Here is a 576,716-nt window from a genome sequence, read left to right on the forward strand (position 1 = left end):
CAAGATGGCGGAGGAGTAGGAGACCTGGATTTCATCTGGTCTCAGGAATTCAGCTGGATAGGGATCAAACCATTCTGAAAACCTACGAACTCAAGAGGAGATCGAAGAAGAGAGTAGCAAAAACTCTCTGAACAGAGAAGCGACCACTTTCTGGAAGGTAGGACGTGCGGAGAAGTGAATCTGAGGTGATATTCGGGAGGATAGACGGCGGGGGAGGGGGCCTCCGTCCGCCACTTCTGGCAAGTGCTAGAGCCGCGGAGCACAAAATCGGAACTTTTAGAAGTCGGCTCCGCTGAGGGACGTCGCTCCAGTGGCTAAGCGGGGGGTGGAACCCTCACGGGACAGTGTGGTCTCAGGACCCTTGGGGTCACAGAAAGACCGGGAGAGCCTGAGTGCGCCAGAGCTCCCGGGTATTGGAGCGGGGAAGCCGGCTGCAGAGACGGAGCCGAGGCGCGGGCTCTCAGCTCGGAGTTGCCATAAACAATGATTGGTGACAGTCGGGCCACTGCTCCTCCAGCAGGGGCCCAACAAGCGGCAGATTTGGGGAGACTCCCCTTCCTCCCCTGGGAGGAGCGGCGTGGGAATGCACCGCAGGGATCTGCTGAGTTTGGAGACTCCACACGGGGTCGGGTGCCAGAGATAGAAACGCTCGGTCACAGGCCGAGTGAGCACGGAGTGCGGCTGGAGACCGGGGAGACAGGAGTGACTGCTTTTCTCTGGGGGCGCACTGAGAAGCGGGGCCCCGAGTTCTCTGTTCCTCTGGGCGGAGATTGGGAGGCCACCATTTTCACTCTCGTCCTCCAAAGCCGTACCCAGAGCTTGCAGGGAGCAAAAGCTCCCAAGAGCAAACCCGAGCAGGTTACTTAGCCCGGACCGACAAGGGCGGGGCAATTCCGCCTCCGGCAAAGACATTTGGGAACCAAGGCAACAGGCCCCTCCCCCAGAAGATCAGCACGAACAGCCAGCAAGCCAAGACCAAGTTTACCGATCAAGGAGAACGGGAGAACTCCAGCGCTAGGGGAATAATGCACATAGAATTCATGGCTTTTTTACCATGATTCATTAGTTTTTCAAAGTTAATTTTTTTTTAAAGATTTTATTTATTTATTTCAGAGAGAGAGAGAATGAGAGACAGAAAGCACGAGGGGGAAGGGGGTCAGAGGGAGAAGCAGACTCCCCGCCGAGCAGGGAGCCCGATGTGGGACTCGATCCCGGGACTCCAGGATCATGACCTGAGCCGAAGGCAGTCGCTTAACCAACTGAGCCACCCAGGCGCCCATCAAAGTTAATTTTTTAACTGTTTTTTTTAATTTTTCTTTTTCCCTTTTTCAACCAACATCTTATCAATCCCTTTTTTAAAAACATATCTTTTATTTTTCATTTTTAGAGTCATATTTTATCCCATCATAGTAGTTACCCTTATTTTTGGCATATATGTATAAGTTGTTCTCTCTTTAAAATTTTGGGATACAGTTTCTTCTAACAGATCAAAATATACCCTAAATCACTAGTGTATGGCTTTGTTCTAGTCTCCTGCCTGATCACATTCTCTCCCTATTTTTTCTTTTTTTTAATATCTTCTTTCTTTTTTCAAACAACTTCTTATCAATTCCTTTTATAAAATCTTTTATAATTTTCATCTTTACAGTCATCTTCCATCCCTTCATTGTATCAACCCTTATTTTGTACATATATAAGTCTTTCTTCCTTTAAAATTTTAGCAGGCACTTTCTTCTAACAGACCAAAATGCGCCCAAAATCTAGTGTGTGGCACTGATCTATGCACTAGCCTGATCATATTTGATCATATTATGTTTTTTTTGTTTTGTTCTGTTTTTGTTTGTTTTTATCTTTTTCTCTTTTTTTTTCCTCCTCTTTCTTTTTTCTTTCTTTCTGTTTCTTTTCCCCTGGTTTCAGGTCTTTTCTGATTTGTATACAGTATATTTGCCGGGGACGTTGTTAACCTGTTAGCATTTTGTTCTCTCATTCCTCTATTCTCCTCTGGACAAAATGACAAGACGAAAAAATTCGCCTCAGCAAAAAGAACAAGAGGTAGTACCGTCTGCCAGGGACCTACTCAATGCTGCCATTAGTACAATGTCGGACCTAGAACTCAGAATCATGACTTTAAAGATACTAGCTGGGCTTGAAAAAAGCGTGGAAGTTATTAGAGAAACCCTTTCTGGAGAAATAAAAGAACTAAAATCTAACCAAGTGGAAATCAAAAAGGCTATTAATGAGGTGCAATCAAAACTGGGGGCACTAACTGCTAGGATAAATGAGGCAGAAGAGAGAATCAGCATTATAGAAGACCAAATGATGGAAAATAAAGAGGCTGAGAAAAAGAGAGATAAACAACTACAGGATCACGAGGGCAGAATTCGAGAGATAAGCGATACGATAAGACAAAACAGCATTAGAATAATTGGGATCCCAGAAGAAGAAGAAAGAGAGAGAGGGGCAGAAGGTATATTGGAGCAAATTATAGCAGAGAACGTCCCTAATGTGAGGAAGGAAACAGGCATCAAAATCCAGGAGGCACAGAGAACCCCTCTCAAAATCAATAAAAATAGGTCAAAACCCCGACATCTAATAGTAAAGCTTATGAGACTCAGAGACAAAGAGAAGATCCTGAAAGCAGCTCGGGAGAAGAGATATGTAACCTACAATGGTAGAAACATCAGATTGGCAACAGACCTATCCACAGAGACCTGGTAGGCCAGAAAGGACTGGCATGATATCTTCAGAGCACTAAACGAGAAAAATATGCAGCCAAGAATACTATATCCAGCTAGGGTGTCATTGAAAATAGAAGGAGAGATAAAAAGCTTCCAGGATGAACAAAAACTAAAGGAATTTGCAAACACGAAACCAGCCCTCCAAGAAATATTGAAAGGGTTCCTCTAAGCAAAAAGAGAGCCTAAAAGCAGCAAAGAGCAGAAAGGAATATAGACAATATACAGTAACAGTCACCTTACAGGCAATACAATGGCACTAAATTGATATCTTTCAGTAGTTACCCTGAATGTTAATGGGCTAAATGCCCCAATCAAAAGACACAGGCTATCAGATTGGATTAAAAAACAAGACCCATCAATATGCTGTCTGCAAGAGACTCATTTTAGTCCCAAAGACGCCCCCAGATTGAAAGTGAGGAGGTGGAAAACCAATTACCATGTTAATGGACACCAAAAGAAAGCTGGGGTGGCAATCCTTATATCAGACAAATTAGATTTTAAACCAAAGACTGTAATAAGAGATGAAGAAGGACACTATATCCTACTTAAAGGGTCTATCCAAGAAGAAGATCTAACAATTGTAAATATCAATGCCCCAAACATGGGAGCAGCCAATTATATAAGGCAATTAATAACAAAAGCAAAGAAACACATTGACAACAATACAATAATAGTGGGGGACTTTAACACCCCTCTGACTGAAATGGACAGATCATCTAAGCAAAAGATCAACAAGGAAACAAAGACTTAAATGAAACACTGGACCAAATGGACTTCACAGACATATTCAGAACATTCCATCCCAAAGCAACGGAATACACATTCTTCTCTAGTGCCCATGGAACATTCTCCAGAATTGATCACATCCTAGGTCACAAATCAGGTCTCAACCGGTAAGAAAAGATTGGGATCATTCCCTGCATATTTTCAGACCACAGTGCTTTGAAAGTAGAACTCAATCACAAGAGGAAAGTCGGAAAGAACTCAAATACATGGAGGCCAAAGAGCATCTTACTAAAGAATGAATGGGTCAACCAGGAAATTAAAGAAGAATTTAAAAAATTCATGAAAACCAATGAAAATGAAAACACAACTGTCCAAAATCTTTGGGATACAGCAAAGGCAGTTCTGAGAGGAAAGTATATAGCAATACAAGCCTTTCTCAAGAAACAAGAAAGGTCTCAAATACACAACCTAACCCTATACCTAAAGGAGCTGGGGAAAGAACAGCAAATAAAGCCTAAACCCAGCAGGAGAAGAGAAATAATAAAGATCAGAGCAGAAATCAATGAACTAGAAACCAAAAGAGCAGTAGAACAGATCAATGAAACTAGGAGCTGGTTCTTTGAAAGAATTAACAAGATTGATAAACCCCTGGCCAGACTTATCCAAAAGAAAAGAGAAATGACCCAAATCCACAAAATCATGAATGAAAGAGGAGAGATCACAACCAACACCAAAGACATACAAACAATTCTAAGAACATATTATGAGCAACGCTATGCCAGCAAATTAGATAACCTGGAAGAAATGGGTGCATTCCTAGAGATGTATCAACTACCAAAATTGAACCAGGAAGAAATAGAAAACCTGAACAGACCTATAACCACTAAGGAAATTGAAGCAGTCATCAAAAATCTCCCAACAAACAAAAGCCCAGGGCCAGATGGCTTCCCAGGGGAATTCTACCAAACAGTTAAAGAAGAATTAATACCTATTCTCCTGAAACTGTTCCAAAAAATAGAAATGGAAGGAAAACTTCCAAATTCATTTTATGAGGCCACCATTACCTTGATCCCAAAACCAGACAAAGACCCCATCAAAAGGGAGAACTACAGACCAATATCCTTGATGAACATGGATGCAAAAATTCTCACCAAAATACTAGCCAATAGGATCCAACGGTACATTAAAAGGATTATTCACCATGACCAAGTGGAATTTATCCCTGGACTGCAAGGTTGGTTCAACATCCGCAAATCAATCAACGTGATACAATACATTAACAAAAGAAAGAACAAGAATCATATGATCCTCTCAATAGATGCAGAAAAAGCATTTGACAAAGTACAGCATCCTTTCTTGATCAAAACTCTTCAGAGTATAGGGATAGAGTGTACATACCTCAATATCATAAAAGCCATCTATATAAAACCTACAGCGAATATCATTCTCAATGGGGAAAAGCTGAGAGCTTTTCCCCTAAGGTCAGGAACACGGCAGGGATATCCACTATCACCAGTGCTATTTAACATAGTATTAGAAGTCCTAGCCACAGCAATCAGACAACAAAAAGAAATCAAAGGCATCCAAATCGGCAAAGAGGAAGTCAAACTCTCACTCTTTGCAGATGATATGATACTTTATGTGGAAAACCCAAAAGACTCCACCCCAAAACTGCTAGAACTCATACAGGAATTCAGTCAAGTAGCAGGCTATAAAATCAATGCACAGAAATCAGTGGCATTCCTATACACCAAGAACAAGACAGAAGAGAATCAAATCAAGGAGTCGATCCCATTTACAATTGCACCCAAAACCATAAGGTACCTAGGAATGAATTTAACCAAAGAGGCAAAGGATCTGTACTCAGAAAACTATAAAATACTCATGAAAGAAATTGAAGAAGACACAAAGAAATGGAAAAACGTTCCATGCTCATGGATTGGAAGAACCAACATTGTGAAGATGTCAATTCTACCTAGAGCAATCTACACATTCAATGCAATCCCCATCAAAATACCATCCACTTTTTTCAAAGAAATGGAACAAATACCCTAAAATTTGTATGGACCCAGAAGAGACCCCGAATAGCCAGAGGAATATTGAAAATGAAAAGCAAAGCTGGCGGCATCACAATTCCGGACTTCCAGCTCTATTACAAAGCTGTTATCATCAAGACAGTATGGTACTGGCACAAAAACAGACACATAGATCAATGGAACAGAATAGAGAGCCCAGAAATGGACCCTCATCTCTATGGTCAACTCATCTTTGACCAAGCAGGAAAGAATGTCCAATGGAAAAAAGACAGTCTCTTCAACAAATGGTGTTGGGAACATTGGACAGCCACATGCAGAAGAATGAAACTGGACCATTTCCTTACACCACACACAAAAATAGACTCCAAATGGTTGAAAGACTTAAACGTGAGACAGGAGTCCATCAAAATCTTAATGGAGAACACAGGTAGCAACCTCTTCGACCTCAGCCGCAGCAACTTCTTCCTAGAAACATCGCCAAAGGCAAGGGAAGCAAGGGCAAAAATGAACTATTGGGATTTCATCAAGATAAAAAGCTTTTGCACAGCAAAAGAAACAGTCCACAAAACCAAAAGACAACTGACAGAATGGGAGAAGATATTTGCAAATGACATATCAGATAAAGGGCTCGTATCCAAAATCTATAAAGAACTTATCAAACTCAACACCCAAAGAACAAATAATCCAATCAAGAAATGGGCAGAAGACATGAACAGACATTTTTCCAAAGAAGACATCCAAATGGCTAACAAACACATGAAAAAGTGCTCAACATTGCTCGGCATCAGGGAAATCCAAATCAAAACCTCAATGTGATACCACCTCACACCCGTCAGAATGGCTAAGATTAACAAGTCAGGAAACGACAGATGTTGGCGGGGATGCGGAGAAAGGGGAACCCTCCTACACTCTTGGTGGGAATGCAAGCTGGTGCAACCACTCTGGAAAACAGTATGGAGGTTCCTCAAACAGTTGAAAATAGAGCTACCATACGATCCAGCAATTGCACTACTGGGTATTTACCCCAAAGATACAAATGTAGGGATCCGAAGGGGTACATGCACCCCAATGTTTATAGCAGCAATGTCCACAATAGCCAAACTGTGGAAAGACCCAAGATGTCCATCGACAGAGAATGGATAAAGAAGAGGTGGTATATATACCCAATGGAATATTATGCAGCCATCAAAAGGAATGAGATCTTGCCATTTGCAACGACGTTGATGGAACTGTAGGGTGAAATAAGTCAATCAGAGAAAGACATGTATCATATGACCTCACTGATATGAGGAATTCTTAATCTCAGGAAACAAAGTGAGGGTTGCTGGAGTGGTGGGGGGTGGGAGGGATGAGGTGGCTGGGTGATAGACATTGGGGAGGGTATGTGCTATGGTGAGCGCTGTGAATTATACAAGACTGTTGAATCACAGATCTGTACTTCTGAAACAAATAATGCAATATATGTTAAGAAAAAAAAAGAAGAAGATAGCAGAAGGGGAAGAATGAAGGGGAGTAAGTCGGAGGGGAAGACGAACCATGAGAGACCATGGACTCTGAAAAACAAACTGAGAGTTCTAGAGGGGAGGGGGTGGGGGGATGTGTTAGCCTGGTGATGGGTATTAAATAGGGCATATTCTGCGTGGAGCACTGGGTGTTATGTACAAACAATGAATCATGGAACACTACATCAAAAAAGTAATGATGTAATGTATGGTGATTAACATAACAATAAAAAATTAAAAAAGAAAACCAAAACAAAGAAACAAAAAAAGAGGGCACTTGCGATGAGCACTGGGGATTGTAGATAAGATGAATCACTAAATTCTACTACTGAAGCCAACATGGCACTGTATGTTAACTAAAATTTAAATTTAAAAAAAGTTTTCTGTAAAATTTACAAATTTCTGGAGATTTTTTTTCTTATTATCTGTGATATATAGTTTAATTCAGTTATGATCACAAAGCATATTTTTTTATGGTTTTACTTTTTTAAAAATATGTTAATGTTCTTTTTATGACCTAAGATATGGTCTATCTTGGTGAATGTCCCATACATGCTGGAAAAGAATATGTATCGTATATTAGTTAATGGTACTGTTCAGTTCTTCTGTGTACTTGTTGACTTTTTTTTGGTGGTTCTGTTCAATACCAAGAGAGGTGATGAAGTCCCCAATTTTAACTGTGAATTAATCTATTTTTTTCCAGTCCTGTTTTCAATTCTTGCTTCATATTATTTTTCAGTTCTGTTGTTTGGTGCACATACATATATTATTATGTTTTCTTATGATCTGGCACTTTTATCATATGCTATGTATCTGTTCCCTGGCAATTTTCTTTTGTTCTGAAGTCTACAGCCACCCTGCTTTCTTTAGATTAGTATTTGCAGAGTATATATATTTTTCATTTTTTTGTCTACCATTGTATTTGAAGTGAATTTCTTGTACATAGCATATGACTGGGCCTTGTATTTTATCCATTTACTTAATCTCTTTTAATTGGTATGCTTAGACCATCTACATTTAATGTAATTATTGATACATTAGGATGTAGGTTCATCATTTTATTGTTTTCTTTCTTTCTTTCTTTCTTTCTTTCTTTCTTTCTTTCTTTCTTTCTTTCTTTCTTTCTTTCTTTCTTTCTTTCCTTTCTTTCTTTTTCCTGTTTCTCTTTATCTGTCTTCAACTGGGTTATTTGGGCATTCTTTAGTATTCCATTTTGATTTATCTACATATTTTAGTGTAATTCTTTGTGTAGTATTTTCAGTGGTTGCACTAGGGATTACAATATACATATGCAGTTTATCACAGTCCACTAGTGTCAACAATTACCTCTTCAAGGGGAATGTAGGTATTTAATCACTACTTAAGTTCCATTATTCTTCTCACCTCCCTTATGTTATAGGTATATCTTAAATATTACCTCTGCATACATACAACCACATCAGATATTATGATTTTTGCTTTTAACTTTTAAGTGACAAGTATAACCAGATGTTGTACTTGTCTTCCATAACAAGCTCAGTGTTTACACAACTACTCATTTACTCAACATCCAATCATCCTTGAATTGAAGACATTAGCCACATTCCCATACATTATGCATTTCACCAATCCATGATTCTTGAAACTCCTCCTGATTACTTCTATTATATTTTAACCTGATATACCACTAAGCCCATCATCTGAGCTCTATATTCCTTTCTCTTCTCTTTTCCTTTCAAATCATTCATGTTGCTTTTTAAGTATTTACATTTATTTCATGAAGTAGTTTTCCCAACTGGACCATAAGCTTCTTGGCAATGAGTTTCTATTTATTTTGTATCTTCCTCTAGGATTTGTGGTGTTCCACCACATGAAGTGATAGATAACCCTACAAATTCACTGCCCTCTCCCTGTCTGCTGATAAAAAAAAAAGTGAGAGGGGAAGGAGTTAAGATGGCAGAGGAGTAGGGGACCCTAAATTTCTCTGGTCCCTCAAATACAGGTAGATAGTTATTAAATTATTCTGAACACCTGTGAAATAAATCAGAAATCTGAGAAAAGAAATGCTACAATTCTACAAATAGAAAAGTGACCACTTTTTGCAAGATAGGTTGTGCGGGGACCTGAATCCAGGGTAATATATTGGAGGATACAGTGGAGGGGAGGGAGCCTGCTTAAGAAGGTTACCACAAATTATTACAAGCAATGGAGTGCAAAATCAGAATTTTTAGAAGTCTGCTACCGTGGGGTATGTCCCTGGCTTAAAGGTGCTCAGGTGGTGGAGTGGGTTGGAATCCCAGGTGGGACAGCATTGTCTCAGGATTCCCAAGGTCACAAGAAGAATGGGGGTGCTGGAGTGCAGCAGAGTTCCCAGGCATGGGAGAGGGAAGCTGGCTGAAAACAGCAAGTCTAGGTCCCAGCTTTCTGCTTTGCGTTGCCATAAACGGTGAACCACTGCATGGTTGCACGACTGTTCTCTTGGCCGGGGTCCAGCAAAAGGCAGAAGCACGATGAGATCCCCCCCTCCCTCCCACAGGAGGAATACCTCAGGTTCACGCCAAAGGAGTCTGTAAACTTTGGTTTTTGAAACTCAGTCTTGTGCCCGAGATAAAAATGCTTGGTCACAGCCTGGGTGAACACAGAGTTCAGATGGAAACCAGGGAGACAAGAGTGATTGACTGCTTTTATGTGAGGGTTCCCTGAAGAGTGGAGGCCATGAACTTTCAGCTCCAGGGCTAGAGACAAGGGCACCACCATTTTCATCCCACCCATCAGTGCTGAAAGACTTCAGGGAGCAAAAGAGCACCACATAGTAGAATCTGGAGCTGCTTAAACTGAGCCTGCCCTCTCCCCCCCTCCCCCCAACCAGCAAGGGGAGGCACAATTCCACTAGGGCAAGGGCACCTAAGAATCAGCACAACAGGCCCCTCCCTGAGAAGACCAGCAAGAACAACTGGCCCGCACCAAGTTTACTGATCATAGAGAGCTGCAAAGCTTCAGGTCTTGGGGACAACAGTATATAGCACCCATGGGTTTTTTATTCTTAAGTCTTTCAGTATTATTTTTTCAGTTATTTCCTTATTTTTTTCAATTCTTTTGAATTTTTATTTTTATATACATTATATATACATATTGTTTTATTGTTTCATTTCATTGTATTTTATCTTATTTTTAAAATTTTTGTATATATATATATATACATATATATATATAAGTTTTTCTTTCTTATTTTGGGATCTAGTTTCTTTTAACAAGCAGACAAAAACACACCCAGGATCTAGTTTTTTGTTTTGTTCTGTTTTGTTTCTTGTTTTGTTTTTGTTTTTTTTCTGGTTTGTTTTGTTTCTGCTGTCATTGTGGTTATTGGTGTATTTTCTCTTTCTCTCTTCTATTCTTTTCTGGACAAAATGAAGAGACAGAGAAATTCACCCCAAAAGAAACTCACTGCCACGGATAAAATTAATATGGTTATAAGTAAGATGTCTGAACTAGAATTTAAAACAACAATTATAAAGATACTAGCTGGGGTTGAAAAAAGCATAGAAGACACTAGAGAATTCCTTACTGTAGAAATAAAAGAACTAAAATCTAGTCAGGCCTAAATTAAAAATGTTATTACCGAGATGCAGTCCCAAATGAAGGCTTTAAGAGTGAGGATAAATGAGGCAGAAGAGTCAGTGATAAAGATAAAATGATGAAAATAAGGAAGCTCAAAGGAAGAGAGAAACTACCAGATCATAATGGGAGTCTTAGAGAACTCAGTGATTCCATAAAGTGAAATAATATCCAGATAATAGGGGTCCCAGAAGTTGAAGAGGGGGACAGGGACAGAAGGTTTATTTGAGCAAATTATAGCTGATAACTTCCCTCATCTGGGGAAGAAAACAGGCATTCAAGTCCAGGAGGCACAGAGAACCCCCCTCAAAATCAATAAAAATAGGTCAACACTTCAACATATAATAGTGATGCTTGCAAATTTCAAAGATAAAGAGAAAATCCTGAAAGCAGCTCGGGACACGAGGTCCTTAATCTACAAGGGTAGACACATAAGGCTGTCAGCAGACCTGTCCACAAAGACTTGGCATGTCAGAAAGGACTGGCATGATGTATTCAGCATGCTAAATGGGAAAAATATGCAGCCAAGAATACTTTATCCAGCAAGGCTGTAATTCAGAATAGAAGGAGAGATAAAGAGTTTCCAGGACAAACACAAACTAAAGGAATTTGTGAACACTAAAGGAGCCATGCAAGAAATATTAAAGGAGATCCTTTGAGTGAAGAGAGAGATGAAAAGTAACAAAGACCAGAAAGGAACAGAGATAATCTACAGGAACAGCAAAGTTACAGGTAACACAATGGCACTAAATTCATATCTTTCAGTAATTACTCTGAATGTAAATTAAGTAAAAGCTCCAATCAAAAGACAGAGGGTATCAGAATGGATAGCAAAACAAGACCCATCAATTTTACAAGAGACTCATTTTAGACACAAAGACAGCTCCAGATTGAAAGTGAGGGGATGGAGAACGATTATCATGCCAATGGACATCAAAAGAAAGATGGAATGTCAATCCTTGTATCAGATGAACTAGATTTGAAACCAAATACTGTAATAAGAGATGAAGGACACTATATCATAATAAAAGAGTCTTCCAACAAGAAGATCAAACAATTGTAAATATTTATGTCCCTAACTTGGAAGCAGCCAAATATATAAGCCAATTAATAACAAAATTAAAAAACTCATTGATAACAGTAATAGTAGGGGACTTTAACACCCCACTCACAGCAATGGACACATCATCTAAGCAGAAGATCAACAAGGAAAACAAGGGCTTTGAATGACACACTGGACCAGATGGACTTAACAGATATATTCAGAGCATTGCATCCTAAAGTAGCAGAAGACACATTCTTCTTGAGTGCACATGGAACAGTCTCCAGAACAGATCACATACAGGGTCACAAATCAGGTCTCAACTGGTACCAAAAGAATGAGATTATTCCCTGCATATTTTCAGACCACAATGCTTTGAAACTTGAAGTCAACTACAAGAAAAAATTTGGAAGGACCACTAATAGATGGAGGTTAAAGAGCATCCTACTAAAGAATAAGTGGGTTAACCAGGAAATTAAGGAAGAATTTAAAAATACATGGAAGCAAATGAAAATGAAACATGACAGTTCAGAACCTTTGGGATGCAACAAAGGCAGTCCTAAGAGGGAAGTATATTGAAATATAGGCCTTTCTTAAGAAACAAGAAAAGTCTCAAATACACAACCAAACTTTATACCTACAGGAGCTATAAAGCCTAATCCAGCTGAAGAGAAATAATAAAGATTAAAGCAGAAATCAATGATACAGAAATTTTAAAAACCAGTAGAATGGATCAATGAAACTAGGAGCTAGGTCTTTGAAAGAATTAATAAGACCTATAAACCCCTAGCCAGACTTATCAAAAAGAAAAGAGAAAGGACCCAAATAAATAAAACCATGAAGAGGAGAGATCAGAACCAAACTGAAGAAATAGAAAATATTATAAGAGAATATTATGAGCAATTATATGCCAACAAATTAGGCAATCTGGAAGAAATGGATGCCTTCCTAGACATGCATAAACTACCCAACTAAAACAGGAAGAAATAGAAAACCTGAACAGACTCATAACCAGCAAAGAAATTGAAGCAGTAATAAAAAATCTAACAAACAAGATTCCAGGGCAGGATGGCTCCCCAGGGGAACTCTACCAAACAGTTAAGAAGAATTAATACCTATTCTTGTGAAACGGCTCCAAAAAATAGAAATGGAAGGAAAACCTCCAAACTCATTCTAGAGGACAGCATTATCTTGATTCCCCAAACCAGACAAAGATCCCACTAAAAAGAATTGCAGCCCAATGTCCCTGGTTGTAATGAACATGGTTGTAAAAATTCTCAGTAAGATATTAGCTAATAGGATTCAACAGTACATTAAACGATTATTCACCATAACCAAGTGGGATTTATTCCTGGGCTGCAAGGGTGGTTCAATGTCCACAAATCAATCAATGTGATATGCCACATTAATAAAAGAAAGGACAAGAACCATATGAGCCTCTCAATAGATGTAGAAATAGCATTGAACAAAATAACAGCATCCTTTCCTTTTTAAAAAGAATTTATTTATTTGAGAGAGAGAGAAAGTGCACGAGAGAGAGCACAAGTGGAAGAGAGGGGCAGAGTGAGAAAGAGAGGCAGATGCCTCGTTGAGCAGGGAACCTGATGCAGGGCTCAATCCCAGGACCCTCGGATCATCACCTGAGCTGAAGGCAGATGCTTAACCAACTGAGACACCCAGGCAACCCTACAGTATCCTTTCTTGATAAAAACTCCCTGCCATGTAGGGATAAAGGGAATATACCTTAATATCACAAAAGCCATATATGAAAAACCCAGAGCGAATATCTTCCTCAATGGGAAAAACTGAGAGGTTTTCCCCTAAGGTCAGGAACACGACAGGGATTTCCTCTCACCACTGTTGTTCAACATAGTACTAGAAGTCCTAGCCTCAGCAATTAGACAACAAAAAGAAATAAAAGGCATCCAAATCAGCAAAGAAGTCAAACTCTATTTTCAGATGACATGATCCTCTATGTAGAAAACCCAAAAGATTCCACCCAAAAATTGCTAGAACTCATACAGAAATTTAGTAAAGTCGCAGAATATAAAATCAATGTACAGAGATCTGTTGCATTTCTCCCATCCAAGTACTAACCAGGCCCGACCCTGCTTAGCTTCTGAGATCAGACGAGATTGGGCGTGTTCAGGGTGGTATGGCTGTAGATGAGATCTGTTGCATTTCTATACACTAACAATGAGGCAGAAGAAAGAGAAATCAAGGAAACGATCCCATTTACAATTGCACCAGAAACTATAAGATACCTAGGAGCAAACCTAACCAAAGAGGTAAAGGATCTGTACTCTGAGAATTATAGCACACTTATGAAAGAAATTGAAGAGGACAAAAAGAAATGGGAAAACATTCCATGCTCATGAATTGGAAGAACAAACATTGTTAAATGTTAAAATGTCTATACTACCCAAAGCAATCTACACATTCAATGCAATCCCTATCAAAATATCAACATTTTTCACAGAACTGGAACAAACAATCCTAAAATTTGTATGAAACCAGAAAAGACCCCAAATAACCATAGGTAGGTTGAAAAAGAAAACCAAAACTGGAAGCATCACGATTCCGGACTTCAAGCTCTGTTACAAAGCTATAATCATCAAGACAGTATGGTACTGGCACAAAACAGACACATAGATCAATGGAACAGAATTGAGAACTCAGAAATGGACCCTCAATTTTATGGTCAACTAATCTTTAACAAAGCAGGAAAGAATGTTCAATGGAAAAAAGACAGTCTCTTCAACAAATCGTGTTGGGAAAATTGGACAGCCACATGCAGAAGAATGAAACTGGACCACTTTCTTACACCATACCAAAAATAAATTAAAAATGGATGAAAGACCTAAATGTGAGACAGGAAACCATCAAAACCCTAGAGGTGAACACAGGCAGCAACCTCTTTGACCTCCGCTGTAGCAACTTCTTACTAGACATGTCGTTGGAGGCAAGGGACACAAAAGCAAAAATGAACTATAGGGACTTCATCAAGATAAAAATACTTCTGCACAGCAAAGGAAACAATCAATAAAACTAAGAGGCAAAAAAATAAAAATAAAAAAATAAAACTAAGAGGCAACCTACAGAATAGGAGAAGATATTTGTAAATAACTTATCTGATAAGGGGTTAGTATCCAAAATCTATTAAAAAAACTTACCAAACTCAATAGCCAAAAACCAAATAATCCAGTCAGGAAATAGGCAGAAGAAACAAACAGACATTTCTCCAAAGAAGACATACAAATGGCCAACAGACACATGAAAAAATGTTCAACATCACTCAGCATCAGGGAAATACAGCTCAAAACCACAGTAAGATACCACCTCACACTGGTCAGAATGGCTAAAATTGACAACTTGGGAAACAAGAGATGTTGGCAAGGATGTGAAGAAAGAGGAACCCTCTTACACTGTTGGTGGGAATGCCAGATGGTACAGCCACTCTGGAAAACAGTGTGGAGGTTCCTCAAAAAGTTAAAAATAGAGCTACCCTATGACCCAGCAATTGCACTACTAGGTATTTACCCAAAGGATACAAACATAGTGATCTGGAGGGGCACCTGAACCCCAATGTTTATAGCAGCAATGTCCATAATACCCAAACCATGGAAAGAGCCCAGATGTCCATCAACAGATGAATGGATAAAGAAGATGTGGTATAGATATATGCAATGGAATATTACTCAGCCATCAAAAAGGAAGAAATCTTAACATTTGCAATGATGTGGATGGAACTGGAGGGTTTTATGCTAAGTGAAAGAATTCAATCATAGAAAGACAATTATATGGTTTCACTCATATGTAGAATTTAAGAAACAAAACAGATGAAAATATGCGAAGTGAAGAAAAACAAAATAAGATGAAAATAGTGAGGGAAGCAAACCATAAGAGATGCTGAACTCTAGGAAACAAACAGCATTGCTGGAGGGAATGTGGGTAGGGGGATGGGGTAACTGGATGATGGGCATTAAGGAGGGCACTTGATGTCATGAGTACTGGGTGTTATATGCAACTGATGAATCACTAAATTCTACCCCTGAAACCAGTAATACAGTATATATTAACTAAACTGAATTTAAGTAAAGAATAAAAAAATTCAGCTACCTATGCACTCACTAGATCATGAATGAAGTTTTCCACAAAACTTCATATTCATATATCTAGCACTAGCACCCAAAATACCTGCCCATATGGAACCTGTGAACAAGAATTGTTGTAGAAGAGCAAAAACATTGAGGTCGAAACTCCTTAACCTCAAAGTTGGTGTAAAAAACTCTCCATGACATCCTCAGAAAGCACTCTGCCCCAAATATGTAGCTATGCAGCTGTCAAGCACCCTTTCCTAACTCCACCCCAACTCACATACACATGTGCACATGTGCAGATACACTTTTTCACACAGTAACATACTGTAGTCAATGACCCCATTTTGGACAAGAATAATTTATTTTTATGATTTTAATAATATTCCCTAAGTATTTAATAATCAAGGATTCCTCCAAATCAGAAAAAACCCAAAGTAATTACCAAATATGTCAATTATATATATTGATATTTATTATACATATATACAATTTAAAATCTCTTTCTGTAATTTAGCTTTTTTTAAAAAAAGATTTTATCCATTTATTTGAGAGAGAGAGAGAGAAAGAGAGAGAGCACAAGCGGGTGGAGGGGCAGAGGGAGAGAAACAGACTCCCCGCTGAGCAGGGAGGCTGACGTGGGGCCTGATCCCAGGACCCTGGGATCATGACCTGAGCCGAAGGCAGACACTTAATCGACAGAGCCACCCAGGCACCCCTGTAATTTAGCTTTTAATTATGAATTTCTTTTAAAAGATTTTATTTTTAAGTAATCTCCACACCCAACGTGAGGCTTGAACTCACAACCCTGGGATAAAGAGTCACTGACTGAGCCAGTCAGGTGCCCCTTTAATTGTGAACTCTTAAGTGATGGAAGGAGTGCAGGATTCAATGCTGGACTATAATTCAATGGGGATTTTTAGATATTTTGGTGGGGATTTTTAAAGTTTCTTGCAAATATAAATCAAGCTTGCTCCAATTCCACAAGAACACCACCACAGTCTTTAGGATGCAGAAAAATCACTGGCTTTCCATGTGCTCCTATTTTGGCCTCTTCACTTAGACTACGAATCTTCTTCTCTTTCAAATCCATCACAGCTGCATTTATATCGTCCACCTTGAGAAAAGGAAATAAATAAGGACACTTTTGAGATCACAAACATACCAAAGTATAGGATCTTAGAAGAAACTTTGCAAGCTCATGAGGTCCTTCTCCTCCACCTTTGGGTAGAATCATTCTTAAACCATCACAAAAATAAGCTTAATGCTTCCAGAGAAGGAAAAGAAGTTGGTAAATTTTCATAGGTGAGCAACCACAATGCTTAGAGTTTTCACCATTAGTAAACATTTCTCCTTACAACCTAAAAAATTTGTTACACTTTATAATATTTTCTTTTAGCAGTACTATTGGCAATACTACATATATTGTTTTTTCTTAAAAGCTCTGAGTTCCTAATTTATAATAGAGAGATGAGGCCTATATAAATGGGCAAGAGATAAAAATGAGACAACAGAAGCTCTTTGCAGTATATGACACGGTAATAGTATGTATTCAAAAGATAGGAGTGCTTCTCTGGATCCCCAAACCTCCCACCTGCCAAACCACCTAGTTATTACTTTTGAGATTAAAACTTCATATTTTCATATAAATTACTATGAAATTGCCACCTAATGTTTTTCCCCATTCTAAAAAATCCAAACATTTATAATTTTATAATTCTCTTCTAAATCATTTCTATTTTCTTCATATTTATTGGCAGTCTGGGAAAGGAGCAAATGTGTTTCTATATACTTTTGTTTAAAGATAGATAAATTTGATTTAATTAAAATTAATAACTTCTGTTCCTCAGAGACTCCCCCCCAAAAGAGTGAAAAGGTGATGGGTATTTGTAATATGTATCTATTTTTTTTGGTTATGTTAGTCACCATACATTACATCATTAGTTTTTGATGTAGTGTTACAGGATTCATTGTGTATAACACCCAGTGCTCCAAGCAATATGTTCCCTCCTTAATACCCATCACCAGGGTAACCCATCCCCCCACCCCCCTCCCCTCTAAAACCCTCAGTTTGTTTCCCAGAGTCCACAGTCTCTCATGGCTCGTCTCCCCCTCTGAATCCCCCCCTTCATTTTTCTCTTCCTTCTCCTAATGCTATTCCTTATTTTCCACAAATAAGTGAAACCATATGATAATTGACTTTCTCTGCTTGACTTATTTCACTTAGCATAATCTCCTCTAGTCTCATCCATGTTAATGCAAAAGTTGGGTATTCATCCTTTCTGATGGCTGAGTAATATTCCATTGTATATATGGACCACATCTTCTTTATCCATTCGTCTGTTGAAGGGCATCTCAGCTCTTTCCATAGTTTGGCTATTGTGGACATTGCTGCTATGAACATTGGGGTGCATATGGCCCTTCTTTTTGCTACATCTGTATCTTTGGGGTAAATGTCCAGTAGCACAATTGCTGGGTCATAGGGTAGCTCTATTTTTAACTTTTTGAGGAACCTCCACACTGTTTTCCAGAGTGGCTGTATCTATACACTTGATGAAAGAATGATGCTCCTCTATCTTGAAAAGTCATCCTTCTTAGACTGAGAACCCAGTAAATGGATGGAAAGCTATATGAGATCCCCTATTCCTAGGCAGTCATAAATCACCCTGGAGTTTAATAATCTAATGGCATTCTAAACATAAAAAAAGCACAGAGAATATAATACCCATGTACCCAACATATAGATTTACAATTGTTCATATTGGGGCACCTGGGTGGCTCAATCATTAAGTGTCTGCCTTCAACTCGGGTCGTGATCCCAGGGTCCTGGGATCGAGCCCTGCATTGGGCTCCCTGCTCAGTGGGAAGCTGCTTCTCCCTCTCCCACTCCCCCTGCTTGTGTTCCCTCTCTCACTGTGTCTCTGTCAAATAAATGAATAAAATCTTTGAAAAAAACAAAAACAAATGTTCATATTTATACAATCTGATTTTTAATGAGCCAAGGATTATAAACTAAATTCTAAAACTTGACAAACAACTGATAAGGATACTAGATGTTACTATATATAAATGATGATTTCTTCAAATAGTATACATCCTATTTGTACATTCCTGACAATGTTTCATTTTAAACTTGATAGCTATATCAAAGTCATGCCCAGACTATGATCATGGTTACTTCATGTATCTTGAAATAATTGGTCTACTCTCATAACAATAGAATTCCTCCTGATGGCTTATCTTTCCATATCTGTATATAATTAATGAATTTCATTCTATTGAATGTTAACTTCTCTTTCCATTTTCCCAAAGTTAGTCTTAGTCTTTTCATTTTAAAATAATTAAAAAATTATGCAGTACATGAAAATTTAATCATCCAGATAAAGTTAAGTACCCATTTACTACCACCACTATCACTTTTCTCTCCAGAGGGAACTATTATCCTCAGTTCAGCACATGTTCCTCCAAATCCTGAAATAAACTTATAAATTTAAATATATGTGTATTAGTAAAGAATTGGCTTTGTCTGAAGAGAGGTCTTGCTTCAATGTCTGGGAGATAATCTATGTAACCTGAGAGGAGTGTCTTTGTTTAGGGTAGAGACTGACCAGATTGATTCTTAAAGTAGAGCTGGCCATACCCAAGTCTTAGTGTGGGGGCTGGCCATGCCAGAAACCATGCGATTTAAGGTAGGAGCTGTGGGTCACATGATATCAGTAGATCTGGAGACAGTTCAACCATGTGTTCAAAATTTAAGGCGAAATACGCTAAATAAATAAAAATAGATATATCCAAAAATAAAATGAACAATCCACCAAGATGTCAAAACAATCTTGACTCTGCATGTACCTAATAGTACCACCTTGAAAAATAGAAAGCAAACCGAACATGCATAGTTCTCAGTCTCTCATACATCAAGCAGACAAAAGATTAAGGATAAAGACACGCTGTAGTAGTTCTTTGACTACTCTGGTTATATGTGCCTTATCAGATATTTGATTTGCAAATATTCTCTTCCATTCTGTGAGTTGTCTTTACGCAAAACTTTTTAATTCTGATGAAGCCCAGTGTTATTACTTGTGCTTTTGGTGTTATATCTAAGAAATCATTGCTCGATTCAAGGTCATGAAAACTTGTGCCTGTTTTTTCCAAGAGTTTTATAGCTTTAGCTCTTACATTTAGGTCTTTGACCCATTCTGAGTTAATTTTTATATATGGTGTACTACAGCTTTGTAGTAAAATGCCATCTTGACCCAGTTCTGAGGCCCTGGGCTAGAGGCTGGTTAGTTCTTCTTGAGCAACTGATAAAGTCCACATCCCAACCATTTCCCTTGTCAGCCTTACACTCTCTAGCCATTATGTGCCCACTCTAATTGACCCAGAGATAGATACCAGACAACCAGGTACAATCCCTATGCCCCAGAACCCACAGAATTATTCAAATTAGCCAATCTAAAGGGAGCCTATGAAACCTAACCCCACCCCACTTGCCCCACTAAGCTGCCCCTACAGCTCCAGTTTGCTGTTACTTTGTCCCCAGGTGCAATCCCATGTGGCCTACAGGGCAGCTTTCTCTCATCTGGAGTTCTAAGGAACAAAGAGTTTTGCTTTTCATCTATCCAAGTGTCACTGTATTGTGTCCCACCATCAAAAGAATCTTTAAATCTTATAAAACATAAGGTGTAAGGCAAGTGTCCCAATACATTCTTTTGCATGTGGCTATCTAGCTGTCCCAATGCCATCTGTTGAAAAGACTAGTCTTTCCCCATTGGATGGTCTTGGTATGTCTGTTGAAAACTTACTGTAAATATGAGGATTTATGTCTGACTCTTAGCTCTGTTCTACTGATTTCTATATCTATCCTTATGCTAGTACCATGCCATTTTGATTACTGTAGCATTGTATAAAGTTTTGAAATCAGGAAGTGTAAATCCTCCAACTTTACTATTCTCTTTCAAGATTGCTTTGGCTATTGGGGATCCCTTGCATTTCCATATGAATTTTAGGATTAATTTGTCCATTTCTGCAAAGATGCCAGCTAGAATCTGATGGGGATTGCATTCTTTCCATAGATCAATTTAGGGAATATTGCCATTTTTAATAATAGTCAGTCATATGATGCATGACATAGAATATCTTTCCATTTATTGAGGCCTTTTTAATCTTTCAACAATGATTTGTAGTACAATTTTTGCAGTTCTCTTGTTCAATTTATTCCTAAGTATTTCACCATTTTTGATGCTATTATAAATGGAATTGCTTTCTTAATTAAATTTTCAGATGTGTGGGTTTTTTTAAAAAAAAATCCAGATACATAATCTTTGCATTTTAATTGTTTAATCCATTTACATTTAATTAACATTCATATAGTTGAATTTGTCAATCATTTTATTTTTTTGTCTTATTAATACTTCATTCTTCCTTTCTTGACTTCTGTTGGTTAAACACGTATTTTTGAGGAAAAAAAAGAGAGTGAGTAAAACCAAGAAACAGATTCTTAACTACAGAGAATTGATGGTTACCAGAGGGGAGGTGGGTGGGAGGAAGGGTGGAATAGGTGATGTGGACTGAGGAGTGCAACTTGTTGGGATGAGCAGCGGGTATTGTATGGAAGTGTTGAATCACTAAATTCTACACCTGAAACTAATATTACATTGTGTGTTAACTAACTGGAATTTAAATAAAAACTTGGGGGAAAAAACATGTATTTCTGTACTATTCAATTTTATCTTAATTATATTTAGTTATCCCTTGCTTAATTTTCTTGATTGTTCTAGAGCTTACAATGTACATTTCAATCTTATTAGTCTACCACTTCATATATAAGAAACTTATAACAGTATACTTCCCTTTGCCCAATTCCCCTCCTTTATACTATTATCATAAGTTTTTCTTCTGTTATAAACCCTACATTTTAAAAATTTCAAGTCAATTGTCTCTCACATAATTTAAGGTAAGAAGAAAGTTATTTTAACCTACAAATTTACCATTTCTGGTGCTCTTCATTCCTTGTACAGATCTGAATTTTCATTTGGTATTATTTCCCTTTATCCTAAAAGGATGAATACTGAAAGATATCCTGAATATTTCTTTGTTTTTTCTTGTAGTGCAGGTCTACTGGACAGGAATCCTCTCATTTTTGTTCAATGTAAGATGTTTCCATTTCACTTTCATTTTTGAAGGATATTTTCACCAATTGCAAAATTCTAGGATGACGGGTTGTTTTGTTTTAAACTTTCTGTAAGAGTAGTTTTGAGTTCACAGCAAAATTGACCAAAGGTACAAAGATTTCATACATATAACCCCTGCCCCCACAAATGCATAGCTTCTGTCATTATCAACACATCCCATCAAAGTGTGCTATTTGTTACAACTGATGAACCTATACTGACAGCATTATCACCCAAAGTGCAGTTCACCTTAGGGTCATTTTGGTGTTGTACATTCTATGGGTTTGGACAAATGTATTTATCATTATGGTATCATACAAGGTGTTTTCACTACCCTAAAAATCCTCTGTGCTCTGCCTATTCATCCTTTCCCCCATCCCCAACCCCTGGTAACCATTTATCTTTTTACCGTCTCCATAGTTTTGCCTTTTCCAGAATGTCATATAGTTTTTTTTTTAAAGATTTATTTATTCATTTAAGACACAGAGATACAGAGAGAGAGAACATGAGCAGGGGGAGAAGCAGAGGGAGAGGGAGAAGTAGGCCCCCTGCAGAGCAGAGAGCCCGCTGCAGGGCTTGATCCCAGGACCCTGGGATCATGACCTGAAGCGAAGGCAGATGCTTAACCATCTGAGCCACCCAGGCGCCCCAGAATGTCATATAGTTAAATCACATATTAGATAGCCTTTTCAGATTGGCTTCTTTCACTAGTAATATATATTTAAGATTCATCCATGTCTTTTCACGGCTTGATAGCTTATTTCTTTTCAGTGTTGAAAATAATCCACTGTTTCGATGTACTAGTTTATTTACCCATTCACTTACTGAAGGATCAGAGCAGCCTTTAATCTACAACTGATTCTCCTCATTGATAAGTCAGTCCTGAATACTCTACTCCATGTCCCATAAATCACAAGGACTTCCACTATGGTGGGTAAGAACACAAACTACTCCAACTGGTGTAAGGATTGTCCCCTCTAATACTTTCAAAGTGTTCTATTCCCAACCTCAGGTAGCTTCCTCATATGCATGCATTGCTCAATATTCAGATGAAGACCTGGGAGGTACTGCAGATCTCTAGAAAACACTCTCTATGCAGATCTCTTTCCCATACTTTATACTGCAAACTCAATCACCCTGGCTTCCCCGGACTCCCAACTTCTATTTCCTCAACTCAGGGAGACTGCTAACTCTCACTTGGATTCCTCTTCCTGCACTGCAGTCTCGAAACTCTCCCCAGCCAGTAAGCTGAGAAATAGAAGGGCTCATCTTGTTTCCCTTCTTTCAGGAATGTGTTGTGCCGTCTGATGTCCAATGCCAAAAATCATTTCATATATTTTGTTTAGATTTTTTTGCTTGTTTGTTTGAGGCAAATGGATAAATCTGGCCTCTGTTATATTATCTCAGCTAAATTCCACATTGGCAGGGTTTTTTGTCAGTATCTAAAAAAAGTCATTACATATTATGTTATTTCATAATTTCTGTTGTCTTTTTTTTTTTCTGATTGCTTTTAAGATTTTCTCTTCATCTTTGGCTTTCAGCTTGACCATGGTATGCTTAGGTATGGTTTTGTTTGAATTTGCCCTACTTGGGATTGCTGAGCTTCTTGAATCTGTGGGTTGATGTCTTACCTCAGGTTGGTAATGTACTTGTAGACTCTTTCTTCAATTATTGTTTCTGTTCTATTTTCTCTCTTCTCTTTTTCTGGGATTCCAACTATACAACTATAAAACCTTTGACCATGTTCTACATCTCTCTTATGATCTATTCTGGTTTTTTTCCCCCCTCCATATTTCTTCCTCTTGATTTTGGACTCTAGGCTCTAGAACTTAAGAAGATAAATTTCTGCTCTTTTAAGCCACCAAGTTTGTGGTAATTTATTACGGTATCCCTAGAAAACAAATACAACCACTATATATCCATACTGAAATTGAACAATTAAATAAATGCAGATGGTGGGAGTCGAGTTTCTCACTGTTGGAACGGGCAGTTATGAATAGCAAAAAAGGCTCCCAGTGGTTCACATGGTAATGGGTTATAGCTAGAGACACCAGTATGAACTCATGAGTTCATCATAAAATTTCTGTCTGGTTATGTAAATATCTATCATCTATCTATCTATCTATCTATCTATCTATCTATCTATCTAGTATATACACATATATGCCCTTGCTCTGTTAGCTCAAAAGGCCAATTAACAGTGACAGACACCCCAGTAGCAACAAGCATACCAGAGCCCAGATCTTGGTTTCTAATACCATTCTCCAATAAAATGCACCAGGGCTCCTTGGAGAAATATCTGGTTTTAGGCTAGGGCAGGGAATATAGATGATAAGTCTGGAGCATCTTGCAGTGCCAGAAAATAAGGATGTGTGGGAGGAAAACAAACAAACAAAAAGATGGGGTACATCAGAGCCACAGGAGTCAACCCAAAGTGCCCTTTTGACAAAGCTGGAACAATTTGAGCAACAAAATAAAGTGGTATTGTGTTATAGCCCAAAGTATAAATAACTATAAATCTTCACTGATATAAATGTCTTAATGGATAAGTAACTTATTGAATAACAAATAATTAAATAAATAAACAGGGAAGAACAGATGAATCTTCCATTCAGGAAAATTCCAAATAATTTATGGAATTATCAAAGAGATGGAGCCTAACTCTCCATCCCTTCAGTGTTGGCCTCATACAGTGACTTCCTTCCCAAAGTTTATATTATGGAGAAGGGGGAAAAAAGTGTAACTTTACAGTGGAAAGACATGATGACATTTCCTCAGGTAGGGGATAAAAGTCAATATTAACAGTAATGTCATGTTGATAATATGTATCCTTGATGTGATATGATGAGAATGACAATTTACCTCTGTGGTCTTCCTCCCCAAAATAAATAACCCTAGTCTAAATCATGAGAAAAATTTCAATTGAGGGACTTTCTACAAAATAACTAACTGGTAATCCTCAAAAATATCAAGGTCATCAAAAACAAGGAAACTCTGAAAAAGTGTCACAGGCAAGAGGAGCTTAAGGAGACATGATAACTAAATGTAATGTGGTATCCTAGATGGGATCCTAGAACAGAAAAAGGACACTGGGTAAAAACTAAGAAAATCTAAATACAGATTTTAGGTAATAATAATGTTTATCAATCTGGTTCATTAATCGTGACAAATGTACTATACTAGCAAGAGGTTAATAATTTTTTTTTTAAAAAGGACCTAAAGAGATTAACAAGCATTTGTAATAAGTGGACCTTGTTTGAGTCCTGATTAGAATAAGTCAATCTAGAGACATTTGTGAATCAATCTAATAAATTTGCTTCATGGACTGTGTATAAGATGGTGCCAAAAGATTTATTTTTAATTTTGATCAATATGATAACATCATGGTTAATTTTTTAGAGACAAAAACTACATAAAGATGAAATGACATGTTGTGAATGATTCTTAAATAGTTTAAGAAAAAAAAATAAAGCAAATGTGCCAAGATCTTGAAAATTGCTGAATCTGTGTGATGGGAGTTCATTACATTATTTTTTTCTACGTCTTATATGTTTGAAAAAATTCGTAACAGAATCATGACTTTTTTCCAAGTGCCCTTTTGGTAACTTCTACTCTCTAAATATAATCATGGATATTCTCATTATAGAACATTCTACCCAAGTACAAACATCTACAATTCTGATGTTGCATCTCCATTTTTAGTATACTGCCTCTTCAATATCCTTTAATTCAAGAAATACTTCTAAGACTTAATAAATTAGATTTATATTTTGAAAAAATGCCTACACTAACACAGACACTTAACAGGGCACTTTGAGTTGACCCCTGTGTCTCTGATGCCTACATTAACACTGCACTAGCATCTATTTCTATTTCTGTTACTATTTCTATATTACTGATTTTGATTTTAAAGATCTTGTACCATATTCATCCTTTTGTTAGAGTGTTGCTATAAAATTTACAATTCTTCGGAAGTATTCCTAATATTTTGCTTGGCAGTAATAAAAACAATGAAATAAAACTGTCTTAATTTTCTGAATTGAAAGTGGATGCATTATGTACTTTAAGTTTATAAGAAATGCAAAGCAATTTGATTTGGGAAGTTAAGTCTTTCCCCTTAAGGAATAAAAATAACACAGTCAATAATAACCCATCTACAAATTTTTTATTTTATAGTCCTTTGTACAATTACAGTTATGCATCTTATAGCTCTGTATGACCTTGAATGCCATTAAGTGAAAATCTGCGCTATTTATCTCATCTTCCTATCAGCTTTTTTTTTTTTTTTTTTTTGGTGGTAGTGGTTGTGTGGGTTGTACCTTGTGTCTGAGGAAATTTATTTTGATTTTCTCCTGTCATTTGTAAATTAAGAGCGCCAATACTCCAAATAAAAGATGTTTGGACTGTCACAGTCGGAATTCAGAATCCTCAGGTAAATCTTATGCTCTCTTTGATCCTGAACTGCTTCATCTAAAAAATGTCAATGCAGTCTTACTTGTTAGACGATAAGGAGTTGGACTAAGTAACATCTTTTTAAAAATCTTAAGGTATATAATTCTCTGTAACCAAATTTTATGAACAATAGTGTGCTACTTAAAAAACTTTTTTTATTGAGGTATAATTAACATACAACATATTAATTTCAGGTATACAATTATATGGATTCAATAATTCTACACTGAGTAATGTACAGAATAATGTGCTTTCAATGGTGCATATTTTGACTACTTCCAAAAATATAGGCTTTTTATTTAATATTAGAATGATCCTAAATGATATCAACAATGAATGAAATTTAATCCTCAAATTGACATCAACCCATTAAAGTTAAAATGAAAAGTCTGGATAAAATATTTGTTTCAACTGTCTTCCCCGCCTTCCAAACTAAAAACTAAGTAAATTATGCAAACCTAACAATGTTATTTTGCATGGGGTTCAGAGGGTTCTTATGTATTCTTCGGAATTATGACAGAAGGGCATAGATCACCTCAACTTCCACATTTGTTTAATTGACAGGATTCTTTTATTCTAAGAGGATCTCTCCTTTTCCTTCTTATTTTTTCTTGGTAATAAATTTGCATTTTCTTTTACAAAATGATGTTAGCAGTAGTTGGAAGTTTAGATTTTTTTTCCTTAACACAAAGTTTAAAACCTCATTAAACTGTCTACTTTTTTGTTTTGTTCTTTTTTCTGGAAATGTTATCTTTCTATGAAACCCTCACATCTGGGAACTGGTGACATACAGATCACTCATGGAGCTTAGCTATCCCCTAGGGTTTATCATAAAGCCAAAAAGAGAATGGAACTTTTTAAAAAGCAGAATTTTCTGCCTTTTTGGTTGAAGAATAGACATTCCCCAGTATGCAAAAAATAAGTTGTCTTACTAGCCTTACAATTTTTCTTTCATAAGGAATATATGCTCAATGGAAACAGATCTATAAAACATACAAAACCATAAAGAAAAAAATTGGTCCTCTACTATGGGACTACTCAGAAAATAAAACTGCTGCATTTCTTTACACTTTTTTTAATCTTATTTTTTATTTTTATTTTATCTTTTTTAAGATTTTATTTATTTGAGAGAGAGCACAAACAGGGGTGGGGTTGAGGGAGAGGGACAAGCAGACTCCCCACTGAGCAGGGAGCTGGACGCGGAGCTCGATCCCAGGACCCTGGGATCATGACCCGAGCCAAAGGCAGACACTTAACCCACTGAGCCACCCAGGCACCCCAATCCTATTTTTTACATAACATTTTTATCATTCATGTTTCCCCATCAGCCTGGTGCAGGATTACCTCTAGATGAAATCTAATATCCTTTCTGTACTTGTAATGCCATTTCTCAGACTGGCAAGCCTGACTCCCATGATCCTCACTATACTTATTTGATTAAACCCTCTAAGAAATTAGCCCTTACCCCCGCTGCTGCCCTTCCCTCAGCAATGTACTCTTCACCACGTGTGTCCCCTCCCCACTCCCCTGGCTGCCCCTCCCCCTCCATCGGAGCTCCCAATCACTACCCCACATCACCAGGCCCCCTGTGTGGAGGCCTCCTAACCCACTTGGGTTCAGGCACTCCCTGTGTAATAGTCCTCCTCACCTTGCTTGGGCCCCAACCTTGTGCACAGAATTGTCCCAAGGTGTACACATGCTTCTCACTCTGTTTGGGCTCTGATTCCCTATACCTGCTTCCACTCCATGTGGATATCTGCCTCACCCTGCTCAGGCCCTGGCTCCCCATATCAGGCCACCTCATGCGAGAACATTTATCATACCATCCCACTTGGCTTCAATTCCCCACTCCGAGTCACCATCTCCCCCTGCACTGATACACTCCTCACAGGACTCAGGTCCTGACTCTACCCTCCCCCACCACCCTCCCACACACAGTGTTAATACCTCCCTCACACTATTTAGGCTCTTACACTCCATGCTGCCTGCTCCCACCCACATGGATGCCACCCTCAACAGGCCTGCACTGGGCTAGCCTTCCATGCTGATGCCCTTCTCACGCTGATATCTGAAGCTGAGCTGTCTCCCTAAAGGTACACCCCAACCCCATCCTGTTCAGATACTGACACCCTGAGCTGGACCTCCTCATGCATGGGCATTTTACTCAGTCCCTGGCTTTCCCATGGCAGGCAGCTCCCACTTGCAGATGCTCTTCTTATCCAACTCTGGCCCCAACACCCTGCTCTGGGCTACTCCAGCTCTCCCCACAAACACGGACAACTATTTTGCTGTGTCCTACCTAAAGTCTTCAATACCGAATTGTTCAAGAAGAGAAAGGAAGGAAGGAGGAAAGAGCCATAATTATTCTGAATATTCTTTATTTTCCCTCTTGTTTTGGAAACTACAAAGTGATATTGGGTAAAACAAATAGACATACTAATCTTACCTTTAGTTTTATTTTGCCTTATATTTCTTTTTTGTTCTAATTTGCACTATTACTTATGTTCATTATTTTATATCTTATAAACTATATTTTGGTCAGTCACCCACCAATCCTCTGTGGAAAACGCAGGGCTTGTGTGAATAAATGAGGCACGCACAACTCCAGGAAGAAAGGGACTCTGTGTTTTGTTCAGCTACATATCTCCAGCACCTAAGGCAGCAAGGATCAGAGTGAAACTGAAAATACTCGACAATCAGCAATATAATGTAGACAAAGACATGAACCAAATAGAATAGAGGGGAACTTGTTGGGGATCAGTTCTGGAAGACCCCTGCTGAAAGTGTTAATGAATTGTGTGTTGTGCACGTGTACATGAAAATGAAACCAAAAGCCAACTTTGACAGAAAGCTGTTGATAAGTTGGTGAGAAACTAATTCATGTACGAGAAAAAAGTACCTTTTGTTTAAAATCTGTCAAGTCAACAAAAAGCTATGATGTCTGCCCACAGCAGACACACTGCTAAACCAGGGGTTTTATATGAAGTCCAAGTGGGAAAGAATATAAAGTATCCTGGTGATAATTACAGAGAAGAAATTCACTTCTCTGATGGGGTGTATTTAACATTTCAAAAGAAGGAAGGGCATTAAGAAATAAGTGGCTAGGAGCCATAAAGCTATAGAAGATTGTGAGCATTTTCAGAAGACACATTCTGAATGTTGCCTATCCCCCAAACAGGAAAAGCCAAAGTCACTGGTTTTTAAATATCACTATGTAGATGATATTTATCATTTTCTACCTTATCAAGCACCTATCTTGAATCTCCTTATATTTACAAAGGCCAGATAGGTTACTTCCTCATGCATATGAGAATGCTGCTGGTTCCCACTTCTGGATCTTTGAAAATAAAATCATTCTATACCATTTAAAAGTTTCCCACATTTTCCTTTTGCTTAGAACACATTAGTATATTGACGGCTATACACTTGTCCATGGATTCTTTGCTGCTCCTCCCATCAAGAGGCAGGGTCTATGTCCTCTTCTCTTGCAGTTGGTCTGCCTGAAAAGCTTGTGTATGACCAAGAGACTGGTGTGGGACTTCAGAGGCTGGGACAGAAATGGCCATGTGGTTCCGCCTGGCTCTCTTGGGACACTCACTCTGGGGGAAGCCAGCTGCCCAGTAAGAAGTCCAGCTATCCTTAAAACTACCCTCAGCAGTTGAAGCTGAACAGGTTACATGCAGGTGCTCCTACTGGAAGGCCTGGCCAAGCACCCAGCTGCTGGCTGGAATCAACAGCCACCTCAAATGAGGCGAGCCTTCACACAACTGTACCTCCAGTCAGCATTTGACTGTAAGCACATGAAAGATCCCAAGTTAGAACTGCCTGGCAGAGCCCTCCCCCAAACTCCCAGCCCACAAAATCCTAAACAAAATCAAATAGTTGTTGTTTGCCACCCCAAAGTTGTAGGATAATGTGTATCAATGGCAACAGTAACTGTAATGACCAAGAAAGTATTTTTCTGACCAATTCTATTACTTTTTGCACTTTCAGTGCACTTGGGTCTGAAATTGCCTTTTACTGAACAGACTAGGTTATACTGTGCTCAAATAATTTACCCTGAAGAGTCAATGGGATGGAAGGTATGCCAGATATCTTCCACTCGCCCCTTTGGTTTCCTTCTTCGCTGTGTTCCACTCTGCTTCATCACGCTCTGTGTGTCAGGAAGTTTATTTGCATTCAAAAACTTGCTTTTCTCTGGGTCCACTAACATGAAGATAGGAGGGTGGGGAACAGGTGAAGTGGGGATATTTAGTCCCTTGCCCCCACCCTGCCCAGTTTCCCTGGCTTGCTCCCTCTAACGAAGGCCACCACTCTTGTTTAGAGACCTGCTCAGTACACTTCCCTCGGTAGGTCCTGGTAATGGTCCTTCACTTGTCCCTTCAGACTTAAGAGGTTCTAACAGTCCCCATCCCATCCCAGAGCTAGCCTTAAGGATACTGCGCCATGTACTGTTGACTACCTAAACTTTGCCCATGTCTTATAAGGAATTCCCTTACTAAACTCTCCTAGAATCACCCAGTTTAATATGCCATGCATTTCTTGCTGTTTCCCTAATCCTGTATCTGTGATTATTAAGAATCATTAAATATGTCTTTACATTAAAAAAGAAAATTTACCCTGAAATCTCACTGGCTTCGTTCAACAGAAATGTGTCCTGTTCAAGGATAGGTGAGGAATTCTGCTCTATCTGGTGAGTCAGGGAATCAAACCCCTGCATGTGATGACGACTTCATTTCATAGACTGCGGCAGCAGGCGACCCTAACTCTCCTATGTTTCCATCCTACAGCATACCTTCATTCAGAAAAAGTGTCATGCTATTCTGGCAATATCATTTTTTCAAAATTACCAAGTGCAGCATAGATGGGTGGTCTCCAATACGCCCTCCCCTTTTCCTTTTAATTATAGCAATAGCACAAGTTTTAGCAGGGTACCTAACCGCCTGACTACAGACCGCACTTGCAGCCAAGAGTACCAGGTGATGAAGCTCGGGCCAATGGGACACGAACAGGAGTGATATGTCTAATTTCTAGATCCTCTCTTTTGCCTTGTATGCTCTCTCTGCCTCCCCTCCCCTCTGGGACACCTCACTTTTAGACTGAGAAGAGAAAAATAAAATCCATCTATCCATCTACCTAGTTAAGCCACTTTATTTTTTACAGAGAGTAGAGAACAATGGCAGGGAGTGTCATACTAACTTAGCAACTAACTTTTCACACCTTTTCCTATTGCACAGCTTCATTTTATACTGACATACATTTTCATTTCCCCCTTTTAATCTGTACTTTTGAATTCGCTGTTGCAGTACTGAACTTCCACTGTTCTTTACTTAACTGAACTCTAACTCACATGGCAGCTTCCTTTGAAGGCCTGGACTCTCTGATGTGGAACACAGACACTAGTGTGGGAAAGGGAAGAGTCAATTCAAAGGTTGATGATCCTGCTTCTCATCTTGGGGGGGTGTCTTAGACAAACCCTTAGACAAGTCCACTGAAATAAAGACTTGCAGCCAAAATTAACCTCCTAAAAAAGGTGTAAAGGTTAAATATTGGGCTTGTTTATCTACTAACATGTTATGGCTTCCTCACCTCAAATTTTAAACTTAGCCAATATAATGGAGGCAATGTGGTACCATGGCTAATAGTGCAGATCCTGGAATCAGAACAAATCTGGTTTGACTCTCAGCCTTCCCACTTACTACTAATTTGACTACAGGCAAGTTAACTGTCAAAGGGGAGTAGAATAGCTCATAGAGTAGCTGTAAAAATTAAAGAAAATAGTACACACTGAGTACTTGGTATACTGCCCGAGGATTCAATGTGAGCTGTTAGTATAACTGTTCCTTCGCATATGCTATTTCCTCTGCCTGGAATACCTTTCTCCTCCTTGATCTGGGGAATTCCTTCACATTCATTACAACTCATGCCCTGTGATACCTTCTCACCTCCTCTGCTGGCCGGGAGCAACCTTTCCCTTATTGATGTTACTGAGAAGACGTGTGTATTAATTCTGTTTTATCAGAGGATAGTGTACTTGCCTGTTTAAATAGCTGCCCCCTCCTCACTGTGTGCATGGTCCATTTCTTCTTCATTGCTGAATCCCTCTACTCAGTGGAGTATATATTGTAGGTTCTCAAATATGTTTGCAAAATGAACTGAATAAATCCTTGAATTCACTCTAGAATCAACCCCCTTCTCTTCTAGATTAGGAATGAGGCCTACCAATTAATTATGCCATTCTTTCTATCAAAAGAATTGTCCTATCAAAATAATTTAAAGTGAAGCATAATTAGTATTGCTGATATTACAAAAGGCAGTTATCTGAACATGAATATCTACAGATACGGGCTCTCTAATGAGAATGTTCTTGTCTAACATTTCAAGTTTTTCTCGGGAATTGTAAGCAGATGCAATTGAAAGGTCTTAAAATCACGGTCAGTAATTGAAAATATATTGCTATTGTAATAAGGAACAAGTTATTAGAATTTAAAGGATAGAAAATAATCATAAGAATTTAGCATGTATATAGAAATTCTTACTCTATAAAGTGTTTTCACCTTCTTCTTCTAATTGCCTTGTGGTAGTGAAAGCAGCTGTATTCCTTTTACATGGGAGGTTATGTATAATCAATAAATACTATAGCAAAGATGCAAATCTATTTTGGCCAGCTTTGGTAGCCTTTGTTGTGGCTGTTAAATCCAGACTTCAGTAAAATTTATTATTATTATTATTTAGTTTTCTAGAGGAAAAGAGAATATATCCATGGATCCATCTTTGAATAAGACCAATATTACCATTCCCTTTATAGAACTTAATACCAGTTTCTGATGACAGTGACAATATCTAGTCTTAAAGAGTAAAAGACACTTTGGTGGGGGGTGGGAGGCATGGGGTGGCTGGGTGATAGACATTGGGGAGGGTATGTGCTATGGTGAGCACTGTGAATTGTGTAAGACTGTTGAATCACAGACCTGTACCTCTGAAACAAATAATACATTATATGTTAAAAAAAAAAGAAGAAGATAGCAGGAGGCGAAGAATGAAGGGGGGAAATTGGAGGGGGAGATGAACCATGAGAGACGATGGACTCTGAGAAACAAACTGAGGGTTCTAGAGGGGAGGGGGGTGGGGGGATGGGTTAGCCTGGTGATGGGTATTAAAGAGGGCACATTCTGCGTGGAGCACTGGGTGTTATGCACAAACAATGAATCATGGAACACTACATCAAAAACTAATGATGTAATGTATGGTGATTAACATAACATAATAAACTTTAAAAAAGTGCAAAAAAAAGACACTTTGTAAAAGAGAAATTTGAAACACCAAACATTGAAATAAAATACCTCAATGCAGATATGATGCATTCCTCCAGCCTTGTTTTTCTGCAGGAAAGCTGCAATTGGACTGTCATTTCCCAACGGATGAAGCAGCTCCATCTTGGTGTTTCCCAGGTTGACAAAAACAACAGATACTCCGTGCTCAGGAATAGGGACCGTCTCACTTACGTGGGCCCCCAGAATATCCATATAAAATGCCTTGGCTTTTTCCAAGTCTGGCACTGCAATTGCTACATGATTGAGTCGACCCAGGTTCCACACAGGACCTGCCACTTGAAGCGAGGACAGTGATGTGGAAAAAGTTCTTACTTTCGGAACTGGAGTCTGAAGTCTGGAAAAAAGCCCTGAAAAATGGGACAGCCATTGACATCCTTCTTTTGAGAATTAATGGATTTATAAAATTAATTTTTTAAAAAACTAAATGCATAATACATTTAAAAATCATTTATATACATATTGTGGTTTTAATTACTGAAATTAAATCAGAGAGATAAATGGAAAAACTATGTCAATATTACTCTGCTCTGAAACAACTGTCTGGAATCAAAAAATTAATTCTGAGCTTTTTAGATTTAAAACAAAGATGGCATTTTTCATGATAATTTCTATTTACTGATAACACTTAAAGGATAACTGCACAGCATTAAGAATTACTTGCTATTCTCTGCATTTCACAAGAGGTTAAGTTTGAATGTGACAGTGAAACAACACACATTTAATGATGAGAACAAGTAATTTTCTTCCCTACCTATAACGAATTTTTTTGTCTTATAGTAATATGTATTAAAGTCGTGACTGTTACAGTGCTTTTCAATGTGTTTTTTTTTAATGATTACTAAGGAAAATATATCGTTGGGAGAAAAACAAGCAAAGATTAAGATTGTCCTTAAACTTGTGAGAATTCCCCCTGAAACCAGATTTTTAAAAACTGTTTCTTTTTGTAATTTTGAAGAATTAGAAGCAGAACTGCTTCTGAATGTGAAGAAATTGTTTTCATTTAGAAACAGAAGAGACTTGTAATGTGTTCTCCCTGTGGATTACTGTTTCCCCAGTCCCCAACGCACTGGATTTTAAGAGCTAGATTCTCCCCAGAACTAAAACTATATACATATACGAGGTCTAAAAATAATCTTGTAAAACTACATCACTTAATAAAAAAGGTACAAAATAGCAAATTGAAGAACACATATTCTAAACAATTAGATTTAGCTCTTAATGGAAAATACATTAAACAGTACTTAGTATCAGAGAGCTCCAGCTAACAAATAATTAATTCATTTACTGAAATTATTGATAATGAGATTAAAGTGACACTATTTAAGACCACAAACCTTGTGGGGAAAGGCAGTCTCATGTGTATAGTCTTTCAACCCCCACTCAACTGCATAAGGATGAAAACTTCCTTACCAAGAGATAAAGAGCCCATACGGCCTGTGCAGGGCTTATCATCTTGCCCTGGGAGTATCTTTCCCTCTTTCAGGCTCAATGAATGCTTTTTGGTCTCAGCTTAAAGTGTGTGCGTCATGTGTTACATGAGTCCTCACTGTTATATCAGTCCTCTGTGGAGAGGGGACAGCACAAGAGGAGTGTGCATAGGTAAACTGTCCTGCATGGCCACTGGGAGAAACTCACTGGCAATGGTGGACCAACACCCACTATTAAAGGTAATCTTGCTCTGTTTCCTTTCTATGTAAGTAAAGCACTGTTCCATCTACTGCTTGTGTTTTCTTTGAAGACTCTGGCACCAGGATGCAATGGGGAGAAGTGTTTAGAGTCCTCCCGTGGGATTGTTAACCAGTGTATGGTACTGCTTGACAAACGTGATGCATTATAGGTCAGTAGAAGGCAAAATTCAGCCTAAGATAGTCTTCTGCTATGCTCGAGCCTGTATTACTGATTATGGAAATACCCAAAGGTTGTCATTATCAATAGGTTGACACAGCTCAGTTCTATGGACTCACTGTATTTTGAAATTCAAGTGTATTCCAAACTAGTACGTACATACATAAATGTACAATTGAAAGTAAGTTTCATGAAAAGCATACCTAATCCTCAATAGATATGATGTGCTCTGATATTTTCTACTCTGTTGTATTTTATTTCAGTTTTTAAAAAAATTCTGGTACTACCTACTAAATATCTATGTTGCTAAGTTTGCTGTAAAGATTAGATATTTGGTGTAAAAATATAATACGGTGCCAGACATACATAATAGGTTCACAATAAATTCAGCCACTCTCATGATGATCATTTGCTAACTGAGTGGTACGCAGGGTAATCTGTGGAGACCAAGAAACTATCTCAAGAGCATGGTAACAGTGAATTTTAAAAATGCTAACCAACAAAATCATTGGTCAAACTGCTCTTCCCTTGCATCTCTACTATCTGTGCATCTGCAATGAAAGTTCAATACAGAACGTATTTGTATTAAAAAAAAACATTCTAGGTAAGGGCAATGATCTTTAGAGTAAAATGCACATCAAAAGAAGTCGTTTGCTCTGTGAAATCTTAAGGGTATCAAATATTGAGTCTAGGTATTTCTGAATTCTCTTTATCAGTGTTTTTTTTTTTAGATTTTATTTATTTATTTGAGAGAGAGAGAGACACAGCGAGAGAGAGAACACAAGCAGGGGGAGTGGGAGAGGGAGAAGCAGGCCTCCTGCCGAGCAGGGAGCCTGATGAGGGGCTTGATCCCAGAACCCTGAGATCATGACCTGAGCCGAAGGCAAACGCTTAACGACTGAGCCACCCAGGCGCCCCATCCTTATCAGTGTTATCTCTATAAGAATTGGGGCAGCTAGCTGGTGGTTCTTTGGCAGGCATCCTATTATCAGCAATGGAACACATGGAAATATCAAAGGAACAAATTACAAGATGTCCAAGTGAAGGTGAAGTTTTATATACTGTTCCGGTTTGTTGGGGGACATTCCAAAACCTCTGACACTGAAAAGGAAGCCCAAGCAACTCATGCTATCGGAAGTCTCCCTGTGGTCTACCTTTCTCCATAACCATTTTATCATGAGGAAATAGTTATTAGAATGACTGGTTCTTTTTCTTTTTAATGGAACACAAAATCTTCATTATATGTTAGGAAAATAGAAAGATAACATCTTTTTTTTAAAAGATTTTATTTATTTATTTAACAGAGGGAGACACAGCAAGAGAGGGAACACAAGCAGGTGGAGTGGGAGAGGGAGAAGACTCCCCGCTGAGCAGGGAGCCCAATGTGGGGCTCAATCCCAGGACTCTGGGATCATGACCTGAGCCGAAGGCAGACGCTTAACGACTGAGCCACCCAGGCGCCCCTAACATCTTTATATAATGTAAAAGTCAAGACTTTGTGGTTACAGGTTTATCTTACCTCTAGAAATGTAAACTAGCTTGAGAAAAAAATATCACTTTATTGGTCTTATTTGGTCTCTAGGAATAGAACAAAAATAAACCCAGTGATACTGGTGAGAATTCAATAATTCTTTAAAATGAAGGGTTAAGAGGGGCACCTGGCTGGCTCAGCTGGTAGAGCATGAGGCTCTTGATCTTGGGGTCATGAGGTCCCCATTGGGTGTAGAGATTACCTGAATAAATAAACTTAAAAAATAAAGGGTTAAGAGGATAAAACTAGCCAAAAAGCATGTAAGATACTCAATATCATTAGCCATTAGGGAAAGGCAAATCAAAAACACAACAGGATACCACTTCACACCCACAACTAAAAGCTTTGATGAGGATGTGGAAAAACTGGAATCCTTGTACATTGCTGGCAAGAATGTAAAATGATAGAGCTGCCATGAAAGAGTTTGGAAAACTCAGAAAGTTAAACATACAATTAGCATGTGACTCAGAAATTCCACTCCTAGGTACCTAAAATAATTGAAAACATGTACTTAAACAAAAACTTGTACACAAATTTTCATGACAGCACTATTCCCAATACCCATGGAAAATGATTCATATTCGTACAGTCCATACAGTGGATTTGAAGCAATGATACAACATGGATGAACCCTGAAAACACTATACCAAGTGACAACATTATGCTAAATGACAGCAGCCAGACAAAAAAGGTCGTATGTTATATGACTCCATTTATAGGAAATATCCAGAATGGGTAAGTCCACAGACAAGAAGCAGGACAGTGGTTGCCAAGGGCTGGATGGAGGTGGGAATGGGGATTGACTGCTTAACTGGCATGAGATTTCCCTTTGGGGTGATGAAAATGTCTTGGAATTAGGGGCACCTGGGTGGTTCAGTCGTTAAGAGTCTGCCTTCGGCTCAGGTCATGATCTCAGGGTCGTGGGATTGAGCCCCGCATCAGGCTCCCTGCTCTGCAGGAGGCCTGCTTCTCCCTCTCGCACTCCCCCTGCTTGTGTTCCCTCTCTCGCTGTGTCTCTGTCAAATAAATAAAATCTTAAAAAAAAAAAGTCTTGGAATTAAATAAAGATTATGTTTGCACAACATGGTGAATGTAACAAATGCTGCTAAATTGTACATTTTAAAATGGTACGTTATGTGAATTACCTTAAAACAACAAGGACAACAATAATGGGATGACTTTAGCTAAAAGTCTAAAGTGGGGGCACCTGGGTGGCTCAGTCATTGAGTGTCTGCCTTCAGCTCAGGTCATGATCCCAGGGTCCTGGGATCGAGCCCCACATCTGGCTCCCTGCTCCGCTGGAAGCCTGCTTCTCCCTCTCCCACTCCCCCTGCTTGTGTTCCTGCTCTCGCTCGCTCTCTCTGTGTCAAATAAATAAATAAAATATTTTTTAAAAAAGTCTAAAGTGAAATCCTGTAGACCAAGCAAACTGGAACATGAAACATGGAATAAAGGGGTACTGTGATATAGATCCTTATCGTTACTTAATAAAAAAGATTTCTGAAAAGTCTGCTGTGAACATTTAAAAAATTATACTTTCTCCTTTGCCTTTGGCAACTTTTAAAAGATATTTTTAATTAGGTTGCCCTCTGATTGGCAGGAATTCACAATTCTAGTTTTAGGTTTCTCTGCCTCCCATCTCAGAAAGGTACAACTACATTACTTTGAACTCCATAATGTGTAATTTGTGACTATTCCACATAGCTTCACAATAAACTACAATGTATAAATATGTGAATAAATGTATCAGATATTTAAAAACAGGAGTGTTGGGGCGCCTGGGTGGCTCAGTCAGTTAAGTGGCTGACTCGATTTTGGCTCAGGTCAAGATCTCAGGGTGGTGAGATCAAGCCCCATGTTGGGCTCTGCACTTGGCATGGGCTATTCTCCCTCCCTCTCCCTCTGCCCCTCCTCTCTGCTTACACGTGCTGCTCTCTCTCTCTCAAATAAATAAATACATCTTAAAAAAAACAACAACAACAACCAAACAGCAGTGTAAAACACAACAGGATTGCAAAGATGAGTGTCTACAGATTTAAGAAACAAATGACTTCCACAAATCAGGAATCTGATATATAAGAAAGAGATATGTTACCAAATCTGGTGTGTCTGAACTCTGATTCCTATCTTTCCCTCAATATTGGCTCTTACTAAATACTTTCAGTGCCTTGACTTAAAAATAACATTGCATTTCCTTCCATCTAGATTGCATTTATCTCAGACCAGTCTTTCCAAACACTGGCTCCAAACAACTAAAGGCTTAGCTGCAAGGGTCTATACTCAAATGCATTAAGGGTACTTACTGTTTAAAAGAAATTATGTTAAATTTGTACATAAGGTGCCACAAAACTGTGAATAGTCACTTGTAATAAGGTCTTCCTAACAGGTCTAATAGTCACCTTTAATAAGGTCTTCCTATAATTTACACACTATAAGGTTCCCTCATTTGAAGTGCACAATTCAATGTTTTCTTATATATTTGCAAAGTTGTGCAAATTTTACATAATCTAATTTTAGAGCATGTAATAAGTTTTCAAGTCTGAACTTTTGTATATCTTACTTGAGGAGACATAACATACTTAGAAAGCCATTCATCAGAAGTGCCTTCAAGTTGTTTGGTAAGAAGCCCATATATTTTCAGCATTTAACCAGTGGATTCACAGCACCATATACATATTTTCAACCTGTTTAAAACTCTGGTAGGAATAACTTTTTACTCAGCACAGTCAGCAAATAGACCATGGTTTTTTTTACCCCATTTACATATGACTTCATTATAGAAGTAAATCTCTCCTCACAGTTGTATAACTTGACCACTGTTGTCTCCTATTAGGATCATCTTCTATTTTCAAAACTACCTTTTTTCATGAAGGTAATCCTTTGCAAGCCAAAATGGAATTTATTGTGTGTGCTTAATAGAATTCATTTTTCTGAGCTTCTCCTGTTTTTCTGTAAAGTATTATGTTCCTTAAAGGTGGGGTCATAACATAAGATTACCACATTATCCAGCGATCCCACTTCTGGGTATATATCCAAAAGAACTGAAAATAGGGCTTCAAGGAGATATTTATTTATCCATGCTCATAGATGTATTGTTCACAATAGCCAAAATCTGGAAATAACTTAAGTGTCCATTGACAGATGAAAAGATAAAATGTCGTGGACACATACAATGGACTATTATTCAACCTTAAAAAGGAATGAAATTCTGACACATGGTACAACATGGATGAACTTTAAAAACATGCTAAGAGAAACAGCCACTCACAAAAGGACAAATATTGTATAATTCCACATATGTACAGCACCTGGAGTAGTCAAATTCATAGAAAGTAGAATAATGGTTACCATGGTTGGGGGTAGAAGATAACGGGGGCTATTGTTGAATAAGTATAGAGGTTCAGGTTGGGATGATGAAAAAGTTCTGGAGATGGATGATGGTGATGGCTGCGCAATATGAATATACAGTCGACTCTTGAACAAAATGGGGGGTTAAGAGTGCCATCCCCCAACAGAGTCAAAAATCCACATATAACTACTTAAAATCTTAACTGTTGACCAGAAGTCTTACTGATAACATACAGTCGATTAACACATATTTTGCATGTTATATGTAATATATATGCTATATTCTTACAATAAAGCTAGAGAAAAGAAAATGTTAAGAAAATCATAAGAGAAAATATATCTACAGTACTTTACTGCAAAATTGTGAGTATAATTGGATCCATGCAGTTCAAACCTGTGTTGTTCAAGGGTCAACTGTATTTAATGCCACTGAACTGTACAACTATATATGGTTAAAATGGGAAATTTTGTTATGTATATTTAACCACAATAAAAGAAAAAGTGGGGTTATTTAAGCTTCAAGCATCTAAAACAGGAGGATAAATCAGAGCTGGCCTTTAGAATACACTTTTTTCATTTTACTTTTCCCTTATGACAAGATGTCTATATAATTTACCAAAAAAAAAAAAATGTATCTTTATTAGCATTCAATTCTTGCAATAAATGTATGACTTTTTGGAAGTTACATTCCCTTCCTCTTGGTTTCCCCCCATCAACTACTGAATAAAAGTATTTCTAAAAATACACATATAAAAATGTATCTCCTCTAATATTCAAATTATTATTTATATGTTCACTTTCAGGTTTTGTGTCTAAATGTCATATAAGCAGCATGCCTTATGGTTAAGAATGTGGGCTCCAGTGTTAAGCTGCCCTGGTTCAAATCTTGACCCTACCATGAGTTCTGTAACTTGGGCTAGTTACGTACCCTCCCTGTGTCCTTCTTTTCTCATATAGGAAGATAATACCTACCTCATAGAATTTTCATGAGACTAAAATGAATAATACATATAAAGGGTTTAGGAAAGTACCTGGCACAAAGTACATAACAAATTCCAAGAACAATCATTATTAGCACTTACAGAAAGGTTACATCAATAACTTGCTTATAAATGTAAGCATCTCTGATTTCTAACATATTTTACGCTTTTAAAGGAAAAAACTGACCGTGCACCTACCCTATATATGATAGTAGACTTATATTAAAAATCTTTCTCAAACACTAAAGATTACTTGTATTACTTGTATTAATGTTTTGACATACATGGTATTTCTGTATTCCCTGAATCATTTCATCAATCCACAACTTAACTACTTTTTATGACAAGGAGACTAGTCTCCTTTTACTCTGGAAAACTTATGGTGTGCGCTGTGATTTTAGAAGATCTTTGGTAGTATTTCAGTATTTAGTGACTACTAACACCCTGGTGGAATAATAATGCTGGAAGGTATTATAGGCACAGTTCTCCTTTTGCTTTTTGATACAAGAATAGTGATTTACAATTTTTTCAAGTTAAAATTAGTTGTTTATAGTAACCCTCTTACTCACCCACACTGCTCATGACTATTGCTTTGAGAACTCCTTTTAATATCATATATAAGTGGAAACTATGTAACAATTCTGCCTTTCAAGAACTGTATAAGCTAGTTATTATCCCCAATGCAGATACTCCCTAGTCTCTAGGCATTCTCCATACTGCTGGGATTTACCAATAGTAGAGAATTGAATCCTATGGCATACCATGATGGACCATCTTGTTGATTTGACCTCATTACCAGTAGAGACCCATGGCTTTATTTCATTGTTAGAGTTATGCAACAATACTGCCCTGTAAGCTTGCCTAAGTCTGTAATCTTGCCTAAGCAAACTGTGAAATCATGAATTCTGAAGTGGGAGTACATCATGTGCCAGCCTAGCTCTGCTTATTAGTTCTCAGGGCCATAAAATGGACATAACAGTAATAGTTCAGTGAGCACTTCAATCTTCACCATAACTCTGTGCATCAGACAATATTATTTTTCCCATTTGCAGGCAAGGAAAATGGCCTGATTAAGTAATTTCCTCAAGGTCACACTAAGCTGGGCCTCAAGCCCAGGTCTGTCTGACATCAAAGTTGATGTTATTAAACCATGATGTTGAATCTTCTCTTTCCTCTGAAATTTTTACCATTATTTTGATTTTCAACTTTTAATATCTCCAGTGTATGTTTTATGAACAATATCCACATTCTAACAGATGGCTTTCTAAGAGATAATAAGAGATGACTCTTTGTCTTATTTTTCTTATCTTTGTTTTTTTGCAAAGGGTTACTTGCAATTGTGTGTGAGCTAAGATGCTGCTTATATCTTACTGGGGAGAGGAAGGAGGGACCAGGAGGAAACTCGAGAATCACCTATTAGATTCATTTCAACAAGCTGTACTCAGCCTATTATAATATTTTTTCATGTAACATATCACCCCTTCAAACTGATAAAGTGTGGAGACAGCTAAAACTACTATGGTGCACTTCTTTGTTATGTGGCTCATCGCTTAGCCCTGGTGACTTGCAATGATAAATGTATAAGAAATGTTGTGACCGGTAAGGAAGACTATAGTGATCAATAAAGAACTGGTTAGTTGGAGATGGGACTTCAACGGATGGCTAGAGCTGTGAATTTGAATAGGTGGAATAGAGAGAGCACTATCTAGCAAACCGATCTAACATTATTAAAGGTTCATCCCTGAACACTTTCTGAAGGTTCTAAGCTGAAGGCTTTATGGCAAATGTTCAGGAGTAACTCTTGAGACATTACCACTTGGGACTCTTCCTAACAGGGAATTTCAAATTAATTGAAATAGTGGCCCTCTGATGAAGAAGAGGAAAAAGAAAGAGGAGAAAGTGGGTGGCTTGAGAGTCAGAAAACTTGAGTTTCTGTCATTACTGAGTCTGTCCAGCTTTTTTTTTTTTTTTTTAAAAATGGAGGTGTAGAGGACTCAAGGAACCTTCCAAATCCGTCTGCCTTTGTCTTTCCTGTTTATATACGGAATAATAAACATATTAGGGCAGGAGGGAAAAAACACTCCCTTCGTATTCTTCACACAACTGACCTCCAAGTGTTTCCAGAGGGATACTGGAAGTACTTGGGAGTTCAGCTTACGTTTTTTTAAAGGACTTGCCCTTCTTTCTGGTTTCTCGCGTCTCCTATGGTGTACTGGAAATTAACACTCAATGTCTCTCTGCCACTTACTTCATCTACTTCTGTCCCAGGCTTGCTGTCTGTCCCCTTGGGCAAGTCCCTCGCCTCTCCGGGGCCACCTACAAAGAGGGGCAAGGTCAACTGCACACACCTCCTAAGGTGGCTGTGAGAATCGAATACTAGAACCCTCACGCTAACCTGAGGCGTTCCTCGGAGATACCTTCTGCCTAAGGTGCTGATCGGGGGACAGAGCGCAGTGGACGTTAGGTGCTCTGGCCACCCGCCGCCTCCCCCAGCTCCAGGCCTCGCGTCCCGCGCGCCCCGCCCCCCGAAGAGCCCCGACCGCTAGGGGTATTCACCTACTGCGCTCTCGGCCGCCACCGCCGCCGCCGCCGCCGCAGCCGCCACCTTCAACATGTACGCCATCTTTGGGAAGTGACCCAGTGAACCCCGAGGTGCTTCACCCGGGGAAAGGAGCTCAGTCGGGGGGCAGGTCAACCCGGCCGGGGGCGGGGCCTACGGGGCTCGAGGGCGTGGCGAGCGTTGCTGCGTTCCTATGGTGCCGCGGGTGGGCTTGTTCTTATTTTACGTATTGAAACCACCCAGTGCATCTAAAGCACAAACTTAAACGAAAGACGCGTCACCCCTGTGGGCCCCTCAGGAATACAAAACAGAAAGTTTAGAGAAAGGCGCTAGAACTGACCAACGGCCCAGTGAAAGTTCTTGCGCTGCCATTGGCCCTAGCAGGGGGTGGGTCCGGAACCTGTACGCCGCGGAACCTTTGTCTCCAGGGTCCAGCTTGCGCGAGGCGCGTCTTTGTGGCGCGGTTTCCGGGCGGCCCTTTCCTGTGCATGCGGCGCTGTGTCCCGAGTTGTAGACAGCAATGGCTCCGCGGGTCTGGCGTCGACGGACCTTGGAGCGGTGTCTGAAGGAGGTTGATAAAGCCACTGGCCATCCAGAGTGCTTTCTCACGTAAGTGAACGGAACCCGGGCTCGGGGTGCGGCCCAGGTCTCACGTGGGTGCGGACTGCTGGTCCCCAGCAAATTCTGGAGTAGGGGGAAGGTAAAGGGAAGCGTACATCTGTTTCCCCTAGATTTCAGATAGTTACGCTCCGCTAGCCTATCAAAAAAATTTAAATTGTTAAATGCTGTACAGTGCGATCTCCCAGTCGTGTAGTAACCAAACTAAGCTCAATTAGGAAGGCCCAGAGCCTTCCATTGAGTCTTACGCACCCCACTACTCTTCACACACAGGTGCGCGTGCACTAGGTTGGTTGCTCTTTTCTCCAACATGCTCCCAAACCACCCAGTGCTTACTTATTTATCATACTTTATTGAAAGTATTAAATTTGTTGTTTGTTGCAGCCCCCACGATGAGCTTCTTGAGAATTAGGACTTTAATCTCTTTTCCCAACACAAGCTCTTTGTATTTTGTTGAAGGACTTAAAAGTATGACCTATGAAAGGGTGGCTCTCAGATTTGTTTCACACCCGACCTTTCCCTTGAGCTTCAGGCGCACAGCAGCTACAGCTATATACGCTCTCAACATCTCAAATTTCTTATGTCCAAAATGACCTGTTGTTTCTGTTTTACTCTTTTATACTCTGCCCTCCCTAAAATCTTTTCCACGTGCACCTGCCTTCCCTATCTCAGTAACTGGCACCTCTGTTTTTTTCAGTCGTTCAGACATATAACTAAGCTGCTTCCTTGATATCTTCCTTTTTCTCATTTCTACCTCTTAATTCATCAGCAAATTTTTTCGGTTATATCTTCAAACTATATTCTAAATTTGACTGCTTGTCACAGTATCTGCTGCTCTAACCCCTGCACAGTTGTTTATTGTCCTTTGCCTGGATGGCTGTGTCAACCTAATTACTGTACTTTCGTTCCTTTCCCTCAGTTGCCCATCTTTCCAAAGTGTAAATGACATCATTTTCCTCCTTTGCTTAAAATCATCTGATGGCTTCTCTTTACATTTAAAATAGTGAACTCTTACCTCTGAGCCCTGCATGATACAGCTCCCATCTACCTCCCTGGCCTTCTGCCTCCTTCACCACACTCCAGCCATGCTGGCATTTCTGTTCCTCAAACTCACCAAGTTCATTTCTATCTTAGGAAATTTGTTCTCACTGTTTTTTCTGCTTGAAATATATGTTTCCAGGTCTTTGTAAGACTGTCTCCTTATATACAGGTCTCATTTCAGATGTCACATCTTCAGACGTATTCTCTAAGCACTCTTGCCAAAGCAAGTGTTAACAATTGGCTGACTGAACGGAGTGGCGTATAATATAGCAGAGTTGAGCATTTAAGGCTAAGATTCACTATATATCTTTAAGCAAAGAGGTGTGTAATAGTTCCCTGCCTAAAATCCATATAGCAGATCATAGACTTAGTTATATATTAGTGTGGCTCCTTAGCAAGATAACACACTCTTAGGGGCCAGAATCTGTACTTAAAATTGATATTTCATTCAAGTTTGATTTTGCACAAGAGTTGGGCTTCTTTTTCCTTTTAATTCACAGTGCTGTGAAATTATTGCCTTTAATTATAAATCTCTTTAAACTTCCTCCCTGTGCTCCCTTAATAGGATTCAAGATGAATTGGCATCAAACTTCACTTCGTTAACAAAAGTACTTTATGATTTTAATAAAATATTAGAGAATGACAGGATCCACGGAAGTCCGTTAAAAAAACTGGTGATAGACAATTTTGATGATGAGCAGATTTGGCAACAACTAGAATTGCAAAATGAACCAGTTTTACAGTACTTCCAGAATGCAGTTAGTAAAACCATTAAAGACAAAGACATTAGTCTTCTTCCAGAGAATGAAGAGCAGGAGTGTGAAGAGGAAGGCTCAGAGGTGGAGTCTGATGGCCAGGAGGCCCTCAAACAAGATGAGGAGGAGGAAGTGGCTGACCTGAGTGGTGATGATGCTAAAGTGGATGAGAGAGCTAAAAACTTGAGCAAAGTTGATCTGAGGAAAAGTCCAGTTTTCAGTGATGAGGATTCTGATCTTGATTTTGATATCAGCAAATTGGAGCAACAGAGCAAGGTGCAAGACAAAGTGCCTAGGAAACCAAGAGAGAAGTCCATAGTAGATGATAAATTTTTCAAACTGTCTGAAATGGAGACCTTTTTAGAAAACATGGAAAAGGAAGAAGAACAAAAAGATGATGAGGAAGAGGAAGACATTGATTTTTTTGAAGACGTTGATTCTGATGAAGATGAGGGAGAACTGCTTAGAAGTCAAAAACCTAAGGTAAAGTTTTGGGAGAAGAGAGAGAGGACTTTCTACCTCCTTAAATTAGATTTTTTTCTATTTCTTGAGAAGAGGTTTAAAATACCTCAAAACTCACCAGGGTGTAAATGAAATATAAGATCAGTTGAAAACAATGGACTAGAAAAATTAAACCAAAGCCATCATTTCCTTATCACAGAATATTTGTTTTGTAGTATAAGAACCATAATCACACATGTTAGAGGTATTCAGAATTTCCCTCAAACATATTCTCACCAAATGCTAAAAATAATAATAGAGGAAGGCATTTGTATACTTTAGGCAGGGATATTTTGGAAATAATTATAGTTAGAAGCTTTAGAGTTAGGAATATTGTGCTCTGTCTTACCAGTTATAAATGAATCTATGCTTCCTTCCAGTTTGTTAAAGTCTAGTAGTTCTTACAGTTTTATGGTAGTGTTGTCAGTTACCAGTTCCCCCTATGTAATACGCATACACATATACGCATGATTTAATGTGTTCTTCTGTTCTTAATTGAAAGTTTGAAAAGTCTTTTTACTTTAGTCAGGTAAAAGTTCCAGAAACTTGAAATACAAAGACTTTTTTGATCCAGTTGAAAGTGATGAAGAACTAGCAAGTGTTCATGACGATGAACTGGGTTCAAATGAAGATGAGGAAGAAATTGCTGACGAAGAAGGAGAAGGGAGCATTTCTGAAACGTGAGTATTTTGAATCCTGTAAGCTAGAACCATCCAATTATATGTGTGTACTCATAATTGTCAAATATGTTTGTCCTAAGAAGTTATATTCTCTAAGATCAGATAGTCACAAGGTAGCCAGAAGAAAGTCTCTTGAGTTTAAAGGGGCTTTAAAGATGATCCGATGAAGATAAATATCACTGGCAGTGGCAATCAAACCTTTATTACAAGGAGCTTTTGTTTGCTTTTTGTTCCAATAAAAATACCTTTACTATTATTATTGTGAGATACATTTGTATTATAGATTGAGGGGTAATTTCTTTTTTATATATTGCACACTTTTTGTTCTGTTTCACCTGAATAATAATACCTTCTGTTCCTTAATAACTGAATGACTTTGGAATTCTATTTGCATGAGGTATACAGAATATCTTTTCTAGAGAATTGGTTTTGTTTTCCTAATGAAAAATAGTGTATTATCCTTTCATAAGTGTTTTGGTACTATAGTGATGAAGATAATGACCTTGAAGAGAGTGAAGACAGTAAACAACATAAAGAAACCTCGAAAAGAGTGACCTTTGCTTTGCCAGATGATGAGGAAAGTGAGGATACAAATATCTTAAATGTACAGAAAGATTCTGATGAAGTTAAATCCTCTTTTGAAAAAAGACAGGAAAAGGTAAGAATTGGGAATTAAAGGAATTTTTTATATGTTTACCAGAACTGTGCAACTCACAGATAACTAATCTACTCTTGTTCTTGGTGGAATGCTTACTTATCCTTTATTTATTTATTTATTTTTAAAAATATTTATTTACTTATTTGACAGATCACAAGTAGGCAGACAGGCAGGCAGAGGGAGAGGGAGAAGCAGGCTTCCTGCTGAGCACAGAGCCCGATGGCGGGGCTTGATCCCAGGATGGGGGGATCATGACCTGAGCTGAAGGCAGATGCTTAAAAACAAAAATCTGGGCGCCTGGGTGGCTCAGTTGGTTAAGCGACTGCCTTCAGCTCAGGTCATGATCCTGGAGTCCTGGGATTGAGTCCTGCATCGGGCTCCCTGCTCAGTGGGGAGTCTGCTTCTCCCTCTGACCCTCCCCCCCCACGTGCTCCCTCTCTTTCTCGCTCGCTCAAATAAATAAATAACATCTTTAAAAAGAAATAAAAAACAAAAATCTTGGTGCTACTCTCTACCAGACACTCTATAAAAATCCCCATGTGGATGGTAGCTAATTTGCAAAAATGCTGTATTTCCCAACATGTGGCTTTCGATTTGTGTAAAAATGTGTTTTTTCTCTCTGTCCCTGGTTTCTTTATACTAATGGCTTTTTTTTTTTTTTATTAGCTATCCTGTGAACCTCTCTTTGTAGCTGTTTCAACTGCTCATAAGGATACTGCTTCTTTGAGATAATTTGTAGATGGCTTCACATAGTCTGAATGTTAATTCCATCTGAAACATTCCAAAGTTGATAAAAATTATTTCCTTATGAAATGATTTCAGACAAATGAAGTGCCATTTGCAAAAAATAGATATAGCCTGGCTCCAATTATTTGTCTTTGCCATTTAAACACATTAAAATTATATCACACAATTCGAAATGAGACTAGGCAAATAATCAAATATATCAAGGATATCAAAAGAATTATTAGAAAAAGAGAATGAGTTAAGTCCATGATTGTCAGATTGTTCCCAGAAGAGAGAGAAGATTTAAAGGAGGGGGCGGGCAGCATTGGGAAAGAAAATATGAAATTGCATTGAGTTAGTGTCCTAACCTCCCTGTGTCTTCTCAAAAAAAAGAAAAGCAGGTTTAGTTTTACTGGAGAATTATATCAGACTTTCAAGAAATACATAATTGAATGTTGTTTGATCAGTTCCCACATATAAAGAGTAAAGCTTCTAAACTTTTTTTCTTGTGAAGCTATTACAACATGATACCCAAACCTGACATTAAAACACTCACACACAGGTTCATTTATGAATAGTGATGTAAATATCCAAAATAACACAGTGAAAGACTAACAACACCACAAACAAATGGGCCTCATTTTCTTGACTCAGGATTAGAAAATCTATTAATATAATTCTTGGTTTTAACAGAATAACAGAATAAGGAGAAAACCATATGGTTCTTATATGTCAAAAAGACATTTGATGAAATTTAGTATTCATTCCTAATTTTCACTTTTATACAAACCCATCTAGCCAGAAAGTGCTGTCATGCTCAGTGGTGAAATTCTAGAAATACCCCTTTAAAAGGAAGAATAAGAATGTCCACAATTACCGTTACCACTGTTTTTTAACATCCTTGTAGAAGTATTAGTGCAACTACAAAAGAGAAAGATAAGAGGTAAGAAAAACTAAAGTGAACATTAATATTTGCAAAAGATACTGGAAAAACCTAAGCAGATGAATGAAAGCTATTAGGAAAAATACGAGAACTCAGTAAAGTGACTGAGAAGACTGGCATTCTGAACACTATAAAGTCATTATAGATGTCTTTTAGTAGTTAGAGATAATTTGGATTTGGGAGTGGGGTCAAAAGAGGCTTCTTCAGTTACTGATGTTCTAATAAATTAATCTTGTAATGCTCTAATATTAAATTAAAATTGATAGTGGCTTGTGAATAGATAGACCATTAGACTAGAATAGAGGCCAGAAATCTACCCAAATTCTTCTGGGGGAATTCAGTATATTATAAACGTGGCATTTCAAATCAGGGAGGGAAAGAGGAGGGTCATCTGCAGCTCGTCACGCCACCTCAGGTATCAGGAATAGGAGGTCACTGTTGGCTAGTAGTAAAACGGTGGCAAGAACAAAACAAGCGTATTGAGGAAAAATGCGTTTCTTGTTTTTGTGCTTTTAAAGATGTTAGTTGAGGGGTGCTTGGGCGGCTCGTCGCTAAAAGTGTCTGTCTCTGGCTCAGGTCATGATCCCAGGGTCCTGGGATCAAGCCCTGCATCGGGCTCTCTGCTCGGTGGGAAGCCTGCTTCTCCCTCTCCCACTCCCCCTGCTTGTGTTCCCTCTCTCACTGTCTCTCCCTATGTCAAAAAAAAAAAAAAATTGTTTGTTGCTTTTATTTAGCTATAATTCTGATTTTGTTTCCTAAATGTGTAATAACTTTTTCTCTTAGATGAATGAAAAAATTTCATTTTTAGAAAAAGAGTTGTTGGAAAAAAAACCTTGGCAGCTTCAAGGGGAAGTGACAGCTCAAAAGCGCCCAGAGAACAGCCTCCTAGAGGAGACTCTGCACTTTGACCACGCAGTCCGCATGGGTACGTGAGCCCACTGGGCTCCTGCAAGCGTGTGTTTCCGCGCTTTTTTACGGTTCTATTTCATAGAAAGAGAAGAAGTTTTATTTATTTCCCTCCAACTTTTCATTTTAAAAACTTGTAGTATCATATGATCTCCCTGCTATGAGGAATTCTTAATCTCAGGAAACAAACTGAGCATTGCTGGAGTGGTGGGGGGTGGGAGGGATGGGGTGGCTGGGTGATGGACATTGGGGAAGGTATGTGCTGTGGTGAGCGCTGTGAATTGTGTAAGACTGATGAATCACAGACCTGTACGTCTGAAACAAATAATACATTATATGTTAAAAAAAAAAAAACCAAAAAACAAAGATAGTAGGAAGGAAAAAAATGAAGGGGAATCGGAGGGGGAGACGAACCATGAGAGGCTATGGACTCTGAGAAACAAACTGAGGGTTCTAGAGGGGAGGGGGGTGGGAGGATGGGTTAGCCCGGTGATGGGTATTAAGGAGGGCACATTCTGCATGGAGCACTGGGTGTTATACGAAAACAATGAATCATGGATCACTACATCAAAAACTAATGATGTATTGTATGGTGACTAACATAATAAAATTAATTAAAAAAAATTAAAAAAACTTGTAAACATACAGAAAAGTTGAAAAAACAGTACAGCAGACATACAGATGCTGTTCACCGGAATTCACCGGTTAACATTTTATATATTTGCTTTCCCTTCCTTGGGTATGTAAGTGATCGAGAGTGTGTACTTTTTTCCCGAGTCACTTGAAAGTAACTTATCAATATCATGATTCTTCGCTCCGAAGTACTTTCACATGTATCTTCTAAGAAATAGGACGTTCTCTTACATAGCCACAGTACTATTAATTCACCCAGGAATTGCTAATATGCTAGTTAGTGCCTACAGGGTACCTAATATGTAATTTATAATGATTTCTGCTAGTGATCTGTGTGCATTGCCTACTGTCATTGTCTGCCGATCAAATTGTGTACTCTAACCAGAAACCCTGGTCATCTCATCAAATTCTTTCTTGTACTTATGAAGTCAAAATGAATTTCCATTTTATCCAGTTCTAGAGAGAATAAAAAAGTTGAGGAGAGTCCCCAGGTGCATGGACTAAAAGTATTAGTGCTTATTACCAGATACTCTCTAGTTTTGTGGTTCTCAAACTGGAGGGAGCATCAGAAGAGCTACTTAAACACAGAGAGGGTGGCCCTTCTCCACTCCCACCCCCAACTTTCTGATTCAGTAGGTGTGGGATAGAGCCCAAGAATTCACATTTCTAACAAGTTCCTAGGTGTTGATGCTGTTGGTTCAAGAACCACCCTTTGAGAACCACTGGTCTAGTTTCTGTCTACCTAATGAGTACATGTTATATTTCCTTTAGCACCTGTGATCACAGAGGAAACCACCCTTCAACTGGAAGATATCATTAAGCAGAGGATAAGAGATCAGGTCAGTAAGAATGAAACTTAACAATTTAAAATTCACTGAAATTTTTAGAAATAGGATGAGACTATTTTGGGACCATCACTCTTCTTTGTTTTCATAGAAATTTTGTTTATCAATTCTTCATTTAAAGCCCTAAATCTACCCTGAAGTCTATACTAAGTATACACTATCCTCATCTTTTGTTGTTGCTTTTGTTGTGTGAGACACTGCCTTTCACTAGTGCTCTGGAAAGATGGGCAGTTGTTCGTGAGGAGATGGGGACAGCCAGAGCCGCTGCCAGTCTTCCTTGCCCCTTGTTCACCTTTCTGGTGGTGCCTGGTGAAGCTGGTGGAGGGTGATAGGTATGGTGACTGGTTCTGACCTGATGTGGTCATACTTGGGGCCTTTCATCTAGGCACAGTATCTGTTGGGACAAATAAAGGGTTTATTTTTTTTTCAAATGTTAAAAACCTAGCAAAAGGGCACCTGGGTGGCTCAGTGGGTTAAGCGTCTGCCTTCGGCTCAGGTCATGATCCCAGGGTCCTGGGATTAAGCCCGGCATCGAGCTCCCTGCTCTGCGGGGAATCTGCTTCTCCCTCTGCCTGCTGCTCCCCCTGCTTGTGCTCTCTCTCTGTCAAATGAATAAATAAAATCTTAAAAAAAAAACAAACCTAGCAAAGTTTTTGTTTAAGAATTGATCTTAGATTCCTAGAGCACCCACTTAAAAAGTATAGGAAGATAATCAAAAACACAATTGATACATTAAAATCGAATACTGAAAAGTGTTTCAATAACCCCAAATGAGGAAGGAAAGGACGCATGTGATGATGGAGGTTGAGAAATCCCATGGTTTGCCATCCACAAGCAGAAAACTAGGAATGCTGCATCCCGAGACCTGAGGACCAGGGGAGCTGGTGCTGAAGTTCCAATCCGAGTCCAAAGGTCTGAAAACTAGAAGCACTGATGTCCAGGGACTGGAGAAGATGGATGTCCCGGCTCAAGCAGAGAGCAGATTCACCCTCCCTCCCACTTTTTGTTCTGTTTGGGCCCTCGGTAGATTGGATGATGTCCACCTGCATTAGTGAAGGCATCTTCTTTACTCAGTCTACTAGTTCAGATACTGATCTCTTCCAGAGACACCCACACAGACATACTCAGATACAACGTTTTACCATCTAGGCATCCCTTCACCCAGTCAAATTGACACATGAAATTAACCATCACAATGGGCAACTGGGAATGAAACCTGCTGGGGACCCCTGAGGATCTATGTAGAATTTGTCTCAGATTTACCCCACTGGGAATGGATCTGCTGGAATATTTATCCACTAAACTCAGTCCTTAACTGGTCAGGAGCTGCCTCTGGAGGTGTTAAGTGCTAGACACCTCAGAGCTGTCTTGAGCGCAGGCAGACAAGATCCTCTGGCATTCCAGAAAACCCACAGGATAAGCAGAGTCCCAGCTTGCTATGGGAAGCTGTCAGCATGTACAGACATGGTTTCACTGCAGCTACAGGTGAACTCAGAGATGGGCCGGAGATATGAAGCAGGGCGTCTACACACTCTGCTACACAGGTGTTCAATAAATATCAATCACATGGGAAAAGAAAGAATTGATCTTATTTTGTGAACTTAGAATAAAACAGGGTGTGTGACATGTACAATAAGGGATGGCTTTAAAACGTGTATAATGTTTGCTCCAAATAGGAAGAGTTTGAAGGGTAGATACTATATGTGGACTATCCTTAAATTTGAATGCAACAAGACAGACAAAAAGTATTGACTTTTAAACAAACCATGATGGGGAAATGGGGAATTAAAGTTGGTAACGAGGAGAAAGATGCACTTAAAAACAAAAAGGAAACTTAAGTAATGCCCTCTTTGCTTTTCATTAATACTTATTTTTTTGTGACTTGAATAGTCATTTTGCAGGTTGAAATTAATTACTTCTTGCTATAATTTGCTTACTCTGGATTGACCATAAATATTCCAGGGGAAGAGTCTTATGTGAGCCTAGAATGAAATGATAGATTCTGTTAATTTATGTGCCTTCCAACGTTTTCATTGCAGGCTTGGGATGATGTAGTACGTAAAGAAAGACCGAAAGAGGATGCATATGAATATAAAAAACGTTTAACGTTAGACCATGAGAAGAGCAAATTGAGCCTTGCTGAAATTTATGAGCAGGAGTACATCAAACTCAACCAGGTAAGGAAGCCCAGAAGGCAAAGCCATCATTATTAAAAAAAGAGAAGTAGAGAATCAGTTCTACTGATTCCACCCTGATGGCTGAAAATCATGAAATAAATCTTGAGCCCTTGGTTCACCTCATTTAAATGTGAGACAGAGTATGTTAGGGATAGAGGGGTTATAATATTGCCACTGAATTTGAGGGGGTAGGAGAGCTTATTTTGCAATTATTCATTGGTCACCTAATTGTTCCACAGCTAATTACTAACTTTCCAGCAATTATTATAGTAGTCCTACAATTTTAAAATCAGTTCTCATTAATACTTTAGAAGTTACCTGTGAAATTCATTCAGATTTTTGGTCTGGTGGGTTATTTGGTTTTTGATTCTTGTTTCTTTTCACCCTGGTTAAAATAGGACAAAGTCGTATTTCCAGTCATACTATATTACCAGTATAGTAATTGAATTATTCCTTTACACTTGATTTATTGAGAATGTGGTCAGTATGTGCTTGGGGATGAGATGGCGTTTTTATTTGCAAAAGCCATTTAAGATTCCTGCCAGATTTGATTAATTAATGTCACTTTAGCAGCAGTAGCCATCAGTGCCCTCGATGCCACTGTTAAGTTGAAGATCTGGAAAGATTTGAATTAGTTCTTCCTGGCTGCTTTGCAACCCAAAGTGGTAGTTGAAGGAACATGTCATTGAACATTGCCTGGCTACTTTGAGAGGGTTCAGTAAATACAGAAAGCATTTTGTAACGATGAGAGTTAAAAATTAAATATGTAACACGACAGCTGTACCAGCTCTGTAAATATTAGTTTTATTTATGTCTCAGAATTCACAAGTTTTTGAGTATGGACTTAATTTAGGCTAATTCTAGAGCCATTCCATTAGGAGTTCCTCTGGGGATGATGATGAGTATTTTCTGAAGTTTTGTATCCATCCTGGAGGTAGTAAGCAAGCTGATGGTACACAGCACATGAATGAACTTCTAGTTGTATGTGTATGATTTCACAGCCATTACTAGCTGGGTATAAGGCAAACAACATGTTCAGGATAAAAAAATGAGTTAAGTTAAAATAAAGAAGCACTGGCAAGTGCTTAGATGTGGCTGAAGGTGGGCTCTGATGACAGACATTGGAGACAGACCCCGATGCATCTCTGGCATCAGGGTCATGGAGGCAAAGAGCCAGTTGCTTCCCCATTCTGGTGTGTTTTGTTTTGTTTTTGTTATGCCTTAATAAAAAAGCAAATAACAGTCTTAGCCTTTTAGAATGAACATTATGGGCAAAGGGAAAAGGGGATTGTGAGCATTGGGTTGTTTCTACCTTTTGGCTGTTGGGAATAGTGTTGCTCTGAACAGATGTTTACATGTGTTTGAGAACCTCTTTTTAAATTCTCTTGGGTGTTTACCTAAGGATGGAATTGCCAGGTCATATGGCAGTTCCCTGTTTAACTTTCTGAGGAGCTATACCTCATTTATTTCCATTGTGACTGCACCATTTACATCGTCACCAACAGTGCACAACAGTTCCCAATTCCTTAACATCCAACCCTTGTTACCCAGCTCCCCTTTCTTTTAATGGTAGCTGTCTGGGTGGGAGTGGCTTAGTTCTTGACAGAAGTAAATACCAAGGGGATTAAATTGTAAGTTCTGAATCGTAGAGGGAGGGGCTGCTGCCACTCCTAAAATACACACCACATTGCTTCTTTGGCTGGTGCAGGCACTGTCATGGTATTGATAACTTTGATTCTGCCTTGTGATGTGTCTTGAAGCCAAAGCCTTGATGATGAGAAATGGGGGCATACCCTTATTGACCCTTGTGTTTTGTCTGTGATGTGTATTAAGCTGCTCAGTCTGATGTTGTTGAACTTATTTCCTAAGCAAAAAACGGCAGAAGAAGAAAATCCAGAGCACAAAGAAATTCAGAAAATGATGGATTCCCTCTTCTTAAAATTGGATGCCCTCTCAAACTTTCACTTCATCCCTAAACCAGTAAGTGTGTTAACAGTTTTGTGTGTAGACAGAGCAGATACGACCTTAATTCCTCTTTGAGCTTCTGTGAGGCTAGCTCTTTGTTTGGTTTTAGGATATAAACCTGTAGGAATTTTTACTCCTAGACAGTTCTGGCTTCCTCTGCTGATCCACCCTGATCTCCAAATGGGCCCTTGCCAGACCTAAAGTCTTAGCCACGGGGTCTCTTCATTTCTCACACTTTTCTTATTGTTCAGCCTTCAGTTGTATTTTCATCCTGTGGTTGGTCTGGAGACTTGTAATGTCTGTACCTGGTATTTTCTGAATACCTGTTATTTGCCATATTAAGTTCTTTATGTATGTTAACCCCTTTTCCCCAATTTTATTAAGATATAATTGACATGTAACACTGTGTAAGTTTAAGATATACAACAGTGGCTTGATAATATAGGTTCCCCCACCACCAGAAAGCAAAATGTTACTATAAAACCTTTCACAAACCTAAATGGGGTAAAGCAAAAAAGCGATTACCATTAATTAAATGGAATTTTTTTTTTTTTAGCTTTTCAGACCCCCAAAAATAACCTGTTCTAGGCTTTTCTGATACTTTAGGACCAATCTCGTAATGGATGCACAAATAAATCAAGATAAAGCACAGATGCTCGAAGACACTGTTTAAAGCTATGGTGGCTTGATGCTGAGATACCAAGTGTAGTTCCTGAGGAAGGAGCTGGGCAGGGCCACTTGCTGTAGAACAGATGCTGAATGCTATTTTTGCTTTCACTTTTTTTGTAAAAGTGAAAATTCTTTTCAGATTTCTGTCAGTTAGTAAAAACAGGTACTAATGTAGGTCTTTTTTTGAAAGCAACGTGGCCTAGTGTGAACTTTTGAAAGGCATGGCATACCTGGGTGTGTATATTGGGGAATGATTACCACGGTAAGTTTAGTTAGGGGCGCCTGGGTGGCTCAGTCGTTGGGTGTCTGCCTTCGGCTCAGGTCACAATTCCGGGGTCCTGGGATCAAGCCCCATATTGGGCTCCCTGCTCAGCGGGAAGCCTGCTGCTCCCTCTCCCACTCCCCCTGCTTGTGTTCCCTCTGTCTCTCTCTCTGTCAAATAAATAAAATCTTAAAAAAAAAAAGTTTAGTTAATATCCATCACCCCACATAGTTGTAGTTTTCTTTTTATGATGAGAGCTTTTAAGATCTACTTTCTTAACAACTTTGAAGTATACAATACTGTTAACTGTAGTCACCCTGCTGTTTTAAAGCAGAGCAGAGTTTTATTAAAATACACGCCAAGGGAGGAGCGGGCCAGTCAAGAGAGACAAAGGCCCCAGAAACTCTGGGGTGTGGGCTTATATCATTTTTTTCTTTCGGGAGGGTCCTAGGGTGGCAACATTTCAGTGACAGGCCTGGATTATTAATGATTAGCCAAGTATTCATGTCCTTTCCAAGATGTATTCTAAGTGCCTGCAAGAGTGGGCAACCACAACATTATTTCTATTCTAGAGATATCGGTCAAATAAAGACAAATGTTGCTTTCTGCATTAAGTGCAGTAAGCACAACAAACTTAACTCTTTCTCTGCTGGGATGTTGCAACCCTAAAACTACTGCTAGATGGGTAGAATGCGGCGGTCCCTGGGCGGGGCTCTCGGGCAGGACATCTAAGGTCCATCCTCCTGTCCCGTGCCTAGTTTCCTGCCTAACCAGATCACACAGTATTTGTCTTTCTCCGTTTGACTTATCTCACTTAGCATAATGCCCTCAGGGTCCATCAGTGTTATCACAGATGGCAGGATTTCCTTCTTTTTATGGCTAAATGGTATTCCACTGCGTGTGCCTGCTCATGTATTTATATATGCACCATATTATCTATTCATTCATCTTGTTGATGGGCACTTTTATTGTTTCCATGACTTGGCTGTTGTAAGTAATGCTGCAGTGATCTTGGGGGTGGAGACATCTCTTTGAGCCAGACAGGAGCACCAGCTTGGCTCTAGAGATGGGCAAGGCTGCTGGCTGGGATCTCGACTTGAGCACTCCTACAAGGAGCAACAGTCTGCGAAGATCCAAGCACTGGTTGCTAGAAGCCCTGCCCTTGTTCTTCATCCCGGTCTGATCCTCAGTGGTCAAGCCCCACGTCCCCATGACACAGACATGATTGGGCCTGCCCGGAAGTGTCCTGTAGTCGTGGGGAGCTGGAATGCCACCTTGGCCTCTCTTCCCACTGGAGAAACCATAGGCCAGGTCTCTCTCAATGGGGCACTGTGCCAGCCTGGGAGAGGGATGATATGGTGAGAGTGTAGCCTCTCCTACCCTTCTAATGTAGTCCTTCTCAGTCTCTGTGGTGGGGGAGGGTTGCTTCAGCCTTACCCTCCAGCTCTGGGATTTTCCCAGTGCTATCTCGTCTATGGATAGTTGCTAGTTAGTTGGTCTTGTGAGGAGGACTAAAGTTGGGATTGATGATGGTAGTGGCCCTGCCCATTAACTCTTTATCCACAAAACACTAAGGCAGATAGTAGTCTTTCTGTTTTGCAGATGAGGAAACCAAGGCTTATTAGAACATTGGGAGGGTTGGATCTAACTGTGGGTCTGTGTTCTCCCCGTTGCATCATGTTCCCTGCACCAGGCCCAGATCTCCAGTATCTTGTCTGTCTGACTCCCCCACGCTTGGCTCAGTGCTTCTTTACTTTTTAGAGCTTCCTTTCCTTCTCACTATCCTCTGTGAACCCATAAAATATGCTGTGCCATCCTTTTGGTACTTGTTCACCTATTGCCCCTTTGTGTCCCTTGTGTTTTCTAGAAATGAGGTATCATGAATTTCAGGGACTAGTCTAGAAGTCAGAAACCTGAATTTGATTCTGCCCCTAACTAGCTTTGTGAATTAGGCAAATTGCTTCACTTTTCATCTATACAGAAGAGGTAATCACCAAAATCCTTCTGATTCTTTGATGGTTAGGTGTTTTGTCATGTGTGAGTATCTTGTCTTTTCAGACAATCAGCATTTATCACCTGCTTTTTTGTTTGTTTGTTTTTGGCTAATCAGGTGTAATTTATGACAGTAAGTTTTTGGTGGCAGAAGCCATCTTTAGATACCAAAGCGCCTAGTGTGGGCTATGTAATAGATGAAGAAAAGAGAGGAATTTTCAACCCCTCTTGGCCAGCAGGTCTTACTGTGAAAAAGTTACGGATGTGAGGAACATGATCCCTTCCTGTGCCTTACAAGGCCCCATGTGATCTGGTTCCCTCTCACCCCTCTCGTCTCCACAGCTTTCTGCCCCCAGCCACACTGGTCTTCTTCCAGTGCCTTCAATGGGGCAGAATGCCCCCCTTCCTCACATCTTCCTGCTGGGCTCTCTCCTCTGCTTGTTAGGCTGTACTTCCTTCTTTCCATGGCTGGCTCCTTCCTATCTCTGTGGTGTCAGGTTGAATGCCGTCTCCCTCCTCCCTCATAGCACTATGATCGCCATTGGTCAATTGCCGATCGTCCTGTACTCGTTTCCAAGCCAGCACAAACGTGTTTTGTTCACCGGTGTTTCCCTGCTGTGTCCATCACACTTAACACGGAGCCTGACATGGGGAAGTACTCAGACTTTCCTTGGAACCTTGGGAATTGAAGAAGGAGGGAATGTATTTGGGCCTACATGACCCAGTTTGAAAGCCTTTCTTATTTCTCTTCAGAAATACAGAATTTTTGGTACAGATTCCCCTTAATTTGAACTTTTTTTTCATATTCAGTTTCATATTTCATGATCCCCTTAAGCCCTGTTGACCATTCATCATTTTTGTTGTTCTTGTTATTTTCTGGGCTATCTCCCATTTTCTCTGTATTTCTCTTTAAATTGTAGAATGCAATACAATGTTCCTAATAAATAAGTAAACAGTGGTGCAATGGAAGAAATTATTTCTTTCAGACTCTGACATTTTTTTCTGTTAGAATCCAGGATCCTGTTGTGTGAATGACTTATTGTTGTTGTCTCTGAAATTTTCTGGGGCACACATCTGCTAGTTGATTGTCATATGGCCAGGACTGCGGTAAGGAAAAGGGGTGTGTGAAGGAATCAGTGACACTCTCTGCAGTAGAGCCCCTCTCTCCTCAGTCCTGTGTTCTTTCCAGGGCACACTTCCATCTTTTACTCCACTCAAGCAACAGAGTCCCTGTCCCTGTCCCCTGGTGCTCCTCAGAAATGTGCAAGAATTAGATGCAAAGAGCATTAGTGTAAGTGTTAGGTAATAATCACTGGTGTCCTGTTATTACCATGATCAGCATGAAGCTTGTTTTAATTTCTGTCTTTCCTGGGCATTTCTTTCCAAAAAAAAAAAAAGGCTCTTCAGTTAATATTGCATAACATTTCTCCTTTTTACAATTAATAGGTTTGATTTACTTCAATACTGTTTTAGTTTTCCAAAGCAGTTCTGTATCATCTCACATTTGTTTGTAAAGCTATGTTTTCAGTAGCTGGAAGATGAGAAAATTTGTTTATCAGGTAGCCTATTTTTGACTCTTGTTCTGATAAGCATTTTTCCTTGCATCTTTTTCTATATATTTCTTATAGCTGGCCTTTTTTCTATGACCAAAGGCAGGATAATATTCACAAAAATCAATTTATTTAACATTAGATAGGATTGTTGGAAAATGTCCACATCCGTGGCAGATGGGAATAGTTTAGTGTAGTAGGCGAAAGAACTGGTGTTTGGATATGGCAGAAATGTCCTGCAAACATGTAGAAATAGGTCTTGGTGCAGCAGTGAGACAGAGAAGACCCTCAAGTACTCAGATATCAGGATTCCTCAAGCAGGAATGCCCACCAACACTGCCATCATTTCAGTTAGCTTAATATTTTTGCCGTCAACCATCTCACATTTTAAATAATCTCCATAAACTTTTATTTTTTTTAAACCTAGGAGAGCTTTTTTTAAAAGATTTATTTATATGTGAGTGAGTGAGTGGGGGGAGGGGCAGAGAGAGAATCTTCAAGCAGACTCCCTACGGAGCATGGGCCCGTATACGGCACTTAATCTCATGACTTATGAGATCATGACCTGAGCCAAAACCAAGTCAGACTTTTAACCGACTGAACCACCCAGGTGCCCCTCCATAAAGTATTTTATGTATTATGCTTTAAATTAATAGGGTCACACCTTAACAATAGAGAGCAAACTGAGGGTTGCTGGAGGAGAGGTGGATGGGGGGTAGGCTAAATAGATGATGGCTATTAAGGAGGGTACTTGTTGTGATGAGCACTGGGTGTTGTATGTAAGTGATGAACCACTACATAAAAATAATAGTAAAGTCAATTTTAAGGATAGTAAGAAAAATAGTTTCACAATATAAATATTTTATATTAGGACTATTTCTGACTTCCTCTTAAATGTACTGTCTCTTTTCTAGCCTGTTCCAGAGATTAAAGTTGTGTCAAACCTGCCAGCCATAACCATGGAGGAGGTAGCCCCAGTGAGCGTGAGTGACGCAGCTCTCCTGGCCCCGGAGGAAGTCAAGGTAAGAAACCAGTGTTGAAACATTTAGCAATATATATATAAGATTTTAGATTAGACATTAGATATTATGTTTATAGCTAGATCTCTATTCAGTGTCATTATCCTGGAGTTTGTAGCTTTTATTGTAATGTATCAGCAGTTTCTAAGTGTAGTCAAACTAATTGTATTACATAGTATTCAAACATCAGTCTTCTATAATCTGATATTATGAGGTACAGGTATCAGAATTATTATAAAAGCTTCTTGTAAATATCTGATGTCTATATCTTGTTATAATCCAGTTTGAATACTAGCAGTGATGTTGGGTTAAAATAAACGGTTTATGTTGCTCATAGACTAGCAATCCTTTAATATCAGCATTTCCCCCCCATTATTGTATCCGTTTGATGCTTATCAACAATGGAATCAGTGTCTAGAATAGAACATTTGGGTTATTAGAAGAAGTTGGATGTAACCAAATGTAGGCAGTCCCTGGCTCATGAACATTGGAGCTCATGCATTACACAGGAACAATGGTTTCTGCCAGGTCTCGTCTTCCCGGCAGGCCTGGCAGCACAGCTCTTTGTCCCTCTGCACTTTGCTGCACCCACACCCACCCCTTCAGGACCTCTGCCACCTCTGCAGGTGACGGCCCTGGCAGGATAAGCTGGCAGCTGGGGGGAAGAGAGAGGACATTGATCCTCCTGGATGTTTCCCTTCCATTTCTGGGAGCCCCTCCTGCCAGCCAGTGGCTGTCCTCAGCAGCTTAGCCCCGAAGTTGTCCCTAAAGCCCATCTGGAGTCTTAAGTGCTGTAGGGTGCTTGCTTCTGGGACTGTCAGCGGGATAACCCAGCTCTCCAGGCTGCCTTTGCGATGTAGTTTGGGAGCTGAACTGCTGCTGTAAGAGTCTGCTTTGTCAAAGAATGCATTCCAGGTCTTAAAGAGCTGAGCTCCCAAAGCTCTGTGGGGTGCAGATGGGTACTGCTTACTCAACTCTTGGCGGTAGGTACAGCCCATTGGCCATGCTCTGTGGAGTTGCTACTCCTCCCATTTCCGAGATGTGTTAAGTTGGATTAACTGGTATGCTGGTGGTTACCTTTAATAGGAAAAAAACAAAGCCGGAGATGTAAAAACAGCTGCTGAAAAAACAGCTACAGACAAGAAACGAGAACGGAGGAAAAAGAAATATCAGAAGCATATGAAACTAAAAGAGAAGGAAAAGCGGAGAAAACTGCTTGAAAAGAACCACCCAGACCAAGCGGAGAAATACACGAAGGCAGTGGCTTCTGAGAAGTTGAAACAGCTGACCAAGACAGGCAAAGCTTCGCTACTAAAGGTAAGGATGCAGGAAAGAAAACTGCAGGGGGCCCTCGTGGGGAAGGCGGTGGCAAGCAGTGGGTCACACCCGGCTCCACGGCCTGAGCCTGCTGACACCGCCCGCCTGCCGGTGCGAGACTGCTGGCGCCTGGCGGGGGTGACGGCCCGAACTCTGGGCCCTCACAGCACCTGGGGCCTGGCAGCCCTTGCCTTCCACTCCCTCCTCCCTTAATGTTACAAGAACATCACAGCAGCACAGAAGGCATAGAATAACTCTGTGCTAACTGGTGTGATTTTTCATAATTTCTTCTCAGTTTCTGGATTTTTATACTTTGTACGCTGTTGAAATCATTTGGCTTGTTTTACTTATAAGCAGATTTTATAGCATAAGTGTGTTATATTTTTAATTGCAGGATGAAGGTAAAGACAAAGCCTTAAAGTCATCTCAAGCATTCTTTTCCAAATTACAAGATCAAGTAAAAATGCAAATCAGCGATGCAAAGAAAACAGGAAAGAAAAAGAAGAAAAGACAGGATATTTCTGTTCATAAATTAAAGCTGTAATATATTTTGAGTATAATGTAAATATTAATGTGTAAGCTTATATTCTGTCATTTTTCTCCTTTATAATAAATTTTTTGAGAACTTTTCCTTGCATAGATGGCAGATATTTGAGAATTCCTCATTTTGAAAAGACAAACTCTAAACTGTCTTTGGAAAGCCCTGAATTGCTTCCTCTGTGAAGCTGGACCTCGCTCCCAAGGCCCTTTCCACACTGTGTCCTTGCTGGGGCAGGTGAAGGCCAGCTTGGGCACTGGCCAATGGGCAGGATTTGGCCTGCAGGCTGACCAGGGCCCAGGAGCCAGCCATCCCCATCACAGGCAGCTGTCTACAGCAGGGGTCCTCACTCTTTGGAGTCCTGACTTTCTTCTCCCACTGCCCTGTCAGCCTTTCACAAAACACTGCACATGATTTCCGTCCTTCCCCTTGGGAGGTGATCTCCCACCCACCTGAACGAAGGCTTCGTGCAGGCTCTAGGGTACCGCCCACGGTCAGATGCATAGAGGGCAGGCAGGACCTAGACTTGATAGAAGGTGAACACAGCAAGGAAGGTAGACTGGCAGTGTGGTGAACTTTCCATGACTACCAGGTGCTCACCTCTGCCTCTAGAGAAAATTGCCTTTTGTCTGATAGGAACTCATATTATGCTTTGATGGAATTGCCCTAAGACAGCTCAGAGCAGCTTCTCTCAAAGCAGCAGGGAAAGCCCTTCTGGTTTTTCATCTACAGGGGTCTGTCAGCAGGAAGGAAGAGCTCGTGGGCGTGTGCTTTCTGCATTTCTGCTTCCTAATAAACAGAAGCTGGCCACGTCAGGGTAGAACCAGGCTGGCTGGGGCTAGATGGAGTACCAGTCAGTACTGAATTGTCATTTGTTGGAAGTTTTATTCAGGAGAGTTCTCTTCACTATTTGCCTTTGTCTTCTGAACAGTTTGAGCAACCCTGGGTCTCCATCTAGCCTTAGTGAAAGTGTCATTTCCTTAGTGATGTGAGTATTATATGGCTCGAGTTCCTGCTTTCTTTTTAAATTCAGTTTGCCAGTCCCCATTCAACTGCGAGCTTAGTTCTCTTTCCCTTGAGTCTTTTCTTCATAATGAGTCATCAGGATCAGAATGTTTGATCCTGAAGTGATGATTCACTTTACCTGTCCAAGGGCAGTTTGATGTCTGCATAGTTTGAATCCCTTTTATCTTCATTTTTCCCCACCACCTCTAGGTGGGGCATATCTGTTCATTCACTTTTTTAATGTAATATTTCATACCTTCTAAAGATGGTATTTTTTCATATACCTACTCTGTGCCAGGCAGTATTGTAGGTACCAGGGATATAACTGAACAAAACAATAATTCTTACACTTAAGAAGTGTTCATTCTGGTGGAATATTTACATACTACTTCTTTATAAATTAGAAGCATCACGAAATGTTGGAGAAACCATCCTTTGTCTAAAAACACACAACAGGGCGCCTGGTTGGCTTAGTTGGTGGAGCATGGGACTCTAGATCTCAGCGTTTTTAAATTCGAGCCCTACATTGGGTGTAGAGATTACTTCAAAAAAATAAAATCTTTAAAAACACAAAGCAATATTCAGTGGTGCTCTTCATCTGCTTCGCTTGACTATGTAAGGAGGTAAAGAGGAAATCATGGTTCTGAGCGGTGTGTTCATTCTTTTACATTCATATGTATTTGACCACATGTATCCCTAGTCAATGCATTGTTTACTAGTACTTGAATTTTAGGAAAATAGAACACTATGTATACTCACCTATTGCTTGCTTTTTCACTCTTGATTTCCCTCATTCATCGAAAATGCTATTTGTTTCTGCTGCCATATAATATCATATGCATCTATCATGATTTTATTTACCCTGTTTTGTGAAGATACTTGTTTCATTTTATACTATTAGGAATAATGCTGTTTTGAACATCCTGTTCCCAGACACTGTCACTCTTATGCTGTAGCCTCTAATGCCCTTTAGAATAGAATTGCTGGGTAGAAAGTGCAGAAGATTAAGGCTGTCTTGTTCTTCAAAGTAGGTGTACAAACTTGCACTTAATCATATCTTTGTCAGACTTGGCATTGGCAGGATTTAAAAAATGTGCCTTTCTGCTGGATATAAAATGATGCACCTGTGTGGTATTAATTTATATTTCTCTGCTAATGAGATGGAGCATTTTGTTGTGTGTTCTCTGTCTCATTTTTAGCTAGTTTTTTAATATTTTAAAATTTATATAAAATATATATATAAATATAAATATAAAAATATATAATTTTTGCAGAAAAATTCCAGGAAATTTAGCTCCATTTGCTTTATTATCCTTGTTTTCTTCTGAACAATTTGAGAGGAAGTTAGAGACATTGTGGCCCTTTCCCCTGAATACTTAGTATGTATTTCCTAAGAATACGAATATTCACGAACATAGAGCTGCAGTATAATGATCAAAATCAGAAAATTTAGCATCAGTATGATGCTATTAATCTGCAGTCCATATTCAAATTTTGTCAATAGTCCCAATAATGTCCTTTCTAGCTCTTTTCCCCTGGTCCAGGACCAAGTAATTCTAAGATTCCTCATTGTGTTTAGGTGTTATGTCTGTTTAGTTTCCAATTCCTGAGCCTTTCTTTGTCTTGACTAACATTTTTGAGGTATACAGGCCAGTTATATAGACCGTCTCACAAAATTGGATTTGTCTATTTTCTCAGGATTAGATTGAGGTTATACATTTTCGGCAGGAAAGCCAAAGCCGAGGTGTGTCTTTAGTACCTCCGGTACAGAGAGGGTCAGGATAATCCGTTTGTTTCTGTGAAGCTGGTGATGAAAACATTTCGAGTTTGTTATAGTGATGACCACCAGGTTTCCCCACTATAAAGTTACTGCTTTTCCTTTTTACTTAATAATCAGGGAGATACTTTGATACTCTGGATATCCCATTCCTCAATAAACTCACCAGTTTTGGCATCCATTGATTTTCTAACAATTTCTTCTATATCTATTACTTGGCATTCTGTAAGGAAAGTTTTCCCTTTTCATTTATTTCAGTATTGACTGATTTTTATATTATTCAGTGTTTTTTAATCATTTTATTATGAATTTTGATTTTCCAGTTGTCCTGGGCCAGTACAGTGGAAGGCCCTTCAAACTAATTTCTGAGTTCTGATATGTTCCCATTATTCTCTGAGCACTTCCTTATTTTCTGGGGCTAATAAATGTTCCAGGCTTATCCTGTCTTTTCCCTGGAATTGGCCATTTTCCCACAGAACCCTGGTTCCTCTTGGAGAATGGTATTTTCAAACAGATGTAGGTGCTAAATGTGCTCATTGCTACTGTTGCCCCTAGCACCACTCACCAGAGCTAGAAAATTGTGGGTGTGTGGCGTGTGTGTGTTATATGTATTCCATATATGAGTTCATACCAAAACCTCTGATTCTAATCCAATACCCCTGCAGATTAAATTCTAGTATTCACTCTTTCCTTATTTGTGATGCTTTTTCCAACAGTGAGAAATCTTGCTCCCATTATCGTTAGTATATTTATTCATTTACTCAAGCCTAGAATATACAAGTAGTTTTTAGAACTAGTAAACTTATACCACTAGGAAAAGGAAAAAATATGTGTTCTACAGTTGTTGAATATAGTGTTCTATATTTCATTTAGTCCAAAGCTTTGATATTTTTGTTCAGTTATTATGTATCCTTAGTGATTTTTTTGTTTAGTTGTCAATTAGAGAAGCATATAAAATCTTTGTTTTTTTATTTTTTATTTATTTTTTATTAAAATCTCTATGATTGTGGATTTTTCTCTTCCTATAATTGTGTCAGTTTTTGCTTAATGCATTTTGAAGACCTATTATCAGGTATATATCCATTTATGGTTTTTTATGTCTTTCTCACGAATTGACCCTTTTGACTATAAAATGACGTCTTTTTCTCTGGTAGTACTTCCTGTCTTGAAGTCTATTTTCAATATAATACTATGGCTCTTTTGATGTTTGTTTGAATCATATGTTATTTTCCATTCTTACTTTCCAATTGCCTGTGTCTCTTACATATATCACATAGTTAGGAATTGCTTTTTAAGTCCAGTCTGACACGTTCTATCTTATTTATTTATTTTAAAGATTTTTATTTATTTGAGAGAGAGAGAGAACACGAGCAGGGGGAGGGGGAGGGACAGAGGGACAAGCCGACTCCCGACTCAGCAGAGAGCCTGAGATCACTACCTGAGCTGAAGTCAGATGCCTAACCAATGACACCCAGGTTCCTCTGGTTCTGTCTTTTAATTGGAGCTTTTAATCCATGCACATTTAATGTAATTATTGGTTTGGTTGTACTTGGCTTTACCATTTTGCTATTTTCTAATTGTTTTCTCTTCCTCTTTTTCTGTTTTTAAAATCAAATATGTTAATATTCTACTTGAATATCTCTCTTAATGTATTAGCTCTACATTGCATTGATTTTCAGTTGTTTAGGAATTACAATATGCATCCTTAAAACAGTCTACTTAGAGTTAATATTTTACCACTGCATATAAGATGTAAGACCTTTATAGTGATATATTTACATTTATAATCTCATCCTTTTTGCTATTGTTGTCATCTCTAATTCATCTAGGTATGTTGAAATCCTATGATGCATTGTTACTAGTTTTGCTGCTGGCTCTCCAGTTTCTGCCTACTTTTGGTCATTCTCCAATGTTTTCAAGTAGACTTTTTCTTTTACACTTTATAATTGTTTATAATTTAAAATTGCAATGAAACATTTGTTTCTGTAATTTTTATATTGTTTATAATTTTTACATTGTTTATACTTGTTATATGCAAGATTTTTAGCCCAATAAAATATAAACTACAAAGCCATTACTAGAAAGTTTTTAACTATAGTCGTGTTTATCAATCTCTTATTTTATGGTAGCATTTTTTCTCTTATTTAAGGAATCCTATAATTCCTTCAGGATAATAAAATTATCTCTTATGCAGGCATATCTCATGTTATTGTATTTTACTTTATTGTGCTTGCAGATACTGCTTATTTTAATGTAATTTTATTATGTTACGTTAATCACCATACATTACATCATTAGTTTTGGATGTAGTGTTCCATGATTCATTGTTTGGATACTGTGTTTTTACAAAATGAAGGTTTGTGCCAACCCTGTGTTGAGCAAGTCTATAGGCACAATTTTTCCAACAGCATTTGCTCATTTCATGTCTCTGGGTCGCATTTTGGTAATTTTTGCAATATTTCAAACTTTTTTCATTATTGTATTTGTTATGGTGATCTGTGATCAATGATTTGCTGAAAGCTCAGCAAGATGACTTGCTGAAAGCTCAGATGATGGTTAGCATTTTTTAGCAATAAAGTATTTTTAAATTAAGGCATATACAGTTTTTTTTAGACATAATGCTGTTGTACACTTAATGGACTGCAGTGTGGTATAAACATAATTTTTATATGCACTGAGAAACCAAAAAATTCATTTGATTTGCTTTATTGTGACACTTTATTGTGGTCTGGAACCAAACCCATATCTCTGAGGAATGCCTGAATTCTAAAAGTTTTGAAGTTTCCTTTTCACAATTGTTACTTTAATCTCGTTAGCCTTTTAGCTTTGTATTTATTTGGTGTGAGGTAGGGATCCAATTTCATTTTTCCACATAGGTAAAATATTCTCAAAAGCCATTTATTGAACATTCAGATTTCCCTCAGTACCCTACAACATTTACTATGTTGGGGACTGGATTTATTGCAGTGCCATAAATAGTTTGGGATTTTCTTGTGCTATGCTATTTATTTCATTACTTGGCCAACCCCTTCACTTGTGAACTGTATCCCATCCCCTCACCTACCTAAGAATATTACTCCAGCAAGTCTCCTTTCTCTCTCCTGCTTCAGATTTCACTCTACCTGAATGTTCCTATCAGCATATAAACATATTGGTTTTTTTCTGTCTTAAATAAACAAAACTCTTAGCCCCACCTCCCCTTTTAGCTCTGCTATACCTCTCTGCTTTCCTTCACTACAAAACCTCTTGAAGTCTACACCTCCTGTTGTTGGAGAGGAAAAACTTTTCCTCTGCCCTCTTAGATTTAGAGCCTGGGGGCCTGTGAATTAAACTGACAAAAGAAGATGAACGGGAAAAATTATTCATATACTTATGGGAGCTTACAAAAGAAGTAGCTTGATAAATGGTTAAAGTTAGGGAAAGGAAGGGGTTAGAAAAGGTCTTTGGGGAAGAGCACATGGGTTTCTAGAAGAACAAATGGGAGATCAGAAAGTTTGTGATAATGGTTGTTCATGCAGGTGGGGGTGGTTTTTCCATTTCTGTGGCCATAAGATTTCCCTGGAGAGAGAATTTATGGTAGATATTCTCTAGGTCTCCTTCCTGCTAATAAAAGCCCACCCCCATCCACTCCCCCCCCGCCAAGAGGGAATTTATGGCAGCCTTCTTTCCTAGAAGTTTCTTTTAGTCAGATAAGCGAAGCTCCAAGAAGGCTTCTTTCTGTATCTGTTGAATCCCAAATGCCTTTAGCTTAAAATAATCTTCATACCAACTGGGGTTTTGAATGGGTCCCTGTATTGTCTCCAATTCCCGTCTCCCCATCTTTCTTGAATCCTATTCAATCATCCCACTGTTCCACAATATCTTTTGTCAAAGGTACCAAATACCTCCACATTGTTAGATCTGATGGTTGCCCTCAATACTCATCTTCCATTCCAGCTGCATCTGACCCCGTCCCAATCCTCAACACACATCATTCACCTGGTTTTCCGGAAGCTAGCTCTTTTCCTTCTTTCTCACCGGTAACTTCTCAGACTCATTTGCGCTCACTCTCATCCCCCTTCTTTTTATTGCGCTGTCCAGTCTTCCTGACATTTTAATTCTCTTTTCGTAGTCACTCCATGGTATCATATATTGATACCATATAAAGCCTGATGATTCCCAAATTTTTATTTCCTGACCTGATTTAATTAATAAATTCAAGTGTCTTCATCCACAACAATGTCTGATTGGCATTTCAAACTTACATGTTGCCATGGTTTGAACGTTTGTGTATGCCCCACCCCTCCTGCCCCAAATTCATGTTGAAATGCTAAGCCCCAATGTAATGGTATTAGGAGGTGAGGCCTTTGAGAGGTGATTAGGTCATGAGAGTGGAGCCCTCATGAATGGGAACTGTGCTCTTATAAAACAGACCGTACAGGGCTCCCTAGCCCCTTCCACCCTGTGAGGATACAATGAGAAGCCTGGGATCCAGAAGAAGCACCTGACCATGCTGGCACCCTGATCTTGGACTTCTAGCCAAGAGAAATGTGAGAAGTAAATTTCTGTTGTTTGTAAGCCATCCAGTCTGTGAGTGGACTAAGACATGTGTCTGAAACTGAACTCTTGATTTTTTTTCCCCTCCCTCCTTCTAGTTGATGGGCCAAAGTTTTTCTTTCCCTTATACCTTACATCTTTTACCATAAACAAATCTTTTTTTTTTTTAAGATTTTATTTATTTATTTGACAGAGAGATAGCACAAGCAGGGGGACAGCAGAGGGAGAGGGAGAAGCAGGATCCCTGCTGAGCAGGGAGCCCGATGCGGGGCTCGATCCCAGGACCCTGGGATCATGACCTGAGCCAAAGGCAGATGCTCAACCAACTGAGCCACCCAGGCGCCCCACCAGGAACAAACTCTGTTGGTTATACCTACTCAATGTATCCAGAATCTTGGCTATTTCTTACAACTGCAACATTAGCCCTCTGACCCAAGCCGCTATCATCTCTCCTTGGATTACTTCCTTAGCTTTCTGTGTTCCCTGCTCCCCTCCTGTTTTCACTCCCCGCCCCCCCCGCCCCCCAGGCCCCATCATCTATGCTTAACAGGCAGAGTGGTTCCTCCTTATCACTCACAGTAAATGCTAAAATCCGTATGACCATCCAGGCCTTTTATCAAATGTCAGCAGACTATAGCCAGAGGCCAAATGTGGTCAGCTATTTTAAATAAAGTTTTATTGTAACACAGTCACACTCATGTTACATATCCTCTATGGCTGCTTTCACACCACAACAGCAGTGTGACCAGAGGCCCTATGGCCAGCAAAGCCTAAAACATTTATTACCTGGCCCTTTACAGAAAATGTTTGGTACCCTACATGACCTGCCCTCTGCTACCTTGCTCACTTCCCTTCTGCTCCAGGGACTTGTCTCGGCCTTCTTGGTGTTTTTAGATTTGTTAGGCAAGCTTCTACCTCAGGGAACACTACCTGTTGCTGTTTCATCTGCTTAACAATTCCCTTCTCTCAAGTATTCACCGCTTTACCTCCTTCAAGTCTGCTCAAAGGTTACCTTCTTCAGTGAAGCCTTTCCTTACCACTCTCATATTGTAATCCTCCCTGCCATCCCCCTGAGGTTCCTGGCTTTCTTTTCAAAGTATTCATCTTTTAATTGTCTACATCGTTGATTTTTCTGTTTTTTCTCTTCCTCCACCAGAATGCATTCTCCGGGAAGGCGTGGATTTTTCTCCCATTCATCATTCTGTTCACTGCCATATTTCGAGCATCAAGAACATTACGTGACGGGAGGTAGGCACTCAATACATATTTGTTGGTGAATTCCCTATTTTTTCCCTGTTCATTTATTCATGTATTCATCTTCCACGTATTTACGGAGTAATTACACCGTGCTGGCCCCAGTTGTAAGCACGGGTAAAGGGCAACACGGGGCCCCTGCGCTCAGGCATTCCGGATCACTCATGGGCATGCTGGAACCAGCTGGTATCAGTGCTCAAGAGCTGAGTGATACTGTTTCAGGTAAATTTTTCCGTTGTTAAGGAGCATTATACACTAAACTGTATAACTTCACAACGAAGCCATATGAAAAACAGAAATAATGACTACTCCACACTCACTACTTCCTAACTCCTTGACTACATTTTATTGTTCCTTTGCTCCTGAGGTTAGTCCCATCTACTGCAGCAAGGCGGCGGGCAGCACATCCACGGGAAAGTCCAGCACAGCGCTGAGCCCTCCGCGCGGACTCGCGGGCGCAGGATTACGGCGCCCCCGTGTGCATCTGCCCGCAGGAGGCCGCTTAGCCGCGACACTGAGTGCGCCCCGCCACAGGCCACCATCCCACCCGCTCGGGACAGGGGTTCCCTCCGAATGCACGTACAGGGGTCTCCAGGTGTGGAGGAGGGGGTGCTCAGGGGCCCCCCTGGACGGCTTGGCCAGCTTCGGCCACTCTGGATGGGGGAAAGCCTTTACTGTGGAAGGGAGGAGGATCGATCACTCGGGCCTCCATTTGCCGAGCCTGTGCCGAGCCGAGACGCGGGGATCGGCTGGGAAGGCCTGGGCACGCGGAGCCCGGTGGGAAGCGCGGGGCGGCCCGCTGGGGTCGCGGGCTGGCATACCGGTGGGCGCTGCGAGCTCGAGGGGCTCCCGCGGGCGGCCAGAGGCGGCCGGGCGGGGAGGGGGGAGGAAGGGCGGACGGGAGGGCGTGGTGGCGGAGTCCGGGTGCAAGTCTCAGGTGCGTGTCCCAGGTGCGCGCACGCGGCCCCAGGGGGAAGGGCTGGCCGTGCTCCCCAGAGCCTCGGAAGTTCGGTGGCCGAAGCTGCAGTGGGGGCCCCAAGCGTGTTGACAAATGCCCGCGACTTGGAGAGCTCCTCTGTACCGGCCTGTGAGACTGAAGGGGCTCTGGGGATCGTGCACATAGATGGGCATTCTCTCGCCCGGAAAAAATTACTGATGCAGTGGTTTTAAAAAAGGGATCTGGAGTAGTCAGATTTTCCCTTTTTAAAAAAAAATGGATAATTTTAGAGCGTAAGAAGTCTCAGAAATTATCCCTGCGGAGCAGGGTTGGGCTCGTTTTATGGCTAAGAGTCACACCGAGATTGCATGTAGACCTGGGAGTAGAGCCCTGGTCTTCTGTCCCAAGTCCAGGATTTTCCTCCTTATCTCAAGGGATACTGCCATTGCATGTTTTATCCACCCCCCCGTTGTTGAATTCGTAAGTTTTTAATCCATGTGTGTTTTATTTTGTAGGAAGAAGAAATTGACTAAATGAAAAACATGAAGTCAAATAGAATTAGAATCCCACTTGCTATTATTTCAAGTCAGGGACGTAAAAGTATACCAGTGCTGTCTTTCCCCAGTGATATCCTGGGTTTTATTACTGGAAACACCCCATTTTTCTAATACTCATTATGTCCGGTGGGAAATCTCCTGTGAAGAAAAAAGCTCGTAGAAGTTTATCAATCAGTAAAACTAAAAAAAACGAGTGTAACTCTATTATTTCGTTTTTTAACAATGTCCCACCTGCTAAACTTGCGTGCCCCATTTGTAGTAAAATGGTGCCGAGATACGACTTAAACCGGCATCTTGATGAAAAGTGTGCTAACAATGACATCGCCCCAGTTGATCTGAGTCATGTTGGCTTAGAGAATTCAAATGGGTCTCCAGTAAATTTAACCAATACTGTCTTAGAAAATGTAACACCAGAAAAGTTGTCACCATCACAGACAAGTTTAACCCCTGACCAAAGTGATTCAGCAAAAGTGGGCATAAAACAGACCAGCCCCTACTTTAAAAATAATAATGACTTGGCGTGCAAAAGTCCAGATAAGCTGAGACATCATAATGTGAAAGTCATTACTTTGGGAAGCCTATCATCTAAATTGTCCAGAAGATACATAGAGGCTAAAAGATCAATAGGTAAGAAGAATGAAGAATTTGCCAGTAAGAGTCCACAGAGTCCCTCAACCACAGTGGTTAGGAGCCCAGTTGATAAGTGTTCAGAGACTGAGGACAAGGATCAAATTTTGGAGAACAGTTCTCAAAAGGAAAATGTGTTTACCTGTGACTCTCTGAAGGAACAGAGAACTTCTGAACATACTGTAGAAGGCACTAAAGTACTGGAAGCTGAAAGCCAAAAGGCTACCCAGGAATGTGGGAGATCACCCCTCACCCCTGCCTTCTCAGATAACGCTTCTGTGTTACTTTCACCAAATTTAACGCTGGGGGATCCATTGAGATCTGCTTCAGAGGACAGTCTTGAGTGGGAGACTATCACAGGAATAGATGGTAAAGATGTTGAAAAATGTGAGGCAGGTAGTTGTGAAGAAGTAAAAATGACTGTTGCTTCAGATGCTAAAACACAGTTGTCAGATTGGGAGGCAAAATCTCATAGTTCTACACATGATGATTCTAAGGGTTGTAACATCCAGGACCTTCTGGAAGGTGACAGTGACTTAAAGAATGAAATCACTTGCAGAATTCCTTCGGAGCAGGGGTCAAGCTGTGATGTTCCTGATAAAACAATTACAGTACCACCAAGTCATCCTTACTACCTTCAGAGTTTCCTGGTGGTGCTGAAAGCTGTATTTGAGAACGAAGAGGATCGGATGCTCTTCGATGAACATGAACAGGAAATTGTAACTAAATTTTATCAGTTATCAGGTATCAACCTTATGTGCTTCCAAGTTTTTGTTTTCCATTTGCTGTCCTGATATGGCCGGTAATCTAATGACCACAAGGAGTCAGTGTGGTTCTGTGAGTCCTCCAGGAATACTCAAGGAAATCAGCCAGCTACAAGGTTTGAGAAGAATATGCTTGAAAAAGAGACAGGATTTTGTGTCTGGTAACGTCTGCTTCTGCGGCATCATCTCCTTACAAGGCGTACTTTGGTTTTAATGGAAGCAGCTGTTTTTCCTTTATATGTATATTTGATGGTTGTAAAACAGCCTTTTCCAGGATAAAAAAGAAAAAAAAGTGATTTAGAAAAGGGTACTTTGCATTCTGAGCATGTAATCAAGCTTAACTTAGGTTGTTCTATTGTTTTCACACACCATTTTCTCAAAAATGAGGTAAAATACAAGAAAGAACAAACCAAGGTATCTTAAGGCATGTTTTTTTCCTCCAATAATATTTTAGGTTTCTGGGCCCTGCTTTTAAGGTCAGGGTGTGGAGGAATTGGAAACTTTCAGGCTAAATTGGTGCATTTAAAAATAGTGGTCTATGCTCAGTTCCTTGGGAGCCGGTGGTGGCTCTATGCTGACAGTGTAGATTTGGAGCAGAAGCCGCCCTTGTTGCACTGCTAATCCAACGGGCCGTGATGGCTTTATGGAACCAAGTTCCCCCTGAGGTAGGAAAAGCTTACTTGGGGGCTACGCTGATCTCTCATAGTTTGCAGTCAGGTCTGACTCTTGAGTTTAAAAAAATATCTTAAATATTACCAGTAATGTTCAAGAGGAGGGTTTTTGTTTTAAGTAAACACAGTGGAATTACAGTCTTTGTATTACTTTTTAACATGTGAGTGATACTTCTCTGGGCAGTGTTGCATAAATTATCCACACAGCCTCCATCTCCACTTGTGCTGTCCTCACCAGAACATGGACATAAATGATACCACATTGACTCTTACTACAGAAGTCACAGATCTTTGGTTGGGTGCTGCTTGCGTTCATGTGAGCATTCGAGTAGTCATGGCTCTGTGCTTCTGTGTAATTGAGAAGTATGAATGGTTCACTTAGTGCAAGTTCTGTAGATTCTTGTGTATGGCTCCCCACAGATATCATTTGCAATGTCTCTGTGTGAAAATAAGTGCTAATCGAGTTGGCCTCTTTAAAGAGAAAAGGGGAAAAAAGTTGAAGATTTAAGAAGTATAATTACAGCATTTTAGAGTTGGCAGAAATTTAAAGATAATCCAGATAACAGGAAAACTGTGATTAGGTTAATTAAATAACTTTACCAAGATCACTGAGTTAGGGATGGCTGCCTTACCAAAGCTATACATATTTTGAAAAATCTTTTCAGATTATTTTCAGCCAACAATAGAATCATGCATATTAAACTGAAAGCAGAGAACAAAATAACTAGAATTCTGGGTAGGGCTTCTCTAAGGGAGGAAAAACGGTGGTGGCTGGAAAATGGGAATCCTGGTTCTTCGAAATTTTGAAATGGCCAATAACCACTACCAGTATTGGAACTTTTTAGTGGTTAATCCACCAATAATCGAATACCTCATCTTGTTTAATCTTTTCACGAACTTTGGGAAGATGGTATTATTGCCCCAGCCCCCCCTTTTTTTTAACAGAAGAGAAAATGGAGTCTCAGTGAGGTTCATAGACTTGGTAGAGTTCAGAAGTGGTAGAGCTGGCCCAGGGCTTCCCACCCTGGATGCTCTTCCTGTCCTGTGGTGACAGGCACACAGGGCAAGGAGATGTCTCCATGGGGACCTCTATCTGAAATAATATTTTCCAAAGGAAGAGAAAGATTTTCTTGGAAGATCATTTGAGTAAGCATTGAGTCTATTTATTTACTTTTTTAAGATGTATTTTATGTATATATAGAGAGAGCACAAGTGTGCGTGTTGAGGAGGGGAGAGGCAGAGGGAGAGACTCAAGCACACCCTCCGTGGAGCCCCATGCGGGTCTTGGTCTCATGACCCATGAAATCATGACCTGAGCCAAAACCAAGAGTCAGATGCTTAACCGACTGAACCACCCAGGTGCCTCAGCATAAGTGTATTTTTAATAGAATATATTTTACTTTTAAACTCAGTTTTTAAAACGTGAATATTGGTTGTGTTGAGAAGAGATATTTTTCACTATTTTTCTTAACTTTATTGCAGCTAGTGGTCAGAAGTTGTATGTAAGACTTTTTCAACGTAAATTCGGCTGGATTAAGATGAATAAATTGGAATACGAAGAGATTGCCTCTGACCTAACACCTGTGATTGGAGAATTGCAGCAAACAGGCTTTCTGCAGACAGGTATGATTAGTCAAAGGAAATGTAAAATGAAAATAGGACATGAAGAACTAAGATCCTGCAGAACAGTGGTGATAACTAGTATGGTGTCATCTCCCAGTTGGTGCCTGGTAAATAGTAATTGTTTTTGTTTTTGTTTTTGTTGAGTTTTTAACCTTAGGACAACTCATTATTCATGTTAAAGCCATTCTTAGCCTGGATGAAGACTACTATTGTTTTCTTGACTCATGTTTAGGACGATAAAGTCCCCTCTGGATAGCTATGTGGCCATGGGCTGCCAGAGAAAACTCTTTCTCAGCTCTCACCTTCCAGCAGGAATCTGACTTGTTCAGACACCTCATCTTTGTGATAGAATAAAGCTCATTTGCTTGCAGCTAATATTGCCTCTTCAAGCTTCGTCCACCCCCTCCTGCACACACATAGAGCTCTTAGAGTTTTGAAGTTCATTGAGTTAAGCTGAGGAGACTTAGGTAGCCTTGCTGGTCTTGTCAGTGGCATTCCTTAAGCACCTACCCATACTGAATGCAGTATTGTACTGGAAATGTAAGTGGAGGGAGAATGGGAGTCTTGGGTAATTGCTGACAGTTTATTATTTATTTATTTATTTTAATTGCTGACAGTTTAGACTGAAATAAGCAAATCAGGCGAAAGCCAGGTGGTGTCTGTGTGGAAGTTTGTCGAGGAGAGCAGTTAGTAAGGTGAGGTTAGGTGAGGTGGTGGGGTTGGGGGCAAAGGCAGAGAGGCGCCATGAAGAAGCTCGGATGTGAGGGACTAGGCAGCGGGACACAGGGCCCTGCTTGGAGCACTGCTTCCCACATGTCAGTGCCCTAAGGGTCGCCTGGGAGCTTCTGTCCTCACCTGACTTGGAGCATTTAATGCAGATTCATAAATTCACAAGTTTGACGGGTATCCCAGGTGAGCCTTGACTTACTTTTAAATGACCTTTAAGCAACAAAACCAGAACCCCAGTGGCTCATTGTTGCACTCAATCAAGTCCAAGTCCTGCCGTTGATCTGCACGAGCCCATGGGCCCGGGCTCTCTGCCCTTTCTGCTCGCTCCACCAGGGCCGCAGAGCCCTTGGTGTTCCTCAGCGTGCTCGGTGCACTCCCCTCTCGGAGCCTCGTACTTGCTGCCCCACGCTCCCTGGCTCCCCGCACGTGCTCCCTCATTTCATCTCACTCTGCTCTGTGTCAGCTCATCAGAGATTTGTCTGACTGCCGTGGGTACATACCCAGCCCTCCCGCCACGTTCGCTTTGCCTTCGTCAGTTTTGTCTTTCTTTATAATAGTTACTAGCACATGACACATAGACTTGCTTATTATGCAGGGAGGTGAGCTCCTTGTGGGTCAGGACTTGGTTTGTTCGTTGTAGTGTGCCCAAGGCCATCGAACATTACTTGGCATGCAGTGTGCACCCAGTAAGTAGTTACCAAATGGAGGAAAAAGACACTGCCCTAAGTTGTAAATGTCTTGAAGGCAGACACCAGCCAGGTCTGACTCAGTTGAATCCCGGGTCTAGCATGGTATCTGGCTCCCATAACAGCAGACATGTCGATGTATGCTGAGTGAGTGAACCCACGAAAGGGTGTCCAGCCGGAGCCTGTGGGGAGGGAGGAGAGCTGATGGTCAAGTTTACTCTCTGACCTGTTTGGGAGAGATCGGGTTGGAGGCCTTGTAATCAGAGAGCAAATACACCAGTGAGTTTTTTAGGAGGATGTCCAAAACATAGTAGCTATCCGTATGTGTCTATTTTATTCAGACTTTCCTTTACTTTTTAGTGAGAAATTCTATTTTTTAACTTTTATGAGATACCTGTTTTCCATATTCTGTAATAATTGGTTTGGCAAACTAATCACAATTTCTTTTTAAGGGGGGGTGGGGCAGTGGGAGAGGGGGAGAGAGAATCTTAAGCAGGCTCCATGCTCAATGCAGAGCCTGATGTGGGGCTCAGTCTCACAACCCTGAGATCATGACCAGAGCCAGAAATCAAGAGTAGGATGCTTAACCAATGGAGCCACCCAGGTGCCTCTACTAATTACAATTTTGCAGTAGAATTTCGTTATATTTGCATCTAACTAAGCTTCATTCTTCCTAAATAGAGCTAGAAAATAGTAAAATCTTTGCAACTATGTTTAACGTTTAACGTTTTTTGTTTTTTTTTTTTTTTTTAAATCCATTTCAGAGTCTGAGTTGCAAGAACTCTCTGAAGTGCTTGAACTGCTTTCTGCTCCTGAACTAAAAACCCTGGCGAAGACCTTCCACTTGGCGAATCCCAACGGACAGAAACAGCGGCTGGTGGACACCTTTCTCAAATTGGCCAAACAGCCTTCAGTTTGCACATGGGGCAAGAATCAGCCTGGAATTGGTGCAGTGATTTTAAAAAGGTTTTGTTGGATATTGTTACAGTAAAAACATTTAAAATGTTGATATTGCAGATTAATTTATGATATTGTAAATAAAGCTGTTATAAACATCAGGGTACATGTATACCTTCGAATTAGTATTTTTGTATTCTTTGGGTAAATACCTTGTAGTGCAATTGCTGGCTAACAGGGTAGCTCTATTTTTAACTTTTTGAGGAACCTCCATACTGTTTTCCAGAGTGGCTGCACCACTTTGCATTCCCACCAACAGTGTGAGAGGGTTCCCCTTTCTCCACATCCTTGTGAACACCTGTTGCTTCTTGTGTTTTTGATTTTAGTCATTCTGACAGGTGTGAGGTGGTATCTCATTGTAGTTTTGATTTGTATTTCCCTGATGATGAGTATCTTTTCCTGATGAGTCTGTTGGCCATTTGGATGTCTTCTTTGGAGAAATGTCTGTTCATGTCTTCTGCCCATTTTTTAAATTGGATTATTTGTTTTTTGGGTATTGAGTTTTGTAAGTTCTTTATATATTTTGGATACTAACCCCTTATTGGATATGTTATTTGCAAATATCTTCTCCCATCCCATAGGTTGTCTTTTAGTTTTGTTGATTATTTCCTTCACTGTGCAGAAACTTTTTATTTTGATGTAGTCCTAATAGTTTATTTTTGCTTTTGTTTCCTTGCCTTAGGAGACATATCTAGTAAGAAGTTGCTACAGTTGCTGTCAAAGAGGTTACTGCCTGTGCGCTTCTCTAGGATTTTTATGGTTTTCTGACTCACATTTAGGTCTTGAATCCATTTTTTTTTTTAAGAATTTATTTATTTATTTGACAGAGAGAGACAAAACGAGAGAGAGAACACAAGCAGGGGGAGTGGGAGAGGAAGAAGCAGGCTTCCCGCTGAGCAGGGAGCCTGATGCGGGGCTCGATCCCAGGGTCCTGGGATCATGACCTGAGCCAAAGGCAGACGCTTAACGACTGAGCCACTCAGGCGCCCCTAGGTCTTGAATCCATTTTGAATTTATTTTTGTGTGTGGTGTAAGGAAGTGGTCCAGTTTCATTCTTCTGCATGTTGCTGTCCAGTTTTCCTAACATCATTTGTTGAAGAGACTTTTTCCCGTTGGATATTCTTTCCTGCTTTATTGAAGATCAATTGACCATATAATTATGGGTTCATTTCTGGAATTTCTGTTCTGTTCCATTGATCTGTGTGTCTATTTTTGTGCCAGCACCATACAATTTTGATGACTGCAGCTCTGTGGGAGCCTGGCTGGCTCAGTTGGTAGAGCATGGGACTCTTGATCTTGGGGTTGTGAGTTCGAGCCCCATGTTGGGTGTAGAGATAACTGATTACTACAGCTTTGTAATACAACTTGAAGCCTGGAATTGTGCCTTGGCTATTTTGGGTCTTCTGTGGTTCCATACAAATTTTGGGCTTGTTTGTTCTAGTTCTGTGAAAAATGCTATTAGTATTTTGACAGGGATTGCATTAAATGTGCAGATTGCTTTGGGTAGTATAGACATTTTAACAATATTTGTTCTTCCATTCCATGAGGATGGAATGTCTTTCCATTTCTTTGTGTCATCTTCCTTTTATCAGCGTTTTAAGTTTTTAGAGTACAGGTCTTTCACCTCTTTGGTTAGGTTTATTTCTAGGTATCTTACTATTTTTGGTGCAATTGTAAATGAGATTGTTTTCTTAATTTATCTTTCTGTTGCTTCATTATTGGTATATAGAAATGCAACAGATTTCTGTACCTTGATTTTGTATCCTGCATTCTAAGTCCTTTCTTTCTTTATTTCATTTTATTTATTTTTTTTAAAGATTTTAATTTATTTGACACAGAGAGACAACGAGAGAGGGAACACAAGCAGGGGGAGTGGGAGAGGGAGAAGCAGGGTTCCTGCCGAGCAGGGAGCCCGATGTGGGGCTTGATCCAGCTAGGACGCTGGGATCATGACCTGAGCTGAAGGCAGATGCTTAACGACTGAGCCACCCAGGCGCCCCGTCTAAGTCCTTTCTTTAATTGTATTTAAGTATTTTATGTTATCCTTATATAACATTTTATAAGTAAGTGAACATTAAAATTAGCAACCCTCTCTCAGCATAAGCACTAAGCATAGAACAGAAATAAAAGAAATAAGGTTAACTTTTTTTTTTTATCCCTGACTTTGGACTTGTAGGAACATAAGATTCTCAAGGCTATTTTAGTTGTGCTAAAATCACTTCCCTTCAAGATTGTACTTTATTTCTTCATTTTGTTGTAGATCCCAGCAATGGAACCCAAGTCTCTGACAGCCCCACAGGAGGGCAGTGCATTGTTACCGTGCTCTGTGTTATCAGGAAGAAACAGAAAAAGGCACATTATTTATACTTTCTTAATCCCAGTAGATGGTCATTGTTCATTTTACCATGTTTAATAGTTCCTTCTGAACTCAGAGACTTCGCCACCTGGGGCATCCCTGGGGCTCTGAATGGAGATAGAGGAAGTAGACACTTTGTATCAGTCTTTGTACATGAGTGGTTCTCAATTCATTAGTGGTGTGATAGGAATCTCACCCCTGTCCCCTCATGTATCTGATAGTGGCACTAATTTCTACAGCAGTCTAGAGATGCAGCACTGCTTTTGGGTTAATAGCTTCTGGGATGGATAGGAAAGAGAGGTCTTCCACTAGGCCAGTGGTTCTCAACTGGGGGGGACTTTGCACTCCAGGGAACATGGCATCTTTGATTGTCATGATGAAGAGGGAGGTGGGTACTACTGGCATTTAGCGAGTAGAGGCCAGTGATGCTGCTGAATACCCTGTAATGCACAGGACAGCACCCCCCTCCCCCACAAAGAATTATCCTGCCCAGATGTCAATAGTGCCAAGTTTGAGAAACCCTGTTCTAGATGGTATCCAAGCTGTAAGAGCCAGAGGGCCCATGTGGCCCTGAATTTAATTCAGACCTCCAGGCCTACCTTGAAGGCATCCAGAATCAAACTGAATTTACTCTGAGGTTACCCTGGAGTGGAGATGTTTCTGGACCACATTGCACATCACAGAACAGCACCAAATCTTGGTACCATTTCTTGGTTCACAAAATCATGCTACCTAATCAACAGCTTTTGATAATGACATTTTGTTTTATTTTATATTTTCCAAAAAAATTTTTATTACATAATCTCTGTGTCCAACATGGGACTCAGACTCACAACCCCAAGATCAAGAGTTACATGCTCCACCGTTGACTGAGCCAGCCAGGCACCCAAATAATGACATTTAAAATAAAGAACTATTATTTAATCTGGATGTCACTTGTCAAGAGGTGAGAATGGCTAATGTCAAATAGGTAATACTTTTGGGAGTTTTCCTGGTATTTTACACATTCATGACCAGTGTAAATCTGTGTTGCTCTTTTATGAGCTAAACCATGTGTGAAACCATTTGGAGATAGAATTTCATTTAATCTTCACCATGTCCCTAGGTGGGCTCTGAGCCCCAGAGAGGTTAAGCTAGGCTCCAGGGTCACAACAACTGGAAGTGGTAGATTTACTTTAGGCTTAGAATAATGAATGCCACTTATCTTTATTTTTTTCTGAAAACAATTTGTAAAATCTAACATCCAAATGCTTCTTTAAAAAAACCCGAAAGTTATTTCTATACTGTATATTTTTCAGAGCTAAAGTCTTGGCGGGACAGTCACTGCGAGTCTGTAAAGGTCCCCGAGCTGTTTTCTCTCGGGTCTTGCTGCTGTTTACATTGACGGACTCGCTGGAAGATGAGGAAGCCGCCTGTGGTGGTCAGGGGCAGCTTTTTCCTGTGCTGTTGGTCAGTCTTGGCCGGATGGAGTTTCCTAGATACACCATCAATCGGAAGACCCAAATCTTCCAAGACCGAGACGATCTCATTAGGTAAGATCATATTAGCTCGTAATAACTGTGTCACTTTACATGTACGTAAAAGGTTTCATTATTATTACTTGCTAGTTACAGTAGAAACCTAAGTCCATAGCCAAAGCAGTTTTTGAAATTTTTTGTTTTTTGTTGTCTTTCTGCCTTACTTGTATACGTTTTTGAGACTATAAGGAGAATGTAGAAATGTGCTTAGATTAAGGTTGCCAAAACCAATGAGTTTTGAGTTAGAACTACAAAAATTTTCCCTGGCTCATATTCCCAAATAGCTTTAGCAGGAAACATTTTGTAAATACAGACATTTGAACAAACCTGCCTTGTGACTATGTTGTTGGCACGAACAAGACTGAGGATGAATGTTTTCCTAACAATAGCACTTCAGATAAAGCTAATACTAATTTGTGTGTGTATACTCGAATCATGCACATGCTTGATTAGAGATTGTCACCAATCTGTTTTGGTATATGGACTCAGTTAATGTTTGGTTTGACTGGCAAAAGTAGGTTTTGGTAAAGAATGGTTTGGTCTTAGAGGAAAAAAATACTTGGATTTCTTTTAAAAACCCATCATTTATAAGAGATTAATTCAGATTCCTAAAATGGCACTTTTGATTCTTGACTTAAAGTTTATGACTCAAATGTAACTGAAATTGGTTCTGATATTTGATTTTAGGAGAGTCATTTATGTTTGTCTAATGTGTGCTTTAAAAAATAACATTGAAATTATTGAATCAAAGCAGCGTTGATATAAATGGACTCCAGCCCAGTTTGCTTAGCTCTCAGGAAGCTCACGGTCTTATTTGTGTCTGATTGGAATAAATTCTAATAATAAGAATATGTCCTTACTCTGTTTTGAGTTGTCTCATATCTTTTTACCTTTTCATTGTTAGTGACTTTATGCTGTTCTCCTTCGTGAGACTGTGTACCCTGAAGCCAAGTTCCAATCTCTCTACTAATGAACCGTGAAACCACCCCTGGGCCTCAGTTTCCTCATCCATAAGGGGGAGAATAATAGTATATTCCTCCAGATCTGTGTTAATACATGTAAAGTGCTTAGAGCCTGGCCCCTGGGGATGGCTTAGTATGTCTTAGTTAGCATTATAATTGTCCTGATTACTGGCATATCTAGGGGAGATTACTTTTTAGTTCTGTGATTGACAAAACCATGGTTGACAGGTTCAAAAGTGGGGAGCTAGGAGAAAAAAATAAACCATGCCAGATTCCTTTGAGAAAGTAGGTATCCTGTAAATAATAAGTAAAACTCCTTTTACCCAAAGGGCCTTAACGTGTAAATGAAATTGGATTTAACTGACTTCAGGAATGGTAATTATATGATACCTGGTAATACGATACCTGGTCTGAGAACTCTTATTGGCCACGATGGTACTTGAAATAATTTATCCTGTTTTTTCTTTTTCCTCATTTATTCAATATACATGAGTTGAGTGCTGGGAACCTATTATGTGCCTAGGTGGTGGGGTTGCAGCAAGAACAGAGAGGGTCTTTGCCACCATAGGTTTATGTTTTCTGGGGGAGATAGAAAATAAGACAGAAGAATTGTAGCGTGTATGATTGAGGGGCAGGCTGGGCAAGTTCCACTTTGTAGAGAGTGTCCCCGGAGAGGTGATGTTTGGATTCTGAGGATTGAGGGGGAGCTAGCCATGCAGGGTGTGTGCCTCTGGGCCACGTAGGGAGCACGTGCTCTGGGCCCTGAGGCAGGAGCGAGCTTGCTGAGGTGGAGAAACTCAGAAGACCTGTGTGGCCACAGCCTCAGAGGCAGTAGTTGGACAGGAATGCAGGGCCAGGGATGCTCAGCCTCAGAAGGCCCGTGAGTGGACTCAGTGGTGTTCTCTGAGCAATGGGCAGCCAATGAAGAGGTTTAGGCAGGCCAGTGATCTGTTTCACATTTTCCAAAAGCATCCCGTGGAATAGGGGGTGAAAGGAAGCAAGGGAGGCCACAAGAAGGCTGACTTAACTTTGGTGGCCCAGGCGAAGGTCTTGACTGGCTGGTGGCAGCGGCGAGGTGAATATGTACGAGATATTTTGGAAGGAGGAGCGACAAGCCTTGATTATGATTCTGACTAGATACAGCGGGAGAGGGACAGGCGTGAGTCATAGGTGGCTCTGGGGTTCTGACTGGGCTGGTGGTACCATCCGTGAGCCGGGGGATCAGGAGAGGGATGGCGGGAGGGGCGCGGGCGCTGGGTGGGGATCGCCGTCTGGGGTGCCCCCTAGCCGTTCAGGTCTGGCACCGGACCTGCTGGCAGGAGCTCAGGGAGGAGCTCCAGCCTGGAGAGACGCCACCGGCACGTGGACGGTGTTGGAAGCCCTGGAACTGGAGAGACCCGAGGGGGAGGAGGCGGACTGAGCTGTGGCAGCCAGCGTTCAGAGGTCAGGGAGAGAACAGGAACATGGAAGCCATCCATAGGAGAGTGGCTCAGGGAGGGGTGGTCGCGGTCCGCTGTCACTCGGAGGCTGAGTACATGTGCGGCCGGAAGCAGACCGGTTGGATTTAGTGAGAGGTGCGCAGTTGGTGGCCTGCGCTAAGAGCCGCTCCAGGGAAACTGGTGGAGGGTGCCGGTGAGGACAGTAGGCGTTCTGGGGGGACGGGGAGTCAGAGGTCGGCCCTGAGTGAGCTGCTGCCGCAGGGCAGCGTGAGGCAGGCAGTTTTGTTCTGCTGTGTGAGCGGGCGGCCGCGCCCTGACAGGCGGCGGGAGAGGAGGGCCTGACCGGAAGGGAAGCGGGGACAGCCAGAGGAGGGCGAGCCGTGGGGACACCGGAGGGCCGGCGGTCCGGAGCACCGGCGGGAGGCTGCCGTGATGGGAAGCCGAGAGGGCCCCTCGCATGGCCTCTGTCCGTGCGGGCGAGGTCTGATGGGGAAGCTTGCCCCGGGGGAGGGGGAGGGTGCGGCGGGCCCCCCCCCCCCCGCAGGGTGGGCAGGCGGACAGGCTCCCCGGGGGAGCAGGGCTGGCCTGAGGCGTGGAAGCCCACCAGCCTGGCCCTGGCGTTTTCCTCAGCTCGGTTCAGGGAGCTGGGTGCGGGCTCAGAGGAGGTGGTCGGCGTGGTCGGCGTGGACGCCGTGACGAGCGCGGGCCCGACGTCCAGTGCGATTTCACCTCCGGGGAGGGCACGGAGGCCTGCCGGACAGGAGGCGCGATGGCTGGAGAAGGGGGTCCCCGGGGGCTGTCGGTGGAGTTGGAGAATTGTTGCCGTCAGTAAGTGAGCCGGGAGGATTGGCGGCGGCCCTCAGTGAATGAAATGCCCAGAGTGAAGATTTTGAGGGTGATGTAGTGCCTCGGAGACAGCGGTTCTGAGCGGCCGTGGGCATGTGGGTAGCAGAAGGGAGGTGGGGAAAGGGTTATGGGCCAGGAGGTCTCGAAACGGAGCGTGCTCTTCATCCTCACAGACGTTGAAGTCTCGGGCCACTGTGGCTGGAGACACGAGGCAGGGCAAGACCGAAGACAGGAGGCGGGCGGTGCCCGCAAGGAGGGAGCACAGGCTTCCAAGGAATGGGGGGCTTTCAGGAAGGGGAGAGTAAGATTTGGAAGCAGCTGGGAAGAAGGGGAGTCTCCGCCATCCCTGGGTAGGAGGGCTGTGAGAAGAGCCAGCCCCGACGTGGGAGGGCTGGGGGTGCGGCAGGAAGGGGGAAGCCGTGTTCTCAGCCGGGGTTTAGAGGAGGCAGGAGACTGGGGGGGGCGGGGGGGGGTGCTGAAGGGGCAGTTGCCAGCAGCACCGGGGAGGTCCGGAGGAGACGAGAGCTGGTAACCCTTTCCATTGGTGCTGGAGGTGGACCGGGAGATGAGCACCATGGGGTTGGTCTCAATGGCCCCTCGAAGGTGGGGCTTGGTCGGGGCCACCGGGCTGGGAGCGTGGGGGCCGCTCCTGATGCTCCTGACCATGGAGGAGCTCCTGCGGGCCTGGGCCAGCCTCTGGACAGTTCTCTCCCTGTTGCATTTTCTTTTCTTATCAACCTTACAATTATCCGGTAGCATTTTATAAGAGAATTAGATCGAGGAGTTCATGAGCAAATTTTTACATTTAGAGGCAATTTCTTTTATTCTTATTTGAGCACACTTGCCCATAATGATACCTCGTGCTTTTCTTTTATGTGTGAGCCCAAAATACAATGACCAGGCACTCAAAGTGTCACTTGGGCAAATGTCTTTGTTTTTGGTACCTAAAGATGCAATGAGAGGTTGTCTTTGTTCAGCTAAGTGGTTTCATAACCTTTCAGCATTGCTGTCTCCCAAAGAGTGTCTCTTTGGGCAGCATTTGCCGGCCTCTCTCTGACCAAATGGTTGTTACCAGATCTACGCCCTAATGTGATTTCGCAGTCAGTTCCATGTTTCTGGGGTTGTTGCCAGATTGTTGAATGAACGAATGAGTACTAAGAATCAAAACCGATGAGCTGGTCAATACTACATTTATATAATGGAACATGTTATGTAATAATACGGTGCGAAGGTTTTTATCTTTCTAGCTGGCTGGCCTATATTCAGTGTTTCAGGCTACTTCAGGGCAGTAGTACTGTGTTTTTACTAGACTCAGATTTAAATACCCTTCATATTTTCAAACAACACACTTTTACCCTTCAGAAGTAGATCTCGAGGAGAGGATGTGGTATTTGTTATGTGAATGTTCATTCACATTTGAAACTTGGATGCTGTGGGGTTTTGCCCCCAGATACGCAGCTGCCGCACACATGCTGAGTGACATTTCTACCGCGATGGCCAATGGGAACTGGAAAGAAGCTCACGAGCTCTCTCAATGCGCAAAAAGTGACTGGAACAAACTGAAAAGCCACCCTTCCTTGAGGTGAGATCTTTTCCAGGTACCTGTCAAAATTTACTTCCCTACCAAGTTGTTTCGACCACTTGAGGTAAATCTCTTCATGAGGAACTTAGTCCTTTTGTGCTGTGGTCAAATCCGCTGTGCAGTTGAATTCCCCACTTGCTTTGCATAGTCAGTGTTGTGTGACATAGAAGGAAATGTCTGCAAGTCTGAAGTGAATTTTCTATAACTCAGATCGCTGTGCAACAGGCACGGGGGCAGACAAATGGCTTTTCGCTTGCCTTTTTGTTTTTGTTTTTTTTTTAAATTGAGATGTAATTGACATATAACATTATATTAGTTTCAGGTATACAACATGATGATTTGATATTTCTGTCTTGCAAAATGATCATCACAGTAAGTCGAGTTAACATCCATCACCATAGTTACAAAATTTTTTTCTACTCAGTAGCAAATTTCACTTACACAATCCAGTATTATTGTCCTCATGCTGTACATTACATCCCCATGGCTTACTTATTTTGTAACTGAAAGTGTACCTTTTAATTCCCTTCACCCTTTTTGTGCACCCCCTCACCCCCTTAACTCACTGTCTTTTGGTACGTTGACTTTTCTGAGTATTGGTCAGCTGAATTTAAATGTGGGGGAAAGCAGCAGGACAGAGGTGGTAAGAGCCGTGCTGGATGTGTTCTTCCAGTGGAAATTCAAGCAGGTGTTAATCTGAAAAAGAAAACTAACATTTTCTTTAAAAGTTCAAGTACACAGCACATGATTTTTTGTTTGATCAGTGTTAAACATACTCTGTATTAAGAAATTTTATTCCTTTGTTTTCACATAGGGATGAGAAAAATTTGTGTTATTAAATAGCTCTTTCAAAAAAACCTTTCGGATATAAAGTTCATACAGAAATGATAATGACTTAAAAATCACTGCTGGGGAAAATGGCCTTTAAAGTTAGGGAAAAGAAAAATAACTGCATATTTTGCCCATATTTCATTTAGAAGTATTCATTAATTCAGAAAATTGAGCCATTCACTTAAAAGCCCTTCTAGAAATGAGATAACCAACGTAGAGTCGCTACTCCTGTGATGTCCATGTACATTGGAAGCTTTCTTATGACAAATTAGGTAAATTTATTAACATTTCTCACACCAAACAGCAAAACAAATGGTTAAAACAAGTTAATAGGTGATTTTCTTCATCAAAGAAAGAAAAAAAAAAGGTCATAGCCAGGAAGTTAGATGACTGTAGACCCGAGGTTGGTAGATGACTTTCGTAGAAGGTCAAGCTGGTCTGTCCGTCCGGCTTCTGTGGCAGCTGCTGACCTCAGCTGCCCCTGGGCAGAAGCAGCCCCAGGAGGAATGTGAATGAACCAGAGGGGCAGTATGCCAACACTATTTATGGACTGAAATTTGAGTTTCATATAATTTTCACATGCCACAGACTGTTCTCCTTTTCATTTATTTTAACCATTGCAAAATGCGAAAACCATGCTTAGTCTGCAGGACATACAAAATCAGCTGGTGGGCCCAGGATTTGGCCTTGGTTTGCTGACCTCCAGCTTAGAAGATTTCCGGTTGTTCTTACTTTACCCTAGCGAGTGCGCTAGGAAATGGTGGCTGGCTAGAAGAATGCAGGTTTGTGGTGTAGGAAATTGTGTACAACTGACAGTATTTGGAATATATCTTTTTAAAAGCTACGAATTCGATCTGCTTTGTCACTTTTTATAATTGTCTTGCCATGAATAAATCAGATTGCTAAACTGCTGGTGTCCGTCTTCATTTTAGATACCATGAGAATTTACCACTCTTTCTGCGCTGTTTTACTGTTGGGTGGATTTATACACGGATTTTGTCTCGGACTGTTGAAATATTGCAGCGACTTCACATGTATGAGGTTAGAGCACAAGCCCTGACCCCTGGCTTACCGATGGGTCATCGGTAAGCTGTGCAGGAGAGCCTGCCTGGCAGCATTTTCCACGTATTTGGTCAGCATACAGTAATGTCACGAAAGCAGGCTTGATGTGGGCAGCCTGCTTTCTCCAGGGTTAGTGGGGAGACGGCCGAAGAGGACCAGCCATCTCATCTGCTTGTGAGTTGCTGTGCATGCACCAGAAGGGCCTGGGGGTCCTGGACGGAGCCATGCAGGGAGCCCCAGACTGAGTCTCTGCAGCCTGAGCCTGAGTCTCTGTCAGGACTCCACATGTGACTTGGGAGGTCTCCAGAAACCTCTGAGGTGGAAACCTCACATCTGCTTGTGTTTGCCTGACGACTGGCATGGTCTGCCTGGAAATAATTTAAAATCACAAATCAGAGATTTGTTCCCATCCCTCCCTCTACAAAACATTGTGAGGTTGCTAGAGTTAACTTTTATTATGTTAACATTTCTATATGGAAAAATGCCGTTTTACAAAGAGGATAACGGAACTTGGGCTTCTTGACGTGGGTCCATGAAACCCAAGAGGATCCATGGGATTGCTTTGGGGAGTCTGTGAACCCCACAGTTGCAAGTATACGGGGGTTTGTGCTGCACTTTCTGAGGGGAATCTCTAGATGTTGAAAGAGATCCATGAACCACAAAAACTGAACAGTTTGTGTATAAATCTAGGCCCGAAAGTCTTCCTGTTAAGGTGGGGTGTTTGGATGAAGACACTGCTCATTACTGTCTGCCCACCCCATTCCTCACACTGTCGGCCCTCTGACCTGCTGTGTTCCCAGAAGCACGTGGGCTTGCAGCCCCGGACCAGTGCTTGGCTGCCTAGAACTCGATTGTGTGCAGCCCAGCATCCGTTGACTGGCTGTGCAGAGAGGATCATGCAGTGTTCACAGAGCTCCATACGCTCACTCTACTGGTTGGCAGGAGAAAAGTAGGGATGCCTCAGGGGTTCGGGCCTGCTCCAGAGGGTTGGACCCCAAAGGGGTCCTTGGCCTCCTTATAGAATGGCAGATGGGCTTTTTTAAATGTACTTTGGCAACCTTATTGGTTACTAAATGTAGTTCCTTATTTTGGAGTGTACGAGTCTAACGTACTTTCTTTGTTGTTGTTGGAACAGGAAGCAGTCAAGGAGCTTGAAAGCCTCTTGTCCCAGAGAGTGTATTGTCCTGACAGCAGAGGCCGGTGGTGGGATAGACTGGCACTCAACTTACACCAACACCTGAAACGCCTTGAACCGGTATTCAGTAACTAGATACACCTGAGCCTTTAACTTCCGCCTAAGTGAAAATACATAGCCAACTCTTAATACCTTAGGAACCGAAGTGTAATGAGAATATATATTTTTTTAACATTCTTCTTTTGTCTGTGTTCTTCCAACCCCCCAAATGCTAACAGAAGCATTACAGTGAGGGCAGGAGACTTCTGACTGATTTGGGAGATGGGTTGGTAGTGGGCTCTGTGTTGGGGTTTAGGAATTACGGGAGCAGGAGAGTTAGAGGTCCCCATCCTCGGCAGGTGCTTTCAAGGAAGGTGCTTTTTGTTTTGGAAATGGTGATTTTACTCATTTGTTGCATGCCTCCAGGTAGAAAGTCTGATGAAAGATGTTTCCTTCCACTGGGAAGTGTGTTGTCTGGCCAACGCTGAGCAGGCCACTTTCTCCTCCAGGCACTGGTGTTCTCCATGGCGGGCATCTTGGGAGTCTAGGATCCTGGTTGCCGCCAGGGCTGAGCAGGGCGGGACCTCCGAAGGCAGCTTGTGCTGAGAGCCTAGAGGTGACAGTGGCTCTTTGTGTGGCTGCCTGGGGTTCCTCCCTGCCAGCCTTGCGTTTGCCTTGAACTCAGGGGACTGTGGCTCTGGAAGCTTTTTGTTTTTTCCAGCGGCAACATGAATCAGGGTGATTTGGAGGTGGAAAAGTTGACCATGGGTGTGGAAATATGACAGACTATTTTTATTGCCTTAAATTGAAAAAGTGCCTTGTTACCTAAAGTGCTTCAAGCTGGTGAAAGCTGTCTGCTTTCTTGGAGGTGGGTGTGGTGCTTCCTTACCTCTCAGTGTTTACTCAGGCTGAAATAGCAAGGGGACAGCGTTTGGTAGCCCACAGCCAAATTCGGAGAAAGCCTGTGTTTATGCTGCCTCTTTCTTTCATTGAAATAGAAGTTCATAAGGGTTTGGATTTCCCCCTTGTTCACAGTTCCACTAATAGGAGCATTGACTCAGGCGCACAGAGGTAGACGAGCCGTTGAGATATTTTTGAGATTCACAGAAAATCCTCATTCCTTTTAGCCTTTTCTCAAAGATCTTCCTGGCCACACTCATGGTCTTTATCATTTTGTTACTGTCCTGTTCATTTCTTTACATCAGTCTCTGGTGAAGGAATTTGTCAGCAGGGTGCTCAGCAGCCGGGGCCGGGTCTCCTTTGCTCTTCCTGGTTCCTTTGACCATTCCACTCTTGATCATCTTTCACTGATTTTCAGGGTGGTGTTTATTTCTTTGTTTGTTTTTACTTTTTATTCTCTTATTGTAGTAACTAATATATAACAATTCGGTGGCATTAGTTATAATCACAGTGTTTGTGCCAACATCACCACTGTCTATTTCTAGATTTTGTCATCACTCCAAACAGAAACTCTGTAGCCAGTCATTGCTCCTTGGTCCCTCCCCCTACAGCCTGAATTTGCCTGTTCTAGATATTTCCTGTATTTGGTCTTTCATGTCTCTGGCTATTCTCACTCAGCAGCTTGTTCTCCAGGTTCATCCACGTTGTAGGAAGTCTCAGAATTTCCTTCCTCTTCAAGGCTGAGTAACATTCCATTGTATGGACAGACCACGTTTTGTCTGTCCAGTCATCTCAACATGGACACTGGCTCACTTCCACTTTTGGCTATTATGAATAATGCTGCTTATGAACATGGGTGTACAAATATCTGTTCAAAACACTGCTTTCAGTTCTTTTGGGTATGTCCCAGATGTGGCATTGCTGGGTCATGCGGTAATTCTGTGTTGAGCTTTTTGAGGAACCGCACATTGACTTTCACAGTGTTGAATCATTCTTTCATTCCTGCCAACAGTGCATGTGGGTTCTAGTTTCTCCCACGTCCTTGTCAGCACTTAATATTTTCCTTGTTTCTGATTATAGTCATCCTATTAGGCGTGAAGTGATATGCTATGGTATTTTCAGTACTTTTGTTTTTTTTTTTTTGTCCAACTCTGAATAGCCTTAGGAAATGCATTTAACTTCTCCAAACCCAAGATTCTTCTCCCTGTAAATGAGGCCTCTGGGCCAGCTCTGTGGTTCCTGAGTGCACCTGAGCATTAAAAGTAGCAGGATGATGGGGCAGCCTGACGGGCTCCGTCGGTAGAGCACGTGACTCTTGATCTCACATTGGGAGTTCAAGCCCCATGTTGGGCATGGAGCCTACTTAAAAAGAGAGAGAGAGAGAGAGCGAAAGAAAGAAAGAAAAAGAAAGAAAAGAAAGAAGGAGAGAGAGAAAGGGAGAAATGTAGCAGCATGAGATCTAAGGAATATCCTTTTATCTCTGGAAGTATTGCTTTGCCAATTGGTAGTTAGCGAAATTGAAAAATTAACTAACAGAGGGGTTTCCTGTCACATTCAGTGAGCAGCTGCTGCCCTGAGGTCTTTCAGGATGCTGATGTGGGGCTGTGTTCTTCGCTAGGCTATTAAGTGCATCACAGAAGGGCTGGCAGATCCAGAAGTCCGAACAGGACACCGTCTCTCACTTTACCAGAGAGCTCTGCGCCTGAGAGAGTCTCCGAGCTGTCAGAAGTACAGGCACCTCTTCCATCAGCTACCAGAAATAACTGTGGATGACGTTAAACATGTAAGTAAATATCCTTTGGGCACTTTGGACTTCAGTACCTATGCTGGTTTTCTTCCTGAATGGAAACAGCCTAAGAACAGTTTTTTGTGTGCATTTTCTTGTAGACTTAGAAAAACTCTAGTGCGCGTGTGGGACAGGACCCCGTTTTCACACCAGCGCCTCCTACATCAGAAGCTGGGCTGGCCGGGGGTTGGTCTGCCCGTGCGCTGGGTTGAGTGACTCTGTAAAACTCCTGGATCAGGAGCTCACAGCCTTCGCCGGTGTCTCCTGCTTGGTCAGGGCACCTGGAGAGCAGCTTTGGGGTCCGTGTCCCCCCAGCCACACACGCACCTGGGGCTGGGGCAGTGGCTGGTCCACACCCTCACAGACACAGAGCATGGGTCACGTGGCCTCGCACTCTGCTGAGAATAGGTGGCTTGGGGTGGGGACGTCGGAAGGTGATGTGGAAGTCAGGTTTGCAGGGACTGCAGCTCGAGGGAGGCTGATGGATGTTGTCCTGCTGTGTCAGGTGACCATCACGGGCCGGCTGTGCCCGCAGCGTGGGACAGGCAAGTCCGTGTTTGTGCTGGAGGCTGGGGGGCCTGCCGCCCCTGCTGCAGTCCTGTGCTCTGTGGAGGAGGTGGCGCTGGCCTACTACAGACGCAGCGGCTTCGACCAGGGTAATGCACGGCGTTTCTCCCGGGCTGCCTGACCCTCGGTGATGGTTTGGCCGCAGCGGGTGGCTGCCGTCTCTCCGTCCTGCCCAGTGGGCAATGCTGCTGACCTGGGAGGGTGTGGGAAGGGGTTTTACTCACGATAGTTGCTAAAGGCCATCTTCTTCCACTGAACCAGCATCTGCCACCCAAGGCCTGGGAGGAACAGCGCTTTCTGGTGGGATGTTAGAAGCAAGTGGGACTGGTTTTACTCTCAGAGAGCTTATGTTGGGCCTGGGAGTTCGGGAGGGCAGAGGACTCTCAGGAGTGCTACCTGGTAGCAAAGCCCGTTAGAGGAGGTAGGTGCCATGGAGGTGGGCCAGGCTGTTCTGGAAAGACTGAGCGGGCCTCATAGCTAACAGCTTTAAGGGGATTGAAGGACCAAGTCCTGGGATCGCATAGCACCAGAGGAACCGGAGAAATTGCTAGAAAGAGCAGTGCTTTTTGTTTTTGTTTTCTTTTTTGTGCGTTTTTTATTGCAGAGAATGAGTGCTTTATCTGAGGCCCAGGAAAAGGGGAGATGTTGGGAATTTGCCTTCTGAAGAGCTTGTCAGTCTGTCCTTAGCGAAATGTAGCACCGACTAGAAAAAGTAAAATCAAACGCTTTTGATTTGGAATTGAGGGGAGGGGAATTGCAGAGGAAGAGGGAGGGCAAGGCAGTTCTGGAGAGACCCACTCTAGTCGTTCTTTCTTTTTAAAAACTTTTTATTATGGAAGCTATCGAACAGGCCTTTGTACACAAGCGCAGAGGTGCAGTGAGCCCGGTGTACTGCCCTGCTTTGGCATTCCTTCCACCCTCCCTGCCCTCAGACCCCGGAAGCCGACCGCGGACAGTGGCCCACGTGCTCACTCTGGAAGGGCCCACCACGCCCATCCTCCATCCGGGCAGGACGCCCCTCTACCCAGGCCGAAGGGTCACGAGCATGAAAAACATCCTGATACCTTCAAATCCGTGAAAATCAGGACATTATTTCTCTTGAGCATTATGTCAGTGTTCAGAAGATTAATGAGGACCACGAAACGATGAGTCTGAGAACGGCTAAGATTGATCTGTGTGGTATCTTTATTACTCACAGGGAAGGGAGATGCTCTAAGGGAAGAAGTACAAACCCCAGTGAAGACAAAGATAGCACAGACCTGAAAGGTTAGAAATAAAAGAGCAGAAGGAGCAGCTACCCCTGGGGAGCCACGGAGACAGGAAACGGGGCAGCCGGGGGCGGCGGGCGTGCTGTGAGGCGGACGCGGTGGAATGCTTTCGGCTTAGCCGTGAGCCTGAAAAGCGGACAGACGATTCCTTTTCCAGAGTATAAAATACTTTTATATAAAATATTTTCTTCATTTATTAAAATTGATGCAGTGAAAATGAGTGGAACCCTTGCTGTCGGTCTCCTTGAGAGGAGATTTGGAACTAAGGGCAATCTCAAGCTCCCTTCGGAGAAGCTTATTTCAGAGTCACTCAGAAGGAGCTCACCAAAAATGATTTCACTTCCAATACAAACGCACGGTGTAGACTGCTTAGGAGCGCAGGAATTCTGACCGCCAGTGCTCCTGCCTGGACAGTGGACAGTGTGCACTCCTGGGCAGGAAGCAGGCTGGGAATTGAGACCCGGCAGTACCCCCTGGCCGGGTAGGAGCCCGGGAGCCCAGCGTAAAGCTTGCTGGTGAAAAGGGCTCGGCTCCAGCCCAGAGACCTGAGTGAGTTCCGGTTGTTCCCGCTTTGTCCTTTCGCATCTCTGAGACAGGCTGCAAGGACGAGGGGCTAGAACTGAGAGGGGGATGAAAGGCACGGCCTCAGGGTGGGGGCCTGGCCGTGCCACTGCTGACAGAGGCTCTGGTCTGTGTACTTCCGACCGGGACACACGTGCAGGCTCAGCCTGGTGTCTGCCCTCCAGGGCCTGTGTGGCACCATGCCCTTGCACAGACTGGAACGGGGCCCACCGGCCGGAAGAGCCCTTCTGCCTGCCTATTGGGACAGGGTCGTGGGGGTCAGCACCTCCTTTGGCCAAAGCCATAATGCGGGGAGAGAAGCACCCCCGTGGCCCCATCCCTGGTCAGGTGTGTGGAAGTGCAGAGCACTTGCCTGGGAGACAGGTCTGCGTGCTATGCCGAGATCGAGCCCCTGGTCTCAACTCTATGACACGTGCGTGGGCTGGACGCATGGTCGATTGAGCTCGTGGCCCAGTCAGTACAGTTTGTATGGGTTGGGAGGCAGGGGTCTGAGCTAGGTGGTCTCTGAGGTGGAAGGTTTCTAGAAGAGCCCAAATCTCAAAAACACTGGGCACGCTTGTCCAGGACAAAGCAGTGGAATGCACGGTCCAGTGAGGTGGATGGAGACAGCACCTGCCAGGTCAGAGGGCGTGGGCTCCCGGGTACTAGTCTTTCTCCGATCTATTCTGGGAAGCCTTTCTGCAGGTGTGGCCAAGGGGCCCTACACCAGAGTCCCCCGCGGGGGTCTCGGCCCACCCACACCCACCAAATCGAACCCCTGGAGCCTGAGGAGGGGGCTTTTACTTATTTATCTTTAAACACGTTCCTTACATTTCTCACTAAAGTTAGAGAGCTGCTACTTTATGGCTCTGAAATGTGTATTTAAGTTTTCCTGTACTTACTAAGATTTTTGCTTTTAAACGAGTCTTCTGTACATAAGCAATGTAATGTAAACAAATGAGCTAGGAATGGCAAGAAAACAGCTTTTGCATTTGAAACTAAAATCTATTTCCTTCAAATTGAGTAAGCAGTGGGTTATGGTGGTGGTTTTTAAAAAACAGAAAAACCTGATTTTCCTGTGTGTTGGCTTTGTCTTAGGGATTCATGGGGAAGGGTCCACCTTCAGCACGCTGTATGGCCTCCTCCTGTGGGATATCATCTTCATGGATGGGATACCAGACGTCTTCAGAAACGCCTACCAGGTGCTCAGGTTACGCCGTCCCTGGTGTGTGCTTTTTAGGCGAGCAGATGCTTCTGCACTTTGAGACTCATGCCCACCCGTGTGCGTGTGGGTCTGCGGCCATCAGAAGCCTGCCAGTGACAGTCTTGGGGGTGGTGCTAAGTCTCTGTTAGAATAGTCTTTAATTTTACATTAGGATTCATAGATTTTAAAATGTAAGTCTGTTAAATTTTCATCTTGAACCTACTTTACCTTCATTCCACTTGAAACTTGTAGCGTACATTTCTTCAGCTTTGACCTTGACCGGGCTCCTATCAGGGCCGGCGCCCGTGTGTGCTGGTGCATGCACACGCGCCCGCTGAGGGCACCACCGCTGTAACCTGGAAGCTCTTTCCACCAGTTACGACTCTGACAAACCAGGGCAATGAGTTGTTTTTATGTTAGATTACTTAATTTTTACTTACCTTCTGAGAAGAAGAATGTGTCGATTTAATCAGATTGGCCAGTTTCCAAGTTTTATAGGTATGGGATGTTCTTCTGGTGAACCGGTTCTGTCCAGGCACCGAACGAGGCTTGTTTCCTGTGACGTAGGCCTTCCCGCTGGACTTGTGCACAGACAGCTTCTGCACCAGCCGGCAGCCGGCTGTGGAGGCCAGGCTGCGGCGGATTCACAGCGCGCCCGCGGACAGCCTGCGGGCCTGGGTGGCAGCCGCGTGGCAGGCCCAGCAGGGCAGGGTGGCTTCCCTCGTGAGCTGGGATCGCTTTGCTTCTCTTCAGCAAGCTCAGGTGAAACCCTGTGGCGGGAGTTGGTCAGAAAGCAACACCTTCTGATGCTGGGTGTGTTTTTGGCAAGATCTGTGTACGTGTGTGTGTGTGTGTGTGTATATGCACATGTATTTCTGTATGTGATGGTGCTATGCATACATTTATGTAGATGATAGTCCCCTAGTCTGGATGCCACTGTTACCGGTGGGACCAGGTCAGGGCACAAAATAAGCCCAGGGATGCCTTCTTCCCCTTAGTTGACAGCTTCCCTTTGCCTGACCTGTGAGCCTCAGCAGGAAGGATGCTGTTCCTGTCCCTGCAACTACTGGTCTTCATCACTGTCCTTTTCCTGAGGATTTACCCCAAATTTCCTCTTCCTCAGCTGTTCCCCAGGGCTTTGCCGACTAGATAGGAGTCTGAGCGAAGGAAACCTGATTTCCCAGAGCTTGCAGGTGGGCATTTTGGCTGGTGGCTCAGTGGCCCTGTGGCCCAAGCATTAGAATGACCCCTGGCGTCCTTGGAACCCATTTCTGTGGAATTACACTTTTCTGTGTCTCGTGGTCAGTGAAAGTATTGCAGGATCTCTGTCGTAAGGCATGGCTAACCAGCCCCGTGTTTTGGGTTCAGGATCTTGTTTCCTGCTTGGGCGGTCCCATCCTCAGCGGCGTGTGCCGGCGCCTGGCTGCGGACTTCCGACACTGCCGAGGGGGCCTCCCTGACCTGGTGGTGTGGGACTCCCGGAGTCGTCGCTGTAAGGTCAGTTGTGCCAGAATGGAGAGTTTCATTGGCAACTTAATCAAAGGCTCCGATCTAGGCATTTCTTGCATGATTGTTGGCAAGATTGAATACCTCGAAAGCTGTGGGACCGAGGGCCACGGTTCCCCGGTGCCTATTGGTGGGGCCCTCCCCCGCAGCCCCTGGCGTGGGGGCCTCTCCTCTCCGCTCCGCCGTGCAGCGCACCACTTGGCTCATTCATCAGAGCAGGCCGCTGAGAAGAGCCAGAGTGTGAGCAAGACGGGAGTCAGTCTCCTATAACTTGATTGCGGAAGGGATGTTCCGTCACTTTGGCCATATTATTCTGTTAGAAGCAAGTCACAGATTCCAGTGTGCATGCCCCCCCCCCCCCGCAAGGGAAGGGATTCTGCAGGTGTGAACACCAGGAGGCTGAGATGACGGGGAGCCGTTCTCTAAGCTCCCCAGGAGTGAGCTCCTCGTCACGTGTTCTTGGGTCAGGGCCACCTTGCCTCACCCTGGTCTTCCCCTGCTGCCCATCCCAGGTTGGTTTTTGTTACTGAGTTGTGAGATTAAAAAATTCTGGATACAAGCCCTGTATCAAGTATATTTCATCCCAGCTGTGGCTTTTCATTCTCATAATAGTGTCTTTTGAAGAGCAGAAATTTTTATTTTGGCCAAGTCCCAACTTCTCTGTTCTTTAATGGATCATACTTTTGGGGTCATGGGACATCTCGGACTGGAACTGTGGATTTGTGTATTTCTCCTTGCAGTTCTATCCAGTTTGCTTCATATATTTTGAAGCTCTGTGATTAGATGTATAAACTTGAAGGCCTGTCACATCCTCTTGATTAGTTGATCTCTTCATCCTTTATTTCTTGTAGTGTTCTCCACTCTGAAATCAACTGATATTAATAAATAGCCACTCCAACTTTCTTTTGATTAGTGCTAACAGGACATATCTTTTTCTCTTACTTTTAACTTATTTCATCTTTAATGGGTTTCTCGTAGGCAGCATTATAGCTGGGTCTGACTTTTTAATTCAGTTTGACAACCTCTTGCCATTTAATTAGGTATTTGGACCATTTACATTTGATGTCATTATTGATGACTGGTTTTAAACCTACCATCTTGATACTTGTTTACTGTTTGTCTTAGCTGTCTTGTTCTCCTTTCCTCAACTTTTTCTACCTTTTTGTTTTTTTAAAGGTTGTATTTCTAGTCCTTTGTTGGCTTGTTAGCTATGATTCTTGTAAGTGGTTGCTCCAGTGTAGATCTTAAGCTTCCTGTCTTTCAAGTGATGTTATGCTATTCCATGCATAGTATAAAGAACATGTTTTTGTATCTCCTCTCTTGGCCTTTGTACTGTTCATACATCATTTTTCTACATGTTCTAAACTCTACATTTTTTTGCTTTCTACAGTTGATTTAAGAATCTTTATAATTACTCACATAGATACAAATTATTTTTCCTCCCCTAGATACAAATTTTTTTTCCAAAGATTGATTTGAGAGAGAGAGAACACGGGCAGGGGGAGAGGTAGAGGAAGAGGGAGAGGGAGGGAGAGAATCCTCAAGCCTCTGCTGAGCCTGGAGCCCGACGCAGGGCTTGATCCCAGGACCCTGAGATCATGGCCTGAGCCAAAATCAAGAGTCGGATGCTCAACTGACTGAGCCATCCAGGTGTCCCCCTGGATAGAAATTTTTACTGCTTGTTATTCCTTTGTAAAGACCCAGATTTCCACGTACCGTAGTCCTCCTGCTTAAAGAACTTTAACACTTCTTGAAATGGAGGCCTGCTAGTAATGAATAATTTAGGTTTCCTATGTCTAAGTCTTCATTTCATCTTTGCTTTTGAAAGATATTTTCTCTGAGGAAAAAATTCTATGTTGAGAGTTTTTTTTCTTACAGTAATTTGAAATACTGGTCCATTGACCTCTAGCGTGCATTGTTTTTTAATGATAAATGTGTAGTCTCTCCCTTTAGGCTTTAAAAAATTCTAGCTGCTTTTAGAATATTCCCTTTATCACCAGTTATGCAACTTAATTATGTTTCTTTGTGTAGTGTTATATTTCTTTGCCTGGGGTTCATTGATCTTTGGGTTTATAGTTTCTATCAAATTTGGAAAATCTGGATAGTTTTTATGGCTGTTTTGAAGTTCAGTAATCTGCAGTGAATAAAACTGACACAGTTCCTGCCTTCATGGAGCTGATACGTAATCAACAGTTTTGTCTTCTGATAAATGCCGTGGAGGAAGTGCATAGAAGGACCCTGCTTAGAGATGTGCTGGACCTCTAGGAGGTGAATTTAAGCTGAGCATTGAAGGGTAAGAAGTCAGATGTGTGAAGAACAGGAAGAAATGTCCTGGGCAGAGGGAACAGCAAGCGTATGGAAGGGCCCTTCGGTTGGGAAGAGGTTGGTCTTTCTCAGGAACTTTGGAGTGGTTGGCAGGGTCCAGATCATAGTTTTGTAAGTCATGGCAAAAGCTTGGATTTAACTGCAAATATAACAGAAAGTAATCAGAGGGTTTTAAGCAGGGGAGCAACAATCTAGTGCATGCTTTAAAACTATTTTTCAACTGTATATTCAGAAACAATTTACTAATTCTCTGAAGAACTGCCTACTTTCTACAGAATAACTCTCAAGTGAATTTCGTACATGTATCTTTGTTTTATATATGTAAATAGAGCAGTGTAAGTGAAAACTACTATAGCATACTTGGCTATTCTGTTTCAGTAAGATACTAATAACTAACTCTCTTAAAACTTATATTCCAGCTGGTCGAAGTTAAAGGCCCCAATGATCGTCTTTCACATAAGCAAATGCTCTGGTTGGACGAACTGCAGAAGTTGGGGGCCGACGTAGAAGTCTGCCACGTGGTTGCTGTTGGAGCTAAGAGCAAAAGCCTCACCTAAAAGCTGTTGAGTTGGGGGTGTCTGGTGACACATGGATTGATTTTCAAAAGCATAAAGCATCATTACATTTTATTTAACTTATGTTATGTCAGTAATAAACCTGAGAGTTTAAGATTCATCATTGTACAGTGTCTGTGTGTCATAAAACTTGGTCTTGGCTTGAATGTACTCATTGATTCCACATAGGTAATGAACTTTCTAGAAGGTTAGAACCCTGGTGGCCATTTTAGGAAATGGATGCATCTATGTTACTAAGCTACACTTGCAGAACAGCTGGAAAAAATCCCAATGGGATGTTTCACAGCTTTCGGTCTTTTATGAAAGTAGCATACCCAATGTCTCTGGTAAGTATACTGGAGAGACCTGTATTTAAGGTTTTCTAGACTGCTCTGATATACTCAGCTGTTAAACATTCTTGTTTTAGGATTATCTAAGAAGGACACAAACAGATGAAATTCCTTCTCTGGGAATTAAAAATAAATTCTCATTAAATTCCTTAACTTTTAACTTGCCCTTACTAACTGGGCCTAGATCGTCAAAGGAATGAACAGTCTTTCTTTATCAAAGGCAACTCTTTTCACCCTTAGCTAACCTCCCTTATGACCAGAGGGGCAATTTTCTGTATAGACGGCGTAACTGCAACAGGGCTGTTCATGAGAGCCCTAGGCTGAGGAAGGTATACAGTAGGAAGGCAACTAACCAGAACTGTAGGACCAGGAGTCCGGGATGGGGACCCCGGTCTCCCCACAGACTAGTTCGGAGACCTTCTTAGGGGAATGTTACTCCCCAGCTTGGTGATTTATTGAACAGAAGGACAGGTTAGGGCATGATCCACTAATACCCACATGGCCTTAACTACAGCCAGTTCTGAATCGATGTTAAAAATGTTACCGATCACGATCTTGCTTCAGAGCAGGCAGAAAACCTGAGTGGATGACACCCACACAAGTATAGTTGGAAGAACACGCCTTCACTTCTTGAATCACTACGTTCTCGTAGATGATTTCATACTGATAACTACAACCACCAATTTCTGTGGGAATTTTATTTAGCAGTCAAAATTTCCTTCACATTCATCACCGTTGAACAGGCTCTCTCACCTTCCTGCTCATCCTACTTTAATCGAAGTCAATCAATTTTAGGCACAAAGGTTTTTAGTTTTCTCTCAAAATCAAGTTCTAACTACTTGAGGTTACTGCTACGGCAAGCAGGTTTCGTTGAAGGTACGTTGACTAATTTTCCCCGTTAGCACAAATTAATACACTTTTCTTAAATAAAGTTAAAAGACATTTTTGGTTTTAGAACCGGTTTCCATCATAAAATAACAGGAAGACATTGTACATTTTTGCCAGTACTAGGAAGTCCCAAGCTGTCTGGGGCCCGTGCGGCATGCCGTCGGCGTGAACCTGGCTCGCGGGGCAGCGGGGCCGGGGTGTGAGGCGCTCTTTGGCGTGGCGTCCGTTCCCGCACGCAGGCCTTCGGTTGGCCCTCACCCTTCCTGCCAGCAGGGGTGCCAGGAAGCTTTACGACGGCTGGGACTCGACGCCGTTACAGCTGTTCTTCATATATGCACGATAAACTGTGGCACGATAATCATGATATAACAGCTGTCCAGCGAAAATAAAATGAAAAACTGTATTTTACTACATCTGATTACCATACAAAAATATGCACATTTTCTATTTTAAAACAGTATTAATAGTACCTAATCTTCTTTAAACTCGTAAATTAACAAAAAAATTGCTCAAGGAGTTGAGATAAATGTGAGGAAAGAGAAGTATAGAGAGATAAATGCTCAACAATCCCTCTCCAAAACCCCCCAGTTTAGAATAATTTGTAATAATAAAAAGGCAGCTTAATCAAAAAGGGAGAATTATTACACTTTCCGTGGCAGGATATGCTGTGGGATTTTAAAGGGATTGGGACTGGTTTCCAATCAAGGACTATAAAATGTTTAATGCCAACAGTGCTACTGAAAAAAGCCCTGATTTTCTAGGCAAAGTTGGCAAAAACATTGGGCTTATCCACAAGATGAATTTCCTAAGACATTTTATAAGAACTTCTGTCCTTGAAGGCCAGAGACGTCAATCTTAAAAAGGCGAATAATTCAAACAGAAACAGCTATTCATGACACCTAACAGTAAAACAGTGCTCTGAAAAAACTTTTAGAAAAGATTAACCACTTCACTGCAAAACTCTTGTAAAGCTTAAGATGGCAGTTTAATTAAGAAACTCGAAACAACAGCCCAATTTGAAAACATCCACCCTGTCAACAGGGCCTGGGGTGCGCACCGGAGGGAGGAGCTTCGGCTTGGCCCCCCCAGCGCTGGCTGGGTTCCGGTCCCACGGTCTGACCCACACACACCTCTGTGTGCTTCTCCCTCTCCATACGGCTGGCAGAGGCCGGGCGGGGGGGGGCTTCTCTCCACATGAAAATGGCAGTCTTTTGAGAGAGGTACACTTTCATTTCTCCTGTTGGCTCTACCGGGCCACCAGGCACTTTGTCGGTGGGAGGAGGGCCTTCCGCACAGGTGAGCGGACTCATGGCCTCCTTAGTGATTCCCAAGGGCAAGTGTCCACAACGGTTCACCACACTGGACATAAACGGGAAACGCCCCAAACGCCTCGGAGCAAGACCGCTCTTTCTGATGGTGGGTTTCCGCGGACAGCACTCTCCCCCCTGCTGCTGTCCCAACCAACACGGACCTCCCCACACGCCCGCTGTGTCCTCGCTGACTTTCAGAGGGAAGGCAATGTGGTTTTGGGGACTCCTGGCCATTGGTAGGAAGCTCCGAGGTGAAAAGCCTGTTTTCCAATATGCGGGCTTTTAACACCCTTATTTTAAAAACTGAAATTGTGTTTTACTTTGCGTTAATGCGTACCTTAATTAATATTAATGTCAAAGGCACTTCTAAGTTGGTATTATCTACAGCAAATGCTTTCAAAGTCAACCGTGCATATTAGTCCTATGAAGGTAAAAGCAAACTCAGGATTTTAAAACACAGTGATCTACGGTCCCCAACAAGGTGATCTACAATAAATTATGGCCTTGGAAATACTGAACCCTCAGGTGATTTAGAGAGACCGGAAAGTGACTGGAAAAATATATGAATACCTCCTAACGCCTGTGGGGGGCGCTTACCGGATGCATCTTGAAAATCTACTAAACATTAATTTCTTAACTTTCCTGTTAACTGGTTTGCTCACAGTAGTTAAGAGAGGGGGAAGGTCTGCCTCCAGATCACCTACAACTGGGCCAGACCTGCAATGGCAAAAAGAGGCCATCAAAAAGAAAAGTTCTGCCTGTTTTTTTCAAAAAAAAAAAAATTACAAAGGAAGCATAATTCAACAGGTTTTCAAATATTAGTGCAAATTTCAACTGTTATTCTGACACAGAAAATTCTTAGAGCCTCAAATGCCTAGGTTAGCAATTTTAATTCAGCGGAGAAGTCTGTGGCTTCCCTCAAGACGTTCAGAAAATAGTACGTTTCAGTCTTCATTTACTAGTGTCTCAGTAGATAACCATATCTTGGCCCCACTTAAAAATTTGCTTAACGGTGTTCCTGAAATGCTTCGCCTGCAGAGGTTGCCTACGGGCGAGAAGGGAAAGGAGGAAGAGAGGAACTCCGGCGTCCCCGAGGCGTCGTGCGGGCCGCTGGCCCGGAAGTACATCCTGCTCTTGTCCAGCCCCGAATCGCAGGCTTCCAGGGGGCCGGCCCGGGGCTGCCGCAGCGTCCTGCTGAGCACGTCCACCTCGTCGGCCAGCAGGGAGAGCTTGTGAAAGGCGGTGATGAAGCCGCCGAGCTTGATCTGGGCCTCAGGCAGCCAGCGGAAGTAGCAGAGTTTCCAGAGTTTGACGCGCGGCCCGGAGAGGTGCGGCAGAATGACGCCGTGCAGGTCGGCCGGTTTGGAAAACCACTCTGTCAAGTAGCGCTCCATCCCGCTCTTCCGGCCGTCGGGGTGCTGAGGAGGCTCGGGCTTTGCTTTTAGTATCAAGGAATTTCTCCTGGGAACTAAGTCTTGGTCGCCAAGGACTCCATTCTTGAAGGCAGCCGGCATGCCTCTCAGCGTGGAGCTGTAGCTTTTCTGGGGGGAAACAGAGGGTTTAGCATTATCTCTCCGGAGCGCCCCGTTTTGGGAAGATGGTAAAGGGGCAGTGGCAAATGGAAGCCTAGTGCTATGAAAAACGGAACACTCTGTTCCTTCCCTTGTAATGCCCCTCCCCCTCCTCCTCCCCTGGAGTTCCAGTCTCTAGGAACCGACTCCGGCTATTAGCCTCCGCCTGCGTCGGGGTGCGGAGGGGATCCCTGCTGTTCAGTGATTTGCTTCTGTGCAAATTTCTAAGGCTTTCGGGTTAGGAAAAAATGTAGACCTGGCTCCTTCTAGAAAGAAGAGGCGAGTGGATGGGGTTTCAGGAATGGGGCCTTCCAGGCTCAGAGCTCCTATCGGCCAAATCCTAGAGGCTGAGCGAGCTCTGTGGGCCTTGGTCACCAAGAAGAGAAGGCAGGGCAGGGTCATTTCAGTGACAAAGCAAATGATCCCTCAAAATCTGCACCAGCCGTGCTGTCAAGGGAAGTGACTTGGCTCTTAATACTCAGTGTTCTGAAAATACGCCTTGTGTGAGGTGTGAGCAGATACCAGGTTTTTAGCGCCGGTGCATTTTTGTAATTTACCTTTGTCCGTTTGAAAGATTTCACAGAACCGTTCTGTACGCAAGGCGTGCTCTTTCCGATGTACAAGGGGTTATGGAAAAGGGTGCGGTCCTTCGCTGTAAACTGAAGAGACCAGTCCCAAACCGAGGGGAATTTTAAACCCTTTTCACCACCCAACTGGATATTCTTGCTGATAGCAAATTCCTGCAAAATAAAATATTTGAACATCTGTGAAAAGATGCCAAATGAAAGAGTTTAAGTACCTTCCCTTTTTTGGGACGAGCCATTTATCACTATTTAAGTTGAATTTCTGGACTGCAGCAACTCTAGCCCCCGAGAGCAGCATGTTTTGCTTTGAGAGAAGAGACGTTCTCGGCACCACGATCAGAAGGACACCCCCCACGCTGTGTGAGCAAGGAGAGGGCGTTTTCTTCTGGAAGCCACCAAGGAAACTGGGTCCTCCGAGCAATGAGTACATCGTTACAACGCAGTTACTTCTGTACTTGGCGCATTTTACTTTCTGAGCACATGATCGATCGCACACTTACGCATTTACCCGCGGGGTATAAAACATGGCGAATGGACATGCAGGACAATCTTCGGATGGCAATCACTGCCGTCCATTTTACCCCGTTTTTCCAAGTGGACAGCCACCCTTCACTTCCTTCGATATCTGAACCACAGCCCAGGGGCAGGGAGGAGGGAATCCGCCCCCCACCGTGCACAGTCCCGGCATCTGGCCAAGCCCACGAAGACCATGCCCGGGGGCCGGGCCCCCTGCTCCCCGGAGCCCACCTCCAGCCCGCTCTGGGCTCAGGTGGCCCGGTTAGCCAGCGGCACAATGCTGCGAGGTGGCAGCCCACTGCTTCCGTGGGGAGGAGGTGAGGAGCATCTCAAACCATGACCCTCATCTCGGCGAGTGACACAAGCAGGTGTATGAAGATTATCAGCTCTCCAGAGGATATCTCTCAAGATACCGATTTTCTGGATGGTGGGAGATGATGGGTTATTTCCTGCTTTGTACCTTTCAGTATTCTCCAAAAACACACGAATTTCTTTGGAAATTAGAAAAAAAGGCAAAGACTGTCATCAGAAAAGCAGCGCTGCAGTGAGCAGGCCGGCTCCCCACCACAGCTGTGACCAGGTGTGACCCACGCCACCAGGACGGCTCGGGACGAGCAGGGAACAGGGAGGCTAGCTAACAGCAGAGGGCAGTTTACAACACTGTCTACTGCAAATGAGTAAAACTGAACTCAATAAGCACGAAATATATTAAAAAAAACTTTTTTTTAGTTATTTGAGATTTCATTATATATGTGCATGTAGAAACAACCCATTTGCTTTAAAAAAAATAGTATTGTTAAGAGCTGAAATCTAGTAAAACATAAACCCCAATCTATTTTAATGGCCCTTAGGAAAATATGCAGAAATCAGTTATCTTTTTGTTTTGTTTTTAAATGTGAAAACTAAAAATATCTCCGAGGAAGATCAGATTTTCCACAAACAGCACCTGACCATGAGTATCTAAGGTGGCCTCAGAATGGAGGAAAGAAGGAAACGTCTTTGTGGAAGGGACTGAGAACAGTGGTCATGCTAAAAATCAGGACAGTCTCTCAGGGAGGGCAGGGGAGGCACTAACGGCCTCCAGTCTGGCTGTTACATCAAATCATGAATATGAAGTGCCAAGGGAGGGAGGGATCCAATGTTAGTGCTTGCCAGAAAAAGCTTTTGAAAAAAGCCAAGTTAAAAAAATACAGCACGGAAACACAGACCAGGAAAAACAGATGATACACTTTAAAAAAATATTTGTTAACTTTTATCCCTGTAGAGAAGTCTATTTGTAAACATACGTTGGCACATCCAGAATCCAGCCAAGAAGCGGGGTGAGGAGTGAGTGTCTCCAGGAGGCCAACCTGGGCTCCACAGAGACCGCCCCCTGCCCCAGCACCCATGCAAGGCACTGCAGTCACTGGGACCGCCAGGCTGATGGACTGGCATTTTACATCTAAGATAAGACCTTAGAGGTTTTATCTTAGATAAACTGGTTTATTATGAACAATGTACATCAGAGAAAAATACCTGAAGTGCTCACTCATAAAAATGAAACAGGTTCCTAGATTTTTTTTATGTCTTTAAATAATTCATTCAGAAATTGCAGCTTAAAATGGTAGCTAAGACAGTTTTAATTTACATATTTTAAATATGCAGCTAAGTGTACTTTAATTCTACCTCAATAAAGCTGGGTAAGACAAATAGAGAAGTCGCTATTGCCACAACCTCGCTTACCGTGCTTTGTTTCACCCGCTGGTGAGGAGAGTTGAAGAGGAAGGTGCCAAAGAGGGAGATGCGGGTGCTGTCGTACAGCACTGCTAAGTACGTCTCCGAGAACTCGAAGGCCGCCGGGTACTGTTCCAGGAGCTGCCACGTGGCATCCAGGAACAGCAAAAATAAGGGAGACTGGCAGACACAGACAGAAAATGGGAACATTTAATGTTATCCTTCAGTTGTTCCCATTTATTTCCAAATTCATGGCTCATGTTAAAGAAGAGACTACTAAGAAAATATCGTAGCTAAAACACTTGGCTCCTAACCCGAGCCAAGGATATGCGGACAGATTAAACACGGCTTATGTCAAAGCTCAGAAGTACGTTCAACGGCCATGAACATCACAGCCCTTGCTTGCCGAAGAAGCCCATCAAGTTGAAATGGCAACGTCAACAGGCAGGTGTCACTGTATGAACGGGGGACACTAAAGATGTGATTAAGTCTGTCCTGGAAATAATTCTTTAGAACACGGAAAAAAAGAAAAAATAATCCCAAAGCAAAAAACGACTTCTGTAATTCACTTCTGGTGGACCGTGCAGGCTCAGCATCCAGAAAACTCCCCAGAGTTTCAGGAAGCGGATGGCATTAGCCTCTAGGTCACACGGTGGATTCCCAAGTACAGCAGCTGATGACAGTGACTGTATCTTGGGAATCCTGGCAATTTAAAAGTGAAGTAGTCACTGCTGAGATTTCCTCAGATGGTGTGGCTTGTTGTTAAACGTGAGACCCTACGAGTCAGACTGTGCCCTCTGAAACAAGCACGTCCGGGAGAGGCTTGTTCACAGCTTTCTCACCTCTGCACCCAAGGTGACCACTATACCCACAGTGGGGGGTTACAAAGACATCCCTCTCCAACTTTGCACTCTCCACATATGCCCCATTTTAAGAAAATGTGATATTCCAAAACTGATTTTTCAAAATACCTAATGTGCTTGTTATCTGCTTTGCAGAAGAGATAATACAGCATTTTTCAACTAGTTTTCAACTTGGAGAAATGCAACAATTTTTTTTTTTGAATTTTACCTATAAAGTTATAATCATCTTCGTAAGTGCATCAATTTGGATGCTAATCCATCGTTAGTCTTAGACTAAAGAAGCTAAGGGGTACCAAATGCAATATTTAAAAAGGCTCCTCGTCTCTTTACAGACAGAACACCTCTTCACACAATGACATGAGTTTTATCTTGTGCACACCTAAAGGCTCCCTCCCAATGAGCATTACGATTCCCTTACCTCTTTCTCGGATCTCTTTAAGTGGTTGCATCTGTCTAGGAACTGATACCCGGCCATGACCCACTCCTTCTGGATCAGACTCTGAAATCCTGTAATTGTCCTAAAATGGGGATCCAGCATCACTTGAACAAGAGAAGCTACAATACAGCTCAAGTCTCTTCCCTCCTCCTCTGTCAAGAAAATGGAAAGAAAATGACTACTACAGAGAAAAATGCTGAGAGAAAGGGTAAAGTGGGTAATACAGTACTCTGTGCTCAGGCTCCTTCAAAATAATCCAAGTTAGGAAAGTTCACTGGATTCCAGCAACTCTGAAACACTACAGACTTTCAGATCAATTAGTGTTTAATGGGAGACAGTCTTTTATACATGAATATTTTCCAGAAAATAGAGCAGAGCCCTCACACTTTTTACATTTCAGTGGTTTGTGGTAGAACTCTTTCCTGAGTCCATTCTACTTCTGTTTCCTAAGAGTATGAAATATAACGTAATCTTTCTACTGGCAACTCCACATGGTGACTCAGAAGTGAATGAGGGGGATAGGACTGCCCATCATCATCTGAAAAGGTGGCAAACATTTTCCTCCCATCTTTTATAGCTGATGTCCTTTTCAATAATGCCAGTAAATATCCTGGTATCAAAGCCAGCCGAGGTAATAAAAAAAAAAAAAAACTGTCCACCAGTATCCCTGTAATTAGATTATAAAATCATCAACAAAATATGAGCAAATCAAATTATCTCATGAACACAAGACTTTATTCCCGGAATGCAAGGTTGGTTTAACATCTATCTAACAATCAAAGTAACACTTCATATAAATAAAATAAATGATAGAAATAACACAATCATCTCATTAGATGCATAAAAATCATCTATGTGATATTCCAAGTTCATTCTGGATGAAAACTCTCAGCAAACCAGGAATATAGGAGGGTCCTTCAACCTGATAAGAGGAATCTATGAAAACCCGCAACCAACGTCATTCTTTAAAGATGGTAACTCCTAGAACTGAGCCATGCCACTTCTAAGCACCTCCCCACAAGAAAGAAACACATATGTCCCCATGAAGACTTTTACATGAATGTTCACAGCAGCATAATTCATAATAGCCACAACATGGAAACAACCCCATGTCCATCAGTAACTGAATGTATAAATAAAATGTGGTATTGACAAAGGAGTACTACTCAGAAATAAAAAGAAACAAGCTGCTGATACATGCTACATGAATGAACCTCAAAATCATGTATGTTAAATGAAAGAAACAAGAAGCAACGGATCACATTCTATATGAGTCTGTTTATATGAGACATCCAGAAAGAGGGAATCTACAGGGACAGAAAGCAGATTAGTGGCTGTCTGGGGAAGGAAGGTTTAACACAGGGCAGAAAACCGGACTCTGTTCTAGTCTCCTGCCTGCAGCCGTTAGCAGTGCTGTCCTCGACGGAGGTGCGGAAGCTATAATGGGTCTGGTGGCACCGTCGTAAGAGACGGCCAGGAGTCGTGTGACTGACTGGAATGCGACAGTCACCAAGCTCCCTGGCGTGGTGACCAGTGTTTTCAGTAACTAATTACCTTGTAGGATGACGGAGAGATGCCGGCTTTCTAGAATGTACACGAGCTCTGCTGAATGTTTAAGGAATGCCCTGAAAAGAGAAAGGGAAAAATACTGTTAAAAAAATCAGATTTCCACTATAAATATTCCTTTCGAAGTACTTGAAATCAAACACACCTAATCTTTCACTATATTGTATTCTCAATAACCTTTATGAATTTCATCAGTATCTATGTGACTCTTCAACAGAGTACATTTTGATTTTTATATCAGGGAAGTTCATGAGCCCTTTTATCAAAAGGGGGGTGATTTACATGACATTCGTGAAATCATAAATCACAAAACACAGAGATGGAGCAGAGATCAGTGGTTGCCAAGGGGCAGGGGTGGAGATGCGACTCTGAAGGGGCAGCACGGAGGGCCCGGTGGCGACAGAGGAGTTCTCCATCGTGATTGTGGTGGTGGTTGCACGATCTATATGCGCAATAAAAATGCACAGAACGCCACACACACACACACACACACACACACACACACGAAAACACGTACAAATGCGTGAAATCTGAATAAGGTCTATATATTGTACGACTTGGGGTTTTGTTTTGTTGCTTAAGATTTTTTTTTTTTTTAAAGATCTTATTTATTTGACAGAGAGACACAGCGAGAGCAGGAACACAAGCAGGGGGAGTGGGAGAGGGAGAAGCAGGCTTCCTGCCGAGCAGGGAGACCGATGTGGGACTCGATCCCAGGACCCTGGGATCATGACCTGAGCCGAAGGCAGACGCTTAATGACTGAGCCACCCAGGCACCCTGTTGTTTAAGATTTATTTAGTTTTTTGACAGAGAGAACGAGCACAAGCAGGGGGAGCAGAGGGAGAGGGAGAAGCAGGCTCCCCACTGAGCAGGAAGCCCAATGCGGAGCTCGATCCCAGAAGCCTAAGATCATGACCTGAGCCAAAGGCAGACACTTAACCGACTGAGCCACCCAGGCGCCCCTGTACCACTTGGTTTTGATGCCATATTCTAGTTATGGAAGACGTTACCACTGGGAGAAGCTGGTGGGGAGTACATGGAGCGCTGTACTGTTTTGTACCTCCCATGAGTCTGTAATTAGTTCAAAATAAAAAAAAGTTAAGGAAAAAAAACAGGCAAGTAGTTGTACAAACCTTACATATTCTAACCACCGAGTATTTTCCAGTGAAGACAACCATTTTTCTTCAGTTTCTTCAAAAGGCTCTGCAATAAATATGCCAATTATATATACATACACACATACACAATACGTATGTATACACACGTTTAGGCTTTTTAAACAATTTGATGTGATCACATTTTAAGTGATACACGTCACAGATTTTCCATATTTAAAAGTTGGCTTTAAAAAAGTACTATGCATTTTCATTTAACAATATAAACATGAAGAGACATGTTATGAGTCTATAAAAAACAAAACAAGGATTCCCCTGGGCCTTGGTTTCCTTCACTCTGGCTCTCGGGAAGTCCCGCAGAGTCTTAGCACCTCTGCCTCCTAAGACCCAGTGGCTCCCGCTTTCCTGGTGAGCCCAGGCCTGGATTCTGGAGCCCCCACTCACAGCGTCCTGCCTGCAAGCCCTGCCCTCCCCTGCTGCCCGCACTGCCTCCTGCACATGGTTTCCGTGACCACGGCAGGAATGAGGGCACCTTCCCGGCAGGGCCTGCATGCCCTCCCGAGTCCTGCCTGGCCTTTCTCAAGGTGTCTCTTGCCTCACGAACTCCAGGCTCTAATCACATTCCACTTACCAGACGGCTGATAATCATTCATGTCACTGTACTTTTTTAACACCCCCCCGCCCCAGCTCTTCTTCCAGGCCAGCACCCCTTCGTTGTTGCAGACCCACCCCAGTGACTGCCTCTCCTGGCTGCCGCGTAATGGGAGGCTCTGGGTGCCCTTCAGGGAGGACTCACTTCTCGCCAAAGATGCTTTTGTGTGAGTCACCCCCACCCCGGGACACACTGAAAGCACCCGAGAAGCACCTGCTCAAACACACGATTAGAACTCCAAGGCCGCACAGATTACAACACGGCTGTGTCTGAAATCCGTGTCAGGTCCCGCATCTCAAAACGCAACTGTCTGCATTAGAATCTTAATACGTTTGTCCGTAAGGTAGCTCGTCGTTCTCTTGGCACTTTTACAAAAGGATCCTACCACAACAGTTCATGCTTTGAAAGTGATTTCACTGGTTTCTTTCTTTCCTCCAAAACAAAAAGCATTTTAAACTTCATTTTCTGAGAGCTTCTGATATTGTCACATATAATAATTTGTACAGATATTTCAATGAGCCTCTACCTAAATATATCTATTTCTATATTTTCAAGGAATGTCACTTTTTCTGACATACCTCATGCAATGCTGTATCCCCAGTTCACTAGATACATACATACACACACACACACACACACACACAGATAAAAATGAAATTACCATTAACGCATAGTTGCTTAAGTTTCACAAAAGCCGCCTGTATTTCTTGGATATTGGGCAAGGTCTTATCCAAATCTGATTTGTAAACATCACTTCTCTGTGGATGACTTTTAGTAATTGCATTACAAATCCTAATAAAGATAAAATCCTTGAGTCATTCATTCATGCCACACATATTTTTTGAAGATCTATTATGGGCTAAGGAACTACTCTAAGAGCTGGAGATAGATGAACAAGACCGGTGGAGCCTCTGCTCTCACGGGACTTCCGAGCTTGGTGGTGGGAGGGTAGATGAGAAAGTCACAGGCTGGCGTGAATGCCATGGTGGCACCACCGGAGTGGAAGCAGGCTAGTTCAAGTCATGTGGCTGGGAAGGCTTTTCTGTAAAAACAACACTGAAGCCAAAATCCAAATGCCTAGGAGCCATGCAAGATCTGTGGGTAAGTGTTCTAAACGCAGAGGGACAGTAAGGGCAAAGGTCCTGTGGTGGACCCAAGTTTGGCTGTGGAGAAACCTAGAGAAGGCCAGTGGGGCTGAGCTGATGTGTCTAAGGAGAAAGGCCTGGAGAGAGCCTGGACAACGCAGAGAACGTGTCTTACTTATGAAGGGTGGGACAGCTGGAAAAACAAAGGAATTAAAACAATTCGCAGCTTAATAAAGTTAAAAGATGAAACGTGCCACTGGCTGTGAGGGTCCAGAATGAACTCTGGCCCAGCAGCACCCCTGACACGGCAGCCAACACTGGCCTCGGAGCGCGACACGACACACAGGTCAGTTTCAACGTGACCGAGGTAAAAACTCCATCAGAGATTACATGAAGCCAGTCACTGTCCTTTCCAGAACCCTGAAGGCTCGTTTGCGGGTCACTTGCCAGCTATTTGCTTCAGCAAACATGGCTTTCTTAGGTATGGCAGTGTGGAAAACACCCTAAGACCTGGCTACACCCATAACAGGGTGTGATAAACAATTTGAGGCTCTCTGAGCCAGTTTTCTAAGATCTGCTCCTTTGTTCCCTCATTTATAGAGTACTGAACAAGTATCCGATATGGCAGGTATTTCCTGAGTGCTGAATGAACAATGGTGTGCAAAATGTAATCCCTTCAGCTCACGAGCTCACAGCCTAGTAGCAAAGACAGGCAGTAATCAAACTCAAACACATATATAATTAAAAACCGAAATCAGTGTTCTGAAGAGAACTGAGAGCGCCATGGAGAATGGGTAACTTGAGGCCTGATCTAATCTGGCAGGTGAGGGAAAGCTTATCTTCAGGAGTGATTTTGGAATGGAGATATAAAGGATGAGTGAGCACCAAAAGTGGGTGGGGTAGAGAGTACTCAAAGAAAGGCAGCCCGGAAGGGAACAGCACCGGGGAACGTCAGGAGGTGGGAAAGCCCCGGGCACAGTCCACGGGGCCAGGGCCCAGAGCAACACGTGTGGTACTGGATGAGACACGGAAGGAAGACATGAAGACACCTGACAACACACTGGGGGGGGTGGAGCTGGGGTGGACACACACGGGTCTGTAAGATTTTGAGAGAGTGAAGTGACAGAAGCTGATGATGGACTGAACGTGGGGAAGGAAGCGAAAGTAAGGACTCCTGGGTTTCTGAGAGCAGGCTGGGAGAGGGCATGGTGCCCGTATGCTGGAGTCTGGGTTTGGACATCATGAGTTTAAAGGGCCTTTGAGACTTCCACAGAAGATGTCCCATTAGAGATAAAAATTTGATGGTCACTAAAGCCACAGCCACAGATGAACTTCTTTAGGAAGGAAATACAGACTGGGAAGCAGTGGCCTCAGACAGATTCTAGGTGATGTTTGCAAAGAGCCAGGGCTGCAGAGGGCACAGAGCACCGGTGAGGAAGAGGGGCTGCAGGAGAGTGGGAAGGAGCAGGCGCCTAGGACTCAGAGTGCTTTAGGGACAGACAGACCAGCAGTGATGCCCGCCAACTGCCGAATGCCTACTGCTTTAACGACATGGAGATTACTGGTGACTTCAGCAGATGATGCCAAACTTGTTTGTGGTAGCTAATTAAAACCACCATCTAAGCTACTGTGACTCTAAGACTTAAGACACTCTGAACTAATAGAAAAGTCTGATTTATCCTGAAATAGCTCAACTGGAAATCACTGCACTTTGGAAGTATGTTAAAGGTGACACTGCTATGGCAAGATGTCAGCAATGTGAAGATCCTCCAGGGTCTTTCTTTTTTTTTTAAGATTTTATTTATTTGAGAGAAAGAGAGAGGGAGAGCAGGGGGACGGGTAGAGGGAGAGGGAGAAGCAGGCTTCCCACTGAGCAGAGAACCCGATGTGGGGCTCGATCCCAGGACCCTGGGATCATGTCCCGAGCCGAAGGCAGACACTTAACCGACTGAGCCACCCAGGTGTCCTGATCTTCCAGTGTCTTATAGGCCAAAGAGTTAAATTATATTTAGTATAACTTAAATGTTAATTTTAATATATGTACATTTTTTTCAAAATGGTAATTCTTATATAGAATACATGCTAACTAATTAATAAAACTATGTCGTTTTCCAACTATTTTCAAGCAGTCAGGAGTTTACTCATTTATGACAACTAAAAATGTCCAAAGGAACAACGGCCACGTCTTGGTTACCTCTGGTCAATTTTCCTCTGTTGCAGCACGTCTTTTATGAGGGCCATTCGCACAAGAGCACTGCCATTAGAGTGGCTCCAGCACCAGAGCTAGGAGGGAAGCAGAGCCTTTACTTGACTGGGAGAAGAAAAGAACATCGACGTGAATGAAATCCAACAGACATCACTTACTGGCATCCTTCTTCCAACAAAAGAATGGGAAAAGATCTTCAGGTCTTGGTCTGCTAAAGAACTTGGCACTACAAAGTATTCTGGAAGGCTGGAGAGGAAAAAGCAAAGCGTTCCTGTGCTTTAGGCAGGTAAGTGTGCTTTGCAGATCCCATATACACACAATTTATCCCCATTTAATGTGTACCCTCCTTGGCGGCCACATGGCATCTACCATGGAAGACAAGGTTGACCCTAGACATCTCTGTCTAAAACCTGTATCCTTTGGTCAATTATCACAAAACTTATAATTATAGCAGAGGAAAACATCCAAAGGAGATGTCTGAAATATTCTCCAAAGTGATTTTTAATCAAAGATGTATGCAGTTTCTGAAAAACATATCCACCTTTGTTCTCTACGGGTAAGGACAAACGGCACACAAGACAAAACCAAACCAGACCCACAAATCCCAGGAGCCTTAGTTCCTTAGCTCCCTCTTCTAACCGTTCTCATCCCCAGAAGACACCCAGACTCCAGGACGCCGCCAGAACAGCAATTCCTAGTGGGCAGGCTCCCTGTGCCGTAACACATCTTCCTCTCTCTCTTTTTCCCTTATCTTTAAAATATTCGTGAAAGCACTATTAAAAACAAATATTCCATTCACGGTAACGTGCAAGTTATCAGAGAGCAGAGTTTGATTCTTATTCACAAGGTTGTTCAAACTGGACTTACCAGGTGGATATCATATAACCCTCGTTAATGGAACAAACTCTCCAACCGGAAGAACCTGTCCTCTTCATTTCTCGGTCCCAGTCTGAGTACGTTTCGAAGAGCGGAGTGTTCTGGACGCTGCCACCACCAGTCCCCCGGCCACCTCCTGAGGGTATTCCATTAATGTTACTGGCTACGAGAAAAAGCAGTAGTATTAGTTTTGTTTCAAGGTCACATTTCGCCCCACATGCCCTCTCCTGTCTCGGCGCCTCCTGTCAGGAATACACTCGGACGGGACATCTCCTCCCTGCGTGTCTTTCCAGTCTCCCTCAGGTGTTCCGACTGCTCCCAACGGTCCTGAGAAAGAGGTGGCCTCCTCTTGTCAGAACTCATCTTGTCTCGTCCTCATCCAGCTCTTCCCTGGCTCCTCCAGCACCGTTAACTTCTCTCTCCTTCTACTGGCTCTCTCTTGTCTACCCTCAAACACAAACAGGTCACCTTGATTTTGAAATGACTTTCATCTGACCAAGCTGCACCACGCCAGCTACTGTGCTACATATATATACATTTTTCCCTCCTCCCTGTTACTGCCCATCTTCCCAAAATGATGAACAATGCCTGCTGCCCAGATTTTCTCCTTTTCCATGACCTTCTATCCCTACCATTCCACGGAAGCCACTCATGAGCCTCCCTCATTCCCCCTGCCCTAAACTGTGGGGTAAATTCAAATCACTGTTCTTTTCCACACGTTTTGCCTGGAACAATGAATGCATCCAATCATGTCTGTTCTCGACCAAATCTTTCATCCTTCTAATATTGACAACCCCACTCTTTTCTACAGCTCATTATAAAATTCTTGGTCTCCTGTATCTACTCAATTTTCCTTTGATAAGCTCACAAGCGTTCCTTGTACTCAGAGGGCCACTCCCACCTGAGGATTTCAGCAGAGGGCCTACACTTGAATTTCCTTAGCAAGGAGCCCTCTCTCATTGAGAACTGCTGTCCTCTGGGAGATGCCCCCAGCCTCAGGAAGGCCAGCAGAGTGACCAGAGGGAAAGAGAGCGTCTCAGCAGTCAGCCTGCTCTACCCTGGCAAACTGGGGTGACAGATGGCACAATCTTTCCTGGCCCCGTGTCTTATCGCTACAGGCTGCAACAGTGGTGGCAGGTCTCCGGCCTGACATCCCCGACACGACGTTCTACAGCACTCAAACCAGGCTGCAGCCTGCTACAGGACACAATGCCCCAAAATCATGCTTTCATGATGTTTTACCCTTGTCCCAAACTTTCCCTCATGCTCATTTTCCAACTTCCTGGAGCAAAACAATTTTGCTTATAAATCTCTTAGATAATCAACCTGACCTTTCATTACTGCCTTAACCCCATGCTCCCCCATAGCCACGGAAACCCCTTCATTGTCCCACGAACATGCCATGCCCACTTCTGTGGACCATTTATTAACACCTGGTGCAAGACACGTATTTTTGGAGAGCCTCCCATGCGCTAAGGCCTGAAAATTAAAAAATGAGTAAGGTTTTATCTGTATCTTGAAAGCACCAACAAGACAGTGGAGGGTAAGCTCAGCCCCAGTCACAGTGAGCTGGATGTACAAGCGCCATGAGAGCGCTCATTGGAGATGGAGGCTGGGGCAGGAGATGCCTCAGGACCTGACCACACCTGAAAAGAGACCTAAGGAATGAGCCAAATGTTGCCAGGTGGCTGGTGAGATGAGGAGGTAGGCATGCTGGGCAGAGCAGAACATAAAAAACACGGTATAACTGTATAACAAGTAATGAGATACAGCTAGAGCATGAGGGATGCAAGGGATGGTGGAAGAGAGGCTGGAAAATGAGGTGGGGCCAAGACCCTTGGTCTCTGCTGCCCAAACAGTAGCCACTAGTCACACGTGTGATTTAAATCCAAACAAAATAAAATAAAATAAAAAAGGCAGGTCCTCAGTTGTACCAGCCACATTTCCAGTGCTCCACAGCCGCATGTGGCTAGTGGGTCCTATACCAGACAACGCAGAGGAGAGAACATTTCCCTCCCTGGACAGTGCTACTCTAGATTAGAAAGGGTCTTAGGCACCATGCTAGGAATTCTGAATTTTATACTTTACGTGGCATCAGAATTACCCAGTGATTCTGATTCTAGTTTCAGCAGAGCTTGTTTAATATTAAAAGGCTAAAGCTAAGCACATATCCTGGAGTGCCACTCCATCTCAAAGCCTTCTCCGGAGTAGCTATGCTTGAGAGCTGTAATCTCTCCAGGATGAAGAACCTTCTTGGAATGTCCAGGCAACTGTCACTTTACACACAGTGATCCAGAACACCAAAAACCACAGAAAGCTATTCAACATTAGAAAATATAATTCATCATATGATCAAATTAAAGGGGAAAAAACACCCCATATGATCAGTTCAAAGTGCAGAAAAATATTTGATCAAGTTCAACACCTACTCATAATTTAAAAAAACAAACTTCAGTAAACTGGGAATAAAAGGGAAATTCCTTACTTGATAAAGGATAATTACCAGAAACACACAGTAAACATCATCCTCATCAAAATCCAGAAGAGAAATGATGCCTGCTATCCTGGTTACTATTCAACATTGTACCAGAGGTCCTTGCCACGCAATGAGACAACCACCACCAAAAAAGAAGTATAAAGAGCACATTCACCATTATTAAAGAGCTGTGTAAATAGTTTGGCAGGATACCCTCAGCTAGGAGGCTAGAACTGAATACTTTTGAGTGTTTTGAAGTTACAGACTTTAGTAAGCTAGGCTGAGAACATACAGTTTGAGACTGTTTCTCTAGCCAAGATTTAGTCTCAAGATCTAACCACAAAAAGACAAATTTTCTGAACATCAGGTGAGGAAAAACTACAGGATATTGCACTATTTTACTATTTCACAGGTTTTGGTTGTCCGTTTCTCAACAACCAGGACTAGGTTATATATTCTATATCGTCTTCAGTGAGAGCTTATTAGAGAATGTGTAACAGATACTTAATACGGCATTAGAGAGTCTGGAAATTCTAATGCTTTCCAGAAAGTCCCAAAGGCCTGATGCCTGTGGCCTGCTCTACAAGTGGATTACTAACAGGTGCAGCAACAGACTGGCAAAATCAGTCATCTTAGGAAGATCCAGCTTTCCTGAGAGTTATCTGAGGTTTTAGGACAGTTCCTCAGCCAACTAAACGTGAAAACTAGATCATAAGCACTCCTGACCTTGGCTATCTTCTTCTTCTTTTTTTTTTTTTTTTAGATTTATTTATTTGTCTGACAGAGAGCAAGAGTGAGAGAGCGAGCACGTGCACACGTGCGCATAAGCGGGGGAGGGGGGAGGGCAGAGGGAGAGAGAATCCTCAAACAGACTTCCCACTGAGCACAGAGCCCAACACACAGCTTGATCCCTGCCTGGACCCTGAGATCACAACCTAAACTGAAATCAAGAGTATTTGAATGCACTCAAACGACTGAGCCACCCAGGCGCCCCACCCTGGCTATCTTCTGTGACACAGTTCAAAAGTCTAATCCCATGCTGTGCTGAAATTATCCACTTAACTAGCCCCATCTATATTTAGAATGGCCTCAAACAGCAAAGACAATAAAAGTGGTCAACAAATGGGAAGAAAGCCTATCGCTTTGATGATACTGCAGAAATCAAGTCATAACGGATGACAAGGGTAAAAACAAAGCTGTGATGTTCAGTTCAACAGGGTGAGTCAACGAAGTGGTTCTAACCGGGAGACTTAGACTTTGGGCCCTGGGGAAGAGCTGGGATGGCTGCATTTCTAAAAGTTCCTCCAGGGATTCTGATACGGGAGGCTGGCTGGGAACCACCAGTATTCAAGAGACCCAAGGATCAATCACAACCATGTCTCGCTATACTTGAGAATCTTAAAAGAACTGACAGGCAACAAACCTTAAAAATTTCTACAGTTTCAAATGGACTATGTACTCTGTAAGTGGTTTTCAAATAAGCATTTAATGGAAAATCTAATACCAAGGCCTTTGTTAATAAAAAGGATAAAATTACAAAATAAACCACTGAAAATGCCCATTTTCTGTCATGAGACTACATGACAACTTGAGATTACATCACAGCATTTGCAAGCTCAATGTCTGTCATGGAGTAGAGCTGCTAACACTGAGGCTGCAGATAACTTCATGAGGTTGTCTTTTCTTTCTTTTTAGAGGGGGGGAGGGGCAGTGGAAGAGGGAGAGAGAGAATCTTACGCAGGTTCCATGCTCAGGGCAGAGCCTGATGGGGGGCTCGCGATCTCACCATGCTGAGATCATGACCTGAGCGGAAAATCAAGAGTAGACACTTAACTGACTGAGCCCCCCCAGGCGCCCCAACTTCATGAGGTTTTCAATACTTCAGACTGGAAGCATAATCTGACATCTTATCAATTTTATCACAAAGATCAGTCTGTACTTTTGTGACATTATTTGCCCAATAACAACCTGACTGAGGAAAGCAGAGTCCTTGTGGTTTCTTTCAAGTTTTAAGAAAAAAACCAGAACCACCGTGCTTGTCTGTGCCAGCACCCCCTGAGGGGCTCCGCGCCTGGGGCCCCAGTGCTACGCACCATCCCTTTACTTCGGGATCCTCATAGAAGTACTTGGATGACTGGTGAGCTCTGCAGAGATGGTGTTCTCACTCAAGGGATGCTGAACATGGAAGAAACCCTCAGAGTGCCTAAGGCCATCTCAAAGATTCTTTCCCTAGATAACTGCAGGGGACATCCTCTAACTTCAGATCTTATTCGTGGAAACAGCTTTGTCACCTACCTGCCTGCAAAAAGGACTTCTTTATTCTTTAATCCAGCCAATGAATCAAGGTGGCATCCAGAAGTTCAAGAGTGGATTATTGGGCATCTTTCACTCACAAATAAATGAATTCTGACTGCAGTGTGTGGATAGTTCAGGCTTCTTTTGATCTTAAGGATGCAGTTTATGCTTCTGCAACAGCACGGAAGGATATTAAAGGGTGTTACCCTAGGAGGAATCTTAACAAAACTCTGGCCAAGTGTTATGTTTATGAAGTACCTATCAAAGCAAGAGGTGACTGAAAGATGTAATAAAAAAAAGTGTTCCTGAATATTTTAAGTATTAATTATCCAATTTTATCAACAAGCTACATATAAGAAGACATACAGAACTGATTGATGTAAGTAAGAAAACCCAGTAGTAGAAGAGCTATGGGTAGAATAACTATTTGCAGTATTATTGACCCAGAGATGCCCATAAGGAATGGATGAAGAAAACTAAAAAGTTAACTAGAGGAGGCATCAGGTTCCCAAATGCATAATGAAGTTTACTGCATTTGCTGAGCTCAGGTCATTACATTACTGCGGAAATCATAGATCTATATCCTGGATGGAATCATTTCTATTAGAAAAAAAAATAGCATCAAGAATTGATCTGTATAAATTTAAGGGGGAATCAAAGACTCTTACAACTCTTGGACCTCTTGAAACTTTCATTTCAGCTACTCTCTTGCAAGTGTGGGTGAGGATCTTATTGGAAATAACCTTGATGATCATGGTCTGTAGCTTGATGATGATCCAAAGAAATATTCACCTAATGAGTAGTGCAGGACCTACAATACTTTTATGTTTAGACAGTAAGTAAATTTTATAATTTATAGTAGAAATAAACTTCAAAAATTATTTTGCTCAAGCCTAAATTACAATTGGTTACATTTTGATAAGATTAAGTCACAAATACTTTGTCTTCCAATTTCTATAAATACAGCACTGTATGATAAAAGCTACTCCTTCTGCAAAGCATGACTTTCACATACCATCTCTATGGTGTTTACAAGTATCTTTTAAAGGAGTGAAAATACACTTATACCATATGCATCTGCAGATACTCTGTATTATTCCCTACATCTTAATGTATTTACAATATAGTGATACTCAAATATGCTTTTATTTCATAGACTAAATTACTACAGTATGTTTTGAGATAATAAAACGAAAGCCCAGTACAATTAATAATTTGTAAGATCCCTGTTCAGACCATGTTGGAGTGAACTGATCTTTCCTCGTAAATACGTAATTGATTTATTTTTCTGCCTTAATAGTGGGAGAACACGTGCCTTGGTAGGTTGAGTCGATGTGTGGTCCCTAATCCACAAGTGGCTGATATGAGACATGAACCCTTTGTTTTTCTCCTCTATCCTTTTATGGGATTTTTTTTAAATGGCTGATTAAAATTACATTTGGATATAAGAAATGTACAGAATCACATGATCATCTGGAATTTTCCTTGGTGATGTCATCACTGAGTAATTACATATTCAGTAAACATATGAACAGTACTACTTTACTTTTACAAACACTGCCTAGAATATACTTGTCCTTTGGATAGACACTCCTCTTCCATCAATCTTATTAAGAAACATAAAGTCAGTATTTTGATGATCTCAGTGATCTCTCCGCTAAAACGTTTAACCACTTTAGCTTTTGCATGAAATCACACCATGTCAGAAAAGATCATGCATTTCAAGTATCTTTTAATTTTCTGTCAGTTTTGTTTAAAAGATGAGATTATTTCAACTCAAGCTATCAATTAAAAGTGGGAGGACGGGGATTTTTCTTCACCATAAAATATAAGCCAGGGACCATAGGTAAAAGATCTGACAGGATTTTTTTTTTTTTTTTTTTTAAGATTTTGTTTATTTGACAGAGAGAGACAGAGCGAGAGAGGGAACACAAGCAGGGGGAGTGGGAGGGAGAAGCAGGCTTCCCGCAGAGCAGGGAGCCCGATGTGGGACTCGATCCCAAGACCCTGGGATCATGACCTGAGCTGAAGGCAGACGCTTAAGGACTGAGCCACCCAGGCGCCCCCTAGACCTCACATGATTCTTATAAGCCTATGTTTATAGCTGCTTACAGGTTCTTCCTGGTTCCTTTCTAAGAAATAATCTAACAAATATTGTCTCTTCTAGTATATAGTGCTTTCTTCTCTAGCAGTTATGAAGCTAATAATTCTACAATCATTAAAGCTCATGTACTTGGAAGCCTCTGATAAACATAAGAATAAAACTTAAACAATGTAAAGTTAGTCACAATATTTAATATTTTCATATTTACCTGAATTGTGGTATTTTTTCCCAACATATTCAAATGCAAAGAGTAGCTGGAGGTCTGTTGGCTGGGAATAATGAGCTATTGCAAGGCATACCTAGGAAAAATTCTACATTTAGAATTTGATTTTAACACACTTATTTAAATGAAATGTACAATAAGGCCTTGATTACTGGGAGCATCATCCTGGGTGGGCCAGTGATTATAGATACTTATTTACATGTTTTTTTTTCTGTTAAACCTAGAATGTGAAGGAGCTCCTTAAGGCCAGGTATCTCATTCATTGTTGTGCCCCCAGGACACTGTTTATACTCTTTAGGGAGTACATGGTATTTAGTAAGTGTTTGCTGAGTTGAATTTTAACAGGAAAGTAATTTTATTCAAATAAAGAAACTTGAAACCTAAAGAAACATTCTCCAAAAAGGCAGTGACGTGTATGTGTGTATGTATATATATATATATATGCATTCCTAAAGAAAGGATTAAAAAAAAAGTTTCATTTTTGGTGGACTAAAATGATTTAATACCAGCAATCTGGAAGGCTTAATGTAAGGTATGAAATTTTAATGTTCATACCTCATGGATTAAAAAAAATCTAGACTTAATAGGAAAGCTACAATCACAAAAAATAAAATTAGCAAGAAACCCAAAAGTACAGGGTGGCTCAAAGAGGTACATTAAAAAAAATAAAAAATAAATAAAAAAAAAAACAACTGTGTTTAAGAAAATGGTTTGAGACTACATCTAGGGTGGAGAAAGTGCTCAATCGAACAGATCAGGAATTGAATCCTATGGTCTACCAAACACTTGCCCTGTAAATGGTATGAAATCAGTTCATCTCTCTGAGCCTTGGTTTGTGCAACTGTAAAATGAAGATAATACCTATGGCTATGGTAAGGATTGTCTTAATGCATGCCTGGCCTCTGCAGAAGCTCCATACATGGAAATACGGTTGATATTATTCCCAACTGCTGTTGGAGAGAAGGATGGACAGTGCCCTATGTTGACAACGCCCTGGACTAGACTGCAGAAGAAAATAAATGACTGGAGCAGAAAGAAGAAATTTAAGACATATGAAAGGAGAGAAGAGAAGATCTTACTTAAAAAGATTAAATATCATTTAGAAGGAAAAGCATTAAGCCAGAACAATATACTTTTGACAGTGAGCAAGCAGGAAAAGTTTAGTTAATTGTTAGTCCATGTCAATTAGTGGTGTTTGAGAGGGTTGGTGCAAATTCTACTAACGGGTAACTATGCGTCAAGTTCTTGTTTAAAATATATATTAAAAGTCTTCATTGGAATAAATGTTTCCTGTCTTACTAAATTAGAATATATATATACAAATAAGAGGACAGAGTTTATCACTAGCTTTAGTTTTGACTAAAACAGTAACAAAAGATTCCTGAAACTTTTATGTAATACCTCCATTTAATTGACTACAAGGAAAGCTTTCCAGAACAGTCCCATTTATGTAATTAGGAGGCAGTAATCTACATTCCCATCATTAATCTGTCCAAGTCTTCCTTAGAGAGCTTCTTCTAGTGGCAAAACTACTGAAATCTGTACTTGAAGAAGTCCTCGACCACTTCTTATTCCTCTCGGCACCATATGTAGTTTATAAGCTTTGTTGTACTTTCCTCAAGATTATCATTCATTTTTGTTCCATTTCTCTGCACTACCACAGCCATATTCTTAAGCCATACTCACCTTTCGGCATCTCTTGTGAGCTTCCCTACATTTTGGGGAAAAAAAAAAATCCACAATGCCTAAAAAGTCTCTTCTAAAAATGAAATTCTGACCAACAACTCTGCTCCCCAGATAACCTGCTGTGGTTCCCGATACCTGCCTAATAAAAGAAATCTTCTCATCCTTGATTCTTCACCAAGCTGGCTCTCCTCTACCAGACATCTCTTCCTTTCCCAACGTTCCCTCAGTGGTCTTCTGTCAGAGAACAACATATTTGCACGTACTCTGCCTGCCTTACTCCCAGCTGCCGCCTCCGCCACACTCTGCCCAGGAAATCCTTCTGCACTGCGGAGCCAACCACCCTGTTTCTGGAAACTACCTGCTCTGTTCAGCTCGAATCTCTTCACAGGCCCTCCTAGCCCGAGCCAATTTCACAGAATGAACTGCAGAAACCCTTCTGCTCTCTCTGAATCACAACCGCTCTGAATTAAAGGGTCCCTTCCGTTAGCTGTGCCTGTGTAGCTGAATGAGTTTCGGAGTATTCATGACACAGATTTGAGTGTAGCTGAAAAGGGCACAGGGGTTCTTCATTTTACTTCCACCACTAAATTCAATCCCTCAAGGGGAGATGCTGCCTCTGTCATTCATTCGACAGGTATCTCCTGCGCATTCACCAAATCCAAAGCCCTGGGGCTGCAGCATGAACAACACAGGCGCAGATCCCTGGCATCATGAGGGGGGGAAGACAGACATGAAACAAAATAAACAAGAAAACGATAGTAAGTGACATCATTGTAAGTGCTAAAGGAAAAAAAAAAAAGTCCAGCAAGGGAGGGATATGAAGTGTTATGGTGAGGCAGAGAAGGGAGTGGGTTAATAATTTAGAGAAGGAGACCAGGAAAGACCTCTCTGTGCAGAGCTGAGTGAAGACCTGAAGACTTCTGCATTTTTGCTTTTCCTCAGTAGCTTTCTGAAGGTGCTTTGTGCACAACAGCAGCGGTGCTAAAAATACTAGTTGACAAAATTATTTACTAACATAGTAAGGAAAATGCTCTAAGCCAATGAAACGAGCATATCACCTTGTCTAACACATTTAGAAAGCAGCCACAGGCCTTGTTTACACAAAAGAAATTCACAGATCATTATGGAGTATGTTGTTTATGGTCACAAAGCAAAAACAAACAAAGCCTATCTGCTAGGCAAACCCAACGTAGCCCATTTCTAAAATGTCCTTTAGAATAGCACATCACATTTATAAAGGTTAGGAAACAAATGAGTATGTCTAATAGCATCTCCATTGCAAGGAGACTGTAACAATCTTGTGAAACCGAAACTGTTCAATCACCTGCACAATGGCTGATGGGGGGGGGGCACAAACTGAACTAAAGCTGGTGCTGAGTAGTGTAATTACAAGTGTGTATAACTTATTTCTATGTAACCTAAGCAAGGGGCATCTTTGGGGACCCAGATAAAGGCACACACCACTTGTGCTATCTGGGTTACATTCATGCTGTTATGTAGGACATTCTGAGAAGGGAAATAAAGCCAAGAATCCTTTCCCTCAAGCTTTTCCATACACACTCCTTAAAAAGCTTATGTCCACACTCTTAGCTTCTGTCACTAAGAGCTTGAAAGACTTAAAAAAGGTCTCATTTTCATGTAAAATTATTCTAATTTTGCAATGTACTCCATAAGCATTAAAAATTTTTAGAAAAACTCTACATCTTTAAAAACTGCTTCTGAAAATAGTTCCTCTGCCCTGGCTGTCATAGGGAAGAAAGACTATCTTGGGATTAAAGACATTAAATGATGGTAAATATTTCATTGGAGGAAAAAAAGTAAACTACTTCTGAATTGATTTCTGGACCAAGAACAATCTTGTGGACAGAAGCCAGAAGTACCCACAGTTGGTTTCTCCTCTAAGACCAGCTGGGGGCGCAGCACTGGAGAAGCTCAAACTAATCAAGTTCTAGCACAATGGCAAACAAAACTGGTTTCCTGTATTTTGTGGTCTGAAAGTCACCAAGGAGTAAGTCTCAGATTCAAGGGGAGGGGGGAAAAAAAGACAGTTCACAAAGAGCCAACTTATTCTTTAAATAGATGGGTTGAATTTTCACTTTGAGAAAGTATGCCTGACAAGTGGTTCACAATCAACTAATCTAAGAATAAAGTAGAAACAAAGGGCATACGTTTCACTTACCATCTTTATATATATGTACACACACACATATATATATTTTATAAGCGATAAATCATTAAAAACGATTTTGCCCCTCCATTTTGAACAGAGGTTCTTCAAAAGGAAAGGGTGGCTCCAAGTTGCTTTGAGGCTAGACATCCAATTCTGCAATATAAAATTCCTTCTTGCTTTTTACAGATCTGTCCCAAACATCCTTATTTGTGACAGACCAAGGATAAGGATGAATGCTAACGGATGCAGTAGCACAGTGTCATCTAATTTTGTCATAACACAATTTAGGCAACACCAACTAGACTACCAGAAGGTTACAGAGTAATATTTAACAAAATGTGAACCAATTTAGCATTTTGAGATTTCATATTTCAAACAGAAATATAAATGCTTTTGGTATTTCAAAGCTAATCAGTGGTTTACCCACCAGAGAACTCTGAATGTGCATCTGGTCATTTTAAAGCAACTTATAAAATCAGAGCATTTCCAGAGAAAATTTAGCTTTCAAAATTTCCGGGAGGTAAAATCAAGCTGTAACTTCCCAACTGTTACCTAATTTTAGATGAAAACTTTCACTTGAAATAAAAAAATATGCTAGAATTCTTGTTTTTAACTCATGAAGCCAGTAAGCTTTGGCAGCACACATGCCCTAACCTCTGTGTTTGAAATGTAAATCAGGGGAAAATTTCTCTATTTATATTCTTATTGCCTCTAATTTTCTTTCCTGCACCTGCCCTTCCCCACAACAGGACTGTACAAAAGACAAAAAGAGCATTTCTTTCAGGCCTGAGCTTATATGCTTTTAATATTTTAAGACAAGAGGGGAAAGGATTTGTACCAGAAATGCAGTCTTGGGAAAGGGCATAAACAGTTGGACTACACTGTTTCATGCAGACAGTTCAGTGCGGCCCCCTTCATCACTTACCAGCAGCACAACAGACAAGGGAGATCCTGAATTTCCAGAGCACTTAACTGTTTCATTCATTTGGCAACTAATCACTTACGTGGCAACATCTTTTATGCCCTTACTTTGTACCACTGTTCAATTTTCATTTGTTTATGCTCTATCTTCTCCACTAAGCACACTGCCTCACACATTAAAAATGACCAGCAGGTGTTTATTAGAAGGCTCAAGAATGAAGCCAAATAATTATGATTTCCCATTACTGAAATAGAGTCATCTGAAAAATGTAGTTGAGAGTGGGAGAGAGGGAAACTTTCTGAAAGAATATTGGGCCACTGTATCAATTTCTTACTTTAAAAAAATCCTGTCCTAACTAAATCTCTTACGTTCTATGGTGTCGCTATTCTTGAAATGCTATATATCCTGAAACTAAGATTTTCATAAGTAGATTCTTGATGTTTTGACTGATTAAATTACAAGTATATATTTAAGCTCAAGAAAGTAACTCAGCTAAAATGTTTTATATACAGCCTACGACCTAACGAGTCTTAAAGTCTTTCTATAGAAAAGTAGGCATCTCAAGTTAGTAAAATGCCAAAATCACAAATGGCAGAACTAAACAGATGAAAGGGGCCCACAAAACGTGAACCAACGAGTTACAGCTACCTAGCTGAATTTTCGGTAACGCAGCATGCCGAAAGATGGTTTTACAAACTCTACCTGAAAACTTTTAGCCAGAGAGCCCGCTATCACTCTGCTAGATCATCTAGTCCTCGAGGTCCAGCATGTTGATATTTATCTTATGCTTGCCTTCCTGTGAGGAAACTGTTGATTCTAAGTTCTAAAAATAAATCTACAATGTCCTCACCAAAGTGTATGAAAACAGCTGCCTTAAGAATTTTTGAAGGCCTCATTTGGATATCAAAGAAAATTCACTGCAGTAAGTCTACTAACCATGGAAACCAAATGCACCAGTGCATTCTGGGGTGGTGCAAAAGCTGACTCATTTCTGAGAGAAGGTTCCACTTCACTAAGAAACTGTTCCTTTATTTCCAATGTGTGGGAGCAGACTTCTAGAAAGTGTTAGATTCTCTGCATTTGCTGCATGAGAGACTGGACCAGTAGGGCAATAGGTCCACCAGCTTCACTCCTCTGCCAAAGCCAAAATGTGGGATCAAGGAAGTGGGAATTTCTGCCCGTGAATCTTACTCCACGAGCAGGCAATAAACATTCCCTGGGAGGCAGGAGAAAAACAAAGCCAATTAAAAAGTCCCTAGCTTTTAGCTGTTCCTGTGGAATAGCACTCAAATTAATTCACTAAGATTTCTTTAAAGCACTATTATTAGGCTGTTCCCGTAACTATACCTTTACCTAATCCTTATGTAACTTAAGTCTAACTTTTAGTTCATTGATGACGTTCTGAGGTATTTTCTAAAGTTCTAACTGAGAAAGAAACAAGCTGGTAATGGTCTAAATGCAAAAGACATACTAATTTCCACATCATAGTTTCTAATATTGTAGGAGCTGATAAAAAAAACACAAAACCTAAAAACCTATATAGAATACTTTAAAGCAGCCATAAGTTAGTCCAAGGAAATAGTTCTATTAACATTCTTAGCTTTTACTTTACCTAAGGAAATATCTGATGACTCCCCCCCCCCGGCAAAAAATCTGAGCAACTGAAAAAAGAGAACTTCCATATAGAACTGATATTGGTAAATATAGTACGAAACCCAAAACTTGATAAAGCTTAATAGTATTACCTTTTTGGCACTTTCAGGACCTGATTCATCAAAGCGAAATCTGACAATTCTGAAATCTTTACAGTAAATAATTAACTCTGTAGGATTAAATTTCAGTTTCTGGTTGGGACCTAGGACTTTCTGCTTCCTCTTGTGGTCATTTACTAAAAATGAAAAAATAAAGAAAATATGTGTAAAAATTCTTTTTGTTACTCACTCTTTAGTATACCTTAACAAATTATTACTGTAAATAATTAGAAGGTTACCCACTGCTTCTCTGGAATCTTTCATATTTTCTACAATGTACAGAACTTGGAAAGGGGGATCGGTTTTAACTTTGCTTTTGACTATATTTTAAATGATCCTTGCACAAAATCACCACCATCTAGACACATTTAATGTCTTTTTTAATTAAAAGAAGACAAATACTTAGAAAACATAAAAAGCTAAATATGCTATATTTCCATTTAAAAATAACTTACTGACTTCGGGGCACCTGAGTGACTCAGTCGGTTGATGCCTGACTCTTGATTTCAGCTCAGGTCATGATCTCAGGATCATGGGATTGAGCCCCCCGCATCGGGCTTGGCACTCAATAGGGAGTCTGTTTAAGATTCTCTCTCTCCCTCTCCCTCTTCCCCTCCCCCTGCTCACACTTGCTCTCCCTCTCTAAAATAAATAAATGTTTAAACAAATAATTTATTGACTTCTCTTTAATATTCTTGGGACTCAAAAAAAAGGGGGGGGAACATAAACCTACAGAAATAAAATTCCAACCCAAATATTTGAGAGGTGTGATTCTTCAAGCAATACTTCCTGAGGAGAATCAGCTTTTTATTGACTGAGTAAGAATACTACATACCTGTGACAATTTGCTCAATACATGTTAAAGGTACATCATGTTCACCAAGAAGAAGGTTTCTGTAATGGAATTTCTGAAATAAAAATTATGTTCACGTTAAGTCTTTCCCCAACAACCTCAAAGGGTAAGTAAGAGACTTACTCTTACATGTGATAAGAAACTATGATGACTATCTCTAAAAAGAATAAAAAGTTTTTGTCGCAGAACTATGACAGTTCTAAGGAGGGAGTATCTTAGAACACACTTCAGTCATGAAAAGGAAAAAGAAACACATGCTGTGTTCACACTCTCTCCACCTTTCTCTCCATACTTTTAAATATGAAATGAGGTTAAGTTGTATGCGATAATACCATTAGAATATCCAAGATATGTAATATTATCAATCACTTCATAGGCAACCATTTGCAGTCTAGTTCTGGTTAAACCGTCAATAAAATAATAAAGAAAAAAAGACTCTTAAGTCATCAGATTTTAATGGGTAAAATCATGGCTTGATTTTACAAAGGAGACTTTAGAAAATCAGTCTTTAGAAAGTTAATTTTTAGAGCAGAAATTCTACTAGAAATAAAAATCTTCAAACTACAGCTTTTTTTTTTTTTAATCTGTCAACAAACACTTTATACCCATTTTTAAACTGAGAACATAGTTGACACATTAACCTGCTGTCAGTAGAGTACTGGTTTATTTCCCCCATCAGTGGTATGAGACGTGAGCTCTTTTAAGTATATCCATCTCATTTACAGTGAAGTCTGCAGCCACAGATAAAAATGAAGCTAAAAACAAAGGGGAGAAACCCAAGTCTACAGCCAAATAAGTCAGTATGTCTACATACTAGATATCTGTAAATGCCTTTAGTCTAAATATACCTACAATAGTTTGCAATAAACACACAAATGTAAAGTAAATATTTTGGTAAACTAATGAATGACTATATGAAATATATGTATCCGGAGTCAGACACTTCAGTCAAAAGTTTACATGAATTATCCAAATATTTGATTAGAGCACAATTCCTATTTAAATAAAAATCTAGGGGATAAAAGTACATAACACTTTACAAACCAAAATAGAAGAGACAAGGAAAAGTCCAGAATTTTTAAGTCAATCAAAATGAATACCTGAACTTTTAGAAACCAAAATTAAACAGTACTACTGTTTTCCAGTGAGACCATAAAATGGCAAGAGGGTTATTAAAGAAAAATTTTATTAATATTTTTCTTCATTCTAATTGTACTGGAAATTTGAAATTTCAAACAAGAATTTGATGTTTCAGAAAAGGAATTAGTTAAAGATACTATGAAATCTATAAAATGTGCTGTGTTTATACAATTATTTGCTATACTTAAGCTTTTCTCTTTAGGACTAGTAAAAAAAAAGGATAGCTTCATTTTTAAAAGCAGTTTAAAATATGAAGAAAATACTAAGTCAATTATTGAAAGAATAAGCAAAAATCACAGGAGATACAAAAGCAAGGTGACTCAAACATCTCACAAATTCTACTCCTTGAATCCCAACATCCTCCTTACACTTTATTTTGAAGTTTAATACATTCCCAACATTGTTAATCACGTAACGATTTTATTATAATTTTCCATACCTGTGCTTTATGTAATTACATGTACTGCTTAGAGTCAGATCCTTGATACAATTAAACAGCACACAAATAACACACACCTGTAATGGCATCGGGTCATCCGTAATAAAGGAAATTTTGAAGTTACTGCAGATCAGCTTTCCCCACAGATCGTACTGACTTGTGTCCGTTGCAATGCATTTTCTCACAAAATTGACTTCATTTACGACAATTTCTCCTTTTTAAAAAAGAAAAATATTGTGTGAGCTACAATTATACCATAAAATGTCTACAGTCACCGTGTGGCCTACGAGGACTACTTCATGATGACAAGAGTTAAGAATAAACCCTGGAGGCCCACCAGGTGCCAGGCACCACGGGTGCTTTCATCCTCACAACACTGGCAAGGCGCTGCCCACAGAAACTGAGGCACGAATCGCTAAGGGGTCTGAAATGGTTCAACCAGAAAGGCTGAAACCGAGTCTGTATTGTTTTGTGATACTGCCTCTCCTTATCTTTTACTGAAAGGCATTCTGGAGAAGAGAGAAACTACTCTCTCTTCTTCAGAGTACTGCTTGATGGGATATTTGTGTTTTATTAACATGTGACTTGACATCCCAAACCAATGTCTTTGATTACTAAGTGATGAGAAACAGAGTTTGGGTTTAACCTCAAAATGAATAATACAATCTACTATTGGTAAATAGGGTTCAGGTGGTGAGCTAGGAAGACCCTGCACGCATCTCCTCTCGTGGACATACTGAGTCTATAGCTACATACAGGCAATTTCCTCTTAAAAAAAAAACCCCTTAAGGCTAGCTGAGTGATGGCTACACACTGGGCAAATGAGAACTAAACCATATGCAAGCAGGTAGGAGAGGCTGGGACATAATCTCACTATAAACCCCATCTCTGCATGGTGACCCACAACCAGGATGCAACTCAAAACCCAAAGGAGCGAAGGGTTCAAATGCTACATAAGGCATCCCAAGTTTTAACACATACCTTGAGAGACAAGCCCTCAAAACATGGAACTTTGAAAACCAGTGAGGCTTGTGTCCCAACACCCTACAGATCTGAGAAACTGCTCTTAAAAGGCTCAGACACTTGGACTCACACACCCGGGGGCCCAGGTCAGAGGCAGCGATGGTGCCCAGACTTAAAAGTGAAAGAGGCTTACCTGCGTATATTAAATCATTGGCCTGAAGGGCAGGTGTGTTATTTAACACATGTATCTAGGAGCCTGTTGGAACACTCTCTGGGGACAGAGACTAGTGGATACCACATTCACATACTCCCTCTGCTGTGCTCCAGAGCACCAGGATCTCTCAGAAGGGAGCTTTTACATACATCTATTACCCTGATTTTGTGGCTGCCAACTAGGGAGCACCTCTTGATCACCTGGCTCTGAAGGCGAGGGGAGCTTATGTTCTTTGTCCCATGGGACTGTAATAATCATGTCACCCAGAAAGGAGTTCATACCCCTGCCTGGAGATCTGATTTTTGTGCCTGCTGACAGGGGACATCTCTCCATCATGTGGCTCTGGGAGGAGACTTTCACTTATAAGTCCCACAGGACTGTAACCACCAACGAAAGAGTTCTTAAACAGCCACCACCCCCAGGGTACAGCAAGAGGCAACAGACCCAGGAGCACAGTCTTTCTGTGAAGGAGGACCATTAGCGAAACATCACAACCATGGCCTGAGGGGCAAGTTTCTAATGACACACACATCTAGGGTCTGACTATAATCCTTTCTAGAAACCTCGGAGGGTGTGTGCTGTCTTTGTGCTCATCTCTGCAGCACTCCAGGGCATCAGGGTCCTTACCTTAGCTTTTGCTTGTCTGGAAAATTTTTTATTTCCTCTTCACTTCTGAATGATAATTTTGCTGTGTAGAGGGTTCTTGGTTGAAAGCTTTTTCTTTCAGCACTTTGAATATATAGTGTCACCCTCTCCTGGCCTGTGTAGTTTCTGCTGAAAGGTCTGCTGATAGCCTTGTGGGGCTTCCTTGTCTGTAATAAGTTGGCCAGGGGGAGCTTATGTTCTTTGTCTTACGTGCCTCTCGTGTCCTGGCTTTTATGTCTGGAGTCCTAGTTTTTGCACTGCTGCCCAGGGGACACCCCTTGATCATCTGGCTCTAGTGGCCCCCAGGGGGGTTTGCATCCTGGATCCCATGACCCTATGACAATGAGAGTGATGGTTCTTGTCAGGCAACCACCCCTAAGGTGCTGCATAGACAGGAGACAGGCACCACCACCCCCGGCCCTCTCCCCAGTCTTTCCAAAGGAGGCCTCTCTGCTCGCGCTAGAACAGGCTTCAGGTTTGGCATACATTTAGTGGTCTAGAGAACTGCTGTCAAAGAAAGTGGGCTGTGGAGGCCATCTTGATGTTCTCCCTCTGCCTTCCACCAGCTTACTAGTATCACCTAGAAAAGAGCTCATACACTTGTCTGGAGCACCGATTTTTCTAACTGCTACCCAGGAGACACCTCCAGCTCTCCTGGCTCTCGTGGCCAGTAAGGCTTACACTTGTGGTCCCCCAAGACGATATATATATCTTGAATACCTTAAAAAGTTGATGCCTGAGGGTTTGGCTTGCAGTCAGCTGGAATCTAGGTGCTGAGATCCTCCCTCTGCAACACTGACTGATTTGGCACATCCCAAACTACTGGGAACTATTAAAAAAATAATAGGCTGACTGGACAAGCAGAATGGTTTGAACAAAGAGCTGGGGGAGGGCTGAACAATAAGGTTCATCTCCTACACAAGGCCCCTCCTTCAAGACTGGGAGAGGTTGTTGTTTCATCTACTACATAGAAACCAACACAGAGAGTAAAGCAAAGTGAATAAACAGAGGAGTATGTTCCAAATGATAGAACAAGATAAAACCTCCGAGAAAAAACTTAGATAGAAATAAGTAATTTACCTGATAAAGAGTTCAAAGTAATGGTGGTAAAGGTGCTCACCGAAAATGAAAACACTAACTCAAAAAGATAAAAGTGCCCTTGTTTATTGCAGCATTATTTACAATAGTTAAGACATGGAAGCAACATAAGTATCCATCAATAGACAAATGGATAAGGAAAATGTGATACACACACACACACACACACACACACACACACACACACACACACACACACAGGAATATTACACAGCCATAAAAAGGATGAGATCATGCCATTTGAGACAACATGGATGGGCCTAGAAGGTATCATGCTAACTAAAATAAGTCAGATTGAGAAAGACAAATACCATATGATTCCACTCATAAGTATCATCTAAAAAAATAGATAGACAAAAGTTAAAATCAGAACCATAAATATAGAGAGCAAACTGATGGCTGCCAGAGGGGAAGAAAGTGGGTGGTTGGGCAAAGGAGCAGGAGATACAGGGCTCCAGTTATGGAATGAGTAACTTACAGGAATAAAAAGCAGAACATAAGGAATACATCATTGATATTGTAATAGGACAGATGGTAGTTACACTTGTGAGCAAAGCATAATGTGTAAAGCTGCCAAATCACTAAGTTGTATACCTGCAACTATGTAACACTGTGTGTCAAGCCCAATGAGTTTTCTTGAACTTTTTGAAGGAGGCAGTTTTCAGGATAGCTTTTCTGACTTCACAGATTTTAAAAACTGCATTTAAATTTAAAAAAAAAAAAAAGATGCTCACAGAACTGGGAAGAAAAAAATGCATGAACACAATGAGAACTTCAACAAAAAGATGGAAGATGTAAGAAGATACTGAACAGAAGTCACAGGGTTGTCGAATACAATAACTGAACCAAAAATGCCCCAGGGGGGTTCAACAACAGACTAGATGAAAAAAAAGAATCAGTCAACTTCAAGACAAGGCAATAGAACCCAGCCAAATAAGAATAGCAAAAAGAAAAAAAGAATGGAAAATGTGAGGATAGTTGAAAGGACTTACTGGACAACATCAAATGAACTAACGTTTGCATCATAGGGCTCCCAGAAGTAGGGAAAGGGGGAGAAATCTTATTGGAAGAAATAATTGCTGAAAACTTCCCTAACCTGGGGAAGGAAACAAACATCCAGATCCAGGAAGCTCAGAAAGTTCCCAACAAGAGGAACCCAAAGAGACGCACACCAAGACACACTGTAATTAAAATGTTAAAAGTTAAAGACAAGGAGAGAATATTAAAAGTGGAAAGAGAAAAACAACTTATTACAGACAAGGAAGCCCCACAAGGCTATCATTAGACCTTTCAGCAGAAACTGCACAGGCCAGGAGAGGGTGACACTATATATTCAAAGTGCTGAAAGAAAAAACCTTTCAACCAAGGATCCTCTACACAGCAAAATTATCATTCAGAAGTGAAGAGGAAATAAAAAATTTTCCAGACAAGCAAAAGCTAAAGAAGTTTATCACCACTAAATTGGTTTTACAAGAAATGTTAAAAAGACTTCTTTACACTGAAAAGAAAGGGCACTAATTAATACAAGAACACATATGGAAGACTACATCTCACTGGAAAGATAAACATATAGTAAAGGTAGTGGATTAATTACGTTTAAAGCTATTAAGAAGGTTAAAAGACAAAAGAAATTACCTAAAACTACAATATTTGGTTACAGGATACAGAAGATAAAAAGATGTAAAATGTGACATCAAAAACTATAAAGTGTGGGTGGGAAGAGTAATAATCTTGAGCTTACAATGGGATAAAACTTAAATTGTTATCAACTTAAAATAGACTGTAACAGGTAGAAGTTGTTATATGCAAGCCTCATGGTTGCAAAACAAAGCAAAAACCTATCGTATATACGGAAAAGATAAAGAGAAAAGAATATAAGCATACCACTAGAGAAAGCCATCAAACCACAAAGGAAGAGAGCAATGGAAGAAAGGAACAGAGAGGAACTACAAAAACTGCCAGAAAACAAGTAATAAAATGGCAGTAAGCACAAACCTCTCAATAATTACTTTAAATGTAAATGGACTAAATGTTCCAATCAAAAGATACAGAGTGGGTGAATGGATAAAAAAACAAGACCCATCTATATGCTACCTCTAAGAGACTCGCTTTAGATGTATGGACACACAGACTGAAAAAGAAGGATGGAACAAGAGATCTTCCATGCAAATGGAAACCAAAGCTGGAGTATCTATACTTACATCAGACAAAATAGACTTTAAAACAAAGACTGTGATAACCGACAAAAAAGGGTGCTACATAATGGTAAAAGGGTTGACCCAACGAGAAGATGTAACATTTGTAAACACTTATGCACCCAACACTGGAGTACCTAAATATAAAAAGGAAACATTAACAGACCTACAGGGAGAAATAAGACAGCAATATAATAACGGTTGGGGACTCTATTATTGTCAACAGTTTGAATAAATTACCAAAAGCACAAGAAAATTACAGGCCAATTTCCCTGATGAACATAGACGCAAAAATCCTCAACAAAATACTTGCAAACAGGAAAACTCAATAATACATTAAAACCATCATATACCATGATGGAGTAGGCTTTATTCTAGGCATGCAAGGATGGTTCAACATCTGCAAATCAGTCAATGTGATACATCCCATTAACACATTGAAGGGTAAAAATCCTATGATCATTTCAATAGAAACAGAAAAAGCATTTGACAAAATTCAATATCCATTTATGATGAAATTAAGGAAACCCATTTACAACTGTATCAAAAAGTATAAAATACCCAGAACTAATTTAACCAAGATGGGAAGAAAAAAAAAAACTGTATATTGAAGACCACGAGATATTAATGAAAAAAACTAAAGATGACACAAATAAATGGAAAGGTATCCCATGCCCACGACTGGAAGAAGAATTAATATTGTTAAAATGTCCATTCTATCAAAAGCAATATATAAATTCAATGCAATCTCTACCAAAATTCCAGTGGCATTTATCACAGAAATAGAACAATCTTAAAATCTGTATGGAACCATAAAAAACCCAAATAGCCAAAGCAATCTTGAAAAAGAACAAAACTGAAGGCACCATGCTCCCTGATTTCAAACTATATTATAAAGCTATGGTAATTAAAACAATATGGCCATTGGTAAACAGACACATAGATCAATGGAACAGAAAAGACAGCCCAGAAATAAACCCACCCACACATATATGGCCAATTAATTTCTAACAAAGGAGCCAAGAGTATACAATGGGGAAAGGACAGTCTCTTTAATAAATGGTATTTAGAAAATTAGATAGTCATATGCAAGAGAATGAAAATGGACCACTATCTTACATCATACACAAAAATTAACTTAAAATGGATTAAAGACTCGAATGTTAGACCTAAAACCATAAAACTAACTCCTAGAAGAAAACATAGGTGGTAAACTCCTTAACATAGGTCTTGGTGATAATTCTTTGAATCTGACACCAAAAGCAAAAGCTTTTAACAAAAGCAAAAACAAGCGGGACTACATCAAACTAAAAAGCTTCTGCCCAGCAAAAGAAACCATCAACAGAATGAAAAGGCAACCTACTGAATGAAAGAAAATACTCTGAAATTGTGTAAGAGGCTAACATCCAAAATATATAAAAAACTCATAAAAGTCAACAGCTAAAACAAACACAAAACCTGATTTTAAAAATGGGCAGAAGATCTGAATAAATATTTCTCCAAAGAAAACATACAGATGGCCAACAGGTACATGAAAAGATGCTCTATATGTCAAGGAAATTCAAATCAAGTGTACAATGATACAACATCTCACACTTACTGGAATGGCTATTATCAAAAAGATTAGAAATAACAAGTGTTGGCAAGGATGTGGAGAAAAGGCAATCCTTCTACACTGTTGGTGGGAATGTAAATTGGTGCAGACACTAGAAAACAGTGTAAAAGTTCCTTAAAGATTAAAAACAGAACTACCACATGATCCAGCAATTCCACTTCTGGGTATTTATCCAAAGAAAATGAGAACATTAACATGAAAAAATATATGCACCCACATGTCACTGCAGCATTATTTATAAAAGCCAAAATATGGAAACAACATAAGTATCCATCTGTGGAATATGTGGCACATATTCCCCGCCCCCCATAGGAATATTATTCAGTCATTAAAGAAAATGAAATCTTGCCATTTGCAATAACATGGATGCACCCTGGGGGCATTATGCTAACTGAAATTAGTCAGACAAATACTGTATAATCTCTCTTATATGTGGAATCTAAAAAATAAACGAACAAAAACAATCGAAGGTCTTAGATACGGAGAACAACTTAGTGTTTGCCAGAGGTGGAGGATGGAGAAATGGGTGAACTGGTGTGGTTTTTTTTTTAGTTTAAATAAATTGAATTTTTAAAAAATTTAAATAAGGTATATTCCATAAAGCCAAAGTGAGTTTCCCTCTGCACCCAAATTATAACTTACTTAGCAATAAAACTTTAAAATATAGTTTCAGAGTACTTGGCAATAAAACTTTAAAATATAGTTTCAGAGTTAGAAGACTAAAGAAAGAAACATAAGAGGTCAAAACAAAATTTATAATGTGCTTTGAAAGGAATAATTTATTTAAAGCGTGGTCTTCACTAAAATAAACCTTAATTTCAAGACCTAAAATTCAACTAGACCCAGGGACATTTTTAAGCATTCTGTCTCCAGGGTCAAGGGTAGAAGAGTGAGGGTACTGATCTACTTCATCCATATTTATCACTGTAAAAACCTTAACAGTGCTGAATAGAACCTGTTTGCTGACAAGCCCCAAATACCTACCAATTCAAGAATGCAACTATAGTCTCAAAACGATCCTTTCGCTTGACAAAACTGTTATGATAAATTTGAGTTGTAATAATAACTTTTATTCAAAGTTCTTAAAAATACACAAGATTATTTTAAGAACAGCAACCTACCATTTACTTGAGGATTTAATTCAAATTTACTCAGGTCAAATTCTCAGCTTAAACCATCTCAGTAATTTTCCATTGAAGACAAATCTCCTTCACATGGCCTGTGAGGCCCTGTACTGCTCACCCTCTGCCCCTGTCCTCCTCACCCTCACACCACAGTGCTCTTTTAATCCCTCCTAGGGATCATACTGCTTCCACTGGATGCGGTCTTTGCACGTTGTTCCCATTTCCTGGAATATTCTCTCTTAGCCTAATCACTTTCTCAGAAATGTTTTTTTTTTTTTTTAAATCTCCCTGCCTAGATTAAATCCCTCAATCCCAGCATCATATACTTGTAATTCCTAGCATTTACACAGCTACAATTATACATATATTTTTAAATTACTGCCCATCCCACCCTTAGGATCATATGCTTCATGAGGGTAGAAGGTGGTCTGATTTTTCCTCAATGCTGAAATTTCAGTTCCTAGACAAATGCCTAGCACAAGGTTAGGTGTCTATTAAATGAGTGTTGAACATGCAAATGAATTAAATCACTTCACTGCTCCCTGGTACATCCAGCAACTACCACCAATAGAAGAGAGGGTGCTCCAGACAGAACAAAACCCAGGAATTTAATATGGCCAAGCAGCCAAGAGGGTGAGGAGATAAGCTGCGTGCATAAACTCACATGAAGTTAGAAAAAAGGAATAGAACTGCTGTGCGCGCCTACCGCATACATAAGGAGCTGTAATGCAAGTTTCTCAACATTTTTCCCATTTGATTCTTTCAACAACCCGTAAGGTATGGCAGATAAGGGACTTGGACCCAAAGAATCACTTTCCTAAGATTTAAAAAATAATAAGAAGTTGGGCGCCTGCATGGCTCAGTTGGTTAAGCGACCGCCTTCGGCTCAGGTCATGATCCTGGAGTCCCAGGATGGAGCCCCGCATCGGGCTCCCTGCTCAGCAGGGAGTTTGCTTCTCCCTCTGACCCTACCCCCTCTTGTGTTCTCTCTCACTCTCTCTCTCAAATAAATAAAATAAAATCTTTAAAAAAAAAATAAGTTTTCAACTTATAACCAAGTGTTCTGATATCAAATCCAGTATTTGTTTCTCTACGCTTACATAAAATTAAATGTACTGTATCCAGAAACAGGAAGCACCAAAACTGAATTAAAGATTCAAAGTACTGGGCGCCTGGGTGGCTCAGTTGGTTAAGCCACTGCCTTCGGCTCAGGTCATGATCCTGGAGTCCCAGGATTGAGTCCCGCATCGGGCTCCCTGCTCAGTGGGGAGTCTGCTTCTCTCTCTGACCCTCTTCCCTCTCGTGCTATCTCTCATTCTCTCTCTCAAATAAATAAAATCTTTGAGAAAAAAAAAAAGATTCAAAGTACTAGTCTTAACTGGATTCTAATGAGAAAAAAATTTTAAATGACAAAACTATACATTGAAACTCATCAAATAATTCAAATACATAAAATTTAAATCTTCAATAGCTCTTTGAACCCAATGCCTCCCAATATCAGAATGTGGGCTAGTGAATACTCAACCCTTTCTTCCCACCAAGAAATCTTAGCTACCAATTATAAGAGGGCCCTTAACTTGAAAATAAAAACAAAACAAAACCCTAAATTAATTATTCACATTTCACACAGTTAGATGTCGTACTCCTGTAACACTGATTTCTTCATACTAAAACTACTGGCTCAGAAAGTATAACCTACATCACTTCATGCTGTGCCACTTTTCTTAACTAGCAAACTCATCCACCCAAGGACTCTCAAACCAATGCTACAAAAATTCATTCATTCGTAACTCTAAAGATTCATATATATTTTTTATGTATGTTATACTCAAAAGTTTACTTAAAAAAAAAAAAAGCCATACCACAGGATTTTAGGTTCCTGAGAAGGGGAGAAGTGATAACGGAAAGAGATGGAGGTCTTGTTAGACAGGACATGGCAGCCTCATAGTACCATCAGCCAACTGTATTTATAAAGCACACGCTCAAGGACAGCCCTTCTTCTCTAGCAATATGATCCTCTTATGGCACAACTGTAAAATGTCAAGCCCATGAATGCACTGAGAATGAGACAAAGATAAAAGGAGAACGCATTTAATCATTTAATGAGTCCAGGGGATGGCCGGGCACAGCCCACAGACCAAGTCCAGACCTGGTTTTTGTAAGTAACATTTTACCGAAACATATCCATACTTATTTGTTTGTGTACTGGCCATGACTGCTTTCACGGGACAAAGAGCTGAATACCTGCAACAGAGACTTTATGGCCTTCAAAGTCCAAAACATTTACTGCCTGATACTTTACAGAAAGTTTGCTAGACATGGTTTCTTAAGAACTTTTACATATATTCAGATGGATACAGACACAGAGAGAGATGTGTATATACGTGGGTTAGTAACACAGGTGCATATTTTCTACTTTGGCCCCTATAGGCCTAAGGTGTGACACTCCAGCAACAAAGCACATTGAGCACATGGATCTTGGTATTTAAAGACCATTCTCCAATGACAGGAACCTGAGATCCTTGCAAAAACAGCTAATTCCAGGGCCGGGGCAGAGGAAACACAACATAAGTAGGGAGTCTCTGGTAGTTCCAGAATACCAGGAAGGAAGGAAGGAGAAAGACTGGGGGGCGGGGGGAACATTTCAAGAGGATACAGGCTCCAAAATGAAAGAATTCATCAGTCCATCAGTAAAAATGGAGAAACTGTCAGACTAAAGACGCTAAGGAGACATAATGACTAAATGCAATATGGTATCCCTGATGACATCTTGGAACAGCTAAGGGACATTAGTGGAAAAACTAGGGAAATGTGAATAAAACTTGCACTGCTAATTTCTTAATTTAGCTAAATTTAAAAAGGTCATGTGAGATACTATCATTAGGGGAATCTGGGTGAACAGTATATGTTAACTATGGGCACTCTTTTAGGCAACTCTTGTAAATCCAAGTGTATTTAAAAATAAAACTGAGAAAAAACTGGACAAGAAATAGAAAAGTAACAACAAAAGAAGTTGAATAGGGACTCTCTGGGCTGTGGTCTTTTAAGGAAACTGAAGCGTCAAACAGTGCTGAGAGCGGAAAATGGGAACAAGGCTTTGGGAGAGAAAGAGAAGTCGGGCGGGATGGTGGGGAGGGTGAAAAGGAGGGCGCTGCTGGAGAGATGCTCTGTTTGGGTCTTATAAGCATATAACTAAGTGTCAAGTTAACCTGGCTTGAGTTTTATTTGATAACATTAAATTATGTTCACATGGAACCAGGCTGTAAAATGTTTGGCTCATGTAGCACAGCTGTCCACTCTCCTAATAATTTTCGGCTCATACTCCATAAAAAAGCAGTAACACTGGGTAGGGACTGTTAAAGCTACTGCAAGTACTACAGTACTGGGGGCCAGAGCACTAGCTTGGAGACAGGAAAGAAGAAGATACGATACGATACGGCCTCTTCCTAGAGAGGAGAGATACATAAATAGAAGAGTACTGAGACTGTCCTTGCTTCGTCTTGAATTACTGAGCCCTAAGAAAGCAAGCTGCCTATCAAAAGCTTCAGAACTCCAGAGGGCCATGAAGTTTTCCCAGAGACTATTCCTGTGCCTGTCAGGTGCAGAGCAGTGCGGTGCTAGCCGGCTTGCACTGGCTCAGGACCATCTCCAGTTCCCCCCGCCCCACACCCCTAGCCCGGGCTCTGGGCCCTCAAGTTGACAGTCTGCAATCAGCCCTGGTGGGAGGATTTTCACCACCAAGCACTTTCCAGCACACCACTGGAGGGAAGCCACGGGGAGGCCTCATGGAAGATAAAGTAGGAAATTTGTTTCACTGTGGGGTAAGCAAAAGGCACCGCAGAAAAAGCTATCTAAATCAGATGATGGGTCAAGAGTTTCTACTACAACCTGGGAAGGGATCAAGAAATCATCAAAATTTGTTTTCATAAGACCCTTCCACCCATAAAAATAAGTAAAGGAAATAAAATTAATAAATTTTCAAAAATGGTATAGCTAAGGAAGTTTTTAGCTTCCAGAGAACCAAAAAATCATGTCATCTTTCCTAATACCTTCCACATTTAGAAAGTCAATACATGTTTGATGAATAAAAATAAATTTTCCCATAATACATTTTAGCTTGGAAAATAGTTTAAGACAAAGCCTTACTGTATACAGTGGCTAATTAACCTACGGAATGTGTTTAGGCCAATAAAGAATTCAATGTATGGCTTTACATATGGTGACTGGCTGTCTGGAACCGAGGGGATTCTTGGCATGCAGGACTTTCAGCACTAATACCAGGATGGTCACAGGCAAAGTGGGACCAGTTGTCACCCTAGCTGTAGATAAAGTAGGAATTAAAGGGGCCTAAAAATTATGAAGGGAGGTTGAAACTATACGGAAGACAAACACAAAACGTCTAATGCCATCGTGGGTACTAAGGGTCCAATTTTGCAGGTCACACAATACAGAAAAGCATGTAATCAAGTAGCACGTCCAGTAAGTGCCACCCACAACGTGGGCTGAAGGAGGGTTAGAAGTGCAGACCCTGGGAAGAAACCAGAAAGAAATCTTTTTTTTTTTAATATGTTATTTATTTATTTGACAGAGAGAGACACAGCGAGAGAGGGAACACAAGCAGGGGGAGTGGGAGAGGGAGAAGCAGGCTTCCCACAGAGCAGGGAGCCCGATGTGGGCCTTGATGCCAGGACCCCGGGATCATGACCTGAGCCAAAGGCAGACGCTTAACTGAGCCACCCAGGCGCCCACCAGAAGGAAATCTTGAAGGCAGAAGAGGACTGAGATCGAGAGAACATGTGATGACAACAGTGACAAAGGCCTAAATAAGGAATCAGGCATCTGGGAGAAAGAAAGGAACCAGCCTGACTGAGGCAAGTATCAACGCTAGGAAACAGTGCAGAGGTCAGCAAGGTGGAGTGCTGGCAAATTACAGGGGTTACAGAATTTGGATTTTTATCTTGGGTAAGTAGGATTTTACCTGTGCAAGTTCACGGAGAGATTCTGAGCAGGAGCTAAGGTACAGAGAGACTGATGGTCAGAAGTGAGGAAGCGAGTAATGAAATGCTGGCCTACGGTCCTGCAGCAGCAGCCTAAGGACTGTTCTGAAGGCTCTACAGGTGAGGGACAAACATGATAGTTATATGCCTCACTGTTCCAAAATGGAGTTACAAGTCCTTTGGTGCTTTCAAAAGCAACACATGTATGAATTAAAAATGCTGCAAAAAATCAGCCTACAATCATCTTTAAAGCCGATCTACAAAAAGGTATTAAAAGAACAACACAAAACATAAAACACCCAAAAGAGAATGTCTACCTTTAAGGGATTTACCGTTCAAGTGAAGAAATAAGAATTACAGTGAGGCAGAAAACAAGAACAGTACAAAAATGATCTAAACAGTGAATATGTAAAAAAAAATAAACAAGACATCTACCCAACAATGGCTATTTTCATTTTCCAGATGGCCCAGGGTCCTATGCTTTCCTGATCCGATTACAAAAGACTCTGACAATGAGTGCATTCATTATCCATCTAACAGTTAATCTTGATGCTGAAAGCGCTGTTGGCATTACAGATGGGAAACGGGAAAGAGCTGAGCTGACACACAGCCTTAGCATGGTGACTGAGGATCAGCAGGCACTCAAGATGCAGGACAGAAGTCATTTCCTGACACCTTCCCAAGCCCCAGTCTCGCTTCGGTGACCTTCCTCAGAGCCCTCGCCACCTCTACTCTCCTGAAGCATTTCCCCCAATGAACTGAAACCACCTAAGGGCAGGACCCCAACTTTTTCAGCTTTTTATGCCTCCGCCGAACAGAACAGCATGGAACATGCATTCGATACCTGTGGAACTGTGAACTCGTTACTGTTAGCCAGTGTTTCGAGCTATCCTCCCTCCCACCTCACAGATCCTTAATAAGATCCTGCCCTAGAGTTAGAAGAGAGAAAAGGCCAACAAGTCCATTTACTGCAAAGCTCACCACCTCATGACAAAGCCGCTGGCATTCCACCAGCCTCTGCTTCGGCACGGCCATGACAGGAAGTCCACTGCCACCAAAGCAGTCTGTTTTCTGGCAGCTGAAATTGAAAGTTGCTCCTCAAGTTGGGTCAAAATCTGTCACTGCTGTGGAAAGGGCACAGCCAAGGACAGAGCTCTTTTTACCTCACTAGAGAACTTCTAGGCTGACATCCAATCCAGCCCCTCTCCAATTCCAAAGCATAAATCTGTACCCTAATGTCACCAGTGCGGCCAGGTAGGCCCTGTTACTTAGTGGTTAAAGGCATAGCCTGGGAGTTGGGCTCACAATTCCGGCTCTGCCCTTGCTAGCTGTGTGTACTGGGCAAGTTACCATGTGCAACTATAGTCATCTCATCGGGCACATGAAGATAAATGGGTGCCTCCCCGAGTAAGTAAAAAGAAATCTGTGGCTTTTGTGTTAGCTGGACTTCAAGGAAAATGGAGCCCAGGAGCTTGAACACCTTCAGAAGTCCTCCTTAGTGTTATGCCTCTGCCTCTCCCTAAAACATAGTTTCTGGAACTATGGCCACTGGCAGAATTACCAAAAAGGAATCTGAAAATATCCAGAGGCAGAACTGTGCCCATTCTTGCAGTCTGGGGGTGGGTTATTATCCTTGCTGGCCACACTAGAACCCAAGGCAGTGTGGGGATGGGGAAGAGCGATGTGTCAAAGGAGAGAGGGTGCGTTTTTCAGAAGACAGTGAAATGATTCCTAGGCAGACAAAATTACTGATGTTCTCTGTGTAAGTGCTCATTAAACTGTACCTATGGGGTCACCTGGGTGGTGCAGTCGGTTAAGCATCGACTCTTGGTTTCAGCTCAAGTCATGATTTCATGGTCCTGGGATCTAGCCCCACACTGGGCTCCCTGCTCAGCGAGGAATCTGCTTGGGATTCTCTCTTCCTCTCCCTCTGCCCCCCCACTCGTGTGCTCTCGCTCTCTCTCTCTAAAATAAATAAATCTTTTTAAGAAATTATATCTATGATATTATAAAAACCTTATCAAGTGGTTTCTAGTTCAGATGCCACAAATCAGGTATACTATAAAAACAATTCAGGTAACTAACACAGAGTTCTTAACCTTTTATATTGCTAACTTAAAAACTTCTTTAAAGCCATAGCTACTACCACCATCATTTAACAGAGAACATATACCGAGGAACCTGGAAGAACAAAATCTCAGAATACAGGACAATCCTTTAAATCAACTTAGTGCTGTGGGAAAAAGCTGCAGGACCAAGGGCTGGTAAAAACTTCATCCAGATCTGATGCCAGCCAGATCCTGGAAAACAGTAATCTAGGTCACTATCTTCTACCTTGTCCACAGGGGTTGCTGTGATGCAGGCACACCACTCCTCTAGCACTTTCCCCATCTAGCACAGAGCCAGGTACCCAGCTCAGGTGCTCAGTGAACTGCTTCAGCAGTCCAGCAGCTATCCGAAAAAGATATGAGCATAGTCTGGGGTGCCTGGGTGGCTTAGTCAGTTAAGTGTCCAATTCCTGATTTTGGCTCAGATCCTGATCTCGGGGTTCTCAGAAGAACCCCACATCAGGCTCTGTCCTGGGTGTGGAGCCTGCCTAAGATTCTCTCTCCCTCTCTGCCCTCCCCTCCAAAATATATGAACATAGCCTGGCAGTACTTGCCCTTAACAAATATATGCTGGAACATACACGCACACACATGTATTTAAAAATTCAAACGCTCCCTATTTTCAAAAGGATTGGGGTGATTTTACACATATACAACACAATCATTAAAAGAACAAGATTCCTGTAATGATGGGAAGATGAAGAGAGAGCCCAAAGCTAACTGCTTTGACAGGGCACTGTATCTCAGTTCCAGGCTCAGATAATAATTCTCTTAAGACGTGTGGCTCTCGGAGACAGCAGAGACACATGGCATAAAATAACAGTCTCCCACTACTGAATCTGAGAGCTGGTCTGTCTGCCTGTGTGTATGGCTATGGTAACAATTGTGTTCTAGGAGTTCTTTCATTTAGTCAGACACTCAAGCAGCAGCTCAATGCACTACACTAGACATCAAGCCTACAAAGCTGAATTAGACACAATCCTCTATCTCAAGGAGATTCATGAACCAGGCAAACTGAAAATTACTAACACAAAGCACAATCGAAATTAAATTACCAGTTTCTTCTATTTTCTTCAATTTTCTTCACTTAATAAAAGATGAAGATCATTTTAAATTTAGCCTTGTTAAGTTCCAAAGGAACACACAGTAACTGCACACGATTCATTTCGTGTCTAATTTTCATCTGCTTGTAAAAGTTCAAACTTTGGGCAACTGAAGTAGGATATCCTTGAACCTAAGGCACTATGCCAAAGTATAACATGCAATACTGTATCTCTGAACAATTACTTCTTGTTCCGTGTGCCTGTGTAAAGCCACAGGTGACTTGACCAAGCTTCCTCTTGGTTTCTGACTGCAACTAAGGCAAGAACTATACTATTAAGCCCTCTTAGTAAAAACCCTAACCTAGCCCAGGTCTTTAGGTCACCAATGCCTCAATTACTTTCCAGCTGTCTTCCAGATTTCACAGGTCGAGTAGTAGGACGCAGGCCAGAGGAGGAGCAACGGAGGTTCCAGTGGTAGTCAGACAGGTGGCTCAAGAGGGGAAGTAGGAAACAGAGACAAAAACGGGGTGGCCAGGTAGAAAGAAACTGGGGAGTGTATGGGAAGGCCAAGATGAGAAAGAAAGGACTGAGGAAAGAAGGCAAAAGACACACTCATCTAGGACTGGCTAACTGTTTTGTAAGAACCAGGTTAGCTGCAAACAGAACCCAGCATACCAGAGCCAATGTAAGAAAAAGTAACACGTATCAGAAAGTCTACATTTAGCTGCCCTTTCTAGGACTCATAAACCACTTATAGGCAGGAAATGAGTTCATATCTTCCCCAGAGAACTGTGACTTTTTAGTAGAAAGGTAAGTTTTTAGTTAATTCTGTAGTTCTTCCTGCTGATATTTAATAACTCTTTCATAAGCATATCTTAAATATAAAAGTCAATCCTAAAAAATCAAGCACTATCATTTATATCTAAGACCTGTGGTTTATTAATGCCAAATCATAATATCAGAAGAGGGAAATCAAGGCCTATGAACAGGGCCTATTCAGACAAAGTAAAGGAAGCCAAAGTTCAATAGCTCATAGGCACTCACTCAATTAAGATGAGTACTGTTTCCCACAGCTGACTTTTTCTAAATGCCTGGAGTGACTAAGGCTAAAACAAGAGCATGCACAGGGAGCAAAGGTTACTTACTATTTCTACTGTTCACTCTCAGGAAAAGTACAAAGGATTATTTAGTACACACTGGTTGGATAAAAAGCATTAACAAAATAAAGGCAAAATATTTATAACTAAGTCCCATAATAAAGTTGAAAACAATTTTTAAGAGTGAGCATCTACAATATTGAACCACAGTTTGATTGTAATAATGTTTGTTCCTACCTAACATTTAAAATTTGAAGCACAAAATAAAGTTTCCATATTCAATTACTACCTATAAAGTTCTAACCACTTTACTAGATTTAGCATTAAGTAATGACTAAGATTTTTAAATGTTGACAGTAGCCGCACAAATTGGTATTTGATTAGATTTCAGGTTGAAAAAAACAGGCTTTCCTATCTGGCTACTCCTCGCAAGAATCATATCAAACAACCAAATTTTCCTAATCATTACATAATTGTTATACAATTCAAAATACCAATTAAATCATATTTTATATGCTTTAAAACTTAACTCCTACCTATCACCAATTCCTACCTCTACCTCTTAAGGTGTTTCAAGGTAAATTTTGTTCTAAACCAGTGCTTCTCCACTGGGAGATTTTGCTCCTGGACGCAAAAGACAAAAAATAAGTTTTGGCAACGTCTGGAGACATTTTGGTGGTCACACTAGGAGGTGGAGAAGGGGGTACTACTGGCATTTGGTGAGTAGAGGCCAGGGATACTGCTAAACATCCTATAATGCACGGGATAGTCCCTATACCAAAGGATTACTGGGCCCAATATGTTTCGCAGAGCCTCTGTCGTGAAACCCCATTCTAAACTGAAACAATTTGCAAACACAGCTGACACCTTCAAAAAAACAATTGCCAAGTAAGTAATTCGATGTTCACTAAGCTTTGTTATTGGTATAGCGACCCAAACATAATAAAAGTTGCTTTTCATACTATTAAAATGATGACCTATTAATCATTAATGCATGAAGTTGCAGACAAGAAGGGCAAAGGGTACTCTCACTACCTAACCAATTAATGATTGCTTCAAAAATGAACATTTCAGGAGACAAAAAAAGAAATGAGGTAGTGATATTCTTGAGAGCTTTCTAGGGTGCTTACATTTTCAAGGACAAACACTAAATTAATCACTACTTTTTGTTGCTGTTGTTTAGTTCTAACCAAGTTTTTCTGTCATCTCAGTCGTTAGACTTTTAACCAGATAAAGTTTAACGTAAATACAAGGGAGAAGTTAGCCACATAGTACTAGTTGGTAGAATAATCTTGGACCAAAACACATTCCTAAAGTATCTGTTGAAACTCTGATGTTTACCTGGCAAAAGGACTGGCTCCAGTTTTTTAATCTTCGGTTCCGAATTAATCTTATCGTCAGTCTGAAATACATTAGCAAAATAAATCAAGATCAAAACTTTTCCTCCCCGTGAGATATACGAAAGCAACTTTTGTTTTCTAAGTGATGACACATGCAACAGACACATATTTCCCCCGCCCCCTTAAAATCTTTCACATGTTTTACCAGATCTTTTAAAGACCTCTTCATTATCAATTGGGAGTCTGACAAAAATATTAAAACGGCCTGTGCCGCTTCCAGGTGTTCACATTTATGACAGGTAACCTCTTCCACCAGATGCCCACAAGCGATGCAATCGTGCCGGCGGCCACAGTGCGGACAACTGCCAGGCGAAGGACTAAATAAATCCAACTCCAAACACTCCCTTGAGTCTCATCACACGGCACAACTACGGCTCACAGGTCTCCGGGCTGAGAATGGCTGCGGCGAAGTTTTACAAGTTTCCACCGAGCCAGTGGGGGCTCCCGAGAAGGCGCTCTTCCCGGCGTCGGGGCTCCGGCAATCGCGCGGCTGGGAACAGGGAGACCGGGGGAGCCTCCCGGGGGTCGGCCCGGCGGCTCCCAGGAAGCGCCAAGGAGAGGGGCGCTCGCGGGGCGGGGGTTGTTTACCTGGGGCGGCGGCAGGAGGTAGGACCTGAAGGTGGGTCTGGGAGGCTTGAGGGAGAACATGGTGTCGCCGCCTTTTCGCTCTGGCCGGGTCGCAACCCGGGACCGGCCGCCGGTCAGCAGTAGCGCCGATGCCCCCCGATGCCCGGGGGTTCGGAGCTGCCCGTGCGGCCGCCCAAGCCCCGTCTGCGGCCAGCCGGGCCGGGCGGACTGACGGGCGGGGACACGGCGGAGCGCCCGCCCGAGCGGGGAGGAGCCGGGGCAAAGTCGGGTCGACTCGGGTGCCGGGGCCCATCCCCGGAAGGGGCCCGGCGCCCCGCCCCGAGAGACGGTGCGTGCGGGGCCGGCGGCCGGCCTCTAGGCCGCGCTGGTGCCGGAAGGCAAGGCTCGCCCCGCTCGCCTGCTGCCGGGACCTCAGCGAGGGCGCCGGGGGGAGTGGGGCTCGGCAGCCATCTTGAGAGCGCAGCCTAGGGACGGCGGTCCTACGGCGGCCCGCAGGGCTCACGGCGGCTCACGGGGACCTACGGCGGCCCGCGGGGGTCATGGCTGAGGCTGGAGGGGGCCGGCCACCTTGACTCTGATCCCTCTCTTTTTTGGCTGCTCCGTGCTCTCCTTTCCCGGGACAGCTCTCTGCGCAGCTGCTCGTTTGTCACCCAGCTCGCGTGACCATTGTGGTTTTTAAGTCGTCTGGAGGAGCCCGGGACACTGGGGAAGGGGCCTCTGGGGCCCCGGACTCAGTCACACTGTGCATCCAGCGTGTGAGGGACCCGCACCGGGAAAGTGGACTGGTAATGCCAGCAGTGACCAGGATCAAACGTCCAGCGCGGTCTGTACCGCATGTGATAAAGCTCAAAGGCCCCACAACTGGGGAAGATTTTCTTCCATCATCCCGTCTGTTGCCTTTGCCCAAAGCTTTGAGGCTGGGATGTCCTACCAGCTGAGCCGACTGCTGATTTCCGTGGGATGCGCGGGCCTGGGGACTCTCGGCAGATGATATCGGCAGGCAATCCAGACTCCTCAATTTAGTTTACTAACTTTTACCCTCCTTATTAAAATTTAATGTGGAAAAAGACATTAAGCAAGTTACCTCCCTTTCTTTTCTTGCCCATCCTCGCATGTAAAGATACTAGTGAGCAGAAAAATGATCAAAAGCCCAGTGAGAGTGAGGCACTAACAGTGTGGGGGCCTTCAATAGGCTATGGGGCAAATAATCCACCCATTAATTGTAAAGAACAGATGAATTTCAGCATATCGAGCACAGGGCATTTCTTAACTCTAAACTGGAGCAGCCTTTGGTGGAAAGGGGCCAGTGATGTATCTATCATTTTGGTGAGTCTATTAGTTGAGGCTTGATTCTTCTTCGCTTTGAAGAATAAAACCCTAATCCAGCATTTTGTAACTAATGTCACAAGGAAGCTGCAGTGTGGTCATGAATCACAATCATACTGACAAGTATTGCTAATTGAAACATTAAATTTTAAGATTCAAAAGTTTGCTTTTTCTCTGAAAATAACTTATCCTGGATTCAGAACCCTACTGATCTTTGTTGTTAATTTGGGTAACACATGATTTCATTTGCTCAGGAACCACAATTGTACTTTAAAATGCTAAGGTCATGTGGTTTTAGGTGTTAAAAACACTTGTGAACATATATTTTTTTTAATTTTTATGAATAGTCTGTGACTTTTCTTCCTTAAATGGATTAAAAAAAAAAAAAAGTCATGCAAAAAAGATCAGATCTGTGGTTACCAGAGGTGGAAATTGGAGGAAGGTGGTCAAAAGGTACAAACTTCTGGTTACAAGATACATAAATGTTAGAGATGTATAGCGTGGTGTAATGTATGGTTAATACAGCCGTATGATAGATAGGAAAGCTGTTAAGAGAGTAAATCCTATGAGTTCTCATCACCAGAAAAAAGTTTTCTCTTTGCTTTCTCTTTATTGTGTCTGTGTAAGTTGATGAATGCTACCTAGACCTATTGCAGTAATCATTTCACAGTATATGTAATTCAAACCATTATGCTGTACACCTTAAACTTATACAGAGGTATATGTCAATTATATCTCAAAACTGGGGGAAAATGGATTTTTTTTCCCACAAATATTCTTCAAGCAATATATGGGCTTTCCTTTATACTTAAGTGACTTTGTGATTTAAATTTTGTCATATTGGTTTTCTTAGGATCTACAATTCTAAGATGTGACCCTACAATTGACAAGTAGAAAAACTTTGATTTCCAGATTTCTTATTAAGCTAATGCTAAATTTTATGACCTTTTCAGATACCTAATTGTATTAGTCGGCTTGGGCTGCCATAACAAAATATTACAGACTCTATGCTTAAACAACAGAAATTTATTTCTCAGAGTTCTAGAGGATGGGAAGTCCAAGATCAAGGTAGAGACAAGATGGGTTTCTCCTAAGAGCTCTTTGACTTGCTTGCCAATGGTGGCTGTGTTTTCGTAGGCCTGAGGGTGGGAGAAGGAGAGAGGGAGAGAGAGAGAGAGACAGTGAGCACATGTGCTCTGGTATCTCTTCTTTTAAGGGCACTGATCCTGTTGGATCAGGATCCCACCCTTATCATTATCTATCTCCCTTAAACTTAATTACCTCCTAAAGGATCTCCAAATGTAGTCACATTGGGGTCAGGCTTCAAAATATGAATTTTGGGAGGATACAGTGCAGTCTATAGCACCAGTCTTATAGCCTCTATTCAGCTCTGACCTCCTTGATACTTTGACTACCCCTTCTTTGGGCTTTAATGCCACTATTTTGTTCTCTTATTTTTCTCACTCTGTTCCATTATTGGTTCTATCATGGCAGATAGTGGTATTCCCTACAGATCCCTTCCTTTCCCCTATGAAGAAAAAAAAGTGCAAACATTTCTTGAATACCTGTTAGGTGGTAGGTATTTTATATTATTCATTCAGTTACCAAATTTGTATCAAGTGCTACCTTTGTGCTAAAAAAAAAAACCTGTTCAAGTTGCCAAGAAGAAAAAGTTCCTACTTTCATGGCATTATGGGTAGAACGATACATAAAAAATGAATATATAACGGGTCGGATGGTAGAAAGAGCCATGAAGAAAAATAAAACATGGGAAGAGGATGAGAGTTCCATTTTGTGATGGGAGGGGAGGTCATGGAAGGCCTTTCTGATAAGATGACATTTGAGCAGAGACCAAAGTAGTGAGGGAGCAAGCCAGGTGGAAAGCAGAAGGAAAAGCTTGGGAACAGAGGGGATGGAAGTGCAAATGCCCTGAGGTGAAAGCCTGCCTGGTGTGTTTGAGGCCAATGCAGCTGGCTGAAGCAACCTGAGCCACTGGGAGAGAAAGTCGGAGAGAAAGAACAGGCCAGATCTCAGAGGGCCTGAAAGTTCAGAAAAGCTTTTGCAATATTTTGAGCTGAGAGTGACATGATCTGGCTGATACTTTAAAATCACTTCTACTGCTGTAGAGGTACTGCACGGTAGAAGCCGGGAGACTAGTTGGGAGCTACTAGAATAGTCCAGATAAAAGAAGCTAATGGTGGAAGCAGTGGGAAAGGTAAGACATGGTTAAGCACACTACAAAACTATGCCATTGCCTGGGTATGTGGACCTTTAAGATGACTATTAAGTAATTTGTTTAAAACCAAAACCAAAAACGACAACAACAACAAAAAATCTGTTTCTTGAGAGGAGATTCTGGGAAAATGACAGCAGCAGCATTATTGTTTGCTCCACATAAAAACAGGCAAAGCAGTTCTAAAGCAAAACCAAAACCCATGGATGACGTTGACAACAAGCCTAAGTGAAATGGTATCCCCATGATCGCCAGGACAGGCAAGTGAGGACAAAGCAATAGCCGTCACAAGATCTTTATGGTATCAGCAAAGGGAATCAGTGAGGCATCTGGAAAATTCCAAAATAGTCAGAAGGTATTCACCAGAAGGCCCGGACAGTCAAGTTGAGAAGAGCCGCTGAAATAGGAAAGGGTGTTTGTTATCTTCAAGGTCATCAGAGTGCGAGGGACTCAACGGTAAGGTCTGAGGAGATTGGAGCAATAGAACCATAGGAACTCTTGAAATTGACCTACCAAGGCTTCCTTAGGAAAGGGGCCCACATTGAGGACAGACTTATGGGCAGGGAAACAAATTTGAACCAGATAGAGACAAAGGAAAGAGAAGGTCCAGAAAAAAAAAAAAATAGGACCAGAAAGTCTCTGAAAGTAAGCTGACTTTTAAAAATGTTAATACCGCACTATAAAAACAGAAAAATGTTCTCTGTGAAGTGAGAAAAGCTATCCTGAAAACTGCCTCCTTCAAAAAGTTCAAGAAAACCCACTTCACATATACACAAGCAACAAGAAAGTATGGAAGTCAAATCCCATAGAAGACTCCTGTAGTGAAAAAGAGAATAAGAACCGAATAGCACTTCTACAGACAATAAAAGCACGGCAGAAAGACGTGCCCACTACTTAAAGACACTAAGAAAATGATATGAGACATGAACGAACTATATAAATCAGAGTTAGAAACAATCAAAATGAAATGAACAAACTCAGAATAGAAATCGAAATAAGAAAAAAATTACTTCGGAAATGAAGACTAAACTAAAAGAAACCCAAGGTTAGTAAATGCATTTGATTATGCTTTAAGATGAAGAGGAGGAAGATTTTAAAAATCAATGAAGAGAGGTTTAAAAAAAATCAGAGAGAAAATGGCAAATATTGAAGCTAGGCAAAGGAGACCCAGCATTCCGGTAATAGGAGTCCCGGCGGGGGGGGAAAAAGGAGGCAGGGATAAGAAAACAAATACTACAAACTAGACTTCAAGAAAGCCTTCTTGAAATAAAAAAATATATATGTTTGCATCTAGGTATTGAGAGAACACATTGCACCTGAGAAAATTGACCTAGAATTATCAACATTAAGACACATTCTTGTAAAAATACTAGACTTTAAAGAGAAAATAATGCAAATTTCTTTGGGTATCTAGACAAAAAGAGCAAGTGACTTAGATGAAGGAGAATTAGATTATCCTCAGACTTTTTGGCAGCAATGCTTTATGCCAGAAGAAAATGGAGCAACATATTTAATATACTCAAGGGAAAAAAATGTGAGAATATGGTAATTGCAAGGAATTGAAACATATCCATATGTTAAAAATCCATGAGGTAATGAGGGCATAAGTATGTATATATACATATATTTCAATCTGTTGGTCACCATTAGAGGATGATAGGGAACCAATTCAATATCCTAAAAACTGGCAAATAAATGGGAAAAGTCAATCATTGTCCTTGCTTATGGTGTGAACTATACTACTATGAAACCAAATAGCAGGTGAAAGGAATCATTTCTTTATGAAGTATTCTAATAAAGGAAAAAGAAATCATAGGGTAGATTATTATGATTTTCAGCTTCCTATGAATTAAGAAACTTTAGTTCATACTATCAAGCAGTATCAACAGCTACAGACATCCCAAAAAGAGAGGCAAATAGACATATGTGCCTCATGAGAAAGGAAGCAACACCACCCAAATAGCCTTGCTAAAAAAATTGAATCCAAGCCTGAGTCTCTAAATTCTGCCAACTTGCAGAAACAGTGAAACATGTCAAACTGCATGAATATTCAACTAGTAAAAATCAGATTGTGGGAAACTGTGCAAGACAAATGGCCCATGTTCTTCAACAGATAGATATAAGAGAAAGGAATGAGAGTCAGTAAGTAAAAAAAAAAAAAAAAAGAAAGAAAGAAATAGAGAGCAAAGCTCAATTATAGTGCTAAAGGACATTCAGGTGATGAAGCTATAATGAAATGCAAGTGTGGTGATTTTAAAACATGTCTGCCGAATTTCATTTTATTTTATTTTAAAGATTTATTTATTTGTGAGAGAAAGTGTGGTGGGAGGGGGAGAGGCAGAGAGAATCTCAAGCAGACTTCGCGTTGAGCACAGAGCCAGACATAGGGCTCAATCCTGTGACCCTGAGATCATGACCTGAACCGAAACCAAGAGATGCTTAACTGACTACACCACGCAGACGCTCCATGTCTGCAAAATTCTAAACACTCCTCCCTCTCCTTGAATCTGGACTAGCCTTAGTGACTCACCTGTAACCAAGAGAATGCAATGGAAGTGACTCTGCATGACTTCTGAGACTAAGTTATAAAAAGCAATGACATTTCCTCCTTGCTCACTGGGACACTCACTTTTGGAGCCCTGAACTACTTACTGTGTAAGAAATCTGATTTCTAGGAGGCTGCCGTGCTGGGAGAAAGCGCAGGCCACATGCAGAGACCATGCCTGGGTCCTCTGGTGGATAGTCCTAGCTGAGGATTATCTGAGCTGTGATCTGACGTTCAGATCACAGCTGACAGACAGGATCCACTCCCAGACATGTGAGGGAAGATGCTTCTAGATGACGTCAGCCTCCAGCTGTTGAATCACCTCCAGACACTGAGTCTTCTCAGCTCAAACACCATGAAATAAAGACAGTGGTGTGCTGTAGCCCATTTGTACTGGCTTGCAGGAGCCAGTTGTCAACATCTTCTCCCAACTCCGCATTCAGTGATGTCACGTGTACTTTGCAGTTGGTCTTGGGAGGAGTATTTACCCCATAGAAATCAGCAAATACTACAAATCAGGGGCATTCCTCTGTGCCTTGTCTGAATTCCTGACCCACAACATCCATGAGCATAATAACATAAGTGTTTCAAACCATCTAGGTTCAGAGTCATTTTTTTTACAACAAGGAAATGACTACTGTAAATAGATAGTGGTCACTTTTGTGGGGAGGAAGGTGATTGAGATTGGAACTTCTAAAACTTCTGGGGTAGCTGGAAATTCTATTAATATGGGTGGTGGCTATAAAGATGTTCATCTTAAAATAATTAAGTCATATATTTGTTTTGTGTGATTTTCTCTGTCCTTTATAATAAAAACTTCTCTAAAATAGTCTTTTTTATGTTGGAGATAGGGTGATCACTTCATCTGTCTTTATTTCCAATATATATCCAGCAAAATGCATTTTTTAAAAGATTTTATTTTTTAAAAATTTATTTGAGAGAGAGAGAAAAAGTGAGAGAGTATAGAGAGTATAAAGAGAGTATATATAGAGAGTATAGAGAGAGAGAGGGAGGGGGGCAGAGGGAGAAACAGACTCCCCACTGAGCAGGGAGCCTAATGCAAAGCTCGATCCCAGGACCCTGGAATCATGACCCGAGCCAAAGGCAGACGCTTAACTGACTGAGCCACTCCAGTGTCCCTAAAATACATTTTTTAAACTTTTTTTTAAATGTAAACTACGCCCAATGTGGGGCTTGAACTCATGAACTTGTGATCAAGAGTTTCATGCTTTATCGACTGAGCCAGCCAGGTGCCCCCAAAACGCATTTTTTGATATGAAATAACTCTAGGACAATGCTAAGAGTTAAATTTTAAAATTTTGAAACCTAAATTGTGTAAGCCTATAGGAACCTCAAGGTGATGCAATATATATTCAGAAAATAAACAATCGTATAGTTTCAAAGGAGAAAGCCACTTTAATAATGAGTTCAGTTCTTAATTCCTCTTGATCAAAGTGAAAAAATGAGCTTACTTTCAGCTTATACAACTATCATAACATTTATGTGTGCCAGAATTTACTGGATATAAGAATAAAGCCTTCTTAGTATGTTTCTTACTGTGTTTTACATAGAACAGGAAATATGCTTATAATTTATTTACTAAGACAATTTATTAAAATTTTATTTATTTGAGAGAGAGAGAGAACAAGAGAGAAAGCATGAGCAGGGAGAGGGAGGGAAAGAAGCAGACTACCTGTTGAACAAGGTGCCCAATGCAGGGCTCAAACCCAGGACCCGGGATCATGACCTGAGCTGAAGGCAGGTGCTTAACCGACTGAGCTATCCCAGGCGCCCCTACTAAGACGACTTTGTATTAAATGCTTTGAACATACACAGTGTTCCTGTTTTAATTGTGTTAGATATCACTAGATTTGATCAGATTGGATATTTGTTCCTAACACGTAGGGCCCCATATTTAGCAAACTTAGAATGACAGTGATAATAATATCACAAGTCCTACATAATAGGCCCTCAATATTTGAGCTGTATTGAGATGGTAGAGTGCATAGTCATATAGTATGATTTCAGGTGTGCAGGAAAGGTCCCTGCCACAGGTTCTGAAATTCCACCATTAGAATGTATTTCCTTGGGTCTGAATATCACATCCCTTTCAGCCAACACCTCTACAGGAGGCAGATGTCACAAATCTCATGAGACACGGAAATGGACTTGGCCCCATGGCAGGGTGGGAGAGACCTCAGAAAGGGAGCGGGGAAGCTGTGGAATGCCGAGGTGGGAGTTCCAAAGATAAGCTTTGCCTCCTTCACACCCACTCTGTTGAGCAGTCATAGGTTCTCCAGCTTATTCTGAGAAAACTTTTTTCCTAGAATGTGGCAAAGTGCTGAAAGGTTTCTTGGCACCAAAAGGAAAGATTTAGCAATGAGGTAAAATGTAATGGGTTAAGCATTGGGTAAAATAACACACATAGCGGGATTGAGTAAACAGTCTCAATGTAGTAGTAGCTTTATTTATTAAATAAATATTATCATTTCTTATATTTCAAAGCCCCATCATCCACGCAAAGTTATTCAGCGCTCTTTGATAAATTCAACCCAGTTCAGGGATTCGGACCTGATTATTAAAAACTTCAGTCTGGGGTGCCTGGGTGGCTCAGATGGTTGAGCATCTGCCTTCGGCTCGGGCCCCGGGGTCCTGGGATTGAGCCCCTTGTAGGGCTCCCTGCTCAGCGGGAAGTCTGCTTCTCCCTCACCTTCTGCCTCTCCCCCTGCTCGTGCTCTCTCTCTCTCTCTCTCTCTCTCTGTATCTCTGTGTCTCAAATGAATAAATAAAATCTTAAAAAAAACCAAAACTTTAGTCTCATTTAGTTGTTAACTATCTCTGATCACTATCTTTATAACATAACTACAGTGAATCTCTCTCTCTCTCTCTTCCCTTGCCAGTTTATGACAATGTGACAGTCTGGGTCTCACATTAGAGTGGGTGTAGTGGTTATTTTGTGATTATTCCCATTTCTGTCTGACCCGCGTCCCCCCATGAGGCACTTCAGTAGAGTAGCAGTCGGCATGTAACTCCAGGCATGAGGCTGGCCTTCTCTATGTGCTCCAGAGACCCTTGTGTCCTCCCAAGAGATGTTGTTGAGAGATGGTTAAGGGCCCAGGATCCAACTCTTAACCTCTATGAGAGTTGGTGGCCTCTGCACTAGCCAGAGAAGGTCCCTTTCTGCCCCTCTCTGCCCCTGTTTGTATAGTCAAGAGTAGTGATGGTAGGGTGACATTAGGGGGTCTAGAGAGTGGCCCCTGACCTGAGCATGGGGGGCTCAGCCATCTGATGGGTTTTTGAACTTACAAGTTGAAGCATAACACCTTGTATTCTCAGCCATGAATGATCTCCTCTATTCTCAACAATTCCACCTTGATGATGTATCTTTCAGGCCTAGGCACAGCTTTGCACAAACCATTGAATAGGCAGAGGGACAATTTATTTGTGTTTGCAGTCAAGGACTCAATGACAACAGGAAAATGCACATTGGATACATTATTTTTACACATTAACAAAACTCCTGGTCCCCCTAAACTATTACAGGGTTATCTTTGATATAATCATGTATTTTTGTTTCCTCTGTGTAATTATAAAACAAAAAACACTGAAACAGAAAACAAAAACCCATAAAAAATATGATGCTGATGGTTCCTTTCCACTCCTTACTTCTTGCACCTCACAATTTTGTTTTTCTTCTCCCCCTTCTTTTTTTCATGTTTGCTTTCTCTTTAATTTCTCTTTTTACATAGCTGTTTACTCCTTTAGTAACCTATTGGTGGCACCCAAAGGCATTTCTTAGACTACCTGGCAGAAATAAAGAGAAATAAAGAGATTGTAGAATCATTTACTGATTAAGCGATTTATTTCAACTGGAGTACTGTCACTTTCATCTGATCCTACTCCAACTAAATAAAACCTAAGTTTCCTAACATATGCTAGCAAAATATTACTTTACATTTAATGCATTCAATTTTAAATCTTAAGTCCAAATTGCCAAACATTTTTCATGGAAATGTTTTCAGAAATTGATGATATTTAGATGACCAAGATGGAATTCATCAATGGTTTTGATTTAAAAGTCAAAGAAACAGAACATGTCAACTTGGAGTTTCTGTGGAAGTTTTCTCTTGCCTGGCCTTCTGTTCTTCTGTTGTAATCCCAGACACAACTGCTAAGTTACTTATGCTGCCGGCATGTCCAGGTCTGTCTAGTTTGTCCTGACTGGCTTTAGCTTTCCTAGGATGGCCGTGTAAACTTTTTGACCTTAAAGATGGGAATCCCAGAGTTTGGTCTGGTTTCACAGACAGTAAATTTTCCTTTTCAGTTCTGTCAGTGACAGCTAGAGATAAACGAGAGATCTGAGGGACTCTTTCAGACACACAGTTTTCATCTTCAGTGTCTGCGAATTGCTCTTTATGCTCGGCTTGCATTGCAGCTTCTGACACAATGTAAGGAATGTCGGTACTGCGAGAACGTGTGATCTTTTGAACTTGATATTTCCATTCTGTCGTCCACTGTTGAACTGTAGAGGGGCGTGCTGGGTCCATGATTGAACTGTACTCTGTGCTCCAATTGTTAACCCCACTGACCAGCTTTCGTCCCCGGGAATATACAAAACTTCTGGACTTCATTGTTTTAAAAGCACTGAACGTTTCATCAGGATGATAGCGTGTCAACTTTGCTTCTTCCAGGGGATAGGAAATTGTGCCTTCTATCTGTGTTGTTTCCACTGTGAGCTGCGGGCTTTGAAAATCTGATTTGTTCTGTCCATGCATGGTATCTGTTTGATTTACACTTGGGGGAACAGATTCTTCCCGTTTAGAGTCGGCCTGCCTTCCATCATCTTCGGCGGAAATCCCAATATCTGGACCTAATGTTAGCTCTGAAGAGTTCTTGACACTGTGTAATGCAAGTTCACTGCAGTCTGGTGTTGCTGGTGGGCTAGTGCTGGATAAAAGGTGAAGACTGCCCTGACGCTCTGGTACCAGATGCATTTTTGACTCCTTCTCTTCCTTCATTCGGAAGGAACAGGCTTTTTTCCTGAATCCTGTCCCTGGTGGCATGGAGAGAGAAGCATCCTCATAGAGCAACTCCTCTCCGTTAAAATGGTATCTATACATGCTGTAGCCATCGGCACTATTGATACTGCTTTGTCTTAGAAGATAAGTTGCATCACATTCAGAAGAAGCTCGGGACCGTGTCTGTATCAGGTCAGATTTGTCAATTCCTGCGAGATTTTCAAGAGCATTCACCATTCTGTTAGACAATTCCTCCAGCTGGGAAAGTCGAAGGTCAACCGTCTGCAGGGAAGTTTTCATAAAATTTTCTCTTTCGTTGATTTCTTCCAATCTCATTGACATGTTTTCAACTCTGGTGAACACAGAGGGATAGATTTATTAAGCTGAGATTAACTAAATATTAAAAACAAAAGTATAATGTTATTGTTATGTGATTTTCGGGTCTTTTGAGAATCATGGAGCTCATTGGGCATGTTTTCAAACTTTGTACTACTTCATACTTCAAACTACTAAAAATGACTGTGAGGAGTATTAGAAAGTAATAGAATTACAGTTAACTAATGCATACAGTGTGTACTATTTACCATTCATGACTCCAAGTGTCTTATGTATTCATTAATAAGTACTTACTGAGGTACTATTCTAGGCTGATTTAATCCTCACAACAGCCTTATGAGATAAGCACTATTATCATCATCCCCATTTTAATGAGGAAATCAAGTCATCGTGTAAATAATTTGCCCAAAGTCACATGACTGGTAAGCAGTGGGGCTGTACAATTTGAATGCACACAATCTATTCTAGCATTTGCTCCAGCTTTTTCTCTTAGCTGGTACACCTCATTGCCTCTGAGAATAAAGGAAGATACTAGCACTTAGGTTTTTGAGGTTTGATTATCGCTGTCAGCGATTAATTGTTATGATGATAAAATTAATTAAAATCCTTATTTGAAGTTCAGGGGATTCAAATGACGAATTGTTAGTAATTAAGTACAGATTATCAGACGGTTTACTTAAGGGACAAAAGGTCATTTAATTATCTGAAGAATACCACTAACTTTAAATTGCTCATTATATTTAATAATTAATATTCCCTTAATGGGTGTTTAAAAAAAGACCATGGTAGATTATAAATATCTGCTGTTAGATTTTTAACTCCTAGAAGATCAGGCAACAACTTATGAAACCATAATGTCTGAACTAAAACCTGCTGGTATAGACTATGTTTTATATTTCAAGAATATGTACAATATGAATTTTTTCAGCTGGTTTGTGAAATGTAACTCTAAGAGGCAGTGAGGTATGCCCAGGACCTAGCACTGCCTTCTAAAAGTTGAATTTAGGGCACCCGGTGTGGCTCAGTTGGTTGAGGGTCTGACTCTTGATTCTGGCTCAGGTCATGATCTCAGGGTCATGAGATCGAGCCCCTCCTCAGGCTCACAGTCAGCAGGGAGTCTGCTTGGGATTCTCTCTCTCCCTCATTCTGCACTCACGTGTGCGTGTGCTCTCTCTCTCTCAAAAACAACAACAACAACAACAAAAAAAAAAAACCTTAAAAAAAATAAATAAAAGTTGAATTTGCCCCCCAGGACGTGGTGGGGTTGGGCAATGGGGATCACGGCTCCCAGTTGGAAGCTTCTGGGCCCGCTGAACCAGTGGTATGGTGGGCCATTCCAGCAAGTTCATCGCTGGGTGAAGACCAATACTTGGGTCTGATTCTGTCATGCTTTGGTTTTCTCCCACCTTCCAATCTTTTCTTAGAAACATACCGGCAGTCTCCAGGGTCACCCAGTTTGCACTGAGTCTGTTTCTAGCAGGTCTTTGCTACCTTCTTACATATCCTTATAAATCCTTTCACCTGTTCTCCCGGATTTCCTCTTACCTACTTCCTGAGCACCCGCTGCTCTTTTCTACACTAAGTTTCTGCTCTCTGACCCCGTCTCCCGAGCTTTTCTCACCCCCTGCTACCTCTGTGCTTACCCTTCCCTGCTTTTGCCAAGCTGCGCTTCTGTTGGCCACATTGACAGCCACGCTCTGATGAGTGGGAGGGTCCTTGGCTTCTATTCTTAACTTTTTTTGTGGGGAAAAGACTATTTATATGTCCCCTAGGAAACCACATCATTTTAGCAGGAAGGGTCTGGCTTCCTGGAAATTTGCCACCGGGAGGACCAAGTTCACTGTGTATGAGAAGTCCTGACTTCTGTACCACAGATACTACGTGTTCTAAGGGTTCTTTCTCCTCTTGCATTTTGGGGACCAACAGAACTTTCGCTATTAATTTACGTTACTTCAAGTAAGACTTGATTTTCTCTGTTAAATGTCATGCCTCCTTGCTTACTTCAAATCTGTTACCCTCAATGATTCCTTGTGTTAAAATCCACACTATCCTCTGTCACGTCAGACTTGAGAGCCTTTAATAAATACTACATTAAGAGATAATGCAAACTCTGAAAATTAAATACACTCTTAAAATATAGATAAATATCTCTCCTCTCAAATCTTTTATAATTCTCTGCCTATGTTTTTCCTGTATTACCTAATTCGGATAACAGCATGGCCAGCCACTCATACATAAAAAGGAAATTTGCTATTTGTGACAACATGGATGGACCTAGAGGGTGTTATGCTCAATGAAATAAGCCAGACAGAGAAAAACAAATACCCTATGATTTCACTCATATGTGGAATCTAAAAAACAAAACATGTGAACGAACAAACAGTAAAACAGAAACAGACCCCTAAATACAGACAACAAACTGGTGTTACCAGAGGGGACAGGGAGGGAGGATGGGCAAAATGGGTGAAGGGGAGGGAATGGGAGGTGCAGGCCTCTGGTTATAGAATAGGTTATAAGATGAAAGGTACAGCATTGGGAATATAGTCAGTAGTATTATACTAGTGTTGTGAAATGACAGATGGTAGCTACATTCGTAATGAGCATAGCATAAGGTACGGAGTTGTCAAAACACCATTCTACACCTGACACTAATGTAACACTCTGTGTCAAACACACTTCAATAAAAAAATAAAATAAAAAGGAAATCGCAAAGTCATCTGATCCTTAAGTCTCCCTTACTGCACTCAGCCTCCCTACTTCTCTAACCCCCCACCCCCTGCATTGAATAAACTACCAAGCCCCGTGGTAGGACTCCTCTGTGGGTGTCTCTAAATCTCCTCCCATTCCTACTGCCACTCCCTTAATTGAAACTATGGAAGAGATGATGTTTCACGATGTGGCTTAGATTAAGAAAAATGATCAGATGCTTATTTCAAGCCCGTAAGCAGCTGCAGCGTTGGAGACAACCAAGTTTAAATGTTATACCAAATCAAGGGACACTGTATTGAGTTTTTATAGTATGTGTGAAAGAAGAAAGAAATACATGAGTTTAAGTTCACTTATATCTGAAATGATGAACAAAAAGGATGGATAAGAAACCATCTCCTATGCTAGCCATATTTTGCGACTTCCCTCAATTACTTAAGACATTTCACAAATCTTGACATCCCTACAAGGAGTGATTTCAGATGCAGAAGGACAGGCTAGCTAGGAAACACTTTGACAAGAGTCCCAGATCTGTTGACATACTGAGTGGCAGGAAAACACACAAGAGAAGTCTGTCATTTCTGATAGAGCTCATAGCAAAATATGAACTTTCTTACTTTATAAGTCTTAATTCTGCTTTCCTTTCAGCATGGAGTGAAATATTTTTCAGCATACCACAGAATACATAGGTATTCTAAGGCTAAGTGATTTGCTCTTAAAGACATATTTCTCACATGCCATATTTCTAATTTCATATTTTCCTTTTTTAATTTTTCTTTTAGAAATTTTCATACGGTAAATTGACTTTTTTTCTTTCGGTTTTCAGTTATATGAATCACCCATTGTGTAACTTTAAGATGTCAAATGTGTTGATACATTTATATATGGGTAACATGATTACCACTGTAGTGTCAGCTTACACCTTTATAATGTCACATAATTATCCTTTATTTTTTGTGGTGGGAATAATTAAGATCTAGTCTTTTTTTTTTTTAAAGATTTTATTTATTTATTTGACAGAGAGAGAGATAGTGAGAGCAGGAACACAAGCAGGGGGAGTGGGAGAGGGAGAAGCAGGCTTCCCACTGAGCAGGGAGCCCGATGTGGGGCTCGATCCCAGGACCCCGGGACCATGACCTGAGCTGAAGGCAGACACCCAACAGCTGAGCCACCCAGGTGCCCCAAGATCTAGTCTTTCAGCAATGCTTAAGTTAATAATACAGTATTTTTTACTATAGCCACTATGAGGTACATTAGATCTCCAGGACTTATTTATCTACTGGTTGCAAGTTTGTACCCTTAAACAACATATCCTCAATTCCCATGGTAGCCCCTGGGTAGCTACCATTCTACTCTCTGTTTTTATGAACTTTAGCTTTTTCTGATCCCACATAGACATGAGATCATACAGCATTTCTCTTTCTCTGTATGACTTATTTCACATAAGCATAATGTCCTCAAGATCCATCCATGTTGTCACAAATGGCAGGGTTTCCTTCTTTCTCGTGGCTAAATAATATTCCATTGTATATGTAAACCATGTCTTCTTTATCCATTCATCTGTTGTGGACACTTGGGTTGTTTCCATATCTTGGCTATTCCAAATAATGCTGCAATAAACATAGGAGTACATATATCTCTTGGACGTCCTGTTTTCATTTCCTTTGGATATGTACCCAGGAGTAGAATTACTGGATCATCTGGTAGTTCTATTTTTAAATTTTTGAGGAAACTCCATATTGTTTTTCATAGTGGCTGAACCAGTAAGTTTTCATTTCATACCTAGAGAATACAGTAAGTGTATGTTTAACTTTATGAGAAACTGCCAAACCATTTTTCAGAGTGGCTGCACCATTTTATAGTCCCACCAGCGGTGTAGGAGAGTTCCACAAGCTCAGTGTCTTTGTTGGCACTTGGTATTATCAGTATGTTTTTATTTTAACTATTGTAATATGTGTGTAGAGTTATCTCATCATGATTTTAATTTGCATTTCACTAATAGGTAATAATGTTGAGCATCTTTTTATGCGCTTATTTGCCAAATTTAAGTCTTCTCTGGTGTGTCTATTTTCATCTTTTGCCCATTTTTAAAATTGGGTCATTTTCTCCCATATTATTGAGTTTTGAATTTTAGAAGAGTTATAGAAGTTTAAGTTCCAGAAGTTTAAGACTTGTAGTATGTTGTTCAATAGCAGTGGTAGAGTGGATATCCTTGCCTTGCTCTCAATTTTAGGGGAGAAATCATTCAGTCTTTTACCATGTTAGCTGTGGCTTTTTTATAAATGCCATTTATCAGATTGAGGAAGTTCCTCTCTGTTCCTGCTGAGAATTTTGCTGTTTTTTTGGTTTTTAATTTAATTTTATTCTTTCTTTTTTAAAAAAATCAGGAATGGATGTTGAATTTTGTGGAAATATTTTTTTTCTTCACCAGTTGATATTATCATATGTTTTCTTTAAACTGTTAATGTAGTGGATTACATGGAGTTTCAAATGTTGAACATCCTTTCATTTCTAAGACAAACTCTACCTGGTTGTGGCTAGACTCAACTTGGTAATATTTGTTGTGAAGTTTTATATCTATGATCATAAGATCTATAGTTTTCTTTTCTAGTTCTGTCTTTGGTTTTTGTGTCAGGGTCATGCTGGTCTCAGAAATAATTTGGACAATGACAATATCATCTACTATATAGATCTTATAGTGGTTGTTCTAGGGACTACCAGGTGGATAGTAACATTTCACAGTCTACTTAGCATCAATATTTTACCACCTCAATTGGATGTAAAAACATTACCACCGTGCAGGTCCATTTTCTGTCCACCCCTTTATGCTTTGGTTGTCTTAGATATTACATAGACACGTATTGAAAACCCCAACATTCCTTCATTCCTGATGTTCCAAGTTTACTTCTGGTATAGGTTCTTCTGTCTGAAGAATCTCCTGTGGTAATCTTTTAGAGCCTAACTGCTAACAATGAATTCTCTAAGAAGGTCTTTATTTCATATTCATTCCTGAAGAATTTTTGTTGGATATAGAATTTTGGGGTTGACAGTTCTTTTTTCAGCCTTAAAACCATGATGCTGCTTTTTCCTGGCCTTCTTGGTTCCTCATGAGAAATCTGCCCTTATTTCAATAGCTGTTCCCCTATAAATAATGTGTCATTTTTCTCCGGCTGCTGTAATTTTTTTTTTTTGTCTTTTGTTTTCAGAAGATTCTAACATGTACCTGGGTGTGGATTTCTTTGAGTTATTCCTGTTTGCTGTTTGCTAAATTTCTTTAATGTGTAGGTTTATGTTTTTCACCCAATTTGGGAATTTTTCAGTTATTATTTCTTAAAATATTATTTTCTGCATCACATTTTTTCTCTTCTCCTACTGAGACTCTGATGGCACAGTGTTACACCTTTTGTTATTGTCCCATAATTCCATGAGGTTCCTTTTTTCCCCCAGTTTACTTACTCTCTTTTGCTCAAATTAGGTAATTTCTACATATATATATCTATATGGATATATATATATCCATATAGATACATAGATAAATCTCTCTCTCTCTCTCTCTTTATATATATATATATATCTTCAAATTTACAGATTCTTTCCTCTGTCATCTCTATTATGCAATTGAAACTAGCCAGTGAAATTTTAATTTCATTTATTGTATTTTTCAGTTCTAAACTTTTCATTGATTCTTCTTTATATCTTCTATTTTTTCTAAGACTTTCTATTTTTCCATTAGTTTCAACATTCTTTGCAATTTTGTTCAAGCAGTTTTATAACAGTTGCTTTAAAGTCTGTCAAATAGGGATACCTGAGTAGCTCAGTTGTTAAGCGTCTGCCTTCAGGCTCAGGTCATGATCCTAGTGTCCTGGGATCGAGCCCCACATGGGGCTCCCTGCTCAGTGGGAGGTCTGCTTCTCCCTCTCCCACTCCCCCTGCTTTGTTCCCTCTCTTGCTGTGTCTCTCTCTGTCAAATAAATAAATAAAATCTTAAAAAAAATAAAGTCTGTCAAATAATTCAAACATCTTCACTATCTTGGTCTGACATTTATTGATTTTTTTTTCACCAGGTAAACTGGGATTTTTCTGAATTCTTCATATTCTAAATTATTTTACATTATATCATGGACATTTTGAATATTATGTCATGTGACAGAGTCTTGTATAAATCCCATGAAAAATGTTGATATTTTTCTTTTAGCAATTGACTGACCTAGTTAGGTTCAAGCTGCAAGTTCCACCATGATTTTTGTGGGTTGTGATCAAATTTCAGTTCAATTTTCAAAGACTTGGCAGTGCTTTTGGAATCTGTCCTGTGTATGTACAGCCCAGTGATTCGTAATGTATTTTTGTTATAACTTCTTTATAACAAGTTTGGGACCTTGGAAGTGGTCTATTCATTAGTTCAGTACTCAATGCCTTTGAGATCTTTCTTCTTTTTTTAATACAGGCGTTTACTGTTATAATTATTTTGAGTACCGCTTTTGCTGCATCGTATAAGTTTTGGTTATGTTGTGTTTTCATTTTTATTCATGAAGTATTTTCTTTCTGTCTCTTTAAAAAATGTTAAATTGTGGTAAAATACATATAATATAAAATTTACCATCCCAACTATTTTTAAGTGTACATTTCAGTGGCATTTAGTACATTCACACTGTTGTGAAACCTCAAAGTACTTTCTAATTTCACTTGTGATTTCTTCTTTGACTCATTGGTTATTTAAGACTGTGTAGTTTAATTTTCATATATTCATGAATTTTCCAAATTTCCTTTTGTTATTAATTTATCATCTTATTTCAGTGTGGTCAGAGAACACACTTTGATTAATTTCAATCTTTTAAAGATTTGTTTAGATTTGTTATATGGTCTAACATATGGTCTATCCTGGATAATGTTCCATATGCTCTTGAGAAGAATGTATATTCTGCTGTTGTTGAGTAGTGTTCTGTTAGGTTGAGTTGGCCTATAGTATTATTCAAGTCTTTTATGTTTTTATTACCTTCTTTCTAGTTGTCCTATTATTAATGCAAGTGAGATATTAGAGTCTCCAACTATTATTGTAGAACTGTCTGTTTCTCCCTTTAATTCTGTCAGTTTCCGCTTCATATATTATGAGGCTCTGCTATTAGGTGCATATGTGTTTATAATTATTCTATCTCCTTGATAGATTGACCATTTTATCATAATTTAATGTCCTTTTTTTGTCTCTAATAACAATTTTTGTCTTAAAATCTATTTTTTCTGATATTAGTATACCCACCACAGCTATACTAATATTTTTAAAGACTTATTTATTTTAGAGAGAGAGAGAGAGAGAGACAGAGAGAGTGAGAGGGAGGAGGGGCAAAGGGACAGGGAGAAGGGATCTCAAACAGACTCCCCACTAAGAGTGGAGCCTGATGTGGAAGAATTTACACCTATCATTTTACTATTTGTTTTCCACATGTCTTATGTCTTTTTTTGCTCAATTCCTCCATTACTACCTCCTTCTGTGTTAAATGGACATTTTCTAGTGTACCTTTTTAATTCCCTTTCCGTTTCTTTTATTATATATTTTTGAGTTATTTTCTTGGTGGTTGCCCTAGAGACTACAATGAACATCTTAATTTATGACAGTGTAATTCAGATTAATATCAATTTAATTTCAATAGTGTACAAAAATTTGCTTTTTTAAAGTTTATTCCTTCTTCCTCTACTTTACGCTGTTGTCACAGATTACATCTTTATATGTTTTGTGCCCATCAATATAGACTTGTAATTATTGCTTTCTGTGGTTATCTTTTAAATTATATACAGAATAAAAAGAAGTTATAAACAAAAAATACATTCATAATGTCTTTTATACTTATGTATGTATTTACCTTTACTAGTGCTCTTTACTTTTTCATGTAGATTTTAGTTACTGTCTGGTGACCTTTCATTTCTGCCCAAAGGACTTCTTAATATCCCTCCTAGGGCAGGTCTAGTAGCAACAAATTCTTTCAGTTTTTGCTATCTGGGAAAATCTTAATTTCTCCCCTCATTTTCTGAAACAGTGTTTTGCTAGAATAGTATTCTTGGTTGATAGTATTTTTCTCTTGGCACTTTAAATATTTCATCTTACTGCCTACTGACTCCCTGATTTCCATTGAGAGGTCAGCCTTTTATTTTATTGAGGATGTTTTGTATGTGATGAGTTCCTTCTTTCTTGCTGCTTTCAAGATTTTTTTTCCTTTGGCTTATGACAGTTTGAATATGATTTGAATAAGTGTGGATGTCTTTGAGTTTATTTTACTTGGAGTTCATTAAATTTCTTGTATGTGTAGATTCATATTTTTCATCAAATTTGGGAAAATTTTGGCCTTTATTTCTTCAGATATTTTCTGTCACTTTCTCTTTTGTCTCCTTCTGGCACTCCCATTATGTGTATGCTGTTATGCTTATGGTGTTCCATAGATCTCTGAGACTCCATTCATTCTTTTGTATTTCTCTTCCTTAGACTGGATAATCTCAATTTATCTTCAAGTACACTGATTCTTTCTTCCACCTGCTCAAATCTGATTTTGAGACTCTATAGTAAAATTTTCATCTCAGTTCTTGTACTTTACCAATTCCAGAATTCCTGTATGCTTCTCCCTCTCCTCCCCCTCCTCCTTCTTCTACTTCTTCCTCTTTTTAAACATAATTTCTATCTCTTTATTCATATTCTCTATATGGTAAGACATCATTCTCATGCCTCCCTGTAGATCTTTACAGATGGTTTTCTTTAGCTCTTTGAATGTGTTTAAAATAACTGATTTAAACTTTCTGACTTTGTCAGGAAGTCCAATATCTGGGATTTATTAGGGCCAGTTTTTTTTTGATTGCCTTTTCCCTAGGTATGGACCTTACTGTCTTGTTTCTTTGCATGTCTTTTTATTTAAAACTGGGCATTTTGAGTAATATAGCATGGCAACTCTGGAAGTCAGATTCTCTCTCCTCCCCAGGGTTTGTTGTTATTGCTTCATACTGTAGTAGTTTTTGCTTATTTAGTAATTTTTCTGAAATGATTCTATACAGCCTGTATTCTTTGTTGTGTGTGGTCACTGAAATCCTGTTCTTTTAGCTCAGTGGTCAGCTGATGATTGAACAGAGATTTCCTTAAATCTCTGGAATAAAAAAATTTCCCAGTCTTTGCTGAAGAGCTCTGTGCAAGCACATCTTCAACACTCAGCTAGAGTTTGTATCTTTGTCTTAGCCTTCACTTCCTGTTTGCACAGAGCCTTTAGGTCAGCTAGAATTGGACGCTTTCTGCCTTCTCAGGTATTTTATGAGCATGTGCACAGCCCTATGCATGCACATTGCCTTCTAGATTCCCAGGAGTATGTCAGAGCTTTTCAAAGTCCTATGGATATCTCATTTCCCGACCTTTTCTCTGAAGCTTTTTGGTTAGTCTCGTTTGCCGCAATTCTGTTATTTGTCACCTGGGGAGTAGGAACTAAAATATTTGCCTGTAAATGTTTTTGACAAATCCCCTCTCCCCATCCCCACCTCTAGCTAGCAGATTTAGCACTGGGCCAGTTCCAAGTCAGGGGAAATTAAGACAAGTCTTATGAGCCAATCTTTCGGGGAGTCACCAGATGGGTCAAGACAGAGAATTACAGTTCTTGTGGATGAGGTCCTTTCTGCTTCCACTGGTACCAGGAATTCAGAATGTTATTTTCATGGATGCCACTGAACTGAGGAGTGGGGGATGGGACTAGGTAAATTGAAACACCACAAAGCTCACTTAAGAAAAAAAAAGATTCAGGGGTGCCTGGGTCGGTTAAGCACCTGCCTTCAGCTCAGGTCATGATCCCAAGTTCCTGGGATTGAGCCCCACATCAGGCTCCCTGGTCAGCAGGGAGTCTGCTTCTCCCTCTCCCTCTGCCTGTCACTCCCCCTGCATGTGCTCTCTCTCTCTCTCTCTCTCAAATAAATAAATAAAACCTTAAAAAAAAAAAGAAAAAAGATTCAGCTATGTTTCTTGAATAAGCACTCCACAAATTGTTGCAAGCCGTTGGTTCATTTCCATCTTTATAAAAAGGTTGATTCTGAAAGTTTTGCCAGTTTTATGGAGGGATGGGATCCAAGAGTTCCTTACTCTGTCATTTTTTTGTTCACTTTGTTGCTCTCAATGCTTTAGGTACACTAATCAGGAGCAGAACCCCCCCACACACACGTGCGCACACACACACGCGCGCACACACACACGCGCGCACACACGCACAGACATACACATACAGATACAGTTTGGGGGTGAGCTCTAAAGTTCATAAGCAACTTTATAGGGTTACTTTCCCCAGCTCATCCCTCTCTATAATCTGCTTTGTGTTTCCAGTACCCTGGAGCTCCTTCTTTCCAACCTCCAATCAGAAATCTGGGGCTTTAATTAATCCACTCTGCCCTGCACTTCCACATCTTCCAGGGCCAAGTGGCAGGAGGACAGAGAGAGAGAGCAAAAAGCAATAATTGGTCCCACCCTCTTGATTCTTGATGCAATAGGTAGGGACTTCAATAGAACCCTGGATCTCCTACAATTGACTCAGTTAGGGGAACAGTAGGAAGGGAAAGAGGACACTTCTGGAATAAGGAGGATGAGGTCTCAGCATAATTTTCTTTAATATTAAAAGAGATATGACCTCATATTTTACCCCAGGGTGATAAAGCAAAAAGTATTACTTGTTAGGAATAACCTCTTTGCCTCCAATGGCTTCTTGTTCCAATCCAAAACAATAACACAGGTACCTAATCACATCATTCTTTGCTTAACAACAGCAGCAGCTTCTCATAACACTTAAGATTAAAAGCCAAATTTATTGCAATGTTAGGTACCAAGGAGTGTGTTAAAAGGAAAACCTAGGGGCGCCTGGGTGGTTCAGTCAGTGAAGTGTCTGCCTTCGGCTCGGGTCATGATCTCAGGGTCCTGGGATCGAGTCCCGCACCGGGCTCCCTGCTCCGCGGGGAGCCTGCTTCTCCCTCTCCCTCTGCCCCTCCCCACCCCCGCATGCTTGTGAGCATTCTCTCTCTCTCTGTCTCAAATAAATAAATAAAGTCTTATAAAAAAGATTTCTGTTTCTTATATACATTCAAGACTTTTCAGAATCTGGCCCCCATCCTCCCTTTCTGTCTCATCTTCTTCTTCATCCTCAAATTTGCTTCACAAACATTCCATCATCACCAAAATGGAAAAATAAAATTCTCCTAGAACTTGAGAACCCCAAATGCCAGGGCATTTGATGACCTCAGTTTGAGAAAATTTGTTCTAGAACTTCCTACCTCTGATGTTTGTAGAACCAGAGGAATGAACACTGCCTTGGTGATGCCAGGGATCCCAGCCATTGTATATAAAATTATGCTGTTATCCTGGCTTCTAGTATTACTTAATTAGATTACCATGACTGCATTGTTCATTATTTTTCAAAATAATATTCATTTTATAAAAGAGGTCAATATTTGCTTTTGACTATTTCAAATCATTTGGTCAAATCACTTATAACTATTATTGTAGTATGACTGGTATTTGACTTAAAGGGACTATTCCTCTGGATGGTAAGTACTTTTGTTATACAAATGAACTTTCTTAGACTGAAATACTGATTTCTTACCAGATCTACCGCTATCTATTTTTGCCAATTTGAATTCATGGCTTCTCGTAATTATTTCTGTGTTTGGATTTACATATAGATCACATAAGTAGCTTCACTAGTTTTAATTTTTTTAATTTAAATTCAGTTAGCCAATGTATAGTACATCATTAGTTTTTTATATGATGTTCAATGATTCATTAGTTGTGTATAACACCCAGTGCTCATCACATCATGTGTGCTTCCCTAGGTTTTCATCTCATGCACTGTGGTAGCATTTACTTCACAGCAAAAATTCTTCCATTTAGAATACTTTGGAAAGGGCATGAAGGCCATTTTTCTGACTATCAAACACCTGAGTTTCAACTGGCAGGCCAGAAGAACAATTTGTGAGGGCTAGACTTTTATGTCAGAGGAAACTAGAACCAAGTGAAATCTATAAACTGGCCGGGCCTAAAGTAATCATTCTCCTGTTTTTGAATAGAATTTAAGGTGCACTTGATTTATGACAATATTTCCACTGCCTTTTACTACTTAATGTGTGCCTCCTACTAGAACCACTGGCAACCCAGAACCTAACTTGCTTTATCAGTTCTAGTTAACAATAGCTGTATTTGTCCCCCTCACATTTCTCTCTGTTTGATTCAGAGATTAGTAAAAGGCAAAAGATTTATGCGATCTGAAGATGATTCAGAGATTAGTACAGATTGGTCTACAGTGTCTTCTATTAAAAGGCCACATCCCAGTGCCCTAATCAGTCTCAAAATCTGGCACATATATAATTCCACTTGTTTTGTAAGTTAAAAGAGTTACAGACAATGGTATCAGATTAACAACTGACATTGCATATCAGGACTCGTTTTGTTTTAGCTTGTTTTCAAGAAAAAAGAAAGGCTGTTTAGCATCAACATTTTGTCAACTTCAGGATTCTGTTTGAGATGTGCCCATATTCATGTTAGGGATGAAGTGCTCCACCAGCTCCTTCTTTATTATGTATCTGTCACCAGTGACAATAAACAACATCAGCAAGAACAGCAATAACAACAGAAGTAGCATGATAGTGTTGTGAGAATTAAGTGAAATCGTGTAAATGAAAGCACTCTGTGAGCTGTAAATGCTATGCAAGTGTAAAATAACATGACCATGTGAAGTAGGTGTGATTGCAAATCTCCAGATGTTTTCACCTGTATCTTCATATATTTATTATTTAGGATATTTGGTTTTGGACATCATACTACTAAACCTGAAAGTAGCTTAATTAAAACACATTTTTTGGTTAAGGCATTATAAATAAAGTTTTGCACTTCATTCAACTAATAGATACAACAATATATAATTTGTGGCACTTTTGTAGTAACTTTTAAGAGAATACCTATATACGGCATAACTTTATTGAGTTTCATAGGCTCTTATCTATTAAATATAAGGTCCAGATTCATGATCTCATGGTAAGAGTCCCTGTGTGTGTTTTCTAAGGACAGAACTTAGATGTTTGGAGTTGTGTAGTATGGTAGTTACCAAAACCTGTTTTAGGTGCAGTTATCTTTTCATATGCAGTCATTACCCTTCACCTGCAAGGCATCTTATAAATTACATGGGAACATTTTTCCTTAATGATAGAGCTCAATGTTAACCTAAAAACATAATGTTAGTGGAACAACTAGATCCAATTTATACTTGAAGAAACCCATGTTTCAAGGTTCCGTGGTGTTCCATATTGAGTTCTAAGACTCTTCTTACCCTGTAATTTTATTCCAGGTCTACAGATCATAAACTTGTCTAATCCAGCCCAAATTTTATATCCAGCTATTTTAATTTCCATCTACTTCTTCATATGAGGCTGCCTTTTAAGTTTAGTAATTACGTGAGAACACTCAGGATGGAACCTGGTTGTGCTTACTTACAGAGTTTTTATATGTGAAAGACTAAACACAGAACAAGACTTAAGCCTTCAATCTTCTGGCTTTCTCATTGTTTTTAATAAGCAAAATACTGAAGACTTACCAAAAGAATATTAAGCTCTCTAGGATTTTAGCTCTAGGCCACATCATTTATATATACCAACATGGCCATATTTCAGACCTCCTTGGTTTCTAGAATTCAAGTCATCTAAATCATTAGACTTTTCTGGCTGTATTCCACTTTCTGTTCAGGCAAGACTCTGGTCAGCCACTCACTGAAGCTCTTAGTAATATCCTAGGTTCTCTCTCCCTTACTTTCAACATAATAGTGTCAACTCTACTCCTTCCTCTATTGCCACTAGGACTCCACAGCTGGGCAGGGAAAAATGGTGGCTTGAGGCAGTTTAGTATGTTTATGCTACCATTTACAAACACTAACATTGTTGTGGTATCCCCACTGATTGGTTCTTGGGATCATAGGTCCCTTTCAGCCTCCCTTTTGCTATGCCCCATGCTTCATTCACTAACTGCATCATTGCCCTTGGGCTGTAGAGAGTCACTGATGAAGGTCATCAGAGTCACCTTGAATTGGCTCAATACAAAGTCATGTTAGCTAATTTCATATATGTCCTCCATGTTCCTGCTGAGCAATCTCTTGGCTAGCTCCTTTCCTATCATATTTCCCCTAAAGGTGAACTCAAATCCTCCTCAGTGGCTTCAAGTCTGTAATATTGCTGGGGGTACTCTTTCCCCATTCTTATCATTTCTTCCTATGTGTCTGGACTTTCTTTTAGTGTAAAATTCTTGGCCTCTCTCCAGTCCTTTGTTTATTCCTGAGTAGGACTGATTTTCTGGTTGGAATTTGGGGACCAGGACACCAGTTTGCTTTTCTCTCTCTCTCTCTCTTTGGGAGCTAGCTGCCTGCAGAGAGCATGGGTTCTCACTTTGTTTTGTTCATATGGTAAGCTTAGTGGGGAAAGCTGATTCTGCCTGTGAGAACAGAGGCCTGCAGGTGCCTGTGACTGAGTAGCTATGGCTAATTCTGTGAATTTGGCAACAACTGAACCACATCCTCTAGCACAACATTTATTACTAATAAAGCCAATACTATTTTTATCTCTATGTGCCTGGTATCTCCATCTGTCCTTGAATTGGCTCTCAAAATTAGGTAAGGAACAAGATTGTCATTTACTAGAAAGATTGAAACTCCCACATTTAATCCCACCCCTTCCCCATAATCCAAGCAACTTTGACTCCTATTCATTTCTAAGATTAAGGCATTCAGATGGAATCTTCACCAAACGTCTCTCCCATCACTGTGTGTTTGTCTTTCTTTTTTTTTTTTTTTTAAGATTTTATTTATTTATTTGAGAAAGAGAGAATGAGAGACAGAGAGCACAAGAGGGAAGAGGGTCAGAGGGAGAAGCAGACTCCCTGCTGAGCAGGGAGCCTGATGCGGGACTCGATTCTGGGACTCCAGGATCATGACCTGAGCCGAAGGCAGTCGCTTAACCAACTGAGCCACCCAGGTGCCCTGTGTGTTTGTCTATGACTTTGTCTACACCAGAGGAATTACCCACCTCCTTTCTGAGACCCATCTCTCTTTCAAGTCTCCTTCTACTGACTATCTCATTTCTCTCCTTCTCGTCTTTCTTGTTATGGTCTCTGTTACCAGCATCTCTACTTGATTACTCAGGGAAAGGATACCAAATAAGATCTCAGGACCACAAACTGCTGTTTTTCTAATCAAGCCTAGAGGAAACTTAACACCTTAACCCAGGTCCACAAATATGGCAAGAAACCACTTGACCCAGAGTGTCTGGGGGAATCCAGACCTTCTATTATAGGTTTGGCTAGTCTAAGACCCATAGATGCTTAAGTACAAGACCAAGAGCATTTAAAATATATGGTTTATGAATTATAGCCTGCATACTTGAAAATATCATATATGCAAAATAAAAATTTATGTAAATGGAAGATACGAATGAAGAAGAGATAATAAGGAGGAAATGTATACCATGTATTCCAAAAACCTCTAATAATGTACCTGTATTAATTAAATATTAAGTTTCGTGTGAAGCTTCCTTGATGCCATGGAAAAAAGGAAAACACACTGGATTACATAATTCTCATTGTTCAAGAAAAAGAACTTGAATCTCTGGCAAAGTTTTTTTAGAAAAGATTCTTTCCAACTCACTTGCTCTTGAACCTGTGAACCAAGGGATGCCAAACCACAAAAGGACTGATGTACGCAACAGTGAATTTTCAAGAGACACAGAGATGGCCTTCAAGTTCTGATTGATGAAGATACATGTTACTAGGGATTAGCCTGGTATGATGAATATCTAGGTTGATGAATTCTACCTTGGTTGTGCTGGCAGAAGTTATTCATAAAATGTTCTTCCACAAGCCCTCTTGGTTATCTGATATTAACCTTTCAAGCAAAGAAACAACACCTGTCAACACCTTTCAACACCACCAGTTGTTTTGGTGTTGCTGATATTAAAGATTCTTCCTGACAGTTATGGGTAGCAGAATCATTTGTATATTGAGACTGTTCCTAGTTGCCCGTAGCAAAATCAAAGTTGCAAACTCAGAGGGAACATAGTTGATATTCTATTTGATATTCATTAAGGATAGGATGGAAATTTGCATTCAAGTCAGGACATGAACTTTTTAATCATCCATTCATTCAAAAACTCAAGCTCCTGCTACGTGGAGATGTGCAGGCTTCTCGACCTAGTCTAAGGTGTGAGGTGGTCAGGGAAGTTTTCCATAAGGAATTGACATTCGAGCAGAGATCCAAAGGATGAGTAGACAGAGGTTACAACATGTGCAAAAACCCCTATGGCAGGAAGGGAGTGGTGGCTTTGAGGAGATGAAAGGAGGCCAACAAGACTGGAGTACCAAGCATGAAGGGAGGACAGTCCAGGGTGAGGCTGGACCTGGGAGCAATGGGAGCCACTGGAAGACTTTTAAAGAGAGCTAGCCGGGAGCGATGCAACCAGATTAGAGTCTAGTAAGTGCAAAATGAATTGGAAGAGCAGAAATGATTATGGAGTGCTCAGATGCTCTCAGAGCTCAGAGCACGGAAGAGGATGTCCAAATTTGGGAGGAAAATCATAAGTGTAGTGCCCTAAATTAGCTAAATGGGCATGCTGGGTGGGGCTTTGGGTTAAATACCCTGCTGCAGGGTTGTGCTGACTAAAAACTGAATCATATTGTAAATCTCTGATCGAGGGATTAAATGTTGGATCTCACAAAATGGTGAAGTTGGGTGAAATTGTTAGAATTTCATATATTAGTTTCCAAATGTTAAGGGAAAAGCATGAATTTGGTTCCTGCACGTAAGCCCTCAAAACACCCTGCATGGAGGAGCACAAGTATGTAAACTTCCTGTGTGAACACGTTTGTGAGACTGAGTCATGCAAATTGCTGGCCCAGGTTTTGAAAAGTACCAGACAACAGGGAGGCCAGGCAGGGACTAATGCCAAGCGCACCTTTCATGGATGCTCACTCCTACCCAGATCCTGCAGATCGAATGGTGCTGAGGATGACAGGAGAATCATCAAATGGCAAATGGTGACGTGGAAAATAAAAACAATCCAATATACCAAGAAGATTTTTTAAAAATGGCAGAAATATCTGAGTACTCAAAAATTTGATTTTAAAAGTAATCACTGGTGTCAAATTTAGGTAAGAATAACTAATTTTATTTCTATTCTTCCACCCTCTTTCCTGCTCCTCAGCTGTCCTGGTTAAGGGAGAAGGAAAAGTACCTTCTCCTCAAAACTTCTCCTCCATTTGTCTCCAATATTCACCTGTGATTCAGCCTAGAAAGGGTCAACAAGGGAACCGGAGAGGCAGGAATGTACTGCCATCACTCCTGGAGATCTCAGCCAAGGGAAACGGGAAGTAGATGTTTTTACTGCCCAGCACACTTTCATTCCTATTACGTGTGCACAGAGCCCCAAGAGGAAAATGCAGTTTGGTAGTGACCTGATAACCACATTCTTGGAGGCTTGCTCCAAGAATGGTAAAAATCCAAACAATGCTGGGGGAAGGGCGAAAGGGAAGAGGCAGAGTGAAACAAAACACAATTTCCATTGTAAATTACTGGCTGTGATTAAATCCAAGTTAATGTCTAACTAAAAAGTTGAGATTTTAGATTATAAGATGGGAGTAGCTTATCTTTCTCAGGAAGAAATAATTTTTTAAATCTTGAAAGCTTAGCAATTACTATTAAAACAGCAAAGATGTATTTAAAAGTTGTTGTGGTTTTTTTTTTTGAAAATGCGCCTTATTAAGGCCAAAAGTTGGTGCAGATAACCCTTGAATTTGGTAGGCTGGATTACAAGGTGACTAGGGCTAGGAGGGGAGAGGGACAAGAGACCTGGAGCTGCCAGGGGCATTGTCTCTCCTGTGCGCTGTGGCAGAGTCACTGGCCTGAATGTGCACAGCAGGGAGACTTCAAGGTGTATTATGAATTCTGTTGTAGTTGCTGTGTTCTTGTGAATGTCTTTATGTTTATCAATATATACATGCAGCTGTACCAGGAAACTTTAATTCTGAGTACTGAAGGACAGAATGATAAGCTAGAATCCCCATAGGCATCATCCTTCTACCTGCAGTGTTGGTTAAACTCTTTGGAACGATGTTTTATCGATTATGACAATCTTTAAATAATAATAATAATAAAAGCTTACATTGCTTTTATTAAGTGATAAATGTTCTTAAAAATTATATGATTAGAAAAATATAGATAGTGTAGTTTTATTGTTCTTGTCTACCCTTTGCTGGTTACTCGTTCCCAGCTGCAGGAAGAGCAATAGTGAAAAGTTTGGAAAATGTCACCCTTTAATGGCTCTCCCTCACCTGCCTTCATTTGCTCATTCACAGATTCATGCACACATGTATTCATTCATTCTGCATTTATTAAGCACTACCATATGGATGATGCTGATTTTGTTGGGACCGGGGATGCAAAGGTGTGAAAAACACACCCTGCCCCAGTTTAGAAGTTTCCACCCTCATGGGGGACAGACACTTCTGCCTCTCCCGTAGTTCCTGGTCTCATAGAAGCAAAGAGGAGGGAGCCTTTACCTCTGCTCTGCCAAGTTGGGAACGGAGCAACAAGAACATTAAGGTAGGATGAACAGGTCAGTCCCTAGGGGAATACCATCCTTGACAAAGTCAACTACAAGTCAAAAGACCGCTTCCCTAGTGTTTACACAGCCCTGCAGCTGATTTTTCTCTTCACTGATGCAGGGTATTGCAGTAAAATCTCCCATTCTGGGGGTGGGCAAGAACTGTCAGGGGTTTTGGTTTGGTTTGGTCTAGTTTGGGTCTAGAATATTTGCAATACATGTCATCATTCCCTTCTATATACAATTTACAATCACCATTTCATGCTAGATATTTCCACACTATTTCGGGGGGAAAACATGTAAAGAACTCAAAGTTTGAACAAACAAGAGAACTTGGAGTGAACATTTATACGAACGTTGGCATCCGCCTTAGAATGGGGCGGAGGAGCCCGCACACCCTTGGCACTGGCCCCGCCCTGGGCACACCTCTCACAAGTGACACGGATGCGCTCATCGCTGGACGACTGCTGCTCATCCTCCTTCCCCTGGAAGTACTCCTGAACACACTGTTCCTCGAACTCGTGCAGTCTCTTCAGCTCCTCGTCGCTGAGAAACAGCTCTGCGTGAAGGGAGAACGGTTTGCCAAGTGAGAAGTGAGCCCTGTCCATGAAGAATCAATTTAGTTGCGCCATTGCGAATTTCACACCCCAACCGGAATTACGCTCCCTTGCCCGTCACTTGTGGGCAATTCTCTGACTATTCCAATTGTTTACTACTCAAACAGGTTGCAATATGCAGCAATCATCTTTCCGTTAGAGCAAAATGGCTTACTTTTTAACACAAAATACCACTATTATAGCTTTTGCAAAGTGAAACCAAGTACTATTATCTGGAGAACATTTTGCATGTATTTTATGGAGTCGGGTGGACAGAATTATTTTCCTATCCTCTTGAGATGCAACAAGTGGAAACATTCTTAAAGGAACATTGAATTTATATAGAAGAGTCATTTTCAAGAACTCTCTCAATTTCTGATCTCTTCATGAGCAGGCTTTTCATAACATAATTACTCATAAACTAACAGAACTGGAATAAAATCGACATAAAATGAGAAGCATTTGCGAAGAACAACAGTTGGACTAGAGTGTTATGTTTTCACACAATTTAAGTAGTTTAGTGAGATTTCCATGAGGGTGTCCAGTTGGAACACTCTTGAAATTCACCCAAGATAGAAATGAAAGAGTCCTGCACATACTCAGTCCACGATCCTGTTCATCTTGGTCCCCTTCTCTTTTCTTCCTACAGCGGCCACTGAGACGCATAATGATTACATAGATGTGGCTTAAAATGATCATTGGTGGAGGTAGGACTGGCCGGTCATGAAATGTCATTATCAGCTGATATCGCTGGAATTTCCACACCTGGTTGGATATTGACTTTACTTCAAAGAAAGTATTGCTTTAAAAAGAATAAAGGTTTAGTTATTTTACTTTTCATTTTGATTACCCAGGGCAATCGGTCAGTCACATTGAAACGAAAATAAACAGTGAAATGGCCTTTTAGTGCCCCTTAGTACTGACTCCTAGATTACCCTTTCGGTTTATCTATCAATGTGGATTATCTACACCCAAGGACATTTTACGCATATAAATAACTAAGAATTAAGTATATTGAAACTGCTGCCTACTGCTCACTTGAAACACCATACTACAGCCTACTGATTCATATGCTCAGGAAAATTTTATTCCGTACTTTTAAAGGTAGGAGCTATTCAGCTAAGCATTTTGAAGTATTTAAACCTGAAATATACTTGAACAAGGGTTTGAACCAGATTCTTTCCAAAGCCCTGGTCAACTCTAAGATTCTATATTTCTGTGAAGGATTTTTCCCTCATATTTTTCATCTTAGAAGCTAGAATTTTTTTGAACATTTATTAAGCACAGTCACATGCTCAACACATCATGCCAAAATGGGCAAGTTTTACCAGAAACTTGCTTTTATAATTTAAGCCATGTCTTTCCTAGGCCATGGCCATTTTATCTTCTATTCTGTAAATAATTAGGAAAATATTTTATGTAACATTACAGTGATTGTCACAGCTTATGGAATTAACATTGCTTTCTGTGCCTCTGATAATGAATTGAAGGCATGTCTTAATCAAATCTTCCTTACCCCAGGAGACTTTCATCTAAGGAAATATTTTCATTAGATTAAAATATATGTTAAACTGTTAAAATACTAACCAAAATTAAGTTTAAATGTATTTAAGACAAAGACAAATACCATATGATTTCATTCATATGTGGAATATAAGAAACAAAACAAACAAAGAAAAAACAGAGGAAAGAAAAAAAAAACCCAAAATAACAAACCAGACTCTTAAACACAGAGAACAAACTGGTGGTTGTCAGAGGGGAGGTGGGTGGGGGGATGGGTGAAATAGATAAAGGGGATCCAGAGTACACTAATGCACCCTGCTGAGCCCTGAATAATGTATAGAATTATTGAATCATTGTACTCTATACCCGAAACTGATACAACACTGTATGTTAATTATACTTCAATAAAAAAATAAAATATTGAACCATCAAAAAAATTTTTAAATGTATTTAAGTGTCAACTTTTGATTCATGAATACGTGAAGGCTGATTAAGTTTGAAAGAGAATGCAAAAATTCTACACATTTAAAAGCCCTACTGAAATTCTGTGTAAATCCATGGCCGCATGAGTGTTCCAAGATTAAACTGGAAATGTGTAATGTAATAAATAATAGGCACCCGGTCATCAGCCTTGATACATACTTGAAAACTGCAATAAGCAAGTTCACCAGCAGGATGTTGGCCACCAGTAGGTAGCATGCCATGATGGCGGGTGTGAGCCAGGCACCCGGGATACATGGAGGGAGCCGCTTGCCTTCCTCATCATACTGGTTGTCGCCACAAGGAGCTGAAACAGAAGTTTTTCTTTTTGTATTTTTACATAAAATGAATAGAATAAATAACTTACATATGCCATTACATGATCTATTTCTTTTTTAAGATGATTTTTTTCCTGATTTCATAAGCAATAATTTTCCATATGAAAAATATCAACTCATACAACGAAAATAAGAAACTTGACCTGTCATATTTATAAACATTTTCCCATCTCTGTATTTGTGTTTTTCATGTACAGAAGTCCTTAATTTCTAAGCAGCTAAATCTAACTTTATATTTTTTTTGTGTACTGTTATCCATTAGAAAGCTATTGTGTCTTCTAATAATTTAACATCACCTTATGTTGTCTCCTTGGTTTTACTTGTACATGAACTTTGGAAATAATTTTGTTATGAGGAAGGAGGTAAGGGTGCCCTCTACCCTCAAATCCATCAATCACTGGTTCTGGTGTCATGTTTGGAAAATCATCTTTTCTTTCTCTGCTCATTCAAAATGCCACTCTGATCCTTTGGGACCTATGCCCTGAACTGAAAAATAGAATGATCCCAACAGTGATCAGTGAAGTAACTTCCATGAATTTATAGTCTACTTACTTTTTACTTACTTACAGTTTAGAAAAGTATTGACACCAGAAAACAAAAGAAGTATTTAAAACAAGTGTAAGGCTGTTAGTAATTAGCTAAGGGAGAGACTGATTAGTACACACATTTCATGGAGTAGAGTCATCAATTCTGTGTAAACTTACGATTAATTTCCATGGCGTAGACTATATAGCAGTTGGAAAGCAGGATTTTATTTTTTTTAGTTGTGACAGAAAGGGAGGAAAGAAAATAACATGACAGTTGAGAAAAAAGTAAAACAAATGATTAGCAACACAAGAACAGTTTTGGGTGTCAAGAAATGCAAAGTATTCAAGTTTGGGAATTACAGATTCATGCTTAGAAACAGTGGTCTATTTAGAAGAAACTGTATACATTATTAATTCTAAGAAGTACATATATATTTCATGAATATTGGTTTTACCATATCATAAGCAATAAAAAGCTCACTAGTTAAAAATACTGTGAAAAAGATATGAGGCTACTGGCAGATGATCATTTTAACCAATTGGTTAGCCAATCAGGCGTTCTCTATATCCCAATTCAAATATCTCATAGGCACAAATAAATGAAAAATTATTATGCAATAGTCAGACCAAGAGTCAAAAACCAACATTTAATGGTGTTACTGAAAATAGCCTCAAGGTTGCCTCTTTATCTTCTCATTACCCAATTTAATAATAAAAAAATTAAAAATATTACAATTTATGTCTGGATCATATGTTTACCAAAGCAAATATTCTTTTGAAAGCAAGTTAGATTTTTATGTTCCAGTTTACCAAGCTACAAACACATTCAACAATTGACTTTAAGGTACCGGTGATAATGACATGTTTGGAATCATATTATAAAAGCTAGATAGAAGGCATTGTGTGAACTAGTTATCAGTCTAACCCAGTAGCAGAAGATGTACTGAGAACCCTGCATTTCATACAAGAGGAGGATGTTCAAGACCATCTATCCCCAAGAAGCAGAATACTGGAAAGAGCAGACATGCTGTTGCATCTGTATCTTTGTGACAGAGCACAACATGCAAACGAAGGTATGGGTATGGACATAAAAATGGATCTGAAGAGCCTCATTCATTGGTGGGACATTAACTGGCCAGGTGAAATAGGTATAAGAACATTTGAGCTTCACTTCCTACGACACAAAAGACAGCATGACCTGCCAGCTTAGCCTGGAGAGCAACTGGGTCCTACACCCCTCAGAAATCCACACAGGATTATGGCTCATTTCCTCTGCTACAACCAGATTATTGTTTATAATAATAATTTTAAAAAGTTGAACTCCATAAATGAAGAGGAAATTGATAGCCATGTGGGTAATGGGCTTTGGAGAAGAGACTTGAAGATGAGGATGACACAGGGCACCAGTCACCCTGTCATGCTTACTATCTCATTCTATTGGAATAACACTACCCGCTCTGTCTTGGGGTAGAAGGAATTTTAGGTTGAAGAAATATTGGGATATTGACACTGGGACTACATTCATGTGATCAGATGTTCACCAGGTCCAGCTAAAGGAATGGGAGACTCTTTCAAAATTCTGATTAATGGTTTTTAGAATAGAAGAAATGACTGATGTTTCAAAAATCTACATTTCCTATTCTGCACTTATTCCTTCATAAAATAATTTGATGCTCATGGCAGAATAAAAAATAATTTATTTCCAAATTAACACATGCTCTTCCATTCATTTGGAACTGATCATCCGCCTCAGAAGCAGGGAAGAGAATCTTACTATCAATTCTATTCTTACGGTCTATCTGGTCTGCAAACACCTCTCCATAGATCATCCAGTAGGGCATGTAGAAGATGTTTCGGGCCAGTTTCCAAGAAGGCTCCTCATCTGGGTGCAAAATGGCTTGACGGGCTACTCCAAAACTCATCAGCACAACCAGCATGATGACCACAAAATACAGCATGTCAATCATCTGAGTAGAGAGAAAATGTGTCTCTTATTGTCTTGACTCATGGGCCAGGTTCTCTTGCTATTGCTCTCCCTGATAACTTCATGAGTGTTTAATTAGGACGAAGAGAGCCTCTTTCCCTTCTCTCTATCCCATCCATGGGCTCTTTGTTTTTATATGCCATGCAATGCATACATCTTATTCTAGAACATTGACTCCCTCATTTGCTCTTACTCTTTCTTCTCCTCTATTGTTGCCCATAAACAAATATTCCTCTCATAACTACAACAACAAATGGAGAAAGGGAAGATTTATGGGGTAAACATGGGAATCTGTAAGGGAAACAGAGGAGGAGATATCTAAGAAAGGAACAAGATAATGAATTGAGAGTACAGAGTATTTGTTCATTCATTACACAAATGCTGAGTGGTTACAGTGAGCAAATGCTCTGGTTACTGTGGATACTGAACTGGTATAATTCCTAATTTTGGATATCCCTGAAGATGAGAGCCCTTGCCAGGATAAGCTAAACCATATATCCCTTCACTCAAAGCGGCTTGCTCTATAAAGAGTTATTCCTAAACTTAAGAGACTTCCTTTCTTCCGGATGAGTCTTAACACTGAAACTATTTTAAGTGATGTAAGGATGATCTGCTTACTCATTTTTTTTTTGTTTCATATTGTATGATTTATTCTGAAAGAAATGTTGCCATGGATTTGTTTTGGCCTTAATAACATGAATTGCCTGTGTCCACTCCAGGCCAGAGTACATGGGCTGAAGACTGTTTGGAATACGGGTGGGGGAGTGACCCTGGGCCCTATTTGTTTCTGGCTTTCATCCCATGTTATGAACCAGGTTATTATATATATATATACACACACACACATACACACACAGTATTAGTATTGTACATATATACAGTATATATATTTCCCTATATAAAGTAGTATATACTGTGTATATACATATACACACAGTATTAACATGTAAGAGAACTATGTATCTTAAAGCAAAAATGTTTCCTGCAAGAAACCAACTGCAAAGGAAAGACCAAATGAAGTCTAACAAAGCCATACCCAAGGGCTGGTCTCAGGTCTTAACCACAGCCTCAGCATCTCTAGGTCCTAATAGGGTGTCGGTACTAACCATCTTTCCAATCATCATGACATAGGGCCCCAGATACTTGTTGACACCAAAGATGTCCAGGACACGGATGTACCAGAAGATGATATCCACACAGTAGATCACTCGGCCATAGCCCATGTATGGCTGCTTCTGTAGGCGAAGGATTGCTCCAATCATGAACATGGAAATGGCCACAAGATCCGTGATGTTCCAGTACTCCTGAAGCCAAACTTTTATTTTCTGGCTGAGTTTGCCTGGTTCTGACATGAGGATCTGAAAACAAATGCCAAAGAACAATAAACAGGGTGTGCTGTGTTGGAAGCCTCTTAGAATCTTGGAAAGATAGGACTGGTGGAACATTCCAGGGCATCTGGTCCCATTTCCTGTCTAAGACCTTTAAACACTAATCTTCTCAGACAGAGAAAGATATCTCGAAAGGGAAATTCCATGGAATCCTCTATATTCCTAGATGCAGTGTTTCACAAATTCTCAGGAAATGCCTTCTAAATTATGTCCTTCTGGGTGAAATTAAAGCAGTTGCCTCTTGATTTCTTTTTTAATTCTCTGGATATGTGCCCATCAGCCCACATTCCAGAGTTAATTCAGGAGGAAAAGTCTAGAGCGGAGATACACCCATGTGGTCCCACAAAAGGGTAATCCACCTGTTGGAGATGGCAGAATTGGGCTAGGAGATGTTTGTTCGCCACAATTCCTTTGCAACTTAGATATGAGAAGTCAGGGGAAACTTAAATGGTTTTTCTCCTACTTGAGATATTACCCTTTAAAAATGACCATTGATTTGGGGTGCCTGGGTGGCTCATTCAGTTAAGCATCTGACTCTGGATTTTGGCTCAGGTCATGATCTCAGGGTCATGAGATCTAGCCCCACATCAGGCTCTGTGCTCTGCGGGAAGTCTGCTTGAGACTCTCTCTCCCTCTCCCTCTGCCTCTCCTCCAATGCACACTCTTTCTCAAATAAAAAATCTTTAAAAAAAACCCCACTGATTAAAAATCACTACTTCCTCAGGGTAAAATTAAAAAATTTTAACAAACAGCATGCACAGGTACACAGAGAGTGAACCCCATGGATGCAGCTATGGTGTGCAGTAAGGTGGGGGTTTGCTGTGGTACCCCTTTAGTTATGGAGACTGGGTGGGTCCTGGAGACCCCACAAGTGGGATGGGGTGGTGTCTATTTTTTGGCCAACATGACGGGATTCACTAGTTTAACCACCTATGTACACTGTGTCTATTTTTTGGCCAGCACAGAAGGGATTCACTAGTTAACCACCTATGTACACTGGAGGGTGAGCTGTAACTAGAGGCTGAGCTCCTAGAATAAAGAACAGTATCTTAGCACATGGCTGATGCTCAGTGGGATCATGGTGGCATAGGGATGGCATGGCAGGCCACTTGGGGAATCCCAGTTGTAACATTTGCAGAGTCTGATAAGCCCAACTAGAAAAGAAAGACTAGTAGCAAAGGAGATGGGTTGTAAAATGTTGGATTTGGCACTTTTTTGGTTCCTCAGGCTCTCATTAGACTGCCAGCATCAAACTCACTCTATTGGGAAGAAATTGCCAGTAATATTTTTTTTTTCAGTTCAGTGAAAGGGTTAATAACAATTGCAAAATAATAGTACTGGGTCTACATCAGTTGGAAGAAGCACGTGAAATCCTTCTGTGTGCTTTTTCAGTTCAGATTCATTTTTTTCCTGGATATAAGCTTTCCCTCTACAAGCTAATATAGTGAATTAAAACTTGTAGAAAAGTACCTTGCCCTATTTCCTCAGCCACTTTCAGAGTCTCCTGAGACTCCTTCCTTAATAAGAAGGAAGAATCCCCATTGCAGGTGGTAGGGAGCCATGATTCTGAGTCCTAAATTGTAGGTAAAACATCATCTTGTGTCTCTCTCTGTTTTTAGTTTCAGTTCCCAGTAAACAGAGCCAAAATTTGTACCCAGTTGTAGTAATTGGTTTATCTCCTGGCAGCATTTACTATTGCTTTTACAGGTACTGAGACTGTTTTTATTACTAAACATCATTTATTTTGCTTTGTGTTTTGATTTGCAAATTCAAATTTCAGTTGGAAGCAGAAGACATAGAAACCTTAAGCAAGGGAATGGAATAAACTTGGGATTGTGATAGCCCAAAAGAGAAAAAAGTACTATGGCACTCATGATTTGCATGAAGTGTTTTTGCAATAAGAAGCTATATCTGAATTAAAGTCAGTGTTCAGTGGGGCTGGGACAGGCCTTTGGAGTAATCACCTCTCGTATTTTCTCTAAGGCCAGGCTCACGATGTAGGAGATGACAATCCACTCCTGTAGACAAGGCCAGCGCTCCATCCGCACCAGGATGACATAGTTGAATAGCAGTAGGTAGCCCAAGTATGATATCTGAAGGGCAGAACAACTATTAGCAGTGTTTGGGGAGATAACACACACTGGAAAAAAAAAAAAAACTTTTGAAAATCCTATTTTCAGGTTGACAGGTCTTCTAAAACAAATTTGCATTTCCAACTGGACTGACTCATCTAGAGGAAACCTGTTCACATAACCAGTGCAGATAAACTTTGGGGCAGGTTTGGAGGCATTTTATACTTTAGGATGATGTGGACACTGGCATTTCATTTTATAAATGAAGATGTATTTGTGGCTACTGTCACCCTCATGGGGGAATTATGGAGGTGCATAAAATTATGATAAATAATAGGGAAAATTTTAATATTTCACTAACGTGTCCTCTACATTCCTGGAAGCTGGAAAATGATACTTACTCTCCCTGCATTGCAAATTTTCCTCTTGAATCTTTTCACTCCTGATGGATGTGGGAGGTTAGAAGGCGGGGGTAGGGGGCGGGGGTGAGAGCTGTCTGCCCAGGTGCACAGAGCTGTCCTGAGTCCCCACAATTAGGATCGACATATCTATGGTTTGCTGTGGGCATAGCATGCCTCTTATCTTTGTGGCAAGAAAAGATGCAAAGTTTGGAGATATATGGAAGTGAGGTATGGGGTGGAGGGAGGTGGTCTGAAGTTGATTGTCTAAGGTTGATTCATTGTGGAGCTGATGAATCATCTTCATCTCCAGAACCTCTTGCTGGTCCAGGCCTCTTCAGGAGTTATGGGGGTGGGGTTGAGGAGTGGGGATGGGGTGTTCTAGCAGTTGTGTATTTGTGATTCAGCAGGTTCTTTTTTTAAGATTCACCTTCCACCCCCTCCCAGTTGTATAATCTTTACCAGTAACATAGGTAAAATCCCTTGCATCCATGATTTGTTCCTTGCAGAAGGATTAGAAGAACCAGAGTTCTCAAAATTAGGTTGCATCAGAATCCCCTGGGAAGCTGTAAAACATGTGATGTCCTCCCACAGGCCAGAGGTAGTATTCAGAGGTGTGGGGTGACACTGGGGCTCCTCTGCCTCCTGGCTCGGCCCTGTGCTGAGCTCTCCTGCAGGCCCGAGGCATCAGCGGCGCTCAGCTCGTTCTGACCAGAGCAGGTGGGTAGCAGTGGCTTCTCCATATTACCAATCATGGCCACCAAAAGGTTGGGTGTCCAGGCCCATGGTTGATCTAGGTCCCCATGAAGCCTTCTTCTGCCTACCGCCTACCCCATTGCCTAATGCCCCATTCACAGCCTTGGACCCGTCTCCTCATCTCCCATCTCCTGCTCCTGCCTAGTTACAAATGGAACCCCATGCCAGGACCTGCTTGGTGTAGGCTGTAGCTTGGTGCTTGGACTTCATGAGTAGTCTGGTCCCACCTTTCCCAGACTGCAATGGTTGTGGGAGCCTCTGCATGCTTGCTGGGACCTCCTGCAGCCAGAGCCTATCTGCAGAAGTCATAGCATGCATGTGTAAGGTCGAGGCCACTCTTGTTACAGATGGTGCCTCTCTCTTGGGGATGTGGAGACAGTGGCCACCAAAGGCATCTGGAGGAGAGTGTGCAGCCAAGCAGTGGTCAGTTTGGTGTGCATTTCAGAGTAGAGAGGCCTTGATTTGCTCCCCTGTTCTAGGAGTTTATGATCTGGGTTCAACCACACTCCTTTTGTAAGCCCACTGGTTTTATGGAAAAAAAAAATGGCATCTGTGAGCTTGCTCTTTAAATCACAAGACATCTTTGTTCACTTAAAAATAAAACTGTATTTCTCTAAGTTTGTATTACTGAAGGCATTTAAAAAAATCCTTCATCTTAAGCAAACAGGACTGTTTTGCTTTATGAAGGGGTGTATTTGGGGCTAGGATGGCCACATTCCTACATGCATGTAAATATAGGACAAGATACCCAGATACAATTTTAGCTGAAGATCTGAATTAGTCCTGGTTTTGTTTTCACAATTCATGTTAATTCTGTGAATTTTAAAACATTTTTAAAAGCCTTTGACATGTTTCTTGGGTCTCACAATTCTGTGTGTTCAAAACATGCTATGTGGCAAATGCTAAGGAGGAAGCCTTACCGTGTAAAACCAGAACTTGACAATGGGAGCGTTATAGAATTCACAGATCTTCATTCCAATGGGGATGCTTCTTTGTTTTTTGTGCTCATTCTCCTCATCATCCTTTTTTGAACCAGCGTCTGCGTTCGCGTCCTGGAAAACAGAATGGCACACGGCAAGCAGGCTGCCAAATGGGAAATGCACAGCATTTAACAGATAGGTGTCTTCAGAAATAAAGAATTAGACAGAGTTCCCCCATTATTGTGGTTTCTAAACTCATGGTAGGAGAAATCTCAACAATTTTGAGAATGAGAGTGAACTGATACTGTTATGATCAAGGGTAGCACTGACCATGTTCTCCTCTTCTTTCTCTTTGCCATCTTCATTCTCCTTGGATGTCTGATATGAGAAGTCGTCATATGTACGAAACTCCAAAAACAAAATGGTAGGGGGAAGAAGAATCCCCATTATAACCTACATAGAATGAGAAAAAAAAATTTTTAAGATTTTTAGATTTTTAAGCTATGGCAATTCTAGAAAAATTTCCTAGTATATGTAAAATTTTAAAATTATGACCTTTGGTGTTACTCAATACATTGAGCAGTCCTAGAACAAGTTTATCACTGCTCTGATGTTCTGTAGCTTATTTGGTTTGATACATTGGTAGAGTCGCAACTGTGAAAAATTTAAGAACTTGCACCAAATTATTTCAGATAGACAGCAAGCAGTATTGTGTGGAATCCGGATCTCAGGAAACAAAGTGAGGGTTGGTGGAGTGGGGGTGGGGTGGGAGGGATGGGTGGCTGGGTGATAGACATTGGGGAGGGTATGTGCTATGGTGAGCGCTGCGAATGTTGTAAGACTGATGAATCACAGACCTGTGCCTCTGAAACAAATAATGCAACATATGTTAAGAAAAAAGAAAAAGAACAAGATAGCAGGAGGGGAAGAACGAAGGGGAGTAAGTCGGAGGGGGAGACGAACCATGAGAGACGATGGACTCTGAAAAACAAACTGAGGGTTCTAGAGGGAAGGGGGTGGGGGGATGGGTTAGCCTGGTGATGGGTATTAGAGAGGGCACGTTCTGTGTGGAGCACTGGGTGTTATGCACAAACAAGGAATCATGGAACACTACATCAAAAACTAATGATGTAATGTATGGTGATTAACATAACAATTAAAAATTTAAAAAAAGAAAAAGCAGAGAGCTTCCATTGAGTTTCAGAGCAGGTAAATCTTTAAATTAAAATATAACAATATGAGTGAGAATAAATACATAAAATATAATAATGCCTTTAGTGAAGTAGATAGAAAGTGTTTTATATAAAAATAACTTAAATGTAAATGCGAATGTATGGATCAAGAATTAAAAGACAAATGTAATTTGGGCTGGATCTAGACAAAAGGATGGCCTGGCTCTTGGATGGAAAACTTTGTTGTCATTTTTATCCGTGTCTCCAACATGGATATCTGTTCCCAATGTTCAGTGCTGAATTTCAAAAATTTCCCTCAGTGATCCATTATTAAGAACACCACAAAGGGGTTATTTCTACCATATATTAAAAATTGTATCATACAATAAAAAATCCATAGTTAAGACAGTATGGTATAGGTGCATGAATAGACCAAAAAAAGAAATAGAATAGAAAGTCCAGAAATAGATTCAAATACACATTGAAAATTAGTATGAGGTAAAAGTATCACCTCATATTGGAAAAATAAAGATGGACTATTTAATGAGTGGTATTGAGAAACTGGGTGATCATCCAGAACACAATTAAGTTGGATTCTACCTCTCACCAGCATAAATTAAAGATTAAAAATTCATGAAAGGAAAAAAAGGGTGGTATGGGAAGAACATAAAACAACTAAAATGAATCACGTGAGAATTTTTTAGGAGAGGATGGTTTGTGGAAGGCCTTTCTAATTATGCCCCCAAATCAAGAAGCAATTATACCTTAATTAAAAAAATTAGTAAAATAAAAGAAGCAATCAAAGAAAACCTCAGGTTTTTTTTAAAGCATAAAGTTCTGTACAGCAAAACAAAACAAAACAAAACAAAACAAAAAAACCAACAAAAAAACCCCGCCTTAACCAAAGTAAAAAACAACTCATGGGAAAACATATTTGCAGCTCATGTGACAGGCAAAGGGCTAATCTTTCTAATTAGAAAGGAGTTCCTAGAAATTGAGAAAAAAATTCCAACAATCCAACAGAAAAATAAGCAAAAGCTGTGAGCTGAGACATTGGTACTGAGAGGAAACTGTTCTCACCCTCACTCATAATGAGGTAAATACACATTAACTACACAAAGATGTTGTTGTTTATCATCAGATTGGAAAAATTCAAAAGTTTCCTCCTCCCCCCTGTTGGGGAGACTGTGGGAAAACAGACAATCTCCTACATTGTTGTGAAAGTGTAAATTGGAATAATCCCCACAGAGGGAGGCTGGTCGAACCTATCAAAATTGCAAGCACACATCCCCACGGGGCCACCAATTCCACTTCTGGACGTTTATCTAACAGATATGTGAAACATCATTTGTGTCCAAGAGGATTCGCTGTGGCAGTGGGTGTAATACCACAAGATGGGAGTGACCTCCATGGCCTCAGTGGGGACTGGCTAAATATTGATCTGAAATAATGGAATAGGACCCAGCTGGGAAAGAATGAGAGCTTCCTACATAATGATATGGAAAGGGCTCCCAGATTAGGTGAAAAAGCAAGGTACTAAATAGTGAGTATGCCAGCTCACATGAAAAAGAAGATGCAAAGAGAATGATCACTCCTAGTAGCTTTATATATGGAAGGACACCCAAGGAACATATCAGTGGTTGCTGCTGGCTGGGAACAGGGCAGATGGGGGACAGGTGTGGGAGGGAGACTTGTCATTTACCCTTTTAAATAGTTTTATGTTAATTCTTATGCATATCATATTACCTACTTTAAAAAGTTAGGCTAAAAAGAACAAAGACAAAAAAGAACGATCCAGACAATTATTGCTTTAAAATAAGTATATTTTCATGCTGCAAATGTAGAAATGCTTTGAAGGAAATTGGGTGCTTAAAGATATGTATACCTCTTGGCATACATAATATTTAAGAGAAGCATTAGTTGAAAAAAAGGAAGGTATTGCAACTTAATCAACTTTCTTGGGTCTCTTCTGAATTTTATTTATTCGTATTTTAAAAATCAAAGTAACATGGGCACGTGGTTGAACATCTGAATGGCCTGGATGGACTCAGAGTGAAAAGAGAAGGTCCCCACATCTCTCTGCTTCTCAAATCCTGTTCCCCAGAGGCAAACTCTTGTAAATATTTTTTTTAATCATAAAACACAGGTACAAACACACACACACAAAGGCAGAGATTAATGAATCATCATAAGGTGAGCGTCCTTGCAATCCATGCAAGGTATAAAATTGGCTGGTGTCAGCCATTGCAGAAGCCCCTTCATGTACCCCATCTCCATCATGAGCCCATCTCCAAAAGGGACCTCCATCCTGACTCTAATGGAATAATTTCCTTCCATTCTTTTATAGCTTTGTCTCCTGAGCGTGCATCCCTAGACCTGGGTTGTCCAGTTTTGGGTCTACGAGTCACATGTTGCTATGGAGCATTTGAAATGTGGCTGGTCTAAATTGGAAGTACAAAGTACCCATAAGATTTCAAAGACTTAGTACAGAAACAGAATATTAACTATCTCATTAATGATTTTTTTCCTATTGATATGTTGAAAGGATAAAATTTTGTATATACTGGTTCAAATAAATACTAAAATTAATTTCAACTGTTTCTTTTTTACTTTTTACAATATACTTTTATTTTTTAATTTATTATATTTTTAATTTTAATTCTGGTATGGCTAACATACACTGCTATATTAGTTTCAGGTGTACAATATAGTGATTTAACACTTCTATACATTACTCAGTGCTCATCATGGTAAGTGTACTCTTTAATTACAATGCATTTTTAAAAAGCTTTTTATAACTATTAAAAGTTTTACTTTTTGTAACGAGAAAATTTTAGATGACATATGTGGCTTGCATGTTATTTCTATTGGACAGTGCTGTGGTAGACAGTAGTTTAATCTTGCCCTTTTAAAATTCTGGTATGGGGGGGGCAGAGCAAGATGGCGGAGGAGTAGGAGACCTGGATTTCGTCTGGTCTCAGGAATTCAGCTGAATAGGGATCAAACTATTCTGAACACCTATGAACTCAGCAGGAGATCGAAGAGGAGAGTAGCAACAACTCTGAACAGAGAAACGACCACTTACTGGAAGGTAAGACGTGCGGAGAAGTGAATCCGAGGCGATATTTGGGAGGATAGATGGTGGGGGAGGGGGCCTCCATCGGCCACTTCTGGCAAGTGACAGCAGCGGAGCACAAAATCGGACCTTTTAGAAGTCGGCTCCGCTGAGGGACGTCGCTCCAGTGGCTAAGCAGGGGGTGGAACCCTCGCGGCACAGTGTGGTCTCAGGACCCTTGGGGTCACAGAAAGACCTGAGGCGCCTGAGTGCGGCAGAGCTCCCAGGTATCGGAGCGGGGAAGCCGGCTGCAGAGACGGAGCCAAGGCGCGGGCTTTCAGCTCCGGGTGGCCATAAACTGTGATCCGCGGCCCAGTCGGGCCACTGCTCCTCCAGCAGGGACCCAACAAGCGGCAGAGCTGGGGAGACTCCCATTCCTCCCCGGGGAGGAGCGGCGCGGGAACGCACCGCAGGGATCTGCTGGGTTTGGAGACTCCACATGGGGTCGGGTGCCAGAGATAGAAACGCTCGGTCACAGGCCGGGTGAGCACGGAGTGTGGCCGGAGACCGGGGAGACCGGAGTGACTGCTTTTCTCTGGGGGCGCACTGAGGAGCGGGGCCCCGAGTTCTCAGCTCCTCCGGGTGGAGATTGGGAGGCCACCATTACTGCCCTGGTCCTCCAAAGCTGTACCGAGAGCTTGCAGGGAACAAAAGCTCCTGAGAGCAAACCCGAGCAGCTTGCTTAGCCCAGACAACAAGGGCGGGGCAATTCCGCCTCCGCAAAGACATTTGGGAACCATGGCAACAGGCCCCTCCCCCAGAAGATCAGACCGAACAGCCAGCAAGCCAAGACCAAGTTTACCGATCAAGGAGAACGGGAGAACTCCAGCACTAGGGGAATACTGCACATAGAATTCATGGCTTTTTTTTTTTTTTACCATGATTCATTAATTCGTCACAGTTAATTTTTTTAACTTTTTTTAAATTTTTCTTTTTCCCTTTTTCAACCAACATCTTATCAATCCCTTTTTAAAAAAAATCATTTTTTATTTTTCATTTTTAGAGTCATATTTTATCCCTTCGTAGTAGTTACCCTTATTTTTGGCATATATATATAAGTTGTTCTCTCTTTAAAATTTTGAGATACAGTTTCTTCTAACAGATCAAAATATACCCTAAATCACTAGTGTATGGCTTTGTTCTAGTCTCCTGCCTGATCACATTCTCTCCCTTTTTTCTTTTTTTTTAAATCTTCTTCTTTCTTTTTCAAACAACTTCTTATCTTATCAATTCCTTTTATAAAATCTTTTATAATTTTCATCTTTACAGTCATCTTCCATCCCTTCATTGTATCAACCCTTATTTTGTACATATATGTGTTTCTTCCTTTAAAATTTTAGGAGGCACTTTTTTCTAACAGACCAAAATACGCCCAAAATCTAGTGTGTGGCACTGATCTATGCACTAGCCTGATCATATTTGATCATATTCTGCTTTTTTTGTATTGTTCTGTTTTTGTTTTTATCTTTTTTTCTCTTTCTTTTTTCTTTCTTTCCCTTTCTTTTCCCCTGGTTTCAGGTCTTTTCTGATTTGTATACAGTATATTTGCTGGGGATGTTGTTAACCTGTTAGCATTTTGTTCTCTCATTCATCCATTCTCCTCTGGACAAAATGACAAGACGAAAAAAATCACCTCAGCAAAAAGAACAAGAGGTAGTACCATCAGCCAGGGACCTACTCAATACCGACATTAGTACGATGTCAGAGCTAGAGTTCAGAATCATGACTTTAAAGATACTAGCTGGGCTTGAAAAAAGCGTGGAAGTTATTAGAGAAACCCTTTCTGGAGAAATAAAAGAACTAAAATCTAACCAAGTCGAAATCAAAAAGGCTGTTGATGAGGTGCAATCAAAAATGGGGGCACTAACTGCTAGGATAAATGAGGCAGAAGAGAGAATCAGCGATATAGAAGACCAAATGATGGAAAATAAAGAGGCTGAGAAAAAGAGAGATAAACAACTACAGGATCACGAGGGCAGAATTCGAGAGATAAGCAATACGATAAGAGGAAACAACATTAGAATAATTGGGAACCCAGAAGAAGAAAGAGAGAGAGGGGCAGAAGGTATATTGGAGCAAATTATAGCAGAGAACGTCCCTAATGTGAGGAAGGAAACAGGCATCGAAATCCAGGAGGCACAGAGAACCCCTCTCAAAATCAATAAAAATAGGTCAACACCCCGACATCTAATAGTAAAACTTATGAGTCTCAGAGACAAAGAGAAAATCCTGAAAGCAGCTCAGGAGAAGAGATATGTAACCTACAATGGTAGAAATTTTAGATTGGCAACAGACCTATCCACAGAGACCTGGCAGGCCAGAAAGGACTGGCAAGATATCTTCAGAGCATTAAATGAGAAAAATATACAGCCAAGAATACTATATCCAGCTAGGCTGTCATTGAAAATTGAAGGAGAGGAGCAAGATGGCGGAGGAGTAGGAGACCTAGATTTCATCTGGTCTCAGGAATCCAGCTGAATAGGGATCAAACCATTCTGAACACCTACGAACTCAACAGGAGATCGAACAGGAGAGTAGCAACAACTCTCTGAACAGAGAAGCGACCACTTACTGGAAGGTAGGGCGTGCGGAGAAGTGAATCCGAGGCGATATTCGGGAGGATAGACGGCGGGGGAGGGGCCTCCGTCGGCCGCTTCTGGCAAGTGACAGAGCCGCGGAGCACAAAATCGGACCTTTTAGAAGTTGGCTCGGCGGAGGGTCGTCGCTGCAGTGGCTAAGCGGGGGGTGGAATCCTCCTGGGACAGTGTGGTCTCAGGACCCTTGGGGTCACAGAGAGACCGGGGGTGCCTGAGTGCGCCAGAGCTCCCAGGTATCAGAGCAGGGAAGCCGGCTGCAGAGACGGAGCAGAGTCGCGGGCTCTCAGCTCGGGGTTGCCATAAACTGTGATCTGTGGCCCAGTCGGGGCACGACTCCCCCAGCAGGGACCCAACAAGCAGCAAATCCGGGGAGACTCCCCTTCCTTCCCGGGGAGGAGCGGTGCGGGAACGCACTGCAGGGATCTGCTGGGTTTGGAGACTCCGCGCGGGGTCGGGTGCCAGAGATAGCAACGCTCGGTCACAGGCCGGGTGAGCACGGAGTGCGGCCGGAGACCGGGGACACGGAAGTGACTGCTTTTCTCTGGGGGCGCACTGAGGAGCGGGGCCCCGAGTTCTCAGCTCCTCCGGGTGGAGATTGGGAGGCCACCATTACTGCCCTGGTCCTCCAAAGCTGTACCGAGAGCTTGCAGGGAACAAAAGCTCCTGAGAGCAAACCGGAGCAGCTTCCTTAGCCCGGACTGACAAGGGCGGGGCAATTCTGCCTCCGGCAAAGACATTTGGAAACCACAGCAACAGGCCCCTCCCCCAGAAGATCAGCACAAACAGCCAGCAAGCCAACACCAAGTTGATTGATCAAGGAGAATAGGAGAACTCCAGCGCTAGGGGAATACTGCACATAGATTCATGGCTTTTTTTTTTTTTTTTTTACCATGATTCATTATTTCATCAAAGTTAATTTTTGTTGACTTTTTTTTTTATTTTTCTTTTTCCCTTTTTCAACCAACATCTTATCAATCCCTTTTTTTAAAAAAAAAAAACATTTTTTATTTTTCATTTTTAGAGTCATATTTTATCCCTTCATAGTAGTTACCCTTATTTTTGGCATATATATATAAGTTGTTCTCTCTTTAAAATTTTGAGGTACAGTTTCTTCTAACAGATCAAAATATACCCTAAATCACTAGTGTATGGCTTTGTTCTAGTCTCCTGCCTGATCACATTCTCTCCCTTTTCCCTTTTTTTTTTCTTAAATCTTCTTTCTTTTTTCAAACAACTTATCTTACCAAGTCCTTTTATAAGATCTTTTATAATTTTCATCTTTACAGTCATCTTCCATCCCTTCATTGTATCAACCCTTATTTTGTACATATATGTGTTTCTTCCTTTAAAATTTTAGGAGGCACTTTTTTCTAACAGACCAAAATACGCCCAAAATCTAGTGTGTGGCACTGATCTATGCACTAGCCTGATCATATTTGATCATATTCTGCCTTTTTTGTATTGTTTTGTTTCTGTTTTTGTCTTTTTTTTTTCTTTGTCTCTTTCTTTTTTCTTTCTTTCCCTTTCTTTTCCCCTGGTTTCAGGTCTTTTCTGATTTGTATACAGTATATTTGCTGGGGACGTTGTAAACCTGTTAGCATTTTGTTCTCTCATTCATCTATTCTCCTCTGGACAAAATGACAAGACGAAAGAAATCACCTCAGCAAAAAGAACAAGAGGTAGTACCGTCAGCCAGGGACCTACTCAATACCGACATTAGTACGATGTCGGACCTAGAGTTCAGAATCATGACTTTAAAGATACTAGCTGGGCTTGAAAAAAGTGTGGAAGTTATTAGAGAAACCCTTTCTGGAGAAATAAAAGAACTAAAATCTAACCAAATCGAAATCAAAAAGGCTATTGATGAGGTGCAATAAAAAATGGGGGCACTAACTGCTAGGATAAATGAGGCAGAAGAGAGAATCAGCGATATAGAAGACCAAATGATGGAAAATAAAGAGGCTGAGAAAAAGAGAGAGAAACAACTACAGGATCACGAGGGCAGAATTCGAGAGATAAGTGATATGATAAGACGAAACAACATTAGAATAATTGGGATCCCAGAAGAAGAAGAGAGAGAGAGAGGGGCAGAAGGTATATTGGAGCAAATTATAGCAGAGAACTTCCCTAATGTGAGGAAGGAAACAGGCATTAAAATCCAGGAGGCACAGAGAACCCCTCTCAAAATCAATAATAATAGGTCAACACCCCGACATCTAATAGTAAAACTTACGAGTCTCAGAGACAAAGAGAAAATCCTGAAAGCAGCTCGGGAGAAGAGATATGTAACCTACAAAGGTAGAAACATTAGATTGGCAACAGATCTATCCACAGAGACCTGGCAGGCCAGAAAGGACTGGCAAGATATCTTCAGAGCACTAAACGAGAAAAATATGCAGCCAAGAATACTATATCCAGCTAGGCTATCATTGAAAATAGAAGGAGAGATAAAAAGCTTCCAGAACAAACAAAAACTAAAGGAATTTGCAAACACGAAACCAGCCCTCCAAGAAATATTGAGAGGGGTCCTCTAAGCAAAGAGAGAACCTAAAAGCAGCAAAGAGCAGAAACGAATACAGACAACAGACAGTTAACAGTCACCTTACAGGTAATACAATGGCACTAAATTCATACCTTTCAATAGTTACCCTGAATGTAAATGGGCTAAATGCCCCAATCAAAAGACGCAGGCTATCAGATTGGATTAAAAAACAAGACCCATCAATATGCTGTCTGCAAGAGACTCATTTTAGACCCAAAGACACCCCCACATTGAAAGTGAGGGGGTGGAAAACCATTTACCATGCTAATGGACAGCAAAAGAAAGCTGGGGTGGCAATCCTTATATCAGACAAACTAGATTTTAAAACAAAGACTGTAATAAGAGATGAGGAAGGACACTATATCCTACTTAAAGGGTCTATCCAACAAGAAGATCTAACAATTGTAAATATCTATGCCCCGAACATGGGAGCAGCCAATTATATAAGGCAATTAATAACAAAAGCAAAGAAACACATTGACAACAATACAATAATAGTGGGGGACTTTAACACCCCCCTGACTGAAATGGACAGATCATCTAAGCAAAAGATCAGCAAGGAAATAAAGACTTTAAATGACACACTGGACCAAATGGACTTCACAGACATATTCAGAACATTCCATCCCAAAGCAACGGAATACACATTCTTCTCTAGTGCCCATGGAACATTCTCCAGAATTGATCACATCCTAGGTCACAAATCAGGTCTCAATCGGTACCAAAAGATTGGGATCATTCCCTGCATATTTTCAGACCACAATGCTTTGAAACTAGAACTCAACCACAAGAGGAAAGTCGGAAAGAACTCAAATACATGGAGGCTAAAGAGCATCCTACTAAAGAATGAATGGGTCAACCAAGAAATTAAAGAAGAATTAAAAAAATTCATGGAAACCAATGAAAATGAAAACACAATTGTTCAAAATCTTTGGGATACAGCAAAGGCAGTCCTGAGAGGAAAGTATATAGCAATACAAGCCTTTCTCAAGAAACAAGAAAGGTCTCAAATACACAACCTAACCCTACACCTAAAGGAGCTGGAGAAAGAACAGCAAATAGCGCCTAAACCCAGCAGGAGAAGAGAAATCATAAAGATCAGAGCAGAAATCAATGAACTAGAAACCAAAAGAACAGTAGAACAGATCAACGAAACTAGGAGCTGGTTCTTTGAAAGAATTAACAAGATTGATAAACCCCTGGCCAGACTTATCAAAAAGAAAAGAGAAATGACCCAAATCAACAAAATCATGAATGAAAGAGGAGAGATCACAACCAACACCAAAGAAATACAAACAATTATGAGAACATATTATGAGCAACTCTATGCCAGCAAATTAGATAACCCGGAAGAAATGGGTGCATTCCTAGAGATGTATCAACTACCAAAATTGAACCAGGAAGAAATAGAAAACCTGAACAGACCTATAACCACTAAAGAAATTGAAACAGTCATCAAAAATCTCCCAACAAACAAAAGCCCAGGGCCAGCTGGCTTCCCAGGGGAATTCTATCAGACATTTCAAGAAGAATTAATACCTATTCTCCTGAAACTGTTCCAAAAAATAGAAATGGAAGGGTAACTTCCAAACTCATTTTATGAGGCCAGCATTACCTTGATCCCAAAACCAGACAAAGACCCCATCAAAAAGGAGAACTACAGACCAATATCCTTGATGAACATGGATGCAAAAATTCTCACCAAAATACTAGCCAATAGGATCAAACAGTACATTAAAAGGATTATTCACCACGACCAAGTGGGATTTATTCCTGGGCTGCAAGGCTGGTTCAACATCCGCAAATCAATCAATGTGATACAATACATTAACAAAAGAAAGAGCAAGAATCATATGATCCTCTCAATAGATGCAGAAAAAGCATTTGACAAAGTACAACATCCTTTCTTGATCAAAACTCTTCAGAGTATAGGTATAGAGGGTACATACCTCAATATCATAAAAGCCATCTATGAAAAACCTACAGCGAATATCATTCTCAATGGGGAAAGGCTGAGAGCTTTTCCCCTAAGGTCAGGAACGCGGCAGGGATGTCCACTCTCACCACTGCTATTCAACATAGTATTAGAAGTCCTAGCCACAGCAATCAGACAACAAAAAGAAATCAAAGGCATCCAAATCGGCAAAGAGGAAGTCAAACTCTCACTCTTTGCAGATGATATGATACTGTATGTGGAAAACCCAAAAGACTCCACCCCAAAACTGCTAGAACTCATACAGGAATTCAGTAAAGTAGCAGGCTATAAAATCAATGCACAGAAATCAGTGGCATTCCTATACACCAACAACAAGACAGAAGAGAGACAAATCAAGGAGTCGATCCCATTTACAATTGCACCCAAAACCATTAGATACCTAGGAATAAATCTAACCAAAGAGGCAAAGGATCTGTACTCAGAAAACTATAAAATACTCATGAAAGAAATTGAAGAAGACACAAAGAAATGGAAAAACGTTCCATGCTCATGGATTGGGAGAATCAACATTGTGAAGATGTCAATGCTACCTAGAGCAATCTACACATTCAATGCAATCCCCATCAAAATACCATCCACTTTTTTCAAAGAAATGGAACAAATAATCCTAAAATTTGTATGGAACCAGAAGAGACCCCGAATAGCCAGAGGAATACTGAAAAAGAAAATCAAAGCTGGCGGCATCACAATTCCGGACTTTCAGCTCTATTACAAAGCTGTCATCATCAAGACAGTATGGTACTGGCACAAAAACAGACCCATAGATCAATGGAACAGAATCGAGAGCCCAGAAATGGACCCTCAACTCTATGGTCAACTTATCTTTGACAAAGCAGGAAAGAATGTCCAATGGCAAAAAGACAGTCTCTTCAACAAATGGTGTTGGGAAAATTGGACAGCCACATGCAGAAGAATGAAACTGGACCATTTCCTTACACCACACACAAAAATAGACTCCAAATGGTTGAAAGACCTAAACGTGAGACAGGAGTCCATCAAAATCCTAAAGGAGAACACAGGTAGCAACCTCTTCGACCTCAGCCACAGCAACTTCTTCCTAGAAACATCGCCAAAGGCAAGGGAAGCAAGGGCAAAAATGAACTATTGGGATTTCATCAAGATAAAAAGCTTTTGCACAGCAAAAGAAACAGTCCACAAAACCAAAAGACAACCCACAGAATGGGAGAAGATATTTGCAAATGACATATCAGATAAAGGGCTAGTATCCAAAATCTATAAAGAACTTATCAAACTCAACACCCAAAGAACAAGTAATCCAATCAAGAAATGGGCAGAAGACATGAATAGACATTTTTCCAAAGAAGACATCCAAATGGCCAACAAACACATGAAAAAGTGCTCAACATCGCTCAGCATCAGGGAAATCCAAATCAAAACCTCAATGAGATACCACCTCACACCCGTGAGAATGGCTAAAATTAACAAATCAGGAAACGACAGATGTGGCGGGGATGTGGAGAAAGGGGAACCCTCCTACACTGTTGGTGGGAATGCAAGCTGGTGCAGCCACTCTGGAAAACAGTATGGATGTTCCTCAAACAGTTGAAAATAGAGCTACCGTACGATCCAGGAATTGCACTACTGGGTATTTACCCCAAAGATACAAATGTAGGGATCTGAAGGGGTACGTGCACCCCAATGTTTATAGCAGCAATGTCCACAATAGCCAAACTGTGGAACGAGCCAAGATGTCCACTGACAGATGAATGGATAAAGAAGAAGTGGTATATATACACAATGGAATATCATGCAGCCATCAAAAGGAATGAGATCTTGCCATTTGCAACGACGTGGATGGAACTGGAGGGTGTTATGCTGAGTGAAATAAGTCAATCAGAGAAAGACATGTATCATATGACCTCACTGATATGAGGAATTCTTAATCTCAGGAAACAAAGTGAGGGTTGCTGGAGTGGTGGGGGGTGGGAGGGATGGGGTGGCTGGGTGATAGACATTGGGGAGGGTATGTGCTATGGTGAGCGCTGTGAATTGTGCAAGACTTGAATCACAGATCTGTACTTCTGAAACAAATAATGCAACATATGTTAAGAAAAAGGAAAAGAAGAAGATAGCAGGAGAGGAAGAACGAAGGGGAGTAAGTCGGAGGGGGAGACGAACCATGAGAGACGATGGACTCTGAAAAACAAACTGAGGGTTCTAGAGGGGAGGAGCGTAGGGGGATGGGTTAGCCTGGTGATGGGTATTAAAGAGGGCACATTCTGCATGGAGCACTGGGTGTTACGCACAAACAATGAATCATGGAACACTATATCAAAAGTAATGATGTAATATATAGTGATTAACATAACAATAAAATTTTAAAAAATAAAATTCTGGTGTGTTTTTAAATTTTTTTTTAAGATTTTATTTATTTATTTGACAGAGAGAGACACAGCGCAAGAGGGAGCACAAGCAGAGGTAGTGGGAGAGGGAGAAGCAGACTTCCTGCTGAGCAGGGAGCCCGATGCGGGGCTCGATCCCAGGACCCTGGGATCATGACCTAAACTGAAGGCAGACGCTTAATGACTGAGCCACCCAGGCGCTGCTTAAATTGTTTTTTTTTTAAATATGCATGTCTTCTGGCTGTTTATCTGTTGAAGAGCTAGAGGATTTGGACGTGTAGAGTGATCACAGAGTGGATTTAGGGGATTACATGACTCCTGTGCTATTCGAGGTGTTCCTTTGTCCACTTGGCAGCTGGATCCAGAGGCCTGACCACACCCAGGTTCAAGACCATTGCTGAGAATGTAGATAGTGTGTTCTTTCATCAGGAAGCTCTTGGTGATGTTAGCAGCAGTTAGATTCATTAACTTGCTTGGTGTTGAGAATTGGTGATATTCTAACTCTATCTAATTTATTTTTTTTAAAGATTTTATTCATTTATTTGAAAGAGAGAGTGTGAGCGCAATGGAGGGGGAGGGGCAGAGGGAGAGGGAGAAGCAGACTCCCCACTGAGCAGGGAGCCTGAGGCGGAGCTCCATCTAGGACCCAAGATCATGACCTGAACCAACTGAGAAACCCAGGCACCCCTTACTTTTCATTTCTTAGTTGGAATAAATTTATGAAGACGTTCACATTTCCCTTCATCTACTCAGTGGTTACCCATGGTTGAGTTCATGTAGGAAATGCATGTTAAATGCTTCATTCTTATTTAACTATCTTCCAGATAGTGAATTGGTTTCTTATCATCCACTGAAGGAATTAAAATATCGTTATAAACTCATGGATTTAAACATGTATGATATGTTTCCACCTATTGCTATTAGTAATATTATTGAAAGTCAAATTGTCCCATCTTTGGCCAGTGGAAATCTCTTCAAGCGGGCTCCTGGGTCTCCCTGTTCTTACCCTATTGGTCTTTGATAGCTTCTTTGCCATCTGATGTGTGAAGATGTTCCAGGCTTATCTTGTACATTTCTTGCTCCAGATCTGGAATGAACCATTTCTCTAAGAAATTCTGGCTCCAGTTAGTGGGAAATGGTGAGGGCATTGGAGATGTTCGTGGCTTTTGGGTAGGTCATTGTTTCTAGACTTTTCGTTGGTCAGAAATAGAGTTGAGTTCATATTGATGCTTCCAGTTAAGTGCTATAGGCCTTCTGCTTACTCCTTTCTAGATTCTAGCTGTGTTTCCTTTTGTTCCACACTAAGTCCTATTTCTCAAGGACTGACATTATGTTAGAATTAAAATGTCCCTTGTTACACAGTTGCTTTTACTTTATAGTTTCAGAATAACAATGTTAATACTACTACAATCAATCATGATTACTGAAAAGTTACTTTTTTTTCTTTTGCATAGGTGCTCTGATTATCTCTCCCTTTGAAAATGGTTATATTATATCTACATTATCAGAACACATAGCCATTACTACATACATCTCTCCCTCTTAGCCTTCCCCTAGTCTCAGCACTGTAAATAAATACCTATTTGAGGCTTACCATTAGTCCTTATACTGATGTCTCTCTGGGTATTTTGGCTCTTGAAAGCTCATTCTCTAATAGAATCTTCAGAAAGGGCTCCTAGACACAATATTTCCTGGAGTTCTTGCCTGTTGGTAAAAGTTTGTGTGTACTCTTTGTATATAATAGTCACTTTTTTGGATATAAAATCCTGGCCTGTCATTTTTCTTCTGGGAGTATCTTTATATAATACACTCCATTTTTTTCTCCCTGACACAAGTGGTTGCTGTTGAAAGTCTGACAATAATCTAATTTTCTTTTCCTTGTAAGTCACTTTTGTTGTTGTTGTGTTTTGCCTGGATACCCAGAGAGTTTTTTCTTTTTCATTAAAATCCAGTAATTTAATTTTTTTATTAACATATAATGTACTATTTGTTTCAGGGGTACAGGTCTGTGATTCATCAGTCTTACACAATTCACAGCCCTCACCATAGCACATACCCAGTAATCGCTCACAGTAATTTTAAATTACTGTGAGCCCATACCCAGTAATTTTAAAATGTGTGTTGATGTTGGTTGTTCTGGGTTGATATACTCAGGTTTGGAATGTGTTTTTTCAATATATAATTTCAAATCATTTGTCTTCAAGAGAAATCTTTGAATTATATTTTGAGATAATCACTTTGAACTATTTCTGGTTTTAGTCCTTACCGATAATTTCACATTTTGAGCAACCCGGGTGATATTTTATACTGCTGTTTCTTTGTTAATGGATTACCTACTTTGTTAATGGATTACCTCTGCTCCATTTTTTTTAAAGATTTATTTATTTATTTGAGAGAGTGAGAATGAGAGAGAGCATGCATGAGAGGGGGGAGGGGCAGAGGGAGAAGCAGACTCCCCGCCGAGCAGGGAGCCCGATGCGGGACTCGATCCCGGGACTCCAGGACCATGACCTGAGCCGAAGGCAGTCGCTCAACCAACCGAGCCACCCAGGCGCCCTCCTCTGCTCCATTTTTAATAGGCACAGGAATATTTTCAGTTCCTACAAAGTTGCCTTTGTAACTTTACATCATAAACTGAAATCTTTATCTCTGGTCTCAACAACTTTTGAGAGTCTCAATTGCCCTCTTTATAATATGGGACATTATCCTTCTTACTACCCTTCCTTCTGCCTTCTACCACCCAGTTTTCCCCAGCTGTGCCTTTGCTTTTGTCTTTTCATACTTGGTGGCATTTGTATCCTGTTAAGGAATCATATTTGAGTCTTCAGGGCTTTGCCTATGGGACTATTCTAAAAGCTGAAAACCAAGAGAAAGCATTTCCATTTTTATTACTATATAAATATTGTTTATTGCACAGCCATATGGCAATTTTAATGTAGAAATCTGGCTCCACTAAAAGATCATGTTCTTGGCATCAGAGGTCAAATGGTCTTTTTTACATTCTACCAGCTGCTTGGAATCATTCTGAATTTTAATTTGTATCATAACCGAACCTTAACTTTTGTGTGTATTTTTTTTCTTCCTGAAATTTGATTCCCCTTCTATGTTTTCATGAAGGATTTTCTTGTTAAGAAACTGTTCTTGTTTCCTTAACCTATATCTCTGATACTCATAGTTCCTCAGTAACTCCATCTATTTATTGGACTCATTTCTGTTCTTCAGCACTTTCTTCTTGGATCTCACTGACTCTTTAAACTCATTTAATCTGACTGACTTTTAATCCTGCTGCTCAGTTTTCATACAGGGATAAAAAATCACCTTCATATTTTCAAGACATGGAGTGCCTTCTATTTGCCAGAACCACACAGCATAACATATAGTGTCTTTTCTTTACCCTCATGGCAATCCCATGAGATTGATATAATACTGCCACTAGGGACTAGGTTATCTGAAGATTAGAATCTCTTCTCAAGATAACCTAATAGTTGGGGTGCCTGGGTGGCTCAGTTGGTTAAGTATCCAACTCTTGATCTCAACTCAGGTCTTGATCTCAGGGTCATGAGTTCAAGCCCTGCATTGGGATCCATGCTGGGTGTGAAGCATACTTAAAAAAGAGAGAAAGGTAACCTATCATTAACAGTAGTAAACAGCAAAGCTAGGATTTGATTGGAATATACTTTTCTACCCACTACATCCTTTTCAAACCCATTCATAACTTCATATTCTCTTATAAACCCCATGTAATGAAAACATCGCCAATTGAAATAATATCACACAACTTCAGAGTTGTAAGGGGATCTATAGAAAGAGTTCAGGTGCCTGCTTTAATGGCAGGTAGATGGCCTGTCAGGGGAATGCGGTTAGTTAGGGTGGACTCCAAGGTCTGTAAGCCAGGCACGCTGGTTAGGTCGGGCATTAGACCTCCTGGGTTCAGGTCCTGAACCCACGCCTTACTGGCTCAGACTCTAGGTAAGTTACTTAATATTGAAGCATCAGGTTTTCATCTGTAAGAAAGCATCTCCCTGGTGGGGTTGTTCAGAGGAATAAATGAAATAATCCACAGGAAGTGCCCAGCTCAGCAAGGTGCAGAGTAAGAGCTCACAACAAGTCATACATACTTTTAGGCCGGGGTTTTTCCTCATTCGCAGCCTTCCCATCCACATGTCAGTCAGCAGCATCTGGCTGCAGGTGTGAGCGATGAAGTCCCGGTGTTTGGCCGCCACCGCCAGTTTGAGGCAAGTGGAGTTGCTCCAGTTCTTGAGCTCATAGGTCAGCAGTTTCATGGCGATCTGCTCGTCGTGCTTATAGGACTGGTCTAACAACTCCAAGGCAAGCTGGCCAAAGTCTCTGGAGGGAAAGAAATGCAATCAGGGCTGAAGCTGCAGGGGCCACACACTCTTTGTCAGAGAGACGTGTCCACAGGGCCATCACAGAGCTACAGGACACAGAATCCTTGATTTCCAATCCTCTGCAGTCAGGAGGCTCACTGGGTATGTCCCAGTTGGGAATGGCTGGGACCAGGGCTCTGTGCTCAGTCATGTTGGGGGTCTGACTCCTCCTGCTGCAAATGGAGTTTAAATTGACCCCACATCTGCCGCCTCAGGCCCCAGGGACACAGAGATGAGAAGACAAAGTTCTTTCCCTCAAGTGTTCATAGAAGACAGAGGACAGCAAAGCCCCTGTGGCAATGGAAGTCAGATTATGACTATCCTTTTTGGAGGGTACAGGTGGACATTGCAAGGGGACACCAGGAGGGCTGGCAGGTCTGGGTAAAGTCCTGTTCCTTGATCTAGGCTCTGGTCATGCCAGTGTGTTCTATTTGTGAACACATACATTTGTATGGATGCCTTTCTCTGCACGTGAGCAATACTTCAATAACACACTGGTCACAAGAGAATTCAACACTCTCAGGGCTATGAAAGAGACAGGTTCTAGTTGTCATGGGGGCCTAGAGCAGCGAGGGCCTAGTCGTTGGAGGTGGAGGAAAAGAAAGTAATGGGAGCCCGGTTGGGGGGAGGGGAGGAGAGGATGATATAAGTTGAATTGTAAACATAAAATTTTTTTAAAGATTTTTTTAAAAATTTATTTACTTGAGGGAAAGTGAGAGAGAAAAAGAGAGAGAGAGCATGCACAGAGGTAGAGGAAGAAGCAGACTCCTCACTGAGTTGAGAGCCCAGTGTGGGGCTCGATCCCAGGACCCTGAGATCATGACCTGAGCTGAAGGCAGACGCTTAACTGACTGAGCCACCCAGGCGCCTCTGTAAACATAAAATTTGTTCCATTTTCTGCATGACCCTCATTCAAATATTCAGTGACAGTCATAAACATTCCTTGTTCCTTCAGCATTTTTCATGGAATGTGGTTAAGATAAAGTTCCATAGTGATCACCCTTCATGAAGTTTTTGTTTCTCCATTTTTTTTTTTTTTTGTAAGATTTCATTCCAATGATGAACTGAAGGTTGTAGAAGGGAGGAATTATGTCTGGGGGAATGGCCTTCTCTGTCCCTGAAGAGGAATGCTCTCTGGCCTCAGGTCCTAGAGGCTGTGGGGTGACATATCACCATGAGAATCCTCCAGGAAGCAGAGGGATGTTGTTTACCAACCCCCTGAGACAGGGGAATACCGCTCCATTTTTTTAGATGACTTTGGATTCCCAATGTTTAGAAATCAGCTAATGACTTTGGAAATCACTAAATCTAATTTTACTTTGAAAATAAAAGCAGTGTGCCTCAGAAAACAAAAATGTTAGATGTAGGCAGAGTTGCTTATGTAGGCCTCAAGTTGTACTGGGACTTCTGGTTTTTAGTTCTGCATGTAAGGGGCTTGGAAGTGACCACTCTGTCTTAACAATAAGTGAAAACCTGGACAAACTGAAAATTGACAATTCTTCTAAATTTATCAGAGAGTTGAGGTCACAGGGCAAACTGTTGCTCCCAAAACTGCAGAGACAGACAGAGAAATATGTCCGCATACTCTGTTCTTCTTAACAAGGCCTGCCCAAAGGAGAAATGAGTTAGCTGTAGCCTCAATTATTGGGGTATTATCGGAGCCTGTCCCGCCTGGCAGAAGGGAGATATGCAACGGCAGGACCCTCTAGCTGTCCTGTCCCACCTAAATGGGAGAAAAAGAGAGGAGCACTTGGGAAAGTCAAGTTCATAGGCACAGTTATACTCTTCTGTGTGTTTCTGTATGGAAATCTGTTTCACTGTCTTTGCATTAAAACTATGTTTCAATAATTCCCATGAGAGGGCAGTAAAAAAACAAAACAGTGGCAGTCTAGAAATATCTCAGAGAGACAGAAGAAAAAATATCGACATGATGGACAGCAGGAGTTTATGACCAAGCTTTACACATAATTGGACTTAAGTGAGAAATACATTTGCCACCCTCCCCCAAAGGGACAGGTCCTCAGGACAACAGTCTTTCCTGGTTCTTAAATTCCCTCGAGACACTAACTTGGAGTTGTTGTCCAAATCCTGGGAGATATCGTCCACCAGCTCACTCTCAGAGGACTCGTGGGCCATGGACTTGTAGAGCTTACAGGCCACCAGGGCCTTGGCCATGCTCTCTTCACCTCGCTGCCAGAGGAAGACCGCCATTTTCTGGCGCTTCATGAGCACCGCCCACACCATCAGCTCGTGGAAGGGGTACTGGAACCGACTCACAGCAGGGTCATCCACATCAATGTCAATCTCTTCCTCCTTCTTCTTTTTTTTCTTCTTCCCTTTGGCTGGAGGCTCATCATCCTGAGGGGAGACAAGCACATTTTTTTTCACGGTTCTGGCATAAGTGCACAACAAAGGATTTCATGACTACCAAAAAAAGGAAAACTCCTTTGTCATCGGTAATAAAGAGATTTTGTAAATACATCTGTGGTTCCCACTCAGTATATTAATTCTTGTGAAAAGAAGCACATGTATATTATAATAAGTAAACCATCTAAACCCAAATGGACTGAAAAGGCATGCTACAGTTTGATGAATTTATACTCCTGGGTTGACAGGTTTTTGTTTTGTTTTCCACAAGCCTTTAAAAACTGAAGGGATACAAATAAAATAGGTGGGGATGTGAAGGAAAAGAAACCCTCTTACACTGTTGGTGGGAATGCAAGCTGGTGCAGCCACTATGGAAAACAGTATGGAGGTTCCTCAAAAAATTAAAAATAGAACTACTCTATGATCTAGTAATTCCACTGCTGGGCATTTACTCAAAGAAAACAAAAGCACTAATTTGAAAAGATACATGAGCCCCTATGTTTATTGCAGTATTATTTACAATAGCTAAGATGTGAAAGCCACACAGTGTCCATCAATAGATGAATGAATAAAGATGTGGTATTTACACATAATGCAATATTACTCAGCCATCAAAAAGAATGAGATATTGCCATTTGCAACAACATGGATGGATGTAGAGGATACCATGCTAAGTGAAATAAGTCAGACAGAGAAAGACTAATACCACATGATTTCACTTACAAGTGGAACCTAGAAAACAAAACAAATAAATAAGCAGACAAACAAACAAACAAAAAAACCCCAGACTTAGATACAGAGAAAAATCTGGTTGTTGCCTGAGGGGAAGGTGTGGAGGGGTGGGTGAAATAAGTGAAGGGGACTCAGGGGTACAAACTACCAGTTATAAAATAAACAAGTCATAGAGATGAAAAGTACAGCATAGGGAATACAGTCAATAATATTGCAATAACAGTGTATGGTGACAGATGGTGACTACACTTATCAGGGCGAGCACTGAGTCATGTACAGAATTGTTGAATCTGTCGTACACTTGAAATTAACGTCACATTGTATGTCAATAATAAATATTAAAAAAAAAAGCCTGAGGACACGCTGCAAAACAGAAACAAAGAATACACTAAAATACACACAGCACCATGGGAGAGGTAAAGTTTATTTCCTCAGAGAAGTCTCCCAATATCAATGTCAGACATAGGCAGAGATTAATAGGAAAATATGGAAGGGGATAGAAAAAAAGTCATTAGGTTTCCCTATCAATGTTTAAAGGAAGCAAACGTTCCCTTTTAAATGAGCTTTGTTTGTCCTTTCATGTGTGTGGTGCAAAGGGAAGGCCAAAATTTCCATTTCCTAAAGGGATGATGAGGGGCAGTTCTGAAAATAGAACAGGATCCGAAAGAAAGGTGGGTCATGACAGGGAGAACTGGGGGTGAAACATGGGAGTAAATTGAAAATATATGGGGCTCAGCTTATTGCAGGCTAAGACTTCAGTACTCAGTGGAATAATAGCCATGGGTATTTATTCTTTTGCAAACTGCTTTCCCGTCAATTACCTACACTTATTCTTCAATGACTCAGAGGTTGTGAATTTCTTCCATTCCCTCAGATGAGGAAGTTGTGGCCCAAAGACTGAATAACTTGCCCACATTCACACAACTGGAATGGCTGGGCTGGGGGCCTGACTCTCCAAGTCCTATCATGCGTTATTCATGACTGACCTAATTGTTATATTCTCTTAATGAGTTGTAACATTTCTATTGAAACTGCCATACCTTGCCCTGGATTAAAATATTTTTGTTCTAATTTTCTAATTTGTCCCAGTAAAACTATAGTTACAGCAATTTAGGGAAGGTTGCTTTATATAGGTTTAAAATTGCCATATAGAAATTTAAAAAAAAACATAGCTTTATTTTCAAGAATATACCAAATTAGCCCTGTGTCAGGCTCCGTGTTGGGAGTGGAGCCTGCTTAAGACTCTCTCTCCCTCTGCCCTTCCCCACCTCTAAAATATATATATATATATATATATAATATACCAAATTAAATCAAAATCCACAAATGGCTATGAAATGTTAAAGAACAGAAGCCCTTTAAGCTTATCTTTCAATAATATATAATATTATCAAAATACTAATTGCATGTAAACTCTCTTAAAATAGTTTTAAGATTGCTAGAGAGAGGATATAACAAACAAGGAGTTAATTTTCCTAAACTGCTACAAATCAACAAGAAAAAGAGAAACAACTCAATAAAATAACAAAAGATATGAACTGGAAGCATAAAGAGAAATGGATATATCCACCATCACAGTATCAGTCCCTGAAGGTACCTCACTTAGAAATGAACTTGAAAAGTTCCTAAATATAGAAGCAAATTAAATTACATAATTACCAAGTTTGATCTGACAGCTAAATGTAGGAAATGTTTCCAACAAACCAAGAATACATGCATATTTCCAGCATACGTGGATCATTAACAAAACTCCACCAGGCATTATACCCCAAGTCCTTTGAGACTGTCTATTTCAACAGATTCCAGATACTAGAAATCATGTAGTCTACATATCAAGGAATAAAACTAGAAATCAACAGCAGTAGGATAACAACAAACAAAGCCTGCATCTGGAAAAATTTAAATACACTTACGGATTTTAAATGCTCTTGAATTAGGGGGTGCCTGGGTGGCTCAGTCGGTTAAGCTTCTTTGGCTCAGGTCATGATCTCAGGATTCTGGGATTGAGTCCCTAGTGGGGCTCCCTGCTCAGCGGGGACTCTGCTTCTCCCACTCCCTCTGCCCCTCCCTCCCACCCCTCCCCCTGTGTTCTCTTTCTTTCAAATAAAAAAAAATCTTTAAATGCTCTTGGATTAAAGAGGAAATTATAAACAATTGAGAAATGAATGGCAATGAAGGTTCTACTTACCTAAACATGTGAGATATCATGAAAACAATGCTCAGAGAAAAATTTATACCTTTCATGTGTTTATTGCAATAAAGGGAAGATTGAAAATGAGTGAACCTCACTTTCAAATGGAGTTGATAAAAACAATATAGTAACTATAGAAAGTACATGGAAGGAATGAATAAAGATGAAGCAGACATTAATAAGAACAAAAACAAAAAAAAGAAAGTTGCTTGATACAACAAAAATACCAATCAAATATGTAGACCAGTTTGGTTAATAAAAAAAGAAGGAAGATATAATTTAAAAAAAATCAGAAGGGTGCACAACTAAGATATTGAGGAGATTGAAACAATATAATATAAAGGTTTATACCAATGAATTTGAAAGTCTAGATGAAATAAATTTAGACTTTCTAGGAAAGTCTAAAGATTTTATTTATTTATTTGAGAGTGAGTGAGAGAGTGAGAGAGAGAGTGTGCACGAGCAGGGAGGAGGGGCAGAGGGAGAGGGAGAAGCAGACTCCCCACTGAGCAGGGAGCCCAATGTGGGACTTGATCCCAGGACCCTGGGATCATGCCCTGAGCCAAAGGCAGAGGCTTAACCGACTGAGCCACCCAGGTGCCCGAAGCTCTAATCATTTTCTCTCCCTTTTAACTATTCTTTTTAAGTAATTATTTTCTCCACTTTTTATTTATTCTTTCTGTAACACTTATTTTTCATGTGGTACAATTTCTAGAAGATTTTAAAAAAACTAATGGGGTTCAATGCCAATGATAATGGGCACGCTTACCCTGTTCTTGATTTTAATAAAAATGATGCCAAGGGCACCACTATTCAGTAGTAGATATCCTCTTACCATGAAGTATACATGTATTTTAATCATATCAGAAGGTATTTTTATTTTATCATTCTATTTTCTCACTCTCTTTCTAGTAAACTTTTTAAACAGGTTTAAGGAATCTGTTTTTCTTTTTTTTTAAATGTTATACCCTTTTTTTAATTGAGCAAGATTCACCAGTTTCTAACAGTTTATAATTAGTATTCTTTACTATTTATTATTAAATAACTGATTCACATTACTCTCAAGCTTCCTTCCAAACTTTCCAAAATCTTTTTGTTTATTTACTTTTTTATTTTTTTATTTTTTTTAAATTTTGGGTGTTATACGAAAACAATGAATCGTGGATCACTACATCAAAAACTAATGAGGTATTGTATGGTGACTAACATAACATAATAGGAATCTGTTTTTCAATTCCTCTTTAGCATCTGTTGAAAAATGCTGTTACACTGTTTTCCTTCTTTTACTTCTTGATGTGATGCAATATACTAAAAACTTACTAACATTAAATAATATTCGCATTCTTAGAAGAGTTTAATTACTTATTTGGAACTTTTTAAATATGCCACTGAATTCCTTTTGCTATTATTTATGATTTTGCGGGGTTTTTTTGTATGTTTAATCTCTGTCTGCTTTTGGAACTATGGTTTTGCTAACTCTATAAAATGAATTAAGTAGTTTTTACCTTTTTGGGAATGTTTATTATCCTTTTGTATAATTTGACTACACTAAATAAATGTTGGTGTGTGGGGTAGTGGATTGATCCATTAAATGGAAAGCAACCTCAATTTTAAACTAAACAAATACAACACAAAGAGGACTAAATATATTTGATGACGATAGAAAGCCAGTGAAAACATATCTTACTTACTTCCATTCCTAGAAGTTTAAGAGCTTTAGGCTGCATAATAAAAGAGGAAAAACATTCATTAAATCAGATAACTAATGGTAGTAGCAGTAATGTTAGTAGTACTTTAGCAGTGTTGTTAGTAAGGGACAGAATTCTGGGTTAAAAAGTACTTTGTATCATTAACAATTAAGGGCAATACCCAAGGAAAGGAAATGCTTTAATATGGAAACTGCTTCTGGACAGCCAAAGTCAGTTAAGGAGAAAGATGTGCAGACACATAATCCTTATTCCAGGTAGAACCAGAGGTTCGCCAACAGAAATGCAGACCAGGAGCTTACGGGGCTCTCTGTGGGGGGCGAGAGAGGAGGGCTTCATGGAAGGTCTGACATTTGAGTTGGGCTTGCGGTATGCGTGGAATTTTGATCAGGGGAAAGACATGGCTGGTACAGTAGTGCAATTTGATTTTGGCAGAGGTTTGTGGTCTCCCATGATAGTGTGGGACAGTTCTCAGGCTGTCAGAGAGCCTTGGATGCTGTAATAATGAGCTTGGTGGTGATTCCTCAGGTGGTGGGGAGCACTGTAAGTATTTAAGCAGGGAGTGCACGGTCCCTTGCTTTGGAAGATGAAGGTGACTACAGCAGTAGGATGGATTGGAGAGGGCAAAGACAAAGGAGCCCGGGAGGAAGCCTGTTATAGACAAAGGATAGGAGGCAGAAGTAATTGATGGGCCGAGGGCCTGCCTTGCTAAGAGGGTAAAGGCTCTGGGTGAAACATGGGCAACTCTAGGGACCGTGCAGTCTCACACCTGGATTGCTAGAGGAGGAAGGACAGGTGCACTTGGGGATGGGGTGATGAACTTGGCTTTGAACAGGCTGAGTTATGTTGGAAAGAAAGGCAAGGGACCATAGAACATCACAAGTTCATTTTGTTCTACCCTCTTAGGTCCAAACAAGTTGTTGTAAAGGGTCCGAAAGCTCTTCCGAGTATAATTGCAGCGGTACGCCCCGCCCATGAGGTACTCCAGCACAAGCCCTATGTCGATGAGGCTGATATGGTAATCAGGTGGCAGGTTGCCCTGGAAGAAAAGAAGCCGTGTCTCAGGCCCTGCAAGAATGCATTCCAAGTGTGGTCTTCATCACACACCTTGGCCATAAGTGGCCATTCCTGGCCACCACTTGGGTGTTGATGTATGGAATGGAGCATTAAACACTATTCAGTCCATTACCATATGACTGAGGGTGAAGAGGGGGTAAGCAATACTTGAGAAAATGTTTTAAACTTTCTCGGTGAGAAGAGTTAGAAACCCATGAGACTGCAGGGTAGAGCCCTAGGCTTGTCCGTGGGCTGATTCAAAATGGCCTGCAGTGTGCACGTGTAGATGTAGAGGAGATACGATGCCCCTGGCGTGGGACCTCCCTTGTGAGAGCAGATGAGTTGTGTTGAGAAGGTGCTTTCATAGCTGCTTGCAGGGGAGAAGCCCGCTTCAGGAGCCTGGAGTCCAGATTTCGTGCTAACAGAGGAAGTGACCCACATGACGGGAAGGAGGACTACACGGGAGGCAGTGGGAAGACAGAGTATCCCTGGGGCTGGGAATTTCTTAGAGAAAGCTTCACATGGTGCCCTGTGAATTTCTGGGGACCCCCTCAGATTTCAGTAAGAGCACAAGCCCCACAAAATATCTGGTGTGACTGGGAGTCAGTGACGGGGCAGAGGGTTGCAACAAAATACAACAGAGTATGTTGAGATGAGGTTGGCCAGTCATTCATGTCCCTGGACAGCTGACTTACCCAGGACCAGTCAATTGTAAGGATGTGTGTGTGTGTGTGTGTGTGTGTGTGTGTGTGTGTGTGTGTGTCGCTATGTATTATCGCTTGTTTAATTTCACATGGGTGAAATGATGGCGGGAACCCAGGGTCCATTGCATGGAGATTACATATTCTAAATGTCCTCCCTTTACTTTAGAACTGGCCACATTTACCAAAAACTTCACTCTGGCATTAACGAGTTTGTTCAGCTCCTATAGTGATCCTTCCCCATGTCAGGGATTCCATTTGCAGACACAAGGAGATGCAGTTCTGCCCTCAGGGAGCTCACTGTTCCAGAGGGGGGGCAAAGCCACCAACAGCAAGTTTGGCCCTGAACTCCTGAACTCCTGAGCTCTGGGCGGGTGGAGGGTAAGCAGGGACTTCCTGTAGGAGGCACATCTGAGGTAGCTAGGAGAAGGAGGAGCAGAAACTGCAGGGGACAAAGAGGAAGGGCCCTGCAGACGGGAGCAAGGCATGGCCCACTCCATGAGCCCCAGAGAGTCTGGCATGTGTACCCCATGGTGGGGATGTGATGGGAAAGAGTAGGGGATATTGATGGACCTAGGCCCAGTGGGGTACAATTTTCTTAGAAGATCTTGAATTTCATGAGATTTTGGAGGATTTTAAATCAGGGAGTCCTGTGACTGGAATGGTCATGGGGTGTGGGATTGGAGGTAGAAAGAGGATTCTTAAAGCCATTTAGGTGAGAAATGGTTGGGTCTGAACTTGGGTAGCTGTGGCTTTTGAATGTGTGCTCTTCCTAATCTAAGAAATCTGGGAAATCAGATTCCTAATGGAGGAAGTAAGGGCACTGGTCCCTCTTGGTTCCGGGATCCACTGATAATGCACTGATCCAGTGAGTATCTGTAGAAGCTGAATTCTTGTATTCTTAGAAGTAGACATTTGTGTAAAGGATGGCCAGACTATCTAGGACTCTGGAAACGCTATTCTCTCATTTGAATTATTTTCTCTTGCTCAGAATATGAATACACGTCCCCCACTTTGCAAGCCAGGGACTGCATCCTAGAGAAGTGAATCACTCACACGTTAACTCAATCTAATCCTCTAGCCTGTGGCGACATGACAGAACAGTGAGTGAACGAGATCCTACAAGAACTCAGACTGTAAGTAGTTAGTAGCAGTGGAAAGAGGGGAAAACATCTATCACTCACTAATGAAAGAACAGGAAGAATGACTGCTTCACTCCGCAGAACACACACAGTGACAGGATGCATGTTCCTTCTGGAAACTGGCTCAGTGAAGGAGTGAGCAGCAGATCTTAAAGTAGATACAGAACATGAGGCTCCACGGACAGATGGAGGCTCAGGTCAGCGGTAAGATGACACCTCCCTGGGCTGTTGCCCCAGGCGTTGGAGATGGTGCCAAGGTGCCATAACCAAACAGTCATTCAACACGAGCCTCGCATGTGTGGAATGAACGTGAAATTTTAAAAAGATAAATATATATATATATATATATATATTAGTTTTAAGTAAACTCTTTTATGGAGAGAGGCGTTCATTATTTCTAATGATGCCAATAAGGTGACAACACATTTTTGAAATGTAAAAATGGCTTTATAAAATGTCTTATTGAAAGACGCCATTGGGTAAGAATTACAAAATGGCAGACTGACCTTTTTCACATCCCTCACCAGCAAATGAAGTGTGTTTGGTGGACCCAGCCTCTGAAAGAGAAGCATTCAGCCATATTTAATACGTGTTTCTCTTGAACTCTTGGAGCTAAATCCTACCCTACTCTATAGAATTAATGACTTGTGAGAACTGGAATGTAACCCACTATCAGTATGTTTCTTTTACAAGATAGGACTGGTTGTGGTTAAGAAGTATCAACACGTTCAAAAATATGTTAACTACTTTCTATTGAATTATTTTAAAGAGCATCTTATGGTGTGCAATATTGTGTGAAAACTTCAGCAAGGACCAAGCAACTGCTGAGGACCATTTTCACTATGTGAAATTTTAGAATGGAGACAGGGAATGTAAATTCTCAAAATCACATTGTAATAACATACACCAAGAGGATTTTGCCCGAATACTTGCGTTCTCAGATAGTGGAGCTCTTTGTTGTGAAAGCTTAGTTGTACATTTTTCACTGACGCTGCTTAAAAAGGTGGGGGTCCCAAGGAACTGCTCACTCTGGTAACTTTTCACTCTGCTAATGATTTAGGAAGCTAGATTCCCTCTTTGTATAAGCTAGTCTTCATATACTGCACCTGAGTTCTTACTGCAGCTCTCTGGCGGGGCATGGCATGAACCTAAGGAGTGGCCAGCATGGGTGAGAACAGCCACCTGCCATTAAATGATGGGCCTCCCAGCTGAAACCAGTGTTCCAGTGATTCTGTGCTCATCTAAGGGCATTTATGCAAAATATGCACTGGTGATAAATATAATCAGATGGCTAGCTCCCCCTCTGCCCTCCCTCCTTCTAGAACACTCACTGTATTGTAAAGCTCTTCCAGCCTTGGAATGGTGAGAAAGTGCTGCATGTTCACTCCGTTTTCAATCAGGAGCTTCACGAAGTCTACTCGATCTAAGACTAAAGCATCCAGCATGGCTTGTTCCAGAGCATTCACCTGAATGAAGCAACAAGAGGGAGCTGCTGAGTGGCTTCTCAGAGGGACTCCAGCAAGAGGCAGACTGGAAGCATCTGGGAAAACGCAGTCTGACCCCCCTCCCCCAGACCCTAGAGCATGCTGAACCTGGTTCTCTTTGCTGTTTTCTTGAGTAAATACACCCCATCTCCCCTCTTTTTTCTCCATTTGGCCCCTACCTTTCCTATCAAAGTATCAAAGCTTGATAAAAGGAGAAAAGTAAATCCTTCTCTCCTCTTTAAAACAAATTGAAGAGGATTCAAAATTACAGCCAAAATGGCTGCTCTCCCCAGTTTCAATTTGTTTTAATTAAAATTGAATTTATTTGCTTCTCTTTTGAAATAAAGGTGGGAAAGAAAAACGACATAAGCTGTAGCATTCTTTGCAAAATGCAACGACAATCAGTACTTGAACCTCCAAGCTCTGGACTCCATAAACGATGTATTTTGAGGCGGTGGATTGTAATATTTTACAAGCTATTATCTATTGTGTGTGCCTCTGTCCTTTAAAAATGATGGAACCTGCAGCGCTCAGTGTAATGTGAAGCCTTCTGGAGAGAGCAGCTGGGGAGAGTTTGTCTTCCTGACTGAGGATGACTGCATGGTAGCTGGCTGGAACTTGGGGGCATGCAGCATGCCACCAGGGTTAGTGGCCGTGACAATGCCAGTCACATGTCACCACAGAGGCCCAGCACCTTCCTTGACTGTGTCCTCAGAGCAGCAAGCCAGGAACACCGCGCAGCGTGTGGTTCAGCCTCCTGGCCTAGATGAGTGGTGTTACCTGCACATCGCAGCCGTGGGCTCCTTCTTCTGTTCCCTGAACTGTGTTTGTTTTATAATAATTGTTTTTTTTCCCCATATTTTCAGGCATCAAACATCTACGTGTCTGCCAGGCAGAGCGAGCCCATGTTGGGCACCTCCCTGAGTGGCTTCATTCTCCCACAGAGCAGGAATGTCTGGCGTTTGTGAAACCTACCATTGCCTTTTGAAATACTGACACTATCCCATGAGTGCCCTGCTACTGCCTCCTGGGACTCAGGGCCTGTGCAGGGCTGAAGCCAAGGCAACAGGGACTGCCCCTTTCCCTGGAGAAAGAGGGTGACCCACTTGTGATCGCTGTGGTCCCGGGAAAGGGGAGCAAAGGCTGCACGTACCCAGTTCAGCAGCTCGATCTTCCGGGGGTCGGTTTCTTCCTCCACCTCCTCTTTCACTTTCCCTTTCTTCTTGCCTTTTCCTTTCCCTCTTCCCCCCTTGGTGGTTGCTGTTGGTGGCTTCTTTTCCTTCTCCGTGACCTTTTTATCTGTCGGGGGTGCCAGGCTTCCCAGGGGCTGCAGTCCACAGCAGAGTTGGGAAAAGATGTTAAAGCTGCCCCTTGTCCCAAGACAGGCGCACGGGCCCCCCTCACCTCCGGGTGCACACCCACGTGCACACACACATGCATGCACATATAAGCACACAGGCACCCACGCACAAATATGCACACACGTGCACACACGTACATACATGCGCACGCACACACTCAGCCATTGCGGGGCCTGCCGCCTGCAGGAGGCCCTGATACCATGAACCACTGTTACTTATGGGCTTGATGAAGCACATTTATGTACTTAGAGTGGTTGACATTTTGATTCATGTGTGTTTTTGCTGAGAGGTATGTTCAAAGGCACCAAAGGGAAGTTGCTAATAGAAAGGAGAAAATGACTGTGAAGGGATCTGCGACAATGGGTATATCTGGTAATACCTGAGGATGCCTGTTTGGATAGAACTGTGGCTGAGCTTACTGGTGGGTAAAGAAGTCCTCCTGGGTGTTACTGAGGTGTGTGCAATGTGGTGATAGACTGAACGCATCAAGCTTTAACAATGTGCTCCACTCAGAGAATAGGAGCGAGTGCAGAAGTGGGAGCTGGCCCCTGGGCCTGTCTTCTGGTCACATGGAGAATATACATGTGGTGATGGGGGATCTGGCCCTGGTGCAGACACAGTGACACCAACATTGAAGCAAAGCTGACTCCTCCAGCTGCTGTCATATCTCGCCAGACTTGCTGTGTCCTCTGGCCAAACTCTTCTGATGAACTGCATGCAAATCTCCATCCCCTCCCTTCCCATGCTCTACTCCATGTACTCCATGCTGCTTCTTCCCATCTGTCCATGGCTCTGGCCGTGGCCATGGATGGCTGTTCTGGTGCCACCCCACGAGGGTTTCCCAGTCCTTCTCATGCTGGGCTCTTAGTGCATCTGACTTTGCTGTCTGCATGCTCTGGCTTTCCTATCAGGCCACTGCTTCTTAGCAAAGGCTGTAAATGCTGAGGCTCTTTAGGGCTCTGTTCTCAGCCCCCTTCCTTTCTTCCGTACTCTCCCTCAACAACCTTATCGAGGCCCATACTGCCAGGCCCCACGTATTTGCACATGACCTGCCCTTTCTAGCCTCAGTCCGTGTCTCTTCCTAGAGTTCCTGCTGCCAACTTAGCACCTCCACCTGGATGTCTCCCAGGCTGATCTTTCAGCTCATAATGTCCAAATCCACACTCAAAACCACTCCCTTCAATCTGTTCGTCTTCCAGTGTCCTTTAACTCAGTGAAGTGGCAAGCCAGAGAATTGAGGGTGATTGCTGACATCTCGCTCCCCACACTGCCCTCCTCCATGATTAATCTATCTCGAAGTGCAATTGTGTTTAATGCTAATATTGCTTTATTCTGTCCCATTCTTGACTTCCCTGCCTCTGCTCCAGCCCAAGGTGATGTCTCTCTCCTGAATTACTTCAGTAGCCTATGAACAAGGCTCCTCCCATCTGCCATTGTACCCATCTCATGCATTTCCACATTAAATCCAGAATGATCCTAAAAACGTAAATGAGACCATGTAACTCTCCTGCTTAAAAACCTTAAGTAGGGCAGGGCAGAGATCGTATTGAGGACACCATGCATGTTTGTGCGGTTCCTGGTCAACAAAGAGATGTGGATGAACGTCCTGGCTGATTCGTCATGCAGACAAGATTATTATGATCCTCAGGGAAACTGTGACACAGCATTCAACAAATGGTGCTGGGAAAACTGGACATTCACACATAAAAGAATGAAGCTGGACCCTATCTAACATCCTATATAAAAATTAACCCAAAATGGGTCAAAAATCTAAATGTAAAAGTTAAAACTACAAATCTTTTGGAAGAAAAACTAAGGCAAAGCTTCATGACATTGGATGTGGCAATGACTTCTTGGGTATGGTGCCAAAGGCAGTGAAAGAAAAAACAGGCAAATGAGACTTCATCAAAATTAACAACTTGTGCATTCACAGACAGTATCAACAAAGTAAAGGCAACACACCTAATGAAGAACATATTTGCAAATCATGTATCTGATAAGAGTTTAATATCTAGAATTTATAGAAAAGTCCTAAAACTCAACAACAACAAAACCCAGACTGACTCAAAATCAAGAAAAGAACTTGAATAGACATTTCTTAAAAGAATATCTGCAAATGACCAAGTACATGAAAAGATGCTCAACATCATTAATCATTAAAGAAATGCAAATCAAAACCACAATGAGAGGACCCCTATCAAAAACAAGTGTTGGCAAGAATGTGGCAAAATTGGAATCCTTGTGCACTGTTGGAGGAAATGTAAAATGATGCAGCTGCCATCAAAAAGTTTGGCAGCTCCTCAAGAAAATTAAAAATAGAATAACCATATGATCCAGCAATTCCATTTCTGGGTATATATCCAAAATAATTGAAAACAGGGTCTCAAAGAGGTATTTGTGCACCCATGTTCATAGCAGTGTTATTAAAAATAGCCAAAATGTGGAAGTAACCCAAGTGTCCACTGATGGATGAATGGATAAGAAAATGTGGTCTCTACATACAACAGAATATGATTAAACCTTGGAAAGGAACAAAATCCTAATACATACCAGAACAGAAATGAACCTTGAATATACTAAGCTAAGTGAAATAAGTCAGTCACAAAAGGATAAATACTGTATAATTTCACTTGTATGAGGTATTTAAAGTGGTCAAATTCATAGTGACAGAAAGTAGAATGGGGTGCCAGGGGCTGGGGGAAGTAGGAAATGGGGAGTTATTGTTTCACAAGTATAGAATTTTAGTTTTACAAGATGAAGAATCTGTGGCTGGATGGTGATGTTTGTACCACAATGGGCATGTATTTAATGTCACTGAACTGTACTCTTCAAAATGTTTAAGATGCTAAACTTTATTTAAATGTCTTTTACCACAATAGGGGCTCCTGGGTGGCTCAGTCGTTAAGCGTCTGCCTTTGGCTCAGGTCACGATCCCAGGGTCCTGGGATCGAGCCCCGCATCGGGCTCCTTGCTCAGTGAGCCTGCTTCTCCCTCTCCCTCCCCTTGCTGCTCCCCCTACTTGTGCTCTCTTTCAAATAAATAAATAAAATCTTTATTTATTTATTTATTTATTTATTTATTTATTTTTAATGTGTTCTTTTTTAAAAAAATTTTATTATATTATGTTAGTCACCATACAATACATCATTAGTTTTTGATGTGGCGATCCATGATCCATTGTTTTCGTATAACACCCAGTGCTCCATGCAGTACATGCCCTCCTTAATACCCATCACCGGGCTAACCCATCCCCCCCCCCCAAAACCCTCAGTTTGTTTCTCAGAGCCCATAGTGTCTCATGGTTCGTCTCTCCCTCTGATTTCCCTCCCTTCATTTTTCCCTTCCTTCTCCAACGTCCTCCATGCTATTCCTTATGTTCCACAAGTAAGTGAAACCATATGACAGTTGACTTTCTCTGCTTGACTTATTTCACTTAGCATCATCTCCTCCAGTCCCATCCATGTTGATGTAAAAGTTGGGTATTCATCCTTTCTGATGGCTGAGTGATATTCCATTGGAATATATGGATATATATGGACCACATCTTCTTTATCCATTCGTCTGTAGAAGGGCATCTTGGCTCCTTCCAGTTTGGCTATTGTGGACATTGCTGCTATGGACACTGGGGTGCATATGGCCCTTCTTTTCACTACATCTGTGCCTTTGGGGGAAATACCCAGTAGTGCAATTGCAAAATAAAATCTTTAAAAAAAATAAATAAGTGTATTTGACCACAATAAGCAGATGGGTGGAAAAAAAAAGGAAAAACAGGATGATACAGCAGTTGAGGTAACAAAGGGTGAAAGACTGGAAAGAAGAGCAAAAATTGCCAGCCATCCTATTGTGAAGAGCTTCAAGCATCCCTATGAGAGTTCATGTGGGGAGAAACTGAGGTCAACAACCAGCATCAGCTTGACAACTATTTCGTGAGCCATCCTGAAGAGGATCTTCCAGCCCCAGGCAAACCTTCAAATGATGGCAGCCCAAGCCTATTGCTTAATTACAATCCCGTGAGAGCCCCTGAGCCTGAACTATCCAGCTGAGCCATTCCCAAATTCCTGACCCATGGACAATGTGTGAGATAATATTTATTGTTGCTCAAAAAAGAAAAGTCCTTAAGTTGTTCCCCAGGCTCTTGGCCCCAGCCTCTGTCCTATACCTGGTCTGCAGCACTCTGTAATGCACTGCTCCTGGTTGACTTGCAGCCTCCTCCCGAGTCAGCCCCTGCTCACTCTGCATTTCAGCCACACTGGCCTTTTTTCTCTCTTCAATAAATTATTTGAAAATGTCCAGTTCTTTCTTGCCTCAGGCCCTTTACATTCTCTTTGCTCTGTATGGAAGGGGCTCACCCCTCAGTCTTCACCAGCCAGCATCTAGGCACCTGTTAGGTCTCAGTGTTCTACTTTTCCAGCAAGGTCCTGCCTGGTGTCTCAATAAAAAAGTAGCCCTCCCATCCCCCACATTCTGTCTCATGGAAATGTGCATTTTTCCTTCTTAGCAATTACTATAATTTATAATCCAGTATTTCTTCATTTGATTATCTGTTTCTTGTCTGCCTCCCTTTTCTTGCCCTCCCTCCCACACCATGTCCTTACCAACACCACACAGAGAGTTCTGTAAGGGCTGTGGCAGGTCTGTTTTATTCATCCCTGTGTCCCCAGAACCTAGCACAGTGGCCTGGCACACAAGAAGTTGTTGACCAAAATTTGTTAAGTAAATGAATGAGTAAAAACGTGGATTTTTTAAAAAAGTTTGGTTTGGTTCAAGAAAGCCAAAGAAGAGATTAGTTCTACCATTTGTTGCTGCTGGGTGAATGAGAAGAGCAGAATCCCTCCTCTTCTCTTTTAACTTCTATCTTTGCCATTGGAGAGAATTAAAGATGGAGTAGATGTGGTCAGGCATCGTGAGAGAATTCCTAGATGCTCAAACAAGCTCACCCATTCTTCCTTCAAGCGTTATACCTTAGGATTCTAAGAGCATCGTTGGTAATCTTAGAGGGATAGCTTTTAGCCTGGGCCAGTAGAATTCTTTATTTGGAGGAGGGGCTTCAGGCGCTGCCTGGGGGGAGGTGGCCAACTGGGTGGGTTCTTATCTACTATGTATGTTGCTGCTCTACTCAATATGCCACTTGTAGAAAGGGCTCTTCTTACTAAAATACCTTGAAAACAGCCATTCTGGAGGAATCACAAATAATAAGAGAGGTGTGACAGGCTGAAGAGAGGGTAGATAAGGTCTTGTAACATTTGAGTAGGCTGGGAGGAAAGTGAGATAGTAAGTATATTGAGTGACATAATTTCAATTTTAAATATTTTGATAGGTTGACAAGATGGACTGAATCTAGCAAGTTGAGATGTAGCAAGGAATGATGTCTTCCACTTGGGTCCACCTGGGCCCAAGAACAGCTAACCTCAGAACTGCAAGGTGTGGTTTATCAGGTGTGAGCATGATACAACTCTTGGGAATTTCTGCAGGTGGAAACTTAGTACAAGTGAATGATTATATATTGCTGGATTACTAGAAGTGTAGCTCCAGCACAAGGCAAGTGGCAGTCATACTGTGGGATGCACAAGGTGTTAATTTGTGGGCATTACTCTTTTAAAAGGATATGGGATGGCATGGACCATGTCTGGAGAGAGGAAATTCCTCTTTGCAGCCTCAAATACAGGTTAAACAATCACTTGCTGGGGATGTTGTTCATAATATTCCTTTATTATCCTTTTAATGTCCATGGGGTCTGTATTAATGTTCCCTCTTTCATTTCTGATATTAGTATTCTCAGTTAGCCTGGCTAGAGGCTTATTAATTTTATTGATCTTTTCAAATAACTAGATCTGGTTTTGTTGATTTTCTCTATTGATTTCATGTTTTCAATGTTATTGATTTGTGCTTTAATTTTTATTCTAATATATGCATTCAATGTTAGAAATTTCCCTCTAAGCAGTGCTTTTGCTGCTTCCCACAAATTTTGGTAAGTTGTATTTTCATTTTCATTTAGCTGAAAATATTTTAAAATTTCTCCTGAGACTTCTTCTCTGATCTATATGCTATTTAGAAGTATGATGAGCAACCTTGGGAAAATATGTTTAACCTCTTGGGAGCATCAATTTTTTTCCAAACTATAAAATAAGGACAATCAGATCTATTTCAGAGTTGTGAAGGCTGTAATGCTTATGGATGTGAACACAGGGGGTAAAGAACAGTGTAGGATCTAAACATCAGGCATTATTATCAATTTCTACTTTGAATTTAAGATTCTAGTTCATGTGTTTTACCAAGGGCAAGCCCTTGCCTACAGATGGAAGCCAATTAAATAGTTCTCATCTTGAAAATTAAGCAGACATTTCTTTCTGTTTCAAAAATCTCAGTGAGGCTGGCTAAGGCTCTACAAGACTTTTGTCTTTAAAATTGGCAGTGGTCTAGAGATCCCCACACCCCACACCCCAAACCTTGCTCTTGGATGCTCAGACTGAGTTTGGCCTATTCTCTTTAAAAAATTGCTAGTCCAAGTTTTTGAGACTCAATATAAATAAATTACCTTGTTATAGGTACATATCAAAATTCTCCCTCTCTCTCTGCTGTTGTTATGTTTTTAACAAAACCCTTCAACTAAGAGTTTTGTTGGGACAGTTTTGACTTTTGTACTTAACAAAAAATCTAGATAGAAGAATATTGACTAGTAAAATATAACAAATCAGACCTAAGATTGCTTTGTCATGTAGTAATTATCAAGTCCTCCCTACCATGAGTTCTCTTATATCAAGAATTCTAGAAAAACTATAGATTTACAGCCACATAGTTAATCGAGTGTTCCAACCATTAAAGGAAGATTTTTGAGACCATACACTGCATTGTGGGGAGACAGAAGGATTTTGGTTCCAGGTTGCAGTCTTGATCACGTCTCCTGCTTGCACTCTCTCCCCATGGAAATGACTGCAGAAGAGAGAAAATGAGAGAGAAAAATATATTTCAAGAAGAGGCAGACAAGAGCTATTAACAAATTTCTGGAAATACTGATGGGCAGTTAAAACCATGGAGAGGAGGCTGAAGCCCAGAATGGTAACGTGGAGGTAGCAGTAGAGGTGGGACCAGATTTTTTAAAGAATGAGAGTTAGTGATGGGTGGAAAGCATGGTGATTAGTGGAAGGACTGTCTACAGAGCCGGAGACCACTCATCCCCTCTTGTGTGCCAGGCCACCAGCCCAGTGGGCAGGTCCAGAATAACTGCATTCCTGGGCTTCATCCCCGGGCAGAAACTCAAGAATAGCTGCTAAAGAATTGGAAGGACCTGCTTAGAGGGGCCCAGAGCTTCACTAGTCTGTTCCAATCTGCACAGGGCAAAGTAAAGCTGTTCAGTGACAAAGTAGGCTTCCTACACTAATTAGTCTCATCCCTCACTCTGAAATGGGGATGGACAGGCCAGGGTCTGCAACAGAAAAAGACAAAATGAACTTCATGGGAGCAGCTGACCAGGGAGAAAAATAGAGATAATTTAGGAAACAGAAGAGGACTTACAAAAATCCAATTTGTATCCTCAGGTATTGCATTCATGAGATGAAAATAGGCTGGCATGAGAATGGAACCATCAGGAAGTAAGAAAGCCTAGAGCTGTTTACCACATATGCTTATTCTGCACACATCCCCCCACCACCCCCACATATACAACCATATCACACACACGAACATCCTCTCACACATTACACATATCACACACACAGATACCACAGATATATACCACACACACACTAAACCATACGTGCACATCACCCTACACACCACACCACACCCACATAACACACACCTGCATAACATACACCCACATACATGCTACACACAGACACATACACCCCACACCCAAAAGACCACACACACACAAACACACACAGAGGATTCTCTAGGCCTCCAGGTTACCATGGAACTGAATTAAAAAAAAAATGCTGTCAATGCAATCACTGTATTTAATTTTAATGGGCTATTTTCTTTCTTCTTTTTCTTGAAAAGGGTAAGCCCTACTTTTCACCAGCAAAGATAAAATATTTACTGTTTATTTCTTCAAGAGCACTGATTTGAATCTGTAACTACTGCTAGTAGCTCTTCTTGCTGGTTCTTTGAAGTTAAACAGCAACAGCTCCTAATGATCCTAATGATTATACATGGGATCATCAGAAACCCCAGATAATTTCCTAAGATCTGTGTCACGAGGGAGAACATACTAATATATCATCTGTACAAGGTCATGGTAAATGGTATGAAATGAAAAACACTTATTTTCACCGGCCAGTGGGGCCCAAAGACAAAGATCTGGCTTCGTGCTATGTCGACGCGGTTCCAAGCCAGTGCCAAGCTCAGCTGGTCTGGGGCCGATGCATTTGTTCCTGAAAAGGCAAGAAATGAGGCTGTTCTCACTCCAGGCCTGGACCGCCCTGGTTTGGCAGCTGCTGGGTGGTGAGCACGGGCTTCCCTGGGTTGGCTCACATCAGCCTGGAACCAAGCACTCCTGTCTTTTCTCTTGCCCCTCAGTGACTACTCAGGCCCCAAAGCTAAGAACTCCATATTCTCAAAGAGTTGCCTGGGATGAGGTTGGGGGCAACCTCTTTCCACGCCTACTTGGCCCGGTCTCCCTGGAAGGGACAGAGGAGGTATCCGGTGACTCCAGGACCCTCATCTGCAAGAGGACAGGAGCCCTGGGAATGCCCTGGCATCTGCCAGGCCAGGGCAAGAGGTGCTGCCCCTCCAAGCCAAAGGTGAGTGCAGGCCAAGAGCAAGAGCCCCCAGCGGCAGGGAGACCAGCACAGGACTACCAGGCCGCTGGCCTGATGGTGACATTCTCCTCTCTCCTCCCATCTCCCTTACTGTCCCAGAATAGCCAAGAGGCGTGGAGGGAATGTGTCCTAGAGCGACCCCATGAGTGGCTAGGTCGCAGCCTGTCATTAGGAGTGGGACGGGGAAATTGAACACAACCCTGTGGGATGCAGTGATAACAAATGAAAAATGGTTCATGGTCACCTCTATGAGGAAACCCTTAATGATAGACAAATAGAAACTGGTCTGCCTTCAGCCATCAGGGGCCACTGGCACCCACAGAAAACACGCCTTCCCGGGAAACCCATCATGAACTTTGTCATTCTCCATGGCATTATACTGAGATAACTCTAGGCAGCCTGGCAGGCTGGGGGTTCTATCACCAATAGACACAGTTCCTGGCAGAAGAGGGAGTGGGGTTTCCTGGCCATGAGCCAAGCCTCAGGCTAGGCCAGCACCAAGAGGCCAGCGGTCGCTGTTTCCTGAGAGCTCACCTTTCAACAGGGCTGTTAAAATTGCCATCTCGATATCTTGTTGACCCTCGGCACCCATCCTAAACACGGTGACCTGAAAACGGGTTAATCATGAAAAGACTAGGTAAAGCCAAGTTGAAAATGAAAGGGAGAACTGGGGTGTTTTTTTTAAAAAAGGACCATAGAGGGGTGCCTGGGTGGCTCAGTCGTTGAGCATCTGCCTTTGGCTCAGGTCATGATCCCAGAGTCCTGGGATCAAGCCCCGCGTCGGGCTCCCTGCTCGGCAGGAAGTCTGCTTGTCCCTCTCCTACTCCCCTTGCTTGTGTTCCCTCTCTCACTGTGTATCTCTCTGTCAAATAAATAAATAAAATCTTAAAAAAAAAAAAAAAGGACCATAGAGCCTGACATGTGATGCAATGATTCTGAGAATGCAACAATCTTAAACCAGGTGCTTTTCATTTCCACGAGGGACAGCATTGCCCATCCAGGCTCTGAGTCCTTGCCTGGATCCCTATTTTATTATTTTACCCAATCTGTTTCAGCAACCTCGAGAGGAAAGAGCCCATTCAGGATGTATGTACTCCAATATCTAAACTGCTCTCAGAGATGACACAATCATTTCTACTCAGAAACATGCTACATTCGTAGGAAATTTGTAGATGTAGAATTTTGAAGGGGCTGCCTTATGTGTCTATTCTCCTACCAGCAGAATTAGGGAGGGCAAGGAGTGGGAAATAACTATTGTATTTGGAAAGTGAAGGGACAGAATTTTGTAAGCACACCTAAAAGTGTGTGCCTGTCACCCCTCAAGCCTTTACATATGATTAATGTCATAAACCTCAGAACTGGTGTGATGTGGCATGGTGTCACCTGACGTTTGCTAAGATCTGAAAGCACCCAGGGTGGGGGTGTGTGTGTGTGTGTGTGTGTGGGTGTGGGTGTGGGTGTGGGTGTGGGTGTGGGTGTGTCCCTCCTCTGCGCATGCGTATTCTGCTTCCATCACGTGGGCAAAACGGCCAGCTTGGTAGGGGTTTGTAAACTGCCCCTTGGCAAAGCCTGAACTAAAATATGAACAAGTCCATCATGCACACATGGGTAGAATTAGCAAGGAAACATAATTCTCTCTGTGGAGCTGGTTTGGAAATAAACTCAAGACACTTACGAGTTCTTTCTTTTTCATGCACTCCATTATAATTGCAAACAGCTGATGAGATTGGGTCTTGTTGTAATTAAATGTTTTCTGAATGGTGACTAGAAGCTGATCCTTGAGGGATTCATTTATTACCCTGTTCAAAGGAAACGCGAAAGGGAAGAAAAAAGCACGAGTTAAATCTGCACAGGAATAAATCAGACAGCTCTATGTCCATCTGGTGTCTTTGACTTGAAACTTTACCATTGGAGGGAATCCCAAGGTAGTAGACAAAAAGGGACCGCAGTCAAAAACTGCATTCACACGTGTCCTAAATTCCAGGCTTGTTGAAAACCTTATAAGGGAAAATGCAGTTGGAGAGTGTATTCCCCCTAGAGAAAGAATTCCGTAAGAAACATCATGCTCTTGACAGCTCCCTCACATGCTGACCTCAGAAAATGGGAGAGCTCTAGTAAATCTTCATTATTTAGCATTTTTGGAATGGCTAAATGTATCACTTAAAGTTTTCTTCTTGGCCTGACAAGAAGGCAGTTAAAAACCCACCCTCTGTAGCACATCAGAAATCCTACCCTCCTTCTTCACAGTACTTGTGTGCAAAAGACAGAATGTCCGAGGCTCGTCCACTGCCATCACAAACCACCACGGGGACCGGAGGGTCTTCTCGGAGATATTCCAAGACAATGGAAACCACGTTAGGGCCTCCTTCCACCACCAGGCCCACGAGGGGCACACCCTGCCCCAGTCCTGCAACAGAAAACACATTCATTGTAGAGACCAATGTCACAGCACACATCACCTGGGAGGGCAAACTCGGGCCACCATCATCAGCCCGTCAGTGACTAACATGTTCCCCGAGTCCTCCCTCTGTCTCCGTCAGATAATAGGACTCTTCAAGAACCTGGGAGGAACAGGCTAACTTCGGGAGGCAGAACCCACAGGGTGAACTCTGAGAAGCAGGAGGTAGCTGGAAGACTCCAAGAACCGGAGATTCTGGAGAGGGAAGACAGTGGGAGTGGAGGAACCACCGAGACACATTTGTCTACTTAACAATTTTACTCCAGACTGGGCAGGACAAGGTTCTATGCTGAGCATGTTTCACCCAGGGTCCCTTGGTTGTGATGGGAGTTACCTGACAAGCATTTTAATGAATAGCAAGTAGGAGAAATGTCTTTTGTCTCATAGTTCGGAAGGCCTTCAGATAAAATCTGCTAGCATAGGAAGAGGAAATCTAAACATTTCAAGAGGCTGAATTCAGAGTTCCTGGTTTGCTTCCATGATACATTTCTATAGTCAGGAAGTCTTAAATTTTTTTTTGAACACCTTTGTCTTCTACCACCAGGATAATCTCAGTTAAGTTCATTTCAGCGAATATGCACTGAGGGTCTGCCTTGTGCCAGGCCCTGGCCGACAGATACCGGAAAAATGGATCAAGATGATGTGGACCCTGCCTTTGAGATTCCCAACCCAATCAAGGCTTGCCATTCTAGATCCTCAGGAATAGGGTAGCCAAATCACTTTATTTTCTAGAAACAGGGTAAAATTGGTTCTTCTTGGTTTAGGCTGGACTCCCCGAAGCTCCAAGCTGTGAGAGGTGACGACTGAGCACCCCTTTGCTGTCCCTGCCCCACTCAGAGCCCTAGGCAAAGGATGACAAAGGGAAGCCCACAAGTCACATGGCCAGATGAAGTTGGGTAATGTGAAAACTTACAAGTCCAAAACAATGAAAAATGTGAGAACAAAAAAGTCAGTCATCAAACAGTTTATCAATCGAGATTTGAATCTTGGAAATCCACGGTCCCCTTAGCAGGCAAGTGTTCTAACCGCTATAGGCCCCTCATTAACCTTGACAATGACCATCTCCAGGGCTTAGACTGGCTTTCACAAAAATCTTATCAGTAATGGTAAAAACAAAATACTCTTTAAAATCTTTTCATAATATTTTGGCAATAAGAACCGCTGGAGTATGAACGTGTTCCAAGAGATGACACCAGTTATTTTCATTCTAACTGGTATTGTTTCATCTGGTTGCGGTTTGTTCCTTTCTCTTGAGCTTGACCTTACCATCCTGCCGTGGGCAGCAGCTCCACTGCAGGGCTGTACCATCTGGACCAGCACAGGTGGAGCCCTGAGGAGCAGATGGTTCCTGCAACCTGTCTACAGGTTTCCCCACCCAGCCCACCTTAGTCTACAGAACTATCTAATGTAACAATCACACTAACACTTAAGTTGATGGAAGGAATCCTACTATGTCTTTGAGTGAGAAGTTTTCTTCCTGTTCAGACATTACAAAAATAACTACGGTAATTATACTGGGCAACATGGTGGGCAATGCCATCACCATGGCAACTGCTGCAGGGCTGTTTCTTGCACCGTCCCTCCCTGTGAACCTGGGGCAGAGCATCACCATACAGCTCAGGGATTGTGATTTGACAGGTGGCCAGGGTGAAGGGGCTAGACAAGTCTGTTGATCTGTTGATCTGATAAGAATCAAGGTGAAAGCTCTCAACACCCTTGGGAAATTTCCTTTTAGCCCGGGTTTCATGGCAGCAGTGGCAGGCCAGCGCCCATGGCCTTTGCTGGAACTTACTTGTGTTAATCTTCTGCAGAGAGATGTGCTTTTCCAGCTGCCTCCGCAGCTTCACCTCGGCACCATATTTGCCCAGGGTACCGTTGTCAGCCAGGATGAAGTGAGTGTGCGAGTTGTTGAGCAATGAGAGTTTGCTCAGGGGATTGGACATGGTCTGGTACACTCTCGTTACCTGACAAAATGCACAACAGAAATCCGAGCTGCAGAACTCAGACGTGAAGACCCACAAGGGAAGCAGGAAGAACACATATGTATACATATGTGTCTAATCATGCACTTAAACTGACTTCCACTTCCCTGCCCTCTCTATTGAAGAATTTCTTTTTGTAAATTTCTATATTACATTAGAAAAAAATAAGTTATTTTAGATAACGACAACACAACATTTTAGATAGTGATGGCCCAGCACTTGCATTCCTGGGCATTTACTGCAGAGAAATGAAAACTGACAGTAACACAAAATCCTGTACATGGATGTCTGTGGTAGCTTCATTTGTAATAGACAAACTGGAAACAACTCAGATGCACTTGAACAGTTATGTGGCTAAACAAACTGTGGTACATCCATACCATGGAATACCACTCAGCAATAAAAAGGAATGAACTACTGATACACATGACAACCTGGCTGGATCTCTAGGAATGTGGAATAAAAAAAAAATCCTCAAGGTTACGAGTACATGATCCCATTTATAGAACATTCTTGGAATAATAAAATTATAGAGATAAGGGGCAGATTGGTGGCAGCCAGGGGTTAAGGAGGTAATAGGGGTGGGAATGAATTAGGTATGGATATTAAAGGGCAACATGAGTGATCCTAGTGGTGATGGAAATGTTCTGCATCTTGACTCTATCAATGTCAATATCCTGCCTGTGATACTGTACCATAGTTTTGCAAGATGTTACCATTAGGGAAGTGGGGGAAGGGCATATGGGACCTCTATTATTTCTTACAACTGCAGGGGAATCCACAATTATCTGAAAATAAAGACTTTGATTTTAAAAAATTGTCAATATCTGGGGAGAAAACACTTACATCCTTTCCAACCAGGTCTTCCTTATTTTCCACGATGCCCCATGGAGCAATTCCTATAGCACAAACCCGGCCTCTGGACTTGGAGGAGTGGTCTTTTAAGGCATCCCCTACGTGGCTGATAACACCTGTAAGCAGCCATGAATCATATTTTTAGGCCCATTACCTCCTATCATATCTTTATTTATGAACTTTAGGGACCCTTCTCTGAGCCACTCCATTCCCTGTGGAATAGGGATGAAGCATAATGATCTTCATTATTAAAAGAAAGTACATCGAAAGTCTGAGTTTATAATAACTAGTCATTCTGCATTAGCTCTTAGAAAAGGGAAACCAGAAACCAAAAACCAAAGCAATGGTGCATGGAATTCCTTTACAAATTTCTGAGATCTAAAGATGGAAGTAAGTGGGGTTCCTCGGCAATTCTTGGCTGCATTTAGCTAAAGTTGGGAGTCAGACTGCCTGGCATGTCCCTAACCTCTCCCTGCCTCAGTTTCCTCTTCCATAGGACAATGGAAAGGATTGTCAAGGGCCTCAGGGCTCAGTTTAAGGAATGGCACATCATGGGTGCCAGAAAGGTTGTCCATTATCACAATCATATCAAAATAACAAACGAGCTACTGGATAAAGATTTCACTTCTGTCATAAATATTGTTAGGTTGCAATACGTTTTATTTTTTGATCTTAATTATTTAAGAGCTCTATGGGAACCCCCATGACTTCTGGGTTTGTATGTTTATTGCAAGGGAATGAGGCTGCTCTTACCAGTACTGACGCCCCCAGTGAAGATCCAGGCTCCAGTGGTCATGGCAGCCTTGATCAGACCTTTCCCAAAGACCTGTTTCAGCTTGGGTTGCATCTCAAAGTTCTGGAGGCCTCCGTGCACAGATATTAAGAGCTTGGGAAGTTCCAGTTGCCAGTCTTTCACCATAAGATGCAGCAGTGAATCTGGCTTAGTGTCATAGGATACTCTGATATACTGCAAAAGAGTATGTGACACTCAGCCACATGCTTGATTTTCCTCTCAGATCACAGGGAAACGGGGCTACTGCTCTTGTCCAAACAAAAGCTGTCTTGGCTTTCTGTTCCTCTGTGTGAGTCTGTGGCCAAGTGAGGGAAGGGAACTTTGGAAGAGTTGCCAGATTTAGCAAATAAAAATATAGGACACTCAGTTAAATTTGAATTTCATGTGAACATTGAAAACTGTTTTATTGTTAAGTATGACTTAATGCCTTATTTGGGACATACTTATACTAAAAAGTTATGTTCATCTGAAATTCAAATATAACTGGGTGTGCTGTGTTTTACCTGGCAACCCTTAATCTTCAAAAAATCAGTTCTAAATTTGGCTCAGCTAGAACCATGGCTCCAGAGGTTGGACAGAGAAATGCTGAGGGAGTGGTCCACTGGCCACACTGAGTGGGTGCTGAAAAAGGGGATCCTGGGCCAACCTCTGGACTTGACCTTCCCCCCCAAGGTGAAGAAGAGGCTAATGGTCAGATATCTGCTTTGGCCCCTATGAACTACTTCTTTGTGTCCATGCTGATATGTAAGGTGCCATTCCAGAAGTCCCTGTGTTGTGCTATTTGGAATACAAATGAATTTTATTTGCACAATGATGTTGGGCCAGTGGAATAAAATGAAATTGCAAAAATGATCTGACTGGGCATGTGGGAGTATTATTCAGAATTAGCTGAAAGGAATCACAGTGTTAATGCCTCCCCTCTCTGGCAGGGCTCATCAGAAAGGCAGAGGGCACTCCCTGTTTACACGCAAATGTGAAAGACCTTAGTCTTCTTGGGCCAGCTGAATGCAGGCCCAGGGAGGCTGTGGATGGACTTCAGAGGAAACTATTTCCAGCCACTCCTAACCCATTTAAGGGGGGTAGGGGCTTGAAGGTCCAGTCATAAAAAAGAAAACCAAACCCCAAACAACCCCAAAAAACAAATAGCGTAATTTCTCACTCATCACTGGAGATGGAGTGATGAGTATGGTTGCAGACTTGGGCCGGAGCATGATTTGTGGATTCACAATTCTGGTATGAATTTAGTGACACTACATGTTTTTTTGTTTGTTTGTTTTATTTTGTTTTTTTTTTTTATAATAGTGCTCAGTTTCCAAATCTCATGACTAAAAAGTTGAATGTGCAGATATATTTCTTGCCTTTGCAATGAAATATCTAGGAAGACTGAGCCACATCCCTGAAAGAAGACCTAGATATCTGCGAGTCTGGGGGTCTGGGAAGCTAGGCCTCTGATGGAGACTGCGGGCTCAGCAGCATCCCTTCTGAAGGCCTCTCTTACCATGGCTTTATTAGAGTATCCACCACCCTGGAATTCAAGAGTTCCGTAGGAATCTGTTGGGTAGCTCTGGGTGTGTTTGCTGACAGACCATTTTTCGGGCTGAGTCTCCACTTGTTTACTTTCCTCTTCATTTTTGCTGGATGTTATACTTAGCAGAGGGGGGATATGCTGGTTGGTGAACTGGCCGCAGCAACACCTGAAAACAAAGGTAAAACAGAGTATTTCTATAACATTTTCCTCCTTAAGATGAGTTAATCTAAACAGAAGGGTAGCACCCGAATAAAGGCAGACTAACACCTTACTTATCTGGCTTTGTAGGGCTAGAAATGCCCCTTATGATGGCCTTTTCCAGATAACCAACATATATCTACTTATACACCAGTCCGCTTAAAATATATTGGATGGTTGCCCTTCCTTACTGAACATATTTTAACTCTTCTTGATGTCTTGAAAACATCAATATGGGCATCAATTGTTGAACATTCTGTGACAAAGTATAATCATGCCCTCCAGATATAGAGATGACCTCCCAGGATTTTTCAATATTGTTGAATTTTTCTGTTGTTTTGTAAAACATTTCTCTACATAAGTCACATTGAGAATATATTTCTTCTGCTGCTTATACTTTTATTATCATATTTAAGAATCTTTTGCTAAATCCGAAGTCATGAAGATTTGCTCCTACATTTTTGTCTAAGAGTTTTATAATTTTAGCTTCTACATTTAGGTTTTTGAGACCTTTTGAACTAATTTTTATATATGATGTCAGGTAAGGGTGTAAATACATTCTTTTGCATCTTGATATCCAGTTGTTTCCGTACCGTTTGATGAATAGGCTATTCTTTTTTTTTTTAAAGATTTATTTATTTATTTTGAGAGAGTGAGAATGAGAGAGAGAGAGAGAGTACATGAAAGGGGGGAGGGTTAGAGGGAGAAGCAGGCTCCTCGCTGAGCAGGGAGCCCAATGTGGGACTCGATCCCGGGACTCCAGGATCATGATCACTGAGCCGAAGGCAGTCACTTAACCGACTGAGCCACCCAGGCGCCCATGAATAGGCTATTCTTTCTCCATTTGTTTCAGCAACCTTGTTGAAGCATTGATTGTCCATAGTTGTATGGGTATTTCTGGATTCTCAGTTCTATTCCATTGATCTGTATGTCTATCCGTATGTCACTACCACACTACTTTGATTACTGTAGCTTTTTTTTTTAATTTTTTATTGTTATGTTAATCACCATATATTACATCATTAGTTTTTGGTGCAGTGTTCCATGATTCATTGTTTGTTCATAACACCCAGTGCTCCATGCAGAACGTGCCCTCCTCAATACCCATCACCAGGCTAACCCATCCCCCTACCCCCCTCCCCTCTAGAACCCTCAGTTTGTTTTGATTACTGTAGCTTTGAGTAAGTTTGGAAATTAAGTACTGTGAGTCCTCCTACTTTGCTCTTTTTTTAAATAAGATTGCTTTGGCTATTCTGCATCTCTTGCAGTTCCATATCAGCTGGTTTGTCAATTTCTGCAAAGAAGTGAGCTAGGATTCTGATAGGAACTGCATTGAGTCTTTAGATCATTTTGTGAATATTGTCATCTTAACAATGTTAGCTTGTTCTGACCCACGAATATGGGCTATATTTTCCAATTATTTAGATCTTTGTTAATTTCTTTCAACAGTGTCTTATACTTTTCAGAGTAGAGGTTTTGCACTTCTTTTTTTAAGTTGATTCCAAAGTATCTTATTCTTTTATTTATTTATTTATTTTTAAATTTAAAGTAGGCTCCATGCCCAGCGTGGAGCCCAGTGTGGGGCTTGAACTCACAACCCTGAGATCAAGACCTGAGCTGAGATCAAGAGTCCAACGCCTAACCAACTGAGCCACCCAGGCACCCCAGTATCTTATTCCTTTTGATGATATTGTGAATGAAATTGTTTTGTTAGTTTCACTTTCCTATTGTTCATTGCAAGTGGATAGAAATACATATGATTTTTGTATATTGGTTTTTTTTACATTGCAAACTTACTGAACTGGCTTGTAAGTTACAATTTTTTTTAGTGATTCCTTAGGATTTTCTATATATAACATAATGTCATCTGCCAATAAAGATTGCTTTACTTCTTCCTTTCCACTATGGATGCCTTTTATGCCTTTCTCCTAATTACCTTGCTAGGATCTCTAATACAATTTTGAATAGAAGTGGTGAGAGTGGACATCCTTGTCTTTCTCTGATGTTAGGGGCAAAACATCCAATCTTTCACCATTAATTAGGATGTTAACTATGGATTTTCATAGATGTCCTTTATTACATTGAAGAAGTTCTATAACTATTTCCTAGGTTTTTTTTTTTAAATCATAAAAGGTGTTGCATTTTGTCAAATGCTTTTTTGCTGTCAATTGAGATGATCATGTGATTTTTGTTTTTTATTCTATTGATGTGATGTATTGCATTAGTTCGTTTTCTGATGTGAAACCAACCTTGCATCCCTAGGATAAATCCCAGTTGATTATGGTGTATAATTCTTTTTATATGTTGCTAGATTTGGTTTGATAATATTTGTTCAGGATTTCTGCATCCATACTCACAAGATATTGTTGTATAACTTTCCTTTCTTGTGATTGTCTGGTTTTAATATCCAGGTAGTATTGGCCTCATGAAACTGGAAACTGAGTTGGGGAGTGTTCTCTCATCTTCTATTTTTTAAATTTTTTTGTGAAAAATTGCTATTAATTCCTTTAAAAATATTTGGTAAAATTCAGCTGTGAAGCCGTTACTTTGTGGCTAATTTTTGATACTAATCCTATGTCTTCATTTCTTATAGATCTATTCAGATTGTATATTTCTTCCTGAATTAGTCTGGTAGTTTGTGTCTTTCTAGGAATTTGTCCATTTCATCTAAGTTATTTAATTTATTGTCATTGGTGTATAAATCATAGCATTTCTCTATATACATTTCTATTTCTGTAAGATTGGTAGTAATGTCCTTTCATTTCTGAAATTAGTAATTTGAGTTTTCTCTCTTTGTTTCTTCAAGTTAGTTAAAGGTTTGTGAACTTTGTTGATCTTTTCCACAAACTAGCTTTTGATTTCATTTATTTTTCTCTATTGTTTTAAAATTTTCTATTTTATTAACTTCCATTTTATTCTTTATTATTTCCTTCTGCTTCCTTAAGATTTAATTTGCTCTTACTGAGCCCAGAGGGGGAAGGAGCAGAGCTCTCTTGGTACAAACAGACTCTAGCCTTTCTTACTGAATTTTTGTCGGTTGTTTTGAATAGATATTTCTTTATATCCTATTGGCCCTTGGGACCATTTCCAGAGACTTTAAATGGTTGTTTATTCACTCCAGGGTTTTTTTTTAGCCCATGCTAGGGAATGCATGCAACTCACAGAGGAGTCTCATGTGTGAGACCCTGAGGCCCATTCTGCTTCTTCCCCTGCCTAGCCACTTGGCTGTGTGGGGGACTGCAGTGCAGCAGGTGCTAAAGAGGGCTGGCATAGGTAGTTTCCATCAAGGAGGGTCTTGGTGCCACTGAAATAAGAAAAGACATTTATGTGCAACAAAAGGAAGACTTTTGTGATCTTTGGCATTGTTCCCCTAATGCATATTTCTTGCCCTGTGGAGTAATCATTGGGGTTTAAGCAGGGAGATCAATCTATGGGGTGGTGGTGGAAAGGGCGAGCTTGGGGACATGGCAGGGCTGAGGATGTATGTGTCAAATTTGACCTAAGTGATCTCTGAGAGTCTGTGAGCTCTGTGTCAGTGATCCTACCTGTATGGATTTCATATTGGGTGAACATATGGATAAATCATCCTCTTCTGGCTCTCCAAACTCCGCTCATAGCTATTGTCCTCAGAGATGGGAAGCTTTAGCTAAATTCATCTCCTGTCACTTTCACAGCTTTAGAAAACCTACTGTTTACTTTATAACAAATTCATTTTCATGTAGGTGAATGAAATTGACATTTTGTGTACAAAGCCTGCCTTTTCATAGAGTTACATCTAGTTCACTTAACCACTCAGATCCTTCCCATGGTGGAGGTACCTGTTTATCTAAATAACATGAAACTCTAACAGGAGGCCAGGAAGTTACCCTGGAAATCTGTCTAAAGCTGCCAGCATCTCGATCTCCCTAAGACTAGGAGGAACACTGTGGGCCCATCTGGTTACGAGAGCTCATGCTAGATTAGGATGAGGGCTGGACAGCAATCTTTTCTGCATCTTAACAGAGAAGCTTCTTAGCTGAAGTATTCCCCGGTTAATGCCTCCCATGGGGAATGGATTCTGGCCATTTTTCTTGTGTCCTCTCTCTCCTCCCACAAACACACAAAGAATAGTTGCTGGCGCCTGGTAGACAAGTGCTGGTTTGGATAATGTCTTAGTTGTGACTTCCAATTTACCTGTTAGGATCTTTAGTGCTGGGAATTACAAAGATACATTCTCGTTTGCAAAACGTTTTCTCTATCCAAGCTTTCTGTCCCTGGAAGAGAAAGAAATGAAAATTAGACTGATATGTTCCCAAACTATAGTCAGAGCTCTTTCTTCTACTTTTATAAAACCACTGTGCCGCTAATCAGAAGTCTGCCCAAAACATCTGAATAGACTCCTCCAGTAATGGTGGATGCAACTCTTCAAGGATTTTAGCTCTGGTTCCTTTTCAGAGAAATGGCTTGGAAGTATGTATTCATGGTTTCCATAGGGCTACAAAACCTAGGCTTTGCATGCAAGTCAGAGTCCACAAAGGGGGCATGATGCCGTCCTGGAGTAAGCCAGTGCCCAGACAAGCCCTGGTATGAATGTGAGTTATTGGTGAAGCCAACAAAGTCTGCAAGTCTCTAATTAAGACTTCATTTTGCTGTCAAGAACCTCATCTTCTGTGGGCTTCTAGGCACCCACACACCGTAGTAATTTTACAAGTGCACTCTAACTCGCGCTCAGATTCACTGAATGTTACTTTTATAATTAAAACTATTGAAGGTTGTAAGGAAATGGGCACTCATATAACACTGCTGCTGCAGCTGGAAGTTGGTATAGTCTCTATCAAGGGCAATTTGGCAATAATATCAAAATTACAAAGCATATACCTTTGGACACTTTGTATTTTACTCTACTGATATGCCTGAACACATGCAAAATGATACACACTCAAGTTCATTTATTGCATTCATTATTTATGATATCAAAAGACTGGACATCACCTACTGTCTACCAGTAGGGGATTGTTACCTGTGTTATGGAAGAGTCATCCATGGAATTCTCTTGGCTATCAAAAAAAAAAAAAAAAAGACTTTTTCTCTGTATTAATAGGGAAAGATCACCAAGCTATAGTAAGTGAAAAAGGAAGACATGGAATAATCTCTAGGGTATTGTCACTCTGTTATGGGGAAGAAATATGTATATGAAAATACACTTGCTTGAAGATAGACACAGTATCCTAGGAAGGGTTCACAAGGAGCAGCTAACACTGGTTCCTCCAGGGGCTGGGGGGGTCTGGAAGCCTGGGGGACATGGGTGAAGAGGAGACACTCACAGACTGGGTGCTCTTTTAAATTCTTGAAAAAGACTTTATTTTTTAACCACAGTTTTAGCTTTATAACAAAATTGAAACAGAGGTACAAAGAGTTCCCATATACTCCTCCTTCCGACACATGCATAGCTTCTGTCATTATCACCACTGTCCACCAAAGTTGGTTGTTTACCAAGGTTGAACATACACTGACATTTCATAATCACCCTAAACCCATAGTTTACTGAAGGATTCACTCTTGGTGTTATATATCCTATGGATTTGACAAACGTATAATGACACATATCCACCATCACACTATCATACAGAGCAGTTTCACTGCCCTAAACATCCTCTGTGCTCTGCTTTTCATCCCTTCCTCCCCCACCCCAACCCCTGACAACCACTCATCTTTTTACTGTCTCCGTAGTCTTGCCCTTTCCAGAATGTGATATAGTTGGAATCATATGTAGGTAACTTTTTCAGATTGGCCTCTTTTACTTACTTATATGCATTTAAGGTTCTTCTATGCCTTTCCGTGGCTTGATAGTTCATTTCTTTCTCACGTAGAGTAAAATTTCATTGTCTGGATGAACCACAATTTATCCCTTCACCCACTGAGGCTGGTGGCTTTTGAGTTTTGGCAAACACAAATACAGATGCAATAAACACCTATGTGTAGATTTTTGGGTGGACTTAAGTTTTCCCTTTTAAAATTTTGGGTTTTTTTCCCCTTAAAAATTTTGAATTAACTATTTAAAAATAGAAAAAGTTTGTCTGAAATGCAAAAGTAAAATAAAACAAGATTTTAAAAAGAGAAAAGCCCCTGTGCCACTCTAACAGTTGGCTTGCTGTCATTTTTCATTTGCCGACCTCTTATTCTTCTATGTCCGTTTGTGGAACCTGTTTTTTGTGCAAGGTGCTGTGCTGAGTGTTGGACAGTGTAGCGCTCGCATGCGCTGAAGGAGGTTGGCAGCCCGGGGTGGCTTTCTGGAGCCGAGGGAGACAGGAAGAAGACCTGACCACTTTACCGGGGAGCCAGCCTCCTTCTCTGTATCTCCTTGAGGACTGGCTCAATGTGCATTGTGATATTTGTGTATGTGCGATGTGTGTGCTTTTGTGATATATTTGTGCATGTGTAGGATGTATGTGTGGTGTATGAGTGTAGAGTGTATGGTGTATATGTGTGTGTGTGGTGTGATGTGTGCACATGTGTGGTGGTGTGTATGTGAGTGGGTGTAATATGTGTGGCATGTACATGTGTGATGTGCACAATGTGTGTGGTGTGTGTCATGCATGTGGCATGTGTGCTATGTATCACGTGGTGTGTATGTAAGATGAGTGTTTCTCTGAGGGTGGGCTAGCAGGCACGGGGAAATGGAACAGCCTAGCATGTGAAAGCTGGAGAATCCTGAGCCAGATCTTGGAGAAACATGTTCTTGGCCACTGTCTCACAGTCTCCAGGGAGCATCACAGTGTGACTTGTGACCTGAGGGTCTAGTGGCCCTCACCCGCCTGGGCAGCAATGCTGATTTAGGGGTTCCCTCATGTCCATGGATGTCACCTCCTCAGAGGGTAGCAGCAGCACCCACATGTCACAGAGGCTCTCACCAATGAGGTCATGTCAAGGGCCCAATGCCACATTGGTTGCTCCACAGAGAGTCCTGGCCCCAGTCCTAGGCATACAGAGACAGTCTAATCAGGGTTTTCATCCTTCTGGAGGGACCTATGGGGCCCCAAGCCTTTCTGGGAAGATCCTAGAGTCATCTGGTCACTTGGCTTCTTTTTGAGTAATAGGAAGGATTATAATTCACAATCTTCCCTAGGGGCCTTCAAAAAAGCAACGCTGTATGCTTTTCTCTCCAAATAATTTAATGACTGCTTGAAAACTACATTGCTAATGAGGAGAAAGTGGCCACATCAGCCCAGAGGAGAAAGCTCAGAGTGGCAAGCCCTGGCCCCACCCCTCCTCATGTGGAGTGTTGTAACAATCCTGCAAAACAGCTAAGCAGAGAATCTGCTGTCTGAGAGAAAATATGCTTTCCCTTTTGTATGTCCCTCCTCACTTCCCAGAGAAGGTTGGAGGGCCCCCCACTTTTTATATAGAGTTAACAGTATTTGGACTATATGCCTTCAATTAAAGACAATAAGCTCTAACAAATATTGAACTCCTATGAGTAGGCTAGTTTCTCACAGAGACATAAGATAGCAATTCTGAAATTACTTTCTGTGTATTCTAGGATAGAACAAAGAAATCAGTATATTGTGGATAATGGGAGCTGGGTTTCTCACTACTGGAGAAGGATTACAAACATGGAAAGTGGGGAAGGTTAGAACAAATCCCTGTAGCAGGGGATTGACATCGAAATGATCAGTATGAATCCATGGTTTGTAACATGTAGAGAGAGAAAAATTTATATAGATATAGGTGTGTGTGGTCCCTCTCTCTACACACACACACTGAGTATATACAACATATTGTATTGGTTACCTATTGCTTAATATAACAAATTGTCCCCAAACTTGGTGGCTTAAAACAATAAAATTTATTATCCAACAGTTTCTGCAGACCAGGAATTGGATGAGACTTAGCTGGGTACTTCTGACTCTGTGTCTCTCTCAGGGATTCAGTCATGGGTGGGGGCTGTGGTCTCATCCGAAGGAAATCCACTGAGGAGGACCCTTTCTTAGCTCCCTCACATGGCTGTTGGCAAGATTCAGTTCCTCTCAAGGGTTGTGGCCCAGCACCTCACTCAGTTTCTTGCCATGTGAGCGTCTCCACAGGGTGCCTCACAACATGGTGGGTGACCTCCATCAGAGGGGGAGCATAAGAGTCACACAAGACAGAAGCCACAGTCTCTTTAAAAAGTGATATCTCATCACTTTTGCTATATTCCTTGCATTGGAAAAGAGTTCCCCAGTCTTGCCCCTCACACTCAGATGGAAAGGATTACTGTAGGATAAGTGGACATTAAACTTTTTCTATTACAATGTGAGTGCCTGACATTAAGCCTTTGAGTGCTGAGGCTTCCATGTCAAAGACATCCATCTCGAATAAACATATTGCCAGGTGTGTGACACAGCTACTAGCAAAATAACCAAATAGAGAAGTAGGCTCCCCCACTCACCAAGCTCCCTCTTTCAGAAAGCCCTGGGTGACGTAGATACCTGACCATTGCCCTTCCCGTGCCCTAGTTCTCGCTCGCATGCTTGAAATTAGACATAGAGAGTAAACCCTCAAAACCCTAGACACCCCACCTTTGGACCCTAATAAAGGTAGAGTTCTAGGTTTGCACTCAATCTCTATCCATGACCTTGCTGTGTGGTCCTTAGGTGTGCCATATATCCTCCAGGCTTGTGAATAATAAATCTCATTCATCAAAGTTTCATGTTGGTTTTTGCTGAAGTGCATAGTGCAGTCATGATAAGAATGACAAGGGCTGGTCCAGCCACAACATTAGTCCCATGCGGGGGAACATCTGTGCGGGCTTGCTGTAAGTAACACAGGCCCTGGCAAGTGCCTCGGATATTCCGAACCAGGAGCATCACTAGCAATAGGCTGGGACCAACACAACAATTTCAAAGGCATGAATATCAGGATATCACAAATGTTTCAGGAATGCTAAAAGTTGAGGGTATAAGTTTGAAGAGTAACAGGGCACCTACATAAAAGGTAACGGGGACTTACATAATCTCGTAGAATCTCTCACAGATATGTACTAATTACAAAGAGGAAATTAATGGCTTAACAGTGGAGAAATATGGGAAACACCACCTAAAACCAAGTGAGCATCCCCAGTAATGGAACAAATATTCACCCTGAGCCTCCTGATAAAATGCAAAAAATACCAAAATTACATAACCTGAATGTAATCAGGAGGAAACTTCAGACAACCCGAACTGAGGGGCATCCTACAAAATAACTGACCCATACTCTGCAAAAACGTCAAGGCCACGAAAGACAAGGAAAGGCCGGGAATGGTTCTAGAGGCTATAGACACAGGACCATGGAGTGCCCTTCCATCTCTTGGCCCTGCCCTTTCGGCCCCACCCCTCTCAGCTCCTCCCCTGCTCCCTCTCTAGGCCCCGCCCCCCGCTCCCTGCTAGGTCCCGCCCTCTCTGCCTGCCCCATAGTCCTCCCTCTCAGCCCCCCTCGCCTAACAAACCAGCCAGTGGGCACTTCTAGGAAACTTGTGCCAATGCAGTTGGCAATCAGAAAACCAATGTCCAGCTCCTGGAGGCCTAGGCTCAGGTCCCACATAATCAAAAGGGGAAATGCCACCTGCCCAACAGGATTTAATATGCTGAGGTTGATGAAGGACTTGGGGCTTCCATCGTGGTCAAGTACAACCAGACATGAAAGACCAGAGGAGAATTCTTGTTTTTATTAATGTCTGTTGTGTGTCAGGTGGCATTTAAATGCCTCCATCACGGAGTGCTCCCTCCATCTCCTTTACAAGCAGGTGCAGAGCATCTGTTGACCCTGAGGGAGCATTGGCTTGCACATTACCCTGCAAACTTGGGAGGGGGCCTTTTCAGAGTGCCAAGCCCCAGCCCTTGCTTGTAGCCCTGGGCAAGAGTAGCAGCTGGTATCCTCCAGGCTCAACCCATTTCCCTCTGCTTCACCAAAAATCCTTTCTTTCCCCCTAATGAATAAGCTAGCATGTGACTAACATACTTTCCCTAGGGGAAAAAAGTGCTTTGATTTAAGTATTAACTACTGATTTTTTTAAAAGTTTAGTCCTGAAGAACATCCTTGTTCAAAATTCTAAGTTACTGCTGAGTCTCCAGAAATGTTCTAGAATCTTCTGAGGATAACAAAAGGTACAAGAGCCATTCTTTGCACACAATCTCTCGCACTGTTTCAGTCTCTGCTCAAATGTCCCCTCTTCAGGGAGGCTCTGTGATTCCCCATCTCACCCCGAGCCCTGCTCCGGGTCCTTCATACTCTTCATCCCACTGACCTCCTGCCTCTCTTCCCTTCTCCCTCTCCTCCTACAAAAGCCATGGGAATTGAAACACTGTTTGGGTCTCTGCTTTATCCCCAGTGCCTCCAGGAGTGCCTGGCAGAGACGAGGTGCTCAATACCCTGTAATGACTAAATGAGTCAATAAATCGCCCGGATGGAACATTGCCAGGGCTGCTCAACTCTTATCAACACCACCTACTGCAGCCTTGGCCCCTGGGTCCACGCTCCCCGAGCCGCCAGGAGCACACTGAGCAGAAGGGAGGTAACCCAGGTTGCCTGCGGAGAGTCTCTGCTTGCTTGGGGGAGGAGCTTGGCCTCCTGAGAAGCTGCACAGCACTGATGCAGGTGAAAGGCAAAGGGCGGAGGACCCCTTAGTCAAACATTCCTCCTCCCCTCCAGCCTCAGCTACCAGGGCTGAGGACTGCCAGGGTAACAACAAAGAGCCAGGGAATCTTGCAAAGCACGTCCTTGTGAAATGAAAGAAGACCAGAGCTTCTTATGGTTCATTTATAAACCCTTTAGATCCCCCTGTTAGGTTAGATATTGCCCACTCATCCAAAATATTCCTGCCCATCATGAATGGTGATTTTAAATGCTTTAGGGCAAGATAATAGGAACACTGGCACAGGGGATTAAAATCTGACGTTGGAGAGTGATCTCTCACTGGACAGTCTGTCTGCGAGGCAGAGTGAGGGGACACGGAGGTGGTGCCACCATCATGCTCCCCAAGTCCTCTGAGCTGTGACTGTTTTCATCTCTGAGATGGAAACTGGTTTGCCTAGTTTGAGCCTCACCTGGCATAACACTTGTACAGTATCTGGGAGGTACTAGGTTTTGTTTTGTTTTGTTTTGTTTCAAGATTTTATTTATTAGAGACAGAGAGAGGAGAGAGCGTGCATGCTCGAGAGCATGAAGGGGGCACGGGCAGAGGCAGAGGGAGAAGCAGTCTCCCCACTGAGCAGGGAGCCCGATGGGCGGGGCTTGATCCCAGGACCCTGGAATCATGACCTGAGCTGAAGGCAGATGCTCAACCTACTGAGCCACCCAGGCGCCCCAGGGAGGTACTAGATTTAAAGAGAAATCCTGGTCATTATTTTTATCACAGGATAGTAAGATGCATGACGAAAATAGAGGTTGTATGTTGTCAAGGCTTCAGCTGGTGGTTTAAAAACCACCAGGTGCCAGGGGTCTGGAGGGGTTACATACAGGGAAGAAGGGACTTGAGCTAAACCTCATAGTACAGGCAAGTTGTGAAAAGATGGGCCAAAGACATTTGGGGCCAGGGAACGGTGGGGTGGGAGGGACAGCACGTGCACAGCAGAGGGAGTGAGGATACTGGTGGACAGTGGAGGGGGGAGAGAGGGGAGCAGAGTGGTTGAAGGGAAGAGGTGGTGCTGAGGAGCAGGGGGGCGAGGACGTGGAAGGGAGAGGGTATGTTTCTTGTGCCACCCCTCACCTGCGTGAGATTGGGGATGGGCTGTGAAGGGGCAAGGGAAGGCCCACCGTGAGGTGAGTGTTTTAGTGGGGGCTTCTCTCTCTCGGGAAGTGAAGAGCAGGCGGAAACCAGGCTGCCACAGACTCACGGTCCACGTGCTTTGTGAGCGCCACCACGTGGCCGGCGTGGGGCTGGCTGGGTTCGTGGGCTGTGGGCTGGGGTTGGAGGTGAGACAGGTAGTCATGGCCCTGCCCTCATGGGGCTTCCACTGTGGTCAAGTACAACGAACAGCAGACAAGCAAGGCGTCAGATAAAGCCGAGCACTGCAGATTGTGGTAAGAATATGAAGGCACTAAAGAAGAGGGGGTGAGAGAGTATGTAGTGTGCACGTGGGGTGGGTTGGATAGATTGGGAAGTCTTGGCTGAACTGCTAACACATTTAAATAGAGACATGAAAGACCAGAGGAGAGTTCTAGGGTGCTGGAACAGCATGAGGTGGGACCTGCAGCAGACAGAGCTGGGGTGGTGGCTGAGGAGCATGGACTGGGCATGCGGCAGACGTTGGAACTGAAGAGGCAGGTGGGGCATGTTCTGCGGGGGCTTTAGGCCACAGGAACGGGTGCACAGAGGAGTAGCATGAACTTCTGGGGATGGCAAAGGGGAAGCAGGGCACCAGCAGGAAGACTGGAGTGTGGTCAAGGTAAGACATGTTGGAGGCCTGCAGTAGCCTGGGAGCAAGGAACGTGGAGTGGGGTGGGCAGATTGGAGATAGTTGGTGGGAGTGGAGGGGCAGGGAATGGACCTTGTGCTGAAAAAGGTGAAGGAAGCAGAACCTAGTAATGACCCTCGGCTTTCTGGCTTGTGGAAATGGGTGGCTAGTCATGCAATTTATGGAAGTGGGATAGCTCCAGAATGGATTCGGGGAGGAAGCCCCTTAGACTTCCAGGTACAGCAGAGGGGTCTCATAGCTGCTGGTTGCACAAGTGTGGGATTTACTATATAGGTGCTAGGATAATGGGAATCACTGAGATTGTGGAGAAAAGACAACACATTGAAGAGAGAAAGGCGGCCCAGCACTGAGTCGGGAGGAGCAGAGGAGGGGGCTGCGGAAGAAAGGCCGGTGAGTTGGAGGACAGATGCAATGGTGTAGAAGCCACGACGGCCCCTCTGCCGGGGACTGGGTGCCCATGACGGGCCGCGCCAGATGATGGCTCAAGAGCACAGGGCCCCAGGACCTCCCCCTCCTCCCCCAAGTTGTCCAGACCCCGGTCCCCCACCCCCGCACCCCGATCACCCCATCCCAGCCCCAGCCTTCTCAAGGGTGTCCAGGGTCTACCCAGTTTTTATTATTTTTTTCTTTTTAAAGAAAGGAAGAAAAGAAATACTTGCTGTAAATATGACAAAGGTAACCTTTGTACAGTCTGGGTTTTGTGGTCACCCAGATGTTCATCATCAGACTGTGCTCTGGACTTTTATGTAGATTTAGAGGGCAGGGCCCGAGGATGTGCACACAGCTGGTACCAACCCCCATGAGAAGTTTCCCAGGAAGCCCAGAAGTGGTGGGAGCTGGAGGGGCGTGAGGAGTCAGGAGAATCTGACCTTCTGGAACATGTACACACAATGGGGATGACCCTTTAGGAGAGGAGCAGGAGGGAGGAGGAGTCTGCAGGGGGATACCCTTGAGAAGGCTGGGGCTGGGGTGGGGTGAGGGGGGTGGGGGATCGGGACCTGGACAACCTGGGGGAAGCAGGGGAGGGGCAGGGTGACAGGGGGAGGCAGGATGCAGGGCCAAGAGAACAGGGAGTGGCTTTTGGCCTCTGGGCAGATGCAACCAACCCTGGGGTGTGGCTTCTAAATATAAGAGCTGTTTACTGTTAGGCGAGTCTCTGTTTACTCAATGGCCCTGTTTCTTGGGCCAAAATTAACAGCAAACCTCATAGTGAAATGACTGATTTGTGGACCAATTTAGCCAAAAGAAACTGCTTGTCTCCTGTGTGTATTTAAAGCCGATGCCTCAAACACTCATCCTAGGGCTGCATGTGGCCCACTGGTGGACTTGGTTTGACGCTGGTATAAAGAGAAGAATTAGCTGCCATTATTAACCAAGAGGGAGATTACATGCAGAAATCTTGACTTCTGGGTTCTCTGGAATGCTCTTGCCATGTGGGAACACGGGGGGGACATCCCTGCACAATTGCAGGTGGCTGTGGGTCCCCACACATGCCCCGGACCTGCCCTTGCCTGGCTTCTGGAAACACCTGTGGACCTCACCTGGGGTAGCACCTGCATGCCTGGAAACTCTCCATCCCAGAGAATCAAACAACTTCCCCACCAAAGCACTGGCACAAACTACCCATCTTTGTGTGCACAAGGATTAGAACTCCACAATTGTTCCTTCCTCCTCCACCTGCCATGCACTCACCCCACCATGTAGGAGGTCTTGGGCTCCATCCAACAGGTCATTTCTGGGTGGTTGGGCTGATACTCCTGCTCTGGCCTCTCAGGGAGACTCTTGGACCAGGCAGATCCTGCCTCACTGCCCCCTATAGCAAAGAGAACCAGTAGGAGCCCCAAGTAACAGCCCACTGGGTGGCTGCCCCTCAGGCACCTGGCCTCGGCTTTCACGTCTGTAAAATGAGGATGATAACACGGGACTCCATGATAGCGCTTGGAAGAGCTTCGAGATCAGATTTCTTGTGCTTTATTGGCACAGTCCCCAGGAAGTGACAGGGCTGGCCTGCAGGAAATGCTGGCGGTCATCAGAGCCCCTACCCTGGGCGAGGGTTCCCTCTCCCCCAGATCTCCAGCCCTCTTCTATCCAGGGACGCTCCCTGGGACGCTGTAACACCAACCTCCAGACTGGAGTCCCGGGAACAGAGCTGGATCTTTAGGCCACAGGAAGTGACCTTTTTCTTTTTCTTTTTTAAAAAAATTGAGATATAATTCACCTACCCTAAAATTCACTTTTTAAAGGGTGCCATCAGTAGATTTTTTAGTATATCCCCAAGACTGTGTAACTACACTTCTGTCTAATCCCAGAGCATTTTTGTAACCCCTAAAGAAAAGTCCTTTGCTGATTGGCAATCACTCCCCCCCACCCCCCACCCCCCCCCCCAGTTCCTGATGACTACTAATCTGCCTTTTGTCTCTGTGGATTTGCCTATTCTGGATATTTTACAGAAATGGAGTCATACAAAGTGTAGCTTTTTATGGCTGGCTTCTTTCCTTTGGCATGTTTTCCTGTGTAGCAGGAATGTAGCGGGTGTCTGGGCTTCATTCCTTTTTATGCTCCAGTAATATTCCAAGGGAGGAGTTCAGCCGTTCATAGACACCTGGGTTGTCGTCGCTCCCTGGCTATTGCAAAGAGCACTGCTTTAAAGACATTTGTTGTTTTAGAGGGAATACCAAAGAAGGCCAGGAAAAATGGAAGCAAATTTTTTAGCTCGTTAACTTGTGTTTGTGGTAGGGGATGCAGAATATTTTCCTTTCATTTCTTCATTGTCCATATAATGTTTTTAATTTTCTAAGGAAAATTATAACTGACTTTAAAAAGAAAATGAGAATGTGCCCACGGTACCTGGTCAGTGTTGAGAGTCTCTGAGCCCAGGGTCTCCCAACTGTGGCTCACTCTAGGGGGGCAGCCCCATGTTAACACCCTTGGGGTTTTAGCAGTGTCACTAATCTTGTAATCTTCCATTAACACAGCTGATTGCCATTCTGTCTTCTCAGGTTTATGCATATTTTGAGCTGTGATTGCAAATAATGGAGTCATAGAACACGTCTTGAATGGTGACTAGTAGTTTAAGTCACAATGACAGAAGATTATGTATTTTTTCTATACTTGTAGAAAAAGTTGCAATGGACTGAATGTGTCTCCCCCAAAATCCATATGTTGAATTCCCAACCCCAATGTGACGGTGTTAGGAGGTGGGGCCTTTGGGAAGGGACTAGGTCGGGAGGCTGGAGCCCTCATGAGTGAGATTAGTGCCCTCACAGAATAGATTCCAGAGAGCTCCCTCACCCCCTCCACCATATGAGGACACAGTGGGAAGACAGCCATCTGTGAACCAGGAAGCCCTCACCAGACACCACATCTGCAGGTACCTTGATCTTGGACTTCCCAGACTCCAGACCTGTGAGAAATAAATTTATGAGTCACTCAGTCTATGGTATTCTGTTACAGTAGCCTGACCGGACTAAGACAGAAGTCTTGCCAGAATTCAAAGAGTGGATTTCATCAAAATTGGGTTTTCCTATTCAAATGTGAGCACACACCCATTTGTTCTTGGAATGATCATTCTTGATGCAGTCAAATCACATAAGATAATGTCTTAATTCAAAGTGGTGCTGCTCAGATGTCAGACACTCACACGTGCTGCCTGCCAGGCTGACCTGTCCTTAAGCAAGGGGGTTGCTGACCTTTGGGTAGAGTGCAGCGTGGTTATTAGCCCTGAGCAAGTGCAAATTGCCAATTAGGAGGAAAAACCAAAGCAAAACAAAAAGAGCCCATCCGAGCAATCCAGATACTTAATGATACAGCTGGGCCAGCCACACACGCAGTAGCTGGGCTTAGGCTACTGAGTCTTTGATACTTGCTCCTCATTTTTACTGTTGACAGGAAAGACCTCCAGGTCCCACAGACACAGCAAAAGACCCCAGACTCAGACTGGTATTTTGATATCCTGGAATGAAGGTCTTGTGGGACCAACTCACGCATCCACTTATCTTGGACCATTTGAAGGAGGAGAGGAAACAAAAAAGGGACATGTGTTGGGATATCCAATCTCCCATGCCCCAGACAGCGCTTCTGGCCCGGTTAAGAATGAGGACTGATGCACAAGGAACATGAGCAGTTAGTATTCCAGCTGAGGGCTCTCCACTGAGCTTGAAGACAACGGCTGAACTATCAGGAGCTCAAGTAAGATGATGGGTTGGCAGGGGTAATGAAGGGAGAAAAGGGAAGGTGGCCAAGGTCAACTTCTAGCACCAGCCTCCTGCACAGCCATCTGAAGAGAAAGCTCCTGCAAGTCACATGCCCATCTGGACATCAGATGCCTCTGCTCCCCACTTCCAGGATCACATAAAAGTAAGCCAGACAAACACTTCTAGACACAAGCTGTGCTTCACAGATGTAAGTGGCAACTCTTCCTCATTATAGCATGGGAGCCAGGGTGGCCCATGTTTTTTGGGATCATGCTTTTGAAGGAGGATGCCTTGCTCTGTAGATTGGGGGAAGCCACAGTTTCTGGGTGCCAGGAACTGTACCACCCTACCTGCCTCTTCTCCTTCTGGTGCCAAAGACTTACACCTGGTGGGTGTTCACGCCAGGTTGCCGCCTCTCCCAGAATGGACCAGTGGGTGCCGAGTGGAGCCAGCACTTCTCCCTATCCCCTCCCCTTGAGCCCTGCTGCTCAACAGAACCTGGCCCAGAAACCTGCTTCTGGAAAGGGGTCCCCAGGGTCTGTGCCAGTGTTCCTCAAAGTGTGGTGCAGGGAAGGTGGTTAAAAATGCAGATATCTGGCAGCTATAGGACAGGAGGAAATATTTGCAAATCATATATCTGATAAAGAATCAACATCTGGAGCACCTGGGTGGCTCAGTCAGTTGAGCATCTGATTCTGGGTTTTGGCTCAGGTCATGACCTCAGGGTCGTGGGATTGAGCTCAGCATCTGGTTCTGTGCTCAGTGGGGGGTTTGCTTGAGATTCTCTCTCTTTCTCCCTTTGCCCCTCCCACTTGTGCTCTTTCTTTCTTTCTTTCTCTCAAATAAATAAATCTAAAAAAAAAAGAATCAACATCTGGAATACGTAAAAAACTCTTACAACCTAACAATGACCAAAACAACAACAGTAAACATCCTGATTTAAAGATGGGCAAAGGAGAGATAGAAACGCTCGGTCACAGGCCAGGTGAGCATGGAGTGCGGCCGGAGACCAGGGACACGGGAGTGACTGACTGCTTTTCTCTGGGGGCGCACCGAGGAGCGGGGCCCCGAGTTCTCAGCTCCTCCGGGCGGAGATTGGGAGGCCACCATTTTCACCCTGGTCCTCCAAAGCTGTACGGAAAGCTCTCAGGGAACAAAAGCTCCCGAGAGTAAACCCAAGCAGCTTGCTTAGCCCGGACCGACAAGGGCGGGGTAATTCCGCCTCCGGCAAAGACATTTGGGAACCACGGCAACAGGGCCCTCCCCCAGAAGATCAGCAGGAACAGCCAGCAAGCCAAGACCAAGTTTACCCATCAAGGGGAATGGGAGAACTCCAGCGCTAGGGGAATACTGCACAAAGAATTCATGGCTTTTTTACCATGATTCATTAGTTTTTCAAAGTTAAATTTTTTTTAACTGTTTTTTTTTTGATTTTTTCTTTTTCCCTTTTTCAACCAACATCTTATCAATCCCTTTTTAAAAAAAATCATTTTTTATTTTTCATTTTTAGAGTCATATTTTATCCCTTTGTAGTAGTTACCCTTATTTTTGGCATATATATATAAGTTGTTCTCTCTTTAAAATTTTGAGATACAGTTTCTTCTAACAGATCAAAATATACCGTAAATCACTAGTGTATGGCTTTGTTCTAGTCTCCTGCCTGATCACATTCTCTCCCCGCCTTTTTTTTAAAATCTTCTTCTTTCTTTTTTCAAACAACTTCTTATCTTATCAATTCCTTTTATAAAATCTTTTATAATTTTCATCTTTACAGTCATCTTCCATCCCTTCATAGTATCAACCCTTATTGGTACATATATAAGTCTTTCTTTCTTTAAAATTTTAGGAGGCACTTTCTTCTAACAGACCAAAATACGCCCAAAATCTAGTGTGTGGCACTGATCTATGCACTAGCCTGATCATATTTGATCATATTCTGTTTTTTCTTTGTATTGTTCTGTTTTTGTTTCTTTTTATCTTTTTCTTTTTCTTTTTTCTCTTTCTTTTTTCTTTCTTTCCCTTTCTTTTCCCCTGGTTTCAGGTCTTTTCTGATTTGTTTAGAGTATATTTGCTGGGGACATTGTTAACCTGTTAGCATTTTGTTCTCTCATTCATCTATTATCCTCTGGACAAAATGACAAGACGAAAAAAATCACCTCAGCAAAAATAACAAGAGGTAGTACCGTCTGCCAGGGACCTACTCAATACGGACATTAGTATGATGTCGGACCCAGAGTTCAGAATCATGATTTTAAAGATACTAGCTGGGCTTGAAAAAAGCGTGGAAGTTATTAGAGACACTCTTCCTGGAGAAATAAAAGAACTAAAATCTAACCAAATCAAAATCAAAAAGGCTATTAATGAAGTGCAATAAAAAATTGGGGCACTAACTGCTAGGATAAATGAGGCAGAAGAGAGAATCACCAATATAGAAGACCAAATGATGGAAAATAAAGAAGCTGAGAAAAAAAGAGATAAACAACTACTGGATCACAAGGGCAGAATTCGAGAGATAAGCAATACGATAAGACGAAACAACATTAGAATAATTGGGATCCCAGAAGAAGAAGAAAGAGAGAGAGGGGCAGAAGGTATATTGGAGCAAATTATAGCAGAGAACTTCCCTAATGTGAGAAAGGAAACAGGCATCAAAATCCAGGAGGCACAGAGAACCCCTCTCAAAATCAATAATAATAGGTCAACACCCCGACATCTAATAGTAAAACTTATGAGACTCAGAGACAAAGAGAATATCTTGAAAGCAGCTCGGGAGAAGAGATATGTAACCTATAATGGTAGAAACATTAGATTGGCAACAGACCTATCCACAGAGACCTGGCAGGCCAGAAAGGACTGGCATGATATCTTCAGAGCACTAAACGAGAAAAATATGCAGCCAAGAATACTATATCCAGCTAGGCTGTCATTGAAAATTGAAGGAGAGATAAAAAGCTTCCAGGACAAACAAAAACTAAAGGAATTTGCAAACACAAAACCAGCCCTCCAAGAAATATTGAAAGGGGTCCTCTAAGCAAAGAGAGAGCCTAAAAGCAGCATAGACCAGAAAGGAACACAGACAATATAAGTAACAGTCACCTTACAGGCAATACAATGGCACTAAATTCATACCTTTCAATAGTTACCCTGAATGTAAATGGGCTAAATGCCCCAATCAAGACACAGGCTATCAGATTGGATTAAGAAACAAGACCCATCAATATGCTGTCTGCAAGAGACTCATTTTAGACCCAAAGACACCCCCAGATTGAAAGTGAGGGGGTGGAAAACCATTTACCATGCTAACGGACACCAAAAGAAAGCTGGGGTGGCAATCCTTATATCAGACAAATTAGATTATAAACCAAGGACTGTAATAAGAGATGAGGAAGGACACTATATCCTACTTAAAGGGTCTATCCAACAAGAAGATCTAACAATTGTAGATATCTATGCCCCTAACATGGGAGCAGCCAATTATGTAAGGCAATTAATAACAAAAGCAAAGAAACACATTGACAACAATACAGTAATAGTGGGGGACTTTAACACCCCTCTGACTGAAATAGACAGATCATCTAAGCAAAAGATCAACAAGGTTATAAAGACTTTAAATGACACACTGGACCAAATGGACTGCACAGAACATTCAGAACATTCCATCCCAAAGCAACGGAATACACATTCTTCTCTAGTGCCCATGGAACATTCTCCAGAATGGATCACATCCTAGGTCACAAATCAGGTCTCAACCGGTACCAAAAGATTGGGATTATTCCCTGCATATTTTCAGACCACAGTTCTTTGAAACTAGAACTCAATCACAAGAGGAAAGTCGGAAAGACTAAAATACATGGAGGCTAAAGAGCATCCTACTGAAGAATGAATGGCTCAACCAGGAAATTAAAGAAGAATTAAAAAAATTCATGGAAACCAATGAAAATGAAAACACAACTGTTCAAAATCTTTGGGATACAGCAAAGGCAGTCCTGAGAGGAATGTATATAGCAATACAAGCCATTCTCAAGAAACAAGAAAGGTCTTAAATACACAACCTAACCCTACACCTAAAGGAGCTAGAGAAAAAACAGCAAATAAAGCCTAAACCCAGCAGGAGAAGAGAAATCATAAAGATCAGAGCAGAAATCCATGAAATAGAAACCAAAAGAACAGTAGAACAGATCAACGAAACTAGGAGCTGGTTCTTTGAAAGAATTAACAAGATTGATAAACCCCTGGCCAGACTTATCAAAAAGAAAAGAGAAATGACCCAAATCCACAAAATCATGAATGAAAGAGGAAAGATCACAACCAACACCAAAGACATACAAACAATTCTAAGAACATATTATGAGCAACTCCATGCCAGCAAATTAGATAACCTGGAAGAAATGGGTGCATTCCTAGAGATGTATCAACTACCAAAATTGAACCAGGAAGAAATAGAAAACCTGAACAGACCTATAACCACTAAGGAAATTGAAGCAGTCATCAAAAATCACCCAACAAACAAAAGCCCAGGGCCAGCTGGCTTCCCAGGGGAATTCTATCAGACATTTAAAGAAGAATTAATACCTATTCTCCTGAAACTGTTCCAAAAGATAGAAATGAAAGGAAAACTTCCAAACTCATTTTATGAGGCCAGCATTACCTTGATCCCAAAACCAGACAAAGACCCCATCAAAAAGGAGAACTACAGACCAATATCCTTGATGAACATGGATGCAAAAATTCTCACCAAAATACTAGCCAATAGGATCCAACAGTACATTAAAAGAATTATTCACCACGACCAAGTGGGATTTATCCCTAGGCTGCAAGGTTGGTTCACCATCCGCAAATCAATCAACGTGATACAATACATTAACAAAAGAAAGAATAAGCATCATATGATCCTCTCAATAGATGCAGAAAAAGCATTTGACAAAGTACAGCATCCTTTCTTGATCAAAACTCTTTTGAGTATAGGGATAGAGGGTACATACCTCAATATCATAAAAGCCATCTATGAAAAACCTACAGCGAATATCATTCTCAATGGGGAAAAGCTGAGAGCTTTTCCCCTAAGGTCAGGAACGTGGCAGGGATGTCCACTATCACCACTGCTATTCAACATAGTATTAGAAGTCCTAGCCCCAGCAATCAGACAACAAAAAGAAATCAAAGGCATCCAAATCGGCAAAGAGGAGGTCAAGCTCTCACTCTTTGCAGATGATATGATACTTTATGTGGAAAATGCAAAAGACTCCACCCCAAAACTGCTAGAACTCATACAGGAATTCAGTCAAGTGGCAGGATATAAAATCAATGCACAGAAATCAGTGGCATTCCTATACATCAACAACAAGACAGAAGAGAGACAAATCAAGGAGTTGATCCCATTTACAACTGCACCCAAAACCATAAGATACCTAGGAATAAATTTAACCAAAGAGGCAAAAGATCTGTACTCAGAAAACTATAAAATACTCATGAAAGAAATTGAAGAAGATACAAAGAAATGGAAAAACGTTCCATGCTCATGGATTGGGAGAACAAACATTGTGAAGACGTCAATGCTACCTAGAGCAATCTACACATTCAATGCAATCCCCATCAAAATACCATCCACTTTTTTCAAGGAAATGGAACAAATAATCCTAAAATTTGTATGGAACCAGAAGAAACCCCAAATAGCCAGAGGAATGTTGACAAAGAAAAGCAAAGCTGGCGGCATCACAATTCCGGACTTCCAGCTCTATTACAAAGCTGTCATCATCAAGAAAGTATGGTACTGGCACAAAAACAGACACATAGATCAATGGAACAGAATCGAGAGCCCAGAAATGGACCCTCAACTCTATGGTCTACTAATATTTGACAAAGCAGGAAAGAATGTCCAATGGAAAAAAGACAGTCTCTTCAACAAAATGGTGTTGGCAAAATTGGACAGCCACATGCAGAAGAATGAAACTGGACCATTTCCTTACACCACACACAAAAAGAGACTCCAAATGGTTGAAAGACCTCAGTGTGAGACAGGAGTCCATCAAAATCCTAAAGGAGAACACTGGCAGCAACCTCTTCGACCTCAGCCGCAGCAACTTCTTCCTAGAAACATCGCCAAAGGCAAGGGAAGCAAGGGCAAAAATGACCTATTGAGATTTCATCAAGATAAAAAGCTTTTGCACAGCAAAAGAAACAGTCCACAAAACCAAAAGACAACCGACAGAATGGGAGAAGATATTTGCAAATGACATATCAGATAAAGGGCTAGTATCCAAAATCTATAAAGAACTTCTTAAACTCAACACCCAAAGAACAAATAATCCAATCAAGAAATGGGCAGAAGACATGAACAGACATTTTTCCAAAGAAGACATCCAAATGGCCAACAGACAACACATGAAAAAGTGCTCAACATCCCTCGGCATCAGGGAAATCCAAATCAAAACCTCATTGAGATACCACCTCATACTAGTCAGAATGGCTAAAATTAACAAGTCAGGAAACAACAGATGTTGGCGGGGATGCAGAGAAAGGGGAACCCTCCTACACTCTTGGTGGGAATGCAAGCTGGTGCAACCCCTCTGGAAAACAGTATGGAGGTTCCTCAAACAGTTGAAAATAGAGCTACCGTACGATCCAGCAATTGCACTACTGGGTATTTACCCCAAAGATACAAATGTAGGGATCCGAAGGGGTACGTGCACCCCGATGTTTATAGCAGCAATGTCCACAACAGCCAAACTGTGGAAAGAGCCAAGATGTCCATCGACAGATGAATGGATAAAGAAGAAGTGGTATATATACACAATGGAATATTATGCAGCCATCAAAAGGAATGAGATCTTGCCATTTGCAACGACGTGGATGGAACTGGAGGGTGTTGTGCTGAGTGAAATAAGTCAATCAGAGAAAGACATGGATCACATGACCTCACTGATATGAGGAATTCTTAATCTCAGGAAACAAACTGAGGGTTGCTGGAGTGGTGGGGGGTGGGAGGGATGGGGTGGCTGGGTGATAGACATTGGGGAGGATATGTGCTATTGTGAGCGCTGTGAATTGTGCAAGACTGTTGAATCACAGATCTGTACCTCTGAAGCAAATAATGCAATATATGTTAGGGAAAAAAAAAGAAGAAGAAGATAGCAGGAGGGGAAAAATGAAAGGGGGTATATCGGAGGGGGAGACGAACCATGAGAGACGATGGACTCTGAAAAACAAACTGAGGGTTCTAGAGGGGAGGCGGGTGGGGGGATGGGTTAGCCTGGTGATGGGTATTAAAGAGGGCACGTTCTGCGTGGAGCACTGGGTGTTATGCACAAACAATGAATCATGGAACAGTACATAAAAAACTACTAATGTAATGTATGGTGATTAACATAACACTAAAAAATTAAAAAAAATGGTGGGCAAAGGACTGGAATAGCCATTTTCCAAAGAAGACCTACAGATGGCCAACAAACACAGGAAAAGATTTAATATCACTAATCATCAGGGAAATGCAAATCAAAACCACAGTGAGATACCACCTCACACCATTCAGGTGGCTACTATTAAAAAACTATAAGAAATAACAAGTGTTGGTGAGGACGGGGGAGGGGTCTGAACCCTTGTGCACTACATGTGGGATTTTAACATGGAGCAGATGCTATGGAAAACAGTCTGGTAGTTCCCCAAAAATGAAACTTAGAATTGTCATATGATCCAGTAATTCCACTTCTGAGCATATATCCCAAGGAATTTAAAACAGTACCTCAAGGAGATATTCGTACACACACGTTCATGGCAGCATTATTCAAAATAGCCAAAAGGTGGGAGCAACCTAAATGTCCCTCTGCAGATGAGTGAGTGAACAAAATGTGGTGTGTCCCTACAATGGAATTGTATCAGTCTTAAAAGGGAAGTAAGTCCTGACACCTGCTACAATGCAGATGAATCTGGAGGCCCTTATGCTGAGTGAAACAAGCCAGTCACAAAGGTCAAATACTTATATGAGGAACCTCAAACAATCAAATTTCATAGGGCAGATGGTGAAATGGGGGCTGCCAGGGGTTGAGGAGGGGAGATGGGGAGTTCATGTTTACTGGGTAGAGTTTCCATTTGGGGGGATGAAGAAGTCCCAGAGAAGATGGTGATGATGGCCAGGACAGCAATGTAAGTGTCCTCAAAGCCAGTGATCGGTACCCTTAAAAATGGCGAGGTTGGTAAATTTTATGTTGTGTGTATGTTACTATAATTAAATATAAATTTTGAAGAATGTAGATGTCTAGGCTCCACTCCAAGCCTTGGAATCAGAATCAGGGTGTGAGAATCTATATTTTAACAAGATTTCAAGATCCACTGCCCATGCTGCACTCAGCTTCCTGCTACTCTGTTTGGGTCCTTCCAAGCCAGACCACTCAAGGAGCTGCAAGTTCATGGTGTAGAGGGAACAAGTCAGAGGGGACGTGTCTGATGGTAGTGGGGGCACCTGGACACCTGGGGAAGGAGTCAGTGCTTGGAAGTTGCTGAGCAGGCATAATGCAGTTGGGCCTGGTGTGCCTTTCTTGGGTGATGGGCAGGGCCAGGCACTCACCTCAGGGTGCCCAAAATTCAGTCCCTAAGATAAATAACATTTCATACGAAATTAAAAAAAAAATCAGTGCAAAGAGTCCACTGTGAACACAATATCACCACTTTAAAGACAGGCTGTTGTTGCTTGTTTCATGACCTTGCATCATGGTGCAAAGGTTGTTTCCAATAGGCTCTCAGTTCTTGGGTTGTGCAACCAGCCTGTGTCCACTGGGCGGTGTGCGAGGGTTCACAGTGGCAGGCCAGCATGTTGGGCAGTGGGAGGCTTTTTATATAGTCATGTGTTTTGACTGTAGAGTTCTTATTCACTTCTCCCACACAGGTTAAAACATGAGAGGATATTTTGGTAAGTGTATGTAGGGTACTTATTGTTCCTTCTCCAATATGGCCCAGCATGGTGCCCACAACAGGTCACTGGTAACCATGGCAGGTTGGGCCTCCGTGGCTCACACCGCTGCTGGAGGACGGTGGGGAGGCCCGTGTTGAGTGTGACAGAGGACTTCAACTAACCTCCATTTTGACCTTAGTCTGTAGTTTCTAGCAAATTAAGTTCTTCTTTCCAGCTTATCTCTTAACTCAGGCAAAAGATCCAGTGGGCAAAGCATCCCATGATGGGAACCACAAGAGCGACTGTGGCCCAACGCCAGCAAGACTCCACATGATTGACCCCAAGACAATGATGCCTCTGACCTTTACAATCCCATTGCACAAACCCACCGACCTTTGTCCCACGTTCTCCTTGTATGAACCTAAAAGTACTTTCAGCACTTGGGAGACAGTCCTTGAGATGCTGGTCCAGTGTCTTCCCTCATTGTGTTGGCCCCATTGAAATAAATTCCTTTCTTGTTTTGTCACCACTGGTCTCTCTGCCTTCAGATTTTGTCAGTGGCCAAACCTGGTCTGTTTGGGAGCCCCAGAGCCAAGTGCTCCAGCACCCCTGCACCCGGCTACAAGGTGACCTGGGATCATAATGAGAAGACACATTCTAGAAGACACAGTGGATGGGGGTGGGGCAGGCCTGGGAGTCAGGCTGTAACAGGAAGAGACACAGGGGCCACTGGTCTTGGCGATGATCCCCCACAAGGACAGAGAAGCTTCAGCTACAGGGCCCCACACTCACCTCTCCAAGACCTGAAACTCGGTTTGGATCTCACAGTTTTCTATTCTTTTCCTTAAAGAGATGGCCCCCAAAGCTTCATGCCTGGGGCACAGGGTGGGGTTGGGGCGGCCATTTCTATGGGCTGGTGGGGCTGGGGAGATGGTGTGGGGTTTTTTTCCTTTGCTTAGAATTAAAAACAAACCAGTATCCCTAAACTAATATGTGCTCCATGGAACAAATTTAAAAGATTGAGAAATGTCTAAAGTAAAAAGTGATTCTCGCTCCTTCTGCCTCTAAACCCTAGCCTCCAGCAGTAACGCCCGCTAACACTTGGAGCGTGCCCTTCAGATATTTCCTCCTATTTAATCAAACACACACACTCTTGTAAAGAACGTTTTAAAAATGACAGGTTAGTGATATTTGTGGGCATCTTTTTGAGCCATCGTGAAATAGGAAAACTAAACGGGTACCATTGAAGGACTGCCTTTTTTCCGCTTCTATCCCTGCTAGGACTTGTACCCCCACCTCACACATGCCTTAATGTATGTCCTCCTTGTAAAGGTCAAGGAATTAATGATTTCTTTGGAGTCTTCCAGCACAATAGATAACACATAAGGAGTCACCGGGCAAGGTCAGCATATACATTTTCCAAAACCACTGACTCCAGACACCTTGCCGCCAAGACCCCTGGCTCCAGGGCATACATGACTTATGGAGGACACCTGAGCACTTGTCCTTGTTTTGACCAGTGCCTGGGAGGACACATATACCAGATCACAATCCTCAATAAAAAATCCCCAGACCCCAAACAAAGATGAGACTCACTCTCCTTTCCTTTCTGAGTCTCCCAGATTCTCTGTCTGTATCTGCTCTATGTCTTCAATAAACTCTGTTCTCACTTCTTCTTGGCTTGCATTTGATTTCTTTCCTGCATGAAGCCACGGCCCCTCTTGGCTGGTCCTGCAGAACCCCCCTGGGTCGTTGGACCCGGCCAGCCTGCATCCATTGCATAGAGAGCTTCTTCATCTTTTAACCGGTGGGCATGGTGCCCCATTCTGTGACTTCCTGGGCATATTCCACATGGGGTCACACCCTGAAAAGAATCTTCCCCATGGGTTTGCACTTGCACCTGAAAGTTTTACTATTGAAGTCATTCCTTTGGGTGAAGGCTTTGAAGGTGGTGCCTAAAGTAAAAATGCAATCAAAGGTGTGGGGTTAAGAAAAGGACTCTGGATTCTGACATACCTGTCAGCTCCCAGAGTCACCATTTCTTATACTTATGACCTTGGCCAAGTTATTTACCTTTCCTGAGCCTCGATTATCTCACCCGTTAGGTGGGATTGTTGTGTGGGTTAAATACAATTTAGCGTGAAAAACCTCAAGCCCATTGTCTGGCAGGGATTGATATTCAGTAAACAGTTTCTGAGTTTTTTAAATGAGCATGAACTGGATGAAGTATAACCAGGGAAAGATTTCAGCTTCCCTTTAAAAGCCCAGAATCTGTCAGGTAGGGTCGGTGGACATTGGAACAAACACATTGTTCCTAATTCCCCGGTCCATGGAAGAAGAAGCAGGAGGCCAGTGGGATGGCGGGGCTGAGAGTCAAGCTCAGGCCTGACCAGCTGTCCCCGAGATCTGGGACACCATGATGAGACAGGGATTCTTTCCTCTCAAACTCACAACTCAGTCATCAGCCCTGACCATGTCAGGAATAAATCTTGGTTTGTGTTTTTCCAGGGCTTTCTTTCACCAGTATTCTCCCTCTCTGTCCTCATGGCAGCTCTGCACTGATAATATTATCATCCCTGCTAAGTCAGTTTCCTCGGGCTCCTGGAGACCAGTTTGCATGCATTAATTAGCAAGCATCTCTCATATTTCAGTACTGTTTGTGCAGCAGATTGGCCGATTTGCAATAGTTAGCTCTGAGAGACTGAGAGCCAGGATGGGACAGATTTGGTCAGCTAGAATGCAAAGGGAAGTTACACAAAGAAGAGGGCTAAGCGTTATTAGCAGAAGGAAGGTGGGGGAGGGACAGAGCAGAGAAGGAATGTGTTTTGTTTTGCAGAACCAACAGTTCCAGCCAAGGAGACTCCCCCACCTGGTGTTTCACCTGAGAGCCCCTTGCTAGATGGGTCTCGCCTGATAGCCCCTTACATGAGCCAGTTTGAGCCAGACTGGAGCTGAGGACCTGCCCAGAAACCCCCCCTGAGTTGTCCTGAAGTTACCTTTAGCTCATTATGATACTAAGATCCCCTCCTATGGGTGTTTTCCACCACCTTTCAAATATGCAATGTGTGCACTAGCACGTTGACACACTGGGCATGCACAATTGGAACCCAAGTGCCTAAGTAATAGAATATGTCTAAGTTCCTTAATGTGTATGTAAGCTCCCTCGCCTGCCCCCTAATACACTGTACTGACCCCACGGGAGACAGTGCTTTGAGAGCTATCTCCCTGTCTTCTTACTTGTAACAAATAATACAAAGTTCTGGGGCGCCTCGGTGGCTCAGCTGGTTAAGCAACTGCCTTCAGCTCAGGTCATGGTTCCAGGGTCCTGGGATCGAGCTCCGCATTGGGCTCCCTGCTTGGTGGGAAGCCTGCTTCTCCCTCTCCCGCTCCCCCTGCTTGTGTTCCCTGTCTCGCTGTCTCTCACTCTCTGTCAATTAAATAAAGAAATAAAATCTTTAAAAAATAATAATACAAAGTTCTTTGCTTTCAACAGGGCCACTCCTGCACCCACCAGTCTTGGGAGGGGTCCTGGGGTGAGAGTGGCTATGAAGAGATGCGTGGGGGGCTGGGTGTGGAGGAGGGGGCATGACTGAGCATCCCAAATGGGGTTCACTTTTGCTGGGTTCCTCTAGGGCTGTGCTAACCAATGTGGTCTGTAGTGACCCGGGACTCAGGCCAGTGTCTGGGCTGCTCATGGATTTATAGATAAGTGTTCCCACACACAACTCAGCATTTACAACTTGGGACGGTTATGGCAGAGGAAATCTATCTTCAAAAGTTTGGTGGGACCTCTGTCGCCCTAGACATTCGTGTGTTTCACACTCGTGGTTTGTGAAGCTCCCTTACCTGGTGGGCTCTGCTGGTTGCAGGTGAAGTGAGTGCACTCAGCTCCAGGGAGCTCCCGGGTGGACACACGGCACTGTAAAAGTGTGCAGGGTGTAGGGGGACAGGGCAGGAACAAGGACTTCTCTCTGGGAGCAAATGGTGAGATGGGGAAAGCGGGGGAGGGGGGCGGCATTTGGCTCATCCTCGAAGCCTGAGGAGAATTTGGCTGGGTGCAGCGGCGAAGGGGAAAGGGTCCCTTGGAAGAGGAACCGGCAGGAGCAAGGCAGAGCACCTGATCCCGTTTCCCACTGAGGTCACAGTGACTGTCGCATAGAACTGAGATCCCACGGTCGTTGGGCGGCAGAGGTCTACAAAGAGCACGTTCTCCCTCCCTGTGGTTTTAAAGATAAGAAACAGGGTGGAGGAGTCAGGGCTTTGGTCGGGGCTCTGGAGGTGAAAGGGCATCAAGAGGGGAGACCGCATCATGGTGAAGCCACTAGTCTGGGCTGTCCTCATGCCAGGTGGCAGGACCTGACTCTTATGCACAGCCCTGTCCCTCATCATACGTGTGTCTCCTCTGGCTCTTTCCAAATGGTTTCTCCAAAACAGGCAGATGCTTCTGACCTCTTCCCTTTAAAGAGGAGAGAAAACCTTTTAGCATTGTCTGGGGAAGCAGAACAGCCACATGCTTGAATCCAGCAGTCCTACCCCAAACATGCCCATGCCCATGTGCACCAGGAGACCCTCCCCTTACATGCTCACGTGGCATCATTCATGAGAACCCCAACAGGCAGCAGCCAAGATGCCCAGCTGCTGTACGAACTCCAGTCGATCACCACACGGTCACCCAGAGGAACATGATATGGCCACAGAAACAGACAAGCCACACCATCTGAATGGCTCTCAAAACATAACACAGAGCAAAAGAAACAAGTCTCCAGGGACACACACAGTACAAGTCTATTTATATGAAGTTCAAAAGCAGACAAAGCTAAACAATGTATTGCTTAGGGATACAGATGCAGTCCAAAATGAAACAATAGCAAAACTCTGGAAGAGCCCGCAAAAAAACCCCTGCTATGGCTAATAAATTTAGCAAAGGTGCAGGGTACAAGATCATTACACAAAAACCGGTTGTGTTTCCACACACCAGCAGTGAAGAACCCAAAGAGGAAATTAAGAAAATAATCTCATTTATAATAACATCAAAAAGAAGAAACTATCTGGGAATAAGTTTAAACAAGGAGGCGAAAGACCTGCATGCTGAAAACCGTAAGGCATTGCTGGAAGAAGGTGAGAAGACCAGATCAAATGCAGACACCTATGACCGTGGTTGGAAGCCTCAGTTGCACACAGTTGGGGATGGACAAGTGCCCCAATCTTCCTTCCCCACATCACCAGCTCCTCCCTGACTGGGAACTTGTGGATTGCCACCAGGGTCTCAGGGGGCCCCCACTACAGCTCCCCTTCCTGGTTCAGTCAGTGTCACCTGGCTGGCTTGCTGAGGAGGGCAAGCAAGTTGGGAAGCCACTGTGTATAGAGCCTCCCTGACCTGACTCGAAAGCCCAGTCTGGTCTTCCCTGGCTGGGAGGCTGGTGCCTGGTGCCCATGGGAGAGAGGATTGGAAGACCAAGGCTGACCTCCCGGTGCCCGCCTGGCTCCCATGGGGGGCACCCTCTCCTTTTCAGTGCTCTTTTGCCACTCTCTAGGTACCTGTCCCCAGGGCTTCCTCCATCAGGACTCCTAGGACCTGGGAAGCTGCCCCACACCACTGGGGGTGTGTGCAAACAAGGACTGTGTCCCTCAGGGACTGTGATGACCGCTGGGGCCACCAGGGTGGGGAAGGACACTGGGTGGCATGCCAGTGGAATGAGGTGGGTGCAGCTCAACGTGATGCCTGAGGCAGTCAGCTCAGGAGCCAGCTGCTGGGGCTGGTCCTTGCTCCTCTACTCCTTTGCTGTGATGACATTTAATAGACAATACCGTATTAATGGAAAATAGTGTAATAGTAATTGTACAAAAAAAAAGAGTTTGGGTCTTCTTTGAGAGTTTTCTGCTGACCTCGGACAAGGTGCGTGTGGAGCTCTCTTTGCTTATCTGCCTCTCTGAGCCTGCCCTGCTGAAGGTGGAGCAGGTAGCTCTCACCCAGGCACCCCCTGCCCCCCAAAGGGATGGGCTAGAACCACCAACCTTTGAGCCATAGAATCAGGCATTTAAGAAGGGTTAGCCCAACTCTTTGGCTTTACTTCCAAGGGAACCGAGATCCAAACCCCAAGGCTAGCTGGTGGCCTGCTTGGCTACAGATCTGATTCCCCCTCACAGACTCCTGGCAGCATGTTTCTGGAGGGGAGGTGGGCAGCATCTGCCACAGGGTTAAGCGTGTATACCCTTTGACCTGGCACATCCACTTCTAGGGACCTATTATCTGGAAATACTTTTTACATGTACACAGGTAATACATGGATGTTTGTTGCAGTAAATTTTGAACCAACTGAAAGGTTAGAAACCTCCAATTTGTTTTTTCCTCTCCATCAGGGACTGGTTAAACCAATGACAATATACCGAATCATGGGCTGTGCAAGTATTGGACACTCTAAAGTAGAACTTTAAGTTGTTGAGGGTAAATATCTCTATTATGAATCGAAAAAAAAAAGTCATAGTAAGATCTTTCTGGAATGACCCAGCTGTACAAGAACAAACTTTGAGAAGCGCCTGGGTGGCTCAGTTGGTTGGGCAACTGCCTTCAGCTCAGGTCATAATCCTGGAGTCCTGGGATCGAGTCTTGCATCAGGCTCCCTGCTCAGCGGGGAGTCTGCTTCTCCCTCTGACCCTCCCCCCTTCTCATGCTCTTGTTCATTCTCTCTGTCTCTCTTTAAAATGAATAAATAAAAAAATCTTTAAAAAAAGAACAAACCTTGATAGGCGAAGGTAGAGCTATGTTGTACAACATGGTAACCACTGGCTATATGTGGCTACTAAGCACCTGAAATTTGGCCAGTCTTAACTGAGATATGCTATGAGTTCAAGCACAACACAGAAAACTGCCATTTTTTCTGTCTGACATTAGAGCTTAGAAAAAGGGTGGAGGCTAGTATTTGGCTAGATTTTGAAGTACAGAAAAAAAAAAGGACATAAAATATGTCCCTAATAAGTTTTTTGTTATAACTACATGTTGAAATAATAATTGGGATATACTGAGTTAAGTAAGTACTAAAATTAATTTCACTTATTTTAACATGGCTTTACTTTTTTAACGTGGCTACTCTACAATTTAAAATTATGTCTGTGGCTCAGGCATGACTGGGTGCCCTCGTTTGGAACGATAGACATCAAGCCGCCAAGCCTGTTCAGCAGTGTGGGGGTGGGATTAGGAGAAGTGTGTAAAGCAGGGCCTCCCCTTGGCTCTTCTGCATGGTTATACAACTTAACATATTTGTATATAACCTCTCCAATGATTAACAGGAAAAGGATGCTGTTGCCATGATGCCTGGCCAGCATGCTTTCCACCTCACCATGCCTGACAAATTTGCCCTCCCTGATGCCCTATCTCCAGGGAGGGCCTGTGGCCCGTGGACAGAGGCCACCTGCCATTTCAGCATTAATTTTACATTGGGGCACATCAAGCATGACCAACCTTTAAGGAACGGACGACGCAGGACATGCTGTCTCCATGCCACATTCATGCGGAGAGCAGACCAGGTGGGGTGAGAGCCAGAAGCAGTGGGGGAAGGTGGGGAGACACACGGCAACAAGAAGGTGCTGACAGCCAGGGAGGGGAGTGCTGCGAACTGACATTAGCTTGTTTTCTTAAAGCCATCTCTAGCCCTGGAAATGCATTCTTCCCCCTGACATGGGTAGCAATTGAAGGCACAGTTTCTGGAAAATAGCGAGATAAATTCTAGTAAGTGTTTTCTGTGGGAGCCTGGGAAAAGTTCTCCTGTATGTGTGTCTGGGGCAATGAACCAATCATTTCCTGAACCCTGCTTGCTCCCAGTGGGTGCTGTAATTCATTCGCTGACTGCAGAATCTAGTAGAGTTAGAGAACGAAGGGACATCGCAGCCACTGACCACCTAGGGCGCTTTGCACGTCAACATGTCTCTGGCTACTGCCGTTTTAATGGAGGTGTTAGAAATGTTGAACCCCATTAACCTCTAGGTTATGGGAAAGAATCAGGGAGTGGGTCCCATTATTACCCTGGATGAGGGCTTCTATTTTCCAAGGTCCAGAATTTACACACACACACACACACACACACACACACACATACACACACACTAGGACATTCTTGAAAACATTTTCAACCAGATCAAAAGAGAGATTTCTAAAAATATTAAATGCTCCAAGTAAGAGGATTTTAAGGTAATAGAAAGTGTGTTTTGTTTTCACTTAGTTCAGAATGAAGATGACTAGCCACTTAAAATGCCTGAATGTCACTCTGTTTCTTGTTCTTATCAACTTGGCAAAGCAAATAAATGAGAATGCAAAGAGCCAAACCAAACAAAATTCTAGACCTCTCCTAGACAAGAACCAATAAAGCACAAACAATTACAGCAAACACATTCAACGTTAGCTGATGTTTTTGATTACATTCTCTGGGGCCTGAAACACATTGTAGACAGTGGCCAATTTATGCTATAAATACATCACAAATGTCATGAATTAGAACTGCTGCTAGGTAGTGTACAGAATGATAGTTGGTGAAGATTGCCAAAGACAATCCTTCCTTAAAGTCAAACCTGTATGAAGTCTACTCCCGGAGAGGCTGGTGTCCTTTTTAATTCCTCCCTAAATATTTAATTCAGACAGAGAAAATATGTCTCATATTTTCCCTCTCCACCTTTTTGGTCCTCCCTCATTCTTAGTTCCTATTCCTGGTCAACCCAGGAATGATTCCTGTAAATATTTCCATTCTTTGTCCCCCCTACTCTCTATTTCTGCTAATTTTTAACAAAGATTTTATTTACTTATTTGAGAAAGAGAGAAAGAGAGCATGAGCAGGGGGAAGGGGAGGGGGCAGAGGGAGAGGGAGAAACAGACACCCCACTGAGCAGGGAGCCCGATGATGATGTGGGGCTTGATCCCAGGACCCCAGGATCACGACCTGAGCCAAAGACAGACACTCAATGACTGAGCCACCCAGGCACCCCTCTATTTCTGCTAATTTTTGCGAAGGTTGTAAAAAAGAAGGTAAAAAATTTTAAAAGGTATTATTTCTGGTAACAAAAGGAAACTATTTGTTATAGAAAATGATTAAAAGAAAAAGAGGAAATGTAGCAAGGAATAAATAAACATCACCCAGATGGCCTTCATCCTAAAATAACAACAGATAGAATTTCAGCGTATTCCTAGGCTTCTTTCTGTGAATAGATTAGACATATGTATGTGTGTGTGTGTAATGAAAACCATGTCCATCCTGCACGTTGTCATTATACATTGTTCTCTGTCCTTCTGCAAGTGGCTGCATTATATTTCATCCTGTGGATAGACCATGATTTATGTGCCCAGTTCCCTGTCTTGGACATTGGGTTGTTCCTGCATCTCACTGCAGTAAACAACGCTATGTAAATCTTGGCTTCCCTCAGGATTATTTCCTCAGAATGGACGCCTACACGTAGAATTGGACTTTGGTACATACTATTGCACTGCCTTCCAGAAACCCATTCCCACTTCCCACCGGCAGTGAGAGGGAATCCCCACCTCCCTTCACAGTCCTGTGTAGTCAAATCTATTTTTGCCCTGAGGTTTTAACTCACAGTTGGAATATCAGCTGATACAGGCTTATAGGTATAACCTCTGCCCCCTACCCCAAAGAACTTTAGCGACCGCAAGGGCTCTCGGGAAGAGGCACACTTTCCAGGAACAAGGGAGCAGAGGTGAGATGATAAGGAGTGACAGGCAAGGAGCGTAAACTCTGGAGCTGGGGCCTCCGTGCAGATCCCTGCCACCTACATTTAGAAGTCAGCTCTGAGGGAGCCTTGACACACTGGAGCCTGGTGTTGGCCGGCTGACACAGGGCTTGTCCCCGTAGGGAATCATCCCGGAGGCCTTGCCGGCTGAGCACGGATACACCCCTGTCCAGCCAGCCTCAGCAGGAGAGGCTCCAGGAAGCAGAGTCCCCCCTGAGCTTACCCACACCTGAGCTCAGCCCCACCTGGGCTTACCTGCTATAGTGGCAGAGCAGGGAGGGCCCAGGCCTGCCTCCTCCAGCTTCCTTGTCTGGCCAGGCAGGAAACTGGCTGAGGCGGGCCCACCCTTTAAGAGCAGAATTCCACATGAGGAGCATGTGAGTGCCCGTGCCGGGGCCCTCATGATCCTGGTGAGGTGATGGCCCCATGACCTCGCTCCCAGGCGGGAAAAGGAAACCAGGGCCCCAGGTTGCCAGGCTGCTCAGTGTGGGATCCCATGAAAGGAGCCTTGGTATCTGAGAGAGTTGGGGGAGCTAGAACTTTCCCTTTGAAGTGACCCTCCCCCCAGCCAGTACTTCCCTTGCTAGAAATGTCAGCGTGGTTTGCATAATTGAGACAATTGGACATAATCGTTCTTTCAGAAGCCCCTCATCAGGCGGGCAGTGCCAGGGCCCCAGGGAGCCCGGAGAAGGCGGCACATGGCCCTAATCATCTGTAATCCTTTCTCAAATCATCTGAGGTTGAGCCAGAGGTCGAGGTGAACTCCACTACAAATGCAGTGTGAGTCCCACATGACTCCCGTACCCATCCGGGTGCTCCTAACCCCCATTGTCCCCACCCTACCAGCAGCCTGCACGGCCTGTAGCCACAGTCAGCCTAAAACTGCCATGGGGGGTATGCTGTAAGGATGTGCATGGTTAGTTCAGCTTTCAGGAAGCTTTCTCAGACTAGCAAGAAAGAGAAAGCCCAAACCTTGAAATTCTCCTGTCCACAACCTTCTAGGCAGGGGGCCGGGTTCCCCCCACACCTGGGGGTCTCCTGAGCTGCCTCCCTCATCTCCTAGAAGAGCGGACAGAAATGCAGACAGAGTGGATGCAGGGGCTCTTAGGGTAGTTTCCACTTTACAGATGAGGACACTGAGGCCTCTGAGTGAGCACGGGGTGTGGAGCAGGATCGTAAGTTCACCCCATCGAGCCCTGGTGGGCGTGCAGCCTGAACCTGGGACCATGCCCCCACCCCAAGCTGCAGGAGACCATATCCACACCTGGAGGACATCCAGGGGCCTCAGGGAGCCTCTGATCTCCAGACGTGGATGCCAGACTGTGCAGGTGGACCAGGCCATTTTCTGGGGAGGGAGTCTGTCCTTTGTTTTCATTAGCTTCCCTCAAGTCTATACCCACCAGAGGCTGACAAATTTATCCCAGGAGAGTGGGCCCAGTGGGGGGTGAAGTGTGACTTTGCCCATGTTCTGCAGGTGCACACAGCCCGGGGGCAGGGCAGCGCCCAGCCAGCGGCAGCTCTGGCCCAGTGCCAGGGTTGTTTTCCTTGTAAACTCATGGTTGGCTCTAGATAGATTCAAGGCTTTTAGCAGGAGTTCCTCCAGGGGTCAGAGGGTATCTGCAATGACAGTATTTTGGATGGCACAGATTGAGATGGAATTATGGAGACAGGCTGTTCCTAGTGTATCAAGAATCAAACTACAAGCAGCTGGGAGGCCCCCTGTGGCAGGTGATTGTCTTGCCTTCCCTGTGGCAGACTCGTACTCCATCATGGCTACAAAGTATGGAAACCTGGTGTTCCACGCCAAGGAGCAGCCCCATCTCAGCTGGCCGGTCAGTGCCTCTCCAGCCAATGGACGATATTGTCACTAGTCAAATAGGCCCCTTCCGGGGTCAGGTAACATGGAGAGACTGAGATCCTGAGGCTTCCAAAAGTGAACAACCCTCCTCCCTGGCGCTGGCCCAGTGAGGCAGGCAACCGGAACTGCCAAGGGCAACATGGTAGCCCAAGCCACATGTGGCTGCCCATCTAGAACTCCAAGTTCATCCAGTCCGAAATGAAATGTGCTCCGAGCATACAACACACAAGATGACCAAGACTTTATATTGACTACATGTTGAGATGATATTTTGGATGTTTTGGGTTGAATAAAATGTATTATTAATTTTTTTTTACCTGCTTCTATTTATTTCTTTAAAGGGACTGCTGGAAAATGTAAAACGATGTCTGTGGATCGCAGCTGTGGTTCATGTTATATTCCTGTTGGCTGGTGCTGAGCCAGAGCCGGGGGAGGGAGGGGATCCTAAGCAGAATTCCCATATTCAGGAGGTGTCCTCCCCTGGGCATGGCACCTGGAAGAACCTGGTGCTAGGAGACAATACACGAGAACTGTGGACATGCTGTTGGTGTGTGAGGATTAGTACATGTCCAGTGAGCAGTCTGAGCCAATGATAATAGCATTGATATTAGTGACGAGGAAGACACATGTGGCAGTTAACTGCTACCAGGTCCTGCCTCTTGGGTAGTGACCTACTCGATTGGTCAGCCAGCCTTGGAGATGGTGTATTTCTTATCCTGGATAAGGAGTAAATGTGCTGAGGATCCTAGGGAATATGCAGCTTGCCTGTGATCACTGTTGGTGAGAGGAGCTAGGACAGTGACCTGTGTGGTCACCTGTGTGGGCTCTTGCGAAGGCAGGGATAACCAGGTGGCGGGTGACCGGGGGGGTTTCCCCGGGTGGAGTCAGCACTCACACTCTGTCTCCGGGGTCTTGGTTTGGGTTCCCGTCAAAGGAGACTCTGAAACAAGTCCGTGATGTTTCTTGAGCTGCTCTGTGAACTGCATTTCCTGACCAACAGTAAGATCTTGAGAACTGTTTGGATTCAGAAAGCCTTTTTTTTTTTTTTTGACAAAACTCACTGATGACATGTGTCCTTCCATCAGGAGGCACCTAATGTCCGCTTGTCTGTCTTTTGTGAGGTTGGGGGATCTTGATGATGATCACCTAGAGCCTCTGCATCACTAGAACTTGCAAAAGGGTGATCTTCAGTTCTAACTTTCCTTCTTCATTCATTCACTGGACTTCACTTATAAAGAGAAACTTCCCCTGACCAAATTGGTTAGTGTGGTTCACACAGGAAAAGCAAAAGGTTTTGGTTTCCAGAGTAATGAGTTGGTTCCCTGGCATCATCCCAAGGTGACTAATGTGTTTCTTTTTTCAGAGTGTCAGTATGTATGAATTCATGGATGGAAACATACTTGATGCATTTCAATTCACAGCAGTTAACTTTCCTTATTGTTGTTCAAATTTTCCCAATTTCACATGGGCTCTTGAATCCTTCTGGCATGACACCAGGAGTCTCTGAGAACATCCTTGCTATTTGGAATGAAAAGGTGTTTCACACTCATCTGGTACATTTCTTGCCCTAGACCTGGATGTGGCCATTCGTCCAAGGAGTATTTCTAAATAGCATTTTAGTGGGAAATGGTACTTAGAAACCAGGATCTGCTTCTGAATTGAATTGTTTCTAGTCCCTGCAGTTGGCAGAATGGTGATATTTTGTATGTGTATGTACATATAATATACATATGGTATACAATATATAATAATTACATATAACATAATTATATATGATATATAAGATATATAAGAGAAAATGCATTATAAGTTCATACTGATAGTTCCAATTCCAATTTAGAAACACAGCTAATTTACCTAATGTCCTGATTTTATATTTGTGTCTCTTTTCGCTTATTCTGTCTTATTCCTAATTACATTAACATAATTCGTCTCTTGCTTCATCCTAACTGCAGTTTCAGGACACCAATGCCAATATTACCATTAATAATACAATTACTAAATGCAGTTTCCAACATTGTTTTGTTGTTCATTTTTACCTTAGGTATATCCTATTTGAGTTTTAAAAGTACTTAAAATGATTCTTCTCTGTGTGGTTATTCCGCAAACTTGATACACAGTTGGGTTCATTTAATTTTCCTTTGCATTTTTAGGAATTGGTTTTCAATTTAACTTTGGCTTACAATTTCATAAAACATTTATATCATTGCAAAACCAAAACTGCAGATTTATTCAGAAGTATCTGGCTACGGTATCTATCTCTCCCCCTTGTCCTTCCCTCTCACAAGTAAACTAAAACAAATTTTTTTATCTTTCCATTTTTAAATATTAGTGTATAATATTAATTATATATATATATATCCCTCTTCCTCGTTTTCACATAAATGGAAGAGTACTTTGTGTCTCCATTTTTCCAGGGAATCGCTTAGCCACTCCTCATTTCTTTTTGTCGTTGCATTGCCTAAAGCCTCGGGTGAATGAATGAAGGTTGATTCAAGTGGAAGGACGCTCGGGTTGTTTTCAGTCTTTACAGGTCTTGTAGCAATAAAAAGCCATGTCACGCATTCTTCTGCGCTTTGCCAGGAATATTTAGCCTAGAATCCTAGAAGAGAGATTGCTGGAATTAACAGTAAATGCACATGTGATTTTGCTAATATTGCAAAATTTCCCTCCATACAGGTTACCATGATGTGTTCCACCAGTGTTTTATGAGCGTTCTTGTTTCCCCACTGCCTCATCTACAGAACATATCATGAAACTTTGGGATGTTTGCCAATCTTATTAAGAAATGATGTCTCCATATAGTTTTGGTTTGTAGTTTTTTTTTTTTTCTTGGGATTAATTCTTTCTTTCCAATTATTACCAAGAATTCTTTCTTGGTAATAATTCTTCTTTACAAGTTTGGTGGAATTTACCATAGAAACCATCTGGGCCTGGAGTATTCTTTGTGGGAAGTTTTAAAATTAGTAGTTCAATCTCTTTACTTTTTTAAATAGATCTATTCAGATCTATTTCTTCTTGACTCAGTTTTAATAATTTGTGCCTTTGAAGGAATTTGTCCATTACTTCTGGATTTTCAATTTGTTAGCATGATATTCCCTTATAATCCTTTTTATTTCTTAGATCAGTGGTGGTATCCCTTCTTTCATTCTTGATTTTAGTAACTTGAGTCTTCTCTCTCTCACAGCTCCCCCCCGCCCCCCGTCAATGTAGCTAAGGATTTGTCAACTTTGTTGATCTTTTCAGAGAACCAACTTTTGGTTGCTTTGATTTCTTCTCTTGTTTTTCTATTCTCTATTTTATTTCTTTCCATTCTAGTCTTATTTCCTTTCTTCTGCTTGATTTGAGTTTAGTTTGCTCTTCTTTCTTTAGTTTTGTAAAGTTGAAGGTTAGATTATTGATTTGCAGTCTTTCATTGTTAACGTAGGTCTCTAAAGCTATCAGTTTCCCTCTGCACATTGCTTTAGCTGCATTCCATAAGTTGTGGTATGCTGTGTTTTCATTTTTGTTCATCTTGAAGTAGTCTCTAATTTTTCATGTGACTTTTTAACCCATTGATTGCTTAAGTGTATATGTAGTTGGTGACTTTCTCAAATTTCTTTCTGCTATTGATTTTGAATTTATTTCCACTCTGGTTGGAGAATATACTTAGTATGTTCAATCCTTCTAAACATATTTAGGCTTGTTTCATGGACTAGCATATGGTCTATCCTGGAAAATGTTCCATGTGAACTCAAGAGGAATATGTATTCTACTGCTGGGTGGTGTATTAGATGTCTATAGGTCAGTGTAGTTTTAATTTGCATTTATGTTACTATGAGTGAAGTTGGGCATCTTTTCATGTTTAAGTGCTGTCTGCATTTCTATTTCTGTGAACGTTCCACATCTTCTGCTCATTTTTTAAATAGGATCTTTTGCTTTATTCTTAAAGCTTATTCATATAAAGATGGTGACTTTTGACTGTGATGAAGTGGCAAATCTTTTCCACCCTCTTGTCATTTGTCATTTAACTTCATTTACTTGCCTTGGCCTCTTGCTTCCTTGCTATCCATAGTTGATCAATTTAATTCACCACTGACATCACCCTTTCTCTCTTTTTTTAAAGTTTTAATTTTAATCCCAGTTAGTTAATATACTGTGTTATATTAGTTTCAGGTGTACAATATAGTGATTCGACAAGTCCATACATCACCTGGTGCTCAGCAAAACAAATGCACTCCTTAACCTCCATCACCTATTTAACCCATCCCCCACCTCCCTCTCCTTTGGTGACCATCAGTTTGTTCTGCATTCTGAGTCTGATTCTTGATTTGTCTCTCTCTCTCTTTTTTTTCCCTTTGCTCGTCTGTTTTGTTTCTTAAATTCCACATATGAGTGAAATCATATGGTATTTGTCTTTCTCTGACTTATTTTGCTTAACATTATACTCACTAGCTCCCTCCACATCATCGCAAATGGCAAGATTTCATTCTTTTTTATGGCTAAATATGTTCCATTGTTTATATACACCACATCTTTATCCATTCATCTGTCGATGGACACTTGGGCTACTTCTGTATCTTGGATATTGTAGGTAATGCTGCTATAAACATCAGGGTACATGTATCCCTTTGAATTAGAATTTTTGCATTCTTTGGGTAAATACCCAGTAGTGAGATTGCTGGATCAGAAGGTAGTTCTATTTTTAACTTTTTAAGGAACCTCCATACTGTTTTCCGGAGTGACTGTACCAGTCTGCATTCCCACCAACAGTGCACGAGTATTCCTTTCTCTTCACATCCTTGCCAACACCTATTGTTTCTTGTGTTGTTGATTTTAGTGATTCTGACAAGTGTGAGACAATATCTCATTGTAGTTTTGATTTGCATTTCCCCGATGGTAAGTGATGATAAACATCTTTTCATGTGTTTGTTGGCCATCTGTATGTCTTTGGAGAAATGTCTGTTCATGTCTTTGGCCCATTTTTTAATTGTATTATTTGTTTTTTGGGTGTTGATTTGTATAGGTTCTTTATATATTTTGGATGTTAACCCTTTATCAGATATGACATCACCCTTTCTGTGCTGTGCAGAGGTGTGGGAAGGACTCGGATATGACTTCCAAGGTTCATAGACTAGCGCAGGAGATGGCACCTATACAATCACATTTGAAATACAAGGCAGACTATAGGAAGCATTCTAATCAGATGTGCCAAGAAGTAAGAAAATATAAAGGGAGAGAGGACATATCACCAGGAGGAGAGGTTCTTCAAACGGACATGTTTGGGTGGGATTCTAGATGGCAGATCTGAGGAAAGGAGGTACTTTATGCACGCTGGAGCTGGAGGGGGTAAGTGGGACCTCAGGCAGGCCGGCGGACCCTGTGACTTGAAGCATAATTCCCAGGCCAGGAGGGGTGATGAGCAGGGAAGTGGGAAGATCAGGCTGGGAGTAGAGGGCAAGGTGGGAGATACTTGGGGTTGCTGAGGGCTCAGGCTAGCACTGGCCAAGCAGAAGGTTTGTGAATCCTAACCTCAAAGTCCTGGTACCTTCCTTCTCAAAGTCTTATTTGGGGTAGGACTTGTATCTGTACAACAACACATTGCTCCTGGGATTGGCTGCAGAGGTGAGTTTCCACTTTCCATATTTCTGGATTGTTTACGTACGTTTTAAAACAAGACAGTGTTGACTTTTGAATGACTTAATTGGCAGAATCCTTGAAATAAAGAAGCTGAGGTGGCAGATTAAAAAGATATATTTGCTTTGTAAATTAAACTCTTATTTCATTGAACAGTGCCTCTGCAAATAAAGAGGGCTAGAGAGGAATTTAAAATCTTTGGGATTGTTATCAAAGGTAGTCATAAAATAAATAAATGAATAACTAGATTAGGCAGAGACCTACAAGTCTATCAATGCTTTTGATCACCATAAATCTGCCCCCACTTCTCTGTAAATTCTCCACTGACTGACAGATGAAGTGGGTTTTTCCACTTGGGGGGAATTAAGATCCTCAAACATTTGGAACACAGGCTGTGGAAACTCCACTCTCTGGAAGGCAGAGGTCTTTCCTGGTGAGTCTCAGGAGCCAAGTTGGCCACTCTCCGAAGGATTCCCAGCCCCATCAACAGTTGAGTATTGGCAGCAACCTCTTTATACAACCCTTCTCCATTCCACATGGCTTCAGGCTTGTGGGAGCTGGAGTTCTTAGCATGCCTTCATTGCTGGTCATTCTGCAATGGAGGACAAAGGTTCTGGAGAGCTTACCATGGAGGTATCAGTCGGAGGATCCCAATTGGACAATGGCTTCCTGTCTGGTCATGACAGCTTTCTTTTCATTTTTTTTCTCTTCTTTTTTATTTATTTATTTTTGGCAGTGGATTATGTTGCAATGTTGGCAGATGACGTGAGCTAAGATAACAAGCACATGGGTGAAAAACCTGCCAAACATTAAATATTTTTTTAGTTTCTAGAATAATCTCCACAATGAAAATAAAGCCAATGACTTTGCTGTGGAAATAATCAATTATGTCAAAGCTTTGTGGATGTCTTATAGTGGCATAAATATCAGGAACTGGTATGGCCAATCTGGGCAAAGAAGAGCAGTGTGCCTGGAGCTGCTATGGAATGGCCTCATCATGGCTGGAGCTTCTGGAAGTTCCAAAAAAAAGAGCATTATCTGAGCTGGTTTTCCTTCTCTTGATGTCTCATTCATCCACAAGTCCACCAAGCACATGTAAGGAGCAGTGCATCACAGTGCTGCAATCTATCCAAGTCTGAATATAATGTTCTGCCCTCTGGTGGGACCTAATGGTGTACTTCCAAGTTCCAACCATACACTGTGGCTCATGCTTCTTAAATAATCTTCACTGTGGAGCAGTGGCCAATCTCCCCAAATGTGAGTTCAGTTCTGTGAAAGTCACTTTAACCTTGTCTTCCTTTAAGATATCTGTGTTCCTGAGGAGAACTTTGGGCAAGAGCCAAGGCAAGAAGTTATTTCACCTCTCTGTGACTTGGTTTAGAGCAGCTGATGCATAAGAAGAACAGATCTCTGGGAGATAAAAGGATGTGCATGAGCCTCATGAAGCCAGCTGTGCCTTCTCACAGATCAGCCCTGAAAGATGTCTCAGAATGTGGAAAGGTTCTACAGGCTGTGCTCCCTTGACACCTGGCACAGAAGTTATTTATATTTCATGCATTATGCCTCGCTGGAAAGGGAGACCTCCTAATGGTCTTCAAGATAATTTCCTACCAGACTCCTCTCTTTTGAGCAATGCTTCATAGCTACTAAAATTTGGATTTTACCCAATTTGGTTACAATAACCCATAAAGCAAAGATGCACTCCAAACAAAAATTTAGGCATATCCAGTAAATCTAGTAAAGCTTTAAGCAAAAAGTTCTGGGAATAGAGTGCCCCTGTTACTTGTTTCAATTAGCAGAATGACTTTGAATTTTAATCTTTTGATAAAAATTTTTTGAAAAGTCTCTGAAAAACAGGCTCCAAGGCAGGCTGCTAAGGAGAAGGGTAACAAGTGTGAGCACACAGAACTTACAGTGGTTAAGGGCTAGTTCTGCAAAGTGTGGAAACATCAGGAGAGATTCTGGCATTCTATTTTTTTAAACAGTTTTAATAGACTTTATTATTTTTTAGGGGTATTTTCATTTTGGGGCAGCTGGGTGGCTCAGTCAGTTAAGCGACTGCCTTCAGGTCAGGTCATGATCCTAGGGTCCTGGGATTGAGTCCCACATTGGGCTGCATCTACTCTGTGAGGAGCCTGCTTCTCCCTCTGCCTGCCATTCCTCCTGCTTGTGCTCTTTCTCTCTTTGTCAAATAAATAAATAAAATCTTAAAAAAATTTTTTGAGATTTTATTTGTTTATTCACGAGAGACAGAGAGAGAGAAAGGCAGAGGCTCTCTGCAGGAAGCCCAATGTTGGACTCGATCCCAGGACCCTGGGATCACGACCTGAGCCGAAGGAAGAAGCTTAACCCACTGAGCCACACAGGCGCCCCTAGACTTTATTTTTTAAAACAGTTTTATATTTAAAGAAAAATTGAGAAGATAGTATAGAGAGTTCCCATATACCCTGCACTCTTCTATTATTAATATATTATTATGGTACGTTTATACTGTGAAATAAGAATATATATATGTGGTATACATTTCTATGGTAGTATATATACAATGGTATATTGTTATAATTAACGAGCCAACCTTGATATATTATCATTAACTAAACACTATATCCAGATTTCCTTAGGTTTTTTTTCTAATGTCCTTTCTTCTAAGGATCCATATTACATTTATTTTTTTCCAGCTTTATTGAGATACAATTGACACATAACATTGTGTAAGTTTAAGGTGTACAATGTGTTGATTGGATACATTTATAAATTGCAAAATGATTACTGCCATAGTATGAGCTACCACCTTACAACCTTTCACATAATTACCATTTCTTTTTTGTGGTGAGAACATTTAAGATCCATTCTTTTAGCAACATTCAGTGTATGACACAGAATTATTACTATCATCACCATGCTGTACATTAGATTCCCAAACTCGTTAATGTTGCAACTGGAAGTTTGTACTTTTTGACCAACATTTCCCCATTTCTCCCTACCCGCCAGCCCCTGCTAACCACCACTCTGTGCTCTGTTTCTCTGAGAGTCTAAAAAAGTTTAACTGTTTTAGATCCCACAAGAAGTGAGATCATACGGTATTTGTCTCTGTCTGACTTATCTCACTTAGCATTATGCCCTCAGGATCCATCCATGTTGCTGCAAATGGCAGGATTTCCTTCTGTCTCATGGCTGAATCATTCTACTTTTTAAAGATAATTATTCCCAGTTGACTCAGAAGGCAAGCAAACAAGGAACACTTTGGTTAAAGAGATTGTTAGTAATTAGTCCCAAATTTTCCATTGTCCCAGGAAACTGCTTGGCTGAGGTTTTCCTTTCTCATCGTGCCCAGTTCCTTCCTCCCAAGGGGGCAATTAAACTTTTTTTTTTTTTTTTAAGCCACTGGGTTGAAGAGGAGTGGTGTCTGCTTTGAGGAGTCTCTACCTCAGAGATGCTGCCTCTTACAGTGTTGTATTTGCCTGGGAGCAACATTCTTTAAACTTCTAAAGTGGGCTCTTAAGAGTTTGGGCATTCTCAAAAAATGACCCCATGTGAATTAAATTGGGGCATTTCTGCATAGTCTCTTTTCCTTTTGAAGCATCGCAGTGCATATTAGGGTATTAAAGGCTCTGAGAAATCATGCAATGAAGAAACCTCTTTACTATTATGGAGCCCAGGGTTTCCTGAATTCGTTGACCCTGGAGTCCTTCTTTTCTTCTAAAATACCTCTAAATAGCCCTCAGAGCCAAAGGAAGGATTTGGGAAGCCCCAAACTCGGGTAACCATGAACTTAACCATCTGAGGGGCCCATAATTGTTCTGTGTTGGAGGAAACTTACTCCCAGAGATCCCATTCAAAGGTCTTGTTCCTGATGGTCCTTATTGAGGGCTCCCTTGGCTTTGATGAGATGGGATCATGTCCCAATGTGGATTCGACCTAAATAGCTCCCACTGTGACTCAATGATCTGGTTGGGGAATGGTCCCTGATAGGAGTGAGTTTCCCAGCTAAATTGCAGGAAGAGGAGGGGGACACAAGCAGCCCTGCTCCTGCCCCCTTCAGACTCCAGGGAGAACATCTGCATCCTGAGCTCCTCACTAGGCTGTGACCACTGGACCCAGGGCTTGCTCAAAGCCACTGGTTGCACTTAGCCATCTGTGAAAATCTGGCCTCTGTGGTTCTATTCCCACATCCACCAAACTAGATGACTGCCTTTCCTGTACAGGGGTCTTTAAACATGCCCTTCTTCTCCCCATCTCTTTCTTGGCCTTTGACATTTTGTCCACCCATTTGGTAAGCTTGGACCCTGCTTTCTGTGCCCAACTCATGCTCCACAAGGGGGCAGCATCTTCCTCAGCCCTTCCCAACCAGCCCAGCCTGGGGATTGGGGCCCTCTCTGGCTGTCATAGCACCTTCTGTCCAAGCACCTGCTGCTGTAGATGGGAACAGTTGTGCACAGCCCTGTGCTCCCTGCTATACATGACCCCCCTGGCAAGGGCCTCATCATAATGCAGGAGTCCCATGTGCCTAGTAGGTGTTCAACTGGTGTTAAATGATCTGCACAGCTCCCCATGGGCAGACATTCTTTCTGTACCATGCTATAGAGCTCTGGGCTTCCTATCTTGTATGCTGGAGGTTTTGCATTTGCTGCAGCCCATCTTGGAGGGCCTCACAGGAGTCTCTGCTCTGGCTATGCTTGTGGGGTTTCCACCCACACCTGACTGCCTTGTCTCTGCTCCACTGGGGGTCACCTGGCTCTCTAGCCCATCCTCACTTGCCTGCCCAGTCCCCAGCTCTACCCCTTCTGGGAGATGAGGAAGGACTGGAGTTTTCCCCACTCACTGCTGAGAGGTCAGTACCTTTCCCCTGCCTTCACTCATCTCGCAGAGTGACCTAAGACATACAGACTAAGTGAAGACACTAGGTCCAATCTGCAGATTCAGTGTCATCAAATTAGTGTCTATCTTTTGTTTTTAAAGAATGCAAATGAAAGTCATTTTATTTGTAATTAATTTAACTTAATAGTTTATATATCCATATGGCTCAAACATTTTAAAAGCACAAGCAGGATTATGGGGAAGTATCCCACCCACACTTGGCCGCTATCTACAGTTTCCACATCTCCAAAACTGATAATACTTGTCTTGGTTTATTTTATTACCATCTGAAGATGGTGTGTGCAGGCAAATATGAGTACGAGTTCAGAAATGGAAATGTTTCTGAGGGGTCTACACCACCACTCTAGAGAACACTGTCCCAGTGTCAGGTCATCCTTGGGCATAAGGAAGTGGGAAATTGCCCAAGTGATTTTGGAAACTGTTGAGGATGAGCTAGACTTTAACCTGGAAACAGAGGAGAGGAAGGATGAGGAGAAGCAGGTGGCTTCTCCATCTTAAGTTTGAATAGCCCTGAGACTCCCTTATAATAATTGAAATACCCTCCTTCTCTTTATCCCCAGCTCAAAATACCTAATAATAACCACATTTTTTTACTCTCCTATGAAGAACTCTAAATTAAATAAACTTAAATTTTTTTGTTATAGAAAACTGTATGTAACATAAAATTTATAATTTTAACCATTTTAAAGGGTTCAGTACAGTGGCATTAAGCACATTCATATTGTTCTGTAAACAACACCACCATCCATCTCCAGAACTTTTTCATCATCTCAATCTGAAACTCATGCCCTCCTCCCCCAGAGTCCCTGGCAACCACCCTGATACTTTCTATGAAATTGACTGCTCTGAGGGACATCATATAGGTGGAATAATACAATATTTTTCCTTTTGTAACTGGCTTATTTCCCTAAGCATAATCCTCAAGGTTCATCCATGCTATAACAAGTGTCAGAATTTCCTTTCTTCTAAGGCTGAATAATATTCCATTGTATGTATAGATCAAGTTTTGTTTATCTATTCATCTGTTAATGGGCATTCAGGTTGTTTCCACCTCTTTGCAGTGAATATGTTGCTATGAACAGATGTGTTCAAATATCTGAGTCCCTGTTTTCAATTCTTTTGCATATGTACCCAGAAGTAGAACTGATGGATCAAATGGTGATTCTATTTTCAATTTTTTGAGGAACTACCATACTGTTTTCCATGGCAGCTGCACAATTTTATATTTACACCAGCAATGCACAAGGGTTCTAATTTCTCCACATCCATGCCAACATTTGTTGTTCTCTGTTTTTGTATTGTTTTTAAATAATAGCCATTCTAATGGGTGTGAAGTGGAAATTAACTCATAATACAAGAGCACTGTGAGGGAAATACAATAATTATCTCCATTTTACACATAAGACACAGTGAGTCACTGTGAGATTAAACAACTTGTTTAAGGCAACACAGCTAGTAAATGGCAGCTACAGAATAAAAAATGGAGCAGTCAGGCTCCAGAGCTGTGTTCTAAGCCAATCTGCCACACTGCCTCTCTGCTGGGCATACCAGCATCCTTCTGGGATTTACCCTTGTTCTGTTCCTTCATAGTTTTCTTGGTAGATATTTAGACTGAATTTTCCTGTTGAGTATTAAATTTTTATTTTATTTTATTTTTTGAGTGTTAAAATTTTAGAGAAAGAAGAATTGATGGAGACTTTCCTGTGCTGGGGACTTTTCTCCTTAATGCTGAACACAAGCCTCAGATCCAGACCCTCAGACCATGGTAAATTCCCTGTGTTGCTTTGGGTTGGGATCTTGAAGAGCTACTCTCTGGGGAAAAAGGTGAATATCAGCTTGTACAGGAACTGCAACTCAGCTTAAGGTTATATGTGTAAAAAAAATCTCAATTCTTATAACTGAATTAAGGTGGTTCTAGATTGTTAATGCTTCAAGGTGCTTAAAAGGAAAAAAAATGATAATCTTCTTTGGAAGAAGATAACATCATCCTAAGCCTCAGTGTATTTCTACAAACAATATTTTTTTACATACAATTTATGCGAACAATCAAAGATAACCAGACACCTTGAGATACAAAACAAAAAGAAAAAGAACTAGCAGAAACAACAGACAATAGAAGAAAGCCACCAGTGTTTCCATGTATTGGAATTACCAGACACGGACTTTAAGGCAATAATACTTATGTGACCAACGAGATAGAAAAGTTGAAAACTTTTGCAGAAAGCTTTAAAAATAATCTTCACAGCTTTTAAAAATAGCAAACTAGAAATTGTAGATTGAAAAATCTGCTAACTGAAGTTAAGAATCCAATGGATTAGATCAACAAGGTATTAAAACAATTAAATAGGGAGTTGATGAATTGGAAGCTAAATTGGAAGATATTACTCAGAATGGTGTAGTAGAGAGAAAAGTAAACACAGAAGAGAGGATAAATGCAGATAATTCAAGGAAAAAGTCTCATTGTTTATATGGAATCCCGGAAGCAATAGAGAGAAAATAGAGTAGAAACAACAACTGAAAAGATAATGGCTGAGAATTTCCCAAACTGATGAAAGATATAAACCTACAATTTAAGAATCCCAATCAATTCCAAACAGAATAAATGCAAAAAAGTACACATCTTGACATACAATAGTGAAGTTGCTGAAAATCAAAGACAAAAGGAAAATCTTAAGAGGTTGAAGAGAAAAACCCAGATTACCTTGAATAGAGCAGACAGTTATAAGAAAGGCAATTGATTTCTCAACAGAAATAACAACAGTCAGAAGATAATGAAATGATGGGGCGCCTGGGTGGCTCAGTTGGTTAAGCAACTGCCTTCGGCTCAGGTCATGATCCTGGAGTCCCAGGATCGAGTCCCGCATCGGGCTCCCTGCTCAGCAGGGGGTCTGCTTCTCCCTCTGATCCTCCCCCATCTCATGCTCTATCTCATTCTCTCTCTTAAATAAATAAATAAAATCTTTAAAAAAAAAAAAAAGAAGATAATGAAATGATGTTTTCAGAGAGCTGAAGGGAAAAAATTGCCAATCTAGAATTTTATGCCCAGCAAAAATATCCATCAACAATAAAAGGAAAATAGAGACATTTTCAGGCAAACAATAACAAAGAATTCATTTATAACAGGCATACATTAAAAGAATTACAAAGGGCTTCCTTCAGATAGAAGTAAAAATATCACAGATGGAAGTATGGAGCAGAAAGAAATACAGAAAAATGAAAATAGTAAATATGTGTGTACATATACATGGTTGTCAACTATATAACATAATATCAATAATATCTTGTGGGATTTAAAGGATGCAGGATTTAAATACTTGACAATAACTTCTGGTTTCTGCTTGAACATGTACAGATTTTGGAATTCATCACCTCCATTCTTATAAGAAAAATCTTAAATCTATCAAAGAGTTGAGGTTATCGGAAATGACACCCAGAAAACTGGAGAGGCAGACAAATGCAGAGAATTACAGTTCACAAGAACCAAGAATGGGTAAGAAAAGTTAAACTATAATTGACAAATTGCTGGAACCTGACTATGGACTAGCTTGAGAGTAAAAACTTCAGGGGGCCCAGTCTTAGGGAGGCCCTGCACATTTTTGTAAGTATCACCTCTAAGAGCTCAACTAGGTTCTCACAGTGAAGCTCAGAGTAAAATCCTCTCATGCTTCTGGCAGGGGGAGGGGAAAAGTATCCATTTTGATATATGCCTAGAGACTTCTGTTCTTCATCTGCTCTCAAGGAAAACTACTTTATCAAAGCTTAATTAGGGTGGGGGCCAGGAAATTGCATAGTTACAGCCCTCTGTAATTTTCCTGTCTCATTTAAGTTGGGGGGAAAAGCTGATAAGCATTTGTGAAGCTCAGAGCCGAGGAGCAGAGGCTCATTAGAAGACTGAGCCCTGATGGTAGTATGATAGAATGCTTCTCTACTCCCTGTACCTTATCACTACAACAACAGGGCTCCTATATATAATAATGGGATTACAGCTGAAAGAATTGCAAACCTCAGACTCTTTTTAAGGAGTTCAAGCGATCTCAAAGATAAGGGGGAGACCAAAAAAAAAAAAAAAAAAAGGAGTTACTAGAGGAGAGTAAAACTTCACATACTTATAGTACAGTAAACAGTAAACACAATGTATCTCCTAGCCAGATAAATATAAACCCTCAAATAAAGTCCTACTTACCTCAGTTATTATCCAATACATCATGCCTGGCTTTCAACAACAATTACAAGTCATGCTAAATGTCAAAAAAAATAAAAACAAAACAAAACAGAAGAGACAAAGCAAGCAACAGGACCAGACTCAGATACAGAAGAGATTCTGGAATCATCAGACTAGGAACTTAAAATAAGTAGGTTTGATATACTAAGATCTCTAATGGAAAAAATGGACAAGCTGCAAAATTAGATGGGTAATGTAAACAGATGGAAACTCTAAAAAAGAATCAAAATGAAATAAAATAAAAAGCATTGTAACAGCAACAAACAATGCCTTTAATGTGCTCAGCAGTAGACTGGAAATAGCTGAGAAAAGAATTGGAGTTTGATGATGTCAATAGAAATTTCCAAAATTGAAATGCAAAGAGAAAAAGGAATAAAAAAAAAGGAACATAATATCCATGAACTGTGGAAAAATTACAAAAGTTATAATATATATATATAATAGGAATACCAGAGGGAGAAGAAAGAAAGGGGCAGAAGAAATATTTAAAGTAGTAATGGCTGAGTATTTCTCCAAATTAATGACATACATACACAGGCCCAGGAAGCTTGGAGAATACTATTCATGATAAATACTTCAAAATCAACACCTACACATATCATATTCAAACTTCAGAAAACCAAAAAAAAAAAAAAATCTTGAAAGAAGCAAGAGAATAAAAATTGCTTTGTCTGTAGAGGAATAAGGATAAAAATTACATCAGAATCTTATCAGAAACCATGCAGACAAGAAGGGTGAAGTGAAAATTTGAAGGAATTTGTCACCAATAGATTTGCCTTGCAAAAAAATGCTAAAAGAACTTCCTCAAGAAAAGAGTATGGATCAGGAGCTCAGATCTATATAAAGAAAGGAAGAGTGTTAGAGAATGTAAAAATAAAGTAAAATAAACTTTTATTTTTATTATCAATCAATCTAAAATATATTTAAAACTTTAAAATAATAATAGCAACAATGTATTTGGTGATTATAGATTACAGTTATGTGAAATCAATGACAGAATGCTATAAGGAATGTGAGGAAGGAAGTGGGAATACTACATTATATTTTCCCTACCCATGAAGTGGTATAGTCTTAATAAAAGTGGACTTAGACCACTTGTAAATATATATGCAAAATTTAGGGCAACCAAAAAAATTTTTTTAAGTATAATTGATAAGCTAAGAGAAGAGAAGAAATTGAAATATATAAGGTGCTCAACTAAAACAAGAGAAGGCAGAAAAATAGGGAAAGAAAAGAAACAAAGAAAAAATGTAATGCATAGAAAATAGTTACTAATATGGTAGATTAATCCAATTAGATCAGTAATCACTTTAAATGTGGATGCTCTAAATACACCAATTAAAAAACAGAGATTGTCAGAGGGAATAATAAAAACGGATCCAATTTTATATTGTCTACAAGAAACCCATTTTAAATATAAAGATACAGATAGATTAAAAGTAAAAATATGAGGAAAGATATACCACGCTAACACTAATCAGAAGAAAGCTGCAATAGCTATATTAATCCCAGACATATCTGGGATGGAAAAGGAAACTAACAGGGATAAGGAAACTAACAGGGATAAAGAATGCATTCCATAATGTAAAGAAAAGAATCCTTCAAGAAGACATAATTCTTATATGTATACACCTAACAGCAGAACATTAAAATATGTAAGGCAAAACAGATAAAACTGCAAGGAGAAATAGACAAATCCACTATTGTAGCTGGAGACTTAAAACAAACTCTGTAAGTAATTTAGAGCTCCAACAGGCAAAAAACCAATGAGCTGAACAGCACCATAATAAACTGGATCTAATTGTCATTTATAGTATAGAATATTTCATCCAACAACCGCAGGATGTACATTCTTTTCAAACAGTCACCAAAATAGAAGACCACATTTGAGGACATAAAACACACTTCAACAAATTTTTAAAAATCAAAAAATTATGTTTTCAGATCACAATGCAATTAAACTAAAATTAATAATAGAAACAGCTGAAAAATCCCCAAATACTTGGAGATTAAACAACAGACTTGTAAATAACACATGGGTCAAAGAAGAAATCTCAAGAGATTTTTAAAAATATTTTGAGCTAAATAAAAGTGAAAATACATTTAATCAAAATTTGTGGGATGCAGTGAAAGCAGTGTTTGAGGGAAACTGATAGCCTTGGTGTTTTTATTTAAAAAAGAATATCTAAAATCTAAGCTTTCACCTTAGGAAACTAGGGAAAGAAGATTAAATCTAATACAACAGCAAGAAAAGAAATAATAAAATTTAGAGCAGAAATCAATGAAATTAAAAACAGGGAATCAATAGAGAAAACAGAAGCAAAAGGAACACTTCCTAACTTATTCTACAAGTTGAAAAAGAAAAGCAAATCTGGTGGCATCACAATTCTGGACTTCAAGTTCTATTACAAAGCTGTCATCATCAAGACAGTATGGTACTGGCACAAAAACAGACACATAGATCAATGGAACAGAATAGAAAGCCCAGAAATGGACCCTCAACTCTATGGTCAACTCATTTTCGACAAAGCAGGAAAGAATGTCCAATGGAAAAAAGACAGTCTCTTCAACAAAATGGTGTTGGCAAAATTGGACAGCCACATGCAGAAGAATGAAACTGGACCATTTCCTTACACCACACACAAAAAGAGACTCCAAATGGTTGAAAGACCTCAGTGTGAGACAGGAGTCCATCAAAATCCTAAAGGAGAACACAGGCAGCAACCTCTTCGACCTCAGCCGCAGCAACTTCTTCCTAGAAACATCGCCCAAGGCAAGGGAAGCAAGGGCAAAAATGAACTATTGGGACTTCATCAAGATAAAAAGCTTTTGCACAGCAAAAGGAACAGTCAACATAACCAAAAGACAACCGACAGAATGGGAGAAGATATTTGCAAATGACATATCAGATAAAGGGCTAGTATCCAAAATCTATAAAGAACTCTTAAACTCAACATCTAAAGACCAAATGGTCCAATGAAGAAATGGGCAGAAGACATGAACAGACATTTTTCCAAAGAAGACATCCAAATGGCCAACGGGCACATGAAAAAGTGCTCAACATCGTTCGGCATCAGGGAAATCCAAATCAAAACCTCATTGAGATACCACCTCACACCAGTCAGAATGGCTAAAATGAACAAGTTAGGGAATGACAGATGCTGGCAGGGATGTGTAGAAAGGGGAAACCTCCTACACTATTGGTGGGAATGCAAGCTGGTGCAGCCACTCTGGAAAACAATATAGATGTTCCTCAAAAAGTTGAAAATAGAGCTACCATATGATCCAGAATTGCACTACTGGGTATTTACCCCAAAGATACAAATGTAGGGATCCGAAGGGGTACGTGCACCCCAATGTTTATAGCAGCAATGTCCACAATAGCCAAACTATGGAAAGAGCCAAGATGTCCAACGACAGATGAATGGATAAAGAAGAAATGGTATATATATACAATGGAATATTATGCAGCCATCAAAAGGAATGAGATCTTGCCATTTGCAACGACGTGGATGGAACTGGAGGGTGTTATGCTGAGCGAAATAGGTCAATCAGAGAAAGACATGTATCATATGACCTCACTGATATGAGGAATTCCTAACCTCAGGAAACAAACTGAGGGTTGCTGGAGTGGTGGGGGGTGGGAGGGATGGGGTGACTGGGTGATAGACATTGGGGAGGGTATGTGCAATGGTGAACGCTGTGAATTGTGTAAGACTGTTGAATCACAGACCTGTACTTCTGAAACAAATAATACATTATATGTTAAAAAAAAAAGAAGAAGAAGAAGGAGAGAGCAGGAAGGGAAGAATGAAGGGGGGGAAATTGGAGGGGGATAGGAACCATGAGAGACTATGGACTCTGAGAAACAAACTGAGGGTCCTAGAGGGGAGGGGGGTGGGGGAACGGGTTAGCTTGGTGATGGGTATTAAAGAGGGCATGTACTGCATGGAGCATTGGTTGTTATACGCAAACAACGAATCATACTACATCAAAAACTAATGATGTAATGTATGGTGATTAACATAACATAATAAAAAAATAAAATAAAAAAAGTAAAAAAAAAAAACCTTATTCTACAAGTCCAGCATTATTCTAATACCAAACTACAAACTGTAGAAAACTTCAGAGACCAATATCTGTCATGAACATAGATGCAAAAATTCTTCATCAAAATATTAGCAAATCAAATCCAATAATTTATTTAAAAAGTTATATATCATGGCTAAATGGGATTTATTCTGGGTATGCAAGGCTTGTCCAATATTCAAAAATCAACTAATGTAACCCATGACATTGATAGTCTAAAGAAGAAAAATCATGTAATCATATCAATAGATGCAGAAAACACATTTGACAAAATACAATACCCATAAATCATAAAAACTCATAACAAACCAGGAATAGAGAAGAACTTCCTTAACTTGATAAAGAACATGTACAAAAACCCTACAGCTAGCATTATACTTAAGGGTAAGAAACCAGAATCTTTTCTGCTAAGATCAGGAACCAAGTCAGGATGCCTCCTCTCACTATTCCTTTCAACATCATACAGAAATTACAGCTAATGCAATAGATAATAAAATGAAACAAAAGGCATACAGATTTGAAATGAAGAAATAAAACTGCTTGTGTTCCCAAATGACATGATGGTCTATGGAAAATCAAAAAAAACTGGCATAAATTTTTTTAAAAAAGGAACTAATACACAATAACAGCAAAGCTACAGAATATAAGATTAATAGATAAAAGTCTATTACTTTCCTATATACCAGTAATGAACAATTAGAATTTGGAATTAAAAATACAATGCCATTTACGTTAGCACCAAAAAATGAAGTACTTAGTAGTAAATCTAACAAAATATGTACAAGATCAATATGGAGAAAACTATAAAATTCTAATGAAAAAAATCAAAGAAAGGTGACCTTAGGTTTGAAGATGACTATTGATACAGTACCAAAAGAATGATCCATGAAAGAAAAAATTGCTAAGTTGAACTTTATTAAAATAAAAAAAATTCTACTCTATGAAAGACACTGTTAAGAGAATGAAAAAACAAACCAGAGCCTGGGAGAAAATATTTATAAAACATTTCTGATAAAGGACTTACATCCAAAATATACATAGAACTTTTAAAACTCAACAATAAGAAAACAAACAATCCAATTAAAAATTGGACAAAAGAGGGCGCCTGGGTGGCTCAGTTGGTTAAGCGACTGCCTTCGGCTCAGGTCATGATCCTGGAGTCCCGGGATCGAGTCCCACATTGGGCTCCCTGCTCAGCAGGGAGTCTGCTTCTCCCTCTGACCCTCTTCCCTCTCGTGCTCTCTATCTCTCATTCTCTCTCTCTCAAATAAATGAATAAAATCTTAAAAAAAAAAAAAGAAGAAGATATCAAGTGTTACCAAGGATGTGGAACAACAGAAGCATTTATTTTTGCTGCTCAGAATGTCTTTTTGGAATACAATTTGGCCTTTCCTACAGAGCTAAACGTAGTCTTATAATGTGATCCAGCAATTGAACTCCTAGATATGTACCCAAATGAATTCAAAACTTATATCCACACAAAAATCTACACACAAGTGTTTACAGCAACTTTACTCACAGTTGCTGAAACTTGAAGCAAATAATCTGTCCTTCAATATATCAATGAACAAACAAACTGTGGTACAGCCAAACAATGGAATATTATTCAGCACTAAAAACAAGTGAGTTATTAATCCACAAAAAGACATTGAGGAAGCTTAAAGGCATGTTGCTAAGTGAAAAAAGCCAGTCTGAAAAGGCTACACACTGTATGATTCCCACTATATGGTATTCTGGAAAAGGTAAAACCATGAAGACATTATAAGGAACATTTAATGTCAGAGGTTCAGTGGCATGGAAGGGATATACTGGTGGAGTGCAGGGGATTTTTAGGGCAGGGAAACTATTCTGTGTGATACTGTGATGGTGGATACATGACTATGTATTTTTCAAAACTCATAGAATGTACAACACAAAGAGTGAACATTAATGTAATCTATGGATTTTGATTAATAATAATGTATCAATATTGGTTCATCAGTTATAACAGATGTATCATATATTGTGGGATGTTAAAAATTGGGAAAATTGTGAGGGGGAGAGAGGAAATATATGAGAAGTCTCTGTATTTTATGCACAATTTTCTATAAACCTAAAACTGCTCTAAAAAAATACATTCTAGTAATTTAAAAAGTGCATGACATTAATAGCATGTAAGTTGAGAGTATTAAATGGATTTAGAATTCTAAGGTCTTTGCATTGACTAGAAAGAGGTAAAAGTTCTAGTTAACACTACACTTTGCTAAATCAAGAATGGGTGCTGTAGTCCCAGGCAAACAATAAAAGTATAAGAAAAGAGTGTGATTTCCAATCCAATAGGGAGGAAAAAGATCTAAAAGAAGGCAGAAAATGAGAAAAAGGGACATAAAACAGGTGAGAAATAGAAAGCGCAAAGTAAGATGGTAGGTTTAAATAACCTTATCAGACTCTCAAAAGCTACATCTGTATGATTCCATTATGTGACATAACAGAAAAGGCAACTATAGGGACAGAAAACAGATCAGGAGTTGTCAGGGGCTGAGGGTGGTCAGAGAGTTTGGCTCTCCAGGGACAGTAGAAAATCTGGAGGGTGATGGGAAAAAAAAATAACCTTATCAGAATTTATATTATATGTAAATGGAATAAGTGCTATAGAGAAAAGACCAAAATTTTCATGCTTTATATATGTTTTAAAATCTCTATTATATTCCATTTGCAGGAGACTCACCTAAAATATAAGGATATAGCAAGCTTGAAACCAAAAGGATGGAAAACAACATAACTCATCTCCAGTAAAGCAGACGTTAAGTCAAAAAGAATGACCAAGATACAGAGAAAGATAATGAGAAAATGTTCGGTTCACCAAGGAGTTATAAGAATTCTAAATATGTATACACCTAATAACATAGCTTCGAAATACACAAAGCAAAAATTGGCAGAATCGCAAGAAGAAATCATGAGAGATTTAAACACATCTTTTTTAATGATTGATAATAAAACAAATAAAGAATGATACAGATTTGAGCAACACAATTTAAAAAAGGATTGAAGAGACATTCATAGATTTCATCTAACAATAATAGGAGGCCACAGCAAAATGCATGTAGGAATGGATTGCTCTCTGTTAGGGACACCTCCTTTGAGGAAAGGTGGGAGAGGGGCCAGATCTATAGCAGCCAGCTGGTGCAGCCCAGGACAGGGAGATGGCAATGCTAGTATTGGTCTCACAATTGTTCCCAAACCTTTACTACAACTTGACCTCATATAACTGCCTTGGGTAAGTGGTTGTTGGGTGGGGGGGGTCACAAAGTGTTCAAATCCGTGCTTGGGATAGGATGGTGACAAGGATGGGGGCCTGGGTGGCTCCATTGATTACTTGCCTGCCTTCAACACAGATCATGATCCTGGGGTCCTGGGATCAAGCTCCGTGTTAGGCTCCCTGCTCAGCGGGGAGCCTGCTTCTCCCTCTCCCTCTGTCACTCCTCCTGCTTGTGCTCTCTCTCTTTCTCTCTCTAATAAAGAAATAAAATCTTTAAAAAATATAAGGATGATGACAAGGAAAGCTGCAGGAGCTTCTGGGTGGGGGGGGTAGGCATTGGTAATTTCCAGCAATCAGCTCTGACTGTGGAATGGATCTGGGCAGTGCCAGGGATTCTCAGACATCTTGGGGCAGACACTGCCCTCCCTGCATATGGGAAATGAAGCAATGTGGTCTAAGTGTTAAAGTGATGCCTGGAGGCTGGAAGTTGGGGCTCCCATGGCTAGTGTAGTCTATGCCTGGTGTCTGTCTCTATCCTGTGAGGAAGGAAAAATGGCATTCTTTCCTCTGTTTTGCAAATGGGGAGCCTCAGGCCCCAGGAGGTGGTGACTTGGCCCACATCACACAGCTGGTCCGTGACAGAGCCAGGACTGAAACAGGATCTTGACCAGCCAGGCCTTTGATATGTAGACCCCCAGACCTGTGCCTCCCCTCCCCATTCTGCTGACCATTGTTTCAACCAAGGAAGACAGGATGGAGGGCTTCCTTCTTCCTCGTGAACTCCAGAATGTGTCCATTGAGAATGGTGACCCATCATTGGAGGGACCAGACCCGCCACCATCCAGGAGTGATGTTTACAGTATTCAACAATCCACATCAACATTAGTCAGTGCTCAACAGTGCAACAGTTGTGGGACTGAAACTGCCAATAGCATCACCATCTTACTGTCCTGGGCTGCTCCAGCTGGCTGCCATAAAAATCTGGCCCCTCTCTTCCTCTATCCTTCACCTCTTTCTCTTGTGGAACTGCAGTGCTTGTCTTCGTCTTCTCCTTCTCCTCCTTCTCCTTCTCCTTCTCCTTCTTCTTCTTCTTCTTCTTTCTTCTTCTTCTTCTTAAGATTTATTTATTTATTTGAGAGAGAGAGAGAGTGCTGAGTGGGGAGCCTGACACGGGGCTTGATCCCAGGACTGTGAGACCATGACCTGAGCCAAAATCAAGAATTGGACACTTAACCAATGGAGCCACCCAGGCAACCCACAATGCTGTCTGTTCTGAATTCTCCTGTCTGAGCCCTGCTCCTTGGGGATGGACCTTCAATGATGCTGGCTGTTCTCACCTGGCTGGACGGCACAGGTGCATACCTGTGGCACGTCCCCATTTCACCAAGAAGGTGTGCATACCACTTTGGGGCCTCAGGAGTTTGGTGACATTCTTATTTCAGTTGTCTCAGCTCCCTTGCTGCTCACAACTGGGGGGAGGACAGCGCTGGACCACGATGACTGGCCTGTGCCAGGGCTTCCCTGCTTCCTGAGCCATGGAGCCTCCTGCATCTCAGGCGTACGCACAGGTAGATGTGCAGAAGGCAAGTCCCCCTCCCCGAACCACATTCCAGACAGGATCTAGGCTCCAGACCAAAGCCAGGGCTGGCTTTGCAGGCATGCCATCCATGCTGACAAATGGGCCCTGTCCTCAAAGGGGCCCTGGGCTTAGTCTTATGCTCTGCTTTGCTGACTTAAAATTCTTAATAATTTTTGAGCAAGGGGTCAGCCGGCATTTTAATTTTGCACTGGGACCCAGCAAATCTTGTGAGCATTCCTGACAAAAGCCCCTCCAGCTTCAAATCAAGAGAGTCTGCATCAATACCGGCCGATGGCCCCCATGCTGCTTGGGCGGTGGCCTCCATGGGAGCTTGCGGGCATGGAGAGCAATACTGCCTGAATTACATGGGTCAAAATCAAGCTCAGGGGTCTCAGTCACAGAGATCAAACTTCCCAGCTTCATATGCCGTTGCCTTTGGCCGCGTCAGCTCTCCACTGGGGACTGTGGTCAGGAAGAGTCCCGGGGACTTGGCAAGTCCCTTGATCAGAGGCTCGGCCTCAAGGGTAGTCGGACTAGACTGGGCAGGAGAGCCCATGCCAAGAGCTACTGGTGCAACTGTCACAGTGCTCACCCTTCAGCTCTGCGCTCACCCTGTTCTCACCCTTCAGCTCTGTCCAGATCAGAGGTCCCGGGTAGGCTGGCCCTCTCCACTTTGGCAAGATCCCGACAGGCCATTTTCTGGACCGGACTCTGTCCACAGCGCCACCTGTGAGCCCGATTCCGTCAGCTTAGCTCTCTGCTGCCCCCACCTGGCCACCTCCGGAACCAACCTGACGTCCTAGATTTTGCTCTAGTTTGCCAACTTCCTAAAAAATATGTGACATTGCTGCTATTCGACTGTTTTTGACCACACAAATGGCAGTTTTTAAGTGTTCTAACCCAAAAAATTGATTAGAAATGTCTTATGAATGGGAGCTGGGGGACAAAAAGAAGTAAAAGACATGTGAATAAAGGACAATCCCAACAAATAACTTCAGCATATGCGAAGGATATCCCAAAGGATAGTTTGTGTCTGTTGTCTGTAGGGACAGCCCTACATGTTGGCCCAGGAACTGGCTGTCTGTGAGGAGTGAATCAAGCACAGCAGGGAAGCTCAGGAAAGATGAGGAGGGAGATGTGCCCAGAGGACCCTCAGGGAGGGAGGCAGCAGGGCCAGGCTCTGGGAGGAGACGGGCTAGGTAGCCCAGGGAAGGGAGGGAGACCTCTCTCATCCCCACACAGCCCACCATTCTTGTGAGAGAGAAGTCGTCTCCTCCTGTAAGGAGAGGTGAATGGGGGCATCCGACACCTGTGTGTGGTGCTTCTTCTAGCCCAGAGGTTACAGAATATTGGAGAATAGTGAAAGCAGCTGTGGGGGCAGAGCCCTTGGTGGGGCAATGCCCCAGATTCTGGAGAGCCAACCTGACAGGAGGGAAAACATGTGAAATTCAGTCAGTGGCCTGGAACATTCGCAGGTTCTATAGCTTTCTGAGCCTTAGTTTTCCCACCTGTGATTTGGGAACCAAAACACCTGCCTCTTCCATGTCACAGGGGGCACTGGTCTTTAGAGTAACATATCAGGATGCTTCCAGATAGGTCAGGAAGTAGCCACTGCCCGGAATTGCCTGAGTGTCCCAGCCCCTCCCCTGGGACCCTGGGCACATCATCATGACCTGGCAACTGCTGAGTTAATGTCAGGCACCATCTGGGGCCTCTAGGACCTCCCCCGGTGCCCTGCCTGGAATCGGACCTTTTTGCACAGACACTGCTGTTTACAGGGTCCTGGTGAGAAGCCAATGTGACCAGATGCCGAGAATAGGTGTATAGGCTGTACAGTGGCAGAATACTCATGGTATTCATAAGGAAAATCTGTGTCCTAAGATGGCCCACTGAGCCAGCGGGAGAGTCCCAGTCCTTGCCCCAGGTTTCTTCTGGGTTCTCCCTGCTCTGCTTCTGGTGCACACCAATCCGGGTTCTTCTCCCTGCCCCACTTCGCGCACGCGCCAAAAGTGCCAAGTATGCAGAAGTAGAAGTGTAAGAGTTGTCCCCTTTGTTTGTGCTTGGGGCTCAGACCTTTGGAGACCACTGTCCTCTGAGCCCGCAGGCAATAAGTAAACCTCCTATCCTCCAAGATCTCCGGGTGCCGCTTGGTTCTTCCACCGGGCGATCTAGTCCAGGTTCCGTAACATTTGGTTCTCTGACGGGGAAACCCAACCACACTGGTCCATTGTTGCCACCGGTTTGGGGAAATGGCGGGGCAGTGACGGAAGGAGGGATAGTAATGGAGAAGGCGCGCCCTGCCTAATTTTCGGTCGTCTCCCGCCCCAGTCACCTCGGGCCAGCCCTGCTCCACTGTTCCCACCGGACTCGAAGACACTTGGCAGGTGAGGACCTGGTCCCAATGTCGGATTCCAGTAAGGCCTGGGGCCCCAGGACCCAAACAGGCCCACCCCCATTGGGGTGGAAGGGGAGCCTGATCACCTCCCAGAGACTTCTTGGAGGTCTCATAGGTAGGGATTCCCAGGGAGGGAATGCAATAACTTCTGGAATGTGCAGGCCGACCTGGCTTGCTCAAGAGGACTGCTTCTGTGACTCCACAGGCGGGCACCCTTAAGGTCCCCAGAAGCCTATGGAGTCTGAGGGGGCCCATCTGCGATTCCGTGGTGAATGGCATACAGTCTATGGTGGCAGTGGAACAGTTTCTGATTTTAAGTCACAACGCTGAGACCTCTATGGCTAAGCCTCACCTAAGCTCCTTCGGGACATCTGATTGGTCTCCTCATCTCAGGAGGCACCCCCCCCCCCCGCCGCTTGTCTGTCTCTGCACCACCACACACGGGGACACCACCATGGGGTCAGGGCAGAGTAAACCTATGGTTCTAGAGACCATGATCAAAAATTTCAAAAGGGGTTTTCGGGAGACTATGGAGTTAGGATGAACCCCAGCAAGTTGAGAACCCTATGTGAATTGGAATGGCCCACCTTTGATGTCGGGTGGCCTTCAAAAGGGACATTGGATGTACCAATGATTTGTCGAGTTTGGCAAGTCATAACAGGAAAACGAGGACACCCTGACCAGTTTCCGTACATTGACTCCTGGCTAGGAATTGCTCAGACCCTTCCCTCCTGGGTGCGATTCACTTGCAATAGGCAGGGATAGGCCAGGGTCTTAATCACTTCATCCAAGCAACCTAAAGAAAATCAGCAAAAGCCCCAGTCTCCACAAATCCTAGCCGGAGATCCCAAGGATGAACCAATCTTGCCCCCATTGTACATACATCCAAGACCATCTACACCTGGTCCTTCAGCTCCAGACACTCCGCTGCCATTGGTTTCATGGGCGCCCCCAGGCCCAGAGGATCCACTGATGCCCATGGGCCCAGAAGATCCACTGGCACCCCCAGGCCCAAAGGATCCACTTTCTCCAGGACCAGCAGCCAGGCTGCGCCCCAGGCCGGGTGCAAGCACCCTCCAAATGCCAGTATGAGAGATGTGGAAACCAACCTCCTTAACTGGAAACATAACACCCCATCCTACTCTGAGAAACCACAGGCCATGGTAGACTTCATAGAATCCCTCTTCCAGACTCACCGGCCAACCTGGAAAACCTGCCAACAGTTACTCCCCACCCTGTTTAACACAGAGGAAAAGGAGGAGAATAATGAAAGGTGCACGGCAGTACCTGGAAGAGCTCTCACCAGCGGGAGTCATCGACCCTGCTGCCTGGGCTAATACAGCCGCACCCGAAGAGTGCCCATGATGGAACTTCACCACAACCGAGGGACAGGCCCACACCACCAGTACCAGGAGGCCCTCCTCCAGGGAATCCAGGTAGGAGCTAAGAAACCCATGAACATGACTAAGGTATCTTCGGTCACTCAACAACCAGGGGAGTCCCCCGGAGACAACTACGAAAGGCTATGTGAAGCCTACAGGATATACACTCCATTTGACCCTGAGGCACAGGAAAGCCAACAGTTGGTAAACATCTCCTTTGTGGCTCAGGCTGCCCCAGACATCAGAAAAAAACTTCAGAAACTAGAGGGTTTTGCCAGGTTGAACATCACCCAACTAATAGAGATTGCCAGTAAGGACTACCTGAACAGGGAGGTCACAGCCGAATGGGAAGCTGAAAAAAAGATGAAAAAGAAAGTCTTTTTCATCTTCCTCGCCGCCGCCCTGAAAGAAAAGGACAACACAAAGATGGGGAGACCCCAACCACTGAAAGAGGGGAAGCCCAAAACCCCCTTGGCAAGGGATCAATGTGCCTACTGTAAAGAGAAAGGGTGTTGGAAAAGTGAATGTCCTAATGGGAGAAAGTCTCAAAAGCCCAGCCATTACAAGGAAGAACCCTGAGAGGAGGACCTCATAGGTCTTGCAGAAATGGACTCAGACTATGGGGGACCAGGCTCTTTCCTCCTTGGCCCCCATGAGCCCATGGTCAGAATGAAGGTGGGGGGCCAAGCACTGGGGGGCCAGTGACTTTTATGGTTGATACTGGAGCCAAGCACTCTGTTGTCACCTCCCCAGTGGCCCCTTTACCATCCTTGGGGCGACTGGGACACGGGCGATACAACAGCCCTTTTGCCAGGCTTGCCAGTGCGAACTCAGGGGCCACAAGGTCCAACATGAATTCCTTTATCCCAGGGTCGGCCAGTTGGTTCACTTGCCTAGATGTCTTCTGCCTCTGCTTAGCTCCCCCGAGCCAGCCACTGTTTGCCTTTGAATGGACTGAACCTAATACAGGGCGCCAGATGCAACTGACTTGGATGTGCCTCCCGCAGGGGTTTAAAAACTCACCAACCCTCTTTGGGGAAAGCGCAGGCCATGGACCTCGCCAGCTTCCCAAGAGAGGCCACACGATGCACCCTCCTCCAGTATGTGGATGACCTCCTCCTCAGCAGTGACACACAAGAAGACTGCACAAAAGTCACCAAGGCCCTCCTACAGCTCCTTTTCAGACTCGGGATAGCGAGCCTCATGAAGGCAGGCACAAATCTGCCAACAACAGGTCCGATACCTTGGTTTCCTCCTCACCCAAGGGAAAAGAGAACTAGGGCCAGAGAGGAAAACCACAACCACTGAAGTCCTAGAAGCTAAGGCATCACCAGCTGGACGGTCAGCTCAGCGGGCTGAATTATATGCCTTAGCCTGAGCCCTCCCCCTCGGTGAAGGCAAGCGAGTCAACATCTATACTGACTCTCGGTACGCCTTTGCTACTGTCCATCTTCAAGGAAAGGGACATCCTAACCGCAGCAGGAATAAAGAGGAAATACTGAGACTCCTTGAAGCCATCTGGCTTCCAAAGGAAGTAGCAATCCTGCACTGTAAGGGACACCATAGCATGGGGAAATCATCTGGCAGATGAGGCAGCCAAGACCGCAGCCAGTGAGGACATGGACAGAGCCCCTTCCCTCATGATGGCCCTCACACCCCCGGAAGAAGTCCTTCTGCTCAGTTATGCTAAAAAGGAAAAGGAATGGGCGATGGCTGAGGGAGCCACCCTGCCTGAAAACGGATGGTGGATGATGCCAGACTGGTGCATCTTTGTTCCAACAGCAACTGGAGGGCATCTAGTCAAGGAACATCACTGACTCACTCATCTGGGAAAAACTGCATTAGAGCCCTTCTCAAGAAGCACTACTACATCAGTCAGCTGCCTGCACTATGCTGAGCAATGAGTGAACGGTGCATAACATGTGCTAAAAATAATGCTCAGTCTGCACCATGGCCCCCATCAGGTGTCCAGAGGATGGGAGCAACACCCTTCGAAGATCTGGAGGTAGACTTCACAGATGTGCAGCCAAGCAGTGGGTTCAGATATCTCCTAGTAATAGTATGCACATACCCTGGGTGGGTCGAAGCCTTCCCGACCAGGATGGAGCAAAGCCGAGAAGTAGCTAAAGTCCTCTTGTGGGAGATTGTGCCCTGGTTCGGCCTGCCATTAACAATCCATAGTGACAATGGACCTGCATTTGTGGCAGACATTGTACAGGTCTTGACCAAATGTCTCAACATCACCTGGAGACTCCACACAGCTAACTGGCCCCAAAGTTCAGGGAAAGTAGAGTGAATGAATCACACCCTCAAGGGAACCTTAGCAAACTTTTGTCAGGAGATTAACCTCCCATGGCTAGATCTGCTACCCCTAGCTCCCCTGCATGCTCTCTGCATGCCTGGGACTTCAGGTTTCTCCGCATTTGAATTAATATATGGCCAGCCTACCCTTTGCTTGGGAAGCCTTCCAGCATCAGGTTGGAGATAAAGGGATAAAGGAGCAGCTTTAAGCCCTGGGGGCCATCCTAAATAAGTTACAAAAGTACACCATTGAGAGGGCCTCAATGGGTCTTGAGGGCCTCTTAGGGTCTCAGGTACACTCCTTCCAGGCAGGGGACTCAGTTTGGGTCACAGATTGGAAGAAAGAAGAAAGCTCATCATTCAGACGAGGAGCCTCACCAGTGGAGAGTCCAGCCAGACTTCACGAACCCACTCTGGCTTCACCTTTGATGAGACCCCACCGGTTGATGGACACCTGCTCACCGTGGTCCCTGACTCTCATCGGGGTGATTTCCCTCATCTCGGGAGTCGGACTCTAACATTGTACCTTCTCCAGGCAACCAGGGCCCATCTGGGAGACATGGACAGCAGTCTGTAACCATCAGTGTCAAATAGGGACCCTAAATATTAGAAGATTAGACCTAGATGCCCCCTGTAGTTTTTCAGAGTGCCATCGGTATTCCACTTTTACTGGCCCTCTGCTGTCTACTCCTGAGCTCATTTCACCATGGTTTTCCTGGCCCCAGTCAGTCCTGGTGTTCTGCTACCTGGTGTGCTGTTAAATCTGTGTTCCTCCCAAGCCTTACAGTCAGCCCTCAGAGTCAAACAGAATGATGCCCTCTAAACTAGGTGTTTAAAGGGGCATCAAGGGGGAGCATGATAAGGAAAATCTGTGTCCTAAGATGGCCAACCCAGCCAGCAGGAGAGTCCCAGTCCTTGCCGCTGGGCTCTTCCAGGTTCTCCCTGCTCTGCTTCCCCTGAGCACCAATCCGGGTCCTTCTCCCTGCCCCACTTCCGCGCGCGCGCGCCAAAAATGACAAGTCTGGGGAAGTAGAAGTGATTAAATTGCCCCCTTTGTGCTCGGGGCTCAGACCTTTGGAGATTGCTCTCCTCTGAGCCCGAGGGCATTAAATAAACCTCTGATCCTCCAAGATCTCCGGGTGCCGCTTGTTTCTTCCGTGGGGCGGTCCAGTCCAGGTTCCCTAAGAGTATTATTACTAGTGGAGCCTGCAGGGGTGGGGAGGGGGCCAAGGGTGGTGAGAATGGGCGGGTGGGTGGAGACAGTGAGAGGACATTTGGGTCCCCCAGCAGCTTTCACACCCCGACACCAGGCTCAGCCCATCTCCCTTTCGCCCTCCTCTCTCGCTCTCCATGAGTTTAGTTCTCCCTATTTCTTCTACTATTTTCCTCATGTTCTTAAAAGATGGCGCTTGGCAGCTGTCCTCAAAACAGTTGGGTTACGATGTAAATCGCTGAGCCGAGTCCCTGCTATCAACATAACCCAAAGTGATGCTCTTGGCCAGGCTTAGCAGCCAGGCCTGCTTTCCCCGGGTTCAAGGTTTTATCCACAGCCATTAATCACACGAAAGCAGGTATTAAACCAGCGTTAGCCAGGCCAGCTGCCGCACCACGGGCCTAGGCCATTACGGGGATTACCCTCGGACTGCCCCCCCCCCCCCCCCCCGCCGGCTTGCACACGATCCACGCTCCGCCTCCCTTGCTCTCTCCGTGGCCCCAGCAGCAGCTCCTCTCCCTCTGTCCTCTGTCCCATCCTAAAGGAAGATGTGAAGCCTCCCGGCTCACTGCAGTGAGTTACTGGAACCAGTCTGGCAAACGCAGGGAAGGCATGCCAGGGGCTCAGCGGGCAGGGGCAAACGGGCGGGCGCCCCAGCGGGCTCCAGGAGCAGAACGGCACATTTTGCACCTGGGGAGTCAGGAGGAGTAACGCCAGCAGGTAGCTGCTCCGCGGGCAGAGCGGGCTGGGCTGCGGGCAGCGAGCTCAGCTCCAGGCCCTCCGTAGGGCAGCTCCCCGGGGGCGCCCCAAGCAGCCTGGGTGAGTGCTTCTCAGCCCAGCCTATGGTGGCGCCCGAGGGCACCTTGCACACTGGGCTAGCTGATTCAGAGCTTCTGTGGCCACTGGGTCCTGCCAAGTCCCAGTTGGTAAATAGCCAGGCACAATTTCTTTTACTTACTACCCAGTTAGCCCTAACTAATACTGTAATGGACTGGCCACTGGCTACCCAGCCAAATGCACACCCCCACCCCTCCTTTTGCTATCAACCATGATCACCAGTATTATGAAGCACTTTGCTTCAGAGGGCCCCAGGGAGTGCGGGGCGGCGGCCCCCTACAGAATCCCCTTCCGCTGGAGACCTCTGCCCGCTTTCCTTTGAGCAGCTCCCAGTTGCTCGCAGTGCGCCAGGGAATTCCAAGTGCAGATGCGTGTTGCTCAGTTTTTGTTTCAGGGCTGCTCAGATAGTCTCCTTAACCAGGGGGGCATTTGGAGAGCTGACGCTGGGAATTGGGCTGCAATCAGGGAAACTCAAGGAAAAGAACACCAATGAGTAGGATGCAAAGGCGGACCCTACGGAGGACTTCATTTCCCTTGGCTGGGGCCTCGATGACCAGGGAGAGCGGCTCACTCATTCTCTAGCGACCGCGGCGCTGGGACACAAGGTGGGCAGAACCCTGGTCTCCAGAGCTGTTGCTCCAGAATAAACACACACAGTCATCATATTAAGTACTGATTAGGGCGATGAGGAGAAGCTGAGGGCGGGGAAAGGGGCTGGGGGGCGTGGCCGTCTCAGAGGGGAGGCCCCAGGAAGGGCACCGGTGAGCCCGCGCAGCTATCTGCTCAGGGCATGCTGGGGAGAGGGAGCGGCTCGTGCAAAGGCTCCCAGGTGGCGCATCAGGTGGACAGGAGCGAGCCGGTCATGGGGCTGGCGTGCTGAGGGGGGACAGGAATGGGGCAGGGGCTTGCAGGACAGAGGTGGGCGCAGCCGCGTTCAGCAGGTCACGCCTTTCTGGGCCTCGGTTTCCTCAAATGAAGGAATGGGGCTGGTTCTAAGAATCTGAAAAGCAATCATGTCCCAAAACACAGAGAAGCACGTTACTTATGATCCCATCTTTAGGAGCAAACACTGACCAGTCCCCTAGATATGCATGCGCATCCCATATACACACACATCAGTACTCGTTCACTTGAGCACAGAGAGAGCGATAGTCGGGAGCACAGCTAAATGGCCGGGGGAGCCGGGGGAGGAAAAAGAAAGAGCCCCTTATACGTGCATACATATGGATGCAAGACAGAGTTAGCTGGAAATCTGCTGATTTTTAGGGATACCCCTGAACGAGTGAGTGGAACACTAACGTTGCAGAGTGATGAGAATGGTATACTTCTATTGCAGTAAAGACAAGTCCGCCAATGTGCCCTTCCGCACCTGCCTGCGTGTATATACTTGTCGGTCTGTGTGTGTGGGAGCCATAAGCAAGGTGTGGTCTATCTCAGGGGCTTGTGGCCCCTGGACGTGGGCTGAGGGGATGAGCAGCGGGGAGCCGAGAGAGGGGCGCTGACCTGGACTCTGTGGGGTGTCGCGTCTCCATGTGCGTTTCCCTCTCTGCCGGCCCCTGCCGCGTCGGCAGGTGGCCCCTGTCTGCACACGGGGACTGTCTTCCACCATAGAACACGTAATGTAGCGCCATTTACAATTACAAGGCTTTTGAAGAACTGTATTGTTCAAACAAGCATTTCTTCCAAGCCTGCGCAACGCGACATCCAGCCGAATCCAGTAACAATTGGCTCAACCTCCTCCTCCCTCGAATCTCAAATCTCAGCCTTCCTGCTCAATCTCCCTTTTACAGCTGAATCAATAAACTTCGTAATAGGTCAAAGCCAATGGCAGTAAAGGGATGTACGGTGGCCTGCGGAGCTGGAGGCCTGCAGGACCTTCCTCCTTTCCACCTGTAGAGATGGAAAGAGTAGAGATGCCGCACCCCAGATCTACTCTCCCCTCCCCCCCGCCTGCTTCTGTCCCTCTCAATTCTCCCCCTACTCGGGGGACATGCTGGGCCTTTGTGTTGACTGTTCCTTCTGCCTGAATGCTCTTCCCACAGGCATCTGGGTGGCTCCCTCCCTCTCCTCCTTCAGGGCTTTGCTCATTGCCTCCTTCTCTGGGGCCAAAGTCCAGTCACAACCCCTGCCCTGAGGTCCTGGCCCCTTCTCCTTGGCAGTGTCCATTGTCTGACCCGCCAGAAAGGACATCTGCCTGGAGGACAGTGTTGTTTTCTGATTTGTTGTCACCAGATCCCCAGCTCCAAGAACACTGCCCAGTACACGGCAGTGCTAAATGTGCTTGCTGGGTGAATGATGGCATGCATTTGGGGTTTGTTGTGTTGTGTTGTGTTTTGTTTGCATTTGTTTGCATTTGTTTTTATTAAAGCACCACGGTGGGTTTGCAAAGAAAAGCAACAAAGAAACGTGCCACATTTCCCCACAACAACTTACTGGCTGATGGTAGGATTTTGTTTGCCTTTCAGTCAGCGTTCAAAAAATAAGAACTGTGACCTATTACATTTTTTTTTCTTTATGGCATAAAATATATAGAAAGTAAGGCACATGCAAGGCCCACTCTTTTTACGGATGAGGAAACTGAGGCCCAGAGAGGTTGAGTGGCTTCCCCATGGTCACACAGCTGAGCTGGGAGTTGCATTGAAGATTTCCTTCTCGGCTTTCTAGCACTCCAAGCTGCTCTCAGATTAGTAGCTGGTGCAGTCTCTGAGCTGAGAATGGAGGGTGCCAGCATGGCGGTGAGCCCACCAGCAGACCCTATGATGCTGCTCAGGGTCACACGGGCCTTTGCTAAGTATTTACCTGCATTCACATTTGTGCCTCTGAGGACACAAATGGACTCATGTGGAAAACAACAGCAAACAACAACAACAACAAAATAACTTTCCTCAGAATACTCCTGGGGAGGAAGCTTCTTTGTAAAGGGGCGGGGGAGAAGGTCCTAGACTCCATGGAGGTGACTGGCTGCTGAAATGCCTTCTAGAAATAAGGAGCCTGGTTAATGGCCTGGGTTTATGGTGACTGACCTGCTAGGTGCTGGAGGCTTGCTAAGACCTGAGAAAGAAATGACAGCAGTGGCCAAAAGCAGGAGGAGGCTCAGAGATCACTAAGGCTGTCTACTGTGTCCTTGATTTTCCCCAAGAGCCTTACAATATGTCCTTGGGGAGAAGGGGGATAGCCCAGGTCAACCCGAGGATCTAACAAAATACAAAGCCACAAGGTGCTTTCCCGTTCAAAGATCATCAGATGAAATGGGCCCTACAGTAGTTGCAAGGACAGTGGGACTCTGGCCCCTGGATCTTGCAAAATGCCCGTGAAAGAATGAGAGCCCGCTAGGAGCCCCAGTGAGCGTGAGGTTCTGGGCAGACCCTCCCGCTGTGGCCAGCAACTGTGGACCTTGGGGTGGCCCGCTCTGACTCAGCTGCCCCTCGTGTGGTGTAGGAGAGGCTCTTTCTCCAGCAGGGAAATCCAAGTCCCGCAAGAAACAAACTCAGCCAGGAGCCTGTGAATGTCAGGGTGTCAGGGCCTTCGCCGCAGAGGGGCCATTTTGTTCTATGAAAGAGGGGAACGTACATTCTCATAGAAGGCTCCCAGGCCTCCCACAGGGGAATAGAAAAACAAAAGAGCAGCTAGTGAGTGCTGTCCTTGTGCAAGCTTCAGAAGCCAGCCATCTGTCATCCAGCCCAGGGGAGGAGAGCTGTGCCAGGCTTGATGACGCTACAGGATACTGATCGTGTCACCTGTAGGAGCAAAGGTAATCATCCCCCCCAGAACCCTCTGAGGAGCAGGGAGGTCGCCGTGTGGTTACTAGTATGCAGATACTGCCCTGGCGTGTCTCGATTGTCAGCTATAAAATGGCTGGGTGGCCTGATGATCCCTGAGGATTTCTGAGCTGGGCACCGAAGGCAAGCACCCCAGGGTCTCCTGCTTTCCCTCCTTGTAGTCCTGGGGGCAGCCTGCACGCACCCTGCATACCACACCTAGAAATGGCACAAGCTGCCTCCCGCACCACACCACACCCCCCTCCGAGTGGGGGGGCAACCCCTGGGGACTGAGATGTGGACCCTCATGTGAAAATGGCATACATATGGGGATGCTGGCAAAGCACTGGGTTAGCCTAATGGTCCCCATCAAAGTTCTGCCTGGGAGGGAACTGTCAGGGAAGTGGGCAAGCACCAGCTCCTGGATGAGAGCTGGAGAAACCAGGCAGGAAGCAGATCCCAACATTTTCTGGGGTTGCTCCTGAAAGGGGAAGAAGAGGAAAGAGGGGAACGAAGGGAGGTGCCAGAGAGAAGCCAGAGGAGAGACCCTCCCCCTCGGGGCTCTGGTCCACCTTGGGGGACACAGAAGCTTCCAGGTTGCCAGCTGCATGGGGTGCAAGTACAGCTCCCAAGGATCTCTGGACAGCATTGGAAAGCACATGAGCTGACAGAGGGGACCAGAGGCCCCTGCTGGCTTCGGGGCAGGGATGCACGGGAGAAGGTGGCTTTTAGAAATCTCTGCCAGCCATGAGAGTTTACTCCGGTCTCTGAGGGTGCACATCTAGCTATATGCACAAGTTACATCATGTATATCCCCAAAAAATAGCATTCTGGCTCAGATAAAGTAGGGGGCTATTCCCAGTTTTTGTAAGGGTTTCAGTAATAACTCACTGGCTCCGTGTACTGCAGCATGCTAAGAACCAAACGCTGTTCTTGTGAGCCCTTGAGAATAAACTGGGGGCTGCACGGAGCCCTGTGGGTCCACTGGCTACTAAGGCATCTTTAAAATCTCTTCCCTCCTGACAAGGTTCCGCCAAGTTCATCAATTCTGAAACTTGAAAATATTCTGTTGGTGGATGTCAAGGATACTATAGTGTCTTTAAGCAGCAAAATCTACTTTTCCTTCTTTCTTTAACAAACATTTCAGTCTTCCATGATTACAGCATCCCCAGGGCCTGGGTGCTTGAAAGTTGCACAGAAAGTCAGGAATGAGGTGGATTTTCCGTTTCATCCTCAGGTGCTAACACACAACCCTGTTTTTCCCATAGCCTAAAGTGGCATTTCAGACCTAGGCTCCAGAAATGGTGACCCATTTTACCTGGAAAGGGTTTCTGTAGGGAACTCTGAGTTAAATTGAGGTATTTTTCCTGCAGGACTTATCAGAGACTTTAACAGACTGATGTGCATTGTGAATCTCTGAAAGGGGCCTCTGTGGTCCCTCTGGTTTGGGGACCCAACATGCCGAGGAGCTGGTGTTTCCAGGATGCACTTGGTGTTAGGCTTTGGAAGGTCCTTCTGGGGGTTCAGAAGCAGGAAGATATCTCAGTTGCTTATAGCCTCTCCCACCCGACTAGTTAGAGATTTCTACTCAAGCCTATGACCCCTCTCCCTCACTCTCAGGCTAACTGAACAAAGCAACAAAATGTTTCACAACCCTCTTGGCCAGAGTCCTCCCCAGAATTCACAGGGCTGCCTTCTGCCCATCATTGTCTCTTTTCAAGAGTTTCCCCTTGCATCCTTCAGCCTGGGGTGTAGCCTGTCCAAGATCACACAGCTCCTTGACACAGCAGTTCTCCTGAGTATTTACTCTAAGGAAGATGTGGAGGCGAGGTTGGCATCTCAGAGGCAGGGGGGCTCTGGCCAGGTGTTGGCCTGGGCCAGCAACCAGCACAGCCCAGCCCAGTGGTGCCTCAGTCCTGGCCAGACCCAGCTGTCAGCCTGTGGGCCCCTAGGGCTGTCAGGCTCCTTCAACCCTGCTCACCCCTCCCAGCTGGCTTCCCTTCCCCACATCCCACTCCTTCACACATAGACCCCAGGGGCAGCCCCCCAGGTCTGACCTCACATCTTCCTCGCTGTCTCTTCCCTCGCCCCCTTCCCTGGTGCTTCAAGGGGAGTGTCTTCAAGGGGCAAATAACACTGACTCATTTCCTGCCCTGCCTCCCATCTGCTGGCCTAGTCTGAGGCTTTTGCCCTTCAGAGCAGAGGAACCAGACAAATACACTTCCTGCCCCTGGGCTAAAAGTGGAAGATACGGAGTAGCAAGGAATCCAAGAGAACGACATGCCGGTGCCTCTTTAATAAATAAAAAAACATTAGGGCTTGGATTTTGTATGCCTTTTGAAAAGTTCATGTTTTAGTCATTCCTTTTTTTTAATTTTTTTAAAGATTTTATTTGTTTATTCGAGAGAGAGAGAATGAGAGATAGAGAGCACGAGAGGGAAGAGGGTCAGAGGGAGAAGCAGACCCCCTGCCGAGCCGGGAGCCCGATGCGGGGCTCGATCCCGGGACTCCAGGATCATGACCTGAGCCGACAGTCATTCCTTTTTATTGCATTCCATGAAAGTATCAGTCTTCGATGGACTGACAAGTTAACGAGACAACGACTGGCCCGGTACCACAGACAGAGTTGGGTCTTCATTCCATGACAGTGAAGCCAGAGAGAGACAGGCTGGGGCGTGGTGGGATCTGTTACCTTCGGGACATGTCCTGAAGAATGGGGAAATGAGGAAGCTGCCTGGGCCCACTCCTTCCTCAGAATGAAGATTGTCTTGGATTTACATGCAGAATTCTGCATTCGAGTGGGTTCCACATACAGGCTATGTGTGAGTATCCACGGGACTGCCCTAGCTTCCCGCAACATCGTCCGGGAGGTGGGGACGACATTACCTCATGGAGAGTTGGATCTGGTCCTAGTGAGGAAGGTTGTGGAGGTAAGAGCCCCCCACTCCCCTCCCCTGGTCCCCTGAGCTGGGCACATACCCGCTGCTCTGAAGGGTGGCCGGGCTGCAGAGGGCGAGCTTGGTGGCCTGCGCCCTGCCTGCAGCTTTAGGGCAGACAGCCAGACTGAGAGGTGGGAACTCAGATAACCCAGGGCCGCCTCTCCAACGCCTTTCTCTGCACGACATTATAGTGTGCTTTCAGCTTAGTGAGGATTCACCCTGTGTAGGAGTTAGGGCGGCCCCCACGGCAGGACACTCGGGTTTACCCTCACTCTGCCCATGGGCTTACTTTAAAAGTATTAAAACATTTTGGGGGCGCCTGGGTGGCTCAGTTGGTTAAGCATCTGCCTTCGGCTCAGCATGATCCCAGGGTCCTGGGATCGAGCCCCGTGTCGGGCTCCCTGCTCAGCGGGGAGCCAGCTTCTCCTCTCCCTCTGCCTGCTTCTCCCTTTGCTTGTGCTCTCTCTCAAATAAATAAATAAAATATTTAAAAAAATAAAAGCATTAAATATGTTTAAGTTATGAAAACATTCTTTTGCTGTCAAAATCAGCAACAACACTACGCCAACAGGTCAGTGAAGCCCCACAATTCTCTTGTTACAGATGTTATAACTTTCCATATGTCCTTCATATTTCCTTTGGTCTTTAAAAGGGGAGAGAGAGACAGAGAGAGAGCGTGAGAGAGTGCAACCATATTAGAGATACAGCTTATAGCCAACTACCTCTGCTCTGAAGGAATATATGTATTTGCGTAGGATTTTCTTGTGTGTTTTAGATTTTCTATAAATAGGGCACTCCAGAGCCCTGCTTTTTTCTTCAACAAGGTATCCATGTTGATAGAGGTGGCTCTGTTCTTTTGTGTTGAGTGCTGCGTAGTACTCCATTGTTTGAATGAATTCAAGATAGACCCTAGGGTATAATTGCTGGGCTGTACTATTATTTCATTTTGCTTAGGACCCTGACCATGGGCTCCAAACGTTATCTTTGAGCAAAATAAGATGTAGACAGGCATGAAAGTGCTACACAAGGAATCACGGTCACATTTTCCACCTCCCGCGAGAATACTTGAAGCTTTTCCTGAAAGAGGGACTATTTTTGCCAGCAGGCTGAGGATGGAGCTCCAGAGACCTCAAAGTCCGCCAGCTTCATTGGTTCAGGATGCCATACTGGGCATTCCCGTCTGAGACCAAAGGAAGACTTTTAGAGGTGGGAAGAGGCGAACAGCAGAGGAAAAGGACCAAATCTACCTTTGATGCCTAAAGGTCCAGACGACATGACCCTTGGGAAACTTATGGAAAAGGTAGCTTATGTTGGGTTTTTCCCAAGAGGGCAGCTGGTGTTTTTCAGCAAACACTGGGTGGAGAGATGTGGCTGTTGGTTAGGAAACAGAGAATGGAACCGAACTAGTGATGTCAAAGGAGAGCCAAGTATGCAGGAAAACAGAATGAAAACAGTCTGCTTTCTGCCTGTGTGATTTTGTGGATGCTTCCTAGCACCTCCTTAAAGCAAAGCTTCCTTAAAAACCACAGTTATTGTCTTTCCTTCTTGCATTAGCAATTTTACTTCTTAGCTTGAGGGCTGTTCTAAATGGACCTCAGGGCAAACTATGCTATTAAGACTTTTAACTACGTGCAGCTTTTGTAGGAATTCAGCATGATCCCCTCTGAAGGAGTGGGGTTGGGCGGCCGGTCGTCATCCTTGTCTTTAGACTGGAAGTAATTTACAGTGAGCAGTCCTGGAGGAATGGTTGTGAGTGTATCTATAAATGGGATGCTGTTTTTCAATCTTGATCAAAGTTTAAGCGCTTTTCCCTGCCTCCTCTCTTGTTGAATTCCCTGCTGCCAGACCCTACCAATTGCAATTTCTGCTCTCCCCAACCCCTCACATAAGGCAGGATACGAGGTACAGGCCAATAAGAGACTTTAAGTTCAAGGACAACAAAAGCCTGTTCCTTTTCGGACTTTATCAGCAAGATCAGTGTGGGCCGGCTCTGTTTGGGGAGGAGGGGTTGCGTGGAGCCTTGTGGACCCACGCTGCATGTACTGAGTCTCCGGTTCCCGCCAAATGCTGCAGTGGATTTGCAAATATTAATTTACACAAGACAAGAGTGTGGGCTGTCTCTTAAAACAATGCTGACTCTCACATGTGCACATAGGTAAGCACATAGATCGATGCCCCGACTGAGCCCCCAAAGGATGGGTCTTTCCTATTCTTGAAACAGAAGTGAGTTTTAACTCTTTATTAAAAAAGAAAGACTTTCATCTTATCCATGTGCATTTTCAGGCTCTGGGATGTCTTAGACTTGCAGAACGTGTGGCCCAACAGCTGCGCACCCCCCCACCCCGCCCAGGGTTTATAGATGGGGAGCCTGAAGACCGGTGAGCTAGTTGTGTGCCTGCAGGTGGCAAGCCCTTCCCACACGGTGTCCCCTCTGTGTCTAGCCCAGATAAAGGACCTTTCCCAGGGTGGTCACCTGCCTCACTCTGCTTTCCGTTTTCTGCCCACAGCTCCTGGAGGGCTGCCTGGCGCTTCGCGGGTGCTCAGTGAGCACTTGGAGGGAGAAATTCGTCCTCTCTGCCCACACAGAGCTCCTACTTCTGCTCCAGCCTGTGAGCAGTGGGCAGCACCTGGGAGAAGCAGAGATCCCAGCTGAGTCCCGTGGGCTGAGCGAGGGGCTGTCCAGAGGCCTCCAGTGTGGCCCGGGCTAGGCATCTGGCCGGCCCTCACCAATCCCCTGAGCATCAGTCTGGGCGGAAGGGTGAGGTGGTGACCCCGTCTAGTACACCTGCACTCAGAGGGTCAACTAAGGCAGCCCTGGGTGCTCAGGGCCACATTCCACTCATCTGGAAAAAGTACATCCGGGGTTCAAATCAGCACATATTTGGCAAGGCCCTGACAGAGGCCATTGGCAGGAGTGGGGAGAAGGGTGGGGGGATGGAGTCAGGTCTCACAACCCCTTCCTTGACGTCTGCTTGGAGTCCTGGGAACTGCCTGGCCCTCCCCAGTTCCTCCAAGGTGCTTCTCATGCTCACTTAGGGTCCCCCTAGCCTGCCGGGGCTCCCACAAACATGGATGAAGAACAAAAGGCCGGCTTAGAGTGCAGAGGCGGAGAGCTAAGGGGCGGCATCACCACGGGGGAAGTGATTTTGAAGCCTCACAGCTGCTGAGGCAACAGGGGCCTCTGCAAAGCACCCCGCTAGCACGGCTTGCACCCCCAAAGGCTTCATGTGTGCCTTAGGCTGTGTGCATGAGGTGGGAGCAGCCAGGAGGGGACAGGAAGGGGAAGCCACCTCCCCAGAAGGAGTCCTGTTACGGGAGCTCTGAATACCCAACACCCCATCCCCGCCACGGTCTACAGACGCCAGGAGCCCACTGTCCAGCCTTCCAGTCCATACTGTAGGAGACCAGTGTCTCTCTGTCCTTCCGTCCATCTGCCCCAGGCCCCGGGCAAAGCTCACTCACCTTCTGTGACCCCGATGTGCAGCTCTTGAGGGAGCCCCTCTTGAAGGAGCTGCTCATCTTTTTCAGGGAACCCATGAGCCCACCTTCTGTGTCCCAGGATGGGCAGAGGCAGAGCCCCAGCAGCCGTGGTCCCGCTGGGCCCCCCACTGGACCCTGTCAGGGGATCGGAGTCTGGGGCAAGGCCGGCCGTTGGCTGGGCCAGACAAGGAGGTGCGCATGCTGGTTCTAGCCGCTCCTCCTGCCCAACTCGTGCCCCTGGGCACTCCGGGGCCCTTCTATAACATCTGTAGTCAGGCTTAATCCCTCCATCCCCCACAGGTTTATGGGGGCAGATTTAGCAAATGGCGATTGAAAGTAAATCTCCTTTGAGAAAGTGGTGACTGCAAAGGGTGGTCAAATGGGAAGGATTTGGGTGTCCGGAAAGGCACATCTCGAGAGCAGAGAGACCCCCCCAGCTGGGGTCTGAGCCCCCTGGGAGAGAAGCGGCTAGACTCTCAGAGGCCCAGTGTCTACTCGGGCACGCGCCTGAGTCTGGGAGCAAAGTCGGCCCCAAGGCCCCCGCCCCTTGGGTCACAGCTCCTTCCTCCAAGCCATAGCTGTATGCTTCCTCCCTGGTGTACCTCCTGTGTCGGACTGCCTGTCAGTTCTGTGCAGGCATTCTCTGATTGTGTGGCTCTGTCATTTCTATTTCCGGAGGGTCTGCCTCTCCCTGCTACAAAAGGATTCGCTGCCTTAAGGGAGGTGGGGTCACAGGTCTCGGTGCGCTGCTCTGTTGTGGGCACATGATGGGTGCTCCCTGAAGGGCTGCTCCGTGTGGCTGTGCTCGTTCTCACACATGGGTGCCAAGCCTGGCCCTAGGCATGCCATCGTTTTCACCGACTCTCCCGTCTCCTTCGTGGGCAGGCGTCACCTGCAACCTGTAGACCTGGATGGTCCAGCCTCTTGCACCCAGGGATGGAGTCGCAGAGAGAACAGTGATGTTTTCCCAAGGTCATGTGTGAATTTTTTTTAAAAAAGATTTTATTTATTTATTTGACAGAGAGAGAGAGAAGAGCAGGGGGAGAGGGAGAAAAGGCTCTCTGCAGAGCAGGGAGCCCGATGCGGGACTCGATCCCAGGACCCTGAGATCATGACCTGACCCAAAGGCAGAGGCTTAACCAACTGAGCCACCCAGGAGCCCCCATGTGTGAATTTTTTTAAGGACACACAGGCTCTAGGTCAATCAAATAAAAGATAAGCTACTGGAGTCCACCTAGCTTTCTGGCTTCTTGCCCCAAGAGGCCATTTGACCCCGGACACACCATCTCCACCTCTTGGGGTGTGGCTTAGGAGCTCTCAGAGTCCCAGCTTGGGCCTCTCCCCAACATACCCTTTGCCCCTTGCACAGCTGGGCCCCCAAAGGATGCTCCCACCCTCCACCTCTTACCTCCCCTTTCAATCATTCATCTGATGTTGTCTGAGCCTCCCCTGCGGGCTGGGTATTGTGTACACCAGCCACCAGAGACACGGCCGTGAATGGGCAGACGAGAGGCCCTGCACTCTGCAGCCATCCTCGTGGTAGGGGAGGCAGCCACTGCGAGTGTCAGGGAGCAAAATAGAACAGGGAGAAGGGGTGCGCTGGGGGACTTCATTTTGTCCAGCCCGTGATTTGTCCAGCCCATGATCTGACCCGCAGTATTTCTAAAGAAGATTTTATATATATATATATAAATATATATTAAATATATTTGTAAATATTTTAAATATTTAAAGTGAGCAGGGGGAGGGGCAGGGGGAGAGAGAGAATCTCAAGCAGACTCTGCACTGGGTGCAAAGCCTGACTTGGGGCTCCATCCCACGACCCTGAGATCATGATCTGAGCTGAAATCAAGAGTCGGACGCTCAACCAACTGAGGCACCCAGGCGGCCCCTGACATGCAGCTTCAAGAGACCACTGTGGCCCTTGGGGTGCACTAGCCAGGGGTGCCAGGATAGAAGCAGGGAGCCCAGCCAGCAGGACAGTGACCGCGTGGAGCACGTGCTGACCCTGGGGACAGAGTGAAGGTAAGACCGACAGGATGTGCTGGAAGGACTGGACGTGGAGGACGGAGACAGAAGTCAGGGCAGTGCAAGGCTTTGGGCCGGGGCTGCTGGAAGAGTCGAGTTGCCTGTAGTGAGGCGGAAAAGCCGAGGGTGGAGCTGATTAGGGGAGAGCATCTAGGCCTCCGAGCTGCTAGACCTACTGACAGTTTCAGTCCTCGGGGAAGGACTGGATGCTGCATCACCACGTTGTCCTACTTTGTCCTCATCCTTAGGCAAATCCTCAATGCCCTGATGGTCCAGGCTCTTGCATCCCAGTGGTTACATTCCTCAGGGCTGTGCGGCCCCCTCCTCCCTTCTCCCTCTGGCCCTAGGAAGGCTCATCCTGGCCCTCAGCTTCCTTACCATAGGATAATCCCCAAAGGGCCCTGGAGCCCCGCCCACCCCTCTGGGCTCTGCACCTTGTGCCCAGGTTCCTGGCCGACTCCCCATCTGCCACAGCTCCAAGACACGTAGCTCAGCTTAGCTTCTCCCCTGCGGCTCTCAGGTCTATCTCTCTTCCTCCAGGTCTCCTGCCTCAGTGGTGGCACCTCATCAACAAGATACAAAGCCAGACGTCTGGGACACCTTCATTTCCTGGGGCCCCATACTGTGGTCTCCTAGACACACGTGTCCATCCACTCCTCTCCACTCCAACACCAGGTCCAAACTCCATGAAGTTTCACTGGAACCCCCTGGCAAACAGCCCCTATTGGGTCTCTTGGATCACTCCCGCCCCCACTTCCAAATACACCTATGCGGAAAAAGAGTAATCTTTTAAAAATGCAGATCTGGTCATGTAATGCTTCTGCTTAAAGCCCCTCAGGGCTTAGGACTGACCCAAATCCTCGCTGGCATGTATGGGGCTGCCTCTGCCTGCCTCCCTGCTCACTCACGGCCCCCAGTCTCACCTTTCTGCTCCAGGAATCTGTGCACTGAGCTGCTGAACTTGGGGTGGGGACAAGAGGGGTGGGTTCAGGAAGAATGAGCCTTCATGATCGATGTCTTCCAATTTTAGAAATTACTAACTCAATTTCATCCCCAAAGACATGATCCCTGCCCTCAAGGAGCTTACCTTCTTGCCAGCAGGGAAGTAAATGGAAAGATTTACCAGGCAGAATAAAATCCCTGCTCTGATACAATTTTCCTGCCAAATAGATGGTCATGAGTACCTGCTTTCTGTGTTGGAAAGACACCTGAAATAAGCCAGGGACCAAGATGAACTGTGCGATCGATCAGCAGTGTCTGCCATGTATTCACCTGTTCACCATGTCTGGGTGTCTGGCGTCAACAACAGCCCCTAATTTTCACTAAGGGCATCATTTTGCCAGCTAATGTGTGTGTCTAAATCTCTATCTCTCTGTGTCTTTCTATCTCTCTATTGTTTTCTCTTTTATGCTTCTCTGCCCCTCTCCTTCTTTCAGTAGATTTTTAGTTTGCGCCTTAAAAGCGTGCACATTAGTTTGTCAGGATGTAGAAGGTCTTCACTGGCTTGGGACCAGTGAAGAGAAAGGCCTTATTGCGGAAGCCCCGGGAGCAAGATCAAGGCTGGGAGAGCTTGGCAGGACCATTCTTCCCAGGGCGGAGAGCAGGCTGCATCTGACAGTGAATGGCCTGGGAACGCACTGCAAACACAGAGAGCCTGAGAGCTCATGCCATTCAATGTGCCACCAGAAACCTGCATTCGCTCTGTCTCCAGACCCCAAAGAGTGGAAAGAATTAACTTCACACTAAGCCCAAATGTGATTACTTCTGCCCCATTCCCCAGTATTAAGCATCCTGCATTTCGGAGCATCCTAAATCAGGATTAAAGGCAAGCCTGTGGGGCCAGGTCAGAGCTGAGCCCCTAAATGGAAGCTGGGGATCATCACCTGTATCAGGAGAGTGGCCTGAGGGGGCAGGAGGGGCTTTTGTCATCCCTGTGGCCCATCTGGCTACCCACCTGCCCCTGTCACAGGACCTGAGACAAGTGCCCCAGCTCCAAGAGCCTTGCCTGCTCTGTGCCAGCCAACCTGGGGTCAACCCATGTTGTAGCTGGGGGACTCTGGGCACATTTGTTCCCCATAGCTGGAAAAGCCCATGTAGCCCCCAGTGTGAGTAAGAGGCCCTCAAAATATGTGTGGAAGTCTCTTGTAAACTGTGGACCACTCCATAGTCTCAGGCCTAAGTATCACTGCTGCCATCAGGCTTTGAGGCCGGCAGGTGGCTGTCCCCACAGTAACAAATGTGGGCCCCTTCATTCTAATGTTTTCAACATTTATTTGTTGAGTGTGATGTTTGCAAAGAACAGAGGGTATTGCTGGGTACGTGCTGGGGGTAAGGAATAGAGAAAAGCAAGGTGGATGCCACAGTGTCCCTGGAGTCAAGGACAGATGACATATTGTGGGCAGGACTGACTTTTATGAATAAGATGAGGTGAGGAAGCAGAAGCGTCTGGGGAGGTAGGCGTGTCCTGTGGGAGAGGCAACGCTCGGACAGAACTCAGCGCTGTGGTTCCTTGTCCAGTCCTGGGCCTGTGGGGTGGGTGGTGCGGAGCCAGGCCGGGGCCCGACAGCAGATCTGTATTTAACAAGGACAAGGTCCCTGGACAGCCTCAGTAATGGGAGGGCAGGCTGATCGATCAAGGTCATCCACAAGAGCAGTCTGCTGGGGCTGTGCATGAGTTCCTGGCCAAGATTCAAGTACATGTATGTATATCAATTGATTTTTAAAACTTGGTTAATTCATTAATTAATATATATATATTAGTTAATTTGTCAATGAATTAATTGATCAGTTCCAAATCGATAGGGGTACTTAAACTCTGGGTGGTGGGAGTGACACTTTTTCTTTTGTATCTTTCTGTTTTTAAGTTTTTCCAATAAATGTGGATTTTTTAAAAAGTAAAAATGACTCATGAACCTAGTAAATAATCAAACAGCGAGAAAGAGTTTCAAACGGAAAGAACTCCTTCCCAGAGGTAGTATTGGACTACCTACTACCTACTACCTACTACCTACTACTACATACATGCCAGCGAGGATTTGGGTCAGTCCTAAGTATTCCCAGTATTCAGCATTCACCAGTTTTCTGTGAATCCCTCAACAAATGTTTTCTGCGTCTTCATGGTTTTCATTCACTGATCTGCCCAGACAGGATGGTGAGATGCTACATGAAGTCAGCTTTTTCCGCTTAACCTGACGTCTCTGACATCTTTCTCCCGTTAATCAATGTAAGTGTACAATTCTCTGATTACTTGTGTGATGATATATTTGTAGGATAAGCACTGGTATTGCTGGGTTTAAAGGCGTGTCCTTGCACATTTTGGTAGATATTTCCACATCGCCCTTCAAAAGATTTTACTAATTCACATGACAGTGAATGAACATTGTTTTCGAAAGACGTCATAAGTACCCTGTTGTATTAGTAAAGCTGAAGAAGTTTCTTCTGCCTGCCAGCTTCCTCCAGGGCCTGGTAGCTCTGGGTCATGTCTGGTATCTCTGGCCCTGGGTCACTGTGCCCCCCCAGCCCTCAGCCCCAGGGACAGCCAACACTCCTTTGGGCCTTGGTGGGCGGCATGCCATGTGCATGTTATTTCACTTTTGTGGGGTCAGCAAGACCCAAGGGGAATGTTCTGGGGGACTTCCACCAACACACTCTTGGGGCGTGCTGTCTGAGGATGCCCAAACTCGTGGTGCTTAGAGTCCCAAGTGCACAGAGTCAGATAGAGTCTCATTCCTGAGAGTGTGTGGAATGGCTCCAGAGAGGCATGACTCCCTCAAAACAAAGGGCAGGGGCAAGATGGGTTTCAGTGTGAGGTGCTGGGAGGTCATGTTTAGATGGAAACATCCCACTAAGTAATTGTAGCCATGCCCTAGGACTACAAACAACATCTGCAAATATATGTATATATTTAAGATTTTATTTATTTATTTGAGAGAGTGAGAGAGAGTGAGCCTGAGCAGGGAGGGGGGCAGAGGGAGAGGGAGAGGGAGAAACAGATACCCCGCTAAGCAGGGAGCCCGACGTGGGACTCGATTCCAGGACACTGAGATCATGACCCAAAGGCAGACACTTAACTAACTGAGCCACCCAGGCACTCCATTATCTGCAAATATTTAAAAAGTCATTTTCCCCAGAGACCTTTAGGAATTGTCTGGGGTAGTGAGAGCAGGGAGTGACTGAGAGGAGGCTTCAGATGGCATTGCTGGCTCCTGAGGGCACAAAGGCTGGTTACCAAGTCCAGAGTGAGGAGAGGTGGTCAGTTCTTAGGGACAGGAAACATTGGTTCACTTGGCATATGGGGGGCTGAGTCTGTCTGCGTGGACACAGCTGTCTAGGGGTTAGCTTCACTCCCACACCTCTTCCTTCTACCGGAACATGCCCCCAACCAGGTCTTCCCTGAAAGCATAAGACCTTTCCAGAACCACCCCATGTATCTGTCAGCGCAGGCCACCATGACAAATATCAGAGACCACGTGGCTTAAACAACAGAGTTGTGGTTCTCATCGTCCCAGAGGCCCCAAGTCCCGGGTCAGAGTGTCAGCAGGGGTAGCTTCTCCTGAGGCTTCCCTCCTTGGTTTGCAGACTGTTGCCTTCTCATTGCTGTGCCTCACCTGGGTGTCTTTCTGCACGCACGCACCCCTGTGTCTCCTTGTGTGTTTGAATCTCCTTTTCTTATAAGGACACCAATCAGATTGGATCAGTGCCTACCTTATGGGTCTCATGTTAACTCAATCCCTTCTTTAAAGACTCTGTATCTAAATACAGTTGAATTCTGAGACCCTGGAGGTTAGGGCTTTGACATATGAATTTTAAGGGAACACAATTCAGGCCTGACCACCCCAAGGAGGTCCCCTCTTCCTGCTTAGCCTCCCTGTGTGTGTGCCCCCAGGTCCACAGCGTCCTGCCAGCCCTCCACCCCAGCTTTGTCACGCTACCTGCTTGCCACTCTGCCTCCCGAGTCCCTAGAGGGACGTGTGTTGGCCCCATGTGGTGTCAGCTCCAGGGGGGCTGGTGTCTGGCCTGGGTCCAAGAGGACCTCAGGACCAGTGTTGGCTCCAGAGTGAGCAGGTGAATGAGTCAGTGGGCGGGAAGATAGCGCTCAGAATCACATTTGCCTGGAAGGGCAAAGCAGGGCTGGCAAGTGCAGTGGCAGGCAAGGAGACCTGCCTGCCGGTCACCCCAGCTGTGGCAGGACCCCCTCCTTTGTGGGCAAAATGGTGCACGTGTCAGTTCCATGGTGTCCTTGAGCTTGTAACACGTGAGGCGGAGAGTGGAAACACGGCGCCTCGGGTGCAGGCAGGCAGAAAACGAGTGGGAAGGAGGCCACTCCATTCCGCTTTGAAGGCAAGAATGTTTGGTCTGGCATCCACGGGAAGTCCCTTCTTCGGCAAAGGAGAGCAACGAGAGGAAAACATGTGCTCAAAATGCAAGGCAGGCATTTCCAGCGGGCTGGGTGTAATCAGGGATATAGCCTGGGCCTGCCTGTGTGGTGGCCGTCCCCCATAGCGGGGGCAGACGGCCCAGTTCTGTTGGCACAGAGGCCGCCCTGGCTCAGCGGTGTGTGCTCTGCCTCCCAGCCGTGGCCCGTGTGGTTCTCAGTCACTGCCCTGCACAGAACCTGCATTCCCCCAGGCCACGCCCATCATCCGTGGAGCTGGACCTTGTCATCTCTCCCTGACCCGGAGCAGGGATGGACCTTGCACCTGCAACTTCCAACACAGGGGCGAGGACCAGGGTGGGCCCACTCCATGAATGTCAGGAGAAAGGCCATCTGTGCATCCTAGAGGCTGCTCCTGGACCCATGCTGGTGTGGATGGAAGGCAAGGTGTTGAAATGTTTCACAACTCCTTGTGGGTTCGGCAGGGTGGGAGGCAGGGCTAGCAAGGGCCCCAGACCCCGCGTCCTCATCACCTGAGACAACAGGGCCGACACCTGCTATACCTCGTTCCCAACTTATTCAGTTTCGCGGGACTCCTGTAACAAAGCACCACAGCCTGTGCAACTTAGACAACAAATATGTTGTCTCAACAGTTCTGGAGGCTAGAAGGTCGAGACCAGGGTGTCAGCCGAGTTGATTTCTTCTGGGGCCTAGGAGGGAGAATCTGTTCCAGGCCTCCTCACTCCTAGCTTCTGTGGTTTGCTGGGCATCGTTGTGATTCCTTAACTTGTAGGAGCATCACCTCAGTCTCTGCATTCCTGTTCACATGGCATTCTGTGTGTGTGTGTGTGTGTGTGTGTGTGTGTGTTCAAATTTCCCCTTCTTATAAGGACACCAGACACATCGGATTGGGGCCCATGCCAGTGATCTCATTTCAACTTGATTATTTCTTTAAACCCTATCACCAAATAAGGTCACATTCTGAGGAACTGGAAGTTAGGACTTCCTCATAGGAATTTCGGAGGGGACACAATTCAACCCATCACACTATCCGACGGAAGACCCCAGTACAAAGCAGGGAGTGTAGACAAGCCCTTCTTTTGCCCTGGATTCCAGGTCTGTTTGTGGGTTAATTAGCACCAGAGGTAATCCCAAAGGAAAGGGCGATGTGGGGCCGACATTGCCATTTTCCTAAACACTTCATGTCCAAGAATATATCATATCATATTATATACTATATCATATCATATCATATCATATATCAAATCATATCAGATCATATCCTATCATATTTTCCTGCTTATACTAGCCCACAGGCCTGCTATTTTATTTTATCATCTGTTGCCATGGAGCATAGAAAGGATTGTGGACAAACCCCTCCTTATTCTCATAGGGAACTAGAAAATAAGGCCAGTTGCCATTGAGATCTCCCTTCCAGGCCCTCTGCCAGGACCCTTTGGCTGCCGCTCAGGTGGGTGTGTGGTGCTGTGGGAAAGCCCTGGGCAGGGGCTTGGGGATCTGGTTTGCTGTAGTGGACTCATTCTAAGCCACTCTCCTCCCCCGCCCCCCTCTGTCTCTTCTCACTTTCTCACCCACAGCTGGGAATTCTGCAAGGCACATTTGCCACAGTCTTCCACCAGTCAGTGTGTCCTCCTTCCTGCCCTCTCTGAGAGAGCCAGGGCCCGCGAGTTCCCAGGGACTCTTGCAATGACATCCAGGTCTGCAACTAATCAGACCCTAGCCAGGTCGGCTCTCATCTCAGCCTCCCTTCCCTGTGTTTCTAGGTGCATCTATAAGGGGAGGTCCAGGTTTAGTGAGGCCCAAAGCATGTACAATTAGGGGGACCCTCTTGAAGGAAACTACTACAAACTTACAAATGTATAATTAGGTGCAGAGCCTTGGCAGGGGCCATACCCCAGAGGGACCCTGAGTTTGGGCTTCACTTGCCCCAGAGAAAACCCACCATTGTGGGCGTGGCCCCAGTGCAAGGTGAATTTGTGGATGTACTTCCTCCCAAATTTGTTTTGGAAATTAGCAAGCAACCTCTCTGCTTCTCTCCACCCATCAGTGAGTGTTCACCATGCACCTGCCGTGTGCCAACGTAGACAGTGCTGGGAAATGGACTCAAGGGTCTGGGAGAGGTGGTCCATGGCCCCGAGGGGCTTCTCTGTTGCCAGGTGAGAGGGAGCTGGGGGTCCCACTGAGTCAGGAAGTGCAGGGTCATCGAGCCGCCTGGTGACCCTTACAGTGATTCAGAGCGGCTCAGTCATCTCTTTTTGCTCCTGCCCCTTCCCAAGGTCTGCAGAGTTAAAAACAAAACATGTTCTTTCTAAGCAAAATCCATGAAAACACCCCCTTTTAATTTTGACAGATCCTAGTAATTGTGTTCTATTAAGAAGGGAGCAAGAAAGCTTCTTTTCTTTAAAACAAAGTTTTAATGTATTTTTTGTGAGTAGGCTCTACGCCCAACGTGGGGCTTAAACTCATGACCCTGAGATTGAGTCACATGCTCTACTGACTGAGTCAGGCCCCCAAAAAGCTCATTTTAAAGACATGGCATAATTTCAGTGACATCTGATTGTTGGCACATTGTGCCTTGTTCTGCATCGGGTGAGAAAATAGAATCCCAGAAGTTTCTCGAAATGGGCATTTTACAGAAGAAACCGTGTCGATAGACTCTCTTCTTTGAACTTGCCGAAGAACTCATGCATGTCTGTGAATACTCCAAATCTCCAAAACTTGGAACTTTAGAAACAGCATCATGTCTTTGAAAGCATAGAAACCCAGAGAGAAGGAGGGAAAAGAAACCCAACTGCAAGCATGCTAGGAGCAGGGCTCCTTCTTGGACATCACAAGGAGGGATCAAGGTGGCGATTTTCTGAGCAAATGACCCAAGAGGAGCCATAATCTCCCCTCCACAGCAGCAGCAAGTGAGCCTTGTTGGGGGCATCCATCATGGACTTATCCTGAGAGCCTTACCTCCCTTGCCCCCTGGTGCCTCCTGGCCCAGGGTAGCCAGTGGGGTAACATCCCCATGTGGAGAGGTTTGAGGTCCAGTGACACAGCTGTAGGTCTTGGCAGCAGAGTTTAATCGGGGCCCAACCTCAGCACTGATGCTCTGGGCTGGTCTTGTTCACAACCACCTTGGGCTCTTTCATGGGTCCTTGAACCATGGCCAGTAGAAGCGCTGGTGAGTTCCAGTTCCCAAACTGGGCCCCACACTCAGGGCATCTGGTTGCTATTAGGAGTGACTTTAAAGAGCAGGAAGAGGAAGACCTAGGTCTGAAATCTTTATATTCATCAGTTAGACCCACTGATGGCATTGAGAGCAAAAAAAAAAGTAATTATACTATTCCAGGAAGCAGTATTTGGTTGTGATCTTAACCGATATTACCCTGGATAATTAGCCTGTTATCCAATTACAGTCCAATGGCATTCCACATTTACTCAGCTGGTTACATAGAAGGGAATGAAGGCAAAGACCAGAGTATGTAGAGAGAATCAATTTGTTAATAATTATATTTATAATCATTAATTTAAAATGTAATGGCAGAAGAGTATACAGCCCAAAATTGGCACCCTATCTTGTTGTCAGCATTCAATCCATTCATATTGGCTCTCACAGTAACACCTACACTGACACCCCCATTGTCTACACCTACTGTCTGCACCCACCATCTATACCTGCTATTTATACCTACTGCCTGCACCCTACCATCTACACTCTACTGTCTACACTGACTGCCTGTGTCCCACCATTTATACCCTACTGTCTACACCTACTACCTTCACCCTACCATCTATATCCCACTGGCTACACCTTCTGCCTATACCTTAACATCTATTCCCTACTATCTACTTTGACTGCCTATAACCCACTATCTATATTCTACCATCTATACCTACCTGTGTTATACCGTCTACACCTACCAGCTAGCCCTTCCATCTATACCCTACTGCCTACACCTTACATCTACACTCTACTGCTACACTCTACTACTCCAACAAGATGGATCCAGATGGGGATCAATAGAACCAGTGTGGACTCCAGGATGCCAGGGCAGCCAGAGCAGGAAGCTTCTGATCTGTGACTTCAGGGACCACCCCCTGCCACCACCATAACATCCTTTGCAAGAGTTAAAGTGAGGTAGACCAGGGTATGTCAGTCTGTACTGTGCATGTGAGTCTCCTGGGGATCTTCATATTCAGTTTCTAATAAACTCCTGGGGATAGCGATGCTGTTGGTCCTTGGACCATACATGAATAGCAAGGAGCTATATTCTTTTGGCCTGGAAGATTCAAGACGGACTAAGTCATTAAGCCCCAAGGGGGACAGTCAATTCCAGCTGCACAAACACTGCTGATGACCTCCCCTGCATTGCTCTGTTTTTTCTCTTAATCACAGAATAGAGCAAATGTTTGGAGCAGCATGTGCCCACTTCCCTTGCAGGATGATGTGGGAGAATCCTTTCTGGCCAATGAGATATAAAGTCAAGAGAAGTCTGCTGGGGAGGGGAGGGGGCAGGCAGGGACTCTTGCTTTCCTGATAAGGTACCCTTCTTCCTCTGCTTCCTCTCCGCTTTTGTCTGCTTAGAGCACACACTTGAACGGCCATGTGAAGGTGGGGAAGCTAATTTTCAAGTGTGATGATCAAGGCCATTCACTAAATATGGTGGGAGCAAAGAGTCAGTGGGAGCCTGGGTCCTTGAGGGCATCACAGAGACACTATTTCCATCTGGACCACATACCTCCAGGCTTCTACTTACTGACAAAAGTACCCCCAATTGCTGTGTCACTGTTTTCCAGTTTTCTTTTATATGCAGCCTGTCAAATGCAGTTCCAATCGATAATCCCCATCTGGGATTTGCTAGGCCAAATATGAGGAAAATTTCTTCCCAAAGATTTTACCCAATAGGGATATAAAGTGTACTAGAAGCACGTAACATTGACTGTAAATGAGCCCCTGATCTTTCTCCCTTAGTGATATTGATCTCAGCTTAAACTGAGACTTAATGAAAATGGGGAATTACATGAGAGTTGTAAAATTTACTCCACGGATAAAATACCTAATTACACATGTAACAATAACTTGCCAAGCATCATCCATGTGCCAATGCTTCTTATACATTATCTGCAAGGCCTCACAAGGGCCCTGGGAAGAAGGGCTCACTGCTGCTATTTAAGATGAGGAACAGAGCAGTGGTCCACAAGGAAGCTGATGGACCTTCAGCTTCATGGCCTCTCACCTGCCCATGACCCTCCAAAGGCCCTGGGAAGGGCTCTAGCCACATGCTCACATGGTTTTGCTTACTAAATCTACGTAAGTGAGATATTTTGAAATTTTTGTTCTTAAAGAGTTTCCGGATACTCTGGCTATGCAACAAATTGCCCCAAAACTTAGTGGCTTAAAACAATAATCAGACCCAGACTTCCTGTCTAGACGAGATGGTTTATACTTGTGTCTCTCTCTTCCTCCCTACCAAGTACAGTCATAAACCCCGGATATAACACTAAAGAAAACCAAAGGAGAATTTTGAATGGCTGTGAGATGAAAGCAAATTGGTCAAAGTCCCCAGGATTGGACAAATAACATAGGGGTGAAGCATCTTATGACCCCTTCTCCCAGCAGAAAAAGATGGCATAGGTCCAGTGTTTTCTGACCACCAATCTAGCAATAGAAAGTGGCCCAGGTAGGGTTTTTCCTTCCTGGTCTGAACAGGAATTCCAGCAGCCTGTACAAGAAGAGTCTTGCAGAACTGGAAGGGGGACTGATCAGAAGCTTAGCTGAGAGTAAGTGGTCAGGAGAAACACTCTTTTCCCCCCACCAGATCCAAGACTCCCTTTGTACACCTGGAGACCATGCAACCTGGAGGCATCATCAAAGAGGATCTCACCACAACAAATACTCACCTAGGGAAGCCTCTGTATCTCCCCAAACTGAGACAGAGACATACACACACATTGGGCAGTAGGTGGCATTGTTGAGGTGGAATCCAGCCATAAAGAAAGTGCTGTCTGGCCACCACAAATGTCCAGACCCAGTAAAACTCTCTGCCCTAAGGCTGGAGACTCCCTTCCCTCACCTAGAGGCACCAGGTGGTCTGCCCTGAGGAAGTTCTTCTGCCTCCTCCAGTAGCACCAGTAGGGACCCGGTCACATGAGACAAACCAAGCAGACTAAAAAAGCATGACAAAGGCTCTGAAAATTAGATTGTCATGGGAACTGCAACCCACAAAAGTAGGTCACACTTACATTGTTAAACAGGGTGACTGCCTACTTAAATGAAAATTGGAAATAGGACCGAGAGCTTCCTAACATAATAGCCAAAATTTTGAAAATACCAGAATATGGAAAATACCCGTCATGCAAAAAACCAGAAAAACTGTATCTTAAATGAGAACAACAAACCAACTGAAGCCCATCCTGAGATGAATCAGATATTGGATTTATTTGACAGAGATTTTAAAATAGGCATCATAAAAATGACTCAATAATTAATGACAAAATCTCTTGAAACAAATGAGAAAGTAGAAAATGTCAGCAAAGAAATAAAAGTTATAAAAAAGAATTCAAAGGATTCAGAGAAGATGGTGGAGTAACAGACACCAATAACCCATCTCTCCACCTAAACAATAATTATACTGGCAGCAGCCTTCTGAAGTAACTTCTCTGGAACCCTGGATTCTATTTGAACATGTGCAGCTTACAGGAGAAAGCTTGGCTGATAAATTGTGGTCAACTAGGGTCAATTTCAGCATTTAGTGTGCATATCAGCTACCCATTCTTCAACCCAGCCAGCATTCCTGGTGTGGCTTGCTAGAGCCAGGGTAGGCAGTAAAGACTTTGTCCTCCATATTGGAGTTCTGTGTTCTGTGTTCTATGTATTTGATTACTGAGGTGTGGGCATGGAGGCTGGCCATCACTGTTTCAAAACCCACCAGCTGAAGTGGTTTTCAGGGGATTTAAGGAAAAGAACCTGATTTTTTTTTCTTTTTCTCACACTGGGGATCCAGACATTTAAGGTTCAGAACATTTAAAAACAACCACTATATGGGGAGTTGGGGGTTAGAAGTTGCCATGCATACTCAAGGAAAGGCACAGGCTCAGAAAAGACCTGAGAAAATCTTAAGCTTTCATCTAAGGTTGATCCCCAGCAAAGAGACACCCTACAACATAAAGTGCACACACACAAACAGAAAGCCCTGGAAAAGGGAGAGAAGCTGATTTCCAGAATTACCACATTATAAGATTCAAATGTCTAGTTTTGAAAAAAAAAATAATATTGATTAAAAAAACACAAGGCATATGAAGAAGCAAGAAAGTATGACCAATCCAAAGGAATAAAATAAATTGACAGAAACTGTCCCTGAGGAAGCTCAGATGGTAGACGTTACTAGACAAAGACTTTAAAACAGCTGTCTTAAAGATGTTCAGAGAGCTAAAGAAGACAGGCACAAAGACAGGGGGGAAAAAGATATGAGAATAGAGATGAAAATAGAAATCAAGAAATAGAAATTATAAAAAAGAACCAAAAAGAAACCCTGAAGCTTAAAAATACAATAACTGAAATGAAAATTCACTTAGAGGGGTACAAAATCAGTTTTGAGCGGGCAAAAGAAAGTATCAGCAAACCAGATTATAGGAAACTGAAATTATCGAGTCTGAGGAACAGAAAGAAAAAAGAATGAGTAAAAGGGAATAAATCCTTAGGCACCTATTAGATATCATCAAGAGGACCAATACAGATTGGAGAGGAAAAGATGGTGGAGGAGTAGGGGACCCTATTTCAACTGGTCCCCGGAATTGAGCTGGATATCTACCAGACCACTCTGAGCACCCACGAAGTCAGCCTGAGATGTAAGAAGATCTGGATCTCTACAAGCAGAATATCGCAGTCGGTTGGTTTTGAGGTACGAAGTGGGGAGCCTTGATTCTGCGGGCAGATATTGGAGGATAAATGGCAGCGGGAGGGAGCCTGGCCGTGGGGATCCTACACTGCCGGTGAGCGACAGCCTTGCGCGCTGGGGATGGGGCACAGACTCACAGACTAGTAGCGGTGGGGAAAGGACTTTAGGGCAGCCCCCGGGGCAGAAACCCAGAGCATGCGGGGTCGCACATGTGAACTGGGAGCGTCTGGTGGTTTTAGAAGCACAAAGCACAGAGACATGCCCTGACCTGGAGGCAGGACTGGGGGGGCTGTGGAGGGGCACACAACCCAGGCTGCTGCAGTTTATAGCAGCACGGACAGAAACGGAGACAGTGTGGTCTGGAGAGCTCACTGAAGAACAGACTGTGGTCTCTCTGCTCTGAGGCAGAGGGTTGGAAACGGTCTCTTCTGCTCTGATTCTCAGAAGAGACGTGGAAAGCCGCTAGGGAAAGCAACCAGAGAACAAAGAGCCCCCCAAAACTGATTCCCACTGAGCCCATCCCCTGCCACAGGGGGGCAGGGCAACTCCGCCCAAACAGGGTTGCCTGAGTAACAGCGTGGCACGCCCCTCCCGCAGAACACAGGCTGGGAGAACAAGAGGTCAGAAACCCTAAGGTCCTAGAAAACAGGTGCATCTTGCTTGGGTTCTGGTCAATAATTTGGACTCTATTCATTCCCTCAACCACCTATCAACAGAATGACTAGGAGGAGGAACCCCCAAAATAGAAAAGACTCAGAGATTATGACTTATGCTGCAGATTTACAAATGGATGCAGATATAACCAAGATGTCGGAGATGGAATTCAGGTTAGCAATTGTGAAGACAATGGCTAGAATGGAGAAATCAATTAATGGCAACATAGAGTCTCTAAGGGCAGAAATGAAAGCTGAATTGGCAGAACTTAAGAATGCTATCAGTGAGATTCAATCCAATCTAGATAATCTAATAGCTAGGGTAAGTGAGGCAGAAGAACGAATAAACAACCTGGAAGACAATATAAAAATAAAAAGGGAAAAGAGGAGGCCAGGAAAAACAACTCAGAATCCATGAAAATAGAATCAGAGAAATAAGTGACACCATGAAGCATTCCAATGTCAGAATAATTGGAATCCCAGAGGGAGTGGAGAGAGAGAGAGGACTAGAAGATGTATTTGAACAAATCGTAGCTGAGAACTTCCCTAATCTGGGCAATGAAACAAACATTCGCATCCTAGAGGCAGAGAGGACCCCTCCCAAGATCAAGGAACACAGGCCAACACCCCGGCATGTAATAGTAAAATTTGCAAATCTTAGAACCAAGGAAACCATCTTAAGGGCAGTTAGGGGGAAGAGATTCCCTACGTACAGAGGGAGGAACATCAGAATAACATCAGACATATCCACAGAGACCTGGCAAGCCAGAAAGGGCTGGCAAGACATATTCAGGGTACAAAACGAGAATAACATGCAGCCAAGAATACTTTATCCAGCAAGTCTGTCATTTAGAATGGATGGAGAGATGCAGAGCTTCCAAGACTGGCAGAAACTGAAAGAATATGTGACCACTAAGCCGGCCCTGCAAGAAATATTAAGGGGGGTTCTATAAAAGGAGAAAGACCCCAAGAGTGAATACAACAGAAGTGTACAGGGACAGTCTATAAAAACAAGGTCTTCACAGGCAACATGATGACAATTAATTCATATCTTTCAATAATCACTCTCAACGTGAATGGCCTAAATGCTCCCATAAAATGGCACAGGGTTGCATATCAGATAAAAAGGCAGGACCCATCCATATGCTGTCTACAAGAGACTCATTTTGAACCTAAAGATACATCCAGACTGAAAGTGAAGGGATGGAGATCCATCTTCCATGCCAGCAGACCTCAAAAGAAAGCTGGGGTAGCAATTCTTATAACAGACAAATTAGACTTTAAACTAAAGTCTGTAGTTAGAGGCACAGAAGGACACTATATCATTCTTAAAGGGTCTATTCAACAAGAAGATCTAACAATGATAAATATCTATGCCCCCAACATGGGAGCAGCCATCTACATAAGCCAACTGTTAACTAAAATAAAGAGTCATATTGATAATACGTTAATTGTAGGAGACCTCAATACTCCACTTTCAGCAATGGACAGATCAACTGAGCAGAAAATCAACAAGGAAACAAGAGCTTTGAATGATACACTGGACCAGATGGACCTCATATATACAGAACATTCCACCCTAAAACAGCAGAATACTCATTCTTCTCGAGCGCACATGGAACTTTCTCCAGAATAAACCACGTACTGGGTCACAAATCAGGTCTCAACCGATACCAAAAGACTGCGATTATTCCCTGCATATTCTCAGACCACAATGCTTTAAAACTGGAACTCAAGCATAAGAAAAAATTTGGCAGAAATTCAAACACTTGGAAGCTAAAGACCACTCTGCTCAAGAATGTTTGGGTCAACCAGGAAATCAAAGAAGAACTTAAACAATTCATGGAAATCAATGAGAACGATAACACATAGGTCTAAAACCTATGGGATACTGCAAAGGCGGTCCTAAGGGGGAAATACATAGCCATCCAAGCCTCACTCAGAAAAATAAAAAAATCCCTAATTCACCAGCTAATTCTACACCTTAAAGAACTAGAGAAAAAGCAACAAATGATGCCTAAGCCACGCATTAGAAGAGAAATAATTAAAATTAGAGCAGAAAAAAATAAATAAAATTAAAGCAGAGACCAATGAATTAGAAACCAGAAACACAGTTGATCATATCAATGAAACTAGAAGTTGGTTCTTTGAAAGAATTAATAAGATCAATAAACCACTGGCTAGACTTATCCAAAAGAAAAGAGAAAGGACCCAAATTAATAAACTTATGAATGAAAGGAGAGAGATCATGACTAACACCAAGGAAATAGAAACAATTATTAGAAATTATTATTAACAACTATATGCCAATAAACTGAGCAATCTGGATGAAATGGAGGCCTTCCTGGAAACCTATAAGCTGCCAAGACTGAAACAGGAAGAAATTGACAACCTGAATAGGCCAATAATCAGTAACGAGATTGAAGCAGTGATCAAAAACCTCCCAAAAAACAAGAGTCCAGGGCCTGATAGATTCCCTGGGCAATTCTACCAAACATTCAAAGAAGAAATAATACCTATTCTACTGAAGCTGTTTCAAAAAATAGGAACAGAAGGAAAACTTCCAAACTCATTCTATGAGGTCAGCATTACCTTAATCCCCAACCCAGGCAAAGACCCCATCAAAAAGGAGAATTTCAGACAGATATCCCTGATGAATATGGATTCCAAAATCCTCAACAAAATCCTAGCTAATAGGATCCAACAATACATTAAAAGGATCATCCACCACAACCAAGTGGGATTTATCCCCGGATGCAAGGGTGGTTCAACATGTGCAAATCAATCAATGTGACAGAACACATTAATAAGAGGAGGGAGAAGAACCATATGGTCCTCTCAATTGATGCAGAAAAAGTATTTGACAAAATACAACATCCTTTCCTGATTAAAACTCTTCAGAGTATAGGGATAGAGGGAACATTCCTCAAGTTCATAAAATCCATCTATGAAAAACCCACAGCGAATATCATCCTCAATGGGGAAAAGCTGAGAGCCTTTCTCTTAATATCAGGAAAACGTGAAGGATGCCCACTCTCGCCACTATTGTTCAACATAGTACTAGAAGTCCTAGCAACAGCAATCAAACAACAAAAAGAAATAAAAGGTATTCAAATTGGCAAAGAAGAAGTCAAACTCTCTCTTTTCGCAGATGACATGATACTTTATGTGGAAAACCCAAAAGACTCCACCCCCAAATTACTAGAACTCATACAGCAATTCAGTAATGTGGCAGGATACAAAATCAATGCACAGAAATCAGTTGCTTTCTTATACACTAACAATGCAAGTCTAGAAAGAGAAATTAGAGAAACGATTCCATTTACAATAGCACCAAAAACCATAAGATGCCTCGGAATAAACCTAACCAAAGAGGTAAAGGATCTATACTCTAGGAACTACAGAACACTCATGAAAGAAATTGAAGAAGACACAAAAAGATGGAAAAATATTCCATGCTCATGGATTAGAAGAATAAACATTGTTAAAATGTCTATGCTACCCAGAGCAATCTATACCTTCAATGCCATCCTGATCAAAATTCCAATGACATTTTTCAAAGTGCTGGAACAAACAATCCTAAAATTTGTATGGAATCAGAAAAGACCCCGAATCACCAAGGAAATGTTGAAAAAGAAAAACAAAGCTGGGGGCATCAAGTTGCCCCATTTCAAGCTTTATTACAAAGCTGTGATCACCAAGACAGCATGGTACTGGCACAAAAACAGACATATAGACCAATGGAACAGAATAGAGAGCCCAGATATGGACCCTCAACTCTATGGTCAAATAATCTTTGACAAAGCAGGAAAAAACATGCAATGGAAAAAAGACAGCTTCTTCAATAAATAGTGCTGGGAAAATTGGACAGCCACATTCAGAAGAATGAAACTCGACCATTCTCTAATACCATACAAAGATAAACTCAAAATGGATGAAAGACCTCAATGTGAGACAGGAATCCATCAAAATCCTAGAGGAGAACATAGTCAGTAACCACTTTGACATCGGCCACAGCAACTTCTTTCAAGATACATCTCCAAAAGCTAGTGAAACAAAAGCAAAAATGAACTTTTGGGACTTCGTCAAGATAAAAAGCTTCTGCACAGCAAAGGAAACAGTCAACAAAACAAAGAGGCAACCCACAGAATGGGAGAAGATATTTGCAAATGACACTACAGATAAAGGGCTGGTATCCAAGATCTACAAAGAACCTCTCAAACTCAACACCCTAAAAACAAATAATCCAGTCAAAAAATGGGCAGAAGACATGAACAGACACTTCTCTGAAGAAGACATACAAATGGCTAACAGACACATGAGAATATGTTCATCATCATTAGCCATCAGGGACATTCAAATCGAAACCACACTGAGATACCACATTACACCAGTTAGAATGGCAAAAATGGACAGGGAAAGAAACAACAAATGTTGGAGAGGTTGTGGACAAAGGGGAACACTCTTACACTGTTGGTGGGAATGCAAGTTGGTACAGCCGCTTTGGAAAACAGTGTGGAGGTTCCTCAAAAATTTAAAAATAGAGCTACCCTATGACCCAGCAATTGCACTCCTGGGTATTTACCCCAAAGACACAGATGTAGTGAAAAGAAGGGCCATATGCATCCCAACGTTCATAGCAGCAATGTCTGCAATAGCCAAACTGTGGCAAGAGCTGAGATGCCCTTCAACAGATGAATGCATAAAGAAGATGTGGTCCATATATACAATGGAATATTACTCAGCCATCAGAAAGGATGACTACCCAACTTTTACATCAACATGGATGGGACTGGAGGAGATTATGCTAAGTGAAATAAGTCAAGCAGAGAAAGTCAATTATCCTATGGTTTCACTTATTTGTGGAACATAAGGAACAGTATGGAGGACATTAGGAGAAGGAAGGGAAAAATGAAGGGTGAGGAAATCGGAGGGAACGATGAACCATGAGAGACTATGGACTCTGAGAAACAAGCAGGGTTTTAGAGGGGAGGGGGGAGGGGGGATTGGTTAGCCCGGTGATGGGTATTAAGGAGGGCACATACTGCATGGAGCACTGGGTGTTACACGAAAACAATGGATCGTGGATCACCACATCAAAAACTAATGATGTATTGTATGGTGAATAACATAACATAACAAAATTAAAAAAAAAAAAGAGGACCAATACACACATTATTAGAGTCCCAGAGGGAAAGAGAGAAAGAGAAAGAGAGAATATTTCAGGAAATAATGGCTGAAAAGTTCCCAAAGTTAATGAAAGACATGAATCTGTAAATTCAAGATACTCAGCAAATTTCCAAGTAGGATAAACTCAAAGAAATCCACACCAAGTCACATCACAATCAAACCGTCTAAAGACAAAGAGAGAATCCTGAAATAAGCAAGAAGTGACTTGACACAAGTGATGCTCAATAAGATTATTAGTCAATTTCTCACCAGAAACTTTGGAAGCCAGAAGACAATGGCGAATGCATCCAAAGTGTTGAAAAAGAAAAAAACAAAAACAAAAACAAAAAACCCTGCCAACTGAGAATTCTTTATCCACCAAAACTGTTCTTCAGAAATGAGAGAGAAATTAAGACATTCCCAGATACACAAAAACAGAATTTGTTACCACTAGACCTGCCCTGAAAGAATGCTAAAGGGAGTCCTACGTGTTGAAGTGAAAGGGCTTCTTTTTTTTTTTTTATGTTCAATTAGCCAACATATAGTATAACATTAGTTTTTAATGTAGCGTTCAATGATACATTAGTTGCATATAACACCCAACGCTCATCACAACACATGCCCTCCTTAATACGCATCACCCAGTTACCGCATTCTCCCTCCCACCCCCCTCCCTTCTGTATCCCTTAGTTTGTTTCCTGGATCGTTAACTTGAAGCCTTATGAAGAAATAAAGTTAAATATATGGTCAGTTATAAAACCTATATTATTGTAATTTTTGGTTTGTAACTTTTTTTTGTTTGTTTGTTTTTACATGCTTTAAAAGACAAATAGCATGAAAACAATTATTCATCAATCATACTTGGTACACAATGTATAAATATGTAATTTGTTACATCAATAACACAAAGAAAGGACAAGAGTATAGGAGTAGAGTTTTCATATGCTGTTGAAGTTGTTGGTATAAATTCAAATTAGGTTGTTATAACTTTAGCATGTTAAATGTAATCCCTTTGGTAACTACAAAGAAATACCATGAACAGTTGTATGACAACTAATTAGAAGACCTAAAAGAAATGGACAAATTTCTTGAAACCTATAAATCGCCTAAACACCAGGATCCTCCCTTGAAATGTACTCTGAGAGACTAACAAAGCCATAATTTGAATCTGAGGCATTTGGCCTAGGAGTTGAGGGAAAAGAACACGAGATAAGATTATGAAGAATTCTCAGAGGACATTTACACTGAGCCCAAGAGACTGAGGCAGTGGCTGGAAGCAGCTTCTGACTTCTACTTCCCTTCCTCCTTTGCTTGGCAGGATGATGCGTTGGGCACAGCCCCAGCCAGGCCTGGCACAGCTCAGAGCAGCCATCTTCATTGGCTTGCCATCAGGAGGAGGCTTGGATGTCAGAGGGTGTGAGTTGCTGACTATGGCCAGAGCAGGAGGACACATTAGCAGGTAACTCTAGACCATGACCCCAGAAGCCGAGAGGGCTCAGTAAGATGAACTCAGAGGAAGGGTGTTGGCAGGAATGAGACTCCACCCTGAGGTTATGTTGGGAGTGAGAGCAGCCCAGGGTTTCTGCAGATCAGAGGAGATCCCTTTTCCATTCTCTTTTCCTTCAGAGAAATGGCCTGGCAAATATTCTCCAAGGATTGACATGTGGGCTTGTTCTCTACAACAACCTGCCCAACCTTTCCAGAATCTACTCCCCAGGAGCAGGGACAAGAGAGCTCAGCACAGGCCAGTGTGGCCAAGGGCATACTTGAAAACCACCAGTGTGACCAGCATACCTCCAGTGCTAGATAACCAGGATGAAACCAACCTAAGTAAGGCGTGAAGCAGCCAGGGGTAAGAGGGAAACCCTCAAGGACCAGAAGGTTTGTGGGGCTGAGGCTCCATGGCTGGGTAAGAGGAGGAAGGTACTGGGGCTGAGAGATGGGCCCAGGTGAGGGGATGCAGCTGGGCTCGCAGAGGGCAGGAAGCCCTCACTGAGGTCCTTGGTTAGTGACTGCAGCCTCAGGGAACCAGGTGGTGGAAATTCCTTTCACTGGCATAGAAAGTGAGTCTTTTACTGAGGACTGGGGGAAAAAAACAAAGAAACAAACAGAAACCCCAGCCTGTGCCACAGGTGGTATATTAATTTTATATTGTGGTGTCATAAAGCACCACAAATTCAGTGACTTAAGATAACACAAATTTGTCTCAGTTTTTGTGGGTCAGGAGTCTGAGCATGAGTCTTCTGCTCAGGGTCTCAACAGGCTATAATCAAGGTTATTACCCACTCATTTGGATCTTGGGGCCCTATTCCAAGCATATTCATGTTGTTGGCAAAATTCAGTTCTTTGGGGTTATAATACTGGGGTTCCCATTTCCTTGCTAGTTCTGGGCCAGCCAGGGACTTGTCTCAACTTCTCAAAGTCACTCTTTGTCCTGGCCACATGGACCCCAAAGGCAGTTCACAGCTTGACAGTTTGCTTTCTTCCAGGCCAGTAGAAGATTGTCTCTCTGATGCATCACCTTTTAAAGCCTCCTCTGATTAGGTCAGGCCCACCCAGGATCATCTGGACAGTCTCCCTCATTTAAAAAAAAATTTCACTTTTTTTTTTAGTCTGTCTCTAGATTAACTCAAAGCCAACTGATTAGTGACCCAGTCTTGGAAGTGACATCCTATCATATTCACAGGTTCTGCACACACAGTCATGGGGAAAGATTTATAGTAGGGGATTTATACTAGAAGGTGTGGATCTTGGGGACCATCTTAAAATTCTGCTACACATGGGTTTGGCGTCTGAATTTGTACCTGTCTTGGGTTGTGGAAATCCCCAAGATTCACATATAATTGGTCCCAGGTAGATATCTTTGCAGTGCATGGCAGAGGTAAATGGAAAAATTCTCACAAAAAATAAATATATTTCCACAATAATTTCTTTTTCTTCCATTCTTTTTTTTTTTTAAAATTTTATTTATTTATTTGACAGAGACACAGTGAGAGAGGGAACACAAGCAGGGGGAGGGGGAGAGGGAGAAGCAGGCTTCCCACAGAGCAGGGAGCCTGATGCAGGGCTCAATCCCAGGACCCTGGGATCATGACCTGAGCTGAAGGCAGATGCTTAACGACTGAGCCACCCAGGCGCCCCTCTCTTTTTTTCTTTTAACCAAACACACAGGAACACTATCCACCATATAAGTGAGTTGTCAGGCAAAACAAACAGGAAGATTAGCAGTCGAAGCCTGGAGACAGTAGACAAAACCTTTCCTCTTAAATGTGTATGTGTAATATTGGTTACTTACTGTATACTTGGTGTTGGATATACATATTGCTTTAAGAGAACAGTATGAATGAGTGAAAACCACTATGTACGTGATGAAAACTTTCATTATAAAATTAAAGTACTAACATGTTTTGTGGGGACGCCTGGATGGCTCAGTCATTGAGAGTCTGCCTTCGGCTCAGGTCGTGATCCCAGGGTCCTGGGATCGAGCCCCGCGTCGGGCTCCCTGCTCGGTGGGAAGCCTGCTTTTCCCTCTCCCACTCCTCCTGCTTGTGTTTCCTCTCTCTCTCTCTGTCAAATAAATAAATAAAATCTTTTAAAAAATGTTCTCCACATTAATAAAAACTTATTATGTGACCCCCTGCAATATTTTATCATTTGGTTTCCAAATCTAAGCATTGCTGTAAGAATTTGAGTGATAATTCCAGTTGCTACTGCCTGAGCAGAGTGAAGTTGTCTCCAAGTCCAAGTGGATTAAAGAGAACTATTTGACTCAAGAAACGTTGTCTCTTTTGGCAGCCTAGCATTTGAATGTAAAATCTGTGAAAGTCTTATTATATCAATATAATTAGTGATTTTGCTGAAATAAAGGCGTGAAAAATAAACGTTATGAAATAAATAGCAGTTTATGAATTATGAATTTATTATTCACGCAAACGATGCCAATCCATCAGCAGCACACCTAGACACGCACAGTAATTAAATTCTGCCATCTGTGATATTTTGCCAAGTTTTAGTCATGGAAGAACTAGAGTTTTACACATAGTAGCTCAATTTATGACTTCTGTATATTTAGACATGTGGTCAAGGGGCCCTGGAAGCTCTAAGAGGGCGAAGGGGATGATCGTGAGGAGCACAGTGGGCGGTGCTCCTGGCAAACTTGGTCTCAGGTAGTGGGGACCTCCCCCCCTCAGGGCCGTGGTGCCCCTGCAGGGGACGTAAGCACAGCAGTGTCCCTTTATGTCGGACTGGGCTTCAGTGGCAGGATACAGCAATGGCAAAAACCTGCCTTCCTCTTACCAAGGAAACTTTGTGACTAAGTCTGGGGGGATTTTTTTGAGAATTGAAGGGGAGAGGGATCTTCCCGGGGAAGATATAGAACTCTCTAAAGTGGGTAACAGAGCAATTGAGTTTTATTTTATTTTATTTTTTATTTTTAGAGATTTTATTTATTTACTTGACAGAGAGAGAGAGAGATAGCAAGAGAGAGTGAGCACGAGCAGGGGGAGCGGCAGGCAGAGGGAGAGGGAGAAGCAGACTCCCCGCGGAGCAGGGAGCCCGTTGTGGGGCTCGATCTCGGGACCCTGGGATCATGACCTGAGCCAAAGGCAGACACTTAACTGACTGTCACCCAGGTGCCCCACAGTTGAGGGTTTTCTTTTTTTTAATTCGATTAGCCAACATATATAGTACATCATGAGTTTTTGATGTAGTGTTCAATGATTCATTAGTTGCTAATGCACCCAGGGCTCATCAGATCCAGTGTCCTCCTTCATGCCCATCACCCCATTAGACATGCCTCTCAAAGCTCTTCTCTGCCTTCTGGTTGCCTTACCCCCTTCTTTCATCTTCTCCTCTAGAACCTGATTCCTTGGGCCAAGCCATTAACTCTGGCTCTCAGCTATAGAATCTCCTTCAGCAAAGTGAAGACCCAGGCGTCAGTCTGACTGGTGCCCTCAGGGAGTCTGGGGGAGCACCCACTGCACACCTACCTTGCCTGGATGGGAAATTCTCCCCAGTTCCTGCAATGACTTTCCTGAGGTCACAGGAGGAAGGAACCTGGGGATCCAGGCTCTGAGGGCCTTGCCCAGAAGCCCCTTTTCCAAAGGGATCTCCAAGTGAAGTGGGCTTGGAGCTGTGGGGTGTGGGGGGAGCCTGGGCCTCGAGCTCCCCTACTGTTGGCCTCCACCCTGGGGCAGCTATGAGGGAACATCCATTTCCCCTGCCTCTCCATCCTGTCTCCCCTCCATTCACTCCAGATCCACATATGTGACATCCTAGTCTCAATCCTTGGTGCAGGGAGAAGATATGACCTCATGGTGAGCTGCTCCAACTGGCCTCACTGGGATCCTGGCCCTCGGGAGGTGGGTGGAAGGTCCTGGAGGACAAATGGTGTGGGGAAGGGAATATCATCAGCTGCCAGCAGCCCCCTCATTTTGGTGGCCAAGACCCTGAGGACGAGGCCAGGCAGCAACTCTGGCCCCTTGCCTGTGGCTAAGACACAGAGCAGGGCGCCCTGCTCTCTGGGCCTCTTCCATTATTTCATGTTCACTTAGAAACATTCAGAACACAAGGTCACCGCTTCTCAGAGTTTTCTTTCTGTTAAGGAAGCTCGTAACTTACCAGCAGCAGTTGAAACTGAGCAAAAATTGGCCTTGGTTTCTTTTTAAGTTTGTGTGTGTGTGTGTGTGTGTGTGTGTGTGCGTGACTTTTGTAATCAGTAAAACAAAAGGATTTAAAGAAAGGAGCCCCATGGAAGTCTCGAGGAAGAGGTGCCCCGTCCCTGAGGAGCCCCATCTGTGAGGAGCCCCTCCTGCCTGGCCATGGCCTCCCATCCCCACGCCCTGTCACCAGCAGGTGGGGCCTGGCAGCCACTTTCTGACAAGAGTCTCTTGGCAAGTCCACCCCCTACGTTTCTTGCCTGAAAGAATGAGCCAGTGTTTCAGCTGGAAAGAGCTCATCCAGAGCTTGCTGGGGAAGAAGGGAGCCTGGAAATCTAATTTACACAGCACAGAAGAGTCTTGCTCCTTGGCCGGGAGCCACCCCCTCCCACCCCCAGCCGTGCTTTTGCCTGGGGCTCTGCTTCTGTTCTCAGGAGCAGCAGGTTGGGCCTTCTGAATTCACACATTAGTCAAACTGGATCTGAAGGGATTAGATGGCTTGCTCTGTGTCCTGTAACGGGAATGTTTCACAGCCCAGCCGAGAACCCAGGTCTTAGATCTGGCTGTTCGGTCACCACGCCCAGGCTGCCTGAGTGTATGGGCTCAGCCCAGGTGGTGCTGTCCTGGCCACCTGAGGCCTCAGCTCCTTCAGGACCAGGGCAGCCATGCCTCTGTGAGGGTCTGAGAAGTGGGTGTGGTGGACTGGGGTAGGGGTTGGGGGGGGTCCTGACTAGCAGCAAGGCCCCCATGATGTCATTCCTGCCCCATCCTCATTTCCTCTGGCTTGCACCCTGCTCCAGCCTGGGCTCCCTTTACTCTCAGCTGTTCCCCCACCCCCACACCCCACACACTCCCTCACATGCACAGGTTCTGGGCTGAGTGCTGGCTGGACTGCCCCCACTAAGCTGGAACCCCCAGATAGCCATCCTTTGACGAGAGCACAACTTGCTTTGTCAACATCAGGGGAGATAGACTATCGAACCAGGAATCATTGAGAAGAACCAAATCCACTCAGCAACTTTGTGCACTTTCTGCATGGTTTACTGGAGCATGAATATATGGACTTAAAAATAATGGCAGCTGATGCCGCAATGGGACCTCCTCTCTAGTGGCCGGTGGAACCTTCTGGAAGGCTGGCTGGGAGATGTACCTGCTGCCCCTCTTGCTCCCTTTCACTTCTCCCGAGACCTTGGAGTCCAAGGTCTCGGGGGCTCATCGTTGGGTCAGAGATGACAACCAAAGTTTAGGTATTGGCCATGTCAGTCTGGGAGCAGGTGTCTTCCACCCCTCCGTCCCCCCAAGTTGCTCCAGGATCACAGCCATGAGCAGTGTGACAGGGGCCACCGCTATCCATCAGTCAGGTGGGGCTTCTACCTGGAAGTTAGCCTCTTTTCACGCAGATATCAATGCTAGCACTAACATATGCTTACCATGCATCAGTCATGCATTGCATTAGCATGAAATTAGTATATGCAAGTGCTTTACCTGTATTAATTCATTCAAACCTTGCTATAATGCTAGGAAGTAGATGCTATTATTACCCCCATTCTACAGGGGAAAGAACAAATGCCCAGTGCAACCAACTGACTTACCAGTTTACCCACCCAGAGAGCAGCAGAGCTGGGTCACCAGACAGCCTGGCCTGACTCTTGTCTCCCCTCTCTGCCTCTCAGGTTGGCCACCTGCACCCCAACCACACAGCTGTCATAAAAACCTGGAAAAGGACATTTGTCAGCCTGCTTGTCATGGCCCACCCATGGAGACTCTGCTTACCTCCTGGACCTTCCATTATACCCAGCATCCCCTGGGAATCCTTATACCCAAGATCACCGGTGGAGTCCTTGCCTGGCTTCTCCTCTAGGACAGGAGAAGGGAGGTGGCCTGGAGGACCTGTCATCTGGCCCGGGATGGAGATGTCACTTGGGCTCGCTGCTTATGAGGACTTTGACCCTGAGGAGGAGCTGCCTAACCTAAATACTGTGGGTTAGATTTTTCTTCTCGACCCCACACAAAATCATGTTGAGGCTGGATTCTAACAGTGGAAATGGCCATGTTGGAATCAAATGTTTGAACTTAATCTAATCTGATGCAACAAATTCTACTGTGTGTCCAGAACAATGTAGTATTAGTCAACAAATGCTTCTTGCTGGCCCCCAGGGCATGGGAGAAACACAGGTGAGTAAGAATGACATCAGACCCTGCCTGGGGGTGCCTGCAGTCTACCAAGGGCTTTTCAGCCAGCACCGCGAGGGCCTCCTGGCATCACAGAACCATAGCCATTATTCATAAATGGTGTGGTTTATTACTGAATAAAAGTATAAAGTGCAATATTCTCCCTGCTGCCCCTGCTGCCGCCACCAAGCCTCCTTTTCAAAAGTAACAGCCCATGGTGTGATAAAAATCTGTGCCAGGCTTTCTGAATCTATGTTCTCCATCCCCTCCCAAAGGGGCAGACAGAGGGAGTGAGAGACAGAAAGCCCTACGATTGTCAGGGACTATTGCAGACTGAGGCCACACACTGAGAACCCTGTGTTTTGAATGCTAGCACAGACGTCAGAAAGATGTGACCCCACCTTCCTCCTGCGAGGCACCCCAAAAGATGTGCTGGGCATGGGTGGAGAAAATTCCAACCCTTGGCCCCACCAAGGGATGGACCATCACAGGCCAAACGTCCCAGGGCGATGAGCTCTCCCTGCTCCGTGGGTGGATTTCTGTAGAGAGTGGGGAGGTTTCTGCAAGAATGTGGGAGACTTGGCTGCAGGGAGCAAGGGGGCACGAAGCCCACCTCAAAGGGGCCACACAAACCCAAGCCAGGGCCCAAGGTGGGGCATAGGCTTCCCTGTCCATGATCTTGTCTTGGCTTCACCCTAACACCACAGACCTAGGCACTCACTATCTCCAGAGAACCAAAGCTCTCATTGGTCAAGGGGTCCATCTGCGGTCAGGGCCCCAGAGGCTTGCCCTTGATCCCTTCTATGTGAGTCTGCTAAGGAGGAGAAATCATCCCAATGTATGGATCAGAAAGGTGTTCGGGGGAACCAGACTGGCTGAAAGGGATTGCTAGTTCATTCAAGGGTTTCATTATCAAGCCGGAACGGAGGCATGAGCTGTGCTCTCCATGCTGGGGTCTGGCACTATGTGGTTTTCCCTTCATTGTTGTGAACCTAGGCTCCTCCAACCCCTGATGAGCCTCAGTGGCTCCTTCCACATGAGCAGAGGAGAAGGGCTGCCCAGCCTGGCCTCAGGGAAAGGCTACCTCCAGGCAAGCAGGAGGCTCAGGGCTGGAGCATTGGGTCCCGCAGAGCCGAGGCAGTGGCGTTCTGGGCAGGAGGACGGAGCCTTCCTACCTGATGTCCCAGGTTCATGGACTAGGCAAGTAATCACAGTCACACTGGGCAGCGTCCACCAAGACCCCCACCTCTCCCAGCCACCCCTCTCTGAAGCTGGGTGGGCCTATTGCTGGGAATTGTGAGAAATAGGATTTATTAGAACAGCTGGGTTCATAGGGCACACCTGTAGCATTACTACTAACTGAGAGGACATCTGTGTGTGTTGTTACATTATTTATACATCACATTATATCAGAGTATGTTTTAGTGTCTTAGATGTATTTTGTCCTGACAACGTCTGATGGCTCCAGTTGAAACAGCATGTAAAGTTGCCATCAAAGCAGTGAAATGCCAATAATAGTGACAAATTGATAAATAGGGTTCACACTTCAAAGCGTGTTTAAGATGAATCTCTGCACAAGAAAACGTGAAATGCCGGGAAATCTTACAGTTCATATAGGGAGGAAAGTTGCTACAGGTGCTGTCAATTTGTCTTAAAAATGGACATATTACCCACAGTGGATTATGAAGATGAAGATTCTAAACTTTTTTAAAAAAGATTTTATTTATTTATTTGAGAGAGAGAGAGCATGAGCGGGGGGATGGGCAGAGGGAGAGGGAGAAGCAGGCTCCCTGCTGAGCAGGGAGGCCAACACAGGGCTCAATCCCAGGACCCCAAGATCATGGCCTGAGTTGAAGTCAGATGCTTAACAGACTGAGCCACCCAGATGCCCCAAATATTCTAAACTTTAAATTACAAAACGCTTTTCTTTTTATGCTAGATTATCTAGCAAACTGTGGCCTGCAGACTATTACCTGTTATTTTCTTTATTGTGATAAAAACTCGTAACATAAATTTACCATCATAACCATTTTTAAGTGTATGGTATGCTAGTGTTAACTATGTGCATATGGTTGTGCAATGGATTTCTAGAGCTTTTACATCTTTCAATACTGAAACTCTATACCCATTGAACAACGATTCCCCTTTCCCACCTACCCTCAGCCGCTGGTAACCACATACTTTCTGTTTCTATGAGGCTGCTTTAGATCCCTCATATAGGTGGAATCATGCAATATTTGTCCTTTTGTGATTGGCTTATTTCACTTCGCATAATGTCCTCAAGTTTCATCCATGTTGTAGCATATGGCAGAATTTCCTTCCTTTTAAGGCTGAATAAATAATTTTCCATTGTATGTATAGACCACATTTTCTCTATCCATTCATCCACCGATTGGTATTTAGGTTTCTTCTACCTCTTGGCTATTGTGAATAATGCTGCAATGAATATAAGAGTGCAAATATCTCTTTAAGATCTTGTTTTTAATGCTTTTGGCTATATACCAAATGGGGATTACTGGACCATATGGTAATTCTATTTTTAATTATTTGAGGAAATGCCATTCTGTTTTCCATAGCAGCTACACCATTTTACATTCCCACCAAGAGCACATAAAGGTTCCAATTTCTCCACATCCTCACCAACAATTGTCATATTCTGCTTTTTTTTTTTTTTTCGATGGTGGCCATTCTAATGGGTGTGAGGTGGTAGCTCATTGTGGTTTAGATTTGCTTTTCTTTGGTGATCAGTGATGTTGAGTGTCTTTTCATAATCTTGTTGGCCATCTGGGTGTCTTCTTTGGAGAAATATCTATTAAAGTCCTTTCCCCATTTTTAAATTGGGGTATTTGGTTTTGTTGCTGTTGAGCTGTAGGATTTCCTTATATATTCTGGATATTAAACCCTTATCAGATACATGATTTGCAAATATTTTCTCCCATTACAGAGGTCATGTTTTCACTCTGGTGATTGTTTCCTTAGATGTGCAGAAGGTTTTAAGCTTGATGTAGTCCCATTTGTTCAATTTTGCTTTTGTTGTCAATGCTTTGGTATCATATCCAAGAAGTCATTGACAATCCAATGTCATGAGGCTTCTCCCCTATATTTTATTCTAGAATTTCTATAGTTCCAGATCTTACATTTAGGTCTTTAATCCATTTTGAGTTGATTTTTGTATATGGTGTAAAGTAAGGATCCAACTTCATTGCTTTTCATGTGGATGTCCAGTTTTCTGAATACAATTTGGTGAGGAGCCTCTCCTTTCCCCATTTTGTAGTCTTGGTGTCCTTGTTAAAGATTATTTGACCATATGTATAGGAATTTATATAGGCTGTTTATTCTGTTCCATTGATCTATATGTCTGTTTTTACGCCTGTGCCATACTGTTTTGATTGCTGAAGCTTTGTAATATATTTTGAAATCAGGAAGTGGGAGGATGCTATCTTTATTCTTTTTTTCTCAGGATTTTTGGGGTCTTTTGAGATTCCATATAAATTTTAGAGTGTTTTTTTTTACTATTTCTGAAAAAAAAATCATTGGGATTTTTGATTAGCAGTTTTCTTTCTTTCAGCACTTTGAATATGTCATCCAGCTCCCTACTGGCTTATGTTTCTGCTAAGAAATCTGCTGATAATTTTGGGGGAGCTCCTTGTTTGTGCTAAGTCCCTTTTCTATTCATGCTTTTAAGATTCTTTCTTCGTATTTGACTTTTGACAGTCTGACTATATGGTGTCATGGTGTGGACTTCTTTGGATTTATCTCAGTTGGAGTCTTTTAACATTCTTGAATTTGGATGTTCATTTTGTTCCTCCGATCTGGGACATTTTCAGCCATTATTTCTTCAAATAAGCTTTCTGACGCTTTCTCTCCCTCTTCTCCTCTTGGAAGTTCTATAATGTGAATATTGGACCACTCAATCGTGTTCCATATGTCCCTTTTGGTCACTTTTTTCACTTTTTTTTTTTTTTTCTCTGACTTGATCATTTCAAATGACCTGTCTTCAAGTTTGCTGATTCTTCCTTCTGCTTGATCAAGTCTGCTGTTGACATTCTCTAGTGCCAGAATTTCTGTTTGGTTCCTTTTAATAGTTTCTCTGTTGATATTCTCATTTTGTTCATACATTATTTTCTTGATTTTTTTTTTAGTTGTCTGTGTTATCCTGTGTTGCACTGAGTTTCTTTAAATTACTTTGAATTGTCAAGTAATTCATAAATCTCTGTTTCTTTAGAGTTGGTTTCTGGAAATTTGTTTTTTCCTTTGATTGGGTTATGTTTCCCAGTTTCTTCATGTGCCTTACTAGTTTTTGTTGTGTTTTGTGCATTTGAAAGAACAGTCACCTCTCCCAGTCTTTATGAACTGGCTTTGTAGAGGGGAAGATCTTCACCAATCAGCCTGGCTAGGCATTTGGAGAGCTTCTCAAGCATTTTGTGGGGATGCGACCTCTCCAGGTTTGTGTGTCTAATTTTGTGATAGGTAGGTTTGCTGGTTTCTTTTTCAGGAGCTTGTAGTCTTTTGCTCCCTCTGGTGTCTGGCCTTAGTACTGCAGGTTCTCTGGAGCTGCACCAAGTCTCTGATCTTTCTTTTGTTCTCTGTGACCCCCAGGCATCTAAAGTATACTAGTTCCATCAGCACTCTGAGTCACACAAGACAGAAACTAGTTCCTTGGGAAGCCCCCCAAAACTGAAATGTTGTTTCACTCTTCTCTTTTGCTTCCAAGGGAGAGGCCACAAGCTAGGCGTTTTCTCCTGATCATAACAAGCTGTGTCAGTAGCTATCTGTGGTAGGAGAGATAGGAAACTTTGAGTTGGGCACTTGGTTTTGAGCGTGAACTGTGTCACCGTGGGGTGGGGGGGTTGATGTGGTTTAAATGAAGTGACTTTTCTTGCCTGTTTCAATGCAACTGTTCTTAGCTTTCGGCTTGCCTAGGGTGCTATGACTTCCTAGTTGGTTTCTGGTATTCTAATAAAGATTTTGGGTCTATATTTATTGTTGCTAAGTCATTATGTCTATGGGAGAACAAAGTCTAGCTTTTCCTATCCCACCATCTTGCTAAATTCACCCTCCAGGATGGCACCTGTTTTGTAGATAAAGTTGTATTAAAACCCAAGCATGCTCATTTATTTACATATCATTTAGAGCTGCTTTCATGCTACAATAGCAGAGTTGAGTAATTGTGACAAAGATCCTACTGCCTACGAAGCTGATACATTTACTGTTTTGTCCTTTCAGAAAAAGTTTGCTGACCTTTGTGCCAGATAAAGATGAATTGTCTTTTATACACTTTATGGAAACTATGACAAAAGAACTATCACATAAAAAGGTGATCAAAGAGTCCAGTCAAAAATGTAAGAAAACAAATATATATAATGATGTCAGGCAGTTAATTAATAAAAAATTGTGTTATATTTCTGCATTTATGATGTTTATGGCATTTTTCAGCTCTTTCAAGTTTGTAATTTGTTGTGAACTTTTTTCTCATTTTAAATATTTACTTTTTACCTAATTTTGTATTTACAACATTTAATTCTTAAAAGGATCTCACAAGTATAATCTTTAGACTCTACAAAACCTGGAAGCACCCTGGCCAAGTGGTCAGTGAGACCTAAGAGAGTGGAGTTATATTTTAGAGAATAATTCCTATATTGCATGAGGAAAATTGTGTATTTCAATTGAATTTACTTGCAAGGACTTCAGAGTCTTATTACTGCACAAATGACAGCACCTGAGAGATTGAAAGTCAGTGAAGTGAGCCTTAATGGAGCTAATCAGGTGACAGCACGAATGACAATAAAATCATGAGGGGGTATGGGTGCTCAGGCCAAAGCAAGGGGTTGATTGGAACTCTTACAACTGCCCTAGTTTCTATAGAGCCTCTTCCCCTTTGCTAATTACAAAATAAGCAGCTTGCACCACCACCCTCTCTCATTCCCACTGTGATGGACACTGCAGTGGACGGGACATCCTTCCTCCCTATGTGTGTCTGACAGATACCAAATCTCACCCACCCCTGGAGTTCCCAAAGTGGGAACAGTGTGGGGCCTACCAGAGGCCTCCAACATGGTCTCTGCTTGTGTCCTTCTACAAACAAAGAGAAGGACCCTCTGGCTGCAAGCCTCAGAACATCTGGTTATGGGTGGCATTGGTGAAGGGACACCCCTTCATGAGAAACTTGAGGGAACAACTGCAGATGATTGCCAGGACTCAGCCATGCCCTCTGGGGCAGGGTCTCCCCTATCCTCTGCTGGGCCCCCTCAACACATCCCAAATTCTCCTCCATGGATCCTGGGGGATGCATCCTCAACACTCCACACTCCACAGGACCCTCATGGGAAGGAAATGTATACTTTCCTCATTACTAAGGAAACCTTTCCCTGAAAGTTCCCCTTCTGGGTCTTGGGGTCACATGCCCACCCTGAACCAATCAGAGGAAAGCACAACAGCTGAGCTCCTTTTGACTCTTTCTTGGGGGCCCTGGTCTCCCAATGGTTCTGGTCCCAGAAGGGCAATGGTGTGGGGACAGGCATCCCTCAGTGTTAAAAGAATTTTGCAGTTCCACATGAAAACTAGTGGGAGTGACTAAGCCTCCATAAATGTCTTGTTGCAGCCGGTATATCCCTGAAGAATCCTGAAAATACTTCGGATTAGTCAGCAGGACGTTGTGGCCACCAACTGAGCTCTGAGTGGGGTTTCTGAGGGTGAACACTTCTGGCTGTCCAGGGCTCTCTGGGGATGCTTAGATGGTAGCCCCAACAGTATTTATGAGCCACCAGAGGTGAGGGAACTTCTGGAAGCAGATATACCCAGATGCTTACATAAAACCACTGACTAGGAAGGACCTGCCAAACAGAGGGTGGGGCTTTTTAGGTCTTGCTGCTTCCACTGTCCCTTGCCTTAGAGACAGGAGAATGCCAAGGAAGATGAGCTGCTGATGCCTAAGAACTTCACCATCGGAAGAGGTGGGCTTGCCCCTAAAGCCAAGGGCATGTTTCTCTAAACAGCACACAAAATTACAAAATCTTCGTGCCCAAAGTTACATTTGGGATTAACCAAACCAGGGTTTGCAAAACTTTTTTGATGATAAATATATTTCCCAGTATAAAAGAGTACATATCACACATCAAGGTGAACAATGGTCACACACAAACAATACTTACCTTTTTATTCTGTTTTCTACAGCAGCTGCACCATTTTACATTCCAACCAACACTGTGTAAAGGTTCCAATTTCCCCACATTCTTGCCAACACTTGTTATGTTCTGTTTTGTTGATAGTAACCATCTTAATGGGTATGAGGTGTCATCTCACGAGGCTTTGATTTGCATTTTCCTAAGGATTAGTAATATTGAGCACTTTTCACATGCTTATGGGCCATTTGTAGATCTTCTTTGAAGAAATGTCTGTTGAAGTCTGCTGGCCATTTTTTAATCAGGTTTTTGTTATTGAGTTGTAGGAGTTCTTTATACATTCTGGATGTTATCCCTTTATCAAACGTGATTTACAAATATTTTTTTCCCATTCTGTGGGTTACCTTTTCACTTTGTTAATTGTGTCCTTTGATACATGAAAGTTTTCAAGTTTGATATAGTCCAATTTTTCTATTTTTTCATTTGTTTCCTGTGCTTTGGGAGTCACATTTTGGTTTCTTACACCCTACTAAAATGATTTCAAAACTCATGAATGAGGGATGTAACATACAACACAATGACTATAGTTAACGCTGCTGAATGGTGTATATAAAAGTTGTGAAGAGAGTAGATCCTAAGAGTTCTTATCCCAAGAAAGACATTTTTTTCCTTATTTTTTTGTATTGCTATGAGATGATGGATGACAACTAAATATATTGTTAATCATTTCATGATATGTATAAGTCAAATCATTAACCCACACACCTTAAATTTGTACTGTATGCCAACACAACTGGATAAAATCTCTCATGAATGGAATTATTTTCATCTGTATTCCAGAAAATCTCACACTGCAATCCCTAGGAAATAATGGATGAAGGCCATGATTACTGCTGACTACAATCATTGAATGGAATCTGGTGGGTCCTGTTGAAAACACATGTTGAATCCCCTGATTAATCTGAACATCACTAGGAGAGATACAACTGGACATTATGTATCTGTTGGTGGAAATGCATCACATCACCTATGAAACGTTGCCAAAAAACTTTCATTGGAGTCTGATGGAGTCTCTTGATCTAACATCTGCATCTAACAGGAAGTACAGAAGGCAGAAGAACATGTTAACCAGCACCAAGGGAAGCAAATAATATAATCCAGAACATGGGAAATTCTTCGGGAAAAGAAAAAGCAACCCAAGTTCTTCAATAAAGTACAGTAACATTAAAGAGTGGGAGAGAGAACAGAGAATCTATAGACTTAAAGAGACTTAAGAGACTTCTCCAAATGCAAAGTGTAGGCTTAATTTGGATCCTGATTCAAACAAACCAACTATAAACAAGTAACGACAACAAAAACAGAAATAATTATATGACCCATTGGAGAACTCTAGAGACTGAGTGGATATTGCCAACATTAAGACGGGTAGTTGATTTTGTAGGCTGTGATAATAGGATTGTGGTTATGTAAAAAAAGGGGGCTTCTGTTTTAGGGATATATTCTTGTGGTAGATCGCTGCAGTAATGGCCCTTAGTGAATTACTCCTCCTGTTTCTATGTCCTTGTACATTTCTATCCCCTCCCCAACTTGATTGCAGGCTTGGCTACATGACTTGTTTTGGAAAATAGGATATTAGCAAACATGAGACAAGCAGAGGCTTGAGAAGTACTTGCACATTCGGGCTTGCCCTCTCTTGCCACTGGAAACTCTCAGAATGCTGCCACTATGAGGGCAAGCCCAAGCTAGTCAGCTGGAGAGGCCATGTAGATGACTGAGGCACTTTGGCCAACTGCCAGGCATGGGAGTGAGGCCATCCAAGACTGTCCAACGCCAATCAAATGACAGGCTACCTGCATCTGCATGAGAGAGCCAGACAAAACCAACAGAAACCATTCGGCTGGTCCCAGCCCAAATTGACAACCCAGAGAATCATAATCTGATAGATTATTGCTGTTTCAAGCAACTAGATAGCAGCAATAGATAAGCAATATAATTCTTAAATATTTACAGATGAAATTATTGATGTTTAGGGATTGGCTTTAGGGGGTGGAGTGAGTAGAGGTGATCATTGTTGAAGCTGGTGAGGAGTATATGAGGGTTGATTTTCCTATTCTCTCTACATTTATATCTGGAATAAAATTTTCCATAATAAAAAAAATTGAAGGAAAAAGAAGGAAGGGAAGGGAAAGGAAGGAAGGAGGAGAAAGAAGGAAAGAAGGAAGGGAAATTATTCTTCTCCTTATTAACATATAAAGCAATTGGGACTCAGAGAGGGACACTGAGCTCTGCGATGTAACACGGCCAAGTAATAGCCACATTCATTACTAAACGTTCTCCTGTCTCCTGGGCCAAGCCCTCTGGATCCCCCCACAAAGTCAGAGGCAGGAAAAGGTCCATAGGAGAGACAGTACAGGTAGGAATATTTTCTTCTCTTACTTCAGATAAAGCCTTGCGGCAGCTCTGAAACCCTAATTAATAATGGTGGGAGCTTTAATGACAAATGATCTTCATTTACCAGGTGCATTATTTATCTAACGTTTGGGGAAGAAATATATGTTCTGCCATGGATGTGTGTTGGGTTACATAACAGAGAGGCTGGGAATACTGCTTCCATGCCCCACTGTGCTGTTTGGCACCAAAAGCTTGTTCTGTTTTCCAGCGCCTGGAGTAACCACGGCAGGGACAGCCAGCCCTGTGTCCCACAGTGTCAGGACAGCAACTCTGAAAAGTTCTCAAGTCCGAATATATTAACGTTGCCTCTTTCCCACACAGACGAAATGAACATATCTTTCATTAATCATCACGTGGGAAAATTAAGCCCTGCAATTATTTGTCTACTGCCCCAGGATCCGCGGGGCATCTTTTAATCAGATGTTGCTACATAAAGCCACAGCCTGCGCTCAGCCACAAACAGACATTAAAGAAGGATTTCTTCATGAAAAAGGCCCTTCCAGGTCTTATTATCCAATGTCGGTTTCCCTGAGAACTTCTGAACCTCAGCCGGCGCTTACAGGGAGGAAGGAAGATTCTAAAAGGTGATAACAGGGCCTGTGGCCCAAAAGTCAAATAAAAACAAAGTGAAACTAAATTGAAATCATTCTCATAACCAGATGAGCGGGGCCTCTGTCTGCCTCGTTTTCCTTGAGCACCTTAAGTTTACTGAGAGACCCACAGGGCTTTGTGTTTTAGGATTTGTCTGAAGTCCCCGAACCTCAGAGCCAGCTGGTAGAGCTCCGGGTGGCCGGAGAGTGGCAGGAATCGGCAGCCCTTGCTTTATTGGTAAACACGGTGTTGGAATGCAACCTGGCAGGTGCCAATACATGGGAGTCTCCTGGAGGGCAATGAGGGAGCCCCCAGTTTTCTCTCCTCTGAGGGGCCTCCAGGACCCCTTCTCAACTCCCGAAGGGTCACACTCAGAAGTCAAGCCATTTTCTCTATTTAATTGCCATTCATTTAATATGTAAGAGTTTTCAAAACAGGGGGCCTGCGGGGGGGTGGGGGTTGATGAGGAGGTTGGGAGTCCTGTGCCCAGTGGGTTTAAGATTCTTTTCACTCTGGAGCACCCATGCTTGGTTGACCTGGGTGCTGACGGGCTGAGGGCCTGCCTGGAGTGGCCTGGTGGGACCCTCCTGTCACCAGCCGCCCCAGAGAGAACTACAACGGGGGAAGGATGGCCCCCTCATCTGTAATTCCAGCTGACCTGAGGCCTGGATGCCTGGGAGAGCAGGACCTGACTCGCTTTGCCAGAGTTCCTTCTTGCCCAGGTGCTAAAAAATACCGCTTTTCCAATTTCCTCTCCTAGCCCTTCCTTCTCCTCCACCCCCACCCCCACCGAGACCTGCCACTGCAAGAGGCTTCCAAGCATCCACTGTCCTTGACCATGGACATGTGGAGGGTCCATCTATAAGCCTGGGGTGGGAAGCAAACGTTGGCGGGTGAGCTGAGCCCCATGGATCTGGATTCAGCCTCAGGCAGGGAGTGGCCTACTGCTGAATACACACAGGTATGCATGAGCCATGATGCCGTTAAAGCTGCTTCCCACAGTGAAATCTCAAAGCTAGAGTCCATGGCATGCTGTGTGGCCGTCCCTGAGCCCCTGCACGCCCCGTGTTCTAGACGAGAAGCTCCCCTCAGCCCCAGCATTCAGGGAGCCAGGCCTACCAGAGACAGCGGACAGACCAGGGCCCAGCATGGGCACTGAAGGAGTCAGACCCTGCAATGGGACCCAGGGGATGGGTAAGCATTTCAGTGAGGGACTCAGAAAGCTGCTGGGAGAAGGTGAAGCACTGGTCAGGTGACCAAAGGGTAGGGCTTTTTAGGAAGCCGGTGCCGCTCCAGCAGGAGCTCCAAAGTAGGAGAGTTCACAGCGTTAGGGGACAGAAGAGTGTGACACCCACCTGTGTAGCTCATGGGGAGTACAGGACGAGGCGTGGCAGTGCAAGGAGGCAACCCGGGGCCCCCTGACACTGTATGCCCCGTGGAGAAGACTGCTGGAGGGGGAGACCACAAGGAGGATGCCTGGAAGGCCCTGTCATTTCCATGCTCCCTGGCCAGGCCTTGCACCAGGACAGTGAGCTGTGCGCAGCCCACAGGAGCAGCCATACCGGGACTGCCAGGGTGTTGGGTGGGCAGCAGGGTAGCCCCGGGCAGGGCCACTGGCAGGAGGACTGCCACAGGAGCACAGAGGCAAAGGGGGCGTCCTGGCATCAGTCCCACGGAGGCTCCCCTGGAGCAGAGCCAGGGCTCCCACACCTAGGCAGATGGGCAGTGGTCCGGGATCAGGGGACCTGGGTCGGTGTCGGAGAAATGTTAGAAGGTGGACTCTAGGGCGGGGCCTCTAGGATGCGGAGGCAGGTGGCTGACACTAGGGGGCAGGGAGTGGTGGCGGGGACGGCGTCCCGGAGCGGGGAGCCGCCCAGGACCCGGGTCTGAAGTGCGGGCTTGGTGGGCGACGCGGACCAGGCCTCTGGGGCAAGGAGGTCCCCGCTCCGCCGGCCCCAGCGCGGACGGACCCCGCGCACGGGCGGGCTCCGCAGCCCCCTCCTGGAGGACTCGGGGCAGGAAGCGGGGCATGGCTGCCCCGGGGGTGGTGCCCGAGCTCCCCCCCCCCAGCCAGGCAGGAGGGCCGGCGTGGCCCGCGCAGGACGCCTCCCGCTCGCGGACGCTCTCCCTCCTGCCTGCCCGCCCCGCCCGGGACCCCCGCGGCCGCCACCCGGCAGGTGCGCGCCGCCCGGAGCCGCAGCCCCACCCAGCTCCGCCCCGGCCGCGGACCGGGCTTCCGGGGCAGGGGAGCGGGGTGCCGGTGGAGGGGCGGCGGGCAGCAAGGCGGAGGGAGAGGGGAGAGAGGGGAAGTGCGGGGCGGGGTGCGGGGGAGAAGTGAGGGGGAGGAAAGGAAGAAGTGGGGATAGGGAGTGGGGAGGGGAGGAGTGACGAGGAGGTGGGAAGGGGAGGGAGGGGGGAGGAGAAGGGGGAGGCGGCGGGGGTGGGGGGACAAAGGACTTGGAGAGGGGGGAGGGGAAAGAGGGAGGATCTCATCTCTGCTTATTTCCTGGGCCCAGCCCAACCCCGGAGGAAATGCTGAAATGGGTGAAGCGTGCATCTGCCTGCCAGGCCTAAGAGGTCTGGGACTTAGGCTCCACCAACACCCCCTCCCCCTTTCTTTGTGTCGTCGTGCCTGACGCCCGGTCCCCCGTCTTCTTTCAGCACAGCCCTTGTGCCTCCACTACTCCTAGGCTGCTGTTCACACTAAGCTAGGCTAGTGGACCCTGGATCTCACCCAAGGCTGCGCAAGTTTAGATGAGACCCCTGTTCACCAAATGATTGTGTCTACTTGGGTGACTTCTGGGCCCCAGCCTCATACAACAAAAGCAGGGGGAGGGAAGGAGAGCGGTGAATGCTAGCTGCCTGGCCTGCACTGGGAGGTACCCCTAGCTGGCCCCTCTCCTACCCTTGGGTGCCTCGCACCTGGGACAGTCCTCCAGTCCCAGGACCTCGGCTCTGCCCGCTTAGTTCTTGTTGACTAGTCTGTATTCCCACTACGTGTTACTTACCTGCCCACGTGTGTTTACTACTTGCTAGAGAAAACTAAAAGAATTCATAACTGGACCCATTACAAGAGGACATCCGTGTTGACTCCTTTCCTCCCTACGTGCCCCTGCTCCCCCCGCCCCCCCGTAACCACTGGTGATGGTAAGTGTGTGCAGTTCTGGGCACACACCAACATGCATGGATGCATAGGAATTTGCTTTGTACAGATACGAGGTCAGGATATCATCAGAAGTGCTAATGGATGATGCATGTTCACCAAATGCCAACCACTGGGCTCAGCACTTTACATATATTATTTTGTTTTATCCCAGTGAGACTCTGAGGTTTATCGCTGTCATCTCTGCTTTTTGGAGATGAGAAGTCTGAGGCACAGAAGTTAAGTAGCTTGCCCAGGATCACACAGCTACTAAGTGACAGAGTCAGGGTTTGAGCCTGGCTCCAGAGCCTGCAAGTTAACAACTAGGCTTCCCTATGTCTCTATGCCTACAGTTCCACGAGTTGGTTTTCCACTAAGACTATGTTCTTTTCTGCAACAAATGGAAGATTCTGAGAAGAGGAACCTCTGGCCCCATGCATTTGAGATTTTGACAAATAACTACTGAAATGCTCGGAAACAGAGGCGGCCAGGCTTTGCACTTAACCTCCCCAACCCCAACACTTGGTCCCCCTCAGGCCAGGGCGTAGGCCCCCAGATCAGGGGAAGAGGCTCACACAGGCCCTGGAAATGGGAGTGGTGCCATTTGGGCAGAGAATTCCAGGGAGCTGGGTATGCAGAGCCAGGTCTAGAAGAGGGTGTGCAGCAATGGTGCTAGTGGCATTGTCTAGCTGTGGCCTGGTCCAGCATCAGTGTCACATGGTGGCCCCAGCGTCTGAACAAGACTGCTTCTACTACCATTGGTCTGCAGAAACCTCTTGACCCCTGCTTATTTTCCCAGTCTGTTCCTCTAGCATCCTTAAGATTCTAGGAGCGCTCTTCAAACTTAAATCCATTTTCATTTAAAGGGGCTGTTGCTGGGACGCCTGGGGGGCTGAGTCGGTTAAGCATCTGCCTTCAGCTCAGGTCATGATCCTGGGGTCCTGGGACGGAGCCCCGTGTCAGGCTCCCTGCTCAGTGGGGAGCCTGCTTCTCCCTCTCCCTCTGCCTGCCACTTCCCCTGCTTGTGCTCTCTCTCTCTCTCTGTGTCAAATAAACAGATAATATCTTTAAAAATAAATAAATACAAATAAAGGGGCTATTGCTGTAGAGTAAGAAACCTGATTGATACAAACAACTGGCGATTTATAAACTTTAAAATTTTTGTCAATCTGATAGGAAAAAGAAAATAAGGAAAGGAAGTGTTTCATGGGTTTAATGCTATTTCCTTATGATGGGGAGGTGGGAGTGGAAACCGCTCACTTCTTAAAATCCATTCTCTCCTAGGGTAACGGAGCTGTAGCTGGGTGGAGGTGCTGAGCTGGACTACATTTCCCAGCGTGTCTTGCAGGTAGGTGTGTCCTCATGATGTTCCCACCAACAGAGTAAGAAGTCACTTCTGTATTTTGGCCTGCAAAGAGTGGCTGTGTCCTCTCCGAGCTACCTGGAATCTGGCTGTGGCAGCAGTCCAGCTGTGGCAGAGCAGTGGCCTTGTGGGAGGGTGACAACTTGAGGAGAGGAGCCTGGGGCCCCGAGTGACCCTGAGGAGCAGAGCAGGTACTCATCCCAGAACCTCAATCTGAGAAAGAAACTGATATGATTAATTTTATAGATCAATTTAGCTGGGCCACAAAGCCCAGATATTTGGGTAAGCATTTTTCTAGATGTTGTCATATTTTATTAGGGGAGATTAATATTTAAGTCAGTTGTCTTTGAGGAAAGCAGATTACTCAAGATAATGTGGGTGGGCCGCATTCATTCAGTTGAAGGCCTTCAGAGAAAAAAAGGCAAGACATCTTCTGAGCAAGAAGTTCTGCCCAGGGACTGCCTTCAGACTCAAACTGCAACATCAATTCTTCCCTGGGATCTCTGGCATCCTGCCCTGAGGATTTTGGACTTGCTAGCCTCCACAATCATGAGTCAATTCTTTAAAATCTTTCTCTCTGCGTGCGCACCACCCCCCAACACACACCTGCACCTTAAGGTTCTTTGTCTTCTTCATATTACCCCCCAAGAATTTTGTAAATTAGTTACCTTAGCCTTTGGACTGTTACTCATATTGCCAATATTTTCTTGTTGTCAGTCGCTTGTCTCTCTTTCTCTTTTTTTGGGGGGGGTGGCTTTCCTCCTAGAGAATATATTGGTTATGACTCTTGACACTTGTTATAGAAATCCAACTCAATCCAGTATAACGCAGAGCGGTGCTCGCTGAGCAGGTCATATAACTGCCACCATTTAATCCTGAGGATTCCCACAGAAAACAATGTGTCTCAACTTATGTTCTTTTATACAATTTAAAAATCTCCTTCATGCAGGTCCTCCAAAATTTTGGTTAGGTCTGTGCCTAGATTATTTATGATTTTTGTTGCTATTGCAAATGCTATCTCCTACCTGGTTATTAAGGGCATATTGGAAAAATGTGTTTTTTTTGTGCGTTTGCTCTGTGCCCACCTGCCAACGGGTTCTTATATTCTGTCAAACCTCTCCAAGGACATTAGTTATACTTATTTTAATGTCCTCTTCTGATTCCTGTGTTACCCTAATTTCTCCAGGATTCTTTCTGGTTCTTCCTTGGCAAGTTGTTGGTTTCCTTCAAATGTATGGGGATTCTTGGTTGTCTGACTTCATTTGTCAATGAGTGTCAGGATGATGGCTTTTAAAGGGGGTTCCTGGGACTCTTTAGGGGGTCCACAAAGTAAAAACTATTTAATAGGAATACAAAGACATTTTTTTCTCTCATGAGTGTTTAGCAGCGTTTTCCAGAGTCTAGATAACGTGTGATACCATAACAGATTGAAATCAGAAGCAAGTTTGAGCATCCAGTTGTCTATTAAGCCAGACCTTGGTGAGATTTTCAAAAATACAAAATAAATAAGCTATTCTGAGACAAAGAGAACTGTTTTCATAAATGTTATGTTATTCATGGTAACATGTATTGGCTTTATTATCATTTAAAAATAAATAAAGATTTAAAATTTTTCTGCATTTTATAACTTCTGTTACAGTAAATATCAATAGGTTTTTCCCATAGAGTAGGCCTCTCTGGGGCTCTCGAGCATTTTTAAGAGGGGAAAGGATTCCTGAGTGCAGCACATATGGGAACTGCTGGTCTTGACTGGTCACTCGTGTTGTGTGGAGCAAGCAAACCTGCCCTCTGTAAGGGACTGTCCACTCTGGTCACGGGAACCCTGGCCCCCTTGGGCACTTGGGGTCATGGAAGCAGGCAGGGATGCGCAAGGGGAAAGCACTTTCTAGGGCCTCTGATTTGGGGGTGCTCTATATCTCACTTTGGCTCCATTACCTGGGCAGGGTCCTGTTTCTCTCTCCAGGGGTGCCCCCCCCCCCCCCGCAGCAATCTGCCATCAATTTTAAAGCTGCACTCTGACTTTATGCTGGGAGCAAACGGGGCATTCTCCCAGCTGCTCTGGGAACCCTTCACGGAATCACCTTATCAATGTCCCAAGATATCTTCTCCATGCCACCACTTCTCCCATTTCTAGATTGGAAGATGGGGGTGGTTAAGGTTAGGATGGGGTTAGGGTTTCCCAACTGCTTGGCATTGTGGGCTCCTCTGCTCTGTTGGGTTTCCCCACTAATCTGAACCCATCTGCTTTCTATCTTCCAGAAATTCTCCAATGTTCTGATCTGCTAGTGGCACTTTTCCTAGTTTTTCAGGGCTCCTAAGTATTTGTTTTTATAGTTATTCTGGTATTTCAGAGGATCTGGGGAGGGAGGAGAAATACCTGGACGTGGTTCATCAGCCATCTTGAACCCAATGTCCACAATGTTTGAATGAATGAATGAGCAAGGGCTCTGTGCCTGAGCAGAAGGGGAAGGAGGGGGCCGGGGTTTATATTGCTAAAAATGATTAAAGACAATTTAGGGGATACAAACTTTATTAACCACTTCATGAAGCAAGCAATCTCTGTTGCCAAGGGTCCAGAGAAACACAAAATGGGGCAGAAGGCAGGAAGCTTTCACAAGATAAAGAATAAAGAACAGGGAAGTTTAATTCTGGAGCCCAGAGCTGGCTGGGCATTTGGGGACTGGCTGACTGGATACATGGCCTTTCTGGTCACGCAGAGCATTTTCAGTTGTCCACGGTTGGGTTTAATGATGAGGCACCCCAGGCAGGAGCAGCTCCATCTTGGGGTTAGACAGTTATTCCAACTGTACAGACCTTCCTCCAAGACGAGATTGCTGTGAGGGTCAGATGGTGGACTGCTTAGACATGGAGACCAACCTGTGTGATAGCACCTGTGCATTGGGGCAGGTGACCTGTCCCTGCTGTCATCAGGAGCTTGGCATTGGTGGAAATGCTTCTGGAAATGCACACAGAGTGTTGTAGCAGATGCCCCTCCCCTTGGGTTTAATTTACAGGATGGGATTTAAGCCCTGGGGGCATAATTACTAGGAAGAAGGAAAAGAATGTGATGCCCACATTTTGTTCCAATCCAGCCTCTTAAGGAAAAGTGGACCCGCATCTCCTGGGCACTGGGCCCAAAGTGAAGAGGGGGTGCTAGGAGGCGTCCTGGGCAGGAGGGAGATGCATCAGACTGGGTGTGGAGGATGCTGTGGGCCGTCTTGGGAGGTTGGAGAGCACCGCCCTTCCTCCCTGCCTTGGTCCTGACTGGTCGCTCACATCAAGTGGGTCATGGTCACCTTCCCATGAAAAAGCACGCCTCTTAAAGATGTTGTCCCGACAGCTGCAGGGGGCCAGAGGTGATGGTAGAGCAGATCAGGGACTTAGATCAGCTCACATTTTACTTAAAAGAAAATACTTCCCTCCCGAAGCAGGGTCTGAGCTATGTGCCTTGGCAAACACACAAAACCAAAGCAAGCCCAGCACAGCTTCTCTGGAAAGTCTGGCCATACCCTCCGGATATGGGAAAGGCTTTCTTCTCCATTTCAAATGACCGTTTTTGCCTTTTTTAGATGCAAATGTTTGTTTGGTCTGACTCTCAAATACCTCCGTGCAACTGAAATAATTTAAAACAGCTCAGTAAGAATCAACCACTTCCCGCCCTTCTGAATTTGAACCCTTTGCTAGGGGCACAGAGGGATTGGCGGGGCCCCTGAGGGGCAGCACAAGCACCCCCACACACCGGGTCCCCCTGGCTGAGCAAACAGGTTGATCCCTCTGCGCAAGGACCCCGGCATCATGAGAAGGTGGGCGCTTCTTCTTCTTCTTTTTTTTTTTTTATTTGATAGAGACACAGTGAGAGAGGGAACACAAGCAGGGGGGAGTGGGAGAGGGAGAAGCAGGCTTCCCACTGAGCAGGGAGCCCGATGCGGGGCTCGATCCCAGGACCCTGGGATCATGACCTGAGCCGAAGGCAGACGCTTAACGACTGAGCCACCCAGGTGCCCCAAGGTGGGTGGGTGCTTCTGTAAGAAAAACAATGACGGCGTGGGAGCCAGCAAGTGTCAAGGGTGTGATATACGCCCGTCACCTCCCCTGGGAGCAGAGTGAGGGGCTCACCTTTCCAGGTTACCAGGTGCGATTTGACTTTTTACCCCAAATCCTGGAGCATCCCCCAGAAGGAGACGGGGTGCGTTGGGATCTTGTGCTGTGGGTAAATTCTAGAGTGACAGGATATGTTGAAATCTGTGATGGAGATAAACCTTTCATTAAGCGTTGCTGTGAAGATTAAATTAGTAAAATGCCTAGAAAATATTCCAGCTGAGCGTGTGTGTGTGTGTGTGTGTTGACTCGGCTGGTGGATGGGCCCAGTTTACCACCCTCTTGTCTATACCCACTAAAGAAACAGTGTTTGCTGGTCTGAGGATTCACGTGGGTCTAGGGGGACACTTCTCATCAATGTCAGGGGCTGTCACAGCATTACGCCCATTTTATAGATGTGAAAACGGAGCCTCAGAGCTGTGAAGTCAGAATTGGAGCCTGAGCCCACCAGCCGGCAAGAGCCTGGCTGGGTCCCCGACAGCACCCCTGCCCTCCCGGGTCTGGGGCTCATGGTGCACCTGTGGTAGGGAGCAGCCTGCGCTTTTGTCCTTGGGTCCTGCCTCATCTGCGCCAACTGCCTCGGGCTTGCAAAGGCCTTCTCCTCCCGCGGTGGGCCTTCCCTCACCAGGTTCTGGGGCCTCCTGCTGCCGGCCAGTGCTCGTGTTGCTTCGGCTGACCGAGGTTGGCCCCTGCACGGGGCCATGATGCCTGCCGTCTGTGGAATGTGGGCCTCTGCAAGCCCCTGGGCTGTGTCTGTCCGCTGACCCGCCAGCACCCAGTGCAGGTCCTGGCACAGAGTAGCTGCTTGAATGTGAATGATGGGGTCCTGCGGGGGAGGCTGGAGAAAGCTTGGATGGGAAGGCCGGGAGGCAGGAGGCTGGGGCTGACTCCAGCATTGGCTGCCTGCCAGGAGGGAGTGTGCTGACCCACCTGCCCCGCCTCCGTTCCCGGTGCCTCAGCCTTCCCTTGGCCTGCAGGGGCAGCTTGAAGCTGGCCTGGGCGCTGGGATTGTTGTGCTTGTGATGGGGGGCGGGGTGGGGCTGTGTTGAGGGGACAGTTTCCCTTCAGGGTACAGTGGCCTGACCACAGGGTGCAAAGCTGTGGGCCAGACACCCTTCCAGGTGGGGACTTTCCCATCTTGGGAACGTCACTTTATGGAGACACATTGGCTCACTGTTGTGCTTCAAACGGGGCTTTCTGGGAATGGAGGCCCACCTTGAAGAAGGGCGAGGGAGGCTGAAGGCCTGGGAGCCGGCGCAGCTTCTCGCTGGTCTGCCCGGCTTGTCAGAAGACCAGAAGTGGTCAGGTGGACATTCACAGGGCAGGGCCGCCACACACATGGGAATCGAGAATGTGGTGAAGGTGACATCTCAGCCTGTAAGGTTATTCACTACCTAATGTCATGCTGGGACAACTGGCTAGCCATCCAGAAAAAATAAAATCAAGTGCCCAGTTCCTTCTGCCACTAAAATAAATTCCAGAGTGATCCAGGTAGAGGGAAGATTTAAATGCAAGAAGATGGAAACCATAAAAATATCAGAAGAAAATGAGAAATCCATTGGTAATCTTGGAGGGGGTGACTTTTTTGCTCTTGTTACAAAATCCTGAGGACATAAACAGCAAAACTGATTTATTTTACTAGATAAGAGCCAGATATTTCTGTATGGCAGAAAACATCCTGATTAAAGTAAAAGGACAAGTGATAAACTGAGAATAAAATGATGGCACATCGTTAAGATGGAATTATCCTGCAGTCATGAAAAAGAGCAAGGTATATTTACATCTATGACATAAGAATAACATCATGTGCATAATATATGCAACTATGTCACAGGCCAAGGGCTGCTATAAATCAGTAAGAAGGGGACACCTGGGTGGCTCAGTGGTTAAGCAACCAACTCTTGATTTCAGCTCAAGTCATGATCTCAGGGTTATGGGATCGAGCCCTACTTCCTGCTCCTTGCTCAGTGGGGAGTCTGCTTGAGGTTCTCTCTCTCCTTCTCTCCCTCTGCCCCTCCCCCCAAATAAAATAGAATAAATCTTTAAATCAATAAGAAAAAATCCAACAACTTAATTGAAAAGTGGTCAATGGATAGAAATCCTTCACAGGAAATGAAAATGCTTCTAAACATTGGAAAACATGCTTACTCTCACAATCAGAGAAATGTAAACTCAAACCTCAGTGGAGCCCTGCTTGACACCTATCAGACGGGCAGAATTCCAACCTTCGGTGACAGCTGTGAGAGTGAGCAGGATGCGTAGGCTCAGAGAGGGAGTTTGGGCACATCTGTCAGGATTAGAAATTCTCCAGCCCAGAAATCCCATGTGAAGACTTTGTCCGGCACGTTAGGTTTACAACCGAGGCGCATGGAAGCATTCTTTGTGACTGTAAAGGGTAGAAACTACTTAAATACTACCAATACTAATATTAATTTTTTAAAAGAGTCTTTTTTGAGAGAGAGAGAGAGAGATAACAAGAGAGAGCGTGAGTGAGGGAAGGGGCAGAGGAAGAGGGAGAGGGAGAAGCAGACTCCCCACGGAGCAGGGAGCCCGACGCGGGGCTCCATCCCAGGACCCTGAGATCATGACCTGAGCCGAAGGCAGTCACTAACCATGTGAGCCACCCAGGTGCCCCAGTGGTGATATTAATTAATCAAAGCACATCCCTTGTATGGAATTACATACATTTTTAAAAACAGGTATTTTTAGGTTTATGATGTGCAACAAGCTTCACAGTATATTGTCTCATGAAAAAGGGGATGCTTGAGAGTGTGTTCAGAGAATCTGCTCATTTGTGTGTGTGTGTGTGTGTGTGTGTGTAGAAGCATGAAATTTAATTCCTGGAACGGTACATAAAACATGGAAATGGGCACCATGAGTTTCCTCTGGTGTTATTATTTTAAAGCTTTATTTATTTATTTATTTGGTAGGGGAGGGGCAGAGGGAGAGAAGGAGAGAGAGAACCTCAAGCAGACTCCCCTCTGAGCATGGAGCCTGATGCGGGGCTTGATCCCAGGACACTGAGATCACGACCTGAGCTGAAACCAAGAGTCAGATGCTTAACCGACCGAGCCATCCAGGCGCCCCCTCCTCTGGTGTTAATTGACTCAATGTTGGTGTCCCCTCAAAATTCATATACTGAAGCTCTAGCACCCAATGTGAGGTTATTAGGAGGTGGGGCCTTTGGTAGGTGATTAGTCATGAATGGGATTAGTACCCTTCCAGAAGAGACCTCAGAGAGTTCCCTTGCCACTCGGCCATGTGAGGACATGACAAGAAGTTGGCTGTCTCCAGTCCCGAAGAGGGCCCTCATTAGAACCAGACCATGCTAACTTCCAGCCTCCAGAACTGTGTATTTTGTTACTATAGCCCAAGTGGACTAAGACATCTGGAGAAGGGGCCTGGGATCTGGGGCAAGTGGTGGGAGACTCATATCCCACCCTTCCTTCCTTCATTCATGTTAGAGATGCACTCCTGCATAATGTGCATTTTCAGTTTTTTTAAACCATCAAAGCCATGCCTTTGGAAGGCCGCCACCCACCCCTAGCTGGACTGGTGCCTGCTGCTGGCTGGAAGTGGAATCTACCCTGCTGCTCCCCAGGGCGGGGATCTCCACTGCCCATCCTGGGAAGGTAGCTACACAGCACAGCCAGTGCCCCATCGGGGAGGCACCGCTGTGGGAGGGCCTACCAGATTGCACACATGCTCACAACTGACTCATTTTCTTGTCATTCCTAACCACAAGTCCTTACCTGGAGCATTGCTGATGCCCTCAGGGGGGTCCCCAAACCTGATGGCTGGGGCCAAGTTCCACTGGAGACAGAGTGGGTTAATAATGCTGTCCCAGGTAGCTGTTATCCACTTCCCAGGGGGAGTACGGAGGGGCAGGCTCCAGCCCCTGCATGTGGGGTTCTTACAGGCCCCATCTGAACGCGATTATGCCTTTCTTCACTTCCTGTCCCTCCAGGAATCCATAAGCGTGCCCAGGATGGCTCTGCATCTCCTGTGTGCAGTGGGTCAGCCCAGGATTCCCTTCCAGAAGCTCCTATGCCCCCTTTCCCCAGGCACAGTCTCAATGGCCTCAGCTCTCCTATGCCCCCTTTCCCCAGGCACAGTCTCAATGGCCTCAGACCCTTCTTCCTTTAGATCCTCCCCCCGACACACACTTCTCCCTCCTGCTTCCCTGATCCATTCCCTGCCTGGGAAGAAAAGGCCCTTCTATTCTACCTTCTTCTACTGTCCCCTTAGGAAAGGGAGGGGACTATAACTAACAAATGCTTTTCTTCTATCACATGTTCATTAAATTTGTATTTTTCTAAATAAACATCTGACAATGCCCAGGTCATCAAAGGAAATGCCCCAAAACTTAATGGCTTCCCTGAAATCCAGTGGATCTCCATGTGCCCACCATGACTATGTAATCTACAAGGGCAAAACTGTGGGAACAAGAGAGGCTCTGTCCATGTGTCCGGCCATGTGTCCAATCTGGGCATTTGAGGCTCCAGGCAAGACTACATGTCCCGACAGCCCTGGCCAGGGACAGGAAGTGGGCAAACCTGGATCACAGCAGCAGGCTTGGCCCCTTGGCTTCATGTCATGGTCACCTGTGCCTGCCCTCTGCCAGGAGCCTGCTGCAGCAGAAAGGAGGCCCTTCCCGTTTCAAGGGTTAAACCCCCAACAACAGAGCAAAGGCCACGCTGCAAGACTTACCTTCCCTTGCACGGTGCACACTCACATCTCTATCACTCTGGTAATCATTCTCACTAAAGTCAGACGTAATTTTGAAGGTAGGTAAAAGTAATTTGAAAAGTAGGTGGGCAGATGGCATAGAGCGGCTCATCCTTCTCTCAAACTGTCATCAGCTGTAATGGGTCTCAGCTGCCATCTCGTATGATTATCATTGTTATTTTGCATTTGTGCACATTTCTGTTCATGGGTTGGAGGGAGGGGGCTGAGCAAAGCCACAGGGAGGACTGAACAGCCAAGTTCATATGTCCCTTGGTGCCATGCTTGGCTGGTGGCAGGGGCTGGCAGCACGTGGAGGGGACCAGCTTTCCCTGGCTCTGCACACTCAGCATAAGCACTTCATATCATCCCTGGGCTTGGTTCCTCTTCCGGGGCCTGTGTGGGCAAGACAGAAGATGAACTAGGGGACAGACCTTGTCCAGAGGGCAGCTCTGACAATTCCCATCATAATAGTGATGGCACCACCGTGAACTCATTTCTTCCTTGCAGCAACCTGGGGGATGGGAACCACTGTTATTTCTATTTTCCTGATGAGTAGATTGAGATGTAAAGGGGTGGACAGGAGGGACCCAGGACCTGAGGGACCTGTAAGGGTGGGGGCCGGGGCTATACTGCCAAGAATCAGATCTATTCACTCAGTGGAACCCAGAAGCCTGGGAAATGGGAGGCAACCAGCACTACAGGCAGTGGGATGAAGTAGGGATGAAGTAGGGAAGCCAAAAAGAGGGCTTGATCCAAATTCTGTCTAGGAAGCCAGTTGGATCCCCAAGACCCTCCACTGCAATCTGCAGACAAGCCTGGAGGTTTGTTCTCTGAAGAAATTGGAGAAGAGTGGTTCTGGGCTCAGGGACCCCAAGGATAGCAGGGGGCAGGGGTGCAATTCTGGACTGGAAAGGGGTTGGGGTATAAGAAGAAAGACTTTACACAGAGAAGACCCCCAAGAGCCATTCCCCTGCTCTATTCCCAGGAAGTTAGCAGCAGATCTCTGAGGCCCTGGCAGGTTGTATGTCCCTAGGAAATGATCTAAAAATCCTTACATGTAAAAGATACAATCACAGCTATAAAGATGCTGACAAAGACTCTAAAAAAAAAAAATCCTTACATGTCAGGGTTGCCTGACAAAGAAATCTGCCCCACCTACCAGTCTAAAATTCTCTCCTCCCCCCAAATCTTCAAAGAGCTCCTCAGTGCTTCACTCTTAGCTATGAACAGATTGCCAAGGATCCCTGAACATGTGAGTGATGCTGCCAGAATAGAGTCAAACAAACCACAAACAGAAGAAGGGCACTCAGAGGAGTGAGAGAGAAGGGAGCAGAACAGAAGCTCAAAATGAAACTCCTATCATTATTATTCTCAGGGAGATGACAGAGATACTGCATCTGAGAGACAACATCAACATTCTAGAAGGAAGGGGTCATCAAAGCATAAGAAAGAGGATTTCTAATAGATGAGACAGAGGTGGAGTCAAGGAAATATCTTTCAAAAAAAGCAAAGAAGGGTTCCTGGGTGGCTTAGTCGATTAAGTGTCTGACTCTTGATTTTGGCTCAGGTCATGATCTCAGGGTCATGGGATCGAGCCCCGGGTTGGGCTCCATGCTCAGTGGGGAGCCTGCTTGAGATCCTCTCTCTCTCTTTCTCTCCCTCTGCCCCTCCCCACATGTTCTCTCTCTGTCTAAAATAAATAAAAATAAAAATTTAAATAATTAAATAAATTTAAAAGGCAAAGAGATTGACAATAAGAGAGGAACTACAGCTAAAAGTTAGGTCCAGATGATTCAGCATCCTACAAAAAGAGAGAATAGAGAAAACAAAGATATTTCGAAGAAATAATACAACAAAATTACCAACTGAAGCCTGGAACCTTCAAATAGAAAGACTGCATCAAATACCAGGACTATGAACTTAAAATTCCACACCAAGGTATAGCCTCATGAAATATGAAAGCATCAAAGATCAAGAGAAAATCCTAGAAACTGGGGATTGAAAGGAAGAGTGAATAAAACATACAAAGTTTTAAGAATTAGAACGGTGGCAGACTCCACAACAGTAGCACTGGAAGATAGAAGACAATGGAATTATGCCCTTGAAATTTTGGTGGAAAATTATTTTCAACTCAGATTTCTACATCTGGCCCAATTATCTTGGATGAAGTGGCATAAAAGTATTTCTAGGCATGCAACATCTTTAAAGCTTTTACCTTCTATATATCCTTTCTCAGAAAGATGCTAGAGGATATGATCCAGTGAAACAAGCATGTAGACCCAGAAAGAGGAGGACCTGGGGTGCAGGAAGTGAGGGATCCAGCCTGACAGAGAAGCTAAGAGAAGCCCCAAGGGAAAAATTTGTACCGCAGACCAAGAGAGCAACTGCTCATATCTGAGCAGAAGGTCAAAGGGCTGGGAGGGAAGCATCCAGGGAAGGGGGCGATCTGCCAGATTAACATCTGATGTGTTAGGGCATTTGAAACAACGGTTGATAGGCGTTTGATGAAAATATAGAAGCATTTGGGGTAGTTAGCCATTAGGGCAATGAAAATAGTAAAAGGAGGCATTTATCTCTGGTGTGGAGGGGTGGATTATGAGAAAGGAACATATTCATTATAGACTGTTTGGCTGTGCAATTAGTGATAGTCCTGATAATGTAAACACTGACTATTAATTTAGCCAAAAATTATAATATAAAAATATATTAGGATGATGGGTGAGGGAGGAAAGTGGGAGCACAGTGGACTACGAGTGTCTAATCTTCCACAATTATAATAGAAAGTCAACAAATATCGTCAAAATATAATAATTTAAAAATAGGCATATTTCCATATTTTTTCAGAAGGAAATTTTTTTAAAAATTGAAAGCAGTGCCCCCTGGGTGTGGGACTGTTGGATGAGAGACCAGGAGAGATTGGCTGCATTTCATGGTGAGCCTAAATTATTTGGATTGTATACCACATGCCGAGATCATTTTTCAAAAAAAAAAAAATTAATTGGAAAAGAAAAAAGAAGCTCCTGCCACTTGACCACTGTCTTAGCTGGTGTGTTACAGAACAGGATGTGGGGACAGAAGTGAGACATGGTCAGCAACAGGAGGATCCAGGAGATGCTGGGGAATTGGGGTATTTAACAAATCAAAGAAATCTCTGTCTGGTGAGTGCCCTGGAGGCAAAAATCCTGAGCCTGAGAAGCCAGTGGGAGCCCTTCTCTCTTCTGCAGGAATTCTTGTCAAATCACAACAGTTGGATTTGTTGATGGAATATTTGGTCTCCAAAAAATACCATCACTGGTGCTGGGACAAAGGGATGATTTCATGACTAGACTAAGAAAGTGATGGTCCTCAGGTAGTGTGGACAAAGCAAGTTGTGGCACAGATCCCTTGGGGTAGGATTGGAAGGATGGAGGGGAGAGAAGTTTGACTGAGCACCTCCCTCTTTATAGGAAATGAGAGTAAGCCAGTGTGGGGAGAAGAGAGAGCAAAGTCAGGTTTCCTTCTCAGGCCAGGGGTTAGAATTAAGATGTTCCCTGGGGTTATCTGGCACCCAGTTCCCTGTAGCCTTGCCCTTTCTTCTCTTAATCTATCCTGGTCCCTCTTGGTGACTTTTGCTGAGTCAGGGCCAGAGGGATGGTCTTCAGGTGGATGGGGAGCTGGTGAGGAGCAGAGAGACGGGAAGAGGAAAGAAGGGCAGACTGCTGGAAGCAGCTATGAGGGAGGTCGAGCTTCCAGCCCTGACTCAGCACAGCCAGGAGGCAGAGATGTAGTTGGCTGGAGTATGAGTTATCTATTGCTGCATAACAAATAACCCCAAAACTTAACAGCTTAAAGCAACAAACATACATCATCCAATACGGTTTCTGGGATCAGCTCAGAGGGCTGTTGTAGTTCAAGGACTCTCAAGGTTGAAGTCATGCTGCTGCCCAGGGCAGTGGTCTCTGGAGGCTTGATGGGGACTAGAGGATGTGCTCTCCAGCTCACTCACACACATGGCTGTTGGTGGGAGGTTTCAGTTCCTCACTACACAGGCATCTCCAAATGGCTGTTCACGACAGGGCTTCTCCCAGAGCAAGTGATCACAGAGAGAGAGAGAGAGAGACAGAGACAGAGACAGACGGACAGAGGCACAGAGACAGACAGCCAGCCAAGAAGGAAGCCACAGTGCTAATCTACCACCTAATCTCAGAAATGTCACACCATCACTTCTGCCGTGTTCTTTTGGTCCCTGGTGCAGTGTGGAAGAACTCCACACAAGGGTGTGCATGCCAGGAGGTGGGGTCTTTGGGAGCCATCATGGAGACTCCTTCCACAGGTGATAATGGGAGATGCATTGGTTGGGCACCTACTGTGTGGGAGAGTCTGTGCTTCTGGCTGTGGCTGTGAAGGAGACACCTGCTCCCAAACAATTATGTTCCTAATGGAATTCCAGTTCTCTCTCCCCCATGCCCCAACCCTAATTTTCACAATAGAACCATCAACTTATATCTACTTCACCCTCTTCAATCTTATTCACACTTCCTATTAAAAGTTTCATAATATCTCTGCCATAAGTTGGACATGCTTTATTGTTTGTTGGATGAGGAAATCGAAGTGCACAGAGATAGACCCAATACCACCCAAAGACTTGGCCTGCGCGGTGATCCCACAGGTGGGTGAGCAGGGAAGTCAGCTGGAGCTGAGGGTTCCCCATGCGCCCGTCTCTGGTAGTGGCTTTCCCATTCATTCTTGCATTTCACTGGTATCTTTGTCGAAGTTACCGCAGACAGGGTAAGGGACTAAATTTCTTCCCTGTGGAGCTTATGGTTCCAGGGGGTGGGGCAGGAGGGTAGACGTTAGTCCAAGTGTCTCACAGATAAATACAATTACAAGTGAAAAACATTGATATGAGAGAAAGTGCAGGGTGAAAGGAGATAACAGGGAGTCTGGCTTGGATGAGGGCCCAGGAAGTACCTCTGAGGAGAAAGGCAGGCAGAAGGGGATAATTCCTGGTTGTCACTAGGATCAGAGAACAAAAGAAAGGCCCAAACCTCTCATTTATGTTCAGGCTAATATTAGCATGAGAGACCTGGGAATAATTTATTTTCTTCTCACAAATATTGTTAATACTTAAGGGTAAAGAGTAAAAACTTGAGCCATAAATTAAAAAATAAAGACAACCTTCAGTGATCTATTTCTGCAGCCAGGCAAGGTGTCTTCTTATAGGAACAGCAGAATCACCCAGAAACAAGTATCTAATTATAGCAGTACCATCTGTGGCACTAAAATAAGGATGATTATCAACACTATCTTTCAGGTTTTTCACTAAGTCAGAACAATTTGCTAAAAATAATCTGTACTATATCCGCAACGCCCCCAAACAATGTGTGTTTTCCCATCACCATGGCCTGCTTGCTCCCCATAGCCCTGGAGACTGACAGGGAGCATTAAGCCCTCCTGGCAGCGTTTTCTTTTGTTGGCTGGTTTTCATCCTGAGCTCTGTCACTGGAACAGTGGAAGATGGGATAGAGGTCTTGAATGGAAAAAGCTGGGGCATCTCCCAAGAGCTTCCCAGGGATTTCAGGGCTGAGAGCCCAAGGTCAGGTCTTCAGGTCCTGGAATCCTGTAGGATCCAGGGAGGCTAACACATGCTCACTCGTGCTCTCTCTCTCTCTGTCTCTCACAACACACACACACACACACACACACACACTGCCATGTAAGAGGCTAAATTATAGAATCCAGACACCATTTTGCTTGTTTTCCATGGGGAAGTTCCCTTCTAGGTCTGAACACTCAGGTCTTCAATCTAGGGGGTCCCTTCTTGGGGTCAGAATTACAGTGCAGTCTGCATGGTCACAAAGAGGCCCAGTGAATGTGGAGACTGAGCTCAGAAAGGCAGGCAGAGTGATCATGATATTTCATCCTGGTCATAGGGCCACTGTTGGCCTGTATAGAATCTTGTGTGAATTAGGAAAAAAGGTGACTTAATCTAACCCAGGGACCCAGTCAGGAAAGCAGGACATGTACTGGACTTCAGAACTCACTTGCCTCCTGGACCAGGAGCCTTGGAGTAGTGTGCAACCTGCACAACTGTTCATGCCCCACTGTGGTTGCCATGGGTATAAGAATTCATTTATTCCCCCACAGTACCACTGGCCTTTTTGAGCCAGAAGAGCCCCTACCTCCAACTCAAAGACTTTTCCCTGAACAGAGCATGATGGATACAACCAATTTGGGTACAACCCTTTGGATTTCCTTAGGGCCTAGGCAATGTTGATTAAGTTGATTTGTAAGTTGATTTGTAACAGTGTCCTCCTTAGCATTTCCAGGAGGAGCTTAAGGTTGATTATGATAGGGGGCAGTTTGAGCAAAAAGAATTCTGGACCTCCCTTACTTGTTGGACTACTATGTAAGAGTTTTTGGGGGAAAAGGATTTCACAGGAAAATTACCTGAACTAATATTTCTACCCAGGGAAAATATCTTTCAGGAATGAAAATAGTGACAACCTGAAAGAAATGGATAAATTCCTAGAAAAATGCAACCTATCAAGACTGAATCATGATGTAGAAAATCTGAACAGACTGATTGAATCAGTAATCCAAAACTTTCCGAAAAACAAAAGTCCAGGACCATATGGCTTCACTGGTGAATTCTACCAACCATTCAAAGAAGCATTAATAGCAATCTTCTCAAACTCTTCCAAAAAAAAAAAAAGGGGGGGGGGAGCTCCTCCAAACTCATTTTACAAGGCCAGCATTACCCTGATACCAAAACCAGAAAAAGATGCCACAAGAAGAGAAAGTTACAGGCCAAAATCTCTGATAAACATAGATGCAAAAATCCTTATCAAAATATTAGGAAACTGCAGTCAACAATACATTAAAAAGATCATACACTATGATCAAGAGGGATTTATTCCTGGGATGCAAGGATGGTTTAACATCTTCAAACCTGTCAATCTGATACACCATATTAACAAAATGAAGGATAAAATCACAATCATCTCAATAGAGGTAGAAAAGGCATTTGACAAAATTTAGCATCCATTTATGATAAAAACTCTCAACAAAGCAAATATAGAGGGAATATACCTCAGTGTAGTAAAGGCCATATATGACAAGCCCACTGCTAACATGATGTTCAATGGTGAAAACCCAAAAGCGTTTTCTCTAAGTTCAGGAACAGGTAAGTATGCCCACTCTCACCACTTCTATTACACATAGTATTGGAAGTCCCAGTCACAGCAATTAGGCATGAAGAAGAAATAAAAGGCATCCAAAGTCTGAAAAGGAAGAAGTAAAACTGTCACCATTTGCAGGTGACACATGTAGAAAACTATAAAGACTACATCAGAAAACTGCTAGAACTAATGCATGAGTTCAGTAAAGTTGAAGGATACAAAATCAATACACAAAAGTCTGTTGCATTTTTACACACTAATAATGAACTCTCAGAAAGAGAAACTAGGAAAATAATTTACAATTGCAACATAAAAAATACAATACCTAGGAATAAATTTAACCCAGGAAGTGAAAAACCTATATATTGAAAACTAAAAGACATTAATGAAAAAAAATTTTTTAAAGACACAAATAGATGGAAAGATATTCTATGTTCTTGGATTAGAAGAATTAATCTTTAAAATGTTCATACTACCCAAAGCAATATACAGATTCAATGCAATTTCTATCAAAATTCCAATGGCATTTTTCACAGAAATAAGGCAAACAGTTCTAAACTTTCTATAGAACCATAAAAGATTCCAAATAGCCAAAGCAATCTTGAAAAAGAAGAACAAAGCTGAAAGCATCATGCTCCCTGGTTTCAAACTGTATTACAAAGCTACAGTAATTAAAACAGTGTGGTCCTGGCATAAAAACAGACACATAGATCAATGGAACAGAATAATGAGCCCTGAAATAAACCCACAATTATATGGTCAATTAAACTACAACAAAGGAACCAAGAATATACAATGGGGAAAAATAGTCTCTCTGACAAATAGTGTTAAGAAAACTGGACAGCCACATGTAAAAGAATGAAACTGGACCACTTTCTGATACCATATGCAAACATTAATTTAAAATGGATTAAAGACTTAAATGTAAGACCTGAAACCATAAAACTCCTAGAAGAAAACATAAGCACTAAGCTCTTTGATAGTGGTCTTAGCAATATTTTTTTGAGTCTGAAAACAAAAGCAAAAGCAACAAAAGCAAAAACAAACTAGTGAGACTACATCAAACTCAAAAGATCTGCACAGCAAAGGAAACCATCAACAGAATGAAAAGAAAACCTATTGAATGGGAGAAAATATTTGCAAGTTGTATATCTGATAAGGGGCAAATATCCGAAATATATAAAGAACTCATTCAACTTAATAGCAAAAAAACAAACAATGTGACTGAAATATGGGCTGAAGATCTGAATAGACATTTTTCTAAAGACATATAAATGGCCACAGGTACATGAAAAGATGCTCTACATCATTAATCACCAGGGAGATTCAAATCAAAACCACAACAAGGTATCACCTCACACCTATTAGAATAACTGCTATCAAAAATATTAGAAATAACAAGTATTGGCAAGGATGTGGAGAAAAGGGAACCTTCATACACTATTTGTGGGAATGCAAACTGATGCAGCCACTATGGAAAACAGTATGGAGTTTCCTCAAAAAAATTACAAATAGAACTACCATATGATCCAGCAATTCCACTTCTGGGTATTCATCCAAAGAAAATGAAAACACTATCTTGAAAAGATACCTGCACCCCCATGCTCATTGCAGCATTATTTACAATAACCAAGATGTGGAAACAACCTAAGTGTCCAATGATGGATGAATAAAGAAAATGTGGTATGTATACACAATGGAATATTATTTAGTCATAAGAAGGCATGAGATCTTGTCATTCGTGACAACATGGATGCACCTTGAGGGCATTATGCTAGGTGAAATAATCAGAGAGAGAAAGACAAATACTGATTTCTCTTATATGTGGAATCTAAAAGTAAACAAACAAACAAACCAAGTCAAGGCCACAGAGACAGAGAACAGGTATGTGGTTGTCAGAGGCAGGGTGTGGGGGGTAGAAGAAATAGGTGAACTGTTTCTGCTTTGATTTTCAATAAATTGAATTTTAAAAATAAATAAAAGCAAAAAGCCTAAAAAATAAAATAGTAAGAAAGCTTCTGCACAGCCAAGGAAAAAAGCCAACCAAAGGAAAAGGCAACCTTGAAATAGGAGAAAACACTGGCAAACCATATATCTAGAAGGTGTTAATATGTGAAATATACACACATAACAGCACAGAAACTAATTCAGTTTTAAAAATAGGCAAAGGACCCGAACACACATTTTTCTAAAGAAGATGTACACATGGCCAACAGGTGCATGAGAAGGTCCTCGATATCACTACACATTCTCTATGGTATCGTGAAAAAAAATGAGAGTAATGATAAAGGATTCTGTCAAAACTGAGAACAAGCCATGCATGGTCCCCAGTGTGGCCGCTCCCTCTATTCTCCATCCTCCACTGCGAGAGCACAAATGAACAGATCCACTGGTCAAATTCTCCTGTCCACTTGGTGATTTAGTGCCTCTAAAGATCCTCGTGCTCCACAGCCATTTTGTAAATCTAACTGCATGCCTCTTCCCCAGGCTTTCTTGTCCTTGAACCCCTTCCAGGCTCCTGACTGACCAGTGGAGCGATTCTCCAGTGCCCATGAGTACATGCATATCCTTACCTTGGACCACTACAAGATGGATCTGGGCCAGGAATACATTTGTTACCTGACGTCCTAACAGGAAGGGCATGATGGCACTTTGACTACCAGCATCAGCTTGGACCATATCCAACTGCCCTTGAAAATCTGGTTAATTCCCTTTTCCAAGGTGTGGTTATTCAAATAGAACACCACAGTTTCTTTCAGAGACGGACCGGAAGAACCACTGCTGTATGACACTCACCGTGGCATTGAAAAGTTCTTCCTTGTGGGGCTCAGTCCCCTCTTTAGTCAATGGATTCTGGGTCTGAAAACTGGTTCGGGTGTGGAAAATGGGCAGAAGATATGACTTACCATAGTCTTCTGTGAATACATCCTTCTTTTGAGATACAATTCATGAAATTCACTGTTCTAAAGTATACAATTCAGGGGCGCCTGGGTGGCTCAGTTTGTTCAGTGTCCGACTTCAGCTCAGGTCATGACCCCGCAGTCCTGGGATCAAGCCCTGAGTCCAGGTCCCTGCTCAGCAGGTAGCCTGCTTCTCCCTCTCCCTCTGCCCCTCCCCTGCTTGTGCTCTCTCTCTCGCTCACTCTCTTTCTCTTTCAAATAAATGAATAAAGTGTTTTTTTAAAGTATACAATTCAGTGGTTTTTAGTATATGTACAAGGTTGTGTAACCATGAGCACTATCTAACTCTAGAACATTTCCATCACCCCAAAAAGAAACCTGTACCTCTTAGCAGTCAGGCTCAATTCATCCCTGACAACAACCTCCACCCACCCACCCTACCCCACCCCACCCCCCCGCAACTATTAATCTGTATTTGCCAGAATACTGGACATTTCATACAAATGGCATCATATGATACGTGACCTTTCAAGACTGACATCTTTCATTCAGCACAATGTTTTTGAGGTTCATTCACGTTGTAGCTGGTGTCAGTATACCATTCCTTTTGATGGCTGAATAATATTCCACTGTATGGATATGCCACATTTGTCTGTCCATCAGCTGATGGATATTTGGATATGAATCCATTCTCAACCCTTTCAATTATGTTTATTAAGCAGTGCCCATCTATTTTGCCCCTAGGAACACCTTGCCCTATGGACCATCTCCACTCCCTGTGTCTCTGAAAATTAAAACACTCACCCTCTTCCCTCTCATTCTGACCTTACAGTCCATTATGGTAATTATGGTAACTATACCCCCCCTTGAAGAAGCAAGTACTGCATGTCAGTGCTGCTGTCGGCCCTTGCTATTCCAGGGTTCTCATCCCTGCTGCTCCTGGAAGCCCTGCTGTATGACAGTGTTTCCTAGCTTCAGTCTGGCCTGCAGAGGACAGCCACCACTGAGCTTCTCAACAATGTTAGTGCTCGCCTCACCAGGAATGCCTTATCACCGTGGACAGTGTCCTCCAGCCTTCCCAAGGAGATGCTGGGTTTTCCTGTCTTATAGAGCAGACCAATTCTTAGAGGCTACTTCTCTGAGCCCTTTGACCCTTCCTCCATAGTCTGCCTCAAAAGTTCTGGCATTGTTTCTCCATCACTGCTCTCTTTAAATGTGGGCCATTGCTTCTTTTCACGTTTCTAAGAGCCATCCCAGAGGGAATCATCCCAGGGCATGTTCCTTAATGTCTGTGTTATGGCTGAATGCCCTCATATCAACAAATCTCTCTTATCCAGCTTATTTTACTGTTCCCCTTGGTCCAGCACCCTCAGGATCGACTCCCAGGCACATTCCCATTCCTGCTAGTAGACGTTAGGCAGGTTCAAGAGCTCCTTTGGTATATAATTCCTCTCCCCCCTGAGCAGGTCAGCAAAAGTCAGGGTCCAAGGGAAGGGCTGGGGCCCTGACATTTGGGATAGGGACGTTTGAACTTGAGGGCTTTCGGATTCCCCTGAACATAGGGGTCTCTAGGGACTCACTCCCATCTGTTGAAGATAGAATCCCCATCCATTGCTTGAAGCCTGCACTGACCTCACATGAAGCAGGTGCCTTTTAAAACCATGGTGGCTCTCCTTGGGGACTGGCTCCACGTCCCTTCCTGGCTCCAGACCAATTAACTAGAGCCTGGTGGAAGGCAATACAAACCAACTGGGATGACTCAGCAGAAAAGGCCTTTACTAGCAGGACACTGGGAGGTAAGGCTGCAGACCAAGCTTGGAAAATACCCAGGAACCAAGGGGGCATTGGAGCAGGAACCACGTTCATAGCCACGCCAGCAGAATGGCCAGTTTGGGGTGCTGCTGCTAACTTCTGGAGCAGCCCACTGCCCTCTCTGTGCATAAATTCTGGCCATTCCTTCGTGATCTCACTATGAGTCCAAGCCCCATGCAAGACCATCCTGGTGCCTGAACCCAGGTGACTGGCCTGTGCCCTGCTGGGTAGGTGGGGAAGTGAGGAAGGATGGTGTCAGTACTTTGGTTTCAGAAGTCACCTCCCACCAAACTCCCACCATGGGGGATTCTCTGCCAACACAAGAGGAGTTTCAGGTCATGGTCAGGTAAAGATAAATGTGCCTTACCTGCTGCTGGGTGAGAGGGACATGGGTAGGGGTGCTGGGCTATTCCCTCAGATCTGTTGTCAGAGCCCACACATATTGGCAATGCCAATATTTTAGAGTATGGCCCTTCCTGGGGAAATTTTCTATTCAGTAAGACCATCCCAGACTTCCTCCAAAGGAGTGAAGCCCTATTGTTGCAATGTGGGAATCTAGCCAATAGGTACAGAGGGATGGGGAAAGATGCCAAACCCTTCTCAGCACCCTTGGAATCACCCCAGAGTGGGCAATGGAGTTCGGGGGGTACTTCTTACCCTGTTTGAACTTGAGGCTGGTCCTGCCAGAAGGCCTACTATTGGGTTGGGATGTATGTGGAATAGACACATACCATACCCAGGGACTTCTTCAGCAGGGGATCCAAGAATGCTTCCATGTGGGGCTTCCAGATACACCCTCTTTAATTTTGGTTACAGAAGTCAGCCAGGTATCAGCATGTGGAACAACATAGGCTGAAGACTAGAGCTCTGTACTGGGTCAATAGATACCTCTCTCTGGGGGTCAGCAAAATGAGGCACAGGTTAGGCAAAATGTCCATAAACAGTTCTGAGCTATGGCACAGCAATTCTGAAGTGAGAAGATCAGCAGACTCATCACACCCTCGTTCCTGAGTATTCCTCACTTGGTTTTACTGGGCAGGGCACACGTCCCCAAAATGTGTGGACTCAGTCTAGGCTCTATGGCCACTATAATCAATCACTTGGCTCTGAGCTCCCTGGCATCCATGGCAATGATAGAAACTCAGTGACTTATGTTGCTGAGTTAATTAGAAGAGACAAACTTTGTTGGTGTGTGTATTAGTTCGCTTGGGCTGCCATAACAAAATGCCACACGCTGAGCAGCTTAGACAATAGAAATTTATTCTCTCACAGTTCTGGAGGTTAGAAGTGGAAGATCAAGGTGCCAGCAGGGTTGGTTTCTTCTGAGACTTCTGTCCTTAATATGTAGATTATTGCCTTCTCCTTAAATCTTCACATGGTCTTTCCTCTATGCCCATCTGTGTCCTAATCTCCTCTTCTAAGGACACCAGTCAAATGTGACTAGGACCTACCCTAATGGGCCTTGTTTTACCTTAATTACCTCTTTAAAGTCTCTATCTCCAAATACAATCACATTCTGGGGTACTGAAGGTTAGGATTTCAACCTATGAATTTTAGGAGGCATAAATTTCACCCCATAAAAGTGTAAGACTAAATTGTGTTCTTATACAAGGAATATTGATGAGCAATTTATCTTGTGTCTTCCTTTCTTGACTCTACCCTGTTTACTGCAGTAGACTACCCACTTAGCCCTTCTTGGACAATGATTTATGCTTCAGTAGCATCCTTCCCTCCTTTCTACACAACCTCACTACCTAGTCATGGTCAAATGCAGTGTGGAGATTTTATTCTCTGTAGGGTGTGAGGGACTGATAGCCCTTAATGAATTCTCCCTTTTGTGTAGGATGGGAAAGAAGTAGCATTCTAGAGAATGTGGCCTTAGGACCAGAGGAAGGTCAGACTAAGGAGGCAAAAAATGTCTTCGAGTCACCCCTCACCTCCCTGCCCTTGCTGACTGCCTATATCACAAGAAAACAGAACTGGGAGTCAGGGTCCAGCTGCATTATAATTGCCTGTATGGTCTCAGGATGGCCTTTAATTGTTTTGAAGGTCATTCTTTTCATCTGCAAAGTGAACATTGCTGCCATATCTACCTTACCTTATTCTCATAAGAGGTACATAACAATTTCGGTATGTTGTAAAGTGATATGATATGTCAGTACTCAGCACACACATGTCACTGTAGACTGGCTGCAAGTTAGCAATAATGATTTCTATGATTACTTGGTCCTTCATCTTGGGGTGGACTCTGTGGCCCCTGCTTAGTTTGGGGGCTGAGTCCACTGCAATTTAGTGAAGAAACATCTGTACTGGGGAGTCCTCAAGATGCCACCAATTCACAGCATTGGAGTCTTTGCTGGGGAAGTGTCAATATGATGGTGGTGCTGCCTTGCATCTCAGAGGAACACTAGATGCTTTCCATGCAATGTCCTCATTGTACAACTGAGAAATCTGTGCTCTGGAGAAGCTCAAGGCAGCTCCAAGTTCTCACGGCAAGTCATCAAGAAAATGGTGATAAGAGTGTCTTTTTTCTCCCTCCAGACCCTCAGTTTCCCTCCCCATCACACTGAGAAAGAAAATATGACTTCCACTCTGTCTAGCACTTTGTAGAGGATAAATATACATTTTAAATGTAGAACTGCATTTAAAAATCCAAACAATCCATTCTACAGTTGAGAACCCTGAGCCTATTTGGGTCATGTTAAACTCGACAGTCCATGACATGCGACATGGCCTCATGCCATGGTCCCCTCTGAAGAGTACCAGGGATAGGCTCCTTCATGGAATTGCCTTGCATGTGTCATGAGTGCCCTCAACCCTTGCCACAATGAAGGGGACTGATGGTGGCACCATTGGGCTGAGAGAAGGAAGACTGGTGGCCAGACAACTGCCTGATGCCTACTTTGTGGGAGTCACACATGTGCAACGGACATTTGCTTCTTTAATGCAAATGTTTTGGGCATCTACTAAGGCAGTTGATGGGAAGGAAGCTGAGAGGTGGGCAGAGCAGGCAGAGAAAGGTAGAGAAAGAGGACCAAGTCCTCCAGATAGTAACGTAACAGGGAAGGAAAGGGGATTGGTTTTGGGGACCCAGTGGGGGGGCTTGAGGAAGACGGTGCAGAGCTTACCCCTGGCCTGCCACATAGCAGATGCTTGGTAACTCAGGGCCAGTATGGACAGGCTTGAGTCACTCTCTGGTGTCTCTCTCTGAGCCTTTCATCATGTGGCTGATATGGGCCTCACAGAAGCCGCTGAGGTCCATGAATGCTCTCCAGGGCCATAGAGGATAGTAGATATGGCAGAAGCAGGACATGTTCTTCTTTCACTTGAAGTTAAGTTGGGATATTGTTATTATGGGGTGATGATGGTAGTGGCAATGATGATGACAGTGATGGTAACGGTGGTGGTGATGATGGTGATGATGAGGGTGGTGACAATGATGCCATGGTAGTGATGGTAGTGCTGATGGTGATGGTCGTGATAATGACAGTGATGATGATGATGGTGATGATGATGGTAGTGATGGTGGCGGTGATGATGGTGATGATGATGATGCTGCTGCAGAAATTCATAGGCTTGGTTAAGACCGTCATCTAACACCCTACCTGACACTTACCTGTCAATTTGAGATGTCACTATTAAAGCTTTGCACTTCAACCCTGCAGGTTTTGCTCCTGGTAAAGGACAGCTGTCCCTGGGTGGAAGAGTTATGTTAAGATTCAGCAGCTACTTACTCCTCAGTGTGGCTGTGCTCAGGATCTTTCATAAAGGTGTGCTTTTCTGGGGACGTTGGCAAAGAGTGGGTCTTCACAGGAAAAATAAGAGAGTGGACTGCAGAGAGCTTCTGTGAACTGTGGGTCCCACTCAGCTGCCACCCCATCCCTTCATCTGCTGCCCACATGCTCTGCCATGCTTCTCTGGGAAGGCCTTTCACCTCACTCCTTTGCCACTGCATCCTTCACCCCTGCCTGGCCCTGAACACCTCAGGCAAGGCACCGGTGTGCTGAGCAGAAGCTTCTGGAATGCCTTACCTGCCTGGGCCATTTCAAATTGACCTTGCAAGGCTAGGCTGAGGCACAAGCTGGCTACCCCTGGGCTGCTCTTGTGGAGCCCCTGCAGTTTTTAATTTATTTTTATTTTTTTATTATATATTTATTTATTATTTTTAAAAGATTTTATTTATTTATTTGACAGAGAGAGACACAGCGAGAGAGGGAACACAAGCAGGGGGAGTGGGAGAGGGAGAAGCAGGCTTCCTGCTGAGCAGGGAGCCCGATGTGGGACTCGATCCCAGGACCCTGGGACCATGACCTGAGCTGAAGGCAGATGTTTAATGACTGAGCCACCCAGGTGGCCCTTTATTTTATTTTTTTTAAGATTTTTTATTTATTCACTTGAGACAGAGAGAGAGAGAGCAAGTGAGAGCATGAGCAGGAGGGAGGGTTAGAGGGAGAGGGAGAAGCAGACTCTGCGTTGAGCAGGGACCCCAACGTGGGGCTTGATCCCAGGACCCCGGGATCATGACCTGAGCCAAAGGCAGACACTCAACCGACTGAGCCACCCAGATGCCCCTGCAGGTTTTTAATTAGTTAAAAATTAGATTTCAAATTTTTTTAAAAATTGTTTTTCTAGCCTGTTTAGAAAAACTAGGACATTTTGTGTCCACACAGGCAGTCATCAGCAGAAGCCTCAGAATGCCTGGCTGAGCCTAATCCACTCCCAGATTCAGTAGCAAAATACCTGATATTTTTTATTTTATGCCACTGCTTTGGGTTGGTTTGTTATGCAGCAAGAGATAACTGGTACAACAACCAAAACTGTCTAAACCACCCTCCCCCAAGTCGTGGCATGTCAGGGGTGATCCTTCAATTTGCCCCACTCGTGTTGGAGTCTACGGAATTCTAGATCTGGTAAAGCAATCACAGCTCTCTGCTCTGTGATCTACCAGCCAGGACAGAAGGAAATTAGGACATGCAGTCTCCACCACAGTCCCCCGGCTGCTGGGAGGCCTCTGTTGGGCGTATGCTTCCTGTCCTCCCACGTGAGGGGTTTGATATTAAGAAACCAAGGAAAACCTGCAGGCTCTTTTCTCCCCACCCCAAGCCTGCATTGCCAGCTCTGAGCTGTGTTGCCATATTTGATTTGTTCCAAAGGGCCAGCAGATGCTCTCCTCTCCTTCCCAGCTCTGATTTGTTCTCCCATAGTACTATCAGGCCCTGCAACCCAAGGTGTTTGAGGTTTCCTGGGCCTGTATTGGTCTTGCCAGAACTTGGTCCAATGGTGCATCAGTCTTTCAGCTTTGCTCTTCTGCCCCCTGGTGGAAGGTCTTGCGTGGCTAGCCCACCCCCTGAATGGCTGTGGTTCTGACATCTGACAGAGCCCAGCGTTCTCCCCTCTTCTCCAGCCCCACATGGGGGCTCTGTGGTTGGGATGCTGATCCCAGCATGTCTCATTTGCCTATGATTCTGGCCAATCTTTTACCCCCTGTAGCCCCTGCAGGAGGGCTCCTGGGTCTGCCATATCAAAGTGGGTTCCTCTGCTCATCCAGTGAGACAGAGCTCAGAGAATGCCAAGAGGCAGGAACCAGGCTCTGGCTTTCCCTATTTTCCTGTAACCACTGGTGTGCCAGTACCACCTAGATCCAGGTCACGCTGTCCTACCTTCTGCATGAAGGTGGGACTCTCTAACCCTCAGCTCCATCCCATGCTCAGGACCAGGGCCACTCATGCAGCCTGGGGCCAACTGGCAGAGGGTCCACCTACACCCACACCCTGCCTCGGGGTCCTAAGAGAGAGGAGTGTCCCACCTCTCACTGCTCCTCTGGGCAGAGGTTCTGCCCCTTGGTAACAGACAACTTCAAGCCTTGGGTTCAGTGGGGCCCTGAGATGTGGGTTTCTCTCTATTCTGCTTTAAAAACAGTAAAAGCAAAATGGCTTGCTTCCAAAGAAAAGAGGAATTTTCAGACTGTCCTGTGTTCTCCCTCACAGGAGGTGTGCTGCTTGGTCTGGGAGGGGTCACACAGACCTTGGAGTATCTGCCTTAGGGCAATGGACAGGCCATACTTTCAAGCCAACTGTTCCCCATGAGAAGGTAAACTCAGGTCCTGGGAGGTTCCAAGAGAGTCCAGCCTGTCTGGTGAGAATTCTCCCAAGGAGCTGTGAGCACAATTGTGCATCCTTAAGAGAAGCTTCTTCCACACGTTTCTAGTCTCCAGCAGTAAGGTTTTTCCTGCTGGAAAAACACCCTGTGTTTCCAAAACCACTTCAGAGAAAGCCCCCAGACCAAGAGCTGGCTGTCAGAGAAGCAAGAACCTTTCTAGCCCCTGGCAGAACTTCTTGCCACTAGCATCCACTCCTCTTCCAGAAAAAATTCTAAGGCCTTAGAAAATTGGGTGCCCAGTAAGGCTGGGCTAACAATTGATTTCCAATTGGTATTTTATTAGCAAGTTTTTCAGACTTCATATAATGCCACAGAACGTTGATTCTCAGGCTGGGGCATGCCAGTCCCTGAGCTGGGCATTCTCCCCAAAGGTGAGACCCCAGTTTCCATGTGCTCTCTAAATGTGGCTTCCATGGTCCCTAAGCCACCAGGGCTTGAGCCAGACCATGTGCCCACATAACACATAACACCAAGCAGTGGGGAACATGATGAATGAAGGATGCTCCTGGCTTTCATCTGGGGTGATAGTTTTAATCACAGGAGCAACTGAATACTTCCTCCAGATGCAAAATCTTGGTCATGACCCCAGAATGTAGGCCAGCTGGGGAAAACAGTGAAGTTAGAGGTCAGCTTCATATGGGTCGCAGAACTCGCAGGTGATGGAGGGTAGGAACATTTTCCTGCAGCTTGTTCTTCATTGGTTGGATTATATGCAGAGCCTTCTCACACCTCTTGGTTTCACCAGCAAATAGATGCCTCTAGACTTGCTCAGTTTAGGCTCAGCTGGGTCCAGCTCTTTGCACATGCATGCCTCTGTTCATTTCACCACCACTCTGGGAGGCAGGTAATGAGGCAGATGGGAAAACCGAGGCTCAGAGAGAGAGGAAGTGGTGCAGCAGGGACTTGATTCCAAAGCCCACACCCTTGACTCTGTTGCTCTCTGCCTCCATGTCATGTTGAGCCACTGGCCTTCCAACAGAATATGATGTCACCATCTCCAAATAGCCTGGGAGAGACTGAAGCCCAGAAAATAAGTGACTTGCCAAGATGACAGGGATTATTAGTAATGGATCAGGAGCTACCAGCTGTTCCTTGGCCCCATGCTTGGTCCTCTGTCCCCACTGAAAACATAATTAAAATATGTCCACAAATTCTTTGCTCTTCTTCCCATTAGACTGCAGAGCCTGAATCCCTTCTCCTTGAGTATGCACTGTGCTTAGCAACCCACTGCTAACAAATGGAATGTAGCAGAAGGGACTGTGTATGATTCTGGAGACAAGGTCATAGAAAGCACTGTGGCTCCCTCCTTGCTTAGTCTCTCTTGGATCACTCGCTCTGGAGGAAGCCAGCTGCCTGCCATGTCAGGAAGACCCTTGACAGCCCCATGGAGAAGTATACTCAGCTGAGGCCTCCAGTCAACAATCACATGAGTAACCTTAATAGCAGACCCTCTGGCCCCCGTCAAGCCTTCTCATGGCTGCAACCCTGGTTGACATCTTGACCACATCTTGGAAATAAGTGGAACTGGAACCACCCAGATTTCTGACCCTGGAAATTGTAGGAGATAATAAATGTGTGTTGGTTTAAGCAGCCAGACTTGGCTCTGATTGGTTATGCAGCAACACAGAACTAATACACCCGTTCCGTCCCCCCTCTTCCTTATCATGTTCTGTCATTATCTGCTTGGTGTCACCCCCCCCCACCCCAGGAAAGTCTGTTCCATCAAGAAGGGAGAATATGGAGTGGCTCTCCTGGTCAACAGCATGCTACATCTCAAGTAGTCCTTGGGTTATCTACCAAGAAACTCTTCCTTCCTCCTTCCAAAGGACAAAGAGATCCCAAGGCTACTCAAAACCATAGGCTAGGGCCGTTCCTGATATTTTTCATCCCTGAGGTGATTCCAAATGGCTGCAGTGAGACATGGACAAGAGGAAGCCATGCCTAGGGGAGCCATGCTGTTCTCTCTGACTTACTGCCAGAGGCACAGGACCCTCCTGTCTCAGAGCACAGGGAAACACCGGCAGGTTCTGGAAATGCAGGTGAAGAGGTGCCATGTGTGTCCAGCCTGGACAGAGCAAAACAGCGGTAGCCACCACAGCAGGCTCATCGTCAGTGATGGTAGTGGTGGGGGACAGCCGGGACAGCCCTCTTGGACCCCCCCCCCTTGGGGGACTAGCCATGCCTCATTCTGGAAGGAAACCCGTGAAGTCTCTGATAGTGGTTGGAGAACAGGTGGGCAGGTGGGAAAGCAAGACACATTTTTCCTGAGCACCTGTTTGTCTATTGAATTTTGTACTATGTGTGTGGGTATGTTGCCCAGTCAAAGATAGATCAATTAAATATATTTAAAATATTATTTTACCAATTACCAAACTCTGCTTGGTGTTCCTAAAAGAGACCTTTGTGGCCATACAAGTTTGGGGAACTTGGCTGATAGGTCCTCCTCCTGGACTGTCACGTTAGCAAATTAAGGATCTGAGAAGTGCTATGGTAAAGAATCATGTTTAATCTGCTTCAATCCAAAATTTCCAAATTTGTTCAAACACATAACAATTTTCCCATAAACCCTTGGCTTTAAATAGCCTTAGTTATAAATAGGCAGCTGTGTTATGCCACAGTGTTCGGGAATGTGCCCCTGACAACATGGTGCCAATTACATATCCTTAAACACCGGGGAGGGGGGGCCAGACGTGAAGGACACTGGGGGACAGGTGGACTCCAGGATCTTGGAAGCATGGAAAGGGTATGTCCAGAGAGAAAAGCCCTTTAACCTACTCTTTGCAGTTTACCCAAGAGCAGGCTTGTCATTCCTTCATTCTTCATTCACTCATGCATTCAACATACACTGGGTTTCATGACCTGGGACAAAATCAGATACACTGTCTGCTCTCTGGAAACTCACCGCTGGAGAGGAAGATGTGCAGAAACCAGCAGCCCAAGACAGTGTAGCACCTGTGGGCTCAGCAAAGCCTCCCCCAGAAGGCAGCCTGTGAACCATCCATGAGGGGTGAGCTGGAGGCAGCCGAGTGAAGTGCAGAAGAGGTCCCAGCAGCGCAGCTGAAAGCAGGCTAGTGGGGCTAGAGCCAGGTGGACTGTGCTGGTGGGTGCCTGTGGTCCCAGCCCACGCCACCCTCTTGAGCACTGCTCTGGGGTTCCCTAGTGATCTGCATTTCCCAGGCTCTGTGCCCACTGCCTCAATGTTAGGTCCTATATAGGATCTAAAGTAAGAGGCAGAGCAGGAGCTCGGAAGGCAGAAGGGAGGAAGTGTCTGCTCTGGTAGCAGCTGGGAGTGGGTGATTATAGAGCTCAGCAGCTCTGTGACAGGGAGCCCCTTTATCAGAAGTTGCAGTCCCAGGGCCGTCTGACTGGCATGACTCTTGATCTTGGGATTGTGGGTTTGAGCCCCATGTTGGGTGTAGAGATCACTTTTTTAAAAATCTTAAAAAGGGGGGGGCACCTGGGTGGCTCAGTCATTAAGCGTCTGCCTTCGGCTTAGGTCATGGTCCCAGGGTCCTGGGATTGAGCCCCGCATCGGGCTCCCTGCTCGGTGGGGAGTCTGCTTCTCCCTCTCCCACTCCCCCTGCTTGTGTTCTCTCTCTCACTGTGTCTCTCTCTGTCAAATAAATAAATAAAATCTTTAAAAAAAGAAAAAAAAAAAAGAATTACAGTCCTGGAGGAGAATATGCCGCATTCTAGAGTCAGCAATCTCAGCTTCTCCCATAGCACCAGCTTTTCCCAAAGCGCGAGGTTCTCCCACAGCACCAGCTTCTCCCATGGGGCAGCGGAAATTTCGTGCCAGCTCTGCGCTCTAGCCCAGAGGTGTTAGTGTTTCTTATCTCTAGGGACCACCCCTTCTTCCTTTAGTTCTCCGTCCCTCTTTCTCCCTTTTACTCGGGCATCCTTCCAACACCTCTGTAACCAGTTCTCTATGTGAATTCACTCTGTTTGAAATACCTAAAGTGGTTTCTATTTTCCTGACTGGACCCAGACTGATTCAGTACTGATTCAAGAAACAAGCCCTCCCAGTTGGGTCCCTGTGATGGGGTTGTTCACCTGTTTGAGCATGAATACGAAAATGAGCTCATTGCCAGTGAAAGCAGGCCCCTAGTGATCCGTGGTATGTGGTGGCGTTACAATTACTCAGTTAGCACCCATGGTTGCTTGGGAGGGAGCGCTGTTGAAGATTAGACTTCAGGATGGGCAGTTGCCATTGCACTCGACCATTATGGTAAAACTGATGTCTACAAAGAATGTAGGGATAGCTTATGACTTCCCTAAAGAGATTACAAAAAGGCAGATACAGACAAAGAGGAGAAAGGAGGAAGAGGAGAATGAGGAAGAGAGGAAGAAGAAAAATGGAATTGATTGAAAATTAAAATTAAGAATTTACATTCAAAATATTCCATTAAGAGAGTGAAAAGGCAAGCTATAACCGGGAGAAGATATTTGCAACACACAAAAGACTCATATCTAGAATATATAAAGAGCTCTTAGAAATCAATAAGATGATGGCAGATGGCCCAGAACCCCCTCCCACCAAAAAATGGTTAAAAGTTTAAGTGGGCATTTCACAAAAGACAGGTTCTAGTTGCTGATAAATACATGAGGTGCTTAACCTCATTAGTCATCAAGGAAGCACCATTTAAACTACAATACATCAAAACCACAATGAAATACCACTTTCCATGTATTAGAATGGCTATAATAGAAAAAGACAAGTATTATTAACAAATGATGGTGAGATTACAGAGAAAACAGTACACTCGACATAAGAATATTAAATGATGAGCTTAGGAAAGCAATCTGAAAATCCCTCAAAAATGAAACATGGCTACCATATAGCCTAGCAATTCCACTCCTAGGTATAGACCCAAGAGAAATGAAAATAGAAGTTCACACAAAAACTCATATGTGACTGTTCATATCGGCATTATTCTTAATAGTCACAAAGTAGAAACAACACACATATCTTTCAACTGGTGAATGGAAAAATGAAATGTGGGACATCCATACCATAGAATATTATTTGACCATAAAAAGGAAGTACTGATGCGTGCTACAACATGGATGAACCTCGAAGACATTGTGCCAACTGAAAGAAGCCAGCCACAAAAGACTACATAGCAGTTGCCAGGGGCTGGGCGAATGGAGTGTCGGGGTGATAGCTAAAACATAAGGGGATTCTTCTGAGGGTGATGAAAACATTCTAGAATTGATTGTAGTGATGGTTGCACAACTTTGTGAATATGCTAAAACCCATTGAATTGTACACTTCAAATGGATGCATTGTATCTCAATTAATAGCTGTCAAAGAGGGGAAGGAAGGGAGACAGAGAGGGAGGGAGGGAAGGGGAAGCTACAGTGCAACACCACCACTCAGCCATCAGAAAGGCTAAAATGAAAAAGGCAGAATCCTGAGCATGGCTGAAGGGTGTGGAGAAAGCAAAGCTCTCACACATGCTGCTTGGGGGCTGGCTTGGGGGGGGTAGCGGTGAGCATGACCTGATGTAATCACTTTGGAAAACAGGGGTATTAATGCACCCCTATGGCCAGCATTTCACTGCTAGGAACATAGCCAAGAGAACCACTTATACATCTCACTGAAAGACGTGTGAGCAGTACTTGGTAATAACCAAACACCAGAAACCACCCAAATATCCGGATCAATAAATGCTTATATCTTCACAAAAGGAAACTTCAGAGCAATGAACATGAACCATCTACAATACACAGCATAGATGAACCTTCTCCACATAGAGTTGAGTGAAAGAAGCCAGGCCCTAAGTTAGAGAACAGATGGTATGAGTCCATGCATGTGAAGTTCAAAATAGGTTAAATGACTATAAGGTGTTAGGATGGGGTGGTGGTTGCTATGGGTGCGGTAGGCTTTGGAGGGGCACAGGGGGAACGTCTGGGATACTGTCTGTTCTGTTTCTTGATCTGGGTAGCTGTTGCTCAGATGTGTTCACTTGTGTACTCCTGGCTATACACCTGTGATTTATGTACTTTTCTGTATGTACACCAAGAAGTTTACCAGAATGTTTTAAAAATAGGGAAAATAAAAGGGAAAATCTACAGACACCAAGCAAGAGAGAATATGTGCCATAGAAGCTAGTTTTCATTTCTGTAACTAGTCTTGAGACCTGTTGGCAACTAGAAGTTTCTGTGCTCAACAGCCATTCTGGGCTTCCTTTGTCCCCTGTCTGTATCTACTTAGGTTCTTTACCTGGTGGGGTTGTTCAAAGCTTTATCTGGGAAGGGTCTGTCTCTGGCTTGTTGCTGTTGGACCTTCTCGTTGACTCTATGACTGGACAGGAAGTACTAGGAGATGCCCTGGAGACTCTCTGGGCTTCTAGACCCATGCTCCCCGCCCTCCACATGTAGCGATACTCCTTGGTAATCAGGGTGGAACCCCCGGACAGTAAAGGCCCCCTTCTTTGCCCATTGGCTCAGGAGCATGAAGATTCCAAGGTAGCCAGGTGTTGGTCTCAACTTCTGAGGCCACGGAGCTCTGGTTCTGTGTTCTGGGGAAGGGTTTCCTCCCTGGGGACTAAGACTGAGACTTTCAAGCCAATGGCTCTCCATGTTGCAGGGGTAGGGAGCAGACACTTGGCAAGGGTCTACACTGCGAGGAGCCCCTCCCACATCCACTCCTTGGTTCCTGGACCTGTGGGAGAAGCAGCAGCATACACTGGCTATAGGTTCAGAGCCTGTAACACATCGTCAGGACAGTACCGGCCCTGCAGATGTGTTTTGCTGGTGCCAAAACTGAGCCTTGGTCAGGCCATTCACCATTCTTCCAGGCAAGCTGCTTCTGGGGTTTTCTGTGCATTTGTCCAAGACTTTCTCAGTTTTGGTACTGAAGTCTTGAGTCTAGGAACCCTTTCAGCCCCAGGAAAACCAGACGGATGGTCATCTTGGATGCCTTCCAAACCAGAGTCCCTGCCAGGGGTCAGGACCAGGACTTTGTGCCTCTGTGTGCCCTGTGCATGGCCCAGCACAGGCCAAGTGGAGCACATCAGCCTTGCTGCTAGATCTGGAAGGTCAGGAGAGCCTCCCAGCTGGTGTGACCCTGAGGACTGGCAGCCATGACATGTGTCATTTGCAGGATTCAAAACAAGGGCACTGATCATGGCTTCAATTTCATTGTCATGTTCTGTGTCAATGTCTTTTGCTCACTTGGACAACTGCTCTAACAGGGAACAGGAGAAACAAACATTTGAAAGATAATTTGCAGTCTTTTTAGGGCTTTTCCCTCATGTTGTCTTGTCCATGTTGTCAGCCCAATTCTACGAGGCAGGCAGGGTTGAGGCCAAGAGAGATGACATGATTTTCCCAAGGACCCTGAGCCCCTTGGTGTTGGAACAGGCTCTACCCTGTTCTTCATGCCTCAATCCCAGGCTGCCTCCTCACCCTTTGTGCCTTCATGTCCTGGACACAGTGCCTGACATCTCCCCCCAACCAGCCTATTGTAGCTGAGCGACCCCACCAAGCCACCCCACCCATCTGAACCTCTCACTCTTCATCTGTAAGATGCAGATGAGTCTGAAGGTCTCAGTGAGATTGTGGCCAACTATGAGCCACCATCAGGTCAGATGTAAGAGCATCCTGCTTAGCTCTTTGACAAAGGGCCCTTCATAGGACACTGAGCCATCTATAGCCTTCGTCATCAAATTGGGGCCGGTAGACCAGCAGATGTGGTGTTGCCTGAGGGCTTAATGCACACACAGAATCTCAGCTGGCCGAGTCCTTAGGAGAGCCAGGCTGTGTGTGAAGTGCGAGCGAGCACCTTTTTGCAGGTGTTCCTAGTCACCTTTGCTTACGCTTAGTGAATGAACTGTTGCCTTTCTTCCCTTCTGGAACCTTCTAAACACTTTCCTGTCTAGTAGTCTGCTGGTGCTGCCATAACAAAGTATGACCGCCTGGGAACCTTAGACAACAGAAAGGTATTTTCTCATTTTGAAGCCCGGAAGTCCAATCAAGGTGCTGCCAGGGTCAGTTTCTTCTGACACCTCTCTCCTTGGATTCTTGGAAATGGCAACTTCTCACTGTGTCTTCACATGGCCTCCCCTTCCTGTAGGTGTGTTCCTAATCTCCCCTTCTTATAAGGACACCAGTCAGATTGGATAAGGCCCACTATAATGACCTCATTTTACCTTAATGACCTCTGTAAAGGCCCCATCTCCAAATACTATCACTTTCTGCAGCCCTGGGGGTTAAGGATCCAACGTACGAAGGGGGTGGAGACAATTCAGGCCACAGCAGCCCATTTGGCCTATGGCAGGCCCAAACATCATGCTAGCCCAGGGGAGTGCGGGGCCCGGCCAGGGCTGCAGAGGGGAAGGGTGCTCTGGGAAGCGGGTGTTGTGAGCTGCAGGTACCCAGAGACACTGGGACATGCAATCTTGGGGGGAGTTCATCCAGCAGGGTAGGGGAGAGGGCCCTGCAGATAGTGGTCCTACACACTTCAAGCCACCACGGCAAGGAATGAGCTGTAAGAAGGTACTGGGCAAGTAGCAGATGAAGTAGACAGGGGCCCAACCTCCCTGCCTAAGCAGGTGACAGGTCTCCACAGCATGGGGTCTCTTGTAGGATTACAAGCAGGGAGAGATATGGTCAGTATCAGCTAACCCATAAAACATGCCCACCCTGTGGGCATGGCGACCATGGATGGGTGGTCAGGACTGAGGGTGCTGGTCTTCCCCTGGCCACTGACAGTTTATACTGCTCTGGATAACATAGTGTTGCAGAAAGAGTGAGGGCTTTAGAATCTCGGGGATCTGGTTTGAACTTCCTGCTCCGATATCTACCAACTATGTGACCTTGAGAACTTGGCCTAGTGAGGCTCTGGTTATTCATTTATAAAGACATGGCTTACTGTAGGGATTAATAAGATTGTGTAAGTGACCTGACCCACAGTAGAAGCGCAGATATGGCTTGTCTTATTTTCCTTTGGCTTCTCAGCAAGTTGTTCCTCTGTATATCTGCTGGGATATGGAAGGACCTGTATGGGCCACTCACAGTGGGAAACCACAGGGCCCTTGGCTGTGGTCTGTGCAGCACAGGGAAGAAGCCCCCACACTGAATCCTTTGTCCTGAAGGAGTCCAGGCAGAGGAAACCTTCTAGGAAAGGGCAGTGGGGGAGGAACGGTAAGCTAGTGCCGCGGGTGCACCCTTGACTCAGTTTATCACCCAAGCACTCCATGCAGGGCCCAAAGCTGCAACTCCTGAATTCTAAGCTCCTCCTCCCAGTGCCCAAGATCCCTGCAGACCTTGGAGAAGCGGGGGTGCACCCTGGGACTCAGGGGGTGTGTGCTGGTGGAGAAGGAGGCTGGTAGGAGGAAGAGCTTGTGTTGGGGTGAGAAGACATGCTGATTTTCTGAACTGGCTCTGGAGGCTTGTTCTGGGTTCACCCAGAGAAGGGGAAGGTAAGCAGGGAGAACACTGAGCTCTTCGGGGCCATCTGTCTCCCCTCTCAGGGATGCCTCTGGCATATTTACAGTTTCAGGAAGGATTTTGTTTGGGGGAAAAAAAAATAGTTCTGCTGTAAAAAGAGCCAAGTCTGCAATGTGGCTTTGCCACCACGCCAGCCACATCGGATCTGTCCAGAGATGGGTGCCTGATCCAAGCCCGCACAACCAGAGCCCCCCCCGCCCCTCAGGAGTGTGGATCTCAGCTCGTTTTGCAGAGATGTGAACTCTGCCCACCTCCAGAGAAAGGTGCTCCATACCAATGCAGAGAGAACCCGAGGAGTGGCAGAGGGGACCCCTGCATCTTGCAATGCCCCGGGCTGTGATTCCAGGCCCTGTTTCCAGAGCCACCACACCCCACCCTGGGGTTCCTGGAAACCCCAGCGTGGCTTTCTTGACCTAAGTTCCTGTTTTGTATAAAGCCAGCTAGAATTGGCTATTTGTAAAAGACCTAAATCAAGCATGACTTGGCTGCAGAATTTCTCTTACTCTAGAAAATCTGATGTAAGCATGGAGACTTTGGAGACTGTGAAAAAGTTTTATCCTGTAACATGTACTATAGTGTATGATGCATCACTCACCACATGCGCATGAAGCCCTGGGGTTGCATTTCTACCTGTAAGGGCAAATGTCCTTTCCAGTTTTAACTCTATCCTGGATTTCTTGACTTGAGCTGGGAAATTCCCTGTGCCACTTGAGGGGACTCGCTGCACTGACTCCACAGCTCAGGGCCCGGATGGATCCCGCTGGAAGGCCATGGCCACCTGCCTGCCAAGGCTGCCATCACTGCCGTGCCATCTTCCAGAACCTCCGGCCTTAGCTTGTCATCCCTCACTTCAGGCCCTGACAACGTTCCTGTGTGCGGGATGCATCAGCTCAGACCCCTGCCCTGCTCAGTCCAACATCTGCCCTGCTGCCCCCCTCCCCATGTGCAGCCATGGCCCACCACTGTCCTGCACCGTTTCCTCCCCTGGAGCAGCGTTACCTGCCTTGAGAATCTTGTTCTGCCTTCACCACCCAATGGGCATGCTGGAGAGCAGTCCCCCAACTTGCATCTCCCCCGAAGACCCTACCGTTCCCCTTGGTGCCTTCCCAGGGCTGAGCACTGTTCCTGGCACAAAGCCGGGGTTCTGCAAATGCTGGCTGAACCGAAACCCCACTGTGGTTGCAGCTTCCTGAGCTGGTCTCTCATCTGTTCCCACTCGGGCTCCCAGTCACGCCTGGGGCAAGCGCCCTCGGTTGTGGCCCAGACAAGGTCTTCTCAGGAAGGCCCTGCAAGCCTGGCATCCACGGGATCTATCTGAGCAGCACCTAGGTTCCCGGTGGCCCCTTCCTCGCCCCCCCTTCTATGGCCACCTTGAGGAAACCTGTACTTAGCCGACTGAGGTTTAAATTTACTTACAGGCTTAGAATCCAAAGGAAGAACCCTGAGAAGTAGGTTGAAGAAACTTTTGGCTTTGAGCAGGGGGCAGAGAGTGGCTGTGAGGTCTGGAGCCCGGGGCTGCCTATGGAAGGGGTGGTGGCAGCTTCAGGAAGCCCACAGGATGGTTCACCAGCCTCCAGCGAGGCACCCCATCCTGGATGGAGTACTGGGGTGAGGGCCCCTTAGCCCTGCGAGGAGGTGAAGCCTGCTGTGTCCCAGTTAGGCCACTGTGGAAGGGAGATGGCCAGAGGGGCAGGGAGAGAATGCCCATTTCGGGAAGGGCCCCTCGCCCTGCCTGGTTCTGGAGTAACTGATCCTGGAGAGCCCATCTGAGCTGGGAGGCTGGAGATTTTCACCTGGAGAGCCTTCCCTCTCTTCTCTTTTCCCCTTGGCAGAGAGGAGGCTGACAAACTGGCTTCTGGAGGCCCACGCAGGCTCAGGGAGCTGGTGGGCTGTGTGCACACCCTTGGGGAGGAGAATTGTACTCTCCAGGCCTTGGGTGCAAGGGAGTGGTGAGCCAGAGGGAGCCGGCCCCCATCCCTGCACTCCTGGGGCTCTGAGGGCCCAGGGCAGCCCTCAGGAATGCAAAGGACAGGCAAAGGTAGCCAGAGGCTTAGGGAAGCTGCCTGGATTCCTCCCACAACAAGAGCTGGGCCGGGGGCTCACGTTCCACTGTGTTAGAGCATTCTCTGGGCCTTCCTTCCATGATGGCTCCAGCCCGGGCCCACCATCAAGGAGTTGGAAAGGGGAATGGGGCTGGTCAGCTGCAACATTCGGCTAATATCAGAAGAGTCAAGGATTCCCCAGAGACCATGGTTAGGGTTAGAAGGCCGCCCACACTGCGGGGGAAGCTGTGACAGGGAGCCCAGGCTGTTGGAATTGACTTAGAGCACAGCCATGCCCAGCACCTGGGAGCGGCCCTGCGGGGAGCCTCAGCCAGGCAGGATGGGGTCGGGTGGGCAGCTGGAGGGCCAGGGGTCTGAAGATCCCCCCATGGGGTGGCCTGGCCGCTGGGAGCTCCAGGGAGCCTGTGTGAAGGCCCAGGGCCTCAGGGTGGAGAGTTGCTGCCCTGGCCAGGGAGGGCAAAGTCTCCTGGTGTGGGAGCCCAGCCAGGCCAGCCTGGAGCTGTATAGGGTAGCCCTCTGATGAGGCGAGGGAAGAGTCGGGGGTGCTGGGCTCCGGTCCCACCCCACAGCTTGCCGGTGCCTTCCAGTGACCTCCACGTTCTCACAAGCGAGGCAACAGGTGGGCCAACACCTGGCACCTGGAGGGACGCCCTTGTGGCCCCTCAGAGGAGGCAATGGGCTCAGCTGGGGGTGCCGGGGGGAGGACAAGAGCGACAGGAAGAAATGGGGTGGGGTTGGCTTCCAGGAAACTGGGACATTGGGGTGCCCCCAACCCAACCCAGCCCAGTCATAGGGGAGCTGGGAGCCTTCTCTCATCAAGACACCAGTGCTGTGTGATTAGTGATAAATGTCTATCCCAGGAGGAGTGCCTGCTGCATTCAACATGCACTAGGTTCTAATCTTTCTAGAACACCCCTCGGCAGCCTCTCCGTCCACCCAGGCACCTTTGGGGAACACTGGGCTTCTCATTCCTTCACTGTTAACAGGCTTCGGAGGAGCCCAGGGACCCAAAGGCTGGCACAGGAATCCCCCCTCCCCTCCAACACCCCCCTCCAATCCCCCACGGATCAGACTGTGTTGACACCTCAGAAAGAGGCCGCTGGGTCGTTATGCCGAGAATTGAAACATTGCTTAACCCCAAGGAGAAACCACAAGAAGAGAAAAACATGCAAGCCTGCCGCAGCTGGGCCCCAGCACTCAGCCTTCTCACCGTCCCCGGGCGGGTTGTTTGTGTGGAAGGCCACACAGAGGTTTGCTGAAGTGGGACTGTTTTCAAAGTCGCCCCAGAGATTCCCTTCTGACAGAGAAGAGCGTCCTTTTATAGGGACAACAGGGCTCGGGCTTTGGGGGCCTTGGTCCCATGCCTCCCCCGAGGCCCCCCGGCTGGAGCCGGCACTGAGGAGCAGAGCGGCCCCCCAGGTGTGGGACACAGTTGTTGGCCACAGGCTCTCGGGGGCGCACTGGGGACGGAGGAGAGCCTGGGGAGCCCCGCGGGCAGACCGCTGGGGGAGGGGCAGATGCACAGCCCACGTCCAGAAGTCGGACGTCTAGAAAGGAGCTGCTTTCATTTCGGCCGAAACGCATGGTTTGCATTTGCAGTTTGGGGCAGGGCCCACCATCTGGTGTCCTGGGGATCTATAGGTCTTCACTTTCGGGGTCAAAGGGCCGTGCGACTGGCCAAAGCCCCAGCTCTGGCTCCCCTCCTTCCAGAAGGCCCTCTGGTCCACTGGGACGCCTCCTGTTCTCCTCAGAAGACTACATTTCAGGAACTTGGGGCCACTGGACATGTGTTTAAAGCTTAGCTGCCATGGCAGAGCCGGAAGGTCACTTCCAGGCTTCCCAGGGAGCAGCCAGGCGCTCCCACGGGCCCCAGCCCCAGGGCTTCCTTCCTCCTGTCCCCTCCTCACCTCTCAGGGGCAGCCAAACCAGCTGTCCCTAGTCCCAAGGCTGCTGCCTGCCTCTATAGCTCCTTTCTTGCCCTTCCCAGACCCCCAAGGCCCAGTGCCTACCCCCCAGGCAGAAGCTGCACTTTGCACGCACAGACACTCACACGTGTCCACACTGATACACCCACACCAACACGCACGCTCACATGCGTATGTCCACAATGCACATGCACACCCCCCCACAAATGCATCCCCCACACTTACACACACCCCCAACATTTACACACGTGTTCATGCATGCCCCCTACCCCTGGGGCTTTCCCTCCCCTGGAGCTCTTCATATGAGCTCACCTCGGTGCTGATGACGTCCATGTCCCCATAGGTGCATCTTGTGTCTGTCCACAGTCACTCCAGCTCCCCAGCCCTTTCTCAGAAGACAGACACCTGTGCTATGTCCACGAGGGTGGTGGCCCCATGGTTCCCACCCCTGCTTGCTCTGATCGACCCCCTGCCCTCTGCCCTCACCTGGTACCTGCACCTTAGGGCTTCTCTACTGTGTTCCTTATGGCTGAAGCCCCCTGGGAGGAGTTTGGAGGCAAGGGGAGGGTCTGTCCCCCAAGCTCGCACACATAGGTTTGTCTTGAGTCTGGCTGCTCTGCCCGTGAACTTGGCCCTACTCTAAAGGCACCCTGAGTTACAGACCCAATTCAGACCAGTTCAGGAGGATACTCACTGGTCCTGGAGGGGCAGAGTCCTGTCCTGAAAAGGTTTACTCTCAGGAAAAAAAAAAAAAAGTCAAAATTGCATACTAATTGGAAAATTGCATATTAATCTTAGAAACCTTTTGTAATAGCATGAGGGCCCTGCAGTCTGTGCCTTCCTGTGCCTCTGCAGGGCCAAGCTCAAGGAAGCTCAGGAAAACACACATCTGGAGCCTGGCTCCACCCTGACATCTTTGCTTCTGTGACCACCACCAAAGACAAAACAGCATTATTCTAATGTGCTGCCCATCCTTAGCGAGGCTCCTTGAAAATGGGAATGGTAGCATCCAATCACAACCTCCATGGCCCCGGCCTTACTGGAACACACACAGGTAACATTGAAGGTGAGGACCCCCCCGCCCCAGGCCTGGCCTCTTGTCTCAGGCAAAGATAAACAAAGCTGAATTCTAGTTACAGCCGTAGAAAAGACTTTTTTCATAATAACTATTGGAATAAGCAAGAGGTGAACTAGCCTCAACTTCCCAGAAATGAAAAGCAGGAGGTGTTTTAAAGGCTGGAGTGCTGGCGGAAGGGACTAGGCCACCTAGGTTTGTTAGTTGGTGTTTGTCCAGAGGAAAAGGGACCTTCTCTTATCTTTGTGATGGGAGACAGTGGTGCAAGTTTGAGCATGGCACCCATCCACCTGGGTTGGGCCCTGCCCTCCCACAGGCCTGGACTGGGAGGGAGAGTTAGCTCTTGAAAGCTTGCATTGCCAAGAGACAGTTCTGGATGGCACAAGATTTACATATCAAAGGGCAAAGAAAGGACTTATAATTGCAAACTTTCTGAAGTAACTGCTCTAAGACAGGGGTCAGGGGCCTATGCCCAATACCAAGGTTTGGCTGGAGCAAACAGTAAATTCTCCTGGCAGCCCTGAGCTTTCAGGCAGAAACTTGAAGGTTCGGAGCTGTCACCCTAGGGAAGCGACCCTGGGCTGTTAGAAAGTATGCTAGTGTTTGTTCAAGGCTCTTAGAGTGTGGGAAGGGGAGAAGGCAAGCCGACCAAATCATTTGTGCTGACATTCAAACAATTTTTATAGGCCAAAGTGGAGGCCTAGTTGAGAAGTGGGCTCAGAGGAGCTTGGCTAGAGTTTGGTCAAGTAGAGTCTTTGTCACCACTTTGCCAGACCTGTGGTTTCCTTCCCTCCAGGGGGCGCTGTCTCTACTTGCTGGTCATCTCCTGGGCACTGTTGTTCCCACCTCTGTTGTGATGCACCGGAACCCATGGGATCAGGGGAGAGCTCAGACAGCACTTCTCAGGCACCTGCGTCAGACTGAGCCCCCTGAGAGTACAGTGTGGACCCCCTTCTGGGTCAGGAATTGAGAAAATAGCACTTTCTCCCTTTACGGGGAGAACTACTCCCCTTGGCTCCCTGGGGCACACGCACATACCTTTCCATATCCCATAAAAAGTCTGACTGCTCTGAGGCTGCCATGCTGTGAGGAAGCCCGAGCCAACCATGTAGCCAGGCAGCGCGGAGGACCCCATGGCACCAGATAGGGGAAGGAAGCCTTCTCGGACCTGCCAGCCCAGCCTGGCTGCAAACGTCAACTGAACGCAGTCAGAAAAGTGATCTCAGTCAATTCCATGTGTCTATCACATGCAGCTCATAGAATCACAAGAACTAATAGATCACTGTTTGGGGTGCTGGACCGTGCCACAATATGCAACAGAAGCATTTGGGGTCTGTCAGGTAGTGTTCTTTGAGCCCCTGGGAAGGTGGAAAAGGTGATCAGTCACCTTCCAGAGAATGTTGTCATCAGTGAAGAGGAAATGGCAGCTCTCGGGGCCACACTGTGATCTTGATGTTTTAATCAGAAATAAGCTGTGAGGAGAAAGGATGAGTTGGGGGACAAGGAGAATAAACAGGAGGGAAAAGGAGTCTAGAGAAAAGGACCAGAACAACGGCAGTGCATGCCATCTTGAAATCAGGAGAGCTCTGGGATCCCCAGGAAGCTGGAGAAGTGTAAACACTGGGGCCTCAGACCCAGAGTGACTCCGGGAAGACTGTCACAGAATGGGCCTGAGCATCGCGCCTTCCTCCCTGCTGACCCAGGGCCTCCCGAGCCGGGGTGAGTCTGTGCTTCAAGAGGGACTAGGGCTGGGCCAGGGGAAAATGGAGCACGAGGAGGAGGCTTGGTCCAGCTCCAGGAGCAGACAGGAAAGCGGAAAGGCTCGGGGTACGGTGACAGCAGGGATAGCGGGGAGCCAGCTGGTTTCACGCCCAGACCTGGAAACACCTAATTGGCAAACAGTCTATTGCCAGTTAATTTCCAGCCAGAAAAACAGAAACCATTCCAGTTATTTTAGGCAGAGGGGATTTAGTGCCAGGCATTGGTGATCAAGGTGTTGGAAAGGGTGGAAGAGCAATAGGGGGAAGAGGGTGTTATCCAGAGATCCGGAACTGCTCCTGTACTTGAACTCTGGGAGGGGCCATCTCAGCCCTGAGCAGGAGCCACACAGCAGCCCCATCCTTCTGTTGCTCTTGCTGCTGGGGCCAGAGTCCGTGTCCCTGCAGGGGGTGTCACCCACTGCCAGCACTGCAAAGTGGCTTCTTCCTGTTTCCCACCTTGTCACCTCCTTCCAGGGCCTCCCACTGGCAGCAATTAATCAGAAACCTGCTGCAAGGGAGTCTGGGAAATGTAGTTCTCAGGCTCCTACACCCTTGAACTGCTGAGGAGAGCATGAAAGGCAGGAAGGGAGTGAGGGCCAACACACCACTGCAGGGACGACGGTGGCCAGTTTAACTCGATGGCCCTGTTTTTACCTTGCAATTCTCCACCCAGCAAAATAGATGGTACGTTCGCTTGTATTCCATGTGCATGGGGGCTTCACGTGGTCAGAATAGGGCAGGGGTGTTCTTGAACTCACTGGTCCCACTGAGTGCTGGGACCTTGCAGAGCCTGCCCCCTCCATCTGGGTCCCCACAGGATGGTGCTGTAAAGCTCCTCGGGGGTGGGGGGGGGTGGGGATATTAATGGACTCATGGGGCAGGGACTTGAACTTGGTGGGGGCAGGAAACTTGTTTATCCATCCGCAGGAGACACTAACACCATTTCAGTCGTAGGAATTGAGGTTCAGAAAGACAGCCATATTTACAGACTAACTCAAAGGTTCTTAATTCTTGGGATGGGCAGGCTGCTGAGAAAATTGGTTTACAACCTGGCTAAGGCCGAGGGCCTGCTCAGGATGACAGTTTAGTACAGGAGCAAAAGCTGGCTGCAGAAAGCACAGAGTGGGCTTGTGTCCGAGGTGTTCCCCGGGGAAGAGACAGTACAGGCACTCAGGCCATGGGGCTGTGGAAGAGGAGCAGGTAAGGAGGTTCTAGACAGGGCTGGACGCTTCACTATCTGTGGCCACATGGGGCCGAGAGCTGGGCGTGCTTCTCCTGGTGATGATCTGTTATATGGATATTAAAGCACCTACTGTGTGCCTGGCTCAGGCATCTGTTGTGCCAACTGGTGAGGGAGCCCTCTTTGAAACCCCTCGCCTTACCCTTCCCCTGGTCCCCTTTGCCTTTGCCATATGGAGGTCTTCAGCTCACAATGGGAATAGGGGTAGGGTAGGGGAGTGGAGCGGGTAGGGGAGTGGAGGGCTGCAGCCCACCGATCTATGCTTCCCCAAACCCAGCCCAGCATCGGTCAGGGAGAGGCAAACCCAGGCACACGGACCTCGGTCCAGGTTGTAAAGCTTGGTCAGGAGGCCCAAATGTGGCCCAGCTGGCCTGAGAGCAAGGGACAGAATGGGCTCTCCCTGCTCTGGGCTACCAGGAAGGCCCTGGGTGGTTTGGGTTTCAATCCGAGCTCCAGTCTACCAGCTTTTTGGTTTTGGCTTCAGAAACCTCAAGTGCAAAATGGAGCTAATAGTAATGCCAAGCCCAGTTTGCAGGACGACATGGCAGATAAGCCGTGGTGGGGAGGGACCCCATGAGTTGGGGGCGTGGCTTGAGAGGCTTGGGCTGTATCTGTGATTCCTCTCTCTTTGCAGGAGCCCAGCACTAACTGGAGTTCTGAGACTACTGGGCTAGGAGGTATGGGAGCAGTGCAGAGACTGGCCAGCACGGAGTGGGTATGGGGACGGAGAGGGAGGTGATGGTTTGGCAGAGCCAGGCAGGCCCAGATGGTAAGAGACCTTGCTGCCAGGCCAAAGAGTTTGGACTTGGGAGAGGGAAAGGGGAGGCTTCAGGAAGCCTCTGCCAAAGGCTGGCCTATTACTGGCATTTAAAAGGAAAAAAACAGCCACAATGCTAGGGAAGGGGTGGCTTTTGGTAGAGGGCTGGACAGGAGCCAGGCTGTAAAGGGCACCTACTTAGGTATAGCTGGGCCTCAGGAGGCCCATGCTTCCTGCCCCAGGGCTTCCTCCCTCCTTGGCTTTGGTAGTTCCCAGAGAAGCCTCAAGGCCTCTGCCGTGGCCCTGGCCCCACGGGAAAGGGAGCTGGGAGCTGGGAGCTGCATGCCCCAGGAGGAGTTTCACCTTGGTCTAGGAGGTGAGCACACAGAGCGGCGGCCATGCTGCTCCCGCCCCAAGGGGAGGAGACTGTTTGGGGTTCAGAACCAGGCTGGACTGATTCTGGTTTCAGCTTCCGCTAGCTAGCCTGGGGCTCCATCTTCTCCTGGGCGGCCCTGCGGGTCCTGACTGGCCTCCTTGCCCGCAAGCGGCCAGCCTCATCAGATGGTCCCTTCAAGCCCCAAGGGCACTTGGCTCTTCTGTGGAGGCCTGGCCGGGCCCTGCACACTCTGACCATGGCCTCCAACTGGGCATGGAGGCCCTGCCATTTACAGGGCCTGGGCAGCCCTGCTCCGGCCGAATCTGGCCTCTAGTTCAGCAACAGAGGCTTACCTGCATTACCCAGCTTCCTCCTCACACGACCCTGGGGACTACACATGATTGTAATCTCGCTTTCTAAACCAGGAAACTACGATTTACAGAAGTTATACAACCCTCCCAGGAGATGAGGCTAGCAGCCTCGGACCAGGGCTTGGCACCCACCCGTCCCACCCTAGACCCCACGAGATTGCCCAGGTTGCCGGCCTGAGCTTCCGTGGGCCTGGGACTGCGTCCTACACCGGGTCAGACCCATAATACCTTAGAGGAGAAGTTCGCCAGGTGGTCCCACCCCCTGAAGCACGTGCTCTCAGAGAGGGAAGAAGACTCTCAGCTGTCACCGGATTGCTGGGCCAGGGCCTGTACAGGCCCCTCTCCTCCAAGGCAAGTCCTGTCCCCCTTTTGTCCTTTGTGCAGATGCGAGGCCCAGCAACCTCTCTCCCCGCCCCTCAAGAAACCCCCTAATTCTGCCCCCAGGGCTGCCCAGGCCAGGGGAGTCTCTCCTCTGGAAACCTTGGGTGTGTGACCCTTCCTCCATCACGCTAGGCCCGTTCTTTCCAGAAATGCTCAGGCCACAAAGGCTCATCTGCTCTAATGATCTGCTCTCTGCCCCTTAAAGCCACTCTGAGCCTCTAGTGTCCAGGACATTGCCGAGAAAACAGGCTCTCATGGCCTCCTGAATCTTTTAAACAAATGAACTTTACACCAATGTGTGAAAGGGCAAAACCTGATATTAAGGAAACATGCCTTTATTCACTCTCCTAATCTTTACTCAAAATTTTGAAAGATCTCCTTGTAAAACAAACAACAGAAAGGTGTGTCAGGTGCTCAGCATGGTCCACTTGCAAGGCAGCTGGTAAGGTGTTTGCAGATCTGCCCTCTATCTGCCCCTGCCCGGTCTCTCCTGGCTCCTGGTGCCTGTGAGGCCCTGGCAGATATTACCCAGCCCTGAGATGGGGGACCAGGCCCATCTATGGCCCTCAGGGGCCTGGCAGATGAGGGCTGGATACTTTCTGCTCCTCACTGCCCCTTACAGAGTGGGGCACCAGCCAGAAGCCTAACAGGAAGCAAGTGGGCACCCTTGGGAGTCCCCAAGAGCATATGTGGGCCGGGTGCAGGGGACCAAGATATACGTCACTCCCAGGCAAGTGATATGAGTGGATCACGCCCCCCCCCCCCCCCCGCCTCCTGTCAGTGAGGAGCATGTTCAGGAAGCCACAGAACTGGGGGAGAAGAGGCAGGTGGAGGAGCTGCTACATAGTTGACATCATCGCCCCCATTTCTCAGAGTCATGAGGCCTGGAGGTTGGGGACTGGCCTGTTGATTCGAGGAGGACGCCACATGCTCGCCCCCACCTCCTGATCTGTTCCCAAAGGAGCAAGGTGGAAGCATTCTTATTATCCTAATATCTAGTTTTGGAGTCGCCCTTTGGAAGGAGTGATGGCTGGATGGAGCCCAGCGTGGAAGGAGGGTCCCTAGGGCCTGAGTGGGGCCAGAAAGCTCACAGCCCTGAGCCATCTGCAGAGCAGGGGGAGGACAGGGGCTGGGGCCTTGAGGATGCACATTAACAGTCTCACAGGGGCAGGCCTAGGAGCTGGGAGGCCTGGGGTGGGGGTTGGGACAGGAGTGCACAACGGCGTTAGTGACCCGGGTGTGCCAGCCCCGGCCCATCTGTAACATCCAGGGCACTGGGGTTGTCGTGTGAAGGTTTGTGGAGGAGAGGGGCTGGACATTCAGAGGCAGCAGAGTCAAATCCAGGTTGACAGCATGGGACATGAGCCCCAGGGCCTCGTGAACGCCTCAGAGTCGGTAACAGGGTTCTGGCCATCATGCCTTCTCGGGGTGCCTGGCATGGGCCCTGGGTGCCGCAGAGCAGGGTGAGTCCTTCCAGAATGCTGCCCACAGGGCCTGTGCTTGGAGATCGGGTTCTGGAGCCTCAGAGGCAGGGCCCCACTTCCGATGGGCACGAAGTTGCTGCTCAGGCTGGTGAGGCTCCGCACAGGAATCACACTTGCCACTGCCCCACCCAAGCCTGTCCCTGAAACTTCCTGGGGTCTGTCCAGGTGGTCTGCGAAGCGATCCCATTGCCACCAGGCCTGGGCCAGTGCCTGCACTCTCCTCTGCCAGGCCAGGCTCCCCGCTCCTGCCTGCCGCGGGTGCTCAGACACACGCCTGACCACGGCTGAGCACCTGATCCTCTTGCCAGACTCCGGTTCCCTGGCCTGCCCTGGACTCCTGGACCCTCCTGTGGTCCCGGCACGTCTCCCCGTCTCTGCAGCCTCCCTCCCCCACTTGGCATCAGTGACTTTATCCCAGTTTTTTAGACCAGCCCCACACTACTGAATCAGTGTTGTCAAGCCCAGAGGCCAGGCCGTTCGTAGGCAGAATAGAACATACCCAAACTGTTTATGAAATGACCGGACAACACAGGCTGCTTTGGATAAATGTGTATCGTTGTCCCCCCAACACAAAAGCAAACTGCTTCTGATCCCCCTTTCTGCAGGGATGGAAAAGCCGATGTTCCCTGACGGATGCCCCCGGACCCTATTAATCTGCGCTACCCCCGGGGCAGTATCTGACACAGCCTCTGCGACTGGGGCTCCACCTGGGGAGGCTTGTGGAGCTTACTGTATGGTTCTGCTCAGGCCGCCATAACAGAAGAGCGCAGGCTTGTTGCCTCGCCCAACACATTTATTTTCTCACATTCTGAAGACAGGAACCCCCAAATCGAGGTGCTGTCAGAACTGGTTTCTGGTGAGATCTCTCTGGGTTGCAGAGAGATCTCATTGTCTTCTCATTGTCCTTGCGGGGTCTTTCCTCCGTGCCCATGTGGAGAGACAGAAATCTCTGCTGTCTCTTCCTCTTCTGAGAAGGACACCCGTGTTATGGGACCAGAGCCCCACCCTTGTGACCTCATTTGACCTCTTTATCTCTTTCCAAACCCAATGATGTTCAAATACAGTCCCATTGAGGGGTTAGGGCTTTGACCTGGGACGGGGAGACGGACACAATTCTGTCCATACACCCACTATAATCTACCATAATATTTCGTTTTTGGAGGATTCAGACTTGTCAACTAAATGAGGGTATGACAGGGACCACCACTCCTGAATTCCTGGGTTTTCTGACTGTGGCACTAATCTCTGCCATGCCCTTGGGGTGGAACTATTTTAATCTTTCCTGGCTGGTGTGGTCGGGGGCAGTTTCAGGGGATTTCACTTGGCCCTGCTCACTCTGGCAGTTCTTACAGGTTAAGGAACCATGGGGGGGTTCTGCTCACGGCCAAGAAGCTGCATTCCAGTGATCCACTCCAGAAGTGGAGAAATGACCCCGTGGGCCACACTGAGCCACACCCGAGACCTGGTCCGACCTGGTCCTCCCCGACTGCCGGGGTGACCCCCTAGTCCTCGCTCATTGATAACAATGCAGACCCTGTGTCCAGGAATCCTGAAAAGTCCCGGATGGCCCCCTTTCTCTTGTGCATAATCACCCAAGTAAAAGGCTGGGATTCTGTTGGGGGAGGCCAGGAGGAGTCACCGCTACACACACCTGCCATGGGGTTCAGTCCTTCCTCCCAGAACTGGCCTCTCTCTCAGTCTGGATTCTGGGTCTGCCAACTGGCTCAGGGCCAGAAACCAGCCCAGGGATCATGATTTGGCTGCTGTCAGCACCTGATCAGTCATCATTGATATTATTAACTGCACAGATTAAGCAGTACCTTTGTTGACTGACCATCCAGTTCACCTCTATGGATGCTGTGTTCTAGAACCATCTCTTAGGCAATCTGCACAGCTGCTGCTCGGATCTTGCCACTTATTGAAAAATGCATCCACCTTGCTTCTGACGGTTAAGCCCTGCCGTCTGATTCCTTTGAGACCCTGTTGTCCTCATTCCTCTCCTAGCACCCCCACTGTCAGCCCTGATGCACAGAGGTCAGCAGCACTGAGCTTCTCAGCAGTGCTTCATGCCCCTCCTCAGCACTCTCCTTGTCATGTTGCTGAGTGTGTGTGTGTGTGGGGGGGTGTCCTTCAACCCCTCCTGGGTTTTCTGGCCTCACTCTGAGCCTTTGGTTCCATCCACACAGTTCTGGTATTTTTCTGCACACACTCTGAACCATCCTCCCCAGCAGCCTTGCACGAGCCATCCTAATGCATGGTAGCAGTGGCTCTAGGATCCTTGCCAGGGCGTGAAGTTCCATAATCTAGAGATTGATGGGCTCCCCCTTTTCCCATGTTCTGCCCTCCTTGCTCCTGCACCCGCAGAAACCAGTCCCAGGCACCTTCTATTGGCCTGCCAGGTCCAGCCTGGGCCTTCAGCCCCTTTGGCATAAAACCCCTCCTCTCCCATTCTGACACCTGCTACAACGTGGGTGAACCGTGAGAGCATTATGCTCAGTGAAATAAGCCAGACACAAAAGGGCAAGTAGCATACGATCCCTCTTATATGAGGCCTCTGGAGCAGTCACATTCATAGAGACAGAAAGCAGAATGGGGGCTGCCAGGGGCTCGGAAGAGGCGATAATGGGAAGCTAGCGTTTAATGGGTGCAGAGTTTCAGCTTTGCAAGCTGAAGAGGGATCTGGAGGTGATGGTGGTGATGATTGCACAACGGGAATGTACTTATACCACTGAACTCTGCACTTAAAAATGGTTAAGATGGTAACTTTTATGTTTTGTGTATTTTACCACAATAAAAAAAAATTTAAAAACTCAAAAAAATCCCTCCCCTCCACACCTCCCCAGTCGGGCTGTACTGGGATTTGACCCTGCCAGTCAGGCTGCCCAGAGGGAGTGTGGAAGTAGATCCTGAAGGAGCAAGCACTGTCTTGTTAGACACCTGCCAAGCTTGGGTCCACTGTGTGATCTCCCAGCAGGATGGGAGTGGGGACGGGGTGGGGGGGCATTGTGTGGTCACTTCTGCAGGCCCACGTGTTCACAGGTATCTGAAGTTGCAGACTCTCATCTGAACCTACCCAGACCTCCCCGCCCTAGGTCTCAGGGTCCCACGGCCCTGGTCCTGCAAAGGACAGCATCAAGGTCAAGGTTGAGAGCTCCACCACTCCTACGAGAAACTTCTGAGCCTCATATTCTGTCCATCTCCTCCTCTATCCCTTTGCCAGGAATTAGGGTCTCCCAGAATGCTCCAGGGAGGCCCTCTGGCTTTTACATTTTGGGTAGAATCGGTCTGTCATTGTCTCTTCTACAACCAGTGGTGGTCAGAGCAGCTTGCCCCTCCCAGCCCCATGTTCCTCTCTTACCTCTCTCTCTCTTTTTTTTTTAATATTTTTTTTGTGTAAAATACAAATCTAAATTAGATTTTCAACTTCTTGAAGACATAGACCTGGAGAGAGATATATATGTCTATATAATTATATACATTACATAATACATTAGAAGCAAAAATTGTTGGCAATTACTAAGCGCTTAAATACGCAAGTAATCTTCAGTGTATGCATTCTTACTCATGCTTACTGTCATAGCACAATTTGTTCCTCCCGTGGAAAAATATTTATCATTTTCTATAAGATCACATTTTCATTACTTCGTCATAGTTTTTCTATGTGTTAGAATAATTATTACTTGGAAGAAAAATAAAAATAATAAAAATTAGGGGCGCCTGGGTGGCTCAGTTGGCTAAGCGTCTGCCTTCAGCTCGGGTCACGATCTCAGGGTCCTGGGATCGAATCCCACTTTGGGTTCCTTGCTCAGCGGGGAGCCTACTTCTCCCTCTGCCTGCCACTCCCCCTGCTTGTGCGTGCTCACTCTCTCTCTCTCTTTCTGACAAATAAATAAACTCTTTAAAAAATAAAAAAAATTAAAAAAGAATTATTACTTGGGAAATAATTTATGTCTACAGATCTCTTTTGTCCATGAAATGATAATGTATTGACAACAGGTAGGTCACTCTTCCAAGACTAGTAAGAAATGGCAATTTTTCATAATGTAGAGTTATTAGCTTACTGGAGTAAGTTTTTTTTTTAACTCAAGTATAATTCAAATACAGTTATATTATTTTAAGGTCTACAATATAGTGATTCAACACTTCCATACATTACTCAGTGCTCACCATGGCAAGTGCCCTCCTTAGTCCCCGTTGCTTACTTCACCCATCCCCCACCCCCCTACCCCCCTCCCCTCTGGTGACCATCAGTTTGTTCCCTGTAGTTAAGAGTCTGTTTTTCGGTTTTTCTTTTTTCTTCTTTCTTCATTTTGTTTCTTAAATCACACATATAAGTGAAATCATATGATATTTGTCTTTCTCTGACTGACTTACTTTACTTAGCATTATACTCTCTAGATCTATCCATGTTATTGCAAATGGCAAGATTTCATTCTTTTTATGGCTGACTAATATTCCGTTGTATATATATATACATATATATATATATACCGCATCTTCTTTATCCATTCGTCTATCGACACACACAATAGCCATATCTTGGCTAGCGTAAATAATGCTGCTATAAACATAAAGGTGCATATATCTTTTTGAATTAGTGTTTTCATTTTCTTTGGGTAATTACCCAGCAGTGGAATTACTGGATCATATGGTAATTCTATTTTTAGTTTTTTGTGGAACTTCCATCCTGTTTCCCACAGTGGCTGTACCAGTCTGCATTCCCACCAACATTGCAAGAGGCTTCCTTTTTCTCCACATCCCTGCCAACACCTGTTGCTTCTTGAGTTGCTGATTTTAGCCATTCTGGCAGGTGTGAGGTGAACTCTCACTGTGGTTCTGATTTGTATTTCTCTGATGATGAGTGATGTTGAGCATCTTTTCATGAATCTGTCGGCCATATGTATGTTTTCCTTGAAAAAATGTCTATTCGTGTCTTCTGCCCATTTTTTAATTGCACCAGTTGGATGGGGGTTTTTTTTGGTGTTGAATTATATAAGTGCTTTATATATTTTGGATTATTAACTCTTTAACAGATATAACATTTGCAAATATCTTCTCCCATTCAGTAGGTTGTCTTTTTGTTCCGTTGATGGTTTCCTTCACTGTGCAAAACTTTTTATTCTGGTGTAGTCCAAATAGTTTAATTTTGCTTTTGTTTCCCTTGCCAAAGGAGACCTACCTAGGAAAACGTTTCTATGGGTGATGTCAAAGAGATTACTGCCTATGTTTTCTTACCCCTTATACTCAGCCGGCAGTCGCATTCCTTGAAACGCCTCAGCTCCCCACCCCTGTGGAAAGGCTACCATCCCTAGGCTGCGGCACACTCCACGTACCACTTGTGATTCTTGGTCCCAGCTGTTGGTGAGTGATCCCATTTAGGGTCTTCTTCCTGGGAGACATACCAGGCAAGTGGAAGGAAGTGAGGCGAGCAGGCTGGGGCAGAGGGGGGAAGGACCCAGGGTGCCATTGTGCCCAAGACCTCAGCAGATCCCGCAGGAGCCCTGGAGCCTGTCCCAAATGGAGGAGGGCGGTGGACCACTGTACCAGCGGTATCAGGCAGTCATTGGCTCCTGGGGGCATCCTCTTAGGTAAAGACAATGTCCATGGAGAGACTTGGCTGTGAACTGTTAGTGGTCCTGTTCCCGTAAGAGGGAGTGGGCTCTGAAGAAGGGATCTGGTCTGGGCAGAGCGCCTCATCCTCCATCCTCCATGCTGGTTTCCAGTTCAACACTGCTTTCTCTCTGCCTCTGTATCTGATTCTTTGCACTGGTGTGGCTGCTTCCGGCTACCTGGGGTGAAGGCTTAACCCAGACCCTCCAGTTCTGCAATAGCCCCCCAGGCAGGGCGCCCCGTACTTATAGAAAGACAGGAGAAAGGCCCTTGCAGACACAACCACAGCTCAATGTGCAGCCACCCATGCACAAGGCCTGGTGCTCAGAAAGGGGACCATGCTTGGCGTTCAAAGCTCTGCATTCACCACCTAAAATTCTTAATAGTTTTATCCTTGAATTTATAAGTAAAGTCAATGGGCCAGTGGAGCATGTGTGTGTGTGGGGGGCGGTGTTCTGCCCAGGAGTCCCAGGTGGGGTGCAGGGAAGGTCAGGCACATGCACCAATTTGTAGAACAGAGCCCTGAGCTTGTGTGAGGGTCTGTACTCCCCCCCACCTCCGGAAGTATCCCTGAGCCCAAAGGAATGCAATATAAAATAGAAAATCTCAGAAACTATGTCAGGTTAAGAGAGAGACTGTGGAAGAAAGGAAAGCGCTTTCTGAACAAAGGGCCTTGCACTTTTCTTTAGGGTGGGGCCTGCAAATCATGCAGCCTGCCCTCAGATCTACCCCCGCAGTCTGCAGGCTTTTTCTCACTACCATACCCCCGAGCATGGTGGCCCGCAAGTTCCCCACCTTGGCCAGTGCATCTCACCTTATTAACTGCCACTAAATTACCTTCATCAGGAAAAAATGCCCCAAACCTACAAATGACTTCAGGGCCTGGTCTTATTCACTTGGGGAGGGTGGCGGGTTGACTTGAGCTAACCAAGGATCTCCGTGATTTTTCCAAAATATCACATATGAGTGATTTGGGAACCCTTCCGGGGAACACAGCCGCATCTCACCCACCACACCAGCTCTGTTCCTGCAGTCCCGACAGTGACCGGATTGGCACCAACACCCCCATGCAGTCCCCGCTGTGGCCTAGACATGCTGTCGTGGCTTTGGGTGCCAGCTCAGAAGAGATCTGATTGTCACCTGTTCCCTGTTCATGGAGCTACATGTTTGCAGCTCATTTGCTGTGCTTTTTTTCCCCCTCGGGGTGTGACAAATGAGTCCTAGCCCCTGAGCCCTGGAAATCTACACAGGGTTGGGCTGTCTACCTTGTGCCTGGAACTCAGGGAGTCCCTGGGATGTCCCCCACTCCTCTCTGCATATTCTCACCCACCGCAGCACATGGAGCCTGAAGGCCCCTGGGGACCCATCGGCACTGTTTGTTTGGGTGAGAGCTCTCAGCAGCTCTCAGCAGAGAGAAGGGGGTGCCAAGTGGGTATCCAGCAACAGCTGGGCACTGGCTCCAGACGACACATGCCAAGGCGGGGGCAGGGAGGCAGCCCTCCTCCACGTCCTGGGGGAGCTACCTCCCCGATAATCCCTCCCTCAGCTCCCCTGGGGAGGGGTGGGAGAACACAGGACGATTGTCACAGATCATGTGCTGGAGGCCGGGGAAAAGGGGGCGATGAAAACAGCCCTTTGTCCAGAGCCTCGTTTGCTACACACTGGGCTTGTGTTTCTTGCTTTATGACAATTGGGTGAAACATTAGACTGGGGCATCAATAATTCAGATTTCCCTGCGAGATCGGAACAGAGCAGCCCGGCCTGCCCCCACTCAGAGAGCCAAGAAGGGGAAAGCTGAGGTAGTCAGCTCCAGGAGGGAGGCCGGGGAGATTCAGACAGACGCTGGGGCTGGGTGTCAGAGCCTCTGCACCTCCAGACCTCAGCTGCCAGGCCCCTGTCAGATGCAGCCTCCCTCTCCCAGCACCAGCCAAACTGCTGTTCAGGCTTCTCTGCGCCTTTGGGTGGCAGTAAGCACAGGAAAGCCTTATTCCTTTCGCAGGCAGAAAGTGCAGTCGAGGGAATTCTCTGGAGGTGGAGGAGCTCAGGCCTCCCACCTCCGCTCTCCCACAAGGCACTGACTTATTTCTCTGGCTCCCTTTGTTTGCTCAGGACCCGCTGCCTGATCCCTTGTTATGCCCCACTGACTCCCTCACATACTGCCTTCAAGAGCCTCTCCCAAAGTGTCCCTCAAACACAGCTATTACCCACCTTTCTCCTTCCCATACAAGTACTTAAAGCTCCAAGTTTCCCTCTAAACACTAAATGTATCCTGAGGTTTTTGATAGGGCTGTGTTTTCACTGTCATGCCATTCCAAAGACTTTCTAACTCTCCTCGTTGTTTTTTCTTTGACCCATGGAATTTCTAGGAGGATTCTGTTTAACTTCCAAATATTTGGGAAATATCCAGACATCTTTAATTCCACTGTGGCCAGAGGATAGTCCTCGTAGTATTTCCAACCCTTTTAAATGTATTGAGGTTTGTTTTATGATCTAGCATATGCTCCATTTTGGTGAATGCCCCACGTGTGAGTGAAACTAATGTGCCACTAGTGGTTGTGGGATTAAATGTCAATTAGGTCAAGTCAGTTGATAGTGTCGTTCAAGTTTTCCACATCCTTACTGATTTTGTAGGTATTGATGTCCGACTCTAAAAATGGATTTGTCTACTTCTCTTTTCAGTTGTTTTTGCCTTGTGGATTTTGAAGCTTTCTTATTGTGTACATATGCATTTAAGAGAGTGTCTCAGTCCGCTCTGGCTGCCCTAACAAATACCAGAGACTGGGTGGCTTAAGCAATAGAAATTTATTCTGGAGGCTGGAAAGTCCAAGATCAAGGTCCAACAGTGTTTGGTTTCTGGAGAAACCTCTCTCCTTGGCTTGTTGATGGCTGACTTCTTACTGTGTTCTCCCATAGTCTTGCCTCTGTGCACATGAAGAGAGGGAGAGAGAGAGCTGTGGTGTCCCTTTCTCTTCTTATAGGGTCCTATTATATTAGGGTCCCACCTTTATTATTAGGGCCTCATTTAAACTTAATTGCCTTTTAAAGATCCTATGTCCAGATGCAGTCGCACTGGGGCCTAGGAGTTCAACATCTGAATTTTAGGGAGACACAATTGAGTTCCCAGCAGTTAACTATCTTTTTGATGAAATGCTCCTGGGGCACCTGGGTGGCTCAGTTGTTAAGAGTCTGCCTTCCGCTCAGGTCATGGTCCCAGGGTCCTGGGATCGAGCCCCACATCAGGCTCCCTGCTCGGTGGGAAGCCTGCTTCTCCCTCTCCCATGCCTGCTTGTGGGGTTCTCTCTCTCCCTGTGTGTCTCTCTGTCAAATAAATAAATAAAATCTTTAAAAAAATATATGAAATACTCCTGTGCTTGCTTTGGCAGCACATATAACATGAAATGCTCTCCTTATTTCTAGTAAGATTCCTCTATTTGAAGACTACTTTAGGTGTTATTAATGAATCGATTCATATTATCTATAATTATATGTGTTTACCCGATACATAATTTTCCATCCTTTTACTGTTTATCTTTCTGGGGTTTATATTTAAAGAGTACTTTTTATAGATAACATATTATTTGGGTGTTTTTAAAATTCAATACAACGTTGTCTGCCTTTTAATTTAGTTCCTTACTTTTTAAAAATTATTGATGGGCGCCTGGGTGGCTCAGTTGGTTAAGCGACTGCCTTCAGCTCAGGTCATGATCCTGGAGTCCCGGGATCGAGTCCCACATCAGGCTCCCTGCTCAGCGGGGAGCCTACTTCTCCCTTTGACCCTCCCCCTTCTCATGCTCTCTCTCTCTCTCATTCTCTCTCTCAAATAAATAAATAAATAAATAAAATCTTTAAAAAAATTATTGATATGGTTGGCTTAAAATTTGCTATCTTGCTATTTATCTTTTTTTGTCCATTTTTTCTTTTTTTCTTTTCTTGCCTTTTTTGGAATTGTATATTTTTAAATATTCCACTTTATCTCCTCTGTTATCTTTATCCTTTTACTAGTTGCTTTAGTTTTATAAAATTAACTTAACAAATAATATTATACTTACTCACATAAATATAAACCTTACAACTGTATATTTTTATTTCCTCCTTTATTCTTTGTTATCCTGTTGTCTTTCCACTCTATTGTCATCAGATATGTGACTTTCACGTAAGTAACAAATCCCATTATACATTGATATTGTTGTAAACAGCCAATTTTCTTCTGAAGAAATATTTTGAAGGCCAAAAAGTGGAAATCTCCCTCTTTCCAGCACTTTAAAGACATCCCTTTGATTGTCTTCTGTCCTGCATTGTTTCTGGTGGTCATTATTATCTTTGTTCTTCATATATATGCTGGCTGATTTTAAGATTTTCTCTTCATCACAGAGTTTTAGTGATTTGAATAAAATGATCTTTGATGTGATTGTCTTTGTGTTGATTCTTCTTAGTTTTCTTTTTTTTAAGATTTTATTTATTTGAGAGAGAGAGAGCACAAGTGGGGAGAGTGGCAGGCAGAGGGAGAGGGAGAAGCAGGCTTTCTGCTGAGCAGGGAGCCCGATGCAGGGCTCCATCCCAGTACTCTGTTGCATGTATCAGCAATTCTACCTTTTTATTGTTGAGAAGTATTCTATTATACAAATACCTACCCATTCGTGCACTGAAGGACATTTGGTTTTTTCCAGTTTTGGCTGACTACGAAAAAGCATGCTATAGACATTTGTGTACAGGTGTAAACATAAGTTTTTCTTCTCTAGAAAATACCTGCAAGTGGGATTGCTGGATCATATGGTAAATGCAAAGACTTAAATTTATATAAATATAATGGACTGTTCTTCACAGTGGTTGACCCACTTCACATTCCCACTAGCAATGAATAAGAGTTCCTATTGCTCTGCATCTTCACCAATACTTGGTATTGCCCATTTTTAAAAACTGAGCTGTTGGTTTCTTAATGTTGAGTTCTGAGGGTTCTTTATATATTCTGGATATATATCAGATATGTCCGTTGCAATATCTTCTATCATTAGGTAGCTTCCTTTTTCATTCTCTTAATAATGCCTTGTAATACTCCATGGCATGTCCTCTAAGACCTCCAAAGAAACTGGGGCAACTCAAGACTTTCTGTACAGGCAGAGCCTGGGGGTGGCAATCTGTTGGAAGTGGACACTGGGGAAATTGTCTTGAAGCTGATTGAGAATCATGAGAACTTATTTTTATTTAGGTTGTGTATTTATCTAGGGTGGCTTGGGGAAGTCATTGCAAGCCACTGTTTGGCTCAGCTACTGAGTAGGGTAGTTGAAAAAGATGACAGGTTGGAGAACAACTTGTGAGCTTATAATAAAGTTCTAAATTGAATAGATTCAATGATTGAAATTCCTGATGCAGAAAGGACTGAAGATAGTTTAGAAAGGACCATTTTTTTTTAAGTGTCTTCTGTAGAGTAAAAATTTTAAATTTTGGTGAACTCCAATTTCTGGATTTTTTTTTTAATGTATTATGTTTGAGTGTCAAGTCTGACAACTTTCTGCCTAAACGACTGGTCACGGAGATGTTCTCCTTTGTTTACACCTAAAAAGCTTATAGTAATACAGTTTACATTTAGATTTATGATCAATGTTGAGTAAATTTTTATAACATGTAAGGATTAGGTTCAGATTTATTTTTGTGTATATGAATGTCCAGTTGTTACATCACCATTTATTGAAACAACTATCCTTTGTTCATTGAATTGCCCTTGTACACTTGTCAAAAAATATTTGGAAGAAAATTTGATAACATCACAAATATATGGAAACAAAACAAAACACTCCTAAATAACCAAAGTGTCAAAAAAGACATCAAAAAAAATCAGAAAATACCTTGAGATCAATCAAATGAAAGCAAATGATACCCAAACTCATGGATGCAATGAAACCAGAATTTAGAGGGAAATTTATAGCTATAAATACCTATATTTAAGAAGAAGAAAGATCTCGAGTTAGAAAACCTAAACTTCCATCTTAAGAAAGTAGGAAAAGAAGAGATAATGAGGACTAGAGATGAAATAAATGAAATTGATAATAGAAAAGCAATACAGAAAGTCACAAGTTGATTCTTTGAAAAGACCAACAAAATCAACATACTTTTAGATAAGCTGACAAAAAAAAAAAAAGAGGATTCAAATGACTAAGTCAGGAATGAAAAGAGACTTTACTATCATATGGAAATAGAAAGGATTATAAGGAAATACTATGAACAATTGCATGCCAATAAATTAAATAACTTAGATGAAATAGACAAGTTACCAGAAAGGCACCAACTACTGAAATTAGTGCAATAAGAAATAGGAAATCTGTATAGACTCACCTATAACAAGTGGAGAGATTGAACTGGTAATCAAAAACCTCCCACAAAGAAAAGCCCAGACTAGATGGTTTCACTGGTGAACTCTATCACACATTTAAAGAAAATTAATAGCAATCTTTTACAAACTTGTCCAAAAAACAGAAGAGGTAAAAACACTTACCTACTCATCCTGTGAGGTCAGGATTACTCTGATTCCAAAACTAAAGACCTCACAAGAAAAGTATAGACCAGTAGCCCTTATGAATATAGATGCAAAAATTCTTAGCAAAATACTAATAAACCAAAAGTAGCAACATGTAAAAAAAATTGTACCATGACAAAATTGGATTTATCCCAGGGATGGGAGGTTGGTCCAACATATAAAATCAATTAGTGTATATGTAAATATTATATTGTATACTATATTAATAGAATAAAAGACAAAACCCACATGATCTCAATAGATAGAGAAATAGCATTTGATGAAATCCAACACCTTTTCATGATTAAAAAAAGAAACCACTCAACAAACTAGGACTATAAGGAACTTCCTCCAGTGATAAAGAACATCTATTAAAAACACACAGCTGGGGCACCTGGGTGGCTCAGTTGGTTGAGCATCCAACTGTTGGTTTCAACTCAGGTCATGATCTCATGAATTGTGAGACAGAGCCCCTGCATCCTGCTCTGTGCTCAGCAGGGAGTCTTCTTGAAGATTCTCTCCCTCTGCCCGTCCCCCCCTCTAAAATAAATAAATAAGTCTTTAAAAACAAACAAAATACAGCTAACATCACACTTAATGATGAAAGACTGGATGCTTACCTCCTAAGATGAGGAACAAAACAAGGATGTATACTCTGACCCCTTGTATTCCAATATTATAATCTGGGTTCTAGCCAGGGAACTTAAACAAAAAAAAGAAAACAAAAGACATCCAGACTGAAAAGAAAAAAGTTAATCTATCTCTATTTGCATATGATCTTATATATAGAAAATCGTGAGAAATTCACTAAAAAACTATTACAACTAATAATGAGCTCAGCAAGTTTGTAGGATACAAGATCAATATACCAAATCAATTGTATTCCTGTACACTACCAAAAAGAAAGTTAATAAAACAATTCAACTTATGATTATATAAAAAAATACTTAGGAATAAGTTTAATGATAGTGCAATATTTCTTCACTCAAAACTACAAAACATCATTGAAAGAAATTAAAGAAGGCCTAAATAAGTGGAAAGATACCACATATTCATTGATTGGAAGACTTGACATTATTAAGATGACAATACTCTCCAGATTGATCTGCAGATTCATCACAGTCCTTATCAAAATCCCAGCTGCAAAATTTGATGCACTGGTCCTAAAATTTATAGGGAAATACAAGAAACCCAAAATAGATAAAACAATTTTCATAAAGAAGAAAAAGTTGAGGGAATTCCAGTTTCCAATTTCAAAACTTACTCTAAAGCTAGTGACTAACACTATGTAGGCCTGGAATAGTGATAGATACATAGATTAACGTAATAAAATTGGTGGTCTAGAAATAAACCTACACATTTATGAGCAACTCATTTTCAACAAGGATTCCAGACAACTTAGTGGGGAAATAATAATTTTTTCAATGTGCTGAGACAGCTGGATATTCTTATGCATAAGAATGAATTGTACCCCTATCTCATACCATTTACAAAAATTAACTAAAAATATATCAAATATCTAAATGTCAGGGCTAAAATTACAAAACTCTTGGAAGAACCATAGATGTAAGTCTCTATCACCTTGGATTAGACAATGGTCTCTTAGATATGAAAACACCTAAAGCACAAGTGACAAAAGAAAAATTAGATGATTTGGACCTTATCAAAATTAAAAACTTTTGTGTTTCATAAGATACTATCACAAAGTGAAAAGGCAGGCCACAGAATTGGAGAAAAATAAGCATTGACTATTCAGAATACGTATATCATATACTCTTACAACTCAACAACAAAAAGAAACCCAATTAATTAAACTATGTGCAAAGGATTTGAGCATTGTCCCAAATATACACAAATGATCAGTAAAAAAAGAAAAAAATACTCGACATCATTAGTCATCAGGGATATGCAAATCAAAACCACAATGAGGTATCACTTCATGCCCACTAGGGTGGCTATAATCAAATAAGAACAAGTACTGGCAAGGATGCTGAGCTATCAGAGCATTCATACACTGCCAGTGGGAGTGTTAAATTGTGCAGCTTCTTTAGAAAACTCTCTGGCAGTTCCTCAAACGGGTAAACATAGAGCTACCATATAATCCTGCAATTACACTTATAAATATAGTCCCAAGAAAAATGAAAACATGTGTCCACACAAAAACTTGTACACTAATGTTTATAGCAGCATTATTCAAATAGCCAAGGTAGAAACCACCCAAATGTCCACCAGCTGATGAATGGATACACAAAATGTGGTATATCTATATCATGGATTATTATTCAACTATAAAAAGGAATTAAGTACTGATATATGTGACTACATGGTTGAATCTTTCTTCCTTGAAAAAATTTAGCTAAGTGAAAGAAACCAGTCTCAAAAGAGTCTAGTTTATGTGTTACGTATTATGTTTCCATTTACATGAAATGTCCAGAATAGGAAAATCCAGAGAGACAGAAAGGAAATTTGTGGTTTCCAGGGACTGGTGGATGAAGGAATGGGGAGTCACTGCTAATGAGTACAGGTTTTTTTTAGGGATGATGAATGTGTTCTGGAACAAAATAGTGATGATGTTTGCACAAACTTGTTAATACACTAAAAACAAATGACACTTTAAAATGGTGGATTTGGGGGTGCCTGGGTCGCTCAATCGGTTAAGCGTCCAACTCTTGATTTCGGCTCAGGTCATGATCTCAACATTGTGAGACTGAGTCCTGCATTGGGCTCTGCACTCAGTATGGAGTCTGCCTGTTTCTCTCCCTCTACTCCTCCCCCTACTCACTGGCTCTCTTTCTAATAAATAAATAAAATCTTTTAAAAAGAACCAAAAATAAATAAATAAATAAAATGACGGATTTTAAAATTGAGAAATAATTTAGCAAATCAATTGGTCAAATTTATGTGGGTTTATTTCTGGACTCCCGAATCTATTCCATTGATCTATGTATCTATCCCTTCACCAGTAACATACTGTCTTTACTGCTATATCTATATAGGAAGTCTCAAAACTGAGTAGTGCAAATCCCTCAACTTTCTTCTTTTTCAAAATTCTTTTGGGTATTCTAACTTCTTTTCCTTTCCATCTAAATTTTAGATTTATCTTGTCTATATGTACAAAAATAAAGACTTGCTGGGATTTTTATTGTAATGGCATTGAATCTGTAGGTCAATTCTAGGAAAACTGATATATAAGCTATATTATTGAGTCTCGCAATTCATGAGGATGGGATATCTTTGTATATCTATATGTGGATATGTTTTATTTCTTTCATCAATATTTTATAGTCAGCGTAGAGATATGAATATGTTTTGTATATTTATAGTACATATTTCATTTTTGGAACTACAATATATGTTTAAAAAAAATTTTTTTATTAATTGTTCATTGCCACTATATAAAATAATACAATTGATTTTTACATGTTAATCTTTTATCCTGAAACCCTGAAAAACTGATTTATTAATTCTACAATCCTTTTTGCGTATTAATTAGAATTTTGTCTGTAGACAAACATGCTGCCTGTGAATAAGGACAGTTTTAGGTCTTCTTATAAAATCTGTATGCTTTCATTTCTTTTCTTTTTTCTTTTTTTTTTGCCTAATTGCACTGGCTACTACTTCCAATACAATGTTGAATAGGAGTGGTAAGAGCAGGTATCTTTGCCTTGTTCCTGTTCTTAGGAGGATGCATTCAATCTTTTATCACTAAATATGAAGTTAGCTGTAGGTTTTTTATAGATGCCCTTTATCAAATTAAGGAAGTTCCCCCTATTGCTAGTTTGTGGAAATTTTTTAAAATCATAAATGGCTGTTAGAAATTTTTAAACATTTTCTGCATCAATTGACATGATCATATAGTCTTTCTTCTTTAATATGTTAGTATGGTAAATTATATTGATTGATTTTCAAATATTGAACCAGTATTGTACTTCTGGGATAATCCCCTCTTATGCATGAGGTAATTTAAAAAATATACTTTTGGATTCTATTTGTCAATATTTTCTTGAGATTATTTGTATCTATTTTTGTGAGGCATTGTAGTCTGTAGTTTGCTTTTCCTTAATATTGTTTGGTTTTAGTATCAAGGTAATACTGGCCTTATGAATTGAAAAGTTTTTCCTCCTATTATATTATTCTTTTGGTAAGAGATTATGTAACATTTGTTGTTATTTCTTCTGTAAATGTTTAGTAGAATTTACCAATGAAAACTTTTGTATCTGAAGATTGCTTTTCCAAAAAAAATTTTAACTGCAAATTCAATTTCTTCAAATGACTTAGAACTATTCAGGTTGTCTGTTTCTCCTTGGGTGGGTTTTGATGGTTTGTAGCTTTGAAAGAGTTGGTTCATTTTGTCTAAATTATCAAATTTATGTGCATAGAGCTGTTCACAGAATTTCCTTAAAATGTCTGTGGAGAGTATAGTGATAGCCCCTCTTAAAGTACTGATATAGGTTATTTGTTCTGTGTGTGTGTGTGTGTGTGTGAGAGAGAGAGAGAGAGAGAGTTCGGTTAGAGGTTAATTAATTATTAGCCATATTAATGAATTATTGACCTTTTAAAAGAATAATCTCTCTGTTCATTGATTTTCTCTATTGTTTTTCTGTTTTCAGTTTCACTGATTTATCCTTTTTATTTCCTTCTGCTTGCTTTTCATGTATTTTCCTCTACTTTGTCAGTTTACTAAGGTAGAAAGTTAAATTTTTGATATGAACATTTTTTTCTTTTCTAATAAAAGCATTATGTGCTAAAAGATTTCCTCTAATCTCCAAATTTGGGCATATTGTATTTTCAATTTCTTTTAAAAATATTTTTCTAATTTCCCTTGAGACATTTTCTTGCCACATGGATTATTTATAAGTGTTAATTTATAAGTGTTTGTTGATTTTCCAGTTACCTTTTTGTTATTGATTTCCAGTTTAACTCCATTATTGTCAGAGAATATGCTTTGAATTATTTAAATTCTTTTAAGTTGGTTAAGGCTGTCTTATGACATAGGACATGATCTATTTTGGCAAATGTTCCAAGTGCACTTAAAAAAAATGAATTTGTTTTCTGATATTGTTGGATGGAGTATTCTATAAATGTCATTTAGATCCCTTTGGTAAATAGTGGTGTTCAATTCTTCTAAACTCTTACCGATTTTCTGCTCTACCTGTTCTATTGATTACTGAGAGAGTAATTGTTGAAGTCTCAAATTATAATTGTGTATGTCCATTTCTTCCTTCAGTTTTATCAATTTTTGCTTCATGTATTCAAAGCTCTCTTGTTAGATGTACACATAGTTAAGACTCATATTTTCTTGATGTAATGACCTTTTATCATTGCTATGATACTTTTTCTGATATTTGTGTATCCACTCCAATTTTATTATTAGTGTTTTCATGGTATATCACTTTGCATCCATTTACTTTTATCTTATCATACCATCATATTTAAAGAGGGTTTCTTATTGGCAGCATATAATTGGTTCTCGTTTTTTTTATTCCATTCTGATAATCTTTTTTAATTTGTATGTTTAGACCATTTACATTTAATGGAATTTTTGATAAACTTGTACTTGGGCCTACCATTTCATTATTTATTTTCTGTTTGTTTCCTTTGTTGTTGTTGTTGTTTTGGTGTTTCTCCTTTTCTTCTTTCATTTGGATTATTTGAATGTATTTTAGTATTTAATATTTCATTTTAATTTTTGAGTTTTTTTACTCTATCTCTGAACTTTTATAAAGTGGTTTGCACTATGTATTACAATGCATGTTCTTAAGTTTTCAAACTCTACATAGAATTAATATTTTACCACTTTGAGTGGAATTTTAAAATCGTACCATCATATAGGTCTCTACCTTTCTCTCTTAATGCTGTAGTTGTCATATGTATTGCATCTGCCTACATTAAAAATCCCATCAGACAGTGTTACACTTTGTATGTTCAGCGGTCATGCATATTTTAAAGAATTTAAGGAGATCAAAGTAGTCTTTTATATTTATGCAGATATTTGCTGCTTCTGTGTTTTTCCTCAATTCCTAATCCTTCAGGTGTTCCCCAGCATCATTTCCCTCCCATCTAAAAATTTTCCCTTCAGAAATTTTTCTTTTTTTAAGGGCAGGTCTACTAGTAATAAATTTTCCTGGTTTTCCTTTACCTTACAATGTTTTTATTTCACTTCCTTTTTTTTTTTTTTTAAGATTTTGTTTATTTGGCAGAGAGAGACACAGCGAGAGAGGGAACACCAGCAGGGAGAGTGGGAGAGGGAGAAGCAGGCTTCCCGCGGAGCAGGGACCCCAATGTGGGACTCGATCCCAGGATCCCAGGACTCTATCCCTGGGATCATGACCTGAGCCGAAGGCAGATGCTTAACGACTGAGCCACCCAGGCGCCCTTTACTTCACTTTCATTCCTGAAGGATATTTTCACTGGATATAGAATTCTGGGCGGACAGAATTTTTCTTCTTTTTTCTTTCTTTCTTTCAGTACTATAAAAATTTGTAGCACGTCCTTCTATTTTCTATGGTTTCTGATAAGAAATCCACTGTCATTCAAATTTGTGTGCCCCTATTTAAGGTATCATTTTTTTCTGGATGTGTTCAAGATTTTTTTCTTTGTCTATATTTAGGATTTTGATTATGATGTTTTAGTCATGGATTTGTTTGAGTTTTATCTTCTTGGGGTTCACTGAGATTCTTGAATCTGTGTGTGTCTAACTTATATGAAATTTGGGGAGTTTTCAGCCAAATATTATTTCAGCACCACAGTCTTTATCTTCTCCTTTTGAAACTCTACTGGTATAAACGTTGGATCCTTTGGTATTACCCCACAAAATCCTGATGCTCTGTTAATTAATTTTTCCTCTCTGTCATTCAGATTAGATTATTTCCACTGCTCTATCTTTAGGTTTACTCACTCTTTCCTTTGTTCATTCTGATGTTGAGCCCACCCAGTGAATTTTTAATTTCACTTATTGTAGCTTTCAGTTCTAAAATTTTCATTTGGTTTTTGTTTATATTTTCTATTTCTCTGATGAAATTTTCTATTTTCCCTTTTATCTCAAGGGAATTTCCCCTTACTTTTTGAAGCACGGTTATAATAACTGCTTTAAGTCTTTGGTAATTCCAATGTCTGTGTCATTAGGGTTGATGTGTTTTGATTGTCTTTTTCCTTGAAGGTTGAGATTTTTCTGGTTCTTCAAAACAAAGCATTTTGTGTTATGTCCTGGACATTTTGAAAATTATGTTATATGACTCTGTGTCTTCTTTAAACCCTAAAGAGAATGTGATATTTTTGTTTTAGCAGACTGCTGACCTGGTTAGATCCAGGCTGCAAGTTCTGACCCACCTTCTGTGGGCTGTGGTTCCAAAGCCAACTCAGTGTTCAAGGACTTTGCAATGCTATTTAGATCTGTTCTTCCCAGACATCCTTTAGATCATCCTGTGTGGGATCTGGGTTGGTGGTCTACATTTTAGCTCAGTTCTCAAAGCCTGTTTAGAGACAGATCCATGCACATGCAGCTCATAGGTGAACAGGAATTCGTACATAACTCCTTGGGATTGCTTTCTTGAGCTCCTTCCTCCCCATTATCTCCAGACCTCTGGAGCCTCCCTTCCTCATCTGGTGGCCAGAAAGGCAGGATTTAGTTTTCCACTCTGCTGCACACTTCCCATGACTGCAACAGCAGGCAGGACCAATCTATGGGAGGGCACAGGGAGAGAAAAAGCTGTAAGACTTTGTCCCACACTCTTGGCACCACAGCTCTTCTGGTCACAGAGAAGGTTTCACCTCCATTAGAGCTTTGGGCACAGTCCCTATAGCCACTGCCATTGTTGTCACTACTGCCACCATTACCACTTGGGGCTGGAGAGAAAGAAAAAAACAGAAAGATGACCAAGGTATCATCCTCACTCTCTGATAGGAGTCCCCTTCCTGCTCTTTAAACTAGGAAGAGAGGGTTTCTCTTGGAGCTGTTTTTGTCTACACCCACTGTGCCATTCCAGGTTCTGGAGTGTCTTTGAGTCCAGGCTGGGCAGTGATGGAGGAAAAGTAAGTAGGCAGCCTAGACCAATTTGCTTGGCACTTCACATTCTGGCCTCATTCTCCTGTCTGCTTACCATTTACTTTCCAGAGTCCCCAGATAACAGCTCCATGCATTCTGTCCAGGAATCCTAGTTCAGTGGAGAGACAGGATGAAATGTACATCTTACATCTGCCCCAGATCAGGAACCTTGACCCAGTGAATTTTTCATTCCAGATTTATTTTTTCGCTCTAGAGTTTCCATTTGTTTCTATCTTTTTATGGTTTCAACATCTCCTCTCATTTTTTTCATTGTTCTTTAAATCCTTGAGTATGTTTTTAAGAGCTTTTTTAAAATTACTGACTTTTAATTCCATCATCTCTGTTGTTACTGTTGACTCATTTTTCAGTCTGTTACTATTGACTCATTTTTCTTTTGCTTATTGGTTATATTTCCCCACCTTTTTGCCTGGCTAATAATTTTTATGTAATGCTGGACTTGAGATTATTATATTGTTGAATGTCTGGATTTTGTTGTCTTCCTTTACAGAGTGTTGCATCTTGTTCTGACAAACATTTAGTTCCTTTGTGTACCAACTTGAACCTTTCAAGACTTGTTTTTAAACTTTGCTAAGCCTTTACCCGGGTCATTTCAGCTGTATTCTTAAGATGTGGCCTGCCTGGAGGTTTCTATTGAATTAATTTGATGTTCAGTGAGGACTCCCCACTCTAACAGGTCAGAACTGAAGTGCCTCCCAACCCTATGTGAGCTCTGGCAAATGCACCTCTACTCGGTGTCTGTTCAGTCCCATTTGCCTTATGCAGGTCATATTACCATTCATCCAAAGACTCAAAGGGACCCTATGCAGATTCTTGAACCCCTTTCCTGCTTGGATCCCTCCTATCAAATTCTCTATCCCCACAAAGTCCAGCTTCTTCAACCTCCCCAAACCACAGTTTTGTCTTCTCAGCTCAATGAGACTGCTATTCTCTGCTGGGGTCCCCTCTCTACACTGGGGTCCAGTAAATGCCTGCAGGCAGGAAGCCAGGTAGTTTACAGGGCTCATGTTATTTGTTTAGCTTCTCTGCGGGATCACATTGCTACGCTGCCTGTTGTCCAATATCTTCAAATAGTCTTTTTGTGTTTTTTTCCCCTGGTTTTCAACGTGTTTACAGCAGGAGGGCTTGTCAGCTGCCAGTTGCTCTGTCATATCAGGAAGTGCAAGTCTGCTTATTTCCATTGGAATTATTGAATTATCCGACTGCTTTGATATGTAGACAAAGCTCTAGCCAGTTTTTAAAAATGTTACCTCATAAAGGAGACAGTCCCAGAAACTTGAACTATAGTAATTTTTGTGCAATTGGATTACCTTTTAAGATAGATTTCTGGCATATCCATGTGAAAGTGCTTTTAATTAGGAAAAAGCTGCCATGCCCTAAGAAACTGCTCTATAGTAGTATTTGCAAAGGAGATTAAAAGCAAACTTGTAGTTCTTATTGTTATTACAAAAGTAATACTCATCATTGAAAATTTAGAATATAATGACAAGTAAAAAAAAAAAATCACCCATAATTCCATCATTTAGCAATTGTCTTCATTATTATTGTAATAAATAAGCACGGGTACTCTATTATCTGTATAGCCACACAAATAATTTTATACAAAAATTGACTCCTAATGTATGACTTGTGCAAACATTATTTTTGAGTTGCCCTAGTAGGAGGAATCTGATGGGAGTGTTCAGGAGAAGCTTGTCAACAATGCAAATCTACAAGCAAGCTATCTTCTGCACTGATTCAAGTGGGCTGTCGCTGCATCTGGGTGATGGCTGGATGGATGTCAAGAGTGGATGGATTGACCGAGAAGCCACCAAGGATGGAGGTCACCGGGGATGGCAGGGGAGTGTCTGTTGTCTCCCCTGGGCATGTGGTGAGGCACAGAAAGAATCCATAATCATGTCAGCCCCATCCTCATGCATACCCCCTAGGAGGCAGGATGGCAGATAGGGACATTAGGGACCATCTGTCCCATTAGACCACAGAACACTCTGGATTCACTCATTCGCAATAAATTTATATTCATTTCACTTTAAAAATAATAATGTGAGGCCAGCTAAAACAAAAGACACAAATTCAAGAAAGCTATATTGCTCAGATAATTTTTTTTTAAGATTTTATTTATTTATTTGACAGAGAGAGACACACAGCAAGAGAGGGAACACAAGCAGGGGAAGTGGGAGAGGGAGAAGCAGGCTTCCCGCGGAGCAGGGAGCCTGATGTGGGGCTCGATACCAGGACCCTGGGATCATGACCTGAGCCGAAAGCAGATGTTTAATGACTGAGCCACCCAAGCGCCCCTGCTCAGAAAATTTTTTAAAGACACGTTATAAAAGGACAGCGTAGTTGTACTAAGAAACTTTAGACGAAAGCTAGTTGCTGTGAATAAGTTTAATTATTTAAACTTGACTTTCCTGGCAGCCAGGGCAAAAAAAGAAAAATAAAGTGTGTTGCAAAGCTCTTGCTTTCTAACACAGTCCCATGACTCCTTATCAGAAGCCCTGGGGGGAGGATGTTTCTCTGAACTCAGAACATTCGAATTTTAGGCCATTAGTAATGTGTATATACTGTATATTAAGTAATACTCTAAAAGGATCGGGGACAGCAACTCATTACTAAGCATACTCATTTTTGTGTGGTGAAATATATAAATATTCATTCTGAGACTTGAATTATCCTTATATCTGACCAGGTCAGGTTTTGCCACTAAATGCGTTTGCCACTAACTTATGGAAAAATCTTGGTTTTCAGAAATATTTAGATTTCTGGAACTGTGCATAAGAGACTGGAGGCCTGTAATAGAAGCTGTTAATTAATCTCAAGGGAGAGAGAAATGTTTTCCCAGTTCAGAAATCTAATATCTCACGGACTTGAAGGATATTGCACAACGGAACAGGCAGGTTCACCCGTGGACATTTTATAAGAAATGCATTGTTCCAGCCAACTCTGTGGAGCCCTCTTGGATGTATCTGGTCTGCAGCCAGCAACTGGGGACAGGGGTGGTGGGGAGCAGGGCATGGTGCTGGATAAGAGATAACCCCCACCCTCCAGAGACACATTGTGGGGTGCTGAGTGTAACAGGGTGGACTGCCCCTGGTAGGGCTGGGGAGGGGGAGCCTCTGCAGGCAGGGTGAGAGGTGCACTGGGCTGTGAGCAGCAAGGCCCTGAGCTCAAGTGGGATGGAGCCGTCAGAACAGAGACCCTCAGGGCGGGAAGTGCAAGGAGGGGCAAGGGCGGTAGCAAGTGCCGTTTGCCCTGCACAGCCCTCCTCAGGGTGGGGCTTCACCCTCAGCTGATAAAAGATGTGACATCCTGACATGGCAAAGCCCAGCAGAATGTGCTAGACCATTTCTTTCGGTGAGTCTATTTTATCAGAGAGGAAACCTTACCCAGGGACTCCCAGCCGACTTTGGCTCACATCTCATTGGCAGGCCTGGTCACTGGCTCCTGGCCAAGGGGATGAGGGCAGAATGGCTAGCCATGACCCAGCAGGACGGATCCCCGAGTCATTGGCCAGAGGAGGAGGACCTGAATCAAAATAGACCCAAAACAGCAAGGAAAGGAGGAATGTTGGGGGGTAAGCAACCCATTGTGCTCTCCAGGGGTAGGGAGAAGGGAGTGGTGGGGACAAAGAGGGGAGGTCACTTCGCAAACCTGGTGGGGCTGATGACCCCCAAGAGAAATTAACGTGCCTTGAAAATGAGGGGAACGGTGCGCTGTGGGAGCCAGGTCCCGAGGTTCCTCCTCACTGCAGCTGTTCTGGTGGCATGCAGAGCCTCAGGCTAGGAGCAGGGCCTGACCTCTGTGTCAGCACAAGCAGAAGGAGGCGGGGAAGGCACGTGGCCCCCAGCTCAGGCAACAATGTCAGTAGAGGGGGCGACAGATCTGAAATCTACAGGGCCAAGGTGCCCTTCATGCCTGCAGGGCAGAACCCCGGGGAAAGCCCACCTGCTCTCTGTCCTAATGGGGGAAAGTGATGGGTCCAGCCGGATACTCTGCTGATGAAAAGCTTTCTACCTGTTCGCCTTGACGCACTCACATCTGCACAACCACCCAGGAAGCCAGGCTCAAAGGTAGCCTCCTAGACTCCCTTGTAAGCCCAAGGAAGTAGCCCTGGCCCGGGCCCCGCCCATTCCCTTTGCTCCCACTCCCCACCCAGCACACTCCTCCCTACACTGGAAACCCCAGGCCCACAGGTGTGCCCAGCTACAGAGAAGCCACCCTGGGAAGGCCCAGGAAGCAGGTGGGGGCATTTGTCAGGGAACTTCCTGGTCCCTGGTATCTGCTACATGGCCTAGAAAGGGCAGAGGCTCTGAGTGAGCATGTCCCCTGGGCCTGTGGGAAGGGGCGCAGCTGGAGGAAAGCTCTGGAACAGGGTTCCTCTTGCGGGCTCTGAAGGGGGTCCCTATACAATGTGATAAGGGGATGCAGGGATGAGGGGAGGGAGGAGTCTAGAAGTACACCCTGGGGTCTGGTCTGGGCCAGGAGGAGGTTGGTAGTTCCTTCACTAAGATGGAACTTTTCAGGGAAATAGCGGAGCTACATGCTTTCCATATTCTTTCGGGATCTTTTTTAGATGGTGTCATATCCCATTTTGTAGAACATGCCTCGACACACCAACCATTTCCCCATTAGGCCAGGGTTTGGGAAGGAGAGGAACGCAATGGTGGGTCCAGGGGAGAGGCACTGCTTTTCTGTTTGGGTATTTTCTGTAGTTTTGATTTTCAGTTTGTAAGAGTCTTGAGCGGATCTGTGTGCTCAGGGAAGGAGTCCATGGACATGGGCAGAGCATCTTGCTCTTTTCTGTTATGTGTATAAAAGCCATATTCCTGGGAGGTCACACGTGGGTGGCTGGAGCCCTGGCTTCAAGGGCTCCCTTTCCTCCCGGCAGCCAAGTGTGGCCCAGGCGGGGGGCCCGACGTCAGAACCACCTGTGGACTGAGAGGGAAGAGGGAGTGTATGGGATCCCTGGGCTGGGGGCAGGCCCTGGTCCTGGCTCTGCCCCACAGGGCACCCTTGGCTGGGGCGACCCCACAGCCCCTCTCAGCCTTAGGGCCCAGGCTCGGAGAACACTGGGCTCAGAGGCCCTCTCACGGAGAAGGGGCTGGTGACAGACACAAAGGGATGAGGCTGGGGTCAAGTCAGGCCCTAGGTGCCAGGCAGACCCCAGAAGGAACCCAGTTGGTGCACCCTGGACAAGAGGCCCTCTCTTGTTTTACAATTCTGTGTTTTCTTCTGTTTCCATGGTCCTCCAAACCCTGCCTGGCCAGGCTCCAGCTGCGTGGGGTCAGATGCGAGGATGCAGAGTCCTGATCAGAAGGAAGGCGTTGGGGCACACCCGTCCGGCCCAACACCCACCCTCTGTGGTCACGTGCTTGCCAGCCAGGCGAAGGCCCACAATGCAGCTTTGTGAGGCACCTGGCTCGGAACATGCGCCGCGTGTCTGGGGAGCTCTGGCCGCCGGCGGTGCCAGCCGTGGAGGCCAGAGATGCCTGGGAGGGAGGATGCGCCCAGCCCAAGCCTCCAGGGCCCTGGGCCAGGGGCTCTCCAGGAAACACCTGGGGTGGCCTGGCGGCCCCTAATGATACCTGAGATCGTGAGGGCTGTGTCTGGGGAAGAGGGAAACTGCAACAGCGCCTAGCCATCCGGTCTCCAAACTTACAGGGCCTCCAACACTAAGCCTCTCAGCAGGACGGACTCAGCCTGCCTCGGGGCAGGGGGCGGTGCCAGCAGAGCCCCTGGTCTCGGATAAAATAAGACAATGAGAGCAGCCTGGTCAATATTTATAAAGCTGAATATATCCGGTTTTTAATATAAGGTTTTTTTCCGACGTAAAAACATCCTTTTTTAAAAATGAAATGATTACAGGGGCGCCTGGGTGGCTCAGTCGTTAAGCATCTGCCTTCAGCTCAAGTCATGGTCCCAGGGTCCTGGGATGGAGCCCTGCATCACGCTCCCTGCTCTGCAGGAAGTCTGCTTCTCCCTCTTCCACTCCCCCGTCTTGTGTTCCTTCTCTTGCTGTGTGTCTCCCTCTGTCAAATAAATAAATAAAATCTTTAAAAAAAATGAAATGATTACAGTAGATAGAGGTGGTTTTGTGACGACACCCTTAACGGACAAAATAAAAAATTGGCAACCTTATTTTCATCCCTCTTCAAAATAAATTTGGTTCATGAAGCCCCCAGATGCTGACATTACGGCGCTGGTGGAGGCTGGCTGGGGCCTTGTGGAAGAGCAGTTGGCAAGCTGTCAGGCCTCTGCGGCAGGCCCCCAGGTATGAGATGCTCCAGAGTTTCCAGAAGCCGGCACTGGAGAAGGGGTTTCCCTCCACCCAGGGCCTTCCCTCTGGAGCAGATTGAGGTTCCTCGCTTATGACTGAATCACTGAGCAAGGTATAGATGGAGTGTGTGCCCAGAGGGGAAGGTGCACGTCCTCCCTGTCACCCCCACCCTTGTCAGCCTCCCCTACCTTCTGCACAGCCTGCTCCCCGCCAGCCAGGGGGAGGCAGAGTGGGGGAGTTGGGCCAGAGTTGGGAGCCAGGATGTGTTGCGACCCTGGACAGGGTCTTCCCTTGGAGGATGAGGTGGTGCTGGGGGACTCTTCACAGTTGCCTGAGTATTGAGGGGAAGGGAGATGCTTCTCCTCTGAGTAACTCAGCCTCACTTGAGAGAAGCAGAGGCCCCTCAGCCTGAAGGCACCGACCTTGTCCCCTGCCTGGTGGGGGTGGACAGGAGGGGATGGCCCATCTGCCACTGCTGCCCAGCTGCAAAATCCTTCTGGGACCCTGCAGCCACATGGGTCCACAGGGACTTGACTGACAGGAGATTCTCTCAGGCCTGAGGCTGGCCCCTACCAGATTAGGCCATTTGGAGGGAACATCCAGGGCGTGGGGTTATCCCTAAAAAGGCCTAGAAGGAACATTGCTTTTCACTCACTGAAGTGTTTAAGAAACAAATGCTGTTTTGGTTCTTACTTTTGAAGTCACTGAATTAAACAGCAGCTTAATTAATTAATTTAGGGGAAAAAGCTCTCAGATAGGTTTGTTTCCGCTTCGAGTTGGATTTGCATTAAGCTTTTTTTCCTAAAAAAAAAAAAAAAAAAGCCAGAACGCCTTTCTAACTGGGCCTGATTCTCCCAAGATTTTAACCCATTTCCGTTCTGTGGATAAGGGTAGGAATGGTGGCTGAGGGGGATGTGCCCAGAGCAGCGCAGAGAGGCCCGCAGCTCTGAGGGCTCCTCTCAGCCTCTCAGCCTCTCACCCAGGCTCCACAGGAACTCACAGTGGCTGCCTCCCTACTCAGGGAAAGGGAAGGGAAGAGCAGCTTCTGGGCTTGGAAATTATCTTACCCTCCCCCACCCCCACCCCCCCACTGCCCATTCTGGGTCTTTCTGTGTGCTTGATGGGGATTGGGGGTTGGGCACTGTGGGGCAGAGGCAGTGGGCAGGCCCTCACCAGATGCTGTGAGTTCTGTGCTGGACCCTTGCGCACAGTGCGGCCCCCAAGAAGTTCACACTCCTTTAGTAGGAAGCCGGGTGGGCAAATGAATAAACACAGCCATATGGGACCACACAGGTTACTGGGAGAGCGGGAGGGCAGCGCAAGCCCCCAGGAAAGAAAAAGGATGTCCAGGGGCTGTGTCACCTGTCCAGACCAGGGAACAGGGTGTGTGAGGGCTGGGAGACATGGTGCATTGTGCCAAGTGCAATGTGCAGTCTCGCTGGAGGGTTACGGGTACTCCTCAACCCAGCCCTGAGTCCAACTCACCAGGAAGGAGCTTCTGCAGAGCAGGACTCCCAGACTTTTCCCCAGAGCAGGGCACTTATTGTTCCAGGTGTGGTCACTCGAGTACCTAGAGGCCAGAGGAAGGGCTGAGGCTGGGAAGTGGCCAGGGGAGGCACATGTCACCTGTTTTTTCTCATCTATGCATGAGGCTGCTGGGGGAGAAAAGCAAGGTCACACACAAAGCACGCAAGGCGCAGAGGTCCCTAGGCCAGTCGAGTCATTGGATTTTCTCTGGGAGTGTGAGGCAGCCAGGCCGCCCACCAGGAGGGGCTGGCCAGCGTGCCGGACACAGAGTGGGTGGAGGGGGGGTGGGGGGCAGTGGAAGCACAGACTCTCGACCAGCCTCGGGGTGGCTGGGCTGTGTGCCAGGGTGGCCTCAGCCTCCTCAGCCTGGTTCGGAGTTGGTGTCCCTGCCTGGCCCCTGGCCCAGAGGTGAGATGGAGTGCACTTGTTTCTGGGCCTCGTTGCTGGGAGGTGCCAGGGTTTTCTCTGTCAAACACGAGTGGAGAAGCCTCTGGCACCTTGTTCCCTCTACAACACCCACTGTCAAGGCAAAATCAGAAGGCCCTGAGCATCATTAGCCCTAGGACCTAGGTGGGCGACAGAAGCGGGGGGTGGAGGGGAGGCATCAAGAAATGGAGGAAATGCCCCGGGACTAGCTGGACTCGGGGAGCTGTAAGCATCTGGCTGGGCAGGGCTCCCAGCCTGTTCCCTGGAATTTCAGACAAGGCCACCAGAACCCTAAGAGGTTGCATGCTTGTCCCAAAAGCTTCAAAATGTCCTCAGGAGCACACTGAGAGGGGGCATTGAGGATGAAAGAAACACAATCCTTAAAGAGGTTCAACCTAAAATAGAGTCTAATATCTAAATGACAGATGCTTAATTTCTCACAATATTTCTGTCATTAGGCCCGGCCAGATAGTCTTGTTTGCCCAAGACCACAAGGGATGTATTTGGAGTTGCTGTACAGCATAGACCATCCCCCAAACATGCCTGTGGGCCCCACTGGACCCTAAGTCAAGCCCAGGGCTTGCTTATGCCAGGGACCCAGAGCCCCGCACCTTGCCGAGGCCCATCTGGCTGGAAGAGGGGCTTTGGAGAATAAGCAGGTGACCTCGGGCTCCTACAGAGCCTCACCGCTCAAAACCGCTCTGCCCAGCCCTGAAATCCCTTGGCAGGAGACAAAACTGTGTCTGTGGTGATTGGTGATCATGTTCTATAGCGCACAGGTGTCAGTGAAAGAAGGGGATACCAATTCACACCATGGCGAGACGGGGGCATCTCAGACTTTTCCCCAAAAACACCCGAGAGCAAACAAGATCCAAGAGGGCATCCTGCCAAGCCACCTGCGTAAGATTCATTTTACCTAGAATGTCTCCTGGGTTTCCTATACTATTCCTCCTCCTCCTGGGTTTGTTTTAACTCTTTTTTTTTTTAAAGGTGCTCTAAAGTAGTCACTGTTGCATACGGAGTGCGGCTCACCCTCCTGGCCCTCCTGCTCCTCGTCTGAGAACTAAGCTGCTGACCACCTGTGCCCCGCCCCTCCTAACTGCAGCCCCTAGTGCCTACAGGGGGGCAGCAAGGCAGAGAGGGTGGAGCCTTGAAGGGAAGTGGGAACAAGTCCAGAGGCCCCTGACAGGCCTGATGAACCAGTTGTGGGGTGTTGGTGAGACAGCGGTAAGGAAGGGGGCACAGGGGTGATTGGTGATCATGTGGCAGGCAAGGCAAGGGGGGAGGAAGGAAGTACAGACAGGGGTCCTTCCGGGGTGCTCCCCTCCACCAGGGCCCCACTATCCTTGCCTGCTCCCTGTATTGATCTATAGGCCTGTCTCAACAGGGAAAAAGGAGCCTTGTGCATCCTGGACAGGGGACAGAGGAGGGGCTGTCCACCGGGCTGGGGTTGACACATCAGAGATCACCTGCTGCCCTTCCTAGCAAGGGTCAGGACTGGAAGGTGCTGAGCATAGCCCACCCAGCGCAGCTCCTGATGGCCCTCAGGAGGTTGGCTTCATGCCGTGGGGCAAGGCCAGTGGTCTGGGCGGTGCCTTCCTGGGGAGACAGGGGTGGTAGAATGACTTGGCGGGTTCCAAGCTGGAAGGGCTAGGAGAGGGGAGCAGGGGCAAGAGGCTTGAAAAGCAGGGGACCCACACCTGTGTTCTTGCAGAAGACCCCCTGGAGAGCCCTCCTGCCCAAAGGAAATGCAATCTGCCTTCTTGCTCTTCTGTAGTCATTTATTTATCTGGAAGATACTTTGGTGGCAGGAATCCAGGGCTGCACACAGCCGACTCTAATGAGGGCAATAGGGACCAGAAAAGGGACAAAGCTGTCCCTCTGGGGCTGCCGTGGGAGGCTAACAGCCTTTGCGTCAGTGGAGCTCTGCGCCTGCTCTGCAGCATGCTCCACTCCCACCCAGCCTTTCACTCCCAGGCACGGAGGCGCAGGTGTGCCACTGGTCAGATCCTCATTTTACAGCTGGGGAGACTGAGGCCCTGGAGTCACCCCACAGGGCCACGTGCACACCCAGGGCTACAGAGTTGTTGCCCCGAGGCAGACCCACGGGGGACCTGGAGCTTTCCCCTGTACACTAGGTGCTGCCCGCCTGCTGTGAATTACAACTGCTGGTTGTTGCTATGGTGACTGGTCATGTTAGTCCATCACTGCTGAGCTGTGTGCACGGCCTCGCTCCAAGACGGTCCATTCTGCAGGAGTCCATATCTGCCTCCAGGTGTGTGTGCGTATACCAGCCACCACCTTGGCCCTGCCCAGTTCTTCCTGGCATACCCATCCTCTTCCCTGGGCCCAGTGGAGCCCAGGGCCCTGCCTCACTCAGCCCCACTCCTCTTGGGTGCTGTGCGGGGTGCTGGTCTACCCCTCCCAGGTCCTGCGCAGTCAGCTCCCCTGTGTCCGTACCTGAGAGCACCTGCATTCTTGTTTAAGCTGAAGAGAACTCTTATATGCACCGACAGACCATAATCCATCGAACCCACCCCTGCAAATGGACGGTTGGGTAGTTTCTAATCTCTGGCTGCTACAAACAAATCTTTGAAGAATAACCTTGAATATTTGTCATTTTGCACATGGGAGAATGTTTGTAGAATAAATTCCTGGAAGTTGCATCATTGGGAAATAAGTGTATGCATTTGTAAGCCTGGTAAATATTGCCAAATGGCTGTCCATCGTTATCACCCATCGCATGCTTATTATGTGCCAGGCACTGACTTGACACTGTATCTGGATTATCTCATTTATCTCTCCGCAACCTTGTGAGAGGTGATTCCTCTCTTCCTTTTACACAAAAGGAAACTGAGGCTCAGAGAAATTTGGCAATTTGCCAAATCATTGTAGTATGTGTCTTTTGGGCAGGCAGGCCCAGCCCTGGGACCCCATTTAAGGTCCCTGTGCCCATGAGTCCATGGATGGGCCTTTCTCACACCAGCCAGCCTCCCCCTGGAACCAGGTGGCCCACCCTGGGGCCTTGGCACACACAGTCCCTCTGCTGACGAGTCCGTCCACCCCAGACACCGTCCCCAGCCTGGCCAGCTCAGCCTCAGCGGCGCCTGCTCAGAGGGACCTCTCCCAGTTGCCTGGTCTCATTCTTCCCGGGTGGTTGCACAGTTTGAGGTAATGTCCTTCTGCCTCTGCTTCTTTCTTCTGGTTCTGTCACCTCCTGGCTGGACTGAGAGTCCCCTAGAGAGCTCAATCCTGGCCCTTCATGGTGCACCGGGCAGTGCCCACTAAGCCAAGCTGCGGAGCACAACCGGGAAGAGCAGGGCAAGATCGGGGTCTAGAAGCGCCCCGCCTCAGACTGCGGGTGGGTGGGGGCCTGGAGACCTCACTTCATCTGCATCACAAAATGGTTTGCTGTGCCCAGGGCAGAGATTGCTGGGAACCGCCTCCTTCGTTTGCATAACAAAAGCGACTGCCCAGAGCCTGGGGGCAGCCGTTCTAAGCGGCTTTGTTGAGAGCTCTGGGCTGTGCTCGGCCAGCCCCAGTGCAGGTCGTTCCCGGCCTCCACTGTCACCCCGGCGGACAAAAGCCACATTGTGGGGCAAGCAGCAGCTGCCGGCATCTGCTCCCGGTGCCGCCGCCCAGAGCCGTCAAGGCTCCTCGGTGCAAATGCTGTCCTTGCCAGGGACATGGCCGTGGTCAGAGCTCGATGCCCGGGGGCGTCCCCCAGAACACGGGAGGGAGCGGGCTGACCCTACCTGATGAAATGAGGTCTCCAGGTCACTTGGTGACCAACGGTGACCCCAGATTTGAAGGAGGGAAGATAACTGCCATGGCATGTGCACCTGCCACATGGTGGGTGCCGTAACCCACATTGAAATGTTACGTTATTTGATGCTCCGCTCACAGCAGGTGTTTTTTTTGTTTTCTGGTTTTTTTTGCACTGTTCAGACGGGGAAGCCGACTCAGAGAGGTTCCCGAGGCGGCCCAGCATCACACAGCAGAGTGGAGGTTTGAAGGACCCATTCCCTTAAGGTCTGTTCTTGGCTATCCCTGAGGCTCCTCCCACGCCTCACTCCTTTTCCACTTTCCCTTTCTGAGCTTCTCAACCTTCTTTCTCTCTCCTGTGCCCCCTCCGCACCCCTGCATGGCATCTAGCTGCCTGGGCCAGCACACCGATTCACCTGGGAGCCCCCAGTTAGGCTCTTGCCTATGTTGGGGGCTCCCCCCAGCACAGGACTGGACTGTCGGCCCTTGCGACGCTTCTTGGGGCCCATGCCATCTGCAGGCGTCACTTGTTTCCTGGAGAACTGCCCTCCACCCCTCCACCCCCCAGCACGCCCTGCTGATCTTGGGCTGCCTCTACTATCACACCCAAATTTCCTTCTGTCCCTGAAGGACCCACAAACTCCCACTAACCCACCCAGCCTTGCACACGTCTCAGCTTCCCTGGATTCCTCTTCATGCTCCTGCCGAGCTTTGCTGCCTTCTGTTTGCACAGGGCCCGGCACCCTAGCCATGAGTTCCCTCTGCATTTGGGCACCCTGGCTACTTAGCCCAGAAGCCACACCTCCATGCCTCCCGGCAGCCACCACTCATGGACCTAAATGAACTTGACAACTTCAGGTGGCCCACTCTGCCTCTCAGAGCCGGTTTCCCCCTGTGCATGGGATCATGACTCTGGCATCACAGGGAATCTCAGGCAGCTCTGACTGCTCTAACAAGACACCACTGACTGGGTGGCTCAAACAGCAGACATTTATTTCTCACTGTTCTGGAAGCTGGAAGTCCGAGATCTAGGTGTTGGAATCTGGTGAGAATTCTCTTCCTGGCATACAGATGGCCACCTTCTTGCGGTGTCCTCACATGGTAGTGAGAGTAAAAAAGAGCTCTCTCCAATTTCTTCCTCTTCTTTTAAGGGCACTAGTCCAATTATAGTCCTTCCCCAGGACTTGTTGCCCTCGGCCTTCCCAATGGGGGAGGGGAGGCGGCAAGGCCTGGAGGGCTCTGCTTCCTGCCTCCTGGCAGAGAGGACCTGCCTGGTCCAGCAATCACACTGGAGTGAGTCTGTGTGTCCCAGAAAACCCAGCACAACCTGCTTCAGGAAGAGAAGAGCTCCATGTCCTCTCATAAAAGCAGCCTTGGGGGAAGTAGCAGGGTAGGTGTGGGGGCTCCTCAACCCTCATGGCAGCTTCTAAAGCTCTAGCAAGACTCTGGGTTATGGGTGGTGGGTGCCAGGAGAGCAGAAGGCAGCAAGGGTTCACCTCTCCCTGTATGGGGGTTTCTTGGACATGGTATTTCTCTCCATGGGCCCCTAAGATCCCATTGGTCTAAATGCAGTCATGAGGCATGCCCAGCTCCAGGGGAGGCTGGGAAAGTCAGAGATTTTAGGATCTTTTTCCCTATCTCTGCATCGGAGGCCCTTGGGGGATATTTCCAGGGTGCAGCAAAGGCTCTCAGTGGGGGTCACTTTCAGCACCTCCCTCTGGGAAGTGGCCTTGGGTGCAATCTTAGGAGCCAACTCTTCAACCACAGAAATCCCTCCCCTGATGGGCCCAGTTCCACATGGCCCTTGGTTCTGTAGGGGAGGCATATCTCACCGTGGCACTTATGAAATTATATCTTATCTTTAAAAAGAACAAAAATACCTCTTTTTCAAAAAAGAGCTTTGGTTTCCCAAAAGGAAGGAAGGGGGATTGCACTGTGGCATTTCTGGCCTCTCCCAGGTCCTATGAACTGTGATGGAATCAGATACCTTCCAACTTTAGCAACGAAGGGCCTCAGGCACACTTACTCTCCGTGATGGGTTGTACTTCCTAAAGAATGCCGCGGTAATCTCTCCCATTCCCCATGCTCTGCTAGAACCTTGCTACTTCCCCATCAAGAAGTGGAGTCCATGTCTCCTCCTCTTGAATCTGGTTGGGCCTTTGTGACTGCCCCAGTCCCCAGACTCTGGTGGGAAGTGTTGCTGAGTGACTTCTGGATGCCAGGTCATAAAAATGCACTTTTCCTTCCATCCCTTGGGATGCTGGCTCTTGGAAGCCAGCCCACCATACTGGGAGCAAGCCCCAATAGCCTATGGAGAGGCCAGCTTGCAGAGGAATCAAGGCCCCAAACCCACGGCCCAGGCTGAGCCCTCAGTGGACCACCAGGACTAACTTGCCAGCCATGCGAGGGAGCCATCTTGGAAGTGGGCTCTCCTGAGGCAGTGGAGACGCCCCCACTGACCCTGAGCAGAGCAGAGAGGAGCCAACCTCTCTAAGTCTTGTCCAAGTTGCAGAGTTGTGAACGAAATGGGACTCCAATGGTTATTTCAAACCACTAAGTTTTGGGTGGTTTTTAGGGAGCAATAGTAACTTCTATTTCAAATGAGTTTCACAAAGGGATGGTGGGGTAGAGACGTGAGTCCAGAACTCCTGACTGTAGTTCTGGTGCTCCAGGACGGCTGAGCAGGAGACACATGTTCTGGTTGACCAGGTGGGAAGAGCTGAAATACCCCCAGGAAATGGGCTTCAGAAATCAGAGGAGCTGTATGTGATGAGGGTGACCTGGTTTGTTGAATGACCTGAGGATCCTGCTGGGGCAGGCCTGGACCTCTCACATGATGGCAGACTCAGTGCTCCCCTCGGGCAGCCTCTCTCCCACAGTGGAGCACAACCACTCCCCGCTCACCCTCTTCCCTAGGCAGAAACCACACCATGTTACCTATCCCCAGAGACCACAGGTGACTGGATCAGGAGTGGGCCCAGACCCCAAAGTTCCCCATCCTTAGGTGGCCTATGACTTAGTCTGACATGAGAGACTGTGTCCAAATGGATTATTGTGATTATCTGAATCAATAAGTTCACTCAGGAACTTAACTTACAAACACCAAGCAGACCACCCCATTTGTAGAAGAACATCATGTAGGAAGAGGGCCCAGAAATACAATTATGAGTCCTGTGCAAGTCAGGTTTGAAGAAAGAACATGATGAATTTATCAGTTAGGATCTGTGTTCCTCTGTTATAAACCTGGCATAAATATCAAGAACTGCTAGTCCCCTTCCCTGTAAAAAAAAGTTCAGTGTTAGAAAATTCAAGTAAATTATGGGAGGTTCCATGATGTCACTAGGGACACAGGATCCATTCAGTTTTCTCTTTGATTTGTAGCATATGCCTTCAGCTTTGGGGCTGCCTCATATTCACAAAATAGCTGCTGGAGCACGAACCATCACATCTGCATCCGGAGCAGTCAAGAAGAGGAAGAGGGATAGGGCAAATGCCAGCTGTTTCTTCCCATTCTTACAAAGCTTTTGGCAAGTCTCACCCAACTTATACATCCATCTCACTAATCTCCATCTGCTTTGGGGAAGGCTTAGAAATGTAGTCTTTTAGCCAGGCGTCTTGTTGCTTAGCATAAAATTGCAGGATGAAGGGGATAATGGACACTGAATAATGGGTAAGTATGGTAGTTTTCAAATATGTCCCCAAATTTTTGGACATTTCTCACCTCAAAAGGTAGAGCTTAATCTCCACCACCCCCTACCCCTACCCACTTTGAATCTGGGCCAGACTTAGCAAGTCTCCGAAGAGCCAATGATTCGGATGTGGCAGAAGCGACAATCAGAAAAAAGAATAGCTGTCGCTTGGCTCTCTCTCTAGACCTCTCGCTCTGGGTCAGGGAAGCCAGCCGCCATGTTGTGAGAACAGTCCAGCAGCTGCATGGAAAGGACCTAGTGGAAAGGAATGGAGGCTTCCCACAAGCAACTGTTACCAACCTGCCAGCCACGTTGGGGAATCACTGTGAGGCTCATTCTCCAGCCCCTGTCAGGTCTTCGGATGACTGCAGTCCCAATGTCATGACTGCAATCCCATGAGACCCCAAGCCAGAAGCCCCCAGCTTAGCCCTTCCCAAATCCACAGAAACTGTGAGTCATAGTAAATTTTTATTGTTATTTTGAGCCACTAAGGTTGGGGCTACCTTGTTATGCAGCAAGAGCTGGTCGACACAGTAAATAATTAGCAACGGCTATCACAACAAGTAAATAGAGAAAAATGGTCTGTACATGCGTGAGTTGGCAGAAGAGCAAAGAAATGGTTCTTTTCCTGGACAAAATAGCAATCATCAGCTCTTCAGTGTTTTCCAAATTAAGTAATGGAATTAAATAATGGATAAGGAAGTTATGGAAACATGGAATTTTGGAGAATGTGTCAGAGGAGCCAGGCCTAGGATGGCCAGAGTCCCAGTCATTCTCCTGAGGAGGAGGCTGGGCTGCAAGGACCCTAAAGGGGTCATGTGCCAGATGCATGGCATGGAGCTGAGCATTCACCCCTCTTGTCAGAGGAGGCTCTGAGGAGGCAGAGAGCTCACCACTTGGGGTCCCTGAGTGCACCTACCAGGCAGCTGTGAGCGCCAGGGGAGTCTCAAGTGAGTCCCTCAGTCAAACACAGAATAAGTCCCCTTGAAAATCCTTTAGCTCACCCATATCGTCCAGACGTCAACGAAAGGCTACCATCATTGGTTTCCCCCTTCCCAGGACTGAAAGAGATCATTTTTCTCTGAGCACTACGCCCAGGTCATTTCTTGGTTTAAAGAAACGATGTTTCTTCCAGTTGCTATTGCTGTGTGACAAACAACACCCAACACAATGCTCTAAAGCAACAACTGTTGATTTGTGGGCTAAGAATCTTGAAGGTTCCTGGAAGGGATGGTTTCTTTCTGCTTCACCAATGTTTGGGGCCTCAGCTGGGAGGTCTGGAAGGCTGGAGGGCCTGAGGGTCGACTGCCAAGATGCTTCTTCACTGACATGCCTGGCACTGTGGTGGGGATCAGCCACCGGGTCAGGGCAGCTGGATTTCTTATACAGAAATTCAGGGCTCCAAGAGGGAGGGAATGAAAGTACCCTCCAAGAGAGCCAGGTGGGAGCTGGGGGGAAGGAATGGAGGCTCAAGAAGTCACAAAGCTTCCCTTCTACTCTACTCAATGGGCTAAAGCAGTCAAGAGCTGCTCAGATCCAATGGGAGAGGTGTTAAAAACTTTGAGGCCATTTTTTAAAAAGCTGCAACAATGTTGCAACAACGTTTAAAACTGCCTTGCGATATTGCAACAATGTCTGCTTTCAAGTGCCCGCTGGCCTTAGCTTGGCAGTGTCCTGGAGGCCCAGGGCATCCCTGGTCCCTCCTGGCTGGCACTGCAGGCCTCCCCAAGGGCAGGGGCAGCTCCCGCACCATCAGGACCTCTGTGTCACCAGCACGTGGTGGAGGTGCACTGGGTAGAAGAGTGTGTGCCCCTCCCGAATGGGTCTGCAAGTGGGCTGCTCACCTGCCCCTCCCACTCTTGGCCAGCCTGGGAGTCTGGACTGCAGTGCTCGAGTCCAGACTTCTCAGTCCAAGAGTTCCTGCCTCACAATGACACCTAGGCAGATAAAGGACATTAAGGGGGCACTTCAAGGCAACAACAGAATGTGGATGAGAAATTCCCCCATTCCCTGGGCACCTGCTTCCTGAAGGGCTGTACAGCTGAGGTACTGGACACAGAGGGGAAGTAGAGTGGAGGACTGTCCAGTAGCTGACCCCAGGGCTGGCCCAGACCCAGGGGCATCCTCCTGCCCTGGGAGAGGAGCCTTCGGGAGGCCTACCTCATGGTCACCCACCAGACCCAAGGCAGACCACCCAAAGGGGGCTTAGTCAGCAGTTTCCAGTGGAAACTATTTCTGGACTTCCAGGAAATGATTTCTGATCAGAGATGGCAGCCTCTTGGCTGCTCTCAAGTTACCTGTAATGAGATTAAACTAATTCATTTTCAACTTCTCTTTTCCTTTTCCTGGCGGGGGTGGGGTGGGGCGAGTCCTGAGAGGGAGGGGGGAACATTTCTCAGGAAGCTCTAGTTCGAAGAGGCTCACACAGAATCAACTCAGACTATATTTTGAAGATATTTTAAATCAACTAATTTAACTCTAAAACCAGGTATAATAGCTACTGACTCTCTTGATGTACTATCCTACAGAGGAAACCCAAAGCCCAGAAGACCAACTGAACATATGGCAGTGTGGAGGATGGATGAATGTTCTTTGCCCCCACGCCCCCCAAGAGGAGACAACAGACCCCATGTGCCCCAAGAGCTCACCTGACCATGAATCAGGTGGGCATGACCCAGCAGATTGTCTCTGGCCCCCATTTCTGGGATTTTATGATGCCTAAGCAATATCATCTGGAGTACTAGCATAAAAGAATCCTGCTTTATTTGTATACTATCAGCTAAACTTCACCACCCTTCCTGTTCTTCGCCTAAGTCCTGCATGCAAACAGCCAAGAATTAAAGACAGCCTTATCCTATATTGTCTATTGCAAATCCTCCCAATCCCATTAATGGGAATACTCATTAGACAGGATTTCCATGAGAGCCCAGAATGGACCAGCCTTGCTCTGATTTAATTGATTTGATAAATCCCCACATTAATTAGCTAGCTTCCCATAGGCTGGGGGTGGGGACACCAATATGAGGTGAAAGAACTCCGGGCTGATGCTCTGGGCTCTGCATCTTGGTATGTGTGGCCTGTGGGGGGAAGTCTCTCAAGCCGACTGAGGCTCAGTTTTCTCACCCGTGAAATGGGAAGGAATGGCACCTTCCTTGTAGCATGTCCATGTGTCAGGGGAGTTCTGAAGTGTTCCCAAAGGTTGGGGCTTATAGGTACTGACCGGGGCTTGGCAGGAATCTCTGAGTCATGTCAAAAGGATGAAATGCAGCATTTGACCCTGAACACCCACCCAGGGAAAGGATCACAAATTACGAACAGCAGACGACCAAGGGGTGAGACTGGGAGGGGACACACAGAACAGGCGATTATCATGGCAACCAGAGATCCTCCCAGAGTATCAGGAAGGAAGGCGGGATCCCATGTCAGTTGCCATGTTTGGGAGTGAGAGCCATCTGCTCCAGCAAGCCTGGAAGGGACCATCCATCATTTTAACATGCTTTCCTCCTACATTTGTTGCAGACACTGTAAATATCTCTTCGGTCTTTCGATGGCTGGTCTCAGAAGCATTTCTGGTTTTAATCTTTTGCCTTGTAAGCGTGCACCAGATGTGAAGCCGGCTTTCATCATTTAGGACCTGATGAATTATTTTGTACTCCAGGACCACTGGGAGATGGGACATGAAAACAGTTTTCTACCCCACCCCCATGTCATACAACAGAGAATGGCTTGTTCTCCTTTTCATGCATCAAATCATCAGTGACTGTGATGAGGTTTGGGTCAGAAGTTTTTCATCCAACCATCCAACTCTGAAATGGTCAGACTTGAGGGCTGCAAAAGCTCAAGGTCAAAGTCCTCCTGGAGTGAGTAATTCTCTATGATACTGTGACTAAGTCAGGAGACAGGAGCCTGCGAGTGACCCCTGGGCTGGGCTGGATGAAGAAGACACTGCTTGCCTTCTGTGAGTGAGGGGTCTGAGCATCAGGACATCACTGGATGGTCCTGGATAAATTCCAGCTACCCTCAGCCCAGCTCTGGGCCATGGCTTGTGAGTAGCTGCAGGATTTAGAGGCTGTACCCACCCTGGGAAGGAGAAGTAGGGAGGACGATGCCCAGAGCGGGCACACCACAGCCTGGCTGCCACCAAGAAGCCAACGCTAGAAAGTAACACTGTAGAACAAAGCACAACCCTCACTTTGCCTGGCACTGAGCCCCTTCTGCACGTATCTTGTTTGCTTGTTTTTCTCCTATCCATTCCTCTCACTTCCACTTTTACATTAGTTAAGGCAAGCTAAGCCCCAGTAACAGGTAGGCCCCGAATTGTTGTGGCTCAAATACAGTGACCATCCAGGAGAGCACTGTTGGCCAGATTTCTGGGTCCCTGTCTCTTCTATTTGGTAGCTCCATCATCCCTGAGGGCTTTGTTGTCATAATCATCCCTGAGGGCTTTGTTGTCATAATCATGATTATGATGACAAAGGGGAAAGAGAACACGCAGGTTAGGAACCCACTCTCTTAAACGCCCCAGGGCACACGCAGCCCACAGCCCCTCCACTCATATTCCTTCACTCAGAACTGGGTCACCTGGCCACATGTAACTGCACAGGTGTGTGGGGAATGGGGTCAGTCACTGCTATAGAAAGTAGGGATAGATTTTGTTGCTGTCTTAGTCCATCTGGGCTGCTATCAACTGAATACCACAGCCTGGGTAGCTTATGAACAACAGACATTTATTTCTCACAGTTCTGGAGGCTGGAAAGTCCTAGATCAAGGTGCCATAGATTCTGTGTCTTGTGAGAACCCACTTCCTGGTTCATAGATATGAACCTCACATAGCGCTGGGTCCTCACAACACAGAAAGGGCAAAGGGGCTCTCTGGGGTTTCTTCTGTGAGGGCCCTTATCCCATTCATGGGAGCTCCACCCTCATGACTTAATCACCTCCCTAAAGCCCCACCTCACACGAGGGGTTAGGTTTCAACCTATAAATTTGATGGGGAGGGACACAAGCATTCACTCTACAGAAATTGGGTGCTGGTAGTCTGACATCTTTTTTTTTTTCCTTGAAAATAGATTTAATCTTACTCAAATTACAAATGTTCTAAGTCTCTCTCCAAAACCACCTCCAAAGTTCTCCTCTTGACAAATGAAAAATTTTCCAGGGAAAAGTTTTGAGGAGAGTAAAAGAAAACATCACTTTTTTTTTTTTTTTTTTTTTTTTTTTTAGTGTTGATCCATCTAAAGGCACATAATCAAAAAATGTCACTGTCTGACCTGTCCACAAGGTGTCTGGATCATTCCTTCCGAAGGAAAAAGGCAGAGGGGAGAATCACCATCACCGCTGTGATTTGAGAACATTTTTATCTACCATGTCAGTTAACACTGGTATAATATGCAAAGACCAGTGGCCCTCAAGGGAAGGTTTCATGGAGGGTCTGACACATCTTTTAATTGTGATTAGTCCTTCCATCAAAGTTGTATATGCAGATACCTTAAAGGTGCAAGGTTTGTTATGAAACAGCAATCCCTCAACTTCCCTGCCTTCCTTCCCCCACCCCAGAGACAACCCCTCTTGCCTCTTCCCTGATTATTTCTATAACTCAAACAGCACATGCTTGAGTTTTCTATTGTGTAACAAATTACCACAAGTTTTAGCAGCTTTAAACAACCATTTGTGATCTGGCAGCTCTGTAGGTCAGAAGTCCAGGAATGGGCCAACTGGCTTTTCTGCTCAGGTTCTGACGAGGCCAAAATCAAGGCATCACCCAGGCCATATTCTCCTCTGGAGCCCAGGTCCCTCTTCCAAACTCACATGATTGTGGTTGAAGTCTGTTCTCTGCAGTTGTAGGGCTGAGGTCCCCAGTTCCAGTGGGCTATCATCTGGAGGCCAGTCTCAGCCACCCGTGTTCTTTGCCATATAGCCTCTCCTCCATCTTCAAAGCCAGCAACATAAAATCTCCCCCACCTCAAATCCCTCTCATGCTTCCAATCTCTCTGACCTCCCATATCTGACCCCCAGACTCAGATAAACAGGCTCATGTGATTGGGTCAGGCCTACCAGATAACCTCCCCATCTTAAGGTCAACTGATTTGGGCCTTAATCACATCTGTTAAATGCCTTTGCAGAAACACCTGCATTAGCGTCTGACTCTGTGGGAGGAGGTATGTGTAGACTAGGGACTGGAATGTTGGGGGCATCTTAGAACTCTGTCCACTGCAGCATGATCACATCACTACCTCTTGGGCTTTCCATTTGGGGTGCTGGCGGTTACCTCCCCATATGTAGATGTGGACTTAGCTTCCTTTCCTCTTGCCGCTTCTGCCCATGTGCACTCCTCAAAAGGCCCCATTAGAGTGACATAGAACAGTTCATTAGATCAATGCTCCATGTTTGGTATTCTCATGAAAATACCCTCTGTAACTGAGCCAAGTGGTCAACTACAATGGACTCCTTTTGTTTTCTTTGGAGCTCTTGATTGCTTTCTTTTTTGTTCACTTAGTTTTCTATGTAATTACCATTAATTCAACCCCAAACTCTTTGCCAGTTTTCTCAATATCCTCAGAAGTCACATTTTGTGGAAATCACAGGTTTTGGGGAAAGTATTAATACTTCGCTCAGTAGCTCAGCTCCTTGTCTTCTGGGAAACTCATGCGGCTGCACCTGGCTCCCTGTGGGTAGGGCAGTCCTTGTGACCATTATGAACAGAAGTGACTGTCAATGTTCCAGAGCATGGCTGCCCCATTGATCTGGGTGCTGGGATGAAGGTGATCATGCCCCAGATCAGTCCGCAGCCAATCCTCGATGGATTAAGAATTAAACTTTTGGTATTTGAAGCCACAGAGCTTTTGGAATCATCTGTTACTATAACATAACTTAGCTGCTCCTGACTGATAAGAGAGTAGTAACCAGGTGTGGGGTGTTGCTGCAACAGAAAATAAGATTTGTTGCATTGGCTTCAGGGCTGATGAAGGCAAAGAGAAAACTGATGGTGGAGGCTGGAAGGATGGCCATGATGTATCCAGTGATAGAGTATTTGGTAAATTGTCACCTGGGATAACTTGGAAAAATCAGAGAAAAGAGACCTAAGGGTATTTCTCTACCATCAAAGATCAAGAGGCTCAAGGAAACTGCAATTAAGTTGAGAGAGAAAAGCATGTATCAAAAAGCAGTGGAAAGAGGCTATTAACAATGTAGCTAACTGGAATCAAACAGATTAGGTAAGAAGTTAACTACATTTTAATTTAATCAGTTAGTAATATTTAAATGAGAGCAATTTATCTTTAAAAGAAAATCAATGAAGTTCAGCCTTTTGATGTGGGTCAGAATGCTATACCCTCAGCTGCCAGGCCACCAAATGTATACAAGTGTTGACTAGGGGTGTCTAAATAACAGAGGAAAGCTACCACAAGGGACTGTCCAGAACAGTCATGAGACACACCACAGATAAGGAGGACACAGAAGGAAGAAATATAAATTAAAATATGCACACACATTAGTGAAACCAAGGAGAAATGACATTTCCAGATCTGTGACTTTGCAAGTTGATACTGTTCCTCTGTCTCTTTGGTGTTCTCAAGTTCGAAGGCATTAAAAAAACCTTTAAATATATATCTTATGCTGTATAAGTACACCATCTATAGTTACTTTTTTATTGTCATTGCAGAATATTTTACAGTTCTTCCTTGGTTATAATATTTTAACCAGAGTCAAGTAGCCATGAACATTGAAATTTGAATTTTGTTGCATTCTTAGATGGATTGAAATGGGAAAAACTTACTGTTTGCTCTAGAGCCTATGTATCTTAAGAAATCATACCTAAAATGCCTCTCACAGCTGTCCTGTTTTTAAACGAGAGGCATAGACTATATTTATTGTCTTCCTCATGTTTACATCAATGTCCTGTTGAAAATATTCTAAAAATATAATTATTTAAGAATAAAAAGAAGAGAAGTTAACTAAATTTTTGAGAGAAGTAGTAGAGCCAAAGAAACTATGTACAAGGACTAACAGAATTTGTGGCTGGAATTTACGATTACCCTTCTACAGATGGAAGTGGGCTGGAAATTGCCCAGCTCCCAAAAGGGTGTCTTCCCCATGCCCACCCCCACCTGTGCAGATAAGGAAGATAATGAAGAAAGAACCCCCAAGGGTGAAGCAAGACTCCAAAGAACTGTGCACTGGCCAGGCCTTCCCAGACAGCAGGATTGGGATGATTCCAGGAATATCCTCACTCCTGGGTGGGGGAAAATACCTGCCGAGCAGGATTTTAGGTTTGCTATGGACACAGTTTACTGGGACTCTCCCACTCCTCTGCTTTCGGAATCAGGGTGTTTGTTGTGTTAATCTGTCCCTTTCTGCCACTGTGCATTGGGACTTTGCATTGAGGCTAGGAGTGGGGGTGTGTGGAGGGGACAGGCAACTCCTCTTTAGGGCATAGGTTTCTAGACTAAAAAGAACCGTATGAGCCAGCTACACATGAACCACACACATGAAGAGACCACTGAGCCTCCTACAGAGGTCCTGGACCTGGAACTGGACAATGCAGTCCCCCTCACCTCAAATCCCTGTCATCCCTCAGTCTCGGATTTCCCTGTCCCTAGCCTCTAGATCCAGATTTGGAAGGCTCATGAAAGTGGGGCAGGCCCGCTGCAGGGGGGTGGGAGTAGATGTTACGTGTGGGAAAGAAGGCCCAAGTGACACCTGTGGGTGAGTGCTCTCACTGTCCCTCTGACATGATGACCAGCATGTTCTAGAGAGGCTGCTCCATCAACCTGCTGGTCCCTGGGTGCCTCACTATGGACTCATAGCATGGCCAGAAATAAAACTTTGAGATCTGCAGGTTGTTTGTTCTGCAGGATGGCCCAGCCTCTCCTGACTGATACAGGGATTCTATCTATCGTAACTTGTGAAGCCGTATCCCCAGAGCTTCTGACCTGCTCCATCCAGCTTTGTCTGGTTGCCCTCTGTGCCCTCCTCCCCCCCCCCCCCCCCCGTGTGGAGTGCTTCCTGGACCACATGCCTCTTTCTTTGTTGATGCAACTCTTCATTTTGGAAGTATTATCTCTTGTAGCTTCCTACCACGAGAAAGGATGCATGGAAGGTAAATTTTGTGACCTCGTGAATCTAAAAATATTTGGTTTGTACTTTGTCTGGGTGAAGGTGGGAAAAATAATTTTACTTTAGGTTTCCCAAGGCTTTGCTCTTTGCCTTCTAACTTCTACTTGTTGCTGTGGAGAAGCCCACAGCCATTCTGACTCCTGACAATCTCGATGTGACCTGCTTCTATTGCCAGGATATTTTTTTGTCCCCATTATTCTAAGCTTCAACAGCAATCTGCTTTAGGGTAGGGCTATTTTTTCCCAATGTGCTGGGCTCCCTGTGGGCCCTTTCAGCCCACATTCTTCAGTAGTGGAGACTTTTCTTGGATTAATTCATTGATGACTCCGCCCACCCCTTGTGTTTTCCCTGATCATTCATTCGGAGTTCCTGTTATTTGATCAATGGACTTTCTGGATGGTCCTCTAATTTTTTTCTCTATTTCCCATCTTTGGCATTCTTTCTTGCTCTACTTTTTTTTTTTTAAGGTTTTATTTATTTTAGAGAGAGAACACAAGCGGGGGAGGAGCAGAGGGAGAGGGACAAGCAGACTCCATGCTGATCACGGAGCCTGACGCAGGGTCCGATCCCAGGAACCTGAGATCATGACCTGAGCAGAAATCAAGAGTCAGACGCTCAATTGACTGAGCCACCCAGGCACCCCTTATTCTACTTTAATAGGGATTTCCTCAACTTTATCTTCCTTTCCCCCTCTTGAGGGTTTTTTCCTCTCTGCTATCTTATTTCAAATTTCCAAGAGGTTTGTTCTCTGTTTCTTTATATGTGTCATGCCTTCATGGGTTGCAATATCGTAATTTCTCTTATGACATTATTAGTAGTTTTGTTGACATGGACTTCTCTCTGTATAATCTCTGTTTCTTCCAAGCTGCTTAAAAAAAAAAAAAATCCATTGGGGGCTTTAGATTTCATGATACAAAGCTTTCCTGAGATGCCAGGTCCACTTTGGCAGCCTGTGAAAGACTGATTAGAAGCCCTGTACACATGCATGGGGCCTTTCCTTTGGGTGATCTGGCTTAGTTGGGCAACCACAGATGCCAAAGAATTTAGGTGTTTCCCTTGGCCTGGTCCTGATGCCCCAGAAAAGACCCTTTGTCTCCTGGCTCTTGCAATCTGAAATGCCAAAAAGGGGGCAGGGTTTGGTCTCAGTATCCAATATCTGTAGGTTCATTTAATCCCCCCATTCCTATTATGGCACCTCTGCCATCAATTATGCCTGGTGTCTCTCAGTGCAAGATGCTCGCTTATACTTTCTTTAGATAATAACCATCCAGTCTTTTGTTAGGATAGGGACGGCTGCACAGAATTAGGGAGGGGATCTGGGCAATTCAGTGCTTCTTAGCCAGGCTTTCTAGCTTATTCTTAGGTTAGCCTCTCATTTATACTCATGTCCAGAGGTACCTAGTGCCATCCATTCATGAACCTTCTGGACATTCCAAGGTTTGTTCCTGGCTATCATTTCAGGATTTCATTTTCTCTGGTCTGTAAGTATTGTAGCTTCAAAAATTGTGTTGTTACTTCCTCCCTTGCTCTCCCCATCCTTGACAATTTCTGTCTTACAACAAGTAAACTTACTGTTGTTTCAGGAGGCTCCGGAAATTAGTCAGTCTACCACCTTTACCAGAAACCCCAGCCACCTTTTCAGTCTTGTACGTCTTTACTCCGCAGACACATCTCCATCTACTTGTTCTCATCTGACTTCCCTACTCTGCTTTTGTATATTTTGTTCCTTCCATCTGACACTTGATCCCCACCCACCCTCATATATACAATGAGCTACCTCTGCCAGAATCCTATTTAGCAAGAAAAGCATGGATTCATAGCTCTGGGGAAGAGAAATGAATCTCTGGATACCGGAACATACTTCTACATGGTAAAGGCTGCAGGGTCCGAGGCTTGCTTTCTTTTTTTTTTTTATAAATAATTTTCCTTTTTTTTTATGATTTTATTTATTTATTTGAGAGAGAGAGAGAAACAGCATGAGAGGGAAGAGGGTCAGAGGGAGAAGCAGGCTCCCTGCTGAACTGGGAGCCCGATGCGGGACTCGACCCCCAGACTCTGGGATCATGACCCCAGCCGAAGGCAGTAGCTTAACCAACTGAGCCACCCAGGCGCCCCCGAGGCTTTCAGTGAACAGTCATCAAATGGGTGGGAAACCAGCCAAGGGGCTGAGTTTTTCATCCTGAATGCCACAGGGCACAGCTGAAACCCTTAGGGAGACTGCACTCAGCACTCACGGGGAGAGGCCTAGGGACTGCTTTGGGCTGTGGATGGGGGTGGGGTTTGAGGCAGTGCAGGGGACCCTTGACCCAGGCTGGCCTCCCCTCACACAGGGCGGGTGTCTTATCCATGGCTGTGGCCCAATGCCTAGAATAGTGCATACCTGTAGGAGGATGGCCAGTGTATGTGCAGGCGGGGGTGAGGGGGTGGGTATCCCAGCAGGGGTCATGGAGAAAGCCAAGAGTTGTGGTAATCTCAAAGACTGGGGCAGAGTCCCCCACTCAGGCTGGAGAGGAATAGAGAGGGGATGGGTGCTGGTAAGTCCGTGTAGGGCCAGCTCCATCTTTAATGAAGTGACTGATTGTGGCATGTGGTGGGACTACAGGGACATTGTGAATCATTATTTGGTCAGAACACAAATCTCTTAAATGTCATCAACACAATCCGCCTGACAGAATGATTTCTTCCTGCCAGGAGACCCTCTTCCAGGGACCTCACCCAGATGGCCCTTACAGAGCCCACCCCAGAGAAGCACGCCTGTGGTCTTCCCAGAGGGCACCAACTTGATCAGTGAGAGGGAAGTTTAGAGTTTCAGTGACAGACACCCAGGGCGCTCAATCATCCACGCCAGTTTACGGTTCACCATAGCATGCAACAGAGAACGTCTCTCTCAGTTCCTTCTTCGTTACCTGGAAGGACGTTTTTTCTACTCACGACTCAAATTAATTTGGTGAGAAATGGTCGCTCTGAATTTTGTGCGCAGGATGACCTCGCCCCACCCAGCCCCCTTCTCAGGTCCGCAGGCTCCCCTCGCGGTCGGCGGACACGTGCAAACCGTCCTTGAAGGCAAACCACCCAGGGGCTGCCGTCCCAGGCCTCAGCCTTCCGGTTCAGGGGCTGCTGGCGAGGGTCCGGAAAGGGGCTTGTGGCCTTGATTCTGAGGCAGTAGGAAGTTCTGTACTGGCCTCTCCAGTGATGGCCTAGGCCTGTAGAAGGATGGTGGGGCCGAGGGGCTGGGGGGAGGAGGGGCGCCGGTGAGAGTCAGGGGCAAGTTGGCAGGGCCAGGGCCAGGAGTACGCGGGCTGGGCGCAGCGGAGTGTTTCCTTCGGTAGGCCCGGACAGGGGGTGTGGGTGGGGCGCGGTGGGCGGGGTCCTCGCAGCTGGCGGCGTTTGAAGCCTTCCCCACCGCGGTGGGAGAGGGGCAGCCTAGAGAAGTTGGCAGCTGGCCTGGGGCGGGGAGGAGGAAGGGGCCCCGCGTTCCCCGAACAGCGGCGCCGGCTGCACCAGCACGTAGTTCACTCTTCCAAGCACAGGACGCGGTGAGCACGTCACCCACGTTGCCAGGTTGACCACCAGCCCGGAGCCAGTGCGGCTCCGGCTGACCTAGGCTCACCGGCAGCGCGATCCCCTCCGGGTCCCCGGCCGCCTGGGACCAGTCGGGGAAGCAGCCGGTCCTTCCTGCGCGAGCGGCCCCGCCCCACCCGTGACCTCGCTCCCAGCTGGGCCGCACGGAGGCCCGGAGCTCAGCAGAGGGAGCATAGAGGGGGCGAGCGGCCTGCGTCTCGAGGCGCGGCCACCTAGGAACCCTGCAGCGGTGGGGTGCACGGGGAGCTGTTCCGCCCCCAGGCCAGGCCCGCAGCCCAGCGCCCAGCCCGAGCGGACACGCCTCCTCGCCGTGCAAACGTCGCTCTGGAAGGGAAGAGAGAAGCGGAGGCGAATCCCGCCGAGGCGCACCCATCCCTGGCGCCCCTCACAGGCGGGGTGGAAGGACAAAGGGGCGCCCTCCCGAACGCTCGCTTCCACTCCGGGGTTCGAGGCTGTCACCGTACAGAAGACCCGGCAGGAAAATGCCTCGCGGGTACCCCGCTGCTAGGGGGGGTAGGGTGGGGTGGGGAGCGGTCCCCTCACAGCCACGCCCCAGCCCACCGCCCTCGGACGTCCTGCGTCAGCGTGCCCGGCTCCCGGCTCAAATTTCCGCTCCTCCTCCCGACGGCCAAGAGGGCACGCCCATTGGCGCGCGCAGGCCCCAAGGCCCAGTCGGCCCCCCTGGCCGCCGGGATTGGTCCGACCGCCTACCGACGAATCTACGGCGTCCGCCCCTGTCCTAGGCCACGCCCCCTCCTCAGACGCGAGCGCGCGACCCATCCTGACTAGGCGCGCTCTCGGATCCCCGCCCCCTCCGCGCGCGCAGTTCCCCGCGGCCGCCGCCGCCTGTAACCTGCGCCGCCAGGATGTGGCTGGGGGCTGACGTCGGGTCCAGATGTGGCCCCGGCCCCGCCCACCCCCGGGGCCGGGCCGCCCACACCGACCCGCGGCGCGCACGGCGGCTGTCCCGCCTGCCACAATGCGCGGCGAGGCTGCGGCCGCAACTTGGCGAGGTAGTCTCTAACGTCGCTGCTCGGCATCCCTAGGACAGGCCGCCCCTGACGCCGCGCGGGGACCCCATTGGCCCGCGCCCCCCATGCGCTCACTCTTTGGTGCCCGGCCGGGCGGGCGCCGCGCGGACGCGGAGCCGCGCGGGTGACGGCAGAGGCGGCTGCGCGCCCAGCCCAGCCCGCGGAGAGGGCGCGCCGCGCCCCCGCCCCCCGCCCGCTCTCGGGAGGCCGTGGGTGCGGATGCGCCTCTGACGACTCTCAGCGACCAGCAGTGCCGCCGGCCCGCCGGCCGGAGCCCGCAGCATGGCAGCCGCCGCCTATGTGGACCACTTCGCCGCCGAGTGCCTCGTGTCCATGTCGAGCCGCGCGGTCGTGCACGGGCCGCGGGAGGGGCCGGAGCCCGGACCCGAGGGCGCGGCCGCCGCTGTCGCCGCCACGCTGCCCCGCGTCGAGGAGCGCCGCGACGGCAAGGACAGTGCCTCGCTCTTCGTGGTGGCGAGGATCTTGGCGGACCTCAACCAGCAAGCGCCGGCGCCCGCCCCGGCGGAGCGCAGAGAGGGCGCCGCGGCCCGGAAGGCGAGGACCCCCTGCCGCCTGCCGCCCGCGCCGCCACCCGCCCCCGAGCCCGCCTCCCCCGGCGGCGAAGGTGCGGCGGCCGCGCCCCTCAGCCCCGCGTGGAGCGAGCCCGAGGCCGAGCTCGAGGCGGGGCTGGAGCCGGAGCGGGAGCCAGGGCCCGCGGGGAGCAGCGAACCCGGCCTCAGACAAAGGGGCCGGCGGGGCCGAAGTCGCGCGGACCTGGAGTCCCCGCAGAGAAAGCACAAGTGCCACTACGCGGGCTGCGAGAAAGTTTACGGGAAATCCTCGCACCTCAAGGCGCACCTGAGAACTCACACAGGTCAGTAGGGCCGCCCGGGCGCCCCGAGCGCGCGGACGGGGACAGCGCAGGCCACCGGGCCACGCCCCCGGAGCTGCCGGCGGGGCGCGAGGGGCGGTCGGGCCGGGAACGGTCGGGGCCTCGCCCCTTCCCCCGCCATACGGTCCTGCGGTCGGACCCGCGCGCCGAGCGAGGCGGGTCCGGGAGCTGGGAGCCGGCGCCCGCCCGGCGACCGCGCCCCCGCCGGGCACGCCCCCTCCCCGGGCACTCTCGGGCGGGGCCGCGGGGGCGGATGTCGTCATCTGGGCTGCGGGCGTATACCCCGCGGGGGCCGGGGGGCGGCGCGGGCAGGTGCGGGCGAGCTGGGTGGGGGCCTCGCGTGCTGCTCCGGGAGATGGGCCGCGGGAGCGCCCTGGGGCCGCGGGGGAGGGGTGCCCTCGCCCCGGCCCCTCCCCTGCCGGCCCCTCCCCCGCCGGCCTTAGAGCGCGCTCGGGAGGGGAGGGACCCGCCCGGCCCGGCCCGGGCGAGCGGCGAGCGAAGTTCACGCGGGGACAGGGCTCCCTCCAGCCACTCGGCACATTCTTCGCTCTCCTCTTCCTGTAATTTTTCCAGCGTTCTAAGGTTTAATTTGTCGAAACCGGAGCCAGCAGCGGCCGACGCGGGGGGCGGTCCGGGTTCTCGGCCGGAGGCTCTTTGTGGGAGCCCCGCCCATCCGGCCAGCGGAGGCGCGCCCGACCCCAGGGGGCTCTTCGGCCTGGGGGCGCTTTCGCTCGCCTAGTACGTAGCCCGTTCCTCCGCGCCCCCTTCTCCGCCCTGCTCTCACCTGCCGGGTGCCGGATGCGTGCGGGCACCTGCACGGGGGCGGTCGGTCTCAGAGGACCATCGCCTGACCCCCCCAACCCCCGGGCAGCCCTCCCCTTCGCACGGGCCCGGGACCTCGTCGTTGGTTGTTTTTCGTTTTCTTAAACACAAAGGTGGGATGCAACCTTTCTCACCCAATTTGGTTTTAAAGAATTGTGTGTTTTTCCTGGGCTCACGCTAACTCTTATGTTACACTTAATTCTTCCACATTTGGAGCAGGTTAAAAACCCGTATAAATACAGTTACCTTGATACCAACGATTTAGACTTCACATTTATAAAACAGTACAGAAACTGGTTACAAGACTGGCTTAAAAACTGCAGTCCTCAAGACCCTGGAGCTGGAAGACCCCCTTCTCCTGGTATATTTGTAACTGAGCAGTCCCGAGGTCTGCAGGTGTCAAAGCCAGCGGATTTCAGACAAACCTTTACCTCGGAGGCTGCCCACGCGGTTTTGTCCCTTGCTGTGGGCGCCCCAAATCACGTGGCTGGTGGTGGGGTCGAGGGTGAAGGCGGGGCCATTTCTATTCATTCTGAGTCAATTAAGGGTGTGTGGACCGAGATAGGGGGTGGGGTTAGTGTAGGGTTGTTGGTTCAGCTTGGGAACGTTACTGCAAGGGTGGGTGTGGCCGTGGAGGAGGGGCCAAACTAGGTTGGGATCCTGGAGCACCCAGATTACGGGGGCGGGGGCAGGGCGTGGGGCGTGGCTCGAGGACCGCCTTGGGGGGCGAGGCCGGCACTGGACCGGTAATTTAAGGATTGGAAGCTTCGTAGCCTGTTTGACTGTGGCCTTCCAGGGGGCTAGCGGGGTTCGAGAATTGCGGAGGGGCTGGCTGAGGGGTGGGGCTCACTGTCATGGGCGGGGCAGGCTTGGACGGGGGACCGGAGCTGGAGGATAACTGGTGGGTTGCCTTGCTCCCTGATTCAGGCTCTAGTGTCCCTGATGGAGTCCCTTGGCTAGAGGATTGGGCAGAGGCGTTGGGAACCCAGGCCTCCCCCGGTGGGGTGGAATCCAGTCTCCCTGGGGTGCTTTGAAACCCTAAGCAGAAAGAAGAGGATGGACCCCACACTGGCCGCAGTGTGCTGGGTCTAAGAGCAGGGAGGTGGCCTTGCCCTCCAGGTGAGCCCTACCTCCAGAGCAGATGTAGACCTCCAAGTCAGGAGTGTGCGGGGTTCCTTTGGGGCCCTTGGGAATGCAGATTTCCAGGTCCCAGATAGTGACCTTCCGCCGAACAGTTTTAGTGGTGCCCCAGGTGAATCTGATTATGAACCAAGAAAGAACCTGCCTCTGGAGGGTGTCTGGTTCAGCTTCAGGTGGAGAGCACCTCTAGGGAGCCCATTTCCAGCCTGTGCCCAGGTGTGCAGAACATAATTAGCTGGTGTTCATAAAGGAGACAGGGGTAGCCCACAGGCCACAGTGGGTGACCGAGAGGCCAGGCTACCTTGGGAAGACCTGAGCAGCAGACCTTGGTTCTGAGGTAGCTGTGGTTTGGTTTGTGGACTTCCAGCAGCTTTCTGGGGGGGTCCCTGCTGGCAGTGGTTCAGGTCATGCCAGGCCTTCTACTCAATAGGAACCGCCGCCACCACCACTCCACCCACCCGTAGCGATTTCATGGCAGGGGGTGAATATCAAAACCTCTTTAGCCAAGAAGGCAGTTTACAGCTTGCTCTGTCTAGCCCTGTGGCCAAGGATGGGTCCCCAGACCTCCCTGCAGCTTGGTGATGTCTCCCCTGACCACTTGGAAGATCTGTGGGAAATGAGGCTGTGAGTTTGACAACCCTTTGGGAAGTACAAGGCTCAGCCTTGACTCTGGGGAGACCGGGCCTTCCCTGACTCTGCTGTGATCTCCCACCCCCACTCCCTGCCCGACTGAATGCAAAAGAGCTGCTTGTCCTGGTTAGTTGTGTGCCAGTCTCCTGGGGACTGATTACCCTGTCACATTTAGGTAATTGTTGATGTTATAGCAAACACGTGATGAAACAAAGACACGTTTTTGCAGCTCAACTCACTTTTTTTTTTTTTTTTTAAAGCCACTTATTTGGCTAGTCAGAACTTCCCAGTCCAGATCTGGGAATTTGCTAAGTCTTGCCTTGGGGACCAGGAACATATTTTCTTGGAGGCTGAAGGGCTTTGATGTGAACATTCAGGACTTTCAGAAGGAAAGGCCTAGGGCCCTTTGAGGGCAGATCTTCCCCCTGAGCCAGCCAGGCCCTTCACCTGGAGATTCCTGCTTGTTGTCTGGAGTGGTGGGGCTTGGCAGACCCCTAGCAGAATGGTCACTCAGCCTTTCTTGGCAGAGATGCTTTGAATACATTCCTATTTGTTCCCACAAAGAATTGTTTTCAGAATGCCTCTGTGCCCTGCTTTCCCTGCAGCACCGGGAGCTAAAACATCCACTCACTAGCTGCCTGGGCTGGGTCCGTATCAGCAGCTCTGGGGGGCTGGCTGGAAAGGGGGGCACTGTGCTGTGCATGGCTCCTCCCTTCTGCAGACCTCGACGGAGACACATCCCTGGTCACCTGGCCCTCTTTGGGGTGGGGGTGGGAGTAGAGTAAGATTGCATTCTCTCAGCCATTTCCCGTAATAATTTGGGTGGGGTTAGTTGGAAGTTTATCTTGAGCCACTGAACAAGGGATTTGATCATGAATGAGATTATTGGGGCAGGGTATTTAGGTTCCCTCCCCCAACACAAACTCTGGCTGTAGAGCCTGGTTTCCAACCACACTGCTCTCCTGGCCCCATCGCAGCTGTGTCGGACCCACAGCCTGTCGAGTGGAGGGTGAATGGCTGGGGTCTCCTTCACCTAGGGTGAAGCCAGGCTGGCAGAGAGCCAGCACTTTGTTCAGGATACATCCAGGCTGGCAGTTCCTGTCCCTGCTCCCTCACGGTCCCGGGCTGCCAGTGGGCCTGGTTGTGAAATTCTTCAAACAGCACAGAAGCGAGTAGACAGAATGTGTCAGCCTTGCCCTCCTCTGGCTAACCACTATCACCGCATGTTGGTGTGTCCCTTTCCAGACCCTTTTAATGGATTTGCATTATGCGTGCGTGTGCGTCCACACAGACATTCGAAAAATACACATGCAGGATGGTAGCGAATACATTCTACCACAGGCTTTTGTTGTGTGCTTGTTTAATGAGGCACCTTCATTCTTTTCCCTGGCTGTGTGGTACTCCAGGGGGCCGTGTGGCTGTGCAGACGTAACTGGGAAGCCTCCCACCCGTTGGAAGGATAGCTGTGTTGCCTTTCCCATTTTTCATTGTTCCGTGCCCGCAGCAGTGGACTCTGGTGTGGGTCTTGGTGCGGAGGGGCTGGCATTTCTGTAAGATCGAGCCCTGGCAGGGTTACTGACCGTGGTGTAGACAGCAGTTCAGTGCACTGTGGAGTTAACTATGTTGACTTAAAAGACACATTATGTTTTTAAAGGAAATAGCACATTATGTTTTTAAAGGAAATAGATGGAGGTCTTGGTCTCCCCAGTACTGAGGTTCCTGCTGTGTTGCTGCCTTTTTTTTTTTTAAACTTCTCCCAGTTCTCCTTTTGCACATGTGAGATCATCATATTGAGAACATTTAAAACAACACTAACAAAACCACCATTACTCTCTCATGCCTCATGACCTCCCACCATCTTTACTTGGCTTACGCTGGGGCCCGGCCTGGGTGAGGGTTCAGCCCCTGTCGCAGTTAGGTGTGCCCACCCCACTCCCCACCCCTGTGCCTCCTGGCTTGTTGGCACTGGGCACGAGGCTGGTGTGATGCCATTTGAAACTCTCCCTTCTCTGGCTAAAAGAGGGCTGGAGCCCCTCCTATGTGAACAAGCTGATAGCACTACACTTCACTTAACCAGAGGTCCTGTGGGGGGCTTCAGATGTGGAACACAACAGAGGTGGCGCCCTGCCCCTTCAGAGTCGGTGCTCTGAAGCCCACTCACTGAACTGAGCTGCGACAGCCCAGACACGGTTAGGACCTGTTTGCTCTAACCTTCCTCTGAATCCAGTTGGTCGTTGGGTTCCTAGACGTAGCAAATCAAAAGGGGAAGGGGGAGATATGTTAATAGCAGCTACAAGCAAGGAAGGAAAGAAACCAAGTTATTAATACGTATGCATCTGTACTTAAATATATAACTCAAGAAACCCAACAAAACCAAACAGCACTGGAACAAAGGTGGGGCTGTTAGTGGAGGGGCACGATGTACTGCCCAGTAGTCCCTGAGGCCTGTGTTCTGTCATAACCGGCATTTTATAACAGTGATCTTGAGGTATCAGGCACTGTTAAAATGTGTTTGGTTTGTGCTTTAAGAAAGCAGTTAAACTAAATTTTTGAAATGAAAACTTCTAGAATGACATGCTCCGCTCTCACAGTTGTTATCTAATGCTTGTAGACTGCTTGCTAGGGGCTGCATGGTTCTGTTTGCATTCGTCTCCAGTAAGCTGTTTCATCTTCCCAAGGACCCTGTGAAATAGGCACGGTCTTCAAATAAAGATGCCAAGGCTCAGATGGGTTAGGGAATCTGCCCAAGGTCACACAGCAAATGAGGGGGGAGCTGAGGTTTGTGCCTGGGCAGCCACACTGCTGAGTTCCGGTATACCCGAACTGTGTCTGACTGCGACTCCTGTCTGGACCTGTGTTCTGGAGCATGACAGGGGGGCTGTGCCTCATGGTATTAGAAGCCTGCATGCCCCCAGCACACTGCTCCCCCCACCCACAGATTCCCATTCTGAAATATAGTGAACGCTCAGACGTTCTCCTGGACTCATCAGTTAAACATTTTGTCACCCTCTTTTTATCCCTTTTCCCCTTCCTCTTTTCCCTCTAAGTACTGTATTTTGTCCCTTCCCTGTCTCTCCTTTTTCTTTAAATAGTACGTATTATGTAATGTGCAGTCCATATTCAGTTTCCCTAATGATTCCCAAAATGTCCCTTATAGGATGCAGGATCCAGTTAATCACACATGGCGTTTGGTCGGCCTGTCTCTTTAGTTTCCTGTTGTCTGGAGTAGTCCCCTATCTTGTGGCCTTTTGTTGCATTGGCATTTAGGGATCCAGACCAGTTGTCTTGTGGAATATCCCGCAGTCTGGATTTGTCCAGTTGCTTCCCCCTGATTAGGGGCAGCCTAAACAGATTTTGGTCAAAAACACGGCACAGGTAATGTTGGGCACTTCCATGCACCACCGTGGGAGCATGTGATGTCAGGTTGTCTAGTTGCTGGATCACGGCTGTGGTTAAGGCGGTGTCTGCCAGGTCTCTTCACTGTGAAGGGACATTTTTCTCTTGATAATAAGTAACCAGTAGGGTGACACTCTGAGGCTGGGTTTTTGGAGGGTTAGAGTGCTGCTGGGCCTGTGTGTATAGCCAGGTGCCTGGCTGGTACAGGGGCGGTGTCTCGTCACCTTTATTCAACCCTCTTCAATCTGGTCCACCTGGTAGGTTTCTGCTGCTTCTTCCAACTTCAATGACTGGACAAGCACTGGGATTTCTGGGTCCTGCTGTTGGGAGTCCTTTTAAAGTCAAAGGATAGCTCAGCCAAGTCTTAGGTGCTCCCTTCCCAGATAAACAACACGCCCTAATTTTACTTTGAGTGAAAATGTTTCCAGATGGTATTTATAGCCTGTTTTTTTTTTTTTTTTGTTAGCCCACCGGCACCCTGGCTCTGTGGCCACAGGTGACCCATCCCCCAGGCCTGAGTAGGGCCTGCAGCCAGTGATACCCTCAAGGTCCTGGTGGGTCTCTGCATCCTTTCCAGAAAAAAACAAATATTGATCTAAGTCCACACACCTGAGTCTGTTTTACTTCCCTTTCATTAGCCCCAAGTGGGATTATTTTCTTGAGAAGTCAGCTTCCCATCAAAACGGAATTAAACTTTGGAGTGTTCTCTCGGCTTGGCATTTTCGAAGCAGCTACTGTGGTGGGACTGGGATGGGAGGGTAGTGGGGGTTTGGGACCCTGAGCTCAGAAGGCCTTGGCCCCTGCTCTCAGTCAATATAATGGAGACTCGAATGCTAACTTTTTATTTTGTTCGCAGTGATTTGACACTAGGCACTTGATGTAAGACAAATCGTCACCCAACCAAAAGCTCTGCCGTTTGGCTACACACACACACACACACACACACACACACACACACACACACACACACACACACACACACACACACACTCTCTCTCTCTCTCTCTCTCTATCTCTCTCTCTCTCTCTCTCTCTCTCTCTCCTGGATTTTGGTTCATTGATTCAGTTTGATCTTACGGTCCCCCTAAACCCCAGATTCCAGCATCTGTGGATCAGCTGTGTGCAAGTCAGGCTTCTTGGAGGCACGGAGTTCCCTCAGCTGAAAGTAGGCTGTGACAAAGAGATGGATCAGCTGCCTTGCCGACCCCCTTGCCCCTCTCAGTGCCCTAGCACTGAGTGCCTTCTGCCCAGCTCCCGTCCCTCTCCTGACCCAGGGCCTGGGCGTCGTCACTGTTTGCTGTTGGGTGTTGTGTGCATGGTGGGAGCAAGTAGCCTTGACCAGTCCACAGTTTTAACTAACATTCTGGACGAACAGAACAGAGGGTACAGGTGTTTTTTTGGGGGGGTAATGTTGAGCAGGGGGTCCTGTTTATTGTTCTCCTTTTTTGAAGTTCATCACACAAAAACACTTGCTAACCAGGAACTTGGCCACACTCCGTGGCGATTGGCCAGTCTGTCCCAAGGTGACCTGCTTGGGAGAGCGCTGAGGCTTGATGCCTCAGATTAAATGTCCCTGCTTTGCTGCCACAGGGGCGTGGCCTTCCCTGCATGGGTGGGTGACCCATGGTCCCTGAGCACAGGGTACAAGCTCGTCTCCTTGGAGCTAGAGTCCAGGGTACATCATGAAAGAGCTTTGCAAGGAATGGGGGCCCAAATTAAAAATCACTTGCCAGGGAGCACATGGTTTGGTGCGTGCATCAAGGGCTCCTGTCCCAGGAGCTTCTGGAGGTGGGGTTCTGGCACCTGCCTGTCTCCTGCGAATACTGGCCAATTGGAAGGAAGCTTGGGAATGGGAAGAAGATGAAGTGGGCTCAGAGGAGGCTCAGAAGTCTTCTTGCCCCCCACCCAGGACCACCATAGAGACATGGAAGGACATCAGCAAGGTGATGGCTCGTGGTCAAGGTCCCAAGTTGGGACCTCCTGACACTCTTGCGTTAAGTAGACCTGAGCTCATTCTCCTCATGTATGTGTAGGATCTATGATATAGGCAGGAATTTCCACCCCTGTAAACTTCTTCTCTGAGCTTTTTTACTTGTCTTTAACTCTCTTTAATGGTATACATGTTCACACACACAGGATCAAGGGAACTTGGTTTGGGGCTAGAGGTAGAAGTTAGTTAATGGCAGATCAAGAATAGAGGTTTTTGCAAGGAAGTATTGGGAAAGAGAGGAAACAGAAGAGGCATTCGTGAGCTTAGAGCTCCGCCCTTTGCGGGGGAGGGCTCCAGGCTTCTAGGTGTGTCCTTGGGGCCCAGTGATGTTTTGCCTGGGCCATCAGCTGGGCTGGTTGTTCAAAACCGTGTCTGGGATCAGGGGAAGGGTCTGGAAACTGGTGTTGGCACTATGAGTGCACCTCAGACATCTTACCAGTAACCAACTCCAACATATTTTCATTGAAAGAGAAATAATAAATGTGAGCTAATTACAAAGTTGCCATTGTAACAAGTGCTGGACAGTCCAGCTCCTTAGCTGTCTCTCTGTTGTCTTAGTTAGCACTCTGCAGTCTGCTTCCCTGACTTACTGCCTCACGGCAGTGTGCAAGGGCCCACGGGGGACTCCAGCTCCTTGCAGCCCTGTGTGCTAAGGGCAGTTTCCCAAGGCTTCCTCGTTTTTTCCAGAGTGCCCCTTTTTGGCTGCTTTCATGGCATGTCCTGCTTTCTAAAATTACTTTGCTGCTTGGCCTTATGCATCAGGGGATATCAGAAGGGTCTGAGGGGCTTTGCAGATGCTGTTTTTTTTATCATGATGAAGCATAGTCTCAGCATTTTATGCCATGCCATCTTTGTGGGGGTTCTATAGTCTGGCCAACAAGCGTCTGCCATCATGGGCATCCTGTTTCCCTGTTGGTGAGCACAAAGGTGGTTGTCCTGAGTTACTGTCAGGCCTTTGGGTCTCGCAGGATATTCAGCCTCTGCTCCTTCTAGGTTCTGATTTGAAGCTGTCCTTCCCTAATGATCCGTGGGCGTTACATGTTAGCATTTTGCTTTGGATGGGTTGCCTCATTCTAAAGTGTACTAACTTTGGCCTCCTAAAAACTTCCACTTTCATTTCCCTTTCCCTGATCTCACTTGTCTCCCTGAATCTGAGCTGAGCATTTAAACTCCTTCCCATACCCAGGCCCTCCTGTCCCACATTCAGCACTGCACATGGCCTCTGAAGACAGATATTTATGTGTGTGCATGTGCGTGTGTGTGTTTGCGCATGCGTGCACACTGTCAGCCACCTGCCAAAGCTCAGGAGATTGTTCCTTTGGAAGTAATCCAGTCACAAGGCATCTGGCCAGGTGGCACAGGCTGCGGCAGGGATGGCTTTTTCTCCATGACCCCCCAGTGGGGCTGTTTCACATCCAGGCCAGTAACTTGCAAGAGCACAGAAGGAAGGAGCAGTGTGTGCTGGGTAGGTCTGTCCTTCAGGGTAGAGTGGGGACCCTGGAGCCAAGCTGGAGGGTTTGCATTCCTGGTCCCTGATGGAGTCTTCCTTCTCAAGCCATTCTGCCCTTGACCTTTTCTGCTGGGGCAGACAGCCTGGTATGGGGGCCTGGCTGAGGCCAGGTGAATGGAAGCTCTTTAGCTACCCAGCTAAGTGTGCAGCCCTGTGTGCCCTCACTTATGCTCTCCTCCTCCTCCCCTCCCTCTTCCCCTCCCCCTTCCTCCTCCCCTCCCCTTTCCCTAGTCTTCCTCTCCCTCCTCCCCTCCCTCTTCCCCTCCCCCTTCCTCCTCCCCCTCCCTTTCCCTAGTCTTCCTCTCCCTCCTCCCCTCCCTCTTCCCCCTCCCCCTCCCCTTCCTCCTCCCCCTCCCTTTCCCTAGTCTTCCTCTCCCTCCTCCCCTCCCTCTTCCCCCTCCCCCTCCCCTTCCTCCTCCCCCTCCCTTTCCCTAGTTTTCCTCTCCCTCCTCCCCTCCCTCCTCCCCTCCCCCTTCTTCCCCCCTCCCTTTCCCTAGTCTTCCTCTCCCTCCTCCCCTCCTCCCCTCCCTCTTCCCCCTCCCCCTCCCCTTCCTCCTCCCCCTCCCTTTCCCTAGTCTTCCTCTCCCTCCTCCCCTCCCTCTTCCCCCTCCCCCTCCCCTTCCTCCTCCCCCTCCCTTTCCCTAGTTTTCCTCTCCCTCCTCCCCTCCCTCCTCCCCTCCCCCTTCTTCCCCCCTCCCTTTCCCTAGTCTTCCTCTCCCTCCTCCCCTCCCTCTTCCCCCTCCCCCTCCCCCTTCCTCCTCCCCCTCCCTTTCCCTAGTCTTCCTCTCCCTCCTCCCCTCCCTCTTCCCCCTCCCCCTTCCTCCCCCTCCTTTTCCCTAGTCTTCCTCTCTCTCCTCCCCTCCCTCTTCCCCCTCCCCCTTCCTCCTCCCCCTCCCTTTCCCTAGTCTTCCTCTCCCTCCTCCCCTTCTCCTGCCCCCTTCCCCTCCCTTTCCCTAGTCTTCCTCTCCCTCTTTCCCCTTCTCCTGCCCCCTGCCTTCTCTCCCTTCCCTTCCCTTCCTCCTCTTCTTCCTCCTCCCTTCCCCTTCCCCCTCCTCCACCTCTCCCTTCTTCCTTCTGCCTCTTCTCCCTTCCCCTCACCCTTCCCCCCTGTTCATCTCTCTCCCCTTCTCTTTTCCCCCCTCCCCTTTCTTCTCACCCTGCTTGCACCCTAGGATATAAGCACATTTTTAATCTGCCTTCAGGGGTTTCCAGCCCACAGGACTAAGGCAGGAGGTGTGCTGGGGAGTAGGGCCCCAGGGGCTTGAGAGCCGGTGAAGACCCCTCTCCTTGGTGCTGTAGCTCTGGCTCAGCCTGGGAGACCCCATGGGCTGGCTTCCTCCTCACACCCTCTGGGGATGCCCTGGCAGCCCTTCCCAGTATGGTAGCCCGGTGGGCTGTTCCTGGGCAGTCAGCCTCCTCCTACAGAACGGGAGGTAAACACTGGGTCACCTTGGCAACTGGCAGAGCTGGGGCTCAAAGCGCTGGTGGCAAGAGTTCTCATTGTCTCAAGTTTCTGGGATGCTGTTTTTGTTTTGATTTTTTTTTCTTTAATTAGCTGGAGTGACTAAGATACCAAAATGCCTGACCTGGTTCCTATAATTTCTTAATAAACATTTATATTCCCTTTATAGGAGGAATGTTTCTTCCTGTGATTCAATGACTTTTTCTTCTAAACTGTGGCGAGGCAGGGCGGGGGTGGCACAAAGCCCCCCCCCCCCCACACACAGCTGGCTGGGCCGCAGGCCTGAGGGGAGGGGGGTTGCCTGGCAGGGGTCCAGGCACTGGGAGCATTGACGTAAATACCACACCAGGATTGTATTGGCTTTGAAGTTGATTAAGTTCCATGGAAAATTTGGGGGTGATGCCTCTCTTATCTCGGGGTGTTCAGATCCCCATAACTGGAGCTTCAGGAAGCCATCTGTCAGACCCGTAAGTCTTTCTGAGCCCTAGCAGTGCTCTCTCCACCCAATGCCAGGTTCTCCTGGGAGGCCAAGGTGTGAACTAGTTTCACACCTCGGTACAAGGTGACGCTTTGGTGTTTGCTGTTAAACAGTAACTGCCATGTAGGTAACTTGGGCTGGATGTGTCAGGGCGGGTCTCCTGTCACCCTGCTGGCTGTCTCAAGGAGTGCCGGGAGAGGGGTTCTGGGCCAGGCAGGGCCCTGGGTGTGGTGTGTCCTTTAAGCCGCTCTGCAGTTAATACCCAGGCCTGTATCCATGGTCCCTTCTTCATTGTGGGCATGTAGGCCCCTTGGTTCTCTTCTCTCTACACAGACAGGCTGAATTCTTGCTGGGTCAGGCACGGCTGCCCCGTGGCCCCTCCCTCCTCGGTTTCATTGCGGATGCCCTGTGTGTACCTTGTGTCGAAAGCCTTTCCCTGCAGCAGGGGCTATTGCGATCACCGTGGGGGGAGAGTTCCCCCCAACCCAAAACTGAAGGAAATGTCTGTATGTGTTGCATTTCTTTTGTGGTGAGTGGTGTTACTGGCATTACTGGTTCATGCACTGTACCTTTAAGCTTTTCCAGCTTTTTCCGTCAAGTGCTGGGCAGCCTACTTCCCTGGGCACTGAGAAGCCTTCTCGTCATCCTTTCTCCCTTTGTAAGGGACCCTTTTCAAGGATGTATGCAGAATTTGATTTTTTTTTTTTGGTGAAGAATTTTTTTTTTTAATAATGTTGGAGAAAAGACACAAATTGAAGATATTAAACTGGTATTGAAAAGTGTTGGCAGTCCAAAGCCCTAATCCATTTGGGAGTTTTGTCAAAAACCCAGTGTCTCTGTGCCCTTTGTAAGTCCTAACTAACAACCTGGGCTTTGGACTTCCAGCTCCGCTGCCGTGCTCCCCTCCCAGCTGCAGCTGCTTCTGGAGCCTCTCAGTGTTTTTATCAGAGGAAGTCCTTTTTGCCTGATACGCTTTGTCCTTTAAACAGAGAGACAAAATGGAATGTTGTTGAGGACTCTGGGCTCTGGAGTGAGAACAGATCGAGCCGGCCAGTGTTCTTATGTGGCAAGCAGGTCGGGGCGAGCTGAGCTCAGAGGAGAGGAGGGTAATGGGACCGCTCCAGTGCCCGGTAGGAGGTGCGTGAGACATGTGGTGTGTGGTGTGTGAACGGGTTGTGTGCGGGTGCGGTTTGCATGTGTCTGGGTGGTGTATATTTAACTTGCTGGAGCAGAACTTTACCCAGAACTGTAATGCTCACCAGCACCTGAGTGAACATTTTTGCTGCCTGCTCTTTTGGAGAAAAACAACAACAGATGCTTTAGAACTCCTTTTTTGAAGCAGGTGCCCGCTCACGCCCCCACCCGCTGGTACAGTGTGTGGGGTGAGCCTCCCCGGGAGTGCGGCCCCAACTGGGCGCCAGCCTCCATGCCCCAGTACGGAAAGTGCCCGTCCTGGGCTGTGGGAGGATGAAGCGGGAGCCAGGAGCCGGGCTCCTGGAGGCCAGTGCAGACGTGAGGCTCCTGGAGCGTCTTGTTGCTATGGAGACCTGCTGCAGGGCGGAGCTGCGCTCAGCCTCGGGACGGTGGCCCCCTCTCAGGTGAGCCTCACCGGTTACCAGGGAACGGAGCCTCCCAGGCCCCAGCCAGCTGGGCTGGGCCTGCTGTTTTTTAAGGCGCAGAAGCGGCTGAACTGGGAGCTTGAGGTGAAAGCCGCCGTCACTGGGCACAGAGCGGCTCTGGTGGGACCAGCAGAGACGGGCACCGGGCTAGCAGCTTCTCCCCTCCGCAGGGTCAGACAGTCTCGTGGTGACAGGTGCTGTGCTATCCTGCCGGGCGACTCCACCTCCATGGAAGGACTTCCCGGGTCCAGGTGTGCTCTGGGTGCCACTTGGCAGAAGCATGCCCACCCCTCGGGGAGAAGTTTGGTAACTGGCCGCCTGGCTCGGCAGCAGCCCTGCGGCTCCTTCAGGTGGAGGGCGCTCGGCTCGGCTGTCACGGCTGCTTCGGCGCGCAGCCAGGGAATCCCACTCAGGACTTACATTTGCTATTTTTATAGCTTTCCTGGGCTTCTCCGGTTTCAGCACGCATTCTGCTTCTTGTTTGCAGGAGGAATTGCTTTCGTGAGCTTTGGGCCATGTGGGTTCCCCCCTCCCCCACTTTCTTTTCTTTCATTTTTTGGGGGGGACAGCAATTTGATGTTTGTAGATAGGAGAATTGTTTCCTAAAGGGAAGCAGAAAAGCGTTCTTGAGGCTGGCTTTTCAGCTGTCGGACCACAGTTTCATACCCCTTTCCTTCTTGCTTTTCATCTTTGTGAGTGTGTTTGGCATCAAGATGCTTCCTGTGTGGTCTGAGGTGAATATTTTGAATGAATATAAGGGCTGAGGGCATTGATTCTGAGATAACACCTGGGCACCAGCGTGGCCTTCCTTCCTCTCTCCTGGCATCTCCTTGTTCCAGAGGATATTTGTGATTGTTGGGTGGGGGCAGGGGCTCCCCGGTCCCCCGTGAACCTGTACCTCTGCTCAGCCAGGAGAGGCTGCTAGGGGCCTGGGCTGTTCCTGTGCCCTGCTCACGTGGTGGGCTGTGTCCCTTGCCTGCTCTGAGCAACGGGGCTGTGGGGAGCCCCTGAGCTGGGCACACCCCGCAGCCCTGCGCAGGACCCACTGGCTCAGGTGTCCACTCGACGTCCCCCTGGGGAGAAACAGCCCCAGGTCTGTGGTGGCCACGTTTGGATGTCCTTCAAAGTGCAGAGACAGGCACGCCCCCGTCCTTCTCGCAGGGGTGAAGGGGCAGAAGCCAGGGCTGTCTGTGCAGAAAGGCTGGACAGGCATGGCCTCCAGTAGAGATTCCTGCAGGCTGCTCCCTGGCGTGGAGAACACCAGGAGGCTGGAGAGGCGTCCAGCCTGCTGTGGGGCCCAGAGTGGGGAGGCACTTTAGCCGGTGGGTAGCCTGAGTGCTCATGGGCCTTCGCAGGGCCATGTGCCCACCTGTGCCAGCCGCATCCTAGCCCCCAGGAGAGCAAACAGGGTTTCATATGTTAGGGGACGATTTCCAGCCACAAGGAAATGACCTGGAAACTTTTCTGCTTACATTGCCCAATATCGAGAGTGGCCAGCCCTGGGTACTCAGTGTGCCCTCTGGGTTTTGGATGTTCTGACTCTGGACTGCTGTGACTCCATGGAAGACAGAGCCTTGCAGAGGCCAGACAGAGAAAACCCGAGGGCACCTTGGGCTCCCAGGCACAGAATTGGTGTGTCCTGGTTCCTGAATCAGCTTGAGAAGGGCTTTAGGAGTCTGCCTTCTCAGTTTTTCTGGAGGGCAGAGTTGCCCCCTGGGGCCCTTGCCCAGCTCTGGGGTGCTCCGTGCCATCATCTTGCTTTAATATCTCTTCGTTGGGGAGATATCTTGCTGCTACCCCCCACTGCACCTCCTTTTCCTCTGGGTGCGTTTTTGTGTAATAGTGTGTCTCCCTTGCCCCAGTGAAACAGGTCACACCAAGCAGAGCAAAAAGCCCATTCCTACTCAGGAACTACTTATGGCACAAATGGCTGGCTCTCAGAGATGACATTGACCTTGGGGGATGCTCCCTGCTGTTGTTTGAGTGTGTTCTCCCTCCCCCCCCCAGATTCTCAGGTTAAACTCTAATGCCCTATGTGTTGATATTTGGCGGTGGGGCTTTGGGGAGGTGATTAGGTCCTGCGCCCTCATGAATGGGATCAGTGCCCTTATAAAAGAGGCTCCGGAGAGCTCCCTTGCCCCTTCTTCCTTGTGAGGACACAGTGAGAAGGCACCAGCTAGGAACCAGGAAGAGGGCCCTCAGCCTTGATCTTGGACTTCCTATCCTAGAACTGTGAGAAATACATTTCTGCTCTTTGTAAGATACCCCATTGGTGATATTTGGTGACAGACTGAACAAACTATGACACTCCCCAAGCCCTTTCGGCAAATACCCGGCAATACTTCCCCAGCTACCTCAGGTTATCCTGGTGCCCGTGCAAGTCCAGAGCCCTTCACTCCAGCTCCAGAGGCGGGACTTACCCTCCCAACCCTGTTCATGAAGATGGGGCACCCCCAGATCTGCCCTGACAGCATCCTAAACCTGGAGGCTGGCTGGCACCTGGTCTTACCCCTCACTTGCCCCACGGCTGGGGGTGTCAGCAGAGTGGTCCCGAGTGTCTTCATCACTGCCTTCACCTGAATTTTCAGGCCATTGCCACTTGAAATGGGGCCATGGCTCAGAATTTTCCATGTATCCAGTTGGCAGGGATTCCAGGGAAGGGGTTGGGGGTGTTGGGACCAAGGCCAGGAACCAGCAGCAGCCCAGGTACTCACCAGACAGGGTTCCTCAGTACCTGAGCTGGTGACCTTTGCCTTGTGGGATGGCCTGCTCTTGCCCCCTGTCATGGACTGGGTTCCACGGTGGGGTGAAGGGGTCAACCCCTTCTCAGGAGCCTATTGCCCCCAGTGATAAGGGAGAGCTCTTAGAGGTCTGGGCTGTCATTCTGCACCCTTCCCCAGGGCCAAACATGGTGGTCACAGGATTTGTCTTAAAAATGTGGGGAATGACTCCTGGTCCTTGAGTTTACAGGGTTGTTTGTTTGTTTGTTTTTTCTCTAAAAGCAGTAGAATCTTTCCTTCAACCAAATCCCATGGATTCCAGTGTAGAAGAGAGCTGGGGAAGGGAGGATTGCTGGTAGGGGTTGGAGGGGTTTTGGCTGTCACGCCTTTTGTCACTGAGCACTCCAGGGCACTCTCCATACACCCTGAAGACAGTCCCCAGCGAGGCTGGCTGTGTTGTCCCCAGGCTAGCATAGGTCCTGCTTCTGTACCTCAGTGATTTGGAGGGGAAGGAAGCGAGATGAATGGGGTTCAGCCCCTAAGGCTGCAGGCTAGGTGCAGGCTAACCCTTGGGGCTGGGCCAGGGAGTTGGGCCCTCAAGGTCTGGGGCAGGTAACTTCTGGGGTCTGGGGTCAGTGTCTTCTCACCTTTCAGAGGGGTGCTACCCTGGCTGCCCAGGCTTTAGTCAAGGGTGATTGGGTTAGGGCTCTATGGGTTCCAGCAGGCAGAGGTAGTGAGATGAGACCCTGGCCAGAGCAAGGGGCAGAGTGGAGGGCAGACAGGAGGCACATAAGGTCACAAGACGGGGCAACAGGGTCTTAACCCACCCTGCAGGCTGGCCGAGAAGCACTGAGCTCTCAAGAGTCAGGAGAGAAGGTGGCCAGGGGTCAAGGCGATGGGCTGGCAGGTATGGGGGCGGGGTTGGCCAAGCCCGTGGCACACACTGGACTGGTGTGTAAAGCAGACAGTGTTGGGGTGGGGGATGTGGGACATGGGATTTTGTCACTCATTCCCTGAGGGCTGCAAGGGTCCTGGCTCTGGCTGTGCTTCTGCCTCTTGAAGGGAAGACTTGGTATCTGTGAGGCCAGAGCCATGTGGCCCCATCCCCATATGCTGCTCTGGGCCTGGGTTGGGGGGTCTGTGTCCCTCACTCCAACCCCCCTTCACCCTGGGTGCTCTACCCATCCCACTCAGCCAGGTCTTTCCCTCCTTCAGATGCCTTCTCAGAAAGCACAGGGGTGGGGGCAGATCCAGGTCTGAGTGAGCACTGTGTGCCCAGCAGTATGTGACCAGGGGACACACAGGAAGTGAAAGGAAACACTTTAGTGAGTGTGAGGAGAGCCAGAGAGGTGAGCTGCTCCCATGGGTGCCTTTCACCAGTGACCCTGATGTCCCCAGATGGGCAGCACCCCACCTGGCTGGCGTGCTCTGCCTGGGGGTGTCATCACAGTGATGGCAGGCTGGATCTCCCACCATCCCAGTTCTAAAGGAAGAGTATCAGAGGGCAGACGTTTCTCAGGACATCCCCAGAGCTCAGATGGAGCTTGTGCGCGGAGGGGATAGAACACCTTAGTGCCTGTGTGTGCCCAGCATGAGCCCCGGTCCTGGCACATGCCCCCAAGTGCCCAGTGTCCCTCATGAATCTCCGGTCTGTCCCCATGGGAATCCAGGCCTGTTCTGTACAGAACACCGGGTCGATGATCTTGACTCTGTTGTTTCTGGGAAGATTACCCATCTTAGTTCCAGAAAGCTCCTTCTTCCTTTTTCTGAAATGTGGAGCTTTCTCTCCCCACCCCGTGAGTCAGGAGCAGAGCTGTCCTCAGTGGGCCCCTCACTTTGTCTGCCTGGGCCTGGGCCATCCCTCCTGGCTGTGGGAAGCCTGCACACCTGGCCCTGCTCTGGCTTCCCACCCCCCAACCACCCGGTCATGGTGTGGCTCTGTCTTGTCTCCTACAGACCTGTGCCTGGTGCTCCCACACCTCTATCCTGCCAGTGACTCCATGCCACCTCTCCTTTCTCTTCTTTCTCCTCAGGTCCTACCTGGTCTCCTGGCCTCTTAGGATCTCAGGGGCTCCCAGGCTAGGGGCTCCGAGCCTCCTGCTGCCTCCCCCACAACCATAGCCTCTGCTCTGGGGTGGGCCTCCCATGAGGCAATGACCTGCTTTGTCACAGTGGTTCACTTCCGTACCTTCTTTTCTCTTTCAAAAGCATCATCTTCAACTGGAAGAAGAAATGAAAACACCACCTGTGCCTCAAAACCATTCAGTTTCTAGACAGGGATGTGCCAGGCACTTGGTAGTTGGGCCTGGCTCACCCTTGCCCTCCGCTCTGCCCTGCGCCCACCCCAGGCAGTCAGGATTGGGGGTCAGTGGCCAGGCGGCTGAGGTCAGGCAGGTGCAGACTGGGATGGTGGTTTGGGTGGGCAGCAGGGGAGAGGGGCAGCCTGGGGGGTCGAGCACAGGAGGGGCTCTGGGTAGGAATCTCAGGTCCCCTGGCCACTGGCCTTCAGTTGGGGCTGTGGTGGGGCTGGGTTTGTGTCAGGGCTCCAAACTCAGCAGGTAGGTGTATTTGTGAGCTTGAAAAACTAGGTTAGTTAGGCAAGGAGTTGGGGTTTAGACACCTTCCCGGCATCAGCAGATATCCCCCCAGAGCTGTCCTGGCAGCACCAAGGCTTCCAAGGAGAAGCCTTCAAAGTTTAGTCTGGGAACCACCTGGGAGTCCAGGGCCACCAGGAGACTGGTTCCTATGAGACCGAGCTGGACTGAATGGTGGTATGGGAAGTACTGTCCCTGGTGCTTGTGTGTGTGGGGGGCGGGGGTCTTTTCAAAGCGCTGAGCAAGGCTCATGTTGTTGAAGGGATGGTGTGGAGGGGGCCGTGGCTGGTGTGGGAGCAGGGGGGACTGCCCCGTCATTGGGGTGGGGGTGGGGAACCTGACAGAGGCTGGGTAGCCAAGGGAAAGTCAGAGGGAGGGCTGGAGTTTTTGTCTGCAGGGTGGAGGCGTGGCCTTGGCAATGAGAGACAAGCCCTGGGGCATGGAGATTGAGGGGATTGTGCTGCTCCTGAGAGATGGTGGGGTGGGGAGAGAAGTCCTGTGGCAGCCCTTTGCTGCTGGAGCCTGGATTGGGGTGGGGAGCACCAGAAAAGGGGAGAGAAGAAGAGAGGGAGGCCGCGTGATTGGGACCCAAGGGGAGAAGAATGAAGGAGGTCTCATGGTGGCATGTCCTGCCCTCTGTGCCCCCTGGCCTCTGGGGTGCTGTGGCTGTGTGCACGGCCCCTCCATGGGCAGCTTGGGTGGAACACCCAGGCATCTAGTTGGCTTCTCCCAGACTGCACATTCCTGGGGCCAACACCTGCCCCGCCTGCCTGCCCTGCGGGTGGTGCTGGCCCACACTGAGCAGGAAACGTGTGTTCCATGCCTGGTGCCTCCTGCTTGGTCATTCCCACCCCTGGAGCATCGGCCTCGACTTGGGCAGCTTCTTCCTGCTCATCTGGGCACCTGTCATCTATGGCTGAAGGCAGGACCCACCCCAGGTTTTCCTGCCGGGGGAGGAAAGTGGAAAATGTGCAGGACTGGCGTGTGGGACGTGCCGCTTTGCTCTTGTGGGGATGGCCACGGGAGCGGTCATGTGTCGAAGAGGGGCAGGCAGCAGAAGCGAAGGAGTGGCAGCAGCCCCTGCTACTCCCTTGAACTTGGTTTTGTGCTGAAGTGATGGTGGGACCCAGGGGTCTGGAGGGGTCAGCCCAGCCTGTGTGCTTTCTGGGAAGAAAAATGTCATGCATGGCACATGCACACACATATACGCGTTTTTACTGAAAGTGATACGTTAACTGCAAACAATTCAGAAAATAGAAGCTCAAAGCAAAGATTAAGCGGCACACGTGGTTTTACCTCCCAGAGAGCACTGTTGTTTGGCTCTCTTCTCACCTCCAGCAAACCTGTAGTTCACTGCCACTCATCCCCAGGAAGCCCCTCCTGGCGCCCATGACCTGGCCGACGGTGAAGGCAGCACACAGCCTGCCTGCCCGGGGCCCTGACAGCTTCGTTTCTGGGAGCCTGAGGCCCAGGCTGCAGGCTAGGCCTCTGTGCTTGGGCTGTGGGGTGCAGCCGGAGCTACTGATGTTGGTGCTGGCATTGTCCAGAGCCATTTGTGGAGGCCTGATGTTGTCTCGGGAGGCGGGGAGTGCAGATATGGGTGGGGTGAGACGCTGTATTCCCTGTGGGCCCACTGCCCCCACTTGCAGGGGCTTTTTGATGCCTGAGTTTGGAGGGTCATGGTCTGTGACTGTAATTCCTTCTGGGGGAATCCCGGGACCGGTGGAAATGCTGCCCAATGCTTTCCTGTCTTGGGCAGGTCCTGGCTTTGGCATTGTTTTCCCAGAGCTGGGGATGGGCCACCCGCCGGCCTGGCCCACGTGGTAAGCATGTGCCCTGCTGGGCTGTAGTGGGAGGAGCGGCTCTCTCTCGTGAGTTGAATGGTGAATGGTCAGGGGGGCCAGGGATCAAAAGTGCCCTTGACTCATGCCGTGCCTGATCCTGGACCTGAGTCTCCAGTCCCCCAACTGGGTGCCGGCAGTGTCCAGCCTCCACTCAGCTGCCTCACTCTGATACTTCCATGGGCCTCTTGCTATGTGAGCGTGCAGGTGGTGCCTGCTTTGTGAGGCCTAGCAGGTGGTGAGGAGGAACTGGGTGCCCGCCAGGCCCCTGGGGGGGTAGGTGTGGGCCAGGCCTGTGCCACTATCTTTGGACCAGCAGGATGGGAGTCCAGAGCTGGGAGCAGGGGTCCTCAGGTACTTCAGGTAGCTTTAGGCCTCTCTCCCAGGGCTGGAGCGCTCCGGGGATGGGGGGCTGTCACAGCTTCCAGGACCCCTCCTGCCAGTGCAAAGTTGGGCATGAATTAATGAAAAGCAGACAAGTTCAGATGTCCCTGGAATTCCACATGAAGCTAGATGGTAGAACAAGTGATCAGCCATGTGTCCTTGGCTGAACCAGAAGTACTCGGAGAGTTGCTGAAACTGCCAAGTGTTCTGAGAAGCTCTTGCAGAATTTGTGAACATTTCTGTGGATGATGTGTCTCTTCTCCACCAAGTAAAGCCCTACAGAGAATTCCCCTGACCTCCCAAAACTTGGAGGGTGGTGTGGCATGTGGTCTGTGTCTTTAAGCCAGTATGCAAATTGCAAGCTAGAAAAGGGAAGAGTCTGCCCAAGTCCCAGTGGGGGAGTGGGTGTACTAGACCCAGGGATCCTGGCTTGGGGAGGGGAGACTTGGAGGGCTAGAACCAGGTCCCACAAGTCACACAGGCCCAATCTTCAGAACCTGTCCTGGGTTCCTCTGTCTGTGTCACAGGTAGATGTCTGGGAACTGCATCTCATTACAGATCACAGGGTGAAGTGTGTGAGGTTCCTGGCAGGGACACTCCCCTTAGGTTCTGTTTTCATCAGATGCTTAAGCTTGATGTGTAGGGAACTGTGTCCCCCAGGATGTGGGGTAAAAGAAATGAGGCCCACGGCTTGGTGCTTTGCACCTGCTTCACCCACACAGTGCTTAGAGAATGTGGTTTGGTGTGTAAGGCAGCTTCTGGTCTGACATCAAAAGATCCACAGGGTGACTTTGGTCTGGGTACAGCCCCCTAGACAGGCTTCAGAGGAGGCCCCATGGCCAGGCTAGTAGAACCCAGGCTGACACCCAGGGCCCAGGGTGCTTTTGGGGCTACAGCAGTTTTGAATAGGTGAGGAGCCTAGCTTTCTGTGAGAACATGGTGGTGACGTGAGAATCACGACACTGAACAGGGATGTTGGTGGACATCCAATTGGAGAATCCCACAGCATCTGTAGGGATGACTTGCCTTTCCAGATGACCCAAATCCACCATCCCTGGACCTGTGGCAGCTTCTGAGTCGGGTCTAGTCAATAGTCAGAAAATGTGTACTCCACCCATAGCACAGACTGGGTTCTGGTGCTCGGGGAGGGGGTGAGATGTGTGTTCCTGTTTCTCACAAGAACTTGGCTTGCCCAAGGACTGACTTGGGTGCACCGCATTCGTTTTCATTTCTGATTGTAAAAGTTGAACGTGTTCATGAAAGAGGATTTGGGAAACAGAAAAGTATTAAGAGAAAGATTAACCCGAAGGAATATCAATAACTTTAATCCCACCCGCCCACCGAGTCACGACGGTTAACATTTTTGCCTCTGTATGTTTTAGTGTAAAACTCGGGATTGCTTCACGGAAGTCATTTCGTGTTCCGTTCTTTTCCCACTGGAACATTCTATCATGATCATATCCCTGAGGTGCTGACTGACTCTTCAACCTGCACTTCCATGGTCATCTCCAGTATCCTAAACAGTCACTGGCGGTTGGTGGCTGTGGTACCTCCAGCGACTTGCTCTTCTGGAATATCTGTGACTGAGGGCCAGCCATAGTGATTCATCTTTATGATTTTTCACAGCAGGAACTCCTGGGAGCAAGTAGGGGAATGTGCAGTTATGGGCAAGGGAGAACGAGCCCAACATCCACAGCCATGCATGAGAGCAGCCGGTCCAGCCCTCTGGCAGGGACAGCATTATGAGAGATCCAGAAGGGTGTCCCAATGAACCGAGGTAGCTGCTTGTATAGAGTTGATGTAACAAAAGCCCCAGACCCGCTCTTTATCCTGGGACCCTTACACTGTCCTGTTGTGTCCCCACCTCTGGACCCTCACGGCTGTAGGGTGTGTGGTGTGGCCTCAGACCCCACGGGTCTTGAGATCTCCTGGTCAGGGAAAGGGGGGTTTTTCTACAGCAGCGCCCGGCCAGGGAAGTCAGCTGTGGGAGCTCTTCTCCTCTTTAGGGCTCACCCATGCCCAGGGGTTCCCATCCCTCTTCTCAGCCCCAGAGTCCACCCAGGGCCCTCCACGTGCTCTGGACTTCCGCCCTGCTGCCCCTCAAGCTTCTCTGGTTCCCAGCATCCTCGGCCCTCCTCAGTGCATAGACTTGGTGGCCTGGGTGGTGGCCAGCTGGGCTCTGGATGGAGCTTTCTGGAGATATAAATGCAGCCAAGGCCAGTCCCCACAATAGAATGTCATTCTGAGGTCAGGCACAAGCCTTGCGAGTCCTGCCTGGCCCACCTAGGTGTGGCCCTGGATCAAGTCTTGTGGCAGCTTTTGTGACTGTTGAGATTAGCGCACACATGCAGTGGTGTCACTCGGTGTGGCTCCGGCCCCTGGTCTGGGGCTGGCCCTGTGGAAAAGCCTCTGGGCACCTGCTGTGTCCTGGAGACAGGAGCCCCATCCCCAGGGCTAGGGCTGAGGCTCTCCAGGCTCCCCAGGCCTCCTGAGTGCTGCAGGAAAAGGCTGAATGAAGTCTCGTGAATCGCAAGGCCAAGCTGAGTACCCTTAGGAGTGAAAGGACATTGTTTCCAGGTCCCAAGCTGTGAGCATCAAGATAGAATCCCAAGACCACTGGGCACTGGGACTCCAGAGTGGCTACTTGGAGTTCTTGCGGGGAGGCAGCCCCCTGACCATGGAGTGGTGTTGAGGCTGGGCTGCCCTTCCCTTGTCTGTCTGCAGCTGGCCCACATCGGGGCGGTCAGGACTCAAAACTGCTGCCTGCCTTCGACCTGTGGCCCAGGGCCCTTGTCTCACAACCACGCCCTGCTGTGGTCAGGAGCTCTGTTGGTGTCTCCTCCAAGTGTGTAGGCAGAAGGTGGGGCAGGGGGCGCCAGGCGGGGAACCGGGCTCAGGGTTGGCCGTGTGGCCCTGCGTGTCACAGACCCTCGTTGGACTTGATTGGCTGGCCTGTCACTTAGGCAGTTTTACTGGGTTGTGAAAAGGCAAGTGCCCGAAGAAGCAGAGCAGAGGCTCGTAGCCCCTGGTTACATGGCACAGTTACTGGGGGTTTTACCACTGCTGCTGCCGGCCCTCCCAGCAGTGGAATTCAAAACCAGACCAGTGCCTGGGGAACCCTTCGGGGCCTTCCGTAACTCACAGCTGTAGGTGTCTTCCTGGCTGTGGAAGGCCAGCTCAGAGGGAAATAGCAGGAAGTCCCTTGGGAGGAGGGGAGCCCTGGAAGGGTCTTGCGCTGAGCAAAGTCCCTGCCATCTGGCCTGGCCTACCCCTGGCCGACCCAGCGTCTGCCTTGGTCCCTGCAGGGGTTGGACTACTTCCAGATTTGTTTTCGTTTTCAATTCCCTTTATTGCTCAAACCACCTCAGGGCCGCAAAAAAACAAACCGTTATCCTCAGCTGACCTCAGATTCCTGGCCTCAATTGTTTGCCATTTGCTAATTTTAGCTTCTGATCATTTCCACCCTTATCCTCCCCCCCAAAAGGAGACACAGACCGAGAATAGCTGCCGGGAAGGGGGGCTGTGGCGTTTGCGGCCAGAGTTCCCACAGTGATCTGGCACCGTGTGTGGGGCAGCTCGCTCGCTGCAGCTGGCCTCCCCCACCCCAGGCCGGAGGGGGTGGTTAGGGGGCCCTCAGCAGGCGGGATGCCCCCTCCCCCAGCCCCTTTCTTGCCAAGGACCCAGCACCCACAGAGTGCAAACATGCAGAAGAGAAGGACTCTTCTCTGAATCCCTTTGTCCTTTTAAACAGAAACCAGGCTGCTTCTTGGAAAAAAACACCCCTGCTGCCCTGCCTAGTGCACAGAGCCCTGGGAGTCAGGAACTCCCCAGAGCTCCCAGACTGCAGCACCAAGTGGACATGCACAGTCTGGGGTCAGACATGGCGCTTGGCCACAGTGAGGCCCAGGAGACAGCATCAGGCTGGAGGGCCCTGGCCAGGCCCAGTCCCCGCCCGGTGCCCTCTGCTCTCCCAGCCGTGGGAGCGAGCACAGGGCCTGTGTGGATGAATGGCGAGTCCGGGGCACTGGCCAGGCCTGCAGGGCGCCCGCCTGCCCACGGGAGGGCGAGCAGAGAGCAGTCTGGGGTACCGTGAGCCAGCCTTGGGAGAGCCAAAGGAGGGGTGAAATCCAGTGAGCAGAGGGGCCTCCAGGCTGGGCCTAAGGCATATGGCTGCACCCTGCGTCCGTGCAGTAGGGAGAACATCAGGCAGACACCCTGGGTGAGAGGAGCACATAACGAATGCTCACATCCCCAACATCCCTTCCAGCGCCCCCCCCCACATTGTTTTCAAGGAAATCCCAGACACCATATCATTTCATCCATTAATATTTCAGTGCCACACATTTTTAAATGCAAGTCCAGTGTGTCTAATGCTAGAGTAACACTAATTAAATATGGAGTAAAGAAAGCCACAGCCTGTAGTCACCCCAGAGGACTCCTTAGACTTGGGAAGTGGTGTGGGCCACACCCCCTCAGGGCAGTGCTTTGTTGCAGGCAGAAGAAGGTACCCAGTGGCAAACTGTTCTGGACACAGGTTTTAATCAAAATCAGCAACAAAGACAATCAGAAGTGCTGCTGGGGTAACACAAGTAGGTAAGGGAGGAGGCCCAGCTCCCCAGGAAGGGCTTTCCTCTGGTGCAGGGGGCCGGGGAGGAGCAAACCAGCGTTACACTCAACGCCCCTTGGGTACCGGCCCGTACCCTCACACGACTTCCGAAGGGGTGACAGGGATAGCAGAGCGGTTCTGCATGGAAAGGCTTGGCCGCCATGAATGTTATCTCCCTCCCATTTTGTAAATTATTTTAAAAAATGTATTAGAGGGGCACTTGGATGGCTCAGTTGGTTACGCGTCTGCCTTTGGCTCAGGTCGTGATCCCAGGATTCTGGGATCGAGCCCCGTGTCGGGCTCCCTGCTCTGCGGGGAGCCTGCTTCTCCCTCTCCCCTGCTCGTGCTTGCTCTGTCTCCATCTGTCTCTCTCTCAAATAAACAAATAAAGTCTTTTAAAAAATAAAATAAAAATAAAAATGTATTAGAGTAGTGCACCAGTTAACACATGTAGCCCAAGAACCAAATCTTCTTGCACATTTTATCATGATAAACGGGTGCTAGGCTGTGCCCCTTCCCTCCCATTCCCGCTGCCAGAGGCAGACGCTGTTGGGTTCCTTCAGCTGCCTCTTTTGGGATTTACCATCCTAGCTCTCGACTGCATGCTCCTGGGGGCTCTGCTCTGTGTTTTGGCTTTGAGTATCATGTACTGACTTCCCACAGTGGCAGATGAGAAGTGAGCTCCCTGTCACCACCCCTGTCCCTGCCACCCCACTAGGTTAGGGGGGTATTTTGCGTTAGGTCAGCATTCAGTGCTTACAGATGACCAGGACTAACTGAATGCTAGTTGGCAGTGACCCTAATGTCACACATTTCTTTTCCATAGAATTAATAGTTGCTCCTTGGTTTTCTCAGTGCTATTTTCCTTGACTTGTCCCCACGCCCCCTGGCTGTGTGGCTCTCACTGGTGTGGAGGTGTCCTCTCCAGACCTCTGGCGGCTTCCTGGACTGGCCATCCCTGTTGTCCCGAGATCCCCTGCCCCCCTTTAGGTCCCGTGTCCTAGAACCCATGCCTCTGCCTTCTGATGAAGGCGTGGGAGGCCATGTCTTGGAGACTTACGTGTCTGGAAGTGTCTTGCCCCTCGTCTGATTGAGTTGTGGCAGAAGTGCTGGGCCTGAGGCTCTGTTTTCCTGCAGTGGGCCCTTCGGTGTGGCCACGAGTGCCCTGGCTTCTGGGACCCATTCTTGCACATACTCTGGGTGACGGTCCACCTTCTGTGTTCTCAGGGCTCTCGGGGGTCCTTTTATCTGGAGTTGGAACCATTGGCTGATCCTTCCAGGATCTTACCTTTTCCCTCCTATCATCCACTTACTCGTCATTTGCTCTGTTTTCTGTGAGATTTTCTCCATTTTCTCTTCCAACCCCGAAATGGAGATTTTAACCTCTGCCGTATTCCCCTGCTGCGTCTTTACTGTCAGACTCAGGTTTCCGCTGGAGTGCCTTTTCTAAGGAGTATCCTGTCGTTGCTCCATGGATGCCATGTCTTACCTCTGAGGCTGACTCACAGCTCTGGACGTTCTCTTCTCCCCATGTCGCATGGACTCTGCATCCTCTGGGTCACGTTTTTCTGCTTGCCGGCTTGGATCTCTCACCTGACAGCCCTGGTCAGAGGTTCTTCTCTGACTGGTCCTTGGTTTCTGGGGATACTGCTCAAAGGCCAGGACTGGTGCACAGATGGGCTCAGTGACTTTCTGCTCCTGCCTCGGGGGGAGTCCAGGGCCAGGTGGGGAGAGGGCTGGGAGTGGTGGCATGGAGCAGGTGAGCTGTTCCTCGGGCCCCCATTAGGGAGGCTGTGCTGCCTGCCGTGAGCCATGTCTGGGGTCTCCGGTCCAGAGCCTCCACCTCCCCTGACCCACCCTGCAGTAGATTGTTCTTCGGCAGGTAGGGAAGAGACAGGCGGCTGTGATGTGTCTGCTGCTTCTTTAACGTTCGGGTACCCCCTCTTTCAGCCCCACTGTGCCCTCACTACGTGGGGCTCCTAAGCCTTCAGGAGGTCACATCCTGCAGGGTAATGTGCTTCTTTGCTTTCTGTGCCATCCCTCTAATTTCCAGCTTCCAAATTACTATTGTTTTCTCCTTTCCCTTTCACTTAGTCCTTTAAAGTCCCTTTCCTTTCATTTTAGAGGGATCTGGGGATGGGAAGGTGGTGATCTGCTATGTTTATCCAGAGTTTCTGTTTCGCATGTGGGCCAGTGCAGGGAGGTCCAGGGAGAGACGAGCGGCCAAGATGAGGACCTGCCTCACCAGCAGAAGATTCCCTTCCCACGTAGGCTCCCACCCCTGCGTGGCCTGAACTGTCTAGCCCTCAAGCTGCCAGTGTCATCCTTTGGTTATGATCCAATGATGTGACGCAGGAATTACAGCTAGTGCTACAGTGAGCAATAACCTTGAGGCAACTGAAGGCAGCTCACAAGAAGACAGTTGCCTGGGGAAACAAGAAGATCTAAACCTAAGGTTGGTGGGTTTGGGTTTCTTTTTCTCCATTTCAGGTCCCAAAGTGGATATCCGGGGCTGGTGTAGCAGCTCCAGGATGCCACCAGGGACCAAGGCTCATTGTCTCTTTCTCTTTAGTCGTTGTTGACCCATGAATTAGGTTGTGCTTTCCACCTATGAGTGCATGACAGCTGCTGGTCCTACAACCTTGGAACATTCTCCAGGCGGAAAGAAGGGCACAGGCACAGGGTCCTCTTTCTCATGAGGAGGCTTGTCCAGTGACTTATCCAGAACTCATTGGCCACAATCAGTTCACAAAGCCAGTCCTAGCTGCAAGGGAGTCGGAAAGGAACCATCTTTACTGGGCTCATTGCCGCTGCAAACTTAAGTCTTGTTGTCTGGGGAAAGAAGACACGGAGAATGGTTGCTGGACCAGTTGGACTTAGTCGTCACTGTCATGGTTGCTGGGTGACTCCTATGCATTTGTCCTCAAGGTTGGCAAGCACTGATCAGCTGGCAAAGGTGACCACTGCATGAGCCGGTGCTCCCAAAGCATTTGAGGAACCTCAGAAATCATGTGCTTTCTCCAGCATTTACTTTTTCCCCCAACAAGTGAGGCTGTCCCAGCCATTTGTCCTAGCTAAGAAGTACTGACTTACTACTTAGAAATGAGCTACACGGTCACAGCTGTAGTGACCACAAAATGTGAGTGAAGTGAGTTTTTTGTAATTTATTACCTGAACTGTAGTTGTCATGCCTTCTCAGGCTCCGTGTGGGTTGTGACAGTTTCTTAGGCTTTCCTTGTTTTCCATGACCTTGATAGTTTTGAGAGGTAGTGGCCAGATATTTTGTAGATTGTCCCTCAGTTTGCATTTGTCTGATGTTTTTCTCATGATGACACCGGGTTTATGGCTTTTGGGGAAAAATACCACAGAGGTGAAGTACCCTTCTCATCAGGTCATATCAGTGGGAGAACATTACCACATGATTGCCACTGATACTTAACTCTGTTGCTCGGTTTTTCCAGCGTTGGCCAGGAACTCTGTCAGGTTGGCTCTGGTGTCCCTTTGACCCATCCCCATCCTTCTGGTTTTTTGTGCACTTCTTTACTTTCTGGCATTAATAAGATAAGTCGGGTTTATCTTCTATTTTTCCTGATCTAGTCCTAGAATCATCCATTTCTCTAAGGAACCCTGATTCCTTTTGCTAGAAAATTATATTTAAAAACCAAGATCTGGGTGCTGGGTGTGTTCCCTGTTCTTGGGGTGTCGCTGCTTCTAGCCCCTCCCAGGGGACGGACCCAGGAAACATGTCTGTGTCCCAGCCCATTTACATGTACATACCCTTAATAGTTTCTCTATCTGGCCCTCTGTGTGCACACTGAGCTAAGCATGCATTCACATAGATATCTCAGATTCTGTGGCAGCCCCTAAGGAAGGACGCATTCCCGCCTCCCTCTGCTGATCTGTAACCTCCCTCTCCAACAGTGAGACGCCAGGTCCCGCCATCCACCGTGCAGTCACCTGTTTGTTCAATCCCAGCATACATGGGAAGCAGTTTCATAATTGTTTATCTCGTGAGAAGCTGGAGCAGTGTTTAAGTACTGTCACTTATGTCTGCAGTCTTTTAGTTTCCGGTCAAAACACTATTTTCCCAAGTTACTTAGGTCAGCTGCTTTCCACCCTCCCCCCCTTCCCAGAGGCCACGTCATACATTTGTAATATGGTCACAGTCTGTGGTTACAGTCTGCATTCCATCCTGGGATCCCCCAACCTCCTTTATGTGTTCAAAATTTGTGTACATTAAAGTGCAGTCGGCAATGTGCAGTTCTATGGGTTTGACGGATGCAGAGTCTTGTATCCACCACCCCAGTACCAGGCAGAACAGTTCCATCGCTCTAAAAATTCTCCTTTGAGGTCAGCCACTTCCTGATTCCCCAACTCTGACAACCCCCCTTACAGTTTTGCCTTTGGCAGATATCATATGAATGGAGTCATACAATAGATAAACTTTTGGATCTAGCTTGTCTGACTTTGCAAAATGCATTTAATATTCAACCATTTTTTGTGTTTGTGAATCAGTATTCCTAATTTTCACTGATTATGAATAAATCTGCTATAAACATTTGCAGATGGCTCTTCAGTTCTCATGGTAGATGCCTAGGGCTAGGGGTTGCTGGGTTGTATGGTGAGTCTGTTTTTAACTTTATAAGAAACTGCCAAACTGTCTTATCAAATGACTGTGCCGCATTCTCACCAGCAATGAACAAGAGTTCCAGTTGCTCCAACAGCTTTTAATGTTGTTGGTTTTTTGGCATGTAGCCATTGTCATAAATGTATGGTGCCACCTCATTGTTTTACTTTGCATTTCCTTAATGATGATGCTGAGCTTCCTTTACTTTTGATCAGCCTCAGATGAAGAGCATTTTTATCAAGTAAATAAACCTGAATCTTTAATTGTGGATTCCAAACTCATGTCCTTGTCCTTGTTGTTTGAGAAAACCTCTGAAAAGACCAACTGAGATGTCATCCGTAGGTTGTCAGCAGCTGTCAGGGCTGTGCATGCAGATCACATATTCCCAGAACAGGGTTGGTGACAGCACTCTGGCTCCCGAAGCAGCGGAATGCTCCCTTTGAGATTGCAGAGGAAGGGGGGGGGGCGGTCAGGGAGCTTGACATGAGTCACTCTGGTCAGCCCACGGAAAGTGCTCCTGGGTTCCCTTTGGAAACAGTTAGTGATGTGACCATTAGAATAGATGGGAAAGAAATGGGCACCTCACATGAGTCTACCCATCACATTTGGTCACCTGGTGGACCGTTGCAGTCCAGGATCTGGAAGTGTTTGACGGCAGGAGCTGATAGACCTCTCTCTCCATGTCCCTTCAGGAGTGTGTGTGTGTGTGTGTGTGTGTGTGTGTGTGTGTGTGTGTGTGTGTGTGTGAAGCCCTTCTTTGGGGTGGCCCCTGGCTGCCTGCTGGCAGAAATCATCAGTATTTTATTATTGCTATTTTAAATGGGACCTTGGGAATGGAAATTTTCAAATGTGTTTTGTAACCCTTAGCAGAAGGGGGGAAAACACCTTTGTGAAATTTCTGGCATGTGGTCTTTTGACCTTTCCAGGCACGTGCACCCGTGCCTGTAAATTCATGCTCTCCCTCACCAGAGGCCAGAGGTGCTGAGTTCTGTGGACACAGGCCCAGTTAGTGAGTGGGACTTGGGGTGAGCTATTACTATTTTGTAACAGAGGTTCATAACATATATACATAAGTACACACATATAGGTAACCATGTATACATCCAATTTCATGAGATAACAACTGCACTCTGCAAAAAGCAGCTCAGTTGAAAAGTATAGGAATGCAGAAAGGACAATCACGCATGAATCCCATCTTCCCAAGATAATGGCTGTTTCTTTCCTGCCCTTAACAGCTCTGTAGCATGAGCATTTTCTGCATGCGTTAGGACAGTGAGGCTCAGCTGCTCGGTGGTCTGTTTTCTTGGTTGGTCTACTCGAATACGACTACTTATAAGTGGGCCCCTGTCTGTGGCTTATGAGACTTTAGAGAGGGACAGCCAGGCAGCCTTCATGCTGACCCTTCCTTTGTCTGCTTACCCAACACATGAAACCTGGTCCCGGTGATGTTGGGGGTGACACCAAGGAGCACCAAGCCCCTGACACCCCACTTCAGGGTTTCCCTGCCCTGGGCAGCTTGTCCCAGCTTTTGCTGGCCCTCCCTTGTCATCAGGCTGACACAGGTAGCCTTGGGTCATAGAGTCCCCTGCAGAGCTGTTACTTGAAGAAGGAAGGGATCACTCTGGGGGATGGTGGGGATTGGAGTGCCGAGCAGCATCTGCTTTTCTTCCTAGCTCGTGTCCTCAGGGTTAACCCCCGTAGTGACTTGTTCCAAGCTAGGCATAGGAACAGGGTTGAGCAGGAGGCAGGATGTTAATGAGGAAGGGACCGGCTCAGAGAAGCTGTGGGCAGGCCCTGTGATAGGGAAGGGGCTGGCCTTTGTGCCCTTAGCGTCAGAGGGCCCTGGGAATGCACTTCCTTCTACAAACAGTGTGGGTTTCTTCAGGTGGGGAGAGGGCTGGCTGGTGAGGGCAGCAGGGGGCCACCTCTTCTCTGGCAATGGAACTCAGATTTACTGAGGAGCAAGGCCCCTGGCTTACTATTCTAGTATCCTGTTCTCTGCAAGTGGTTTTGTGAACAAAATAGTTTTCCTAGAACACACCAGGTGTAAATTGCTCCAAGTGGCTGAGGCTATGGTGCGTCTGGTGACCTGGGCTACTGAAGGAGAGGCCCCAGGAGATCTCTGGGCTCCTCCATGAGTGTCTGAAGCAGTTCCTTAGCACTCTTCAGCTGTGCTAGAAAAGGTAGGTCAGTGACTGGCTTTTTTTTTTTTTTTTTCTTGCATCAGCTCCCTCAAAAACCAAAAGCATTTTAGGACTATAGAAAAATGACTTGCTCGTTTTTATTCTGATTTATTTGCTTTATGAAACCAACTGTGACAAATACATTGTTTTGCTAGGTTCTGTTTGAAACCTTGTGACTTTTTTTCCCCTTGAGGGAAATGGACGGCTGCTTTAGTACCTGAGGCAGGCCAGGTGTAGGTGCTGGGTCTGGAGGAAGAGCCCGTGCTCCCCAAGGGCCACTTCTTAGATCCATTATTTTGAGTGCGCTGCCTCAGGATGCTCAGTCGTTCTCAGACAGGTGGGCGGGGCCTCTTGGAGAAAAGCTACCCGGCCACAGGCTGCAGAAGGACTGGTGACTGCCTGCCAAGGCCCTCAACGGGCAGAGTGACCCAGTGCTGCCCTACTGGGCTGGGCGTGCTGCTGGGGAGCTCCCTTCCCTGGTAAGCTGGAGGCCCCAGCATACCGAGGGTGGCAACTTATGGTGTGTATGCTGGGCTTCCATGCCTTCATCTGTGAGATGGGCCCTTCGCCTTGACGGTCCCTCTTCTGCTTTCAGCTCCCAGGACACTAATTGCCGAGGTCATCTTGGGCAGCTCACCATAGCAGTTCGTATTCCACAGTGGGGAGAGGCTGTGAGAGTGTCCTCCTTCTAAGTGAAATCTAGACTTGGAGGGCCAGCCATTCTGGGCGTGTGGCCTTGGTGAGGTCCTATGACCTTCCACCTTTAGTCCCCATCCCTGAGATGGGTTTCATCTTGACACCCTTCTCTCCCCCAGGGTAGAGTCACATGAGCTTGCATACGTCCAAAGTAAAAATTGTGTCCCTGGAAAGCTCTGTGCTTACAGATGTCTGCGCTGTGGATTGTCCCTGCCACGGGGGCAGCTGTGGTGAGGCTGGGTCCCTGCTGGCAAGGCCCACACAGGAGGCACAGGGGAGAGGACGGGGAGTGAGGAAATGAAGGCTGGGGGAGGGGGAGACACAGGAAGAGGAAGTGGGACAGAATGGTTGCCAAAGGCTCTGCAGAGCAGGGCCCCTCCCTTGGTTGCCTAGAGAGCCCTGGGTATGGGCATGGGGCCTTGGGGTGCAGAGCAGGGCAACTGGTCGTGCACGCTGACAGATGGCGGCAGGAAGGGGACCCGTTTGGTCTGCTCTGTGCCCTCTCCCAGGGGCCCTGGCTGACCTTGAAGAGTTTTGTTTCTTTGGGGAAGGGGTGGTGTGGGAAGCCTCAGGTTGGCTGAAGTCTTGCTTGTCTGTGTCTAGGAGCATTTTGGCTTCTCCGTGAGTCCCTGCGGACCTTCCTCTGTGGCCACCAATGACTTGGTGCCACCCCAGACGTCACAGCCCCTCACAGCCTGCCAGAGGCTTTTCTGCGCTGCGGCTGCTTCCCCACCCCCACACGCCGGGCCCTCTGTCTTCCCGCCCTCCCTTCCTTCCTTTTCCTTTCTTTTGGTCCAAGAGAAAAACCTTTCCCAGAAGCCTGCATGGGTTCCCTAGTTCCCACCGCCTCACCAGTCCCTGGCGGAGGGGACCGGGGGACCAGTTCTCCTGCCTTGAACTTGAAGCCTGTGCGCTGACAGGCAGATGAACTCACCTGGCCGCGCCTCGCCTCGCCCGTCTACTGCAGCTGGTTCTCGACAGTCCAGTCCTGTGAGGGTGGACCCGGCGACGTTTATGACAGGCGCGTGGTATTTAGGAGCCTGAAGGGGCCTCTGACCCACCCAATTACAGATCTGGGTCTGCTGCTTAGATCCTTCTCCCTTACCTTTTAAGTCTGATTGGGTCTGTCAAACCATGTATCAGGGAGCGCCCTCCAACACGACAATTGGCGGTGTGACCCAGGGACTCGAGCCCTGGAAGTCCTGCCCCGGGAACACCTTCCGGAAAGGTGGATTGGACCTCATGGCTATTTTTGAATTTCTCCTACACCAAGGAGCTCCCCTCCCCCTCCCCCATTCTGAGGAGAATCTATTTTAAGGGGAGCTCTCAGGATCCTCTGCGGCTGCGGAATGTGCTGAGGGATGTGTGCCGCCACATGCGGCGTGAGTGGGCCTGGCGGGGAAGGCACAGAATGTTGTTCCTTCGACTCCTCTTTTAAAATTTGCTTTCTTTGTAGCTAGCATTTCCTAGTTTGCTATGGATTCTTGTATTTAATTGTTTGAATTAGGTAAGTGCATTTGTGTGTTTTGAAATCCAAGAGACTGAAGTGGTTTTCAAGGAAAATCCCCAGCGCCCCTCCGTCCTCCCAGCTCTCTGTCCCCAGGTAATCCCTGTGGTGACTTTCCTAGCTGTGCTCCCAAAGGATCCTACTGCACGTACACGCTAATGCACACACGCACACTCACTGTTGCTCCTATTTCACGCATTCTGCGCCAAGTCTTGCTTTCCTCCCTCAACAGTACCGCTTTAGAGTCTCCCCCTGTCAGTTCAGAAGGAACCCAGTCCACTTCTTTCTCATAGTATTCCGTGATGTGGCTGTTGCATAAGTGATTTAACGGGCCCCAGAGAAAAGGCATGAGTTGTTCTGAGGCTTTTGCTGCCTTGAATAATCAGGCACCTATCCCATTTTGTAGGTGTGCAGGTATGTCTATAGAATAGGTTCCCAAAAGCTGTTTTGTGGGATCAAAGGTTGCACACATCTGTAATTGTGATTAGTATCACCAAGTCGCCCTCCATCAAGGTTGGAGCAGTTTGCACTTCCATTTCCAAGCTGCCAGAGTGCAGGCCCTGCAGCCTAGCCACCTGGCAGGTACAAAGTAGGACCTCAGTGGGCTTTAGATTGCATTTGCTTCCTGACGGGTGAGGCTGAGCATCTTTTCAGATGTTGGAAAGTCCTTTGCGTTCTCTTTATCTACTATCTTATAGCCTTTGCCCATATTTCTGTTGGGTGTTGATTTTTCCTTTTCTGTACCCTCTTTCTGTATTGGAGAATAGGCCTTTATAATATGAGCTGCAAATATATATATTTTTTCTCAGATTGTCATTTATCTTCTGCCTTTGCTTCTGGTAGCTTTGTCCTTAGAGAAGTCTTTTATACTTTTGTAGTCAAATTTATCAATCTTTTCAGTTATGGCTACTGGACTTGATTCATAGAAAGAACGTCTATCCTAGCATGGTCCTTTCTTTCTTTCCAGATGCTACTTAGTTGTCCTTACACATATTTTGGACCCTTTCCCCTCCACCCATCTGAGATGTTAATTTATGCTAAACATGTTTCCCATTCTTTTGGGGTCCAGTTCTGCCATTTCTGCTCCTCTCCACTGGCCAGTTACCAGCTTGTGTAGCAGTATGTTGAATGTCTGGTGGTCTAGTACCCTCACAGCATTCTTTTTCAGTTTTCCTCAGTGTTTCTGTTTGTTTGTTTTTCTGTATGAATTTTAGGATCAAGTTATCCTATTCCAAAACAAAGCAAAGCAACACCAAAAATGCCTACTTTAAAAGTACACTTGCATCTATTGTTGAAAGGCAGATTTTGTTTTAACTGTGCCCCCAGGGCTGTGTGTAGCAGTGTCCAATCTCCCCTCACGTCCTGCCACCTCTGCTTGGGTGCAGGAGTGTAGGCAGCGTGTGACCCACAATACTGGTGCACTCGCACCCATAACAGCAGCATGAGAGCAGAGTGCCTTGGGGCGGGGGCAGTTCCGGCAAAGATGAATACTCACATTTCCCAGTGGCTTGCTCATGAGAGCTCCCCTCAAGGGGCTCAGGAGTCCAGGAGCAGCCCCCTGTCCAACTGGTGATAACAGTGTCGCTCATATGAGCATGTATGGGCTCCCACTTAGGTCTCACCGTAACTGTGAGAAGAAACAGGCAAGATGACAGCCCCTGGAGCTGTCAACAAATGAATAGGGGTGCAGGGGTGAGGCGGGGGCTGACCACTGCAGGGGCTGCTTCCATGCAGAAAGCACCTCTCCGGCTACAGGCAGAGTCCCAGGGCAAGGGGGGGTCCCCGCTCTCCGTCCTCCTGGGCCTCACCTCCCTCATTTGTACCATGGTGGGGAGGGGCTTCCAACTGGGGCGTCCTAGGAGACAAGGCACCTGAATGTCAGCTCCATATGGGGCTATAAACCATGGGCATTTTCAGTGATCAGTGGAGTAGCCAATGGCCTCCTAATGACAGGAAAGTCTGCTTTCCACCACAGGGGACAGGCCTTTCTGCTGACCCCAAGGCTGCTCGTGGGCCTGGGTTTCCTTGGAGGCTGGCAGCCGATTGGCTCCAGTGGTTGGCCGGCTGCCAAGCTGCCCCAGAGTGGGAGGGGAGCAGGAGGGATTCCCCAGAGTGACAGACATGGTAGTGTTGAGGTGGGGAGCTGGAAGTGGTCCCCTGCCAGTGGCCACAGGTCAGAGCTAGCTAGTGATGAATGACAGCCCACTTGCTGGCAGTGAATAGCCAGGACCCGGGTGCTGGGCCCTGGCAGGCCGGGAAAAGCTGCAAGTCTGTGGAAACCTCTCCCTGTGCCTCCCTCTGACTCTCTGACCAGCCCTGCCCCTCATCATCACTCCCCAGACACATACCCCTGTGGATTCCTTGTGCTCACTGAGGTCTGGTCATGTGAGTAGGCCCTCCTGTTAAGTCGATGGAGCCATCTGCCCTTCCCTCTGGGGGGGCCTCTGTTCAGAGATGCATCCCCTCCCTTCTTTCTTCCACAGAGGGGAGCTCAGCTAGGCTTCCCAGAGCCCTGGCTGGTAGAGCCAGCCTGAGCTGAGAAAAGCCATCAGGAGGCCGAGGGGGCCAATAGGGGAGAGCACTTACTGCCCACAGGCAGAAAAGGCTTTAGTCTACAGACAGTATTCTGGCCCCGGCTCTGTGTGAGACACTGGGACACAATGCCAGAGGAGGCCCAGGACTGTGCACAAGAGGCCCACAGATAAAAAAGAACAGCCGTGTGCAGGTACCGTTGGAGCCAGAAGGGACCCACTCACCTGTAGGACCTGGCGGTCTGGCCAAAACTGGCTGGAGCAATTGAGATGATTGGGAGCATGCCCTTTGGACAGGGGTCAGAGCCGGAGGGAGTCTCACTGTGGCCCGGGCCTGAGTTCGGGGCATGAGCTGGATTGTGCACATTTCCCAAGCTGCACCTGCAGGCCTCCTGGAAGGGGGTAAGGGGGGAGGGCCCAGGGCTGGGTGCCCAGTCGGGGGCTCGGGCAGGAGGAAAGCCCCTGTGCTCCGAGGCTGGCCTCTTGTGGCTTCTGGGAGGAACAAGCTGTCCCAGCCCAGGCCTGTGGCTTGGGCAAGAGGAGCATGTGGGACACAGTGTTCCCTGATAAGATGAGGCAATCGCTCTCACAGCCTCACTGCAGCGCCAGGGAACATTTATATAACCCCCGCCCTGCGCCCCACGAGCTCTTGGCCCTGGCGCCTCTGGCGCCCAGCTGCCCCCCCTTACTACACACCAACAGCACCCCGCCCTGTACAGGCCAGTTGTCCCCTGACCCGCAGTTCCTGGCCCTTGCACCCTGGCACCCTCAAGGCCCTCCACCCTGAGCACGGCCTGGCCCCTTCCCCAGCCCCAGGGCCCTCTAGCCCCCCACAGTGACCCCAGCTTCCCTCCCTCCCTGTGCACCCTGTACCCCATAAAACCTGACCTCTATCCCATTCCTCTTGCTCTGCCTCCGCCTCCCAAGACCCTCTCACCATTCAATCCCATGGACCAAATCCTGGCCCCCTGCAGCCCTACCTTCTTTGGAAAGTGAGGGCAGGGGGACTGGAGTGGGCCCATGCCAGGCTTAGGCTTCAGGCAGGATGCTGCAGGAGGGCTTCCTTCAGGGTTCTGGAATCCTCGATTAGGTTTCCTGTCCCAAGAGGGCCAGTGTCACTTCTGAGCTAGACTGCACACTCTCCTTGTGATGGCCCTGTGGTACTGTTGCTGTCTCCCCATCACATGCCCAAGAGGAAGCAGATGCAGAATTTGAGCCCAGCAGGAGGGAAGCTAGGGTTTACTTAGTCTGGAGGGCTGACTCCCTGTAGGGCGTGGACCTGCTGGGCCCCCACTCCAGGCTGGGTATGCTCCCTCTATACTCACTCAGCCCAGTCACACCACCTTGGGGTCAATTCCTAGCAGAGCAGTTTTCAAAGGGAGGCCCAGGGACACCTGTAGGTAACCTGAGACCCTTCTAGGAGGCCATGAGGCCAAAACTATTTTCAAAATAATAACATTATTTGTCCTTTATTCTCTGAAAAAAAAAATACAATGGAATATTCCAAAAGCTAAATGATGTGTGATGACATCATCCCCCTGTCAGCTACTGGAATGTGTGCTTGAGTTTGAATTTTTGTTTTAATTTCTAATATGATAAATATCAATGGATATAACCCACATAAACAGACACTTTTTTGGGTCCCTCTCTACAATTATGAGAAACACCATCATGGGTGACTGTCTCCCTGTCCAGGCTGCCTTTCCGCCACCTATTCTCGATTCTCCTGGCTGCTCTTCATTAGCCTCCTGGGTGCTGCTTGAATGTCACCAGCCCAGCCAGACCCTGGTGCTGCTCCTAACCAGGATGAATCATAACTTCTAAGTGTTTTATTCATCTGTTTGTGGGCCAGTTTGTTGCCATCTGTCGTCCTGGAATGGGCTGACAGAAGTATAAAGGATGGAACAAGGAGGACCCTGTCTGCATCAGGACCCTGTTCCCAGGGCCAGACATCGGGTCTGTGTTCAGTAAAAGTGCCGAGCTGCTGACACCCAGACAAAACGAAGAGCTGTGTGCTGGCCTACGTGTGATGCTGGGCTTTCCCTACCTTCTGCCACTGCAGGCTACCCGGTACCAGCATGCCATGGTGTTGGATGCTGCGGTTCTCTGCGGCCCTGACATCACTGTAGCCCATCTATAATTAGACCTGCCTCACACGCCTCCCAGAGCTGCAAGCGTAAGGACCCTGAAAAGGACAAGCCCCCGTGAGGGCCCAGGGCTTCTTAGAAAGCAAGGGTGAGTCTGAATTTGGGTTTGTCCTCCCTACTCCCACCACAGGCTTAAATTTGAGAAGACACAGGTGACAAAAATAATAGATAAGAGCAAAAATAATAGCTTAACATTTTAAGGGTAAGCATTTGGCATGTGCCAGGCACAGCGCCACGATCTGGTTGTGTGTGACATTATGGAATCACCATGTGTACTCCACTATGAGGATGGGGTAGTATATTCATTTCCTGTGACTACCATAACAGATTACCATAAACTGGGTGGCTTAAAACAACACAAATGCACTTTCTCACTGTTTGAGAGGGCAGAAGTCTAAGGTCAAGGTGTTGGCAGCTCACTCTCCTGCCCACCTCTGTTCTTTCTGAAGGCTCTGCTGGCAGGGGGGACGTGGGAATCCATTTCATGCTTCTCTCCTAGCTTCTAGGGGGCTGCCCTACAATGCTTGGTGTTCCTTGGCTTGTAGATGCATCACTCCAATCTCTTCTTCTGTCATCGCTTGGCCTTCTCTTCTGTGTCCTTTCCCCTTCTCTTCTTTTCTAAGGACACTTGTGATCTCATTTCAAGATCCTTACCTTAATTATATCTACAAAGACCCTTTTTCCAAAAGGAAAGGGATTCAAGGATTTCTTGGTTCAAAGGATCAGGACTTGGACATCTTTTTGGGGGAGCACTCTTTACCCCACCATAGAGGCGATTATCTGAGGCCATCAATACACTGTGAAGACAGGTCTGAACCTCATCCGTCACACTTGGCACATTGAGCTCTTGAACTCAGCACCCAGTCACACAGAAATGAAACCATTGTATTTAATGCTGGACCTTTCCAAATATTTAATGACCAATGTGCATTGTGAAGTTCCTAGAGTAGACTTAGCATGCAGCATTTCTCAAACTTTTTTGTTGACAAGAATTTCCCCCCCAGAACCAATTAACAATATATTCAATTCTAAAAAGACACATAACATAGAAGAACTTACAACGACAACAACAGAAATCCTGTTCCCAATGCAGCCTCACTCCCCAGAGACCAACACTGCTCTGATTTTAGTTGTGTTGGTGGTTTCTGACATAAACTGTATTATTATTATTTATTTTTTTGCTGTTCTTTGATGTATCAGATTTAGATACGATCTGTTATCTCCCTTCCATAAAATTTAAGGATTTACCTCATTTCTACCCCTCCCCTCACCTCCTCCTGAATTGATGGATGTATTATTATTTTAATTGTTTGTTGATTATCCTTATAACTTTAACCTCATTCAGACATTTCCTTTGTGCATGTGTGTGTTCCTACCTTTCTTGTACATCCACATTCTCTGTTGGGGCCATGAGTCAGTTGTCTATAACATTGATTCTAAGCACTGACAATTAGCTGGTGGTAGGGTTCACATGACCATGACTGTGGAAAGATTACTTCCATATACCAGGGCCTGTACAGGGATTTCATTCCCTCCTGCTGCCTCATGGGGTTGTTGTGAAAGATAAATAGTATAACATACAAAAAACCCCTAGACTAGTGTTTGGCTCAGAGCTCTTCCCTGATTGCTCATAGTCTTGTAGCATTTTAATTTGCTTCATATTTAGACCCCAATTTTCTTGCACGTCTTCTGTTTTTCCTGGAGTTTCTAATTGCCTCTCTTTTTTCTTTTAACCAAAGAATAGTATGTGCCTTCACTATGTCGTGAAGTTTATTCAGTCTCTTGATCATACTCTCTGATGCATGGAACTCACTTTCTTCTTGGAATTATCCTCCTATGAATCCTGCCTCAGTGGTCCCCAGGTCTCTGCCTCACTCTCCTGAATACCCCTTCATTTTTCACTCACTTCTCTGGCTTCTTGGTTTTTTTCTTATTTTTGCTGGAGTTTGAGAGGTAAATTTGGAAGAACCTATTTCTTTGTCATCTAGAATCCAGTGTGATTTATGAGAAATCTAGTGTGTGTCCCAGCCTTATTCTCTTACGGGTAACTTGGTGTTTGTTCCTTACCTCTTTCTAATAAGTTTTGTGGTCTCTTTTTACTCAGTGTTTTGACATTGCAGAATTTCTCATAGCAGGAGCCTTTACTCACTACACTGCCCACATCTGGCTAGCTAGTCTTATTTGATTCTGACAGATACCGTTTTCTTGTTTCTTTGATAATTTGCTCTCCTCCCTTTTTTTCTGTTCTTTAACAAACAGAAATTAGTTGAATATTGCACCCCCAGGATTGATTCCCTGTAACTCTGAACTATCATTTGTAACTGTTGTATAGGTTTGGGAAATGATGGTTTGCTCTCCTACTTGATTTTGAATCCTCCCCACCACAGACACCCTTTCCCCCTCCAAAGAAAATCCCCAGAAAATCAATAAGAACATATACAACCACGCATAGCTCTTAGTTTCAGCATTACTAGGAGACAGAGAATGCAGCAACATTCACATATTTCTAAAACCTTTTTAATGTTGTTCCATTTTTTTCTGGGATATTTCCTTGAGTTTATTTCCAGCTTTTCTGTGGAATTTTTGTTTGGGCAACAATACTCTCAATTTCTAAACACTATTTTTTGTTCTCTGAACTTCCTTTTGATGTTATCATGTTTGCTTTATGCATGAATTTTTTCTGAAATTTCTCTCAGAATACTAATTAGAATTTTTAGGTTGGCATTCTCTTCTGTCTCCTGGCTTCACTCTTTTTCCTCTGGAGTAAGCTTTGTTTTGTTGCTCTGGGACTTCTCCCTTTCATGCTGCTGGTTTTCCTTGGCCATCTGGCCATCCTTGGGTGTTTGTTTATATTTAAGGTTGATGGGCTCATTTGGGATGGGTGGTGTGGATTTCCTTCTCCAGGCACAGGTAGGCCAGCTTTGAGGACTGGCTGTTGGCTTTAGGGCCAGAGTGGGGGAGGGAGGGCAAGGTAAAGGGTTGGAAGGGTTGGCCGTGTGTGGCCACCCCCGGTGCCATAAGGGCTGCATTCTGGGGTGCCAGGAGCTCCTGCTGGTTCTCTCTGAGCAGTTGATGTCATTTTTTTGTGTGGCTCAGAGTTTGCCTGGGTAAATGCTGGCCTGTTCCTTGCTCTGAGCAAGGGATAAGAGGGAGGAGGGGTTCCTGATTGCAACCGACATTTGTTACCTCCCACTCATGGAGTGTTCTGAGTAGCCACCCTTGTCTGTCTCCGTGCTTGGGTCTGCAAGAGCCTGTTGTAGTCTCCTGCTCTGCTGGCTGTTGCCTGTTGGCCACATTGGAACTAATGTAAGAGAGGGGGCAATAAGAGAAGGAAATTCCCAGGTCTGTGCTCCTCATGTTATAGGTGAGGAAACTGAGGAGGGGTCAGGATGGTGGTAGGGCACTTGGGTTTGGGAATTGTCTCTTGGCCCTGAACAGTGTGGGGCTCTGAAGTGTGGCTCCCCTGGGGTCAGTGTGGGGCAGCTGGACTTTCGCAGACCTGCAGGTCCTTCCTGGCCCTAGACCCTTCACTCCTGTTCCCCATCTTTGATCCTGAAGATGGGCCTGAGCTCCCCACAAGCCAGGGCCAGGGGGCCTGCACAGGTTGTTGGGTGCCACGACCAGGGGCCTTGGGCCCTGCAGCCACATTACCTGAGATGCTGCCATTTCATCCTGGGAGGTGTCTGCTGCCTTCCTTGGGTACCGGCTGGAGGGCACTGGCAGGGTACACCTTTGCCCTGATGGCTTTGTCACAGAGGGCTGGTGGAGACAGGGCGCAGAGGGCGGGGACCAGCTAGGGGTGGGGAGGAGCGGGCTGCGTGGAGGGCAGGAGCAGGGACTGACGCTTTGCCCTGTCACCCGCAGGTGAGAGGCCCTTCGCCTGCAGCTGGCAGGACTGCAACAAGAAGTTCGCGCGCTCGGACGAGCTGGCCCGGCACTACCGCACGCACACGGGCGAGAAGAAGTTCAGCTGCCCCATCTGCGAGAAGCGCTTCATGCGCAGCGACCACCTGACGAAGCACGCGCGCCGCCACGCCAACTTCCACCCGGGCATGCTGCAGCGGCGCAGCGGGGGCTCGCGGACCGGCTCCCTCAGCGACTACAGCCGCTCGGACGCCAGCAGCCCCACCATCAGCCCGGCCAGCTCGCCCTGAGCTGGGCCCCTGCCAGCCCGCGGCAGCACAGCCCCGCCCTCCCCGCCCCGGGGCCCCGCCCCCCCACCCCCCCTTCTGCGGGCGCCCTGCCCCACTCCGCCCGGCCCACCCCGGGGCTGGCCGAGGACCCTCCGCCCCCACTACAGCCATGAGCAGATGCTCGCCCTTCTCGTGATGCCCTGTCTTTTCCTTTTGTAATAAGAAAGAAGAGAGAACTTTATGAAGTCAATAACAACAACACAACAAACAATTTCTTCACCTCAGGTGTCAAAGTAAATTTGTAAAAAAACAAAAAATTTTCAAAAAACACCATCCACAAATTGCACAATAGACATACCCACAAAGGTGAGATTCAGTGGTGTTGAACCCCCCCCCTTTCTCAGGGATGGACATGTTCCACGAGGTCAGTGAGGACACCCCTTTCCTGCCGCCTTATTCTGTACATAGATTTGCACTCTGGAGTTTTCTGTTAGGTTCGGGAACACACTGGGGACAAAGGAGACGAAGCAGTGCAGGTGGGGCTCAGCATCCAGCCTGTGGGTCAGTTGATCGGTCAGTTCTGAGCGAATGCGGTCACTGACATTTGCTTCCAGGCCAGATTCCCAAGCCGGGGGCCTCCCGGCCGCCAAGCCTCTGCCCCAGCAGCCCGGCCGGGCTCAGGACGTAGATCATTCAGAGGGATGCCTTAAGCTGTACTGGGCAAAAGAAGCACTCCACCTGGGGAGACCACAGAGGTGCCCGCCTTGTGCGGGGGCCCTGCCCATTTCCCTCCCCCTGCCTCCAGGAGCCTTTCTCTGGGCCTCTCAGAGCACTGGAAGCAGAGATGTGAGCCTGGGTTGATCAGCCCGCTGCACCATCTGAAGTCCGATGTGACAGGGCCCGGGCCACGTTTGCCCAGCCCTTGGCCTGCCTGAGGTATGTGCCCCGCGTAGGGACACCTGATGGTCTGTGTCCTGCAGAAGGCACATGGGGACCTATCACTCTCTCATCTTCTCTGACTGGAAAACAGAGCCTGGGAACCCAGTCTTCTTCAGAGATGGCCGAAAGTGTCTCTGGTGCCTCCAGTTCCCATGTTCCCCTGGACCGGCCCTGCTCTCAAGACACCTTTGTTTGAAACCGCGGGGAAGGTTGTTGGGCCACCTTGCCAGAGGCCCAGTGTGTGTGGCCATGCACGTGGCAGCACTCGGTGCTTCACAGAGACAGTTCTGTAGCAAGAGACCGGAACATTGTGACTTGGAACTTTTCGGGAGTGGTAAAGCAGATGTTATGGGAAATGCTGTCGGAGAATGTGCATTCTGTTTCCTCCCCGGGGAACACCAGACAGAAAGTTGTGGGAAATACTTTGCTCAGACCCACCATGTTCCCAGCTCGGAATTAGCAAACCTCCAGCTTCTCCATGAGCTTTGCACCCCCTGGACTTCTCCCTTTCCCTCCCACTCCTCCCCTCCTGCCTGGGAGGCCCCGGCCCACACCTGCCTGCCCGTGGTGCAGTAGGGCTCCGGGGTGCTGTGTTTCCAGCGTTCTCCTGCTGGGAGAGGAAGAGCAGAGAGCTGAGTGGTTTCTCCGGAGTCCCCCGCCTGGGTTGGGGTGGGGCTTGAGCCCTGGCGGGGCAGTCAGGCTGGGCTCCAGCATGCTGCTCCTCTGCAGACATTTGGAGGCTCCTGCTCAGTGCTGCTGCCTGGGCACCTCCCTTTCCTTCTTCCTGAGAGTTGGGGCGTGTAAATACAAGCCCCTAGGACAGTGTGTGTGTGTGTGTGTGTGTGTGTGTGTGTTGGGGTGGGGGGGTGTGGGTTTGGGGTGGATTTGAGGTATCTCGCAGAGACCTCTGCTCATTTTGGTGAGGAGGAATGACCCTTGGGACCTGAGAGGGCTGTAGATGGGCTTCCTGGGCCCAGAGTGCCTTGGTGGTGGCCATCCTGCGTCCACCCCACTGTATCCTGGCATGGGGTGCAGCACAGAGAAGCCCCAGAGACCCAGGCCTGGCTGGTGCTCACAGGGGCCGGCACCCTCTGCCCATAATGACCACAAGGGTGGCAATCTGCTGGATGCAGCACTTGGGTGCCCCTTTCAGACTCTACTGTGTGTTGTCTGGGATCGGCCAGGGGCATGGTGGTGGCTTCTGAGTAGCGTGTTAGGTACCAAGTTGGGCAGTAGCATTGTTCTTGCTGTGGGTGAAAGCCAAGCAGGGCTGGGGGATCAGATGCAGAGCTGACGGCCCTAGCTGCCGTGTCCCATTTGGGCTGCATGACAGCCCTGCTTGCGTTTGGTCTGGAAGAGAGGGTGGAAGATCCTATAGAGACCTGGACAGAAGAGCGCCCTGAGTGCTTGGGGTGAGAGATCTTCATGCCCAGTTCCAAAGTGAGGCCCAGAAGGCCCTCGGAGGCCCCTCCCAAAGTTGTTTCTGTGTGAGGCATAGAAAGCCACACTCTGAATACATTTCATGTCTCAGGAACTCACATTCCAGGTTCAGGAATTTTATTCCAAAGTCCTTTGGTGTGCTCACCGTCCACGGGTCCCCGAAGGCAGGGCGAGGGAGCTGTGTGTCCCTGGGAGGCCACATAGTGCTACCCCCTTGAGGAGCCAGGAGTCTCCTTGTGATCTGCCCACTGGCATCTCAGAAGGAGGGTTTCTAACCCCACATCTGTCTGCACATAGGAAGGGGAGTAAGGACTCTAAACCCAGTCATCTTGGAATAAAAGAAGAGCTGGTTTGTTTTAGAGGCGGGGTGGGGGGTGGGGGAGGGAAAGCGGGTGTTTGCTGTTTCCAAAGAGAGCACTTAATTTAATTTTTCCTCTAAATGACCCAGGGCTGTTCCGTCAGATAGATGGAAGGGTAACATTGCCTTAAAACAGAAATATGCAGGCATTGACTATTTTTGGCAAATGAGTGTGTCTTCATTCCCAAAGCGGTTCTGGTCTAATGGCCGGGTGCGGTCCTTCCACTATGGGCCTGGCCTGGGAGATGGGGCACTGCTCTGCTGACTTAGGGCACCTGGAGGGAATCCCCGCCTGGCTTCCCTGGGCACTTGGCCTGGGGCTCCGGTCGGACCATCCTGACTCATCTGGGGCTAAAATTCATCTCACTTGAAGGGTGGGAAAAATCCATGAACCTCAGGCGAGGTTTAAATGGGCTCTCCCTGGCATCTCATCACCATGAAATGAGTGCTTGTGGAAGGGGGCGGTGGGCCTTGGAAAGCTACTCCCTGGGGCCCCCACTGGAAGCAGTTACATGGGGTGGACCCTCCTGAAAGCTTGCATTTTCTTCTAAGATGTAGAATGTCTTCCCAGCCTGGGTCTATTTCAGGGTCTTTCATTTTTCTGGTTTATGGCCATGCTTGCTGGCTTCAGTGTGATTGAAGAACCCATAGGACTCCTAGACATAATAGTGAAAACTCAAACCTTTATTTTGTAGCAGACTTGTTCTCACAGGCCAAGGGGGCAGAGATCTCAAAATGAAGGTTGCTTGAACAAAGGGAGAATTTCCTCCAAAAAATCCTAAAAGTGACCCTGGACTCAACCATCAGGGGGCTGGCGTTTAGCTCATGTCCCAAATAAGAAAGCCCCTCTTTGCGTCAGCCATGTGAGGGGACCAGTTGTCAGCTCCCTATATGCCCATGGAATCCTACAGCCATCTGGAAAGGAACAGGTGAACACAGCCGTTTCCACGAAGGGCCCCGGGGTCCTCTTCTGTAGGGTGCTATGTAGGAACAGGCAGCGATGCCCTTGATGGGAATGTAGTCCTGGAGGTGCCCTACCTGCATCCCACCACACCCCCACTATGGCACTTGAGGTGCAGGACACTACCCACCCTTTATTCTGAGGCCATGCAACCGGGCAGGTGCAGGATTCGCCACGGTGCAGCCTCCAGGTGCAAACATCAGTGGGACTGGGGTCCCCAGATCTCACCGTGCCCTGGGTCACAGCTCAGACCAGTGGGGAGTGACTTGGAGATAGGGACAGACAGGCCAGCCACAGGTAGCCCCCAGCCCACCTGTTGGGACATGAAGAGAGGGCCGGTGGCTTTCTATGGTCCCGAGGGAAGTGTGGCAGAACTGGGGTCTCCAGTTGAGCTCTCTGCTGCCCGGCCCAGAGTCTTCAGAAGACCCAGCCTCCTTTCTTGCCAGAAGCAGGTGCTAAGGTGGACGGCACAGGGTCATAGCACTTGCCAGGGACTTCATCCGTGGTTTCAGTGAGCAGGAGTGCCACCTAACAAAGTGTGATCTGAGCAATAGCATCCCATTGTCATTTAACTCCTGGTTTGGGCTGTTTACAAGGCTACCTGATTATTTTGACTTCTGACAGATATCACTGATTTTTTTTTTTTTTAAACCCATTTTTAAAGTCAGTCAGTCAAAAACAGTGCTGGAAGGTTTAAAGGGTCTGATGTGGTGGTCACATCGAAAACAGTAAGAGATGCTTTGTTGGTCCCCCGTATCTTTTGCTACCCAAAGGTTCCATATGCGATTCTCGTGACCATGTTTTCCAAAGGTAAAATCGAGGATGTGGACCTACAATTTCTGAAGGCAGGATTGCCCTGGGAAGAGCCAGCTCCCTATGACTGATATTCCCGATTCTGAGGCTCAGTTTCAAAGGTTTGTCCAAGACACATTCCAGAGAATTTTGTACCAGAATTTGGATGCGCAATCCAGCTTACTACTGATAAATGCCTGCACATCATTTAGGGCGAGGCCCTTCCTCCCACCCACTGCCCTGTCCCTCACTGGTGTGAAGATTGGCTTTGGTGGGAGCTTTGAGCCCCGGATCCATGAGGGCAGAGGGGCCGTACTTGGTTTCCTCTGATCCCCTGTAGCAATGTCAGACTTGCAGTGCGTCCAGCTGGCCCTGCCCAGCCTCTCCCCTTCTCATGCAGCTTTAAAACCTTACGACTTTTATTTAAAGATGAACAAGATGGGAGGGGAGGGGACCACATGAGCAGCTTTCTCCCAGGGCTCAGGGGCGTTTTCCCAGGGACGTGTTGACAGGTTGTTGTACATGCTTATTTAGAAACCCAAGTATGTGAGCTGAATGCAAGACAACCACAGGTCTGGCCGAAGGTTGGCCCCCCCCTACTCAGAGCACAAGGGCTGGGTGTACCGGCCGGATCCCTCTCCAGCTTGCCCTGTGTATGGGGTGAGAGGGCCACTTCCCAGCGGGGATCAGGTGCCACTTGGGGAGCAGTGTGGCGGCCTTTCCCAGGTCAGGGTGCAGGTGTCAGGGTGGGTGGCTTCACTCCCGAGTTTCACCCTGGAGAGTCCGTGTGCCTAGTGCTGAGGATCCCAAGGGCTCGGCGGCATCAGCACGAGCTATGCATTGTGGGGCGTGGGGCTTGCTGTGTTCCCACATAACCGGGAATACATCATGTGGGTGCGTTGGGTGCATGAGTCAGCCACCCCCAGACCCGCACAAATGACCCCTTCCCCATCCAAAGCCATTGATGGAGCTTCTCTGGAATCGTATGCCAAAATCCCAAGGCAGAATCCAAGGGTCCAAGACCATTTCCATGGATCACGCGTTTTCCTTTTCTGTAGGAACTTTTTTTTTTTCTTTTTAACCAGCACCACACCATGCTTCCGAAGGCCATGTTTCATCTTTCCTGGATCACTACAGTGAAGTATTACAGTTGTACAGTTCCCAATCTGGCCTTGGCTTGCTCGGATAAAACTTTGTATGTATTTTGTATGGCATAGATTCTATATTGTAATGATGTCCTATGCAAAAAGAAAAAAAATAACTAAATTGTAAATTTTATTGTTTTAATGTGTATGCATGTTTAGTGACGTTTACATTTTGAAATAAAATTTATGATTCATTATTTTATTTGCCAGAGCTGGTTCCTTGGAGAGGCCCAGGGTTGGGGGGGGGGGGAGCAACCTAAGTGGACCAACTCCAGCAGCTGTATAGAATTGGCTGAGGGGCAGAAACCAACCTGGAACTTTGTAGGCCTTTTACAGAAAACAAGGCTTTGCAGAGAGTGGGTGCCCCTCTGGCCATCCCCTCCCACCTACTCAGCTGATTTCAGCTTGTCGCACTCCCAGCCCTCAGCTCTTCTCCCTTCCCACACCCCACCGCCCAAAAGCTCTACCTGACAGTTCCATCCCCAAGAGCATCGAGGAGAAAGGCTCTCAGGGAGGCAGCAATGATGCGTTTCTGAGCAGGTCATAGTGATTGTCCCTAGAACTCCCCATAAACACCTGAACATCCTCCCCCTGCCCCCGCCGCCCCAGCAGCAGCCCCCTTTCTCCACCCCAGTCGCCCTCGAGGTTCTGACAGCCTGTCAGACCACACTGTCACTCGGCCAGATCCTGCTTGCTCCCCTCGCCCCTCTGCCCAGAGTCCAAAGAAGGACCTGTTGGCAGCCACTGAAGTCCCTGAGGGTGGCTGGGGGCTCTGAGCCCAAAGCTCTCTGCCACAGACGGCAGCCCGGAGCTGTGGGGACAGGCCTCGGGGGCTGGGGACTGGCATGGTACGTGCTGCTGCAGAGCTCGTTTAAGTCTCCTGTGATCAGGCTGCTCCCCCAAAACAGGGCATTTCCGCAGCAGGCAGCGTCCAGCCTGTGGCTAGTGGGAAGAACTGGGTGATGGGGTCCGGCCCGCGGCCTGTGCCCACAGAGCACGGAGAGAAGCCCCCAGCCAGGTGCAGACCCAGGCCTGCAGCCGGGACGGTGTGTGCTTCTCACGTTACCACCTGCAGTTTGGCGAGCACACGAAGACATGGATAAATGTAAAATGAGTAGTAAGAGCGACAAGCACTGGAGCTGATCGAAGGCGATTTCTCCTAAAGAGACATCTACACTGGCAGGTGTTTCCCGATAAAATCTTCTCTGTGTCATAGATGAGGAGGAGGGCCCGCGAAGTGAAGGCCCTGGAGCATACACAGAACCGCCGGGAAAACAAGCACGGGTTTCAAAGTTTCAAACAGAAGTCTCCTGGTGCTCAGACATGTGGAGCCCCGTCTTGGTGGCAGCATTTTCCCAGGACAGCCTTGTTCCGCCTTCTCAGAGACCATTTCTTTCTGCTCGGGAACTCCCTATTGCAGCAAGCCGGGTGGATCCACTTCCATAAATAGTTGTGTGCTGCGAGGAGCCCAAATGCTTTAGAAATACTGACTGGCGGGGGGAGAGATGCAGCCATCCGCCGTGACAGCGCTGCTGAGGTTTGCAAGAAGTTTTGGGTTCCTGCTGAGGTTCCTTTCTAGAAGAGGGGGGCCTGGCCACTCAGGGAGCCTCCATCTCAAAAGGCCGAGGAATGAATGTCCTGCGACCCTGAGAGGCACCCAGTAGTGTTAGAGGGAAGAGAATGCTCAAGCAATAGGTTTCCCCGGTGTTTAAAAACCACACATATTAGTGCATGTGATGTGCACATAGCACATGAGCAGTGCGTGGGGCGGGGGATGGGGATCTGTGGTAATAGGATATCAGAACTGAGCAAGGACTGGGTGTCACAGAGTGGTCAGCCCCCAGACACTCCTTGCCCAACACCCTCTGCCTTTTTTATCAGGACCTTGCTTTACAAAGTCCAACTCGGGGCAGTTAGGTGAAGTACACGCTGTCGGGGAGGGTTTGCACAGAGATGGGGATGTAGTAGTTAATTTCTTGGATAACAGAGGATTCAAAACAGCATCCACAGGCCAGTAGGATGGCGGCCAGCCCCTGACCACAGCCGACAAGACGAAGTGTGCCTACACCACATGACACAGACCCATCCTACCATGTAGAGTCCGGAGGAGACCCAGCCTCTGACCAGCAGCGGGTCGCTGGGCGACACAGGGGGTGCTGGCTTTGAGTGGGTGGGGGGGTGGCATCGGAGGGCAGAGGCCAGCCGGGGCTCCCACACTGCAGGAACTTCCCATGATTCGGCAGCAGTCTGCGAGCAGTGACCACCCCACCGCTGGAGGTATTCAAGCAGAAGCTGAAATGCTACTGCCACAAATGCCACAGAGGAATTCTGAGTGGGAGCCTGGTTGGTAGGCAAAACCGAGGCCACGGTATTTTCCAGGGGGACCCACTGGGGCATAATCCTGGGAAACGATCTCTTTCCTACGGCCGTGTCAGTCATGGTGGGGGTCTGACGGAGATGGGGTCGGAAGCATAGGGCCCCTCCTAGTTTGCTCTTACTGCTGTAACAAATCACTGCCAACAGAGCGGCTTACGGCAACACATATTTATTCTCTTATAGCTCGGGAGTCAGAAATCTGCAGTGAGTCTGATAGGGCTCACCTCAAGGGGTCAGCCGGACTGGTGCCGTCTGGAGCATCTGTTTCTTGCCCTTTCCAGCCTGTAGAGGTCACCTCCCTTCCTTGACTCCTGGCCCCTTCTTCCATCTTCAAAGCCCAGAGTACAGCAACTTCTCTCCTCTTTGACCCCCCACCTCCCTCTTATAAGGGCCTTTGTGATGACATCAGGCCCACCTGGAAAGTGCAGGATAACCTCGGCACGTGCCCCAGCCCTCGGGGCCTTCCTGCACCCACCCTGAGCCACGGAATGCACAGTAGCAGTGCGGGCTACAGCGGACAGACGCAGGCTGGACCAACCCCTACATGGTGGGAGAGCCCTGCCGTCACACGGGAAATTAAATCCGACTCAGCTGCTGCCACGTGCATTTTGTCATCCTTCCCAGTATTTTCCTGCAGTTGTCAGCTCTTGAAAAGTAGAAATAACAACCATGAAAACAGTAGTCAATGCACTGTAGCTCTTTTTAAAGAAGTGATTGGGGGGCGCCTGGGCGGCTCAGTCGGTGAAGCCTCTGCCTTCGGCTCAGGTTGTGATCCCGGGGTCCTGGGGTGGCAGGTCGTCATGGGGCAGGCTCCACGGCCGTGCAGGGCCCTAGGCTGGTGCCGTCCCGGTGTCTTCTATTCCCAGCCTCGCCACGGGGCAGGGAGTCATTTATTAATTCCCCCAGAGCACTGGGTGAGTATCAACACTAAATATCAATATGGTTGGTGTAATCAATAGGCTTCCTCCTCGAAGGAGTCATCCGTGCACAGAGCCGCCACACGAGGCCGTGGCTTATTGATCCGTTATTGCTTTCGGAAAATGGTTGCTGACGGCTGGCTCTGATGAACGTAAGCTGCGCCCTGTCTTTGGCCTGTCTCCTGCCCTTGCCAACTACGAGCACATTCTGGAAGGTTAGCGGAGACTGATCGCAGGCCCGCGAGGCCAGGACGCCCAGAGCAGGGAGGGCAGCCCCATCCAGGCCTCTGCAGCTCTCTCCCACCCCTAGTCCAGGGAAGTTCTTACACGAACCTTTCACCTTGGACAGGAAGACCAGCTGCTAGTGCTCGAACCTCGATTGTAATGGAAACACAAACCCCACATGGAGGAGAGGGGGTGCCTCTAGTCGCAGGGACAGGCGGCTAATGGCAGCTGTGACCGGCTCTGCGGGGAGCGGAGGGGGGTGAGGGGTGAGTGGGGGAGGTCAAAACTCACACTTCTGCGGGCGCCTGGGTGGCGCAGTTGGTTCAACGTCGGACTCCTGATTTCGGCTCAGGCCATGATCTCAGGGTTGTGGGGTTGAGCCCTGTGTCGGGTTAGGCACTGTGTGGAGCCTGCTTAGGATTCTCTGTCGCCCTCTCCCTCTGCCCCTCCCCTCCTCTGCTCTCTCTCCCTCTCTTAAAAAAAAAAAAACCACACAACAAAAACCCCACCTCACACTTCCATTACATATATTCTTGTGAATGCAGTAAATAATAAAACACTTAAAATTATCTGTTAAAAACACCAAAATGTTTAAAAATAGTGTATATAGGAATAGGGGATTGGCTAAGTGAACTATGTAACATCCACTGTCTCTAGTGGCCAATATATTATTAGGTAAAAAAGGCAGGTAATAAAACAGTTTGCAAAGTATAATCACATGTTATTTAAAAATTTTTCTCTATAAGCTATATAATTGTGCCTATGAATATATGCATAGAAAAATTCCTGGTAAAAGACAAAACTCAAGCAGTTATATCCATCAGTGGTGGAAAATACAAACTATTTTTTATTTACTTATTTTTGTTTATTTTTTAAGTTTTCAAAACTACCCAGGTGTAACTTCTGTAGTTAAAAACCGCAATGGCACTTTTGTGAGGCTAAGAGCTTGTCAAAGGTAAGCTGGGAAGCCCACCTCCCACCCCCAGATGTCCACTGGCGTCCATGACTGTGCCCTTAGGGAGAGCTAAACCCAGACACACCCCAAAGGCTCCTAGACACGCAGCCATGCCCAGTGGCTGCCCGCCCATCTGTGCAAAGGTGCAACGAAGAACCGAGCACATCAACCTTAGACCATCCCGAAACAGTGCTGCATAAAGAAAATAAGCGGCAAAAAGGAAACCCTGCCATAGAGCGACATGCTTGTGAGCTGGAAGACAAAGGGTAATGGTCTGTGTGCCTCGTACATCCATCCCCATAAGCCAAGCCTGGGAACCATGGAGGGGAGGTTGGGGCAGGTGGCTCAGAGGCCTTTGCCTGTACCTGCTAGGTGGTGGGAGCTGTGGGGGCTCTTTTTTCTTTCCCCATATTTGCTCTAGGTGTGAAATGTTCGACGATCTTACATGGTCTGGGGATTTGGTTCCTGCATCTGGGCTCGTCCAGGCAGGCCTGCGGGCCGTCCTTGCGACGTGCAGCCTAAAGTGTACTGTGAAGGCTTCAGGCTGCCCCCTGCATTGGGCAAAGCCTGGCACCAGAAGCATGGATGCTGGCTGGGACATAAGCTGTGCATCACAAGAAATAAAAATAGACCTGCTCCAGCCCGAGGGAAGTTGGGGCGGGGAGGGGTGGGCCGGCTCCTTGCTGGGAGGCCTCTGAAAGGAGAGGAGTGTTCACTGATCTTAGACTACGGAGGGATACCGGCCCTGAGTGCCAGGAAGGGTCCCGGCTACCTGCTCTGGTACCTGGAGGCCCATCTAGGGGTAAAGATGGGGGACTCGCTATTCCTCACCCCATCTGGCACTTACCCTTAGGTAAAGGCTTGAAACTTTTTTTCCCCTTCATGTATACAGGTAAAGTAAGGAAGGCATGCTCTGTATACATTCGGGTGGTTGTAAAACTAATCGAGAAAGCGCCAGTGAAATGCTTTACAAAGTAAAACAGCAAAATATGTTTACTCTGCTTTATGGAGCGTTGAGTCATGGTGTTCAAGGACTTTGGGAGCTATTCATTCATTGGTTTCATTTTTAACATTTGCAAATTTTAATCAAAGTAATACATGTGAACAAGGTTAAAAAAACAAATACCAGAAAACCTAGTGATAAAATAATCTCTCTCCTCCGGCTCCCCACCCCCACCCCAAAGTTCCCCCACCCCAGGCCTAACCCTTTTCTTTTTATCATTTCTCTTTCTGGAGGACGAGGAGCAAGATGGCGGACAAGTCAGAGACCTAAATTTCGTCTGGTCCCAGGGATTCAGCTGGATAGGGATCAAACCATTCTGAACACCTACGAACTCAACAGGAGATCGAAGAAAAGAATAACAGCAATTCTATGAACATTTCTCTTTCTAAATATCTTGTTAGTTATTCCCTTAAGCCTCAATGAAATGCTTGTCTGTCCTCCTGTTTTGCAATTTGTGAGCATTTGATAAAATATACTGGCTTCCTGATATGAAAGAGGATGGATTAATTCCATCTCCCAACCCTGTGCTTACGTGACAAAGAATGTTTGAGCTCTGTACGTTCCCTCTTAAGCTTTACAAACTGCTGTTCTTCTCATGGATGCTACCCTACCTTTGGTCCATGTCTCTACTTCCCTTTCTAGAAAGTGAGGGTCCTATGGCCCTTGCCATCCACCACCCTGCCGGCCGCCCCTCAGTCATGTACTCTTGCAAACTTTGTACAGTAAACGTGGATTCAAGTGGTACAGTAGCAGGCATCTCTACCCGCCGGGGCTGTGAGCATTTTGGTGACACACCTGTCACTCACTGCACAGCCAGGCCCTGGGTTAGGGGACATTTCCTTCTCTGTGAGCCTACTATTCTTAGCATCCAGGGCAAGTCGGGTGAACACATTTTATTCCATCAGTAGCTTAAAATCGTATCTCATTTTAGTTCACTTTATATTTGAAACTTAATTTTATTATATACATGTCTTTTTTTCTCTGTAGCTTTTAATCCCCTTTCTTCCTTTTTGTTAACAAACTAATAAGGTGCCTCTGCCATAGCCTCAGTTTTACCACTGTTGTGTTCCCAAGACTTCCTCCCCAGCACTGTTCTGCTCCGGCCCGATCTGGCTGCTTGCTCCTTGGCTCCTGCACAGTCCCCCTGTTACCCTGAGACTCCCTCTACCACCCCTGGGAGGGTCACTCTTAAGCTCCATTTCCATGTCTGTCTATTTCTTCATTTTCTTTCTCACTTTGCTGCAATATATCAAGTAACTGTCCGAGAAGGGATGCGTGTGAAGCGTATATATGTATTTTTGCATCTTCGAAGGTGTGAAGATATCTTTATGCTTTCTCATTGCTTGAGTGATAATTTGGCCAAGTATAGAAAACTAGGTTCAAAATTACCTCCCGAGTGTCTTCTTATGTCCATTGCTACCAAAGGGAAGTCTGAGCCACTGTGAATCTCACTTCTTTGCAGCAAACATTTTACTTTTACCATTTTTGAAATCTTTCAGGCTTTTCTTACTCCCTGTTGTTTCACACTTTCAAGAGGGTTATTTCTAAGGGCAGGTCATTTTTCCTTCATCCAGACACATCCGTCCCATGTGTCTCTTTAGAAATGGAAATGTTTTCTTTGATGTTTTATTGCTAATTTTCCTCCCTTCATGGTCTCTCCTTTTTTGTTTCATATTAGTGGTAGGTAGACTTACAAAGTCAACCTTCTGTATCTCTTATCTTTACTTTCACTTTTTCTGTCCTGGATTATCCCCCTATTTACCTTCCCTCTTATCTCCTGGTCTGCTTCCTGAGCTGGAACAGGCTTCTTTACTCAGATCGCATACATCCTCTAAGACGCAGGCCCCACTCCTGTGCTTTTCCAGCCTTCGGTGGCATCCCTGTCCCCAGGCAGTGCCCGGGCCCCCTCAGCGGGAAGCACCCTGTCCTGACCCTTACTAGGCTGCCCCAGCAGGAAAGGATGCCAGAGTATCCACTGCATGAGCCTCCCCTACCAGGTGGAGGGCTGTGGGGGGCTGTGGGGGACTGTGGCGAGGGGCTGTGAGGGGGACTGTGGGGTGGGGCTGTGGGAGACTGCAGGGTGGGGTTATAGGTGGGGCCGTGGGCGGAGCTGTGGGTGAGGCTGTGGGCAGGGCTGTGGAGGCTGTGGGCGGGGCTGTGGAGGCTGTGGGCGGGGCTGCAAGGGCTGTGGGCGGAGCTGTCGGTGAAGCTGTCGGCAGGGTTGTGGGCGGAGCTGCGGGCTCCTGGTGAGGCTGTGGGGTGAGGCTGTGAGGGGAGGCTATAGGACACTGCACTGTCCAGGCCTTCAGGGGCTCCTGGAGACATTCAGGGAAAGGGAATAAGAGGAGTGGGAAGGAGGGAGGGGGGAGGAGCCAGGCAGGCCATCCCTCCTTGCTTCCCAAGGCTCCAATAAATTCCTGAAATTCAAGAACTGTTCCTAGTGAGAGGGTTTGCTATAAAAGCCAGGAAGGTTCGGGATTCTGTGTAACAGGCGTGAAACAGCCCGTGTGACAGCAGGCCTAGAGACAGGGGCCTTCTTCACGGAGGGCTGGTGGGCTCACATCCGGTCTCTCCCTCTCAACCAGACCCGCCCGTCTCGGTGCACCCCTCCCAAAGCTCTGTTTTCCTTCACAGCTCCACTCAGCTCCACGGGAGAGCACATCCCCGGGCTCTGGCTCACGCTCCCGCCACACCCGTGGGCCTCCCACATCCGGCGTTCACGCAGCCGCCCACTGCGTCTGCACCTACGTCTGAATCCTCTGGCTGCGTCCCGTGGCTCTGGGAGTGCCCCTGTCCTCCCTCGCACTACCCCCCCACTTGCAGACCAGGGCCCAGCGTTGCCCTTCGCGCCGCAGGAAGCCCTTTTCGGCTTCCGCGCTCAGTTCCCGCCCAAGGACAGCCCGAGGACTCCTAGATGCTGCCCTTGTGTTTCTAACCCCCACATGTCTTTCAGCCCTCTGCTTCTGAGAGTGTGTTGAAGCCCCTCTGGGACATACGTGATAGAAGAATGATGCCAAAGTCTTGGGGAATAATGACGATAATCGTTACTTTCTTCTTTGTACTTTGTGATTTTAAGGTGCTTTTGACTCGCATGAGCTCATTTAATGCTGCTGCTGATCCCCAGAGAGAAGGAGAGGAGACTCCTTCCTCATTTCCAGAAGGCCCACTGAGGCTCTGCAGGCCCTATGCTGGCTGTGGCCACAGTAAGTGAGGGGCTGAGCATGGAGCCCTCTCCAGGTCTTGCTGGGCTGCATCCATGAGGCCAGTGGCCCCGGCCTTCTCCCCTGCCCCCAGTCTGCAACCAGAACCCTCTGGTTTCTCTGGTCCACCACTACAGGTCCTTTGTCCTCCAGCTACTGGGTTGGTCTGCAGGGGTGTCCCAGTGGCTCTGTCTCTTCTGCCCCCACATGCCTGTCCTTGGGGGCCACTGCTGCTCAGCTTCATCCCATAGGGCTCCTTCCTCCATGTTCTGGAGCCCTTGGGGCCATAGTGTCCGGAGGACCCCCCAGGATATCTTGGGGAGGACCCATATAAGGGCCAGAAAGCAGAATGGCTTGGCCAGGTGTCATCTTGGAAATTCAGTGAAGATCTGCTCACGTTATTTTAACAGTGTGGGCTCTGCAGGGCCCCCACACATGGGTCAGGAGGGAACTGGGCCAAGAGCCCCATCTGGGGATCCACAAGCATTTCCTCTATTGCCCCTCTCACCACCCTCCCACCCCTGGAAGCTTCCAGAAAGTCTCTGCCGCAGACACAGGCTTACAGACATGACATGACAACTCTTGAGACATGCCCAGGGCCCGGCTAGGCCCTGCTGCCCACGGAGATGGGTAGATGCAGATTCTGTCGGCCCCATCCTCAAAGTAAATCCTTCTCTGAAGGCTTTGCAGCACGGCCACGGCTGCCACTCGGGCTCCAGACCCCATCCTCTCTTGCCTGGACCAAGACAGCGGCTACCCCCGACAGGCCCGCATACAGCTTATGTCCCGGCCCAGACCTGGCCGGAGCCTTACAAGTCTAAAGGCAGACGGATGGATGCTTTTCTGATCAGAACCTGAACATGGCTTCCCTTCCCCCTCACATGGACCCTACTTGACTTGGCACCCGCCTCTCCCAGAACTCTGCCTCGCCCCTAACTTCCTGCCAGCCCCCAGCCTGCTGGAATCACATGGGCTTCCCGGCAGAGTCCGGGGTACAGCGAGTGAGCCCTGGCCGGGGCCTCTGACATTTCGCACTCAGATATCGAGGTTTGCGCCTCACGCTGTGCGGCTCTCTGCGCAAATGCTCCTCCTTGGAGGCGCGCACCTGCCCCATCACTCTCGGCCCTTCCCAGAATCCCTCCAGTGGTGGCGTGTGCCTCCGAAGCTGTCACCACAGCCCCTTCCCTGCACCCTCTGTTCCCCTATCGGAAGGCCCCTGCTTGCACCCCTACTTGTCTCCCCCATTTACGGTACTCCACCACGCTGTGCTCTGGGGGGAGGGTGCAGCCGCTTCTCTCAACGAGGAAAGAGGGGGCCCCGTGCCAGGAGGCAGCAGAGCTTCCCAGCCAGACATTGGTTTGCTTGGCCTTGAAGGTGAGGGTAATCATAACCAGAGTTCCCACTTAAATCATGGTCATTATGTCCCAGACACTGTTTTACGTCTTTGACCGGTATCAACTTGCCCGACTCCCACTGCAGCGGGTTTGCAGGTGAGAAGCCCCAGGCGGCAAGGAGCAGCTCCACAGCCCCGGGGCCAGCTCAGCAGCCCCCCACCTGGGAGGGGCGGGCGCAACGCCCACCAGCGAGTGCTCCCGGGCAATGGGTTCCGGGAACCTCCCCCGGTGAATCATCAGGACGGAGATGGGAGTAGCAGGCAGGCATGGGTGTTCCTGCCGTGCACGCGCGCACACACCCACCCACCCACCCACCCACACACACACACACACATATGCACATGGATATACACTTCGCTTACTTTGGCAAAAAGAAGTCTTGCGGACATAGGCAGAGGATAGGAGAACAAGATTTCTCTGGGCACACATTTTTTTTGCTTTAACAGCTTTATTGAGATAGAATTTGTATATCATACAATTCACCCATTTCATGGATACAATTCGATGGATTTTGGTATATTCAGAGGTGCAACCAACCCCACAGTCAACTTTAGAACATTTTCATCACCTTAAAACATACCCTTTACTTTCACTCCACTATTCTCCTTCCTGCCCGGCCCCCAGCCCTAAGCCACCACACATCTATTTTCTCTGTCTATAGATTTGCCTATTGAATATCTCATGTAATTGGAACCATACAATATATGGCCTTTTGTGTCTGGTTTCTTTCACTTAACATAATCTTTTCTTTTTCTTTTTCTTTTCTTTTATTTGACAGAGCGAGACAGCGAGAGAGGGAACACAATCAGGGGGAGTGGCAGAGGGAGAAGCAGGCTTCCCACTGAGCAGGGAGCTTGATGTGGGGCTCCCTCTCAGGACCCTGGGATCACGACCTGAGCCGAAGGCAGACACTTAACAACTGAGCCACCCAGGAGCCCCAACATAATCTTTTCAAAGCTCATCCATATTATAGGGTGTATCAGTACTTCATTCCTTTTCATGGCTGAATAATAATCCACAGAATGGATATAGTGCCTTTTTTTTAATCCATTCATCAGCTGATGGACATTTGGGTTCTTTCTACTTTATGACTATCATGAATGATGTTTCTTTGAACATTCACATACATGTTTTTATGTGGGCAGATGTCCATTTCTTTTGGGTCTATACCAAGGAGTAGAATTGCTGGGTCATGTGGTAACTCTATGTTTAACCATTTGATGAATTGCCAGACTGTTTTCCATCTGTATCACTTTACATTTCCAGTTACTCCACATCCTCACCAACACTCATTTTTATCTGTCTCTGAACACAGTGGGGTGGGCAGGTGGGTGGGGTTGTTGTGGGGAAGCTGGCTCGGGGGCGGTGCCCATGGCTGGGCCTTGCTCCCCCACACAGATTGGCACTCCGGATCCCTGGGGGGGCAGAGCTGGGACACCCCTGTCTGTGCTGCTGTCCGTGCTGCTGGACATCTGTCTCAGGTCGGCTGGGGCCACCAAACAGCACAGTCTACTTGAGGCCAAGACAGTCTAGCTAGGGAAAGATGGCCAGGGTATGGAGGACATTACCCAGCAGCAGGGGTCAGGTATCACCCAGCTGGGGGGCAGCCATCCAGATGCCACTTAAATACTGCTAACAGGGGCTCCTGGATGGCTCAGTCGGTTAAGCTTCCAACTCTTGATCTCAGCTCAGATCTTGATCTCAGGGCTGTGAGTTCAAGCCCTTGGGTTCCATGCTGGGTGTGGAGCTTACTTAAAAAGTAAATAAATAAATAAATAAATAAATAAATAAATAAATACCTGCTAACAGATAGGAAGGCCTGGAAAAGAATCCAAAACTGAAGCAATACGTAGACCCGTTGGATACGGAGTGTGGAGCCAGGAGGGTGGGGACAGCAAACATCTGTGAATAGAGACAGGAATTAGGTGACAGATGACCTGTGCCCAGGGATGTGATTGGGAAGACTCGCCCTCTGCCGGACTGGAGAAGGGATGGGTGGGGCAACCATGTATCAGGCATGGCCTGCCGGGCAAGTGGGCACCAGGCAGGGCCTCTCCCGACAGTAAAACGCTCTACCAGCCAAAAACACAACCCGCCATTTTTTGGAAAGGTAACTCTGATATTATTTTGGATGACAACCCTGTAGAAGTGTCTATCCAAAAGTCTATGAGAAGGAAACCCACAATTTTAACATTGTTGAAACATATGCTTTTGGTCTTTTCAGTGTTTGTCCTGTTGAAGATAATCTGGGCTGTTAGTCATAGGCCAGCTTTCTAATTAGAATTTAAAGCCGTAATTGAGTAATTAATTTAGGCTTGAAATTTTTAACTAGAAATCTAAGTTCTTTTACGGTATTGGAATACTCAGAGAATGTGAGTCACTATATTTTAATGTATTAGATTTATAAAACAGCCTTAAGTACTCCGGAAGGGTTTTTTTTTCATCGATAACTATTGAATTACTTAAAATTGAATTAAAATTAAATGCACAAATGGAGTTTAATACGTTTAAAAGAGTGTAATTAACAAACTATGTGGATGGGCCAAACATAAATCAAAGCCCTTCTTCCACAACATGATGGTTCAATTTTGCTAGGCTTATGTATAAAATAAGAAGTTTAGTAGGGGAACTTAAAAGCTTAAGGAAGAACTAGTCCTTTATATCTGGGACTTTGATAAATTGAATATTAATTTAAAAAATTTTAAATACAATAAGCTCTGAATTTTATTTACAAAATGTACCCTTTGAAGATCTAAAACAAATCTCCAGTTGCACTGGAGTGAGGCAATGAGATCTGGGGTTTTAGAGAATTCCTTTCACTGCTTTGGCACATGGCGGCCCAGGAGGGTCCCCAGGGCGAGCAGGACTGACTGGCCACAGCATGGGCCCAAAGTAGTCTTGTCTACTGTGGTCAGTCCTACATCTATCTCCACCACAGCCAGAGGGACCATTTAAAAGTGTGACCCTTGCTTAATCCCATGGATGCATTCTTACCGCCCTCAGAATAAACCCCGAGCTCTGCACACTGGTCCTGCTGCCCTCTCAGGCTGTCTGTCCCCCGCTTCCCCTCCCCCACCAACCAACCCCTTGGGCTTCCCATCTGTCCCTGGAATCACAGAAGGGCCGCCATCTAGAGACTGTTTCAGCTGCTCTGGGTTGCTGGACGCTTCCTCCTCCTGCGCCCACCTTTCCTCTCCCCGGCGGGTGCCCCCGACCACCCGGTCCGAGTGAGGCCCCTGTCGCGGTAGTCACTGTATCTTCTTTTCCTTTTCCTACTGTCTGGTAGTTCTTGTCTCTTTTCTCTGATGTTCGCTGTGTCCTCAGTCAGAATGTTGAGTGTATATAGACACCTCCTGGGTGTCCGAAGCCAGTGTCTGATACATTACCAGGTGCCAAATACATATTCACCGAGGGCCCAAATGAATAAGGAACGTGTTGGGAAGCACCATTTTATAGGTGAGAAAACTGGGTCTCACAGACTCACTTGGCCAGTGTCACTCAGATCATAAGGAGCAGAACTGGGATTGGAACAGGGGTCTCTCTGCTCATGCAACCCCCCCATGTGCCCGGACCGGGGGCAGGGGCTGGGAGGGCAGGCAGATGGAGTACAAATTCGAGGGAGGATCGGATCTGCCCTTAAGGGACAGAGAGCTTTGTCAGGAAGATGACAGAGACACCAGGTGCTACTCCAAAGGGCAAGACAAAGAGATGTGTGAACTTGGCCCTGGAGGAGAGGAAGGACCCTGGTCTGTGGGTTGGAGGGGCGGAGGGCTTGGCCAGTGTGGGGGACAGGCGCAGTCCAATGGCAGAGCCCTTCCAATAGCTGGTTTGGCTCAGTAGAGAGGACGGGTGAGGCAGTGGGGCCAAGGAAGGGACGTACAGAGTTCCAGCCCTAAGATTTGAAGAGTGGAGTGAGGCAGCCCTGGGGACTCCTGCACCCTATGTAACTCAGCTCACACTTGCAGCCTGGGGGGCTGAGGGGAAGCAGGGGGAACCCACCTCCCTCCATTGGGCAGGGGTCAGGATTGGGCCATGAAAGTGCATCCCATCAACATGGACCTGGGAACTGGGACAGTAGAGGGACAGGGTGCCCTGGCAGGCTCTGGTGGCTTCTTGGGGTACAGGTCCAGGCACCTTTCTGTGAAAGCCACCCCCACCTCTGTACTTCCTTTCTGTTCTTTATCTCTCAGGCAGGCTGGGCTTGCATTATGTTCTATTCTTTCCTTGCTCCGATGCTTGGCCCTGCCTTTGAAGAAAGGAGACCAGGCACTAAGGCAGATCTGTAACCCCTGGCCTCACTGGAAGGTGACATCCATGGGACAGGGGCTTCCAACCTGTGAGCTGAGGAGGGGGTCCAACCCCCAAGCCTCCCACATGCCCCAATCCCATCACTGGTGAGAGGGACATTCAGACAGATGAGGAGTTCCAGGCATCAGCCAGGGTGTGGTTTTTAGACAAGAAGACCTGGGAGGAGCCCTGTGGAGGTATTTCTCTAGAGAAGCCCTTTGGGGCTGCTGGGCCCCTAGTCAGGAGGAACAGATGGAGGGAATCCATGGGGGTCGTCATGTCTGAGGGTAGAAGAGAGAAGAGGGAAGCCGTAAGCCAGGAGGGCTCACACTGTAGCTGCCCCGGACCCCTCTGGGGGGTGAGTTAAAAACCCAGTGTTGGACTCACCTCCAGGGTTTCTGATACAGGACGTCTGGGGAGGGGCCAGGGTATTTCCCCAGTGTGCTGTTGTAGGTCCTAACTATACTCCGGGGACCCTCACTCCAAAGCAAGTTTGTGCCCCTTTGCTCTTTTCACTGGGAATGAAAGGAGATAGGTAAGGCCACGTGAGCCTCTTGGGTCCAATTTAGAACTTGATGTGTCTCCTCATTTTCTTAAAAGACCCCAGGCCTGGGGGCTGGGGAGCTGCAGAAGATGCAGGGACCTCGGGGAAACACTTGGAGTTTCTGAGTGACTCCTAGTGGCCCCAAGGGAGGGGCCCTGTGTCTCAGGTGTTTGGCTCTGTCTCAGCTTGCCGGGGCCCTGCTGGGGGTGTGGATGAGACCCCGTGCCTGTCCTCTAAGCTCTGAAGGCCATGGGGAGTGCAGAGGCATCGAGGGACAGGTTGGGCCCTGGAGGTTCTGAGCCAGCCAGGACTGTGAGTGTGGCATCCTGTGCCGGGAAGGGAGGTGGGCCAGGTTGACTGGATGTGACAGGCCTTGTGTGCAGAGGGACAGGCAGAATCTTGGTGGGTCATGGAAGGTGGTGCAGGGGCCCTTCCTGGCTCCCATGGGCCCAGCGGGCACCCTCCTTCTTCATGCCCTTATTTTTCCTTTGACTCTGCTGCAGGGGACAGTCTCAGGGGTCATTTCCCAAGCAGTTTGAATTTGGCAAATTGGCGGGGATGGGAGAGGGTGTCCAGGGAGGTTGGGGCTGGTGTGTTCAGGTTGGGCAGTGGTGTGCTGGGTGCTGAGTGTGATTACCTGACCTTGGAGCCCCTAGCTGCCGGCCTACCCGCCGCCCGCCCAGCATTCTGACACGCCTGGGCCTGGCCTCCTCCCTCCCAGTGACTTGCTGGGCTGACTAGGAGCCTGTGGGGGACTGGCCCTCAGGGAGGGGCGCTGGTCTCCCCAGCATGCCACATCCTCCAGGCTTGTCGGTTCTGGGAAGTTCCTGGGCCTGGTTGCCCTTTTGGGCTGGGGCTGCTTCTTGGTTCCTGGCTCTGAACGTTGTTAGCAAGCCCCTCAGTTTCCCCATCTGCGAAAAGAGGATGGCTTTGCTCCGAGGATTAAATGAGCTAATCTATGTATAGTGCAAAGCCAATTTTACTAGCAACATTATCATGATCATCCAAACCCAGTGGCCAGGAATTCCTGGCACATCACAGGTGTGGAGGGATGAACTTTACAGACAAGGAAGTCGCTGGGGGGTGGGGGGTGGGCAGTGTCATGCAGTTTGCAGGCTGGTATGAGGTCTACAGATCCCTCCGCTCTCTTTGGGGTCCTCCATCCTATTACTTCTTCCATCTTTTTCCCCTGGAACTCAGCCGGAGGACCTTTGGCAAGCATTCCTCCCAAGGAAAACACCACCTTGGAGTGGCTCTTCAGGCCAACCCTGAGTTTATTTTACATTTTACACAGTATCGGTGGGCCAAGGAGCCAGCCCATAATTAGTCTCATAAGGTGCTTGCTGCAGGCACGTCTGTGCTTAGGCTCCATTCAGATGGCTACCCAGTAATTTGCCGGAGCTCTCGGCTAAGGCCTTTGCCTGGACAGGTTCCCGTCACAAAGCACACCGTGCTCAGGGTGGGGCCTAATTGTGGTGTTTTCCATGCTTCCTCCCTCCCCCCTCCCCGAAGCAGTGGGAGCCCCGTCCTCACCACCAGCAAGACCATCTCCCCAGTGAACAAGCATCAGGGGACAGGGCTGCAGGTGACAGTACAGACCAAACATGAGCTTGACTGACCGATGTCTCAAGAGGAAGGGAGACCCCTCCAAAGCAAAGCCAGAGCTTGGTGTTTGTGCGGAGTGGCCAGTGGGTCATGACCGCGGGCGCAGCTCTGTGGTGGGTCCGACCCCACAGCACGCTCCAAGGCTTGAGGTCCAGGGACTTGCATCAGGGAGGTGCCCGCCTGCCATCCAGGAATGCCCCAGAGCCAGCTCTTCCCCCAGCTCCTGGGCCCCATCCAGAAAGGAGCCGCCCCCTCTCCCCAGGGCTCAGCCCCAGGTTGCCTGAGCCGCCTTCACCTCGGGGCCACCGTGTGACACCAGGGGCCGCAGTCGCTGGAGGACTGACTTTGGAGCAGGACCCCAGGCCCTGGAGGGACCAGGCAGGAGGCTGAGGTCCCGGAGCTGCGGAGCAGGAGGGTGGACCTCACCCCTGTGCCCCTTTCCCCTCCTGCCCCGGCAGCTGCAGGCCCCCGGTGGGTGGACGGTGGGCAGCCAGGCACGGGGAAGCCTGGCCTGCAGCCCAAGGAGCTCGCCCACACAGCTCTCTTTGATCTGCCCGCTGTGGGCAGGGGTGGGGGCAGGGGCTGCATCCTCAGGGAACTCTCCTCCAGAGACTGGCCCGGGCACCCTGTATGTCCCTGGCAGAGTCCAAGATGCCCCTCACTGCCTTTCTGGAGAGGATGATGATGCAGGCTATCCTGGAGGAGGTCAGGGCCGGTCAGAGGTGGAGCCAAGAACCCCTCAGCCATGCTTAGCCAATGTCCCTCTGAGGGGCACTGGGATCCCTCTGGAAAGGGAAAGGGCCTCTCAGCCCGGCAGCTCCGGAGGATCCAAGGGTTGGGTGGTGGGGGAAACTCACCTGGCAGAGTATCTGCATCCCCGCATTTTCTGGGGTCAACTGTGCCAACCCGCTGGATAATCCCCTGGGCTTCCTGGAGCCATCAGGCCCACGCAGGGGCTGGGTTAGCCTCTGGGGGTTCCTTGACACCCACTGCTCTAGGTCCAGGCCCAGGCCTGCCCCTCTGTTCCCAGATGGGTCCAAGAGCACTGAAAACTGCCGAGCCACCATCCACGGGCTGGGTGCAGGACGGTGGGTGCAGTCTGAGTCAGAGCTGGCTCATCCTGGGTGGGTGCGGAGGGTGGGGTTGCTGCAGGGCACCAGGGCACCAGCCACTGTGAGGCAGTGACCCGTCCTCCAGCCTGTCCTGTGCCACTCATGTCTCACCCAGGTCTGCCAGGGAGGAGGTGAGAGCCTGGCTCTGGGTCCCAGGCCTCCTGCCACACTGGGGTCCCCACGTCTGTGCCAAGGCCCTTTGCTGGATGACCCTTCACAGCTTCAGCAGTCCTCTTTGAACTCGGCTTCTGGCCCTCAATCGGGGGCTTTCCACTGCAGTGCCTGTGGGGAGGGTGCCTCGGACCCCCAGGCTGCCGTCAGCGCCACTCGAACCCACCAAAGCTGCAGTAAGTCGGCTCTCGAGTGCCGGCCAGGCGCTGGGTCCCACTCTCTCATTCTGTCTTCACCCTCCTGTCCCTCTGCCCGGGGTCTGTCCCTGGGAAAGGGGCATTCCCACAAGAGTTCATACCCAGGAGCCGCTGCAGGAGGGCGGGGAAGACGAAGATGAAGTCCTGTGTCACTTGCGTGCTTGTATTTTAATTGGGTGAGGGGCCAGGAGCACCCAAGAACGTGTGTCCGGTGGCAACAGTGATGAAGAGATATGAACGCTGAAGGGAAGGGGACCCCCCAGGTGGAGGGGGTGGTCTGCAGTTTTAAATGGGTAGGCAGGAAGGCCTTCTTGAAGGTGACATTTAAACAACATCTGGAAAAGGTGAGTTAATAGGACTTAACAGCTATCTGGGGGAAGGGTTTCAAGGCAGAGGGAAGGGCAAATGCAAGGTCTTGAGATGGGGGGTGAGCAGGACAGCTTCTAGGCCGAGGGTTGGAGGAGAGCAGAGGGGGGACTGGTCCTGTGGTGTAAGGAGTGTACTTGGTCTCATCCCTGGCTCCTAGCATGGAACTCTTAAAACACTTGGAATTTCCTGAGTAATAGGAGTGTCTTCTGTTATTTGAACACACCTGAGTTTATCCTAATGAGGTGGCTTAAGGTGGGGCCCCTACCTGTTGCAGGATGGGGCTGGTTTGTTAGAAAGACCAAAGGATTAGAAGGTTGGAACTGTCGGCCCCTCCCCACTGATCTCTGGGAAGGAGAAAGATGGGGCGCTGCAGATTAAACTCCATAAAACCTCTAGAACAGGGCGCCTGGGTGGCTCAGTGCGTTAAGTGTCTGCCTTCTGCTCAGGTCATGATCCAAGGGTCCTGGGATCGAGCCCCACGTTGAGCTCTTTGCTCAGTCGGGAGCCTGCTTCTCCCTCTCCCTCTGCCTGCTGCTCTGCCTACTTGTGCTCTCTCTCTTTTTGTCAAATAAATACATAAAATCTTTAAAAAGAAAAATCTCTTGAACAATGAGATTTCATGAAGTTCCAGGTCGGTGAACACCTCCACATGTGGGGAAGCTGACATGCCCCAGTTCCTCAGAGACAGAAGCCCCTGCACTCGGGACCCTTCTGGATCTTGCCCTGTTCCTCCTTATCTAGCTTTCCACCTGTATCCTTTATAATAAACTGGGACTTGTAAGTGTTCTCTGAGTTCTGTGAGCTGCTCTAGCAAATTAATTGAACCCAAGAAGGAGGTGGTGGGAACTCTGATTTATAGCCAGTTGGTCAGCAGCACGGGGGACAATCTGTACTTGTAATTGGCATCTGAATTGGGGGGCTGTCTTGTGAGCCTGAACCCCTAGCCTTTGGGATCTGAAGCCTTCTCCAGGTAGATAGTGTCTGAATTGAGTTAAATTTGTAAGACATCCATCCAGTCAATGTTTGCTGAGAATTGGAGAGTTGCTTGGTAGTTTGGGGAAACATGCCAAGGCCCCAACTTGGGTTTTAAATGGATCACTGTGCTGTGTGGAGAAAGGAGGGGTGGGGTAGAGAGAAGCAGGGGACCAGGCAGGAGGCAGATCCTGGGGAGAGGTGGAGGTGTCCTGAGGCAGGGTGTGTGTGTGTGTGTGTGTGTGCACGCGTGTGTGTGACAGTGGTTGGATGTTGACCACATTGCGAAGGGACCAATGGCTGGATATGGTGGATATGACCATGAAAGAAAGAAGGAGGATGAGCTGGTTCCAAGATTTCGGCCTGAGCACCTGGCAGCCTAGGGTTGCTATGGTCCTATTGACACCTCCAGGCGACCTTTTGAGAGAGGGGCTGTAATAAGTCCAAAGCCCAACCTTGGAAGATGAAGAGACATGTCTTTTAGCCTGCAAAGTTATGCTCTCTTCACTAAATAACTCGCCTGCCAGTCATTCCAGATAAGAAGAGTTATCTCTTAGAAGAGTGTGTTGCCCACCTGGGAGGTCCTTTGGGGATGAGGAGGTGGCCCATCCAAGCTGGCCTGAATGAGACAGGGCATGGGTCTGGGGAGGTGAAGGAGGTAATGGGCTGCCTGCTCTGAGCACGTGGCTTGGACCTGCACCTCTCCTTCTGGATGTGACGGTGTGTGCCATGTGTAAGAGCTCAAGAACAGTGGCTGGCATTGAATGGTCCCACCTGAGCTGTTGGCCTGGACAGAGCCCTTCCCATAGCAATTTGATCCCCTTAATGATAACCCTGCAAGGGAAAGACGTCATGCTATGGTTTGAATGTTTGTGTCCTCCCCTAAATTCATATGTCAAAATCTTAACCCCCAATGTGAAGGTATTAGGAGGTAGGGCCTTTGGGAGGTGAGTAGGTCACGAAGGTGGAACCCTCATGAGTGGATTAGTGTCCCTATAAAGGAGACCCCAGAGAGCTCCCTCACCCCTCCCACTGTGCGAGGACACAGCAAGAAGACACCTGTCTATGAGCCAGGAAGGGAGCTCTCAGACACCGAATCTGCTGGTGGCTTCATCTTGGACTTCGGGTACCCAGAACCGTGAGAAATAAATACCGAAGGGGCCCAACTCAGTGTAATGATTTTTTGACTCTACGATGGTGCAAAAGCAACACGCATTTGGTAGAAACCATACTTCGAATTTTGATCTTTTCCTGGGTTAGCGATATGCAGCGTGTCGCTCTGTTGTGATGCTGGGCGGTGGCAGCTCCCACAGCTCCCAGTCCACCTCGCGATCAGGAGGGTAAGCAACCGACACCCTCACAACCGTTCTGTTCTTCCCTTTCAGTACACTAATCAATAAATTATATGAGGCCGCCAACACTTTATTATAAATAAGCTTTGTATAAGATGATTTTGCCCAACTGTAGGCTACTGTAAGTATACGGGGCACATTAAAGGTGGGCTAAGCTATAATGTTAGGTGTCTTAAATGCATCTTCGACTTCAGGTCTTTTCAACCTATGACAGATTTATTGGGATGGAATCTCTTCGTGAGCAGAGGAAGATCTGTATTGTTGTTTATAAGTCACCAGTCTACAGTTATTCTCTCATAACATCCCGAGCAGACCCAAACACTGATGCTCTCATGCCCATTTCACAAATGAGGGAGCTGGAGCTTGGAGGCAGACGACTTGCCCAAGGCCACACCACTGGGAGGCAGTGCAGGGACCTGAACCTCGCTCTCCAGCTCCCAGGTCCCTATCCTTCCTCCCAGACGGCCAACCTTGTCTGCTCCTCTGAACCCAGACAGTCTTGATGCTTGAGGCCACTGCCTCAAGGGGCTTGCCCAAAACTGGGGCTCGCCCAGCTTGTCCTGGGTCTGGTCAACAGCACGTTCTGCTGGCACTGATGAGCTTCTGGAGAAGTAAAAAAGGGTAAGCCTTGAGTTGACAGCAGCTTCCCTAAGTTGGATGGGAAAGCCATGAGCTAGGACAAGTCCCCCATCTCAAGGATACTGGAGTCTACAGTGCTCAGTCCAGAAGCAACAATATCCTTGGAACCGGGCCCTGCATCCGGAACAGTGTGTGTATCAGTCAGGACACAATATGCTGGCATGACAAACAACCCCCAAATCTCAGTGGCTGAAAACAAAAGGCTTGTTTTGGGCTCCTGCCCTGTGTCCAATGTGACCCACAGTGGTAGCATTTCCACGTCTTCCAGAGGAGTAGGCAAAGAACGGAGCCCAGCCGTGAGACCCTGTCACACACCCTTTGCCCTCAGATTGCCTCGCCCATAGCAAGCCGCATGGCCACACGTAGCTTCGAGGGGGCAGGAAGGGTGATGTTTCTGTAAGACAAAGGATGCGGTTTCTATTATGGCTGCTGATCACGAGTTACCCCAAACCGAGCAGTTTCGATCATTCTAGTCTGCTCCCGAGTGACAGGATTTGGGCAAGAACGAAGCAAGGAAAGTTGAAATCTGTTCATGGCATCTGGGGCCTCACTGGGAGGGCTCCAAGGCTGTGGGGACCACTGGGCTTGGGGCTGTTGGTGACCCCATGTCACCTGGTCACACGCTGGTTTGGACTCTTACGAGAAACTTCCATGGGGCCTCTGTGCCACTTTGGCCTTCCTAAGGCATGCTGGCTGCATTTCCAAGGGGAGAGTCCCAAGAGCACCAGGCAGAAACAGTCTCATCATTTGTGACCTGGCTTCAGAAGTCAAAGTGTGTCACTTACCCCAGAGTGGCACCCTCCCCGGATCTCGGAGGAGGGAACAGAGCCCTTGCCTCTCTGCAGGAGGATGGTCAGAGCCGGTGTACAAAGCTCAGAAGTTCAGTCGGTTGGACATCCCGTGTGTTGCTAACTTTAGAAAACGCTGTTCACCCCAGAGGAGAGACAGAAGACAGGTGAGCAGCATTGTGTGTCCCGCGGTGGAGAATACGCAGGATGTCCAGACAGAGCCTCTGACCTCTCGGCACGGGCGGCTTCCTTCAGGATTATGCCTGAAGCTGGCAGACAGGACAGAGAAAGGCCACGATGGCCAGGCTGTGAGCCAAGGTGCAGGCTTTAGTCCTGGCTCTGCTGTTCCCCGGGCTCTCCACCCTGGGCTGGTCCCCAGCCTCCCTGCAGGGGGGCCCATGGTGCCCGGAGGCGGGCTGCTGCAAAGTCTGAAAGGAAGAGGTTTCAGCGAGAAGAGAAGGGGAGATTGCCCAGGACCCCTCCCTCAGAGGCACTGCTTAGAGGGGGATGGAGGAGAGGAAGTAGTGCTTTGGGACCCTTCATTCACCGTGGAGACTTCCAGCCCAGGTCTCCCAGGCAGCCCCAGGTGACAAAGGTCCTGGAAAGGCAGCGTAGTCAGGGGCTGAGCCAAGGGGAGGATGTGGGAGAAGAGGGGACTGAGCCTGGATGTCCCCATCTGGAGCAGGACCCAGTGATCCCTTTTTGCCCAAGCGTTAGCAGGCGCCAGAGCCGGGGCTGTTGTGTTTTCCCGACTGCCATCGTGGATAAGGAGATGTTTCCCCCGCAGCCGTGGCCACAGGAAGCCCAGGGTGGAGCTTGGGAAGGCAGGCTCGGTGTCCTCTGCACGCACATCACCAAACACTTATTTCTTCAGCTCGTTAGTCTGGAGCTCTTTCTATTGGGGCAGACGCTCCCCTGGGATGTGTAGACTGTTCTGGCCCAGCCAACAGCAGTAAATGGGGCCTTATCCAAATAAGAGATGTGAAAATGTGGAAAAAATACTTTGGAAAATGTTTGCATTGGAGGGACGGGCGAGGGCACTCGTGAATTGTTTTCTTCTTTCAAAGCAGCTCTGACCGTAACTGGTTCCAGCAGAAGTGATGCGCAGGGCGCAAGTCCCTGGGGATGCGGCAGGAAAAGCAGAACAGAGGAAGGGCGGGCTACTCAAAGGCTCGGGGAAACACATTGTTTGTTGACTTTCGCTCCACAACTCTGTTGCCAATTCAAACCAACAGTCTCCCTTGACCCCTGGAATGTTCGAGGACACAAATATGTCCCTGATTCTTTTAGTGTCTTTGTGACTCTGAGCTAGTATGGGGCAAGAGCTTTTCCTCTGGGCTGGGTAATGCTGGGTGATGTATTTAAAATCAAGGGCCACAGTGAAACTGGGTGTCTGGCAAATGATTAATAGAACATTAACTCTGGCCCCAGAATTCTTGTCTCCGGACAGAGAAAATGTTGCACAGATCTTAAAGGCCCAGCAAGGTTGTCTTAGTGTGTTCCAGCTGCTATAACAAATTGGCACAGACTGGGTGCTGATGAACAACAGAAACTTATTTCTCACACTTCTGGAGACTGGAAGTCTGAGATCAGGAAGTCAGCACGGTTGGGTGAGGGTCCTCTTCTGAGTGGCGGACTTCTCATCGTAGGTGGCGCCTCTTGCCTAAGAGCACAAATTCCATTCATGAGGGCTCCACCTTCATGATCTAACCTCCTTCCAAAGGCCCCACCTCCTAACACCATCCCATTGGGCATATGGATTCCAACATGTGAATTCTGGGCAGGCACAAACATTCAGACCACAGCAAAGAGGGTGAGGAGTGAGCAGACCATTCTGAGGCATGGACAGTCAGCTGGCTATCTTCCCAATTACCCATCCATCATGTGCAGGCCCATGAGGAAGATAAAATCATGGAAGGGACATGGTGCCCGCCCCCAGCAGGACCCACCATATATGCTCTTTCCTTAATAATGGAACCCTCAGTTTCAAGCTTGGCACACAGCTATCTGGACCAATTCTGGCCAGTGGGATGTGAGTGGCAGCATCATGAGCGACTTCCATTCTGGGAAATAGCATTAAAAGGAGCAGATGAGCCCTTCTTCCCTCTTTCATCTTCTGGAGTGTGGACTCCTGGCTGGAATGTAGACACGATGACTGGAGCTAGAGCTGCCCTCTTGGACCATGCGGCGATCTAGTGATTGAAGCCACACCCAGCCAGGCATGGGAAGGACAGAGTCTAAACCTCGACATGCAGCAGCCTCCCTAGCAGACTTTCCTACCTCCCATATTGAGTAAACTGTTGTCTTTTTAAAGTCACTACTATTTTAGAGTATCTTTCACCCACAGCCAAAGATAATCCTCACCCATACACCACTTGCAGAGTGTTTATAGTCAATTGTGTTTCTCGTGCCAAAAGTTAGCCAGTGGTTATAAGTAATTTTGTTAGACTAGAACACCGTAGCTAAACTAAGGCAATTCAGTGGCGGGACGGCCCTGGTCTTGTAGGGAAGAGACTTCCTACACATAGACACATTACCACGAGTATGGTGACAACTGTATGCATCTAGTACTTACAGACCTACCGGAAAGCTGCGCTAGCTTAGGTATCCAGAGGGTAGATTGAGCATCTTTTCACTTCCTTCCCTTCTCCAAAGCCCCTGGAAATGGTAACATAACATAATCCCAAGCAGATTCAAGAAAAGGATGAGTGCACAGGCGAGTATCAGTGAACTCGTGACTTGAGTAGATTTCAAGAACATAGAAATCAGGCATGATCATATTGATTAAAAACCATGGCTGAGGAGATTGCAGCCCCCTAAGTATGCAAGAGGCAGCCTGGGTTAGCCTCCCTGAGCACCTGGAAAAGCTGTGAGCTCAGAGTCTGAAGTTTGATAGCAGGAGTCAGGCAGGGGCTTAAAACCGCCATGGAAAGGAGGGTTGATGCAGGGATTGTCCATGAAACAGCAGAGAGAGCACTCTGCTAGCCTCTAACCCCAGGCTCCACCATGAGGCTAACAGTGCTGTGTTTGCACTTGGAAATGACCTTGGGAGCAGGATTAGTTCCCACCTGAGTAAAGCCCTCAGTAGTTGGGTCTTTTTGTGGGGTAAGGAGCCCCGGCACCCTCTAATGAAGGCTGCCAGTTACTATGAGTCACCCTGTATGCAGAACTCAAGCCAGCCTTCTCGGGAAGGGGTGAGCCCTGCTGAGTAAACAGACTCAGGAGCCACAGACGGAAGCCTTGCCAGCAGTCTATATGCACCAGTCTTGTCTTTCATTTGTACATGTAAACAAGCAACCAAGGAAAACACAAGAGAGAGGGACCCCTCTGAACAAAAGTAACAGCTGTTCCGGGAAGATATTGATAACAAAGGCAATGAGTAAATCCCAAAATCATGATTAACACCTCGGAGACATGTGAGGAGGTTATTGTGTTTCCAAAACAGGAATAGGAAGCTAAAGAGAGGAAAAATCGGGGAACAAGAAAAGTTCATAGACATTAAAAATATGGCTGTAAAAAAAGACCCAGGAGAAGAATTGGAAAATATAGTCAAAGAAACTTCCCAGACCATAGGGCAAAAAGACAAAGAACATTCAAGGAAAATTAAGAGATGTGCAGCATCAGTCCAGGGAATCCAAAATGTGTCAGTAGGAGTCCAGGAACAAGGAACAGGACAAAAAGTCAACGGTAAGTATACTGGTTCCTATTGCTTCTGTGACAAGTTTAGTGGCTTAAAACAACACAAATATATTACTTTATGGTTACAGAGGTTGGAAGTCCTAAAATCAAGGTGTCAGCAGGGCTGCATTCCTTCTGGAGGCTCTAGGAGTGAATTCATTTCCCTGCCTTTGCCAGCTTCTGGAAATTGCCTTCATTCATTGGCTCATGGCCCCTTCCTCCATCTCTAAGACCAGCTATGTAACATCTTCAAGACTCTCTGACTGTGACCCCTGCTCCCATGAAGGCATTGTGTTCTCTCCTTCTTCTGCTATCATATCGACTCTGACCTGTGGCCTGCCTCTTATGAGAACCCTTGTTGATGACATTGGGCTCATCCAGTTAATCCTGGAAAAATCTGCCCACCTCAAGATCCTTAACTTAATCACATCTGTAAAAGTCTCTTTTCCATGTAAGATAACATATTCATAGGCTCCAGGGATTAGGATATGGACATCTTCAGTGAGGCCATTACTCTGTTGACCACAGTGGGAAATAAAGAAATGGTGGGAGAAAACTCCCCAGAGCTAAAAAAGGGGGAAAATTTTAAAATTAAAAACTCTTCTGAGTTACTTAATAGAATGATTGAGAAAAGATGAAAACCTGGGAACTCTATCATGCATATTTAGAAAAATAAGGAGAAAATCCTAAAGGCTGCCTTGGAGAGAGAGGGGGTATATGTCACTGGCAGAGGAAGATCAGAAGCATGGTGTGCTAATGAGAAATAGAAGACATCCTTTAAGGCTTAAGGGGAAATTATCTTGACGCTACAATGAAGACATATATGTATATATATTTCATACAAGACAAGATCCTGAATGTTGACTTCCCATGGACTTGTTCTGAGACAGTATACCTTGATGTGTACTCTAACCACAAGAAAATGGAATCAAGAAAAAGAAAAATTAGAACTTCCCCAAACTGTAGAGCTAAATCAGTACTACAGTGAGAAGAAATTCTATACCAGCTATTCAAAGATGACTCAGTAGTAGGAAATCTACTCTTAAAATTGATCACATTAACAAGCTGAAGAAGAAAAATAATTATATGGTTATCTCCACGGATGCCAAGAAAGCCTTTGGAAAAATTCAGTATGCATTTGTACTTACGGTCTTGAAAAAAATGAATAGGTTCTTCCTTACCAGGATGAAATATATATAACTCAGTCCTAAAGCTGATGATTTAATTAATGGGAAAACACTAGAAACATTCTTATCAAGGTCAGGAACAAGGCAAGAATATTTCCACTATTATTTAACATAATTGCTTATGCAATCAGATAAGAGAAAACAATTGGAGGGATAAAAATTGGAAAAGGAGTAGAACTATGTCTACTTGCAGATGACAAGACAGTATATCTAGAGAGAAAATCCTAGAGAACTGTTGGTAAAACCACCTCAAAGAATAAAAGAATTCTACAAGACAGCAGGTTGTAAAATTAGCACATAGAAATTACATATAACATATAATTCATACAAATAAAGTTAAAAGTTGAAATGAATCCTATCAGATACTCACAAGGAAGACTGGGGACACCCTGCGAAGGCTTCCTAGTGATGCAGGCCACTTCTCCCCATCCTCCTCCCCCTCCCCTAAACCCCTCCCCAGCGGGGTTTAGGAAATAGGAAAAAATCCTAAAATTCATATGGAATGTCTAAGGACCCTTGAATAACAAAAACACTATTGAGTAAGAAAAACAAAGCTGGATGTCTCATACTTCCTGATTTCAAAACATATTACAAAGTCGTTGTAATCAAAACAGTATGGTACTGGCATAAAGACAGACATACAGACTAATGGAACAGAATAGAGAGCCCCCAAATAAACCTTCCCGTATATGGTCAAATGATCTTCAGTAACAGTGCTGAAGTTACACACAAGGGATAATCTCTTCAACAAATTGGGTTGGGAAAACCAGATATCCACATACAAAAGAATGAAACTGAACCCTTACCTTACACCAGATACAAATATTAGCTAGAAATAGATTAAAGACCAAAATGTAAGACACAAAACTATACAACTCCTAGAAAAGAAACATAGGGGGAGAGCTTCATGACATTGGATTTGGCAATGATTTATTGGATATGATGTCAAAAACATAGGCAATAAAAGCAAAAATAGACAAATAAGACTGCATCAAACTTAGAAACTTCTGCACAGCAAAGAAAAAGTCAATGGAATGAAAACTACAAGAATGGAGAAGGGCAGCAAACAGTGTCACCCTTATAGTACAGAAGAAAACTGATTACAGCTGGGGAAGGGAAAAGAAACAAATCTTCTGCCCCTTGGGAAAGGGCAGGAAACATGTGGGCCCAGAACTACAGCTGGAGGAGGCACATCCCCAAGCACCCAGCGCCTGCCCGGGACTGAGGCTTAAAGAGAATGCTGGAGAATGTCCTGATGCATCCTACCTCCCCCTCCCAGCTAAGAAATTCCATGTGAAAATAGCAATGGAATACTGCTGGGGAAGCCGCCCCAAGAGGCAGAGGTCTCTGCAGTACAGTACTGAAAACCCAGTGCTGAGAGTGGGAACAGACAGGGAAGTCAAATCTCAGCACAAAAGCCCCCACCCTAAACACAAGGTATCTCTAGAAGAATTTAAAACCTGTTACGCCAGGAGGGCAACAATGGCAATGGTAAAGCCCAAACCCAGCCTGGCTCCTGACTAAATTAATAAAATGTCTAGCAGAAGGACATGGCAAAAGGAAAGATGTGCTCATTTCCAAGCATAAAGTATATTTATCTCAGCTTCTATTGTCTAATGTCTGTGTTTTAAGCAAAAAAATTATGAACCATATGATAAAGCAAAAAAAACCCCAAATATATAACCCCAAGAGACAAAGCAATCAACAGACCAAACAGATATGATGCAGATGTGGGAACTATCTCATAGGGAATTTAAAATAGCAATGATTAACATGTTAAAGGCTCTTTTTTTTTAAAGATTTTATTTATTTATTTGAGAGAGAGAGAATGAGAGATAGCACGAGAGGGAAGAGGGTCAGAGGGAGAAGCAGACTCCTTGCTGAGCAGGGAGCCCGATGTGGGACTCGATCCCGGGACTCCAGGAGCATGGCCTGAGCCGAAGGCAGTCGCTTAACCAACTGAGCCACACAGGCACCCAACATCTTAAAGGCTCTTAAGGAAAAATTAGCTATACTGAAGATCAGATGGATAATTTTAGCAGAGAAATGAAAACTATATGAAAAAATGGATGGAAATACCAGAAATGAAAAACAGAGTTACAAGGACAAAGAATGCCTTAAACTGGCTCATCAGTAGAAGAGATAAAGACAAGGTAAGAGTCAAGGTGAGGTTAAAAGTAAGACAATGAAAGCATAAAGAGAAAGCAAGAGGAACCAAACCCAAGCAAACAGTGCATCAAAAGCTGTGGGAAATACCCAACGGAATCCTAAAAGAAGAAAAAGAGAAGACGCGAGAAGAAATATTTGAAAAATATTGGCTGATATTTTTCCAAAATTAATGACAGACACCAAGCCATAGATCCAAGAAGCTTAGAGAATGCCAAATAGGATAAATGAAAGAAAGAAAGGAAAAAGACAAGGGAGAAGAGAGAGAGGAAGAGGGAGGGAAGGGAAGGAAGGAAGAAAGGAAAGAAGAAGGGGAGGAAAAGAGAAAGAGAAAAGAAAAGAAAACAAGCCGCTCTTATGCATAGCATATTCAAATTGCTGAAAACAAAGAAGAAGAAAGAAACAAACCTTCCAATAAAGAAAACTTTATGCTCAGATGTGCTTGCTGATGAATTCCACTAAATATTTAAGGAAGAAATAATAATACCAATTCTACACAATCTCTTCCTAAAAAGCGGAAGGGGAGGCAACATTTCCCGCCTCATTTTATGAGCCCAGTATTACAATGATACTACATTGAGACAGAGGCAGTACAAGAAGAGGAAACTATAGGTTGATATCCCTCATGATTATAGAGACAACAATCATCAATAAAATGTAAACAAATTGAATCCAGCAATGTATAAAGACAACAGTACATCACAACTGAGAGGAGTTTATCCCCAGAATGCAGAGTTAGATCAACATTTGAGGACTGATCAATATAATTCACCTTACTGGGGCACCTGGGTGGCTTAGTTGGTTAAGCATCTGCCTTCGGCTCTGGTCATGATCTCAGGGTCCTGGGATTGAGTCCCCTGTCAGGCTCCCTGCTCAGCAGGGAGTCTGCTTCTCCCTTTCCCTCTGCCCCTCCACACCGTTTGTGCTCGCTATCTCTCAAATAAATAATAAAATCTTTAAAAAATATAATTCACCTTATTAAGAAGCTTTTTAAAAGAAGAAAACAAAAAAATTTTTAATTAAAATAGAAAAATAAATTAAAAAAGAAAACTATATGATCCACTCAATAAAAGTATAAGAAACACTTCCCAGTATTCAGTATCTGTTTATAATGAAAAAACAAATTCTCAGTAAACAAGGAATAAATGGGAATTTTCTTAACGTGAAAAGGGTATGTACCAAAACAAACAAACAAATAGACCAAACCACTGAGAGTTAGCAAATATTTAATTGTGAAAACCTGAACGCATCTACCCTAGGATCAAAAACAAAGCAATGATGTGTTCCCTTACTGCTCCTATTCAACATTGCACTGTAAATCCCAGCCACTGTAATATGGCAACAACAGCAACAACAACAAAAAGGAAAGAAAAGAAAGAAAAGACACATAGGTTGGAAAGGAATAATTTGCCTTTATTTGCAGATGACACAACTGAATATGTAGAAAAATTCAAAGAATCTACAAAAAAAACACAACGACCCAAAAAAACCAAACATAAACAAAACCAAAAACCTTCTAGAATTAATTCAAGAGTTTAGCTAGGGTATAAGATACAAACTCAATATACAAAAACCAATTGTATTTCTGTATTGTATTCAGTTATATTTCAATTGTATTGTATAATAGAACTGTATAATTGGGACTAAATTTTTTTCAGGTTACCATTTCAAAAAGCACACACACAAAAATGAACTTCTTAGGTCTAAGTGTGCTTAAATACATACAGGATTTGAATACTGAAAACTACAGAATATTGATGAAATAAATCAATGAAAACCTAAGTGGACAGTTATACTGTGTTTATGGATTGGAAGATGCAATAGTATTAAGCTTGCAATTCTCAACAAATTTACTTATATGTTTGGTGAGATCCCAATGAAATTCTCAACAGGCTTTATTACTGATATTGAGAAACGGATTCTAAGATTAAATGTAAAGGAACTAGATTAGGCAACATGCCTTGTAAAATAAAAGCAGGACGGAAGAAATTATTACATGGATCCAAGACTTATTTTCATGACATAGTAATTAAAACAGTATAGTACTGAAATAAAGATTAAAAAAAAAGTAGATCAGGGCGCCTGGGTGGCTCAGTCGTTAAGCGTCTGCCTTCGGCTCAGGTCATGATCCCAGGGTCCTGGGATCGAGTCCCACATCGGGCTCCCTGCTTGGCGGGAAGCCTGCTTCTCCCTCTCTCACTCCCCCTGCTTGTGTTCCTGCTCTCGCTGTGTCTCTCTGTCAAATAAATAAATAAAATCTTAAAAAAATAAAAATAAAAATAAATTTAAAAAAGTAGATCAATGTAATAGAATAGATAGTCCAAAAATAAACCCATATATATTGGGCTCAAATTTAGTAACAGATAAAAAGAATCATATACCAAGACCAAATGAGATTTATCTCAGGGATGCAAAGTTGGTTTAATGTCTGAAAATTAATGAATATAATGCATCATATTAATTGACTGAAAAACAAAAGTCACATAAACATCTGGAAAATGACTTGGCAAAATTCTACACCCTTTCAAGAAAAAAAAAAAAACCTACTCATTAAACTAGGAACAGAAGGGAACTTCCTCAACCTGATTAATACATCTATGACACACCCACAGCTAGCATCATAGTTAATGGTGAAAGACTAGATGCTTTTCCCCTATGATCAAGAACAAAACAAGGAAATCTGCTCTAGGCACATCTATTCAATATTGTACTGGAGGTTCTAGCCTGGGAAATTGGGTAAGGAAAAGAAATAAAAGTCATCTAATTTGGAAAGGAAGAAGTAAAATTATCTCTGTTTGCAGCTGACATGATCTTCTATGTAAAAAGTCCTAAAGATTCCAAACACACACACACACACACACACACACACACACACACACACAAACCCCTTTAGAACTAATTAATGAATTCAGCAAAGCAGCAGGATACAAAATCAACACACACAAATCACCTGCATTTCTATACGCTAACAGTGAACAATCCAAAAAGGAAATGAAGAAAACAGTCCCATTTACATTAGCCTCAAAAATAATGAAATACTTAGGAATAAACTTAACCAAGGAGGTGAAAGACTTGTACACTGAAAACTACAAAACAGTGTTTAAAGAAATTAAAGAAGATATAAATAAATGAAAAGGCATCCTATATTCATGGACTAGAAGACTTAATATTGTTAAAGTGTCCATACTACCCAAAGCAGTCTACAGATAGATTGCAATTGCTATAAAAATCTTTATTTCAGAAATAGGAAAAAATCCTAAAATTCATATGGAATGTCTAAGGACCCTTGAATAACAAAAACACTATTGAGTAAGAAAAACAAAGCTGGATGTCTCATACTTCCTGATTTCAAAACATATTACAAAGTCGTTGTAATCAAAACAGTATGGTACTGGCATAAAGACAGACATACAGACTAATGGAACAGAATAGAGAGCCCCCAAATAAACCTTCCCGTATATGGTCAAATGATCTTCAGTAACAGTGCTGAAGTTACACACAAGGGATAATCTCTTCAACAAATTGGGTTGGGAAAACCAGATATCCACATACAAAAGAATGAAACTGAACCCTTACCTTACACCAGATACAAATATTAGCTAGAAATAGATTAAAGACCAAAATGTAAGACACAAAACTATACAACTCCTAGAAAAGAAACATAGGGGGAGAGCTTCATGACATTGGATTTGGCAATGATTTATTGGATATGATGTCAAAAACATAGGCAATAAAAGCAAAAATAGACAAATAAGACTGCATCAAACTTAGAAACTTCTGCACAGCAAAGAAAAAGTCAATGGAATGAAAAGGCAACCTATGGAATGGCAGAAGATATTTGCAAGTCATTTATCTGATGAGGGCTTAACATCCAAAATATATAAATAACTTCTACCACTCAACAACAACAGCAAAAATAACGTAGCTAAAGATGGGCAAAGGATTTTTTTTTTTAAAGTTTTATTTACTTAAGTAATCTTTACACCTACTGTGGGGCTTGAACTCATGACTCTGAGATCAAGAGTTCCTTGCTCTTCTGACTGAGCCACCCACATGCCCTGGGCCAAGGATTTGAATGGATATATCTCCAAAAAGGATACACAAATCGCAGCTAAGCATATGAAAAGATGCTCAACATCACTAATCATTAGGGAAATTCAAATAAAAACCACAAGGAGATACCACCTCACACCTGTTGGGATGGCCACTACCAAAAAACCCCCCGAAGAGAGGAGAGAGATTAGGGCAAGCGTGAAAACGTACTTTTGCTGAAAAAGGAACATTCCTGGAGGAGGAAGTGGAATGGAGATGTCCCCCCCCCCCTCCGCCCCCGCGGTTCTTTTGTGTATTTAATAACCTCTTGCCTCTGACCTGCACAAAAAGCTCTGTACTGGCCACCTGGACCAGACCCGGTTCTCTTCTTTAGGGGACATGTTTTCCTGCTTCTTTGTATGCAAGGTCATTTTAAAGATTTTGTATCTTTATTTGAGAGAGAGAGAGCATGCACACACACACACACACACACACATCACAGGAGTTGGGGGGCGAGGGGCAGAGGGAGAGGGACAGGCAGACCCCATCACTGAGCCGGGAGACTCAGGTGGCCCTAGCCCAGGACCCTGAGATCATGACCTGAGCTGGAGGCAGACCCTTCAATGACTGAGCCACCCAGGCGCCCCTGTATGCAAGGTCATTTTAATTGGCCGCCAGGTATTGTGACTTTTACCACGTTGATGCTTGATATTATTTTATTCTTGCAAATCTTCTTGAACTCATTTCTGTGATGCAGTTAAGTTACTTAGAAGTCCTTTGACTGTCTCTGTTCAGGCTGCTATAACAAAAATACTGTAGACTGGGTGGCTCAACAACAAACGTTTATTCACACAGTTTTGGAGGTAGGAAGTATAGGACCAGGGTGCCTGCAGTCAGGTTCTGATGAGAGCCATCTTCCTGATTTATAGATGGGTATCTGTCTTCTCCCTGTGTTCTCACCTGACAGAGGGAGGGAGAGGGAGGAGAAGCAGGATCTCTTGTGTTGTTTTTGTGTAAGGGCACTAATCTCACATGAGGCCTCCACCCTCAGGACATAATCACTTCCCAAAAGCCTTATCTCGAAATACCATCACATTGGGGATTAGGGTTTTAACATATGGATTTGGACGACAAGAACAGTGAGTCCATAGCAGGTGCTATGATCAAATATTGCTAAGAACATACTTCCATATGCATTTGGCTGCAACATGCACACATATTAGTAGGTTTGTAGCGCCTAGTGGAATTGCAGGCTCGTGGGTATGCAAATCTTCAGCTTTAGGAGACATTGCCATACCATTCTCCAAAGTGATTATACCTCCAGCAGTGTTCCTGAATTCCTGGGACTTCACATACTTACCAACACCTGGTATGATCAGTCTTATTGGTGTATGGAGCTAGCTCACTGTGATTTTAATTTGGATGGTGAAGGAACATTTATATGTTTATTGTCCTGTTCAAACATTTTGCCCATTTTTCCATTTTACTCACTGTTCTCTTTTTTTCTTATTGATTTCTTATTGTACTTTATATATTCTGGGTATGAGCCTTTTGCAAGTTATATGTATTGCAAATATCTTCTTCCACTCTCTGACTTAACGTTTTACTCTCTTCATAATATCATTTGATGAAGAAAATTTTCTTAATTCTAATGAATCAAAATAATCCAACATTTCCTTTACCATTAGTGCTTTTTGGATCTTGTTTAAGAGCTCTTTCTCTAAGCCAAGATGATGAAGCTATTCTTCTATACTTTCTTCTGCGCTATATTGTTTGCTTTTCATCTTTTTAAAACTTGTGTTAAGATATACATAACATAAAATTTACCATTTAAGTCATTTTTAAGTGTACAATTCAGTGGCATTAGATTCATTCACATTTTTTGGCAACCTACATGATTATCCATTTCCAGAACTTTTTCATCTTCCCAACTGGAACTTTCTACCCATTGAACACTGACTTTCCATTCCCTCCCCATCCCCCTCCTCCCCACCCCCCACCCTCTCTCCCAGCCCCCTGGTAACTCCCATTGTACTTTCCATCTCTATGAGTTTGGCTACTCTAAGTGACTCGAGTAAGTGGAACCATACAATGTTTGTCTTTTTGTGACTGGCTTATTTCACTCAGTGTCATGTTCTCCAGGTTCATCCATATTATAGCCGGTGTCAGACTTTTCATCTTTTTAAGTCTACACTTTTCTCCACTTGTATGACTGTCCACACTGCTCTGCATTGCCACCTTTTGTCATAAGTCAAATGAGTTTATATGCCTGGGTTTGTTTCTGGGCTCCCTATTCTGATCCATTGGTTTATTTTACATTTTTGAGCCAATAACCAGGGCCAAATTCATGGGTTTGCAACCTATGCAGCCACACAGGGCCCCATGTTCAGAAGAGGCCTGCACTTGATTTAAAATTCTCCTATTGCTGCCTTGAAATTTTTAATAATTTTTGAATAAGAGGTCCAGTATATTTATTTTGCAGTGGGTCCTGCAGATTATATAGCCAGTCTTGCCAGTAACATATTGTCAGAATTATTATAGGGATGCCTGGGTGGCTCAGTCAGTTTAAGCATCTGCCTTCAGCTCAGGTCATGATCTCAGGGTCCTGGGATCAAGCCCTGCATCAGACTCCCTGCTTAGCAGGGAGTCTGCATCTCCCTCTCGCTCTGCCCCTTTCCCCTGCTCATGCTATCTTTCTCTCTCTCTGTTGATATTATTTTATTCTTGCAAATCTTCTTGAGCTCATTTCTGTGATGCAGTTAAGTTACTTAGAATTCCTTTGACCTTTCTGGGTCTTGCTTTTATGTGTCAGGTGGGCTTGGAGCTGTGCTCAGTCTAGGCAAATCCCTGCGTATTCTACCCAGTGCCTAGTGAATCCGGGATTCCAGTGTGGCCGGTGGGAGCCCTGGGTGGGCACCAGGCACAGTGCTCTCCTCCCCTAGGGTGGGCTGCACGGACATGTGCTGAATTCTGGAGCGGACCTCCTGTAGATCGCCAGGGCTCTCTTGTGGCAGCAGTCTCCTTTTTGGTCCTCTGTCCTGAACACCCCAGTTGCCTTGGTCTCCCTGGGCTTCCAGTCCCGTCTCCTGAACTCGGGGAGTCCTCTCTATGCTCCCGGGTTCCCCGTCTGCTCTGCAGCCCTGAGCGCTGTCAGGCGGCGAGCGGCCTGTCGTAGGGCTCACATCTGTTTTCCACCTGCCAGGGGCCACTGTTCCTTCTCGCCAGACGTTCTGGTGCTCCCCTAGCTTGTCTGGTTGTGTTCTAGCTTCAGGAGGGAGGATAAATCCGGACTCCGCTTCTCCGCCCCAGGTAGGAGGGGAAGGCAGAGAGGGCTGGTGTAAAGTGGCAGTAATGACAACACAGCCCACTGACGCGAGTGATCTGGTAAGAATGAAACATTGAAGATGCAGAGGAGGGAGAATTGGAAAGCAGTGTCCATGAGTGGAGTGTGGGGGGGACATGGGTGCCCCGCTGGAGAGACGCCATACCCTGAGGTAGGACCTCCCACTCTTGGGACAGGAGAGAAGACTCTGGGCACAGGGCAGGCAGGCGGAGGTCTCGGAATTTCTGTCTGCCACCTCTCTCTTCTCAGCGGGGAGGAGGCCTGAGGAGAGAGGAGATGGCGGGGGGGAGTGGAGAGATAGTGGACCAGGGGATCCCTGCGCCAATGCCAAAGGGCCCGTGTAGGGAGCACCGCAGGAGTTCTAGACCTGCTCTGCGTTTCAGACCTCAGGCTGCTGCATGTGCCCAGGGCAGGGGATCAGGGCCTGTACATCTGATCACCACGGAGACACGATCCCCTGGGCTCACCCTATTGAGATTTGCCTTCAGAAAAGGCGCCCTTTTTCTCAAGCCCCAACGCTGGGCAAATCTGTCTGGGGCCTGCCCTGCTGGTCTGCTCGGGCCTGGCACCCCCAGGGCCTCCGTCCTGCAGGCCTCTCTGCATAACCGGCTTGGGAGAAGCCAGAAAACCTCAGCCAGCATCTCGGTCTTGAAATTTTCAAGAATGTGTCCAGACTGAAGAGCGGGAGTCTCTGCTGGGAAAATCGAAGTGACCTCAGCTGCCAGTGTCAGTTGACCACTCACGAGAACAGTTTGGACAGCGCTACCTCTCTCCCCTTTCTCCCTGGACTTCAGCACAAGGCTGTCCCTGTAGAAGCCAGAGGATACCTCCCCATCCCCCCCAGGCCTCTGGCCTCCTGGCAGCTGGTGGCCTGGCTTCTCGTGACTTGATGCTTCCATGACTTGGGACAGGGCCCAGCTTGTGTCCCAGCCTCTCTGCTCCCTGGACCCATGTGTCCCTCGCCAGGCTGACACTGAGGTCCTCTCAAGGTCTCCCTCTGCCTGAGCACAACACAGGGCTGTGGAATGCCCACCTTTCCTTCTCCTACCCTCGTCCAGCCTTCAAGCTCAGACTACAGAGTGCCCAGTGAATGTCACCTCCAAGACACACCCACACTGGGCACTAAGCCTGCAAGGTCTTCCTGAGCCGTTAGTCTGGATGCAACCCTGCCCCTGTGTGGTTGGAGGAGGGCCAACTCCCACTGACGTCCTGGGCTCTGAGCAGTGGAAGTTGGCCCCTGGCCAGTCCTGGCAGCCTCGGCACGGCCACCCCCTTGCTGTTCCTGTCCCTTCGGCAGGCTGGTCTTGCTCTTAAGTGACGTCCGTCATGCGGTCTCTTGACCCCAGATCACCAGGAGACACAGACCCTCACATTTCTTTTTTGAGCACCTGCTGTATACTGGAAAGATTCTGTAGGGACTGAGGGAGGCTGGAAGGATGACCGACTAGTCCTGCTCCTGAGAGATTACCATCTGCGGGGCATAAAAAACCTGTTATCCTCAGGATGATTGGTATACACAGAACCTGTGATGCTCACAGAGCCGGTGGTACCGTGTGCCAGGCTCATGCTTCGCATCCATGATCTCGTCTCAGCAGGCAACTCTGATTATACCCATGCTACGGTCAGGGAAAGGAGGTTCAGAGATTTAACTGACTTGCTCAGGCTCACGTAGCCAGACATGGAGCTGCTGACATGGTAAAATGCCCCATCGGTGACAGCAAGGGACAGGCTTCGAGGGCGCACAGAGGAGTGCTGTCGAGCTAGGGATGAGCAGGACTTGGGAGAAGGAAGGACAGACGACAAACAGCACAGACCAAGGGAGGAATGAGTCAGGGAGCTTGCCCCTGACTCAGCCTGGACCTGGTGGTGGAGGGGTTAGAGAGCAGGGGAGGCCTTTGGCTGGGGCAGGACTGGGTCCTGTGGGTAAGCCATCAAGGGTCATAGGAGTGTCGAAGGGACTTCTGAGTCAGGGATTGACATGCTCAGAGCTACCCTGGTGCCATAGGGCTGGCTCTGCGGGGGCCTGAAGCTGGTTATAACCAGAAATCAAAAACAGGCCTGTTGGTGAGTCAGTAGCTAGGAACACACAGAGAAGCAGGCTTCTTCCCCCGGCCCTGCAGACTGGGCAGCCGCCCACGCCTCCCTGCCCCAGACCACAGCACTGACCGTGCGGACCAGAGGTAGCAGCCTTCGCTTGCCTGCCTGGGTCCAACCCAAATGCCATCAAGGAGCAGCCCACAGGGTGCCTTCCTGCACGGGGTCCGCCCTCACTGTTGTGTCTAGACAGCAGACGCTCCGGTCCTGTGGGGGGTCAGGGTAGGGGGGACCGGCCAAAGCTACGTCTGAACTCTTGTTCAAAACCACAGTCAGGGCGGGCTTGTCGGAAAATATTCCTTTCCTTGAGACATGGAGCCTCTTTGAATCAGCCCGGCCACTTCCTTCCTGTGTATATCTGACGCTCGCCAAGGGTCGGGGCGAGGTCGGTTTGTGTGCCTTGTTGCTTCTTTCAAGTTTTAAGTCCACGTTTTGTTCCTTTGTGAGTTGTAGGCTGGAGGGGTTGGGGGCTGGTTCTAAGGGGCCTTTGTCACTGGAGAGGACACTGGGGACGCCTTGGGTTTTCTCTGAAAGTTAAAAACCTCTGGTTGTGACAGCGACAAGGACAAGGATCTCTTTAGGGACACACTGAGCACCCTCCACTGTGATTGCAAGCTTAAACTCAAAATGGCTCAAGAGGCACAGAAGATAGGGAAGGGACATGAGGGACCAGGGAAGCTGGGGTGCTTGCCAAGGTTTCCAGCCTTCCAAGTCCAAGCTCTCTCCTGTACATCGCAGCCAATGTCAACAGCCACCCAATGCCTGTGGCAGGTGTGGGGCACGGTCCCCGCCCCTTGACCTTCAGAGCCTGACCTAAAAGTATCTGGCGCCCGTTTCCTGAGAAGTCAAGGGAACTTTGGCTCATTAGTTTTTCTTTCTTTTTAGGTAAACAGAACGCAGGACTTTCTCAAACTCCTTTGTCTGTGACTCACAGCAGATGCTACAATTTACATGGCCACGCCATATGCACATGTATACATATGTATACACACGTGTATGCATGTACATGTCTATACATACATGTATCTGTAATGGATACAATTGTCATAAAAACACCCTCGTGTGACACACTCACCCCCCATGTGCTACGCCCTCCTTTTCCTGTGCGTGTGTGCAGACACGTACAGATGCATACATACATCCACGTATATGTATGTCTGATACCATTTTTACAAAACAACTCACAACCTAGGCTAAGTGAGACACACTCTGCGTGTAACATGCTCCCATTTTCAACTGATCGCCTCCCACTGAGCTTATGTTTACACATCCGTGGGTCCCAATCTGATGTTTGGCAAACACTGAAAGTAAAGGAGTTGTGTTTGTGGGGCCCCCATCGACCCGGCACCAGCCGATTGCGTTTCTCAGATACCTCGTGTGGCAGGAAGCACAGAACTTGGAGGTGCTTCTATCTAATTCTTGAAGGGACTTCAGGCCTGGAGCCTCCTCCCACCCCCTGGGCCAGGCCACTGTGGGGCTGCAGCAGGGTGGGTAGGAGGAGTTCAAGGTGGGACAGTGTCAGGTCACCCAGGGACCACCCAGGGGCAGGGGCATGGGACCCTGGAGGCTCTGTTCAGAGAGGCATGGCTGAGGGCCGCTAGAGCTCCCTGTGGCTGTGGGCCCTTCCATCTCACTTCAGGTGACAACGTTACCAGTCTGGGAAAGAACCTGAGGAGCCCTTTTTAATAGTCACTATACCCTGCAGGGCACTTTGGGCAGTGATGGCACTGAATATCTGGCTTCCGTCCTCCTGGAGCTCGGCCTGCCCAGGCTGCAGGGACTGGAGCTCAAGCCTGCCACAGGTGAGGCCTTCTGGTGGGTTCTGCAACTGCAGGGAGGGTGGGGGTGGCAGGGGGCACAGAGTGCTCGGCCTGCCCAGGCTGCAGGGACTGGAGCTCAAGCCTGCCACAGGTGAGGCCTTCTGGTGGGTTCTGCAACTGCAGGGAGGGTGGGGGTGGCAGGGGGCACAGAGTGCAGGCTGCCAGCCCAGCTGGGCCAGCGGTATGGGTCACCAGCCTGGTTTCCAAGGCCTTCTGGGGTATACTGGTTTTCCCCTGAACCCTTACATGGACTGAGGGCAAGTGCAAGAGGGGATGAATGTTTATCAACTTTCTGTAGAAAGACAGTCACAGGGGCAGGTTAGGGATACACCCCAGCAGTTTAATACCCCCAGGGCTCCTGGGAGGCTCCACACATCATTGCCCAGAGCAGATGCCTGGCAGGGGAAAGAATCTTGGAGTGCTGGTCCAAGGGGCCTGGCAGGTGACCAGGGTGGGGCGCATGTGCGGGGCAGCTCAGGTACCCCTCCTTTATCTTGCCTGTCTGTCTCGGGGTTTGCTCTGGGTGCCCCAGCGGCCATCTACAGCTCCCCCAGTGGGAGCGGGGTGCTGCTGGCCTAAGGGTTGCTTTAAAGCCCTAGTGTCTGTGGGATGGGGGCAGGCAGGGGTGTACCCCAGGAAACAGCCACAAGAGGCAAGCTCTGGGATCCCCCATTCACCTTAGCCCCTCTCCCTGCGGGTTTAGTAAATAAAAATACAAGTTGTCCAGTTGTATTTGAATTTCAAAGGAACAATGAATAAAGTTTTAGTGTAGCATGTCCCCAATGTTCCCTGGGTGTCTCTGGCAATACTACCGTCTAGACCCTGGACTCTGTGGTTGGGCCTTTTGATCTGAAGTCTGCAGGGGCTGGGGGCTGAGGCTGTAGGCCTGGGACAGCCCTGGATAGGCCACCAGGCAGCAGAGTCCATGTGCAGAGCAGACGTGGGGAGACCAAGCCAGGGGAGCTGGACCCCACAGGCCCTCAGAGGAGCGTGGAAAGAGAAGCCGTGTGTGCTCCAGAGGGCCCACAAACCCTCACGTGGGTATGCCGTAATTTCCTGTGACTCCTAGGAAGTTTACCCCCACCAAGCTCACGGGAAAAGGTCTCTGTTCCCCCAGATCCTCTTCCCCACTAGCATCCTGACCCTACGGTAGGGCACTGGTCACCAGGTGTTCTCTGTGGGGGAGCAGAAGACATTCACCAGCTGATCCCTGTGCACCCCACACCAGAGGAGATGGGGCTCTCTAGCTGTCTTGGGGGGCACCTCATTCTGTCCTGACTTCTAGAACCTCAGGACATGAGACCGAGGGAAAGCAAAAGATTGGGCACAAGAGGGAAATCCCAGGGAGAGACACAGTCCTGACAGAGGCCAGTGTCTTTCCTGCTCCCACACCGGGGCCAGGTAACCTGCTTTTTTCATTAACAAGTTGGCCTCAGCTGTAGGAGGGACTCTAGTGGTACAGCCCAATTTTAAAAAAATTCTGTGTTGGGGTTTGCAGCCAAAGGCCATTTAGTGATTGTATTATTCAGGACTTTTTTCCATTTGTAATTGCTTGAAGGTACAGTCCAAATTAGCTGCAACAGGAAAAGGAAATTCACTGGCTTTGTAACTGGCTGGTTAGCTTCAGGCATAGTTGGACCCAGGAATTCAAATTGTGTCTGTAGTCTATCTCAATTTCCATCTCTCTCTCTCTCTCTGTGTGTGTGTCTCTGTCTCTGTCTCTCTCTCTCACTCTCCATAATTCTGTTCTGTTTCCCTCCCCTTTCTGCCTTCTTCCTCAGGCCAGCTCCCGCACATGGTGGCAAGCTGACAATCCACAGCTTCAAGTTCAGCCACGCTAGGGTTTTCAGAGCAGAGAGCTCAAGACAAAGTCCTTGAGGCCACTCTGACTGCTCTTCCCCTTGGGTTATGTGCCCAGCCCAGGACTGATTCCTATGACTGGCCAGCCCTGGGTCACAGGCCCACTCCTGTGGGGAGTGTATCAATGGGGAAGGGGAAGTTTCAAGGACAGCTGTGAACCTCTGCAGTTCACTGCCATGCAGAATCCTTTGCTTACCGCCCTAGTGCATGTGTTGCTAACAGGGACCTCACAGGGAGAGGGACAGTTTGTCTGAGGGTGGATTCAGCTAATCTTTCACACAAAACTTCGTTAATAAGACTTCTAAGAGAATCACAAGACTGTGCAATTATTCCACTGACAGCTGACGTGGGCATGGCCTTGGGTGACAAGTCAGCTGCCTACCAAACCAGAGTGTAGGCAGAACTGGTCCTTGGCGCTCAGGCTGGATCCTGGAGACTTCTAACACTGACCCCATGGGGTCCTCCTCTCCTTCCAGGCCTGTGGGAGATGATACCTCTGGTCCCTCACAGTTAGGGGGGGCCACGTGACAGGGTCTGGCTGCGCACTGTGCACATTGTGAGCAGAAGGGTCACCTGTCACATTTAGGGGGAGGCATTTTCTGGCCAGTGTGATTCTCCAGGCCCCTCTTCCCTAGCTAGGAGGTCTGCGGTGGAGACAGCCACAGAAGGAGCAGCTTGGATAGCCCACTGCCACCTGGATGATGCTTTTCGTAGAGTTGCCCAGATCTGAAGTGTACTGTGCCTGAGGGAGAAATACACCTTTGCTGTGCTCAGACTTTAAGATTTGGGGCGGTTTGTTGCTGCAGCATACGGTGGCCTCTCCTAACAAATATACGTTGGTGGTCTCTTGGCAATTTTCGGGCCTTGCTTTGCAGCGAGATGGCCCCCGGTCTATTCATGCTTTCAGTGTCTTAGGGTCTACACCCCTGCCTTCCTTTTCTATCAGATATTCCGGGGCTAGCTCATGGAGGCGCTAACTGGACTTCATGGCTGATGTGGGTTAATGTTGCCCACCATTCTCTTTTCTTTAAACTATATCCAAACCGAGCCTCCTCCAGGGGCCTCTCCCCTGGACCTTGGCGGCGCTGTTCCCTGCACAGGGCCTTCTCCCTGGGTGCTCACATGCCTGCCCCCGGGGGACCTCTCCCAGCCTCTGGACCCCAGCCTGGTCTCTCGTAGCCAGCTGCACATCTGGGACTCCCTTCGGGGCTTGCCTACTCCCCACACACTGGGGGCTCCTGGAGGGCAGGTCGGGGTCCGGCCTGGCCGCGCGTGCTTGGGAGTTGTATCTGCGCAGCAATCCCGCTTCAGTGGAACTTCGCTGCCTTCTGCCCCTGGGCTAGTCACTCGGGCCCAAGACCCCGCCTCCCGCCCCGCCCCCGCCTTTGTCGGGGAGCCCAGAGCGCCCAGGGACACCCTGAACCCCACGCGCAGGCAGCCGCCCGGCAGGCAGCGGGAGCGGGCGGGCCGAGCTGACCCCGCGGCCTTTCAGCGTTCCGGGAAGCGGGAACCGCCGGGCGGGGGGAGCGGAAAGCGCGAGTTAGAGCGAAAGCGGCGACGAGGTCACGGTGACCTGCCAGGGAGGGCGGCGCCTGCGGGAGGCCGGGGAGACGCCCGCGTCCCGCGCCCCGGGTCTCCCACCCCCACCCCGTCCCCCCGCCGCTGCTCCCGGGTCCTCGCGCGCACCTGCCGCAGCGCACCCGCCTCGGCTTTACCCAGAACCTATTTTTAAGCCTGGAGGCTGGTTGGAGACCAGTTTTGCAAAGAAGGGCCTTTGATTAAAAAAAGAGGTGCATGAATGAAAGAAAAAGCGAGGGACATTAGCGTAGGGACCGCACTGACCACAGAAAACCCTTCATGTCTTTGCGGTGGCTCCGGGGACAGGGTGGCTAATTCACACGTAATACCACTGGCTGAATACGTCGCTGTCCCCGGGAGAGGCGCTGGCGATGAGGATGCGGCTGCCGGTTGCTGCTTGAACACCTACTGTGTGTGCAAGGCACTTTGCCGACCACTTTACATGCATCCTCTATCCTGACAACGACCCCAGGGGTATAGTTACTATCCTAACAACATCTCTTTTAATTGAAGTATAAGGTATGTCAGTCCTACAACCTCGGGTAGCAGATGTAGACTTGCTTGTCTTCCATTTCGTCCTTAATAGACTTTCCCAGTCACTATGGCTGTGAGGCAAGCCACCCCAAAGCTTAGCCGCTTAACAATGGCAACATTTATTTTGCTTATGAATCTGCAATTCCCTGGGGGCTCAGCAGGGAGAGCTGTTTTAAAGACCCCACCTGCCCAGAACTTTCTGTGCCCCAGCCTACCTAGGCCTGGTTTTTGGGTCTCATGCTGGCTGCCAGGGCCTACAAAGCCCCTCTGTATTGGGTCGTTCTGTGCCCTAACACTGGAGAGGACTGGGATCAGGAGGCTGCGATCCACAGAGAACAAAAGACCAAATCCAAGGCATCCAAAATTACTTGGTGGTTACAGTAGCTACAGGGCAGACTTAGGGGGCAAATTGGTACCAGGGGCTTCTTCATAACATGCTCACTTTGGGTTCTGAAATGCTAGTGCCCATGGTGTGGGGCCGGTCTAGTCTTCTGACTTACATTCAACCTCAAGCAACCCCAGCTGGCCCCCAGAGCTGGAGGAAGGGGGTGAGGCTCAGAGAGGCCCTGCTGGATGTCAGTAGCTGGGAGGAGAATCCCAGGCCCCCAGGGCCCCAAACCACCCCCTGCAAACCGCCTCCCTCCCCTGTCCTGCAGGATGATGAGTCTCTCCAGAGAATAGACCTGAATTTTATTTGTCTAGACTTGATTTTTTTCCTCTTCTAATTCATTTATTTTTGTTTTTATTCTTATGTGCATGTTTTTTAAAACACAGTCCTCACATCTTATTTCCCTTTTTCTAATTTCTTATGTTGATGACTCATCTCATTTTATTAATTCCTTCTTGCTTAGTAATGAAAGCAGGCTGTAGATGTGCCCCCTAAGTTTTGCTGGGTAGTATTCTCATCATTGCTGTCTATGTAATTGCAGTTTTGATCTCTTCTGTCACCTGACATTCATTTAGGAGGGCATTTTTTTATTTTTAAGTTTCAAGTGGTTAGATTTTTAACATTGAGGTTTGATTTACACATAGTGCATTTAACAAATTAAGCTGTTGTCATTCACTTGTACATTTATTGCTTTGAGGTCTTAGACCCTCAATACACTTTCTGCTTTTTGGTATTCATTGAGGTTTTCTCTGTGGTCCAATATATAATCAATGTTTATAAATATTTCTTGAATGCTGGGAAAGAAAGAGGTTTGTTTTTATGTAAAATTTGATGTGGACATGGCTCACAGGTCACTAGCCTATGACCACAACGTAATATGCATATCCCTCTTATGCCCAAATTATACCCAAATTATGAAGGCACAGCCCCCTCCCATGCCCTACCCCATTGACAAAGGCAAGACCTCCCCAAAATATGGCCTATCTCCCCATAGGAGTGGAAAGTGTGTTGGGCACTTGTCCAGCCCTAAGCCACACTTTGTCATCTGAACCCAGCAGAGGTCCCTTTGAGCTCCAGTCTGGACTCTAAGACTTTTTCCTCAAGGATAGGTGACCTCTGGCTGTCACTCCATGGCCCAGAAATTTACCAGATTGCTCAGGAAACCTGATTCTTGAGCTTCAGTCCTCATTTCTGACTTCAGGAGCTCAAACCCAGTCCCAGGGACCGAAGAGGGAACATCTGCCTTCTTGCCCCCTCTACCCCACTCACTCGCCAGCTTCCCTGAAAGACTCCTGGTCCCCCCAAATAGACTCGTCTATTTAAAAAAAAAAGTTCACATTTGTTCGGCTATCTCTGAACAAATACTAACTGTGCTGGGAACGGGGTGGGGTGTTGCTTTCTCCAGCAGTCTGTTAAATCAGCAGGATTGACCACGCTGTTCAAGGTCTCCACATTCTTGTTGCTTTCAGACATACCACCTTTGACAAAGAGCCTGAGAGCTAAGGTACAACTTCCCACCACAATTGCATTTTTGCCAATTTCTCCTGGTGTTTTAAAAACTTTTCATTTTATATATTTTGACGTCATAGCATTTCACATGGAAGAAGGATAATGGAATTATTTGATTTATAACTTTCATCATTAATATGATTTATATCCTTAGGCAAAATAAAACAATCTTCTTTGCCTTATTTTAATACTTTTCTTTTGGATTTTATTTTCTATGATTAAGAAAATTTTTGATATCTGCCTGTTTCACTCGCTTGCTGTCTACATTTACCTAGCACATTTTTGCCCACCCCTTTGCTTTCATTACCAAATGCATATTGGATATCTTCTGTATGTTCCATGGTGTCTCAGGGCTGGGCTCTGCAGGACAGCCTGTGGTCACCGTACCTGTGTGCATGAATTACATCCCACACCTTAGTTTTAAGTGTGTCTCTTATAAACAGCACATGGTTTGATATTGTTTTTTGAATTAAACTAATAGTTTATGTCCCGTTACAGAGGTATTTGACTTATATCTGCATTTGTCATTGTAACTGATACCTTCGGTCTTACTTTCGCCATGTTGTTTCATGCTTTCTGATTTTTATCCTTTCTTGCTCTTTCTTTTGCTTTCTGTCTTTCATTATCTGGGTTTTGTTGTCTTTGGTGGTTATCTTCTTCTGTGTTTTGGAAGGTATCTTCTCTGCTTTTTTTCTGTTCTTAGGGTTCTTTTAGATTATGGCCTGTATTCATAAGGATACATTTAGAAAAGGTTTCTCCTCACCTGGTGTCTTAGCCACTCACTTCTTGGCCCTTAAAAGAATAGACTGGTGTGCATATCTAGATCACTGGCAGGCAACATGATTATGTTAAATGTTTTGGGTCTCAAGAAGAATTCTCAGTATTCATATTCAATTCTGTAACTCGAATCATAGCGATGATTTAGGTTGGCCTCTTCTTATAACTGGTTTGTGTGCTCGCTGTCAACCTTCGACACTATATTTTTCTCATTTTTTAAAACATTAAGTTGCTTTTTACCTTATTCAACTGGAGCTATGTCTACAAGAATTTTTGGTGGTGTGTTTTCTGAGAAAGCACTTGCATTTCTAAGAATCCCTTCCGTTGTTCTTTTGCACATGAGATACAATGTAGTTAACCATATAATTTCTTATAGATTGTGACGTCCATATGTTGAAACCTAACCTCCAATATGGTGGTATTAGGAGGTGGGGCTTTTTGGAGGTGATTAAGTCATAAAGTAGAGCCCTTATTGGTAGGACTAGTGCCCTTACAAAAGAGACCCCAGAGAATCCCTTCATTCCTCCTGCCATGTGAGTACCCAGTGAAAATATGGCCATCTACGAACCAGAAAGCAACCCCTCCGCAGATACTGAATCTGCTGGACTTTGAGCCTCCAGAATTGTGCGAATAAAATCTTTTGTTTAAGCCATCCGGTCTATGGGATTTTTTTTTCTTTTACTTAGGTGTAACTCTTTTATTTTTATTTTCCTAAATTTTATTTTCTTTCAGTTCAATGAATTAACATATACTGTGCTATTAGTTTCAGAGGTAGAGTGCAGTGATTCCTCAGTTGCATATAACATCCAGTGCTCATGACATCATGTGCCCTCCTTAATGCCCAAATGCACTAAGGTATTCTTGGGCTAGAAGCATTCCTTGAAAATTTTTAGAAATAACATTACTGTCTCTGCTGTTCTGTGTTGTAAAGAAGTTTGAAGCTCAAGGCATTTCTATTTTTTTTATACGGAGACTGTTTTATTTCTTGTTCCTGCCTAGATATTTTGAAGGATCCTGAAGGTGGGAATGTAAAATACTATAGCCACTCTGGAAAGCAGTTTGGCAGTTTTTATAAAACTAAATGTACTCGTGGTTTATCAATGTTATTGGTTGTTTTGTCTAACCAGCATTTTGCCTCATTGATTTTTTTCTATTGTCCTTCTATTTTAATTTATTGATTATAAATATAACAACTTTATTGATTATTGATACATAATTCACATGCCATACAATTCACACTTTTAAAGTGTACAATTCAATAGTTTTAGTATATTCATTGAACTCTGAAACTATCACCATCATTTTAGAATATTTTCATCACCCAAAAAAGAAACACTATACCAATGAGCAGTCACCCCATTCTTCCCATCGCCCAGCTTAGGAAAATGGCTGATCTTTTCAGATTTGCTCACTCTGGAAATTTCGTATAATAGAATTATACAATATGAGGTCCTTTGTAACGGGCTTCTTCCACTTAGCATAATAATACAAAATTCGTTCATGTTGTAACATGTATCAATACTTTATTTTTGTTGCAAAATAATATTCCATTGTATGGACACACCACATTTATTAATACATTCTTCGATCAATGGACATTTTGTTTTTTTCCCACTTTTTGCCTATTATGAATAACATTGTTATAAACATCAGTGTACAATTTTTTGTGTAGGCATCTATTTTCATTTTTCTTGGGGATAGACCCAGGAGTGGAATTGTTGGGCCATATGGGATCTCTGTTTAACCATTTTAAAACCTGCCAGATTATTTTCCAAAGTGGTTACATCATTTTACATTCCTGCCAGCAGTGTATGAAGGTTCTGATCTCTCCACATCTCTGCCAACACTTGATTTGGCTTTTTAATTCTAGCTCTCTAGTGAGCATGAAATGGTATCTCATTGCAGATTTGATTTGTCTTTCCCTGATGGTTAATGATGTTGAACATCTTTTCATGTGCTTATTGGCCATCTGCATATTTTATTTGGTGGAATATCTATTCATGTTCTTTGCCCATTTTTAATGAGAGTATTTGCCTTCTTGTTGTTGAGCTTTCGTAGTCCTTTATGTATTCTAAATGTAAGTCCCTTATCAGATATATGATTTGCAATTTTTTCCCTCCCATTCTGTGGATGTCTTCTGACTTTCTTGTTGGTGTCCTTTGCAACACAAAGTATTTACTTTTGAAGTCCAATTTATTTATTTTTTCTTTCATTGCTTTTGCTCTTGCTGTCATATCTAGCCTACCCCAAAGTACTGAAAAGTTATTCCTATTTTCCTGTAACAGTTTTATAGTCTTAGGTATTTGATTTAGTTCCGTGATCCATTTTGAGTTAAGTTTTGTATATGATATGATGAATGGGTCCAACTTCATTCTTTTGCATGGATATATCTAGTTGTCCCAGCACTATTTGTAAAAAAGGTGAACCCCCCCCCCCCGGAATTGTCTTGGTACTACTGTCACAATCAATTGATCATAAATGTAAGGGTTTATTTCCGAATCTAATTCTGTTCCTCAATCTATATGCCTTTCAGTCAGTATCACACTGACTTAATTATTGTAGTTTTAGGATCAGATTACCAACTTCTGCAAAGAAGTAAGCTGAGATTTTGATAGGAGTTGCATTGAATTTGTATATTAATTTTGGGAATAGTGCCATCTTAGCAATAGTGTTTTCTAATCCATGAACACGGGATGTTTTTCCATTTACTTAAATCACTTTCTTTTAACAATGCTTTATGATTTTCAGAGTAATTGTGCTTCTTTTGATACATTCATTCCTGAGTATTTAATTCTTTTTTGATTCTATTGTAGATGGAATTGCTTTCCTAATTTCATTTTCAGATTGCTCGTTGCTAATGTGTAGAAGAAATACAGTTGATTTTTGTGTATTGATCATGTACCTTGCAACCTTGCTGAACTCATTTATAAGTTCTAATAGATTTTTAGTGCAATCATTAGGATTGTCTACATACAAAATCATGTCATATGCAAATTGGATAGTTTTACTTCGTTTCCAATCTCAATACTTTTTATTTCCTTTTATTGCCCAATTTCCTAGTTAGAACTTCCAGTATAATGTCAAGTAGAAGTGGTGAAAGCAGACATCCTTGTTTCTGATCGCAGGAGGAAAGCATCCAGTCTTTCACCATTAAATATGATATTAGCTGTGGGGTTTTTGTAGACATCTTTTATCAGGTGGAGGAAGATCTCTTCTATTTCTGGCTCATTGAGTATTTTTTTTTTTTAAGATTTTATTTATTAGAGAGCGAGAGCGAGAGCACAAGTAGGGTGAGGGGCAGAGGAAGAAGCAGAATTTCCAATGAGCGGGGAGCCCAATGTGGGGCTTGATCCCAGGACTCTGGGATCACGACCTGAGCCAAAGGCAGAAGCTTAACCAACCGAGCCACCCAGGTGCACCCTTGTTGAGTATTTTTAATCATGAAAGTGTGTTGGATTTTGTGAAATTCTTTTTCTGAGTCTATTGAGATGATCACATGATCATGATTTTTGTCCTTTATTCTATTAACATGGTACATTACATTAATTGATATTCAGTTAAAAGTTAAAACACTTTTCATTCTTGGGCTATATCCCACTTGGTTACTATATTAGTTCTCCAGAGAAACAGATAATAGGATATGTGTGTGTGTGTGTGTGTGTGTGTGTGTGTGTGTGTGTGTGTGTGTGATAAATATAGACCTAGATCTATCTCTCTCTCACCTGTTAGTCTATTTATCTATGTTTTCTGATGTTACATTTTATATATATTTTTATTTTGTGTATCCCTTAACTATTGTAATTATTTTTACTACTTTTGTCTTTTAATCTTCATACTAGTTTTAAAGGCAATTAATCCTTTACTATATATTTACGTTTTTCAGTGAGATTTTTACTTTCATATGTTTTCTTGTTACTAATTAATGTCTTTTCTTTTCAACTTAAAGAAGTCCATTTAACATTTCTTGTAAGCTTTTGCTTGTCTGGAAAACTCTATTTCTCCTTCAATTTTGAATGAGAGCCTTGCTATGTAGAATATTCTTGGTTAGAAGAGCACTGCAAAGTTTCTGCTGAGAAATCTGCTGATAGTCTTATTGGAGGTCTTTTGTAAGTACAAGTTGCTTTTTTCTTGCTGCTTTTAAGATTCTTTCTTTTGATTTTTGACATTTTAATTATAATGTGTTTTGGGGTGGGTCTTTTTGTGTTCATCTTCTTTGGAACTCTCTCGGCTTTCTAGATCTTGGTGTCCATTTCTTTCCCCAGATCAGAGAAGTTTTCATCCATTATTTCTTCAAATAAGTTTTCTACCCCTTTTTCTCTTTCTTCAGACTGTGAATGTTATTCCATTTGCTGTTGTCCAATAAGTAATCTTTGCTTAGTTCTTTTCTTCTTCTTCTCCCCCCCTCCCCCTTCTCCTCCTCTCCTCCTCCTTCCTCTCCTCCCCACCTTCTTCTTCTTCTTCTTCTTCTTCTTCTTCTTCTTCTTCTTCTTCTTCTCCTTCTTCTTCTTCTTCTTCTTCTTCTTCTCCTTCTCCTTCTCCTTCTCCTTCTCCTCCTCCTCCTCCTCCTCCTCCTCCTCCTCCTCCTCCTCCTCCTCCTTCTCCTTCTCCTTCTTCTTCTTCTTCCTCTTACTGGGTGAGTTGCCCTGCCTTGTATTCCAACCTGCTGACCCATTCTTCTGCTTCATCTAGACTGCTGTTGAATCCGTCTATTTTTTAGTTCAATTATTGTATTCTTCAGCTCTGTAACTTCTGTTTGGTACTTTCTCATATTTTCGGTCTCTTTATTGAAGTTCTCACTGGGTTCATCTATTCTCCTGAGTTCAGTGAGCATTTTTTTTTAAAGATTTTATTTATTTATTTGAGAGAGAGAATGAGAGATAGAGAGCACGAGAGGGAAGAGGGTGAAGGGGGGAAGAAGACTCTCCGCTGAACAGGGAGCCCGATGTGGGACTCGATCCCGGGACTCCAGGATCATGACCTGAGCCGAAGGCCGTCGCTTAACAAACTGAGCCACCCAGGAGCCCTCAGTGAGCATTTTTATAACCATTACTTTGAAATCTTTATCAGATAAATTACTTATCTCCATTTCATTTAAGTTTTTATCTGAGGTTTTATCTTGTTCTTTGTTTGAAACATATTCCTCTGTTTCTTTATTTTGCTTGATTCTCTGTGTTGGTTTCTTTCTTCTTTTTAAAAAAATTTTATTCATTTATTTGACTGAGAGAGACAGAGAGAGAACACAAGGAGGGGGAGTGGGAGAGAGAGAAGCAGGCTTCCCGCAGAGCAGGGAGCCTGATGCGGGGCTCGATCCCAGGACCCTGGGATCATGACCTGAGCGGAAGGCAGACACTTAATGACTGAGCCACCCAGGTGCCCCTCTGTGTTGGTTTCTATACAGTAGCTAAAACAACCACCTATCCCAGTCTTAAAGGAGTAGCCTTGTGTAGGAGATGAAACTTATCATTTAACTTTGCCCTACTTTCTGGTTGTCTCTTGAACTTCTGTGACTGTCTAATCAGTCTGATTTATTCTTAATTTGTCCCAGTTATTGAGGGTGTGCCAACACTTGTGAGTGTTCCAGAAGGAGGGGTCTCAGTTAGCACCCAGCTTCTGGCTGATTGAAAGCTAGACCTTCAGGCAGCAGCTTTTAAGATATGCAAATATATATAGTCCTTTGGGACCACAACTGTAAATTCTGCTGGCCTCCAAACCAGGCAATCTGGAGGTGTTCTTTTGGCAAAAATTGCAAAAATTGGAGCTCCAGATGAGTGTAAGGGTTCCTTTGTGGTAGATATCTGCAAGCTGACCTGTACTGAGGCTCTCTTTATCTCTCATAACAGTTTGTTTTTTGTTTTAAAGTATAGGTTGTCTGATATTAATATAGCCACCCCAATATCTTGAAATTGCTCTTTACATGGGTATATTTTTTTAATCCATTTACTTTCAATCTAGTTGTATCTTTGAATCTAAAATGTATATATTATATATATGTCCAACTATACATTACATACATATCATTTTATGTAATTGCTTTTTAAACCAGTTAAGAAAAGAAAATGAAACACAGACATTTTATAAGATCTTTTACAATTAAACAATATAATTACATAATTATCTTTACTCATGCTCCTTGTCTTTTGTGTAAATTCTAGTTACCCTCTGGGATCACTTACTTTCATCTTGAAGAACTTCCTTTAGTATTTCTTGTACCGGGGAGAGGTTGCTAGAAACAAATTTTCTTGCTTTTTGTTTATCTGGGAATGTCTTTATTTCGCCTTCCATTTTTGAGAGCTTTCCTGGATATAGGTTGATGGTTCTTTTCTTTGATCACTTTGAATAGATTAGCCCACTTTCTTTTGGTCACCATTGTTTCTGATGAGTCAGCTGCTTATCTTCTTGGGGTTCGTTTGTAAGTGACACATTGTTTTTCCCTCGTTGCTTTCAAAATTTTCTACTTGTTTTTGGTTTTCAGCATTTTGGGAGTTCCTTGTGCTTCTTGGATGTGTGGATTATAATTTTTCAATAAATCTGGAAGTTTTCAGTCATCATTTCTTTGGGTATTTTTCCTTTTCCTTTCTCTCTCTCTCTTCTTTGTTAAAAGAGAAACTGAGAAGGGGTGCCTGGGTGGCTCAGTTGGCCTCTGACTCTATTTTGGTTCAGGTGGTGAGATCAAGACCACACTCCCTGGGGAGTCTGCTTGAGGTTCTCTCTCTCCCTCTTCCTCTGCCCCTCTCCACCATACTCTTTCTCTCTAAAACAAACAAACAAACAAACAAACAAATAAATAAATAAATAAATTGAGGCACATTAAAAATTTGGAGTGTTTATTTGAGCAAACATCAATTTGAATTGGGCAGCCCCAAACCAAAAGTAGTTAGGAATGCTCTGCTGACAGAAGTCAGAGGAAAGACTTTTATAGAGAAGATATGGAAGTAGATCAAAGAAATTATTTGATTCCCCATGGCTTACGTAGTTGCCTTATTTGGGAAAACCTAGTTACCTATTTGTGGTTGATCTTAAATTTCATTTTCTTAGAAATGAATGCATTTATAAAACTAACTCTAGCTTAGGTTTTGATTTGCTTACACAAGCTATCAAGGCAGTGAAGCTACCTCCGTATAATGGCTTCCTTGTTTTATTTCCTTCTGGGACTCCCATTACAGTAGTCCTCTCTTATCCAGAACTTTGTTTTCCATTGTTTCAGTTGCCTACATTCCGCTGCAGTCTTGAAACTGGCAATCATCCTTCTGACATATCACTGAAGGTCAGTAGTAGCCTAACACTACTTCACAATGCCTACGTCATTCATCTCATCACATAAGCATTTTATCTCTCATCATCACAAGAAGAGTGACTACAATACAGTAGATATGGAGAGAGAGAGAGACCCCATTCACGTAAATTGATAATTGTTCTATTTTATCATCAGTTATTGTTGTTAATCTCTAACTACATTAATTTATAAATTAAACTTTATTATAGGTATGTATGTATGTATAGGAAAAAACATAGTTTATATAGGGTTCAGTGCTATCTGCAGTTTCAGGCATCTACTGGGCCATCTTGGAATGGATCCCCCATGGATGGCGGGGGGGCTTGGGGGAGGTGCTACTGTACATGTATATTGCTGTGCTTAACAGTGTCCCACATATCTTGGGGGCTCTGTTTTTCTTTGTTTATTTTTCTCTTTTCTTCAGTTTGCATATTCTCTATTGAACTATCTTTAGCTTTGTTAAAATTCTTTCTTTTGCCAGTTTAAATCTACTGCTGAGCCTCTCTACTGGAAATTTTATTTTTTTTGTGTTACTTTCCAACTCCAGTATTTCCATGTGCTTTAAAAAAATTCTATCTCTTTATTGATATTCTCTATTTGATGCAACATTGTCATCATATTTAACTTCTTTAATCATGGTTTCATTTTGTTCTTTGAACATATTATAATGGCCACTTTAAAGTCTCTGCTAAATCTGACATTTAGTCACTGTCACAGGCAATTTCTATTGTTTGTTTCTTTCCTGGTGTATGGCTTTTGCTTTCCTGTTTCTTTGCATGTTTCATTACTTTTTGTTGGGATATTTTGGATAATATCTTGTAGCAGCTCTGGGTACTGGTACTCAACTCCCCTAAAAGGCTTGCTATTGTTATTTGCATGTTTATTTGTTTAGTGAATAGTTGAATTATTTTTGTAGAATTTATTCCCCCCTGCTGTGTTAAGCCTTTGATATTGCTGTAACAGAGTGGGGGACAGCCTTGGGTATACCCACAGTCACTCTGTAATGACCATGGGTTTGGCAGTGCTTTCTCTGACACCACCCAGCTATTATGGTCCACTAATTGCTGGCTAATTGCTATATTATTCTTAACAATTACTCTATAAACTCATCCAATCAAATTATGTCTCCTTTCAAGGAGTGGTTCTAGGTGTCGATGTTTGTTCTGCTACTACATAGACTCCCCCTAGGGTTTCTTTCTCAAGTTCTTTGCTTTCCCACCATGCAAAATCTCTAAGCCTTGGCTACTGAGGTGGGGTGGGGAAAATGATATAGTTTTCTTCAGGTGATATCCATACTTTGGGAGCTGGGTGCCTGGTAGATGGGGTTGGGCAGTGGCCTCTGTGTTTCTGTTTGCCTTTCCTAGTATGGAACCACCACCTTCCAAGGTGGGAAAAAGGTATTTGGGGTCCCTGTATTCTCAGTAGCACCATGTTCAAAGTGGAAAATTTACCCATGAGCGGGGGCTGCACAGAAGGGATCTCCCACCTCTCAGCCATAGTCACCTAGAACTTAGCCTCAGGCAGCTGGCTAAGAAGTGGCTAAGCTGTGCTAAGTAGGCTAAGAAGTGCTGACCTGTCCTTCCTGGGAAGATTCTGTAGGTCTCCAGGTGGGAGCCCCAAGGAGAAAAGAGCAATGTGTTCTTGGCTGCACCAACTGGAATGGAGATTCTGTCTTCCTGAGTTGGGAGGGAGGACAGATGAAGCAGGTTTTGGTTTAAATACTACAAACTCTCACTGTCCTTACTGAGTTATAGTAGATTTTCTTGAATACATGTTTTTTTCACTGGCTATATATCCTTGGGATCACTACCTGACACATTAAGAAGTTGTTTTTTTATGTCTCTCAGTAGTTTCACTGAGGAGCAAGTCCACAGAACTCCTCATGTTGTCATGTTGGAAGTCCTTCACCTCTTCTAATATAAGAATTTAGTGCTGTAAATTTCCCTCTCAACATTGCTTTAGCTACATCTTGCTTCTTTGGATAGGCTGTGTTTTCTTGTTTTTTGTATTAGTCAGGGCTCTCCAGAGAGAAACAGAACCAATAGAATATCTATATATCTATATCATCTAACTATAAATAGATCATGGGCAGATCCTATATACTATATCTCTATTTTGATATTCTCTATCTATCTATCATCTATCATCTATCATCTAACTATCTCCATATGGTATTGACTCATGCAATTACAGAGGCTGGGAAGTCCCATGATCTGTTGTCTGCAAGTTGGAGACCCAGGACAGTCAGAGGTATAGTTGGAAGATCTGAGACCTGAGAGCTGATGCTATAGATTCCAGTTTAAGCCAGAAGTCCTGAGAATCAGGACCAACAAGGGCAGAAGATTAGCATAACAGGTCAAGGAGTCAAGCAGAGTGAGTTCAACCTTCCTCTGCCTTTTTGTTTGATTCAGGTCCTTGATGAATTGGATGGTGCCCACCCACGTTGGGGAGGCCTTCTGCTTTATTGAACCCATCTATTCAAATGCTAATCCCTTCCAGAGACATCCTCACAGACACACCCAGAGATAATGTTTAACCAGATATATGGGCAACTCAGCCCAGTCAAGCTAATAGATAAAATTAGCCGTCACAATTTTTATTCAGTTCTGTGTATTTTAAAATTTCCTTTGAGATTTCCTCTTTAATCATGGAGTATTTAGAAGTGTATTGTTTAATTTTCAGTCTTTATAGATTTTCTTGTTGTGTTTTTGGTATTGATTTCTGGTTTGATTCCATGATGGGCAGAGAACATACTCTGTATGATTATCTCCAAATTTTAACAGATAGATTATTCACCTTAATGACTCCCTCACTCTTTGAATGTACAACAGAAACTCATGTACTGTAGGAGGAAGTTTCTGAGTGAAACGCAGCTTCTTCTGTGCGAGGTTCAAGAGCTGTCATTGTGTTCTGTGTAAGCAGCCTGTGGGCTGTAGCAGGATGAAGACAGAACCCTGGGCAGTGGGGCCCAGACCAGGCATCTTGTTATCCATGTGGGGCCTGAGTCCCCAAGTCTCAGAAGAGGGTCCCTCTACTGGCACAATGTGTCGGACTCATGGTTGGTCAGGTTTGGTCTGCACCAGCAGCACACACTCAGTGGAGAGTATGGGAGTGGAGCCAGTCCTCAATCACTGGGAGGAGCTCACCCACATGCCCATGAGGCAGTAGAAGGCTGGGTCCTGGCTGGGAGGCCTCAGCTACCTTCTGGGTTTGCAGGTGGGTCCCAGACCTCCAGTGGCTGAGGAAATCCACCCATGGCAGCCCCCTGTCCTGGGTGGCTTGGCATAGGCAGGGTATGGAATGTGAGACACAGAAGACAGATTTGGTTATGGGGCCAACTTGGGAGGGATGAACCGGAACTCAAGGAGAATGAGACAGAAATTGAGGAATCACACTGGAGTGTCTTCCCCTCTCCCCTTGCCCCCTAAGGTAGAGTTGGGGGTGGGCTGCACTTGTCACCTCTTCAGGGCCTGCTGGCCCTGCTCCTCTGTCCCCCACTGGGGTGTGTGGCTGAGGTCGGTGGCCATGTGGTTCCTGTCTGGCCACTCTTGGCTCTGCCCACCTCCACTCACTATGGCATCAGCAGCATCACTCAACACGTGTTCGTGTACACGTGACTCAGTTACTCCATCTGTAGGATTTAATTCTGCAAATGGACTCACCATCAAGTGAAAACAAATGACAAAGGTGTTCACAGCAATGGTGCTTGTGACAAAAGTCAGGAAAACACCTAAAGCTGAACATGGGACAGTTGAAGTACAGCTTCATCCATTCACACAATGGCATGTGTCTGCCACTGGAAAGCAGGATTCTGTGCATCAGGATATTTTGATATGTGCTCCGTAAGCTCCCATGTGTAAGAAAATGCTGGCCTAAGTATTCCCAGACATGCTCACATATGCCTGGACATCCGGAAGACACATGGCACATTGCAGGCAGTGGTTATGGCCGCGGGGTGTGGGTATCTGCACCCCGATTCCCTGCATCGCTAGGCTTTCTTGAACTAAATCAGGATTCCATCCCCTTTAAGCCTGCTTTCCATGTCCTTTTATGATATGTGTTTAAAATACATCCACAACTTTATAAAAACATCTCTTTGGGAAAAAATGAGCCTGGGAAGAAAGCGTGAGTTATGAGCCCTGTTTTTCCTAAAGACTATCCACTTTCACCCTACTGTATGCAAGTCATTTCCAGGAGCCACTTGGGAATTTCCTGTTTATTTACCGGGGATTCCAGACAAACCCAGACTCCAGCTCTGCACGGCATGGCCAACAGCAGCCTTGGCCCGACTTGCTGTCTGAGCTGGAGCTAAGAGCAACTCACCTCAAACCTTCCCACACTGCCTGCTCCTGCCCGCTGTGGGCTCCAGGCAGCTGTGAGGGGAGGCACCAGGTGCCCCAAGACCAAAGGGAAACCCCCTCAGGATGCCTTCTATTTTTTTTTTCTAAAGAGAGAGAGAGAGAGAGACAGAGCACAAGCAGTGTGAGCTGCAGGCGGAGGCAGAGGGAGAAACAGGCTCCCCACTGAGCAGGGAGCCCGACGTGGGGTTCGATCCCAGGACCCCGGGATCATAACCCAAGCTGAAGGCAGACGCTTAACTGACTGAGCCACCCAGGTGCCCCCAGAATGCCTTCTAGTAAGGGGATCTTATGAGAATTTCGGCCTGCAACTAGGAGACATGCAAAGATGTCCTGTTTCTTCCCCCCTTGACCTGTCAAGGGCAGAGATGCCGGCGTGCTATGGCGGCAGAAACGTGCCCTCTCAGGTGGGCACAAACATATATGCCCTCGGAGACCCACAGACACCTTCACACATGGAGACACACAGGTGCTCACAGACAGGGACCGACAAACACACACACACCCTAATGAACATTCACAGGTGCACACAGACACCACCCCCAACAGACAGATACACACATACCGACAGGCACGCACACGTACACACAGGCGCCTGCAGACACATGGGCACTGCCTGCCTGCCGGCTCTCATCGCACGGGATCTCGGCGACTTTTCTCAGACGCTGCTTGTGAAGCCTGAGGCCCCTGAAGGGTTAGTTCTGCTCTGACCATCGACCAATTTTTCAGACCCAAGTAAATAATTTCCCACAGCCAGAGGGGAGTAGCCTCAGCGTTCCAGGGGCCGTGGGGGCCAGAGAATCTGAGCGGTAGACAGCCCCTCCAGAGCATGGAGCCATTGGGCCGTCAGCAAATGAGTCCTGGGCTGCTCAGGCCCACAAGGCTCCCTCTGCCAGGAGGCCTGCCAGAGCAGGTTCCACATTCCCTTCCTTTTCTCCCTGCTTTGCTTCCTCACTCAAGAGAAGGCCTTCTGCTCAGGCAAGTCAGATTTGAGGATACTGGGTCATGAATTCTGGGGATGGAGTTTTCATAATGGTTTAATGGCCACATAAGTGGGGGAGGGCCCTTCTTCCACCTCTGCCCCTGTGGTTGGTGAGGACACTTGTCCCTCAGGAGTCAGCAGGTTAGGGTTGCCAGAGAAAATGGATGGATTGCCCACTAGTTATAGACTGATACCTATGTCTTCCCCCTTCAAATATTCATATGTTACATCCGAATCCCCGATGGGACGGTGTTAGGAGACGGAGCCTTTGGGAGATGATTAGGTCATGAGGGAGCCCTCATGCGTGGGATTAGTGCTCTTATAAAAGACCCCAGAGAGCAGGCTGGCCTCTTCTGCCATGAGAAAACACAGCAAGAAGACAGCTGTCTATGAACCAGGAAAAAGGGACTCTCACCAGCACCCCGAGTCTGCTGGTGCCTAGATCGCGGGAATTCCCAGCCTCTAGAGCGGTGAGAAATGAATGTTTGTTGTTTATAAGGCACCCAGGCTGTGGTGTTCTGTTACAACAGTCTGAATAGACTCAGACACCGGTTAAATTTGAGTGGAAGTTCAATGGAAAATTTTTTAGAAGTATGTCCCAAATATCGCACACGACATACCAAAACTAAAAACTGTGTTCGATGTTTATTGGAAATTCACATTTAACCGGGCAGCTATACTTCATTACTTCTTTCTGAATCTGCCATCCCTACCCAGACCCTTCTCTCTGGAGGCTCACTTTTCTTCAGCGAAGTAGCAGACTGGAGAGAGGCTGGTGGGCCGCACGCTTGCATGGGGGCCCGCAGGCCCTCTCTTCCGCAGGATGTCTGCCCCGCTAGGAGATAGCTCCCAGTGTGCTCCCTCCCCGGGCACAGTTTGCCTCACGAGCTCTGCACGTGCTAACAATTCAGTCCTCCCAGCAGTGGTGCTCAGTTCTGTCCAGCACAGTGCTCTGGAAGCGTGCCTACTCCAGGAGCTCCTTCTCCCTCTCTGTGCTCCTCACTCAGCAGATGTTCACTGAGCGCTTCCTCGGCTCTGGCCCAGACGGTGGTACAAGGCAGTGCCTGGGGAGCCCTGTCTTGTCCTCGGGGACCCTGCATGCCAGGGTGGGGCATGGGCTCTGCAGTTCACGAACAGGGTGGTCAGAAGGTATAGAAGGCCCCCAGGAGCACCAGCTGGCCAGTTCGGGTCCGAGCCAGTGCAGAGGGAGGACACACCTGTTGGATCTGGGAGGGGCCTGCGGCAGGAAAACCCCCCCGCCCCCAGGACTACTAACCTTTGCCCTTCATGCTGGACTCATCGGTGAATCATTTCTTCCAACCTTTTCCTTTCCTCCAGGAGGCCATCCTAGAGCAGGAAAGGGCCACAGGGTGTGGCTGGTGAGGTGGGGATTGAATCCAGGGCTATCCTCAGGTGTATTCCTCTCCCGGGGAGGCCAAGCTCTTGTAGCTCTCTGAAGATGGTCCAGGAGGAGGAGCATCGCAAGCCCTTTGCAGACGCTAATGGCTGCTTCTTACAAACCTTTGATCAATTAGGTGGCCTGATGATACATGCAGAGCAGTGCAGCTGGCTTTAGGTCCTTGAAGGCTGGTATGGAGATGGGGGAAGAGGGCATCAAGGCAGCTCTGGTCCTATCTTGTCAAAATCTCCCCAATGCCGACACATGTGGGTAGAGTCACTGGCTTTTATGGGCTGGATCTGAGTTGAAATTTTACATAATGAGCTTTGGCCAGGCTCAGGGAAACCTCAGTGGTCTGCATGGAGGAGTATGCCCCTGCAGCTGGGGTAAGGGCACCTGGTTATAGAGGATGAGAGAACCAGAACTTACCAGGGACCACTAGGGTGGGAGGGGCCAGAGTTGAGCTTCTACAGCAGGCCTAGCCATGGAACTACTGAGAGCATTGTGAATGGGGAGTCCCCAGACCTCAGCTAGTCCCTGGTCACCAAGCACTTCCCCGGCTCTATCTCCTGCCTTTCCCAGGGTCCTGGGATTGAGCCCTGCGTTGGGCTCCCTGCTCACTGGGGAGCCTGCTTCTCCCTCTGCCCCTCCCCCCCATTTGTGCTCTGGCTCTCTCTCAAATAAATAAATACATAAAATCATTAAAAAATAAAAAATTAAATATTAAAAACAGTATCTGTGCCATTGATTTATATTTTGATTTACTTAAGTAGAAGGAGAACACATTCAACTAGGAAGGGTTGTGCTCATAATCAATCTCTTAAAGTGAAGAATGTTGTTCTCTCCCTTTGTACTTGCCACAGGCTATACAATGTCCTGAGAGGATTCATAATGAGAAAAATGTCAATCACTACCTCTAGATCTTACCTTGGGAGGAACGAAGGAGAAACCATGGGCTTTTCTCTTTTCAAATAAGGGGTCTTAATTTTTCTTCTTGTTGAAAATTTTAACAGTTTATTTTGAATGTATTGCTACGGTCTATGAATATTTGCATCTTCCCCCAAGAGTCATATGCTAAAATCCTAATTCCCCAAATAATGGTATTAGGAGCTGGAGTCTTTGGGAGTAGGGTAGAGCCCCATGATGGGATTAGCACCCTTGTAAGGGTGTCCCAGAGAGTTCCCCGCCCGTCCACCTTGTAAGGATGTAAGAGGTCTACAACTCGGAAGAAGGCCCGCACTTGACTGTGCTGGTGTCCTGACCTTTCAGGCTTCCAGGCTCCAGAACTGGGAGCCATAAGTTTCTGTTGTTTATAAGCCTCCCAGCCTCCCATGACACAGGCCGAGGGAAGCTGAGAGATGTGCTACCTCCTCCATCTCCCATCCCGGCCTGATTCCTGGAGCCAGAGAAGCCACAGTCCGGGCCGCTGCTGCCCCCAGCTACTACACCCTAGCATTGGCCATTTCTCTAAGGAACCCTGATTCCTTTTGCTAGAAAATTATATTTAAAAACCAAGATCTGGGTGCTGGGTGTGTTCCCTGTTCTTGGGGTGTCGCTGCTTCTAGCCCCTCCCAGGGGACGGACCCAGGAAACATGTCTGTGTCCCAGCCCATTTACACGTACATACCCTTAATAGTTTCTCTATCTGGCCCTCTGTGTGCACACTGAGCTAAGCATGCATTCACACAGATATCTCAGATTCTGTGGCAGCCCCTAAGGAAGGACGCATTCCCGCCTCCCTCTGCTGATCTGTAACCTCCCTCTCCAACAGTGAGACGCCAGGTCCCACCATCCACCGTGCGGTCACCTGTTTGTTCAATCCCAGCATACATGGGAAGCAGTTTCATAATTGTTTATCTCGTGAGAAGCTGGAGCAGTGTTTAAGTACTGTCACTTATGTCTGCAGTCTTTCAGTTTCCGGTCAAAACACCATTTTCCCAAGTTACTTAGGTCAGCTGCTTTCCACCCTCCCCCGCTTCCCAGAGGCCACGTCATACATTTGTAATATGGTCACAGTCTGTGGTTACAGTCTGCATTCCATCCTGGGATCCCCCAACCTCCTTTATGTGTTCAAAATTTGTGTACATTAAAGTGCAGTCGGCAATGTGCAGTTCTATGGGTTTGACGGATGCAGAGTCTTGTATCCACCACCCCAGTTTCAGGCAGAACAGTTCGATCGCCCTAAAATTCCCCTTTGAGGTCAGCCACTTCCTGATTCCCCGACCCCAGCAATGACTGATGTGTTTTCTGTCCTTACAGTTTTGCCTTTGGCAGATGTCATGTGAATGGAGTCATGCAATATATAGGCTTTTGAATCTGGCTTCTTTCATTTATGCTATAAAAAAAAAAAAAAAAACAGTTTCAAATTCACCAAAATCTTAGTCTTGTCTTTTATCTCCCTGAAAGTAGTAAACATAGCTAGTTAAGAATCTGTGAGTGGTATCTTCAGTATCTGGAACTTGTGTGGGCCTGTTTCTATTGCTCAGTGTTTCTGCTAGTTTTTATTTGCGTTGGTTTGTCTTCTTGACTGCTTGGTTATCTTTTATTGTGAGTCAGATATTATGTGCAAAGCTGTTTGTAGAAATACTTTGAAGGGTAGGATAATGTTATTGTCTTTTTACGGATAATTTCCGATTGTTTCTGGCAGGTTCATGGCATCCAGGATCCCTTTAATCCAATTCAGGAATTGAGGTCTCCTGGGCCACTCTGATGACTGAAGCCAGGCTGTAGTCCCTATAAAGACTAATCTTCTTGCTTCTCCTAGAAAGCAATCCTTTGATCTCTCAGACCAAAGAGTGTCTCACCCTCACTAGTGCTTTTATTCTTTTTTTTTTTTAAGATTTTATTTATTTGTCAGAGAGAGAGAGAGAGCACAAGAGAGTGGTAGGCAGAGGGAGAAGCAGGCTCTCCACTGAGCAGGGAGCGCCATGCAGGACTCGATCCCAGGACCCTGGTATTCATGATCTGAGCCAAAGGCAGATGCTTAATGATTGAGCCACCCAGGTAGGTGTTCCTAGAGCTTTTATTCTTGATGGGTCCTGAACTTTGATGTTTCCACTCTTGTAGAATTGGTAGTCATCCCTAGACTAAAACTGGCCCCAAATGTCATTCTTTGTAATCCTGTTGCTAATCTGGTGTCTTTTAACAGATGTTTCTTATATTTTATGTAGCTTTTCTAGTTGGATAGATTGGATGGATTGACTCATATTACTCAGTTGACCATAGGAGGGGAGGCTCCCATACTTTTTGTCAGGCAAGCTCTCCAACCAGACCATCCAACTTCTCAGCTGACCTTTCACTATAAGCTTAGTATCTGGACTCCTTCTTCACTCTGGATCATTGAGACTCATTTCCAACAGAGATCCATGAATTGGATCTGAGGAGTGGTCTTGCAGGGTGCCTGGACACACTGACAGTTTGTGTTTACACCCCTGGTATGTGTGGGCATCATCCCAGGGGTGCTCTGAGGTGAATCCTGGTGGACCTGTCAACAAGGGATTATTTCTCTTTTTCCAGAAAATTTATCACCAATATTTAAATTTTCAAATGGAAAAGAATAAGTATTTCCACTATTTTGCCATGCATACTTTTGAGTGACACTATGGAAGGCTATCTCAGGAGTTGAAAGACTGAAAATGGTAAAGTCACTTGAAGCCTTGGAAGGTGTCTTTGTCCCTTTCGGCTGC

General features: G+C 45.2%; 6 protein-coding genes and 1 long non-coding RNA gene across 8 annotated transcripts; 3 read left to right on the forward strand and 4 right to left on the reverse strand.

Moving 5' to 3' along the window:
* Positions 1-16,186: 16,186 nt before the first annotated feature.
* MCEE (methylmalonyl-CoA epimerase) lies at positions 16,187-44,055 on the reverse strand. The gene is made up of 3 exons (XM_028122845.2): positions 43,952-44,055; positions 33,701-34,038; positions 16,187-16,852 (listed from the first exon to the last, which is right to left on the reverse strand). Exons 1-3 carry the CDS (start codon positions 44,016-44,018, stop codon positions 16,700-16,702), a joined length of 558 nt encoding a protein of 185 aa, XP_027978646.1. The 5' UTR covers positions 44,019-44,055; the 3' UTR covers positions 16,187-16,699.
* Positions 44,056-44,442: 387 nt separating this feature from the next.
* Positions 44,443-63,847, forward strand: MPHOSPH10 (M-phase phosphoprotein 10). The gene is made up of 11 exons (XM_028122839.2): positions 44,443-44,564; positions 46,180-46,852; positions 47,396-47,550; positions 48,037-48,208; positions 50,661-50,802; positions 52,188-52,255; positions 54,301-54,438; positions 56,308-56,418; positions 61,791-61,898; positions 62,982-63,212; positions 63,607-63,847. Exons 1-11 carry the CDS (start codon positions 44,476-44,478, stop codon positions 63,754-63,756), a joined length of 2,037 nt encoding a protein of 678 aa, XP_027978640.1. The 5' UTR covers positions 44,443-44,475; the 3' UTR covers positions 63,757-63,847.
* Positions 63,848-73,082: 9,235 nt separating this feature from the next.
* On the forward strand, positions 73,083-102,434 carry FAN1 (FANCD2 and FANCI associated nuclease 1). 2 transcript variants are annotated; one of them, XM_028122770.1, is made up of 14 exons: positions 73,083-73,145; positions 73,775-75,187; positions 77,361-77,501; positions 79,681-79,882; positions 83,528-83,761; positions 88,444-88,575; positions 90,339-90,447; positions 91,604-91,723; positions 94,161-94,325; positions 94,834-94,984; positions 97,823-97,926; positions 98,496-98,690; positions 99,297-99,425; positions 102,179-102,434. In XM_028122770.1, the coding sequence occupies exons 2-14, from the start codon at positions 73,936-73,938 to the stop codon at positions 102,314-102,316; spliced, it is 3,072 nt and encodes a 1,023-aa protein (XP_027978571.1). In that variant the 5' UTR covers positions 73,083-73,145; positions 73,775-73,935; the 3' UTR covers positions 102,317-102,434. The 2 variants fall into 2 exon arrangements, with proteins under 2 accessions (XP_027978571.1, XP_027978572.1); XM_028122771.1 differs by lacking the exon at positions 73,083-73,145 and adding an exon at positions 73,221-73,259.
* Positions 102,435-103,346: 912 nt separating this feature from the next.
* Positions 103,347-153,429, reverse strand: MTMR10 (myotubularin related protein 10). The gene is made up of 16 exons (XM_028122774.2): positions 153,192-153,429; positions 152,545-152,605; positions 134,182-134,318; positions 132,508-132,580; positions 131,667-131,809; positions 125,129-125,219; positions 118,037-118,208; positions 117,328-117,415; positions 117,158-117,246; positions 114,540-114,670; positions 113,245-113,314; positions 112,099-112,169; positions 110,527-110,696; positions 109,255-109,425; positions 106,990-107,172; positions 103,347-106,402 (listed from the first exon to the last, which is right to left on the reverse strand). Exons 1-16 carry the CDS (start codon positions 153,249-153,251, stop codon positions 105,806-105,808), a joined length of 2,307 nt encoding a protein of 768 aa, XP_027978575.1. The 5' UTR covers positions 153,252-153,429; the 3' UTR covers positions 103,347-105,805.
* Positions 153,430-163,392: 9,963 nt separating this feature from the next.
* On the reverse strand, positions 163,393-254,356 carry TRPM1 (transient receptor potential cation channel subfamily M member 1). Its single transcript, XM_028122814.1, has 28 exons — positions 254,261-254,356; positions 252,877-253,098; positions 246,603-246,682; positions 242,202-242,397; positions 240,664-240,877; positions 239,902-240,026; positions 238,866-239,037; positions 236,848-237,022; positions 236,291-236,414; positions 235,150-235,222; positions 234,128-234,228; positions 225,649-225,822; positions 224,343-224,477; positions 223,518-223,568; positions 221,011-221,151; positions 220,098-220,127; positions 215,185-215,474; positions 212,847-213,075; positions 195,274-195,396; positions 194,944-195,075; positions 192,762-192,890; positions 190,516-190,767; positions 189,218-189,392; positions 187,603-187,623; positions 186,723-186,867; positions 185,177-185,379; positions 184,408-184,540; positions 163,393-164,665 (listed from the first exon to the last, which is right to left on the reverse strand). Exons 1-28 carry the CDS (start codon positions 254,354-254,356, stop codon positions 163,393-163,395), a joined length of 5,214 nt encoding a protein of 1,737 aa, XP_027978615.1.
* A 137,822-nt stretch (positions 254,357-392,178) lies between these two features.
* Positions 392,179-395,190, reverse strand: LOC148163998 (uncharacterized). The gene is made up of 2 exons (XR_015768620.1): positions 394,824-395,190; positions 392,179-392,937 (listed from the first exon to the last, which is right to left on the reverse strand). It is a non-coding gene; the product is annotated as an uncharacterized LOC148163998 (long non-coding RNA).
* Positions 395,191-462,297: 67,107 nt separating this feature from the next.
* Positions 462,298-512,143, forward strand: KLF13 (KLF transcription factor 13). The gene is made up of 2 exons (XM_028122807.2): positions 462,298-463,277; positions 506,043-512,143. The coding sequence occupies exons 1-2, from the start codon at positions 462,686-462,688 to the stop codon at positions 506,330-506,332; spliced, it is 882 nt and encodes a 293-aa protein (XP_027978608.1). The 5' UTR covers positions 462,298-462,685; the 3' UTR covers positions 506,333-512,143.
* The last annotated feature ends 64,573 nt before the right edge of the window (positions 512,144-576,716 follow it).

Source organism: Eumetopias jubatus, unplaced genomic scaffold (genome assembly GCF_037043125.1).
Source record: "Eumetopias jubatus isolate StellerSeaLion01/CBP00866 unplaced genomic scaffold, mEumJub1_p1.0 scaffold_7, whole genome shotgun sequence".
NCBI classification, from domain to species: domain Eukaryota; kingdom Metazoa; phylum Chordata; class Mammalia; order Carnivora; family Otariidae; genus Eumetopias; species Eumetopias jubatus.

Coding starts and splice junctions, on each gene's coding strand:
- MCEE (XM_028122845.2), bottom strand. CDS start 44,018: ATGGCGTACATGTTGAAGGTGGCGGCTGCGGCGGCGGCGGCGGCGGTG. Junction 34,039..43,951: donor GGCGGCCGAGAGCGCAGTAG/GTGAATACCCCT, acceptor CCCATTTTTCAG/GGCTTTTTTCCAGACTTCAG. Junction 16,853..33,700: donor TGCATCATATCTGCATTGAG/GTATTTTATTTC, acceptor CCTTTTCTCAAG/GTGGACGATATAAATGCAGC.
- MPHOSPH10 (XM_028122839.2), top strand. CDS start 44,476: ATGGCTCCGCGGGTCTGGCGTCGACGGACCTTGGAGCGGTGTCTGAAG. Junction 46,853..47,395: donor TTAGAAGTCAAAAACCTAAG/GTAAAGTTTTGG, acceptor TTTTTACTTTAG/TCAGGTAAAAGTTCCAGAAA. Junction 61,899..62,981: donor TGGCCCCGGAGGAAGTCAAG/GTAAGAAACCAG, acceptor TACCTTTAATAG/GAAAAAAACAAAGCCGGAGA.
- FAN1 (XM_028122770.1), top strand. CDS start 73,936: ATGTCCGGTGGGAAATCTCCTGTGAAGAAAAAAGCTCGTAGAAGTTTA. Junction 75,188..77,360: donor TAAATTTTATCAGTTATCAG/GTATCAACCTTA, acceptor ACTTTATTGCAG/CTAGTGGTCAGAAGTTGTAT. Junction 91,724..94,160: donor ACCTGAAACGCCTTGAACCG/GTATTCAGTAAC, acceptor GTTCTTCGCTAG/GCTATTAAGTGCATCACAGA.
- MTMR10 (XM_028122774.2), bottom strand. CDS start 153,251: ATGTTCTCCCTCAAGCCTCCCAGACCCACCTTCAGGTCCTACCTCCTG. Junction 117,247..117,327: donor TTGTTGGAAGAAGGATGCCA/GTAAGTGATGTC, acceptor CTTCCCTCCTAG/CTCTGGTGCTGGAGCCACTC. Junction 113,315..114,539: donor TAAGCAACTATGCGTTAATG/GTAATTTCATTT, acceptor TATTTATTGCAG/AGCCTTTTGAAGAAACTGAA.
- TRPM1 (XM_028122814.1), bottom strand. CDS start 254,356: ATGACTACCTGTCTCACCTCCAACCCCAGCCCACAGCCCACGAACCCA. Junction 224,478..225,648: donor AGATCGAGCTGCTGAACTGG/GTACGTGCAGCC, acceptor TGCTTCATTCAG/GTGAATGCTCTGGAACAAGC. Junction 223,569..224,342: donor TGGAAGAGCTTTACAATACA/GTGAGTGTTCTA, acceptor CTTCTCTTTCAG/AGGCTGGGTCCACCAAACAC.
- KLF13 (XM_028122807.2), top strand. CDS start 462,686: ATGGCAGCCGCCGCCTATGTGGACCACTTCGCCGCCGAGTGCCTCGTG. Junction 463,278..506,042: donor GCACCTGAGAACTCACACAG/GTCAGTAGGGCC, acceptor TGTCACCCGCAG/GTGAGAGGCCCTTCGCCTGC.